The sequence below is a fragment of the Besnoitia besnoiti genome, chromosome III (assembly GCF_002563875.1).
Source record: "Besnoitia besnoiti strain Bb-Ger1 chromosome III, whole genome shotgun sequence".
Classification (NCBI taxonomy): domain Eukaryota; phylum Apicomplexa; class Conoidasida; order Eucoccidiorida; family Sarcocystidae; genus Besnoitia; species Besnoitia besnoiti.
In genome coordinates, this window is record NC_042358.1 from 51233 (window position 1) to 599407 (window position 548175).

General features: G+C 56.8%; 86 protein-coding genes and 1 non-coding gene across 87 annotated transcripts in view; 41 read left to right on the forward strand and 46 right to left on the reverse strand.

Moving 5' to 3' along the window:
- Positions 1 to 3076: 3076 nt before the first annotated feature.
- On the forward strand, positions 3077 to 13117 carry BESB_043200 (putative vacuolar protein sorting 16; the record flags this gene model as incomplete). Its single annotated transcript, XM_029362771.1, has 18 exons — positions 3077 to 3406; positions 4264 to 4347; positions 4918 to 5134; positions 5370 to 5571; positions 5976 to 6054; positions 6378 to 6524; positions 6755 to 7037; positions 7548 to 7704; positions 8206 to 8304; positions 8582 to 8903; positions 9214 to 9350; positions 9741 to 9837; positions 10085 to 10291; positions 10923 to 11023; positions 11590 to 11682; positions 12243 to 12349; positions 12622 to 12728; positions 13058 to 13117. The coding sequence occupies 18 exons, from the start codon at positions 3077 to 3079 to the stop codon at positions 13115 to 13117; spliced, it is 2829 nt and encodes a 942-aa protein (XP_029220137.1).
- A 1986-nt stretch (positions 13118 to 15103) lies between these two features.
- Positions 15104 to 19727, reverse strand: BESB_043210 (ankyrin repeat-containing protein; the record flags this gene model as incomplete). Its single annotated transcript, XM_029362772.1, has 6 exons — positions 15104 to 16393; positions 16704 to 16836; positions 17414 to 17617; positions 18076 to 18482; positions 18949 to 19332; positions 19548 to 19727. 6 exons carry the CDS (start codon positions 19725 to 19727, stop codon positions 15104 to 15106), a joined length of 2598 nt encoding a protein of 865 aa, XP_029220138.1.
- Positions 19728 to 21213: 1486 nt separating this feature from the next.
- BESB_043220 (peptidylprolyl isomerase domain-containing protein) lies at positions 21214 to 28480 on the forward strand (the record flags this gene model as incomplete). The annotated part of the gene is made up of 13 exons (XM_029362773.1): positions 21214 to 21517; positions 21979 to 22131; positions 22589 to 22705; positions 23129 to 23318; positions 23553 to 23811; positions 24337 to 24471; positions 25005 to 25208; positions 25717 to 25794; positions 25958 to 26067; positions 26403 to 26503; positions 26859 to 27086; positions 27466 to 27677; positions 28412 to 28480. The coding sequence occupies 13 exons, from the start codon at positions 21214 to 21216 to the stop codon at positions 28478 to 28480; spliced, it is 2160 nt and encodes a 719-aa protein (XP_029220139.1).
- A 2046-nt stretch (positions 28481 to 30526) lies between these two features.
- On the forward strand, positions 30527 to 35412 carry BESB_043230 (phosphotransferase enzyme family protein; the record flags this gene model as incomplete). Its single annotated transcript, XM_029362774.1, has 9 exons — positions 30527 to 31417; positions 31792 to 31881; positions 32244 to 32648; positions 33111 to 33251; positions 33691 to 33805; positions 34134 to 34297; positions 34430 to 34485; positions 34950 to 35006; positions 35346 to 35412. 9 exons carry the CDS (start codon positions 30527 to 30529, stop codon positions 35410 to 35412), a joined length of 1986 nt encoding a protein of 661 aa, XP_029220140.1.
- Positions 35413 to 37441: 2029 nt separating this feature from the next.
- Positions 37442 to 43418, forward strand: BESB_043240 (queuine tRNA ribosyl transferase; the record flags this gene model as incomplete). The annotated part of the gene is made up of 11 exons (XM_029362775.1): positions 37442 to 38674; positions 38914 to 38988; positions 39425 to 39752; positions 40138 to 40190; positions 40328 to 40737; positions 41057 to 41140; positions 41417 to 41492; positions 41817 to 42131; positions 42436 to 42506; positions 43049 to 43150; positions 43349 to 43418. 11 exons carry the CDS (start codon positions 37442 to 37444, stop codon positions 43416 to 43418), a joined length of 2817 nt encoding a protein of 938 aa, XP_029220141.1.
- Positions 43419 to 44195: 777 nt separating this feature from the next.
- On the reverse strand, positions 44196 to 47118 carry BESB_043250 (uncharacterized protein; the record flags this gene model as incomplete). Its single annotated transcript, XM_029362776.1, has 2 exons — positions 44196 to 44968; positions 45558 to 47118. 2 exons carry the CDS (start codon positions 47116 to 47118, stop codon positions 44196 to 44198), a joined length of 2334 nt encoding a protein of 777 aa, XP_029220142.1.
- Positions 47119 to 50890: 3772 nt separating this feature from the next.
- BESB_043260 (cold-shock DNA-binding domain-containing protein) lies at positions 50891 to 51571 on the forward strand (the record flags this gene model as incomplete). Its single annotated transcript, XM_029362777.1, has 3 exons — positions 50891 to 50941; positions 51099 to 51278; positions 51425 to 51571. The coding sequence occupies 3 exons, from the start codon at positions 50891 to 50893 to the stop codon at positions 51569 to 51571; spliced, it is 378 nt and encodes a 125-aa protein (XP_029220143.1).
- Positions 51572 to 54020: 2449 nt separating this feature from the next.
- BESB_043270 (uncharacterized protein) lies at positions 54021 to 66968 on the forward strand (the record flags this gene model as incomplete). The annotated part of the gene is made up of 20 exons (XM_029362778.1): positions 54021 to 54046; positions 54186 to 54790; positions 54996 to 55153; positions 55427 to 55528; positions 55975 to 56036; positions 56213 to 56320; positions 56795 to 57011; positions 57441 to 57515; positions 57925 to 58042; positions 58503 to 58594; positions 59105 to 59741; positions 60013 to 60221; positions 60558 to 60672; positions 61001 to 61164; positions 61639 to 62558; positions 62831 to 63069; positions 63489 to 63763; positions 64462 to 64872; positions 64924 to 66374; positions 66872 to 66968. The coding sequence occupies 20 exons, from the start codon at positions 54021 to 54023 to the stop codon at positions 66966 to 66968; spliced, it is 6081 nt and encodes a 2026-aa protein (XP_029220144.1).
- BESB_050760 lies at positions 64104 to 64176 on the forward strand. The gene has a single exon. It is a non-coding gene; the product is annotated as a tRNA-Glu (tRNA).
- A 2312-nt stretch (positions 66969 to 69280) lies between the features above and the next one.
- Positions 69281 to 71306, forward strand: BESB_043280 (glycosyl hydrolases family 35 protein; the record flags this gene model as incomplete). Its single annotated transcript, XM_029362779.1, has 3 exons — positions 69281 to 70043; positions 70556 to 70663; positions 71065 to 71306. The coding sequence occupies 3 exons, from the start codon at positions 69281 to 69283 to the stop codon at positions 71304 to 71306; spliced, it is 1113 nt and encodes a 370-aa protein (XP_029220145.1).
- Positions 71307 to 72475: 1169 nt separating this feature from the next.
- Positions 72476 to 80749, forward strand: BESB_043290 (glycosyl hydrolases family 35 protein; the record flags this gene model as incomplete). Its single annotated transcript, XM_029362780.1, has 14 exons — positions 72476 to 73478; positions 73862 to 74329; positions 74716 to 75623; positions 76122 to 76221; positions 76595 to 76935; positions 77155 to 77333; positions 77623 to 77937; positions 78181 to 78445; positions 78562 to 78723; positions 79351 to 79476; positions 79745 to 79779; positions 79933 to 80008; positions 80237 to 80350; positions 80582 to 80749. The coding sequence occupies 14 exons, from the start codon at positions 72476 to 72478 to the stop codon at positions 80747 to 80749; spliced, it is 4260 nt and encodes a 1419-aa protein (XP_029220146.1).
- A 169-nt stretch (positions 80750 to 80918) lies between these two features.
- On the reverse strand, positions 80919 to 82408 carry BESB_043300 (uncharacterized protein; the record flags this gene model as incomplete). Its single annotated transcript, XM_029362781.1, has 9 exons — positions 80919 to 81187; positions 81246 to 81322; positions 81379 to 81455; positions 81513 to 81632; positions 81693 to 81763; positions 81816 to 81848; positions 81908 to 81946; positions 82004 to 82114; positions 82171 to 82408. 9 exons carry the CDS (start codon positions 82406 to 82408, stop codon positions 80919 to 80921), a joined length of 1035 nt encoding a protein of 344 aa, XP_029220147.1.
- Positions 82409 to 83427: 1019 nt separating this feature from the next.
- Positions 83428 to 88831, forward strand: BESB_043310 (putative elongation factor Tu; the record flags this gene model as incomplete). Its single annotated transcript, XM_029362782.1, has 11 exons — positions 83428 to 83473; positions 83958 to 84179; positions 84710 to 85080; positions 85375 to 85597; positions 85914 to 86092; positions 86413 to 86561; positions 86831 to 86897; positions 87061 to 87364; positions 87638 to 87720; positions 88135 to 88207; positions 88782 to 88831. 11 exons carry the CDS (start codon positions 83428 to 83430, stop codon positions 88829 to 88831), a joined length of 1767 nt encoding a protein of 588 aa, XP_029220148.1.
- Positions 88832 to 90108: 1277 nt separating this feature from the next.
- Positions 90109 to 90543, reverse strand: BESB_043320 (p25-alpha family protein; the record flags this gene model as incomplete). Its single annotated transcript, XM_029362783.1, has 1 exon — positions 90109 to 90543. The coding sequence occupies one exon, from the start codon at positions 90541 to 90543 to the stop codon at positions 90109 to 90111; it is 435 nt and encodes a 144-aa protein (XP_029220149.1).
- A 4623-nt stretch (positions 90544 to 95166) lies between these two features.
- Positions 95167 to 108134, forward strand: BESB_043330 (uncharacterized protein; the record flags this gene model as incomplete). The annotated part of the gene is made up of 14 exons (XM_029362784.1): positions 95167 to 97438; positions 97731 to 98441; positions 98880 to 99306; positions 99796 to 100005; positions 100582 to 101307; positions 101578 to 102004; positions 102599 to 102746; positions 103248 to 103329; positions 103645 to 104122; positions 104394 to 105442; positions 105916 to 106042; positions 106480 to 106557; positions 107097 to 107207; positions 107421 to 108134. 14 exons carry the CDS (start codon positions 95167 to 95169, stop codon positions 108132 to 108134), a joined length of 7560 nt encoding a protein of 2519 aa, XP_029220150.1.
- Positions 108135 to 108380: 246 nt separating this feature from the next.
- BESB_043340 (uncharacterized protein) lies at positions 108381 to 109715 on the reverse strand (the record flags this gene model as incomplete). The annotated part of the gene is made up of 1 exon (XM_029362785.1): positions 108381 to 109715. One exon carries the CDS (start codon positions 109713 to 109715, stop codon positions 108381 to 108383), a length of 1335 nt encoding a protein of 444 aa, XP_029220151.1.
- A 1683-nt stretch (positions 109716 to 111398) lies between these two features.
- On the forward strand, positions 111399 to 113786 carry BESB_043350 (uncharacterized protein; the record flags this gene model as incomplete). The annotated part of the gene is made up of 1 exon (XM_029362786.1): positions 111399 to 113786. One exon carries the CDS (start codon positions 111399 to 111401, stop codon positions 113784 to 113786), a length of 2388 nt encoding a protein of 795 aa, XP_029220152.1.
- A 193-nt stretch (positions 113787 to 113979) lies between these two features.
- Positions 113980 to 115817, reverse strand: BESB_043360 (uncharacterized protein; the record flags this gene model as incomplete). The annotated part of the gene is made up of 8 exons (XM_029362787.1): positions 113980 to 114071; positions 114156 to 114239; positions 114338 to 114452; positions 114547 to 114627; positions 114784 to 114849; positions 114978 to 115028; positions 115166 to 115282; positions 115794 to 115817. The coding sequence occupies 8 exons, from the start codon at positions 115815 to 115817 to the stop codon at positions 113980 to 113982; spliced, it is 630 nt and encodes a 209-aa protein (XP_029220153.1).
- A 1543-nt stretch (positions 115818 to 117360) lies between these two features.
- Positions 117361 to 119193, forward strand: BESB_043370 (uncharacterized protein; the record flags this gene model as incomplete). Its single annotated transcript, XM_029362788.1, has 1 exon — positions 117361 to 119193. The coding sequence occupies one exon, from the start codon at positions 117361 to 117363 to the stop codon at positions 119191 to 119193; it is 1833 nt and encodes a 610-aa protein (XP_029220154.1).
- Positions 119194 to 119843: 650 nt separating this feature from the next.
- BESB_043380 (uncharacterized protein) lies at positions 119844 to 121758 on the forward strand (the record flags this gene model as incomplete). The annotated part of the gene is made up of 2 exons (XM_029362789.1): positions 119844 to 121410; positions 121733 to 121758. 2 exons carry the CDS (start codon positions 119844 to 119846, stop codon positions 121756 to 121758), a joined length of 1593 nt encoding a protein of 530 aa, XP_029220155.1.
- Positions 121759 to 127146: 5388 nt separating this feature from the next.
- On the forward strand, positions 127147 to 136275 carry BESB_043390 (patched family protein; the record flags this gene model as incomplete). The annotated part of the gene is made up of 9 exons (XM_029362790.1): positions 127147 to 130769; positions 131241 to 131513; positions 131952 to 132090; positions 132595 to 132827; positions 133426 to 133602; positions 133958 to 134147; positions 134742 to 134889; positions 135335 to 135537; positions 135853 to 136275. The coding sequence occupies 9 exons, from the start codon at positions 127147 to 127149 to the stop codon at positions 136273 to 136275; spliced, it is 5409 nt and encodes a 1802-aa protein (XP_029220156.1).
- A 3103-nt stretch (positions 136276 to 139378) lies between these two features.
- On the reverse strand, positions 139379 to 143791 carry BESB_043400 (uncharacterized protein; the record flags this gene model as incomplete). The annotated part of the gene is made up of 2 exons (XM_029362791.1): positions 139379 to 139627; positions 140027 to 143791. 2 exons carry the CDS (start codon positions 143789 to 143791, stop codon positions 139379 to 139381), a joined length of 4014 nt encoding a protein of 1337 aa, XP_029220157.1.
- A 2877-nt stretch (positions 143792 to 146668) lies between these two features.
- Positions 146669 to 148355, forward strand: BESB_043410 (Rab11b; the record flags this gene model as incomplete). The annotated part of the gene is made up of 3 exons (XM_029362792.1): positions 146669 to 146860; positions 147605 to 147826; positions 148098 to 148355. The coding sequence occupies 3 exons, from the start codon at positions 146669 to 146671 to the stop codon at positions 148353 to 148355; spliced, it is 672 nt and encodes a 223-aa protein (XP_029220158.1).
- Positions 148356 to 151347: 2992 nt separating this feature from the next.
- Positions 151348 to 151629, forward strand: BESB_043420 (uncharacterized protein; the record flags this gene model as incomplete). Its single annotated transcript, XM_029362793.1, has 1 exon — positions 151348 to 151629. The coding sequence occupies one exon, from the start codon at positions 151348 to 151350 to the stop codon at positions 151627 to 151629; it is 282 nt and encodes a 93-aa protein (XP_029220159.1).
- Positions 151630 to 154094: 2465 nt separating this feature from the next.
- Positions 154095 to 165741, reverse strand: BESB_043430 (uncharacterized protein; the record flags this gene model as incomplete). Its single annotated transcript, XM_029362794.1, has 13 exons — positions 154095 to 154229; positions 154593 to 154755; positions 155080 to 155456; positions 156094 to 156253; positions 156565 to 157503; positions 158140 to 158523; positions 159005 to 159309; positions 160464 to 161128; positions 161328 to 161978; positions 162380 to 162822; positions 163128 to 163441; positions 163670 to 164140; positions 164617 to 165741. 13 exons carry the CDS (start codon positions 165739 to 165741, stop codon positions 154095 to 154097), a joined length of 6132 nt encoding a protein of 2043 aa, XP_029220160.1.
- Positions 165742 to 168563: 2822 nt separating this feature from the next.
- BESB_043440 (ribosome biogenesis regulatory protein (rrs1) protein) lies at positions 168564 to 171653 on the reverse strand (the record flags this gene model as incomplete). Its single annotated transcript, XM_029362795.1, has 5 exons — positions 168564 to 168735; positions 169372 to 169871; positions 170136 to 170280; positions 170614 to 170700; positions 171607 to 171653. The coding sequence occupies 5 exons, from the start codon at positions 171651 to 171653 to the stop codon at positions 168564 to 168566; spliced, it is 951 nt and encodes a 316-aa protein (XP_029220161.1).
- Positions 171654 to 175073: 3420 nt separating this feature from the next.
- BESB_043450 (uncharacterized protein) lies at positions 175074 to 185268 on the forward strand (the record flags this gene model as incomplete). The annotated part of the gene is made up of 11 exons (XM_029362796.1): positions 175074 to 175424; positions 175772 to 176348; positions 176630 to 176735; positions 177226 to 177494; positions 177745 to 177795; positions 178135 to 178261; positions 178775 to 179834; positions 180180 to 180641; positions 181121 to 181751; positions 182137 to 183300; positions 183575 to 185268. 11 exons carry the CDS (start codon positions 175074 to 175076, stop codon positions 185266 to 185268), a joined length of 6492 nt encoding a protein of 2163 aa, XP_029220162.1.
- A 2735-nt stretch (positions 185269 to 188003) lies between these two features.
- Positions 188004 to 195315, forward strand: BESB_043460 (putative cell-cycle-control protein (translation regulation); the record flags this gene model as incomplete). The annotated part of the gene is made up of 14 exons (XM_029362797.1): positions 188004 to 189432; positions 189683 to 189843; positions 190352 to 190527; positions 191079 to 191247; positions 191627 to 191788; positions 192104 to 192223; positions 192325 to 192391; positions 192676 to 192746; positions 193086 to 193214; positions 193731 to 193889; positions 194140 to 194206; positions 194358 to 194524; positions 194757 to 194894; positions 195187 to 195315. 14 exons carry the CDS (start codon positions 188004 to 188006, stop codon positions 195313 to 195315), a joined length of 3144 nt encoding a protein of 1047 aa, XP_029220163.1.
- Positions 195316 to 197762: 2447 nt separating this feature from the next.
- BESB_043470 (putative SWI2/SNF2 Brahma-like) lies at positions 197763 to 209516 on the reverse strand (the record flags this gene model as incomplete). The annotated part of the gene is made up of 18 exons (XM_029362798.1): positions 197763 to 199121; positions 199441 to 199563; positions 200117 to 200198; positions 200579 to 200707; positions 200815 to 200880; positions 201309 to 201391; positions 201834 to 202050; positions 202347 to 202607; positions 203071 to 203261; positions 203472 to 203594; positions 204198 to 204370; positions 204825 to 205123; positions 205771 to 205944; positions 206307 to 206402; positions 207062 to 207234; positions 207368 to 207928; positions 208468 to 208537; positions 208882 to 209516. 18 exons carry the CDS (start codon positions 209514 to 209516, stop codon positions 197763 to 197765), a joined length of 4815 nt encoding a protein of 1604 aa, XP_029220164.1.
- Positions 209517 to 211986: 2470 nt separating this feature from the next.
- BESB_043480 (uncharacterized protein) lies at positions 211987 to 214172 on the forward strand (the record flags this gene model as incomplete). Its single annotated transcript, XM_029362799.1, has 3 exons — positions 211987 to 213159; positions 213516 to 213678; positions 213940 to 214172. The coding sequence occupies 3 exons, from the start codon at positions 211987 to 211989 to the stop codon at positions 214170 to 214172; spliced, it is 1569 nt and encodes a 522-aa protein (XP_029220165.1).
- A 1306-nt stretch (positions 214173 to 215478) lies between these two features.
- On the reverse strand, positions 215479 to 217197 carry BESB_043490 (uncharacterized protein; the record flags this gene model as incomplete). Its single annotated transcript, XM_029362800.1, has 2 exons — positions 215479 to 215664; positions 216028 to 217197. 2 exons carry the CDS (start codon positions 217195 to 217197, stop codon positions 215479 to 215481), a joined length of 1356 nt encoding a protein of 451 aa, XP_029220166.1.
- A 1399-nt stretch (positions 217198 to 218596) lies between these two features.
- BESB_043500 (uncharacterized protein) lies at positions 218597 to 222719 on the forward strand (the record flags this gene model as incomplete). Its single annotated transcript, XM_029362801.1, has 5 exons — positions 218597 to 218841; positions 219454 to 219689; positions 219984 to 220727; positions 221155 to 221567; positions 222015 to 222719. 5 exons carry the CDS (start codon positions 218597 to 218599, stop codon positions 222717 to 222719), a joined length of 2343 nt encoding a protein of 780 aa, XP_029220167.1.
- Positions 222720 to 225451: 2732 nt separating this feature from the next.
- Positions 225452 to 230875, reverse strand: BESB_043510 (uncharacterized protein; the record flags this gene model as incomplete). The annotated part of the gene is made up of 7 exons (XM_029362802.1): positions 225452 to 225647; positions 226061 to 226159; positions 226520 to 226640; positions 227033 to 227118; positions 227488 to 227792; positions 228699 to 229714; positions 230308 to 230875. 7 exons carry the CDS (start codon positions 230873 to 230875, stop codon positions 225452 to 225454), a joined length of 2391 nt encoding a protein of 796 aa, XP_029220168.1.
- Positions 230876 to 234910: 4035 nt separating this feature from the next.
- BESB_043520 (putative ubiquinol cytochrome c oxidoreductase) lies at positions 234911 to 237869 on the reverse strand (the record flags this gene model as incomplete). Its single annotated transcript, XM_029362803.1, has 5 exons — positions 234911 to 234996; positions 235450 to 235628; positions 235857 to 235987; positions 236357 to 236661; positions 237428 to 237869. 5 exons carry the CDS (start codon positions 237867 to 237869, stop codon positions 234911 to 234913), a joined length of 1143 nt encoding a protein of 380 aa, XP_029220169.1.
- A 1973-nt stretch (positions 237870 to 239842) lies between these two features.
- On the forward strand, positions 239843 to 244314 carry BESB_043530 (WD domain, G-beta repeat domain containing protein; the record flags this gene model as incomplete). The annotated part of the gene is made up of 8 exons (XM_029362804.1): positions 239843 to 240014; positions 240518 to 240642; positions 241138 to 241318; positions 241751 to 242108; positions 242489 to 242681; positions 243037 to 243225; positions 243606 to 243844; positions 244224 to 244314. The coding sequence occupies 8 exons, from the start codon at positions 239843 to 239845 to the stop codon at positions 244312 to 244314; spliced, it is 1548 nt and encodes a 515-aa protein (XP_029220170.1).
- Positions 244315 to 247457: 3143 nt separating this feature from the next.
- Positions 247458 to 249315, reverse strand: BESB_043540 (SAG-related sequence; the record flags this gene model as incomplete). Its single annotated transcript, XM_029362805.1, has 2 exons — positions 247458 to 248608; positions 249213 to 249315. The coding sequence occupies 2 exons, from the start codon at positions 249313 to 249315 to the stop codon at positions 247458 to 247460; spliced, it is 1254 nt and encodes a 417-aa protein (XP_029220171.1).
- A 2055-nt stretch (positions 249316 to 251370) lies between these two features.
- BESB_043550 (SAG-related sequence) lies at positions 251371 to 252501 on the reverse strand (the record flags this gene model as incomplete). The annotated part of the gene is made up of 1 exon (XM_029362806.1): positions 251371 to 252501. The coding sequence occupies one exon, from the start codon at positions 252499 to 252501 to the stop codon at positions 251371 to 251373; it is 1131 nt and encodes a 376-aa protein (XP_029220172.1).
- A 1685-nt stretch (positions 252502 to 254186) lies between these two features.
- On the reverse strand, positions 254187 to 255302 carry BESB_043560 (SAG-related sequence SRS16A; the record flags this gene model as incomplete). The annotated part of the gene is made up of 1 exon (XM_029362807.1): positions 254187 to 255302. One exon carries the CDS (start codon positions 255300 to 255302, stop codon positions 254187 to 254189), a length of 1116 nt encoding a protein of 371 aa, XP_029220173.1.
- Positions 255303 to 256589: 1287 nt separating this feature from the next.
- Positions 256590 to 257702, reverse strand: BESB_043570 (SAG-related sequence; the record flags this gene model as incomplete). The annotated part of the gene is made up of 1 exon (XM_029362808.1): positions 256590 to 257702. The coding sequence occupies one exon, from the start codon at positions 257700 to 257702 to the stop codon at positions 256590 to 256592; it is 1113 nt and encodes a 370-aa protein (XP_029220174.1).
- A 1258-nt stretch (positions 257703 to 258960) lies between these two features.
- Positions 258961 to 260160, reverse strand: BESB_043580 (SAG-related sequence; the record flags this gene model as incomplete). Its single annotated transcript, XM_029362809.1, has 1 exon — positions 258961 to 260160. One exon carries the CDS (start codon positions 260158 to 260160, stop codon positions 258961 to 258963), a length of 1200 nt encoding a protein of 399 aa, XP_029220175.1.
- A 1633-nt stretch (positions 260161 to 261793) lies between these two features.
- BESB_043590 (SAG-related sequence) lies at positions 261794 to 262924 on the reverse strand (the record flags this gene model as incomplete). Its single annotated transcript, XM_029362810.1, has 1 exon — positions 261794 to 262924. The coding sequence occupies one exon, from the start codon at positions 262922 to 262924 to the stop codon at positions 261794 to 261796; it is 1131 nt and encodes a 376-aa protein (XP_029220176.1).
- Positions 262925 to 267966: 5042 nt separating this feature from the next.
- Positions 267967 to 269124, reverse strand: BESB_043600 (SAG-related sequence; the record flags this gene model as incomplete). The annotated part of the gene is made up of 1 exon (XM_029362811.1): positions 267967 to 269124. One exon carries the CDS (start codon positions 269122 to 269124, stop codon positions 267967 to 267969), a length of 1158 nt encoding a protein of 385 aa, XP_029220177.1.
- A 1564-nt stretch (positions 269125 to 270688) lies between these two features.
- BESB_043610 (SAG-related sequence) lies at positions 270689 to 273453 on the reverse strand (the record flags this gene model as incomplete). Its single annotated transcript, XM_029362812.1, has 3 exons — positions 270689 to 271687; positions 272552 to 272992; positions 273121 to 273453. The coding sequence occupies 3 exons, from the start codon at positions 273451 to 273453 to the stop codon at positions 270689 to 270691; spliced, it is 1773 nt and encodes a 590-aa protein (XP_029220178.1).
- A 1817-nt stretch (positions 273454 to 275270) lies between these two features.
- BESB_043620 (SAG-related sequence) lies at positions 275271 to 276413 on the reverse strand (the record flags this gene model as incomplete). Its single annotated transcript, XM_029362813.1, has 1 exon — positions 275271 to 276413. One exon carries the CDS (start codon positions 276411 to 276413, stop codon positions 275271 to 275273), a length of 1143 nt encoding a protein of 380 aa, XP_029220179.1.
- A 3005-nt stretch (positions 276414 to 279418) lies between these two features.
- Positions 279419 to 280552, reverse strand: BESB_043630 (SAG-related sequence; the record flags this gene model as incomplete). The annotated part of the gene is made up of 1 exon (XM_029362814.1): positions 279419 to 280552. One exon carries the CDS (start codon positions 280550 to 280552, stop codon positions 279419 to 279421), a length of 1134 nt encoding a protein of 377 aa, XP_029220180.1.
- A 1692-nt stretch (positions 280553 to 282244) lies between these two features.
- On the reverse strand, positions 282245 to 283363 carry BESB_043640 (SAG-related sequence; the record flags this gene model as incomplete). Its single annotated transcript, XM_029362815.1, has 1 exon — positions 282245 to 283363. The coding sequence occupies one exon, from the start codon at positions 283361 to 283363 to the stop codon at positions 282245 to 282247; it is 1119 nt and encodes a 372-aa protein (XP_029220181.1).
- A 6094-nt stretch (positions 283364 to 289457) lies between these two features.
- On the forward strand, positions 289458 to 296068 carry BESB_043650 (uncharacterized protein; the record flags this gene model as incomplete). Its single annotated transcript, XM_029362816.1, has 2 exons — positions 289458 to 294603; positions 295197 to 296068. 2 exons carry the CDS (start codon positions 289458 to 289460, stop codon positions 296066 to 296068), a joined length of 6018 nt encoding a protein of 2005 aa, XP_029220182.1.
- Positions 296069 to 297255: 1187 nt separating this feature from the next.
- BESB_043660 (SAG-related sequence SRS16C) lies at positions 297256 to 298401 on the reverse strand (the record flags this gene model as incomplete). Its single annotated transcript, XM_029362817.1, has 1 exon — positions 297256 to 298401. The coding sequence occupies one exon, from the start codon at positions 298399 to 298401 to the stop codon at positions 297256 to 297258; it is 1146 nt and encodes a 381-aa protein (XP_029220183.1).
- Positions 298402 to 299750: 1349 nt separating this feature from the next.
- Positions 299751 to 300899, reverse strand: BESB_043670 (SAG-related sequence; the record flags this gene model as incomplete). Its single annotated transcript, XM_029362818.1, has 1 exon — positions 299751 to 300899. The coding sequence occupies one exon, from the start codon at positions 300897 to 300899 to the stop codon at positions 299751 to 299753; it is 1149 nt and encodes a 382-aa protein (XP_029220184.1).
- Positions 300900 to 302391: 1492 nt separating this feature from the next.
- BESB_043680 (SAG-related sequence) lies at positions 302392 to 303501 on the reverse strand (the record flags this gene model as incomplete). Its single annotated transcript, XM_029362819.1, has 1 exon — positions 302392 to 303501. The coding sequence occupies one exon, from the start codon at positions 303499 to 303501 to the stop codon at positions 302392 to 302394; it is 1110 nt and encodes a 369-aa protein (XP_029220185.1).
- Positions 303502 to 304687: 1186 nt separating this feature from the next.
- On the forward strand, positions 304688 to 305197 carry BESB_043690 (SAG-related sequence; the record flags this gene model as incomplete). The annotated part of the gene is made up of 2 exons (XM_029362820.1): positions 304688 to 304694; positions 304887 to 305197. 2 exons carry the CDS (start codon positions 304688 to 304690, stop codon positions 305195 to 305197), a joined length of 318 nt encoding a protein of 105 aa, XP_029220186.1.
- Positions 305198 to 306128: 931 nt separating this feature from the next.
- BESB_043700 (SAG-related sequence SRS16E) lies at positions 306129 to 307259 on the reverse strand (the record flags this gene model as incomplete). Its single annotated transcript, XM_029362821.1, has 1 exon — positions 306129 to 307259. One exon carries the CDS (start codon positions 307257 to 307259, stop codon positions 306129 to 306131), a length of 1131 nt encoding a protein of 376 aa, XP_029220187.1.
- A 1466-nt stretch (positions 307260 to 308725) lies between these two features.
- Positions 308726 to 309868, reverse strand: BESB_043710 (SAG-related sequence; the record flags this gene model as incomplete). Its single annotated transcript, XM_029362822.1, has 1 exon — positions 308726 to 309868. The coding sequence occupies one exon, from the start codon at positions 309866 to 309868 to the stop codon at positions 308726 to 308728; it is 1143 nt and encodes a 380-aa protein (XP_029220188.1).
- A 1462-nt stretch (positions 309869 to 311330) lies between these two features.
- BESB_043720 (SAG-related sequence) lies at positions 311331 to 312479 on the reverse strand (the record flags this gene model as incomplete). The annotated part of the gene is made up of 1 exon (XM_029362823.1): positions 311331 to 312479. One exon carries the CDS (start codon positions 312477 to 312479, stop codon positions 311331 to 311333), a length of 1149 nt encoding a protein of 382 aa, XP_029220189.1.
- Positions 312480 to 317935: 5456 nt separating this feature from the next.
- BESB_043730 (elongation factor Tu GTP binding domain-containing protein) lies at positions 317936 to 325152 on the reverse strand (the record flags this gene model as incomplete). Its single annotated transcript, XM_029362824.1, has 11 exons — positions 317936 to 318032; positions 318554 to 318656; positions 318959 to 319079; positions 319539 to 319619; positions 320044 to 320127; positions 320513 to 320624; positions 321157 to 321263; positions 321571 to 321626; positions 322166 to 323014; positions 323830 to 324792; positions 325098 to 325152. The coding sequence occupies 11 exons, from the start codon at positions 325150 to 325152 to the stop codon at positions 317936 to 317938; spliced, it is 2628 nt and encodes an 875-aa protein (XP_029220190.1).
- A 3812-nt stretch (positions 325153 to 328964) lies between these two features.
- Positions 328965 to 330359, reverse strand: BESB_043740 (putative ubiquinol-cytochrome c reductase hinge protein; the record flags this gene model as incomplete). The annotated part of the gene is made up of 3 exons (XM_029362825.1): positions 328965 to 328997; positions 329411 to 329500; positions 330213 to 330359. 3 exons carry the CDS (start codon positions 330357 to 330359, stop codon positions 328965 to 328967), a joined length of 270 nt encoding a protein of 89 aa, XP_029220191.1.
- A 2134-nt stretch (positions 330360 to 332493) lies between these two features.
- Positions 332494 to 333648, reverse strand: BESB_043750 (uncharacterized protein; the record flags this gene model as incomplete). The annotated part of the gene is made up of 2 exons (XM_029362826.1): positions 332494 to 332685; positions 333181 to 333648. 2 exons carry the CDS (start codon positions 333646 to 333648, stop codon positions 332494 to 332496), a joined length of 660 nt encoding a protein of 219 aa, XP_029220192.1.
- A 567-nt stretch (positions 333649 to 334215) lies between these two features.
- On the forward strand, positions 334216 to 335808 carry BESB_043760 (diadenosine tetraphosphatase family protein; the record flags this gene model as incomplete). Its single annotated transcript, XM_029362827.1, has 3 exons — positions 334216 to 334755; positions 335200 to 335423; positions 335712 to 335808. 3 exons carry the CDS (start codon positions 334216 to 334218, stop codon positions 335806 to 335808), a joined length of 861 nt encoding a protein of 286 aa, XP_029220193.1.
- Positions 335809 to 337334: 1526 nt separating this feature from the next.
- BESB_043770 (proliferating cell nuclear antigen PCNA2) lies at positions 337335 to 339861 on the reverse strand (the record flags this gene model as incomplete). Its single annotated transcript, XM_029362828.1, has 5 exons — positions 337335 to 337619; positions 338181 to 338263; positions 338535 to 338681; positions 339007 to 339153; positions 339660 to 339861. The coding sequence occupies 5 exons, from the start codon at positions 339859 to 339861 to the stop codon at positions 337335 to 337337; spliced, it is 864 nt and encodes a 287-aa protein (XP_029220194.1).
- Positions 339862 to 346803: 6942 nt separating this feature from the next.
- BESB_043780 (uncharacterized protein) lies at positions 346804 to 352476 on the forward strand (the record flags this gene model as incomplete). Its single annotated transcript, XM_029362829.1, has 6 exons — positions 346804 to 347919; positions 348154 to 348615; positions 349012 to 350184; positions 350342 to 350600; positions 351030 to 351871; positions 352231 to 352476. 6 exons carry the CDS (start codon positions 346804 to 346806, stop codon positions 352474 to 352476), a joined length of 4098 nt encoding a protein of 1365 aa, XP_029220195.1.
- A 6176-nt stretch (positions 352477 to 358652) lies between these two features.
- BESB_043790 (uncharacterized protein) lies at positions 358653 to 361171 on the forward strand (the record flags this gene model as incomplete). Its single annotated transcript, XM_029362830.1, has 3 exons — positions 358653 to 359668; positions 360051 to 360325; positions 360597 to 361171. 3 exons carry the CDS (start codon positions 358653 to 358655, stop codon positions 361169 to 361171), a joined length of 1866 nt encoding a protein of 621 aa, XP_029220196.1.
- Positions 361172 to 370939: 9768 nt separating this feature from the next.
- On the forward strand, positions 370940 to 379741 carry BESB_043800 (uncharacterized protein; the record flags this gene model as incomplete). Its single annotated transcript, XM_029362831.1, has 6 exons — positions 370940 to 372071; positions 372435 to 373183; positions 373736 to 373820; positions 374133 to 374212; positions 374938 to 379137; positions 379457 to 379741. The coding sequence occupies 6 exons, from the start codon at positions 370940 to 370942 to the stop codon at positions 379739 to 379741; spliced, it is 6531 nt and encodes a 2176-aa protein (XP_029220197.1).
- Positions 379742 to 386509: 6768 nt separating this feature from the next.
- BESB_043810 (CDK-activating kinase assembly factor MAT1 protein) lies at positions 386510 to 388782 on the reverse strand (the record flags this gene model as incomplete). The annotated part of the gene is made up of 4 exons (XM_029362832.1): positions 386510 to 386764; positions 387413 to 387645; positions 387941 to 388014; positions 388511 to 388782. 4 exons carry the CDS (start codon positions 388780 to 388782, stop codon positions 386510 to 386512), a joined length of 834 nt encoding a protein of 277 aa, XP_029220198.1.
- Positions 388783 to 390802: 2020 nt separating this feature from the next.
- BESB_043820 (DnaJ domain-containing protein) lies at positions 390803 to 393874 on the forward strand (the record flags this gene model as incomplete). Its single annotated transcript, XM_029362833.1, has 5 exons — positions 390803 to 391885; positions 392343 to 392589; positions 392617 to 392708; positions 392911 to 393095; positions 393505 to 393874. The coding sequence occupies 5 exons, from the start codon at positions 390803 to 390805 to the stop codon at positions 393872 to 393874; spliced, it is 1977 nt and encodes a 658-aa protein (XP_029220199.1).
- A 2262-nt stretch (positions 393875 to 396136) lies between these two features.
- Positions 396137 to 398859, forward strand: BESB_043830 (ribosomal protein RPL5; the record flags this gene model as incomplete). The annotated part of the gene is made up of 4 exons (XM_029362834.1): positions 396137 to 396209; positions 397244 to 397636; positions 398214 to 398647; positions 398821 to 398859. The coding sequence occupies 4 exons, from the start codon at positions 396137 to 396139 to the stop codon at positions 398857 to 398859; spliced, it is 939 nt and encodes a 312-aa protein (XP_029220200.1).
- Positions 398860 to 409530: 10671 nt separating this feature from the next.
- On the reverse strand, positions 409531 to 412519 carry BESB_043840 (CHORD protein; the record flags this gene model as incomplete). Its single annotated transcript, XM_029362835.1, has 7 exons — positions 409531 to 409565; positions 409878 to 409987; positions 410495 to 410580; positions 410966 to 411019; positions 411419 to 411549; positions 412017 to 412104; positions 412400 to 412519. The coding sequence occupies 7 exons, from the start codon at positions 412517 to 412519 to the stop codon at positions 409531 to 409533; spliced, it is 624 nt and encodes a 207-aa protein (XP_029220201.1).
- Positions 412520 to 416532: 4013 nt separating this feature from the next.
- BESB_043850 (uncharacterized protein) lies at positions 416533 to 419115 on the forward strand (the record flags this gene model as incomplete). The annotated part of the gene is made up of 1 exon (XM_029362836.1): positions 416533 to 419115. The coding sequence occupies one exon, from the start codon at positions 416533 to 416535 to the stop codon at positions 419113 to 419115; it is 2583 nt and encodes an 860-aa protein (XP_029220202.1).
- Positions 419116 to 421992: 2877 nt separating this feature from the next.
- On the reverse strand, positions 421993 to 423696 carry BESB_043860 (transporter, major facilitator family protein; the record flags this gene model as incomplete). Its single annotated transcript, XM_029362837.1, has 1 exon — positions 421993 to 423696. One exon carries the CDS (start codon positions 423694 to 423696, stop codon positions 421993 to 421995), a length of 1704 nt encoding a protein of 567 aa, XP_029220203.1.
- A 4762-nt stretch (positions 423697 to 428458) lies between these two features.
- On the forward strand, positions 428459 to 430316 carry BESB_043870 (uncharacterized protein; the record flags this gene model as incomplete). Its single annotated transcript, XM_029362838.1, has 3 exons — positions 428459 to 429320; positions 429762 to 429897; positions 430037 to 430316. 3 exons carry the CDS (start codon positions 428459 to 428461, stop codon positions 430314 to 430316), a joined length of 1278 nt encoding a protein of 425 aa, XP_029220204.1.
- Positions 430317 to 432199: 1883 nt separating this feature from the next.
- Positions 432200 to 441504, reverse strand: BESB_043880 (uncharacterized protein; the record flags this gene model as incomplete). Its single annotated transcript, XM_029362839.1, has 13 exons — positions 432200 to 432323; positions 432669 to 433326; positions 433595 to 434127; positions 434453 to 434648; positions 435150 to 435977; positions 436781 to 436958; positions 437543 to 437644; positions 438326 to 438391; positions 439078 to 439372; positions 439423 to 439662; positions 440292 to 440434; positions 441054 to 441191; positions 441502 to 441504. The coding sequence occupies 13 exons, from the start codon at positions 441502 to 441504 to the stop codon at positions 432200 to 432202; spliced, it is 3504 nt and encodes a 1167-aa protein (XP_029220205.1).
- A 2338-nt stretch (positions 441505 to 443842) lies between these two features.
- On the forward strand, positions 443843 to 446521 carry BESB_043890 (uncharacterized protein; the record flags this gene model as incomplete). Its single annotated transcript, XM_029362840.1, has 4 exons — positions 443843 to 444576; positions 445131 to 445182; positions 445955 to 446049; positions 446446 to 446521. The coding sequence occupies 4 exons, from the start codon at positions 443843 to 443845 to the stop codon at positions 446519 to 446521; spliced, it is 957 nt and encodes a 318-aa protein (XP_029220206.1).
- Positions 446522 to 447913: 1392 nt separating this feature from the next.
- Positions 447914 to 454980, reverse strand: BESB_043900 (SCY kinase (incomplete catalytic triad); the record flags this gene model as incomplete). The annotated part of the gene is made up of 10 exons (XM_029362841.1): positions 447914 to 448347; positions 448981 to 449274; positions 449797 to 449895; positions 450176 to 450368; positions 450834 to 450902; positions 451215 to 451370; positions 451657 to 451831; positions 452252 to 452941; positions 453488 to 453641; positions 454296 to 454980. 10 exons carry the CDS (start codon positions 454978 to 454980, stop codon positions 447914 to 447916), a joined length of 2949 nt encoding a protein of 982 aa, XP_029220207.1.
- A 4033-nt stretch (positions 454981 to 459013) lies between these two features.
- BESB_043910 (uncharacterized protein) lies at positions 459014 to 466087 on the reverse strand (the record flags this gene model as incomplete). Its single annotated transcript, XM_029362842.1, has 10 exons — positions 459014 to 459201; positions 459752 to 459827; positions 460272 to 460363; positions 460843 to 460905; positions 461414 to 461521; positions 462031 to 462196; positions 462944 to 463111; positions 463878 to 464080; positions 464770 to 465339; positions 465862 to 466087. 10 exons carry the CDS (start codon positions 466085 to 466087, stop codon positions 459014 to 459016), a joined length of 1860 nt encoding a protein of 619 aa, XP_029220208.1.
- A 2714-nt stretch (positions 466088 to 468801) lies between these two features.
- BESB_043920 (subtilisin SUB6) lies at positions 468802 to 475173 on the forward strand (the record flags this gene model as incomplete). Its single annotated transcript, XM_029362843.1, has 9 exons — positions 468802 to 469422; positions 469758 to 470345; positions 471118 to 471385; positions 472120 to 472289; positions 473157 to 473401; positions 473864 to 473974; positions 474146 to 474327; positions 474577 to 474756; positions 474938 to 475173. 9 exons carry the CDS (start codon positions 468802 to 468804, stop codon positions 475171 to 475173), a joined length of 2601 nt encoding a protein of 866 aa, XP_029220209.1.
- A 1388-nt stretch (positions 475174 to 476561) lies between these two features.
- On the forward strand, positions 476562 to 476942 carry BESB_043930 (uncharacterized protein; the record flags this gene model as incomplete). The annotated part of the gene is made up of 1 exon (XM_029362844.1): positions 476562 to 476942. The coding sequence occupies one exon, from the start codon at positions 476562 to 476564 to the stop codon at positions 476940 to 476942; it is 381 nt and encodes a 126-aa protein (XP_029220210.1).
- Positions 476943 to 478917: 1975 nt separating this feature from the next.
- BESB_043940 (putative rRNA-processing protein FCF1) lies at positions 478918 to 481558 on the reverse strand (the record flags this gene model as incomplete). The annotated part of the gene is made up of 6 exons (XM_029362845.1): positions 478918 to 479070; positions 479581 to 479741; positions 480094 to 480242; positions 480866 to 480937; positions 481183 to 481250; positions 481556 to 481558. 6 exons carry the CDS (start codon positions 481556 to 481558, stop codon positions 478918 to 478920), a joined length of 606 nt encoding a protein of 201 aa, XP_029220211.1.
- Positions 481559 to 484610: 3052 nt separating this feature from the next.
- BESB_043950 (uncharacterized protein) lies at positions 484611 to 485793 on the forward strand (the record flags this gene model as incomplete). Its single annotated transcript, XM_029362846.1, has 2 exons — positions 484611 to 484628; positions 484909 to 485793. The coding sequence occupies 2 exons, from the start codon at positions 484611 to 484613 to the stop codon at positions 485791 to 485793; spliced, it is 903 nt and encodes a 300-aa protein (XP_029220212.1).
- Positions 485794 to 489382: 3589 nt separating this feature from the next.
- Positions 489383 to 491389, forward strand: BESB_043960 (uncharacterized protein; the record flags this gene model as incomplete). Its single annotated transcript, XM_029362847.1, has 4 exons — positions 489383 to 489430; positions 489851 to 490220; positions 490458 to 490822; positions 491237 to 491389. The coding sequence occupies 4 exons, from the start codon at positions 489383 to 489385 to the stop codon at positions 491387 to 491389; spliced, it is 936 nt and encodes a 311-aa protein (XP_029220213.1).
- A 3069-nt stretch (positions 491390 to 494458) lies between these two features.
- On the reverse strand, positions 494459 to 502449 carry BESB_043970 (uncharacterized protein; the record flags this gene model as incomplete). The annotated part of the gene is made up of 11 exons (XM_029362848.1): positions 494459 to 494716; positions 494960 to 495046; positions 495581 to 497368; positions 497905 to 498273; positions 498819 to 498859; positions 499233 to 499308; positions 499749 to 499817; positions 500210 to 500282; positions 500802 to 500942; positions 501462 to 501809; positions 502397 to 502449. The coding sequence occupies 11 exons, from the start codon at positions 502447 to 502449 to the stop codon at positions 494459 to 494461; spliced, it is 3303 nt and encodes a 1100-aa protein (XP_029220214.1).
- A 2627-nt stretch (positions 502450 to 505076) lies between these two features.
- BESB_043980 (uncharacterized protein) lies at positions 505077 to 506408 on the forward strand (the record flags this gene model as incomplete). Its single annotated transcript, XM_029362849.1, has 2 exons — positions 505077 to 505233; positions 505954 to 506408. The coding sequence occupies 2 exons, from the start codon at positions 505077 to 505079 to the stop codon at positions 506406 to 506408; spliced, it is 612 nt and encodes a 203-aa protein (XP_029220215.1).
- A 1504-nt stretch (positions 506409 to 507912) lies between these two features.
- BESB_043990 (2-oxo acid dehydrogenases acyltransferase (catalytic domain) domain-containing protein) lies at positions 507913 to 513576 on the reverse strand (the record flags this gene model as incomplete). The annotated part of the gene is made up of 10 exons (XM_029362850.1): positions 507913 to 507964; positions 508467 to 508753; positions 509173 to 509307; positions 509670 to 509885; positions 510466 to 510554; positions 510849 to 511075; positions 511620 to 511810; positions 512317 to 512375; positions 512595 to 512664; positions 513367 to 513576. 10 exons carry the CDS (start codon positions 513574 to 513576, stop codon positions 507913 to 507915), a joined length of 1536 nt encoding a protein of 511 aa, XP_029220216.1.
- A 2782-nt stretch (positions 513577 to 516358) lies between these two features.
- BESB_044000 (WD domain, G-beta repeat-containing protein) lies at positions 516359 to 520995 on the reverse strand (the record flags this gene model as incomplete). Its single annotated transcript, XM_029362851.1, has 10 exons — positions 516359 to 516481; positions 516613 to 516839; positions 517405 to 517483; positions 517783 to 518028; positions 518271 to 518345; positions 518582 to 518702; positions 519182 to 519359; positions 519844 to 520078; positions 520335 to 520480; positions 520905 to 520995. The coding sequence occupies 10 exons, from the start codon at positions 520993 to 520995 to the stop codon at positions 516359 to 516361; spliced, it is 1521 nt and encodes a 506-aa protein (XP_029220217.1).
- Positions 520996 to 523306: 2311 nt separating this feature from the next.
- Positions 523307 to 533184, reverse strand: BESB_044010 (uncharacterized protein; the record flags this gene model as incomplete). Its single annotated transcript, XM_029362852.1, has 11 exons — positions 523307 to 523489; positions 523683 to 524269; positions 524616 to 525967; positions 526162 to 526227; positions 526811 to 526956; positions 527144 to 527413; positions 527684 to 528596; positions 528738 to 528945; positions 529374 to 529506; positions 529847 to 530287; positions 530398 to 533184. 11 exons carry the CDS (start codon positions 533182 to 533184, stop codon positions 523307 to 523309), a joined length of 7086 nt encoding a protein of 2361 aa, XP_029220218.1.
- Positions 533185 to 539328: 6144 nt separating this feature from the next.
- On the forward strand, positions 539329 to 539844 carry BESB_044020 (EGF family domain-containing protein; the record flags this gene model as incomplete). Its single annotated transcript, XM_029362853.1, has 1 exon — positions 539329 to 539844. The coding sequence occupies one exon, from the start codon at positions 539329 to 539331 to the stop codon at positions 539842 to 539844; it is 516 nt and encodes a 171-aa protein (XP_029220219.1).
- Positions 539845 to 540158: 314 nt separating this feature from the next.
- Positions 540159 to 541154, forward strand: BESB_044030 (microneme protein MIC8; the record flags this gene model as incomplete). Its single annotated transcript, XM_029362854.1, has 1 exon — positions 540159 to 541154. The coding sequence occupies one exon, from the start codon at positions 540159 to 540161 to the stop codon at positions 541152 to 541154; it is 996 nt and encodes a 331-aa protein (XP_029220220.1).
- A 1286-nt stretch (positions 541155 to 542440) lies between these two features.
- Positions 542441 to 545918, reverse strand: BESB_044040 (uncharacterized protein; the record flags this gene model as incomplete). Its single annotated transcript, XM_029362855.1, has 5 exons — positions 542441 to 543229; positions 543352 to 543452; positions 543831 to 543942; positions 544709 to 544794; positions 545765 to 545918. The coding sequence occupies 5 exons, from the start codon at positions 545916 to 545918 to the stop codon at positions 542441 to 542443; spliced, it is 1242 nt and encodes a 413-aa protein (XP_029220221.1).
- A 1634-nt stretch (positions 545919 to 547552) lies between these two features.
- Positions 547553 to 548175, forward strand: part of BESB_044050 (MORN repeat-containing protein) — a gene marked incomplete at both ends in the record, with an annotated part of 12951 nt that continues 12328 nt past the window's right edge. Inside the window, one exon of the mRNA XM_029362856.1 lies at positions 547553 to 547596. Coding sequence (XP_029220222.1) covers positions 547553 to 547596 — 44 coding nt within the window. The remainder of the gene's footprint in view (positions 547597 to 548175) is intronic.

A 548175-nucleotide genomic window follows, 5' to 3' on the forward strand; every position in this document is an offset into this window, starting at 1 on the left:
ATGTACGCCGAAGGCAGGTTCCTTCACGAATAAACGCGCTTAGTACCATGCTCCAGGTGAAAGCGTTTAAGCGTTTTTTCCTAATTCATGGCTGTCCGCGGACCTGCCCTAGCTGTACAGCTAGCACACGGGACCCCCGCGTGATTCCTCTAGAGGGTTTACCCAGGATCCTCATCTCTACAGGGATACATTTATCAGCACATACACCCTCCTTGCGGCCTGCGTAGTCGCTGGCCGCTGGTGGAAACATGACACTGAGTTTTGCACTCTTATCAGATTCAGTTCACCTCAACGTTCCTGGCCACCTGCCCACCTGTGGTTCGGAGAGGTATTCCACCGAAATTTGCGGGCTCCGGGTCCATGAGCGACAGTGACTGTACACCGTAGCGGAAACAAACATACCTGATGCCCATAGACATGTTCGCGGATGATAAACATACAAGTTTCCACACGTTCCCATAGGGTGACATTTATATGACCAGTTCTTTGAATTCACAGGTCTGTGAACATATGTGATGGCACGACCCAGCACGGCACCACAGTCTTGTGACCTGCTGTTCGGCCTCTTGCTACTTTACATCCGCCACACTTTCGCCCGCTCGAAAAGGGATCAAGACCTGTGCTCAGCCACTACAAACAACATCCTGGACAAAGGCGCTGGTGGCCTATCGAAATATCCACACACAAGCGTAGTTACCATATGAGTAGACACAGCGGTCCAGTCGACCAATTGGTCTGCCAGCTACGGTGCGCCGCGCACACAGTGGGCGAAGCGACGACAAACAGCAGTCAAAAAGAGCGGTTAGTGAGCGAACATCTGCTTTGAAACAGCCAGCTGCGTAACCGCAAACACGGCTAAATGCCACTCCCCGGACGCCTGTGCGACTGGTATGGACTCGCAAGGCTGTCTCTTTCGAGACGCCGGCCGCAAGGTTCGCGCCGACAATTCCCCAGACGCGTGCGAGCAAGCAACAATTCTTTTCAAGTTGAGAAGAAAGCGCCGTATCGGCAGAAAACAACAGGATACGGAAATGCGGGTTTGACTGTTTAGAGCTTGCCTTGGTTGGCGGGTGCGTGAGGCCCACGCCCAGCAGTTTAGATTAACTCGTTGCTTCCCCCTTCAGTGATCCCTGAGAATCGCAACTACAGCGGTGACACAGGTTCTTATGCATGGAATCAGCACAACTTTACCAGAGGGTTCTACCTGCTCTAGCTGGGGGCGTAATGGCGTAATCTTCCGTGCCCAGTTTCCGTCGCCTCGTTCTTTGTCTCGACAGCGGCGAGGACCCGCTGTTTTTCAGATGAAACCTGTGCGTTCCACGTCAACCTTGTTGGAGCAAACCTCTGTATACGGTCTCATCTCTCGCCTACGTGGTGAGTGGCATCCTGTTGCCCTCTTTCGTTCCACGCCTCCAGCCTCGTCTTCCGCTAGCGTTTCATGACCACGCAACTGACCCGCCTGCATGGGTGAGAGGGGCTCGCGCGCTGCAGAGTTCACTCGACCTCTTAAAAAAGAGAGAAATTGAACTCGTGAGCGCAACGACTGTAATCGACGCTATGGACTGACACCACTGTGTAGCTGTCGGGGTGGTGCTTGGCCCGGAAGGAACGGTTACTAGCTGGAAGTTCTACATAGTACCCTAGGCTCGTACGGATCTAAACCGCGCCTTGCACGACAGCGTGGTGACCTTGACGGGGGAGGGGAACCACAACGCAGGAGAGGTGCAAGTGGCGACCATCCAGCGTGTAAGACACACGCAATGGGCACGCGAATTGGCAGAGAGACCATACGAATGAGAAAGAGAAGCCGAAGTTGCCAGACAAGAAGGCATGTAGATGCGAATAACTCAAATCACGCTCTACCTGTTGAAAACCCTACTCTTTATGTCACCCTGTCGCACGGGAGTTGAGTTGAGAAACGCCAGTAGTCTGTGCATGAGAGTCGGCTTCACAGCTGGCTCGACTGCATGCTGAATTTTATGTTTCTGCATGCATCAGCGTGCGTCGCTGCCTTGTCACCTATACCAGACCGGCCTTTGCAGGTGTTTCCAACGCCGGATTTGCGTTTCCTACACGGAAGCCCTCATCAAGTGTCTCCTCTCGTTTTCAGGGGCACGACGCCTGTTTCCAGGATCGGTCGACCTGTAGGCGTCGGCCGTCCGTGACAGCGCGTGCGTGTAGCTACACCTCAAAAACCAAGTGTGCGGCACCAGGCGAAGCGTCCACGGATTGTTCATGAGTTCGGTTTCTTCCACTGTTTTCTTTCCCCACTTCTCATGACTTCTGGCTGCTGGCCTGCCCGAGCAGACGCGGCTGTCTCGTCTGCTAGAGCCTCTTCTTCCCTGGTCGCCCCAGCGAGCGCGCTACCGGCGCGTTACGCTGGCGACGTGCCTCCGTGCTTTCTTGCTCCCCGGTCTCGTCGGACCACCAAAGTTCAGCTCGTCCTTCATCCTCTGATAGGATGACTTGCAGAGACAAGGAACTCCAGCGCATGTCTCACCGCTGTCTCCTGTCTCGTGATACCGGGAGCGAGCAACGAGGGCTAGCCGCCAGTAGCCGACAGTAGCCCGCTCGAGGCAGAAGGACACGATAGGCTGGACCTCCTCTGCGGGTGCCCGCTGGTGTGCCTTTTTCTACTCAGGAGGCGTCAAGGACGCGCGCGCTCACGTGCGTTTGCCTGTCTGGATTTTCCTCGCTCGCCGCTGGGCGCGGATCACAAGTGCCTGCAGCCCCGGTGAAACGAAAGTCAAGGCCCTCGCCGGCCAGACAAGGAAGCTGCGGGAATGGATCCTCTGTCTCCTCCTTCGCCTGTGTGCTCGCTCTCCTCAGAGGTTTCGCCTCTCAGTCAGTCCACAGAGAAAATCCTGCGAGTGGCATACCTCTTTGAACCTGCCTCTGGCGTGGTGAGACCTCTGACACGAATCCATGTGCAATAGGGCGGAGCGAGGACGTATCGTTTCTTTTCGCGCGGATTGTCTCCCTCTTTTCTGCTTCTTGACTCGCCTTCCGCGTCCCTTTTCTCTCTACTCGTCTTCACTTTGGTTCTTTCCTGCCGTCGACGTAGATTCTCACCACAATGGCGCCGCCGTCAGGAATGCCCCTGGTCGCCTCTGCGGGCTACTCAGGCCCGCATTCTTCTCTGTTCCCGCCGTTTGCCGCGGCTGCCTCGACCCGCGGCGCAAGCGACTTCAGCTTCACATCTGGGGCGAATAGCAGCAGTGACTGGCAGTGCCTCGACAGCGTGTGGTATCGCAAACTGGAGATCTTCCCGATGGAATGGTCCGATGAGCGACAGAGATTTGACCTTTACGTTGTTGCCGCGGCGCCGTATGGAGGCCCCGTGGCTTGTGTAAGAAACGAGAAGGTTTTCCAACCCGCGAGGAAGAAACTGAAACCTGAACTGCAGGTGAGAGACATCGCCAAGCGCGCCAGCCGCACTCCGCCACGCGCGAGAGTGTCGCTCTCTTGCCTTTTCTCCTCGTCGTTAGCTGCCATATACATACATGCTTGCCTCGGTTTTTGAACTTTCTCCCCTCCTTGCCGCGTACAAACGTCATCTACATTTTTGCATGCCACATCTCCGATGCAGTCTCTTATTTTTTAACCTTTTTTCTCGCTCTCCGTCGCCCTCTTGGGGCCCAGTAAAAGGGCTAGGCCTCAAGGCCTAATCGCATCTTCGTGAAGAAGATTTTTTTTCTCCATCTCGACACAGACCCCTCATCTGCGTCGCTGGCACTCGCGCCCTCGCGTGCATGCAGGTTCTTGCTTGTGTCTGGCTGGCGACTCATGCCCTGCGCGTTTAGGGGCACCAGCCACGCGCGTCTGGCTGTAACCTTGAGCTCTGCACTGTTCCTTCGCCGCATTCGTTCCGCGTCTCTTGCGTGATCTGGGGACCTCTCTCGCGCATCCATTACCATGTGCGACTACGCAAATCTGCAATCTTTGCGCGCATATGCCTAGAGAAGTATCTGTGCGTCTCTCTCTGCCGCTGTCCACCTGCCTCTTTACATATATATATATATATTATTCTGGAGCTCACGTTGGCTTGCAGGACTGTCGCACACTATCCAGCCTTTTTGTGCCATCTGCACAAATGTAAATCTAGGTGTTTGTATGTGGAGGCCTCTCATGCTTCTCGGTTTGCGGCGGCCAGACAGGCGCTGTCCGAGTTCCCGCGCCCTGCACAGCCATCCAGTCGTCGCCACACTCTCATGCGTCTCTGCGGCTCGCGGGCGGGCGGTTTCTTGCGCGTTCGCTGCGCAGATTTTCACCGCGCGCGGCCGGCTGATTGCGAAGTCGCCGTGGGTATACAGCCGCTTGGTCTGCATGAGTTGGAACAACGACGAGGTGAGTGAAGTCGCCACCGGCGAGCCTCTTTGCGGCGACCGCCGACGTTCCAGTGCAGCGCGGTTTGCGTGGCCCTGGAGCTCGCCCCGCACGAATCTGGAAGCTGAATGCGTAGCCGCGGGCTGAGATATGCAGTTGCGTTCACTGTTGAGCCACATGCATGTAGCTGCATGTGAGACGGCCCTCAAGGAGAGAATCGCCACTTGGAATCGCGCAACAGACCACATGCCCTAAAGAACCGGAATAGCTCTGTCTATCTGCGTCTAGCTACAGCTATCCATCTACCTCGGAATCCATATATATATATATATATATGTATCTATATGTCTATATGCATCTGCCAAGACCGATGCGCAAGTTGCCGCGGCTCCTCGGCTGCGTTGCGAATGAGCGCCGAGCTCGGCACGCTTGGAGTTCGCGCGCCAATAGGCCAGAGAGACATTCACCTAAAGAGACAAAAAGAGAGAGAGATACAGCCTGTGGGGGGAGTAGATGTGGCGGCTCGCTTTTTTACTTTGTCTTCTTTTCACTCGGTTTCGGCTTGGTTTTCGGTTTTCCTCGTTGGCGCAGGTGCTTGTCTGCGTCTTCCAGGACGGCGTGATTCGGACGTTTTCTTCGCAGTGCGAGAAGCTGCATTTCTTCTCTCTCGACGAACGCATCAAAGTCGAGGGCGGCCTCGTGCAGGCGGCGGTCGGCGGCTGCGGCATCGTCACGCTCACGGCCGCGCTGAATGTTTACGTCAACGCCGCCTTCGATCGCTGTCAATCAGTCGTGCTCCCAGACGCGGGTGAGCCCGACGCGCGAGTTTCCGCGGGACCCGCGTTTTCGCGGCACGCGTCTGCGACCAGGGTTTAGGGTTTAGCTGGCGCGGCAGTCGGCCGCACGAGTGCACGCCCGCGTCGCTCCCGCTTTTGGCCTGGCGCGCCTGCGCCGGCGCCTGGGCGTGGGAGAGGGCGCCGGTTCAGGGGGCGCGGGTCTGTCACCGCCAGTCTCTTGCTGTTGCGTTTGAGCGGTGCGCGCAGGCTTGCGAGGGCCGCCCCTGAGTCTCTGCATCCTCCCCGCGCCGCTGCCGCCTGGGGGGCAAGACGCCGGCGAGACCTTCTCTTGGTTTTCCTCCTCGCTGGCTGCGTCGGCGCCTGCGAAGCTCGAGGAACCCCGCGTGTTGGTCGCAGCGGAGAACGGCCCGCTGCTTCTTCTTGAGAGGCAGCGATGCATCGACCTCAAGTCAGCCCCACGCACACTCGGCCTCGCCGCGGCCGCACCCTGCCGGAGGCGCGAATCGATCTGGCTCTGCCCTCTTGTGAATCAGCCTGGTCTGTCTCGCTCCGGCTCGCTTGCCTAGCCGCTCTCACTAGCGTCTCACGCAGCGCAGCGGCAGAGAGCGAAGCGCGTGCCGCTCGCTCCCTGTCTCGGCTAGCGAGGCTTTCCGTGATTCTTCCACTTCTCAGGGGATAGATCATTCTTTGGCGTCTTTTTGGCACATCGTCCTCTGGCAAGTGTGAGCTGCGTTCTTCGCTGCGCCGGAGGGGGAGGGGGAGTTGGGGAGTTGGTAGAGTGTGCCTCGCGTGATGGTAACTTCGAGCGGCCTTCCAGTTCCGAGCTCTTTCCGGCTCTCTCTTTCTTTCTAGGTTGGAGGACGGCCCTTTTGTTGCCCTTTCAGTCTCGCGGTCCGGCAGGCTGCTCGCCTGTCTCTCAGCGTCAGGGTACGTGCTTTCGTGGCTTTTCTGAGAGCTTCTTCATCGCGTGTGGTCACCAGTGATCTTTTATGCTGAGCTGTTTTGTCTTTTTTCTTCTCTCTGGGTCTGGCGCTTTCGTGTGAGAGCTTCCTCTTCTCTCTTGTGCCAGTGTCGCGGGTGGCGTTTGCCCGTCCCTGCGCTCTGGTCGCACTTTTCTCCACTCTCCGGCGAGCCATTCTCTGCTTCTGCTGACGCGTCGCATCCCTTCAACTAACAGGAACTAACTGCACACGCAGCCTCTGCAAGCGCTGCATTCGACGTGCGTGGTTTGACTGCCGCTGCACATGCAGGCAGCTGAAGGTTTTGTCGACGGCGGGCGTGCCGCAGACCATCGCGTCGCCCTTCCTCGAGCGGCAGCGGCGGCCGAAGCAAGTTCAGTGGTGCGGCGACGACTGCCTCGCGCTCTACATCCCCATGCACACCCCGTCCGGAGACGTGCAGGTAAGCTCCAGTCCCGAGTTACCCCCCCCCCCCCCTCCCCCCGCGTTGCGCTTCCCCTCCTTCTTTTCCTCTCCTTTCGCGCTGCAGGCGCCTGCTCCTCGCTCGCTTTGCCCGCGGCGGCCGCCACTCCCTGTTGCCGTGGCTGTGACTGGCTCGCTCGTCTGTCGGCGCGCGCGTGTGCGCGGGGACTCGAACCGGGTTGGCGTGGGGTCTGGCTGAGATGCGCGCAGCACACGCTCTTTCTGGGCGGGCCGAAGAACGAATGGCTGCCCTACCAGTACGGCGCAGCGAGCAGCGGTGGCTCGAGTCTCTTTCTGGTGTCGGAGGTTGACGGCTTGCGCATTTTGACGGCGTTCAAAACCGACTTCCTGCACCGCGTCGCGGCTAGCACGGACGCGATATTCTCAGTGGGAAGCTGCGAGCCGCCCGCGATGCTTTGCTACGCCCTCGAGCGCTTCCGCGCGCAGGACGCCGCGGCCGACGAGAGCCTCAGATCCATCAAACAAGACTTGGGTGAGCACCGGCGCCCGCGAAGCCGACAGGCAGCGACCCGCGACCCCAAAGGGGAGATCGCGCGCAGAAACGCAGGCGAAGAGGCGATCCCCACACACGAAGGGAGAGACGTGCGACCCACTCTTCGCGAGCTGTTTCTTTTCATCGCTTTGTTTGCGGCGTGGCGCGCGGAGACGCAGACGCTGTGCAACGCATATATATATATATATATATATATATACATGGATATACACATACACATAAATACACATTGGTGTACGTATTTACGTAAATATACACTGATATACGATATATATATATATAAATAGACATATATACAGATACACATACATACATATACATATATATACATACATACACACATATATACCTGTGTATTTATGTGCAGATTTGTCTGACGTACATGCATGCTCTCGTTCGCGTGCGCGTATTCTGTGCGCGTTGTGCGCGGCAGGCTGCCCACCTCACGGCGCTTTGTGCGCGGACGTTTTCCTTCGTTTGTCTCTGCAGGCGCGGCGGCTGAGGCGTGCATCGACGCGGCGACGTACGAGTGGAACCTGGAGCAGGCCGCGCTGCTGCTGCAGGCCGCAGTCTTCGGCCGCGAGTTCCTCAGCGGCGAAGAGCGGCAGAGCTGCCGCACCTTCGTTCGCGCGTGCAGAGACCTCCGGTAGGCCCCTAATGCGTATAGATAAGCACACGTATATGTATACATAAACCTATATATATCCAGATATATACATATGTATACATATATGTGTATTTATATATCGACCCGACTGGCATATACAACGCAGAATTAACACAGAGAAGAGCAGAGGAATGGAGGTGCGGGCACCTAAGGATCTTTCGAGTTCGGGTGATAGTGAGTAGAGCAGATATCAAAACGGGCGTGTGTTTCCAGCGTCTGGGGCACGGACGGCAGTCAGGCAATACAGGTCTGCAGAGGCGAGTCTGTTGAAAAACGTTTTCTCCGTACGAGGTGCTCAGGCCGCCCTTCCGTTTTCGGCCTGCGGCAGCCCTGCGTCCCAGAGCGCGCGTTTCTCAGTTCTTGCGTAGCGCAGAGTTTTTTGCTTTCTTCTCTGCAACCAAGATGAGCGTCGTCTGCGTCTCCGGACGCCGCGCCTCTTTCATATTTTTTGTTTTCTTTCATATTTTTGTGCTTTTTCAGCGTCTGCTATGCCGTGCGGCAGCCCCCGCTCGAGATGCCGATCTCCGTAGCACAGCTGCGCCACATGAGTCTGGCCAAGCTGATTCGCCGCATCACCAAGTGCGTTTGTTGATCATCGTTTCACGCGCGGGTGGAAGGCGTTTCCGCGAGTTGAAGCGATGCGCGGACAGTGTTTGCGCACGCCCGCATGGGTCGGCTCGAGCTCTTCTTGTTTTTTCTCGCAGATGTGTCTCTCAGCCGTCGCCTTGCCGCCGCACACTCGGCGCTTCCCAATCCGTCTCGAATCTGCACGCGTTGCTCTCTCTGGCCGTTGCCGCGGTTGCTGCACCCCCCCCCCCCCCCACCCCCCCCCGGCTATGCGTGTGCGTTTTTGCAGCCGGCGCCAGCACTTGCTGGCGTATCGCATTTGTCAGTACGTTGGGCTTCCTGCGCGCGGCGTGCTGGCCTCTTGGGCAGTGGAGAAGATTCTCCACTGCGTCTCGCTGACGGATGAGGAGCTCTCGGCGGTCGTCTGTCGCCGCCTCTCGCTGGCCTCCTCGCGAGTCGTCGGTGCGCCCTCCACGGCGTTCGCCCGCGACGCCCGCCAGCCCGACGCGCTCTCCCCCCTGTTGCCCTTTGCCAAGGTCGCCCTCTGCGCCGCCCAGGCCGGTAGGCCCGTTCTCGCCACGCGGCTCGTCGAGTTCGAACCCATCACGAAGGTGAGGCGGCGACACTCTGCGACAAGAAGGCCGCGACAGGCAGCGCACGTCTTTTCTGCGGATGCTGCTCTCCTACCCCGCGGCGCTCTCTCCCGCGTACTTAGTACTCATTTATCCTCTTGTTTGCCTCGTCTATCAGCCCGTGTGCCGGTCTGACTCGTGTTCCTGCCCTCCCCCCCCGTTCCCCCCGGCCACACCTGTGTGGAGCGTCGCTGTAAAGAGGCAGTCCTTAGTACTCCGTACAACTACGATCAAGAAGGCGACTACCAGAGGGAATGTCACGGTTTCTTGTCTCGGCGCGTGCGTGCAGGAGCAAGTCAAAATGCTGCTGAAGCTTGCGGAGCTCAACATCGCGGCGGCCAAGGCGGTGGGCGCAGGGGACCCCGACCTTGTGATGCAGTGCCTCTTCAGCGCCCTCGCCCACGAGCAACAGGCCGCCGCCGGCGAGTAAGCGACGCGAGATTGTGTGACACTCGCGAGCTGAGAGAACAGAAAACAGTGTAGATTCTTCTGACTGCAGTTTCGGAGGCCGCGCCGCGAGGAGCCCGGCACCGCAGCGAGTGCCGCTCCTCCTCCCGCGCCCCTCTGGACGGATACAGAAGCCTGTCACGGCTGCTGCACTGCGGGTTCAGCTCTCTGCTTTTCTTGTCTGCGGAGAGCGAGCCCGATTCTATAGCCACTGCGCTTCCCGCGCGCTGCGTTTTTCTCCTCTCTCTCTTGGGGCGCTGTTTCGACCGGCGCGCACCCTCGCCCAGCGTCGGGCGTCGCGTCGCCCTCCTGTGGAGTCGCGCAGCTGTCAGGCGCTGTGTGGTCTCTGCCTCGCGCGATGTGGCTCAGGTCGGATCTCTCGCTGCTGATTGAAGTGCTGCAAGATCGGCCGCTGGCGCAGGATCTGTTCGCCCTCTACTGCCGGGAGACTGGAGAGGGAAACCTGGTGAGGACGCGCGGCGACGGGGCGCAAGCATAGCGCACGCGAGCGCCGGCCGACAGCGTTGCGGGCTGTCGCGGGCCTCGTCTCTCTCTTTCCGGGATTTGGTTTGTCTCGCCTCTCCTGGGAGGGCTAAAGGCGCGCACAAGTGTCTTTTTTTTTTTGATCTTCTCTAGCGGCGCGTGCTCCGCGTGCGCACGTCTGTGCGAGGTCTTTGGCTGCTGAAAGACACTCTTCTTTTTTTTCTCTTCAGCTTCAGCTGTACTACGAGAGGAGCGGGAGGCTTTACGACGCCGGATGGGTAGCGCTGAGCCTCGCAGAGCGGCAGCGCACGTGGGAGACAAAAAAAAGGCTTCTGGCGCTCGCCGCGAATTTCTTTGGCGCATGCAAGGCCTCTCACGACCTCGCCGCCTTTGCGCACGCGAGCACGCTTGCGCAAATCGAGCTCCTCGGCTGCCAAGTATGGCGACCGCAATACCCTGCCGGCAATCCAGATATAGTGCAAAAAATAGAGTACCACAGCTGACCATTTGTGCCACGGGACTTCTGTGGAGACAAACATGGAGATAGATTGATGGATAGATAGATACAAATAGACAGCTACATAGAGCGGGGGGAGGGGGGGGAGGGGGAAGCCTCTACGCACATCGATCGTCTACAGTCGATTTCTGCCGATATGTGCACTTGCATGGTGTTCCCTCGGAAACCTGTTAACAGAGGTGGACAGCAGACGGGCAGACCAGAGGACGTGATACATACGCGCATATGCGTCTCTATCCATCTATCTACATATATGTCGTATCTACCTATCTATATGTATTCTTCTCTATCTGAATATGTATCGTGTCTGTGTATCTATCACTCTTTCTCTACCTTTCTATCTATCGTATCTATCTACATCTATCTATCTTTACCTATGTGTATGCGTGTCTTTTTGCGACCGCTGCATGCGGTGAAGCGCGGGTTTCAAGTGTTTGCGCTGCGCTTCGGATTATCTCAAAGCACTCGACAGTGAGAGCGCAGAGAGTTCCTCAGTGGTGCCGGCGGCGCCAGCCAGCATCCGCTCCTCGAGTGCTTTTTCGGCTTTTCAGCACGAGTTGGAGGTGAAGGCGAACTCCCGCGGCTGGCTGAATCCGCCGCATCGCTTCGTGGGACTGCCCCTTATGGAGACTGTCCGCCAAGTGATCCTCAAGTGAGTCTCGCGCCTTGCGCAGCAGAGTCGCGTGCCTTCAGTGCAGGCGCCACGCGACCGCAGTCAGGCTGCGAGGCTGCGAGATGTTTCCTTAAAAAAGTTTCCAGTTGAGTTTTTGTGGCATCATGCATTGTTACGGAGATGAGTGTCGCCTGCCAAGCTTCACGCGACTGCTGGCTGAGCGGCGTTTCATTCAGATTTTCATGCAGAGAGAAATACCTATTTAATGACTGACAGAGAGAGAGAGGCCAGGAAGGATGTCGACTTCGTGGATCCGTGCCTGCAGCGACTCTCTACCTGCTCGCATGCGCGGCGGGCCGCATGTCTTTTTTTTACGCGGCTGCATGTGCATGCGAATGGCTAGCTCTGCCGCGTTTGCGTTCCAGCGCACTTGCATGCGTTCGTGCTGAAGGCGGATTTTGCCTGTGCTCCTCCCACAGCTGTGTTCTCTCCGTGGTCGACAAACGGCGAAGTTCCGTTTGCACGCGTGTGCGGCTCTGGTGCGAGCTGAAGGCGTGCGACCTAAGAGCGTGGTTCGCTGATTTTGCGTTTGGGTGGCGTCTCAGATCCGAGTTCCACGAAGCAGAAAATCTGCAAAAAACGTTCAAGATCCCCGACAAACGCTACTGGCGCTGTAAAATCGACGCCCTCGCCGACGGGTAGGTGCGCGCGGAGCCTTCCCCCGAGCCGGCGAAGGCAAGTTTCTGCGAAAAGGCCTGCATGTCCCTGAATGCAAATTCGAAGCGACTCAGCGCGCGGGACGCGGTCAAGCCGGCCGCCGAGGTGCAGAGCCGAAAGGCCTCTCTGCGTGGGTCTGCTGCCAGCTCTCTGTGTTTCTTTCATTCTTCTTCTGCTTATGTATATATCCCGAGGTGCTTAGACAGGTATTTGCGCCAAAGCCTGCAGACGCGTACGTGCGTTGTTGCGCACGCATGTGTGGGTGCTGCGGAGAGCGGCGTTGACAGGCAGGGAACGAAACATTTCTTGCCCAGCTGTAGGCATTTACTGCGCGTGCAGGCTACAGACACATGTTTGCGTGGTGCTTTCTTTACTTCTTACATCCCCCTCCGCCGCTTACGTGGAGCCTCCGCGCGCCGCTCGCCATTCGGCGGAGACGAGAGAGATAGCAGATGTTGAGTTGCACTGCGTGGCGACAGGCGATTTTACGTGTGCTGAGTGCGCATGAAGGCGCCGCGCGGAGTTCGTCTTTTCTCTGCAGGCACTACTTCGACGAGCTTCTCGCCTTTGCGCAGTATCGAACCTCTCCCGTCGGCTACGAGCCCTTCATCACCGCCTGCCTCCGCAACGAGAACTGGGCAGCTGCAGGTTAGTGCAGCGTGTCTCAGTCGCTCACAGATCTCGCTCGCTTGCGCGTTCGCCGGTAGCTCTCTGTGTGGCTTGCGCAGACTCGTCAGCCGCGAGCCGGCATCTATCGCCGCCCGCGTCGTTTGGCGCTCTTTGCAGACACAGGCACGCTCGCAGGGGTCTCCATTGCATGCACGGCGTAACGCATCAGCTGCCTCCCTTTTGCGAGGAGGGGGCAGATAGAAGGTAGGTGCTAAATGCTGAGTCGCTGGAGCGAGGTTTGGGTGTTGCAGCAAAAATAATCCCCAAGATGAAAGACCCCGAAGACCAGGCGCTGTGGTATTCGCAGCTGGGCATGGAGAACGAGGCGGCGGCCGCTGCCAAGCACGCTGGATCACAGGTAGGAAAGCCGGCGAAAAGAATGCTGACAGCTGATCTACAAAGAAGTCGCAGTCTACTATCTCTTCTTAGGACTTGTCTGAAGCGAAGCCTGCTACGAACTCGAAAACTCAGGCTCTGGAAGACGACGCCGAGTGCCCACCTTCGGCGGCGATGAGAAGGAATTTCCTCTTGCGCAGTGGAATTCATGCGTCGGAAATCGACTGAGTTTTTTTACACAGTCCACTGTGGAAATCGCAATTTTTTGTCTGCATGCACACTTCAATGAATGCATGCAGGCATTCAAGTGTGCATGCAGTTTTTTTTTCACTTTCCTTATTGTTTTTTCAGTCGCTGAGCGGCGGGTTGTTGCAGACGCTCACTGACGCCTTCAAGGGCCGCCGGGGCTGAGTCAGATCCCAGGGCGTCTAGAGAGACGCTGAAAAAAAACGCGCGGAATGCAGTCGGGAGAAGGTTTTTACTCCGTGGCCATCCCGAGCAACCACCGCTGCCTCTGGGAGATTGCGGAGAAAGGTCGGCGGCACTTCAAGCGTTTCGTTTGTTTGGCAGAATCCTCTCATCTCTCGGCGCTCTCTTCGGTCTCCTCTTCAGTCTTCGCTTCGAGCCGCAGCAGCCCCAGCAGCCCCACGTCTCGCACGCGTGTCTGCTGGCCATCTCTTCTCTCGTTTCCTCCGCGGCTTGTTTTATTCCTTCTTCCGCATTTCTCTTTTTAGTTAGCCGCTTGCATCCGCGGACTCCCGTCTCTAGAGTCTTCTCTTCTTCCTTTGTTTGTCTTTTTCTTCTAGTAATTTTAGAGCGCTTCAAAGTCCTACTGAGTTGCTGGCACTCCGCGTCGCTGATAGTGTCGTCTATTCTCGTCTGCAACTTCCCTTCTCTGCGTTTCGCTACCTCTTGTGCGTCCCTCGCGTCTTCGCTTCGCTGGCGTTGCCTCTCAATTGTAGGCTCTTGCTAGCCCGTGGCAGCTCTCAATCCGCTCACTCTGCATGCCTTTCGGCTTTCTTTCCTGCCACAATTCCGCTGTGTCTCTCGTCTTTTATTGATTCAGTGGAGTGAGGCGAAGCCAAGCGAAAAGTATGTTTTTCCAGAGTTTCCATCGACTTCTCGTGACCGGCGGCGCTGCTCTGTGCGTCGACTCTCGCGAATTTTTTTTTTCATTTGTGCCACGGGCAGTGGCGGACACCGGGCGTCGTAGTAAAAAACATTAAAAAAATATTTTTTCAAAAAATGTCGAACACAAATCCGTCGACCCAGGGAAGTGCGAAAACGCAGCACTTTACGATAGACTCTTCCTGCAGCTGCATTTTTCAGTGAAGAAAAAGATTGCAAGTACAACTCACACGCACCGCGCCTACCCGAAACAACGAATGCATCACTCTCGATTCTCAAGGCCGCAAAGCTGCTGCACCCGCGGCGCTCAAGCTTTCATGACCTTCCAAGACAAGAAGACAACCTATACTTGCAAACATACATATGTGTATATATATATATATATCATATGCTCGAGGTAGCGTCGTATGTTCCTAGTGCTTCAAGACCTCCTATAATCCACTCCGTTGCCTCTGCGTGGTTCAGGGAGGCGACTCGCATCACGAGTTGGAAAGGAAGAGATCGCTGGCATGCGCGTACATCCCGGCAGAGGCCTGTGGAGAGGAGGCGCAGCTGCGCGTCGCGGCCTTCCCTGTCTGATTACGAGCTTAGAAAGCCCTGCGGCGCTACGTAAGAGCTGAAAACGTCCGCAGGACTCCAGCTCAAACGCAGCCTCGGAATGAAATCACACGAGATCCCTCAAGAGCAGACCTACCTGACACCGGCGGCAGGCGACGATGGCACCTATCAATCACCTGAAAAGGAAAACGTGGACGCCGCGGCACCAAGCGTCAAACACAGATAAGAATTCGTATTCAAGCATACATGTATACTTTTTTTCGGGTGTATGTACACATGCAAATATGTAGATATACGACTGAATCCCCGCGTGAGCCCGTGCGGCGGCGGAGTGATGCCAGTTCACTGCAGAGCAAAGATGAGTGAAGAGAACGCGCCCTCACAGAGCTGTGTCAGACTCATCGTCGGGAGGAAAGCGAACCTTCAGCATGCAAGGCAGATGCTTCAAGAAAACTCGTTCACTTCTGGTGTGCGTATATCTCCTTTCACATTTGGAGACTGGTGCGCTCTCACTAAAATCATCCCTCGCGAGGTCCATAAGGCACCGCCTCGAGAGCGGACCGCATGAGCATCATCACGAGATCTGCAATCTGCATTTTAGGCTCAAAGTCGAACCGCGAGGCTTTCCTTCGACTGTCCCGTCTATCAACAGCGAGCCACGCAGCTGAATACAGGCTACACACGTATACACACGCATCATCACAAATACAATCAGTACAACCTGCACTGCATATTGGGTCGCAGGCGAAACCTCCATTGTGAAACTATGCTGACCTCGATAGGGTTGACGAAAGGCCAGACAAGGGGGCCGTACAGGTCAGTGGCGAGGAGCTCCAGAAAGTCTGCGGTCTCGTCTTTTTCCTCTCTCTCGTCTTCACCTTCGGCGTCGCCTGCGTGGTTTTCTGCATCTCTGGCGGCCTCAAGAGTTCCGGCGTCGCACGCGTCGTTTGCTCCTTCCGTCGCCGCCGCTTCCGTAGCCGCCCCCACCCACGAAAGGAGCGCGACAGTGCGCAAGTCCCGCGCCTCGGCGCTCTCGCGCAGGCCGGTCGGTTTCAAAATTTCATCCGGAGGAAGCCGAAGGCGCCTGCTCGCGTCCGCAGTTTCTCTACGCCGCTCGCCGCCAGCAGATCCACGTCCGAGTTCCTCCACTCTCGCCCCTTCAATGGCTGCATCGCCTGACGCATTCAGAGACTCGCCTAGTTTCTGAGGCTGGCCTGCTCGACCTAGCTCCGCCCGCTGGCCGGTTGGGTCGGGTGTACGTACAGCCCGAGCCGTCGTGTGTGTCAACCCTTTTGGGACGCGAAGCCCTAGCATCGGCGTTGCTTCCCTGGCCTCGCCAACTCGCGAAGCCTCGTATTCTCCTGCTCGATCTGCGCCTTGGAAAAGATACCGCGACGCGCCTTCTTGTCGCCTTCCGCCCACCCCGGCCTCGTGGCGCAGGCATGCACACGAAGCGGCCGAGCTCACGCCTGGGGCTGCTCGCTGGCGCGTCTTCAGCTTCCGCAATTCGCTTCGAGCTGCGTCCGCGAGAATGTCTGCCGGTCGCAGGCCTCTCTCGTCGGGCAAGGAGGGATCCGCTCCGTGCTGAAGAAGCAGAAGGAAAAATAAAACATCTTCGCGCGCAGCCGCCACGTGCAACGGGCGCGTGCGACCCGCAGGCGCCCGCGGAGCCTCGCCAGCTGCAGCGGGGGACGCCGAAAGTCCGTCGGGGGAGGCCGCGGGCTCGCCCCGACTTGCGGGACAACAGAAGGAGAGCGACGGCGGACGTGGAAGCTTCTGCAGGCCTCGCCGCGCATGCGACGCGCAGGAGGATGCGGCGTCGCGAGCGGAGGACAGCGAGGACGCAGAGAGACAGGGCGAAGGAAAGAGAGCTTGAAGGCAAGCCTGCATCGCGCAGGACCTCCCGACCCGCGGACATCGGTCCAGCGCGCAGGCCACGTTGGGATCTGCGCCGCGCGCCAAGAGAAGCGCTCCAGCCTCCAGGTTGCCGCTGAGACAGGCCTGCACATGACGCACACGCGCAGGGTTTCCGCTCTCGTCTGCGAGGCACGCGAGCAACCTGGAGATTCGCCGCGCGAGACAAAAGCAGCGAAACGCCTGGCGGGCGCGCACGGGGCCCCCGGTCTCCCTCCCCCTCCCCCCTCCCGGCCCCCAGCGCCGCAGCGGAGAGCGACTCGCCCAGCGCGCCGCAACGCCGCCTCGAGCGCATTCGGGTGAGCACCGCTGTCGACTCGATGGTGCAGCTGCGGGAGACGACACCAGTCCCGCGGGGAGACAAAACAGGGAGGACTTCTTCGCGGGCGCAGCTCACCTGGAAGAGCAGGAAGGAGAGCTCGACTGTCGCCTGAATACGCGCGAGATGAGACAGCAGCGGCAGCCTCGTGCGCAGGGCGTCCACGTCCAGCAGCGACGGCTCAAGCCCCACAGATGACCAAGGCGTGAGGCTGCAAATAAAAATAAAAACCAGCCACGCACACGGCTTACCGATGGCAATAGCCAGGCGCGCTCTATTCAAAGGAAATGAATAAACGATGGAAAAACAAAATGCGCCGGTCCAGTCTCCAAAGCTCACCTCGCTGCCCGATCGACGACACCGTGGAGGCCTCCGAATGAATCATAAAACGTGAAATCCCTCTCTCAACGCAGCCACGCGTGGAGCCGCCGCTGGTGGCTCTACGGGTCTCAGGCCCCCTAGCACACTTCGATTTCGCATTCCAAAGAGCGTAAAAGCAAACGCGCGCCCTCCAGAGATGCGCCTTCACACGCATGACGCAGAAACCCTTGCAACCGCGCGATAAGCCTCACCTTTACATAGGTGTAAGGTAATATATATCTATTACAATATATATATATATATACATATATAAGCCCGCAAGCGAAGATAGCGCGACCAAGCCGCGGCGCTGCTGCAGCCCCAAGCTGCTCAGGTGGACACGCGCTGATCCATTTCGTCCAAAAAGAGACAGGCTTTTCGTCTTCGAAAATGAGGGTCTCAAGCGCATCGACAGGTCGCGTCCCTACGGCCGAATCGCCTTTGCGTAGAACTGTTGAAGCGCCGCAAGGCTCGCAGCGGCGCCCGCAGCGGCTGCGCGGTGGAACTTGAAGACGGCGACCTGCCTGCGCGCGCCGATCAGCTTCAGCTGCTCGAGTCGAAGAAACCGCGACGCGCCGCTCGGAGACAGCAGCGCCTTCGTTATCGCCAACAGCAAGTCCCCCAAATGCCGCCTGTACAGAAACGTATATGTATATGCATATATATGTATATATGTATGCATGTTTTTTCGGTATAGTCACTCGGCCTCCGGATCTATTAATAGGGACGTAGGGAGGAACGCCGCCGATTCGACCGCGCTCCTCCGAAGGGCCGCCGCGTCGCGGGGAACCCCGTCGCCGTTCTCCGGCTCACGTGTAGGGTTGAGTGTTTACTGATCATTTTTGAGAGTTCAGAGGCCTCGTGGAGACTGCTCACGTTCCTCAGCACCCCGCAGATATACACGCACAAGCACGTATCCACACCACGCACAGATAACTAGGTATCTCTGCACAGCCATCTGCACCTATATACGCAGCAGGCATTGCCCACTCTAGCGACGAGACACGGCATGATCGCCCATATAACAGACTGCCAATCTCTCGGGTTCGTCGCTATCCTTCGCCGCGGCGAGGCGCGACTTGCAGCTCACGTCGGCTCGATGGCGAGAAGTTTCCCGCCGACGCAGAGCGTGGCGGCGACGGAGCTCAGCGCGGCGTGGAGTTCGTCGGCGTCGCCAGCCTCCGCGCCTCCGCTGCGCACGAGGACGTCATCCAGGCCGGCGACGATAAGCGCGAAGGCGGACTTGAGCAGCGGCAGCTCGTCGCCCAGCGCGCCGCAGTCCTGCAGCAGAAAGCGGCACTTCCCCGCCCGCTCCAACCCGGCTGTCGCCCTCGCCGTGACCGTCGCAGCGGTGCAGGAGCTCTGCGTGGGAGCCTCCGCCCGTGCAGGAGACGCGCGTGGCGCGGCTGTACGCGAGATGGCGAGGGCGCGGTCGGATATGTCTATCCCGACGTAGCAGCGGAAGCGCGGAGACAGCGCGGGGGAGAGGAAGGCGAGCTGCAAACACGCCACCGCGCACGCACCGGGCAACGATGTGACACCGGCAGGCAGAGAGGCGCAGCAAACAGAACGCAGACCCCCCGTCCAGCACTGAGTCGCGCAGGCACGCTGCACAGCCCCAGAGAGAAAAAAGCGGAGCACACGCGAGAGCCGAAGCAGCTTCAAAACAGAAGCTAGGAGGAGGGAGGCGAGCAGACGCAACACGAAAGCCGTGGAGGGCGCGGCTCGCGACGCAGTGAGATAGCTGGAAACAAGATATTGGACAAAAAAGCATTAAGAGACGTATGTAAACGAAAAGGGCAAGTGTACTTGGCTCAGTGGCGATATTCCCTGTCCCTCGCGAAAAACGGGTAAGCCCTTGCTCGCTCGGCGTCTGCCGTGGCCTGGCACGGCGCAGTTCAAATCATCTCTTCTCTCCATGCCCTCGCGGACCTTCGCCGCCACTCCGCTCGGCGCGTCTCACATGGTTGCCGCGGCCGCCGCACATGACCTCGACGAGCGTTGCCATCCGCGAGCGACTTGGAAGGAGCCAGGGCGAGAAAGGCGACAGCGGAGAAGGGAGCGAATGCTGTGGCTGCGGCGACGGCGTGTCGCGGAGAGTCGGCGCACGTGCGAGAGCCACATCCGCGGCGGGCGCAGGAGTGTGTTGAAAGACGGCGGAGGAGACGAGGACCTCGAGGAGGTTCTGAGAGCGGCCGGTGCGCGAGGCCTTCTCCCAGCTGCGACCCAGGAGAAAGTGCTCCGCCAGGTGTCGCACGCGACGCGAAGAAACGAAATATGTCTCAGGCGTCTCCTCAAACACCGCGTTCCAGTACAGGCGCGTCTTCGAGGGCGTCGGCGGGTGGCCCTAAAAATTCCCAAAAAAAGAAAAGGAATTCCATCGAGAGGAGCGCGGCCCTAGGGGCGAGAGGGTGAGAGAGACGCAGCGAAAGAGAAAAAGGAAGCGGATACACGCGACGCGACACGCGCGCCGCTTCGAGCTCGAGCGACCGGCGAGGGGGTTACGCGGGTTCGGCTGAGGCGACTCGTGTGTTTCTTGATAGAGAGAAGCTGCAGACTCACGTCTTGAACTTCTCCGCAGATGATTTTCCTTCGTTTCCTTTTTGGCGAGTCGCCTGCGTCTTCGTCTTCTCCCTGTCGCTTCCCGCAGCCGAGAAGAGCGTCGTCCTCCGACTGCGTCGCGCCAGGCGCCTTGGACGGCGTGCGCGAGGGCGCAAAAGCCTCTCCTCGCTCGAGTCGCATGTCTCCCAAACCCTCAAAGGAACAACAAAAAAGTAAGGAGAAAGAAGTGTCGCGTGTCTCGTGCCTATGGATCGCCCAGATCTCTTTCGCGTGGCCTCGGCACTCTTCTCCTCTGAGCGGCCTCTCCTGAGGCTTTTTCACACGCGTGAAAGCCTGAAAGAAGCCAGGCGAGGTAGGAACGGGCGACGCGGATGCGCCATGGAAAAAAAAGAAGAGACGCGTTTGTCTGCAAGGAGGAAGTCAGAAGACAGGCCGTCCGCTCGAAGAGGCACGACACGGATGTGGTTGAAGGGCGCAACCTTCGAAAAGAGAGAAGGAGAAGAGAGAGAAGACAGTGCCGCGATTTTTCGCGGTTAGCAGCGCTTCGTAGATTCGTCGGCAGTAAAGCACATCAGAGAGGCAGGGGAAAGAGCTGGTACGAGATGCCGTCTCGCCGGCTTTCGCAAAAACCCTAAACTGCCATAATAAAGCACACGCGCCTCAGAAGGTCGGTGAACTGGAGGCGATTCTGCCAGTCATTAGTTTGTATTTTTTTTGCTCTCTTTTCGACTGTCGCCCCTTCTACGTAGATCCTACATGCCAACACGGGGACTACACAGTGGCGACGAGTCCAGTATCTCAAGGCAACGAGGCAAAACGAAACCGGATAAAAAAAAATGCACGCAGAGAAACTTCGGAAGCAAAGGAAGCACATTTAAAATAGAAAAAAGCACAGCTATTTTCGTGACAAGTGACCTTACGCCTGCATGCAGGCCCAGCAAAACGCCGCATGCGGAGGAGGCTTTGCACTCGGAGCAGAAGTGAGGACATAAACAAAATTGCTTTCGTTTGACGGATGCATAGTCCTTTTCTTTTCGTTGAACTAGAGACCCGCTTTCTCCATTTTTCCCGCCCTGTCGATCTCTCTTCTGTCGGCCCCTCGCTCGTCCCTCTGGTGTATGTACAGGACTGCTCGTGAGAGAGGCCACGTATCCTGATCTCCGTTTTTCTGCCCTTTCCGTTCTCAGGTTTTTTTTTTCTCCTCTTCCCCCGTCTCTCTCCTTCTCCTCCAATATTTTTGCCCAAGTATCCACGCTTCACCACTTTTTCGCCGCCTCTGTCAGCTTCCTTTTGCCCCGTCTGCAACAGACTGTGCGCCTGCATCCGTCTGCTGAGTTGAGAGTCGAGTCGCGGTCTGGCCTTTCGTTTCTCTCGTTCGTCTCGTCGGCGGTGCTGCCTTCAACCAGGCCCGTGCTGACGGGAATCTGCTCTTTTTCAACGACACTAAACTCGAGCGAGCTTGAGCCCTCCTCGTAGCGGACCGCTGCTTCGAGCCGGAGCCTTCCAAGAACTCACAAGAGAGAATTTCACGGATCGGCGCAGCAGACAGTGTTGGAGCGACGCCGATGCCTGCAGAGTTCCCAACCGCCGAAGCGGACAAGGGAGAGCCCGCCGCCTAGCGCGCGAATTTCCGCCTTGTTTCTTCCTTCCCGTTTTTTTGGTCATGATGCCGAGCTCACGCCCCAGACACGAGGGCGATGAGGAAGCCCGCCAGCCCCGGCCGCGTAGCGCGGACTCTGACAGCGACGAAGAGCGTCACGCGCCTGCGTCGAAGTCCGGAGGCGCTGGCGAAACCTCGTCCGATTCTGAAGACGAGCGAGGACGCGCGGCGGCTGGCGACAAGCGCCCAGAAGCAGACAGACAGGGGCGAGACGCGAAAAAAACAGACACGCGCGCGACAAACGGGCGTAGCCAAGCCCAGCCGCCCAGCGCGGACAATGACGAAAGCAGCAGCGACGATGACAGCTTCGGTGAGCCGTGCGGGGTCTCGAGTATCGCGTTTGCAGCCCCGGTTTTTCCAACCGGGCGCTCTTGCGGAAAAGGCACATTTCGGCGGTCGGCCGCGCATTTGCTTCGCATCAAAGCCGACCGTCGCCTCGGGGATATTCTGCGCACTCGGGCGCTGCCTATCCTGCGCGGCCTTTCACCTGTCTCTGTGCCTGCCTTTAGCCTTCTTTCTTCCAGGATATTTCTCAAAGTCTAGTGTCTGGCGGGCACCTTTCCGCGGCTCTACATCCCTCCAAGATGCGTGCGTCTCTCGCAGGTTTCCCGCAGCGGCTTTCTCCTAAATAAGCCACACGACTTTTTTTTCTCTGCTTGGCTGCCGGAGTCTCCCTCGCGTCACCCTCTCTGTTCGCGTGCGGGCTCCGGCTTCAGCTTTGTCTGCCAATTTCACTCGATTCTTCGCCTCTTCTTTCGCTCCCTTCCGCAGGTCCTGCTCCAGTGGCGAGGGGGGGCGGGAAGGCCGGGGCGCCCGCGACCAAGCGGCGCTGCCTGGTGCCCCATCAGGAGCTTTACCTGCGGAACTTGCCTCAAGAAGAGCGATACTTCAAGTCGTTCATGCACCGCGACGAGGTCTCCCACGGTGAGTGCACCGCGCGAAGCGGAGAAAACGCCACGCAGAGGCCCTGAGGCGTGGCCGGGTTCGGTGCCTCAGCGGCTCGACGTCGGACCTGCGATGGCGCGCAGACTCCGTGTGGTCTGAGTCTCTTGAAGACTGGGTTTAGAGCAAAGGGGTGGGATTTGCTTCTTCGCAGCGTGGCTGCGCCGCGCTTCTGTCGCGTGTGATGCGGCTGCGAGGCCGGCGAACGCGTCGCCTCCACGGTGGAATTCGAGGCCTTGAAGCTCTGTCTCGCCGTTGCACGGCCGCTTGCGCTCTGCGTCAGCGCGTGCGAACTGTTCAGGCGAGAGAGTTTCCGTCTCGGCCGCATCCATCCTTGCGGAGGCCGCTGCAATTGGGTTTCAGAGGAGGGAGACGGTGAATGTCAAAAGCGAAGGCGTGAGCGCTGGAACATGGTTCTCAAGTGCGCTTTGTGCTGCAGTGGTGGTGAGTCCGCTTCACCGCTTCATCATCACGGGCAGTGTCGACGGTCACGTGAAGTTTTGGATCCGCGAGGCGGAGGACATCGAGTTCGTCAAGCACTTCCGCGCACACATTGGTGAGACCTCTTTGCTTCTGCGGCGCGTCTCTTGCGCCGCGAGAGAGGTTTCAGGCTGTAGTCAACCCTGTTTGATTGCGAGTTTGTTTACACGCATCCGTGTCGCGATTCCTTTCTCTCTCTGCGCCCGATATGCCTCGAAGCGGCTCTTCTCGCTTCGCCTCGACGATTTCCTCCCTTTCGCTTGGGCCCTGTCAGGTTTCTCTGCACTCCCCCGGAGTCGCATATCACGTGTGACTGCTGGTCCGGGCTCCCTTCCCTAGCTCCTTCCCTTCTCTTTTCGCGTCAACTCCGTTTCGTTCCTCTCGGCGCGTGTATCTGTCGATGTGTTTGAGGTTTCTGGCCTTTTTTCGAGTGTGGCTTCTGGCCGCGAAATTCATTGTCCTTCAGTTTGTCCCCGTTTTTCTCGGCGTTCGCATTCAGGCGCGCTGCACTGTCTCTGCGTGTCCGCGGCGGACAGTGGCGCGGTAGTGGGGTCCGTGGGCGGCGACTCCACCTTTCGGCTCTTCGAAGTCGTGACCTTCGACATGCTGTGTCTGCTCAAGCTCGCCTTCACGCCGCTCGCCTGCGAATTCGTCCATGGCAAGGAGGAACCTGCGCCGGTCGTCGCCATGTGAGCCCGCGCGGCGCCGGCCTGTCCCGCGCCGCTTTCAGCCGCAAAGGAGCGTATACTTGCGCTCGCCTGCTTTGCTCTCTGAAACGCAGATACCCGCATTCGCGCATGCATAAGTGACTGCATGCGAGCCGTGTCACGTGGATTCGGAGTTGTGTATAAGCGTGCGGCTCTGGCGCGTGTCTGGACCGCCTGACTGGCGTTTTTCCTCTCCTTGCTTGTGACTGGCTTCAGCTCGGCGAAAGACACTCCCGACATCTTCTTGTTTAAGCCGACGCTTAGCTCGGAATCGTTCGCCAAGTTTTCTCAGTACTCGGGCCCTGCGCACCTTCTGCGCTTCAACGCCGTTTTGAAAGTTTTTGCGTCGGCTGACAAAGAGGGCGGCCTCGAGGTCTGGTGTACAGACACCTGCCAGCGCGCCACGAGCGAAAACCGCCGCGGAAAGATCCGCTACGCGCTGAAAAGCGAAACCGGTTTCTTCGAATTGGCCAAAGTAAGCGCCCGCCGACTCTGCGCTGTCGGGGAGGGCCGTGCGGTTTCGACAATGCCGGAATCGTGGAAATCCTTGAGGAGACAACTTTTACATTGAATAGTTCTGATTTTTCATCTTCATCAATCAAAAGATTTTTCTGCCCATCCGTTACTCTTTACGAAAACAGAGGATAATTTATTAGATACTTGGTTATTATATAGAACGATTTTCGAATATATATAAAACAGGTCTTCATATTACAGCATTTGAAAAATTGAAAAACGAATTCATTATCAAGCGGAATAGAGCTATAGAAGTAGATGGAATCACTAAACCCATTTCTATCAAACTACGCGTTCTGTGTTTTTTTCAATCTCTCGCCTCGTTTCGATGTGTGGATGTGCCCCGAGGAGTGCGCCAGTCCTTCTGAAGACGTCTAACCCCCGCTTAGTGCCTGTCAACACGAACTGTTATCTCTCGTTTCTTCTCCCCTTGTGTGTTGCGTCTCTGACCCATTCTCGGAGGTGCGCGTGCGCCTGTCCGCAGAACAAGACCTACGCCGTCGCGCTCGCCGTGAGCCCCGACGGCCAACTCCTCGCGGTTCTCTCTGAAGATTCGGCACTCCGCATTTTCCGCTTTCTCACTGGGAAGCTCTCGAAAGTCTACTTGGAAACGATCGACGTAAGGGCAAGCCCACTTGCGCGGATCGGCGTGCGGCAGCAGGATATCCCCGACGGCCCACAACCGCCGCGTGCCTCGTCTGAAGGACGCTCGAGAGACCGCCGCTGTCTCTGTGCGTCGGCCTGGCCAGATCGTGCTTTCTAGCCGCAGATCACGCCTCGACGATTGCATAGCTTAGCTCTGGGAGGCTGGTAGATTGGTGCTTCCCGCGCCTCCGCCGACTCGCGACCTGACGCGGGCTCTTCACTCTGCGCGGCTCCGCGCCAGAGGGGCATGGGAGGGGGAGGGGGGTAGGTGGGAGGGGGGAGACGTCACAGAGGAGACAATATGTATACCGAACCTACAACGATGGTGACATCCTCTGTTCACGCTCGTGGATTCAGTGTCCAGGACCACCTGGGGTGGGCGAGGCGGGGGGGGAGGGGGGGAGCAGGGAGCTGTGTGTGGGGTTTGGCTGCGCTCGGCTTGAAGGGTACTCCGTTTCGTGGAGCTTCACCAGGTCTTTGTGTGGGGTTGTGTTTGGCCTTTGCCAGATGTATCAGACCGCGCAGAACGATCCGCAGCGTCGGCTGCTGCATGTGGACGCGCTGGACTTTGAGCACCGTCTGGCTGCCGAGAAGGAGCTGGCGAGGGCTCGCGCACGCGACTGGCAGACGATGAGCTTCGACGAGAGCTCCAACTTCCTCGTCTACCCCTCGATGCTAGGCATCAAAATTGTCAACGTTAAGGACAACAAAGTGAGCCAAAGGGCGCTCGCGCCCCGAACCGAGCTTGCCAGCCTCGGGGCCTGCTGCCGTGTCGCAGAGGCGGTGTCGCGCTGCTCTGTGTGGACCCTGCGGGCGTGCCGCTAGTGATCCGTTTGATCTTTCAGAATTCCATAACAATATTAGAAAACCTCTGTACTAAGCCGTCTTCTAATAAACATAGGAAGTGCATGCATGAAACATATTTTTAAAGTTTTGTTGTCAAGGCCAGGGGATGGGTTTGATGGGGATACCGCGCCGACGGCGCTGCATTCTCCAAAGCGAGCGCGCGTCGCGCCGCCTGTGTCTCTTTGGAGACTCGCAGGTCTGTTTCTCGTCCGCGAGGAGGCGAGGACTGGCAATTCTGCGGGGATGCGCGGAGTTACACGCAGGGTTTCGGGATGTGATTGTCAGGCGGTCTCGAGTACCGACGCGCAGAGCGTGCGCGTCGCTTCGTCGAGGCGCGGCCGCCGTGTTTCTCTCTCTGGGTTTTTCTCTGCAGCTGTGCCGTCTGATTGGCAAGCCTGAGCACAGTCTGCGGTTCCTCTCCGTGGCGCTCTACCAGGCCAAGGCGCAGAAGGTAGGCATTTTGTCCGCATGCGCGTTTTTCTCTTGCGCGTCAAGCGACCTGACTGCGGCGAGGGAGTCGCAGCAGAGGGAGGGGGGAGGGGTCGGTCGGAGTCCGTGCGGGCGACTCGCGACACGGATGGAAGCAGTTTCCGGTTTGTGTGTGGATGTTCCAGCGCAAGCCGACGACGACGGTGGTGCTGGGGAAGAACGCAAAAAGCCAAGAAGCCAAGGACGAGAACCGCATGGACGCCGTCATCGTCGCCTCGGCCTTCAAGAAAAACCGGTACGTGCCTCGTGTTTCCGCCTGTTGACAGCTGCTTAGCCACCTAGAGCAGGGATAAAAAAGACGACTCTCCTGTAGGGCGAGTTTGTAAAAGAGGGATGTGTTCTCTATCGGGGAAAAAGGGGCGGTACGAGGAGCGGGTCGTGAGATGCCGCCATTGCCTCTGAAGGCCTTGTCCAGCTAGAGCGATACGCATGTGGGCAGGATGGAGAGTCTCGAGAGAGCTCGACACCTCTTCGACACAGGGCGACGACCAGAGGGGCGAGTCAGAAGTCTGAGAGGCACATGCCTGTGTCTGTAAACTTGCCTTTTTCGTGTTCTTTCAATTCACGCAGGGTGTACTTCTTTACCTCGGACATGCAGAAGGAAGGCCTGGTGGACATGAGAGACGTTTTCAACGAAAAACCGTCGAAGGAAGAGCAGGAAGCCTTGGCTCGTAAGTGCTGGCGGTCCTCGGGGGGCGTGGCTGCGGAGGGCGGTACCTCGCTGCATGCGAGTCGGTTGTGTTCGTTGTGTGCCTTACGTGTCGGTGTCGCCTTTTTCTCGTCGCCGAGTGGGCGCTTTCCGCCTCGCATTGTGTCTATGCGGATTGTGCACCGATAGACGTATGTCGGAGTCCACAGTGGACTCCACGTGCGCCGATGGCAGGCAGCTCTGTCCGTAGCGCGGAGAAAGATATATGCATCTTTGTTTGCGTCAACGGAAACGCATGTACTGCTCTCTCGCGACCGGCTCTTTTTTCGCCCCAATTTGCTTATTTTCTTTTCTTTCTCTTCTCGGCCGTTCTTCAGCAAGCGCGTCGTCCGCAATCGCCCCGTCGCTTCGCACCGGCCGCACAGCGACGATTTTCACGACGATGGGCGACATTTTCATTCGTTTGTTCCCGCAAGAATGCCCCAAGACTGTCGAGAACTTCTGCACGCACGCCCGCAACGGCTACTACGACCACTGCATTTTTCACCGTGTCATCAAGGGCTTCATGATTCAGACTGGAGACCCCAATGGAGACGGCACAGGAGGTGCGGCCGCGGAATCTCGGAGACACCCTGCTCTATGTGAAGTGCGGTGGAAAAAAAGAGGTTACGCGAGCGTGTTTCGAGGCTTAAGCTTGGGCAGCGGGGCTGGGCACGTAGCGCCGCCCTCAGCTACTGAGCCGCAGTGCGGGCAGAGTGAGGGTGAATGTCTTCCAAGCATAGCCACGTGCGCGCTCGCTTCGAGCCAGCCCGGTCATCGTCTCCGTCCACCCATGCGCTGCCTCGCAGTGTGCAGCGTGTCTCTCTGAGGTCGGGGTAGGTCGTTTCGAGTTTCTTCTGCGTCTGTCAGCAGATGCCTTCGGTTTGTCCGGGCCTACGCATGCATGTGCCGAGCTGTGTGTGTGTGCCGCCCCTCTGGCTGCAGGCGAGTCCATTTGGGGCGGCGACTTTGAGGACGAGTTTCACCGGTCACTCAAGCACGACAGGCCGTTCACGGTCTCGATGGCGAACGCGGGCCCAAACACGAACGGTTCGCAGTTTTTCATCACAACCGTCCCCTGCAGCTGGCTGGATAACAAACATACGGTCTTTGGCCGCGTCGTCCAGGGCATGGACGTAGTGACCAAAATCGAAAGTGTAAGTTTTTGGGCCTGTCCAGGAGGCCGGCGCATGCACGCGGGACGGTTGCGGTGACGAGGAGGCGGTATCCTCTGCTGGCGTTCGCCGATCCGTCAGTGAAGCGCTCTGCACAGATTTCTGCGCATATCCGGCGCCACAGGCGCGCTCAAACCGCGCACGTGTCAACAGGAACGCGCGCAGCAGAGTGAGGGAAAAGGGGATTCCGCAGCGATTTCGTGTCATTAGCATCTATCCTGGCTTTCGGACATATACGCAGCTCTAGCTGCGGAGCGAAGAGGTTACGCATGGGCTAGCGAGGAGTTTTTGCAACGAGTGACCGTTTACAGTGCGCCGCCAACAGGTGCATGCGCCCCAATGCAAGCGCGACCAGGGCGGATGAGAGGCCCTGCCAGACAGCTCGAGAGACGGCGGGTTATGCGTGTGGCAGCCAAAACCTAAATTCTGGACGAAATAGTTGAAAGTCGACAGCATGCAGAGCTGCAGTGAACTCACCGTGGGAGACGGTCGGCGCAAGAATGGGACAATTTGAGCTGCGAGTCAACTGAGGCAGCGGTCGCCCGGCGTTCGCTCGAGTGGCAGTCCGCCACGTATCGAAGCATCCATGCATGGTTCATGTGCTTTGTCAGACAGGCTGCGTCTTTCGAGAGCTGTTGTTTCGTGATGTGCGGGTTCTGTTCTACTAAACGGCCACCACTGGTAAAGCATGCGCTTTGCGGTTTGTTTCGGTCCAGGTGCCCACGAATGTCGAGGATAAACCCAAGCAGGACGTGAAGCTTCTCACGATCAAAATCACTTCGTAGCTCAAGCTTCTTGCCAACCTTACGAATGCGAGGCAAAGGTCGCAGTTTTTCTCCGGTGGCAGCATGCGTGTGAGCTCTGTGCTGCCGCTGCCGCAGGGCTTTGCTCTGCAGTGCGCGGTGAACAGCTACGCGACACGCACAATTCTTGAAGAAACGAATTCTCTCCTCAACGTGAAACACTGCAGAGCACAGATGGGCGCTGACGAAGCGGTCGCGCCCGTGTAGGGGACGAAAACTCTGCACATGAGTGGCTACATGTCACTCTATGTCGTCGGTTGACACTGCCTGGGGGCTTCACGTGGCAAAAAATACGCTAGATCGTGTCTCAGTCCAGGCATACGCAATGTCTAAAAGTCCCGTAGTTGGGATAAGTTCGTGAACACGGTTGAGAAGTTCGACGGCTATAAGCAGTAGGCACGAGTGGAGATGTTTTGCAAAAGTTCACTCCGCCCCCACGCGCCGACGGGCTCGTCGTTAGATTTATTCAGCTAACGTGCGTCGGAGGAAAGGCGTATTGGTCTTCATTACGAGCTGAAACACAGGAAACGGGTCAGCCAGGAGGGCGGTGTGCCGGGGTCCTCACGAGGGGCGAGAAACAGCAGGTGGAGCGGTGGCAGCGAAAAAGAAAAATAGAAGATCGAAAAAAGGGAACAGCAGTGCCGCCAGGGCGCTAGTCCGCGACAAAGGAAGAATCTGTACGAAAAGCTGCACAACAGAGACGCGATCCGGATCCTGGCGGGGACGCGGCGCCGCGCCGGAGACGCACCCGCCGTATGAAGGCTCCCCCCTGCATGGGGGGAGCCTTCATACGACGACGCAAGATGGCGATCGGTTGGCGGAAGACTCACACTGCGGATTCACAAGGTGCGAATGCAACTGGTTCAGACGCACGCCTTTGAACTGTGAAGAGTGTGAAAAGACGTCTGTGGCGAAAGGTTTTCGCAGAAGCAGACTAGCTGGTCAGATAACGCCAACAAGCCAGCGCGGCAGGGCGAGCTAACATGTGAGACGGAGGGTCAAATTCGAGTTGTATTACATAATTTTTATGTACATTTAACTTGTTATGGCAGCTCTGCAGGTATTTATTGCACATTTAAAGGTAACTCACTTGCATATTATCCCTTTAGATTATCTCAATCTTGTGAAACGGGCAAGGCACGTCAGCAGCCGAAGGACTCGGGGAGCCCACCGCGCAGCCGCCCGCGCTTCTGCTGTTTTGGCGCGCAACGGTCTGAGACGGTAAAGCAGAATTCGTCGAATGCGGAAGGCGGTAGCAGCCGCATCTGTTCCCAGCGACTGCTCCCGGCTACCGCTTGTTTCGCAGTGAAGTTGGTCTTTCGCGAGAAACGCCAAGAAGAGCGTCGCAGGATAACCGCGAAGAGCTTCCTCACCTCCCTACTCACCCGGACACTTCGCCCCCCAGCCGCGCGGCATTAGCGGTAATGTCTAGAGTGTCGTGTTCATTTCTTAGTTTGCGTACATGTCTTCGGAAACGGAGGACGGATGTTTCGGTAGGTGCGTGCGAGTGAGGCATTCTCGATCGTAAGCCACTTCAGGTCCACACAGAAGCCGATTCGGCAGCCAGGGTTTTTTTTTTTTTTTTTTTTTTTTTTTTTGGCCAGTTGCGTACAAAGACTCTGTGCTAGTTCGGCCGCTGTTCGTCCCTCTTTACGGCACTAACGGACTGAGAAGCGTCCACCGCGCTAGATCGTGCTGATCTTCACAGTTTTAGGAATTTTTCTTCCGCTGGAGACGCCATTGTGTGGTGCACGCTCTCCGGCGTCGTGGCGAACATTCATCCATGTGCTTGCTTCAGTTATTATTTGATTGGTATTGCGTGCCCTAAGTACGTAGGGAAAAGGAGAGGTTGACCGTTATTTAAACACAACAGTTACCATATCTCTAGATGAATGCTAAATCTAGAGTATCTCTCCTAATACGGTCCTTAATGTGGTTATGCTTTTGCTCCGCGACGGACAGACCCCGGGCACGGACGAGAACTTCCTGATTTTGCTATCGATTTCTCTATTTCGCCAGGTTGCAGCAATGGAGAATGCTGTTTTCATCGGGAGCATGCCTCTCGGCAAACAGTTGGGATCTCAACCGTTTTTTCGGGGGTCGCGCGTCTCGCTCTGCGGTCAAGCTCCTGCGCCCCCGACGCGAGCGCTTCTGATACGGCGGACCGCAATCCTCGGACTAGTCCTATCGTGTTTTGTCGCCCGTCCCCGCGCCTCTTCCTGGCACGAGATCAACGCGTCGAACGCGTTCCCACGGGTGTTTACGATTTTTGCCGCAGCAACGGGCGCCGAGTCGGGCAGCAGCCCCGGTGATGGGTCGCTCGCTGCTGGGGGAGGCGCTCAGGCGCCTGACCCGCAGCAGATTTTGAAATTGGTCACAGAGAAACCGACCGAAGAGCGTCCCTTACCGGAAGATAATCAGGCGCGTCTGAAGGACCCCTCTGATGTCGGCGACGGCTCTGACTCGGGGCTCGGCGCCTCCGCCCACCCTCGACGGCAGTTCAGCGCGGCCAAACTGCAAGCCCTTGCAAGGTGCTGTCTGAAAGTTTGGGATGGCCTTCCAGCAGCGGCCGTGACTGTTTCGCCTCTCTTCGGGGGGCTGAGCAACATGCTTTTCGTCGCCGATGCCGACGTGCCCGCTGCAGCAGCCGAAGACGAGGGTCACCCACGGGAGTCTGACGGCAGAAAGCGGCGTCAGTCTGAAACGCAGTTCACGTATTCCCGCGACGAATGCCCCTGCAGTGCAGACGACCCTTCTAAGACGTCTCAAAACTGGGATGCAGCGAGTGCGCCGCGCCGCGTTTTGATCCGAATCTACGGTCACACAGGCGAGGAGCTGTTTGACGCCTCGGAGGAACGCCACGTGTTTAAACAGCTCGGGCAGCTCGGCATCGCACCGAAATGTCTGGCTGAGTTCCCAGTGAGTCAGCAGAGGCTGGCGACGCGAGTGTTTCGTGTCTGCGCACGACTGCCAAGTCGGAGGTACAAGATCAGTAGCAGCAATTTAGTGATGACGGGTTTCTTGGTAAATGTGCCAGCTTGGGGGGGAGGGGGGGGGGGCATGGCGATTGGTGTATTTGAGGCGAGTTTTCATGCGCTCGGTTTAATTTGTAGTTTTTAACCAAAGTCCTAGTGTGCTAGTACGGTCGCGCGAACACCCCGAATAGCCCCCGAGACCTCATTCTTGTCGAAGCAGGTAGCTGGCTGAGTATGGGTTTCTCGCCAGTCTTCAGCAGGCGATTCGGGAAACAGGCCTGTGTGTTTTGGCTTGTTTCTGCATACGTGTGAATGCAGGGCGGCCGAATTGAAGAGTGGATTTATGGGCGCAGCCTGACCCCCGCGGACCTTCAGAACGACGAGGTGCAAAGGAAGCTCGCCGTTTTGGTGAGTGTAGACTGTCTGTTCAGCCAGAGCGCCGGTCTTCGGATTTCTACGAACGGAGTGACCTATCAGATTACCTTCGCTTCCACGGTATTTATCATGTTCACATTGAAACGCATCCAGTGTAAAGGCTGGACGTCATCCAGCTTTACCTTCTATGATGTCATGTTCGCTAGCTGGTTCAGTGCCCTCGTATGCGCACCGATAAGCAGGTGGCGGCACCGTTATGTGTTGTCTGTCACTGCGACGCAAACCTACGAACGCGACGCATGCGGCCGTAGGTGTGTCTGCGTTTCTCTATGAAGCAAACTATATTCCCGATGTGGCATTCCCGCCCTGCCTGCGTGTGTTGACGGGCGCCGCAGCTAGGAGATTTCCACCAAGTTATCCTTCCCCGCTGGTCGACTGTCAGATCTTCCAACTGCCGGTGGTCGCGTCAGCTGCCGGCCGTTGCCAGCAAATTTCACGAGGAGGAACTCGAGCGCTTCAAGACTTTCAGTCGCACCCAGTGCGAGTGCGTTTTCTGCCGCATTTACTTGTGGAGTGAGTTTGCGACGAAGGGCCCTGCTGCGCAGATCGCGCGTGTCTCTCAAGTCCCCCCCCTGGCGGCCTCGATCTTCCAAGGCGAGCGGACAGGACGTCCCCAAGAAGGCGCAGCGCCCGCTGCGCGTGGCGGCCTCGGGGCGCTGCTGTCCGTCGCCGAACGGAGCCGGTTCGACGCCTTAGGCCTGGTTGCCTACTATCAGCGAGAAGCAGAGAAACTCGAGAACGTAGGCGCACTGGCGAGCTTTGTTCGATGCCCCCAGGCCGTGACATCGTCTGGCCGCAAAAGGGCTTGCGAGGGGGAACTGTCAGCCTGTGGAGCGTTCACTGCGTGGCTTTAAAGTTTGAGGGGCGTGTGAGTCACGCTTCTGCCACGAGCATGCAGTCGCGAATCTAAAAAGCACTGCATATGTTTCCAGCGAGCATCGATGCCGCGATGCTCTGTCCTGTTTTCGCCGTCGGGCTCGGGTGGCTGCTGGAGAGACCTCGCGTCTGGTTGGAGCAGCGCCCTTGGGCCAGCGTCTGCTGCGCTGCGTTTGTTCAGTTCGCAATCCGGTCAGTGTAGAATCCCAGCGCGGACGCGTTTATGTGCGCCTGGCGGTGTGCCAGGGACGGGGTCTAGATCTCTGGTCGTTGCCGCTTCTCCGTTGCCTGGAGGTTCCCGGGGTGCGTCTGTCTCTCTTCGTCAGGTGATGCTTGACCGCATGGCGGCCGAACTCGCGCCTACACACCTGGAGACAGTGTACGGATCGCTTGATCGGTGGATGCTGCTCTCTGGCGCTTCGCCTGTCCTCGCACACAACGACGTGCAGGAAAACAACGTGATGATGGTGAGAGGCGGTTGCGATTTGCGTGGAGTGCGGAAGCCGCATTCAGCAGTAATGAGACACCCCACGTCTCCACTTCGATTCTCAAGAGAGTGTGTCAGCATTCAGGTGTTTCGAGATTGAGCGTCGGATGGTAGACCCAGGCCAGAGCATCTTCTACATCCTCAGGGGAGTGCAGCAAAGCTCTGAGGCGGAGCGCGGTGCAAGCACCCGGCTGAGCAAAGAGCCCCGATGACGTACAACGGGTAGGAGGGAGGGTAGGAAGATGAGTCCCAGCGTCGGTCTCGCGACACCGGATGAAACGTGGCGGGTGGCGCGGCCCGCTGGCAAGCATCGTGGGGGGGGGGGAGTAGGGGGGGGTTCCAAATGCCGAGGCCGGCGTAGGCCGTGACTCTGTATATCCGGCCTGTTCTGTGGGGCGTATGTGTGGTCTGGCGTGCAGACGACAGACGGCAAGCTGCGTTTTATCGATTTCGAGTACTCTGGCAAGAATTTGCGGTCCTTCGACATCGGCAACTTGTTCAGGGAGATGACCATCAACTATACAGCTGCCCCAGGCAAGGAGGCACTCGAACGCCACTAGCTGAGTACACGTCGCCGATGTTTGCGGACGACCGCTAGGCAGCTTAGCACCGCAGTATTGGCTCTCCTCTGTGTCTCTCTCTCGTCTCTCACTGCATCTAGAAGGCCGGCGTCGGCAAAAGCGGCTCTGGCGACGATGGGGCAGATCGCTCAGCATGTGTCGTAGCAGACGATCGATTGCGCACATGTCCGCAATAGAATAGAAGCCCTGCCGTTTGCTGGGCGCATGCGAGCACACTTGAGACTCTCGGGGCTTGCCTCTCGGAACAGTGAGCATGCGTGGATGTAGTGTGTGTCCTGCAGAGTATCCGTTCTTTTCGGTGAATTTGCTCGACTACCCTTCGCTGCGTGTGCGGCGGCATTTTATTGCCCACTACTTGGCGCATCTTCTTCGTGCGCATTTTCCGGCATCTACTGGCTTGCGGGGAACGCTCACTAAGGCGATAGTCGAGCATTTCGAGGTGATGGTAAGCCACAAAGGGTCATGCGATTTGCTTCCACGCGTGCGCGATCGGTTCTGAGGGAGGGTGGTCTCCTCCGCGCTCAGCCGTCGTCCTCAAGCCTGCAAAACTCGCCACTGTCGTGCCTTCTGTTGGCAGGTCGAGCTGGCGGGTCTCGCCTCGGATCTGCAGTGGGCCTTCTGGTCTCTCAGCAAGTAAGTGCCGGCCCTGGGTTTGAGCTGTTGAGAGTCTCTCTGGCGTGGGTTTGATGGAGTGGGGCTCGGTGTATAGAGGAGAGTAGCGACCTGCGCTGCTAGTTGGTTCGAGGCTGCCTCGCCAGACTTGCGTAGGGCCTCTCTCTTTGTTGCGTAGTTCAGTCTCTGCGTGGTCAGGGTCTGCACTTCGCTCCATTGTCCGTTTCGGCAGGTCTCGCGAGTTTCGAGACGCGTTCGGTTCTCCGCACTTGAGGCTGAGTCCTCTCTGCACCATATGAACTCTAGTATAGTTCTTCATCCGATTGAAATTAAGGACGTTTAAGGAGCATTAGAGTTTGCTAGTAATTGTTCTCCCCAGATAGCATGCGAAGGATGGGTTTTGGGCTTCCATCTTTTCCATTGTGGATTCTGAGGGTGGCGAAGCCCTCAAGCCCCTGCGACTGGCTCTGTTTCGTTGTGCGCAGGATGCAGACCGCCGAGCCCGAGGGTGAATTTTCGCACATTCAATACGCGCTTACCCGGTAAGTTGCTTCTCGGCAGCTCGCCTTTACTGATATAGCTACCTCTCTCTGCCTTTTCAATCAACTAGCAGGGCGCAGGCTTTGCAGCCTTCGTAGCAGCTTCGCTCGCGAGTCGGCGTAAATGGAGCCGCGAGAGTCTCTGATCCATCTCTGATCCACCAGAGACCCGCTTGCTTAGTATGTCGTGCAGTCAATATCATTCGGTCCGCATGTTTTACGGAGACGGTAGCCAAGGGGCAGCGAACCTCAAATTTGACTCGCGCACGAGCGGTGGTGCATTGGCATGCGGTATTAGCGGCGCAGTATTTTGCTGCGTTATTGTCGTTTTCTCTGCGCCAGGCTAGCCATGTATGAGCAGAAGAAGGACGAGCTTATTAGACGGGGAGTCCTTCACGGCAGAACTTGAAGCGGTATCTGCGGGCCTTCGGCTGGCTCGGCTGATATTTTTTACAGAGAAGTGATCGGGTTTAATCTCCCCTGGCGCGCCTTTTGTTGATGAGCCAGTCTCCTTCATGCCTCCTTCGTTGCATCTTCAGTACTGTTGCTCCATGTGGGCCGTTTCTACGCTCGGCGACTGCGATGGGTGGCTTTAGACAGTTTGGTGTACATGATGCTGGATTGTGTCCAGCGGAGGGTGTACGAGTTGCGCTCAGCGCAGTTGTTACACCCCGTGGAGCCCCTCGTTTTGTTCTATTATTGTCGAAGCCTGTTTGTTCCTTTCGCCCGTTGTTACGCGTCCTCCTCCACGGTAGCAGCTCGAACGGCCGTTGTTTTGCGTCTCGTGTTGGTGCACACGACATGTCATCGCATCTAGTCTCTTGTACAGGGGATGTGGAGCACACATCGTTGTGTCCGCATATCAGTTGTAGTCGCCTTCGCGGCACAACGTTGCTGTCTTTCGTAACGGGGCTACTGATAAGACACCATGGCGCCAAAGAGCCGCCGCGCAGCAGCTTGTCCGCAGAGGCGCCCTGACATGTTGCTGCAATGGCTGAGCAGAGGAGTGCGTGGAAGCCACGCAACCTTAGAGTACAGTTGAAACAGGCAGTGGAACCTTGCGTGTCGCGCTACATCATATCACGCCAGAGTGCGAAGGTTTCACAGAGTTAGACACGCGCGTCTCGGGAGGCATCTCAGAGATGATGCGGTCGCCAGTTAAGCGCAGGCGCGTAGATCGTCGATTGGGACTCACGCGAACGCAGCCCCTGGGGCAGGCGAATAGTACAGGAGGGCCTCGACAAGGTCCCCGTGATTGGCTACATGCCCGGCTGGACCCTTTGTCTGTCTCGACGTCGTAGTCTGCCATGTGTGAGGCTAATTCCGGCGGAAGAGGACAATCTGCCTGAGCGTGTGTCAGAATCAGAAGCCTATTTTCCAACTGGCACAGCTGCTTTCGTTTCGCATTCCGACGCGCCGTTTTCTGACGGGTTCTAGAGCCACTGCATCATATCTGTGTCGATGTCGAATCTGTTACATGTGGACAGGGTCGATGCTGGGGAGTTGTCTCCGAACAACTCGGCGTGCTAATCATTTCTTTGCGCGACCCGAATCTCTCGATGGGGGAGAAGCAAGACAGCGATACTTGATTATTGTCGTTAAAACCAAGGAACTACCGGTGCTTTTTCATTTTGCCCCCGTACGTTCGGATGCGTAGCAGCAGTTGCACGTTTACTGCGCTATGTGCATCTGCGCTCACTAGTGAACCACGGTCGCGGCTGGGAGGCATGCACATCTGAGTTTGAGGCGGCGCCACGCAGCCGCCTACAGATTTCCTTAGCAGCGCACCCACAAGCATGAGTGTGGTGCTAGGCCAGCTCGGTTACATGGCCTGTATTCTCGAGGAAGTCTGCATAGTATCCTCCAGCGCCACCCAACAGGAGAAACCGTCAGCCTCGAGTGACCTACGGCGCATGCAGCAGTTTTGTCGTGCTGCAACTGTGAATCCGATTGCTCGTCGCTCCATTTCAGTCTCGACGCTGGCATGTCTGCCTCGTTACCCCTTTCCAGTTACGCCTGTTTTCTCTTTTTCAGTCATTCTCCTTTGGATGTGTTGGCGGAATCGTGTTGCCACAGTTTTAGGCGCGTTTGCTGGGGGAGACAGCTCCGATGGTCGCCACATCGATGAGCTACGAACTGTGATCTGCTGCTTGTCACACGCGGTTTCCCCCAGCTGAAAACGGCATTCTGGTCTCACTATATAAAGCGCTCGTGGTGTGTACGCCGTCTAGATTCCCCAGAATGTGAAGCGAAAGAGACTGAAGCCGATACCACGAACCTCGCGCGGGTTGTTGGACGCACACAGCAGGTGGATAGCCGCTGATGCGGATGGCGGAGAACGAAACTCCCGCTGATGCTTGCCGGCCTTCTGCCTGAATTTTTCAACAATCTTGTCCGGCGGCCGAATGGGATATTGACTGACGAGCAGTCCTGTCCCAATGTCGGCGACCGTCGCCTGGGCGGGCGCCTTCCTTGAGATATTTCGGCTCGCTCGTTTTCATCATCGAAGGCGCCGCAATGCAGCCACAGGGCGGCAGTGGGCGCGCGATCGTTTGCTGCGACCCCGTCGTTCTGCATCCCCTGATAAAATACGCCTCAGTGGTCCTGAATGTGCACCCAGCCACAGCAGCGGCAAGAACTCTCGTCAGCAGGACAGAACGCTGCTTCCACGCGTCGCGACGCTGCATCGTTTGCGCCCCAACGCCAGGTCTTCTGCGGTCTTTCGCTTCTTTCTGGTGATTCTGTGCGGGAATGCGTCAGGATGGTTTGACGGCAATGCTGGGCAAACTTCCATCGTCGACCCCCTAGAGCTCGCCTGGAAAAATCTGGGCTCTTTCCGGGTCGCGCACGCCGCCTGTATCTCCTCAAACCCTCCCGTAGAGACGGCGCCGCCCAAGGTCGCGGCTCCGGGGGTCGCTGCGAGCCTCTTCGCTCCTTTTGGCGACCACATCCAGCGCCGAAATGTGCGAAGAGCTTTTTCGGTGCTGACAGCCCGCGACAGCGCGGAGGGCATGTCTGCAAACGACGCGGAGGCCCGTCGCCGCACAGCCACTCTCCATTTTGCCTCTGCATTCTTCGGGAACCCGCCTCCTAGCCACGTACAGCGGCGAGCCCCGAGGGATCCGCGGCGCCTTGCTGCTGGCTGGGCACGTGGTTCTTCGCCAGCGTTTCCGCATGCGTTTTCTCACGAGCGCCGCCAAGCCGATGTCAATGTGCGCGCGGCGAGCACGGTGTTGCCACGAGGCACAGAGCGGCAGGAGAACTCTCAAGGGCTCGCCGCTTTTCTGAGCTCCCTCGCGCTGCCTGCGAACACGTATGTGCGGGCACGAGGCCCCAGGCACTGTCTGCCGTCCGTTTGGAGCTGCCAGGCGATAATGCCGGGCGCCGCGACGCCGCGCGATGCGCACATGGGGTGGCATGGGAGTCCACAATGCAGTCGCGGCTCCTGCAGAGTCGGCAGCGCCAGTCTGTTGGTGCAGGCTCTGACTGCTGGAGACGACACGCGTCTGCGTGGACAGCCGGGGCGCTCGCAAGGGGGGTCGGCGCAGCCCCGCGTCGGGATGATCCGGACTCTCTTCGGCGATGTAGAGACTCCGAACTTCATGGTGTGCGGCACCAAGGCCGCTGTGAAGGGCATCACGGTCGAAATGCTGCGCGAAGTCAAAACGCAGGTGAGCGGCCGACTTCGCGAGACCCGCACAGACAGCTGTCACGCTTTGCAGCAAGACAACTACATCCGCAACGCTTTGCAGTCTCCGCCGCCTGCTTAGCTTGTCGCTCGGCGCCTGCCGCAAAATTCATTGGATTCCAGTCTTCAGAACCACAAAGCGGCGCAAATTCTGGAAACCGTCAGGGGCTGATCTTAACTGTCTCGTTTCTCGGGCGTCTTCGGGTGTTGTGACTGCCTCAGATCATTCTTGCCAACACCTACCACTTGCTCGTGCGGCCGGGTCCGGAGGTCATCGAGAGCCTCGGCGGACTTCAGGTAGGGTTCAGATGCTTCAGAAGCTGTTCGCCGTTTCCGTTGGAGCCTGCGCCATGCCTGTTGTCAGCTGCGATGGTCTCGCAGCCTCGCCAAGGGCGGCGGCGTTTTGTGTTTTTGCAAGAGGGTCGGGTTGAGAGTCGACGACATTTAGTTCGTGATGAGGGGTCGTTAGGTGAAGCATGTGCGAAAATATATTGGGTCTTGTTCCACGTGTGGCTTTCCGGCGGCTCTTCCTGAGACAGTAGTATCGTAGCTTGATTCAGTTCAGCAACTTTAGGCAGCGCGATTTCCGCTGGGTGGTGCCGGCCGCACTCTAGAGGTTTCTTGCATTCAGCGTCTGCTGCCTCTCTCTGCATGCCTTGATGCGAAGCAACAGTTGCCGGTGTGCTGACTCGCCGCCCTCGTTCCCCGCCTCTCGGGGCGTTTGTTGCCGCAGCACTTCACTGGATGGCACGGTCCCATGTTCACCGACAGCGGCGGCTACCAGATCTTCTCGCTGCACTACGGGGGCGTCGCGGACGAGGTGAAAGGTCGGCGCGGGCGCAGAGGCCAGTGTAGTCCACAGTCGTCCTCGAGCTCCAGCAGAGCGGCTGCAGACAGCCGTCGCGCCGCAGCAGCCGCGGGCGGCCATGAGGCTGAAGGAGTCGATCCGAGCTCGCATCTGCTTCGATTAGATGAAACGGGGGCTGTATTCCGCAGCTACTACACCGGGCAGCGCATTGAACTGACACCTGAGAGAGCAATGGAAACTCAGTATCAACTCGGTAAGCATTCAAAGGGCATTGAATGACCAGGCGCGTGAGTGCCGGATTTTGATCGAGATATCCGGCGTTATCCCATATACGCGTGCCGCCTACGTCGAGACTCCTACGGTTCTCCTGGACGATTCTACATGATACTCCACTGCGCGTCTCCTTTCCGCGAGTATCCTCTCTATCTCCTTTTCGACTACTTGACACGGGTTGAAATGGAAAGCAGTTGCAGCCAGCTGTGGAGTCCGCGAGCACTGAGCTCGTGGACTGTTCGTCCATAACCCCGTTCCACAGGTTGCTGCAGATTCGAGAGCCAAACTGTGGCTGACTTCAAGTCACTGAAACGGTTATGTTTCGAACCTGCGCGGTCGTTGGCATCCTTTTCTGTTGCACTCAGGAGCAGACCTCATCGTGGCGCTGGATGAGTGCACGCCGTATCACACTTCGAAGGTGAGCTCTCGCGGGTTCGACAGCTGCAGGAGTGCGCAACCCCCTAGAGCAGTCACAGATGCGGGAGCGCCGCGCGTGTGCAAGCTCCATTTGTTAGTTCTCTCGCTCAGTGCATCCTCCCTGCGATGCGTGTTCAGAGCTATACGGCTGCGTCCATGCGTCGATCCCACCGCTGGGCTCTCCGGTGCCTGGTCGCGCTCGACCGCCTCCGCGACCTCAAGGGGTCGCCGCCTGCACGTTTGCCTGCGTTTTCTGAAACGCCGTCGTCTTCGCAGCCGCCTTGTCGCACGCGCACGAATTGTCCTTCGATTCCGCAGCCGGAGGAGCCAGCTGTCTCAGCCGATTCCAGTCCAGCATCTGCTACGTGGCGGGCGGGGCGGCGCCAGTGCCCCAGGTGCCGGACCGGCTGGGCGCGGCTCGACGCTTCGGCGTCACAAGGCCCGCTGGCCGCGATCGGCGTGCCTTATCCGCAGCAGGGGCTCTACGGAGTCGTCCAGGGCGGTGTGTACAGCGACCTGAGAGAAGAAAGTGTCGATTTCGTTAACGAGTGAGGCACGAGTTAGGACACGCCTCCTCACTCGAGCTGCAGTCGACGCAGGGCTGGGCGGTGGCTGTACCCACCTGCCTCCTCACGTGGAGCTGTGTGTCTCGTTCCCCAACGAACTAGTCGCAGCGAGGCAGGGCTCGACAGACGTACTACCTCCTTCATAGACTCGCTATTAGGGAGACGGTCGCAGCAGATTCAAGCCATGTGCCGTGTGTAACCTTGGATGCAAGGATCGGGGGAGGGGACGCTGCCGGTGCTACCAGCTGCGCTTCTGTGCCCTTATTAGTTCCTGCTGTTTCGCGCTGTGTCTGAAAAACAGGAATGCCTTCTTTGGGACTGCCATCGGTGGAAGTCTGGGAGCGACGCGCGAGCAGATGCACGCCGTCGTGGCGGAGACAGCGCGGTAAGAGGGCGAGCGCACCTGGGGCTTAGACACGGCTGCTGTCAAACGGAGAGCGAATCCTCGCGGCTCTCTGATTGATACATGTTCGATTTAGATTTGGCAAGCTTGCGCCTGGAAGCAACGTGTTCATATACGCCATGCGGCGGTGGCGGGCGGCCTGCCCTTCAAGGCTCGGCTTCAACCCTCTCGCACAAACACCCTTGACCCGGCTGAAGAACCTGTTTTTTCTTGAGGCAGTGGATGTTCGACGTTGCGTTGCTCGACCGTCTGCCGCAGGAAACTTCGGAGAGACCGCCCCATTCATCTGCTGGGCATCGGCCGCATGCAAGACATTTTCCATGGGGTAAAACAGGTGCGCGCTTCGTCGTATCTTAACATGCAGTCTGCGGCTTCGTTCGCTGAACTGGAGTGGACCGAAAGCGTCTTGGGCGTGTGTCTGGCGCGCTCGAGTCAATAGGTCAGTTCCCGGAGGCAGATGGATTGGGAAACCTGAGGACGCCCGTGTGAAGGGGTAGGCTGTAGGGTTTCTATTGGCCTGCCCAACCGACTTCCAGTGCGACGGAGAGCCGCGCCATCGTGCGAAGCTGGAACATCGTGTGGTTCGCGAGCGCCGGGCCTTTCAGAGAAACAGTCACGGTCTCAATCCTGCACTGTATACGTGCGTCTGTTTTGGCAGGGAATAGACACATTCGATTGCGTGCATCCGACGCGGGCAGGGCGCCACGGTAGCGCCCTCGTTCCGCGCGTATTTTGGGATGGCGATGGAGCACTCAACGTCCCGCCCTCTGCAGGCTGCGACGCAGATGATCTGCCCGCATTTGCAAACTTCAAGAATGAGCCTGGGCGACCAAAAGTCGCTCGCTCTCTGGCTGCGCTGGCCGTTGTCTCGTCGAATCCAGAAGCAGACAAGTCATGGTCGCCTGTATCTACACCGAGGGCAATATTTCCCGTTGCCGCGCAGCGGCCCAAGGAGTATGTGGACCTCAGAAATGTAAGCAGAGCAGTGAACCTGATGGAGGTCGTAGCGAGTCCACGCAGGAAGTTACCTACGCAACATCAGTGCGGTTGCTATGAAGGCCGCCACTGCGTTGTCTCCTCAGGCAGGGAATGCCTCGCGTGGGCAGTGCTACCGAGACGCATTCACAGCCTGCGGCAGCTCAAGTTGCTTTTTCGCCATGGCAGAAATGCGCTTGTCCTCACGTATACGGCTGACTTGTAAGCAGACGTGTATCGTGCCATGTCGCGCGAGCAGGAGCATCAGCGTGCTAGCTGTCTGCGTTATCCGCGTTTTTCAGGCAGCGTTCAAGTTTGACGACCGGCCGATTCTCCCCAACTGCGGTTGTTACTCATGCAAGACTGCGAGCAGGTGGGCAGTCGTCATTTTTGTGACTAACAGCATCCTCTGCCTCTTTTACAAGCCTCCCACTCAAGCGTCTCTATCCGGTATCTCTTTCAAATCTCAAGGTTTGTGGACATCCCCTCTGCGGTATTTCTCTCTATGTCACCGGATATGCATTTGTCCCCTTGGGCACATTCCCCAGTTGTCGTTCCCGGTGTTTCCCTGCGCTCGGCTCCCTAGCCAGGCAGAGATGCGAGAGCCACTCAGTGACAATGTTGAAGAGGACAGCCTCTGCACTGTTGAGCGCGGACCCGCGCCCCTCGAACAAGTCTCTTTGCATGACATTATGCAAAGCCCGCTAGCGCCCAGTTTGTCATCCCGAGAGATTTTCTGGACGTGCCTCCTCCGTTACATTTTGTCAACGGGTCAAGGGATCAGCGGACCATACGCGGTTGATATGTGTTTAAGCTCACAACTACAACTTCAGTCCGTGTCACAGGGCATGAAGACGATGTGATTTATATGCGTCTAGTACATGTATGTTGGTTGGGGTTGGGGCTTTGTCTCAGGGCGTACTTGCATTACCTTTTGAAGATAGGCGAGCAACTAGGCGGGACGCTGGTTACTCTCCACAATATCTTTACCATGAATAGGTTGATGGCGTCCATAAGGTGAGCTCCCACCGAGCGCACACACGGTGCATTTCACGGAAGCACATAGTGCAGGGATGCAACTGAGTTTAGCAAGAAGACGGTGACTGAGTCCAAAGCATAGGCGCGAGGCGTGAGGTCTCGGTATGTGCTGATATACGTGCTGAGGAGCTTCGACAACCCTTGTGACGAGCGACGTTTGTCTGTTTCTGCTCGTAGGCAAGCGATAGTGGAGAAGACGTTGGACGAAGAAAAGGAAAAGTGGATACATCCACTGATGAAAGATTGATATGGAGCCACTCCCCCGGCAGGGAGACACGGGCGAATCGAGTTCAGTGACAGTGGCGTAGAGAGAGATGCCTGACGCCTGTTTCTGTAGATCGACGACCTGTGACAGCCAACAGAGGGTGAGTTGACACCATCCATGTGCACAAAAGGGCGTTGGTTCTCGCGAGTGCGCCTGTCTCCGAGTTACCAGACAAACTGGGCTTGCGACTCTGGTGTGGGCGCACTACCCACGTGACGGGATGTGCAAGGCTGAGTGGCTGGCTGCATCGCTCCCGAGAATCGATCCATCGGCATAGGAGCGGCAGGCTCGCTGTGAGAGGCGGGCTGGAGCCTGACCACACGCTAGTCATCACCCTGTCTGCACTGATACTCGCAGCGCACAGCCACTAGGCGGAAGTGGGCGCGTAACGTGTATCTCTGAACGAAGCGAGCTGACGGAGCCGTGTCAGTCCCTGCCCTCCGTGACGCGACATCGGACACCCCGTGCACGCAGAGCAGCCGCCAGACTGGACGTGGCATCTGACAATGAGGAGGCCTGAAGGTCATTTGTTCGGTCCGGCCGTGTGTCTGCCCGGCCTCTAAGAGTGGGTCTCAGCGTGCTCGTGCGATTTTGAAGATGACACATATCGCACTTTTCGGCCGTCTTCCTCATGCGCAGGGGGCAGTGCATGTCGTTTACGTTGTGTCCCGTCCTGACAAGGATCCCAGACGTGATGGTTCATGAAGGAGGCTGAGCTCTTTCTTGCCACGTCAGCGACTGCGAGGCGGACTTTTCCAGTTAACTGACAGGTAGCGGAGGCCACGCAAATAGGTTTCGCAGTTCACTGGCATCGGCGGGAGCGCGTACGGCGAATGCAGGCGCCGACCGCGTCCACGCATCGTCTCCAACGGAGACCAGTAGCTCAGAAAAACAACTTGGTGCCGCCTTGCCACTACTTGGTCCAAAGGCAGCCCCTGCGGGGCGTGACGCGTCTGTTCGCCGCACGCGGAATCCAGCCAGCTCTCTGGACGTGGCCGTGTTGTCTGCTGTAGGCAGAGCGTGCGGCGCGTCGGCCGTGTATCTTGCGTCTTTTGTGCCGGAGCTAGCTTCGCCGCGCAGACCACTAGGGGAGTTTCCCACTGCATCCCTGGCGCGCGACAAGCCCTCCGCTTCCGCGGATATCCTGTACGGCGTCCCGTTCGCGGGCTGAGTTGACAAGGTCTGGCATGTCCCCCCGGCGCTCTGCTGAGTGCAGCTTTCGCCGGCTGCGAGTTCGGCGCGCTTCACCTCCTGAGTACCTGCGCGGCCTTCGTCACTGTAAACTGCGTCGCCGACTGCCAGGCGCAGGCAGACGCTCGACGCCGCTTCGCGGTCACAAGACATGAGCTTCGCGACCCGCTGCAGTGGAACCACCGTCCCGGCAGCCGCACTCGGCGCGGACATTTTTATCCCCGCGAGGACGGCCGCTCGGAGCCGATCCGCGTGAGGATACATGGCGCACTGGAGCAGGAAGGGGATGGGCGCTGCTTTCGCTGCCAGCAGTACGCGATGCGGCGCCACGCCGGACGAAGCTGAATCAAAGCACGCAACCAACTAGAAAACGCGCACAAATGGTATACGCTGACTCGAGAGTGTGTACTTTTTCGAGTGGTTTTTCAAACATTCCGATAAACGGTCTAGGGATTACGATCTGTAGAGTCAGTATAGAAGAAGAATGAAGAAGGCGAGCAACACAGAACGGTGGACTGCAAACGGACCCCTGTACATGAGGAGGAAAGACCGCTTAACGACGTCTAAACTGCTGACGTCTGATGCCCAGCGATTTGCCGCACATTAACCGAGTCTGGCCTTTGCGAATACGCGTAGAAGCCACATCGATGAAGAGGCCCCGGGCCGCTGATCGGTTTGCGTGAGGTCTAATAACTGAAAAGGACGATGCCACGTGCGATCAGACTCAAGTGCCTGACGCGCTACGTGGCCGCGGTGCAAATCGCCTTTTGTGTCAGAACATACCTTCAGCGATATACAAATATATGTATATATATGTAAGTATGCGGCGGAACGCAGGGGAAGCTCAGTTGAATCCCTAGCTTGCCTACATGCCCGACACGGACTCGAACGCAGTGCACACGCGTTTGGGCACGTAGAGTGGCGGTTTACCTTGAATGGCGACCCTGAGCGCCCACGCAGACCACGGCAGGAAGCCCCAGCACTTGCCGAGGGCGTTTAGGATCTCCTGCATTGCGAAAATGCACCTTTCCTTTCCAGCGTTGGAGGGCGCGTGAAGAGGCACCGCCAGCGCCTGGAAGACAAAAAAGTAGGAGATGGCCTCGTCGATTTCTGAGGTCTCGACACCCAGCCCGCGAGCAAACTCCTCCAGCACCGCGCGACTGTCGTCAGAAGAGGACGCGTGGCGGTCGACGTCCCTGGAAAGATGGCCTTCGCTACTCATTGCGTGCCCAGCCTTCTGCTTTCTCAGCGCCCTCCGACGGAAAAAATAGCGCGACTCGCGAAGAATAATGCCGATCAGCTGTGCCAGGCAAGAGGAAAGAAGGAACCGATTGAGGCTGGGAGAGAAGCCGGAGACCACGAATGTGTCTTTGGGCGAGGGGCCTTGCAACGCAGTGCCTCGTCTGTGTGACTCCCCAGTGGAGGGCTGGGAGTCACCCCCGTCACTGGGGAAAACTCGAGCCGGCAGATGCCCTGCTCCGCCGTGACTCGCCAGCGAGCCTTCCTCTCCCCGTTGCGTGGGCTGTGGCCTCGCTGCTGATACCGTGGGACAGTTTTCGAACTCGCTTGTCAAACCTGACGCTGGGGGAGAGCCCTCGCTCTCAGGTGGCAACGCAGACGCGCAGTACCTGCCTCCGCCCCAGAAATATTCTGCGAAAAGATGAAAGCGAGAAGACTGCAAAAGGATGATGAACACGTCTGCTGGACTGAGGCGCTCGCAGACGGCCTCCTTTCGAATGGCTCGCAGACGGTCTGCAAAAAAGGCGTATGCGATGGCGGCGGACCTTGAATCGCTGTAGTTACCAGCACTCAACGAACTGACGACGCGAGAGCTGCCATCGTTTGCGGAAGGCCCTCTTCTATGCGCGCTGCTTGTCTTCCCGGCTTCTGTTGGAATCCATGACGCGCCTGTCGAGGGCTCGCTCCTTCGTGCAGTTCCCTGTTCTCGAGTGGCATGTGTCGGTGGACTCTCGGGTATCCTCATCTGGTAAACTGGTGGCTCGGCTCGCTCATGTGCATGCAACGGCTGACGACACCGGCAGCACTGAGCGTTCCCTTTTCGCCTCTGCGCCGTCGCCGACGAATCGAAGGTCCTCTCATTATCAAGAGAGGCGGACAGAACTGATGGAAGCAGACGCCGCAGCAGGTAGTCACAACAGCCGAGTAAGGCTCCACGCGATCTCGATTCCTGCAGGGCGGCTGTACCACTGTCACCCGCGTGCCCGCGAGAGCCTCCTGGATTTCTGCTGGAATCTGTTCCGCACCGAGGTACCGCAGCGCATGAATACCCAGCCGACCTGACGAACTGTGTTACAAGGCATCGGTCGTTTCCCACTTCGAATGCATGTACCATGCGCCTACTAGCACGTGACTGGCGTTCAGCAACGCCGCAAAATTCCGGGGATGCAAATGCAGGGATCGAGCAACAGAACGGGCGAGAGGACGCAGTCAGAGGTCTTCCCACTTCAGACTCAGGCTTGCACGTATCCATGGCTGCAGAGGGCTTTGGCTGCGCCGACCACAGGGTCCATGAGACTAGATCGCGGTGATGTGCCTTTGAGCGTCTTTCGAAAGCTTCTATCCACGCCTGGCAGCCCGAACGCCGACGCGTCCCCCCTTGGACCGTCAAGAAGCAAGAAACAACAGTCGCCTACGCACCAGAGTCTCGTGAGTGAAGCATGTACAATCGAACTTTGGTCGCCTGGAGCCGGAGTTTAACTGTGTCCTCGCCCCGGCGCTAGGAAACAGTCAAGCAGACGGTATGCAGAACTAACCTCTGAAAATTGTATCCATTAGTGGAAACGCATGATAATAAGTGGGCAGTCGCACTATGGAGAGACTGCGAAGATATCTTTGTGACTCAACGCGCATTCATTGTAATAATATGAATGAGACCCAGCACGCATGCACTGGCGCATGCACGGAAGCTACACATGACACAGCAAGCGTGGCATCAAAAATGACACAGTCTCATTTCGGTCCCAAAGCAGACTGCGACTGCAAGCTTTGCTGCTGTATCTGTATGCGGTAGTGGTACCTAGAGGGAAAGGCTGGTCATGGGGAGCCGTCCGTGGGCTGCGGCTCCTCTAAGGTAACTCACCTGATGGATGTGCTAGAAGCGGTTCACGTCCTCTTCGCTGGCAGGCTCCCAGAAAAATCCGCTCATCCTGGATGCCGCATAGTACAGTCAACATCTTCCCAGGTGGAACCCAGGGACAATATAGATGAGTGTATAGCGTCTGTGTTTTTAAACAAATGGTACGCATTGACTTGACATAGCTTTGGGCGAGTACCTAGACCGGTGGTACCATTGGTGTGACTTGCCGTAATCGTCTGTCGACAACAAACCCGACGATATTCCTTCGCTACCGCTGGTACCCTGGGTGTGACTTGCCATATTCGTCTCTAGACAAAAAACCCGGCGATATTTATTCGCCTCCGTGCGAGTACCGTAACCTACCTTTGCGGGTGATAGATAACCTGCGATGTTGATCGGGTGACACCTCAACCGGCCTAATCGCAGCTACAGTCAACAAATCTGGACAAGCACACACTTGCATTGTGCACGTGATAGATGCCTCTACGTTTGTAGATGGTACGGTAAACAATGAAGCAGCATGGTAAACAATGAAGCTACCAGGGACAAGCGGCAATGGAATGGATAGGAGCTCAGGATTCGGAAAACAAAGCAGAAGCGTCGCGTCCGTTCCGGCTGTCTGCACTGCTAGCACAACGCACAACATAACCACGATATGCATCTGAATTGCGCACCCATGTCATATTCGAAAGGTACCAGACAGAGTATCGTGGGCGGGGGTACTACATCGTAGCCACCTGCCTTGTCGATTCCCGTCTTGTGCCCTGCGGCATATGGCTTTGTGTGCCTGCCCGTCAATGAGACGGTGGTGTAGCGGTCATGTTCGCCGCGCTGGAAATCTGTGCTTATGTAAGAGGGTACTTTTACTCTGCTTTTCCATCTTCTAGAGGTATATCGTACGATTTTTGCCAGCAGGTAGAAGCAAACCCTCTATCTGAGTATCTCAGGGGGGCAGTGAAACAGCGAGAGAATAGAGGGAATTTTCAGGGGCAGCGCCACCCGTACCCGCAGGCCTCTACACTGGCCTGGTGCTGCACATGGCCCTCTCTCCCTTTGTGATGATGTTGTCACTGGTGAGGAAAGCCACCTTCTTAGCTGTCTCTTGCCCATCCAGGAAAGACCGAAAAACCAATGAAGCGTGCCATTACAACCAAACCTTGCTTCTGGACTTTCGGGATAGATGGGAGCACAGCGAGCCTTTACAGCCATCAAGCAGTTCAGCACGTTGTGTGCTCCCTGGCGCTCCTCCGCCGATGGTTGTTTCTTTTCTCAGACGTGCCCAGACAGCTGCGTGCGGTATGCTAACTTCGCTGAGCTGCCTTCTTCATATATTGCTGCCACTGAAGTTCAGAGAATTGCACTCGTCGCCTCGATTTGGACGTCCGCTAGTTGACCCTCGCGAATACGTAGCTGAACTGAGGATGAGCCCGCATCTCTGTGAACCCCTTTTATATACTGAGGATGGGCGGGGTATGGATCTTTCTTTGATCGCTGACCGGCACTCATCGGTCACACACCCGAAGGATTGCCTGGCACCACCTTGCGGAGAGTTTCCAGACCTTTTGGTTGCCCCTCTTTACGGGCTGAGTGTTCAACTCTGCATCTGCGTCTCGTGCACCGTCCCGGTGTTCGAGATCGAGCCGCCAGAGATCGGCATCACCTCCAGTGAGGAAAAAGCTAAAGTAAGGTTGATACCGTCGTGCGATGTTTCTTCTAAGAAGAGAGTCAGGCGGTCTCTTCATCCGCGGAAGAAACACCGGGTTACAGCTATTCACGTGGACAAAGTGCCCTTTTTACACCGTCATCCCGACTGAGACGGCGCGTGGAACGGTCTGACAGTTGCTTAGAAAATATGGAGGAGACTCATATGTGAATAATCTCGAAAAGAACGACTGGGACTCCGTGTGAGTCGTTCGGCATGTGGGCGGACATGCAGTCTTCAGTGAGTTCGAAAGACACTGTATCTCCCGACGCCTACGTGTGCAGGCGACCTCTGGAAATCAATCTAATACATCCATTTTCGTTCTGGGTCCCTGGTACGGCAACTATGCGAAGACGTCTGCTTAATTCGTACACGTCAGCCCGCGCGATTTATGAAGCCGGTACAGATTTTCTCGACGAGACAGTGAAGATCTGAAACCGACAGCAGTGTCACACGGATCCCACGCCCACTCTGTAAAAGCGCAGCACACCGCCCCGCCTATGCTCCATGCGGACCCGACTCTAGACGAGGGGGAGCCACATAATTATGCAGAAAGTAGATGCAACGCATGCTGGCCTGAAAAGGGAAGCTGCGCACGACGCGCTCGAAACTCGATTCCACTGGACAACGTCTCTCCCCCGTAGCAGCATCCAGCCCTCGCTTTCGTTCCACCTTTTGTTAAGCTACCACACGGAGGTGGAAAAGACAAGGGCGGGGGTGGCGGTGTTGACATGTGCGGCAGTGCACCGCTCGCAACCGACCACATTCGCATCCACCGTTGTCTGTAGCACTCCCCCCTCAGAAGGGCTGCCACCTGCTTGAGAAACTCCAGAACCTGAGGAGGCTGCTTTGAAACTACGGGCCCCGCCTGGGGAGGGTTACTGGCCGGGTGGCCTGCAACCCGTACATACATGCTGCAGGCGAGTTGGCACTCGGGGGTGACGGAGGGCAATTGTGCTGGTCGCCAGCGTGCAACCTTTAGAGCGTCTGGCGTTCGATCCACTTTTTTGCTCTGGCATTTTCGCCGTTTTCCGCCGTGAACAGGTAAGTAGACGGCAACGATTTGTTTAGCGTGGTGCTCGCGGTGGACCAAGAATAGCGGTGGAGTACAAGGATTGCTCGATTGTCTCGCGTGGAAGCGGTCGCTGCGCCGGCCTGTGTTTTCTGTACGGCGCGTGGAAAATTGCTTTTTTCGGTGGAGTAACGACGCAGTGTGACGACATCACTTTCGAGAAGTAGTGCGTGCGTGCCTATTTCACGTAGAATAAGCTGGATTGCACACTCCTCTTTCACCGCACTGCCGTTTTGCGAGGGCGACTTTCGTGGAAGCCTCGTGTGGGGACGTCAGAGAGCTTTCGATTTATCTGTTGATGTTTGTGGCCTTCAGCTTCCCTACGACCTACTCTCGGTCGCTATCCTGTTTTTGCTGTAGTACCAGCTCCCTACTTTTTCCGTCGCTGCAAAATGGAAGACCAGATGCAGAGAGGCCACTGCAAGTGGTTCGACTCCAAGAAGGTATGCAAGTGCATGGGTTTTTCCACACGCTTCGATGATGCTGCTCTGGGGTGCATCACTTGCAGGTGTTAGGAAACAGCTTTCGGTGTTTTTGCGATGCATTTTTTTCCCTAATCTTCTACCCTCGTGTATCTCCTGGCGAATGCGCTTCTTGCAGGGTTTCGGCTTCATCACTGCTGAGGACGGCACCGATCTTTTCGTCCACCAGACTGAGATCAAGGCGCAGGGCTTCAGAAACCTTGCCGAAGGCGAAAGCGTGGAGTTCCGTGTCCAGGTCGGTCACGACGGCAAGAGAAAGGCGGTCGGCGTCACTGGACCGAACGGCAGCTTTGTCCAGGTACGTGTACTTCCTGAGCGGATGCGGCTGTGGTGCGCTCTAGGTTCGGCTTTGCCGTGATGCCGTTTTTTTTCGCGCCCTGGCATGCGAGACGATCGCAGATGATGTGTTCGATAGAGAGGTTCTTGGACGTGTGTGGTGCGCAGGGCGAGCCCCGGCGCATGGACGGCGGCCGCGGCGGCTACCGTGGAGACGGCAATGCCGGCCCGAGATACGGCGGCAATGCTGGCGGATATGGCGGCGGCTACAACAACGGCTATGGCAACCCTGCTCCTGGCGGCTATGGCTATTGAGAAAGGCGATGAAATCCAATGTAGAGAGAGATGGTCGCTCTGCCAAGAAAAAAGAGCTTGTACGAAAGACTTCGCTGTTTTGCCTGGACGGATGGCCATCATTCGTCGGAATCATTCCCATTGACTTGGAGGCCTCTGCAGAATGCAGTGGATCATTCCGTCTGTCGTTCTCGTGGTAGTTGATAAATTGGAGCTGCTTCACTTTTCGACAGGTTCTAAGTATGGCTACTAGTCGCGAGAGTTTACAGTTTCACAATGAGGGAAGGTTTTCGTTGCATTGCCAGCATGACTCAAGAGGTGTGCAAACATTGGGAGATTGCGTCTCAGGCGTGAGATGTTCACTACACTGCGACCGGTGGACGATTGGGTTTACCGTTTTGCTCTGTAGTTATGCTCAGTATCCCAACGGTAATTAAGAAGTGACATTCTTACAAGTCCAGCTCGTTCACGTGTAACACATCAAACCGTAAATCTTGATCTATATGACTCCTCGCCGTAAAAGAAGTTAAGATAATTCCTCTGATCCACTCTTTGTAACGAACTTTCGATCGAGTTCGTCAATTTGCGGAAGTCCAGAGTGGTCGTCGTTCGGGTCAGTTTCTTTCGTTTCACGTGTATCGTCGGTTGGTAATAAATGTTCACACATGTCGACGTCTCAATATGTGGATTTTTTTTCCGCTGAAGCGCCAAGCTTGCTCTATGAATAAGAAGTCTTTCTCAACTCTAGGATCGTGCCGATCCATCGGTGTATGAGTCATCATCTACGAAGCCGGGGGTGGCTCCATTGGATGCCGTCGGTTACCTCTATATTGCAAGGAGACATGCCGTAGTTTACTTCTTTGCTGGCGCCGTCTAATGCATAGCACAAGCAACGCAGCAGTTCAAGCTACGTAGGAGGGTGATTGCTCAGTGGTGTTAGTGCCAACTCTCACGGACAGCAGGGCTGCTACTGGCGGTGAGCGAACTTTTCGACTTCAGCGGTGCCATCATCCTCCGATCGGACGACGGAACGCACGGGTCTTTACACAGGAAACGTGACCATAGTAACAAACACTACGAAGTGCTGCACGCGTTCCAGCTCAAGACGCCGATACATTACCGCGGGTGCGACGACATGCCAATTCGGAAGCCCTATCCAGTTGCGGAGGATGAGCCGCATTGCAGATTTGCGTTTCTACGGGCGGCGTAGCTGTTAGTTTGTGGGGAAGGAGTGCGGCGTGCGATGGATGTGCGGGTTGTATAGGGGCTTGCGGCAGGTTAAGGTGAAGTTCCAGTGCGAAGTTTTGTCGTGTTGCTTTCAGCGTGACCATGCCACTGACGTTCCCCAGTAGAGTGTGCCGACAGTCTTGTAATTTTGGCTCTCTCACGCATCATGAGACATGCTCATTTGAGATTGTTGATACAATTTTCGGCTCCCAGCATGACGCGGGGTACAGTGAGAAATGAGCTTAGCGTCGGCGGCCCACCGCGCGTGTCAGCTGATCCACGTAACCTTTCTCTGACAGCCCACCCCGGTATTCCCTGAGTCAAGGGGCCAGCGAAGAGTTGCAGTGGGACTGCCGTTTGCCGGTTTTCCCGTGAGGTCCTGTAGTTCCCAGATTTGGCAACTGCGGTGATACGTTCAAAGTGCACAAAGGGTACGCCTCTTCCTACGTTCACAAAGTGCGATCGCGTCGTCAGCCACACAGTTAGCCCCGACTTCGCAATGATAATCAAGGGAATAAAACTGCACGTGCGGACCAAAATTCGCTACGAGCCTTTTCCACACAAGCGGCCGAATGGTCCGGTGCTCCATGCCCCACCCAGCTCCAAAGGTCACCAGCGCAGATTGAAAGCACCACAGACAGGAAACGAGTGTGCAGAAAAGAAGCGGAGGCTTTTACTTGTTGCCTGGGCGTTTGGTTTCGCAGTAACCACGTTCGTGACACGGAATCTCACGGACTGCATCAATCGCGAATGACCTGCGCTGGACGAAGGCATCGCCACGGTCGCGTGCCAGTCCGCGGCCTTTCCGCAGATGGAAAACTTCATTCACTGTAGCGGCATGCATTCTGGCCCCTCGAGATGGGAGACAACTACACAAAACCCATTTGCTGGACTTTTCTGTTGCTGAGAAAACGCCTGGCACACTCTTCGTTGCTGCAAAACGTAACTGCAGAGCCTTTGTCGGATAGTATGCCTGTCTCGATTTGCCTTCCTTTTGTCGGGGCTGCATGCAAGGTCATGCACAATTTGAGAGTTGCCGACGGCGGACTCCCTATAACCGAAGCATTGCTACCATTACCTTTTCCGCCGCATACATCCATCTATCATGCTCACCTTCTCTCACTGTCCGTGTAAATTTGGTCAGACTGAACCGACAGGCTGCCGTTTCCTGCTAGCCGACCACCGGCGTGTCAACGGGTCGTCCGCATTTGCTCGGGCCTCTCCGTGTCGTGGGGGGAGTCATATGAGACTGGTGGAAGCCAGGGCGAGGTGAGTTGCATGATCTGCGCAGACGTGGGATGAGGCGCTAGAACGAAGCCAGATAGGGAACGTGTCTCGGATGAGCTGTCTTCCGCGGGGCGGCCTCACACGGCGGCAGTTGTCCGAGCGCCTTTCCGATACTCCTCAGGCTGGAGCGCCCGACGAGCTCTGCTGGTTCCAGCCACATTGTGCATTACCGGCTTGAAACCAGTATCAAGGCGCTTTTCGCGATGATGCCTCGACCCGTGCCAGCCCGCCAGGGCAGTCCTGGCTGGACATTTTTGGCGAAGCGCTTCAGTGCATCTTGCCCGAGTCCCGCCAGACCAGGCAGCCCTGAAGGGCTTGCGGAGAATCGTGGTTCACCTTCAACTCCACCAGGGGCAGACGCGTCGTGCGCAAGCCGCGCGCCCAATCGGAATCGCCTTCGTGTCCGACCGCCTACGCAGAGTGACGGTCCTCCGTCAGCTTCGCCGCGATCGGTCCCTGCGTCGCCGAGAGGTTGGGGGGACGCAGCTGCTTGCTCCTGGAAGAATGCGACAGGCTTTTTTGCCGCATCTGTGTCCACCGCGGCATCCATCAGTCTGCACTCCCAACAGAGAGGTGCCTCACGACTGGAATCGCGACGTCTTTTCGGGTTTCTGTGCACGAAAAAAGTGGAGAAACACTTGAAACTCCACGTCCATCCAAACAACATGGGCCCTTCGGATATCAGTAACTTGGTTCGCCTGGCTGCTGCAAAGAAAGTGAATGACGGTAAGTATCCACCAAGCCAGAAAGCACCACACTGACGCCACGCCCCTCTGCTTGAGGTGCCCTGCTTCCGCGTCTGCGCAGTCTTCTCGATACCAGTGGGGGTTCGGATTCAGCGCGAGACACTGACGCTCATCTGTGCGTAGACTGACTCCCCGATGAACTGACAAATACGTGCTTCGCCGTGTGTTTCCATTCCTCCGCGCAGGCGCCCTCTGGTCAGCGATTAAACGGCGTGTAGAATTTCTCAAGCCCGTCCTGTCTCCGAAAGCTATTGCGCTCATTGCCAATGGATTTGCGCGCGCGCAGAAGAGAGACTTCGACCTCTTCTTGGGCCTCGCCGAACAGAGTGTCCAGCGTCTGGAGGTACGCCGCTTTCTTCGGCAGTTCGCCGTCGACAGTGCCCGAGAGCTGTGCTGTCGCTTGTGTCGCCTTGCACTCCACGCGTTTCGCGGCGCCGCCGAGGCGTCTGCGGCGCCCAACACGCACTGACCCTTTGCGATTGCGGGCATTCCCCTGTGGGCTGCGAAGCTGGCGGAGCTCGACATTCGACGGGGCAAGCTTCTGCCGTAGTCCGCTTGCGTTTGGTGCGTGGAGTCCACGATCTGTTTGCATGCGTTGTGTTTCGCTGGCGCGCAGGATTTCGAGACGCATGACGCCGCGCTCTTTTTGAACGCTTTGGCGCGTCTGGAGCTTCAGTACTCGCAGCTGCTGGATCTGTTCGCCAGACACCTTCAAGAAGTATGTCGCACCCTGCGACTGCGCGCAACTTGCTCTCTGTTGAAATATGACATTTGCTTGACGGGCAGTGACTGGCTGTAGGATCATCCCCGAGAGCCGCGCGCACGTCGTTGCGTTCGTCGCCTTGGACAGCCAGTTCCTCGTGCGGTTCCACGGGCCGGGTGAGACTTCTGAGATGCGAGATCATCGTTCATTGCGTTCCGCTGTAGAGTCGAAAGATGGACCAAGCGCTGTGTGTGCAAAGGGCAAGGAGACCCCTGCCCGGTGGTGGCTTTGATGCTTTCCTCAAAGACCGATTTTAGACCTTGCTGAGCACGCGCCGAAGACAGCCCCTACGCGCGTGTTGCTGTCGTCGCCAGACGCTGGCCTGCGCAGAGGCTGAACTGGCGGAAGCTCTAATTCGCGGAACTGCAGCTGGGACCTCTGCGTCGCCTCTCTGTTTGCAGAAAGACTCCCGCCTGGTGTACGAGGAACAGCACTTGGCGCTGATCATCAACGCCTATGCAAAGTAAGAATTCCGCAGAGGCGCTCCATCTGGGGCCCCTCAGTGACGGCTTGTTGTTCGTTCTTTCTGGGCAATCTTTAAGCTCTGCAGTCACTCTCCTCTCTCGCTTCTCCGATTGCCTGTACGCGTGGGCTGCCTAGCACGTCTGAACGACTGCCTCCTGTCTCCGCGGCGTGCAGGTTGTGTCCGCCCGGGAGCTTTCCAGCCCTCTTCGTTACTTTAGGCCGACGCGCCCAGCGACAGGCCGCGGAGTTCACTCCTCAAGGTCTCGCCAACGTCGTCAACGGGTGAGCTATCTACCATCCAAAAAGTTGCTCGGGGGATAGTGTTTGTTTGCTTTTCCACGCCAGACCTGTCGAGAGGGCCTGGCGAAGGGATTCGCCGTTTCGTCGCTGCGCTGCTTGCCGTCTCACCATGCCTTCCTGGGATCGTCTGTCTTCCCTCTAGATGGATCCAGGTGAGCGGGAGGCGCCCCCGGCGGCACTCGGGCTGAGAGCTGTCCGTGACCTTCTCTGGGTCAGCAGCCTGTCGACCTCGCTTTTCTGCGCGCACGCGGTTGCTCGAGCTGCTTTTTCAGTAGCCGTTCTCTGGACGGGTTGCGAGAGAAAAGGCGTGTCGCCACGCTCCATGGAAAAAAACACCGAAGAGGAGGGCGCCGCCGGCGGACGCGGTTCACGCCTCGCGTCGGCTGCCCCCTGCATCGTTTTGAGAAGGCCTGCCACAGGTGTTTGCGCGGATGCGGCCAACCCCGTCCTCTGCAGGTATTATCGCCTGGGCCATAGAGACGATGCGTTGATGGCAGCTCTGGCTCCCGAAGTGCTTCGGCAGGCCGGCCGGCTGGAAGCGCAGCACGTCGCCAACATCCTGCAAGGCTTCGCGTGGCACAGAGGCCTCCTGGGCACAGGGTCGACTACTTCTGCGGCAAGGCGGCAGATGAGTCCCCACGACGAGGTTCTCAGCACACTGGCGCAGCTAATCGTAGGTCGCCTCTGAGGATCCGTGGATTCACGCGGACCGTCGAGGGCGTAGCCCCCTGTGCAACTCTTTGGTTGTGGAGAGTGTGGCGTTTTGAGCAGCCCACCCTTGCCCGTCCTTCCACGAGCTTAACACGCATTTCTGACGCAAGTACAAATCCAATTGTCAGCCAGGGGAGTGCATGAAGCAAGCAGTTGCATTTGGAAGTAGCGGGGCTTCTGCTGCACTCCCCAGTGCCGCCCTGAGCTACTCAGTCGCGACGGTGTGCCTGCTCTCCAAAACAGTCTCTCGCTGAATGCCGAGCCCCGTCCTCGCAGCGCCTGAAGCTGGCTCTGCCACGGCCGAACGGCGGATGCGAGAACGGGGCTCGGGAAGCGCCTTCAGGACATCTGCATGACCTTCCGTGCTCGCTGTGAATCTGTTCCGGTTCAGCCTCGTCTGCAGCAGCGCCTGGGACCCGTAGAAGTGGCCGCGTGTGCAAGCGCACTGGCCTCAGCCGCAATCGAGGTAAGCGACGGAGTCGCCGTAATGCCTATCGCCCTTCGATGGACTCAAGCACCGGGCGGAAACTGCCGACTGCGGACTGAATGGAGCAACGAGGGTATGCGCTTCCTGAACAAGACTCAGTGAGGAACGTTAGTTCACGGTTAGATGTAATTACAACGAAGTTCTACTCTGCTAGCATGGTTTTGAGAACAGCTCAAACATCCATGAGTCTATTCCGGGCACACCTCGTCTTTTATTGGTGTGCTCTGAATCTAAATTCATCGTGTAACTTTGGTTTCCTAGGTGCATTTACCTCTACTCCAAAGGATTACAGATATCACTTGAGCGTTCCGATCCCGCAGGACAGCAGCCTGCATATAGGGTGTGCTGGATCGGTGTCATGTGCGTGAATGGGGATTCGTGTCCTCAGGATCGGGCAGCTGTGAAGGCGCTGAGCAACGTCATCACCGAGCTATGCGACTCCTTCCGGCCTGATCAGCTGGCTTTGGCCTTGTATTCGCTCAGTAAAGTCAAGCACGTTCCTCCAGGTACGTTGCGCGGCGACGGTGAATGCATCTACACAGGCGATCTTATGTGGTCTGGTCACCATCGCCGTGTAGCGGAGATGCACACGGAGAAGCTCGAGCGTGGCAGTTGCCAGATGAGCCAGATACCGGCTGTTTCGCCCTAGCTGACGACTACCAACGAAACCAGCACCTCGATAAGACTGCTGACGCCCCCTTCGACTTTCGGCGGCTGCTGGCCCGGCTATCAGACTGGTTGCCTGCCACCGGGCTGACCCTCGTTCGCGCGCTCCACGCTTCGTCGACTTTGTGCAGTCAGAGACAACAACACGCAGACGTCGCAGACTGACTCGAGAGACGCGTTACGGGAAATTAGCATGTTCATTCGCGCCAAATGCACGAATGAAGCGCCTACTTTACGCCTCGCTCCTGGCGATGCCTTATCCGCTCATCCAACTGTGGTTGCTGCCTGCTTCTTACGCAGACTATCTGCAACGCCTAACGCCGGCGATTACGCGCCGTCTCAACCAGTTCGACGATCAGTCGCTCGTGATGCTTCTGCAGGCGTGTAGCAGGGTAAGGACAAGGCAGGCGAGTAGCGGCTTTCTTTCTCGCGGAGGGGTGTGCCCTTCAGGCTGGATGTGTGAGCGGCTGGTCGAGGACGGGATGCCAGGAGGGGGAAACACAGGAGCAGCCCCACAGCGCACGGTGGGCGGATGACAGGCCGTGCAGAACTTGCCGTCATGATTCGCTGCGCATCCGCATCACTCTACTCGCTGTCGACTCACGAGATGGCGGGGGCTGTGGCGGCTGGGAGCAGGACAGCACCAGTCACCGCAGACAAAGAAAGAGCAAGGGGCGTTAGACTGCCCCGTCGAGGCCAGGTGGCTGCTAGATCCAGATTCGTGTCCACGGCGGCTGCAAACGCGCTGACGGTGTTCCGGCCAAGAAGCGGTGCGCACCGAGAGAGTGCCGCAGCCGATATCATGTCCAGCGGCCTGCCACAGTCGCGAGGGGAGAAGCCTTCATTGTGCTGCCTCGGAGTCCCACATCCGTGTCAGGGTGCACCTCGTTGCTGTTGTGCAGGCACGCCTGCCCGACAGGTCTCTGTTTGAGTCTCTGAGCAAGCGACTAGAACCGCAGTTCATAAAGCAGCTTCCGCTGCAAGCCGTGGTCATGACGCTCTACGCGCTGGCCTCGGTCGGTCTGCGATCCCCAGTGACGGAGGCGCTCTTGGATCGATTTGTCGACTCAGCCTGCCCCACTGAAGACTCCTCCAATTCGATGCGCGCTTGGCGCGAAGCCGCGTCCAACACACTCCCCCGCTGTGGATTATCAAATTCCGCAGATGCACACGTGTCTGTCTCCGCTGGACACCTCCGCGTGGATGGAGACTTGGCACACTCCGCACCGCAGTCAGCTACCCATCGTTCGACTGGGGATCGCTCACCCGAGCGAGCGGAAGCCGGAGAAAACCAGTCTACTGGGGAAGGCTCCGCAGATATCGCGCCTTCTGTCTCAGACGGCCTCAGCACTCGCGGGAGCGCTGCGTGGCCGGCGCCGCCGTCGCTGTCTGGGGACAGTGCGAGCGAGTCTGCACGAGAACGCCCCGCCTCTGTCGTACCGACGTCCTCGCTTCCCATTGCATACGCAGGGAGCGTCATGATGTCTCTTCTCAAACTTAATGCTGGCGACCGCGCTGATATTCTCCGACTTGTCGCAGGTACGCACACGCGGGCGCTGTCCAGCCTCGGCGGCGGCACTCGCGGGCATCCTCCGCCGCAAAACGCAGCAGAGCCTTGAAGAGGGACTCTCGAGCCTTTCCGCGGATTCGCTAGGCGGGAGCTGCTTGTTGCGCCGCACTGCGGGCAGGAGGAGCCTCTGAATGCTCGCGACTCGAGGCGCGGCCAAGCGTTGCCTCGAAACGACTCCAGGATGGAGAGTAGAGACGTCCTTCGTTCGTGGCTTGTCCTCTGCCGACTCGTTTTCTGCAGATGTAGTGGCTGGCGCCCCAGTGGGATCTCTCACTCCGCAGCAACTCACCAACGTCGCTCACTGCTTCGCGCACTTCGCCTCTCCCGCCGCACCCGACGGCGCCCGCGTCGCCAGTCTAGGCAAAGCGGACGGAGTCAAAACACCCTTCCTTCCCGCGCCCTTGTGCCTCGACGTCCTCGTTGCTCACGCCCTCTCGCAGTTGGCGCAGGTAGGCAGGCAAGGCCTTCACACGAATCCGGCCGTGCGTCTAGGGAGGCTCTCCTGCCGCCTTTTATGCAGAACTCTCCGCACCGCAGTTATTCGCTGTAGCAGGCGTGGAGTCCGAGGCCGCAGTTGCGCAGTGCGAGAGTGCAAGGCGGGAACCGAGGAGCGAGCGCCTTCCAAAACTTCAATAAGCGATTCTCTTCTTTAACTTGGCGAAGAGGCGGCGGGACTTTGCGCGGGACGAAGCGTCAGTGGCGTGAGGTGCTCCATTCTCTTCTCTGTGACGGGGAGAGGAACTCTGTTGTGGCTTCCTTTTCCTCTACTTTTCTCTGTTCTGCAGTTCTCCCCACAGCTGCTGGGCAGCCTGTCGCTATCCTTGACCACTCTCTCGCGGCAGCTGCCCGCGGTCAAGGATGCCACTGAGAAATGGTTCGACGCTGTGGAGCGCGAGAGACGTGAGTGTAGGCGGTTGCCCTTTCTTCGCGAGAAGCCCCAGCGAGGTTCAGTCCAGGCTGCACGCGCCCAGACTCGGCGCACACGCGTCGCTCCGCAACAAAGCTGATGCGCCCCCGGCAGCTGCGCCGCTGCAAGAGCCACGAGGGAGCTACCCGGAAGCAGGAGGTCGTCGCGAGCAGAGAGAACGGAAGAAGGAACCCCGTAGAGCAAAGTGAAAGATGCGGAGAAGCTTCTTTCGTTCCCTGTCGTTCTGGCGTGCTCCCCATGGTAGACGTCTTCTCGGTTCCTGAGACATGCGTTGCTAGAGTGCTTGCGTGCTGCGTTCAGTCCCGCTCGCCCTCGACCGCAGCTCGCCTCACGTGGTGACGTCCTTCTTCGCGGCCTCAGCGACGCTCCGACGGCCGCCTCCTCCGGAGACGCTTGGACCTCTGGTTGGAAAGATCACGCTCTTTCTGCATAAGCTGAACACAGCGTCCTTTCTTCAAATTCTGGTAATGCACGAGATCCTGGCTTCGATTCCTGGAGGGTGTAGTGTGTATTTGTTTTTCGTCGCAGTGAGCGGGTTCCAGTGCCCCTTCGGTCGGTCGTTGCACGCCGTTGCTCTCAGACGCGGTTGCATGCACTCGTTTCTCTGTACTGGCCTACGCGGTTTTCAAATTACGACGTGCTCTGCGGCGTCTCGCCCGTCTGGCGCCCCAGCACGCACAGGAGATGAGGGTCAAGCGAGGCATGAAACACTGATTTTCGCGCGCGCAGAGATCTCACGATATCTCGAAGTAGCTGGGCATCCGTGACTCCTACAGATACGGGAAGGGCACCGCTTCCGTGTGGGATGTTTTCCTAGCAAATGCAGACGATGCAGGGCGTTGAGCGTTCATCGATTTGCAAAATCCGTGTACACGGTTCTGCCGGCATCAGGTTGTTCTGAAAAGAGGGTACTCGTCCATGCATTTGCATTCCTTCAGGCGTCTACGGCAGCTCTGCTAGACGCTGTTGTCGCGGCAGACCTGCGGTGTCGGCAGGACGGCTTCTTGGCGGCCTCCCACGGCCTCCTCTCGTCGCCGCACGCCGGTGCGTCTCTGGCGCCGCCACAGATGCTGCAAGTCCAGCAGGCGTTCCTGACAGATTTGCTGACAGCTCTGCAGGAGCAGCTGCTGAACCGCGTCGCGTCTATCGATACAGCCGCGCTGTTCGCGACTGCGCAGATTCTCGCCGCTCTCCCGCCGCGGGCGTTGAGGCACTTTGCCGGTAGGAGCGCCACTCCAGGCCTTGGACTGGCTGGGGCGGCGGGCACCTCAGCGCCCTCATCCTCTACATCGCCGTACGTCTCAGTTTCCGGTGGCGCTGTTGCAGAGGACTCCCCGGGATGTCCGTCGTGGCCGTTCTCGTCAGTCTCCCTCCGCATGTTCCAGCCGTTCGATCTCCTTACGCCCCAGTCTCTCAATTTCCTGCAAGCGCGTGCAGTGCCTTTTCCGTCCCCTTGCCAAGAGGCGGAAACCATGTTAGACTACTGGCGACAGCGCGTGCGAGAGGCTTCTCCGCGCGACGCAGTCGCCTCTCTCTCCGTTGAAGGCGGCGGCGCGGGCGTCAGTCCTGCCCACAAAGGCGCGCCGGCAGGCAACATGCTCGTGCGAGAGGCAACAGGCAACTGTCTGCGCCGCCCTGCGAAATCTGACGACGCCGGGAGAGGCGAGCAAATGGCACAGTCGACAAGCAGTCTCCACAGATTCAGCAGAGCCGCTGATTTCCTCGTGAATGAGCAGAAGTTCTGGCAGCTGGCGGCGGAAGATGAGCGAGCACGGACCCCAGGCAGGGCGAGTCTTGGACGGGGGCACGAAGAGGCACTCGACCTGACCCCGAGAGACCTTGTTGGACGTCTTCTGCGGTGAGTGGACGCAGCGAGAAAGCCGAAGAGAGGTGAAAACGTTAGCATTGCTGGGAGATCCATAAGTCGCAGAGTCGAAACTTCGGGTCGTAGTATACCGGCGGAAAGGGTCGCCCGGGCTTGCCGAAGGAGCTGCTGGAAGGCGCAGGTGTTCCGTTGGCGTAGGCCGCGCCTCCGTTTCGTGGGAGTGTCGTTCGAGGCAGCCCGATGGCACAGCGCACAATGAACCAGAATACAGGACTCTCCGTGGGAGTGGGCTTTCTTTCGCACAGGTATTCGGCGACCAAGAAGCGCCTGGCTGTGCGCAGCGCGCAGGAGCGGGAAGGCGCGGGCGCGCCTTCAGCTGCAGCTGACGCAGCGAGCCTGACGCTGCCGGGAGCGGCAGGGGTTGAGGCAGCTTTGGGATTCGTTTCAACGGTCTTGGCTAACATCGTTTCGACTATTCGGCGCTACGGCGCCCTTTTCCACCCTCTGCTCCTGGCGGCAGCGACGCGTGCAGCTGGAGAAGCAAGTGAGGAATCGTGGAATTGAGCGAGGGCAAAGTACGCACAGAGTCGGACTTGGGAATGCTGCCTTTGTTCGCGCCCGACAGCCGCTGCGCGGACCGCTCTCGGGTCGCCTCTCGAAGCGGCATTGTGCGCGCTAACGAAGAGCGAAGACGCAACACTAGGGGAGGCCTTCTGAAATTGGAAGCAAATGACTCATGTCGTCTCCACCGGCGAGAATAGAGATGCGTGGTGTTTTGTCGAGTCTCTGCTTGGGGAAAGATCACGGGGGTGGCGGTAAACAGGCAGACACTCTCCGGGGGATGATTTTTCTCGTGTGCCGCCAGCCAATCTCATGTTTCCATGTTGCGCCAGGCGGAGCAATCTGATTCGAGGGCGTCCGTAATGGCCGACGCAAGAGTGTGTGGATGGACGGTGGTTTCAGATGTGCAGGACCCGATGTTCTACTCGATGGCAGTTTCTCGCATTTCTTCAATGGGCTCCGCCGACTACACCGCGTCTCCGACTCCCGCGACGGCCGATTCCTCAGTAGAGGGAAGTCGAGGTTCAAGCGGCTCCGCCACAGATCCGCCAGCGCTGCCCGCGTTAGCCCTGGTTGACTTTTTCGAGGGCCTCGCGGATGCATCCTACAAGCTGGCAGGCGAAAGTGCTGGTCTTCGCGCTCTCCTCGCCGCGTCTCTCGACCGAATTGCCTCCAGCGTAAGGCTCCCCGGACAGGCTGCGACGCGGCGCGTCGGGTCTGAACGGGGTTGACGGGAGACAGATATATATAGTCGCCTTGGTGCGTTGCGAACAGGCCAGCTGTGCGACCACAAGTTTTTTCTAAAATATCTGGAATGCGATTTAGTCCTTTGTAAGGCGGTGCGCGACGCAGAGGGTCAACAGCCAGTCTGCCGCGGCAATGCGTTGCCGCTGTTTCGCGGATGTCGGCCGCATGTAGCAGGCTCAATCCACATGATGCAATCGAAGCGAGGCATGAAGGGAGCTGTTCGACGGCAAGCCGGAAAGCCTGAGCAGGCAAACGAAAGTGCCGTCATCATCCCATGTAGTCTAGGTGGTTAGGATACCCGGCTTTCACCCGGGCGACCCGGGTTCGAGTCCCGGCGTGGGAAGCCCTTTGTCGGTGGTCACATTCCGCGTCGTGGCACTACTTTTTCACTGGTTTTTCTGTTGGCTTTCTTCCTCGCCTGTTGTGCAGCAGACGGTTGCAGCTTACGTGTCCTGCGTATAATATATATATATATATATAATGTATAAGCAGCCGCCGCACTGTCTCAAGCGCACCCCATGCTGCGTGGGCTCAAGTGCTCACGCGTGCGCCGAGGCGGCTCTGTCTGTGCTTTGCAGCGGCATTTTTATGCATCACTTTATGCGCGTTTCCTGTGGCTCCTTTGCAGCCGTCTCTCTCCGCCCGCGTTCTGTCCTCTCTCCGCCGCCTCGATGTCCTCGAAGAGACTGTCCTGCTTCGCATTCTCGGTTGCCAGACGCTCCTCCTCCAGCGGCGCTTGGCGCAGCTTCGCGCTTCGCTTCTCGATTTGCCATTCCGGCCGTCGTCTTCCTCGTCACCGCCTCCTGAGGCGTCGTGCTTAACTCTTGAACCGTTCTTGAAAGTTTTCTCCGCTCCTGTCTTCACGCCAGCAGCGGCCAGGCACCTCGCGCGGCTCGAACCCGCTTCGGTCCGCATGCGGAGGGGGCATCCGCTCCGCCGCGACCGCGGTGACTCGGCATCTCGAAACGTTAGCAAAATTGAAGGAGGAGGAGATGCATCTGACAACGCAGGCGGGCGCGACGGGGCAGCTTCTACGCTGGCTGATCGACGCCTAGCCAGCGGTATCGCTGATACACGAGCTCCAAATGAGGCGGCACTCCGGGGAAATGACTCCGCGGCTGTCGCCCCTGCAGACGCGTATATTTCGAGCGTCGATTTCCTCGCTGCACTTCTTTCGTGGGTGCACCTTGCCTGCGAAGACGGTGCGGTTGACGTGATTCAGGATGTCCAAGGAAGCCCTGGAATAATGAGTGGGTGTGTGCGCCCGCCCACGCGGCCCTCGAGTGGGGAGTTAGCTGTGGAGGATTCCTCTTTCTCTGTGTGTCAACGAGCCCGAAGAACAGGTTCTGAGGCGTCTTCGCCTCCTCTCCTTGGGCAGGCTGCCTCCGCCTTCGAGGGCACTTCTGCCTCTGGAGCGTTGCCTCACTCTGTGCGCATCGTTCTCTCAGCATCTCCGTTGGTCGATACTATGCAGGCTCTCGCGGCGCTGCCAGCTGCGGCCGTCTCGCCTCTGCATTTCCACGGTGCCGCTTCCTGCGGCGAACTCCTGCTCAGGGCTTCCTACTTCACGTGGCCTGCGTCCTCCGGCGCGGCCGAAGGGAGTCCCCCGTCCCACTTGTCTACGCTAGCCACAGGCCTGCGCGCCCTGGGTCAGCTGGCGGCTCTCCCTGCAGTGCAGACGCACGTCCTCCAGCCCAGCGGCGCGGGTGCAGCGCCGCTGGCGAGTCACCGGAAGGAGTTCATGGGGGACAAAGCATCGCCGGCAGCTGTGCGCGTTTCTCACTGTAGGTCGGACATCGCCTGTTTAGTCCGAGCGGCGCTGAAGTGCCCAAAGGACGAAGTAGCCGAGGCCGAAGCAAGGGCAGCAAACGTCCAATTTGCAAAGTCTCTGAGACCGCAGCTGAACCTCCTCGAGTATCTGTGCGCGTCGAGGGCGTTTCCCCGCGCTTCAGACCAGAGGACGGCCAGCTCCAGCGATGACGCGCGCGTGCAGCCACCGCTGCACCCGAAGACCGTGGATGAAGGTGTCTCCGGAGTGACGCAGACTCCAAATGCCAGCCGAGTGGAAGACTCAGCGCCATCGTGTGGGAAGTTCTGTATCGACGAGGAAGCGTGGAACACTCTCGAGCACAACGGAATTATTCGCCTCCGCGGTGCCGGCGACAAGCTGCTTATGAAGATAGAGGAGCTGATGCAGACTTCCAACCGGGCAAAACGAGTGCCGAAGCTCTCGGACTCTATCAGCGTAGCCTTCTGGTGCTGCATGCGTCTCCTGAGTTTCTCCAATTTAGACAGCCGACGCTGGCATAAAGTGCCCAGCATGCAAGGAGAGCTTCCGGCAGGTCGCGAGACAGAGCTTGCGTCGGCGGAGGCAGAGGAGCGGTGCAGAGTGGTACTGACAAGGACGCTGCTGGCCCTGGGAGCAGTTGTGGATAAAGGACGAGCAGGCACGAGAATGCAGTATCTCGGCGCTGATGAGAGAGAGCGGGTGCTTCTCATGATCCGAGGCGAAGACCGCAAGCTCTTGACGATCGTTCATTCGTAAGCAGACTCGCGGGGCGGATACGGGTTCGCTCTGCAGAATTCTGGTAGCATTCAGGCGTTTTTGTGTGTCCGAGGTACTGCTAGTTTGTCGCTTGCACGCGTCTGGCCGCTTGTCTCATGGCTGCAACACGTAGTAGAGAGGAGAGTCGCAGCCACTGGTTCACCATCAGCTACCTTATTTCGACTTCGTACCGACTCTGTTATTGTAGTACATATCAATCCTTTGGGTAGGGACGTTATTCCCAAACAACCTGATTGTGTTAGCTAGGTGAACTAATCGGGTATCATAAATGCAATCAGTGAAAGATGTTTTGCTTTCCATGAACGGAGTTAAATATTACATCGCCTGCGTCACCACTGTGTGTGCCAGCGTCCCTGTGGGGTGTGCTCCCTCGGAAACCGGAGTAATTATAACTGTTGACTCAGTAGAAGGATAGAACCAGTTGGCGTGTGCGATAAAAGCGAAGCAGCTGTTGGCTGGTGTGTGCTTTCAGGTTCCTTCGCCTAGATGAGGCGCATCTCTACGCGGACCTGCCTCCGCATGTGCGAAGCATCCTGGAAGCCATCTCCACCTCGGGAGCGCGGCAGTAGAAGCCCCGCCTCAGACTGAGGGAAGCAGACTGCGAATACGCTCGTCAGCGTTTGAGGGAAGCGGCGGAGAAACGAGCGCGTCTTCTTCGCCACGAGAGAGACTGTCCATGAGTGCGAGATAGCCGAAGTGGTACACATTTGCCTGGTTTCGGCAGGGAGCATACACCCTCAAAAAGCAAACGTTAAACGTTTCATCTTCACGCGTGGGCTTGGTCCTAGACTCTTTCCAATGGACTAATGCGTTGTCTGCACTTTTCGCGTAGCGCTTTCACTCTACTCGCGAGCCTTTTGTCAGGGGATTCAGGCGAAAGCAGAGTCGCAGAGCTGCCTTCACTGCGATTGGACCGCCCAGCTCCTGGCCTGATTGCGCGCTAGCCGTTTCGCGAGGGCTTAGCCGCCACATCAGCGACGGCAGAATACTCCTCTGAGATGTTCGCCAGCTAAGAGCCGTGCACATATTGTTGGGCACGCTGGCCTGTCTGTACCGTTGGCAGCCTCGGCACTCTGGCGTGGTTAAGCTGCGGATCGGGACTGTGATTTGGCTGTTCTCACCTTGCATCACTCAGCACTCAGCAGCAAAGACGCCCACTATGGTAGTCTCCTTTCAGATACTAGAACCTGTAGCCTAACGGGCTTTAGAGATTGTCTTCGAAAGCTTCACAAATATGTGGAGTTCTTCAGAACGACGCCGCTGCGGTAATTTGACTGACTGTTCACGCTGCTCCACTACTCAGCACGGACGTCGCTACAGAGCTCCGGCTTTACCGCTTTACGGGTTCAGGAAAAATGGCGTGCCTCAACGTGTCGTAGCCAATGTCCCACAAAGTCGTGCAGTGCCATGTGAATCTCGGTAGGAGGGTCGGCGACGGAGCCGCAGTCGTTGTTGGAGCCGCTGAGAAACGAGATAGCTCCAGGACACGCACACTCTTCACTTTACACCCCTGACTGCCGTCGTCCATGGAGATATTGACTATAATTTCATCGTAAGACCGTTTAGGCCGCTCCCCAGCGCGTTCGTCCGTCCCTGATGCCTTAGCGCAGCCCTACGGTTGAAGAGTACCTGGTCGCCAGAGGCACGAGGTTTTCACTTCGGATGACACCAACCGCGCAGCTTGTATTCGCATGCGAGCGGAGCACAGTGCCTCTGGATGACGCACCAGGAGCCGAAGGCAAACCACCGCTACACACACCTTCCTCAATCGCTAGGTCGCTGCAGCCTTGAGCCCTGCAAGGCGGGCGCGCGTGCCCTCTTGTGTGGCTTTTCGCAGGCAGGATCGTCGTCGCCCCGCCCGCTACACTCCGCGGACGGAGTGTCCTGCAGGAACCGGACACGCGCGACAGTCCCTGAAAAATTAAAGGCGTGCGCATCTCTCTAGTTGATTCGTATCTGGCGAAAGAAGATCGTGTCGAAGGCGGGTAGGCCCAGTGAAGGCTTACTTGAAATGCGAGACAGGGATCCCGCGTTGTGCGCATGCAGACACAGAGACTGAATGTGACCTCGTCTCCGATTGTGCGTTTTCCTCGGCTACGTCACTCCCCTCTGGAGTCTCCGCGCATTCTCAGGCCATCTCGTCGAGTCGCGTTGAGAGGTGTGTTTGGGACTCAACACATTCTTCTAGATTGTAGATCTATCGGTATATTCAGAAAATGAGGAAGCGTGCTAGCTTTCCGTAGGTGTGCATCGGGCATCCGACACAGATGGGCGCTGCCAGCTCTGCCACGACGCAGTCTCTACTCTGCAGCCTGTTACCGTCTCTATTTCGTTTTGTTGCGCGCCCTTCGAGACGATCGGTTCGTGCGGAGGTCTGTGCCGACTCCTTCACGTCATCGTCCGCCAATTCTGAGCCACCTGCAGCCCGTCTTGTCGCGCACGCAAAGCAGCGAAGACTCTCGCAAGCGGAGTTGCGCTCATCCTTCGCCTTCTTCGGTCTTCGTCGTCGTTCCACATCCACACTGCAGCTCCGCATCGTTTGCCTGCTGCAGACACAGCGGGCTCACGAAAAGAAAGGGTTCAGAGTCATATCGTTCGTTCTCTCTCAGCCTGTCTGCAAGCCTGCGCGGGCGTATCGTGATTCCGCCTCGCTGCAACCGCTTTTTGTCCACGCGCTGCCCCAGCGACCTGAAGTGGGGCGTCCCGCTCACGCAGACTTGCAGAAGAGTAGGTGTGTGGCTTTCCTCCTGCGCGCGGTCGCTGGTGAGAAACATGGGTGAAGTGTGCACCGCCGTCTTCGGGAGCGTCTCTGAGTCCCGCCTGTCCTCCGTTTCTTCCAGCGCTGCCCAAAGGCTTCCCCCTCTCTCCGCTCTCCCCGCAAATGCCGCCGTCCTCTGAAGCTCCTGACGCAGGCGGCTTCAGGCAGGCGGGCCGACTGCTGCTGCGCCGCCGTCTGCGCAGCGGCGGCCGCGCGAGCCTGCTGGTCCTCCTCTCACTCGCTGCGGCAGCGGCGTTCGAAGCGCCACTCTCGCCTCTCCGTTCTCGGCTCCACTCCCTAGAGCCAACTGAAGTACAGACAACGCGCGCGAGCGGTCCGGGGCCGCGCCGGGGAGGCTGGTGCGACGGCGCTGACGATGAGCAGCGCTGCTGGAACGAACCAGACACTGGGCGCAGGGCTTCACGCCAGCAGGGGGGGATTTCCAGCGAGGGCAGTCTGCTGCCTCCAGAGGCGCCGGGAGCGTCTCCATTCCCCCGGGTCGACGACGACTCCTTCGCCGTCGACCCGCCCATTCCCTTCGGCGCCACGAGGCAGCAGCGCCGAGAAGAGCCGACAGCTGGCGTGGGGGGACGCAGCGCCCGCGCGGAGGCCAGCGAGGAGAGAGCGGCGCCCGCAGAGCAGCGCCTGCCGGAGGCTGGCCTCGACCCAGAGACCTCAACTTGGCCTGGCGAAGACCAGGGATCGCCGCAGCGTCGACTGCGTGAGAAACGCCACGGTGACAGGCAAAGGAGACCCGAAGGCGAAGATGGAGAGGGAGGCGTTGTGCGGTACAAAGACGTGAGCAGTCATGGGCAGCCCTACACTGTCAAGGTTGACGGCAGATTTGTGCGGGTCGGCGGCCGAAAAACACTGCTCATTGCAGCAGGTAAGACTCACATCCAAGCGCGACTCGTCACCACGCGGACTTCCATGTTATCGGGCGCGAATAGTCACTGCACCGCATCTGCCTTCTCGGTTGTAATGCGTTCGATGCGCTCATGTGCTCAGTGCTGCCTGTGCGCATGTCTACGTCTATGTGTGCGTGTATGAGTCCGTCAAATAGACTAGTTTTGGGGCGCCTGCATATTCATATACATATGTATGTATGTATATGTCCATATACCCTTGCGCAACTGTTTCGTTCTCCGCCGTTTTGAGGCAGACGTGTATCCGTGAGGCAGTCACACGCTCCACGCGACCTCGACTCCAGTCGCCCTGGAGTGCCTTGATGCATAAAGGCGCGCGCTAGGTAGCTGCGCAGAGGTGCTGGCGCGCAGCGATCAGGCGCCCACGGCCTCGAAAACCCAGACGATGCATCCACCCGTCGCGTCTGCCTCGTCTGCGGGGGTACTCGACCGAGCGCTCTCAAGAAGAAACTGCGGCGCAGCGTGTCTGCAGGCATGCCGGCCTACGTCTTCTACTCCGAGGGCAGCGACTGGCCGAACTTCTTGCGCAGCGCCAGGGCGGCGGGATGCAATGCCGTTCACACAGCTGTCGTCTGGGCAGGTGAGAAGTGCGCAGCAAGAGCGGCATGGAAGAGGAGTCTGCGCGCGCCTGTGACGCAGCGAACCCAGGGCCTCGCGGGCACTGTCGCTAACTGGCTGGTGGTCGCACACCGGGGCGGAGAACGGCGATGGCGGTTTCGCAGGGCAGAACTCCACACAGCGGCGAACAGCTCCGTGTCGAAAGAGACTGATTAAACGGGACGAGGGGACTCCAGACGGTCGGCCGTGCGCATCCACGGCGCCAGCCACCAGCAGCCTCCAAAGCCGCTCCAGGCACATTGCAAGCCTGTTGGGTTCCCTGTGGAGGCGGCGCGCGAAGGACTTGGAGCCGCCCTCTGTCCTGATGAATCGGTGTGCACGTACCACAGGAAACTCGAGACTCACCTGTTGTGCACTTTGCAGCGCACGAGCAGACTCCAGACGTCTACGACTTCATCCGGCCGTCGGCGAACCTCGTCAAATTCGCCCAACTCGCCGCAGCGAATGACCTTTTCCTGATTCTGGACATCTGGCCTGCCCCCGAAGCGCGACCGCACTGGAAGAATGGCGGTCTTCCTGCGTGGCTCGACGTAAGTGTGCCGCGCTTCGCGATGAGCGACGAAGGCTTGGTCAGACTCTCTAGCCTCGCCGCGGTGCCTCAATAGAGAAGGGGGCGTTTTGACTTCCGACCTTCCCCCTCCGCAGGGTCTTTGACCCCTTCTCGAGGCGAGTGGGCTCTCTCCCTCTTGTAGGGTTTCATCCGGTGCTGCAGTCAGAAGAAGCACAGTGAATGCAAAAGCTGCGCTCGCCAGGCCGGCCCCACACCGCGGACGGCCGCGTGGAATCGGCCCTCCAGAGAGTGAAGAGGCGTGTGAAGAGCCCTCCGATTGTCTCTGTCCCGGCATGCATCTCCGCAACCTGCGCTCTGCATTCTTGCTGCGCCTCAGTTCAACCCTCGAGACCCCTTTGAAGCCGCCGGAGCCCGGCGCCGGAGACAGCGCGCACGCCTGCGGGTAAGCATTCAGAGGCCACACAGCCTCAGCTTCAACCTCTTCGCCACAGGCTGGCTAACTGCTTCGATTCCTCTAGAGCCCCGAAATGCAGCGGCCTGAACGGGCTTCTTTGCCGAAGTCACGCCTGCTGTGCAGGGTGGACGGCGTGTGAACTCCAGAATGCCTCCAAGGGAAAGTGGGACTACGAACACCGCGGACGGTGCCTAAGGCTTTGCGTGATTTTGCGACGAGCAAGCACTTCAGGCACACCCGCGCACTAATGGCCGCTTCTATGAAGGCCGGCACCACGTGAAAACGAACTGTGGCACCATATCAGAAGCTGCTTCACGGCGCGGTAGTTGAGACCCACATCTCAGACCGCTGCGCCGTTCGAGCTGCGCTGCCAACAAGGAGCGGGAGTCGCGGCTCACGGTGTCCATGCAACGAGTGTATCACTCTGTGCGCCTAGGGGCGAACTGGGAATCCAGCAAGTTATCTCTGTTTTGCGTGTGCCCGCAGAAGTGGCTGCGTGTCTTGTGGCGAATCCTAAAGCCCTTGTCGGCTGGCGCCGGCGGACCGTTGATACTCTTGCACGCGGAGGATTCTGCGTGGCTTTCTCTCTTCGTGAGAGAGGACTTTTTTTTCTCACCGTCACGTTCGAGTTCGACCCAGGAACCAAGCGGACGCGAGCAGACGCGAGCGGCGAACCCGACTGCGCGCTTCACATCTTCGATCGAATCGCCCAAGGCGGCGGAGACAGAGCGCCCCCCAAACTCAGCAGACGGCGAACTGGCCGCCGGCTGTGGGCACGCGCGCTGTAGGGCGACCGCGACCGATTTGCGATGGGAGGGGGACTGGCTGGCGACGACGCCGACGATGACTGCCTGGAGGACGATGGAGAGGCATTCGACGTGTACGGGCAACCTTTTCTAGAACTGGACGGGCAACCGAGAGACGCGGACGGCCCGCAAGAGTCTCAGGGCGAAGGAGACGACGAGGGGGAACGGCTAGCCGTCACGCAGCACGTTTCTTCAGAGAGGCGAGCACAGAGCGATTCGCGAGTCGACTCAAGGAACCCACGCAGGAATCCACCATTAGAGCCCCTGGCGCCTAGGCGGTCGTGGTGGCGTCCGATAAAGCTTCTACTGACTGGAGGGGCGCGGCCAGCATCCAGCGGGGTCGGTGAGGCCGTGGCGACAGCGCAAGGGTCTAGGCGAGGGAAGGCGGCGACGGCTCAGGACCGGCAGGGAACGAAGCTCGACGTCGTCGAGGCTGCTCTTCGTGTTCCCCGGAAGTGCTCGTCGGCGAGGATCCTCTCGACGCTGAAAGTGCGACGACTTGCGAAGCCCGCCGGCGCACATGCGGAGGCTCCCGCGACCCGAGAGACGCAGGGAGACGCCAAGAAAGGGGACTACGCAGACGCCAGCGACGTTGTTTATACTCCAGCTTCGCACCGAGCGGACAAAGAGGCGCCGAGCTCTTCTCGAAGAGAACAGACGCGGCCGCGGCCTGTCGAGCAGCGCCCCGGAGAAGCCTCTGCAGGAAACAAGTTCCGCGACTCCCTCACTGCAGGCGGAGCGGAGGGAAAGGACCAGAGCCAAGAGCCCCACCTACGAAGCGTGCCATGGGGCGGAGGCGGAGAACGGCTTCGATCTTGCCGCGCCCGGCCGATTGCCTTCTGGGGCCTCGGCCCGCGACACTGGAGAAGCGAGACGTACCTTCAGGCTCATCAGGTGCTCGGCCTCGACGGTGTCTGCGAACCGAAGCGGCGACGCGTGGGGGAGGCAGCCGGCGGCAGAGAGAGGAGCGCGCTCTCCGCGTCAGACGGGACAGGGGCGGCCACAGGTGAGCTGTCTCCCGGCGCGTCTCCGAGTTGCTGTGAATTAATCTGCAACTGGCTCAAGGCCACGATCGGTCTGTGTTTTTTTTACTCTGCCGGTGTCTACCGTTTTGTCTGGTCGTGGAGAGAGGGAGGCGGGACGCGCTTTTGAGTGGACGCGCCCCCGCGCCGCAGACTGCTGGAGGCGGAGCGTCTTCACAGGCTGGAGTGTGACGTGGCTGCGAGGGCGGGGGGGGGAGGGGGGGGGCGGGGGTGGGGCGTGAGTGGAGTACCCGCCGAATCATTCCGCGAGCCTTGCACCTTGATGTCCCCTCCTGCTGCGAGCAGTGTGCTTCAGTGCATGCGTTGCGGCGTTGTCCTGCCCTCATACGTTTGCGTGGTCAACCAGGCCGACTCAGCCAGACTCACCCGACAAGCGGAGACGTCTCACTTGGCAGACCAGCGGAAGAAGCGGATGTGCGCGAGGCAAGCGCAGGTCTCGCTGATCCCGTAGCCCGCAATGCCACCTGCCTGTCTCGAGGCGCGCCGGCCAGAAGGCGGAGACGGTTGTGGGAAGAACTGCACGGTGCGCTGAATCTGCCGCTTATTTACTCGCTGAATGTTGCTTCATCGTCTTTGACGGACCACAGCACCGACGGCTTTGCGAGCGCGCTTTTGGCTGACCCAGCCCTGGGCGAGGGCCGTGGCGCCGCTCTCCTGGGCAACTCCCTCCTTCTCGCCTGCGCCGGAGACGCCTGTGGGCCGCCTCTGGGCGGCATTCAGGGCATCCCTGGCTCGCGCTTTCGCTCCAGGGTTTTCCTCCTCGGAAGAGAGCGCAGAGCGCTGAAACGACAGGCGGCGAAACTGCAGAGCCTACGTAAGCGGCGGGGCGGCAACTGCAGAGCAGCTTCGAAGGACGCGCGAGGCAGTCTGCGGCGCGCAGCAAGCCGCAAGGCCTGTGCGCAGATTTGAGAACGGAGTCAGACAAATACGGCAAAAGACCAGCTCCTGCACGTGTGCAAAAAATCAGGGCCGCGCATGCATACCTCCACCGCACATGCCTGCTCCAGTCCTCACGAGTAAATGCAGCGTACGCGTACGGGTGTGAGTAGGGCACGCGTTTGAAGGCCCCTGTGCCTCTGACACGCAGCTCGCCAGAGGGGGCGGGGCGCCTCTTTTTTTTGCGCCGGCAGGTGTCTGGCGGTCTCTCGCACGTGCAAGGGTGTGCGCGTCATGCGGCTGCGTTTTTTGTCTGGCTTTCAGGGGACAGTTTCTGGCGCCACTGCTTCTTTAGGAACGCCCCCTGCGTGTGGCTGTCTGCCCCAGCGACTTCCGCCTCTTTGTCGGGCCTCATGCCGCTCGCAGAGAAAACGAAGAAAACGTTTTCGTGGCGGACGTTCCTTGGCCTGTCGCCTGAGCTCTCCGAGGACGTACTGGCTCCGCTTCGGGACGCTGCGAGCGGCGAAGAAAGTGGCCTGACGGCTGCGGCTCAGGGCGAGGGGTGTGAAGTGGAGACGGTTCAGTGGAGGAGACTCCTTCATCTTCTCGAATGGAGGACGCTTTCGTCGTTTGTCTCGTCGCTTCTCCGAGGGCAGCGGCCTGTCGCCCGGGCCTCGTGTCGCTCGCGGTCGCCGCCCTTCTCCCAAAACTCTGCGACAGCCACAACCGCACTTCCTAAAGATGAATCTGTCTCCGTACAGCGCGCAACCGGCGAGACCAGCTTCTCGTTCGCGGACATTCCTGTGGAGGCGCTTCAAGACGCTATGCGTTTTTTCGCATTCGGAGGAACTATCCTCTCGTACTCGCAGTTCATTGCGGAGAACCCCGCCCTCGTTGAAATCGAGTCCAAGAAAACCGACACAGGGCTGGGATCTGCTGAGGAAAGCCCCCTGTCGGCGGCGAGCAACCTGGCTGTTCCCTGCGGCGCTCACTCGCAGGCTTGTTTGCCTCCCCGCACCACATCAGTCCCTGTGCCTTCACCTGCGAGGCGCCGCCTATTTCCGAAGGTTCAAGTGCTAGGGGACGACAAGCACGACGACAGCAGAGAAAACGCGGACGCATTTGAAGAACCAGGGGGCGAGCTCGTACCGTTGAATCTCTGGGCGTTACCGCAGACCCCGCTCTTTGACGTATTGTCCTTTTTTCATCGATTTCTAGGTAAGTTGAGCGGCGTCCTCCAACGCACTTCTACGCAGGCGAGCACATCTCGCGGAGCCGGTCAGTGACTTGTAGATAGGGCTGGGATTTCTCCTTCGTGTTCGCTGCTGCCCTGGTCTCCCTGGGATAAGCTCAGCACTTGCATTTTCGGGTATTGTGGAAGACGGAAAAGAGTGCTTGCCGGCGCGGCGTGTGCCTCGGCCGGAAAGGCGGTGCCGTGCCTGCGGGGGGAAATGGCTTGGAAATAATCCACAGAACATGCTCTTCGTAGTGAGGGCCCCTTTGTCTCAGGGAGTGAGTTCAATGAGGCCAGACTATACTCTGAGAGGCCGAGCACAGAGCGGAACGTCGTTATATGCAGGTGTTGTGAAGCGAAGCGATCGCCAGCAAGTGCGTCTGCGTTCCAGCATGACGCTGCTTTCGGAGGGAAAACCCCTTTTGGAATGAAAGCCGTTCTGAGGAAAACTATCTCGTGGTTGTGTTGCATCGCTCGAGCAGAATATTTCGGCCAGAACTTACTGGAGCTGCCCACGTACGCCCTTCCATTCTATCGACGCGCCCACGTTGAGATCTTCCCCTTCAAGGACCTCGATATCATCTGCAATACTCACGGTGAGGTTGGCTGTTGCCTCCGGCCTCGTGTGGGCGCTCGTCCGCGCCGCCCCGATGCGTTGCCTCTCTCTGCGGATCAACTCCACAGCACGCAGGGGCAGGCATGCGCCCTGACCGGAGTTATGGAGGACTGCCTCTCTCAGTTGGTGCCTGTTGCCTGTCCACCCGCCACGCCCTTCAGCAATGATTGTGTGCGTGGGTATTTCATCAGTGCCCGTTACTTCAGATGCCCCCAACGTGGAGACATCCGAAGCGTCTCGAACCGCAACTCTGAATGCGTGTCAGGCAGGGTGCCACAGCACCACAGAATCATTACACGCACAACGTGAGTCGGCTTTACCACGCTTCCTGGCATCGTATGTCTTCCGCGCAGGCAAGCGGACGATTCGGGTGCCTCGAAAAGGAGGGAAAACGCAATTGTCCTTGTCGCCGCGGTCCTGCTATGGATATGAGAAAGTGACGGCTGCATCACCAGCCCACGGCGGAAGGCGGCACACTCGGCTAGTTTACTCGACGCCGCTGTACCGGTTCCAGCAGAGCCACCAATCTGCAGTGGCTGGCGCGGTTGACGGTCGCTTGCACGAGAGGAGTCCGGAAGTCCCTGTTGTCGGCGCGGGAGTTCACGCAGCAGGCGGACTGCCGCCTTGGTCTGACGGTAGTTCCCACGCCAACCTGTTTGTCATTGCCGACGGAGGGAGAAGATTGGAGCCTCAGGTACGGATGTGTAGACAGCGGAAGTCGCCAAAATATACCCTGTCGGCGTGCAGCGTCCATCAGGGCTCGGGTGGCGCTCGCGTGGGGCTGTCCGGAGCACCGCCCGGGTCGGATCTTGCTGTGAGGGGGGGGGAGGGGGGGGAGTGCAGGCGGGCCTCCAGTTCATGTTTGTTGCTCGGGATTCACCTCATCCTGCATCGGTTTTTTGAGTCTGCTTAGGTGTGGCCGCAAACTCTGCACCAACTCGACCCCGTCCGGCCCGGTGCTACCATCTCCATTTTCTCCGTGGGACCTGCTTTTTGTATACGCGAGGACGCGCCTGCGAGCGCCATGCTGGGCGGCGCCTCCGTCCTGGCTTTTCCACAACGCCTTACCCAAGGCTGGTCGGACTTCGTCTGGTGAGCGAGCCGCTCGCGGTTCATAAGAGGCGGAGACGGAGGAGACATTGCCGACACTCTACCGACCCCGCGAGACAACGCGTGGTGTCGAGAAACTGTGAAAAACCCCAATTATTTGTCATGGTGCAGGAACGACTCAGGTCTTATTTACTCTCCATCATTTGGTGCTGGCGTGGCTTGTTAGGATCGGGCAAGCCGAGAGTCTCGACATGGAGCGCTACGCAGCTGAAGTATCGTAGTACTCTATCTCAGAAATGCATTAAGCACCCCCTGTGTGTGCGTTATGCAGGTACGACGTGAACTTGGGCGGGCACAGCGAGGAGACGGTCTATCGCGGGGCCTGTAGTCAAACACAGCCAAACACGGCCATTTCAGCGGCTGATAAATCTGGCACTCTGGCTGTGCGATCCAGCAGGCACAGCAGCTCTGTTTATGTGTTCTCTGACCGCGGGGAACTTTTGGGCCAACATCTTGTGTCCGCAAACGTCACCGAAAACGCGAGAGGCAACAGAGGACAGTCAGCACACGAAGAGCCTTTGCATCCGGATGAACTGTGGTTTGAAGTACAAGTGCCGCCCGAAGTCAGGAAGGTTGTTGTACTAAGGTAAGGAGACGCAAGTAACTAAACCGCGCCATATGTTTTTCAAGCCCCGCCCAGCAGCCCAAGATCCCGGTCATTCTGGTGCGTCATGTGATCGCCATATTTCCTGTCTAGCATTTCTGTGCAAACACGCTTCTGCGATATCTCACATGAGACCTTGATGCCCTTCCGCTACCGTTGCTGACGATGCATGGCTCACTTCACAACGCGTGCCTTCTGCTGACATTCTTCTTGGCCTGTTTTCAGTTCGTCCTTCGGTGCGGGGTCTCGTGCATCCCCTCATGAGACAGTTCGTCCGCGACCGTCCTGGAGAAGCCGCTTCAAGCAATTGATTAGTTGCGTCCGTCAGCTATTGAGCGTCCTTTGCCATTTGTCAGTAAAACATACCGCGGCGGTTGACTCGTATCCGAAGCGTCGGCAAGACAGTGCAAGAAGAGCCCTCTTCAAGACGCCACGCGGAGGGCGCGTGCATGAGCTGCTTTGGCGATCGTCGCCGTTGGAACCGACCAAGGTGAGCTGCGTGACCACGGACCGGGGTATAGTTTGTATCTGTCCTGCTGACGGCCGACTCGGATCTGCCCTGCGAATTATTTCGAACCCATTTTATGTCTCTACCCTGCGATGCAGAGGTGTATCGGTTTGCGGGGGGAGCCGCAGCTCTATTCAGGCGTCGCTCTGCAAGCGTTCCTAGAACGGTGGGGGTTCACTGATGCCCAACCCCGGAGCCTGACAAAGGAACCCGCTCCTCTAACGAAGCAGCATCCACTGACGACACCTAAACGTACTACGGTAAGGAGCCAATGAGGCAAGTGGCCTTTTCTGCACGAGACTGTCTATTGTAGATCCTATCAAAAATGCTGTCGTGCCCCGATCTTCTGCATGCGCAGAAATAACGTAGAGCAGGGACGCCATTAACATACGTAAGACACGCTGTAGTGCAGCTCTTGGCGGTGCCCAGCGTTCCCCATGCATTTCGGCCTACAACTTGAGCAGATGCTTTCCAAAAGACTGTCCCGCTTCATGAGATGTACGACTGGGTGGCAGTTTGCATCGACCATGGCTATCATGGCATGTAGGTCGCTTCTGCTGAGAGGGTGACGCCGGTGGGTATGTTTTACGTACGACAGGCTCCACTTGCGTACAGCTTATAAGGCCACACTCATTGGTGTGATTCGCCTCGTATCGGTCTGCCTTGTGGTAGGGGTCGACAGATGAGACCGCATACTTTGACGTCGCCTCGCAGGTGCATACGCAGCGAAACGCCGAACGAGGCGGGACGAGAAAACCCTTTCAATGGTACGACGAAGCACGTCTGGTCGCTAGCAACTGTAGAACGCTGTCACTCATTGACTCACAGCGATAGCGACACGCCCAGGCAACAACGGCTTATCATGTGGTGTGCTGTTGCATTTCCAGGTCCACGTTCATCTTCAACGTGCCCGAGTGGCAGCTTGGAGGCGTATACCACATACTGAAAGTTTTCCCAGGCAAGCCGTTGCAGCGGGCACCTTCTGGGTAGGAGCAGCGGCGGTCGTCACCCACGTCAGCCATATATGCTATTGATTCTCTTGCCTGCCTCCCTGTTTTTGCCCATATGGTATAGAAGTCCGTGCTCCTATTGACAAACATGGGGGCGACCGCGTAGACAAGCTCTGCTGGAGCGCGCGAAGAGGACGAGCTTATGCCAATTCACATTTTATAGGTAAGAACTTCTCCACAACAGTTCCCGGCAGACAAACGGGTATCTACAACGCGAACTTGGAATGGCATGTTGAAGCATTGCTTTCGTACTGCGGCTGGTATGGCTTAGGGCATTTCTGGCTACGCGACGGATGTACCACAAGGGTAGGACCCGAAGTGGGACGAGCGATACCAACTTCTTCAATAAAGATACCAACGGACTGGTACGTATCCGTCACGACAATGTAAGGTGGCCGGGCCCACAGATAATTCTTACGAAGTATAGGGGTGTGCTAGCCTCTGTGTCGTTCCGCGCAGGATGAGACCTGGAGAAAACCACATCGAGCTACTTGAGGAAAAAGGAGGGTTCGCAGGAGGAGTCAGCATCCAGGAGGTACGTACACGGTTGTCGTCTTTCCGCTGAGAGATTGCGGAAGGCGCGCCCATTCGGACACTACGTAGGACTGGGCAGTTTCCGCGTTGTCACGGGGCGTTTTCTCACTCAGACGCTACCGTCGCGTATGACTCGGGAAAAAAATGTTCCTCGCACTTGGTTGTATTCAAAGAGAGAGCTGGGGGCTGATAAACGGCAATATCGACGAGAGTGTCTTTTATGATGCAGGTTCTGTATGGCAGCCACAGTTCTGTTCTTTCGTTCGCGGAATGCGTGCTTGCCGGAGCCGTCATCCTCCTAGCCGGTCTCATGCTTCTTGTCCTGTTCGGAATACTTATTCGGGTAAGCGCCGATCCTAAGTTGTCGCCTCCTCCCCATGAGGCACACCTCACATCGCTTCTAGCCTTTAGCTGTGTCTACAGTCTTCTAGCAGCGTGAGGGAGTTGCTTCTCCTTGCAATAGCGCGCCAGGTGTCTGCTCTACCTCAGAAAGCACTACGTATGAAACAGATGGATGGTATTATGGAAATTCTCAACCCTTCGTCAACAATGTTTTCCACCTGCGGCCCTACAGATGTTCCACCAAAGATACCAGGGGAGTGTGTTCACTGGAAAAGAGGTTCTCTTCCGGCAGATTGTCCAGTCTTTCGACCCCGCTGAACTAGACAGCCCCTCCAATTCGAGAGCAGTATCTCCCGTTAACGGTCAAAGCGATCCGCTGAGATGCCACTGGCGCCGATGAAGCATCATGGAAACATATCTTCCTTCGGTTCCCTCCACAAGCACTTGAGCGACAGTGCCGGCTATCGCGGACACAAGCGTGGGATACATGGTACCCTTCTCGCTGTACTGGCGGATGTCCACTATCCACCTCCCACGAGCTCCGTCCACTCTGTTTCTCATAGTCTAGCTCAGTCTTCTGCCAGTTCATCCTCTTCCTCCTCTTCCGCCTCTGAAAGGGATATACTTTCGTGCTGTCGTCTTTCACACGTGTGAGGCTCCGTGTACCTTCTTCCTGTGTCGCTTCTTCTCCTGGTCCCTGTTCGATCATGCATCGTGGTATGAGAGCGTTGGAAGTATAATGGGGATACCTTGGTTCTGATCAATGTAGCTTCTTGCTGTTTCAGCTTCATCAGCTTGTCCGCTAGAATATCGAGTTCTTTATCTTTTTCCTTCAAGTCTGAATGCTCGCAGCTGTCGTGGGCGAGAAAACCGAATGAAGCAAAGGTGTTATTTACCGTTATTGGCGAACGTGACCTCAGTCTGAAGCCTCTTTGAGCCGGTCTTTGCCAGCTCGCGCCCGCTTTTCTTCAGCCTGTGGTTTCGATGATGTGGGCTACAGAAACCGCGGACGCACGCGCAGAGACCAACTTTTGGTACAGTTCATCACGCTCTACTTTTCGTTTCTTGATGTCCGCCTGAACTTGTTGGATCTCCCGGCGAACTTCCTGAAGCTTCCTGAGATTCACAGCGGCACTATCTAGAGCGCACGGTTGGGTACGGACATCAAGGGTATTGGCAGATATCATGCCGAGCTTCTTCCTCTCGTATTCCTTCACTTTCTTCATTACAGGGCTGGCATCGTCGCCACTCATGTGCAGCGCGGCCTCTGCAGATGTTGCAGCCTGCAATGACCCAGCGCGGCTTCGTCTCGGCCCGTGTGTGACGTATGGGTGATCTCTCACATCGAGCTGCTGTTTGGGGGAAACCGGCGGAGGCTCCAAGAAAATAATAGGGGCCTCGAATCCTTCAAGCGCTGTAAGCGCCATAACTAAAGAGGTGGGGGAGTCGTGTCTCATGTGACTCACTGGCAGCAGCTTCAGTTGCTGTCGGGGCGGCGGCTATAGTGCAAAAGCTGTATGCCGGAGACAGCACAACCAGCCGGTCCGCGGGGGGTTACCTTGAAGGGCTGCCATTCCTGTTGGTTTCTCGAGCAAGCCTGAAAGAGTTTCAGGAGCTGACTATAATGTAGAATGCAGCACGCAACGCGACATACCTTTCTCTTTCATGTACGCTACATCGGCCAGGAGTTTCTCCTTTAGTTCGTTTGCGTGCTGCAGCTTTTTCTCCAAGATCTTCTGCATAGTGTCAATTTTTCGAGCCTGATCTGGCGTGGGCCGTCTTTTTCACACAGGGTGTGGGAAAAAAGAAGGGAGGAAATACCTTCATTCAGTTCTGGTAAATTAAGAGAAGGCGGTGGAGGGGCCATTTCCGCCACAGGTTGGACACCAGCTGCACTTGCCAGAGCCCCATGAATGCCTTGCAGTGCGCCCCCTGCCGCTTGCAACGCAGTCTGTGCTACCACATCGAAAAAACCTTTCTGTTTCGAGCGTAGGACAGACCCTGTGCACGACGGCACAGTGACTAGTAGGAGGCACGCGACAGTGGCCTGCACCTTCATTTCGAAACACGGCAGCAAGAGATGAAGGAAGTCGAATCCGTGGCTATGCAGATGGCAACTGGCTCGGGCGGTGAAAACATAGAGTAGGAGCGGCCAGCAGGTTCCCCGGGTGTATGTACAGGGGACCCGCAGACTACTTGTAGTTTGTGGTCCGCCGACGGCAGGCCAGTGTAACACCAACGAATACCTTCAATCGTCTGAGACCCCGTCCTACTGAATGGTTTACGCGCCGATGATCCGCTTGTAAAGCGGAGCTGCAAGTGTGACTCTTGTCATGGAATCCAAGCCGTGTTATCGAAGCATCTGCCTAGACAGACCGGGAGCAAGATGCTCTGTCGCAACTTTAATGCCCAGCGCCACATTAGCGTTGCAAGGTTTTCGGTGGGCATCGACCCAGGTCCTATGGGAAGTCCCATGACACAGGAACACGGGCAACTTCCGGCCCTGCCAGTGTTCCCCGTGTTCCTGGATGATGGGTACACACTTGAGCAGCACACGGCTGGGGGAAACCGCATGCGATAATGTCAAGCCTCGGGCAGCGCATACAATGGAAGTGCCCCCGCCGAGAGCATGATGGTATAGAGCGCTGGTTCGTATAGAACCACTCCTCACAGAAGGCTATGAACAAGTCTGGTGTGCGTGTGTTCTTGTTTGCACTGATCTGCTCGTGTGCCGCCTGCGGAACGGAAAGCATTTCCCATGCGGTGGTCGTCTGCCCCGAGGAGTCGGCGCCTGAGCTATGCCTTGCCGTGCGGCATGCACAGTGAAAAGCCTCAAGCGTTTCCACAGCTGCCTTCGCCTTGGTGTCGGTTTCTGAGGCTGTTCAAGAAGCTTGTAAACAGTAAAAAGCATTGTTTTGATTGGGGGATCCCTTCTTTGGGTAATTAGGACGTGCTAGTAGGCCGGTCACCCCCCACGACTTCTATCCGCTTCTGGGTCTCGCAAAGACGCGAGGCATTTTGTGACGGACGACGCCAGTAGAGGTCCTTTTGTGAATTTCTCCTCCCTCTGACGTCATAATGTCGGGCTTTTCATTTAATCCGAACGCGAGCGTCTTTGTTCCTGGTAAGTTGCGATTCACGAAATGAACTTTTGCCCCCGTGTGTTGCGGTTGTGGGTTCTGCGCAGTGGAAACACCGGCGTGGCATTCGTCCATGAGTATCTCAGGCTCCAAGTGAAACAGCTGTAGTTTAAATGGGTTTTCACTACTCTATTGTGTGTAGCAGCCAGAATGGCGGTCCTCCCTCTGACCTCAAGACACATGACTGGACCACCGATGCACAGGCCGCCTCAACGGGGAGACACCCTCTGACATGCAAATGTCCACACCCGGAGAATTGCCATGAATAGGCACTTACACTCGTCTTTCGTGTTCGTGCTTCTCGCATGCGCTGCTGTGATCTTGACGAGTGGACTCTTAGTACTCAACGGTATAGCGGTGCCACAGCGACTGGAACGTGTTCGCCAAAATCCGAGGGAGAGGCGACAACAGTCATGTGGGCGCGGCACAAAGGATCTGTGTGGCAGTGTGTCTTTGTTGCTCCTGCAGGCGGTGGACAATACCGAGTTGCCCCTCCTCCGCCACCAGCTGCGGCCGATGGCTCCCGCATTATGAGTCCTGCTCCGCAGGCGGCCCAGGCCCCTTCGTCTGCTCCTGTTGTGGCTGCCCCTGTGGCTGCTGCTAAGCCGGTGCCCTCAGTGAGCGAAGTCACTGAACAAATGGAGAACCTGCAAGTGCAGGAGAAAGAAGCGTGCTGGTCCGACGAAGCAGGTAGGCATCCGGCAACAAAACGTTGAGCTCAGGCTACACGAGTTCTTACGGGGCGCCCTTTCCCTGCTGCTCACGGGTTACCTGGCTGTCGCATGCTGCCTTCAAGGGAAGCTGTTACGCCTGCTACAGCACAAGTGGACATTGCTTCGACTGAGAACCACTGTTTGTGCTACGAGAGCAGCGGATTTCGTCACCTCATATTGTCAGAGAGAGCTCATTTCACGGCGGCTCTGCATCCCGGGCAGCCGAGTGTCACTCGCATACTGCGACTCGGTCTGCGTTGCGTGCTACCAAGGCTTGCCATGGTTTCCTGCCAGTTAGAGGTTGTATCGCTTCCTGAAATTGAATGTTGAATAATCGCTGTATGGATCTCTCTCTAGAGCGGGAAGTGGCGCCTATTGTCTGTATCGGAGCTTCGAAGCTCTCGTAGGACGGGAACATGTGTGCAGGGCACCCGGTCTGACGCGCTGTCTTCGATCCGTGACTCTTGCTGCCTCCCGTGTCGTGTGGTTTTATTTCTTCCGTTCCAGAAGATTCCGTCGTGGAGACTGCCGCATCTGCGGCGACTCCGGAGAAGGCGGCAGCGGCTCCTTCCCCCCCCGCGGCGACCCAGCAGCCGAGCGGCTCCTCGGAGGGTGTAGTGACGAAGGCTGCAGCAAGAGAAGCCGCCGCGGCTGCGGCCAGCAAGAAGCTCCCCCCTGACAGCCGACCCCATCTGAATGTTGTTTTTATTGGTCACGTCGATGCGGGCAAGAGTACTACCTGCGGCAACATCTTGTATCTCACTGGCGGTGTCGACGAACGCACGATCGAGAAGTACGAGCGAGAGGCAAAGGAGAAAAACCGTGAATCGTGGTTCCTTGCCTTCGTCATGGATATCAACGAGGAAGAGCGACAGAAGGTACGTTCTGCATCACCCGTCCTACTCCTCCCTGTGTCGCGCATATCCGCCTGCGAGGGGCACGCGTCAAGCATCACATGAGGGCAGCACGTATCAAGCAGGGCATTCCTACGGCGTTTCCGCGCCGGGAACGTCGAGAGCTAATCCCTCGCTGAAAGCACTTTTCGCGACCTCGCTCACGTCCTTAGAGAGGTTTGCTCTATGACTACAAGGAACGGCCCTAAGGGTGGCCTGTATTCAGCGTCTGCGAACACAATACCTTCTTCTTTGTTCATATGTTTCTTGCTGATGCAGGGAAAAACCGTCGAAGTGGGTCGCGCCTATTTCTCGACACCCAACAGACGCTTCACGCTGTTGGACGCTCCGGGCCATAAGGCCTTCGTTCCCAATATGATTGAAGGCGCTGCTCAGGCGGACGTCGGCGTTCTGATCATTTCCGCCAGGAAGGGAGAATTCGAAACGGGTTTTGAGAAAGGAGGGCAGACGCGTGAGCACGCTTTGCTGGCGAAGACTCTAGGTACGTGTAGGCGTTGGATGGGATGTACGCGGGAAGATCCCGGAGGTGGCGGGATAGAATCAGTCAGGGTCTTGCTGATCACATATAGCACTATGAATCACGCTGGTATGAACAAGAGTATGGCAGCAGAGGGGGGGAAGTGGGAGGGGGAGGGGGGCGGGGATGTAAGAAAGCGGGGGCAGACCATACCGTGCAGCTGCGCCAAAGTCATAGCGTTTTCTTTCTCGGCGTCAGGACATCGAGAAGTGAAACCGCGTTGTGGAACCCGGCGTCGACGAATGCGTCAGTATCGATGTTCGTTTTTTACCTCGTGCAGGTGTCAACCAGTTGGTCGTCGCGGTGAACAAGATGGACGAGCCAACATGCGGATGGAGCCAAGCTCGCTTCGAGGAGATCGAGAAAAAGCTGACGCCTTTCCTCAAGTCGTGCGGCTTCAATCCTGCCAAGGATGTGCTGTTCATCCCCATCTCGGGTCTGCAGGGTCAGAACCTCAAGGTAAGTTTTTCCACCTTCTCTTTCAGGCGTTTTCGAGAACGTGAATAACCTCGGATGCGCAGCGAGCCAGCGAACTTCGACGAGCATTCAGACGGTGTTTGGACTGGCGTCGTCGCGGGCTCCTTTTCGGTCCTCCGGGCCTCACGGGAGAGGCGCGGCGCCCCTCCCCCCGCCTTGCCTCCCCCCTCCTCCGAGCGACTGGGGGGTGGGTGTTGAGCCCCTGGCCGCGTGCAGAGTTCTTCAGCGAGTGCCTTGTAGCTGGATTCAGGATCTTGGCCGCGCGTTCTGTTGTTTGTCTGGCACCTTGTCGCGCCTTCCAGGATCACGTCTCGCGCCCGGGAACCAAGGCGTACGATCCACGCGCGTCTTGGTATGGCACCGACCGGCCGAGTCTGTTTGAACTCTTCGACTCTCTCGTCCCTCCCGACCGCAAGGAGGACGACCCGCTTCGCGTCCCCATTCTCGACGGGTAGGGTGAAGTTGCCTGTCGCCTCTGGGCGAAGGACACGCTGAACACGCGTCGCAGTCATGCTACGGGCCAGAGGGTGTGCGAGACGAATCTGCGGGATCTTACTGGCTTCGCCGACGGAGGTCAAGCGCCATGAGACGGCGAATGAGTTTCGTCCGCTGCACAGACAGTTGACACCGGGGGGCTCTCGTCGCGTCGAGAGGAGCGAACGCGCGGCTCTGAAAGAGTTCTGGACGTGTCAACGCTTTCCTCTGTCTCCTCTCCGTCAGATACAAGGACAACGGCGTCATCGCTCTCGGCAAAGTCGAGGCAGGCACTTTGACTCCAGGCATGAACGTAAGTGGTGGCCGGAGCGATCAATCGATTCTTCTCAAGGGGCGCACGGGGCACCCCCCAGCAGCGGCAGCAGTGGGCGGTGACAGCGAGGGTCTGCCGCCGAGCGCCTGACTTCCAGGGACGCAGGTTGCTTTGTTCGCTGCCTTGCCTCTGCTGTTCCCAGTGCATCCTGATGCCGAACAAAAACAAAGTGAAGATTTTGGGAGTGTATGTTGAAGACGACGAAGTCGCTTACGCCAAGCCTGGAGAAAACGTGCGCATCAAGCTCCTGGGCATTGAAGAGGACCAGATCGCGAACGGCATGATGCTTTGCCCTCTGAACGAGCCGTGCCCCGTTGTCACGAGCTTCGTCGGACGTTTGGGAATTGTTGAGCTCCTCGAGCACCGTCCCCTGATCACCGCTGGGTATTCTTGCGTCCTTCACGCCCACACGGCGCGCGAGGAAATGACGCTCAACCGGCTCATCGGTACGTCGCGCCACGTCAGAAGAGGTCGCTTCTCAGACTTGGTACCAGCTCGTGTGTGCTTCGCAGAGCCGCAAGCAGGGCAGGAGTCTTCTTGGCACTTTCAAGAAAAGCGCCCAGCAGTGAGCCCGATGCTGCGTCGCCTCCTGCGCAGTCTCGATCCGTGGACGGGTTTATACGTGTGTATTAGAAGACACATGGCCGCTCTGCGCCATCATGGATCGCGTGTCCTCCACGTGGGCACCCTCTGCGTATTTCTGTGTGGCGGTTTTGCAGAGGTAGTCGACAAGAAAACGAAGAGGAAGAAGAGCAATCCGCAGTTCGTCAAAAACGATTGCATGGTCACGGTTGAGATCGAGGTGAGAAGACAGAGCTTTCCTTCTACTATTTTGAATTCTAGTCGACTTTCTGCTCGATTTCGGACCCACGATACACGAACGACTCTTAAGAAATTGCTTCCATGCTGTACGGCTGCAGTATAGCCGGCGGCAATCCCCGTTGCGAGCTCGGAGAGTCTCTTCGTTAACAGCGTAGCGCAGAGTGTACGGTAAATGCATCTCAGTGAGGCTGAAGTATCCCGCCGACAATTTTGAGCAGTGGCAGGAGAGTCTGGGCGTTCACAGTTTTTCAAACGAGGCGAGAGATTGGAGTGTCATCGGTATCGCTGGTGTTCCCGTTGTGGCGGCGCCGCGATGCACCATTCACAATACTTCATCAAATTCTCAGAATATTCTCGTGTCGGTTTTGTTTCCCTCTGACTGCCATGTTCACAGCTTCAAAACCCTGTCTGTCTCGAGGAGTTCGAGAAAATGGCCCAGCTGGGGCGGTTCACTCTTCGCGACGAAGGTGAGGTTTTCAGATTGCAGTGCTGGCCTGTCACCAAGTTCGCAAAAGGGTCGGGGCTAGCACGCTGCACAGTGAGGTTCTCGTTGAACGCACAAATGTTGAGCTCTGTTGTGCTAGCCGCTTGTTTTCTGCGACATATATTCACTTTTCGTGCCGTAACGTGGATGTGCATCTTTCACACGACGCGAGTCAACGTAAATGCTCACGGGAGCCTATTTGCCGGCGTGTGAGTGCATAGCGGTTCACGTGCGGTGATGCACAACTCAATGTGTGCATGCAGACAAGCGCATTTATGTAGTATGTCTCATATCCAGTAGAGAGGGGCTGTCTCAGCTTGGGGTGTTCCGCGGGGCATGGGCGGATGCTGCACCGTTCGCTCTGTGGCTTACGCACAGTTTCGGCAGTGTAAAGTAACCGTGTTTGTCGCACGCATGCAGTTATTCGGCTGGTACGAGGCGATACCCGGCCTGTCGTCGCGTGACAGGCGTGCTGGCGGATCCGCCTTGAGCCAAGGTAGAACATTTGCAGAAAAGATGTCAGCAGTCTCATGTGGCTGTGTGTGCGTGCTTCTCAGGCAAGACCATCGGAATTGGTCGAGTGTTGCAGATTGTGAAGACGGTATAAATCACATCTGTTCGATTCGCCGCGTTTTCGTTAACTGGAGAACCTCGGGCATTTACAGGAAGTGCATAGGTGTATTTTGTTTCTCGCCGTATGGAGCGCGGTTGTGTCGTGTGCGCCCTGGCGCAGGGAGTGGCCAGGTGCGTAGCAGCTATGATGAGAAGGGCTACGATAGCGGACGTCACACCATTCATCTGTATCGTCTGAGCTAGGTGATGTAGCAGCACATGTGCCATGTTGTGTGCTGAAATGACGGAGGGAACAGCCGTGTTGTGTATCTCATCCGCCGGTTGCGGGTCACCTCACACCGGTCACATATGGCATCCTAATTGCGCACCACCGAGTGCCATGGATGAGCCACAAGCGTGTGTTGACCTACTTTCGTTGGAGCTGTAAGTCGATATGATTTGTCCATGTCGCTATGGCTGACGCACATTGTAGACGCGGCAGCAATCAGGAATCTTCGTGCGGCGCGCTTGTGCCTCCACTGATCCGCATCATGCCTGTTCCCGCTCAGCAGGGCGCGGGCTTCCTGGAACTCCGCGGGCACATCCGTGCTCCTACGATCCAGCAGCTGCCTTGTGTTCAATTCGGAGCGGCACAGTTCTTTGTTGTCTAGCATCGAGTCGCTCCCGAAATAGTGAGACGTGCCGTGCGTCTTGCGGTAGCTGATACCGGGGCAGCAGTTAGATGACTAGTAGAGAACACGAAATCGTTTCCAAACAGCACTTTGAGTGCCGAAGTCAGGATATAACACGGCAAACCTCCCGAACCAGGATTGCGGAGTGAAGGTACTACAAGAGGGTCTCGGTCTCGTGGCTCATGTGCGGTGGCACTGAGCCACTGTTCCACGACGAGGCAGGCATGCACTACTGTTGTGCGGGACACGCGTTTTCAAGCAGGCAGCGCACAACGCATGCGGCTAGTCAGGCGGGAGTCTTCTGAAACGCCATGCAAGGCTACTCACGGGCTTGCTGCTTGCTGCGCACTCTCTCGCTGAAATTATACGCCCTTCCAGAGCAAATCAATCCGCTCTTCGTCAGCTTACACGCATCCAGTTTCCCCTGCCTCACCACTACAGCAGCGCGAAACAGCCGGACACCGCCGTGCTACTTCTGACAGAGGAAATGCTGCCGTTCTCCAGTAGACGAAAGGTTACTCGACAACTCAGCAGGGTGGTTCTAGATTGTGAGAAGACGGGGCAGCATTCGAGAAAAGGATTCGTTATATAGTAGCATGGCTGGAGAGGCCCCTTCTTGCAATCTTCGAAGCTTTTTTTTTTACATTTTTGTACCTCTGACTGTTGCAGGAGATCGGTCGAGAATCTGCGAGATATCGCTGACGTTGCCATCGACAGTGCTAGGGCCTCCACTTGCGTGGACCCCTGTGTAGAGCGATTTATCGTCATGGAACTTGTTCGGAAGCGCCTTTGTTCCCCTGTAAACCGGGCCGTTGGCGGACGATATCTGAGTCGACAGTTCTTGAGCCGACACTTTCTTTTTTTCCGCGATGAGGCCAATTGCTGTCTCGAACTCGGCGAACGTGATAGTTTTCGCTCCTTTTGCCTTCACTTTTGTGAAAATGAGGTCAGCATCAGTGGGCGTGTAGTTCTTGTCGAATACTTTGCAATCCTTGCATAGCTTCACAAAGGTGCGCCCGTCCATAACGGATGCATCGTGCGTGAAAGTAGTGAACACTGCCTCGAGCCCCAACATGGTGGTACGGCTAACGGTTCTGCAAATTGTTCTGCCCGAAGGTGTCGTTCTTTGCTGTAAGGCGCCCTTCCGTCCGCAGTCTTCTGCAGAGCAGACGCTCTCAAGAGAAAGTAAAGGACCAACTGTAGTGGAGCTACAGGGAGGCTTTCCTGCTGCAGGATATGACGCGTCATGAAGTGAGGGGCCCCCCCACGGGGACGTAGTCGTGCGCAGGCCCTCGATGGCCCAGTGGTACGGGAAGCCAAAGTGCGGGGGCGGCGGAGCAGTGGCTGTCTAGCCCCATGGACACGCATGCGTATGTGTTAGAAAACTGAAGCCGCGCGTAGTCCTAGTGATGCACCGCTGTTTCAAGTTGTCACACCACTGATACACGTATTTTACATCCACGTCAGCTACAGCCCCGGCCCACACGCTGGACCTCAAGAAAGCAAAATGCACCAAAACCGAAAACCCGCCGTTGGCTGCTCCTCCGTAAAAATGTGCATACTTAGAGAAGGCGCCGCCGGTCTCCGATGATGCATTTTTCCGTCCTTCGCTCAGATATGCAACCGCAGGTATAAATACTTGTGCAGAAACAAACAGCCTTGTAGACGGTGCTGGCGGGCATGCGGCTGCCTAAGACCCCTGGTGCTCGATGCGCTGATTGCAACAGATATTGCTGAGTTAGAACTGTTATTTGGTGCATCATCTACCGTTTTAACTACTCCCAGTCGTAGCCACTCAGCGAGTGGTAACATAATTTGCTCTACCGCCTGCTGAAGTGGCATGCCACAGCAATGCCACTTCCCAGACTTACCGAAACTGTCAGATTCCCTCCTACAGCTCAGTAGCTGAAGCAACGTAGCCTAGCATGGGTGCGATCGCTTAACTGACGAGGGAGGAAAATCACTCTATCAGTAGCACCGGCGATGCGGTCAACAAAAACGTGTTGTTACTGTAGTTTCTACGTGAACATTACCCCATAGATACAGCAAAGAGACTTTCCACCCCTTTTAGTGTGTGCTCGCAAACAAACTACATTGATTTTGGGGCCTGCATAACATCATGTGAGGAAAAACGCTCGGGACCCGCCTACGACGGCGTTCAACATTTGTTGTTAATCGGCAGCGGCGTACACCTATATGAGGGTGACTAGCTGTCGCAAATCTGTGACTTGCATTGGCGAGTCTGTTGACAGGATGCTTCCAACTGCAGATGGATTTTGATGTCCACGCACGGTATGACACCCTCTACAAAAAGCTGGTGTCAAACAGCACCAGAGCCGTCTGGTTATGTGACCACAAAAAAGAGCTCACAATACCGCGCCGGCTTCCTGTTCACCATCGGTGTTCGGTATCAGGCATGTGCCCCGCCGTCAAGTTCCGTAGAACCCGGAGCGCTAGCAGACCTAACTCAACAGTCAAGCATGACTGCTGGCCGCCTCCTTTAGAAACAAGACATCGTCGGGCAGGAACTGAACATACGTCGTAACTTCTCTGAGCCCCATCTTCTGCACTATACATTGTGGCAGCCAAGCAGGGCAGACCAAACGACTTAAAACATGTCCACTTCCTGGGTAAGCCACAAACACGTCTAATGCCCCGTCCCTGATGTTGCATGGGCAGTCATAATCCTCGCATCGTTATCGGATGAGGGTCAGCCGAAGCCGTCTTCACACTGGGGAACAGTATGCTTCCGCAGGCTTGACACAGTCATGATTCATGGAAGGAGGGGAGACCTGCAGCTACTGCACGCATGCACACAAAGCAGAACACATCCGCAACGCAATGACATCGCCACGTATCGTGATTCCGCATTGCTTCGGCGTGCATGTAATGAAGCAAAAGACGTTCCCAACGCTTTTCCACGGCAAGTCCACTACGTCACTGTTCATGGCAAAACCATGGCGGCGTGCGCTTTGTATGCTGAATAGGGGGATTGAAGCTGCAGTACTGCCGGTGTCCCCCGCAGTAGGCGAGAGCAGAACGCTCTCCACGAATTCGCTCGGCAGCTACCGGAGCTGACCATAAACCGGCGCTTTAGCTCAACAGAAACACATTGGTGCCGGCTTCTCACAAAAATCTTGAGAACGAGTTTGTTACGGACCAAATTTCTTTAGGATCTAGGGCCCATATAGGGTTTAGGGTACCGGAGGCAACGAGATGCCCTGCTACCTCTCAGGAGAAAACCGTCTGCACCTCTCGGCTATTCTTATCGCCACGCGAAACACAGACGCACCGGCTAGGCATTCACATGCCTGATTCGCAGGTGCTAAGAAGCGCCACTGGACGGTCTTGAATGCAATTGAGAGAGCGACCCTCGCGTCACCGAAAACAGATGGCGCCCGCCTGCCCGCCTTACTACAGAGATATTGTAACCTAGATTTGCTGGAGGACCCCTCTGTTTTTACGACATGCACCATTCGAAACTTTGTCTGACTCACCACCCTCAGGCGGACACGCTCTCGTTCCTGGTCGAGAACCTTCATAAGCTTGAGTGTTCCGGAAGGCCGCTTCCACCCTTGCAACGGCGAGACTATGGGCCGACCGGCAGTAGCTGCAGGCTGACAACGGCGCTGGCCGGCCGCGGCCCAGACCTTGCCCGGTGCAGGAATGCCCGGTGCACGAATGTCCGGCACCATTTACGCCATAACCAGACGTGTGATCTGGACAGCAGCTAGACATTTTGCTAAGCACAAGAAAATAGACAAGTCCCTGCAGTCAACTCCTTGTCACTGCCACCTCTTCAGTTCGCAATGCTCGTCCGCTCAGAATAACTGCGAAGACTACTCTCGGCTCAGTTGACGCATGAGAAAAGTATGCGGCTTGGGACTTCGCCAAAATTTGTGCACTACACAACACACCAAAAACAGTTTTTTGAAACAACAATAAGGGCCTCCAACGTAGCCGCTCAGCAACGTTGTTTCCAGGGTTACCCTTCGGCCCCATCTGGCAGGCTTGACTCACGCGGCGGGTAGCGACGAGCCTCACCCCCCTCGCGGGTTGCAGCACAGTTTGACTGGCGGAACCCGGTTGTGCTGTGCTAAGCGCTACGCCGAACGATGTAGACTCGAACATAGCATCGATAACGCAAAACCGCCCAGCGTAAAGGCGCAGGCGGGCGGCTTCTTCTGTCCTGTACCAGCTCTGCAGCTAGCTGTCCTTACAGAGAGTCATGCTGCAGGCGGGGGGGCGGTGTTGCACCCAAGGGAGGACTGACCATCAAAGGAGTCCGACGCTCCTCTCTCGCCCTTTTTTTACTGGTGCCTTCAGGTTTCGACCAAGCTCACCCTTGGGAGGCTGAGTCTAAGCTGTCAGTTGTGTATGTGCACGGCCCGGCGCGCTAATTCACGACATCGAACAGCGCGGCAGTGCTAACCGTTCCTCGTAGCGGACCTTACCGGGCAACCAGACATGACTTGACCGTCACCTACGAGTAAAACAGCCCTACGGGAAACAAAGAGCCTACCTCCTCGCTGCACACCGGGACTGAAACATCTCCTGAATGCAGGGATGCTTTGGTTTTACACGTACGCGCTTGCACAAATACCAGCACATTCGTACGCGTGTCGCCGCAGGTTCCAATGCTACATGCTGGCTCCCTGCAGAGACCTCGCAACGTAGCAGCTTTTGGGGGCTTAGTACCTCGCCGCATGTTACCAGCTTTGGCTTGCAATCTCAGGTAAAATAGCGTACGAAACCCATGACAATTTTTCTCAAACAGGTTGCTTCCTTTTCCTTTCGAGTCTTCTTTTTTCCTGCCGCGAAGATGGTTTCGTTTTTGGCTGGCACACCGCAGATGTTTTTCGATCGTGCCTTCGTCTCGCGCACCGCCTAGCCTTTTCTTCAAGTCGGAAATTCCACTTGTTTCACCACAGAACTACACCAGAGGCATTCGAGATTCAGTCGTCTGTGTGCTTCTCCGTAATGTAGCATGTGGCGACAGCTTTCACGCTTTCCCGTGAAAGCCGTCGCCACATGAGACAACTTTTCTCCTCCCAGGATGTGGATGTCTCCTCCGTTATTGCGAGCGGATGGTTAACTTCTTCGCCAATTTTGGAATTGACCAGTGAAACCCGTCGTCATCCTTGTTGCACCTGAGGATATTCAGATGGGTATAGCGCATTTTTTTCCATGAAGTTTCCCTTTCTGCAGAGGGGTTCTGCCCCTCCTCGAACTGTTGGAAAGACAATGGCAGAGTTTGTCTTGCACGAGCGGGAATGGGAGTGCAGCGGAACGTTGTCTTACGGCTTCCTAGTAGCGAGAGACTCAGATACTTGGGCGGCGGCAGCGTCGGCTCAGCGGATAGATTCTCGCATTTCCGGTTCTGTTTTTAGGAGCGGTCGTTTGACGCTTCTACGCGAACACCCGCGAAGGTGAGGCGAGCCACACACTCCACCGCGATAGCGCTTTCGGCGCACCGCTTTTTGTTTACCGCTCCACCATCTAGTTCAGTACTTGAAAGTATAGCATCCGGCGAGGCTCTCGGCTTGTGCGCCGTGCTGATAGTGTGTGTGGCGCCGGCCGCGACCCCCTCCTTTGCCCCCTCCGGCAACAGCGCGGAACGACGCAGATCGGAGTCCGCAGCGGCGGGCGGTTCACCCTGTGTTCCTTCGCGCGCTCTTCTCTAGCGCGTGCTTTCGGAATGGGGCACAACAGGGCAGTAGAATCCGAGAAGAGGTTCGCCCCTCCCGTCGACCCCGTCGCCGGGGCCTGCTGGGTCGCACACGCCGCGTACGTGGAGGATGGATGCCGCTTCTCCGACTCCAGACGGGAACTGCCGGCGAGGCGAGCTGTTGCGGGATCCGGCGGCTGTATTGCCTTCCCGCCCGACTCTCCAAGCGCGCCCTGTCCGCCTTCGTCGCCCTGGGCTGTCCCAGATCGTGCAGTCCTCTCCACGGTTGCGGCATCGGTTTCAGCGGACGCAGGACTGTGCACAGGCGCGACAGCGGCTTCAGCGGTGGCGCTCCCGCAGCTCCTGGTCTCCATTCTAACAGGTCGCTCCGACACGGCGAAGGTTGCATCGCTTCTCAAGCTCGAAGCGCATGCAGGGGACCTTCTTTACGATACGCGGCGCCTCCATACGGCGCTCACCGTTCTAGACGCCATTCTGAGCAACGCCGTCCCCATTGCTGTTGTTGCCTTGGCGAATCCGCACATTAATGAGGGGTCTCCCCGCTCCTCCGCGGCTGGGAGAGCGGCGCGAGAGGGTGGTGTGAGCTCAGGCTTCGTACCCGGCGACACGGGCGGAGGTCCCCATGTCAGAAGACCTACGACTTTTTCGCAGCAGGCCGCCCGACTGTCAGCCGCTGAGCTCCACCTGCAGCGATCGCCCGACGTCGCTGTAAACTGTGCCGGCGCGCCGCCAAGGGAGGCGATCCACGGGACGAGCGACAGTTGCAGCCTAAACTTCGATAGCGAAAACTCTCGAGGCAGCCTCCACCGTTTCCGCGAGGGAAGCAGGGGAGTGTCGCAGAACGGGCCATATGGGCGGGGAGAGGAAGCCGGCGGGTGGACGGCAGCGACGACTCTGGAAAGAGGATCGCTCTATGCTCCACGGGGCGCAAGCGACGAGTTAGAACTCCACATGTCTTCTGCGTATGTGCAGTCTTCTCGCGGCCGCTTCGCTGCCCACGACCCGCTAGGCAGATCCGTCCCCAGCCGGGGGTTCTGCGACGGGAGAGAGCGGCGACGCGGCTCCGCCGACGTCAGCGGGCAGCCCGGCGAGGACGACAGCCTGGTGGGCCTTGCGCAGAGCCGCGGACTTTCTGCTGTCGTGCAGATCGACATTTCCGTAGATTCTCTTTTCCCTCTCGAAGACGACCCGGGGGACTCGCCAGCGGACGAGCTCGATGGCGAGGAGGCGGCTCCAACCGTTGCTCACAGCGGCTTGGAGGATCAACGGGCCCAGCTGTCGGCTTGCTCGCCGACACGCGGCGGTTGGAAAGGCTGCAGAAAGGAAAGCGAGGAGTCTCCGAGAGGGAAGGCTGTCCGCGAAGGCGGCCGAGGCCCAAGAGCAACTGAAAACGGATGTGGAAACGGTGGAGATTTGCTGTGTTCCCAAGACTCAGAGAGCCACACGCACGCACGCCGCTCGCCGCACCGGAGAGGAGCGAGCCCTCCTTCACGCCAGATCTCGCCTGGAAGAAGGCCTCTCGCGCCCGGGAGGCGTCCTCACAAAGGTGGTGCGGCGCAGGGAGACGAGTTGGCTGTCAGCCGACCGCCTGCGGCTGCACCGTCGGCTGCAGGCCTTGACCATCCGGGAGGTGTCTCTTCGGGCTGGACCACGACCAGCGCGACTGGAGCCTTGTCGAATCCGCGGCGAGAAGCGCAGGGGTCTGTCCGCGGCTCGCCATCGCCGTCATTCCACTGTTCCGGGCACGTGTCTGCGTCTGCACGGGCGTCTCAGCGCGAAAGACTGCTGCGGGCGGTGAAGGAATCGTCTCCGTTCGACGCAGGCCCATTGTCGCCCAGGGGGCAAAGTGGCTCCGGGAGATGGCGGGAGGCCGCCTCGAGAGACCATACGCAGGACTGGGGAAGCCCAAGACGCCCGCGGGGGGGACTGTCTGTCTCCGCTTCTCCGGGGCCTTCGCTGCTTGTCGAGCAGCCATTCTCCGCAGTCACGCGCCTCGTGTGCATGCGAGTCTACACTACAGTCTGCGTCTGCTTAGACCTCGTCCTGATTGCGCCGGATTGGGTGGAGCGGCTTGTCGGCCTTCTGCATGCGGTTATCCGCCGCACCAGCGTGCACGACGATGCCGTGTTCAGGAGCTACGCCTGCGAGTGCCTCCAAGAATTGGAGCGAAGCTGCCCAGGTGCGCACGCCCGCCCTGCATCAGCCGTTCGAGTGCAGATGCCCATGCAAATCGAGGACGCGCCGCTGCGAGGAGCGGGCGCGCAGAAGCTGCTTCCACACGGTCCGACACGCGGTGGTCGCGCGCGTCATTTTCTGTGCATGACGCTTCGAAAGCCCACGTGCATGCAAAGTAGACAAACGCACACCGCAATCTGTATACGTGGATTTCAACACGAGCACATACGCATGAATATATTTACATGTATATTTACATGTGCACGCGCGCGTTTCCTGGACTGCATCCAGACAGCTGTAGGCCATGCGGCGTTCCCCGAGTAGGGCAGGTTGCCCTACAAGGCAGGTTGCAGCTTTCTCCTGCCCGCCTTTTCTCGCCGTTTGCTTCGTTTCTGCAGGGCTACTTGCGGCGTTCCTCGGCCCAGATTGGTTTGCGGGCCCGTGCTGCGTCTCGACGTTGACCACGGCGACGCTGGAGGGGACCTCGCATGACGCGCCCGCGCGCAAGCGGCGGCCGTCCTCTCTTCTTGCTTCGGGCGAGGCTGCGGAGACACGGCGGCCCTTTTACCTTTTCGAGCTGCTGCAGACTGAGCGGCAGCACGTGGCAGAGGCGTACGCAGGCCTCCTCGTGACAGCCGCGCGCCACACCACAGAAATGCTTGTGCAGGAGGTAGTCGACAGTGTGGCGGACACGCGGGAGGGCGCAGTCTTCGCCGCGTCGGCGGCCCCCGCGGCCGCCGACGCGGCGCAGGCAGGCGGACGTGGACGCGGCTCTCAGGCGCCAGCCAGGCGCCTAGACGGCGCGGCCCACGACGTCGCGGAGTGCGAGGCGGCCCGGAACGGCTTCTCGCGCGCAGTCGCAGCGGCTGGCGGGAGCGGCAGGCCGGCAGCCGCCCCAGCGGGTATGGCTGCCGGCCCAGAGGTTAGCGAGGGAGTGCAGCGAGGGAGCGACGGCCGCACTCCACCCAAGGCTCTACGCGACCAACTGTGGGCGCCTCAGCCGGCGCTGGCGCGGGCTGCACAGGGTCAAAGCTTGTCGAGAAGTCGAGAGCGCGTGCGACGACGCACAGCCGCCCTCGCGGATGGGCGCTCTGCCCGGTTCTTCCAGGGTAAGGAGCGCCAACCAGTGACCAGGCCGGAGGCTGAAAGCAACCCCGACTCACGCGGCGCACTCTTTCTGGTTACTGGCGGAGTTCCAAGACCTTCCTGTATCTTGTGTGTGTGCCGGCGCGCGTGCCAGTCTACATCTGCCCCTCCCCAGGCGTCGACCTGTGTAGCGCTCTGGTATCGGCCTTAGTCGGAGTCTAGAATACTCTTCTTCTGCCTGCGTGATCGACTTGATATGTGGGTCAGTCTGGCGGGATGTCGCTTTCCCCTGGGCCTTACGTGTCGCCGGGAAAAGCACAGTTTTTTCTTGCACGTGTGTGTCGCGTCTCTGTGGAGCTGTGGTGGGGCAGATCCGCTCGGGGGCTGCCGCGTCGTTTGCCCCTCTGTTTATGTCCTCGCCGCTGTTTTGCGTGCTGTGGCTCTGTGTGGCTTCTCTCTAGTTCCCCCCGTAGGCGTCTCGCTTCTACCTCTTTTACCTCTCGAGTTCCCCTCTGCGTTTGGCGCGCCTTCCTCGCGATCTCGTCGCTTCAGCCCCTTATGCACTCCCTCTTCCTGCTGCTCCCCCGCCCCTGGCGACGTCTGCGTGCCCACTTCCTGGGTCGACCCTTCTCTCTCCTCGGAGTCGTCTCACAGCTCGCCGTTCGCTTCCGGCGGGCGGGGCGGGGCGGCGGTTGCTGGAATCGCTGCCCCCGGGAACGGACTGCCTCCTTCCTCTGGGTTTCCCTCGAGCGGATTCCCCCCTCCTCGTCTCCCCCGACGCTTCGTCTCGACTCTCCTGCGCGCCCTCGCCACCGTCCTCGACAGCTTCTGGTGGCTGGGCGAGTGGACACAGCTTCACGTGCTTCGCAATCTCGTCTTCTTCTCCAGGTGAGGACGCTCTTCTTCGCGCTCTGCGCCCCTCGATATCCGCTGCATTCTGCGGAGCGTGAAGCTTAGTACAGGGCCCGACGGATCCTTTCACTGGACCCAGTGGGCTACTGAGGCTGGATCTGAGGCAAACGCCCTGTGCGGCTGCGGCCGCTGCGCTGCGCAGCGTCTGCTTTTGGCCGACCAGAAGCTGCATGCCTCCTTCGCTCTTGTCTGAGCGCGATGCGCACTTGGCCCCCCCAGTCTAGAAGTTAACCTTGAGAAAACCTTTGTCGCTGCGGTTTCGGTCTGCGGCGTGCTCCCTTCGAGCAGCGGACGCATCCGCAGGTCCCCAGTTTGCTTCTGCGTAGACTTGGAATCCTTCGTTTCCTTCTCCACACGTGTGTCTCTGAGCATGTATTTTGTCGGTCCTGCGTCTCTTCGTGTGGGTTTTCGCTTCCCCAGCCGTCTTCGTTGCGACATGCGCGTGCGTTCCGTGTCGTTTCGCAGACTGCTTGGGTTGCCGCCGGCCGTCACTGTGGATCCGCTGCTGCCGCTGCTTTACTCGGACCGCCCACCCCTCATTCACGGCTTTCTCCGCCTCGTCGCCGAGTATCCGCACTCTCTGAACCAAGTTATTGTGCGCCTTGTGCAGCAGAAACTGAAGGACCTTTCAGCCAACCAGGGGCTGAAGCCCTTCTTCCGCGTCCTCACGCTCAGGTCAGCCCTCCTGTCCAACACTCGCTCATTCGCGAGCACAGCTTCGTCGTAGCGGGGCGTCTGTGGGAGATCTCTCTCGGCGGCTGCGAGACGACTGGCTCCGGCACACATGAGGGCGCGCGACAGCTTCTGGCTGCACCGGAACCTTCAATAGCGAATCTGCGAAGTTTGATAGCGACGATTGCAGCCGGCAACGCGGGCGGCCTGGGGGCGAGAAGACGAGGAATTCGCTTTCTGCGCGGTCGCGTCCCCGTTTGTGTTTTGTTTTAGCCCGGCTTGTCTCCGTGACTGCGGATTGTCACTCCGCGTCGTCTCTGCTTCTGTGCGTTTGCGCTGCTCGCTTTCACGAGGGTCTTCTTGCTGCAGAGATGCGCGTCGGGACTCCCTCTGCCTCTTCGGGGTGCTTGTCGCTCGCGACAGCCGCCTCTCTCGTGCGTTGGTCCTGTGGGCTTTTTCTCCCTCCCGTCTTCGCTTGCGCTTCGCGTTGGGTGTGCGCTGCCCCGGTTGCCGCCTCGTGGGTCGCGGCTCGGGTCGGCTCATGGCTGTTGTGTGCGTTGCTGGATTCTCGTCGCGCAGATGGTCGCTCGCCCTGCTGGAGCTGCCTCTCTTTGCCCCGCTCTTCTTCAGCTCGCCGCCGTCGTTTCTGTACCCGTCCGCCGGCGACAGCACCGAAGTGAAGGAACATCTTCTGCAGGTCCTCCTCGCGTACTACCGCCGCCGCGGCCTCTATCTCTCTGCCGCGCGGGAAGGCAGCTCTCTCTGCGCCCTCGGCTCACACACTGAGTGTGCGTGCGCGCCGCAGAGCGTCTCCTCGCGCGCGGCTGTCTGCGGCGACTCGCCTTTTGCGCCAACGTCGTCTTCGTTCTTCCACGCCAGGGGGGCCGCCCCCGGCGTCCTGTCAAGCGGCGCGGAGCCTGAGGCGGCGCAGGGTTCCGCCGCAGACGCTGCCTGGGCCTGGCGGCTGGCGGCGGGAGGCGGCGCGAGTCGGTTGGGCGGTTTGGGCGGCGCGGGCGCGGCGGCTTACGCGGTCAGCGTTGCGCGGCAGAACAGAGGCGCAGGGAGAGGTTCGCCGCCTGGCTGTGGAGAAGACGAGCCCGACCTGAGGCAGCGGGCAAGCAGCCCGGCGCGCATCGGCTTGCCTGAGAATCTCCTCGACGTCTGCGACATTCTCCAAGAGTTCCGCTACAGCACCGAACCCGTCGGCGCGCACGCAGTCGTCTACCGGTTCCTGTTGCGCCTTCTCCAGTTTCCGTGCCAGCCGCTTCGAGAGAAAGTCCACGCCTTCATCTGTGACCAGCTCAGGTCAGTGCGTTTTCCCAGCCCCACTACCCTCTCCCCGCCGGTCTCTTGGACTCACCCCGCCTCTGCACTTTTCGGCCTCAGGTGGGATGGGTAGTGAGTTCGCCTTTTCGTCTTTCTTTCCCCTCCTACCGCTGTCCGGCTATCTCTCCGTGCCCCCCGATCGCCAGCCCTAGGCACCCAGGCGCCGTTCGCGTCAGGCTTCCCAGGGCCTCGCTCTGTCGCGCTGCTGGATGCTTCTTTTGCCGCTGGCGCCTTCGCTTCTGTCTGCAGGACGCAGCCGATGCTGCTGATGACTAGCACTCTCGCGCTGCTCCATCATCTGTCTAAATTCCACGCGTCGGGCGTCTCACGCGCCGACTCCGCGTCGAACGCCGCGGCCTCCGCCGGCGCGGAGGCCGCGGCGTTCGACGCGGGCCAACGCCGCTGGCGCCGCCGGGTGTCCACGCAGTCCGCCGTCGCGTATGCGCTGCTGCTGTCTCTGGGCGAGTTTGTGAAGCGCCTAGAGCCGCCGTCGCACATTCCGCAGTTCTTTCCGCTGCTGCTGCGCCTCGCCGTCGAACCCGTCGTCCCGCCCCACACTGCGCTCCAGACCCTCCGGCGCCTCGTCGACTTCTCTGCTGCCGACCGCGGCGGCTCGCCGGCCGACGTGCAGGACCAGTGGGTAGTCGGCATGAACATCCTCACCGTCTGCAGACAGGTCAGGAAACGTCTCTGCGCGGGCCTATCTCCCTGCACCTGCGCGCGTGCGTGCCTCTCTGTAGAGGTTTTGCCCGTTCCGCCATGTGCAGCCTCGAGTGGCGACCTGCATATGCATCTGGCGCTCTAAACCAGTAGACGAACTCGTAATGTACACTCCCCGAAAAAAGGCAGTGTATTTAAACCTAGGAATGCGATCTGCGTAAGTGTAACAGGGAGTGTGGAGCTGTTGTCGGGTTGGTATTCCATGCCCTGCGTAGGCGTATTCGGGGCTTTTTTGTGAGATCTTTCCCGTGTGTGACTCTACTTCTATAGAAGCGGTCCCTTCTAGAGGCATCTGTCGTACGCCGCGTGTCTCAGAGCATCCGTGCTGCGCGCGCCCGCTCGCTTCGTGACCCTGTGGCTTCGGACAGCGTTTAGCTCAAGTCACGAGACACACGCGGATCCGGGCTCTGCGCGAAGTCCTGCTTGGCGCGGGGCGTGTTTGAGCAACCGCAGGCGCAGGCGACGTCCGTGGATTCGATTAGGTCGCCATTTATTTTCTCTTTGCGTTCTATGCTCGCGCTCTCTTCTCGGCGTTTCTGGTGCTCTGCAGCTGCTGCGGACGCACAGCCAGGCGGCGCTGTACGAGGGGCTCAGTTGCTTGCTCCTGCGGCTCGCGGAGGCCACTCCTTGCATCGACTTGAGAGACAATGCGCTCCTTCTACTCAGAATCTTCACCCACACGGGGCAACTTCCTCTCAGTAAGTCCGAAACGGGCGCTTCACACCTCGAAGCCGGCGTTATCCAGGTCGAAGGCGCGGAAGGCTTCCTTTCGGTGTGATAAACCTTCAGGGTGGATGACCGTCAACCCGCTTGGTCGCCCAGGGAACTCGTCAAAGACCTGTCCTTGTAACTTGGGCTTTTCTGAGAGAACATCTCCTGTGACGTCCGCATTTCCTTTTTTCGTTCCTCGCCTCGTTTGTCTCTCGCAGGGCCCTGTGTTTCTCACGTTGAATTCTCCGTTCACCTGGCTTGAGAGGACTGCTGCGCCCTGTGTTGTGCAAAACTCTCGTTGGCCGCCACTGCGAATCGGGATGACGCCTCATCCCGTCGCGCGTCCTCCTCCCTTTTTCAGTCTTTCATCTCGTCTTCCTCGCTCCGTGGTGGCGCCCTCCGAACGCTTCCACCGCGGACGCTCGCTCGCGCTGAGTGTCTCCCGCTCTCTCACGCGCTGTCTCCGTCTCGGATGTCTGCGCTTGCAGAGTTTCTTTTCTCGCGGCCAGGCCAGCAAATGCTTCCGTTGATGCAGCGCCACTTAGCATGCGTTTCGCCGGCGACGTATCGGTGAGGCTTCTCGCACGCACGTTCCTTCAGGAGAAAGAGCCCAGGCGGAGAAAGATTTCTGCTCCGCAACAGTCTCTCCCTCCGTGTGTGAGACTGGCTTGCGTGCGTATGTGCATGTGTCGCGGAGTCGCTAGTCTACCTACTCCGGGGTCGACTTCTGCGTAACTCAACAGCACCGCGCAAGCCCCCAACAGTTCGTTTGGGTCGCCTTCGCGCCTCAGTGGCAGCGGGGCGCGGCACCGACCTGACGCCTTTGCGTCATCCTCCCTGCACATAAGCGCGAGCCGTGCTGCGTGCCTGCCTTAATCTGTGCAGCATTGACGGCCCGCTGCCCTTCTTGACGCTGCGCAAGTCGCGGAGCGAGCGGCGCGAAATATGTGGCTTGGCAGACCACCAGGCGGCGTTTTTCCTGGCGACGACCTTCCACGCGCCTGCAGAAGAGGAGGCGGTGACCGACGTGCTTCTGTTCTTCAGCGCGCCTGGAGCGAGCCTTCTCTCCTGGGAAGAAGACAGGGCGCGCAGAGGAAATGCGGACTTCGCCCCTTCCGTGGAAGACTGCCTCTCCCCGCACGGGCAGGGGGGCGGCGCTGGCAGAGGAGCGACGGAGAGCCCCGTGGCGGCGTGCGAGACGCTCTGCGTGGCGGCCTTCCAGAAATTCTATGCGCTGTGCTACGAATCCGACGAAAAAACCATTTCGCTGCTCAACACGATGCACACCCAGAACTGGACGCGAGTTCAACACGCGCCTGCGGGCTTCTTGGCTGAGGAAGCCTCACGGCACGCCCACGGGCAGGTAAGTGCTCTCAGCCGCTCATGCGTGCGGGGGAAGCAGCCTTTGATTTAGAGTGAATCGAGCCGTGGCTGTCTTGACGCGATTGCTGCCCTTCTTTGTCGGCGGGCGGCTCGAATGCGGGCGACACATTCCGCGGCATCGCCGCGGTCCGGCGCCTCAAGGCGTGAATCCCGCCGTCTTTCGAAGCCTTTTTTGAGTCATATATTCTTGCCGGCTCACCTTCCGTCCCTCCGTGTATTTCCAGTTCGCTCGATGTCTCTGCTGGCTGCAGAAGTGGGACGAAGAAAGCGGGCGCCCCTGGCGCGGCCCGGCTCCTGCCGGCGAGGAGAACAGCGATTTCCACGCACGCGTGGCGAGCATGTGCGGCCAGTCCCCAGTGATTGTTACTTCATCCCAAACAGGAGAAGCCCAGTCTACGCACGTGGATGGCCTCCGGAGCTTTGCGCCTCTTTTGTCGCTTCAGCAAGCGGCGCAGCCGCGTGCAGGTCTTCCTTCGGACACCGTGGACTTCGAGCGCCTATGCCGATCGCCGTCTTTCTCGGCGTTCGTCAGCTCGGACGAGTTCCTCGTAAACAGTTATCGTGCCTTCGTTGCTGCGACGCCTTTCTACATCCGCATTCCTTTTTGTTTGCACTTCAAAGGCCGCCGCAACTTCGCGGTAGACCGCTCCGAGCGCGGTTACTCTCCGCCCCCGGCATGCCCGTCTACGGCCGCAAAGCCGCGCCCTAGTGAAGGAGATCCCCCACTGGCTTCCGGTCCGGCGTTGGAGCCCTCGGTTGAGAAAGAGCTAGGGACCGAAACAGCCTGGAAGGCTCGAGTCGTCCAGCGAGGCGAGCGCCAAAACGCCGAGGACGGAAGCGCGCCTCGCCAGTGGAAGATGGTCCAGACAGGTCGGCACAGCGTGCACAGCGTGAGGGAGCTGCCTGACGCCGTCGAGTTCACTCAGCAGAGGCGGCCTGAGGAGAACGCTGGCTACTCAAGTCGCCAAAGAAATATAGTGACGGACAACGAAGGGGCCACTTCGGGAAGGTGTGGCCTCCGGGCTCGCGCTGAATCTGAGGGTGCGGCGCTCAGAAGTGGCTATGGCCTGCCGCTGTTGACAGAGTTGTATGGCATTGAGCTAGTCTTCAGCCGAGCCGAGGACTACGCGCCAATGCGGAGTGTCCGTTTGCCGTTTCTTCAAGACGGAGCTGTCTTGAAGCAGGCTCGCGGCTCCAGACTCGAGCGAAGACGTGGACACGGGAGGGTCGAATCAGAGGAAGAGGAGGAAGGTGAAAGCAGCCTTGCGTCGTTCCCGTTCATGTACAAAATCGTCCTCAAGTAAGACACACACACCGCCTGTGGAGTGGATGGGGGTATTCTGTCTTCCGCAGCGCCGAACGTAGGTGAAGGCCGACTGCGGAGCGACTAGTCACGAGGCGCAGAAGCTGCAGAAAGAACGACGGCGCACTTCTGCAACGTTCGCGTCTGGGTGGGAAGAAAAGGCGCAGTTTGCGGGGACGCCTCGCAGTTGTGACTGAATTGTGTGCTTTGTCAAGCGACGGTGTGAAGGAGAGAACTTTGCACTTCCACCGTAGGAGGCGAAGCCGGGTTATGGGGCCAACAGCGACGGGAAAGGTTCGCCCTGCGCGTCCTGCCTGGCCTATGCGGTTGCGCTTTTAACATTTTTCTGTGGAGGGCTGTGGGAGGCTTTCTGTGTGCAGGGGGGTCCCCGCCGCTACGTCAGCAATCATCAACAGCTCTCCAAGTGTTGTTGTAGTTGCCGCTGTCTGACCCTGAAACGCTGCTTGCAGGCTACAGCCTCGACAGCCTGTCCCTGCAAGCATCGCCGTCGATGTACGGTTCAACGATGTGACAGGCGCGTTGTTTTTCGGCGAACTGGAGACGTTCTCTGTTTCTTTCCAGGATCTGTTCCTTCCAGTAGGTGTGCCTGTCTCTGGTACCACTCGCTTTACGAAAAAGATGTCGCACCCAGAATAGCTGCGGAGAGGCAGGACGCCACACGCCGGCGCCTGACTAGACCAGCCACTCCTCGCTTTGCCAGGGGAGGCTGTCGTCCGTGTATCCCTTACATCTTGATGCCACAGGCTACTGCTCATCGGCCCTCCGCGACCGTTGCGTCCATTTACAGTCATCGGAGAAGCGTCGCTAGTGTCATTTCTGGCCTCAAACAATCAGCAGCCAACATTGCGCTGTTTTCACGTAGAAATGGAGAGAAATACCCGAAACTGCACCCTCTCAGCAATCTGCGGAACGGTGCAGGTCCCCAGTTTTTGAGTGACCGCGGAGAGGATGGGTTTAGGCCATGTGCCTAACAGGTGTCGCAACGCGTGCTGTATGTGATATTTCGCCTGCAGGTATGCGCACCTCCATCGTTCTGGGCTCCGCTGTTCCGGCATCTTTGGGCTGACTCCAGTCTCGCTCGATCCGTGAAGGTCAGTGATCCTGCCAGCTGTCTGCTGCTCGCTGTCAGCAGCAACACAGGAGTGGTACTCAAGTGTGCGACTTCTGAATTTCACAAAGCGTAGCTGAGGCGGCAGGCGAATTCTTGCGTCACACCGTTGTAAATGATCGTCGCAAGGGTAACCTGCTTTATGCCCACTGTGTGGTGACCAGAAACAAGAGAAGGAGAGTTTACACGTCACCGCCTCTGACGTCTGAGAGCATTGCGTCCATTAGGATTTCTGAACTAGAAAGACACGGAGTTGTCTGATGTGCGAAATCGGCATATCCTGAGCTCGTCGCCGCAGTCTCTTTGTGTCACCTTTATCGAACCCAGGGAAAGCAACTCGTTTGCTCCACATGGTAATCAACCCATGCATGGTTGCGTCGTTGGCATTTTATTCCTGCCCTTCAGAAACTGAAGACTTTCCTGTGAGGCGTGGTGTGACTGGAAAGTGTCCATGGCATTCAACGGTGACCACCACACAGGGCAGGGATCGAACCCAGAAAATTTGGTGGTGTTGCTGTGCAGATACTCGAGTTCGACTGTAATACAGTTCAAGACATGATCGACATGACACTAAAACCCTTTCTGATTGAAGACCCCGTCTCGGATGACTCCGAGGATTTCGACTTCGAACAGGTAATGACCAGGCAACTTGGCCCGGTCAGAGCGGGTAGTCGCCAGCGGGGGGGGCGGTGGCGGTTTATTATACCTGCCAAAACAGGGTGTTGTTCTGGGAAACAAAAGCTGACGCAGTGTAAGTGACCCAATGTGGACCTCTCAAAGGTTGTATTCATTTCACGCGACTCGTTCGAGTATGCGCTCGCTCTTCATGCCTCTGCTTCCGGAAAGAGTACGCGACTGACGGCTTCAGACATTAGTATCTCGCAGCACATGGGAGGCGAAATTCGTAGCTCAAAGGCTCTGACGGTAAAGATCAGGATGATGAAGCGCTCACTAAGGCTTCATGGCCAGTTTCGACTGTGCGTGGACGGTGCTGCTTTCTGGCGTAGGACGAGTACTTCATCAAGCCTCCGTTCCGGGGGGCGGGTGCAACAGGTGATACTCAGTCACGGCATTGCAGCGGAGGCTCAAAACGGACAGACAGTTGTCAGAAGCCGGCGCTGTGCCGGTCTCAGACGCGAAAGAGACCTGAAAGGACAAGTACATTCGGACGTCGTCAGACTTCCAGCGGGGACTCGTCCGCTGATGAAGTTGCTTCTGATGGGTCCTACCAGGGGAGCTCAAACTCTGTCGGTGCGAGGCACGCAAGCACGTCAACGGATAGTGGGAGAAGCTGCAACCTCGAAGACGGGTCTTGTCAGGAAGACGAGTTCTCCGATGACTCAAGCGGAGGCTCTTTTTTCGCGGGGGGGTATTCCTCAGAGTCCGACAGTGACCATGAAAGTCCCTCATCTGGGAGAAACCAGATTCCGCAAAAAGGGCATAGGCTTCGCAAGGCGAACAGTCCACAACGACTCGTGCGAGTCATCATTTTCATGCCGCCGCGATATCATTTGCTCCTTAGGTTTAGCGTATCTAGTCTTACCACTGCGGTTCGCATAGCTACAGATCGGTATCAGCTTCTTGGGTACATGGATAACTTCTTTGATGCGAGTTGCCGGTTGGTGGAGGCGAACAGAAGCCGCTAAATGGTGAGTGTATTGGCCAGAGGACATGTATGTGACTGGAAAATCCTAATCTAGACTCATCAGCGTTTATGAAGGGCTTTCAAAAGACTGCGATCAATTATAAAACAGTTTCTGCACAGTCTTACGCGAAACTCGTCCAGATCTACACATGTTCGGAAAATCACAGCTTTTTGCTGTAGCGGTAGACAATAGGTTTCGAGGTGTAGATCTTCTTAGGGGCGGGAAGCTTTTTCGGCGGCGGAAGTTTCTTTGGCAGCGGCATGGGGGCACCCCCTCCACGCTTTCTGCCCCCAAGGAAACGATCCTCTGCAGAACCATCTTTCTCGTCACTTTCGGCTTCACTATCTTCGGCCAATTCCGGGTTCTCGGCTTCGAGATCTTCGCGAAGCTCGGCACTTTCGTTTTCGTCATGCTCTGCACTGTCAGATTCGTTTTCTCCGTGAAACTCAGAGGACGCACCAGCTTCGTCATCGGTGTCTTCCGCCTGCAGGCGTCTGTAGTAGCCACCGTTCTTTGACGAAGCAGGGATCACTTTCTTCGGGGCGGCACGCACGATTTTCTTCGGGGCGGCACGGATGATTTTCTTAGGGGCAGCACGGACGACCTTTTTGGGTGCTGGGCGGATCACTTTCTTGGGGAGTGGACGAGCAATTTTCTTGGCAGGCGGCAGAGGGGCCTTAACGGGAATGGGCGCACCCATTCCTCGTTTCCCGAGCGCGCGCTCCGCGGAAGAGTCTTGCTCCTCCTCGTCAAGTTCCTCGAAAGAGGCTTCGTTGTTGAGCTCTTCTAGTTCGCCAGACTCATACCCGCCGAGAAGCGGTTCAGAATCTTCTTCCGAGAGGCGCCTGTAGTAACCGCCTCCATAAAAGCCACCTTTCTTCCCCAGGTATACGGGTGCGGCCACTTTCTTTGGGGGGGGTGCCTTGATGGGAACAGGAGCACCTCCCCTCTTGTTCCCTCCAAGACTACGTTCATCCGCAGCATCTCCGGCCTCGTCGGAATGTTCGAGATCTTCGGCCTCGTCGGCATGTTCGAGATCTTCGGCCTCGTCGGCATGTTCGAGATCTTCGGCCTCGTCGGCATGTTCGAGATCTTCGGCTTCGTCGGCATGTTCGAGATCATCGGCTTCCTCGTTCGCTTGTTGCAGCTTGCGAGGAACCGATTTTTTTGGTGCCGACGGAAGATAGCTGACGGAGGCAATCTGCTTCGGAGCCGGCCGCAGGATCGGTGCAGCTTTCTTCGGTGCTGCTCGGTACACGACCTTTTTAGGAGGAGGCGCCTTCTTGACTGGAGGAGGAAGGGCTCCGCCGCTTCGCTTGCCCAGTTCCCGATCGTCCGCGCTGTCGTCTGACTCTTGGCTGTTTAACGGGAGATCGAGATGCTCTTCAACACTGTCGTCAGAGAGTTCCTGTGCGATGTCCTCCTCGTGGTGCTCCTGTGCTGAAGAGCTCACCACCAAACCAACTAGACAGAACAACACAAGAAATTTCTTCATCGTGCCTCTAAATACCTCAATGTTCTCGAATCCTAGCTTTGCTAAGGAACCGAAAAAGACTGAATGACACAAGTAGGAATTACAGAATTGGTGAACTACCGTGGGCGGCCGCTACCGAGGCGTAGTGACACAGCGTCGAGCAAGCTCGTTCGAAGTGGGCATGGTGAAGCTCGTGATGGAAGCCTGGCTCCGCAATGGTAGTCACCGCAACGCCACATTCCTAGTGGTTTCTTACTACGCCAGAAATGCCGAAGCACTCGTCTAAAACCGCTTTACGAAGCCGTACAGGTGTAAATACTTCAGGCAGGCCCTCTGATGGACTGCCACATCATTCCTGTGCCAGCTAGGATGCCGTCAGCATTGTCGCCACATTACTAATGCCAATTAGACTAGCCATACACAGTACATCGGATCTAAGAATCTTCTGTGGCATGGCGTTTCGCTATCGGTACATCACTGTGCGTTCGCTTATTCCCGTGCGAGGCTGGCACTAGCCTTACCCAGAACAGGTGTTGAACGTTTGACAGGTGCACTCACGCGCAGCTACAAGTGTATCGTTGTCTCGAAGGCCGCGCATGTGTTTATTCGAGTGGCTACGTCTTCAACGAAGATGAGAGCCAACACGCCAGCCCAACAGCGGCGAATGGTAAAAGCCGAAACACAACCCCTGTACCCAGTCGGGTGCAAGGAAAATAACCGGTAGAAATCTATACGGCCATATCTCAGCCGTTCGCTTAGCAGGTCCGAAAGTCGCGGATGGAGTTAACATAACTGTTGAGTAAAGCGCGCCAGGCCCAATGCCACTCTCGGTGACGTGTCCGAAGCGATTTCGACGATCGCACTAACCGGAGGCGCCAGCCTAGATCGGGTGCATCTCACCCTAACGCTATTTCGAAGGAGACGCATCACGCATGAATGCTGTGGTGAATGAAAGGAGAACGACGACGCAGAGAGGCCTTTCCAATCTCGTTTTTCAGACTGGGTCCGCCACCTCAGGCGAGAGAGAAGGTGAAGTCGTCTAGAGCAACGATAAGTTAGCTGACGGCGCCTGCCTGTGTGAGGTTAGATTAGCTCTTATCGCAAGTTCTATTAGCCCGTTAACGGGTTTTCGATTAAAGCGGTGGTGACAACAGTTGCGGCACTAACACCCCATTTCTCATTACGACTGCCGATGCGAGGTTGACTGTCTTGGTGTTCAGAGAGGCTTGCTCTGAGTGGCGATCCCTCGCAAAAGTTTAACCCACGAATGAACAGTGTCGCCATGGAGGTCATTCTCTTGTGTTGAAACACCAACAACGAATTGTTCGGGCCATTCGCTGTCGTGAGCGTGTTACAATACTGTGGCGATCACGGTAGCCGCTTTCGCAGAAAACGGATGGTGGTTGGCGAGCTAGACTGTGAATCCTTATATTAAGGGCTGAACACCGAAAAAAACGAGCTGCACTGTCCTCACTCTGCAACAGGAACCTAGAGCAGCCGCAGAGCTCATGCGAGGGCAGCGCGTATGCTCGTCCGCTGCTCGGGCCGGTGCACCCAGCTGGTCAAGGCGGCCGACGGCAAGGACCCGGAACGGGGAAGTAGAACCAGCATATCTTTTCTTTGTGTAATTTGTGTTGTGATGTCCTCTCAAAGGGAGGCATCTCTGTGTTTCTGTGCCTGAGCTGTTATACCGCGCTACACACGATGAAGCTTTTCGCGTCCCTGTTGTTGTCCGGGCTGATAGTGGTCGCTGCGGCCCAGGAAGCTCTCGATCACCCTAACCAGTTACTGGACCAAGGTGCCTCCCCTGTTGCCCCGAAAGAAGCTGAAGACAGCGCTGAGGACCGTGAACTCGGAGGGAAAAAGCGTGGCGGCTATGCTCCGGTGCTTCCGGTGAAAAAAGCTCCCCTGCCGAAGGTGACATATTTGCCTGCTTCCAAGAAGGCCGTCCAACCTGTCGTCTATGCACCAACAAAGAAGGCTGCGTACGTGCCACGCAAGCTACAAGAAAATGAGGCAATATATGCTGCCGACTTCGATTCAGACGAGCAAACAAACAGCCATGAGGAACTCGAGAACGACTCTGCGGACGACCGCGAGCTGGGCGGCAAGAAGAGAGGTGGTGCCATCCCAGTGAAGATGCCACCTCCCAAGAAGGTTGTTATTCCCAAGAAGGTCGCTACGCCGATCTACGCAGGCAAGAAGGGCGGACTCTACGGCGGCTACTACCGTCGTCTGAGCGAGGAGGAGTCTCAAGACGCTGCACTCCTCGAGGAGCCTGAGAGTCAAGAGGCCGAGGAAGAGAGTGACGATGAATCTGCTGACGACCGCGAGCTGGGCGGCAAGAAGAGAGGAGGTGCCATCCCAGTGAAGATGCCACCTCCCAAGAAGGTTGTTATTCCCAAGAAGGTCGCTACGCCGATCTACGCAGGCAAGAAGGGCGGACTCTACGGCGGCTACTACCGTCGTCTGAGCGAGGAGGAGTCTCAAGACGCTGCACTCCTCGAGGAGCCTGAGAGTCAAGAGGCCGAGGAAGAGAGTGACGATGAATCTGCTGACGACCGCGAGCTGGGCGGCAAGAAGAGAGGAGGTGCCATCCCAGTGAAGATGCCACCTCCCAAGAAGGTTGTTATTCCCAAGAAGGTCGCTACGCCGATCTACGCAGGCAAGAAGGGCGGACTCTACGGCGGCTACTACCGTCGTCTGAGCGAGGAGGAGTCTCAAGACGCTGCACTCCTCGAGGAGCCTGAGAGTCAAGAGGCCGAGGAAGAGAGTGACGATGAATCTGCTGACGACCGCGAGCTGGGCGGCAAGAAGAGAGGTGGTGCCATCCCAGTGAAGATGCCACCTCCCAAGAAGGTTGTTATTCCCAAGAAGGTCGCTACGCCGATCTACGCAGGCAAGAAGGGCGGACTCTACGGCGGCTACTACCGTCGTCTGAGCGAGGAGGAGTCTCAAGACGCTGCACTCCTCGAGGAGCCTGAGAGTCAAGAGGCCGAGGAAGAGAGTGACGATGAATCTGCTGACGACCGCGAGCTGGGCGGCAAGAAGAGAGGAGGTGCCATCCCAGTGAAGATGCCACCTCCCAAGAAGGTTGTTATTCCCAAGAAGGTCGCTACGCCGATCTACGCAGGCAAGAAGGGCGGACTCTACGGCGGCTACTACCGTCGTCTGAGCGAGGAGGAGTCTCAAGACGCTGCACTCCTCGAGGAGCCTGAGAGTCAAGAGGCCGAGGAAGAGAGTGACGATGAATCTGCTGACGACCGCGAGCTGGGCGGCAAGAAGAGAGGAGGTGCCATCCCAGTGAAGATGCCACCTCCCAAGAAGGTTGTTATTCCCAAGAAGGTCGCTACGCCGATCTACGCAGGCAAGAAGGGCGGACTCTACGGCGGCTACTACCGTCGTCTGAGCGAGGAGGAGTCTCAAGACGCTGCACTCCTCGAGGAGCCTGAGAGTCAAGAGGCCGAGGAAGAGAGTGACGATGAATCTGCTGACGACCGCGAGCTGGGCGGCAAGAAGAGAGGAGGTGCCATCCCAGTGAAGATGCCACCTCCCAAGAAGGTTGTTATTCCCAAGAAGGTCGCTACGCCGATCTACGCAGGCAAGAAGGGTGCACGGTACGGCGGATTCTTTAGACGCTTGGCCGAACAACGTTCCGAGGCGGTCTCCGATGAAGACGAGAGTGAAGAAATCGAAAGTGCAGAAGAACGTGAACTGGGCAAGGGCTGGACGAGCGGCTACAGTTACGCGCCTTCTACGAAGAAAGCGGTGCAGCCTACCTACGTAACTAAGAGAGTCGTGCAGCGTCCAAAGAAGGTTGTAGACACCCCTTCTACGAAGTACGTGCGCGAGGAGCCCAAGAAGACTGTACGACCGTCAAAGAAAGAGGTGAGATCTTCACCAAAGAAGATTGTCAGTTACCAACCAAAGAAAGTCGTTCGCCCCGCTTCCAAGAAGAGTTTGAACGTAACCCCCAAGAAGACTATCCGGCCAGAACACAAGAAGACGGTGACATACCAGAAAGCGCCAGTCCAATCAAAAAAGAGCGCCCACTACATTCCTCAGTATAGTTCAAAGAAGGGGTCGTACTAACGAAAGATCTCGAGGCGGCAGGACTCTACCGTTTTTTGCATGTTAGCCGCCAGGCGCCCACATATGTGGTTGCGTCGACGGCGAATATGTTTGAACAGGCCTGAATACCTTCGTTGTGGCCTCGGAATTTAGCACCCTTTCGTCTGAATCAGACGACTTCGTTTGTATATCGCTTAAGTTTATTTATATTCATCTAGAGTCCCGTCAGAGATCGGGGGCTGTGCTCCAAAACCCATCCTTCTACAACGAGGTCAAAACCTCGGTGACGACAGGCGGATACAAAGGCTGCAACACACGACGCCAAAACACGTGGAAAAACGTAGTCATACTACGTATATCTGAGTGGACACATTGTGACATGTGTCTTACCTTTATCCGCTGTTAGCGTGAGGAGCCTGCGTTGAATACCATCCATGAAAATCCGTTGATGTCTTGGTTTCATGTGCTTCGATCCTGCGAGCCACAGTAAAACACAAGCCTCTGCGCACCTCTACCAGTTAGCACTACAGTGGAGTCCGTTGAACGGACCGAATTATGCCCTCTTGCCTTACGCTGTCCTAGCAGGTGATGCGACACATCGCAGACATCGTATTCACGCAAAGATTCCTTTGAATTTTTCACTCTGCTGAAAAGAATCGTTGCACGATCACGTTCGCGCGGCCCGGCCTGCACATTGAGTTGCACGAAAGCCGAAAGACGAACAAGCCATGCGCCACCTCAGATGGCAGTACGGGTTGCCTCCTTCGGTAAGGAAACTTACGAAAGAGCGGAAAATTGTGCTGACTTCCTCCATTACGACATCGGAGACGTACACATGTGGACCGTCTTCTTTGAATAACGACTGAAAACATAATTCAAGTGCCACGAACGCGATCCTCCCGCTGGTTAATTAGCAGTTGCTCTTGCAAATGCCTCTGGCAACCATCCATGGCTATATTTAGGCAAGATGCTGAGCTGGGGTGTACCTATTGACGGCAACACCGGAACAGTAGATTACCTCAAATAAACGCAGCAGATATCGGCGGTTTCGGTGTTCGTCATCAATTTGAGCTATCCTCTTCTTCTGCAAACACAATGCTCGCACTAGCACATTGGAGTGCTCTCGGCGATATGCTCGAGAGCATCACCAGCTGTCATTCCTCTGAGGCTGACGATGATACCTCAGAGTTGCAAGCGAATAGCGTCACCCACCTTATCAGCATCGGACAGCGATGCCTCGACATTTTCAGGGTCATGAGTTAGCTGCAGTTCACAGGGGTTTCAGCAGAAGGAACACACGCAACTGCCCCGATAAGCAGCAAGACGACCGATTCGTCTGTTGATGTTTGAAAATACCAACCACGAAGGCAGCACTCTTATTCGACTCATTAGCAGCCTACCTCGGAACACGCCGCGACAAAGCTCGTTGTATCGAGATTTATCCCTGTCAGACCCTTTGATACAAGGAAATCTTGCAACATCTTTGGCCACGACGTAGGAGGGCATTTGGTAGGAGACTTCCAGTGTTAGAGGAGCGACTCAACCGACAGCGTGGACAGGAGTGGTGCCTGCGGCAGGGAAAACGGGCAGTACGGTGGGAAGAGGAGGAAGATCCCCCGAGCGACATTGGACCGGCCCCCAACGCTCGCAGTAGATTGGGGAACTCATCACCAAGAAAAATTGCCTCCCTCAAGCTGCCATGAACGTGGTTGTCGCCAGTCCTAATGAAGACCAGTGTGGAAACGGAAACCCAGTAGCGCCGCCTACTAGGAGAAGCCACGGTGGAGGAAGGCGTCGGAGGGCGGGTGGACCGACCAAGAGGATACGCGCGAAGCACCTGCCAGCCTCCCGCGTACTTCAGTTTGGCGCTACAGTCAGATGAACTTGTATTTGCAGCCGAAATGTGGCGAAGTTGAAGATGGCTCCATGCAAGAAGGCTGCACCACCAGCCAGATGCGAACGAGAGAAGTGAAACACGCCACCCGTTTTCACGTGCCCGGAAGGTCTCGTGTCGACTTCACATCTCACAGGAGGCCCCCGAAAACACGGCATTGCTTCCCGCCATCGAAACCGGTCCGGAGACTGGCAAGACACGAAGAAACGTGCACCCACGCTCTCCTGGGACGGTAATCTATGTTGACACTGCAGTCACGGGCTTTACCGCAGCCCCGCCAAGGAGCACGCGGTAAGCTCGATAGGATTAGAACGCAAACACACTGTTCGAATTCGCACCGTGTCGTATCATATCTGCAAGGGAAAAACTGGGAGCGGTGCGCGCGCGCGAAGCCAGACGCGGATATCGCCGGCACGTATCATCAACGACAGAGACTGATGGATGGTATTCAGCGCGCAAGCCTCTAGGCATGCTGAAATGTGCTCCCCGGTCTGTGATAGGAACTTTGTGACCGGCTCCACTACAGATGGCCATGGCGTGGAGCTTCAAGTTGTACTTGCATGCAGCGTCTGTCACCGACAACCGCATACGACGGAACATCGGCAGCGCAGGCGTCTACAGCCAGCCCCTCGCATCGGCCCAAATTCGAGGAGACAGATACGCCAAGCCTCCGTATTGCATCAGCCGGAAGGTGCTTACTTCGACGCGCTTTTCTCGGTGAGTACTTTGATGGAATAACTCTGCCTGTTGTCGTTCCTAGTTGCCTGCGCGCACGGGCCGCAAGCCTGTGACCCCCCGAGTGTCTTGCCAGGGCGGTAGCCGCACAGAGCGGCCCTGTCCCTGTGCAACGGCGCACGCAATCGGTATGCGGCTGGCAGCGGCGCCTCCATGAAATTCCACTCCCGCTTCCCAACTCACTTTCTCGGCGCCAAAGTTTTTCTCTTGCTCCTTCTATTTTCTAATTTTTTGTTTAGACATGTCCACATGTCCGGTCCGCATGTACCCCTGTAGGAGCAGAATGTTATGTCGCGCTAGCCACGCAGACTAGTCCGCATTTCTCGTAGTGTCACCACACTGTGATCCCTGCAGGATGGGCCTTCCTGCGCAACCCGTGCACCGAGAGAATTTCTGGTTCTCAGAACCGAAAAGTTGAGTTGGCAAAAGACCATGCTCCGTCGTTTTGGCTGTGTCTGTTCCCGCACCTGTCCAGACGAAATTCCCACGCGTCAGCTCCCGCGGCCTGGCACTGCAACATAGCTTGCTGCGCGTGTATTCGGGTTCCGGTCTTCGTACGGTTTCGCCGATTGAGAAAACTGTCCCTTTGGCTGGCACATGGTATTGGGAGGGACCAACGGTTCTCTGATCACTACTGTGGCTGCATAATACGACTCTCGGCACGCGTGCAGGGGCGGCATTCCGACACTACCCTCTGCGCACTCCTGCGACAGACTCTGACGGGCCAAGAGCCGTTCGTTATGTACAACGCCAGTAAATGCACACTTTGGGAGAAAATTTCAAATCTTCGTGAAATCCTTGTCATCTGCATTTCCCCTGGTCTTGGCCTGGGCATGCCAGCGGGCCTACCACCACCGTGAACGGCAACTAGTAACTATGGTGTCACGCTTGCATCTGACCCCGGCGTTTTCTCTTCAGGGCGAGGGAAGCGTTTCACACATTGGCGCCGGGCTCTACCCCCCATTTATGATCCCGCCGACTAATGCGCCACAGTGTTTCTCAACAATGTACCAAGCGTCTGATTCAAGCCAGTATTTTCCCACTCTCTCACACCCGCTGCGTTCAGTCCCAGCCTACGCTAGTTCCCGCCCTGATGGTCACGTCACCCTTGCACTCGAGCGGCGTCTCGCTGGCCAGCGAGACGCCGGTGCGCCGTCGTCCGTCGGCGTGCAGTGGGACCCAAGGCGACAGGCATCATGTGGCTCGCCAATAACAAGGCGCGAACGCAGCGGACATGCAGCTCCAGATCTAGAGCGACCGCAAAGGCTTCCTGTTCCCCACGTGTCGAAGGCCGAGACCGGGCAAGCGGTGGATGTGTGCCTGCGCAGTCGAAGCGCTCAGCCGCGCGCACGCAGCGCTCAGCTTCGCCATCTGCGCGCGCGCAGCGTGAGCAAACCGAGTTCGACTCACACCGAGGCCCGCTGTCTCTCGGAGCGGGAACAGCCGTGTGGACGGGGGGTTTTCGCGTCTTCGGCTTTGTTTCCTGCGCCAGACTGCAGTGTAACAGGAACCTCCGAATGCGGAGAGAAGTCCAAGCCGAACGCATGTGGTGGTGACTTGAGCAACAGGAGTAGGGAGGCCCGCCCCTCAACAGTGGCTCTTTCTCCCGCTCCTCCTCTACGAAAGGCAACTAGCATGGCATCGCATCACTCAGACAAGGAAGACATGAAACTCCAGATCTCAGGTGCACCAGCCACCCGACTGCACATTCCATTCAAGCGGCACGGGAGTGATGTCTCCAGCAGCGCGGCTCAGGATGATGGAGCACGATTGTGGCCTGGTTCGCGAAACAGTTTCGCCGATGCGGAGGGCGTGCAAGACCAAAAACCTCTACTGCTGTCCGCTGTAGCGCCATCTCTTCCCGCTCCGGACGACAGCACAGCAAGCAAAGCAGCTACGGGGCTTTGCGTGGAGGAGCGCTGGCTCGCTGCCCCAGGGGAGACGCGACTTGATCGGAAACCACAGATCACTGCATATAGCCGCTGGGCGGCGTCGGTGCAAAAACACATTGAGAGAGTGTCCAAGGGACGGGGAACCAAAGATCTCAGCGCGGTGGAAGACGGGCGTAGGCGGGCGGGTACCGCAGCTCAATGCAAAGGCGCTGCGAACAGCGAGGGAAGCCCCACCACACCTGGAGGGGCACAGACGAACAGAAGCCAATGCCACTCGAGCAGCAGTGTGGGACCGGATGATGCTTCACACGCCGATGCTTCCACGAGCTCTCGCGTGAGTGACGTGGCACTGTCAGCGGACCGCGTCCGTACTGGCAATGGCCGCAACTGCCATGCGATGACAAGGCGCCCCTCTGGTCTCCCAGATGACAGCTCAGCATGCGCGCCTTCTCTGAGGCGGCCCGCCGACCCACACGGACTCCACCGGCGTCCTACTGAGATGGCACCGCTGCGCACCGAGGACGCACGACTCCGTCAGGAGCGCCGATTGCTTAGCCGCGCGCAGTCTGCCGTGTCCTGCGTACAAAACACTAAGCGAGAGTTATCCGCTTCGCGAAGCGCCTCGAGCGTGGCAAAGGGGACAAGCGAGTCACTGATATGGGAGAGAGGTCTCCGCGTTGGCGTCGAGGAGCAAGGAGGATGTGCCGTGCGACAGAATTCTTCAGCAGCACATCTGCTCGGACGCTTGAGCCGGACAGCTAGTTGCCCGCGTCCACCGAAAGCGGCCATGATGCTCCGCTGCCAACCAGACAGGGGAGACGCAGCGCGCCACACAGACGCGCGATCAGAAGGAAATACCGCACACTCCAGAAGAGAGGTGAGCGGGCAGCGGGCTGCGGGCTGCTAGACCGTATCAGGAAAGCCAACGCGACTGTGGCTGTTCAGCGTGTGTTGGCCTGATCGTCGTCCTGCACTTCGTAGCAACTATCACCAACGGTCCAAAGCAGTTTTCTCTTGCCCAAGAATGCAAATCGAACAGGAAATCACTGTGGCACGGTTCAGGGTTACAGCGTCCAACGAGACTTCAGCTGATGCTCTGCCTACTCTTTTTCTTCGTCTTAGAACTGGAGCAGATGTCATGCTTGACGTACGGGACTTCGCGGGTCGCGCCGCTGTCGGTTCTGTATCTCCGCGCATATCGTTTATGTCTTTCCAGCTTTGTCGGCGTGCCTGCAGAGTAGCTTCCCGCGTCGGGCTCCTTGCAGAGCGACCAAGATCTCTGAAAATGGTGTGCCTCCCCTTCAGCTGAGGTCTCAGTCGGCGCGTCGGCTGGCTCGCTCGTCTGAAACTGACAGCCGTCTTTCTGGCCGAAAAGCTGAAGCCACAGTTGCAGAAGCTCCATACTGTGTAGCTCCCCGCTGTTCGCGGTCCGAAGGACTGCGTCGAACTCGTGAAGGCCGCACAGAACACCGCGTGTCTTCGGCACACCTGTCCTCCGAAGCGCTAGAGCGGGCGCCAAGCGGGCTGTGCAGCCGTTTGGCTAGACCTCTGGCAGGCATGCGTTTTGGAAGATCAGCCACCAACGTCGATGACAGGATGCGGAGCTGCTCTGTACCGAATACACGACGTAGCGATTCGCGAGCCGAGCCAAGCTGCAGTCGGGACAAGCGTTCTCATATCCGTGCACCTCCGGAGGCAGACGCACTGGCGCGGTGGAACCAACCGGCACGGATCCTTAGCCATCGCCCTGAACGAGGCGCTGCACGAGGAAACGAAAACCTTGATCGACTGGGATGGGTAGCGACAGCTGGCCTGTGTCTTCAGTCAAAAGGTGAGGAAAGAATTCCTCTTTCCACGGCGACTTCAAGAGTTGCCAGTCCTGCCCGAGTCAGGACAGGCTCTGACTTCAACGCAGGGGCGCAACGGTCGCAACTGCGCGCCAGGACGCCCTCAAGGAAGGATTCGTGCGTGACACAGCAGCTCGCAGAATTGTGGATCGCCAGGACTCTGCCACCGGCTTTAAAGAGAGAAATCGCCGCGGAAATTGTTCAGATGCTCCGTGCTGCCAGCGGTGAAGATGCGGTGGCTGGGGTTTTGTCTCCCACCTGCCAGCTGAACGATGCTGGCGAAAAGCGCACTCGCAGTTCCAGCGAGAGCAGCTCGTGCTGCAGCTCCCAGACCGAAACGGCGCCCCAGGAGCGCCGCCACAACGCGGTGCACAAGTCTGCGGACGACTACAACAGCTCCGTATCTGCCTCGACGGAGTGGAGTTCGGACAGCGCTTCGGAAGCCATGTCAGAGGACGAAGGCAACGCTCCTACGGAGTTTACCAAGGAAGAGTCCGAAGAATGCGTCACTATTTGGGCTAACAGTCCTAGCGAAAATCAATCAGAAGCTGAATCCCAGAACAAACGAGAGGTGCCCCCCGCCGCAAACCGAGCAGAGCGCGTTCTGGAGAGTCTCGAAAGCTTGTGCAGTATTTTAGGGGAAGTTGATCCTGTTGCTCGAAAGGAGAAGCTAGATAAAGTGCATGCGAAACTTGTCGGACGAGACAATGACCCAGCTGCAGTAACCGAGACCGTGGCATCCCCTATTCGATGGGACCTTTCTGTTGGCGAAAAAGTGAACAAGGGCGATCCCGAGCTCCAAGAGAATTCCCGCACAGCCACAACGGCTGCTTCTCAGGTGATGCCACGCGCCGGCAGGGCTGTAGTGGGAGCGAACGCTATACCGGAGGCCGGCATGACGCCTCGTAGCAAGCTTTCCAAACTAAAGGCGGACCTGAGACAACACTTAGATTCGCTGCTCTCTCAAGTCCGGTTAGACAGTCCTGTGCAGCATGCCCTAAGGGCTGGGCTGTGTGAAGATGATACGCCAGTGGGGCTGCCACTGCCAGTGGCGAGGGAAGCATGCGTGGGTCATGGTTTCGCTGCGAGGGAGGCAGAGCGCTCTGGTGGACGTGAGGCTGCTGCAGCAGATGCAAAATGCCCCGCTGTTCACGGAATTCATGGAGACTGCGCGCCAGCTTTTAGTCCTCTCCAGGACCGGATGCGATATCACGAGGATCTCGAGCCTTTGCCGCCGTGCCGATACCCGCTCGAAACCATCATGGAAGATGAAGAAGGTAAGCACATATTCTTGCGTTAGCCCGCAGGTCCTTCACGTATATACGTTGAGAGAGTATGACGTGCTCATGGCACTAGATACTCCTGGCCGGCCAGGGTCAAGCATTTGAGACAATAGCTCATTTTTTATGACATGTGGAAAATAAGACAGCACTTGACGCTGCAGTTCTAGGCCGATAGAAAAGAGGGCCCTTTTGAGGTGGCTGCCGTGCCTACACAGCGTTCGGCTGGTTGGACAGCCGGTTCACCTCAGGAGGATGTACGTAACGCTTCATCTCGGGATCATAGCTCCGCCAACTGACACGTTTTCCCGTTATGCAGTCTCTGTCCATAGTCCTGCTTTGTAGCAGATGACAGGACAAGAGCCGAGCGGAGCCCGGATCATGTCTTCTTGCCAATTTGCGGTGGGCGGAAGTCCAGCGGAAGGTGGCAAGATGGCAATCGCTGCTGACGTGGAAGAAATAGTCAGAACGGAGTGAGGACAGCCGACGTCTCTGGTGCAAATCTGCTTCCGATCCATTAGCGGTGTATTTCTGTTGTGCATATTTGTTGGCCACGCGCTAGCAGGGCCCTCGCAGGGCAACTAGAAAACAAACTGTGCGGCGTGAGATGAACAGTCTACGGCTGGAGCCTGCCAAGTGTCTCATCAAATCACTGCCTTGCTCGCCCAGACGGTTGATTCTGAGAAGACCATCGCGAAGCTGCCTGTCTGCCTCCATTGGTGTCTTTCGGAAAAAGGTTTTGCCAGATTCCGCCAGTGTCTTCAGCTCAAATACCCCAGACAGTCGTTTTTCTGTGCTTCCTCTGGTTGCTCTTGTGGGTACAGTTGCATATGGAGAAACGTACACCGGGTTGTCGGTGCGTGAGACATACCTTGGGACCTGATGCCACCACCACGACGGCATGTGAATCACCTCCCATTTTGTTCGTGTGTGATTTTCGGTACACCGGAGGTGATTGGCTTCCTTCTACGTTATGCTGTCGCGCCTCTACTCTATAATAACGCTTTTTTTCATGAGGACGCGTACAAGCAATTTTTTTTTGAGTGACTTGGGGGCGGATGTGCGCCTCCCGGCAGGTGGTCCTGCCAAGAAGGTTTTAAAAAAGGGATATTCGTGGGGTGGCGCGTGCTATGGGATTTTCGAGCTGCACCGTGCCATGCTTTCAAGCGCGATATATATCGCAGAGGGGATGCGAATGCAGTTGAATCGTGTGGATCTTCCACTGTGACTGTCTGCCGCAGAAAGCCCATGGCTGCTTCGTGGCTTTAATAACAATTTTTTTCGGGCCAAGTTTGCGATTGCGATATGAGCATACGGGAGGCAAAAGGGAGGAGGCACCTGCTCGCGGTCACGAGCCTTCTGAGGTGAACCTCCGGATGCTCAATTACACTCAGGCAGCAAGAGAATCGCTCGTGGCAACACGACTTGAGGAGCCAGTCTCGTAGCGGGAACCAGGAAGTTACCGCACGACTCGCAGTGCTACCTCATCGTCCTCAGCAACTGCACCATCCTGAGCGCTGAAGAAAAGTAACACGGTCGGCATGTGTGTTCCAACTCTTAGGTTCGCGGGGGATGGTTTCTTTCATATGTTCTGAAAGTGGTGGTAGACGCGAGTTTTCTCAGCTGCAATTCCCTGGTTTGTTGATTGGATGCCTGGTAGAGAAATATGTTCCGACGGAACGCAGGAAACCACAGAATTGATACAAGGTCCGCTCGGAGTAGTGAGCTTTGCTAGCCGCTTTCTCTCAATCCCAGAAGCATAGGCAAACCGTCGTGCGCTCTTGTTTTCATCTACATCCCACCTTGGAATCCTCTGTAGGCGACCTGATTCGTAGTGAGAAACTGCTTCTTCTGTTTTGCGCCAAAGCTGCAGGAGGGAGAAGCGGAGTCCGGCGCAGGCGACCTGAGATGAATAATTGGTTTGATGCGACTTGTCAAATGAGGCCGCACTTATCTGCCTTACTTAATTTGTGAAGAGTTCGCCGTCGGTGCGACAAAGTCGTCTGTCCTCAGTCGGCTTCGCTGGAGGCATGGAGTGAGGTGCGCACACGCATGATCTCACACTCGCGAACGACCGATATCGAACATTTGTGCCTTTTTCACCCATCAGGGAGACCAGTCGGGAAAAGATTTCCAAGCGCAAATGTATGTGCATGGACTAATGTGCGCCCCAACTTGATGTACCGTTGTCCAGTAATGCGCCCGCCTCTGAACACGCAGAAAAAATGTTAACAAAATATGCAGCTCTGCGCCCCTTAAGGGTCACTGAAGCGAGGGCTTCTAGTAACTTGCCTTTGCACTAGCCTCACTTGGGCGGTTGGCTTGTACGGACTCAGTGGCTTTGCTGCGTCGCCACACGAGGTCGGGTACCTTGACCGGTACGCGTCTTGGTATTCGCTTTCAAATTCATAGAACATGTGAATCGTAAAAAACACCGGACACGCACCGCATTATCGCGTATCGAGAGCACGCATGGAATCGTGTGAGTATCAGAAGAGACTCATCACGAGTCTTTACTTGCGTGTGGTTCGCCTGCCCGGCTCCTCATCAGACTCAGATGTCGTAGGATGCCTTGCCACGCGTCGCTGCACTGATGGAGCGGTCAAGTCATTTATGGAGGAAGAGGAAGCAGGATTACTTCTTCATGAAGAGCTCACATCCATTCTTACGTTCTCGTGAGGAGCCGAGCTTCTGGATTCTCTAGTGAAGGCGCATCATGAGGAACTGAAAAAAATACAATCGAACAATCGTGCGGACCGGGATAACCAGTGAATGGTAAGATACGCGTATCATCTTTTTCGGGAATTGTGTGAAAGTGAAGAACGGAATGTAGCGTTTTCAGGCGACTCCCAGCTTCCTCGTTACGGGGTGCAACTAGCGGGACAGTCGCTCTCTCCAGTGGTACCAGCTGTGTATGTCTGTGTTGAGTCCCCTCAGCGGATACTTGAATAGATATAATAATCATGCTCCTGAGTTCGGCTGCCAAGGGTTGAGCCCATGTATACCCCACAAAAGTTGCCGCTCGACGTTTCTGGCCGAGCCCGTCGGTATCTTGCCTTACCAGCGAGAAGGGTGCCCGCGCGGCAAATGATCTGCAAGGATACGACAACACGAGTGTGTTCTCTGCCGATCGAAATCCCCGAATTCGCAGCGAACTACTCTGCTGAGCATTTTCTTTCGATTGTTTGTCACCGCTCCAAGCGTAACCCCCATCCTCGTAATCTGAGCATGAGCAACTCAGTAACCGTGATGTGCTTTCTAAGAAACCCAGCCTTTGCCGGATGAAGGCTGAAGCGCGGGCATAACAGGGACGACAATTCAGCGTGTGTCGCACCTTCTTCGAAGACTGAACTCTAGTTGTGCTCAGGTCTAGTGGCTTGAGCGTCCTCGTGACAGGCGTCTCCTTGTGGGGCCACAGACCCTCCATTTTCAGATGAAAAATGCTGGCTGTACTAGGAACACCGAAATTTCCACGGACCCTGAGGAGCCATCGAAATGCGGGTAGAAAATACTCGAGTGGCCGCGAAAAAAAATCTTTTGAGGAAACAAGACGCAGAATGGGACAGCGTAACTCAGCTGGACGACGTGGGCTCGACATCCGCACAAGAGATTCCCTGAATGCCACTCTTGCAGGAGCTAGTGTGGGACGCGCTTGGGGCTTTCGGTTGTTTGTGTTCCTTGTTTTCAGGCTTAAGACGTTGGTGGAGGAGAAAATAGCAATACGGATCTTGCTACAGAAGACGAAGAAAGGTACCTTGCGAAGCCACACATGAAGACACTTTTTACTCTCGCTGAACACAATTTGATAAAAACATAACAGTAGCGGGGCAGGTTTGGTTTCTTGAGAGACCGGAACAGTCCGGACCCGGGAGAGAGAGCGTGTGCAGGAGAAAGCTATTTCTGCAAGAATCACTTTCGCAGAAGAAGAGGGAACGCAAATTGCATTGAACAGTCCCTCTTTCTAAAAGAACTAAGCCCAGCGATGTACCGATGAGAGAAAAACCTGCCAGCGCAGGCTGGTTGAATGACTTGCACTATGCAGAACTCTGACATTTTCAGAAAGAAGATCTAGTGTATTTTAACAAAGTACGTAACTTGCCTTACAGAGCCCTTACAGAGATCCACTGTTGCCGTACCTACAGAGTGGCAGAGCGCTTACTCTATCTTTTTTTATCGTGAGCAAACCGATTCTCTGCAAGCGTCTGTGGCTCACCAAGGCTTATCTCTGACTTTTTGAATACGGCTGCAAACGGTCGTAGGAGCAATGCTGAGGACCATAGTGCTCCCTAATAGCAGGCGGTAAGAAAAACCCGCCGTTTGTTCTCTTCAAAAACAGGTGAACTTCCACACGAACGACATTCGAAATCGGCACTAGGCTGCTTGTGGCCTTGCATCCTCAGCACACGCCTGAAAATGCTAAGGAATAAACCTGCAGCCGCAAAGCCATCCGAAAAGCACGTGCCCTCGGTTAACCGACGCCTCGTATATCACGCCCAGGAAAGCCCCCCAATTGCACTTTGTCACACCTTCCGCCCGTGACAGTAGCGAGGAGAAACCGCTGGAACTCGATGGCGGCATGGGACTACCGATCCGCACGAGTAACCGTATTAGTTCAGATATGTGATACGTGTCACACTCCAGAGTTAGCTGCTTTCGCCTGCCGCTTCGCTCAATCCGGGGCCTCATCTGTGACTCGCTCCTTCCGCAATAACATGAACCTGCCCTTCCGCGCTGTGTGTTATTACAAGGTGCCACGGCAGTGTCCTGTCCCATAAATCCTTCTGAAGAGCGCAGGAAAGCGTTCCCTTTCCCTTATATTCAGAGCAATGATATGTGAAGGCTTTTCGTATCCCGTTACATCGCCGGTGAGGAGTGTTCAACAGTGGTATCGCACGGTGTGTTATACTTCAGCGCTGCTAGATGAATGGGCATGTAGTGTTTTTCCCAATAATCGCGTACTTACGCTTGCCGACCGTTTCAGTTAAAGACCTCTAGAGTGGATATTTCGATATAACTGGTTCCCGTCGGATGACAGTCGCTGACACAAGCGTTAAGAGCCCTGTGTAATTTTGTCTTCTGGAGCGGCCGTATGTGGTTTGTGAACCGCGTAGCGGCCCAAGCTTTTGGCTTCACTGACACTCCATTGCCGGTAAATGGATCGCAACTTGAGATATATGCCTTCTGTTGTTAACTGAAGGTACATTAGAAAACCCACGCACGCTTCCAATGCTAGTGTCTGTGCTTTACTGCATAGGAGATGAGCGGCGCATTCCACTGTTGGACCATGTCGTCCGGAATCAAAGAACCCCCATTAAAGAGGCCTCACCTAGCCCTTCACTAACAAGGGAGAGAGTACTTTAACTTACAGGCTGATTTGAGTTTGTCGAAAAGAGAATCTGTCTGCGTTGTTTCTGCCTCCCTCTCAGTGCGTTTTGATAGTATTTGCAGTCCTTGCCTGCGTATCTCAGCTTTTCTCGTACACATACCAAAGCTCCGAGTGTCAGTTTCGTAGTTCAAGAAAGAAAGTCCGTTCTCTTCACTTCCTTTGCATGCCATGTGAAAGTTTTTATTTCACCATATGGCTTGCCAGTGCTGCGCTCTTGTGACAGCCTTACACCGGTTCTACCTCAAGAAGGTCATTCACTGATGAGAACGTTAACACGCCAAGACATCTGCGATTCCTCATCTCGTACATAGGAGACACCAAGCGTCTCGTCACGCAGGCTCTTGAAAATGGACCGAACGGGTGACCGGACTTCTGACAGCTGCAGGGGAAGGGTAAGCGGTTTACAGGAGGAAACGGTGTGTGGGGCTAACGGGAGTTACCTACATGAAGGGGAGACAGCCGGCAGGCGGGGCCCTTATTCTCGCTCTGCTGCAGTTATTTTCGGCGACTGCGAAGAAAGAGGCAGGAAAGAGACAAAACTGTCTGAAAGTGACGAAGTCCCGCTTGCAGACGACAACGACAGCACTGATATGCCTGATGCCCTGGAGAGCAAAGTTCGCTGTTATGCGGAGGGATCTGCTGCGGCAGTTACTGTCCAACACAAGCGAACTCAGCTGGTAGGGGGTTCACTTTTAGACAACGCTCTTTTTACAGGAAACCTGCAGACATGCGCACATGGACCGATGACGAACGGAGCCACTGGGGACAGTGTCTTACCACCGTCTACATACGACTTCTTGCGTCCTCACTCTTCCAGCACGGAGAACCACATAACGCTGGCAGGCGACGTGCAAGACAGGAGTAAAGACCACGCAGACAACGCAGGACGAGAAAGGGCTCACGTAACAGCAATGAAAAGCATGGAGAAGGCTGCATCGGTCGCGCATTACGAGGAGGTTGAAATGGACAACCCTGGACCGGCACAGCCCGCGAATGTAAAACGACGCAGTCACTCTCACGAACAGGAACAGCAGCGTGAAAGGGACCAGGGGACGCGCGTGAGACAGTCAGGGTCCTTCACAGGAGAAGAAAAGGATTTAGAATTTCGAGATGAGAAGCCGAAACAAACCAGCAACAAAAAGAGAATTGGAGGGGCAGACCACGACGAGGAAAACTATTACTACTGTGGTAGAAGAGGGGAGAAAAAGGAAATGGGCGAGTCAGACATGGAGGATGACTCAAAGTCGGGTGAAAGCAAGCTTCGTGGCCAGCAAATACCAGCAGGACCGGATAAAAACCATGAAATGCCACAGCAGCAGCAGTTGACAGCCGAGTGCCCGTGGACGGTCAGAGAGCTTCTTTCTTCTGTACGTGCGATAGTGCGAAAGCTGTCTGAGTTAAAGAAACGCTCCTCGGAAGCAATGGATAGGGCTTTCAGCCGGCATGCAATGCTGGTCTACAACCACGCGTGGCACTTCATTGTTGTTTCCACGCTTCTCAGCGCCGTTATGGCTCTTGGTATCGTGTTCCGGAAGCACGAGAACGACATGTACAAGCTGTACAGTTTTTCTGGAGCTCCGAGCCACGCAGTTAAAGCCCATCTCCTCAAACACTTTGCTCCTGTGCGTACGACATACATAGTTGCCTTCAGCCGAGAGGGCCATATTAAGCAAGAGAGTCTCCGTCGACTAAGTGAAATCGACCAACAAGTGCGAAACCTAATGATATTTCGCGACGACGTCACTGTAGATGAATTCGGCGACCCTCTGGCAAGACGAAAAGACTTCAATCCGGAAAACTTTCCCAGGAACATAAGTTTCCAGGATTTATGCTCGCGCGATTCATGGGGAGACTGTAATGTTATCTCGGTCTTGGATCTGTACACTTCTCCCCGCGTATGGGGACGACCGATCGTATCTCGCGAGTGGCCTGTCGTTGTCAATATGAGAACGAAAAAGGCATACAGGGCAGATGCGATGTTAGGGAACATGACTGTGGTGGAAAAGCCGCAAGGGAACGGCTTTGTTCACATCATTCGAAACGCCACAGCATTTGGCATACGCTACGACTTTGTAGGTGAACACGGATGGCAGCATTACAGCGCGGCATTTGAGAAAAGCATCGAGAACTTGGTGGAGAATTTCGAGATCCCCGGCATGCGGCTGTCTTTGAAGACGGAGCGATCGATTAGTGATGAGCTGAGTCGATCTTCAGAGATGGGGCACTGGGAGATGATGCTGCTAATCGTTGCCGTATTTGTGGTGCTTTTCTACACGGTCATCGTCAACACAACGTTCAGTTATCGAACGAAGAGCCTGCCTGGCTTCATGGGTGTGGCATCGACCCTTATGGGGTACGCTGGTGGCGCAGGTTTCATTTATTTTTGTGGTTTGCATCACACACCTCCAGCTGAAGCGACCCCCTTTCTCGTGCTCGGCATCGGTGTGGATAACGCGTTTGTGCTCATTAATTCATACAGCTTAACTTTTCTAATCCCGGACCCACAAGAGAGGATCCGGCACACGACGCGAGACGCCGGTCTGTCGATAACATGTACAACCATGACGAGTGTCACGGCCCTTATCATCGGGGCCGCCTCGCCGTACGAAAGCATCGCCATGTTTTGTATCATCACGGCGTTTTGCCTGTTTTGGGGTTATGTGATGGCTCTTACCTTTTTTCTGGGCTGGCTGGTCTTGGATTGCCGCAGAGAAGTGGCACACTTGAAAAAGAAGCAGAAACGACTCACGGGGGGAGGCGAGACAGGCGAGGACGACCAAGTGGCCGAAGTTGGCCAGGCGGTAAGGAAACCAAGGTCGCACGCTGAGGACAAGCATACCAGAAAGGAAGGGCTCATGGGCGATGGAGCTGCAGCAGAGAACGCGCTGCTTCCTTTAAAGAAGCGCACTGTCGCGTCGAAGGCTTCGCTGTCACGCGTGTCGCCCTGGGAAGCGGAAGAGAACGAAGAAGACCTGCTTCTGGCGTTGGATATGCCGTGCCAGGACGAAAGTCACGGTACTTCCAGAAGGGATTATCTACGTCGAAAGAAAGCTAGTACCAAGAAGGAGTATCAGGCGGAACGCGGTCATGATGCACCAACTCCCCGACACGGCGGAAGTGGGCGGACACTCGGAGACGCGTTCAAGGACTGCAAGCCGAGAATTCATGCTGATCCGAACATATCATTACTCAGCCAGAACGTTGAAGAAGACTCACGAAGCAGCAATGTGCCCGGCTCTCCGAGCAGCTTGCACAGAGCTTTACATGGAAACGGCGAACATAAACAGCAAATGCGAGACGCAGCTCACGAGGCACGTCGAGACGATGAAGACGAACAAGGATCGTCAAGCAAGTTCATGCCATGCAGGAGTCGCGAGGCTGCGACAGAGGACGAGCCGCTCTGCTTCTCGCCCGTCAGAAAAACAGAAAACTGTGGAGGTGGCCGCAATACAGCAACGCCCACGCGCCTCCATCCTCCCTTTCCGTCGCCGGCGTCATCTTCCTCGTCGGCTTGCTCATTCCCCCGGGGACCAGCGAGCGAGAAGTCATTCAAAGAAAACCCCGCCGAGCAGGCGGCGCTGCTCGAGCGATTCGGAAAGATGTCTACTTTCGGATTAGTATCTCTTATGGTCTTCCGCAATGACCACCAGTGCGCACTGAGGAAGATGCGGAAGAAGAGGGCAAGACTGAACAAGAGGAAGGCGACAGGCCAGAACTCTTCTTCCGCTGGAGCGATCTGGCCAGACGACTCGAAACCGGAGAAGCTCCGGAGGGCCCTCAATAAAATCAGGGATAAATGCCTTTGGTGGAGAACACCGAAGAATGTACGGACACAAGCCGCTACGCTGCTCGCTGAGGGTGACTTAATGCCTGCCGAAGCGAAGCACGACAAGAATCACCATGACTACTCCACACCCCTTACAAGGGGATCGAGCGTTCATACGGGCGAAGATTTGAATGACAGTGAACGGTAAACACAAACACACACACACTGGCCGAACAGCCCCTGTCAAGACCGCTTACATCAGGTCGCGAGCCACTTACCGCCGTTGTGCTGTACAAACGAAACGATTCCAGGCACAGCGACCCTGCAGTATAAAAGCGGGTCTGTGACTAGTTGCAGATATGAAAAGAACATATGTATATATTTGTGCTCATTGGCAAAATTTTTGCTCAATTGGGGTGCGGCATTGTCTCGTACAGTCCCTGCTGCACTCCGCAACATAGGATTAGCAAGTTGTGCAGACGTCAGTTCCGTGTGCTCCTGAGGAAGCATCCGCGCATACACACGGAGGAATCTGGACCAAGCATCTGCGGAAACAAGTGTGCTTACGTACATGCATGTCTGCCGTGTTTGCTGCGACAACGGATTCTAGGTGCAGCATCCATATCTGTAGATGTATACATACGCATGGCATGCGCACTGTTGGGGAACCTGTAGAGCTGCAGGGCTTCTTCTGGAGTCCGAGCCGGAGGAGCTGCTCCCTGGTGCAGTCCAAGTCTTGCTGCCAGAGCTTTCGATGTCGCCAGACGAGTCGGGAAATCTAGTTGAAACCGCCAGTGCACAGTCCGGAGCCGCGGGGCCCGGACAAGGAGAGAAGTACATTACGATAAACGACGACGAACTCGAAGAATTTCTCGACCGACACGTCAAGGAACCCAAAGGGAACGTGGGAAGGCTCGGAAGGGCTTTTTTGATCAGCCATTACTGCAGGTACGCCAAACCCGGGCGACAGAGTAGAAGTGCAGGCGACCAAAGAGAAACTTGCAAGTGGGGCTGGCGACGTTCAGTTATGAACAGGATGTCTCTTTGTCGTATGAAAACATATGTAAATTCCTGTACACTACTAACGCACACGTATTCATCGAGCTACTCACACATACACACGGTTCTATTTACCCATGTGTGTACGCGTGTGTTTTGAAAATATGTCGAAATCGGCTGAGAGCTACTCGACTACTCGCGCGTCCCCCAGTGCATTATCTGGAAAGTGCTTACGAAAGATTCCATGCGAAGAAAAAAAAACCTGAGAACAGCAACTACTCGCAAGTGCGACCGTAAAATGTGTATCTGCCTCGCACCCTGGTGCCTCTGGCTCGCAGATCGCGTAGCGTTTCACAGCTCTGAATTCGACAGGGTGCTTCTATGCAGATGGCTTGCGTCTGGGTGGATACAAACGATCATCCTCGTCGCGTTCGCTTTGATTTGTGGTATTTCGATCTACGGTTTTACGCTCATTGAGCCCGGGATCACGGTGGACGAAATTTGTCCAAACAACTCGTACCTGCGGGTAGGAAGAGGCATAGGATGTGACAGGCTTGGTTCGGGGGCAGCGACGAATTTACATTCAAGCACTGCACCACGAAAAAGAAGATGGGCGTAGTAGTCACGACAAAAGCAAACAAAACTGTGCGCGGCTACACAACTGTGACGCATGTAACTCAGAGGAAAGGAAAGAGGCACAGACTCCGAGAAGAGGCTCCGGAAGAGATACGAGCTCGCACCAGCCATAAAGAACAAAACTTGCTCGTATACATTTTATGCACTCCAACAGATATACGCCAATGAGCCCGAAGACGCAGAACCTTTCTTCTGCCGAAGACTCCAGCGCGATATATGGCGGGGCACTGCACTCATGAAACGCTCTCTCATAACAGAAAGCTCAGTCAAACCCGTTGCCGGATGTGCGTGAGCGACGCTCACGCCCGGTACGCGCCTGTGCGCTCCCTTCTTTCGAACGGTGCTTGCGCAACACCGCCGTAGAATACCTCGACCTACGCCGTGTGATGTGCAGGTCTTCTTCGATGTCCGCTCCACGTACTTTCGCACACTTGGCGAAGAAATCACGGTTTTCTTCGCAGAGCCTGAGCGCTGGGAGTCCAAAGAGGTCCAGGACAAACTAATGGAGGTTCACGAGTCAATTTACCTTTCTCACCACGCTGTTGCGGTTCACAACGGCATGTACGAGTTCCTCAAGTACAAGCAGAGCGAGCTCGTCGACGGCGACAGAGGCCTTTTCACCAAAACGTACGTAGGAAAGTGGAGGCAGATCGGCGTAAGCGGTTTGCATGTGAAGCCTCGCGCGTTAGATGTTATGTAGATGAACGGATGTATTGACGATCCTGTGTGTCACGACGGACACATGCAGAGGTGAAAAACGCGCGCATGGGAACGTGGATATTCCATGAGAGCTGGAGAAACAGCAGATCCATCAACATTCTCGACGCCGCATCCAGCCATGTCTATGTGTGTCAATTGCATTCTTCAGTCTCGAAGGGCGGCCTTGGTACTCGGGGATCACATGCGAGTGAATCGGGACGGCAACACCTCTACAGCCAATAAGAAGTTCTGTCTTCATGAATGCCCTTGCACACACTCCCTCAGATCCTCACATATCTCACACAATTATATAGAAGTAGGCATATAGATATGCATTTCACATACATACACATATACAAGTGTTTATGTATACTAAACTAATGTATCTACCTGTATGCAAACATGTACGTATACACACATGTCTGCACACATACAAACATATACGTATTCCCGTGGCAAGTAATGATTTCCGGGCGCATAAAGGTGAACATAACGCGGCAATGTTTTCTCTGCGCTGAGTTACCAGGCTTTACCTGTGGTTGCAGAACGACTTGGTGGGAAGGCAATTCCGCAGCTACTTCAACTTCTCTTTCGCACCTCAGAGCCTCCCTGCGAATTCTCCCTCAGCGGCGCTCGGTGGCGCGGCAGCTTCGGCGCCTCTGCGTCTTCCATCTTCGCTCCTCTCTTGGAAATTCGTTTACTGGTACGCTCAACAAAGAAGGCGTTTGAGAGAGTACTCCCGTTTCCCACGATGACATGGAGAGTATACTGAGACTCCACAGAACCCCGTCTTCTTTCTGTCGAGACCACGGTGCTCACCCGAGACTTAATCCTCAGACTGCCGGCCGCTCACAGGTCTTTGGCACTCCTGTATAAACTGGTTTGTAGACATAACCGCGTGTGCAGACTCCGAGGTCATCACAAGGGCCCTATATCAACGCATAAATCGTGTGTAAGAATATCCCTTGATCCAGGACACGAGAGACCAGGCGCCCTCTGGGCAGCTGTCGTGTCTGCTCTGAAAGCCGAAACATATTTTGAGCTCTCTTTCCTTTCAGGATGCCACACATGGAGAATACGAGTGTGCTGTACGAGTGGCTGGAGGAAACCCGGTCTATTTTGAACAACGCAAAAGACTTCTTTCGTGGCGAAGCCTTCACGCCTCTAGCTATTCTCTGGGAAAGTGACCCGCATATCCTCAAATGCACCGTAACGAATCTCTTCTACGCCCTTGTCGCCATCGTTCTAGTGAGCAGCGAATGAAAATTCATAGATACGCGACACCAATCTTTAGAAGAATACGCTGCACCCATACGCACTTGTAAATGAATGTATACATGCTGTGTTTGTGCGCACGCGCACGCTACGCAGCAGTTGTGGGCACAGATGCAACTGTTAAGATGACCACACTGTTGTACGCACGTACACACATCAGTTTGTCTCTTCTGTGTCAATATGCCTATGTGGACTCGTTCTAATTTGCTCGTTTGTTGTTTCTGATGGCTACAGTCGCTGCGCGTGGTTCGTCTGCGCGTGCACACGTGTGTATAGCTTGTCTGTGTCCAGTACATGCACATATGCGTGTATAGCTGCATACACCCATTGTATACCCGTGTCACGTTCGATATCCATGGGCGGAAAACTGATCACTTTCACGGACTTGTTGGCCTGAGATGCATGAAAGTTCGCCTGTATAACTGTTAGTGCACGTGGCAGACCGCGTGAGACCGACATAGGCGTGCGATGAATGGATTATGCCCTTCCACACCTCTGGCCGTCCTCTGGTCCTGTAGAAGTCCCCTCTATCGGGGCTCTCTGCGCTGGGATTCTCTCTCTTTGCAGATGACGTTCTTGCTGATTCCGAATTTCATGTCTATGCTCATTGTGGCCGTCACCGTATTTTTCGTCGACATGGCGCTATTTGGCTTCATGGCCATTTGGGGTCTGAGACTCAACATGCTCACCATGGTCATTTTGCTGCTTGCCATCGGTGAGTTCGGCAGAAAAAAACACGGGAGCAAACAGTTTCTTCTGACGAACGCAGACCCTCTGTGGACGGCCTCTGCCGCACCATTGCAGAAGGGCAGCCTTCGAGATTCAAGCGCGCGCACATCTGTATATCCATCTATATATATATATATAGGTATGCATGCATGCGTGGATATGAGCAGACTGGGAGAACGCGATCACTGCGGGCAGCGAGGTCAAGAAGTGCCGACGAGGTTGAGCTTTTTACCGGTCCCTCAAAAGGGTTCTTGGCCTGCGCAAAGACTCACTTTTTGTCAAGCCAGACCCGTGTATTTCGTACAGAGTATCATCGCTACTAAAGTGAATGAAGTGAAAGCGAACGTCGTGTGGCGTCCACCTTGCCTGCCAATGTGACTTGTTCATCTATGCGGTGGAGCACGTCCGCCCTGGCCGCTTTCGTTTTTCAGGTTACAGCGTAGACAGCACGACGCATGTCCTCAACGCGTTCACGCACTGCTGCGGCAGAACACGCAGAGACAGAATGAAAGAGACCATGGTGCTCATCGGCAACGCCATCGCCAACGGCATGCTCTCGACGCTGCTGGCTGTCTTCTTCCTCATGGGATCCGACAAATTTGTCCTTGCTGTATTCTTCAGAATGATGATCTTGGTGAGGCACGACGCACGAGGCAGCTGCCTGTCGTTCCTCTCGTGCGCGGTCTGCGAATGTTACCACCGCTACACGTCTCCTCCCTACACCGACGTACCGTGCAGGAAGTGTGTGGTCTTCAGCTAGATGCTTCAGGTCCTCCCCACAGCACTTTACCTTGTTTCTTAGCTTTACTAACCCCTCCTCGAGTGCGGCAGTCTTGTCGGATGGTGACGGTGGCTTCTTCCTCGTACTTCGTCCCATGTGCCCGTGTGCCGATGCTTGAATGCTGCTGGTTCCGCTTGCGTGAGGTTGCGAATGCGCTCCGATTCGCAGGTTCTGACCTTCTCGTTCGGCTTCGGGTTCGTATTTCTCCCCGTGCTGCTGCTCTACGTGGGTCCGATGCCTGACAACGAGTTCATTGCGCAGTTTGTTGACAAACGCACTCCGAAGCTCAAGTCTTCGCGGGCGCCTTACTTGCGGTCACTCACGAACGGGAGCGGGGGCTGTGCTGGCCGCCGTCGCACCGGCGTTTTGCAAAACGCCACCGGGTCGGGCCGATTTTCCTCGTTGCTTGAAAGCCGCCTGTGCAGCCGAAGAAACCGGCAAACCGAGGACAGTGCGCCGGACTGCGGGAAAGACAGGGCTCGAACGGCCTCGCGAGAACGCTCGCACGCGGAATTGCCGGACGGGGAGGCCTCTCCCCATGCACACCGATCTGCCTCTGCACCGCCAGCCATAGAGCTCTCGACTGCATGAACGAAAGACTTTGTGGCAATACACCACGCCTGCGGGCGATTCGGATTGTTCGGCCCGAAAACTGCAAAGCTTGAGATGCGCTCACGTGTGGCTGCTTGCTGTCCGTAAGGAGGTCTTATCATGTAGCGGTAAAGACAAGTCGCACACACGAAATGATGATGTAGCCCCCCTTCAGATGGCCTCGCGCTGCTTCAGCTGCTGCTATAGCACCCCCATGACGCCATGCGGAGTATTCGCAAAGACGCGAGACTCACTGTTCCAGGTACGAAAACATTTGTATATTTAGGAACACACTACGCGTAAATGGGATCATGTACGGTGCAACTCTACTCGTGTGTCCGCCATTGTGTACGGAAGGCAGAAAGCACGTTTTTACAAGGGTCTGCGAATACCATAAAAAACGTCAGTTTTGCAAGCAAGCACGCACGCGTGAACTCTGAGAAGTTTTCATCCTCTTGCACGGGTAAGAAACAAGTAAAGTTTCGCGCGAATGATGTAGAGTACGGCAACTGCAGGCGAATAGTTACGCTTCAGTGGACTGCCCCGTCTCCGCAATTGGAAAGTCGGTGTATGTATACAATACGGGAGCGCGACTCTTGATCTGTATGAAGGCGCCACTTCTCCCGTGTTTTCATCTCTGTTCGAACTCTTGGACTCCGCGTGGGTGCCCATCCACGGCATTTTTCCTGGCGATCCAAGAGTCTGTACGCATTTGTGCTCAAATCGCACGGATGCGTGGTTCTGTGCTGTGCTTCGCAAGTCGCGAGAATAGTATATCTGCAAGTCCATGCTTCATGCTTTATTTTTTATGGAGGCCTTCAAACCCCTCCCCGTACTCAGGCTTGATGCCGGTTTTCTGGTGTCCCGCCTTCCACCTTGCATGTGCCCGTTTTAGTTTTTTGAACAGCGTTGCTCATCGAGATCGGAAGAAGCGATGCATGCTTCCTGTCTATGCTTTTCCCTGTTTGTTCTCTCTGTCGTGGTGCTTGCTTCTCTCTTTCCCATGAACACGTGAGACGGGGGGCTGGAGCGGTGCCAAAGAATATGCCTTGTCTTTATTCCTCCCGGCTGACGCGACGCAGCAGGAGAGACCGTCCTTTCCAAGCCTCGTGTCAACGCTGCAGATGACGCTCTCCCAGTTTCGCGAAATGAAGTCCATAAAACGCCGAAGAGTACTACGGAATATAGCTTCCGTCGAGGGACCTCTGAATGCGCCCGGGTGCATAGTAGAGATGGACGCATGCGCAATGTACATCTCCTCTCTTCCTCAGCCTCATAGCCTTCCTTTGCTCAAGCAAGATTATACACATAGAAAAATATACAATCGTACCCACAGAGCATGTGCACACCCGAGAAGGCGCCCTCTACAAATGCATATATTTGTGAAGGCGTAGCCAATGTAGCTTCGAGCGAATGAACGAGAGTATACGGTCCACCTGCGTAGTCATGCATAGAATGTCGCTTTGTAAGTAGAAAACACTGTTTTGCTTGCAGCTGCTACGCGGCGAGAACTCGGGTGACTCGCGCCGTTCGCCCTTTCGCACTTCTCAGCAGGACGCGCCGTCCACTTTTGAATTCGCTAGACTGCACCAAAATCTGCTTCGTGTATGTGTTGTCAGGCACTCAGCATACTGTGAGCTACATTCGTGTATCGCGAATCTCTTGGCATATAAGCAATCCACTGAACAGGTTGTGCGGCTGGCTGGCACCGCTTCACAGCAGGTCTTCGTTCCGCGGCTGGCTAGACGCATACTCTCTCATTCAAACTTGTGCATTTCGCCTGCACAAGGCAGTCTTCGAGTCTGCGCTGTACGGTAAACGAGGCCGCGCGTCCGGGAGCGGCCGGACACGCCACAGTGATGCCCATCAAACGCACAACCAAGCATCATCTATCGTCACCTGCGCGCTTTCTCGCGTACATTCTGTACCTCCGTTTACGCGATGTGCGTCTAGCCAGCACGTCTAGACATGTGGACGTACGCACACGTGCAACCAATATGGCCGCTGAATGGCCCAAGCGACGCGCTTCTGTTCCCAGTCCCACGCGTGGTTTCGACGTACAGTTACACTCTGGACGCACTCCCGTGCGCACACACGTGCCGAGATAGGGACGGCGGACTTGCCCTTTTTTCCGTCTAGTCGTTCGGGGGACTGCGGGGGGGACACGTCCACCTACGTTCCCCCAGTTCCGGCCAAAAGAGCACTGTGGGTTCTACGGCACGAAATTGCCAGATTCAGACATCGCCACCGGGTGTACGTACTGCAGCGGCCCCGGGTTTCTGAACGGCTGAAGACGCCACATTCAAGTCTGAACGCATCAGCGAGAACGGGAGAGACTTCTGAGCCAACAAACGTTGCGACACACAGGAACAGCCAGCGGAATGTCTGTCTAGATACACAGCTTTGTAGAGGCACACACGTATATACATACGCATACACAGTGAATGCAGATGTATGCGCATGACCGCATGAAACCATCCTCGAGGCACCTGGCGACCGGGCGCGCGGCACAGGCACGAGCGAAGCTCACCTTTATTTCTGAGCTCTCCCAGCTTTTCACCTAAGAGGCGCTTTCTTACACTCAGAACAAAATTGAAAAACGACGGTTCCAGCATGCGCACCGACATTTACACGCTCACCCCCCACAGGCGTACGTCCATTCGCCTCGTGCACAAGCGCAAACAACCCTAAAACACGCGCGTCCTCACGTACACAGGCGGACATGCGTCCCCGCGCGAAGAATCAACGCCTTACGAAGGGCCGGAGCACCTGCCGAAAGTAGGGCGACTAGCGCTTTTGAAATGCGTGAATCTAGGAACGCCTACACAGGAATGCATGCATGGAATGCAAACATGCGATCGAGCTCCCCCTGCACGCGTCCGTTCTAGTCGATTCCTCCATCCGCACCGCACATGTACAAATACATATCCACGTACACGCATATTTGTATAGGAAAATATGCATGTGCGACATGTATTTCACGAGGTCGTGCATTTTCGGGAGCTTGTTCCAGGCACTCTGCGGCGTTGACGACCTGCCGGCGCTCAAAAAACGGATCCGTTGGCGTCCTTCGGGCGAAAGTCAGCGCACGGGAGTTATTCGCCTAAATGAGCAAGCCGACGTCATCGAAGCCGGATCCCGAGGCGCTGCGGTCTCTCCGCGGCCCGCGCCACGCAGGACCGGTCACCCCGTCGTCAGCTTCTTCCGGGAGGCGATGTGCGCGCTTGCTGCGACCGTCGCTCGCGAAAAACCGCGACGGAAACGCGTAGAGCTCCTCAGGGGCCTCTGGCCAGACGTGCTGCAGGCCGCTGCTGCGCGTCATGCGTATGTGACCTCCGTCAATGGCCTCCACCTGCGCACAGCATACGAAAATGTCACGCCTTCAGACAAGCGACACACGAGCCACGCCGCCCAGACGCCAGACTAGAGGCCCTGAAGCGTTCCAACACAGTCTCCAGTCGAGCCAGGCCAAAAAAAAAACCTGGGAACCGAACGGAGGGCAACCGAGAGACACACACGCACACCCAAACGTGGCTGCACCTGATTGCGCATGCCGTCAGACCCACTTCTCCGTACCTGTCTACCTCCCTAGACATACGGTGCGGTGCGTATACATGTGTGTATCTCGCAAAGTCGCTCCTGGCGAATTGTGAGCGTGTTTCTTTCACATTACTTCTCCTCGTGGTCTCGCGCCTCCTCTTGCGCAGAGATCACAAAACTCAAACATCGAGAGAGCGTTTCCGGTTGTTACCTGCATCGACTGCCCGACGAACAGCGTCTGAAAGCGCGCGGCTTCGGTGAGGAGGTTCATCTTCCACTCATCGTTGTCTGGCAGGATCCCGGCGTCCTGGAGCTTCATCGACCTGAGGAGCCGCTGGATGTTGGACGCATGGCGGTGCGGGTGGCTCAGGGGAGCCATCATCCTTTCAAGTTTGGTCAGAAGCGCAGCGAGCATCCGCGCCTGCTCAGGCACGGAAGGCAACATCCCAAGGCGCGCGACAGCCTGGAGCGGCTCCACGCGCGCAGAGCTCCTTTTGCTCTCGGCGCCCGGTTCGCCTCTTTTGTCGCCGCGCCTCCCCTCGCTGATCTGAGACGTCTTGCTCCTCCACTCGCCCTCCTCCGCCTCCTCTCCCCTCTCGGCGCCCGGCGGCAGCGAGGTCAGCGACCCTGCGGGCTCGCTGGACGACACAGACAGCTCCGCGGCGTCACCGGGGCTCGTGACGACGGCGAACCACGGATTCTCCTGGTCAAAGAACTCGTCGTCGTCGTGCAAATGGGACGCATCTTCCACCCGCTCGCCGCCACGCTTTTTACTGTCGCCCTTCGCAGCGCCGCCCTCCAGGGCTGACGAGACGCGCGCGGTGCCGCCTCTTACCGTGTCCTTCTTAGCCGCTGACACCGACCTCGCCGAGATCGTCGGCGAACGCCACGGCGTCCCGTACAACTCGACCGACGCCGAACCGCTCCTCGACGACAGCAGCGTGCTCTCCAGCCCGCGTTCGAGGGCATTTCGCACGCGGAGTGTGTTGTCCTGATTCATCCACTCCTCGCCCGCCGCTTTGCCGTCGCGCCGGTCCTCGTCGACGAGCGCAAACACAGCATCGTCCAGCGAGAAGTCTTCCTCGGCGCCAGCCGCCTGCTCGGCGGGTCGTTTGTCGCTGTTCCCGCCGAGGACGAGGTGCTTCGCCCGCAGGTCCTTCGGCAGCTGTGTGAGCAGCGCGTGCGCGGCGACGTATCGGTGGCGGAGTTCGGCGCTGCGTCGGCAGTCCGCCTCGCTGACGCCGAGCAACGCACACTCGAGGTCGAGCATCGGGTCGAAGAACTCCTCCGCGGAGAGCCTGAGCGTACCCCAGTGGACGCCGACGGCGACCTCGGCGCGCACGTCTCGAAACATCTGCAGCGATTCCGACGGCTTCACGTGTTGGTACCGCAGGTCTTCGTTCGGCTCGTAGGCGCCAATTGGCAGCGCCGCGAGGTGGAACGGCCCGAGGATCTCCCCGATCTTCTTGTACTCGTCAAAGTCCTTGCGCCAATAGGCCGTGTCGCCACCGTAGTAGAACTTGTGCGTGGGGCCCGCGACCGCGAAGCCGCCCCAGAGCGAGGTGTTGTGGTCCACTTTGGAGGGCGAGCGCCCCGCCCAGTGGACGCCAGCCGTGAAGGTGATCTTATACGTCTCAGACCGCACGTGGCGCTTGCTCCACATGCCGTCGCTGCACACGCGGCGGCCGCGTCGCCAGTGGCAGGAGATAGTGCGCGTCTCGCCCCAGGTGAATTCGAAAATCGACGCGGACGCGCAGCCCTGCTGGCGGAGGAACGCCGTGACGCCTTCAGGGACGTACCAGACGGTTCGAGCGAACTTCTTCGCGTGCTCAGTGCAGATCGCATGCACATCGTGCTCCATGATGTGGTCGGGGTGGTTGTGACTGAGCAAGACGACGTCGACTTCTGGGAGACTGCCGTAGGTGCAGGGCGGCACACGGTGGCGCTCGCCGAGCGAGCCGCAGAGCGCCGAGATGTACTTCATCACGCTCCGCAGCCACTCGCTGTAGGGCCCAATCAGGTCGGCGTCAAACATCGGGTCGATCAAAATGTTCAAGCCGTCCACGTTGACCAGCGCCGTGGCGTGTCCCAGCCAGGTGAACCGAATCCCCGGGCTCTGCTCGCCCGCAAGGCCGCCCGACGCCGAGCTGCTCCGCGCCGGCCCTGGTCCGCCGTACTTGTCGGTGAACTGCGGCGCGACGACGGGAAGGAAGGCGTCGAGCACGCTCTGCTCGATGCGCTGCGCGTGCCGGTGGTTTTTGATCCACTTGGGAAACCAGCGGACTTGGTCTGCTGTCAGCCGCAGGATCTCGCGCTCGACCGCCGAGAACATGGGCCACGGATACAGAAAGTGCCCGTGCATGCGGACGGCCCGCGTCAAGTGTCCCTCCCGCACCGCCTGCGCCAAGACCGCCTTCGCTTCCTCGTAGACTGGCGCCGTCAGCAGCTTCCGCCCCGCCTCCACAGCCGAGGCCGCCACCGCCGGGCGCGCGGGGGACGGCGGCCCGTCGAAGTCGTGGTGGTGCCGCCGCAGGAAGAGCCCGCCGCCCGCCCGCGGCAGCGGCGGCAGCGCGTCCGGTAGCACCAACACGCGCTCGCGGACGTTCGGCACCTCCGACCAACCCTCCGCCCGGAGAAACTCGCGCAGCTCCTCCGCCGTCAAGCCCTCGATGAACGCGGCTTCTTCCGCGTCGTCCGCGAAGAGCGACGCAAGACCCTCTTCTCCCTCCTCGGTCGCTTCCAAACCGAGCGAGGAGACCGTGAGAGGCGACGACGACCACTCGGGCGAAGCACCTGCCGCAGAGCCCACACGCGTCAGACCCCGTCCCGCCGCCTTCGACGCCGGCAGACGGAGTCCGGAGAGGATGGAGGGTGGCGAAGAGACGCCGAGCAGAACGAGTAGGGAAGAGAACGACGAAAGGAAAAACCGCGTCACCCAGTGCGTCGAGATTTCGTGGAACGGCGCAGCTCGGGTAAGAAGAAGAAGCGGGTTGCTTGGCCTATGGCGCAGAAGCAGCAGCGACAAAACGACGCAGACGACCGCGGCTGCCGCAAGACACAAGAAAAAACGCGAACTGCTAGCGCTCTTCCGGGCGCCTCGGGCGCGCCATCGCTCGCCCACACACTTTTCAAATGCCGAACTTGTCTCAACGCCCGCGACGTCAGGAAGAAACAAAAATTTCGAGAGAGAAGACTTCACCTTGCGCGCGTCAGTTGCGCAGACAAGCTGCGACGTCAAACCTGCGCCCTCGCTACCTCCATGCGGGCGACAGGCTAAAAACGAACTCGGAGACGCCAACCGAAACCGCGAACAGACATGTCTTGCCTTGCACGGAGCGCGCGAACGCCGCGCCTCTTTTCCAAGCGCCTCATTCAAGCCCGCGCCCGACGCGATCGCCGCAGCTGTCTCGACTTCAAAAAAGGAGAAAGATGCTGGAAAAGAACTCCGCCGCCCTCTGCTCGCATCATGCGAGAGCTCCGGCATGGACAGAAGGTCTCCTCCTGGCCTCTCAACCGCGAGCCTTTCGAGTTCCTCCCGCCGCTGGTTCAGTAGAACACGTTCCACAGAAAACGACCTTCGTTGCGCACCAACTCCGCGGAGTGACGCAGCATAGCACGCGCCACCAGATGATGAGGCAGATGAGTAACAGACAGGTAACACTCTCCGCAAGCTTCGCCCTCTTCGGGGCGCGCCTGCGTCGTCCCTGCACATCTCTTCCTTGGCATCTCGCATCCTGCCTCCCGCCTTGTTTCGAGCGCGGCCTGCGCGGCAATTCCCTTTCAAACGCATGTTTCGCTTGTCGCGTTGAGGAGAAAAGCCCACCTGATTGTGCACGTTTGAGAGTGAGGAAAAACGAGCTTTGACGGCGCCTTCTTCACCAGTCGAGATACCACGAGAGGAGCGCAGAGCCCTGCGATCCTCGTCCTCCGTCTCGCACTGACGCGCCGCTCTGCTCGTCTCACGCCAGAGTGCCATGTTGAACAGAAGAAAGGATGGTGACCTTCATTGAAGCAAACAAAACATTCCCACCCGTCCGGCTGCACCGTGTACACTGGCCGTGCATGGTACAAACGAACTTGGACAGTTTCCACGACGCCCCGAGGACGAATCTACACTCGACGGTGTGTGCCGGTGGATGTACAGCTACCACAGCCGAGCTGTACAGGCAGCGGCCTGCCACGAGAGAGGACCGAGTGCTGTCAGTGCTCCATTAGAGAGCCTTCAAACTGGTTCACAGTTGCACTGTTCGCGAGAGATGCGGATGCCTCACACAGGAGCTGCGTGGAGGACTCCCTCAAAAAACCCCCCGATCTCGAGGGACGACAGAGACACTAACCTGGAAACTTTCACAGACACATGAGCATGAGTGGGGTACGCCAAATCGGCTCGCACCGGAAAGATGCTAGTCCCCACCCTCCTGTTTTTGTTTCGTCTTCCCTCCTTCCTCGCTTGTAGCTCTTGTGCGAACCAGTAGCTGGGCGCCGAAGCCGTTAGATGAACGGGACCGCGACACGGTACGCCAACCCGGGGCTACTAGAGACGACAACGAACAGTGCAGAAACCGTCTAGACCGACTAGAGAAAGGAGACCCTGGCTTTCGAGAAGAGAAGAAGCCAGAAAACTGACACTCCAATCTCAGATCACAGCGACGCGGACGGAAGGAAGACAGCGACGCCTGGCAGGGACCGCTTCCTCTCCTTCCTAGACGTCCCAGCGCATGCGACGCCACTGATGTTGCGAACAGTCGCCTTGACGCTCGCGTAGTCGTCACCAGCGCACTGGCTCGCGCCAAACCTGCAAACTTCCTTCGAGAAAGACTCCGCCACCGCGTTTGAAGGAGCGAGGAACGGGCCTCCAGCTAAATTGAAGTCATTCCATAGACTCAGTAAGAGCACACACAGCGCGCAATAGTAGTTCCCACGTAGCAGATAGTCACAGATTGCCGGACGGGCGGCATCCGAAGGACACCGGAGTTCTTCTCCGGGCTTGATAAAAATCCTCTGTCAGGTAAGCGTGAAGAGAGAACCGAAACTCTGCAGCGTTTGCACGGCTGCGGCTAGAGTCTCTCGCACCCTAAATACCATCGCGCAATGGGCGGCTGAGCCGTGCACGCTGCCGGGCCTTTTTGTGGTGTCAGGGTCCCCTTACCCGCGGCGCTCATCCAAGGACAATCTGTAGCAGAGAAGGAAAATGGGAAGACGCGAAAAAATCCAAAGTTGCTGGCAAGGAAAGGTGGGAGTGATTCTGTTGCCGTGGGCGCTCGCAGAACCTGCCGGAGGCCTGGCTCGACTCGTCCTGCGCTAGGGCGCGCGCTTCTCCGAGTAAAGGCCGCGCCGCTGAAACGTTCGGTAAATCGCTGGGCGAGGGCGTGCGAGCCAACGGTCTCGAGCAGCAGTTTCTTCTGGAAGACACAGGCTTGATGAAGGGGTTCTTGCCGGTCACCTCCAGCCGCCGCGGTCTCGATTCAGCATGAAGGAACAACACAGTGCGTTGTTTTGTCGTTGAATCTGCGTCCTAGCTCTCGCCTCACGAACGTCTACACAGAATGCGCACTTTTTGAATGTCTGTGCGACGACTCGGACTAAAAGCGATTCCCGCGAAAGCGTGCGGGTGAATTTTTAGAGATACGGCTCGCGCGAGTAGCAGCCAAGACGCACATGTACGACGACCGCCAGGGGAAGGACACGATAGGTGAATGACGTGTGCCCCTGTCTTTTCTTGCGTTTGCCAGTGGATTTCCTTCAAGGCTCCCAGTTTTTCCGCGGGTCCTCCGCCCTCCAAGCTCCTTCGCCGACCAGCCCCTGCTGTTTCTTCCACGCGAAGCGCGCGCAAATCCTCTTCTCGCGCGGCCCTGTGTGTATGACCTTTTCATAAACTTTGCAGTCCTCCGCACCGAGCTTCCCGCTTCAACTGTCTACGTTCCCTCTATCGTCTTAGCTCTCGTGTTGTATTATCCCCCGGAGAGCGCCGCGGCAACTCGCCGCTCGACTTCTGAATCAGAGTCTGCGCCTCCAGCGTCGTTTCCCCTGCTTTCTTCGGCTGACTCTCCTCGAGGCCGCGCTGCCTCCCGAGACGGTTTTCGCGGTTATCGGCTCTTCAGAACGAGAAGACTTACTCTGCGGCCGCCCTATTCTCCAACGGGCGTCAAGTTTTGAACCCATCTAGCACAAGCTGCGAGTCCATCTGTTTTCCATCTCGTGGCGGCGTTCGCGCGAGTCCCGTCTACTCTCCGAAGAGGCGTTGAAGCTCTTTGGCTTTCCCCTGGTGGACGCCCTCTGTTCCCTTCTCTCGCATCCCTGCGCTGCAGCGTCTCGGTATCGCAGCACCACCCACTCGTGCGTCTTTGTCCGTTTTGCCTGCTCCCTTTGTCTCTTCTCCTATTTTCTGCGCGAAGTCCTCCGCCGCGTCCTTTGTCATTCCTTCGCGGCGCTTGAATTTTTTCTGTCTCCAGGGGCGAAGCCGTAGTCGCACTGCAGGCTCCCGTCTTTGCCCCAGCGTCTCCTCACGCCTCTTCTCCCCTCGTCCCTTTTCGTCGCCAAGTCTTTTCAGGTTTCTCCTCGTCTCAGTTTCTCTCTGTTGCGGCTCTTTTTCCGTTTTGCTGCTGTTCTGCGACTTTCTTCGCTTTTTCCGCGAACAGGTGGCTTTCTCTCTCGGCCGTGAGTCTCGCGCCTCTTCGACTACGATCTGCGCCCGCTCAGTCTGCATTTCTTGTCGAGTCTTTCAGATCCACCTCTGGGCACGAAGCTTGAGAGCAGTGTGCTCCCTACTCACGTTGTGGCCTTTTTCTCTTCTGTTTCCTCTTCTTTGCACGCGGTTCTCTCGGTTTTCACCGTTTTTCTCGTCTTCGCAAAGATGGCGGGCGGCTCCGAGGACTACGACCACCTTTACAAGATCATCCTTGTGGGCGATGCGACCGTCGGCAAGACGCACTTGCTCTCGCGTTACATTCGAGGAACTCTCCCGAAGTCCCCCAAGGCGACGATCGGCGTCGAGTTCGCCACCCGCACTGTGCCACTCGCGGTCGGCGGCACCGTCAAGGCGCAGGTAAGGATCGTTAGACACGCTCTCCACCTCGCAGCGGACGGGCAAACGCGCATTTTACTCAGGTGGAGGACGCGGTTGGGAGAGGAAGAAAATGAGAGGCCTCCGCGGCGCCTTTGGGAGGCCGTACATGCGCACATGGGTACGAGGGACAATATCTGCCTCGAACCTCTTCTTTTCATGCACACTCACTCCCAAAGCCCTCTGTGCGCATGCAACCGGACGTGTGCCTCCATTCTCGAGAGTGGAAAGCGGGGAGGGCGCGCGCCACAGGTCTACTTGAAGAGGCCGCGCGGCTGTGAGTTCGCGAGGTGTTTTCTTCCCACGCTTGAAGCGCCCGTGCGTGGCGCGTTCCTCTTGCGCAATCCGATCGAGGACGGGAACTCAGCCGCCGCGTCAATGCCGTCAGCGGTCAAGATCTGAGGCCAATTCACGTGTGCATATACATATATATACATATATGTATATGGACTTTTAAAATATGTGTAGAGGCTTGATGAGAACGAAAGGGAGACACCATTTATATATATGTACACCTGTCTGCAGGCTTCTTCAGGCAGAGCGTCCTTCGCGCTTCTGGGTCTTCCTTGCCGGGACGGGCGCGGAGGCGTTGTCCGGGTTTCCCTGCAGACACCTGCAAATGAGCATCTCTCTGTCTAGGTGGATATACATCTATGTTTCTGTATGTTTTGTGTATATAATCGTGTGCAAAGCGTCGGATTTTCGCCTCTCTCCTTTTTCCTGCAGATTTGGGACACTGCAGGTCAGGAGCGCTACCGCAGCATCACGAGTGCGCACTATCGCCGCGCGGTCGGGGCGCTGCTGGTGTATGACATCACGCGGAAGTCCACGTTCCTGAATGCATCCAAGTGGCTCGAGGAGCTGCGACAGAATGCGGAGCCCGACATCGTCATCATGATGGTCGGCAACAAGCTCGACTTGGTCGAAAAAGATCCTAGCGCGAGAGACGTAAGACGAAACGCGACACAGTCCGACGCAATAGTCGTCCATCCACCCGCACCTAAGGTGTACATACACTGCACAGCCAGGAATTCGCAGATATCTACATATACATGTGCATGTACTTCTGTGTATATCCATTGCCTTCTTTGAGACCTGGCCGTTCGTGAGAATTCTCGTTCGCCTTTCCGTAGCGATGCGAGGCAGCTTTGCGCTGTCCGCGCATGTTTCCAGTTCGGTTCGCCGGACATCTCTTTTTCTGTCTCTGTGCTGGGAGCAGGTCCCGTACGAGCTCGCGGCGAAGTTCGCGCAGGCGAACGGGCTGTACTTCAGCGAGGCGAGCGCCGTGACTTCGTTCAACGTGAAGCACATCTTCGAGAACTTGCTGCAAGAGATTTACAACCAGCGCACCCAGGGAGGCAAGCACAGCGGCGGTGCGAACGGCCTGGAGCCACCGGTCCTCGGAGGCGGCGTTCACCTCGCCTCCAGTGGGACATACAACCGAAACGCAGCGCCGGGCGGCTGCTGCGCGAATTAAACGAGCTCGACGCGTGCGAGGGAACGCTGGCGACCTTCACGTGAAATACTGCCCAAGGGACGTATATTTTTTTTATTTTTGCGTAGAGGCAGAGGTGGCCGCGTGCAGACCTTGGTGGGGAGACGAGCGAAAAAGCCCTTCGGTCTCGACCACGAGCATTCGGCGGAAGCGGAACTGCAGAAAGAAGAAAGCTATCGAGTCTTTGTGAGGATGCGGAAAACACCGCAAAAGGGCCGTGCAGATTCTTGAATCAGACGAGCGTGGGCGTCTGAGCAGGCCCCTTCCATATATGTACATATATATGTTTATATACATCTAGATATTTACATCCATATGTATTTTTATATACATATATATTTAAATATGCATATATATACGTACGTTGTTGGATATTCTTGCAGAGACGCGGTAGAGATGTTCTGCGTCCTGAGCACTGGAGAGACGCGAGAACTCTTCGCTCAGGCTCGTTTTGACGCCTTGGGTGGCTCAGATGCCGCTGGCTTGTTTCAGCTTTCGAATTTTTCGTTTGTTCGGTTTCTCCAGTCGGCCGCGTGCCAGCTGTCGCAAGAGCGTCCACAGTTCGCGGCAGTCGATGCCCACCCGACTGCGCGCAGTCAAGTCGTCGGCGCAGAAGCGCTCTGCGGCCTGCCCCCTCTGCCGCGTCTCACCCCGCTAGCCTCATCGCTGGGACGCTGCGTGTAGAGTCTGCTTCGCAGCTCCACTGGCTGTACCTTTTTTTTCAGAAACGACACGACACAGCGTTTAGCTTAGGTGTCCTTCCTTCTCCCACTAGGGGGGGGACACTTGATATGAACGAGGAGCTCTGGGTCAATTTTGTCAGCTTGCTCGCCTTCTTCCGAAGCCGGAGGCTAAGGCGTTTGAGCGACGTGTAGCTTCGAGCGAAGGTCGGGAGCGTGGCTCTGCTAGGATGCCTCAGCGAAGATTTTGGTTGCTTCAGAAGGGACGGTGGAAAGCACGCAGAGCGCGATGGACGCCCCTGTAACACCTCTGGGTCATGAATACAACTGAAACGCGACCTGCAGAGTATTCCATCTCACTTCGCTCTGCCTATGTCTCCTCGCGCCAGGCCGGTGGTGGTCGGGTGCGGCTAGGTTAGCTACGCTGCAGAGCGGCGCTTTGACTCGTCGACGTGTCTGTCTCTCTGCAGTTTTACTTTGCTCCGCTCAGCCTCGCTGTCACCGGCCTCGGCGGCGTCTGTCTCTGTTCAAAGTGGGTTCTCTGAACTTCTCCACGTAGAAATATGTGCTCGAAATAAGATGAGCTTTAGAGGAGCGAAGCAACAGATAGGGTCGAGAGAAAAAAACTGGGCTCCCTAGTGGCTTCGCCCGCCTCAACTTCTCCATACGTGTATATTATTTGCGTATACATGTATACGCATGTGTAAATATTTTCATGTGTATGCGCAGGCTTGTAGGCCGTGTGTGCTGATGTGCGCCTGCCCTTGTGTAGCTGCACATGCGGCGTAAAGTTCTCAGGAAAGCATTTGATTCGAGGCACTGCGCCGCTTGCTTCTCCCACCACTGCAGCTCCCTCCGCTCTCAATCGTCTGCATTTTGTGTGGAAATTCAGTACTTTTTCAGGTCTAGGGCCACACAGCCTCGCGTGTCTGGCTACTGTCAGTTGAACCGAAAATCGATTTCAGAGCCATGCCTCCCCCCTAGCAAGCTCGGCGTTCACTAAGTTGCATGCGCAAAAGCATGCATTCTTTCGTCCCTGTTAGGTTGGCAATCTAGAGCAGCGATGAGCAATTCTCAAGTCTTGGAATCGCCGCTACCCCGCGGGCAACTTCTGCTGTCTGGCATCGCAGGGGCATTCGTTTAGGGCGCCTTATGTAGAGTTACCGCTGCTCAGGATTTAACAGATGAGGCAGTTCACCTCTTCTAGTGGAACCCAAGCAGCAGAAAAGACAAGAAGGGGAAAGCCGCCGATGAAAGCCGCACCGCAGTTCGGCGATGCCTCTGTAGCTACAACGGCTGCCCGACTCCAGCCAGGCGAAGCAAAAGGAACGGAGAAAAAGCGGAAAACTACCCGACAGGAGCGCGAGAACGCACAAACGCATAAGAGGATAGGCTGTCACTACAGTGGGTGCTACCATTGCTGGAGAGATGAAGTCCTGTGAGACGTACTGCCGTTTTCCCTTTGGGTTCATTGGCGGAACGCTTGCGGCTGATGACCTTGGCGGAAATCGTAAAGTTGCGGAGCTCAGCGCATGCGGGACTCAACGACTCTAGCGGCTTGAACCGTCGATAAGTCAGTTGATTTTACTGTTTTCGGCCTTTTAAATCCTCATTTTCTTGCCTTCTGACCTTCTTTCTTTCAACAGTTGGGGGAAGGCGACGGCTGATTGCGTTTTGCCCCTTCCGTAGGTGTATGTACACTGCAGAGCACACGCAAAGAGCGCGTTCGCGAGCTCGGCAGTCAGGCGGGTTGAAAGCACGCACAACTCGTTTCATTTCTCGTCTTTCTGATTTCTCAAGAGCCGATTCTGCTGAAAGAGTGAGGAGAAGGGCAGGAGAGCAAACGGAACAGACGGGGAAACGCCTTTCGTCACGACCGACCCTTGTTCGCGGCGGGGCCGGGCGGGCGTGGTCGGCTTCTTCCCTCGCGTCTCGCCTCGGTGAACAACTTTCACTAACAGACTCAGCGTCAGTCTTCCAACGGAGAGCGGCAGGCGACAGCCAGGAGGGCGGCGGAGGGCAGTGCTAGAAGGGAGGGAGTTTTCGGCATTCTCCTTTGATCCCGTGCCCCGTCGTCAACGACCCTCCCCCTGCTGGCATCTTCTTTCGCCATCCGCGCCTCAGTTTCCTCTCTTGTTCACTCTCGTGCGTTCTGTCGTGGGCATTGTCTTCTTTCGGTTTTCCTTCGTGTCCTCGTCCACCTCGCTTGCCACGAGCGCTCGCTGTCTTCGTCTCCTTTTTTCAAAAACCTCTTCGTTTCTTTCGCGTCCCTCCCATCCACCGCGCCTCTCAGAATGGGATTCTTTCTCCCGGCGCTGTTTGTGGGCGGCCTGGGCATGACCCAGCACCTGGCCTCGCGGGAGCTCGACGACTTGTTGCGGCAGGCCGAGCAGCCTGTCTTCGGCTTCTGGTCAGGCGTCGGTTTCGGCGTGCTCCTGGGCGTCTGGATCGGTTTCAACTTTTCTTCCTTTTTCCTCAGGCTGAAGGGACTCTCCGACGCTATCTGGGACCTCGCGCAGGGCGCCTCCGACGGCCGCGCGGCCGACAAGGAAGACGACCAGCGAGAAAGGCGGTGAAGCGGCCGAAACGCGAGAGAAGAAAAAGAAAGGCCCCGAAGGTGGCGGGAGGCGCTCGACAGAGGAGAAGGAAGTCCGAAAAGGAAAAGGAGGTGTGTGGTGCGTTTTTTTGTTGCACAGCGCGCAGGACAGGGACAGGGAAGGAGGCGTTGAGCTCTCGAGAGCAGAAACTTGACCGGCAAGGAGGGGGGGGACGGTTCTGGGTTAAGGGCCGAGGGGGAGGGGGAGGGGGAGGGATCCGGCGTCGAGCATCAGTACGCGTGGATCGCTTCATTTTCAGCGGTCCTTCGCGGGGATTTTTGTGGGTTCAGCATGCCCGCTGTCGATTCGTCTCGGGGCGATTTTTTCCGTTTTTTTGCCCTTGCATGTCTCTGCCGCGTGGCCCCCTCGTGGTCGCCGCCGGTCTCGTCGTTTCTTTCTCCCCCATCCTTTCATCTTCTGCGTCTTTTCGGGTCGGCGGCTTTGCGACGGGTAGAATACGAGTCCTTTTCTTGGGGTATTTGAATCGCCGCTGGCTGGCCTCGCTCCCGACAGCAGGCCCCCATAAGCGGGGTGGCCTTGTGCGCAGCTGACGCAGGCTTCGGAGCGCAGAGATCTCCTTCCCACTCAACTTGGGGAGAGGAGGGTTTTTCGAGTTAGGAATCTGGCTTTTCCCCGCCGGCCTGTCTCGTCTGCGCTGCGCCTTCGTCCTTCCAGACAACGATAAAGGCAGCTGCAGCTTCGCTTTCACTACCCTGCATGATGAATCTCTCGAGGAGAGAAGGACTCTCAGCACTTTTCATATCTTTGCGCGGCGAGACTGAGCGAGCACACGGGAGACAGGGACGCGACGTCCAGCAGCGTGGAGTGACAGACTCTGCGGAGGAAGGAAAAGCTCTCGCGCGTTCAGAAAGGGGCCGTCGGGGGAGGAAGGTGAGAGACCTTGCAGGCGTTCGAGCAGCAAAACGGCCGCCGACGAGGAGGAGCCAACAGCTTTTCTCTCGATGCGGGAATGCGTTGAAGCGCAGCACGCAAAAAGCCGTTACAACCCCCGCGACGCGAGAAAGGAAGTGCAGAGAGACCGGCGCCGACGAGGATGACAACTCGGAGGTGACTTTCAGTAGCAGACGAAGAAGATGGGGGAGCAAGGTGAAAGTCAAGTAGCTGAAGGGAAGGGGCGGGTCAGGGGAGAGAGAGCAAGACTTTTTTATTTTGCTGTCACGTGTGCTCGTAGAGCCTTTTCTTCTGTCCTCGTAAACCAGCGACTTTTTGCGATAAAGTTTTGAATTCTCAGAGGCGCGCGACGTCTCCCTCGCATGCATCGCTTCAACTCAGACAAACCTTCGTGGCTCCTTTTCCGCCCACCTTCCTTCCTCTCTCTTTCTGGCACTGTCTCGCTCTGCGCTCTTCCTTCACCTCTTCTGTCTCTGCATGCAGGGCTCACGGGGCTTTGCGTCTTTCGAGGCGAGAATCTTCTTACATGCACCGCGAGAAGCGATAGAAGCTTCTGGGTAGCCAAGCTAGATAGAGTTCACGTGCGACAATCAAAGAGCGGGCGGGCGTTGGTAAATCCCAAACTTCGATGTTCAGCGCACGCGCGGGCCTTCTTATCCCTTTGTAACTTCGTAGAGGATACAGTGTCTATCCAAGACTACTAATCAATTTAGCACAAAGGCTTTAACTTTTCTGATTAGAGGGTGAGACAACTGGCATATTTACATTGGAAATTACACATTAGTAGTTTACTAATACTGTTTTAGAAATACTTGAATTTGAGTCTGGATTCCATTCTACGCGTGCCTCGCTGTCGTCCCTCGGCATTTCTCTCTGCGTTTCTACCTCTCCACTAGTGGGGCCCTATTTAGCGCCTTTCTGTCTCGCCTGTTGGTCTCTTTGTGTCTCCATTTTTATTTATTTATCTAGTCATCTTTTATTGATTTATTTGTGTCTAGTGCGGCCCTGTCTGTCTGCTTGGTTTCATCCCTGGCGTGAGTCTCTCATTGACCGGCAGTCTGTGCTTCGAAAAAAATTTACACGGCCTCTCGTGTGGGCGGTCGCAACTCGAAAGGAGAAAACGAAGGGCGATTCCCCCGCCCATAGGCAGCACAAAATTCGTGTTCTTCTAAAGCCTCGAGCCGAAAGCTCGGACCCCGCGTATCCAAAGTGATGGAGGATCTACGCCAAATAACACAACCGGCGAGTTGAACTGCACAGATGCATTCTAAACTTCATACACGAGTTTCATTGATCTTCGCGGCAGGGAGAGAGAGGGACGGTCTCGCAGGATTTGCAAGCCGCATTGCCTGACGCCTCGATCGCGCGGCGCCACAGATTCTCCCGCTCCTTCGGTCCGCGCGCGTTTACGCGCCTCCGCCCCCTTTGCTTCCTCTCTTCGTACTGCCCGCTGCTGAGTCTCGCAGTCGCTGGCTTGCTCGCGCTTCCCATTCACTTGGCCTTTTTCTGATTGCTTTGACTTGTTCGCGTCTTCAGACTCCGTTAGGCAGCGCGACGGGCGCGACGCCCGCCTGCAGACAGAAGCTGCGGAAGAGGCTGCGAGGGTCTCTGTAGAGCGTCTGCGGGGTGTCGAACTCACGCACCTCGCCATCAGCCATGACTAAAATCTGAGAAAAAAAAAAAAAAAAACGCGGCGAGACGTGGAAGCTGCGACGGCCACGCGAGCCGCGCCGACGGACTCAAGCAAATACACGATATGCGAAAAAAACGAAAACAGATCGAGTAGGGGGAGTGCGCCCTGGGCGCCATTAACACGGGATGGATCTGAACAGCTTCAGATTCCTCATTTGCGTCTCTAAATGTCCTCCGTCCCCTGCGGACTGTCGCCCTGTGAGCAGAGGCGGCGCCCTCTAACCTCACGCGGCATTCTCTTTGCCTCTGCTCAGCGACGCAAGTTTTTTTCAATTTTTCTCGGTTTTTTAGAGTTATTGTAGCGCTTGGGAAGTGGTGCGGGCGCGCCCTCTCCTCACCCTGTCGTAGTCCATGATCGTTTCGAGGCGGTGCGCGACTGTGATGAGCGTCGAGTCCGCGAAGTCGCGGCGAATCGTGGCCTGAATGAGCGAGTCTGTCCGCGGGTCGACAACCGAAGTGGCTTCATCCAACAGCAGAATTTTGCTCTTCCGCAGCAGCGCGCTGGAAAGAAAGACAGCGCAAGAAAAACTCTCAGCCCTGCGTGGCGTGCGCCGCTGCAAACGCCCACTTGCTCGCCGTCGTACGCGCCTCACAGGCCCTCTCGCCGCACAGCGATCTGCCTGAAGCTCCATGCCCCCCAGCATCCAGGGCATTGCATGGGCAGCACAGATACTCAAACATACTTTTAAATACATATATACTATACACATATATATGGCGAGAGGCACGCCTCCCCGCCGGCGCGCAGGCAGCTCGCTCGCCGCCCAACTGCGTGGGCGCGTCTCTCAGGCTCGTCTCTGCAACGCGCGGGTGTCTCTCTCTCACCGGGCGAGGCACAGCAGCTGGCGCTGCCCCATGGAGAAGTTTTTTCCGTTCTGCTCGACGGCTGCGTCGAGCGCCGCCCTTCGGCGCCTCCACAGCGCCCGGTCCTTTTCCTCTCGGAGCTGCGCGCAGGCGTCCAGGCCGTCGACGGCCTCTTCGGGTGCCGCCGCCGCGAGCGGCGAAGAGGCGTCTGTCGAGTCCGACGCCGGCGGAGACGCCGCTGCGCGCGGCGAACCCTCGTGGGGGCCGCATGCATCCGCGAGAGACAACACGTGCGGTGCTAAGTGCGCGCGTTCAATCGCTCGCCAGATCTCCTCGTCTGACGCGTGCCCCAGCGCGTCAACGTTGAAGCGGACGGTGCCCGAAAAGAGGATCGGATCCTACAAGAAAAGTGAAAAAAAGAAGAAAAACCCACAGAGGACGTGGTCCACTGGAATTCAGAATACAGAGATGAGCCTGTGGGAGTTCCATCGCGAACACCCGTGGGGGGCGGGCGGCAGAGATGCATCAGGCCATGTGCGTGAAGAACGTGGACTAATCACGTTTCACGAGTACAATCCGTGAAAGCTCTTTCGATTTCCACGAACAGCGTTACATATAATAAGACTACCTTAGACCCTCGCGGCGCGCCCGCTCGGCCGCTGCGAATCGGCACAGCAGCAGCCCCGCCCCGTAAAAACCGAGTAAGCACGCAAGAGAAGGGGAACTAGCCTCAAATGTGGTTCGAACTAGGCGAAGGGAAAGCTGTGCCCTGAACCCTAGATCTGTCGAGAAGATCAGGGAACGCCTTCCGTCCACGCCGAGTGTGACGGCCTGCAAGACAAGCCCCCCTCCTCCACGCAGCTGCACAGCGGAGTCACGCATCTGTGCGCATGTGTGTAGAAATTGAAAGTATTAATCCAATAGACAAAACAAAGATACAGAGACAAGTAGATGGACGCCTGCGGGTGTTGCTGGCCTCGCCTCGACGCACAAGACCCGCGCCGCGAAGGCGGCTGAGAGGAGTCTGGCAGGTACCTGAGGAATGATAGAGAATTTTGAGCGGAGGAGCCGGAGGGCGACCTCTTGGCAGTCGACACCGTCGACGAGGACTGCGCCCTCGGCAGGCTCCACGAGGCGCAGCAGCGTGAGCAGCAGCGTACTCTTTCCGGCGCCTGTGCGGCCTGCCAACCCGATCCTGAAAAAACGCGAAAAAAACCACCTCGGCACGCGCGAAAACGTCCCCGCTGCCTCGCCCAGACGCAGCGAGCCAAACGTCACAACAAAGAGACGCACACGCCCGATCCACATCGCCGCGAACCAAACCCGCCACGCTGTCCCCACCCCTCGCTCTCTCTCGTCTCCTCCCGAAGACGCTCAGCCGCTCGGCTGCGGCTGTCCCCCCCCGTCCCCCCCTCCCCCCCGGCGGGTCCTCCGCCTCGGCGTCGTCGGGTGTGGCTACACGTCTCTCTGCGTCTGTCTGGCTCGATTTCTTCGACCTCTCCTCACTTTTCGCCGGGTCTGAACTCCGCTGTGACGCCGCGGATGACCAGCCGGCTGTCGCGGCGGTAGCGGGCACCGAGGCCGCGGAGTTCGACGCGCCCTTCGGTAGGCCATTCTGCGAGGCTCTCGGCGTTGGCTTGCGTCCGCGCGCTGCCCAGAAACGCCACGAGGCCGTCCCGGCCGCTGCGAGAGAGCGCGCCGCCTCGCGCGGCTGGCACGGCCTGCGAGCCTCTCGGTTCCAGCGCCTCGGCGGGGATCTCGTCGGCGTAGTCCTTGATGCGCTCGACAGACAGGATGTTGCTTTCTGTGTCGCTGGCGCAGCGCACCAGCCAGTTGAGCTGCTGCGTGATGTTCAGCGCGTAGGAGACCGCCAAGCCGCCGAGGCCCGCCGAGACGCCCGCGGAGAGGCCGGCAGAGAGGCCTGAAGAGAGGCCGCGGGCGGCGGAGGACTGTTTGGCGAGCGCCGCGCAGAAGGCGGTGAAGGTTACGACCATGGTGCCGACGAATTCGAGGCGCAGCGCCAGCCAGCGGTTGGAGGCGACGTAGAGGTAGCATGCCTCGAGCTCGGCATTCATCTTGGCTTCGTTCTGCGTCTGAAAGCGCGCCTGCTGCCTGAACGCGCGGATAGTAGTCACGCCCTCCAGCGTCTCGGAAAAGTCTTGGAAGATCGGAGAGCGCAGCAGCGCCTGCAGCCGCTGCAGCTGGCGAGACGTCGGGATGTAGTAGTTTTGCACCGACCGGTAGAAGGCAAGCAGCGGGAGCAGAAAGAGGAGAAATACCGGAAAGACAAACGCGATCGCCGTGAAGGTCGCGATCGCGCGAAAAATCAAATTCAAATACGACGTAAACGTCTCAGGCAGCGTCTCGTCAACCGTGTTCAGGTCCTTGGTGAAGCGATTCAACAGACGTCCCAGCGGCGTCGACTCGAAGAACGACATCTCCGCGCTGAAGAGAAAACGCACACACCCCAGGCCGTGCCAGCCACATCGGCAGCAGACCACCCGGACACCGCCAGCGGCCTCCACAGTTCCTGTCGAGTCCTTCAACCACACACGCTGCGCATCTCCGCCGACCTACGCATGCGACGCATCCATACACGCACCTGCAGCGATCTATACACACTAAGCTACAATCTCAGCTCTATATACAGGTACAGACACATCTCTACATGCGTATCAACATGCATCTCTATATACGTATCTCAATATACATCTCTATATCCTTTTCAACATATACATGTGTATATACATGTCTACATACGTATCTATATACATCTCTATATATACACCTCTACACACGTGTCGATATAGACATATCTATACACGTATCAATATACATCTCTAGATACACACCTCTATATACGTATCAACATACATCTCTATATACGTATCACTACACATCTCTACATACGTATCATTTTTTATACAGCTAGATATATATATCTATGTATATGTGCTCGCTGGCGAACGGTGGACTGCGTGGAGAAGCAGCAGCGCGGCAGTGAAGGGTATTCTCCAACAAACACAGAGAGTCGCACGGGTGCGTCGCCATTCTCTCGCGGAGGATCGCTGCGCTTCTCACTCGGTGACCGCGCTGAGGAGGCGATCGTGGAAGTAGCGGGCGGCGGCCTGCGCGCCGCGAATGACGCAGAAGTAGCCTAAGACGGCGACTGCGAGGTTCAGCAAGACGAGCGCGACGTAGACGGCGAATCCCGTTCCGGCGGAGAGCGAGACCTCGGCTTCCAAGGCCCCGAAAAAACGAGATTTTCGCGCATTCTGCGAGGCGTCCGACCAATGAGAGAGCCACAGGTTGGCTAAGACAAGTACTGCGTTGGAGAGCGCGAGACACGCGGAAACAAGGACGCCGACGGAGAAGCCGCCCGCGCCTCTTAGGTACTCCAGATACACCGCCGCCCCCACGTCGCCATGCCGTAGATTCTCCTCTTCAATCAACGCCCCCTGACGGCTGAGAAAGAACGGAAGCGCCGCAAACGCGTGCCGACAACTGCGTGAGACACTGTGTGGGAAGTGCCCGTCGCAACAGGAGCACGAAGAAGACTCACTCGCAAACAAAACGCCAGACGAAGAAGACATAAATCGCCCCAAACCGGCACCTCCGAAGGGCGGAAAGGTTTAGCGTGGGCGCGAGGACCCGACGATGCAGGCTGGCGCCTCCTGCTGCGCCCGGAGAAGGACTGCGAGACCGCATCGGAGGCTTGAAGAACGACAGACACCTCGACAGAAGAAAGGAAGGGACAAAAAACTCGAGACAAAAGACGCGAAACCGCGCTTCCACTCGTCAAGGCCGCCCTTCTCTGGCGGCGCGCATGCCCCGAGTTGGCGTCTCTACACCCGAGAAGAAAGCCGCAGAGGAACGCACGTCTCAGGTGCTGGTGGAGTCCTCCATCGCCGATAAAGTCTCGAAAAAGGTTCATCTCCCTCCTCACCGAATCGAGTCTGCCTGCGCGGCACTGGCGCGCTCCACGCGGACGGCGACGCTGCCTCGGCTCGCGTTTACCTCCTGTCGCGGCTCGGCTTCGGCGTCGCCTGCGCCTCCGCGCTCGCCGGACTTTGGAAGGTCTTCGCGCGAGACTCGCGACGACACAGAATCCCGCCGCCGGTGCATTTCCTCCGGAGACGCAAGACTCGAAAAGACGCCCTTCGTCTCCTCCGTCTCGCGCTGGCGCTCCGCCGCCTCCTCCCTCTCAGCCTGCAGAGAGAAGACCTGGAAGTCCGCGAGCTGCTGCAAGTCCTGCAGGAGAGAGACGCAAGGAACACGCGCGAGGCTACCGATGACAAGGCAAGCGAGCTCTGGAAGCACACTCACGTATTCGTCGTGGGTCCACTTCGCTTTCTCAGTGCGCCTCGCTGCGCGCCCCGACGCGGCCATGTCCTTCCCCCCGGCGCCTCTCTGGCGACAGGACAGATTTCCATTCACGAAAGATGAGAAGAGAAGCAGGAGAACAAAGACGCAGAAAACGTCGAGCGAGGAAACGAGAGAAAAGGAGGGTGGAGGGGGGAAAGAAGGCCTCGGAGCACCACGCCGAAAAACACGCAACTGCACCGGAAGACGAAGACATCCGGCAGGACAAATGCGAGAAATGCCGCGAAAACGCTCCACGGAGAGAAGGAAAAGGCGACAAGATTTGCGAAAGAGCCACGAAAGGAAACCGAGGCGAGTGTCCTCGCCGGGATAGCTCAGTTGGGGGAGCGTCAGACTGAAAACCTGAAGGTTTAGGGTTTAGGGTCACGGCACGTTTGTTCTGCCAGTACACATGCGTCGTTCCTGCTTTGTCTTTCACAAACGTCTGCGTTCACGCTGCTCTCAGCGCGCCTCCTCAGCGACGAGAAACCCACCAAGCCCCTCAAAAACGCCCAGCTCTCCACTGAAGCTTTCGCTCTCCCGCTTCACCAGTTTAGACCGAGGCCGGTCAGTCTGCCGATGTCTCGCCCGCGCTCGCTCTCTCCCGCAGCGAGACGGCACAGCCACAGACTTGTCTCGGCGTCTATCGGCGTCGCAAGCGGCGATCCACAGTTCAGCGCATGGACAGAGACCGCGACTTACGCCTGCACCTGTGCCACTCCGCGCGTGCGCGTCTCTCTCATCCTCCACACACTACTGAATTGGACTATTTGTCCTGGCTGCTTCAAGCCGCTTCTCTCAAAAATCCCGAACCGCCATGGCTCACTTGACGCGAGGCGCCTCGTCGCATCGCCGTCGCAGAGCCTTCGTCCGCGTGGCGCGCTCCAAGCACACAACTTACAAATACACGCATAGACAGAAATATAAAACTATAGATAAATATAAGTAAAAATGCAAAAAATATGTACGTATAGAAATGAGTCTATCTGTCTGTATAGCTGGCTCTGCGGCGAGCGTGTCGGAGTACGCGCGGGCTGTCTCACCTTGTAGGCCCCGTCGAAGCAGATGCGTTTGTCCTTGAGGAAGAGGATTTGCTGCGCGTGCGGGAGGGTCGTTGTCAGTTTGTGCGTGACGAGGACGACAGTGCGGTTGCGCAGGAGGCCGCGGATGCATTTTTCAAAGATGTGCGCGGCGACGTGCGCATCGACTGCAGAGAGGCAGTCGTCGAGAAGGTAGACGTCCGCCTGTACGTACACGGCGCGGGCGAGTGCGACGCGCTGCTTCTGCCCACCAGAGAGGTTGATGCCTTTCTCCCCGATCTCCGTCTGGTCACCCGCGGGCAGGAGCGCTAGGTCAGGCAGCAGCGAGCAGGCAGCCAGCACGCGCTTGTACCAGGCCGGCAAAAAAGGGTAGCCAAAAACGATGTTGTCACGCAGCGTCGCGTTCTGGATCCACGGCTCCTGCGCCACGTAGGCCACCCGCCCCACCACAGAGACCCGCGGCGCGGACGCGTGCGGCGGAAGCAACGCAAACGCCGAACTCGAAAACGCGTCCGCAGCGCTCAGCCCCGCCGCGGCTGGCGGGCGCGTGGGCGAGGCGGCCAAAAGCGCCGACGACGCAGGCGCCGCCACGAGTGTGTCGCCGAGCAGAGTCGCCAGCAGGCCCGTTTTGCCGCTGCCAGTCGGACCAACGACTGCGGTGAGCGAGCCTGAACGCGCGCGGCAAAGCAACGATTCGCGCCGGTCACACACAGAGACGAACGCCACAGAAGACACCCCCCGGCTCTCTCCGTTCTGTCTCCACTCTCGCGACTCAACGCTCCCTCCTCCAGCGCACTTGAAACGTTTCGCGCGCCCAGCCAGGCGCCGCTTGGAAGGCGAGGGGAGGCAGGGAGACGGACGGCTTACCCGCGCGACACTGGAGCTTCAGATCGGCGAAGAGCCGCTCGCCGCTAGGCCAGCAGACGTCGCAGCTGGAGACCTCGACAGCGAACATGTCGGTCGGGAGCGAGGGGGGCAGGCTCGCGGGCGCAGGCCGTTTGGCCGTGACAGAGGCCGCGTCGTGGGCGTCGCCAAAGTCGAGGAGGTCTCGACCGGCGACGGCGAGGGCGAGGGGCGGGGCCTGCGGGGCGCGTTCAGGCAGGTCGAGGAAGCGCTGGATGCGCTGCAGCGCGGTGGCGGTTTCCGCGGCGTTGTTGATGGTGGCGGGCAGCATTTGCATGGGGAAGCCGAGTGCGTTGAAGAGCGCGAGGGCCGTGAAGGCGGTCGCGGGGTCGAGCTCGCCGTGGCGCCAGACGTAGAGCCCGAAAGTTGTGGAGGAGACCGCAAGCGGCATGCTCAGCCACTGCAGCCGCATCGCCATGCCCGCGACCTGGTACGCCCAGAGCCCCGCGAGCTCGACTGTGCGCAGCTGCGCAATCCGCGCCGCGAAACTCGTCTCCCACGCGTACAGCTTGACGACCTTCATCGCCGCGAGGAACTCCCCCGTCAGCTTCCCGCGCTCGTCGCGCAAACTCATCAACTCGCTCTGCAGGCGCTTGATGCGACGCGCCACCAGGCCTGAGGAACAACACCCAAAAACACGCACCTCAGTCGCCGCCTCGCCACGCGCAAACGCCGCCGCCAGTGTAGAGAGCTGGCCCCCCAGCAGCGCCTGCTGCCTCGAGCGACAGGAGCGGGGGGGGAGGGGGGGGGAGCAGCTGGTTTCTTTCATTTCAATTGGCTTTAGCACCGGTATTCATCATTATATGAAGTGAAGAATAAAAAGGATTAGTAAGTTTATAGTGAGGAAGTAAATGGAAAAAGTGTTTGTATATTTTTTTACTACTTATTTTGGTGGATCACTCGCCGCCCAGCGTCCCTAGACAGCCGCTGTTCCGACGCCTCTTGCCAGACCGCGTGTGGACACGCTGCGTCGCGGGGTTTCAGGTTCTCGGCTCCGGGTGTCCCTCTCTGCCGACCTGTTATGGGGCCGCCGACGAGCATGACGACTACGCCGCCCAGCGCAGCGACGCCGACGTGCCTGAAGAGGAGCAGGAGCGCGATGCAGATCTGCAGCGGGCCAGACCAGAGGATGTGTATGTACAGCATCCTGTCCTGCAGGCGCTGCGCGTCGACCGACATCAAGTTTACCACGTTGCCCGTGCTTGCGGAAGAAGAGGACGAAGAAGAGGGAGAGGAGGAAGAAGACGCAGCCTCTGAGGAGGCGCAGGCGGCGGCCGCGCGGGGCTTCGCGCCGGGCATCAGACGCAGCGCCTTGCGGAAGATGAGCGAGGCAACCGCCACGCGCATCTGCATTCCCAGCACCAGCTGCAGATGGAAGTACTGATGCAACAGAAAGGACTGCACCACGCTGGAGCAGAGAAGAATGCCCGCGTAGAACACGCCATCCCACAGCGTCGCCCTGCGCACACACGACTCGCACCACCACGGAAACCTGCATCCTCGCGCGCTGCTTCGGAGTCGTTTCGGTTCAGTGCGTCGCGCCACTCCTCACTGCCTCGCGGCGCAGGAGGCAGCAATCCGCAGCCATCCACTGCGGATACAGCCTTCAAATCGGCACACACACATGGTCCCCCACATTCGGACTGCCTGCGGAGAATCCCGCCAGGGCCGTGGAGAGAGCGTCGCCGACTGCTGACGAAAAACGTGAAAACTCAACAAAATTGCCCGAAAAATCGGCTGCCCTCACGCGCGACCCGAACTCACTCTGCGTCCGCGGCCGCCGTGTCTGAACCGAGGAAGGAGATGATCCGGTGGAGCATCACAGGCCCGACAAAGCCGAGCAGGTCGACGACAAACTTGAGACAGGCCGGCAGGATCAGTCTGTGGCCGTAGCACTTCAACAGCACTCTGAACAGACTCGGCGTTCTGAAGTCGCTGCGGAACCGCAAAGGAAAGCGAGCGACAGACCACGAGGAAGAGGGGGGGGGCTGCGGCACGGAAAATCCAGGAACTGGAAACAGAGGTCGAGAGGCCTCTTCCTCCGCGCGCCACGCCTCCTCCAGCGTGTCGGCCTGAGCCTACAAAAGACACGCGGGCACGGAGAGCAGCGAAGAAGCGGTTCGAGCGGCAGCGCCAGCGTGAACGCGACAAAGAGGCACCAAAACGCGAGAGAGGAAGGACGTGAAACAACTTTCCCCTCCCTCTCCCCACCCCTCCCCTCCGCGCCAGCAAGACACTCGTGGGGAGACGCCGACGCGTGTGCCTTCTTAAGGCACTTCGCAACACCATTTTTCGAGGCCAGTTACCTTCGCCTGCATGGAGGGCGGAAGTCGATAGAGGTCTCTCTGGGTGAGCGACTGCGTTCTGCCCTTGGACACGAGCGGCGACAGCCACGCAAAGGTCAGCTTCTGCCAGACGCTCGCATGGAACTCGGGCGCCAGGTGCTTCCGGGCTTCGCCGTCTCGCTCCTCTTCTTCGCCTTCTTCAATGTCGGCGTCGGCGTACCCTCGGGGCCCCGCGCGCCTGCGTCCTCTGCCCTCGCAGCGGCTCTTTTCTTCGTCTGAGATGCCCTTGGAGGCCTCCGAGGCGCCGTCATCATCTGAAAAGTCCTTATCCGTCTCGCTGCACGAATCCTCCTCTAGTGGGTCAAGCAGAGCGAGCGCCCGCTCATCATCGCTACGCCGGCGGAGGCGCGGTCGCGGCTCTCGCGGCATCTCCCGCAGAGCGGAGGAGCCTCGCGCCGCCCGCCGCGCTGAAGGTTGGACGCGACCCCGAGACTGCAAACAACAAATCACGCGCACCACAGGACTTTGAGTTTTTGAGGGCAGCACTCTCGCTGGTAGATACGAGCGGCGACTCCACGCAGAAAATCCGCGCGACGTGAGCGGCAACCTCTCCGCGCGCGCGCTGAACAGCCAGCCGACTCGCGTGGACAGACCCCGTCCATGCGGCTGCCTACCCGCCAAGACAAAAGACGTTTAAAAACAGATGCCTATATATGTTTATATATATATATGGTGTACTTGTGTAGGCAGACACGCATGTAAGAATGTACGTACGCATGTGTGTAGGTATATATGTGCACATATATTACACATATTTATGTAAGTATACATGTACGCATGTATGTGCGAGCGTACGCATGTATATAGCTCTACAAATGTATTCAGGCACGCATGCATATGCACGCATTCACAAATGGATGCAAGTACACAGGAGACGGCGGCGCTCGGTTGTGTGCGGCTGTTCCTACGCGGTCGGTGGGCCGGCTGCGGCCGCAGTAAAGCCAGGAGAGTAGCGCGAGGAGGGCGGCGCCAGAGGCTTGGTGCAGCGCCTCGACGGCGCCGCACCAAGCGTCGCCTCGCAGCCAGGCGCGCGCGTCGCTCTGCAGAAGAACCAACTGACTCAGGTTGGCGACTCCGAGCGCGAGCCTCAACAGGCGAGACTCCGCGCGGCGCCTGTGCGCCTCGGCGACAAGTCGCGCGAGGAAGAAGAGGAAGAACAGCGCCTGCGCGACGCACAGGAACGCCACGTCGACGGCGAGAGGCAGGAAGGCCGCCGGCAGCACAGAGCGCGGGGAAAGGCCCGCGAGCGAGAGTGCAAACGGCAGCAGCAGGTTGAGCAGCAGCGGAGGGAGGAGAAGAAGCACGACGAGCGCCACAAGCAGACCCACGCGCAGTCGATCCAGGCGGGAGAGGGCACGCGGCCGCGAAGAGGCCGACGGCGCCCAGAAGAGGCGCAGAGAAAGGAGGAGAGGAAGGAAGGCGAAGAGCGGAAGCGCCACGTGCGCAAAGCACGCGTTGAAGTCTCGCAAGGCGCTGTTCCACACGACGTATGGCGGAGGGAGAGAAGGACAGAGCGGAAACGAAGACGTCTCCCCCAGCGCGGCGGCAACCTGCGCGTCCTGAACAGCAGGAGAAGAGGGGGAAGAAGGCGATCCTGAGAGAAGCTCCAGGGCGCCTTCGCGTCGAGCGGCACCGCCGCCATTCGCCGACGGCAGCATCAAGTCTGGCAGGCTCGCGCGGGGTGGCGGCTGTTGAACAGTCGCCGCTGCAGAGACGCTAGAAAACCGACACGAGAGGAGAGACAGAGAGGAAAAGCAGAGGAAAAAGAAGAGAATGCGCGGAAAACACAGGGGCGATGCCTCTTGAGATGACGGCTGCGTGGAGCGCGAGGGCGACTGTAAATAACGGAAGCGGTCGCGAGAGGAGAGAATGGCGAGCAAGCGCCCGGACCGCGGAAGGGGACAGAGTGTGTGGGACCCGACAACTCCATCTGAAGAGGCATGGAGGGCAGAGGCAGACATCACCGGGCTGGCCGTCGCGCGCGGCGCCGGCTGGAATGGGGGATTGCTCCCTAGCCCCCGCGCATTTCGCATCTTTGGTGGGCAAGCGAGAAGAGTAAGACTTTAGGAAAGAAGGGTCAGGAAGAAGGAGACGCAGGCTCGGCGCAGCGTCTCGAGCCGCGGCGGCGCCGGCGGGAAAAAGCACCAGCCGCCGATTCCAGGAGGCGACGAGGATGAGGAGACCGACCGAGGGCGCGGACGGACGAAAACCCCAAGAGTATAGAACGGGTATAGACACGGCCAAGATGACAGTAGGGAACTCAGTCCTTCAAAGGGAAAGAAACAAGAGCCGAGTATGTCTGCCATACGGGATTTGCCACCGGAACCGCGTGCCCTCTGGCCTCGGGACAGAAAACGACGCAATAGCGTCGCTGAAACACACACGACGAAGCACTTTGAAAAGCCTCGTAAACCTTCAGACTCACTCATTCGGACGCCGCCTATCCAACACACAGTCACGTACCGAATGTTGGACGGGCAAACCACGGGAGAGGGAACGCAGCTAGACAGCCACGGAAGCCAATCGAAGCATACAAACGAGAGGACCGCGCACCGCCGAAACGACCGTGAGCCGCGCTGGTAAGGCGCAGCTGGTGAAAGCCTTGAAGAGCACGCAGACAACGGCCACGTGTTGACAAATTGACTCTGCGGACAAATGTGAGAGAATAGGGCGCCGATCCGAGCGCCCGCGCGCATGACTCCTAGCATGCAAGGTTTTCGCAGGAGTCGAACTCGCGGCGTCAAGCTCAGCGGAACTCGAGACAGCAGGGGCCGGCTGCGAGCTTCTGGGAACAAGGAGTGAGGGCGACTTTGGCGGGTGTCGAAACGATAACTCTGTCACGGAAACGGCGCAAACTTGTCAATGTTTAGGTCTACGTGCACCTCATTCCTCGAGAAAGGTTGCGCAGCGAGTTGCTACAGCTCGTGGAGGAACCCCCTGGGGAACTCGAGGTCATCCCCCGCGTGTGCTGGTTTGGCCGTGCCAAACCCTTTCTGCTGGACCGTTCTACTGGGCACGAACTGTGCATGAGAACGCGCTTTCCTCAACGTTCCCGCTATTCCAAGTGCGGCTTCTCCTCGACGTACTCCGCTCTTCACGTTCCGGGCTTCTCTGCCGCTCTCGAGAGCTCGGGCGGCTGAAAGGGCGGGGGGCGCGTCGTTCCTGGTTGCTGTGGTAATGAGCTCTGTGATTCGTCTCTTACTTGCTTGAAACAAAGCATGTAAGGCGAACCGATATGACCGAGTTGGCAGCCTCCACTGTGTGTCTCACGGAGCTCGTCTCCCCGCCCAAAACGGCCTCGCGGTTGCCGCCACGCGAGACGGCCGCAGGAGAGCGCCAGATCCGGCGGTGGGAGAGTTCCCTAGTCTCTGAACGTAGCCCCTGTCGTGCATGCGCGCCAGTAAGCGAACTCCGTTCGTTAGAACTGCCCACCTGCACTCTGTACTGCGCGGGTTCCTCCCGACTGGTGTGCATCCGTCGAGCTAGGCAGGCGGGGGGCCTCGCAGAAGCGGGCTACACCATGCAGCAGCTGGCCGCTTCGAGTTTTGCTGTAAGGCCGTGGCTCGCGGATCTTGTGTACGTACTCCAGACTCCGGACAGTTAGCCCAAAGCAGCGTTAAGGTCACGCGCCACGTGGAAAACACCCCGCAAAAAAGTGTTGGCGCAGAGGCGACCGAATCCTGTTTAGCACAGATGGTTGAGACCCGAACGGCGCCTCGTCTTGTCCGCCAACAGCTTAGTAAGCGCTCGGAATGTAGCCAACCCGACGCCCCACGCATCAGCCATGCGTGCAGGTGTGGAACGAACTGCCCAGTTCCGTGGTCGCCGAAAAATGAACCTGAGAAACGCCGATTCAGTGGCAAGGTGTGCTTATGTGTGACAGCAAAGCAAAGAGCTACGGAGACGGGAGTCCCGACGCCCAGCCATCTACCTCTCACGGAATGCCCTTCTCTAAAGGCCGATCTTGGGTGAGGTCACTGCCTTGCTAATGAGCAGAACTCGATCTTAGATGCACGCGCACAAGGAGCTCTAGCTGTCAACCGATGAAGCTGTAGGTCAACAACGAGATCCAAAACGCCTGCATGCTGGCAAGACGCATAGCTCTAACTAATCAGGCCATCAACGAACAGGCCAGCACCAGCCGATAACTCGATATCGAGCATTCCAAGTGTCTCAAGCTGACTGCAAAGGAACGCGCAAGCCCAGGTCTCTTCCTCTGATTGTCATGCGTGGAGGGCTGCGGTCGATTTCTCGTCGGGAAGCTTGCGTTTTTCCGTGAATCGCATGCCTCTCTCTGAGGCTATCGACACTATATTTTAAGCTTACTGGCTGAACTTGGACTCATTATATCATCCTGGAATCATAAAAAACCCATGTGTGGTAAGATCCTCAAGCCTGACTTTGCCAAGAGCCTGGCTACCAGGTTCAGCGGAGTTGCAACCAAGACGGCATCATGAACCTAAGCCGCAAACCTCCTGCCCCACTGAAGCGTACAGCCCACGGGACAGGACTAGAAGTTCGCTTTCTGCTTGCTATCCAAGACAATGACTTCGATATATCATCGTCCCCCCTATCCCATATATATATATATATATATATATATATATATATATATATATATATATATATATATATATATATATATAATTAGATACGTTTATATCGTACGGCAACGGCGAGGCAAATGTGAGGCGTGGGCTTTGGTTTTTAGTCTCTGGGTAAGATGCGCATGAGTGCATGCATTTTGAGCTAGCGAGAGTGAAGAAGAGTTTCGAGTTTTCAAGTTGCCGCCTCTGCGGCCAGACACAGAACGAGGGAGAGAGAGAGACGAGACCAAGACAGACCCAGAAGGTCGTCAAGCTTCTGCGGGCGCAGCTGTCATGATGTCCTTCAAGTGTCGCCGGTACTTTCCACGCTCCTCTTCGAGAGACAGCGAAACGCCCCTCGTGCGAGTCTTCTGTTTCTCCTTCTTCTCGTTTCGCGCCAAGCGATCGAACTGCCCAAACGACGCAGTGGAGGTCTGCGCGCTGCAAAGAAAAGGGGAGACAAAATCACGCGCACGCCGATCTCTGCAGCGAAGCTCCGCTGAGGCGTCCCAGCCCCACTGCTTCGTGATGAAAAACCCTAAACCCCAGAGGGAAGCGCGGAATGTCGATAAAAAAACTCAAACACGTGGACACGAGCTTCCGACTCCACGTCGCATCCCGATCCGCAGAGACCTCTCGTGCCCTCGCGGCACCGCTGGATAACCTTCACACTAGAGACGCTTACTGGGAACTCTCTAAACACCATAAGAGACAAGAGAATCTGATATGTTACTTGTAATCAGAGGAGTTCACGAAAAGTGTTAGGGGACAGGAGCTCGCACTATTGGATCGCGTCTCCGGCAGAGCATGCAGCCCGTTCACACACGCCGCGGGAAAAGAAAAGAAGAAAACCTCCTCTTGCCTGCGATATGGAACTGCGTACACAAAGGCGCCTCAACCCAGCCTCCTCCAGCTACTCATGGAGGCCTCCACTTGCTTCGCTCTCTTTCTCAGGCCCTACAGGCCGCGCGCACCTCGTGGAATCGGCAGCCCGCGCCTCCATGCCTGCTGGCGCGTAGAGATCACTATGTTATGGATTTTCTCTTTCTTAATGCCATTCCTGAACTGCCGCCTTACCGCCTTAAGACTTCCTGGAGCGCTTCCTTGGTTTGCCTCCTGTGTTTGAGTCCCGCTTTCTTGCCGTCTTTCCCCAGCTTGCTTTCTCCGCCGCTCGCGAGGGTCGCGAGGACGCCGGCGGGGAGTCTGCGGTTCGTTTCGGCTTCCATTTTGTTGCGGAGTTCGCGCAGTTTCTGCTTCGCCTTGCGCAGCGTCGCCTCCTTGGCTTCCTCTTCGAAGGGACAAGTGCTCTCCGCGGCCGCTCGCGCCTTTGCGGGCGGATTCGTCTTGAGGCGCTTCGCCACGCCGCGGTCGCGGCCGCGCCGTCCCAAGTACTCGCCGCCCTTGGCCTCGATGACAGCCTCCGCGAGCGCCTTCTTCTGCTGGACGCCTTTGTGGCCCCACCGCGGAACCCAGTCGCGCGTGTGCTCGTCCCACACCAGCCGACTCCGCTTCCGCTTCTGGATGCCCTTCTCCTTCGCAAACTGCTCCCAACGCGTCAGCGGGCGCGCCGCCGGCACCTGCGCAGCCACGAGTCACGCATCAGAAGACACAGGAAGCGCGTGAGCGGAGCAAAGACGCGAACCCACGCAACGGGAAGCAGCGGCCGCAGCGGCGCAAGCGGGCGCGCACTGACGCGAGAGAGCAAGCGCGAACGCCGTCAGCCAAGCCAAGCGGAGACGGGAGCAAGGCGCCGCCCACGAGTGACCCCGCGCAGCGTGAACAGAAGGCAATGCGGAGAAAAAGAGGCAGAAGCAACGGAGGAAGGGGTGGGACAGACTTACCGGGTGCATGCGCGGCATTTTGAACGCCGAGTTCTTCACAGGGGGCGGGAGCGCGACGAGCAGGCCGTCCTCTGTCGACTCGTGCGGCAGCGCGCAGAGCTGCGCAACCATGGTCTGAGCATTCCGGCGCGTCAACTCCGCCAGACTGAAGAGAACGGAAAACGAAAATCAAGGAGACTGGACACGCTGCAACGCGTGCCACTGCACGCCCGTGGAAAACTCAGCCGCCAACTGGCTGGTCATCCTCTTGGCTGTGTCAGAAGCACAGACAAACCGACATATCCTTGCAGGCCTCTGCGCAGATTCAGGCGAGCAGTGTGACGAGTCAACAGCAAACGAGGGCAGACACCTGCAGCAGGTTGAACCATTTACGGGGCATGAAGCTTTCCTCTGAAACCCCCTCCACAAAAGGCGACTAGCGATGCAGACGAAGACGAACGACAGACGGACGAGAAAGAGGACGGAAAGTCGCGCCTACTCGTCTGTGTGCAGGACGGGAGTGTAGTCAATCGCGACCAGGTAGTTCAGGTGCGACTCCAACGAGCTGCTGTCGCCGGTCGCAAGCCTAAAAAAAAAAAAAAAATTCGATAAGCGGCCTCTGGCGCCAGTGGACACGCGCTGGAAAGCAGCGTCTCCAAAGAGGTTTGGACAGAAGAGAGCCCGAAGCAACCGCGCTGGAGGCACGATCCAGAAGCCCCGTCAGCTCATGCGTCACGTGGGCAAAGGCACGCAGCGACTCAACGGCGTTCGAAGTCTTTAGTTTCGCTACGCCTCGCTGGAGGCCAACGAGTCAGCGATGCAGCGCAGGCCAGACTGCGCCGAGCCACACGAGAGCGGAAACTTGAAATCGACAGCCGAGGCGATGTGCAGCCGCCGACAAACACGAGAAATCGACCGGCGGGGACGCGAGTCCGCATGCAGAGACACGACGACTCGCAGGCGCTGCCGGGGCCCTGACAAATATTTGCGCGCGAACACAAGGAGAGGGAGCATACGGAGATTCAGAGGAGCGCAACGAGGGGGAAACAAGCTGAAAAAGAGAAAAATGTGTCCAAAGGATGTGCGCGAGTAGACGCCGCAGACGACGCGCAGTTAGCCCGTGTGCCACGCGAAGCGGCACGTTGAAGACGAGCTCTCGGCGAGCACCGAGCCAGCCGAGCAGCGCCGCAGTCAGACACAGGAAGATGGCACGAACTTCCAGGGACTACGCGAAACTCTGTTGGAGCATTCTGAGTCGAGTTACCACACCCAAGAGGCTGTGGCCTCTCAGCTGCAGGCTCTGACTGAGTCGCTGGAGCCTCGTGCAGACAGCATCGAAGAAAACTCTAAAACCCTTCTATCGAGCCGACTTCGCTGCGACGGAGAGAGAGGGAGTCGAGAGGGAGAGAGGAGAGGGACTTGCGGGAGGAGGTAAAGAGGCGTCGTGCGCGGAACAGAGTTTTTGTTTCTCGAGAGAGGACGGGCGACTCACGGTTCCGCAGCGGGCAGGTAGTGGGATACAGGCACCACGCCTTCCATCGTGGGACTCGGCAAGAGAGGAGCGCCAGTTTTATTCCTCGAAAAAGAGAGAGGCAGCTAGGCCTCCGGGCAAGAACACGCCGTTTGAAGACCGGCTTCGTCTGAGAGCTGCGCGAGCCTCCACCGAGAAGACGCTGTCAGGGCTCCAACGCGTTGCCGCGAGAAGGGCTGCGCGACCACGAAGAAGAAAGGACAAAAAAACAAAAGACGAGAGAAAAGCGACGAGGGAGCTGGTCAAACGCCTGCGACGAATGGCCAGGTTAAACAGGTCTTTGCTCGCGTTATACGCAACGCCTTCTTTTCTCAGAGAGACCGCGCTGGCGCGCGGAAAACAAGGTGGAGTTGAACGAACCCTGAGGGTGCATTCAAGGACAGAGGCTCGCGTGTCCCTTCCTTCTTGCGACCGCAGAGTCTTCTTCGTGTGCATCGTCTCGCAGTTGATTCTTTCTTCTCAAGAAGTTCAACTCGTAGCGCATCGACCCACGCATGCAGCCCCGCAGCCTCGCTCCCGCGTGCGGCGCATGCGCGACCAGCGAGTCTCGCAGATTTTTTTCGCACTCGCTGTGCGATAGCGCGGCCTCTCGCCCTACCTGGGACACGAGGAGAGTCATGAAGAATGTCTCCATAATTTCGCTTCTACAGAGGCGGCATGTTGGCAGGAATACGGAAGGGGTTCCTACGGGCGCCTTGAGGATGAGTTAACTCGCGGAGGCACGCGCCCTTCTGGGCTCCGTCTGCGTGTTTGGCGCGCGGAAGGACTTCGCGGCTTACCGGAGATGATTGGCTGGTGGAGGCGGCTCTTTTTGGCGCGTGTGGCTTCCGCCCTGTATCGCCCTGCATGAGACGTGTCCTCGCTTCTTCCCTGGAGGCGCGGGGCTTTGACTCTGTTGAGAAGCGCCAGAGACTTTAGAGTTAGACACGCACGCCAGGCGACCCAACAGTTTCTCCGTAAACACTGAGATTTCGACAGCGAAGCCTACGTCGCAGATAGGACGGTAAACAGGGGCAGCCCATATCGTTACGTTGTGACTGCCCGACAGCAGCGCTTTGCGAGTGTGCGGCAGGCGAAGCTGGAAAACGATTATATTGATTAGGCTGAAGATGACTCCGTTGATGAGATACAGACAACGATGTTCTTTGTGATGCGGGACAGCACCACCCGTATGGACTGTTTCAGAAGCTAAAAGTGGGCCTTGAATCGTGAGCATTCTACGAGCTCTGGCTCGCAGTCGATTTGGGCGCCCTCAGCCGTATACACCGCGAGAGAGAACTTCCTCTCAGATGCCTGTGTGATAAGCAACGACGCACTCGGTGAGACTGCTTCACTGCCTCGTGGTCCCGTCCGAAGACGCGAACGTCTTCTGCCGCAGCTGGCTGTCAAACAACTTGCAAGAGAGGCGAGACTGCGAGCTTGGAGGCACGCAGAAAACTAGACTAACAGTAGTCCCTGCTTAGAGCTCTGGATTTGAAAAGCATCCCGCGGGGGGGCTGCGAGGGGCTCGCCCAAAAGGCCTCACGCGCTCACCACCTCGGGAGGTGACGATTTCTGACGCTCTCGTCTGAAAAGGAGTTACCTGATGCACGCTTCTTACGGCTGGGCGATAATTCGACATAGCTGTGATGTTGAGGAGTTACTGTCACATTTGAAGTAGCCATCTTATCTGTGCAAATTAGCAGTTGCCAGGGAAAAGAGGCGGTCGCGTTGTTCTTGGGTGCTTCTCACGGCTACCACTTTAAACGGATTAGCAGAGCGCATAGAGAGAGTGCATCGGAGAAAGCGGATTGCCGGATAGACAAATAGGCGCCCACGGAGGGACAGACACAGATTGACCGATCGATGCATGCGTTGCTGGCGACCGATGGTCTGGGCGTCTGCATCTGGCAGCAACATGGTCGCTCAGCTCTCAGGCGCACTAACAGCGGATATATGCGGATCAGTCTCAGAGTCTACTAAAAACGTCTTTACTCTTTCTACAGCTACCCGCAGTTTCCATACGCCTCTTCGCGGCCGACAGAGGCTGCCTCGCGGTCTCTCTCTCTCTTCGACTGCTAAAGCCTCTCGAAGAGAGAGGACTTCTTCACTGCGTTTGTCGTCGGGGTCAAGCCTTGCCACATGCATACGAATCCACAGAGAGTTGCCTGGCGCACGCAACGGTTTCGTATGAAGCAACTGCTGCACTCTATGACCCCACGTCTGCATACAAAACAATGTCTGCCTGCAGAAGATCTTTTCGGCATGATCCCGGGTAGCCGCACCTCGATACACCAGTCGAGCCTCCTAAAGCATCCGCGCCTGCATCTGAGGGTTCAGGGCCTCCGTTTGGAGCCTCGATATCTGCCGCGGGGTCGCTCGAGTCCGCAACGAAGAAAACCACGAGAGATGGAGGCATGTACCCGTTCGTGGTTGCTCTAGTTTTCAAGGGGAAGAAAAATCAAATCACATGATCTCCTGCCTGGCACGCGCCGACGAGACAGCTGCAGAGACGGAGTCGGCGCAGCTGCATGCGCGGCCTCGAGTCCTTTTTTGGCGAGCCGCTACACTTGATGCTTTCCTCTCGAGAGGCAACGAAGCCCATGACAGGACCTTCTCAAACGACATCTCATCAGGGAAAAAAAAATCAGCCCGTGGCTCGAGGAAAACGTGACGGAGCTGCGAGAACTTTACCCGCCAGGCACGCGGCTGCATGCAACGCGAGACATGAGCCGCACACTGCATATCTCGAGAGGCGTTTCAGCTGCCCCCTCTCGCTGTTGCAACCGAGCATCACTCCACTACCACTCTGCAGTTTTCGTTTTACTCGAATTTTTTGTTCCTCATGGCGATGAAGAGCGAGTCTCAGTCTCCGGCGCGTCGGGGCTTCGGCGACGCCTGACGCGCCAAGACGCCTTCTTTCTCGTGAGCGCAGACTACGCGCGGAGAACGAGCCTCTCTTTGTCTCGAGGGGAGGCGAAACCCGCGACAGGCGTTCGAAGGGAATGCCTCTTCACGAGCAGAAAATGCCAGAGATGAACTCGGTGAATACGGCGGCGCGTCGCACGGGCACATCGCCCAGTTGTCAAGACACAGGCGCACAGAGACAAAGAGAGACAGCCGTCTCGCGCCGCGTTGCTGCACCGCGAGATTCGATTTTTCTCCTTTTTTCTACATTTTGACGCTCTCTACATTTCGCGTGCAGGTGCTGCCGGCGCTTGCTGCTGAGTTAAATGTGTTTCCTCCAATTGTTCTCCGTTCTCGGGGGGGTACAGACCGTTGACCTGCACACGGTGCAGGAGGGTATGGCGGCGCCTGAGACAGCAGCGAACACTTTCCTCATTCAGACTTCAGAGCCCTGGTAGAGAGAGGCTTTATGCTTTCCTCTCGCTCCACTCTTTGTACCCGTACCTCTTTACGTGGCGCAGGGCTTCCGTGACAACGCCACCATGCGAACTTTCTTCTCTCGTCTTCTTTCCGCTCTCTTCGCCTCCGCCGTGCTGCCTGGCGCCTGTGTCTTTCCACTCGCTGCGCTCCTTGGCTGCCGCTCGCGCGCGCGTAGGTGCGCTCGCGGGACGATCCTCTCCGTGCTCTGTCTACTCCTGGCTGCCCGCGGCAGCCAACGAGGCGAACGACGCGCCGAAACCGAAGTCAACCTGCTCTTCGCGAGCGCGGGCGTCCGCGGGCTGCACTCCTGGCTGCGCGAGGCGTTTCCCTCGGCTGTGCAGACGCTGCACACGCGCCGAGACGTGTTTCGCGTCGACAGTCTCCTCTTCGACTTGAACCAGCTCCTTCACCAGGTACGCACGCTGCGGGACAAACTCAGCGCGGCGCGATGCAGAGGGAATGCATGCGGAAAGCAGCCGCGCGCCCGAGGGAGAGGAAGGCGGCTCGACAGTTTGCATGACTTCAAACCGAGAGGCGGGCGGATGTCGCGCAGTCCACGAAACCGAAATCTCACAAGCAAAACAAAACACGCGGCAGACGAGGGAAAACGCGAGGCGCCCACGCCTCGTGAAGCCGACGCGTGACACACAGCTCAGCGTCTCGTGGCGTCGGCAGACGTTTCGCGGCGTCCCAGAGCGCGCCGCTGCATCTGAGAGTGTCTCCGGCTTCCACGCTGCGGCGGTTGCGTGTCTCCGCTCAGGCCGCGCTCGTCCCCGCGCGCGCCGCGCCCTCCGCCGCCGCGCTGCTGCACCGCACCCGCAGCCTCAGGCCAACGGACCGCCGCCGCTTCGCCGCAGAGGACGCCTCGCGCGGCTTCGAGGCCCTGGGCGCCGCGGGCCTTTGCCCCGACCCCCCGAGTTCCGCGGAGCCCGCGGCGTCGGCGGGCTTCGCGGAAGACGAGGAGGCCGTTCTGCGGCGGCTGGTGTCACTGATCGCCGCGACGGTGAGGAGGCTGCGACCGCGGAAGTCGATTGTTTTCGCCCTCGACGGCGTGCCGCCGCTCGCGAAGCTGCTCACCACGGCCAAGCGGCGCAGGGCGAAACAGCCGCTCGCCGCGGAAGACGATGAAGGCGCGGAGGAGCTGGAGGGCGACTCGCGCGATGGCGGGTGTGCAGATGGGCGCGGCGATGAAGAAGAGAGGGATGCAGACGGCACACAAGCGGAAGGCTCAGGCTGCACCGCAGACAGCGAAGACGTCCGCTGGCGCGCCGGCAGCACAGACGCGGCTGCCGAGTCTGCGGAGGCTCCACCGAAGAAGAAGGAACGCTACCGCATTCGTGAGAGAAGAAGGGGGAGATGTCGAGGGAACCTTGCGAAAACCAACCCCTATGACTTCGCGGCTGACCTTCTTTGGGTTGGGTGCTCCAAGAACGCAGCGCCTGTTCGCCGCACCTAAACAGAGGCGCCTGCCTTGTCCTTTGTATCATACGTAGAGACCGACGCCCGGATATCTATTTATATCGCTTGTGTCCTGCGTCAGTTGCGCGGCTGTTTCCGCGAAGGAGCCGCGTGGATGCGCGAGGAGATGCACTCGGTCTTTTTCGATCTTCCTTTTCAGCTTCGTATCTGCTCACCCCGGGCACAGCGTTCATGCAGCGAGTGGAGGAAACCTGCAAGCGCTTCGCGTGGCAGCGCCTCGCCTCCCCCCGCGATCGACACCTGAAGTAAGGCCTTCAGCGGAACCCGCAACTCTCCGTCCTCGCGTGCATCTCTCAACTTATTTAACACTTCTGAGGCCTGCATGCCCCACTCGACAGCCACTGTTCATATGGGTTTCTATGTATGTGGATAGACAATTACAGAGGTGTATGTATACGCGTGGGTATACAGGTGTATGATGTGTGTGTAGATTTATGTGTGTTCGAGTATGCCTTCATGCACATAAACATATGTATATATGTACATGGATGGATAAAGCGCGCGAAGCACTTGCCGCCTGCATGTCGGCTCCTTCTCAGCTGCCGTCTGCCTTCGCCGATTGGCTGACCTTACACTCGCGTTGTGCCGCATGCAACTGCGTCGACGGTTAGCCTCGCGAGTCTTGGTTTCGCTCAAGGCCGGGCGCGCGAGCCGGTTTTTGCAAAGGCGCGTGCGGAGTCGACTTGTCGGCGGGCGCAGGTCAGCGGCGTGCGCGTCGGCTCTCGCTTTCTTCAGGTTTTTCATCTCCGGATCCACGTCATACGGCGAGGGAGAGCTGAAGCTGATCGACTGGCTGCGCGCCTCGACGCAGGGCCGCCAGGCGCCTGCGTGCTTCGCGGCGTCTCCTTCCGCGGAGCCTCCGACTGCGTCCGCCGCGGAGGAGAGCGTGGCGATCGTGGGGGCGGACGCAGACCTCGTGGTGCAGGCCCTCGCGTTCCCCGGCGCGCCCAACCTGTTCGTCTACAATCCGCAGAGGCGCCTCAGCGACGCGAAGCACACGCGCAGTAAGCCCGCAGAGCGGACCGCGGAACGCCGAGGCAGCAGAGACGACATGGGTGATGCGCGAGGCCCTACTGCGTCACGGAGAGGCGCGTGACGTCCCCTCGCTGCGTGGGCGCCTTCGGCAGCGGAGCGGCTGCGCGCGGAGCGGCAGCGGAGCGGCTGCGCGCGGAGCGGCAGCGGCGTCTGCGCGCGGAGCGGCAGCGTTTGGCAGCGCGTGGAGTTGCGCGTGTCTAGTTTGTTCTGCGTCTGCAGCGCTCTACTCGCTGCGGCATCTGCTGGCTGCCCTCGATCTGCAATTCCCCGGTGCGTCCACAGCCGCCGCGACCCGAGAGCGAGTCGCGCCGACTGTTTCTATTCCTTCTCACTCGTCCTGCCGGCTACAACCTACGGGCGCCTGGCGGCAGGATGGCCTTACTCAGAAAAAAGGAACTTTGCTAACGAATGCGTGCGTAGAGCACAGAGTGTGCATGCTGTTCGCTTCGTGCGGGGGGCTCCTACGCCTATCTGCGTCTACACATTCGTAGATGGAGAAGAAATTATCCTCTGCATTGGCATTCTGTCTGTCTCTTCGTGTTGCCACTGAAAACCGTGTATTAATATAGCAACGCTAATCGGAGTGACGTGGTGTTTCTCTATCTTCAGGTCGCTCACATTTGATTCGGCGCGACTTGGCGCTTTTGTGCGTTTTGAATGGAAACGACTACCTCCCGAAGGCCGGCGGATTTACGTTTCCGCGATTCTTCGAGGCCTACTCCGCCGTCCGAAGAAGGTTTGCTCGCAGAGAGGGGGAAGAATACACACTCTATGCAGACGCGTTTTCGCCGATCGCGGCAAGCATCCACCAGATGCAGCCACGCTTGCACGCACATCTACACATTCTGTTTTTCTACGTAGACGCACACACACACGCATATGTACCTATATGTATACGTATATGAGACGCTGATTTATCTCATGCATGCCTGGATTTTACTTTCCGCGGCTTGAGAGTCAATACGCAGGCGGAGAAAAGTTTGTCTGCGCACGGCAGCCTCTGGACGCACGTATATATAAAGACTTGTGGTGACGGGGGCCAAACGGCCCAGTCGAGTTTCGTGCACGCAGCTGTCGTCTCTTTTGGATTTGCGTTTTCTCGCACGTGTGTCTTCCGCGTTTTTGCGGAGCTGCAGGCGTCGTTGAGCAGCGCTGTTGTTGCCGCCTCTTTTTTCCTCATTTTTTCTTTTTTTTTACATCTCGTGGATGTGTGGCCTGCGCGTTTTCTGTGCTGGTCACTGCCCTTCAGACCGGAGTTCGCGGACGCGTCGCTCGTGAAGGCGACGACCCGCGCATTTGATTTCTCTTTTTTTCTCGCGTTTCTCGAGGAGCTCGACAAGCTCTCGAGTCTACGCCTCATCGCCCTGCAGCAGATGCGGATGGCGACCGTGGCGCTCCAGGCGCCCGCGAAGCTCTCGCCGTTGGCGCTGATGAACCAGCTCCTCGCTCAGAACCGCCTCGCGCTGCCAGCAGAGGCCGCCGCTCCCGCGCGAGGCAGTGGAGACGAGAATAGGAACGTCTCAGCTCAGTGCGCAGCTGCAGACGATTCGCAGCGTATTTTGGTAGGAGGCGTCTTGCGTTGTCTCCGCGTATGCGCTTCAAGGTTTTCCGCTCGTGTTGTTCAGTCGCCCCATTGCGAAGCAGGTTTCGAGTGCTCGCTTGGCATCTATATATCTGGTTTCTACATATATATATATATATATATATCTGTGTGTGTGTGTCTGCATGCAATGTCGTCTGCCCGGCGCAGCTGCGTCGGCGCCGGTCAGCTCCTCGCTGCATCGCGTTTTTCTGGGTTTCCTCAGTGGGAGATTCGCGCCGACGGCCTCGGGCCTGCCTACTTCGCGGCCACGCTCCACGTGCCGCGCGACGTCCTGCTCGCGCTCGCCGCCACCGCCGTCGGCAGCGGCGAAGGCGACCGCGGCGCGCCGGTCAGCTTCGTGGGCCGCGCACGCGATAAGCAGGGCGCCAAGCAGGACGCGGCGCTGCAGCTGCTGCGCGCATGCAGCCCCGAGCTGCTCGGCCGCGTCGAGGCGACGCCGAGACACCCGCAGTTGGCAGACGGCGAAGGCGAGAACGAAGGCCGCGACGAAGGCCACGACGAAGTCGACGAGGAAGAGGACCGCGCAGACGAGCGAGACGAGGAACGCGAAGAAGAGAGAGAAGAAGAGGAGGACAACGAGGAGATAGGGTCACAACTGAACGCTGCACTGCTGCCTGAGTTCCGGGGCTTTGTGCCCGCGCTCCTGCAGGCCGCATGTACCCTGCAGGCGACGAGCCCCGCGAACACACTCAACAACCTCTGTCTGGTGAGGCGGCTGCCATTTTTCGGAGCGTTTCAGATCTCACTGGTGGCAAGGCAGGCGCGCACGCGCGGGGCTTAGAGAGGTGGACTCAGAGAAAAGCCTCTAAAACTCGATTTCCAGTCGCGACGAAGCGGCTTCCAAAGACAGGCTCAGGAGGCCTGCGTAGAATAAGTACCCGGGTGACGAGGCCCTTGGCCTCCTGCCTTGGCTGCTTCCGATTTCGTTTATGAAAGAGATTGTTTCCTTTTCTCAGGGGTTTCCCCCCCCCCCCCCCCCCCCCCCCCCCCGGCTGCCTCGCGCGTGCGCCAGTACAGCTCTTGCGTCTTCTTTGTCGCTGCGTGCACCCAGAAGGTGTTTAAGTCGCCGCCGTCGATCTTCACGCTCTCCGCCCCCGACCTGCACGCACGTCTCGCTGCGTCGTCGCCACTGGCTGGAAACTCCGCCGCAGCGTCGTCGGTTCCTGCCGATGCGCCTCCGCTCGCCTCTCTTGCGTCTGCGGTGGCGTCGCAGCCCCTCGCGTTTCCGCGGCTTCGCGAGCTCCTCGATCGGCAGAGTCCGCTCCGGCCTGCAGACGAACTCTCCGCGCAGCTGTCTCCTCCGTGCCGTGCCCCGTCCTCTGTCGCCCGCAGTCGCGAGGCAGACGAGGAAGCCGCGCCGGAGGGACTGGAGACCGAAGACGCAGGGGGAGTGCCTGTGTTGGCTGGGCTCGCGCTCGCGGTTGTGGCGATCGGCGATCTGCCGCTCTACGCGGCCTGGACAAACCTCGAGGGCGTTCCGAAGAAGCAGCAAAAACACCTGATCGCCATGCACGTAAGTCCTCACAGCGGGGCCTGTCTCGCGGCAAAGCGAGCTGCGCCTGCCTGCAGATTCTCTCTTCTATGAGTAGAGTCTTGTGGCTGTGTCGCAACCGGCGAGCCTGACTCAGCAGTTGGACGCGCTCGCCGCTGTCCCCTCTGAGAGCGCGCCGCGAGCCGTGGGGAATCGCTGCATTTCGCCGCTGCATGCGTCTGCATCTGCGTGCACATTTGTGCAAAGAAACGGCTGCCCAACCTGTGGTCTTTGATATCTCCGTCTTGGCACCGCGGCCGACTGTTGGACGCAGCGCAGGAGCCGGGTCGTGGAGAGGGCAGACATCGACTGACGGACGCATAGCAGAGACAGAGGCCAGGACGCGGTGCGCACTGCGGCACACCAAAGTACGAAAGTACGCGGCGTATGTTTGCGTCGTTTGGCTCTCGCGCCGCTGCTAGACCTGCGGCATGTCTTGGTTTGTCTGCCCCCCCCTCCAGGCGCTCCAGCAGCTCTCCGCGCCGCTGGTGCACTCTCTGCGGCTGGCGGGCTGGACGATGGGCGGCACGCAGGAGGCGAAGCCGGGCGCGGACGCAGAGGCCCGCGGCGCATGCGACGACGACGCGCGAAGCGAAGGTCGCGTCGTCCCGGCTGAGAAGACTGAAGGCCAGCTCGCGCTTCCCCACGGGGGAGGAGAAGGGCGCGCGGCGTCCGCCAGCTCAACTGCTGACTCTGGTCTCAAGTCTGGAGACTCGCAGGCCGCGGTCGCGCTCCCTGCCACAGCCCGCGAGGCCGGGGAGACGACGGGGCTAGAGGCGAGTGCCCAAGCACGCAGGACTGACGCCGAAACGAGCGAAGCGAAGCCGCACGAACTCGACCTCGCGCGCCGGGCGGAGGACGCGGGGGGAGTCAGTGCTGGGGCGTTTGAAGCCCTTCCGCCTCGCGACCGGAGCTGCGAGGGGGCAACCTCGCCTGCGGGCGCAGAGGCACTTCGAGACGAAAACGCAAGCGACGGGGACGAAGACGAGAGGGAACAGCCGCCGCCCACACTCCCCGCAGAGCCAGACCTTGACGCGCGTCTGGCGGAAAACGCCGAGGCAGAAAAACCGAAAGTCGAGGCGTATCTCGAAGGTGAGAAACGCGCTGAGACTCTACTGTCTCGCTTACACGAAACAACACGCGACACATGCACATAGTTTACGTTGTATGCACGTTTTTGGTGAACCGGCTACATAATCCTGTATGTTTAAGTGACGGTTTATTACATGTATCTATAGATGCATATGTGTATCGTTTTTTGTTTCTTTACAAGGTTCCATGTGACATACCCTCGCGCGGTATGCGCGTCTACCCATATGTGTATCTGAACCGTTCCAAGCGTCTGCGTGGCTGCATGTATTGATCTATTTGTTGATCTATTTGTATGCTGTAGACGCATTGCGTGGCGCAACTCCGTGCGTGCGTCACCGCGTCCGATAGCCTGCGTCTCGGCTTTCGCTCGTTTTCTTTTTCTCAGGTCTGCTATGGAATCTGCAGATGTACGCAGAGGGCCAGTGTCCGGACTCGCGCTGGTTTTATCCGTTCGGGAAGGCGCCCGCGCTCTACTCGGTGCGCGCTTATATTCGAGAAAAACTCGCACAGGCTCGTCCTGCTGAGGCGCCCGCCGCGATGGCAAATGGTCATGCAGGACGTCTGGGCGCCGCAAGCGCTAGCGGAGCGTCTTCTCTCCAGAACAGAAGCGAGCTCAGGGAAGACCCTTCGGTGGCGGCGGCGCGCGGCGCAGACGACAGAGCTTCCGCAACGGGCGAGGAAAGCGTGCTAGGGTTTGCGAAGGAGACGGACGCGTCAGAGCGGTTCGCCAGCGACGAAGAGGCGACCAGGAGACGCAGGGGGGACGGCCGAGACTCCGCTTCAGAGGCCGCGAAGAGCGCGCGGTCGCCAGGGTCTCCGACCAGCGCCTCGCTGTACGCGGCGGCGGTGATGCCGCTGAGCGCGATTGAGCGACTGCGACGCAGCCTTGCCGAGACGCCCGCGATTCCCGATCCGTGCGACGCCGGGCGAGTGGAACCGACTCCAAACGGAGAGACGGAATCGAGACTACGAGGCGCGGAATCCGATCAAAGCGAGGCGAGCCGCGAACCGCATGAGGCCGCGGGCAGCCGCGCGCGGCACGCGCAGCCCTTCGAGGGCGCCGGAAGCCGCGAGTCGAACCCCAGCAGGCCTTGCGCAGAGGGGCGAAGGCCTCCCGGGGATCAGCTGGTAGAGCGCGGCTTGGGGCGAGCCTTTGGGCGACTTGTCTGCCACGCGCACAGCCTGCTTCGGCAAATCATGGCCGCGGAGCGGATGGGCGTCTCCGCGCGCCTCGGCGAACTGTCCGGACGCGCTGCCGAGGTGGACGCGAATGCGGAGAGCGACACCTTGCCCTGCGACGCGACGACCGCGACGCACTCCGGCGAACGAGACAGCGAAGGAGACGCCGCGATTCAGAGCGAAGTAGGAGTCGCGGCGGGGGCAGCCAAAGGAGATCTGGGCGATCTGCGCGGCGCCTGGGGAGGCCAGCGAGCCGAAGGGTCGCTGGGTCAAGGGGAAGAGGACTACGCCGACGCGGCGCGGATTGCCGATGCGGCAGACGGCGTCGAAGAGCTCCGCGAGGGCGAAGAGAGCGTCTACCCGCTTCCCCGTAAGCGTGAGGGCGCGATCGCGGCTGGTGTCGTCGTAGGGGGAGGGTGTTTCTCTTCGTTGTGTGCGGCGACTGTAATCCGCCGAGCAGCCGCTGAGAGGCAGAGCTTCTTTCGACTTCTTGTGTAGCTTAATTCACATGTCTCGAAGTACGAGTTTATATTTGTTACATGCTTTCCCTCGGGTGTGTTGCCGTTTGACCGCGACGGAGTCCGCGGGTTTGCCCGTTTTTTTAATCTTCAAAGTTTTTTTACTTTTTTTTGTCTGCGCATCAGGCCACGTCTTGGCCGCGACCGAACTGCTGGAGGCGCTCGTAGAGGGCAGGCGAGGGCGGGGACTAGAAGGCCTTGCGCGCGATGCGGTCGACGGCGGCGGCCTGCGAGTGCCGCTAACTGGAGCCTTCTCTGCGCAGTCTGCCCTCCGGCTGTGTGAAGGCAGAGGCGAGCGCGACGCGACGGCAGACCAAGAAACGACAGCGCGAGAAGAAGACTCCACAGGTCGCGTGCACCGCCGGGAACGGCAGGCCGCGTCGCTCTGCTGTGCGCATGACTTGCGTCGCGCGACGCCACAAACGGGCGCCGGAGTAGCGCCTGCGAGCGCCGAGCCGCAGCCCCTCACCCGCACCCCGAGGGCTCAAAGGGACGACGGCGGAGACCCAGCAGGCGGCCAAGGGGGCGCAGGCGCGCCTGCAGAGGCTCATGCACGCCACCGCGCCGGCGACGCTACGGGCGGCGAGCGACGAGCGTGCGAGGCTCGGCGCGAGCGCCTGGCGGGCGAGGCAGGGGTTTTGCCGGCGCAGGCCGAGCGTCTCCTGGGCGGAGCGTCGAGCTCGTGGCTGTCTCTGTCGCGCGCCCAGGAGACCCCGGCGGAACCCACAGGCCAGACGCCGCGGCGGCTGTCCTCTCGGCGCGACGCCGCGCCGCGCCTCAGCCGCTCGCGGCCGCCCCCGGGACGTGCGTGGGCGCCGCGGGACTTGGTGCCTGAGGCCGATGCTAGGCTGGTTGAGGAGGAAGTGCCTCTCTTCCAAGAGACGCCGCGGCGGTGCGGCTGGCTGGCGTCGCGCGCCTTGCCCTCGGCGCGGCTCGATCAAGGGCAGAGACCTCGCGGGGAGCACGTCAACGACGACGAGGGCGGTCGCCCCGAGAGCGGCAGTCGCGAGGGGGTGGCGAGCTCCCGCTCGAGCCTGTCTTCGAGGTCCTCGCTCCCCTGGCTGGGGGGGAGCCGCGCGGCCGCCCAGCTTGTGAACTCGGCAGCGGCACGGACACCGCCTTCGCACAGCCCGTTCGCGGCTTCGGGCTGCTCGCCGCGCTGGTCGAGCTCATCGCAGCTTGCCTGCCATCCGTCCGCCTCCTCGCTTCCGCTCTGCTCCATTCCCGCGGCCCGGCCACTGCGCCGGCAGACGCACGCCGACGCGGTTTACGCAGAGACGCGCGTGTCGCCGCTTCCTTTGGCAACGCGCTGCGAGGGCGCGCCTCCCGCCCCAGGCAGCTCGTCGCGGCTCCTGAGTTCGCCAGGTGCTTGCTCGCTTCCCGGCGTCTCGTCGAGGTTCGACTCTGTCTCCTTCGTGGGCGTGCACCCTCGCACGCCGTTCTGGGTCGCTGCTTCGCAGGACGGCGGCGCGGCCGCGCGCCTGAATTGCTTCGGAGGCGATCACCACAGCCGCGTCGTTTCTCGGCTTCGCCATTCTCGGGAGCAGCGGACTCGTTGTCGATTCCCAGCCGCAGTGGATCGCCGGCTGCTGAGCGCATTCTCTTCGCGCGGACTCACAAACTTCGCGGCGCCGCCGCGCCCGCTCCACCCGTGTTTGGAGCCTTGGGCGCCGCCGCCCGCCGTTTTTTTTCGCTGTCGGCGGGGGGCCGTTGCCTCCTCTCGGGTCTCGCCGGCCTCCAGGCCGCGCGCGGCTTCAGCGACCTCCGCCGCGTCTTTTTCGCTGGGGAGCGCGGAGCCCAGAAAGGCGCTCAGGGCGTGAGAGGAGGTTTCGCGAGTCGCGGAAGCCGTGACAGAGAGGCCGCCAGGCGAGGCTCCCCGGGGTCGGCGTCTGCAGGTGCGAATCGTGTGCAGTTTGGTGAGCGTGCGCAAATAAGGGCGCAAGTTCGCTCTTACACGGTAGCAACACGCAAGAACGCGTGTGGCTACCGTGTAAGTCGGTCAATGTAAGAATGCATATGCATATTCATATAGATATTACCTGTACCTCTGTGTGTACAGCAATATAAAACAGAAATATATATATATATATATATATATATACATATTTATAAATAAATGCATGTATAGTTGTGTAGAGTGTCCGTGGCTCCTTTGCATGCGTTTAAGTGCGGATCGGGGCGCCGCACTCCTGTCGCGCGTTTTCTTTTGAAGGCGCTGGCTGCAGAGTGGCTGCTGTCAGCGACTCGCCCGTGCGCCTGCCTCGTTGGATTTCATTTTCGGGACTGTGGCGCCGAATTCAGCGCGCAGATGGGAACAATGGAAACAAGGCTTCACATCAAGGCTCTAGCGGGGATGAAGCAGACAGGCACCCACGCCCTAGCGCCTCCCTTAGTTCGAATACTTCACGTCGCGCAGCGCACTGTGTCGGGTGCTCGCAGGAGTAAAACTGCGGCTGCGGTCGACTCGCTTTTTCTTCTGTAAGAGAGGAGACACACTTAGAGACACTCTCTCCAAAAAAGTGACTGGCATATAAACCTAGAAAACCGGCCTCAAACGCTCTAACGTCGATTCGACTCTCGCGCCAGTCCAGCAGATAATTTAGCCGAAGCACAAACCAAATGCAGATGAATCTGAACGAGCCAGAGTAGACAAAAAAAAAGGAAAGTCGCCGCAGTTGCGGCGCTCCAGCAGCGACAGGGAGCGAGCGGCACACTGTACCGAAAGTGTCTCTCTCCACGCGCCGAAGCAACGCATTCCGCAGACGTATATCGCTCTCTTTCGTTTGAGAAGGCGTGCGTCGCTTCTGTTGCAAGCTGCTGGGCTCTGCTAGGCCCCCGAGAGGCTGCGCGCTACGTCGCGTGCACACGTCTCTGCCTACCTAGATCTACATAAAACAATTTTTATATATTATTATCTGTATGTTAACCCCTGGAGATACGACCATTTAAGAAGAGAGTAATAAAGCAGCATACCCCGCCGATAAAGGCGAACGACTGCGGCCTGCGCTGAGATCGAAGCAGGAAGGGGAACTTCTATCTACATGCACAGTCGGATAGCGTCTCCTTGCTTCTTCGGGTGAGAAATTCCAAATCTGTGACATCAACTGCTGTTTGACCTGAATTAGGTACGTTTCCACACAGTCCAACACTCAGGCGGAAGTCGCTCACAGTGCAGCGGCAGAGACAGAAGAAGTGAGGCACGCTATTCGCGGAAAGAGCGGAGAAGAGATTTAAAGAAAGGAAAAAGGAAATCGAGAGCAAACACGCCGACGTGGGGCCTGGAGGAAGAATCTCCCGGTGTACTGGGAGAGTAATGTGGCGTCTCTCGAACCCACTGATAGGCACGATGTAGATCATCTGCTGCGCGGAAGCGAATCCGATTTCTTCTGCGGACCTCTTCTTGCAGAGTTTTGCTTTTTCGCAAACCAGAAATTCGTCAAATACCGCGGAAATTCCATCTCTCAACTCCGGAAAGATAGAAGACAAAGCGCCAGCTCACGGTTCCGGCTTCTCTCAGTGCATGCATTCTTCATCCTCCGCTGACTTTTTCTCATGCATTACGCCCAGCTTCTTACGTTTTCTTTCCGGTTTTTTCTTCCACCTTCACTATTCTTTCTGGATTATCTTTTCTTCCTCTTTCCAGTCTTCTTTTCTCTTTTTTTCTGCTGAACACTGGCATTGTCTGTTTATTCTTCTCCAAATTCTCATCCAGAGCGCGATCTGCATTTCCCTCTTGTTCGTCTGGTCTGCTGTTGTAAGTTCTGACACCGCTCTCCACTTTTGTTCGACGCATTTTCGTCTGTGTACTAGTCTCGTAAGACAGCTTGGATCTTGCTTGCTCCTTTTTCCGTGTTTTTTTCGACTTTTCGTTTCCGCCAGACTCCTCTTCTTCATGCCCTGGTGGCACTCCGTTTTCCCCTTGATGCATCGCTGTCGTCGCTGAGACTTTATTCTTGTCTTCACGTTTCCATCGGATTTCGTTTCCATCCTCTACATGTTGCTGTCTGCCGCGAACGGGTCGCCTGTGAAGCTTCCGCGGGGGTCCGTCTATCTGCCGGGTGTTTAGTGTCGTCGTTTCCAGTGCCTTTTCTCTTTTTATAGTTTCCACAACTTTTGACTTCGTTCCGCTTTCCGAGCTTTTCCTCTCCACGCGGCTCGCCCTGTGCGGAGTCCTCTCTTTATCTGATCGCCTAGTCTCCTACGTTTCTGTTGCCGCGGCTTTCCCTCGCTCGCGGTCGGTCTCTCTTCTTTTCCAGTCAGCTGCTTTCGGTCCGTTCGCGGTCACCTCTCGCGTCGTCCTCACCTCCGTTTGCCTCTTTGCCTCCGTTTAGCAGCAACTTCAGCCTCGGCTTCTCGTCTGTATCTTCTTGTCCCTACTCTTTGCTTGGCGTGGCATCTTCTCCGCGCGCTGTCTCTGCTCCTTCTCGCTTCTGACTGCGGCGGAGACTATCCAGCGCGACGCAGTTAGAGAGGGGAGAAAGAGAGGAAGAAAGAGAGAGACTAAGTGAGAGAGAGAGGACGTGAGCGAGGCGAAGTCAGGCTCGACTCGACGGTAATGCGTGAGGACGCAGGAGACGGCTTCGAGGCAGAGAATTTTTTCTACCTGAAAGGAACGTCTTTGACCATGACAGCCGCGGAGGAGAAGGACGCGGTGGTGCGGCGGAACGAGAGAGAGAGAGAGGAGAGTCCTCGGTGGCACGAGCGCGTGGTGAAGGAGCGCGCTCGCGGCGACTCGAGTCGGGAGCGGCCCTCGAGAGAACAAGAGACTGAGAGGCGGGACCTTCGCGACTCGCCTTACCGGAAAGAGGAGAGAGAGAAAAAAAAGAGAAGAAGAGACGCAGAAGATAAACATGCCGAGAGCGAGGATCGGCGGGACACCAGGGAGGCGCGCGGCAGACGCGGCTCCGTCGCCGGAGACGAGAGACGCCCCGCGCCTGAACGCAGTGAGAGAGAAGAAAGCCGCGACGCGGTCGATCGGCGGCGCAACAGAGGCGCCCGCGAGAGAGAAGAAGGTGAGCTTCCTGACAGCGACTCGGGAGCCGATCTCAGAAGGCGCGAAAACGCGAAACGCAGAGACAAAGACAACCGCAGAGACGCCGACGACGCCAGAAACGGAAACAGAAGAGACGAGGGGAGAGAGAGAGAGAGGAGAAAGGAACGCGACTGCCGCGGCTCGTTTGACAGACGCGGGGGATCGCGAGAGAGAGAGAGAGGTCGCGGAAAGCGAGACGATCGGAGGCGATCGCGGCGCAGCTCCATAGAGCGTGACGACGGAAGAGGCGGCGACCGGAGGCGCGACAGGGACGAACGAGATGACGGCGAGCGTGTCAGGCAAAGCGGCGGAAAAAGAGAGAGCAGCGAACGCGGCGGCCGAGACTGGCGCCTCGGAGACGGCGAAGAGAGAGAAAGAGACGACAGCAGCCGCCACGGATCCCGACGCGAGGACGCGGGGCGTCGGCGGGCGCGGCGCGACGGTGCGGCGATGAGGGCTGCCGTGGATGCGGCTTTGCAGGAGAAGGAGAGAAACAAGAAGAAGCAGGCGTCGTCTTCAGACGAGGACGAGCGCGAGAGACTGAAGCGGCGCAGCGAGAATCGCGTGACCAACAAGCTTGCGCGGAGTGCGCTGTCGGCGGCGATCGAGGAGAGAGAGAGACGCGGACATGGCTCTTCCGCCTCCTGGCGGGTGAAGCGCGAAGCGAGCAGCAGCCGAGAGACTGAGCGCGACAGCGGCGCGCGCCGTGACCGCGACCGCGACAGGCGAGGCCGCGACGGCGGCGAAGGAAATGCGGCCGCCTTTTCGCGGATCAAGAGCGAGCGGAGAGACGATCAAGCGCTGAGCCAAAGAGGAGAAGCGGAAGAGTTCAGGAATCCGGATCTTGATCGCGACCTCGCGCGAAGCGACGCCCCCCCGGTCGACCGCGACATGGAGGAGTACCTGAAGAAGAAGGTCTCGAGGGTCTCGGCGGAGACTCTGGGCCGCGCTGGTGAGAAAAGAATAGTAATGACCCTCTACTCATAAACTACCTAAAAAACCCATTAAATTGACCCTGTCACCGACAAAAACGTGCGAAAGAGGAGGACGAAACGCGGGGCCTCGGACGCCTTCCTCGCGTCTGCTTCTTCTCCATCGTTTTCGTCGCTGTTTTCGTTGCCTTTGCTCTGTGGGTCAGCCGTGCGTCCCTCGTCTCGCATGTTTGTCAGGACACTTTCGTTTTTTTCGCGGATTTTCTGCAGGAGGCGTCTACGTGCCGCCGTTCAAGCTCGCGCGGCTGCAGCAGCAGGTAACTGACAAGACATCAGCTCCATATCAGCGCCAGGCGTGGGAGGCGCTGCGCAAGTCGATCAACGGTCTCATTAACAAAGTCAACGTCGCCAACATCCACAACCTCGTCCAGGTAACGCCCAAACGCCCGGTCGCCATCAGACGATCCTCACTGGACACGCAGTCCTCTATATTTTTGCCGAGTCACGTATATACATCTGTATATTTGTTTTTATTTGTATATCGCTATATCTGTCTCTCCATATCTATCTATCCGTATCTATCTATATCTCTATATCTATTTCTATGTATATCTATAGATATCTGTATCTATCTATATCTATGTATATCTATCTCTATCTATCTCTGGGTATCTCTATCTGTCTCTACCTATCTTGCCTTCTATCTATCTCTATCTGCGTGTGTGTCTTCGGTGTTCGGCGGTGCGTGTCTTCTGAGGTCTCTGATCAAGCTGCGCGCTTTAACTCTGTTACTGTCACCCGCTCTCTCAATCAATATACATATATATATATATAGGAATAGGTATAGGTATAGGTATATGTGTGTGTCTCTGCGTGTATCTTCGTTATCCAAGGAAGCTCGGCGAGGTGCAAGTGAGTGTTTTTTGCAATTTTTTGTAGGAGTTGTTCCGCGAGAACTTGGTCAGGGGTCGCGGGCTGCTGGCGCGATCCATCATTCGCGCGCAGATGGCCTCCCCAGGCTTCACGAATGTCTACGCGGCGCTGATTTGCATTCTGAACTCCAAACTGCCCGAAGTGGGAGAGCTTATCCTCAAGCGCGTCATCTTGCAGTTCAGGCAAGTGATGCAAGTGACGCGGTTCTCAAGCGCGAAGACCGGCGCATGCCTTTGATCTCGCACACGCACCTGCATGTATCTGTCTATTTACCTCTCATCTTTATCTTTATCTGCCTGTGTGGAAATCCAAATTCATAAATTTAAGTCTAGCTGGGATCAATATGTGTGTGTGCATATATACCAGTTTTTTTTCTAACTATCTATCCATATCTGTGTCTACTACTGTATCCAAATCTGTGTGTGTTTGAATCCATCTGCGTGGAGGGGGTGAATCTTCATGGCTCGATTGCGGAAGGTAGCCGCGGCAGCGATTTCTCTTCCAACTCAAACACATCTTCAGATTTTCTCGTAAATTCGTGTCGACACTTGGAGGCACTCGATGTACCTTTGCATTTCTGATGACGTTGGGGCGGGTGTGTCTCTTTCGCCTTTCCTTCCTTTTCTTGCTCGACATCGTTTGTGGCGACGTTGTGCCTGTCTCTCGGCCGCGTCTGTTTTCATCTACTGGGTCTGGTGTCGGTCTGCGTCGTGTTTTTTCCGTCTTCCTTCAGGCGCGCGTATCGGCGCAACGACAAGATTGTCTGCCTCGCCTGCGTTCAGTTCCTTGCGCATCTCGTGAACCAGCGCGTCGCGCACGAGCTAGTCGCCTTGCAGCTCTGCGCGCTGCTGCTCGATGAGCCGACAAACGACTCGGTTGAAGTCTGCGTCGGGTTCCTCACGGTAGGAGTCGTGCGTTTATGCAGATAAAGTGACAACTCCTGCAGGCGTCCTGCAGGCTTTTTCGCGCATTTTTTCCGACTTTTCTGGATTGTCATCTATTTGCATGCTCGAAAGTACCTTCTCGGCGTTCTGTGCGGTCGGACTGGGCGCTCCCGCTCGCAGATGGGCGGCGTCCGTTGAGCCGTTCTGGGTTCGAGCCTGCCTGCTGTGCAGAGTTACACTCCGTATTTTTTGTCTCCTTTTCTCCCGTTTTTTGCTTTTTTCTCGGGATAGACAGGCACACACGCCGCGCGCAGACCTGGGCGCGCGGGTGATTGGAGTGCGCCACTGCATTGAACTGAAAACGCCGAAATGTCGCGTCATGCGTTTTGATTCTCAGCAAGTTGGTCAAGTGCTCGCGGACGTCTCTCGTCGCGGTTTCGACGCCATTTTTGAGCGCCTTCGCGGCATTCTGCAGGAGGGCATGACTGATAAGAAAACGCAGTACACGATTGAGAAGCTCTGGGATCTCAGGCGACAGAATTTCAAAGACAATCCTGGCGTACGTCCTCCTGTCGCCACACACGCCGACATGCATCTCTGTCCCTATATATATGTATATTTATATGTGTATATCTGTTCATTTGTGAGGATTTCTTTTTCCCGGTGCACTCGTTCCCATATTTTGCGCATGCAGCTCGTGTGGAGGAAGCTCCGAAGGATTCTAGGCCGAAGACGCGAAAGCAGTTTCACGTGTGCTCGCCTGCTGCACGTATAGGAAGCGTTTCTTTTCTTGCGCGTTGGGGGGCCTTCGGGATTCGCGTAGAGCGGCCGTTGACGTTAGCTTCGTTTCGGTCTTCTGCTCTTCTCTGCGCAGGTGCCTACCGAGCTGGATCTCGTGGACGAAGACGACAAAATCACGCACGAGATCGATTTGCTGGCGGAGGACCTTAAGGGCGAGGAAATGCTCAACGTCTTTCACGCTCAGGAACCTGCGGTAAGCGAAAATGGAACCCTTCTACACTCGGGCGCGATAAGCGTCAGCGTAGGCATTCGCCGGGATTCAGAGAGAATTTTTGTTTTTTCTATTCTTTTCAGGAATACGCAGAAGACGAACGCAAGTGGGCCCGGCTCTCGAAGGAAATTCTTGGAGAAGCCAGCAGCGGTAAGCCTCGTCTCTTGTGTGGCATTTTTCCGTTTTTTTGTCTTCGTTATTTTGTTCCATCCTCCCAGGCTTTCTGAGTGCCTGTTGGTGAGCCCCGTGGTGTTTTCTGATCCCGATCCCGCGACGGCTTTTTGGCATTTCTTACGCCTGCCTTCGGAAATTCGTTCGCCCTTTCTCTGTCTACTTGTTTCTGTGGCGTTTTTCGCTTCCCTGCATGCATTCGCTTCTTTCCTCTGCGGCCTCAGACGTGTTGATGTCTGCCTGTTTTCGGCGTCTTTCTGCAGACTCGCAGGCCTCAAGCAGCGACAGCGAGGCGGAGGAAAGCGATGAAGAAGAAGAGGACGCCGAAGAAAAGGTGACCTGACGCAAGGGACGCGCGAGGCGGCGCGCCGCGGTCGCCTTTTTTCCCGTTATTCCATAAAACCTCCGCGGTTCACCCTGCGGATCTCCGGGGGACTGGCAGTCCTTCGAGTGTCTCTCTCTTGTCTCTGTTCTGAGATCTGCTTAGGCTCTAGAGTTCAATCTTATAAGTGGAGTCCTCTCTAAGAATGATAATGTCTTGAGATTTGCCTCTGGCGGGTTGTCGGGTGATACCGGCGAAGGTCTTTTCCTCTCGATGTGCTGTCGGAGTCTCGGCACGTTGAGGTTCGCTTTGGGAAACTTTCTCTTTTTTCTCTCTGCTCGTTGCGCGCAGACGACGGTGAAGATCGTGGACATGACCGACGCGGAGATTATTCACATGAGGAAGACGATCTACCTCTGCATTATGTCCTCTCTGAATTTCGAAGAATGCGTCCACAAAATTCTCAAGATGAACATCCGAGTACGTCTCGCGAACTACTCCATCGACGCCTCGGCAGAAACACATGCGGGACTCCGCCTTGCCCCGCTCGCGTTCTATTCCCTCTCGTTTTTCACCTCTCGTGGCTTTTTCCAGCCTGTCTGTCTCCCCGTCTCTCAAATAGATACTCGTGTGTATGTATTCTTTGACGTCTCTGCGTGCATGTCCGCATCTACATGGATGGAGTGCCGTGCTGTCTGTGCGTGGAAATGTGCCTTATTCATTCATACGAAGCGGGTATCTCTGAGCGTTTTTCTTGTTGCCTCATTCTCGAATCGGCTGTCTTGCCTCTGCGGTCAGTGTCGTTTATATCAATCGATTAAAGTTATCTCACGGCGTTCTGCGTATTGCACCAAAAGAGCTCACTCAGGGCGCTAAGAAATGGGAGACTGCGTTGATTCTCGAATTACTCCTACATAGTGGTGGCGGCCCGCGTGCTCGGCTGCTGCGTTGTGTTGACGATAGCTACTCATAATGTGATAATATCGTTTTTTTCAGGAAGATCTGGTCATGGAAGTCGTCATCATGTTGATCGACTGCTGCGCCATGGAGAGGACTTTCCAGCGCTTCTTCGCACTTCAGGCTGAGCGCCTCGCGAGACTCAATCCGCAGTACTCCGAGTGCCTTCAGGAGGCCTTCCGCAGACAGTATCATACGGTAGGCGGTTCGAAGATCGCCAGATTTTCCTCGCGATTTCTCTTCTTTCAGCTAGACGTCACTGACCGTCGCCAGAGGACGCGGGGGTGATCGTGTCGCGCAGGCGGCGGACAAAAAAAAGGTCTTTTAAACTTTTTTTTCGAGACTCTGGGTCGATTTCGAATCTCTGCATGGATGAGGTGAGGCAGCAGGCCAGGCCTCGCCGTCTTGCTTGGCATTTTTTTTTCTCCCTCCCTGTGTGTTTTTTCAGGTGCACCGTCTTGAGACGACGAAGCTGCGGAACACAGCAAAGTTCTTTGCGCACCTGCTGTACACCGGTAGGTGTCTCTTTTTCGGAAACCGAAAGACGACAAATGAAATTCTTCTTCTCTCCTGCAGCCTTTGCTTCGCACCCCGCTCGTCACCTCTCCGTTCTTTTCGCTCCACTGCGCATCTCTGTCTGCCGACATGCGTTTTTCTTTTTTTTAGACGCAATCCCGTGGACGGTGATGGAGGTTTTCAAGCTGACGGAGGAGACCACGACCTCATCGGGTCGTATTTTCATAAAAATTCTTTTCCAGGAGATGTCTGAGCACCTCGGCCTCCGCACGCTCAACGAGAGAATCCACAGCGAAGATCTTCAGCCTCACGTGGCGGTGGGTCAAGACAAGCGTCTCTCTTTCTCTCTCTTGCGCGGTCCGGCGGGGTTCATTCCTCGTTTCGGATTTTAAGAGTCCGATCGGTCTATTCGTACAGACTGCGCATCTGGCTAGTTTGTTGTTTCTCACGCTCTCCTGCATCGCGTTTTTCGCCGTTTTTGACTCCGCGGCTCTGTAGGGGCAGGTGTCCGCAGCGACGCGTGTCTTGTTGCCTGGCGTTTGCTCTCAGGGCCTCTTCCCGACAGACAATCCGCGCCACCTGCGATTCTGCATCAACTTCTTCACGGCTATTGGTCTCGGCGGCCTCACCGACAAGCACCGACAGCTCCTCGCCGAGCTCCAGCAGCGCGCGCAGCAGGAGCAAGCGGTAAGATCCGCGGAGAGAGGAGAGGAAATTGCAGAGAAAAAAAAATGCCGGCGGTGTATGGCCAGCGCAGGACTTGGAAGAGAGAGACAAGAACAAAAATTGTCGACGACACGAGCCGCGGGGAGGAAAGGGGCTCGAGGGGGCACGGGAGGGGCGCAGCAGCCGGTTTCTGCGATGCGTCGTCTGTAGAACGTCTTCGGTGCTGTGCAGCTCGAGCGTTTCGTATAGGGCGTGCGTCTTCATCGAGACCTCGGGTTTTTTCTGTCTTTTTTTTCGTTTTTTCCTTATTCAGCTTGCGGCTGCGCAGAGAGACGACAGCTCCAGCAGCGCCTCCTCTTCGAGTTCGAGCAGCTCGTCCTCGAGCTCTTCGTCGTCTTCAGATTCCTCAGATTCTTCTTCCGACAGCTCCGACAGCGACTAGAGAAAGGCGCGGCGGGGCGCCCCGCCAGCCGCGAGCGACGAGTCAGCAGGAGAAGGCACATGCGCAAAAGACGTGAGGAAAGGGCGAAAAAAAAGGAGAAAAAGAGGCGGAAAAGGACGCGAAGCACCAGCGGAAGGCGCGCACGTGCCTTCGTCGTCTTTTCTTTCTTCTCGATGTGCGTCTTCACCTCCTCAGATGGCGGCTGCGTTGCCTGTGCAGCGTGCGTTTCTCACTTCACTGCCTTCCTTGACCTTCTCTCTTTCGCGGAGCTGTCTTCCGCTTTTTCGGGTTTGTCCCCGCCCGGCGGTCCGCGTGTGTGTTGTTGCGTCTCTGCGTTCTTGCTTTTCGTTTTCTCTCCTTTTCTCGGCTTCGCCCGAGGGTTTGCGCCTTCCGGGGTCTGTGGAGGCTGGTCGCGAAAGCTGTGTGTGCATTGAAAATTCGCTTTTTCCGTTCGATAAATATCTTATTTAACGTCTCGCACATCTCCTCAGCTCTACATTTCGCGACTCTTCCCTCGGTGTCGCATATCGCCAGCAGACTAGCGAGCTGATGTGCGGTCCCCGTGCCCAGCGATGGTTCTCTAGACAGTTTCGCAAAAAGCTGAAGTGAGCAGCTCGATTTGCCTGGCTCGAGAACCTCTGCGTGAAGCTACAGTCAAGCCTGGATTCAGGGCCGCGCAGCATGCGCTATCGTGTGCGAAAAAGGCATTGGGGGGGAGGGGAGGGGGTTTCTTGCGCCGAACGGGTGAAAAGGGTATTAGTGTACAGCTTCAGCGAGTGATTGTTTCTCTCCCCAGCCCAAGGCAAAGGCAGAGACGCACACTCAGCTCGAGTTTGTGTGGATCGCCAGCGCAGTCGCTCAGCGAGATTGCGAGAAAAAGTTTCTGCTTCCCCTCAGAGCTAGAGAAGGTCTGGCGAGACCAGACACCTCGGACTGCTTCGACGATCGGCACTAGTCACAAACACGGTAAACAAATGTACAAAACATATATAGACATATATACTTTTATCTATTCTAGAATGAAGAGGGAGTGCATACATAGCATACATAGTTCTGTTCCTGTTTATACAGAGTTTTAGGAGCCTTGCATGTGGAGGGCGGGAGCCCCTTTCCGTCTCTTTTCGTCGCTTAACGCGCGGCCCGATGCATCGGCGCCGGGCTGCTCACTTGCAACTTCATGAGTGCGTAGACACCTATATTCGTACCTGCAAATATAGTAGTAGAGGAGAAATTAAGAAGACTAATTATTCTACGTGCACATCGACATATTTCTCTAATCCCGATACTGAGGAAAACGGTGGGTTCCTCGTGGAAAACAAGAAGAGATGGGCGTGCCGGCTTCAGCGAGCAGATTCCCAGCGATCGAGACGCTGAGGTGTTTATACGACGCAGGCGCGGCGAGTTACCATGAGGAGATTTAAAGAGGCAAGACAGCTCCCGCACGCTCGAGACACTCTACACGGGAATGTGTTTCGTGATTCAGTTGCATAAAAAGAAAAAAACGCAGAAACAAACGTTCACGCCAAAGCCAATGAAAAATTCTCCGCGCAGAGCCGGCGACGCCCGACCACGGAGAGAGAGAGAAAAAAAGGAAACGCGAGAGGCCCCCCAGCGAAGGAGGGAGCGAGAGGCTGAAACGCCCCTTCTTGCTGGGTCGCGCGGAGAAAACGAAACAAAATTCAAAGGAGAGGAGACTCTGACCGCGGGCGTCACGCACAGTGGTCGAGAGAGAACGACGCGGATGGTAAATACGAAAAAACGGTGTCGCGAGACATGTTCAGCGCGCCGCGCAGAAGGCGAAAGGGAAAAAGGGGACGCAAAAAACAAGGGAGTTTTAAGAAAGACACTAGGGCGAGTAGATACGTAGAAAAAACACCTGATACAACTTGGGGGGCCAAGGGGAAGCGGAGACGAAAACGAGAAGAAAAATAAACCCAAACTCGGCGGCGAAGGAAAGGCTCCAGCCACGTCCGCAAATGCACTGGCCTCTTTAGAGGAAAGACTCCACGACGCATGGAAAGTTGCGCATGCATCCACATGCACATGCGCCGCGTCTAGTCCTGTATGGCATTCCGAGTCGCACCGTGAGGCCCTCCCTCGATTTCTTTGCCTTTTTGTGGGGATCTCGGGTGCTTCTGTATTGCCCTCATTCTTATCTGCGCGACTCTGCTGGGCCTCTGCGGGTTCAAGCTCCGTCGTGTGTCGCGCTGAAGCTCCTCTCAGGATTCTTTTCGCTCCTACGTCTCCGCGGTCATCTTTGCGTGCTTTGCTCCATACTTCTTTTTGCTCTCCTCGCGACCCGTTCAGTCAGCGTCGCGGGTCTTTTCAGCACGCGGCTTCTTCTCTTTTCACCACACACGCCCTGGCGTTCGGCCGCGTCTCCCCCCGCCGCAACGCCTCCGCGGGCATTTTTCTGCGCGGGCGCTCGGCGCGAGTCGCCCGCCTCTTCATTTTTCCGTCTCTTCGTCTTCGTTCTCCTCCTCCTCTTCGCCCGCGCTCGCTGGCGCCGCGCTGCGGCCTGCGCGGCTCCGCACCACAGACGCCCGCACGCCGCCGCCTTCCGCCGTCGCCCTGGGCTCCACCCTCTCGTCGTCGCCCTCCTCGCGCTCGTCGGACTCGCGTTCTGCGCCGGCCGCGCGCCGGCGCCGACCGCGCCCGAGCCCCGCCGCCGCAGCAGGGCCGACGGGCCCGAGGGGCCCGTCGGGCCCGACCGGAGGCTGTTTGCGCGGGCGCCCGCGCGGCCGCGGCGCGGCGCCGGCGAGCGCGGGCGAGGCGCCCGAGGCTGAGACGGCTGGCGTGTGGCGTTTGCTGCCACCGCCGGGGTCTTCGGCGCCCTGCGACAGGAACGCGTCGTCGTCGTCGCGCAGGCGCCGCTTGCGGCCGCGGCGCCCGGCGCGCGCAGAGGTCTCCCCGCCTCCCGCCGCCGGGGAGAGCGGCGCGCCCGAGGGGCCCGAGGGTGGGTCTGCGGATTTGTTCATTTCGCGTTTTCTGCGGCGCTGTTCTTGGCGTTCGATCTCGCGGACGAAGGCCTCTTCGAGCCCTTCTTCCCAGAGCTCGCCGTTTTCGAATTTCTCAATTAATTTCACGTATTTGGCGTCCGAAAGCGCGTCGCAGTACCGCACGCGACTCATGCAGCCGCGCTGGCGCCGCTTGCGCCGGCCGCCGAGCGCGCTGTCGTCGTCGTCTTCCTCCTCGGACTTGGCGTTCGCGACTTCCTCCTCTTCGTCCTCCACAATCCACGCGGGGAGTTCCGCGGCGGCAATCAGCCGCCCCGTCGCCTCGAGGAACTCCGAAACCGCCTCGCGCTTCGCTTCCTTCTTCTCTTCGTCTTCCTTCGCCTCAGAGACCACGGCCCCGTCCGCGCCTCGCGCGCTGGCCGCTTCGTCCCTCTCCTCGCGCGGCGCCGCGAGATCTGCCGCGGGCGTGTCGGCGGGCTTGTCGCCCGCGCCGTCTCCCTCCGCCGCCTCGCCGTCTCCCTCCGCCGCCTCGCCGTCTCCCTCCGCCTCCTCAGCCTCTTCGTCGTCCTCCTCGGCGCCGGAGGCCGAGGAAAACGAGTCCGCGCGGCGCGGGACAAGTGGCTTCTCGTCATCTTTCTCCTTCTCATCGTCCTCCCGTCCCCCGCCGCTCGCTGCCTCCTCCACTGCGGCAGCCAGCGCGGCGCCCGCGGCCTCCGCAGCCGCAGCCGCGCTTTCGAGGTCCTGGTCGCTCTCCAGGCGCATCTCTTCGAGCTTCTTCTTAAACAGTCCGCAGTCGTACTCGTCGAACCAGCGTTGCTCCTCCTCCGTCCGCGCCAAAATGCGATTCAGCTTCACATGCGAGAAAAAAACGCACAGATGCAGATAATAGACGTGTTGACTCACACACATACACAGAAATATTGAGACAGATATGTAGGCATATGTATATATATATATATTTGCATATATGCGTATGTGCATGTTGTTGTTATACGAGCATGAGAACGAAGAACTCGGGAAACGCATTCAAAAAATCGAGCCTGACAGAGGCAAGAGGCGACTGGGATGCCTGCATCGAAGGGTTTGCATTCCCAAGCCGACCTGCCTGCACACAAAGAGTCGCAAAAACATGCACGCGCGGGTACAAAAGAATGTCGAGATTCGCTACCTGAAGTGGCGTCGTCGCTGTGGTGTCGCCCGTGGCGCCCTTCCGCAGGAGCAGCAGAAGTCTAAGCTTCTCTTCTCGCAGCTCCGCGCTCGACTTGTTATCAAACATGCCCGCTTGAATGACCTAAAAAAAATTCAAAAAGGCGCAACAACAAGACGCTTCGGCGACGAAGCACGACGAGAAGATGAGCAAAGCGAGCGCTGTCTCTTGGGCGGACATTCGCGAGCACTCGAAAAGAGATCGTCTCTCTCTGATATCGTTCGCGCGACAGACGAAGCAAACGGCATCCCCCCAACCCTAGATGATACGCACAACGGCGCGGGACCCGTCTCTCTGCGCGCATCGACCCTTCCGCGTGAATCTCTGCGAATTACGATACACAAGAAGACGAAAGAAGCAGATGCTGCATGCAGCATCATAGACTTCCGTACTGCTGCGACTACCTCTCTAACTAGATGTTGAACGCTACCAAATGCGCAAGATGCAGAGACGCAGCGCGCGCAGGGAGCCGGCGCGCCGGCCTCAGGACTCAACTCTAACCCTAACCCCAGCGGAAGTCCGCTGACAACGACTCGAGCCTGTGGAGTCGGCGGAGCCACTTAACGACCCAGCAGGAGAAGCAAGCGCGAGGCGGCAGCCAGGCTAGGGACTTGCGCAAACTCTCACGCAAACTCACCATTTGATCAATCGACAGCTTTCGGTTCGCCTTCTCGAGGATGATCTCCTCAACCCCGCTGATGGTCACGAGACGAAACACTCTGCACACAGAAAAGAAAGTCGCGCTCTGCGACATCACCCCTTTATCTCTTGTTTTCCATCGCAGAAGCTCGCGTTTCCTACCCCGCCGACCCCTCCTTCTCGTCTCTCGAGTCCTGCAGTCTAAACCCGACAGGTCTTTCATGCTAATGCGACAAAAGTATTCCGCCTCCAGGGATTAAGAAAACCACACAGCCAGACCAGGCGTTCTTATTACCACATCACAAGAATCACAGACATCGCGTTGTTTGGCGCCTTCCACCTCTCAGTCTCTCTCGCGTCCGCTGCAGTCCCCGCTTGCCTCGTGGCACGTGCCCTCTTGCGCTGCTGAAGCCTCCTCTCTCTGCGGTTTCTCCGCATATTTTAAAATCTTTCTCCTTACTTGACTTGTTTCGTCTGTCCCAGACGATGCGCGCGGCACATGGCCTGCAGATCCTGGTGCGGATTGAAATCGCTGTCAAAGAGGATGACCGTGTCCGCAGCCTGCAGGTTCAGACCGAGCCCCCCAGCCCTACAAGCAACACACAGAAAAAATGGTTTAGCCCCGCAGTGAAAAAAGCACGAAGAACGCAAAGACAGCCGGGAAACACGCGCGCGCGGTCGCCGTCAGCCGCTCACCTCGTCGAAAGCATGAAGATCATCGTCTCGACTTCGGCGTTGTTGAACTCAGCCATGCGCTCCTTCCTGAGGAAAAGCGCAAAAGGGAGGCCGAAACTCATCCGTGCACGCGTCACGCAAAAGCCAAACGGCGAGAAGACGCCTGAAGTAAGAATGGAGACCAAACGAAAAGCGCGCATCTCGACCAAGGGGCGCCGAAAAAACGCAGCCTTGGAAGTTAGTCTTTCTTCACAGCGCTACCTTGCGAGCTACGCCAGCAAACAACGCCACGATTCACAGAGTGGATACAATCAGACATGCCAGTACATGAATATACTTGCATATGTAAAAATTTTCACATATTTTCGTATGTTTAATTATTTGTATGGATGAACACACACAGGGAAGTCAGCGGAGGGAGACAGACAGCGATAGAGATGTGACGGACATAGACAGTCAAACTAGAAACACACCCAGTCTCTCTGTTCCTTTGGTCATCTCCATGCTACTCCTACCGCTCATGGAGGCCGACGCTGCCGTCGAGGCGCGCGTATTTGTAGCCCCGAAGGTGCATGTACTCCGCCATCAGATCGAGGACCTGCGCACCCGTGCAAAACAAATTCTCGAGAATCGGAGAAAATAGGAACAAATCAGAGGAAAAACGCGCCTGTGTGGCGCTGCCGTCTCCAGGCAAGAGGCAGCCGCGACGTAGCTCTAACTCTGCAAATGCGCGGATAAAATTGCGTCTCTTCTAAGTGAAGACGGGACACATCAGCGGGCGCATGAAGAGACTGGAGGCGAGAAGGAGCGCCCGCAGAACGCGGCACAGCAGAGCAGGTACGCTGTTTCATGCATTACACGCAGTAAAACGACAAACGTGTCTGCCAAGCGGAGGAACCGCTGAAGGGCCTATGTGGACTTCATCTTTGGCAAGATGAGAGGTTGATAAAGTACCGACTCAAGAAGGCAGGGCGGTGAACAGCCCGCTCACATTTGAGTGACAGCACGCGCCCGCAGCGAAGAAAAATCCTTTTTCTCACCTGCGTCATCTGAGAGAAGATCAGTACTTTGTGTTTGAAGTGGAGGAGCTTGGGGAGCATGCGGTCGAGGCACTCGAATTTGCCGGCGACGCGAATCAAGTCTTCGTTCAAAAGATACTCGTCCACGAAGAGGTAAGGATGGTTCGCGATCTTTCGCAGCTGCATGAGTGTATTCTGGAAGCCGCGCTTCGTCACATTGCCAACGTGATCCACAGTCCTGGAACAAACACAAAACACAAAACAAACACACAAACTCGCTAGATACAAAGATATATATGCATATATATATATATATATATATATATATATACATGTATATTTACTTATTCATATATATGTGTAGATGTCTATGTTTATATATCTATCTATCGGTCTACCAATACATGTGTGTAAATATACGCAGAAATAGATGAATATATCGTATGTGTGCGAATCCCGCATGCACGGAGAGCGTCTTGTGTGCATTGCGTGCATGCACAGAGGCTGCATGCAGAAAAAATGTGTTTTCTTTACCTGAGTCCCTTTTCTTGGATTTGCTTGTAGACGGCCTTTTGCCACGCAGAAAGGGAGATTCGAACGAGGTATTCCTTTCGCTCCGGCATGTCTTTGAGAACGTCTTTCTTCACTCTTCGAAGCAGGAAAGGCCGCAGAACTGCATGCAGCCGGTTGATGATGAGAAGCCGCTCCTCCTCGTTCAGAAACGCGCTGCCGGCGCTCTCCGCGTCGTGACTCTCCACGGCCATGCCTTTGCCTTCAAACGGCTGACTGAACCACCTGAAAAGAAAGATGCGCACGCTTGCAGAACAGCTCTCGCGCATCCACGAATACAAACGCGTTCACACACGACGGCCCCACAGAAAGACGCCATATGGTGTGCCGTTACACTGTACAGATCACATGGCTTCGTACTTTGAGGGCATGCTAACGGCTAGAAGGGCAGTGTGTTTCAAACAAAGACGGATGCTTGGCCAAGAAGCTCCGGTCTGAACTATGTGGTAGATAGCCTCAACCCCTCCTATATACGCTTATCCTGACGAGGAGGTCGGACGGCGGCCTTTTGAGCATTCGCTCGCGCACAGATCAAACCCTGGACCGTTTGCAAATCCCTCCTAGGTCTGGAGACTGGTGTCCGCCTCCGCTGTGAGGTATGCAGTCGAATGTGAAAACAGGAAACCGAGATGAAATTCTTCAGCTGCTCCTCGCAGCCGCGACACAGGCACCGACAAGGCTCGCTTACTTCTCGAAGTCGCTGGCGCACGAGAAGATTTTTGGAAGAAGAAAGTTCAGAAGCGACCACAGTTCTGCCAAATTGTTTTGCAGCGGCGTGCCCGTGAGCAGCAGGCGATGCGTCGCGCGGAACTCGGAGACGCAGATGTGAAACTTTGACTTGCTGTTTTTCATCCGGTGACCTTCGTCCACAACGAGATGCTGAAAAAAAAACATCCAGACTGTTCTAGGCGCCGGTGCATCCTCGGCGAGGCGCGCCAAAAATTTCGGATTCGCAAAAGAAAAAAAACATTCCCTCGCCTCGATTCGACGTCGCGCATCGCAGAGAAGACACACACGCAAGTCCGGTCTCTCTGAAGAGCGTTTTTTTTAGGGCTTCCGTCTCATTCCTTTCAGCAATTCGCGTCTCACCCGCCAGTTAGGATAGGAGAGTCCGTGGCGCTCGCGCATCGCAAGGTCAAACGTCGTAATGCAGACGTTGAAGTCGCCCCGCCGCAGTTCCCGCTGCAGCTCGCGCCGCTCCAGCCGACCCCCCTAAAAAAGCGGATAATCCTCTCGGCGGCAGGTGCATTACCGTACAGGCGTTTCGTCACCTTCACACGCATATAGATAGCTAGATAGATATAGAAAGATAGGTATAGATAGAGATAGATAGAGATAGATAGAGATAGATATAGATATAGATATAGATAGATATAGATAGATATAGATAGATATAGATAGATATAGATAGATATAGATAGATATAGATAGATATACATAGATATAGATAGATATAGATATAGATAGATATAGATAGATAGATAGTTAGATACAAAGATAGATAGATAGATAGATAGATAGATAGATAGATAGATAGATAGATATAGATATAGCTATAGATATAGTTAATGATATAGACATATATATATATATATAGATATATAGATATAGATATTTGTACAAATCTGAGTATGAACAAATATATTTTTTGTAAATATATACCCGAATACGTATATATATATATATATATAAATTTGTAAACCTACGCAGATATATGCATATATGTACATAGGTATGATATATATATATATATATTTGTGCTTTTATGCATCTATATATGTGCGGATTCGAGCTGGCCTGCGGCGCGAGTCTCACTTTCAGTGCGATGATTTTCAGAGAGGGACACCAGTGACGGAATTCGTCCGTCCAGTTGGGCAGGGTGGAGAGCGGCACGATGATCAGGTGAGGTCCGGGATTGTTCTTGAATTCCTTCAAATATGCGAGCAAAGCAATCGTTTGAATCGTCTTGCCGAGTCCCATTTCGTCCGCTGAAAACAGAAAAAGAGACACAAAAATGGTACGCAAATGCCAGCCGACAGGCCGAACTCGAGAGAGGTCAACGCAGAGGCGCGGCGAAGCGTCACAGCCCAGAGAGGAGAGACAAATGCAGAGAGACACTCTGAGCAAAGACGAGATGGGCGCGGAGACATTCAGACGTAGACAGATAGATCGAGATACAGATCGATACAGATACAGATAGAGACAGATACAGACAGACACAGAGACATAGTCATAGCCATACCTATCCATACACATGAGTAAATAGAGATAAATAGGTGTTCGACTTATTCCATATATTTGGGCTATCATCTTCACTGCCCTTATGTTAGTATTCACTCGACCTATTCGTGTGAATTGGCTCTTGTGCGGACCTCGGACGCTGCCCCCGTGCGTTTCTCCTGCTACGGAAAACAGCGCGCAATATCCATCTTGTCTGCTCACCGAGGATTCCGTGCAGGTCGTTGTTGTAGAGGGACAGCATCCACGAGAGTCCCGCCATTTGGTAGGGCATGAGGTCTCCACCGATAAGAATCGACGGCTGTTTGACTTCTTCTCGCACCTGGTGCGACATCGCGTAGTACTGATCCTGCCCCAGCGCCCATGAGCCCGCGCCTTGCTCGGTCTTCTGCTTTTCTGTCTGCTCGGGCTTCTCTGCCTCCGCGCGACCTTCGCCCTTTTTCTCCGCGGCAGCCTCGCCTTCCTCTTCCAAGCTATCGGTCATCTTCCGCCGATCTTCGCTCCTGCAGGCACGCGAGTGCGCGAGGCCGGCGCAGCAGGACGTGCAGAAACGGAGGATCCGCGAAAAAAGGGCACCGAAAACCACAGGAGAAGAAGAGACCGAATAGAAAACACACCCTGTCTGCCTTCTGCTCGCCTCTCCATTGGCTTCTGTCTTCCTGCACTCCGGCCACCGCCGCCGAGGCAGTCCCTCGGCAGACATGAAAGCAGAGATGAGATTCAAGGTTGAACAAGATATAGACATAAATGACGATAGGGATATAAACAGATAGACAGATAGATAGATATGTATAGATACTGATATAGCTACGGATACAAATGGAGACGGAGACCAAGCGAGATATGGGTATATTGAAGTATGGAGATATGGACGCGTAGATATTGACGGATACGAAGAACGATATCGAGAAATCGCCGTCTTGGCGGACTTCCGCGCCTCTCATTCTGCGCTTGAGGTTTCGAACATTTTCTTTCACAAGGCGTCGCGCTCGGACCGCGACACGGAGGGGCGCTTCCCATGCATGCACATGAAGGTGCGCTCATATACAAATACAAAAATATGAATGTATATATGAACAGAAATGTTGCGGTTGGAGCTAGGTGATGTGTTTTGCGATCTGTCGAGAGTATTTGATCTTGTGCGACTTACAGTTGATGCTCCTTCGTGAGATCCTTCGTCGCGAGTTGTTGCGCGCGAACCTTGACAGAGAGGTCTGCCAAGAAGGCATCGGTCGCCGAGAGAAGTTCGCGGAGGCGCGCGTTTTTTGTGTCTTCCACCAACTTCATGTAACTCGCCATGTCGTTCTCTTTCAACAGCCGCATTCTAAAATGACAAAAGCGAAAAAACAAATCTCGCGCGGGGCTGAAAACGCGCAAACGCCACACGAAGAGGGCCGCTGCAGCTCCCACGGCAAACAGAGAGAGAAACAATGCAGCAGAGAGAAAACTGCCAATCCAGAGGCTCCATCAGTGTGAACCTATCTACAGCCACGCGCATGCATATATATATCCGGACTTATTCTGTCGAACGTGTATGTATATATATATATATATATGTGATGCCTCCACTCCATTCATGTGTCGATGTATACAGCTGGGCGAGTAGATGACGCGGCGAAGACGGGTTTCACGCCGAACAAGGGCGACGAAAGAGAAGCAAACGTGGATATCAAATCTCAACCTCACCTTTCCTTCTGTGCCTTCTCGCGCAGCTGCTGCTGCTTCTGTCTGATCGCCGCGACCTGAGCAGCCGTGGCGTTGACCACGCGCTTCCCCAGCGCTCTGCAGAAGCCCAGACAAAAAAAGAAATCCTCACACGAAGACATGACGGATACACACGCGGATCGACAAAAATGAAGAAGCGCCCGCGCGTCTGCGCGTCATCGGTGGGATAGGGAACTTCTCTCACAACAGACGGGAAAGAAAGAAAGCTGGGAAGAAAAAAAGCGTGGACTGGAAACATGAAGAGGAAAAAATTCGGATGGGGGGGGGGGGGGGGGGGGGGGGGGGGGGGGGGGGCTCCTCAAAGAGGCAGGCGGGAAGAGTGGCCGAAGGAGAGGAGGCGTTCGCCGGTGGAAAGGTGACCAGAGGTCCTTGGCCCTGCCGCTGCTTCCAGCGATGTTGAGCACACATCGAAAAGCAAAGCGACACCGACTAGGTCGCGAGTAGTTGAGTCGCAAGTAAACGCGCAGACACAAACACACGCATATATAGAATTGTGTGTGCATAGACACATACATCTGTATATATATATATATATATATATATATATATATATATATATATATGTATACATGTGTCTGTGCATGTCTCTATGTGTATATGGATGGGCAGGCACTTGAGATGGCAGTTACGAGTGCACGCGCAGCGACCTCTGTCGACTGCCTTGCGCGCTGCCGAATGCTTCGATCCAAATGCAGAGTTGCCTGAAGTCGCCTCACCGTTTTTCTCTCCATTCTTCGCGGAGCTCCGCGGAGCGAACCTGCGCGGCCGCTCGATGCCAGAGCTTTCGTTTCTGCTGCTGTTGACGCAGCGGCGGCTGAAGCGCTGGGCAGGGCCGCGCGTGGACTGCGGCGTAGACTTGCTGGACTGCCGACAGCGCGCGATTCCGAGCCTAAAGAATTAAAACAAAGACGTGTCTTGTGCGACTGCACGCTGGTTGCCACAGGGGCTGCGGCTCAAGCTTCTCTGCGTCTGCATACGTGTGAACGGAAGCTACGAAAAAAGGTCAAACACGAGAGCATTACCTTGATTGCGAGTTTTTGCAGCTGGCCGGCGGGGCCGCGGCTCAGCGCGCTCTCGCCGCCGTCGCCGAGGGCCTCGAAGAGCCCACAGCCCGATGCGGCAGGCCAGGCGACGGCGGATCGCGTCGCGAGTTTTCCGCGTCGACCCTCCTCCTCGTCGCGCTTGCCTTTCTTCTTCTCCGCGGGCGCGAACGCCCCCGTCGCGCCGCAGAAGCCGTAGCAGCAGCAGCCGCAGCAGCCGCAGGTCGCCCGCTCGCGGCTCGGCGGGAGCGTCGCGGACTCTGTGGCCTTCTGCTTCTGCGCTGCCGCGCCAGCTGGACTATGCGCGGCCTCCGCCGTCGCGTTCACCAGCCGCGAGGCGGCGGGGTGCTGGCGGCGACAGCAGGACGCGCAGGCGCAGAGACAGAGGAAGGCGCGTTCGTGCAAGGAGCGCGGCACCTGCGGTCGCAGGAGGAGCGACCCGCCCGGCGGAAGGAGAGACTGACGGCCTTCGGCAAGCACCGCCTCGCGGAGGCGCTCCTGGTAACGCGCCAGCGAGTGAAGACGACGCTCCAGTGCCGCTTGCTGAAGGCAAGGCAGAGCACAGCCGCTGACAGGAGTTACGCATTGAGAGGTGGGAGCGCTGGACGAGGCACTCGGCGCGAGACCGCCAGAAAACAGCAGAAAAGAAGAGAGAGAGTCCCTGAGTCGGGACGGAATTGAAGGCGCCTTCTAGGGTGCCGAGAGAGTGAATAAGACAAAAACTCCCAGCGCGTAACGCAACGAAGTACAAGTTGGGAAAGCAAAGTGGCGGGTGCCGTCGCGAACGGAGAGGAAAGTAGACTGCAGACAACGACGCGAGAGAGGAAAGAACAGATAAGCGGAGAAGCAGCTGGACGGAAAGGCTTCAATCCAAGAGGGAGAAAACGAGAGGAAGGCGTCAAGGGACAGAGACATCGACAGAGGTAGGAAGCAAAGAATATTTTGCCGAACAATCGCTAAAAGGACGGTGGCTCAAAAAATCGAATCCAAAGAAGAGACTGAAGCGCACCAAGAGGCAAGAATCGAGGGTGGGGTAATGTGACGGAGGGAGCCGCTTGGAAAGAGATGAATAAGGGCCTCACCATCCTCACAGACTCCGGCATGTAGCAAAACTGCTCGTAGAGATCCCGCTGTTTGCCATCCAGCAGTCCACTGCAGGCAGGAAACGGACAACGAAAGAAAAATTCGAGGTTTTTCCGCACTTTACTCCCTTCATGCGCTCTGTGATGAGACTCCCTCTCTGAATGGCTGATTCTCTCGTGTCATCGTCACACGGAGAAGCTCAAAAAAAAGAAAAGCTTCTCAGTGTCCTGCGCGACTTCACCGCATCCCTTCAGAAGGAAAGAACCTTTCGGGACGTAGTTGCAGCAAATCCAGAAACACGCTACACGTAGAGATCTGTGTGCAGCAGTGTAAAAAGCAGTTTCCGTCAGAGAGCAAGTTTGCCGATTCAGAAAGGCGCTCCCTCCCCTGTGTGTGTGGCGGAGCGTGCGTACTCGAGAAGCCTCTGTCGCTCTTCGAGCTGAGCAAAGGCCTCCTGGCGACTTCCTTCACGAATTTTCTGCCGAAGTTGCGCTAGGACCGGCTTGACGGCGCCGTCTTGGTCGGCGACCCATCTCCGTTTCTCTTTCTCCGGAAGCGCTCGGTGGATTCTCAGCAGAATCTCAGCGGGCGGCACGGCGCCCTGTTGCACGTAGCGCGCGGCGACCAGCTGGAGCCGCAACTGCTCGCGGATCTCCGCAGAGGACAGCGCTTCGGCCTCAGCATCCTCCACGCCAGGCGCCGCCGACGGCGCGGCCTGCTCAAACACGCGCTGGAAGGAGTCCTCCAGGCCTGAGACCGTCAAGGCATTCTCCTTGCCTGGGGCTGGCACGGCTGACGCGCCAGCCGGCGGAAGGTGGAGCGGCCGCGCGACGGGGGGGCGGCGCCGCGCAGCCGACGGCGCGCAGCCGAGGCCTCTGGCGGCGGAGAGGTCGGCAGGAGGCTCCGCATGAGTGTGAGTGTGCGCGAAGAAGGCACGCTGCGCCTGCAGAAAGTCGCGCACGGAGTGCGAGTCCGCTACCGGTCCCGGCGCGTCGAGCTGAGGCGGCGTCGGCTCGGGTGCCATCGGACCTGCGCCGTCGTCATCCATGGCAAGCGAGCCAAGGAGGCGCGGCTGGGCGGTGGCGGGCGTCAAGAAGAGCGACGAAAAGATGAGTCAGACACACGCTGCCGGCGAGTTCCGCACGGAAACATCCACCTATCCACGCGAAAAGGGAGGCTGTCGCGCCGAGACCGATCCACAAGAGTCTCAGAGATAGAGAAAGCGGCAGACAGAAAGAGGGAGGGAGAGGGGGAGGCTGAGTAGACAACAAAATCTGGTCCAGAGAAACGGAGCTGAAGAGGAATTTGAAGAGCCAACGAGAGAGAAAACGCAGACCACGCTGCGGAGAGAGCGGAAACAAGACATAAAACGAGGACCAAGAGATTCAGACGGGTCGAAAAAAGTCAGGCTGAGCCCCGAGCCAGAAAGAAATACGAAGCGAGGAGAATTGGTCGGCTCGTCCGCGCTCTTTGGCTTGGCGACTGTGCTGCAGGGACTTAGATTATTTTCCGGTAAGTATCGTAGTTGGAGACATGGGACGCAAAGGGAGAGAGACAATCATGCACTTTTTCACGATCGTGGTACGGTGACATACTTAGATGCTCTGCGAAGGCACAACAAACAGGAAAGCGTTACAGCAAGCACAGCCCTAGGGTACAGCTTTCTCAAAGGCACTACAGCATGCAATTGTCTTCGATGTGTCGTGTCCTCGGAGAGAAAACTCCGAAGTAGAGAACCCGATGCCTCCCTTGATGACAGGGCTGAGACAAACGGTGAAAGGCGAGGAAACGTGCCATTCACGTAGAGAGCACGGCGGAAAGGCAGCTGCGAAGACAGTGCTGACATGCCTGCCGCCGAAAAGCACCAGACGTAAAGAAAAACGGCGGAGTCGCCTCTCGTCGGCTCGCTATATTTATAGAAAATAGGTGGAGCATGAAAAGAAGGCGAGCCAGACGGGCACTGCGTGTTTTTTCCACCCCGCCTCTCGATTCTTTTTTTGCGGACAGCTGCATGCGCGAGAGCGACGGCAACGGGCTGCAAGACCTCCGCGTTTCCATTTGCGTAATTCATCCACGCCTCCACACGAGCGTTGCTCCGCAGAACTTTCTGAATCACTTCTGACGAGCGTACCGCGTGGACGAGGAGACGCACTGCCACGAGCGGAGTGCTTGCGGGATGCTTTATTGCTTCACCTGGTCTTTGGAGTCGGGAGACACGCGCCCGTCGTACACGACTGAGCCGAGAGGCCGAGACACACGAGCTGCCGTTTGCATCTCAGATCGAGACCGCCACTGATTCGCCCAAAGACGAGAGACCTGTTGTAGCTTTCCTAGACGCAGAATCTGTCGGTGTGCTCCAGTGCGTCTGTGTCGGAGTGCTTGCTTGGGCTTCAGGTAACCCGAAACGGCAGGTCCCGTGTAGAGCTGCCATCGCGTGTTTGCGATTGCTCGTCCAGCTCCGTCGCGCTTGATTCCGCATAACTGGTGCGTTGCACCGACACGTTGAATCGCGGCTCTCCAACACACGTATCCTGAGCGCTCCAAAAGACCAGTTACTGGTTGCCTCATGGCAACCGTACCTTTGCTGCGCAGGCGTTATGCTGAAGGTCAACAAAATAGGCTACTAGATTGTCAAAAGTGCAGCTCGGTCCGGTCTTCAGCCAAGTTCAGGGGTCATCGCCCGCCAACCACACCCTTGAAAGACAGCTTAACGCCACCACTCCTCCAAATTACAATGTGTACGGGTCGCCCATATTTCGAGAGTCGAGGACGGGCGTCGTTTCTGTCATCGGGGGCTCATGCCGGAAGAACAGTTTTCAATTGTTTGGAAACAACATTCCGTGTATACCCAGGAAGATTGATCTGCGGTTAGCTTGAGAAACGCCCTTTCTAGTTAGAGTCCGTGCTACTGAGTAGGCTCGTACGATATCAGTGTTCGCACACGCAGGAGGCTGCTGTAGAGCGTTTACCACAGCGTGCGACGATGCCGCTCATGGCTTAGTCAGAGCCGCTGAAACGGACTCAGCTGGACACTCGCGTTTCTGGAAGAATGCTTTGCGCACTCGCCCTACAGTGGACACCGCAATGTTATGAAGACTCGCAAAGGAATGAATCGCTGATCGCTTATGTAGAAAGCTGGGCGCGGCGGAGTGAAGATGGAAAAATGTTTACGGGGGACTACAATTGCTTCAACCCCATCGACATTTTTGGGAGCGGTTCCACAGCCTTGTAACGCTGCCTGGCATATACTACGTTTTTGGTTGCGTGTGTCAAAAGTGGACGTAAGTGTGCATTACGATTTCTAGCCTCTAGCACGCTGGATTCGAGCAGTCGCAGAGGCCGCGTAAAACATAGAGGGTACGGAAGTTCATAATTCCGTGCATCCCTGTCTCCAATGTTTCGCTGGTTTCGACATTCCTGGGTCAGTGTATTTCACATGCCGATTATCGAAGCACCACTGACACACAACATCGTGATACACGGTACGCGAACTGGGATCCTAGGGCCGGAACCAGAAAATGGATTCTCAACATAAGTTCGGTGGCGCGCTCGTCTTGACGGGGTGGAGCCGTCTGGCCGCCCTCTGTTGCCTGCTGTGTATTCTCTGCAGTCTGCCATTTCCGCAGTCCTGTTATTCTTCTAGTGGCGTTTCTGTGAGAAATGCATGGCCGTATTCCTTGCTGGAAGCGACCGCTGCAGAGCTCCGAGGTACCTCTTCTTCAGCACCGCCTGCATCAATGGAACACACGGATACCACATCCCACGGAACAAGAGAGTACTCCTCCGCAAAACTGGCAGAAAACACGAATACCGCAGTACCGGTAGACCACAGGGATCCCCAAGAAGAGCAAACAGCAGAGAAGACAACAGAAAACTCAGAAACAGTTGAGTCAGACGTACAAAAGGAAATCCATTCAGATGTGTCTTCCGCTGCAGAAGAGGGCACGCATGAAATCCCCGATGACCGCCCCTCCAAGGGACCAGGCCAGGAGGAGCTCACAGCACAGCATCCCCCGAGTTTGAGTCAAGAAGAGGATATCGACGATATCCAAGAGCGCGGAGAGACGCCACTTGAAGAATACGAGCAATGGGTTACGGCATATGATATCCCTGAGCAGCTGAGGAGGAGAATCGAAGGTGACGATCCCCTGTACTACAATCTTGTGATTGAAGAAAGGCTCTACTTGATGGAACCGCCAGTCGGCGCATATCGGGAACAAAGAGACGAGTCACCTGAAAGTGATGAGATATCTCCAGCAGAAGAACCTTCACACGTAGATTCTGCGGAACAGTATGCACAGAAGAACGGTGTGTATGCCATGTGTTACGCAAGGAACGAAGACGAGATCTGGCAGCGCTGTGCTGCGGCCAGCGAGGCTGCGGAAGGGGTCTACATTCAGATGCACGAAATGATGGACTTCGGACGTCTTGTGGATCCCGATGAGGTCGATCCATCTACAGTTACCGCCAGCCTTTCAGAAGATCACTATCAGAGGACCCTGCGCGACCTGGGGACGTCGTGGTTCGCAGCCATTAAGGAAATGAAGGCGGCGACAGGTCTTAGGGTAGCAGGCATTTGGTTCGGACCGCCCGACTTTGACAAGATCGATGCAGTCCTTAAGGAGAACCCGGGTGTCTTTGAAGGCGTGTATGTTGACTGGGAAGACGGAGTCGGAGCTTGTGTCGACAAGGTATGAGCAAACCACGCAACCTCTTCTGCACATGGAACCGCTTCGGCTTGCCTATGTATTTGTGAACAGTTGCCGCGTTCTTACGGGCTTATGTAGGCTATCGCCTCTGGAATTGTCGCCATGGCCTTGCTCGAATACAGACACCGTTGGAACTCTAGAGTTGTTCCGGCTACATACTGCTGACTGGTTCTCGATTCTTGTGTATTCAAGCCCATTTATCATCAATAGTGTAGCTGCTCTCACACCTCACCTGCGAGCCATGGCAGCTTCATGTGGTGGATCAGTGGGTATTCTACTCTTCGAACTACCGTCTGAGAATTCCCTGACAGTATGCGGGCTCTTTGCCTGTGAGACAGATAGAACGCCCACCAAGGACAACCACGAAGGGTGAACCCACTTGGTGGGCAGATAAGCCAGACTTCTTCTTCAGATATTACATGGGCGGTCAAGACGCGAGCACATGCCTGCTGCAAGACATGTCACCCTACTCGTTCGACAGCTACGTTCGCGCCGATCGCGGTAAGGAACGGCGGAATGTGAGCAGCTTTTACTCAAGGCGCGACCCAAACCGTCACTGCGATTCATGTGAACGCACACGGCGCTAAATGACGCATGGGCACACGAAAATAGTGTCTGTCATGTAGTCCACGTTGCCAACAGCCGTATTTAGTGCTTCATTGAACACACACTGTACTCAAAGATACGTTGTTGCCACAGTTCCTCTTGTCCCGTCGGGGTAAAAGGATGCAAGTTGCTGGGGCGATGTGTGTGCTGCTGTAGAAATGAAGATCCCGGAAGAGTGGGTGCCTAGTTTTCCATGCTTCGCTGGCCACCAAGGAAGGTGCTACCGGGCGTTCAGGGCTAACATCGCAGCCAGCTGCGACGCCGCACAACAAAGGTTCATTTTTGCACCTTACGAGAGGACTTCGGACAAACTTCTAACGATGTTCAGAGAAGGGTGCAAGGCTGTCGGATACGGTGTCCCTCCTCATGACGTTGTCCAGTTTGTTTGACGAGGCAATGAGCTTCTGTCGTGACCAAGTCGTGTAGTTAAGCCGCTGTCATATCAACAGCTTTCTTTATCCTGCCGTGATACATAAGCAACGCAAGTTCCCTCCGTCGTGGAGCAGTAGGTCCATTTCCAGCAGGTGTTCGAAAATCCGCGTGGCACAAGATTGTCAAGTAACTGCAACGGGCACATTTTCTGTCTCGTCGCGCCATCTCCTGTTTATGCGATGCCTGTGGGGTCTTCCATGGTTCTGCATTCTTGCACAATGCACAATACAGATGTTCGCTGACAAACTCTCGCGGATACACGCAAACGCCGCCGTGCGTCCACTCTTGGTTTACCCAAAGCGATATTGTTTAGCCCAACATACAGGCCGGTTCATGCCTGTTTAGAAAAGGAATTACTTGCTCGACGAAAGTAAGCTGCACGGGTTTTGGAGCAATGCGCACACCATTCAGGGATTTACATTGGTGGCTCACGGAGGCGCCGTCACTGCCAGCTGTGCTGGAGCGAAAACCAGTAAGAAGTTGCGCGTCATTTATCTGAGCGAATCTTTCTAGTTTTATTTCCTTGGGGTGGAAGCGTGCCACGGTTGTAGTTAATGTGCCCGACGAAATGTAACACATCCGTAACTCTTCAGACTGGAGAACTCTCCCCGCCACTTGTGCACAGTGGCCGCGATCCAGAACCGTATAACTCAAATCGACAGACATATACTACAAGGGGAACTTCTCCGAGTTTTGTTCCCGCGCCTTCACCAGCTCATATGGCCATTACAAGATCATGAGGCGGCAATGATTGACCGAGCCCTGCACACGTGTCATTTAGGAGAATTCGCATACTCTCGGAGGCCCTGTCGAACGGCGCAAAGACATATCGCTGCTTCTCGCTGCACGCATCCTCGGCGTATTTCGTAATGGCCCTGTAGCATCGTCCTTCGAAACCTCCAAAGCATGGGAATGTAAGGTTCCAACCAAATGGTGGCCTCAGTTCTGAGCGCGCAGCGAGCACAGGTCAGACCACATAATACGGGTCAGATCAAGCCGAGAAGGAAGGCGTAGGACGTAGGAAAACCAATATTGTTTCGTGAACATCTCGTACCGAAATAGACCTGTTTTACCGGTCAAGTGCTCGTGGTGTGCCAAAAAGAGCTGCTATTCTGTGCAATGCGAGCCCCGTAGCTAGTCTCGTGGTAGATGCATGCGGTGTGTTCGACGACACACGTTTCAAGCACGACGGGTAGACTATTTGCACGTATTAGCTGGGGAGTAGGTTCAGTATAGAGGGCGATATTGCACGACTGTGTATTGCTACGAGGAAGAACACTTGCCTCGGAGATTGTTGTAAACAAACGGCTCTGTTGTGTACGGCGTCCGGTCCGGTAGACGGCACACCTCGACGTCTTGTCCTCCAATGTAGTAACGCATAAAGAAAGTCTTTGGGTTCCACCAACTGTTTTGATGCCCATTCCGGCTGAAATGCGGTGGAGTTTTGAGCTGCATAACGGATACAAATACAAGGCGTAACCCGCTTTTCAAATGGGATGCGCGTAGATAAGAAAAATTGGATGGTTGATGCGGCGAATCAGCACGGCTCCGGTCGGATCACCCGAGTTAATATTTCTCTTCGCTGTCAGGAATATCCATACTTGCCGACTTTTTTCGACTGCTATGCAAGACAGGACCGAGCGCCAGCTGATACTCGTTCAGCGACAGAGCAGTATAAAGCAAGACTGCCTCTGTCTGCCGCAACGGGGGGCCGCTGTCGTGTCACATTTGGGCACACATACGTCAATTAGGCTACTCGGCTGAAATGGCGAACAAATCAACAAGCGAGATGTTCCTTTCTCGTTGCTTTACCTTGCTCATGCAAGCCCCTTTGCCAGAGTCCCAGTCCACAACGACGCCGTCAAACAGATTCGGGTAGTTGCGCATAATCCCGCTCATACGATCAAAATCTGGAGGCCCGAACCAGAGGCCACCCACACTGAGGCGGGTCCGATTCTTCAGTTCAGCGATAGTGTCGAACCAATCAGCAGAAAATTCTTGGCGTACAGACGTGTAATGCTCAGGGGAAAGCGAAACCTCCTGGACTGCAGGGTTTCCTATTTCGGCGTCATTATGACGACCGAAATCAGTCATATTCACGATTGGTATGTATACGCCGACTCCCAGGGTGGCAGCCTGACTGCATCGCTCGAGGATATCTGCTTGCGCGGTAGTGTAACAATAAGAGAACACTCCGTTACTTGAGTTGACGACAGGCAATGGCTTTTGCCCTTCGGATGGAACCAGCCCATTGCGATCCGGAGGGGGCTCGTCTGTTTCTCCACGGGCGTGTCTTTCCTCCATAAGCACGTAATCATAGTAATCAATGTTGGTTCCTGGTATAACGCGGCGATATTGATGAGGCAGGTAGTACTCGAAGTCGAACTCCGCGTCGTGATCTTCGTCTTCCCCATCGCCGGTGTCGGGAGTTTCTCCTTCGTCACCGTCTTGGTCACCTGTTCCTTCATCATTCCCTTCGTCAAGCGGTGATTCCGGTTGGCCGGAACGTCCTCCTTGGCTGGTACCTCCAAGAGGTGTATCCTCCTCCGTGCCTTCATTCACCTCATCCTGCTCTTCAAGAGTCGTCGGCAACACTCCGTTGCCACTTGTGTAGCGTGGGTCAATAGCTTCAACACCTTCTCGGGGGCGATCGAGCTTATTACCATCATCGTGGTCATCTGTCAATAGACTTGCGTCAGCGTTTCCCTGGTCAGCGTGTTGGGGGGGAAGCATCCCCTCTCGCGCCAATGGACCTTCAGACTCGTCGGCGGGTAGAATTGGCCCCAGTGAGGAGGCGCTCGCCAGCAGGACCGCAGACGCAGACGAGGTTTCGGCTGCGTGCACATTAATGAACAGAGAGAAGACGACCACGAGACTAACAGAGACAGCAAAACTCGACCGACGTGGTAGAAGCGGGTAACGGAGAACAGCAGTTCGCACTGCCCTCCTGCAGCTGCGCGTCTGTTTAATGATTCTCGTCATGACGTGTGGATGAGACTGAGCGGAAGGCACTGCCAATTTGCAAGAATCTTTTCGCCCCATATCGAGAGGAAACTGACGGGGCTTCCGCAGCTAGACACTTTCAGGCTCCCACTTTCTTGCTGTGAATCGGCTAAATGCAGAGAACCGTCGTAAGACCCTAGCTGGGCTACGTCGGTTGCTGCCGCAGTCGCAGCTCTTCGTTAGCTGTGCGGTAGTTTCTAGTTTGACACTCTGAGCAGTAAAGAGAGAAAATAGCCTAGCTAAACTGTGTGAGGACCGCCTCTCGACGATGACACAATTGTGAAAGCAGCTTGCCTGCGCTGCAGCTCCGCACTGCGCGGGAGCGTACCCGGCATAAGCAAGCCGTGCAATCTCGACGCCCTCCTTGGTGTCAGCTAAACCGGTCTTGCTCAACGGTGTACGAACTTACGATGCATCGGACTAATTGCCTGGTGCCATAAATAAATGAGTACGTACCAAACCAGCCAGACTAAGGGACGTGGGATAATGCAGCCAGGTGAACTGCCTGATACCGATGTTCCACGGCTGCTACATCGAACATGCCCGTTGAGAAGATTCGCTCGCTGTTAACTGCCTAGAACATATTCTTGAGTATCAACCGTGAAGGACCTCGAAACCATTCGTATAGGGACCGCTCTGTTACCTTGAGTAACAGAAGATTGACGTTACACAGTTGTTAGTTGGATGCCTCGGTTCAGGACGCCTTCCCAGTCCCATATGCGCCCCAGTCCCAACGCGTAGTAATCTACCCGGTCTGTGAACAGGGACTGGGCCAATACTAGGGGCCTAGGCGCTCCTTTGGCTCCAACGCGACTTAGAGAGACGTTCAGCCCGTCAGCGCGTCGCATGTCCGGTTACCGGAGATGCCCCAGTTGTGTGTCGGGCTGCTTCGTGCTGCACTGCCAGTCGATACCCTAGTCCCACCGGTGTCAGTGTCAGTTTGCATTTTCCGTAGTTCAGCTCCGCTTTGGTGTTTATGGTTGCGCCTCACGCACTTCGCAGTCAGACGTGCAGCCGCTAATGCTATTGCTGATGTCTTTTTTCGTATGTTGTTTGCTGCAGGATCCCGCGAGCCACCAGTTGCAAGGTCCGTGCTATGGGTGGTGTCTTGCGCCCGCCTTTAAAGCACCACACACTCTGTAACTGCACCATCCAAGCCTGCTTTTGGAGGTGCTCGCCGCGGGTGGTGAGCGAGGACATTTCGAATATTTTTTCCGTGCGTCTGTTTCTGACTGACGCGACCCCTGACTCCAATGAAGCCTCGCCATCTGATGAGCTTGGCGAGTTGTCATTTCCCGGGGTGTTCCTATCCACTCGGATGTGTTGTTTTCGCGTCTCATATGTGCCCTGGGTCGAGGGTTGACACGGCGACAGAAGCATGGTGGATCGCGGCAGCGATGGCGCGCTGGGGCATCGGCTCTTGAGCGACGCCTCGCAGCAACAACGCGCTCACGATGACTCCTCGAATGGGAGGCCAGCCGACGCAAAAACGGGTTCGCAGGAGAGATCCGCGGCCGGCGACAGACTTGAAGGAGGGAGTCATTATGGTCGCGACGGCGTGGAGGGGGCGGTTGAGCGGCTCGAAGGAGGGTCTGGTGGCCACAGCGCTGAAGCCGACCACAAGTGCGAAGCAGGGCGCATCGGCAGGCTCTTTTTGTTGCTTGGCATCTGCACGACGATGCCATGGAACAGCTTACTAACAAGCTTGCCAATCTTCACTCTTACATACTTCCCCGCGTACAAGTGGGGGACTTGCAGGTGAAACCCCACAGAGGTGCGCCTGCCGCGAGGCTCGCGCGAAGCCTCGTTCTGCCTCAAAGCCACCTGCTCAAGATAGAAGGTCTACTCACGGACCAGGCCGGCGGCGGCGGCGTGGGATACACCATTGTGGCCCTCTATGTGGGGACAGGACGAGCGACCTGTCGAAGTCGATGACCAGAAACGTGTCGCATCTGGCAACCTAAAAACGTGTATGTGCGGTGGTATGCTCACTCATGCGCATCATCGTGCGCACGCGCAGATGTGTATTTCCACGAGGACCGCAGTGACAAAACACATGCTGAACTGCAACACATACTGAAACGAAGTATTCCGACGGACCTCAGAAGACATGCAGAACTGTGTGAAGAGGGCCGTGTGCGTGAATGCGTTGTAACGAACAATGAACAGAGGGCCACAGTGACTGCAGACGCGTCACGGGAGATGGCGTCTTTCTCTGTTTGGTTTGCTCTTCAGCGCCCAGATCAACTCGGCAGCCCTTCTATTGATCCAGCCCCTGCTTGGATGGATCATGCCTCGCATGTCTCTGGCCTCGTGTTACGTCGCCTCTCTCGGGGCTCTGCTGGTCGCAGCTATCCTTGTTCCCCTCTTTGGATATCTCTTCCAGACGACGTTGTTCGGTTTCGCCGCCTGCCTTTCCGCTCTCTTCATCCTCGCCGCATCTGGCGCGTTCGTCCAAGCTACAGCCTTCGGTGAGTTCTTCTTACATCTGCGGGGAGATCTAGCTGAATTGAACTGTCCGAACGGGCAATTCGGAACAGGGGAGGAGCTTCCCGCCGACATAGCCTGCATGATGGACGCAAAGGTGCATGGACCGACAACAGGCTGGACATGTCCTCTGCAGATGCTGTGCGCACGCGTAGCAAAACGTAGAAAAGTCTGTGGTGTAGGCGACACGCAGCTGTTGGAACAAAGCGATTCCCCTTTCTCCCCATCATAGATCCTCGTGTGCGTGTTGCCATTTGCACTGTTGTGTTTCACCTTAGTCCTAGCGGCTTCCGCAGCCGACGAGCGCTATCTCTTCCGGTTTTTTGTGGGGCAAGCGGCTGCTGGAGTTCTTGCGGCGTTGTGTGGTTTCACGCCCTACCTGATTCGGCAAGTGCTCCGCCACAGAGAAACGCGATTCATGGCCTCCGCGTTCCCTCACCTGGCGGATCTCTCGCCGCTGAGTCACTCGAGCGTCGCTCACATCGATTCGGAACTTCCTCACGCGGCGGACAACTTGACCGGAGTTCCGCTGCTGCTGCGCAGGGATGTGGTGACTGCTGCCCCTGTCGCGAACGACGATGAAACAACCTGGTCCCTGTACAGCTCGGTCTTTGTGTTCACCGTCTGCACCTTTTTAACTCTTGTCTGCCTCATCTCGTACCGGGCTCTGACCAAATCGCGGACGTTTTCCAAGCTTCTTGCCCTGCCTGCCTCGCCCGAAAGCAGCGAGCGCGACGCAGGGAGAGAGGAAACCGTTCCTCTTGCTGCCGACGCCAGTCCCCACGCGCGACGAGAGCCGACCGCGGTCGCGACCTGGGCTGCGCGGCTGCAGGGGGCAGAGACACAAGAAACAAACGAGCACGCGGGCGATGGGGGATCGCGGACGCGGGGTGGGCGTGGAGGCGTTGCAGGCTCAGGCGCGACGGCCGGCGCCAGCAAAGAGTCGTGGGCGGATAAAAGAGTCAAAGCCGAGCAGCGGAACCTCTTCCTGACTCTCTTTGTCACCGGTCTTGTCTTTCCCGGTACGCACGTATAGCGCCACTCCCCCCCGTCGGCTCCCCCTTCCCCTTCCTCTCCCTGTTGGAGTCTGCTCTAGACAGCTGAACTAGAATTTGAAAGGGCTTCCGCCCGTGAACTGCCTCTCTCTTGGCTAGTGTGTGTTGCTCTTTTTTCCAGATGAGTGGCCCCGTTTTCTGTCTCGTGCGTAACTCGGTAGTTCCTCCTCTTTGCTGCAGCAGGGTGGAGGTTTTGTGAGACAGCCTTTGACTCGCGCTACATAGGTGGGCGTGCCGCCTTTAGGGTAGTTTGTTGGAGCTCTCCTTGAACCACGGCTTCAAGAACGCCTTGTAACGGCGCCGAGGTGTACCTGTATTCCCTTTCACGTGGTATCTGGCGCTTTTTGCTCATTTGTTTTCCTTTGTGGCTCGCTGGTTCGCGTTGTTTTTCCAGCGTGCACAGCGGAGTGGCGCCCAGAGTCCTCGGCGGCGATGGCGGTAGGCAGCAAAGCCGCAGCAGCCACGTCGACCGTGTGGGCTCTTATGATGTCGGGCTTCACCGCACAGCAGCTTCAGCTCGTCCTGGCGACCTCGTTCCAAGTCGGAGACCTCGTTAGCCGCTTGTGCTGTCGCTGGTTCAAGTTCCTCATGCTTTTGCGTGAGACCGCCGCGGCCGATATGCTGCGTGCGGGAGCGGAAGAGGCCGCCAGCGGCGCTGCAGGACCCCTCCCGCTGCCTTCATGGGCGGCGAGAGAAAGCCAGGAGTCTGGCGACGCAGAGGGAGAGGACAGGGGCAACCGACAAGAGGAGGCGCGACGCGGGAAACGACACGCAGAACGAGCGTCGTCGCCGCTGACTGTGCCTGTCGTAAGTCCACACGCCTGCGCCGGGGGGCGGGGGGGGGGCGGGGGTGGGGGGGAGTGTTGGGGGAGAAGTGCCCGGGCCTCCTGAGCTGGCGGTAGTCGCCATCTTTCAGTGCGAGGCCGATGCGAGGGAAATGCTTACACGAAGAGTGCTGAGCGCACCATACAGGAGCGCGAAAGAGACGCTCAGTAGGCATACGACTCAGGGGCCTTCACACGCTGCATGCGTGAAGTCCGCACGCGCTCGATCTTAGAGTGAGGCGACGGCGATCGTCTTTGATAGGGAGACGGAAAGCAGCTGAGATGTGGAGTCCTTTTCTCACGCTCGCCTGCGCCCTTTTTGGGGGCAGGGCCAATCGCTGCATGTGCGTAAAGCCCGCCTGTGCGCTAAGTCACTCTCAGGCTCCACAGGTGGCCTCAACGTGTGTGTTTTTGTCTTCTTTTCTTGCAGGCCCTTCGCTTCCTCTTCGTTCCCTTCTTCCTCGTCTCTCAGTTGGCTTCGCTGCCGTCCGCGAGCCCTGCGGCGGCGCCGGTGTTTTTGAAAGCGGATGGGGGTCTGTCTGCCTCTGCAGTCTCTGGCGTCTGGGATTTCCTTCAGCGGCTGCTTGCGCACGACTTTTCGCGACTGTTCCTTGTGCTCCTGCTCGCGCTGAGCAACGGCCTTTACGCCACGATTGCCGTTCTCAACGCCAGCGCGGCCGCGGCTGACTCGGTTTCAGATGCTGCAGACAACTCGGGGGACGCGCGAAGCGAAAACAGCGACAAACACGCGAACGCCGGAAGGGCAGGCGATGAAAACGGCACCGAAGCGCGGCGTCGGGGCCCTGCGAGGCCGAGTGAGGAAGCCCCCGGGGATGCAGATCACGCGCAGGTGTCGTTCATCGGCGCAGTGGTGAGGGGGAATAAGCGCGCCTCTTCGGCGTCATCTTCCGCCTTTTCCTTCGCGCTTTCGCCTCGCGACAGAGAGAGAGGGCAGCCCGACGAGGGCGAAGCCGACACTCCGCTTCTGAGGCGGCGAACGAGCGTCATCGAGCGCGAGAGCCAAACGAAACGACAGGAAGTGGCGTTCGGCCTCAATATGGTGATTGTCGCAGCCGCGTGCGCGGGGAGCTGGACGGGCTTCGCTATCCAGTACTTCATGCCCTCCAGTCGCTAGCGCTGAGAGCGAAGTCGCGGAGACTCAGCCGCCCGAAAGTGGCGTTCGGCCTCAATATGGTGGTGTCGCAGCCGCGTTCGCGGGGAGCTGGACGGGCTTCGCTATCCAGTACTTCATGCCCTCCAGTCGCTAGAGCTGAGAGCGAAGTCGCGGAGACTCAGTCGCTCGAGCTCGCTATGCATCGAAGATCTAGCGAGGTTCTGCTTACAGAGGTGGGGGAGTCTCCGCCGCACATCTGGGGAGGATGCGTGCCCCCTGAACCGACGAGACTTTCAGGCTTGGTACGAGGGAACTCACGATATGCGGAGGACGCAAACGAAAGCATAGGAACCCAGTGCGATACCCGAAACGCTAAAGAAACACGTTGCTTGAGTGAACGCAAGCTGTGAGGCTCCGCGTCCTCCCACACTCACACGCCGAAGTCCTTGGAGCCGCGCTGCCGGAAGCCGCCTCTTCTGTGTTTATCCTCGCATGATCACCTTGGTCTGGGGGCCGTGTGCCACTGCGCATGAGTTCACATTTTTGATTCACTAGCAGCTCTTGAGGCGCGTCCTTGCTGCGGGAAGACCGCGCAGACTCTCGCGTGACATTCTCTCGCTGCTATGTCGCTCGCATTCGCCTGGCCAGGTCGCTTCCTCTTTTACCGGAAAGCGCTCAAGCTCCTGAAGAGCAGAGCGTTCGCAGTGTCACGACTTGTCTACGATTCAGCAATATGCGTGTTTGCCTCGTTAGCGCCCCTGTGCAGCTACGCTCCAACTTGTCAATAAAATTGTTATTTGACTCTCTTCCCTCCTTTGCGGAGCTGCATGGGGACCTCGCTGACCGCGACCCCCTCTGCGGGCATTCGCGAAGGAGATTACCCGTTTTTGGTCGCCGTGAGTGCCTTACAGCAGATGGAGCTTCGCGGGCGACCTGAAGCGAGCAGCCTGGTGTGCGAACTCAGGCGGGAAAGTGATATGAGAAAAGGCCTTTTTCTTTGCTGTTTATCTGCGGCGAAACTAAAAAACTCCGGAACTCCGCCGCAGGCGTTTGCTCATCTGGACGCGAACCGGGCAGCTCCGGTCCGCTGAACAGAACTCTGAAAAACAACGATCTCTCCACCGATCTGCCTCGATATGTATATCTCTATATATACATACATACATCTATGTATCTGTCATTTCAGTTAGTTACGTTCTTTTAATTAAAATATAATAAGTAAAAATTTTTCTTTCTTTAGAAGTAATTCCACATCTACATTTCCAAGAAAGTAAAGACTCACAAATAATATATACATGTATATATATATATATATATATATATATATATATATATATATATATAACTAAACATATGGGTGTGTTCTGATGGAAAAGCGCCGTCCCCCGGACGTTCGCGTTCTGGCATGACTGGGAGCAGTTAGTGGAGTTAGTCCAGGCTAGTTTCTCCCTAGCGACATACAGCGTTCATTCACTCGTAAGCGCACTCGCAGAGAGTATTGACAGCAGCATGCAGGTCTACAAACGCCATGAGACACGGGGACATTCACGCAGAGACACCCTGGTCTGCTCGCGCAGGTCGAGAGTACCGTGGCCTCAAAAAAGAGACACGTCCCCTGCTAGGATTTCGTCCACTGGGAGCCTCCACGACACAGACAACTACGGATGTGCCCACACAAGATAGCAACACGGCTGAAAAATCTGCGCTCTGTTGATGCACGGGAGCGGCCGGTTCGCGATGCTTTGGGTGATTTGCCTCGACAGAGATGGACAAACCATCAGAAAAAAACAAAGCTCGGAAGGGAGAGAAAGCATGCACCTTCGCTGGAGTTCTCTTGCTTTCTTCGAAACCCCTTAAGCGAAAGACTTCGTTCAAAGCTGCATTTTTTGCTCAAAAAGAGACACGCAGGAGAGGCAGGCGAAGCGCAGTTGCCCCATTCTATCGGATTGGAGACGATTTACGGGTTGCTGCACGACGAAAAGATACGTCTCACCGCAACGCCGCCCTGTTGCACATATGACAGTCGCGCGCATGCAAAGACGCGCGAAACATCTTTCCAACGCGTGACCGTGCAGGCGTCCATGCCCGCGCGCCCCAGCGGAAAATCGTAACTTTTCACTCCACATCGATACTAAGGTTAGAGCGCCTGCATGCAGCTACGCGTCAAATCGCACATACTGCCGGTTGACGCATAGCTGCGGACTCGACTAGGATTAGGCCTTTATCCTCTTTCCTCGCAGTGACCTCTCACGTGAACTACCGGAAAACCAGTCCCGAGTCACATACACGCGCATACGCTTTATGACAGACGCGCAGTCTAGACAAACGCCACGGTCTCCGGTGCGCGCCGCAGATTCGAAAACCGGAAAACGTGCAAGATGCATCTATGGAGCAAGCTTCGTCTTTTTTGGGCTTTGCCTGATTCTCACTCGCTGTCAAGCGCTTCCCGCCTCCCTCTAACCTCCACGTCTCCCTCACCTGCCTCTGCCTGGAGCCATACACACAGGCACCCGTGGAACACCGCCACCCCGCAGCCTACGCCTATGTATGTAAATAAACATATCAGTATGATGCATGCACGTCTGCATGTATGTATGTATGAATGTATGCATCCACGTATGTATGCGTGCATGTATGCATGTGTGAATGAATACATATGTGAATATGAATGAGTAGGCAGCAAGATGCACCTGTACATGGAGGACTTGCGGTGTTTTCGAGAACACGCGCTCTCAACGGCCTCCAACCCCTCTTTACTGTCCGCCGGCGTTGTCGGCGGAGGACTTCAGAATGCCCGCAGGGCGCCCCGGCTCAGAAATGTCGTCTTCGTCCATCGCAGGCGGCGACGTGGACATCACGGCAGAGCGCAGCCGAGCGGCCAGAGACGCGCCGGTAGCGTCTGACTGAAAGGCTGTGCGCATGCGGCCTACCGCAGGCGATCGGGGCGAGCTGAAGCAGCGCACAAGAAAGCGACTCCACGAGTTTTTCGCGCGTAGGCATCGGCGCCCGCGCACTGGTACCAGCTGTACAAATATCACGACATCACTGTGGCAGTTGCCTTCTCGATGTCGGTGTGTACGGAAGAGAGAGTGGGCCCCCCCTCGCAGCGCAGTGTCCGCGTCTAGAGGATTTGCAGGCGCTGGAAAGAGCGGTGACCAGCTGAGTGAGAGACTGCACACACTCGGCACGCCAGCGCGGACGCGCGATGCGCGCACAGTGGAGGAAGGAAGCAGTGCTGCGGAGAGCGCCTCAGCACAGCTGCTCGCACGTTTCTGCCGGCCCTAAACCCTAAAACAGTCCTGAAGCAATTCTGCCTCGAATCCGCACAGGCAACCCGCCCGTGCCGAAGTGTCCTCGCTCACTTTCGATGGTCTTCTGCACCGGAGCCGATGCGGCTGTAGCTGCCGTGATCGTGAGTGGATCCATTCCGCCTCAGAGACTCGGATCGCTTCCGGGAATATCTGGGCAACAGAAGAAATCCACACCGCAGACAACAGCCGATCTGACGCGCAGTGTCTCTCTCTCGCAAGCACTGAGCGGCCGCGTTCCGACTCGTCGCCCAGCGTTGAGGAGACCGCCCGGAGACACACGCTCGCTCATGCGAACCCGCCTTCACGACGTCCCTGGGCACGCTCAAACCGAGGCCTCAAGTAGGTACACACCGAACAAAAATGTACCACTACTTTCGTCTGTTTTTCATCTGTGCATCGGGGTGAGTGAGAGTGGCGAATATACAGCTTAACGCGAAGGTGTGCGCAGGGCGTGGCCGCAGCAACAAGCGAAAAATTCCGCTGGGAGGGCGAGGGCGTTGGAAAGCTTACCGGGAGACCAGAGAAGACGCCATCATGCCCTGGCGGATGTAACGCTCATTGACCTTCAGCTGTCGAGCGACAGGCGCAAAGCCGCCGATGACTCCAACGAGGAGTCCAATGCCCGCTCCCACTGCAAAGGCACCAAACGAGAATTCACCGCGCGCATGCAAGGAGACGCCACCGGCGTTCCAATGCGCTCCTTTACGCCAAGTCACAGGCACACAGGAATACGCCTGGTAGCATTTTCGAACTGGCGCTAGTTATACGCCAGACGTCAAAGAAACCGCATGGGCGTTTTCAGACACCTTTGTCAAAAGAGCCAGGCTGCCTCTGCCTCCTGTTTCCCTGTACATCGGCAAACATATCATGTATGTGTGTTCACGTTTGTATGTTCAAAACCCGTAAACCTTTCTACGTTCGAGGACTAGCCGGAACACGCCGCCGCTGGGCCGCCGCGCACGTTGCCTGTGTGCCACATCCCTCTGTTCAATCGTTTTCTCGCCTTCCGCGCGGAGCACTCACATCCGATGGCAAACCCCCCACTGCGGGCGAGCGCGCCGATCACAGCCCCTGTCAAAACCCCGCCCATGGCGCCCAGCCACGCGCCTCTGAACGCGACAAACATACAGAAACAGACGACGCAAAAGTGAGAGGCCGCGCAGGCGAGCCCGCACATATCGCCACCAGACCACACCCTCGCGCGGCTTAGAGCAAGAAAAAAAAGACGAAACCGCAAAACCTAAACCTTAAATCGTCCTCACACATATAAAAGAACATACATATGTACATATCCAGCTATATTATATATGCATATAAGTGTGCACATGTATATATATACAAATATATAGATATGTATATATAGGTATGTACTTTCGGGAGTCTCTCGCCTCGAGGCCTGTGCGGGGCTCTCCTCTATCACGTCCAGCCGGTCAGTGCGAGAGTGACGAGTTGAGACTGCGGGTGACGCTGTCCCTCACCTGCGCCCGACGAGGAGGAACGAGCAAAACAGGGCCATCAGGCCCGCAGCCAGGCCCAAGCCGCCGGCGACGCACTCGCTGACGAGACCCCCGACGAGCCCGCCGGTGAGACCACCGAGGAGTGCCGAGCCGATGAGCCAGTAGCCGCCCCCTTTGTAGAAGGTCGAGGACCAAAGGCCGCGTGAGAAGAGGCCGGCCATCATGAGAATCGCGGCGAAAGTCGCAGTCGAGTACACCACGAAGACGACGATCGAGGAGGCCCAGATGGGCCAGCAGGCGCAGCTGCTTGTGCACAAGCCGTGCGTCTGCAGACAATCGCAGGCAGCGAGACTCGCGCACTTGAAGCCTCCCCACGATGCACACCCAAGCTGCTCGGGCGCCGCTCTGCTGCGGCGCGAGGCCTTCACCGAGAACGCAGCAAACCGCCAGACACAGCCGGCGCTCCCCAATGCGTGCCTCAGATTCGCTGTCGCCGCACAACTCCCAGGCGGCTCGGACCCCACATACAGACGACGCCTGCGGCGACCGCCGAACGAAACCCATTCACGCGTCGACCGGGCCCGCGATCCCTGTGCCAGAAGGAAGGCGACGGAGCGAGCGGCTCGCGTCGAGACATGCTTCGCACACTCTTAGCCTCACACGAAGTCATCACTCAAGGAAACTGCTACCCGAACGCTCCTACGAGCCACAGCAGCGTGGCTGGAGCGGTCACCGTAAGACACGCTTCACGTACGCGTTTTCTACGAGGCATACGGCACGCGTTGGACTACCGGTTTAGATTCTGTATATCGTTGTTCCCGGTCGTGTGGGCCATCCTCTTGCTGCCAAACTTTGTCTATTTATGCATATCCGAGTATATATATACATGAATATTTGTATGTATGTGGACGGATCAGAACCGAGTGGGAAGGAGCTCATGCGGCTGCTGATAGCAGGGCAGACCGTTACCGCCATGCACATTCGTATGGCTGCGTTTTGCCGCCGCGAGAGCCCGCCGAAGACGCGAAACACAGTACACAATTGTAGCAACCAGGCGCTAAGCCTCATTACACATTCCTGCAACCACGCACGTATCGATGAGCCGGAATCAGTGTTGTGCATGCAAGCGCCACAGAAGCTCGCAGGCTAGCCACGGCGGTCGCCCTTCAGGCCCCTGCCCTTTTGGCTCGCCCCGGACTCCCTCCTCGCGCGTGTGATTCCCACAGCCTCACGTTCTCATGATCGTCAGAAGCCTGAGCTTGGTGCAGTTCCCCTGCGTCGTTCAGCACTCTGCGCGCTTCGACCTGCGCGCTGCGTGCCACCAGATAAGCGCCCTTCGCCGCCGCCCCAGCGTCGACTGGAGCCAGAGTCGCCTGGTCGATAGCCTCCACAGGCTCTGCCGCGGCGGCAACCGTCTCGCCCTGAACAGCGTCCGACGCAGGTGTCTCTGCTCCCGCTGCCGGCGTGCCCCCGGCGGGCGCAGCTGCTACACCTGCTGATTCGGCCGCTGGAGCCGGGGTGGGCGCAGGCGCTGGAGCCGGAGGGGCCTGTGGGGGCGGGGCCTGTGGGGGCGGGGCCTGTGGGGGCGGGGCCTGTGGGGGCGGGGCCTGTGGGGGCGGGGCCTGTGGGGGCGGGGCCTGTGGGGGCGGGGCCTGTGGGGGCGGGACCTGGGAAGTCCCTGGTGCAGTTGGCGAGGCTACGGGCGTCGGTATCGCTGGCGACGCGGCGACGGCCTGCGGCGCCGGTGCGGGTGCGGGCGCAGTCGTCGAGGGCACTGGAACAATCGGCGGAGTCGGCGTCGCTGGAGGCTGAGCGGCGACTGGTGCCGCTGCCGCTCTCGCAGCCGAAGCTGGCACGGCAGGCTGCGTCATGGGAAGCGCCGGAGGAGTGGCTGCAGGGAGAGCCGGGAGCGGTGCTACGGCGGCGGGTGAGGCGACCGAGGCGGGGACAGTCGCTGGGTCGAGGCGCGCGCCTACGTCTGGGAGAACGGCCGCGGGAGACGCAAGAAGAATCGAAGGCGGAAGCGGCGCCGGAGGAAGGCCGGAGGTCAGGCTCTGCACCGGATCCACAACCGCTGTCACGTCCGCCAGAGGCGTTGCCGGAGGGTACGCCACAGGCGTCGGGACGCCGCCAGGGGGCGACACGGGCGCGAGGGGCGCAGGCGCGGAGACAGCCGGCAAGGCAGCCGTGGGGTCCATCACGTACGCGTGCGCCGTCACAGGCTGGAAGCGAGTCTCGAAAAGTGCCACTGCGCAGAGCAAGGAACGCAAAACCAGACGTCACTGAGGACTTGGACACTACTCTCGGACACGAAGACCAAAGCTAGGCGCCGCGAAGACGCGCGAGATGCTGCAGCTCCCTTCATCGCCGCCAAACACAGGGGCCGCCTCTCAGAGAAAAGGCACATACACGACTCGCGCTGAAAGTTGGCTCAGAAAGTCTTGGACAGAAACGTAGGCACCCGGAGCTACACCTGTGTGTGTGTCCCATGCGCTAGCTAGCGCCCGCTGCCGCAGTGGATGCGCGCACGCCTCCATCGCCCTCCCGCGCTCATCGACGGAGCCCACCCCGAGGCGAGCCCCGAGCCGCCAGCCACTTGGCTTCAGCTGGGTGCGACGAGGGCCCGTCGAAGGCAAGACGCGACCGTCTCCGTCGACGAGCTCGCGCAGCGCCCCGTTGTCCCAGCAGAGCTCTGCAGAATCCGTGACCGGCATTCCCGCTATTATACCCCTTCAGGCAATTCTTTTCCGACCCGCTGCGGCGCCATTTCCGTGTTTATCATGCTGCAGCGCTTTAGCCGCGACCTCGCCAGTGCGCCCGCCCCTTCGTGCGTTCTCTTACCGTCTCCAGAGTCCGCTGCGACCGCGCCCGCGGAGCCGTCCAGGCTGAGGCACGATGCGCCCCCGGTCGTCGTGCCTGTCCGCGCCGCGGACTTCAGCTTGAGCTCCACCCGAGGTCCTTGGCTGCCTTGCAGCCGGAGTGCAGGCAGCTTCACATCCGCGCACACCGCCACGGCGGCGCGCCCGCTGGCGGCGCAGGCCCTCCCGAGGTCGGCACAGGTGTGGGGACACATGTCGAGCGTCAGGGCGCTCGCCAGAAAGGCCGGTGAGCGCAGCGAGGCATGCGTGTGCGCCCAAGGCAGGGACTTGGCTGCGGCTGAGTCGCACGTCAGCGCGCAGAAGAGCGCCTGCAGGCGAACATCGCAGGCCGCGGGATCCTTCACGGACGGCAGCGCCGAAAGGGCCTCGCGCGCGAGGCTCTCGGCCGCCTTGCGAGACTCCTCTGAGCACGAGGTGCACGAAGCAGCTGCGTGGTCACGGTCCGCGACAGACCGCGAGTGGGTGCCCACGGCGACGAGCGAAAGCAAGATGGCGAGGCGGACAACGAAGGACACAGCTGAGACCGCCATGATGAGAGCTCAGAGGGCTACTGGGACAGAAACCCGAGACGTCCCTGCGCCTCCAGGGGGGGGATAGAGGGGGGTAGGGGAGGGGGGGGTCTTGGAACAGCGTCGAGAGACGCGAGTCGGGTACAAACTCCTATCGCATCACGCGGTCACGCGCATGGAGCGTAACGAGACGCGAGGCCAGCAGAACGAAGGAAATCTTTGCATCAAACGCGTGCGGGCTTCGCGTAGCGTTTGCTTTACGCAGGCGTCGCCTGTCGCGGATAACGAGGGCGATCACTCCTCCCGACTCGGAACTCTAACGCCCCAGCAGCGGCAGGCCGACTGAGAAGTTCCTATCCTTCGGCTACAGCTCAGATTCGAACGTCTACAGAAGAGAAGTAAAACCCACGATGCACCACGTCGGGGTGTGTCAAGAGAGGGGATCTTTTGCCGCACCCTAAAACAAAGGACGAGTTTTTAGATCAACCGGAACGCTGCATTAGACATGAGAATGAAGAAAACAACCTCCGAATGTCACAATACGGCAGAAAAACCTCTCAACGATTGAAGGTTTTTCCCAGGCCCAGGTTTACAGGAAGTCGAGCGTGCCTCCTGCCGCGTCTGCATGCCCTTTTCCCGAAACGGTTAGGCGGCCGTGGGTCGATGCACTCTGAAATCTCAGAAATAGAAAATCGTCGAATGCGAGAACGAAGTCTTCGCATATCTCGCCGTGAGGTATCTTCACGGAAGCGCTACATCATACTCGATCGAAACCACGGCTCGGTGAACACCTCTTCAGGCCTTTCTCGCCAGTTGTCGTTTGGCCTTTTACGCGTTCTTGCCACAAAAGTGCTCTGCATCCGCCGCGACGAACGGAAGGCTTGGAGATCCCTTCAAATTCGCGAGAAGAGGAAGGCCAGACGGGCGCTTCAGGGAATTCGACCCTGCATTGATATAAATCGGCGCACGCTGGCGGGGGCAAACGCGGCCGATAACGGCACCACAGTGTTGCTTCGTCGCAAGGGAAAGCGAATTGAATTCGCGCGCCTCTCGGATAATCAGCAAACTTCAGTCTCGCAAAAAAGCGATGAGACAGGCCGGTACGTCGTAGCAACCCGAGCGTGCAAAGCAGCTACTCGCACAGAGCATGCGGCGTGCTTGGGAGGCTTAACCGCAGCAAACACTGTTCCCCGGCTCCGCTGCCGTTTGAAACGGGTCAGTGTCGGTGTTTCCGCCTGAATAGTTGCCAGGAGGTCTGCATAAGCGCGAAGGGATCAGGCGCGCGCCTACCGGACGCTGCGTCGGAGAAAAAACGCCGACGCGGCGGCGATCAATTCTCGCTGCTCAAGTTGTAACGGCAAATGCGTTGCGTTGCTCGGGAGAAGACAAGACGCTCGCGGAAAGTAGAAGGCCCTACATAATCTAAGGCTGGAACACGAGGCAATGAAACCCGCAAGCCGCGGCGGGTGCTTGCCGGCGCACACCGGAGGAGGAATGCCACTTGATTCAAAAGGCAGTTGAACTTATGCGCCTCTGTCGCCTCGGAGTTCTGTCAAATGCCGGTTGCAACGCATAGAGGCTGCAAAAAAGAGTCCACAGGGGAGGGTAAGAGTGCCCGAAACGGCGGCAGCTTGGCGTCCAGAAGAAATATTCGGCCTGGAGAACTGCAGCAGGCGTGTGCCTCAGAACTGGATCCGGTTGCCAGCATTCGTGGGGTTCCGTTAAAGCAAAACCGATTCACCGCCGCCTGGGAAGAGCGGAAATGGAAATACGCGTTCGTGGGCTACCTGAAATCGTTCTTTTCTCGGGTTGTCACTCACGCGCAACGAGCCGGATAAATTCCGGGGTTTTTTTCGCGTCGCCACCACAGGGCCAGATGAAGCTCTCCAGCCAACTAGCCGGACGGCGTATCGACAGCCGCGCAGATTCGCGAGCGCTTGGCCGCGTCGATTGCGTTTTTTCGGGTCCCGCCCTCTCCCGTCTCTCAGAGACGGCGCTCGCAGGGAGCCACGATGCAGAGAAAGGCCGGGGGGGGTGGGTGGGATGGAGCAGAAAGATACGGGGGGGAGGGAGGGTCGTTTGAGCATGCGCGCGCAGTTGTCTCTCCGGAGGAGGAGGCGCCAGCCACTCGCCAGGGCTCCTAAAGTGCGAACCCGCGCTTGCCTCGATGTGCAGCCGCCAGGCAAGATAAGCGAAAAAACTGCTTCTCACGGGAGGTGCGGACTCGCTGCCATCCAAGGAAGACTGCGGAAATGTGGATCTTCTACAGGGCGGGGACTTCGGACTGGATTCGCCTGGGAGTCTCGGTAACCCGAGCACTCCCAGCGGGTTAGCCAGCGGCAGGCCAAGGCGATGATGGGCGCTAGCGGGCGGCGCCAGTTCGTGAGCTAGGGAACGTGTTTTCACCTGCCTCTCCTGGCAATTTGAACAACAGCGGGCAAACGGAAGGCTGACCTATCTTTCAGTTAATTCGGTTGAGTGCTAGAGGCTTTTGGGGGATGCGACAGTCGGCTGGCGGAACGCCGAGGCCGCAGGAGCGGGGCCGTGGACAGGCATTTCGCGCAGTATAGCGCTGGAGTGCTCAAAGCTTCTAGGTGAAAATCATCTGCATGCAGGCTACGAGCAACACTAACTACAACTATCCCACGAGGCGTGGAAGTACCCATCTCTCTCATTTCGTCAGAGCGGGCACATCGCCTTCACTTGCCATACAGAGGACGTTTACGCGTCCGAGCTCGAGAAAACAGAGTATTCTCGAGTTGGGTAGACATCCAATTGCCGTCGCCTCGTTGAAGCCTGCGACGATTCTTCCGAGGACCAGCTCCTGTTTAGATGCACAGTATGGTCGTTCTCACTACTCTTAGTAGTTATATTCCACCAGTGACTCGCACCTTATATACAGACTAGCAACAGTCGTGTACCCGACTACCGGATGGGTTCCATGTTTCTGCTTAAGCGACAACCACAGTGAAGACAGCTTCCACGCAAACATGGATCTCGTGATATCTCTGTCTGAAGTTCCTGTATGCTAAAACGCATGGCTGTCTTTTGTGTTTTCCCAGTCTTCGAGTACCTACGGAGCCTCCGTGGTTTTACATAAACCTCTGTGTGCCCAGAAAAGTGACGAAGGCGGATGTGTGGCAAAGCACCGACCGGTACCAGGTGTTGACGGCCTGGTCGATTCTTCGAAGAATGGAACGAAAAATACACACAACCTTGCTGCTGCCTCTCCGCTGGTGCGTCTCTGCATCAGCAGCTACCTCGAGATTCAAATGCATGAAAACACATGCGTACACATACAGGCATGCATACATCTATAGATGTACACTGTATGTCACTATATGCCGCTGTCTCTGCTGCAGAACAGGAGACTACAGAGCTTGCCGTTTCCAGTGTGTCGCGTTGCTTGTGTCTCCACCAGTGGAGGGGGCTGCAAATGTCAAATGCGAACAGGATGTAGCTGCTGGTGCAACGCGCGCCATTCTTTTTGCGCGGCGTGTGGGCGCGGTATACGTGAAGGGTTTAGGGCATGCGTTGAGCATCAGCGACTATCTAAAACTGGACAAGGCGAAGCGACGGACGAGCATTGCACGCGTAGATGCGAGAAATGCCAGAAGCCATCAACGCATGTCTTCCATGTCCTTCTCTGATGACCCACTCCCCCTTCCGCCCGCCAGCTACTCCTCCGCATACGTCGCGGCCAGTGGAATCGACCCAGAGACAGCTGCCACGCCAAACTTGAACCGCCTTTCTGAGGCCTCGCTACCCCGACACAGCATGCGTGATGGCTCCTTCGACACGAAACGCCTCCTGACGCGTGGCGTTTCCTTTCTCCGCGGACGCGCCGCCCCAGCACCTCCCCTCTGGCGACAGCGCGAGCTGAACCTGCCGGCGCCTGAGGCGAGTGCAGGCCTCCTTCTGCCGCCCGCGTGCGACTGCGCTGTATCTGTCTTCCCACGCCTCACGACAGGAGACTCTTCGCTCCTCTCTCAGCCCAGCGCGAATAAAGGAGCTTACGCGGCTTCGGACGCCCGCGAAAAAGACACCATTCCGCACCTAGCCCAGCTTCACAGTGTGGTCGTCGAGGAAAACCGTCGGAGGCAGCTCCAGGTTGGACGGCGCCGGGCCCAGACGAATGCGACCTGGAGAAAAGAGTGGAAAAAAAGAAAAAAATTGGGGAAAAATGCGCATAAATTCAAAATCAACCCGAAAACAGACTCTCCACCATAGCAAAACGCGCTCACCCCGTCGTTTCAAGCGCTTTCACTTTGCGCGCCTCGCCCTCTCCCGGCCTCCTTTCCTCCCTGCAAACTCGCAACTGACCATCCGCACATCAAACCGCTCATATCTGCACATTACAAGAATATAAAACAGCCACGCAGCCCCTGGAGCATTCGGTCGCTGACGCGCCCTACACACGCCTCTTTCTCTCTCGGCGAACGCCCTCATATCGCCGCGATTGGCGCTAAACGCGGTTGCCGCGCCTTCCCCTTCCCCTCCAAATAAACCAGGAGACGGCGCACGACTGGCTGCGCGCCCTAGGCGTTGTGCGAGATTTTTTTCCCAAAAGAAACACTTCTTTCCGCGGGATCTACCTGAGGTGTCGTAATGCGAACCGTGGCAGGGGCAGAACCAGCCGCCGTAGCTTCCACCGTCGGTCGGGATGCATCCCAAATGCGTGCAGACGCCGATGTTTATCAGCCACTGGGGACGCGGGCAGCGCTCAGAGTCGAGCTGCGGGTCCTTCATCGTGCCGATGAGAGCGTCGTCAGCCCTGCGACAGCAGTCAGAAACGCAGCAGCCGCAAATCCTCAAGAACCGCGGACGCGAGAGACGTCTCCAAGGCGCCTCCCCGCCCAAGCCCCTTTGGGGTCCCCGCCAAGCCCCGAACCTCTTTCTCTCCCCCCACAACCGCGACTCGCTCGGGAGACTCTGAAGAGACACCGAAGAATGCGAGGAGAGCGCCCAGCACAGGGCGGCGAGAAGTCGCACGTTCACTTACTGGGCGCGCGCAATGTCCTCTGCAGTGCGGTGGCGCACGAAGACAGGCTTCCCACGCCATTTGAAGACTGCGGTCATGCCCTCCTGAATCGGGCGCAGATCGACTTCCGTCGTCCCAGCCGCCAGCATGTCCTGAATCAACGCATTGTGCGCCGCAACAGATCGTTCACTCAATCTCTTTTGTGAACACACAGCCTCCCGCAACCGCCTCTAGGCGCGAAGCTACGCACGCCTCCACGCCCCAGAATACGCCTGCCAACACGCATCAATCATACATATATAGATATATAAGTATATACATATATAAATATATATATGCATATGTGCATGCATGCCGAACTGCACACTACGTACATCAACGCAGTTCTTCCTAAACCCGGAGATGTAATTGTATCTGTGCGGACACCCGTGTATGTCGATTGAACTGTGGGAACTTAATGTACACAAATGTGTAAAAGTTTTTTAAAATCGAAAAAATCCGAAAGCGCGTCTCGGACTTACCCTGGAAACCCACCAATAGTGGACCCATTTGCAGAGGAAGGAGCGCATCATGGAAGCGGTGATGAAGAAGTAGGAGGCAGACATGAAATACACAAACGGCCTGCGGTCGACGCTTCCAGGGCCGAGTCGGTACTCGCGGAAGTCAGGGTGCGCGTCGCTGTTGGTAGAGTCGGGGTTGGGTACGTTCTCCGCGAAACCCACCGCGCGGAAGTTGTCCGGCGTGAAGCGCGAAATCGAGACAATTGCGGGCTCGTTCGGGTCATGCCACACGCTGGTGCGCGTGACCGTCGCTCCGGACGCGAGCTCTACACACAGCACACACACACAGAGTCGCTTCCACACCTCGCGCCAACGAAGATCAAACGAAAAAAACGCGCGCACATGACGGGGTGGGGTCGGCGTTTCACGACCGCGCGGAACGCAGAAGCCCCGACACAGCCAACGAGAGAAAAGCGGGCCGGCGAACGACTCGACACACACGGAGAAAAGAGAAGTTGAGACGGAGGACTCGTGGCGAGGCCGGGGTACGGAGGCCGTGGAGGGCACAAAGCCCCTCTGGTAAAGGCGGCGGAGGCACGTCGCTGCCTCACGGCTTCGCCTCCATCCCCCATCTGTCTCCCCCCTCCCTGCTCGCCCCGACAGCTTCAGCCTCCTCTTCTCGCAGTCGCCGACTCGGCCTCGGACGCAGACACACACAGACTCTGCTTCTTTCGGCACTCCCTGACCCGCCAGTTGGCTCCGCCGACGTGCAGATGCACTACATGCTGCTTCGGCACGGAAGCGGCGAGAAACAAACCCTCTGTCAAACTGAGATGCAGTCTCTGCTGCTGTCTTGGCAAGAGGCCAGCGGAGGGGCGTCTGGCTCTCTCGAGCTCTCTGGCGCGCGCTGCGCGTCTGCCAGTTGCTTTACATTTTATCTCCTGCTCTCTCCCCCCTCTCCCGCCCTCGTCCGCGAGGCGGCCTGTAGCCGTCGCCTCGCGCGGCCTGCTCCCTCTCGGAGTTTAGCGTAACTGCTGAGCCCTAAACTGTTTCTTTTCGGCGGCGGCGGCGCTCGGGTGGTGCGGGACTTACCACCCTTGGAGAGGTCGGGGGTTCGGGGGAAAGTCGGCTCAGCGGTTTCCTTATAGTGCCAGTAGCGCAGGCGCTTGAACCAGCCCTCAGTTTGGTGGGGACTGCTGACGGGCTCGACGAGCTGGGATATGTCTGTGACTTCCCTGTCGAGGTGTTTCTTCTGCTCCTGCTCCTCGAGTTGCCACAGGGAGGGATGGTCCGCCTGATCGAAGCGGTTGTAGTACAGCGGCACCTCGGACGCAGGGAGCTCGTGCTTGTCCGGGCGAATGTTGTGGCTGTGAACCGAGAAGTGGCGCAGCGCCGCGGGGGCCAGGAGCGCCTGCGCAGGGAACGCGGGCGCAGACGCGCCGCCAAACACCCGCGGCAGCGCCGAGAACGCGTGGAGCCGCGCAGCCACACTGGACTTGGCGGAAAAGAGGAGCGGCGCGGAAGCGGGAGCCATCTTGAACACGCAGCAGCGAGGAGAGGGACGAAAGTCGAAGACGCCCGAAAAAGGCGGCGAAGAATGACGGAGAAACCAGGAGGCGCGGACGTGTGTGGCGTCGAGACTGCCGGGGTGTATGTACACCTCTCGGGAAAAAACTGCGACGCAGAAAGAGACTTCGGGGTGGCGATCTCTCGCAGTGCACCCGAGATTTCTCCTTGTCTGAAGACTGAGAAACGAGTAGGGAGAGAGTGAACGCAGACTCGCAGCGTTGGGAACTGTGTGTAGGACGAAGGAGCGAACAGGTGGAGCCGAGAGGAAGAACGAGAACGACGGAAGCGTGTTTCAAGTTTCGGGTCGTCGCGATTTCCGCTGTTTGCGGACTCTCAAGACTTGATTACTGTTGTTTCTGCGAGAAGGAACCCGACGAAGCGCGCGAGAGCAGAAGTCGCCGCGCACGATTGCGATGCCAAGACGCAACACGCCGAGCCTGCTTCTCAGAGCTTCTCTCCACGCGAGACCGGCAAAAAATCACAAAAAATCCTCCCGCTCCTCGGCAAAGATCCCCCAAAGACGACACGAATGCAGAGGCCAAAAATCCCAGTCCCCTTTTCTCGCCTACGCGGCTCTGCAGGCCTGTCACGCGGCCTCCCTCTTGCTGATCGCCACAGCTGATCTGCAGTGAGACGACGAGCGCCCGGCTAATAGTCGAACAGGAAGAGACAAAGTGCAGACAGGGAGAGAGAAGCGGCTGGAACGCTCTTGGGCGTGCGCGTCGATGAACTCAGGAGCGCCTACCCCCACAAGATCTGAGAAAGAAAGGCGAAAGAGAGGGCAGCGCTGCCAAGAGAAGAGTTGGATCCTGGGGTGTATGTAGAGCGCGCGTAAGCGTGGAACAAGATGCTCGAGAGAGGGAGAAATCGAAGCGCATGTGCGAATTCCGGCGGGGTGTCGGCCTTTCGTTGCTTCTTCGCCAACTGTTTCCGGGGCAGAGAAGGTCGGCGACTCTCCCTCCTCTGTCGCTGCCTTCGGTGTTTTGTAGCAGAGCTTTTCGTCTTCCGTCTCCTTTTCGCTCTTTCGCCTCCGCTATTCAAAGGTGTGCCGTCACTGCTGCTAGTGGAAGACACAAAACGGCTCCAGCTTGCTTTCTTTCCGGCTTCTTCTTCTCTTCCTTTTTTTTCTCGCCTTGTTTCTCTTCGTCCCTGTTTCCAACATCTGCCAGGGGCACATACACGGGGGAAACTGCTTCAGTTGGAGAGAAAATCTACTGCAGCGCTCGCCTGACCTGTATACCCGGCGTTCTGCCTATCTAATTCCGTTTTCTGTCTTGTGTGCCTCGGTCAGACTTGGTGTTTTCTTCTCTCCTTTTCAGTCTCAAGCTGCACGAGTATCTAGCGCCTCAGCAGCTTCGCATCTGATTCCGTTATCTGTCTCAAAAGGCCTGCCAACACCGGTTCGACTTGGCCGTCTCTCGCCTTTCTGCTGTCGTCTCTTCTTCCGTTCTTCTCCGCTTTCTTCGCCTTCGTTGACAAGCGCTTTTTGTTCTGTACACACAGCTGAAATCTCGTCCACCGCGTAGGGCCAGAAAGGCTCCTTTCTTTCTCTTCTCGATTTTTGTGAGGCTCCGCTTCTCGGTTTTTCGTCGTCTCGGCTGCATTTTCGTATCGTCTCCGCACGCCACATACATACGAGCGCGAGCTCTGTTCCAGTCTGGTTTGCGGGTGTTTCCCTCGGCGTCTTTCGCCGTGAAGAAGCTCCTCGCTTCTTCCTCCGGTCCTCCTTCTGGACTTCCCGTCACTCTCTCGCTGGCATATCCCCCCCGCCGCGAACGCAGCGCTGGATTCCTCTCAGCACGGACTTCCGCTGCTTTGAGGACTTCTGCATTCGTTTTGTTCCGCCTTCCCCTGTCTCGCGCCTTCTTTCTCTTTGCACTTCGCTGCCTTTTACGCCCTCGCCTTCTCTGCTTCCTGACTGAGTCGCTTCTGGTTGCCATGGCGTCGCTCGTCTGCGCGATATCGGGGGTTATCCCCGAAGAGCCTGTCTTTTCTGTGAAGACTGGTCTCATTTACGAAAAGCGTTTGATCAAAAAACACCTCGAAACCAGCGGAGTCTGCCCCGTCACCTCACAGCCTCTGAGTCTGGAGGACCTCACAGACGTCAAGTGTAAGCCACTTCCCCCCTCGTCCCCCCCTCCCCCGAGGGAGATTCAGCGGCCCAGAGGATGGATAATCTCTTGAATAATCATATATATGTATACATATAGCGGGATATACATACGTGTATACATATCTGAGCTATGTTCGTGTGTTGGAGGGACCGCTGCCGCTCGCGCTGCTGCTTGCGCAAGGGCCTGTCAAGAGTATGTCTTGCTTGCGCCACATTTAAAAAATACACAAATTTCTACCTGTATACATATTTGTTTATATTTTTATGACTGATTTGTTCATTTGTAAGTTATGGTGTCATCTCTGTATGCGAACATATTCTAGCCGGTGCGAACTCGGATCTGATTCTGTCCGTTCTTCGCGGCTGTGCTTACCGGTGTGTTGAGAGATCCTGTAGCTGTGCGCTCGAGTCTCCGCCTCGTCTGCGAGTCTCCTCTCAGGCTTCCGTGGTGCATCCCTTCGATTTTCGTTTGTTTTTTTCTTTATGTTGCTCTTTTTCAGGTCAGAAAGCCGCCCGCCCGCGGCCTGTTACCGCTGCCTCGATCCCAGGCTTGCTCTCTCTCTTCCAGAGCGAGTGGGATGCGACCATGACAGAAGTCTTCACTCTGAAGCAGCACCTAGAAACTGTAGGTGGACAAGAGAAACGTGAAAACAAACCTAGCAGACGCGCCGCAGGCGCTTGTTATGAGATACCGGAACCAAGTTCTTTAGGATTGCAGTACACCACCACCTCACTGGACTGCTTAAGACAGCAAGCTCTCCGCTCAACGCAGCCGGGAGGAGTTGGGACCGGCGGCGCGGCGCGTGAAGAGCCGCCGCCTCGGAGCGGGCGTCCACGAGCGAAGGGAGTTGAAACGAGCGAGATGGAGAGGGGGGGAACAGATTCCGCTGCTCCCTGGCATGCGCAGCAACCGCTGCGGCAGGACCACAGCAGGCCAGAAAGAGAGATCAGCGCGAAGCTTATTACTGTCAGGGGGCGAATAGTCTGGCGCCGCTTTTGCCGGTCCTCGGGCCCCTGCGTCTGTCTTTGAGAGCAGCTGGCCGATCGCGAGGCAGGGGGGGAGGAGTTGTGCTTCTTCGTTTCACCTGCATTTCTCTTACTGGATTTTTAACTTTTTCAGGCCCGGCAGCAGCTGAGTCAGTCTCTGTATCAACAAGACGCGGCGACGCGAGTGATTGCGCGCCTTCTGCGTGAGCGCGACGCGAGCCGCCAGCAGGTTCACGTGCTTCAGCAGCAGCTCGTCCAGGCACAGAAGCGCGCGGCAGCTGCAGGCGCGGGAGGCGAGACTGAGGAAGAGCCAGGTACAGAAGACAGAAAACTCAAAAGATCGGCCTCTGCTCTGTGTGCGCGTGCATTTTGCGCTCAAGAGTTTGCCGCCTTTACCGAGAACTTTTTTTTTCATTTCTGTCTTTTGCGGACTTCACTGTCTCCTCCGGTTTCTGTTCTACAACGTTCATCTCCGCCTGGCTTGGAAAGCTCGCTGTTTGCTTCCCCGTCTTCGTGTGAACTGTGGTGTCCTTTGAATATTTCTCGCGCGCGGGGCGAGTGCATTCTTTTCCCTCGCATGCTTGCCTGTTTTTCGCCTTAACATAGGCAGGACTGGAGGCCTACGCAGGCACATCTTTCCTTTTGGAGGGCTTTCTTCCTACTCGTGGGTCGGCCGGCGAGCGACATCTTCCGCCTCCTTCTCCGCCCCGTCTCTTCACGTCGTTTGTCTTTGCCTTTGCATGCAGGCCTCTCGGAGGAGCTGGTTCAGGAGATGCAGGCGCTGGCGAAGCAGCTCTTGGCGGCGCGCAAGAAGCGGCAGATCGAGGACGTGCTGCCGGCGTCCCGCGCGGCGACCTTCAAGTGTCAGTACACCCTGCCGCTGCACTCTTCCGCGGATCGCGGCGTTTTGTGCTGCGAGTTCGATCCGAAGAACCCGAAGACCGTCACGGCGACTGGCGGCTGCGACGGCAACGTTATTCTGTTTGACTTGGAGAATCAGAAAACGCTGCACAAGCTCACAGGCCACACGAAGGCAGTCCGCAACACGAAGCTGCACGCGACCGAGCCGGTCGTCGTCTCCGCCTCTGACGACAAAACTGTCAGGTGCGCAGCCGGCGCCAGGGGCAAATCTAACAACCTCAAATCCCAAAAGGAATGTTCGCTGTCTTCTATCGGGCGTTTTCTTCTTGGAGTGTCCGTAGAAAAGTCCTGGTGCGGCGCGTCGTTCCGTCCCTTGGGCGCGTGTGCCCACTCTGACCTCCTGCCGCTCTCTCCTCGCTGCGTTCGCGGCTGGCGTGTGTTGAGCTTTTTTCCTTCGCGCGATTCAGACAGCAGGCGCTCGTGCCCCAGCGTGCTGTACGCCGGGGCTTTTCCTCAGGATTGCAGGCAATACAAATATTCACACAAAATATGTATGCATATTTGTGTCCACGTGTTGTGCGTTGAGCGGCCGTGGAGCTCGTGAAGCTGTTTTTTCTTTTTAGGATTTGGCGCGCGAGCGCCGACGGCCCGTACAAGACGGCCGCGACAATCCGGAAGCACCGCGGCGAAGTCACCTGCCTCTCGCTCCATCCGCTGGGCAACTACTTCGCCTCCTGCGCGGCGGACAAGTCTTGGGCCTTCTCGGACCTCCAGGAGGGCCGCTGCCTGCAGATGCAGAGAAACCTGTCGTGTCAGGTACGCGCAAGTCATTTTTTAGTCGATAAAGAGGCTCTCACTCGCGCGCGTTGCCGCCATCCGCGCATCTGATTCGGTTCCCACTTGAAGCGTCCTCTCTCTCCAAACATGAATACGTACATATTCATGTGTACATATATATTTACGCATATGTGTGGATGTAGTTGCGCGCGTCGACAGGGTCTGCTTGTACGAAGAGATCTAAGTGCTCCCTACTCCTTTGTTGTGGTGGAGCGCGTGCATGCAAGACACTGCTTGCATACATGCATATATATATATATTTGTATGTGTAATTCACTTCTTTTTTATCTGCTCATGCCGGCACGCGGCCACGATTCGTTTGTGCTTTTGTCAGTACAAGTGTGTCTCGTTTCACCCTGACGGCATGATCCTTGGTGGAGGCGGAGTCGACGGAAGCGTGCACATCTGGGACATGAAGGGCGTGGCGTACCGCGCGGCGCTCAAGGGTCATAGCGGCCCTGTGAACCAACTCGCGTTTTCTGAAAACGGTTACTACCTCGCGACGGCAAGCAGCGATGGAACGGTGAGAACGGAGGACGCCTCTCCTGCCGGCGATACTCAAAGGAGCGAATCTTTCATCTGTAAATGTATGTGTTTGTATGTGCTTCACGTCTGTGTACGTATGCATACGTATACACACACATTTGTATGCATGTAGGTATTGTAGGAGGTACTGGGTTCAGCCACTGGCGGTTTGCGCTTGTTGACCAAGCGAGGCCGGCACGTGGAGACCGAATTCGTCCGATGAAACGACGAGGGAGAGCACCCCTTCCCCCCCCCCTCCTAGAGGTTTCCTGCTGACCTGCATGTAAAAGGGTTCCTCGCTGAGACGTGACTGTGTCTGCGGCGTCCTTCTCGCACTCGCATGTCAGGTAGTTTGCGTGTCTCGTTTCTCTTTTTCAGGTTCGTCTGTGGGATTTGCGCAAGTCGCTCTCCTTCCAGACCATCGACATGAACGAGGCGAACCCCGGCGAGGGCGACAGGAAGGCGGAGGCGACGTGCGTGACGTTTGATCAAAGTGGGCAGTACATCGCCTGTGGCGCCAGCAACAACGCGATCTGTCTCTACCGCTTCGAGGCTCGAGCTGCCGCCGCCAACGTCATCAACCTCCTCGAACACACCGACAGAGTCACCGACGTCAAGTGCGTCTTCCGCAGGCGCGAGACACCAAAAAAAAGGCTCCGTAACCACCACCGAGATCCACCGTTCACGTGCACGAATATACGCATGCAACTATATGTATATATAACCATATTAATCCGTCTATATCTAGATATATTTATACAGATACATAGGGAGATATATCTGGCACACTGACTTAGAAATTCAACTTCGCGATTGTGTGTGTGTGTGTGTCAGTGTGAGCACGGAGACTGCGTTTTGATTCAGCCAAGGAGCGTGTTGCATGCATGCGAATTCATAGCGGATGTATCAAGTTAGGGCGAGGCGACCTGCTGGCAGGGCAGTAACTTAGAGTCAGGCTGTCGTTTTCTCGCTGTCTCTGCTGGTTTGGTTTAACAGGATTGGCGAGGGCGCCGCGACGCTTCTCTCGTGCTCCATGGATCGTACCGTTCGTGTGTGGACGCCGGCGGAAGAGCAAGGAGAAGAATGAGCGAGATGACGTTTTTTTCAGGATGCGTTTTCTTCGCAGGTTGCGTTTTCCGCCTGCCTCTCGTGTCTCGTATTCCCTCAATCCTGTCTTCTGGGGGAATTTCTTTTTCTGGTTGTGACTCTCTCCCCGCGAGGCGCCTGCCTCCTCTCTGCTAGTTTCCTGCTTCGGACCTCGCTGCTGCGGCTGTATCGCCGCCTGTTTTCTCCTTGTCTTTGTTTCGTCGCATGCCACAACGTCTTTCGGTATCGGAGCTCCAGCTTGACTTCGTTTTTTTAGCTTTTCGCGTCGCCCTCAAGCGGACACGGGGAGGAGGCGCCCGCGCCCAACGCAGGTTCCTTCTCTTTGCCTAGAAGGCAGCGCCGACGAGGGAGCAGGTCTGCAGCGCAGAACTGTCACCCAGTTTTTAGTTGTCCAGCCGTTCTTCAGAGACGCATCAGCCTCACGCTGCTGACTGTAGAGCTGCGCTGCACGACAGCGGTGGCAGCGCGTAGGCTAATCGCGCTTCGAGACACAGAGCGAATGCAGGTCTGCGACACCAGCAATGGTGGAAAGAGAGGAATATGCCGAGGAAGCAAACGAACGCGGTTGAAATCACGCCATCCACTTGTTGACGTAGTGACGGGAGTAAAGAGTTTGCGCCGGAGTGACGCGTCGGAGGCTGTTCGTGGTGTGCGGTCGCCGCAGCACTTTCGCATGCCTGCGAGTATAGGTTTCACATGTTTTTTTTTTTTTCGCTATGCTCTGCCGACACCGCTGATGCCCACTTTTTTTGCTAGTTCCGAATCGATTGAAGGCTAGGCTGAAGCGAAGAAGGTGCGTGGAGCCGATGGAGATCTGCGGCACCGCACTAGTGGCGTTGCCTCGCGATAGACGCTGAGCAAACTGTTGACTGACAGATTCATTCAGTGTGGGCAGGCAATCTGTGCGAGTTTGGCCCGGTTCACACCTTCATTCGGCTGGCGATGGCGTGCCAAAGCACAAGTAAACAGGGATTGCGACGTGTTTCGCCGCACGAGCGAGTGGAGAGAAACAGAGTGGCGAGGAGAGGGGTGGGAACAAGGAGCAACTCGAGCGAGTAGAGCTAGACGTCGCATCAGAACTGGAGCAGAGGAATACAGTGAGGACGTCAGACTCCATCTGACGATCAGAATCAAAGCGGTGGTTTTAAGGTCTGTTAACGCAGGAGCGATCTTGAAACTTTCTGTCGATTTCAACTACAGCTCGCTTCTCCGACGGCCGCACGTGTGCTTAACCTGAACGCTAGCTCCCTGTTTTTCGATAGATATGTTTGCCATAAACGGTTACACCAGGCACAGAGGCTCCAACGAGGCAGAGGAGGCATGTGGTGTTTGATGTCCTGTGCGACGCACCCAACTGGCAGCGCGAGTAAGTCGACTCCGCGTGTGTAGAGCTACGTAGAGCGTGATTTCGAACGCTGAGACAGAGCTAGTAGCCTGCAACGTCTTCCCGAACGCGCTATCGTGGTGGCTGCAGTATGGGTATGGAAGCTCCTTCATCACTGATGCCCTTCAGACAGGAAAAGAAAAGACGTTCTCCTTGTCGGGCGCACAGTGGCTTCTGCATTCATCGCATGCGAAGCCAGCCAGAGGAGAGAGACTCAACACGGCGAAGAATGCCATTCGAGGTGACAGCTGCCATCCTTGTGATTGCGCATTTGACACGGAGCCGCGAGATCAGTTCCGTGAGCACGTCTTTCACAAGACTAGCATCCCACGGATGCGCAGAGACGTTCTCGTGCACTCCCTCGTGTGGATATGCCGGTGTGCGGTAATTTACCGCCGCGCGTAAGGATCACACGTACCATCATTAGACCTATCCAAGGTACTCACATACGCATGCAGCTGAGCGCGAGTCAATACTTTCTTGTCTGCGGCACCTGGTGCACGACCCATGTGGAGCGTCTCCGGCAAGACACAACGGAGAACCTACCAACTGACAGAAAATGGAGCGAGGAAGGTATATTTGTGTACGTTCCCTGATATTTCCATTGTGTTGCATGACGAGACCGCTGCGACCAAAATCGCGAAGATGGTAGACGGTACAGACACTCGGTATGTTATAGCGATGCTATACCGCCGCCCTCGGCTGTAGAGCGACGGAAGGCAACGCAGTTACAAAAAGTGCAGCACCCAAGGCAAAGGCGGCAGCCTGAAAACTAGATCGCGCAAGAGAAGAGGTCGCTGCCGCTTTTACTGGCACAAGCACCTTACAAGCAGGTGCTTTCCCCTCTGGCTCCTCTCCGCTGGACTCGGGTGGGGACTGTGTTCCTGCCTGAGCCTCCTCTGCAGAGCAGCCTATGTAAAATGAACGGTACTCCGCGGGGACGGCTGCAGGCGGGATGACCAATTTTGCTTTATTTTGTATAGAGTCTGCTTCTGCCCACCAGGACCTGTCGAATTTTGGAAGTAATTCGCTGTAGCTTGTGGCGCAGGTTTTTATGTCTTGACACAGAGTCGTTTGCTAGGATTCGGGCCAAAGGAAACCTTCTAGCCCGCACACCAGTTCCAGCGTGTTGTTCTCTTGTGTGAGTTTCACCTGCAGAGCGCCGTCCTTGCTGCCGTCCTTAACGCAGGCGCATGTGACAACATTCTTTTCGGCAGATGAAACTTTGGATCTTACATATACGGTGATCTTCCAGCTGGGCTAGTCCCGTCCGAGTTTCTTTTGGCAGCCAACGAAGAAGGTTTTATCGGACAAGGGAGCTCCGACTCTTGCAACTAGAGTGAGCACTCTTCGTTGATTTTTGACGATGATGTAGCAATCGCATTCTCTGTCAGTTTTGCACTGGCGGTACCGAGGAAGGAATATGGGGCCAATAGCAATACGCAGTCTCGTGCGGCACACAAGTGACCAGCGATGCCCTTTGTTGCAAACCGACATGCTCTAGTATCCTGTTTATTGCCCACTGTTAGTGCGCACTTTAAAAAAACAAATGCGGTCGGATTCAACGAAATGAATACCGATGCACTTCGGCGCTCCAGCCATACGCACGGGACCTCAGGTCAATATCACGACACTGTCGCTATTTTCTCATCAACGCAATAACTTTTTTCATCAACGCAGTAATTTGATAATGTTGTCACAGATCCGAAATACTACCACTGCCGATGACTGACGGGTACCTACAGAACGCCGACAAGAATGCCAGTAACTGCGGCAACGCCTGAGGTTGCGGCTACCAGGCGCGTAACAGCCATCGTCGCTGAGGAAACACTAGCCGCCTTAATTGTCACTAACACTCTGCAGGCGGAAGGCTTGACAGGGGGCTCTGGAACTACTTCCGACTTCAATTCCGCCTGCCGCTTGTTCGCCATTGTCTTGTTCTTGTCGCAGCCAATATAAAAGGACTGGTCTTCACCAGGAAAACCCGTTGGAGGGATCCTCAACTGTGCTTGTTGCGGAGATTTTTCAGTCCCCTCCCACCAAGACTTATCGAAGTTTGGAAGAATATCGCTGTAGCTGTTTTTGCAGTTTTGCAAGCCTGCATCTTCGCAGTACCTTGTCTGGTATGCGTCAGGCCTGATAATTCCTTCTGTCCCACAAACAAGCTCCAGTGTGCTGTTCTCTGCTGTCAGGGACACTTCCACTGGACCGTCTTCGTTACTGTCCTGGCCGTAAGCACAAGTGACGACATTATTGATGACTGACGAGGGCTTTGCTTTCACATTCACTGTGAGCTTGCACTGCGTGGCTTCCTCGTTTTCTTTTTGACATCCAACGAAGAATGTTTTATCCGACAGTGGGAGCTGAGCGTGTTGCAGTTGCAACGTCCACGCCTCGCCGTTATCGGGAGGCTTTGATTTTGAGGGATCGGGGATCGGGGTTCGGGTCCATTCGATCTGGTCTTTTGCGCCGAGGAGATGTTGCAGAGTGATTTGTTTGTTGTTTTCATCGTCGGCGCAGGCCTTGACCTTGGCATCTTTTTCCACTTTGCAGACGTTCGTCGTAGTGTTTGGAACGACCTTGTAGCCCTCGCCTGAGCAATGCAGCGTAGCGTGGAGTTGCTTTCTTGACAGCTCAACGCTGGCAGGACTTGGCCCGTCTTGGTTTGGTTGCTTTCCGAGGATACATGTGGGAACTGTGGGTTGAACAGAGGATGACCCTGGACCTGCGTCCACACTCCGATGCAGCAGAGCCTCACCTGCAAGCCCGGAATGTAGCAGGACTCCCCCGGCGCACACCGCCACGAATTTCCTGGCCTTGGGCCAGACCCCACACAGACGTCTTTGCACCACCATGTTCTCCAAAAACTTGCCAGAAGGACTGGCAGAAGCTGCGAACGAGAACCGAAAATGATCAATTCTGAAAAAAATCGCGAAATCCTGCTGCTGGCAGGCTCCGGCGCAAATATACGAATATACAACGGCACTATTTGGACGAAACCCGGTGTGCCAACTGTGGCGGGTTGCCCGTCCCGGCGGAGCTGCGCGGGGGAACCCCTCCGCACGGCGACTTGACGTCCCTGCGTCCCTAAAATCCTCATGGATGCGGAATTCGTCAGAGGCGTGGCCAAGCCTGGCAGTGATCCTACAGCATTTGGCGGCAGGAAAGATAGCCGGCTTGTCTTCGTCTGACTGTCATCGCAGCTAATGCCATAGCGGACGGTGTGTGCGGAGCAGATGCGAAAACCACGTTCTGCTCATCCCTCGTCACGGCTTCGTTTTGTGTGCGTGTGTGTCGTTTGGCGCAATTGATCAGAAACTCTGTGGACGTGTCGAGTGAAAGCAATTCCAGCGGGTTTGAAACGCAAGGTCTGCTGGTCGGTGGCGGTGCGGAAGATGAGTGGGCGAGAGCGCCCGTCCCTCCTCAATCTTGTGGGGCCGTGAACCCTCCACCGGCGTCGTTTGCTTTTTGAAGCAGCATCTAGGCCGGCAAACCTTCGAGGCATTGAAAAGCTGTTGCAGCGTTCAGCCGCTTCTGTTCGTCCAGTGGGAGGACAACGAAGATTGCGGTCTGCATCGTGCAGCCTCTCAGCGTCATCTGCCCTCTTCAGCAAGAGCAGGGATACTCCCTCGCAGGCACCAAGTATACTCTCATGTATAAGGCAGAGGGAAGTTTGTACTGTGACGAAAGGAGCCGCCTTCTGTTCGGGGTTGCGATACGCGGTAGAGCGCATCGCGCTGACTTCAAGGGCGGTCATAAACAATTGCACCAAATAGTCTCTCAAAACCGCCCATCAACAACTGTTTGTAGACAATGCTGACGCAGACCTCATATGCAGCAAGGGGCAGACCCAACTGTTTGCGCGGACACAGACAGCCGCGTAGCAGCTTTACGGGGGAGGTGATCCATCACGGACACTTACAGCCACGTCTCTATAGAGTGTAGGGGGAGTCATAGTGCCACGGCAGGCCTACAGCACCTTGATGGACACAAGGCGGAACGACACCCCGGTAGAAGCTGCGCCAACAACATAAATTGTGCGACCTGCACGCACAAAAGACAGGAGGGAGCCTGATACGGAAGCAACGGAGCTTATCCTCGTTCTAAGACCGTTCAATGACAATGAGCTAGAAGACCAGATGCGGCGGCAACTCCCAAAGCTGCGGACGCACCTGTACGGCGGACGTCGAGGCAGAACGATGATTTGCTGCATTGAACGTCACTAGGGCTTCACAACCCGACAAGTTAGTTGCGGAAGTCTGGGGGCACCCAGGATTGCTGATGGTTTTCTGCGGTCTTAAACGGGCAGCCAACGTAAAACATGCGATCCTCTGCAGGGAAACCGGTTGCTGGAAATGCCAGCTTGGCTCGTTGGATCTCGTCATTCGAACTTAACCCCCAGAATTCCTCAGGATGGTGCAGAATCTTCCTTTATAATTTCCTGCATGTGTGGGTGTCTCCATCCCCGCGGTACGTAGTCCGATACGATTGGAGACTTATCAGCCCTTGGTTGCAGCCCACCAGATAGAAGGAATTGCTTTCCCCTGGTAGAGTCACCTTCAACGTGCCGTTCACGCTGCTGGCCTTGCCGTAGGCGCAGGTGACAAATATACGGCTTGTTCGGGGGCTGGTGTTTCCATCGGCCTATGCGGCAGTTTTGGAACGAAGACAGCGAGCCCTCCACAGTTCGGCGCGTGATAAATGCAAGAGATGCAAAAGTGGGAACATGCGCCATGCAGCTGCACCGGAGTGTTTTGCAATTCCCTGTGACATGCACACCCAGCACCCTTCGGCGCCGGCAGGACCCGCGTGAGCAACGGAGACTAGGGGGGGGCGAAGACGGAAAAGTGATGAGCGTTGTCATAAACCTTACATGTTCCCCGGCAGTGCGCCGCGCCATTTCCACGCTAAGGATTGTTCGTTGCATCTGAGACTAGGAAACCAAAATCAAACGCTCCAAAATCCCAACCCTGTGCTATCATCACATCAGATAAGCGCCTGCGCTCGCGGTCGGCATTGACCGTATTGTGTGTACGACTATGCAGTGGGTGTCAGCCACCTTGTGTATGTGCCTCTCCACGTAACGCCCGTGATGCCACCGAAAGCGCCTCGCACCCAGAGAACTCCGACTTGCAGGCAGAAGACATAGCAATCGTGTGTCGACAGACAAGCTTTCACTACGCACGTGGGGACGGTGCACCACGCTTCTAATACGGACGCCGCACGACACGATCTGAATGCAAAACATGGTATCGACGCACGCAAAACTCGTTTCTTATGCGGTAGGAGTGCACTTAAGACGTGGTGCTGGTCCGTGTGACGCTCGCGCACAGCGAACGGCTTACAACTTTCTTCAGAGTGCGGTTCGCATGGCCTTGCAGGCGAAAAATGGGAGGCGCAGCCCTTCATGCCGTCAGTATACGACAGCTGTGGCCATGAACCCAAGTGCACGCCACGTATACGGAAGGGGCGCACATCTGACGCATATAGACGACCTTGTCAAGTTCGTCACATCACACATCATACACTGGAACAAAGCACACTACGGCGGAGAGTACCGCGATCGAATATACCGGCAAGAACACCGAGCTCACTGACGCTCACCCCACAGCACAGCCACATAGCCGCGTGCTGTCGGAATTGCAAACGCTCTCACAAATCACAGGCGAAGATACCGGTCAGCGCGATAATACCAAGAGGTGCCGTAACAGCCCGGACGCCGTAAACTGCAGCTGCATCAGAGCTAGCGGCCTTCACTGTCACCAAGACTTTGCAGGGTGAAGATTTCGCAGAAGGCGACTGCACATGATTATTCCTTGGCAACTCGTCAGGCTTGGTCAATGTCGACTTGAGGGAGCAGCCGACGTAGAACGACTGGTCCTCGGCAGGGAACCCGGACGCAGGAATGGTCAGCCTTGTACTCTCGTCGCCACCGGTTGCTGGCATCCACCAAGTTGCTTCGAAACCTGGGAGAGTGTCCTTGTAGTTGTTCTCGCATTTCTTCATGGCTTCGTCCTCGCAGAATTTAGATGTGTAAGACTCAGGCTGTACCATCCCTTCTGTCCCGCAAAAGAGCTCCAGCGTGCTGTTAGCCTCTGTGAGATCTACTTTTAGTGGACTGGCCTTGTTACTGTCTGCACCGTAGGCGCATGTGACGACGTTATCTTTAACAGACGACTCTCTCGCAAGCACACTGACTTTAACTTTGCATTTTTCGGGCTCCTCTTCCGGGGTGTTCAGGCAACCGACAAAGAATGACTTGTCCGCAAAGGGCAGCTGCGACTCGTCTAGTTTGAGAGTTCGCTCCTTGTTGCCGACTTTGTCGGCGACGCCGTTCCCGCTCCACTGGATTGGGCCTTTCGTTCCGAGGAGGCCTTCCAGGGTGATCGAGTCGCTTGTGGCATCTCCCGGCTTGTCCCTGCAGTCCTTGAGAGTTGCTTTATCGTCTTTAGAGATGCATACGTTTTTTTCGTTTTTCGGGACGAAATCGAACTGCTCACCTTGGCACCGCAATGAAACCGTAGGGCTCTCCTTCGACAGAGTCAACTCGGTTTTGTCAAGTGGGTTGCTGCTCTTCAGTTGGCAGGTGGCGACTGTCGCCGGAGATGATGGGTCTTCAGAATTTCCCTCCACTCCTCTGAGTCGCAGCCCGTCTTCAAAAGAGCCTTCGATGCCTTTTAGCCCGGACAGCAACAGGGTTCCTCCCAGACAAATGGACAAGAAGCGTCGGGCCTTCGGCATCAAGCCGCCACCTCGGCGGCACACGGGATGGCCATTCAGCATTTTGGAGGTTTTTGAATATATATAAAACGGCGCTGAGAGTGCCGCTCACTCCAAATGTATCATAACTTTCATGACGAAGCCCACCTACTGGAAAGGCACTCTGCAAAACGGTCGTGTGCCTCATGTTAACCGGAACTCAGCGCCCGGGGGCCTTCAGAAAGGCCGCCTTGGTACCGTGGGGAGTCATGCAGTTTCCGACAGGCTGCCCGCCACGCGCCGGCTCTCCCAGAGCGGCGGCGTTGTCTTGCCACGCGAGGAGCCTCTGGAGCACGGCACCCGAACGGGAATGTGCTCATTCATTTCATTATCGATGGTTCCGCCCGTTTTTGCTGCACGGCCATGGGCTGCATGATGGTACTGAAGTTGGCACAAATTTTAGCCTCATGAATTTGCTTCCTGCCAGGGACTGTGGCGCGTTGGCTGGCGGCCTTCCGTATTCACTACTTTGACAAATCGACGAGGCGGAACCGACACACTGAAGCTTGGAAGCAGTGCTGCGTGCTTTCACTTCATCGAATGATTCATTGTGAAAGGTAAGGACCACCAAAGTAGGCACGCGTGTCTGCAGATCGTGTGACGGAAGAATCTCGTCCATGTGGGCATTTACTGATTCAGAAACGGCGGTTGAGAGGCATGACCGCGAGGCAAAATCCTCATTCATCTCACTGAAGCGCTATACTGAAGTTGAGCCCGTGCAACATCGTATGCGTACACTCCATATAATTGAGCAACAAGAGTTCAACCCGTGTCTAACAGTCTTGAAACCTCATTCTCGACGGCACATTACGCACATGTGACACACCTGGCGTGCGGGGCCTGGCACCGTGCAGGCGGCACCTCCAGCGCAGCTGGATTTTGAATCTACGGAACTAATTTAATGGAACAGTCTAATCCGGGAAAAAACCTTCGGGTAAGAAGCTGCAAGTGTTCAGAACCGCTTGCGGTGTTCCATGTTTTGTGCCGCGCTCTACCTCAGAGAGTCTTATCGGGAGTAACGTGCTCCCAACTGCGTAGAGTGACCTAACGACAGCAGTGCGATGGCGAGTGAGAATATTCAGCCGCAGAGTTCCAAGGAGGCGTGTAGAGAGTGAGATGACCCGTTGCTGCGCAATGGCGGAAGCATTCGTAGTCGATTTGCTGTCGAATGGGGAAGACCTAGACAGGGGTGGCTCGGTGGCTGCCACAACAAATGGGTACGAACCCACACGGGAAGGAGAGACAAGAACTCCAACAGTGACGATGGTTTTGAGAAGTTGCCATTTTTGCGCTTGCGCATGGAAAATGCGCACGTCTGTCAAAAAAGTTCATCCCCCGGATGTGCGCGAACGTCTATCAGGCTGTCCCTCACGCGGTCTTGCTGCTGGACGGCAGCCAATCCACACGTGATGCTGACAACGTCACACGTACTACCCTCCATTGGGCTCACGAAACTCAGTAGGCCTGAATCTGCGAATGCCAGAGTATAGGTTCCTTGTCTGCGGCACACGGTGACCAGGCGCCACGTACGGCGTGTACGTAAGCATTCGAAGGCTTCGAACGCCATGACAGACCAAACGCACACGTGTCCGCATGCACTCCCTAATGTTTCTACTCCGTCTCGAGGGTGCGACAGCGACCAAAATCCCGAAGCGGGAGATGGTGCAGACACACGATGGCGCAGAGAAATGCTAAAACAGCGACTTCGGCTACAGACAGCCGGAAAGAAACGCCGTTACAACTGCGGCCCCCGACGCGGCCGCAGCTGCTTGCAATCTAGACTGCGCAAAGGAAAAGGATCCTCCAGCTTTTACTGTCACAAGCACTCTGCACGGAGACACTCTGCTGGCAGGCTCGTCACTTCGAGCCTCGACATGCTCCTCGGTTTCTGGGGCAGCCTTTTCTGCAGAGCAGCCAACGTAAAATGAATGGTTCTCTGCTGGGAAGTCAGTAGGCGGGATCGTCAGTTTAGCTTTATTTGTTTTCTTGTCCCCTCCCGCCCACCAGGACCTGTCGAATTTGGGCAGGATTTCGCTATAGCTTGTGCTGCAGGTCTTCATGTCTGCGTCTTGGCAAAAAGTCGTTTGGTAGGATTCAGGGCGGAAAGAACCTTCTTTCCCGCAAACCATCTCCAGCGTGTTATTCTCTTTTGTCAACTCCACGTTCAGAGGCCCGTCACTGTTGCTGTCCCTGCCGAAGGCGCAGGTGACAACATTCTTTTCGGCAGACGAAGCTCTGGCTTTCACAGATACTATGAGCTTGCAGGCTGACTTGTCCTCGTCACCAGGTTGCTTTTTGCAGCCAACGAAGAAGGTTTTATCCGAAAAAGGGAGGTGCGACTCTTGTAACTCGAGAGACCACCCCTGCCCCTTCTCCGTAGAATCAGCAGACAAAGAGTGTAGAGTCCACTCAAGCGAACTGTCAGATTCAAGGAGCTCTGACAGCGTGATCACGTTGCCGTTTCCCTTTGCACACTCCGAGACGGTTAGATCATCGCGAACTGCTTTGCAGACGCTTGTCGTCGTCTGCGGCACGACTTGATTGCCCTGACCAGTGCACTGCAGTTCCGCGCTAAGCTTGTCTTTGGACAATTGGACGCTTGGAGGAGAGGGTTCGCCTTGGTTCGAGTCCGAAATGAGACTACACGTGGCAACTTGCGGCTGCATGGGAGAGGCTTCCGTGCTTTTTAGGTTGCGATGCACCAGCCCGTAGGCAATCTGTACAGTAGAAAGCAACGCCATCCCACCGACGCACACGACAACGAGGAGGCGGGACTTAACCCCGAATGCCCGCCGTCTGTGAGACCATCTACCCTTTTTCGCCATGATGAAAACCTTCATAAGGACAATGGGATAACAATTCAGGGACCAGATCGAAGACGGGACTATTTCGCATATATGCGTCTCTCTAACGGCAGCAGGCAGAACTGGGGGAACCCTACGGAACACGCCGGCCGGCGTCTGCTGCGGGGCGGGTCATTTACCCCTGGCTCTCTGGTATACTCTAGCTGCATAATGAGTTGTGGGTTCTCGCCTTGGGAGCATCGGTCCTGGCTCACAGAGTGTCCAGTTCTCGCAAATAAGGCTGCATGCGGCTGCTAACACAAAATGAAGTGAACCCCGCTCGCTAGGAGGCAAATCGATCGTATCGAGTTTTCATGGTCCCCATGTTGTAGTGGTGCAGGCGGTCCAGCCAGGAGCCGCGGAGTATAAAGCGACGCCGTTCTCTAGCGGAAGACGTTGAGTTCCGAAGACGATCCTCCAGAGAAATGTCTGCTAATAGCGGATTTACTCGTCGCGAAGGGACAGAATAAGCTTTACTGCTACTGCGCCGGTGAGGGGCGGAAGAGAACCAGAGGCGCTGAAGGTCTTGAGTGGGTTAAACGACACGAGTCACAACTGTAGTTGTGGCTGACGTCTACGTAACAGTCGAAAACCAAGCACAGCAGCGAGTAAGGCGGGTGTTGTAAACGGGCAAGCCGACGCGTCTTAGCCGCTCACCACGGGCGATGTTATTATTCAGGGACAACAGACATCCGCTGCTGCCTGTAAGGCCTATGCAAGAAGAAAGTCTTCGTGGAACAGGAAGAGGCTGAGGCTCACAACTGAGATGCGGCACTCTCACGACGCATGAGAGGGAACGAGGACTTGATGCTCGCGCTACGGATACGGCAGGACGAAGCTCGTGCGTCAGGTCGCTAGCGGGTTCCACACAGGTTGCGAGCGGCTTCAACACTTTCCTTTCCTAGCTGGAGACCCGAACGTATGCATGCATGCTGTCCCCCAGTCTTTTTTCCTCTGCCGGTGTCGGGGAAGGCCAAATCAGCACCACGCGCGCAGTCTCATGCGGCGCAGAGGTGACCGGCGATGCACTTTGCAGCATACAAATACGGCCCTTTATCGTGCCTATTGCCAACCGTTAGCTCGAATACTTCACAAAATCGGATTTCGGTCGGATTCCACGAACTGAATACAGACAAACATGAGCGATCCAATGATCCAAGGGGACCTCGGGTCAGTATCAGCCATCTTCAGAACACTCTCACCTCGCACTGCTTCGCCAATTGCTATTGCCGTCACGGTGCCGAAACGATTCCTCTGAATGTTGCTTAACTACACAAAGCCCCCAAGAATGGCCGTTACCGCGGCAACACATGAAGTTGCCGCTACCAGGCGCGTAACAGCCATCGTCGCTGAGGAAACACTAGCCGCCTTAATTGTCACTAACACTCTGCAGGCGGAAGGCTTGACAGGGGGCTCTGGAACTACTTCCGACTTCAAGTCCGCCTGCCGCTTGTTCGCCATTGTCTTGTTCTTGTCGCAGCCAATATAAAAGGACTGGTCTTCACCAGGAAAACCCGTTGGAGGGATCCTCAACTGTGCTTGTTGCGGAGATTTTTCAGTCCCCTCCCACCAAGACTTATCGAAGTTTGGAAGAATATCGCTGTAGCTGTTTTTGCAGTTTTGCAAGCCTGCATCTTCGCAGTACCTTGTCTGGTATGCGTCAGGCCTGATAATTCCTTCTGTCCCACAAACAAGCTCCAGTGTGCTGTTCTCTGCTGTCAGGGACACTTCCACTGGACCGTCTTCGTTACTGTCCTGGCCGTAAGCACAAGTGACGACATTATTGATGACTGACGAGGGCTTTGCTTTCACATTCACTGTGAGCTTGCACTGCGTGGCTTCCTCGTTTTCTTTTTGACATCCAACGAAGAATGTTTTATCCGACAGTGGGAGCTGAGCGTGTTGCAGTTGCAACGTCCACGCCTCGCCGTTATCGGGAGGCTTTGAAGGTGAGGGATCGAGGAGCAGGAGGGTTTGTGTCCACTCGATCGAGTCCCTTGTTCCGAGAAGATCCTGCAAGGTTATGCGTTTGGCATTGTCCTGGTCGCAGTACATGACGGTGGCATCGTCAACGTCTGCTCTGCACACGCTAGATTTCAATCGCGGCATGACCTTGTTGGCCTTGCCTGAGCAATGCAGCGTAGCGCTGAGCTGGTCTTTTGACATATCGACGCTGGCAGGATTTGGCCCCCCTCTGTTTGCATCCTCGTGGAGAGTACACGTCGGAACTGTTGACTGAAGAGACGGCTGCCTCTCACTTATATGCGCACTCCTATGCAGCAGAGCTTCAACAGCGAGTCCGGAGAGTCGCAGGACTCCACCGGCGCACAACGCCAGAAGATTCCCGGCATTGGGCCTGAAATCACACAGTTCGGACCACATGGTCTTCAAACTTGCAGAAAGCATTGACTGCAACGGACTGAACGTTTTGCAAACGCTGCCTGAAGAGAATAAAAGACGCAACTTGAGAAGCTAGCAGAGTCTGTCACACAGGCAGTGCCGCACGTGTTGGACGCCTTCTGGTGCGCTTCGCGGCGGGTTGCCCTTCCCGGCGGGGTCGCGCAGCGGCACCACGCCGTGCTGCGAGCTGAGCATCCAGCGTTCCAGCAGCCAAATGATAGGAGAGACCTGTTGGCCTCTTTCTGTCACGCTGGACAATGATGATTCCGCTTTCCTGAACAGAAGGGGGGCGCGTGATTATCTCCTCTAATTCGCCTTGCGTCCCACGCCGTCGCCCCGCGGACGGTGGTGTGCAGAGCAGACGCGAAGCAATGTGACGCCATCCTGTTTATCCTTTGGCTTCGTCTTTGTCTGCTCATTTTGGAGAGATTCCTCGGTAACCCTGAAGACATGTCGGGTGACTGGGATACCCGGGGGATCGCAGTGCAGGGTTGGCTCGTCCATGCCGGAGCTGAACGGATGTGGAAGAGAGTCGCACGTGGCTCTCCAACGTTATGCGGTTCATGAACCGTCGCCCGGCGTCGTCTGCTTTTCTAATACAACAGCAATCCAGTGAAACCACCACTCATTCAAACATATTGCGGGTATGAGTCACCACTAATCGTCCAGTGAGGACGCACCGAATAATGGCGGTGCAGCGTGGAGCGCCTCAGGGCCATCTGCCCTCCTAAGCAAAATAGTCGGGATACTTCGTCTAACTCTTCAAGCTTGCTATGTCTTCACGGTGTCCTGCTTCGCGACTGTTGATACAGTGATGTGACTACATTTCTATTCGTGCGTGCGACAGGCAGTTGATTGGATCCGTGCTCTCTTCACATCTGTCACATACCGTAGGTTGATTGATTAGATCCCATTACTACCACCCATTAACAATTTTCTCTCAGTGGCGGGTGACGCAGACTTCATACGCAGCAGAGGGAAGACTCATTCGCCTAGGCTCATGGGGGCAAACCCGTAACAGCTGCACTGGTGCAGGACATCAGTCACGGCAGCTTTATAACACTTTCATACTTGAGACTGCCGAGTCATAGCGCGAGACAAGCTTAAAACATGCTCATGATCACATGGCGGACCGACAGCTCATATAGAGGCCACGCGCCTATCAGAGATGGTGCAGCATCTACATAAAAAATACGAGATATAGGTGGGACCAACACAACGGAGCTTACGCTATGGGCGCTCAATCAACGAGACATAGAAGGCCTGCTATTGCGGCAAGGCCCGAAGTTGCGGACGCGATGTGCACGACGGGCGTCGAGGCCGAAGAATACTTCGCTGCCTTGACTGTCACCTGCACTTTACAGTCCGACGAGTTGACCACAGAAGTCTGCGGGTCACCGCTATTCGCTTGAAATGCTTTTTCGTGATTCTCGGCAGGCTTCAGAGTACAGCCGATGTAGAACGACTGGTCCTCTGCAGGAAACCCGGTTGCCGGGACCGTCAGCTTCGCTTGGTTGAGCTCCTCGTTTGGAGGAGACCACCAAGACTCTTCATATTGCGGCAGAATATCTTTGTAACTTCTCTGGCACTCATGCATTTCTGCGTCTCCGCAGTAGGCAGTCCGATATGAGTTGGGATTTGTCAGACCTTCCTTGCCGCACACCAGATCGAATGAGTTGCTCTCCTCTGTGAGCGTCACTTTCAGCGGGCCTTCCACGTTGCTGGCCTTGCCGTAGGCGCAGGTGACGGAATTGTTGTGAACGGCGGAGGGCTTGGCGTGTACGTTGACAGTGAGTTTGCACGTTGGATTGTCGGTGTCACCTGCATGCTTGCACCCGACGAAGAATGTCTTGTCTGACAACGGGAGTTCTTCTTTTTGCAGCTGAAGAAGCCAAGTCTCGCTCTGGGGAGAAGCTGAAGCCTCTGTTTTTTTCCAAGAAAGCTCACCGCTTGCTCCCAAGAGATCTGTCAGAGAGACCTGCTTCTTTGGGTTGTCTTGGCAGCTCTTTACTTCCGCACCGTCGCTCTTTCCTTCCGCACCGTCGCTCTTTACTTCCGCACCGTCGCCCTGTACTTCCGCTTTGTCGCCCTGTACACTACACACATTTGTCACTGTTTGGGGAACCACCTTGTTGTTTTCACCAGAACACTGCAGCGCGGCACTGAGTTTATCCTTGGAGAGGGTGAGCGGTCCGGGCGGATTTGGTCCGCTGTTTGTATCGTTTGTGTAGTCACAGGTGACGTCTGGCTTCACGACAGTAGAGGTGTCTTTCAAAGCCGACAGCTGTCGGCTGCGAAACCCATTTTGCACAACACCACCCTCAACGTGTTGCAAACCAGAGTGAAGCAAGGCGCCGCTGATGCAGATTAGCATTAACTCTCGGACCCGCCGGTGGGACGCTACCCGGCATTGTCCCGACGCCCTGGCTTGGTACGCCATGGTGGAATGCCTGCCGACAAAAAGCAGCATACAACGCGTGCGAATCCTCAGCAAGAAAGATACGAGCAAACCCATTCATAGAGACAGATTTCAGGCTACGTACGCCTTGCACGCTGCTTCGTCAGGTTAGAGCTCGTGCTGCGGCTCGAGGGCCGTGCTACAGAAGATCGCGCCCGTCTCCCGCGTGGGGTCCTCGGCTGCGTTGCGTTCTCTGTCCCTCGGGGTAGTCCGTGGAGGCAGTGTGGGTTCCATTGGCGATTGTCTTCTCTGATTGCATATGACGGCTAAATTTCAGCCAGACATGCGCAGTTTGGGTTTTTCATGGAATCTATTTGGAAAAAGAGGCTTGATAGTACTACCGTCTTGAGAATACGGTGCTATGGTGTGGGCTCGGCAGTGTCTCTAACTAACTGCGTGCTTGTACGATAATTAAATCAGTGCAGCACCAATTAAGGCGTGTACATCTCCTATGCTCTTTAACCTCCCAGCGATGCCGAACTAGCGCATCCAGATGACTCCATACCAGTGTACCGGTCTGTAACTTCGCCCACGTCGAGAATGGAGTTCTACATCTGAAATTTCGTTGCGAGGATCCTCTTTGCTAGAAGGAGAGAACCATTTTGACGGAGAGCGGAGGGCTTCCTGTCAGTTTGCCTCTGCAGCGTGGCTACCCGGGACTCGATTGTTACGGCAGACACGCGTGCTTCAGCGCAGGCCTGTTGCTTCGTTAAGACGACGAGGGAAGAGCGTCCCGGAGCACGAGCAACTTCATGTATTTCAGCATCATAAGTTTCCACCACACGCGCAGAGAGACGGGGGACGGAATCTTCGTGCGAAAGGGTGCGCATTGACGGCTTTTTCAGGCTTGTCTGTCAATCGCCATCTGGGGTAAATGACACTGCAATAGCCTTTACTTGTTGCACGGAGATGCCTCGTAGCTTTGCCATGCTATGGAATAGCCTTTTCCATCAGCTCTTGGGGACGCCTCCTGCTGGGCTGCGACGCAGCACGTCCCCTCGTGCTGGTTGTATCCAAGACAGCCGAACGAATTTCGGGAGAGCAGCAGAACCCAACGACTTGCTCTCATTGAGAGCGCGCCGATCCTCACGGTCGAGAGTGACAATATTGTGTGTAGTACTGTGTGCTGGGTGTGCAGTCACCTTCCCGAGGTCCGTCCTTAAACAGCAATGCCCGTGATGCTGCCGGAAGTGCATTTGACTGAGAGAGCGCCGATGCTGGAGGGTACAGCCACCTGATGCAGCCAAGCAAACTTATATTATGCGTATGAAATCACTCGTTCTTAGTGCGGTAGCCGAACAAGGCGATCAGATTGCCAATTACCGATTCCACGTTTGCACAGTTTGTCTCCTATGCTAGCTGACTCCACAGAGGTAGTATACGATGATGAATGCCCGCGTGTGTGCGCCACGTACAAGAGGGGTGACACACCTGACGCCATGCGATGAACCTGTCAAAGTCTTGTTTCATCGCACCTAACAAGCAGGAACAGAGCAGGAGTTACCGGAAGTACCCCGATCACATGGTTCTGCAATAATAACCCCGAGATCTCAGACACTGTCTTTAGCCAGCTACCCAAGCGCTATCAGGGCTGCCAACACAGACAACCTCGCGCTCACATGGTACCAGCGAATATTCCGGTCAGAACGACGATACCAGAAGCTGTGGCAGCAGCGCCGGCGGGCGGAACTGCAGACGCATCAGAGGTGGCAGCCTTCACTGTCACCAATAGTTTGCAGCGGGAAGAACTTGCCGCAGGTGTGGCTACAGGAGGAGACCTTAAAGGTACTCCGGGAGTCGTCTGTATGGTCCTGAGAGAGCATCCGATGTAAAATGACTGGTCCTCCGAAGGAAATCCCGATGCGGAAACCGTCAGCTTCACCGACTCGTTCCCGCCATTTGCTTTCGTCCACCAAGTCGTTTCGAAACCCGGGAGAATGTCCTTGTACAACTTGTCGCAGTTCGTCATGGGTTCCTCGTTGCAGAATTTAGATGTGTAATACTCAGGCTGTACCATCCCTTCTGTCCCGCAAAAGAGCTCCAGCGTGCTGTTAGCCTCTGTGAGATCTACTTTTAGTGGACTGGCCTTGTTACTGTCTGCACCGTAGGCGCATGTGACGACGTTATCTTTAACAGACGACTCTCTCGCAAGCACACTAACTTTAACTTTGCATTCTTCGGGCTCCTCTTCCGGGGTGTTCAGGCAACCGACAAAGAATGACTTGTCCGCAAAGGGCAGCTGTGACTCGTCTAGTTTGAGAGTTCGCTCCTTGTTGCCGACTTTGTCGGCGACGCCGTTCCCGCTCCACTGGATTGGGCCTTTCGTTCCGAGGAGATTTTCCAAGGGCACCGCCATGCTGGTGCCTTTCCCCGAATTTTCCTTGCAGTCCTTGAGAGTAGCTCCCTCCTCTTCTGGAACACAAACCTCGGTATTTTTTTGCGGAACGAATTCGAACGGTTCGTCTTTACAATGCACTGTAACTGTAGGGCTCTCCTTCGACAGAGTCAACTCGGTTTTGTCAAGTGGGCTGTCGCCCTGCAGTTGGCAGGTGGCGACTGTCGCCGGAGATGATGGGTCTTCAGAATTTCCCTCCACTCCTCGGAGCCGCAGCCCGTCTTCAAAAGAGCCTTCGATGCCTTTTAGCCCGGACAGCAACAGGGTTCCTCCCAGACAAATGGACAAGAAGCGTCGGGCCTTCGGCATCAAGCCGCCACCTCGGCGGCACACGGGATGGCCATTCAGCATTTTGGAGGTTTTTGAATTTATATGAAGCGGCGCTGAGAGTGCAGCTCACTCCAAATGTATCATAACTTTCATGACGAAGCCCACCTACTGGAAAGGCACTCTGCAAAACGGTCGTGTGCCTCATGTTAACCGGAACTCAGCGCCCGCGGGCCTTCAGAAAGGCCGCCTTGGTACCGTGGGGAGTCATGCAGTTTCCGACAGGCTGCCCGCCACGCGCCGGCTCTCCCAGAGCGGCGGCGTTGTCTTGCCACGCGAGGAGCCTCTGGAGCACGGCACCCGAACGGGAATGTGCTCATTCATTTCATTATCGATGGTTCCGCCCGTTTTTGCTGCACGGCCATGGGCTGCATGATGGTACTGAAGTTGGCACAAATTTTAGCCTCATGAATTTGCTTCCTGCCAGGGACTGTGGCGCGTTGGCTGGCGGCCTTCCGTATTCACTACTTTGACAAATCGACGAGGCGGAACCGACACACTGAAGCTTGGAAGCAGTGCCGCGTGCTTTGTCATTCATGCTGTATGCTTTGTTGTGAAGACAAGACCACCTGAACAGGCACGCGTCTCCTGTAGGATCGCCGGTCTTCACACACCTTCCGAGAAGGACCGGACAGCGCGCATCCTCGTGCACGAGCGGTTTCCATCATCCTGCTCGACAGAGCATAAAGAGCGACAAGCTTGTCGCGCGGTCCCTGGCACTCCGCAGGTGGCAGCTCGAGTGACAAGGACAGTAGGCGTTTCGGAACCCACGAGGACCTGATTCGGTGGAGTTGCTAAAATGCTATCTACATTCAGCAAATGTGCTTCACGGGTTCAGATATGCATGCCACGTTCTACGCCCTGCGTTGTACTTCATACAGGGTTAGCAGGCTCAACTAGATGCCGGACGCGTAGTGTTAGGTAAGGGACGCTGTGCAATCTTAAGTGCGAACTGCTCAGTTGCAAATCTCCCAGGAAGCATGCCGGTATAGAATGCGTTGCCCGTCGCCACGCAGCCGCAGCTGCTTTCGCAGCCGAACTGGTCTCGACCTGACCGAAAATACTGACAGCGGGGGCTCCGTGGCTGCCTGACCCAGTGAATGCGGAGCCACAGAGACCAGCCGGCCGGCTATGACGACGATTGCCGAGGTGACCATCGCCATTTTGCGGCTGGACGTTTGGAAAGGAGCAGACCGTTGAGAAGAAATGCATCCCCAGGACGCGCGCGGACGTCCACTGCGCTGTTCCTTGCAAGGCGATGCTGCTGGACGGCACATTACAACCCCAGACCTGCCACACAGTCCTTCGCACGTACCATCTTGGAACCTGTTCACGGTCCTCCGTAGGCGAGCATCTGTGAGCGCCAGTGCACTTTCTTTTTCGGGGCACAAAAGGCGTCCAACCACCATGTGCGCGGTCGACGGAAGACACAAGGGCTTCGAATGACATACCAAACACACTGCAGATAATGCATATCCGCATTTCCTCCGTGACATAACTGCGGATCCGTGAAGATGCCACTGCGCCCAAAATCCCGAAGCGGGTAGATGGTTCACTAACACTATGTCTTAGAGCGAAGCTACAGCCGCCGCTTCGGCTACAGACCGACGGGAAGAAACGCACCTGCGACTGCAGTCCCCGAAGCAATCGCAGCTGCGTGCAAACTTGATGGCACAAGCGAGGAGGACGCCCCCGCTTTCACTGTCACAAGCACTCTGCAAGACGGCACTTTGCCACCAGGCTGCCGGACAATTCGAGACTCGAGCTGCTCCGGTGCTTCTCACGCCAACTCCAGATAGTTTTTTTCTTTTGTCAGCTCTACATGCAGGGGCCTGTCCCGGTGGCTGTCCTTGCCGTACTCGCATGTGACAATGTTCTCCTCGGCGGACGACACTTTGGCTTTTACAGATAGGGTGAGTTTGCACATCGATCTTTCGTCACCAGTTACACGTTTGCAGCCAACGAAGAAGGTTCTATCGGAAAAGGGAGCTGCGACTGCTGCAGCTCCAGAGACCACTCCTCCCCGTCATCGGGGGGGCAAGGCAGGTTTCGTCCACGTAATCTCGCTGTCCGACTCGAAGGGATGTTGCAGTGAAATGACCGGCTTACCTTGCCTCTTTGCACAGTCCGCAACGGTTGCTTCAGTGCTGTCTGCTTTACAAACGCTGTTCATAGTATGCGGTACGACTGTTTTGGTCTTACCAGAGCACTGCAATTTGGCGCCGAGATTGTCGTTCGACAATTCGATGCTTGGAGGAGAAGGCTTGCCCTGATTCTTGTCAACGGTGAGTCTACATTTGGGGACTTGCGGTTGAAGTGGCGGGTTCTCTGCAAAACCCCCCTTTCAGGCTGCCGTGCAACAGCCCTTGAACAGGTTGTTCAAGGAAAAACAACGCCATGCCACCGATACACATGACGACGAACACACGGGACCTACGCCGGAAAACCGGCCGTTTACGAGCCATTCCCCCATTTTTCGCCATGATGAACACTATCACGAAAACAAGAGAAAACGATTTGGAAGCCTTAATCTGACACGGTACTTTCGAATATCTGAGATTGTCTACTAATGCCAGCGTGTAGAATGAGGGTACTAGCGGAACCCTGTGGAACGCGCCGGACAGCATCTGCAGCGGGCGCGGGTCATCTATCCCTGTCTCGCCAGTATGCGCTACGCGCATGATGAGTTGGGATTCTCGTCTTGGGAGCATCGACTCCGAGTTACAGACTGGCCAGCTTGCATAAATCCGCCGACATGCAGCCGCTAATGCAATAATACTGAGTCTTGCTCGCCGTGAGGTGGATACGTTTGCGACGTGTTCCTTCAGTTCTCACCGTGTCGCGGCCTGGCACGCCGGCGAGGAGCAACGGCGTAGCGCGTGGCGCCGTTCTCCTGCGACTTCAGCCAATCTTCGGGTTAGCATCTCCAAAGGAAGAGACAATACCAGCTCATTCTCGTGGTTGGTCGGGTCAGGCTATGTTCTGCTGACCCTACTTCGGGGAAGGGCAGTACTGACCTCAGCGCTGACGGCGGGCTGAGGCGACGCGGAAAATGAAGGCGGGGTTACGTGTCTGCACAGTTACATCACGCACTGTCAGGCTGAAAAAAGATCTGAGGGTCGGAAAACCGTTCATCGGAACGGTTCCCACTGATTATTGTAACCAAAGAGGAACAACTGCCTGCGAATGAGCCATAGGCCAGTGGAATGTCATTTTCCGGAGACACTAGACATTCGCTCCTGCTTGAAAGTTCTGTACGAGCAGAAAGTCTCCTTGTAAAGTGAAGAGACTGAGTCACACTTGGTCGGCGGCACCCTTGTGTAAATAATCGTGCGCGTATATTGGCATACCCGAGGCCACCGCGCGTGCCAAGAGCAAATCCCCCGTCCTGCTAGCCATGTGCGCACCCTCATCGCGACACATGAGGGCTGGCGGTCACTGTAAGCTCGAGATTTAGGCAGCATCGCGGTGCCGCTGCTTCGGCGGCAGGAAGACGCCTGCGAGTTGAAAGAATCAAGACGGGATTCCATGCTTTCTGCCCCGCGGTTTGTTATGTGCTGTCCCCACGGCAGGCCATTGGAATGCATACTCAGGGAACTGTGACTCTCATAAATTGCACCCAGTTTGGTGAAATTAGTGCTGTCAGAGGACTAGCAGCTCCACACAGTGAGTATCGGTTGGGTAGTTCTCCCCCTGCTCTGCTGTGAAGGTGCGCATCGTCCATATATGCGTCATCAAACCCATGGCTGTGCTGGGACACCAAGCACAGCGATGGCTGCGTGTGTCCTTCATCCAAAGCAAACACAGGCGGCCGCAGGGGCAGACGACGACAAGGCGACAAGAGCGCCAAAGAATGCGCGGATTTCTTGCCGTTCGTGACACCAGGAATATCCCCTTGCAAAACATGTCGACCGCTCAATGCTCCGACGCCACCCCGACATCCAGCGTGGGCGCAGAAGGGCCAGAGGCTTTTCCGGAGTCTCGGACGCACAGCTGACGTCTCTAGCACGCCGCAGTGGTGTCTCTCTTCAGGCGCTGCGCGTCAGCTGGAGTGCGGGTGAACGTATAAAGAGTGCGCCACATTTCCTACCTCGACACAGCAACTGGTCAATGCACAGCTCATTTGACGTCAGCTTACATGCCGGCATCAGAATGTCTTTGAATGGCTTTCTTGTTGCAGCACAAACGCCTCTCGACCGACTCCTCACGAAGACGTAGGGAGTGACCGAGGAAGCGTAGGCGGTGCTGCATGTACACTTACACGGGAACGGTCCTCTTTTGAGGCCGTGAAGAAGGAACGAAACGTCACTCTCATGTGAATCACGGGCCTGTTCGCGCGCTGTCGGACGCCTCACCAAGCAGATAAATGCCCATCGTGCGGTTGACCTGGAAGCCGGAGACGTCAGGCAAAGTGACATGGTGCGGAGATCCCAGTATTTAATCTCTCTGCCTGTGCACATAGTGCCTTAACACGACAAGGCTTCACGCAGAGCTGGACCGAAGCCTCAGGAAAGGGAGGAACATCAAACTAGAGCTTCGTCTGGGGTCCGCCCGTTGAGGCAGAAGGGGGGAGCCTCTGCTGTAGGTGACATCCACTCCCAGGTCTGTGCGAGCCTCCTAGATGGTCCCTGAGTAAGTATATGTGGAGGGGCGGACAGAGGGCAGCGGAGCGGAGCGCAGGCAGTGCCAGCCTATAGGTTTGGCGTTTTTCATATCTTCAAGAGCCACATTTCCAATGCATCACCTTTTTGGAACAAGGGCGAGGCGATCCATCGATTCACTCACATCAGTGGTATGCGGATCGCCCTGGCCGCCCGGTCATTACGCAGATGATAATCATGCGGCAGCTGCATGCGTAGTGTGCTGAGGAAGTTGCCTCGCACGTACAGCGGTCTAAACATGTCTGCATGATCTTGAGCCAATTGGGAACCTGACAATCTCAAGATCACCATAATCCGCCGGCAACCGACAGATCGAAAGAAAACTCGAGAAGCACGCTGCATTAGGGCAGGCTCCGGCAAAACCAGTCTGGCGGCAGTCGATCTCCTCAGAGCTCCGGATGGCGCTCAGAGGGAGCCGGCTAAAATTCCGGTCAGCGCCACACCGGCAGCAGCTGCGGTCGCAGCACTGGCTTCAGGAACTGCAGAGGCATCGGAGCTAGCGGCCTTAACAGTCACCAACACACTGCAGGGTGAGAATACGGCAGCGGCATCTCCAGGGGTAGTGCTTGACGAGACTGGAGGACTTTCAGTCTGCTGTGTCTTGTGCAAGCATCCGATGTAAAACGATTGGTCCTCGGCCGGGAAACCAGCTGCGGGAATGGTCAGCTTTGCCGACTCGCCGCCACCTTCTCCTGGCGTCCACCAAGCCGCATCGAAGTCGGGCAGAATGTCCTTGTATTCCTCACTGCAATTATCCATCCCTTTGTCCGTGCAGAATTTAGCTGTGTAAGACAAAGGATGTATTGAGCCCTCGTTCCCGCACACGAGCTCCATCGTGTTGTTCGCCTCACTGAGATCCACTTTCAGTGGACTGGCATTGTTGCTGGCCGCGCCGTAGGCGCATTTGGCCACGTTCTCTTCGGCAGTCGACTCTCTCGCCAGGATATTTACAGTGACCTTGCATTTCTGTGGGGTGTCTTCAGGCGTCTTATGGCATCCGACGAAAAAGGCCTTGTCCGTCAGAGGGAGCTGCTGGGATTCGAGATGCAGGGCTTTTTTTATGCCTGGGGTGGAGACGTCGGTCCACTGAATTGTGTCTTTCACCCCGAGGAGGTCTTTCAAGGCCATCTGCTCGACAGTGGCCTTTCTGGTGTTTCCTTGGCAATCCTTCAGGCTCGGGTCTTCCTCCGACACGGGACTGCCCTTCAAAGCAGCTTCGTCCTTCTTTACTACACAGACGTTTGTTGGTTCTGTCGGCACGAATTTGGCTTCATTGCCTGTGCACTCTAGCGTAACTGTAGTTTGGTCTTTGGACAACGTCAAGATGGGTTCCGTTGGGGCTTCGTCATCGGTAGAGAAGTTGCAGGTGGAAAGCCCAGCAGGACCACTACCTGGTTTATTCTCTAACCGCAAGTTGTGCATCAGAGGGCTGTCTTGAGCTTGCCCATTGGCTCCTTGTCCACCTGACAATGCCAGAACACCTCCCAAGCAGACGGCTAACAGCTTCCGGGCCTTTGACTTGAACGCCGTCCGTCCGTGGACTCTTCTACGAATCGCTGCCATGCTGGTGAATTTCGCCAAGCATTCGAGAGAACTTTCTCTTCGACAACGGAAAAGGTAATACAAAGCACAGTCAAAGTTGGAACCTGAAGACAAATCATGTCGGTGGGGAGGAAAAGCCACGCTGAAGACACACGCGCCGCTCGCGAGCCGCGCGGATGTCGGGTGAGGCGCGCCAAGATACGATTTGCATGCGGACTCGGAGCAAGGAGGACACGCCAGAGGTGAACCCCGGGATCATCGCGTCGCAGGTGACCTCTGTCTTGTCGGGCGGCGCTACCAGAATAAACAGAAGGAATGGGTTCCTGCAGCTCTTCCTTCACTGTGCCTGTTAATTCCCTAGCGGCAGCCTTACGGTGCGGAAAAGATGAGAATCACCTCAGTGTTTTTGTAGGTGGTAGGTATTCGCGTCAAGCTATACTTCATTTCACGGCAGACAGGCAATAGAACGGGCAACGGCGTTTTTTGGCGAATGGTAAGAACCACCGGACCATGCACGTCTCTTGCAGAATCGTCTATCGCAATACTGCGTGACGGTCCCTTCCAGGGATGGCGTGTCATCATTCAGAAGCGTATGATACTCTGAGGCCTGGTCGAGAAACAAAACTCTCCCCCAGCTCACTGAAGCGCTACATTGAATTACAGCCCGTGGAGAACCGGTAAGCCCGCATCCCAATTACCTGAGGGTTCAGCGCGTGTATGACAGTTCTGGATCATCATTCGCGGCACGGCAATGCACTCCATAGTGACTTGCTTCACCTGCAAGGCATGTGACCGGCAAATGGTAGTGAAGCGAACATGGGGCGCTTTAGAAGCCTGCAGCTCCAATTCGGAAGAGGGTTAAGAGCGTTAGCAGGACTTACGAGATTCCGGCTTCGTGGAGTTACCCACTGAGGGCTGTGAGACGTGTTAGAACCTGCCAGCCGCAGATCTCCCACCAGTCGTAGCCGTCCGGACATTAATGACAAGATATTGCACAACACTAGATGTTTTCGCAGTTGCTTCTAAAAAGGAAACCAGCGGACAGCGACGACTCTGTGCCATCCGGATCTAATGGGCGTGGTACCGCATAATGATGGAGCTGAAAGCGGAGAAGGCCGTCGATTTGATGTTGCAGTTGCCATGCTTGCGAAGTGGCTGTGAAAAGGGGCGCGTTCTTGAAACGGTGTAAGTCTCGTGGATGCTTACAATCGCACACCCTGCTTTCCTTCGCGCCGGGCTGCGACTTGACGGCAAAATAGCGCCACACGAGGGGCTGAATACGCCATACGTAATTTCCTTCAACATGCTCACGAAAGTCAGTATGCGTGCCACTGTCAGCGCCGATGTAGATCTCCTCGTTTACGGCGCAGGGAGTCGGCGCCCATATCGTGAGCACTGTGGGAACAAAAGGCTTCGAATGTATTGACCACCCGAACCATAGTGCGCCCACACGTGGTACATCCATCCATATACGTTCACTCAGATTACTCATCGGCCTTGAAGAAGCCCCGGCAACAAAAATCCCAAAGCGGGTTGAAATTCATGAACATGGCATCTCAGAGAAATGCGAAAGCAGCGTCTTCCGCTATACAACGACAGAGAAACACGCAGTCAGGACTGAAGCAACAACAGCTGTCTGGAAAGTGGGTTGCGCAAGCGAGGACATCGCCTTCGCTTTTACAGTCACCAGCACTCTGCAAGCGGGCACTTTGCTAGCAGGCTGCTCCACATTTTCAGACGCAAGGAGCTTTTGTTCTTCAGGGCTAGCCTCCCCAGCAGAGCAGCCCATGTAAAAAGTCATGTCTTCTGCTGGGAAGTCAGTCGGCGGGATGATCAATTTTGCCGTGGTCTGTGCTGGGCTTCCTTCCGCCCACCACGACTTGTCGAACTTCGGAAGCAATTCGCTGTAGCTTATGCCGCAGGTTTTCATGTCTGCGTCTTCGCAGAAGGTCGTTTGGTAGGCTTCGGGCCGTACAGAGCCTTCTTTCCCGCAAAGCAGCTCCAGTGTGTTGTTCTCCTTTGTCAGCTCCACCTGCAGGGGTTGGTCAGTGTTGCTGTCCTTCCCGTAGGCACATGCGACGACGTTCTTTTCGGCGGAAGAAGCTTTGGCTTTTATAAATACGGTGAGCTTGCAACCGGGATTCTCGTCATCGCCCTGCTTTTTGCAACCAATGAAAAACGTCTTATCGGACAAAGGGAGCTGCGACTCGTGCAACTCGAGAGACCACTCTTCCCCGCTATCAGGGGGCGGTGAGAGGGCAGCGTTAGCCCAGTGAATCGGGCTGCCTGCCTCGAGCAGCGCTTCCAGTGTTATATGCTTGGCGTTGGTCCGTTTCTCACACTCCTCAACTGTGGCGTCTTCTTTTTCTGACGTACACACGTCTGTGGTCTTCTGCGGCACAACTTTGTTACCCTGTCCAGTGCACTGTAGCTTAGCACTAAGCTGATCCTTGGACAATTCGACGGTTGGCGGAGATGGCTGCTCCTTGTTGTTGTCGGGGTTAAGCTCACATTTGGCGACTACATGCTGGGAGGACGAGGATTCCGATTTTTTCTGGGTCCGAACCGGTAGGCCTTCAGTAATCTGCACGGTACAAAGGAACACCACGCCGACGATACACGCGGCAGCGACTATGATATGGGTTTGGTGCCTAACACCCCGTATTTTTGGGTGAACACACCACTTTCTCGCCATGGTGTACATCGTTTACAGAAAACGACTAGCGCTAGAATTCAGGAGCTTCAACTGAAGACGCTGTCGTTCCCCAGCTTCCCGGGGTGTGCAGATAGTATTCATTCTCTGCACATCCACAGGCGGCGTTGCTAGGAGAGGAATGACGGACAGCCCCTGGGGACGGTGCCAGGTAGTTGAGGGGGTCGCCCGCCCCACCATCAATTGCAGAGGGGTGGGGGGCGAGCGCGGTTTTTCCTCTTGTTAGCATCGCCCCCTGATTACACTCCAAAAAAATATGATTCAAAAGGTTTCGCCTGTAGCTGGTATCCAAATGGGGCTTGCACCACCTGGTCTGGCATCAACTTTGTCTGCTAACGCTTTTCGTAAGTACCATGGTGTTACTAGGCCCCAGTGGCGAGGTGGAGCAGATTATCAATGAGTCCATTCATCTTCACCTGAATTGCTCCGCCTTTGACAGCTGTTTTAGACAGGGGCTCGACAGTCGCGGACTGCCTTGACAGGGCGCCCTGGATATAACCCTTGCTGCGTCTCCCTCTGCAAGAGGCAGAAGGAGCCTGGCGCTTCTAGCGTGATGTAGGCCACGAGAAAGACATTGTTCCAGTGACTCGAGCGTGGATGCCCGCTCCCTCGGGAGGTGCTAGGCGGAATTAGACAATGCAAACTGGGAATCCCATGCAGCAAATTACCCTCGACTGGACGCGGTGTGCGCGCGGCTAGCCCTGCTCAGAAAAAGCGCACACATGTACCCGTTACGAAGGCAACCGTTGCAGCCGCAGCTACGGGCTGTACGGCAGAAACTGCCGCAACACCTGAGATGGCGGCTTTGATGGTGACCAACACCTTGCACGTCGACGGCTTGACTGCCGCCCGCTGCCCAAGCTCTGACCGCACTGTTGCGCCAGGCGTTGTAGGTGTGGGCTTGCGAGAACAACCAATGGAGAATGCCTGATCTTCCGCAGGGAACGCCGACGCGGGGATGGTGAGTTTCGCCGACGCATTTCCCTTTTTCACCTCTCCCCAGAAGGAGGCGTTGAACCCGGGCAGCTTGATATCGTACTCCTTGTCGCATTTCTCCAATGCGGCGTCCTCGCAGAATTTTGTCGTGAAAGACGCAAGCTGCAGCGACTCACCTTCCCCGCGCACGAGCTCCACGGTGTTGTTCGTCTCTGTGAGATCGACCTTGAAATGACCAACCTGGTTACTGGCAGAACCACACAAACATGTGACAACGGTGCTGTTGGCAGTTGAGACTCGAGTCAGAAGATTGACGGTGAGTTTGCATTTGTTGTCGGAGGCTTGAGTGCGGATTTCTGACTTGCTACTAAGAAGGACTTGTCCGCCAGAGGGAGGTCTGATGCTTGAAGCCGCAGCGTCTGGCCTCTCGTGTTAACGGGGGAAGGTGGGGTGTCTGTCTGCCAGTTTATCTCTTGGATTGCTCCAAGCAGAGCTTTTAGGTCGATCTGGTTGTTGTCGTCCGTTTGGCCTTCGTTGACACCGGAACCTTTCTCATCTGCATTGCACACTTTTGTCCCTGTTTGCGGCACGACCGTGTGGCCTTGACTGGAACACTGTGACACTGCGGTAAGTTTTTTCTTCGACACAGCGACGCTGGCATTCGGCTGTGGTGGGCATTCGACTCTCCTGTAGAATCGCATGTGGCGTCCGGAGACGTGGAGGGCGGTGTCTCATTCAACTTCGACGATACCCTCCTTCGGAGTCCATCGTGGAGATTGCCTGCAACAATTGGGCCACCGCGAACTAAGAGAACCCGACGACACTGATGACCAACAGCTTTGCGGCCATCGAACTGAAAATCGCGCGTCGTGTTGCCGTCCTGCAGTTGTTGGTCATTTGACGAAAGTCTCTGCTAAACTGGACACGCTCTGTCTGTACGCGCTCTCTGTCAAAGCGACTGGAACTGCTTTGAGCTTTCTGATAGAACTGTTTCATAAGCTTCGTATGCTGCATGCCGAAATGCCCAGCGCCTGCGACGGTGAATCCGGACTGCGCGTGGATGAGTTTGAGGGCGCGCCGCGGGGTCGCGGTACCTTGGGGCGGTCGAGCCGGGGTTGGGGAACCCAGGACGAGCAACGAACGAGTTCGCCCTTAATAAGCCTGTGCCTCGAAACCAGTCCCGCCCGACCCTTGCTGCAGCTTGCCTACTCACTCCAATTCTTCCCACTGAGGTACAGAGTAGAGCAGAAACCGTGTCTGCCCACCACCTATATTCTCGCTGGGTCTGCACATCCTTTTTTCCTTCTCGGGCTCCTGATCAGTGAGACGACGCCACGGAGGAAAACATGCGCCTTGGGCTACAATTATACGGTAGAAGAGGAGGTGGCGGAAACCAGACCCTCTATCCCTAATGGCCACTGTATTTTTGCAAGAGCCGGTTAGTCTGTCGTGAATGTTTGAAAAGCTGCCTAAGCCTGGAGCCCAACCCCAATCCACAAGAGAGACAAAAAATGCAGCGCAGTCCGTGACGCCCAGTACATACAACAAGCAAAAACCACCCACGATGGACAGTCAGGCACACCCAATGAGATATATGCAGAAGGTGTAAAAACGAGTGGCACTCTCTCTAGTTCGTCATCGGGCCGTAGTGAGCTGACGATTCAATATCTTTGACACCGGCGCCAACTCCGCCGCTATGCACAAGCAACTTTTGTCAAGGTCCACCTGGGTGTGTCGGCTGCGGGGAGAATATACATGTAAGGGAGCCACACTACATTCTAACAACGAAGGCTATTAGCGGATTCTCCGCATGCGGCTGTGCTGGGGTGTTCTGTCATGAGGCGTGCCATCCAAGCCGTCCACCTTTATAGATGCAGCTACGATTTTAATTCACGTCTTCAAGGGGACTTCAATTTAGTATCACGCCATAAGCAACAAAATCTAGTGCTGCGTAGATGCCAAGGGACAGACGGATAGTAATGAAAGCTTCTGCTCTTATTTTGTACCTCTGTGGTGAGAAACTGACAGAATGGATTAGTAATGTAGCGAGTTTACAGTCGGCACCCGAATCCTCATGTGTGAGAGTTCGCATAAGTTGGTCTGGAGGTGCCCTGTGTGGTATTCCGCCGCATCTGACTTACTGTCTACTGAGGAGCATCCCCCCAGGCGATGCAGGCTGACCTGGTGCGCAAAGCGACTGCTTAGTTCACAGGGCGCTAACCCGTGAGGAATCCCAAAACTGTATGATGCATTCGTTCGCTCTACAAAAGATACTGAGAATCAGACTATCTCATGTCCACGCTTTTCCAGAAGGTTGACTCAAAAACATTGAGACTACGCGATAAGGTTATGGGACCATGTCATGCGGATGAGAGTCACGAATGTCCACATTTGAAACATTTACTACAACACATCTCTGAGAGACGTGTTATGCAAGGAATACTACCACAGAGCTCGCATGCCGAGTCGCACCAACACCGTACCAAGCCAGGCACCACACGCGCAATTCAGAACCGACTCAGAAAGAGTCGACGGCAATTCTGGCTAGAGATAAGGCACCCAAAGCTGCAGCCACAGTCGTCACGTCATATAACGCCGACATGGACGAACTAGTGGCCTTGACAGTCACCAGCACCTTGCATGCCGGCTCTTTTTCGTTCTCAGCAGAGGGCTGCATACCCATAGCCGTCAACGTATCTTCACGAGGCGGCTCAGTCGGGTGGAGGCTACACCCGATGTAGAACGACTGGTCTTCGGCAGGAAATCCGGTCGCGGGGATGGTCAGCTTTGCCGACTCACTCCCTCCTTCTTTTGACGCTCCCCACCAGGAAGCGTCGAACCCCGGGAGGATGTCCTTGAGCTCCTTGTCGCACTTCTGCATCTCTTTGTCTTCGCAGACTTTAGTCAGGAAAGTCGCAGGCTTGACGGAACCCTGCTCCCCGCATATCAACTCAAGCGAGTTGCTCGCTTCTGTGAGGTCTACCTTCAGCGGTCCGTCTTTGTTGCTGCCGTCGCCGTAGCCGCATGTGACAACACTGTCTTTGACAGACGACTCTCGCGCCAGCACCTTTACTGTCACCTTGCATGATTTGCTGGGCCCCACTCTAGGACTTTGACATCCGACGAAGAAGGCCTCGTCCGTGAGGGGAAGCTGCGAGGGGTCCAGCTGAAGTGTGCGTTGCTTGCTCTTTGGAGTTTCACTCACCTCGCTCTCTGTCCACTTTATCGGGCTCTGTGTGCCAAGGAGGGTCTCCAGGGTTTCGTGCTTGCTCGTGGTCCCGCCTGCAGGTTTTTGGCAATCCTCTAAGGTAGGAGCGTCGTTAAAGGCGACGCATACCTCATGAACATCAGCGGGTACAATTTCGACGTCATCTGCAACGCAACGCAGAGAAACACCAGTTTTCCCTGCGGACAGCGTCAAGACGTCAAAGTCCGGCGCGCCTTCATTGCCAGAAAAATTACACGTTGCTATCCCAGCTGCGGCAGAGGATGCGTCTCCTCCCTCGTGCACTTTTCCTCTCAGCGGTCCCTCTTGAAGAATGCCTTCAACGCCGTTTCTACGCGCGCATAGCAAGGCGCCTCCCAAGCAAAGGACCAACCAATTCCAGGTCTGCGGCGTAAGCCCTCGCCGCCTCCTGCCCTCTACACCGTCACTTTGCATCTTTAAAAGTCTGAACAGTTGTCTGCATAAACATGTTACGGCAGTCAGAGCGGAGGGTACGCGCTAGAAAGAATGCAGGAAACGTGGGATGCTGAACAGCGGTCGCGTGGTCGAGAAAAAGCTAGTTGCGTTGTTTTGTTCTGTCGCTGTCCCGCTCGCTCGCGGCTGGGTGTGCGGAACCCGCTTCGGTGAGGCACTCCGCAGCCCCATGGGTTTCGTCCCTCACACACCGTCAAGAAACACTTAGACAGGAAGCTGCGTCCGCGGACGCGCGCGTTTGCTGGGGTGTACCGCAACGGCAGTTCGAGTGGTCGGGGGCAACGGACCTAGAATTTCAACGAGATTTCGTGCGTCGCGCCCACGATGCATATTAATGACAAAGCATGCCCCCAAAGCAGTGAGCGGGGTGAGAACACCAGTCAAAGTGCTTCCGATCAGTTGATCCCCTTTTCCTCGTTTGGTGACCAGCGGCGAGCTTGAAGGCCCTGCTGTCACGCACCCAAGGTGCACGGAAGCTCTTTCCAGTTCTCCATTAATTCTGTTCGAGCTTCTTCTTCCGGGGGGGAAGCTGGTCGGCGAGGAAGCCGCACGTGTGCTGTCTCTGCCTGTCTGTTTGTCGTCTACTCCCTCCAGAGGTGACGCTGAAGTCCTCAAAAGGGGCTCAAGAAGAGGCAGGGTTGGATTGGTGCGTCTCGTTCTTGATATGGTGGCGCCTATTTGTGGGCGGAATAATGAGCTGCTCGTCTCCCCTGCTCTGTGTCTTCCTGGGCTTGAAGCAGTACTTGTCTATTTTTACTATATTTATCCCAACGCAGACCGAACAAACCGAAAAAATTCCTGTGGGGCTGGCCCTGAAAAAACTGCAGAACAGGCACCCGATCTTCGGGGTCACCAGGGCGGCAAAGCACTATTCGCCGGGAAACCTTGTGGACGAATTGGCGTGTTAAGGGAGACTCATCTGTCAGAAGTTGTGAGTAGAATCGTTGAAGTCTGACGTTCGTGTGCGAGTTCAAAACAGACCATGTTATAGATCGTTCCATGGGGCGTGGCCTAGCGAAGTGAATGCGGGGGTGTTTCACGCGTATGTGGTAACTGTATGTTCACGGGTTTTCTGCAAGGTGGACGGTTATGGGGATAGATGTTCCAGAGAGCGAATCGTGTCCGGCTTCGGATGATGCACTCGGGTGCTGAAGTTGCCAGATAAGTATCCATGGGGTCGGCACCGTGTCCGCAGCTCCAAAGGAAAAGATTGTGATGTGCGTCGTTAGAATAGGGACGACGTACAAATGGGGTCACAGGTTCCCGGAACGTGATATCTCAAATGCCTGTAGAAAGTCGTGAAGCCAGCCAGCGCAGTGCATTATGGCGTTTTCTCTAACGTGCTGGTGGCTCGCTGCATATTGCCGCTGCATGGATAGAACAGGATCTCTAAACAATTTTTCCCGTCATTTCACACGTTGTGCACCACAAGCGCCCAGCTTGGGAAGGACAGAAGTCCACGAACTAGATCTGTGTTTCGACCGTTGGCGACCACCGTAAAAGGTTGGGAATCAGGTACCGGTGAACACCAGTCTGCCGACAATGGTTTCCTGTCTTGCTGTTCCCTTTAAACGTGATAAAACCCACAACCATACTAACCGGACTCAACATTATGATAACGCACACACCGATCCTGTGAAGGTGAAAGCACCCGCAATTCCCACGAAAGTTGCCGCCGTGGCTTTTGCCGCCGATGAAGTGCCAGCAGACTCGACAGTCACCTGCACACTGCGATTCGATGACTTGGTGTCAGGCGATGACGACTCTGCCTCGGGACATATCCGGGTCTTGGGTAGACTTCCGTCCGCTGGCTTCAAAGTGCAGCCCACAAAAAAAGACTGGTCTTCAGCGGAAGGCCGGTCACTGGTATTGTCAGGTGCGTTGAAGGATGTTTTTAGAATCCTTGTCCACATCCCCAATTTCGCATCCTCGCGGCAGTTGTTCCCTGAGCCGAAAAACGGCTGAACGACGCCTTCTTTTCCGCAATCGAGAGTGACTTTGTTGTGTGCCTCTGAAATGTTAACCTTCAGGGGCCTCCGCGATTGCAGTCATGCCCGTAGGCACAGCTTACGACATGGTTCCCGACAGACGATGCCGCGCCTGCACCTCGACGGTGAATTCGCACGTAGAGGCCGTCCGGCTCGTCCTCTCGCATCCGACAAAAAACTCTTTATCTGACGAAGGAAGCTGCGACTCTTCCAGCTTCAAGGTGCACTGCTCACCCTTGTCTTGGTCTACCCTGGTGGCCTCCATTGAGATCTCGCTGCTTGAACTGAGCAAGGTCTGCAGCACGGTCGCTTAGTCGGATCGGTAGTTTAGAGTTTATTGTCGTGGCGGGGTGTCGACGGTGAAGCAGAGGCCAACAAACCGACACACGAGCGGCACGCGCACTACCGTGTCAGCGCCAGCATTTCTTGTAACCATTTCAAGAGTTCAAGGGGACAGTTGAACTGCTCTCTCCCGTACATACAGTCTGTAAGCTGTAGGTCAGAAACGGTTATTAATGTAAGATATCGTCCGTATTCATCCACAGGAAAAGTGTAGACAGATGGATATCCCTGTGTGTGTGCAGTTGTCCGCGGGCATACGTAGGAGAGCAAACTAGTGCCGCGTAGGAACCGAACGCAACAAATCACCGAAAAAGGAAACGCATTTCGGCAAGCCGTTACATTGTGCAGGACAGGTGCTGAGAGTCATGGCCTGCCGCTCTGCCTACGACCATAGGAGGCACCTGCGGGGGGGAGGGGGGGGGGGGGGGGGAGAACACTCTAAGCGACCGGAAGCTGCTCAGATGATGCACAGCAACACCGAGGACGGGTGTGCAGACAACTGTTGACAAGCCGATGGTAGTTTGAAAGCGAAGCGCGTTCAGCACGCTGATATGCCACCAGGATAGACAAAAACAGCCCACGATCATGAGAGCCTTTTTGACAAGAGTATGCATGAATTCGCAGTGTGCGCGGATATCATGCCAAGGCCGGCAGCCAGACGATGAATCCCATAGCGGCTGCTACAGCAGAGGCTGCGGTGAAGGTCTGCACTCGAGATGTAGCCGAAGAAGCACGCGTTGCCTTCACAGTCACCACTACCCTGCACAAAGAGGATCTAACAGAACTAGGAGCGGACTCATCTTTTTGATCGGTAACTTTAGGCCTCTCGGCGGATGTCGATCTCGGCGCGCAACCGACCATGAACTGCCGATCGGCAGCAGGGAAGTCTGTCGCTGGGATAGTGAAGACGGACGGGGCGCCCTTGTCACCTTTGACCCACCAGCTTGGTGAAAAACTAGGTAGGAGATCGGCGAACTTCTCAGTGCATTCTCTCAGATCTGTGCTCTCGGGGGGGCAGTATTCAGTGTAGGTTACTGAGAAAAAGGCTCCGTCTTGGCCGCAGTCAATGGAAAGCTTGTTTTGTTCCTCCGACATTTCTACCCTTACGGGCCCCTCGTTGTTGCTGTCCTCGCCGTATGCACACACCACCGCATTGCGCTGGGCAGACGAAGCCCGGGCTTTCACCTTTACTGTAACTTTGCATTTAGTGTCATTAGTATTGCTTTTTTTCTGGCATCCGACGAAGAACGTCTTATCCGTGAAGGGAAGCTGGGACTCTTGTATTTTCAGGGTCCTTTCCTGCACGTTAGCAGATGAGGGTGGGCTGCTCTTAGTGATCGGCTCCGATTTCGCCGGAGCAAGGAGACCGGTCAGAGCGACCTGCTTCGCTGTGCTGCCTGTGCACGTCTGGACTGTAGCGTTTTCCTCGTCAATACAGACCATTGTTTTGTCTGTGGGTACAACAGCATTGCCCTCTCCTTCGCAGCGCAAGGTCGCGCTTAGAGTGTCCTTCGAAATCGTTAGAGTGGCTGCAGTTGGGCCTTCATTGTTTTGCTGCCCGTCATTTGTAACCTTGCATGTAGAGGACACAGGCTCCTGAGAGTTGGGCAGAATGCCATCCGCAGAGTGTCCTTCGGCATTAGCGAGTTGGCCCTCGACAGCCTGTCCAACCGAAAACAACAGGAATCCACCGATGCACATCAAGACGAGCATCTTGGTCGATGACATGAACACTCCACTCCGTCCATCGAATCCACTATATGTCTGCATCACGCGAAAATGATTCAGAGCGATACCCTCATTCAATGAAGATGCTGCACTGGACTTTATGTTTTTTGGCAAGTATCTGCATGTGCACACTGACTCGGCTGCCCTAAACCTCCCCGCCGCTGACGCGTGCGTATCGATCGCCTCTAGCCCGTGAATCCCGCTTCTTGGGGAACCCGTTCGTCCCCACCAAGGGGCGGCTATCGGGGTTGTCTGACCCTGACGGATCTTTCGCCGGTAGGTAGTTGTCATCTTGTGATTGTAACGGTAACTCATGCTGCTGGTTTTTTTGTAAACCTCAGGCAGAACGCAGGGTATAGACGAGAAAATGAAGCATGTGAAAGCCTCACAGTCGATCCGTATGCACAAACGTTGTTTACAACCGCGCGGAATGTTCGGGCGTCACACGCCGAGAGGCATATTGCAGCTAGTGCGCAGCCACCAAATGCTCTCTTCTTAATGGAGGACTAAAAAAGATCCGTCTAGCTCCTCCTGGATATCTGTCTTTGCTGCGCATTTCAACATGCAAGCAAAGAGACGCAACCAGAGACGTGCCACCACAGGGGAGAGGTTTGTTCCGTTTCGAACGGACCCGCGAGTCAGCATGGGCGTTGCACGCACAGATAAGGGTACGGCACGGTGAATTTGCTCAGGATTGCGTTTTGAGAATCTCCTTGAGAAAGCACAGCTGCACGGCAGAATGCTCGCTCTTCGGCGAGCAGCTGTGATGTGAGGTGTAACGCGTGGCGGCAAAACTGCCAAGAGACAATGGGGCCTACCACGACGAAAACTAGAAACTAACGCCAGATTCAAACCCCCGCCTCAATTAAGTTGTGCAGGACAGCACAAGAGGGCGAGAGAGCTCTCGACACAGCAAGACATTAAGGCCAGCTTCACCCCATGGTATGAATCTGTCTCAACTATCTCACGTGCTTCTTGACGTAACGCTGCAACCTAAGGTTTTCATAGGAATGAAGCTCAATAGAGTCCTCTCCTGCGATGCTTCCGAGGTACGCCTAAGGATGGAGCGGTTCCATCACCAGCAGAGGGCCGTTTCCATGATGAACCGCCTCCACTGAAGTGCAAACACTAATGTTGTGCGAAAGGAGGCACCCGTTCGTGATTCAAAGCTACCGATGACGACACTTCCCAGCAGCTGTAGTGCTAGAAACAGGGCGCTCCGGAAACAACGCATGATAGATGCCATTGGCATTGCCTAGGCACCCTGCGAACATGAGCCGAACGTTAGCTCAAAAAACGGCGAACTCCGGCGATCTTCGGATATGAATTGTTCCGCGCACTTACTCTTGCATTTCCACGAGGTTCGGAGGTCATCACAACAACCTTCAGGCGTAGAGTACACCAAACACCAAATTATCCTCAAGTTTCGTCTCCTGACATCACAAGGTAAGGCGTCGTGGGAAATTCCTCAGACAGGCCCGCATAGCACAGACGGCAGACAAGATGCTCCGCAGCGCAGTGGGGACAGCGACTCGTGGAGGCTGTTCAAAACCGCGACAACAAAAACTCCCGACATGCATGAACCAGAAGGGGATGGAGAGATCCCCAGGTTCCTGGAGGGAAGTGGAAAGGCTGAAGTGGCGGCAGGACGCCCTGCAGCAGAGAATGTTCGTGCGCCTTCGAAGATCGCGCCAAAGATGGACTCGTCAAAGGTCGCACGGGTTCCGGCTTCGCCTAGGCATATGCTGCAAAGCCCCCGGAGAGGCTGGCAGCACCAGCCACTGCAGCAATGATAGTCGCACGGTTCATCGCCCTCGATGAAGCGCTCGCTGCCTTCACAGTCACCATGACCGTGCAAGATGAACTTGTCACTGACTGCCCAGTGGACTGTGTCACCGAACGAGACGGAGGGTATAGCCCCGCGTCCTTTGGAGTACAGCCAATATAAAACGTTCTGTCCTCGGTAGGAAAACTGGATGCGGGGATCTTCAGCTCAACCGTGCCGCTTCCCTCTTTCGCCTTGGTCCACCACCTCCCTTCGAAAGCGGGAAGTATCTTCGTGTACGGTTTTCCACACGTCTTCATATCGGGATCTTCACAGTAAGTTGATTCGTAGGAGGTGGGCTGAATGGAGCCGGTGGGTCCGCAGTCTAGTTTCAACGTGTTGTGCTCTTCAGTCATCTCAACCTGCAACGGGCTCGCTCCATTGCTCTTCGTCCCATACGCGCACGTGACAGAGTTACTGTGAACAGAAGAGTCCCTGGCCTCCACCTTTATTGTAACCTTACAGTTGGTTGCCTCTCCGCCGGTCTTCTTCTGGCAACCGATGAAGAACGACTTGTCTGACAGAGGGAGTTGCTCTGCTTGTAGGTGCAAAGTCCACGCCTCGCCCTTGTTTTCGAGCCCTTCTTTGAGCTCTTTCTTCATCACAGCAATAGAGCTAGAGTCAAGGAGAGCTTCCAGAGCCACCTGCTTCAGTGATTGGCTTTTCGCGCTGTTTTTGCACTCATCCACTGTCGCCTCATCCCGTTGTGCAGAACAGACCTTGCCCTGTTCCCCTGGCACGACTAAGTTATCACCTCCTGTGCAATGTAATGAAGCGCCTAGTTTGTTTTTTGACAGTGTTACCGTGACAGGTTTTTGATTGACGGTTACCTGGTTTGATACTTCGCATATGGCATCAGGATCCGCCTCAACTGTCGGTTCGCTCACCTGTCGCAAATGAGTGCGCAGAAGCGCTTCCGAATATTTTTCTCCAAAACCTAGTCCGCTGCAGAGCAGCACCACTCCACACATGCACACGGCCATCCACTTCTGGGACGATGCCCTGAAACTTCGGCGCGTTTTTTCCATCTTGATTTTGATCAGCCGTGCGTTGGCCCCAGGAAAGAAATAAAGAGGGAGATTGGCGAGGCACAATATGGCAAACGCTCAAGTTTTGTAACACAGGAATTTTCTCCTTCATGCATCCTGAGGCAATGACAGAATTCACGAATTAGGGCAGATCGTTCTTCAGGAGGGGTCGGATGCAAACGCGCGCGCTCGCCGTCAGACGGTGCGTCTTGAGTCAGCAACGCAAAGACACGATAAGGTCAATCTCGTGGTGCAGCAGTAGCGTGACCTGCTTTCCTGTATTGTACCACCTTTCGTGCCCGAACGAGCTGTGCGGAGACATATAGAACGCGTTCTTTCGTGCTTGAAGTATCGTCTGCTCTGAGCAGTTCCCTTTGGACAGAGGGAGAATGGCAGCTGAAGAGACCCTGCCGATGCCCGCTATCGACAGTGCCTTATTTCTGGGTCAAGTGGGGCGGCGTTAGATGAAGTCTCCCTCCGGTCCCTCGCAGGCCTTCATGAGATAGCAGGACACAGCACAGAAAGTTTTGATCCGCGCCCGCGCACGAATGTCTTCTCCTGAAGTGTGTCTGACCTCCCTGCTCCTTCACTACCGTAACGGGATCCCGCACTGAGTTATCACCCGTGACCGAGATTCTATAGTGAAGGGCAGGTACAAAGGAACAGCTGGGGTCGTCGGTAGACCTGCTGCGTCTCGGTCACCGACCAGCAGGCGGGGAGGGTGGCCTGATACGCGGAACTGCGACAACGAGTGTGCTTTCGCAGCAGGGCGCTACCACCACGAGGCCGGCTTACTGAGAGCCAGGCTGAGTCGCACATTCATCTCGTGTGCCTGCTCAGTGCTTCAGAATCCCTGGTAGCAAGCCCGCGAATTCAAGAACACACAGTGGGAGTAGGAGGCCGAAGGTAGAGGTGAGGGGCCGCCGTACGACCTCGTGCCCGAAGCGCCCGGCTCCCCCACGGGACACTCTGCAGTGGCACGCAATCCCGTCCATCAACGTGACCTCATGAGATGCGAATTCGAACTCCAAAGAGCGTCCGACCTTTGGAAGATGAAAAAGGCGACTGAGACACCGAGTGTCCTTTATTGGTACAGGGCGGGAAGTCGCATACCTCTCCACGACCAGCAAATGTCTCATGCTATTTCCTGCCGCATTCTCTTCAGTGTTTGTTGAAGACGCTGTAGTATATACTCACCTGTGCTGTGAGTCAGGCGCGGTTGGCGTGGCCCTTAGGCTCTCACCGGTGAGTGCGTGAAGATTATCCAGTACGGTGAACGGATTATAGGTACAAGCTCAACGTTCTCTGGGTCTGCTACAAAAATCGACTCGGTGCGGCCGAAGAGCCTTTTTTCCAGCAGGCACCCAGCCACGAATCACGAGGAGCAGATATGAGGGTCTGGGTGAACCAGGGGTACTTTCAAATCAAATCCGGTCAGATGCCAAGGCAAGCTAAAGTGTTAAGTGCGGCAACACCGACGACTAAATCCATGATGTGGTCATTGAACGCTCGAGTTGATGCAGAGCTTTCAGTCTTGACCTTTACTAGCACACTGCAAGTCGAAGCCGCAGGGACGGGCTCCTTAACCGTCTCTGAGTTGATGCGAAGGCTTTGTGCTGGTGGCGTTTGTTTGGGAGCGCAGCCAATGTAGAATGCGTGGTTCGCTGTTGGAAAGCCAGCGGAAGGGATCGTGAGCTTGATGCCATTGACGGCAGCGCTCGCCTAGGTCCACCAGGAATCTTCATACTTTGAGAATATGCCTGAGTAGCTCTCTTTGCAGTTATGTGTAATCTTTGCCTTTGCAGTAGTTGGTCCGGTATGTGCTGCGTTGAACTATCCCTTCGCGCCTACAATGCAACTGCACTGTGCTGCGAGATCGGGCGGACAAACAAAAGTGGCCTCCTTGACAAGCGTCGAAACGACGCACAGTGTCAGACACCACGAGCTTGCAGTCTAACGGTGAAGAATAGTTGCGCGCGAAAACGGAACTGCGAAACTGTCACTCTTCCAGTTGACGCAGGGCCGCGCGGCGGTCGTGGCGGGTTGGTTCCACGCTGCCGGGGGCGGGCGCGAGCCACAAGATGCAAACGCTGGTTTCCTGCACGGGCGGACCCAAAGCCGCATGCGAGAGGGTATGTGGCTGCACGCAAGAAGCGAGCAATTATCCCACCCCTGCGCACAACCAGCACCAAAAAATTCGTTCCCCATCTCCGTTGTCTTTCGTGCTGTCGCCGGAAGGGCTCGTGAACAGCGAGCAGAGGAGAACGGGTAGAGCTGAGTCATCACATGTACCCCGATACAGAGGCGCCCTTCGTTAACTCGCCGTCGCCGGTGCTTCAGAGGGAAAGCCCCCTCACGAGGCATGAAAGGGAACCCTTCCTAAAAGAAGGCGGAGTACGAGGAGACGCGACTCTACACGTATGATGTGCAAAGAAATCACATCATTGAGTTTTCCGTGCCCGCTTCTTTCGCGCGCAGCCTGGCCTGGCATGTCCCCCATCCCCAGCCCCCCCCCCCCCCCCCCCCCCCGCGCCTTCCAGGCAAAGGCAGAGTGAGAAGCTCGCGGTAGCGTCGTGCCAGCAGTGGATGAACGGCGAGGCTCAGTACGCTGGTGGCCTCGCTCTCATCTAAACAACACACTGCGGCTAAGCGCTGATGAATATGCGAGAGCGCCGTTCTCTTGAAGGCGCATCCAGCATCGCGTTGTAGGAATCCGACAGTTAGTGAGTTGTTTCTTTCTACGCCTTTCGCGGTCAACAGGTCGTCACTCTTCCGCGTTCCATATATCCGACACATGTTATGCTATCGGAGTTCTCTCGACCTTTCGTGGTCAACAGGTCTTGTTCCTAACACCTCCGGCACTCTCTGTCCATCAGTAAAGCTTTAAAGTCTTTCAAATACGCAGCAGGCAGGCTTGGGAAATCAGGAGCATTTATGTATCCACGTTAACGAAAATGCAGAATTCCTCCGTCGGTACGTGCACGACTCCAAGGCAAGAAAGTGGCCAAGGGAATGGTAGCTCCGCCATTGTTGATCAAAAGCGAAGCCGGCTGGCTCTCAAAATCAATAGAAAACGGTGTACTTGGCGCGCCAGCTGAATTTCACGGACCCGATATGATGGCTCCACCGGAGGGCGGCGTCACCAATATCGAACCGCTCAGTCATGTGGCTGTTCGCTCTTGACAGAGAGGCACATGTCTGATTTTGCTACACCGGAGCAAACTTGCAATCGCCTCGTGTGCAAACGATTTTCCTGTTGCTCACCGCACTGGATGGCACGCGGATTATATTGAGGAGGGAAATTTCGTGCACGAAGTTCCTGAATTTCACACGGATCGACGCCAGTGCGGGCTGGCCAGTTCACCAGGGCAAACATCAACAGACACAGACCAACACTAAAACGTCGATGATGGGAATTGCTGACGGGAGCAACGAGATCGCCAGGAATGATGCAAATCGACATCTACGCACAGCACCTTGTTGATTTGCCTAGCGGGACCGAACCCTGCTACGCTAACGGTTCCAAGCTCTATGATTACCAGTATCACCTGAAATACTCCTGACCATCTCACCAGCGCTGCGTCGTACTCGCGATGGGCAGTCGTGTTCGCATGTCTACGGTAACGCTCCGGCAGCAAAAAAGAAAAACAGAAAGTTGATTCTCCCTTGATTTTCTATTGAGACGACTGTGCCTTACTTCACCGCCTTTGTACTTCTGACGGATGCATGGAGTGCGCACACCCTACTTTTGTCGTTTGCGCCAGCTGCTTTCAATTCGTACGCGCTGTGTGTAACACTTGCATCGCGCTACTGCATCAGTCGCTTCTAGGCTGCTATGCTTCAGACGGGGCTATCGATTGGACCATCGGACATGGCGCAGCAGCAATATTGTGGATCTCAATATGTTTATTACGCCCGTGATAACCAACCGTGGGATTCGATCGGCTGTCTTCCGACACGTGGGCAGTTGATGTAAGACGGCTCACGCCACGCCAGGATGCGCTCCCGATGCCTTGGTCCAGCGAAGGTTGACTGACATCGGGTGTCGCTCAACCGAGAAATGAGGACGAAACCGGAGGAAACCAGGAACATTAGAGGTGCACATCCGGAGACGTACGGTTGCCTGTTGTGCCTCATGACAGCTCCCAATCCCTAAACGCAGTGCCGGCAATTTCACCGCACTATACTGCATGAGTGAAGGCAGCACAGCACGACAGCATTGCGTATAAACTGCTGACAATATTTCCGTGGGGGAATTGCTTATGGAAGGTGGCAGTGTGCTCGCTGATGCTAGGCTGTCCTGCACAGCTGCGCCTTCACCCATTGTGGGCTCTCTACGGCCTTTGTTGATGAGCTGGGACAAGGAAGTTGAGCCGGGGTAGCTAGTTCCTCGTGTAGATATTTTTTGCAGGCGAGAGCAGTGTGTGAGAACGGCGCTATACACCAGCCTCCTTTCGTAGGGTTCCTTGTGGGGTCGGGTGTTTGACGCACGCGACAACAGGTCTGGGGGTTCGAATCATAGACGTGCCTGATAACACGCTTCAAAATGGACCGCGGAGCTTTTTTATGGTCAGCCATCCTCCGTCGCTCCTGGAGCAGGGCCGGCTCATTTACCTTCAATCAAAACGGAAAAACCCGGACATTTAACCCTTCAATAAAACCAGAGAATGGTTACTCCTGCGTAGGGGATACACCATGATGTGGCCTCAAATGAAAAGAGAACATGTATTTCATCTACTTGCTTGTTGCTGTTCGTCCAATCAAGGTGCTCACTGTCTTTTCGTCGCCGCGCCGCTTCTCTGCATGAGCTGCACTTCCGCCGCGCCGACCGATGCTTGAGTCACCCGCCTAGGGTTTCAGGTCAGCACTTTACGTAAGGAGTCACCGCGCGTTGTCAATGCCACGTTTTCGTGTTATTTTATAAGTTTCGTCGCCGACACTCTCACGCATTTGCGTGTCACCGTCGTGTGTTTCTACAGCTTCTCCACTTTCTCCTTCGCGCAACCCCGACCTCTCTTCTTCTACTCTGACGCATGCATGCTGTTGCGACGTTTCTCTGTCTCTGAAGGCCTGCCTTCCGTCGTTTGAATCATCAGTCTCCCTTTCCATTTCCCATGAAAACTGTTGTTTTTCACGGTTGGGTGTCATATGCGAGGTTTTCGCTCTGCTGGCTTCCTGCTGCCATATCCGTCCGAAGACGCATGCCGCGTTTTTGGTTCCTACGCGCGCCCTCCCTAGACTTTCCTGCTGTATCCGGCCCAGAAGTGGAACCACCCAGGCCACCACATCTACAACACAAAGCGGCAAGACTTTCCATTGTTTTCTTCGTATTTCCCCCTGCTGCTGTGCACCGGGGTAGAGTGGAGCGTTGAACCACCGGACACTCAGCTCCTGGCGCCCCCTCTTTAAGAAGAGCGCGCCATCGAGACAAGGGTAGATGCTTCACACAGCAGTGTGATTCTGGGGGAGAAGAGGGATCCAAGGTCTGAGATGGGGCGCAAGGCAGAGATCCTCAGATCGTAAAAACTGTTCACGAACGCCGGCTGAAAGGGAACGGAGAAAACCCCGATGACATGCACTCTAAACCACATGCTGTGCGCCTGCCTCATCTTTATCTTCGTTCACTAGATGCAGGGTCCCCTTATTGGCTTTTTTTGGGTGTATCTCTCCTATTTCTCACCAGGCTTTTTGACCTTGTTTCGCACCGCCTGAACCGCGATCTCGCGGCTCGCCTGATGCTCATCGCCTCCTGTGTGTGGACCGTTCTCCGCCGGCCGCGTCGTTTGCAGGCTTCGTCATCCTCGCAACTCTTTTTCGGCTCACTTTTTCTCGCGTCTAGCTTCCATCTGAGTTTGTGGTCTCCACTCCAGCGTCTCAGATCCTCGCTGTCGGCGGACGGCGGCGTCGTGTGAATCGACGCTGCCGTCGGCTGTTGCGTGCTTCAGGAGGCAGCCGACAGGACGAACAAGAAGTGCGGACCGGGGCGACTCCGCTCTCCCTCGTCGTTCCTGTGTGGGACAGGAAGGCACGCAGGGGACTGCCTTTTCTGTGCGCAGGCACTGGAAGGCTGCCGTGTGTGTGTTCGCGCTCCATGATGGACGGAGCGGACTCGGCGCCGGCGTCTGCAGCTTCAGCCTCATATCACGCGGAGGCAGTCGGCGCCACTTTGGCGGGCTCGGTGACCCACAGACAGTCCAGAGGGGATCCACAACGTGGCGGCGGCGAACTGGTGGGGCCTACGGGTTCCGCCCTGGGGGTTTCAGCCCCCGCGGGAGACGGGAAGCTACCTGACGGAGCCTCCGCCGCGCGGGCAGTAGCTTCGGAATCGACTCAGCAGCATCATGCGGAGGCGGCTTCGCCTCTAGCGGGCAAAGGGAGTCTCCGCAGGCCTGGGACGAGCTCGGGGCGCGCCGACAGCGCGTTGGAGCGCTCCGAATCTGCATCGTCCTCTTCGTGTCCATTCCCGGCTGGTCCGCCGCCCGCCTGCGGGACTTTTCCGCGTCGTCCGTCGCGCGGCTCTTCTGACAGACGCGATGGACTACTCAACAGTAAGTGTGGGTCTGCGCCCTTCTCCGCCGGAGCGCGGTTCTTCCTCGTCCCCCTCCCGTCGCGCCTTGGCTGCCTCTTGTCGCCGGCTTCCAGGAGCCGCGCGGAGGTCGGCGGCTTGGCGGCGCCCGGCCTGAAAGTTGATGCTCACTCCGTGTCGCCACCCGCGCTCGACGCGCGTGAATCGAAGTGCGGGTTTTCGCCTTCTTCGGCGTCTGATGCTGCCTCTACCTGTCGTATGGAGGCAGACGCGCAAGAGCCGCAGGCGACGAGGCAGGTGGCGGCCGGGGCGGTCAGTCCCATGAGATCGGCAGACGCGAGTGAAAATGCGCAGGGACACCTCGAGACCCGCTGTGTCTCGGTGGGGTTCGACTGGGCGAGCAAGTACCCTTGGGGCCTGGAGACACTGCTGACAGAACACGCGTTTGACCAAGCGCGCCGGAGGAAAGAGGCGCGGCGACTGGGAGGATCCGCTTCGCCCTGTCTGAAAGCGGGCGATGACGCGAAAGCGGGGGATCCGGTGCAGACAGGGACACAGACGCAGAGCCGCACAGGTCCGATGGCAGGAAGGCATGACGCCACGTCGAACGGAGACATCCCCTGCACCAAGCAAGATGATGTTCAGTCGACGAGCCGCGTAAAGACAGAAGAAGATGAGTCCAAGGGAGGCATTTCGCGAGGACATAATCGGGCCTCACCAGAAGGGGAAGGGACAGTAGTGAGGAGAGGAGAAGAGCGGGTCGATTTTTTTGTGCTTCCTCCGCTGCCATGTTGTTCCTGCTGCTTGTGTAAGGGAACCGGCTGCCGCGGTTCATTGCGGTCTTCTTCTCGCGTTCTCCGCGAAGCGCCTTCGCAGCTTTCTTCTTGCCAGCACTGTTTCTGTTGGGCTCAGTCTGGCTGTCGATCCGCGCGCGTTGCTTCACAAACGAGCGACCCGACACACACACACGGATCCGCTTTTGCGGATCCGCATGAGGCGACGTCGCTGAAGGAGAACCGTGAACGCCAAGAGAAGAGGGGACACGGGAAGAGAGACGCGCGAGAGACGAAAGAGCTGAAACTGGGGGTCTCGAGAGAGAACAAATACGAAGCTCCACGCGGACGAACTCTTCATCTTCGGCCGCTTTTGCGCCACGACGGTGCCTGTGCGTCACTATTGTCAGCTCTTATATCGCATGTGAAATCGTCGCACCGCGGCTCCAAGTTGACCGAGAGTGCCTCCACGTTGGCGCCGAGCGAGGAGGCCTCCTCGTGGCTGCCCCCGTGCAGAGCTTTTGGCGATCATTGGGAAGCCGCGGTTAACCCCGAGTTCTGTCAGCTGACGCCTTGTTGTGCCGCGGGACCCATTAGGATGCACCAGACAGGCGGCATGGATTCATGCAGGGTGCCTGTTCTCGCAAGTGATTCGCTGGAGCGACCGGCGAAGCTCGACCTCTCAGATCGCACTCCCTCGAAAAAGGCCTCAGCAGCAGAAGGTGAAAAACAATCTTTCTCGTGCACAAGTTCGTCGTCGTCTCCGCCTTCCAGCTCTGGCTGTGCGTCATCGTCGTGCGATGCTTCTGCTTCGTCTCGAAGAGCGCCTCACAGCAGCCGCCGAGAAACCCCTCAGTCTGCGGGCGACGTGTCGCTTGCCTCAGTTCATCTGTCCGCCTGCGTTTCGGTCCCTTGCTGCGTGCGCCGAGTTCGCTTTTTCCTCCCTGAGCACCTCGCCCTCCAAGATCTGCTGCCTTCTCTTCGCCCCTCGAGCGCGGCGCTCGGTGCGGCGTCTCCTTTGTCTCCTCATCCTGAGTGCCTTGAGAAGACGCGAAAGGCGGCCTTGTCTTCTGCGCCTGCCGACGGCGGCGCAGGCGCCTCCAGAGAGGGCGACGGCGTAAAGGTGAACAACCAAGTTGTGCTTCCGTATGTCGTCGGCGACGGCCGGAGTTTTGCGGGGATGGGATTCGTTCCTGCCCTTTGCACGTGTAGAGACAGAAACCTCTTCAAGCCCTGGTTACTCAAGAGGCACGCAGAGATGACGAGGAAGAAGCGAGGCCGCGGGGGGAATGCGTTGGCGCACAAAGACGCCGCTCAGCAAGACTCCGCCTCGGGCTCCACAGAGAACGTGGCAAGCGAAGGCGGCGCGGGGGAAGACGAACCGAAGGCAGCTGACCGACGCCAAGGCACTGCCGCGGAGGTGAAGCCGGTAGCAGCACTAATACGTGAAGATGAAAATGGGGAAAAGGCTGCCAGCGATCCCGAGGAGAAGGAGACTGTCCCTTCTCGCAGGGCGCGCGACACTCAGGCGCACACCGATGCAAGTTCAGAAGCGGTAGCCGAGGCGAATGCGCTCTCAGGGCTGCATGCTGCGCCCGAACAGAAGGACGAGGCTAAAGCTGTACGCTTCTCCGTCTGTCCGCCGACTTTGGCGGAGCGTCCAGACTCGCCAAGTAGCTCGTCACCTTCTGCCGCTCCGTCTCGCTCTCCTTTCCCGTCGGTCTGCCCGAGCCCGTCTTGTCAGGGTCTCCTGTTTGTGCCTTACTCGCTCATTGAAGTCCCGCTGGTGCGAGGCGTGGAGAGCCTCTCGAGTCTCGCGGAGACTGTGGCTTTCCCGTCCAACACGGAGCTGTTTTCGGGGCTGCTGAGGCACACCGCCGTCGTGGTTTGCGCGAGTGAGGCTCACGAGCGCCAGTGCTGGCGGGCGCTGAAGGGCGCGAAACTCCATCTCTCGTCGGTTGTCTTCGATGTGGATGCCGGCGACTTCGTGCCCTTCCATAGTCGGCGGGACGCGGCGTTCGACCCCAAGAAGGAGCGGCGGGGGAAAAGCGACAGCGTGCTGCCATTCAGAGAGCAGGTGCAACTGGACCAGCACCTGACGGAGCTGCAGCACGTCGGCGAAGCGGCCTCTTCGTCTGCCGCTTCGCTCTTCGCGGAGACTGCGGAGACAGGGACGAAGGAGAACGGCGGCGCTGCGGAGGCGACCGGCGCAGAAGCCAGAGAAAGGGACGCAGAGACGAAAGAAAACGGCGTGTCAGGCGCGCTGTCGACGGAGGACTTGGTCGCGTTGGTATTCGATCCCGTGGACACGGAAGGGAGACAGCGCATTGCCAGTTTCGCAGCTGAGCGACGCCCGATGGAGATTGCGCTTAGAAGCGTGGGGTGCCTAGGAAAGAACCCCTGCCAGGCGGAGCGGGCGCAGACGCACAAGCGGGGAGGAGGGGGTAACAGACGCGCGGCTGAGCTTCGTGGAGGCGTCCGCGAAGGTGGTGAAAGAGACAGCGGCAGAACCGGAGGCGGTGACGAAAAGACGACAGGAGTGGGACTGGAAGGTAGGGAGCCTTCCGGTGGGACGGCCCCAGACGTTCAAGACGCCGACGCCGAGCAGGAGCGACTTTTGCTTCTCCAGACGCTCGCCTCCCACTTGCTTGCTGAGGCCGAAGGGCGATTCACGGGCGAAGAAGACGAACACGAAAACGTCGGTACGCAGGGCCGCCTGGCAGACAAAGAATGCTGGTGCGCGGTACCCGGTCATCGTGACGAGGCAGCTGTGTCAGCGCAGTCGTCGTCTGCGGATAACGAAGAGTGCGCGTTAAGCGGGAACAAGCGCGGGGAAAAAGAGAAGCGATACGCATCTCACACAGAGGAGTTTTTGCCGCCGCCGTCTTCCGTGGACTTCTTCTCGTCCTCGGGGCGGTCCGCGGCTCGCGCCCTAGAGAGGGCGGGACAGCGGCCAGACTTGTTCTCGGAGGGGGCGCTGCTGAGCTTGGCTGCCCAGCTGTTCTCCGCGGAGACTCCAGAGAAGGAGCGAGACTTGTCCACTCGGAAGAGGAAGCGGCGAAGAGAGGCGCTGAGCAGCAGGAGCCGTCGTCGCCACTCAGTTACAGACAGTGATGTTGAGGAAAGCAGGCTCGGCAGCGGCGAATCGGGAGAAACGGACAGGAAGGGAAGGAGGCGAGATGCTGGAGACGTCGTCGCTCAGGCTGGCCGTGGCAGAGGCGCAGAGGAGGAGAGCGGAAGGCAAGGGACACTGTCTCTCCCGGTTTCGCCGCGTTCCGCTGACGAGGGAGATGCACCTGCCAGCGGAGAGGGACGAGCACGCAAGCGGTCGAGTTTCCTGTCTCGTGCGTCGAGCGCCGAAAGCGTCTCGTCGCCCTCTTCTTTCGATTCCATGCCCTGTTCGACCCTCTCAAGTCCGGCACTTGGGCGGCCTTCTCTGGCCTCTCTCGCGGGGCGCGCTGGGGAGTGGGCAGGGACGACACGCGTCGAGTGCCACCGAGGAGGCAGAGTGGTCCGTGAAAGCAGTCATGCCTGTCGCCTCCGCGAGGCCTACTGCCGGCGGCGGGGCTTGGTGTGGGGAGAGGAACAAGAGCGCGAACTCGCCAAGCTGGAGAGTCTGTTCAAGCACGACCCGCGCAGCGCCCGTTCTCGCCCTGCTGCGACTTCGGGGCTGCCGGCTCCGGCGACAGAGAACGGTGTGAGAAGGGACAAGGCAGGCGAGGAGCGAGAGGCGCAGAGACACAAGCCGCGGGATCCGCTCCCCGTCGTGGTCCCCGCTCGAATCGGAGGGCAGGTGCCGCCTCCCCTTCCGAATCCTGCCACTGTCTCTTCGGCGGCCGGGGCGGAGGAGACAGGAAGCCGACGCGCCGGGACCCCAGGGAGTGCGGCACCGCCGGCGCCTCCTGTGCGCCAGCGGGCGGTGGGCGGTCATTGTGCCCAAGGTAAGGAGCCATAGACAAGACGGTTCCCCCCAGGCCTGTCCCCCCGGAGGCCTCGCGCCGCGGAGACGCGGGCGACAGATATTCCCAAAACCTGGAAAGGCCACTGAGATCGAATTCAAATGTGGTAGCCTCAGGTGAACGGGGCTGCAATGCCCGCGTGTCTCTCTGGCGGCCGCCGTTCCGTGGCCACGCACTCCTCGAGGCTCTGCGTTTCGGGATTTGCACCTCAAGAAGGAGCTGCTGTCTCTCTTTCGCCGTTGGCGTTTCTGCTTCTACCGCGCGTTGGAGGTCGTTGCCTTTAGCGCCTGCGATGGCTGCGCGAACACCTCTCTTTTTGTAATTCGGCCGTCTGACTGCGTTGTCCACCTTATGGTACACTTTCGCTCGGCGTGGCGTCCAAATTACAAATCTGATCTACACACGAATGTCCCTAAATGTGTGATCTCTTTCTCTTTGTAATGCCTTCGCCCCACGATCCATTTTGAAGTGCCAGTCTGTACTTCCTCACGCGCGTGTCACTGTTTGCACTGTATCGCCGCCGGCTTGTCATGTGCCTACGCGTCATCTGCTCTGTATCTGTTTGTGCCTCTCAGCCGCGCCTCCGCCGTCTTCATCTCCGCCTCCGCTCCCGCGTGCACATCCCGACCCTCTTGGCAGCCACTCGTCTTCGTATCAACCAAACATAGCATCGTCGTCTTCCTTCTCGTCTGTCTCTTTGTCGGTTCCTTCGTCTGCCTTTGGCTCCTCCGCTTCTGCGTCGTCAATGTCGAGTTCCTCCTCTGTCTCCGTGTCTCACGGCGGAGGCGAGCCGGTAGTCCTCTTGCCTCGCAATCCCTTCCCGCTCGTGCCGTCGGCTGACTGCCAGCGGAGCCTCGCGTCTGTGTCCTCGAGCTCGGCCCAGCATGAAGAGAAACGCGTTGCCGTCGCAGCGTCCGCGGGCGTGTGGGAGAGAGCTGAGGAGTTCGCGGGCTGTCGCGGATATGCAGCGGTGCCGCCTCCAACGATCCGTCCTCTCTACGGCGCGCACGCTGAAGACGCGCAGACGGCCGCGCACGGGATGGAGGCGTGTGTGTCGCTGGCGGACAGTGCCGGTCGCGCCTTCTCCCTCAGCGGCATCGCTCGAGAGACGAGAGATAGAGGGCGGGACGACGAAATGCGTCGCTCAGCGAGCGACTTCGTGTCGAGGCCTCTGTCGGCGGGCCCCAAAATTATTCTCCTTCCAAACAGCTACCAGAAGGCGGAGCAGTGGTACAGCAGCGACGCGGCGCAGCCCGGCGGCGACGAGCGCACAGCCTCCTCTCCCAAAGCTGCCCTGAACCTGCGGGCGGCAGGTCGGCGAGGCGAGGAGACGAGAGCCGCGAACTACGACGAGGAGGAAGAAGCGAAAAAGAAACTTGTCGGGCACCAGCTTCAGCAGGCGCGGCTCATGAGACACAACGCCAACCCGAATCTAAGGAATTTCTAGTGGTGTGACTCCTTTTCAGAATTCGGAATCGTCTCGCTTCGCTACTGCCTCGGCATGCCTGCAGGCACCACCGGACTGTGTCTGGCTGGAGCCAGAAAGAGAAAGGAAATCAGTATGAGGTGATGGACAGGTAGAAGTCGGAGGCGCTATCCGAGACTGGCGTCGCGGAAAGGGGCGTCGGACTCTGTTTTTTGTTATATTCTGTTTCGGTGAGTGGAGCAGAGGTGGACGTACGAGGAACTCGCTATGCTAAGTAAAAAGAAGAGTCAGGAAGCGAACGTGAACTCAAGCTTCGTCGCGAATGAAATGGTCGAGAGTGCAGCACGTCAGCTTAGCTTGTGAAAGAAACCAGCTACAGACGAGAACTCAAAATACAGAGACGATACACAGCGTTGTGTGGACACAGCTATCCTCATCCGCACGATTCATATTAGCAGTAGCAGAGTCATATTAGCGAAGAGGCGTGCGGCATCCGCACTATATAGAGAAACACAGACTATGGGGACTAACTAATACTAAGAAACGCTCGTCGAGAGTACTATGCTTGTTACTGCTCACACTGGAATGCAGTAATCACCTCGGCGCTTGCTTTCCTCTCGAAGTGTCTTCGTTTGTTCTTGAACAGCGTTACCCCATTCGCGATCATCTTTCACGAAGCGAATCACGTATGAACGACTGCGCAGCTCTGCAAGAGAGCATTGAGTACACGAGCCAACGCGAGTGTATGGCATGCGGAATCTCCCGAGGCTGACGTTCTCGATCGCCACACGTTAGAAGTCACGCGCCGGGTTGCATTTCGCTCGCACACTGGCGCAGCGCACTCGTGACGGCACACAAGGCATGCTGAGGTGCATCCCTAATTCGACAAGTGGAAGTGCTTGTTCATTCTGCCCGCCTCTTTGCACTGCAATGCTTCTGCTCATGCGTGCCGCGCGACCTTCGGAGAAGATCGAGCAGCCGCCAGCATATTTGAATTCGACCGCAACACAGTCTCGCGTTAAGATTTGGTAGCTCCACCAACGGATAACTTCATCCACCGTAGGAGGTAGAGCCGAAAGCGAAACAAAAGATTCTTGCAGCGCTCTTCAATCATCGACACGTTTCGACACCACGAACTACACGCGCGGTATCCCCGAAAGAACCTGCGTGAACCGAAAGCTACGCAATAGAAAACGAGCACAGCTCCACTAATATGAGCCTCCGAAGACTCCCGCTAACACCGCAACTCCACATGATACGACAAACATTTGAAATGCGGAGGGCGACGACGAAAGCGAACTCGCTGCCTTGACAGTCACCAAAACCTTGCATTCCGATAGCCCCGCAAGAGCTCCTCGAGCAGCCTCTCGCACAGTGTCTTTTCCCTCATTCTCTTGAGATGCCGCCATCGGAACGCAACCCAGCAGGAACTGGCGCTCCTCAGAAGGGAAGTCTGTCTTCGGAATCGTGAGCTCAGCGACAGTCTTCATTTGGTCTGCCTTCTGCCACCATGTGTCGGCAAACGTTGGAAAAATCTCGGAGAACTCCTTCGTCTGGCAGGTCTTCAACTCCTGGCTCTCTGGGGAGCAGAACTGCGTGTAACCGAGAGGTGCAAAAGATCCCTCATTGCCACAGTCCACTGCCAGTTTGTTGGTCTCTTCTGTCATCTCCACCGTCAAAGGGGTTGCGCCGTTGCTTTGCGGTCCGTAGGCACAGGTGACGGCATTGCTGTCGACGGAAGAAGATCGCGCCATCACGGTTACATTCAACTTGCACTGGGAGTTCGTCTCGCCCTGTTTTTTTTGGCATCCGACGGAGAAGGACTTATCTGAAAGAGGGAGCTGTGAGTCTTCAAGCTCCAGGGTCCACGTCACGCCCTTTGGCGTATCTTCGGAAGAGCGGTCTGTTACTTTGGCTCTGATGGCGACACTGGAGCCTAACAGACTTGCTAGGCTCACCCGTTTTGCCTCTTCGCTTGACTGCTGCTTGCAGTTCTCAATTGTGTCTACATTTGCATCACAGACCTCTTCGCAGTTTGACGGTACCACGACGTTACCCTCGCCATCACAATTCAACGTGGCACTCAGGTTGCCTGCGGAAATAACAATGGTGGCGGGTGTGCTTTCTCCATCCTGTTCCGGTGGCGCGGCCAACGCGCACGAGGCGACTTGCCCCTCCACATTCGGAGGTCTGGCATTTCCGTCAGTTTTCGGAGCCGGCCTTCCTGAAACCCCAGCTGCAACAGCGCTTGCACCAGAGAACAGTAAAACGCCACCAACGCATACTGTTAACAACTTCCGTGCACGCCACCGCAAGCGCGCGCTACAGTTTCGCGAGATGCTTTTGCTCGTCATTGTGCGAGGTGGAGAATCTCCAGCCACTTTGAATCGAAGATTCAAAGCGTGCGTAAGTCACGGTTCATCTGCTCAGCCGAAAATGCAGGATGTTGAACCTCTCGAGCGCATCCAACCGTTCCATGCGATTGACTGATCCGGTCAGCCGCGCATGCCGAGTAAATCCGGAGAGCACTGCGGGCGGACCCCATCTGACGACTGCGCTCGCCAAACACGGTATCGGGATAAAATCCACTAAACTGCTTTCCCAGTCGGAATTTTGATGTCTACGCCACTTCAGAGTAAGGATTTCACGCCATGACGCAGTGCCTTGTCGTAACTCTTGTGCATGTCTTCAAGCGCTTGTCGGTCTCAGTGTGGTCTATTAGGTCAACGCGCCGCAGGGGCAGCAAGACGACAAAGTACAAGCGGGCAACCGCGGGAGATACTCGCCTGTAGACCCCTTGGGGGATTTACGGTGATCATCACCAGCAAAAATTAAAGGTCCCTGATTACCAATATATAGCGCCCAGTGGGCGGCGCGTCCTGTTCGACGCTACCTCTCAACTACTCTGTGGCTGATTCCGCTCTGACGGAATCAGCCAAACCGCGTCGGTCTTGTGCGCCTATGTAGACGGCTGAATACACCGCAGCACAGGGTGCATTCCTCAGACGGAGGATAGTGGTCGGCGGTTATGGGGTCCTACGTGGCGCACGTTGCCACCTAACGCTTGGAACTCGTTAGAAAGCGGCAGCGCAACAGATATCCCCTTTCTCCTGGCGCGGAGGCATGCGAAGACGGATCTTTCCACGAATATTAATATCAGAAGAAGAGTGCCTTCATCAGACGACTTCGAAACCAGAATTATTTCGGCACGGGACTTTCACTTCATCAGCGACTAATGAATCCATGAAAGCTAATTCTTCTGTAGTGCTCTCGTTGCAGACTCGGAAACAACTCGTGCACGTTGATACACAGATGTATACGCGTCCACATCGCGGTACCGTAGTGCGGGGACTCGCAAGCAGCATCGCCCCGATTCCCCTGTGGAAATGCCCAGTTCATGTAGTCCTGGCCCGAATCACCATTAGATTTTCCACAAGTACTCTGCTGCAGCAGAATTCATCTATGTGCCTCTAGTGTACGCAGGCTTCGTTCGCGTTTACTCCGAATCAACCTCACGAGTTGGAATATCAGTTAACAACCACTTCGCCTGCAGTTGACGGTTTGCAGAAGAGAAGGAGCGCCGTTTCGCGTGTTTGCGTGAGCGCCAGAAAGATCGCCGGTGTAGACCCTCGAAGGCAGGCACTCTATCGAGGTGGCAAGTAAAAGACTCGACACTGAAAAAAGATAAAAGGTCGCACACGGACTACTGCAACGAACCCACAAGAAGACCTGTCACCACAGCCGCAGCTCCCGACACTCCGGCTGACCGTGCGGACATTGCAGATGAAGACAAGCTCGCTGCCTTCACAGTCACCAGCACCTGGCATGCCGATGGCGCAGCCACACCTCCTGAGGCGGCTTTTTGCACACTGTCTTGCTCTCCCCCCGGGAGTCCTGAAGACGAGTCCTTTGGAACGCAGCCCAGCAGGAACTGTCTCGCCTCAGCCGGAAAGTCAGTCTTCGGAATCGTCAGCACATTAGCCGTCTTCCTGCTGTCGGCCTTCTGCCACCAGCTGTCGGCGAAGGTCGGGAAAACGTCGGAGAATCCCTTTGTTGGGCAGCCCTTCAGTGCCTGGCTGTCGGGCAAGCAGAATTCCGTGTAACCCGCAGGTGCAAAGGATCCCGCGTCCCCACAATCAATCGACAGTATGTTATTCTCCTCCGTCATCTCCGCAGTCAAGGGGTTTGCGCCGTTGCTGTCAACACCGTACGCACAAATGATAGTGTTCTTGTCAGCATCCGACTGTCGGGCTTTCACCGTGATGTCCAGCTTGCATTGAGAGTCTTCATCTTCAGAAGCTTTTTGGCATCCAACAAAGAAGGTCGTATCCACCCTTGGTAGTTGTGACTCCTGTAGTTCCAGCGTCCATGCCTGACCGTTTGCCTGACCGTTGGGGTTCTGCGTTATACTGGTTTTTACAGGAGTGTCGGAGCGAAGAAGAGTCGTCAGCTTTATCTGTTTTGTCGTAGCGCTGGGTTCAGGTTTGCATGCTGACACTTTTTTAGCATCTGCTAGACACACGGACCCCCCTTCAGAGGGCACCACAGCATTCCCTGCACCAGCGCAGTTCAACGTGGCAGTAAGCTGCCCTTTGGAGATCACAATGGTCGCAGACTCGGGGCTTGTATTCCGCAGGCCTGAGACGGGCAGCGTGCAGGTGGCAACGCGGTCCACCACGTCCGGTAGCTTCGTGTTTCCCACCAATTGCTCGCTTAAAACAAAGGGAGAATAGTCCAAAGCAGCTTGTCCACTACCACACAGCAAAACGCCGCCAAGGCACACGGCCATCACCGTGCGGGCGCTGGGCCTCAAGCGTGTATTACGCTTTTGGCTTACTCCGTTTCTCGTCATTGTGTAGGGTGGAAGCGGTTGTTCACCCTCGGATTAAAGCCGAGACTGTGTATTTGCACCACCATCTGCTTGAACAGATATGCAGGATGCCATTCCTCTCGACTACACGCGCTGCGATTGAGTGAACCGATCCGAGCTGCATGCCGATCCAGCTGGACTGCGGGTACTCCTTCCCCCCCTGCCCCCCCCCCACCCCCCCACGCGCCCCCTCCGCGCGCTGATACTGCCACGGCGATAAATAAAGTAAAATGGCTTCCCGGTTCTAACTAGCAATGTCTACAGCAAAGATACTGTCTACATGAGTGCCGCAGTGCCTTCTCGTATCTCCAGGCCGAGGAGACGGTCATCAGCAAGCACTTCACCGTGTCACTTTGCTGGACGAAATCAATGTGCCTTTGGGGCGAGAATAAGGCAGCAAGTGACAGCGGGAGAAACTCGACGGGCAGCGCCAGGGAAGACTCACCCAGCATTATTCAGGTGAGCGTTAAGGGCCTCTGATTATGAATGAATGGATCCGAACGGGGAACTGCGGCTGCTGCACCCATCGGCCGAGGCCGTAAGTCTGGACGCAGGCGTGCTTGACATCTGCGAGCGCCTCCATGGATGGCAGGGCTAACCTCAGGCTCACCTCCATTCTCCCCACTGATAAATGTGTTCAGCGGTGCTGGCAGTCGTTGTCGCACATTTCCGTCTAACGCTTGAAGCTCGACAGGAACCAGCGGCCCCGCAGTCCCCTCTCGGTCACCCAGTTCCTCCCACCCGTTATATGGATAGGAAACCGCGGTCACCAGATGCCTATTCGATACGAATTAGGATTGGCTCCAGTATAAGCCACACAGGGGACGAAAGCTCATCTCCTGTGTGGCTTATACTTTCGTGGAAACTAGTTTTTTAGAGTGCCGTTACAGCCGTGGACATCTCATGCAGGCTGAAACAAAAATGTAGAGACGCTCACGTGGATACGGATACATTCATACAGGAATCACAACGCACTGGGTTTGACATTCATTTCGCCAAAGAGCGTTGGCGTAGAAACGCGAACGTCCTGAGGCTGTCTTACACACCTGACAGGAGTGCTGTGCTCGATGCAAGTCGGGGCACTGTACTTCGGAGCGTGCCGAGCGCTATTTTCCACCGTGTGTGGTGTATCGTTTGAAAACCAAAATCCTTGTGAGGCCTCGATCCCACCAATCAGTAGCGTTAGCACAGGGTAGGGTGCAGCGTCTGTGTACGGGTGACATGAGAGTCGTCTCCGTGCCTCCTGTTGTATCTCATACGCTGTTCTGTCTCACGAACATTTGCGCTTCGGCATATACGTCGACCACCACTTCGCCGAAAGCAGATGTCTCCTTTCACGATGGAAGAAAGACTGCTTCCCATGCTCCCTCAGTGCCGGGCATATCGCGGCGGACTATTTCGGAAGGCACACGCGTTACGAAGAATGCAAGGGGGAGACCCCCATGATCCACAGAAGAAGGTACCTAGACGCGGACTATAACGAACCCGCAATAAAACTTGCCGACAGAGCACCTCCAGACAAACCGGCTGCCATCGACAGTGCGGGCGTCGAAGACGTAGGCGAGCTTGCAGCCTTCACAGTCACCAACACCTTGCAAGTCGAGTGTTCCCCAGCATCTGCCCCGGTCGGTGCCTCAGTATCTCTCCCAGTTGGTACTGTTGAGGTTTTCTGATGCTTGCAAGCCAACAGGAACTGTTTTTCTTCGGAAGGGAAGTCACTCGGAGGAATGGTAAGAGTTGCCGGACTCCCCTCAGCGTCGGTCGTCTGCCACCAGCTCTTCTGAAAGTTCGGGAACATCTCAACGAACTGTTTCGAGCAAGTCTCCAGGTCCTTGTCGTCAGACGTGCAGAAATTATTGAAACCTGCAGGCTTGAGGGAGCCTTCGTCGCCACAATCGATTGTCAGTTTGTTGTTCTCTTGGGTCATGTCCACAGTCAAGGGTTCTTCGCCGTTGCTTGCCGCGCCGTAGGCGCAGGTGACGACGTTATTTTGAACAGAGGATGCTTTTGCTTTCACATTTACGTCCAGCATGCAACTCGAGTCGTTGTTGCCGGATTCTGTTTGGCAGCCCACGAAGAAGGACTTGTCGGAACGAGGAAGCTGTGACCTCTTCAGATGCAAGGTCCACTCTTGTCCTGTGGCAGACTTCTCGGTGAGAGGTCTCTTGACTGCTGTGATAGGAGTGTCGGACCCGAGAAGAACGTTCAGCGCCTCCTGTTTTTCGCCGCCTGCAGTTGCGCAGGCGTTCACTGATTTTTCATGCGCAACACAGACTTTCCCATCCTCGCTCGGCACGACAGCATTTCCGGCTCCTCTGCACTTCAAGACGGCCGTCAGCCTGCCCTCGAACAGTGAGATGCTAGTCGGCGTCGCCTTCCCATTTGTCATTTTTGACGTTTCGAGCTCGCAAGTGGCAACGCTGCTCGATACGACTGGTTCTGTATTTGTGCTCAGCTTCCTGCCCAGAAGTCCTGCAACATCGGTCGCACGAGCTTGTTCGCCCGCATAGAGTAAAAAGCCACCAATGCATAAGGCCATCAGCTTGCGGCCTCGCGCCTTTGAGTTGCCACCGGCCTTCTGCATCCTCACTTTTCTAGTCGTTGAGTTCGGATCGCCTTGTGGATAGACAAGAAATTCCTCGCTCGAGTTTCGAAACCGTTGTGATCACAGAAATATTTGAATCGGTCAGCAGATGTGGGTGTTTTCCACGATTCCTTTAGGCGAATAGATGTTCTCACGGGTTTTTTGTCTTTGAGTGCATGCCGGCGCGACTAATATCAGCTTCCGCGTCAGGAGCGGCTCCGCCTCGACAGCTACGTCGAAGCAGAAAGCAGCTTGCACACACCTTTGTAGCGCCCTTTTGCAGAGGTGGCTGTGGCGCGCAGTCAAGAGGAAGTCTTGAGCTAAAATAGAGAGACAGTCCAACCTTTTGAGTCAAAAACGCGTGGAAGTCGCTGGGCTCTTGCCGTATTGCCTAGCTGCGCCTCAAACCCGTGCAAAGGGGAGCGCCCGCCGGTGTGACGACCGGCACGGAGTCGTCTCTGCCGGCGGCGCAGTCCTCGACTCGCGTCTGAAACCACTCGGCAACCAAACCTGGCGGTTTTCGCTGGAGGCCAGACTCAAAAGGCACTACTCTCCAGGAAATAATTACCTACCCTCTCACTTGCCACTGGATGTTCAAGGAGTGTGCGCTCTCAGCAATCACCACGCAAGGTCGAGTGCTCAAATACTGGAGAGGGCAGTTGGCTCTTTGGGGTGTCGAACCCGGTGATTCACGGCCCTCTGCGCCACCACCGTTTTGGCATTCTTCGTCGACCGCGCAATGCGCGCCAACTACCTGAAGGCCTTCTTCGGCGTGCTCTGTTGGAGGAGACACCGCTTCACCGGCATCGAAAACTGTCTCGACATGTAAACTGAACGGATCGAACAGTCTTCGACAAGACCCAGACTGTTTCCGCAGACAGCCTCACTGTCACACGCAAGTGCACCGGCGCACAGAACACGGTTGTGCCAGGAGACCAAAACGAAGTGTGCTCCTCCCAAGGTGGTTCCATCAAAGCATGCGCGACTGCCATGCAGGATGTGACCAAGCAGCTGCCCCTGGAAGAACTCCTCGGAGCACTCACCCCACTAAACGTAACAAAGGAGGCACTGAAAGAAGCAGAACACGGCGAATGGTGGGAGCTGGAGCTGGAAGTCTCACAACTTCCTCTTTCAGATAGGACATTCTTCGTTGGGTGCCAGCATAAAAACGGGGAAGTCACCTCAAATGCAAGGTGGGTGTCACTGTAAAAGAGCGACAGTCCGCTGCTGACGAAAACATCGCCAGATGCGCCTACGGTGCTGAAAGCAACGACGCGAAGCCGCTGGCTGTGGAGAGGATAGAACAGGAGAACACACTCATAAAGAACTGTGGGAATGAGGACTCTCTTGTACCTGGGGGTTAGACGGAGTTCTGTTCGCTGCAGACCGGGAGTTGAAGGGCGGCTCGAGGAAGGCGTTCGCTGCGGTTTTCTCGATATTCGCGAACAGCTGGTGGCAGAAGGCCGATAACGTGAAGACGGCCTCTGTGCTCACGATTCCCAAGAAGGACTTGCCGGCTGAGGCGCGCCACTTCCTGTTGGGCTGCATTCCGAAGAAGCCAGCATCGGATCTCCAAGGAAAAGAAGATACTGATGTCCATAAAGCCGCCTCCGGTGGTGCCGCGGGACACTCGGCTTGCAACGTGTTGGTGACGGTGAAGGCAGCGAGCTCTTCGACATCGGCAGCCGCTTTGTAAGTGGTTTCTGCATCTGCTGGGGCTGGAGTGTTAGCGGGAGTCGTCGGCAGTTCATTTTGATGGGCGGGTGCTGTCTGCGCCTGTTTCGCAGACCACAGTCATATCCGCTGGCGTGGCAGGTGGGTGATTTATTTTCCTTGTGTTGCTGTTCGTGTTGACTCTGCCGCCGACGAAAGGGTTGCGAGCAAGGTCACTGGCTGCGGCCATCAGGCCTACTGTGGACAAGAGGTGTTCGTTTTTGATCGGGGGGGAGTATACTAAAAGGGATCCCGCAGCCCCCTATCGAGAACTTCAGAAAAAAGAGGGTCCTTCGTCGAACCGGCTCTCTTGGAAGGGAGTCCCTCGCGGATGTTTGGAAGACAAAACCCCCAACGCGCTCATTTGGAAAGCAGCGTTATGCAAACCGCATGTTGAAATAGCCTGTCGACTGGCGCAAACTCAAAAACCCTGCAGGGGATCACGAGAACAGGCGTTTGCAAAGACACTGCGGATATGCAAGAACTGGGTCGTTATACCGATGAGTCAATGTCAGGGTGTCTCTCCTTGTGGAGCAAGCACCTTCAGCAGTTTCTTCTCGACACTGATGAGACCGAGCGCACAGTGCAGATCTGATGCCATAGGCACGACTCCCGTGGGATATATGAACCCGGGTCACGAATAGTTATGGAAAGAGTCCTTCCCAACGATACTACTAAAACTTCTGTTGCGCAAACGGGGTGTATGCGCGAGGTGGCCAGATAGTCTAGCCGTCGGCAGGCTTTCAAAAAAAGTCTGAAGAGGAAGATCTGCAGCGCGGCCGAGGGGCCTGTCCCAGGATACCAGCGGATAAACACCTGATAGGGAGAACGAACGCCCTGTCGGGGTATCGGACCGCGCAAATACATATTCTGCCTGGTGGAGCCGTATTCGGGCGCAGTTCATACACTTACACTTAACATCCGCGTACTAGCAGTAACGCTACAGCTCCAAGTCCTGCGAGAATCACGTGTAAAGAATCGGCTGGAGCGGCAGACGAACTCGCTGCTTTGACAGTCACCAAAACCTTGCATTCCGATAGCCCCGCAAGAGCTCCTCGAGCAGCCTCTCGCACAGTGTCTTTTCCCTCATTCTCTTGAGATGCCGCCATCGGAACGCAACCCAGCAGGAACTGGCGCTCCTCAGAAGGGAAGTCTGTCTTCGGAATCGTGAGCTCAGCGACAGTCTTCATTTGGTCTGCCTTCTGCCACCATGTGTCGGCAAACGTTGGAAAAATCTCGGAGAACTCCTTCGTCTGGCAGGTCTTCAACTCCTGGCTCTCTGGGGAGCAGAACTGCGTGTAACCGAGAGGTGCAAAAGATCCCTCATTGCCACAGTCCACTGCCAGTTTGTTGGTCTCTTCTGTCATCTCCACCGTCAAAGGGGTTGCGCCGTTGCTTTGCGGTCCGTAGGCACAGGTGACGGCATTGCTGTCGACGGAAGAAGATCGCGCCTTCACAACCACCTCCACCTTGCATGTGGTGTCGGCTTCGTGTTGTGGTTTCTGGCACCCCACGAAGAAGGACTTATCGGAAAGGGGGAGCTGTGAATCTTTAAGTTCCAGGGTCCACTTCTCGTTCGTTTGATCGGTGGCGGCGGGCCTCTTGTCGATCTTGACGTTTATGACGCTGCTGGAGCCCAAAAGTTTAGCCAGTTCAACCTGCTCTGTGTGTCCGGAGTTTGTTTCGCACTTTGGTAGTGTTGTAGCGCCTGGGCGGCATACGTGTCCCTCTTTCGACGGTACTGCAGCGTTCCCTTCACCGTTGCAGTTCAGCGTGGCAGTAAGATTGCCTTTGGAGATCACAATGTTCTCAGCCTCGGGGCTTGCATTCATGGAACCTGCGCCGTTCAGCGTGCAGGTGGCAACGCGGCCAGACACCTGCGGCGCAGTGATTTTCTCCTCCAGTTTTTCACGCCAAAGTCCGGGAGTCTCGTCCGCACAAGCGTGTCCACTACAAAACAGCAAAACACCGCCAAGGCACGCAGCCATCACCTTGCGGGCTCTGAAGAGTCCACGGCCCATTTGAGTTGTTCCGTTTCCCGCCATGGTTTCATGTGGCGTCGACTGGTCAAGATTCTCCATCCACTAGGAATCCCAGGTGTTCCGCATGCAGACGCAACTCATCACGGGTTCGAGAGAAAGATAAGATGGTGTTCCCCTGCGGTGCGATCGATCGCTGCACGCGAGTGACTGAACGGCGTCGGGCGACATGCGAGTAAAGCAGCAGCCCAGCGTGTCGGCCCCCCCCCCCCCCCCCCCTCCCCCCCTGCCAAGCCTGCGCCCGCCCGAATATGGCTCCGGCACGCGACAGAGCAAATTCCCCCCAAACCCCACTCCCGATAGTTGCAAACTACAATAACGCTGTCCAGGTAAGTCCCCCAAGGCGCTCTCATCACTCGAGGAGTTGGCGAGTGGTGTCAGCAAGGGACTCACTGCCTCTGTGTGGTCCGTACGTGCGCCGTTTGGGCGTGGACAACACACCCAGCATGGGCGGGCAATAGCAGAAGGAACTCGACGGCTAACCAGCTAGCCTTAGGGGGAATCACCGCACCAATATTCAGGCTCGTGGTGAAGGTCCCTGATTACGAATGCATGGATGACAATGGGGAATGTCGCTGCTAAACCTGGAGCCGAATATTCCAGGATACTGTGGGAACTGCTGAGCTGGCCACCGCCGGGAACAGTCGATGCGGGACTGCTCGCTGACTGTGTGCGCCCTTGTCGGCAACAGCATGTACCGAACGCCTGTTCCCAAAACTGAGAAACATTTCGATGCACGGGCCGAATTCGTACCTTTCGTCCTGAGCAGGCCGCACAACAGAAAAACCGTTCCACTGTAGGCCCAGATATCCAGGGTTTAGGACTAGAGATCTCTACGACAAAAATTATATAGGCAGCAAACATTCGTCGTGAGCACAAATATATGCGTCCATAACTTCATGGCTAATGCTTCAGACAACGGATAAATATAGAGGCAGAAAGGACTGCCTGTGTACTCGCATGCATCGTACAGGTACCCAATCATTGTATGCCTGTCGTGATCGGTGAACTATTGGATGCCGTTGCATCGACATCAACAATGATATGGAGCGGTTTTGGCATCACGCTCGTCGCGCCTTGTATGCATATAATACTCGTGCGGAGGCTAGACCCTCGATGCTTCTGCGGCTGTCCCTCGAAACTCGCAACACGTTGCAGTCATGGTGACAGGCATTACGTGGTTCTCAGAGCTCACCATTCTTTGCAGCTAAACACAGATGGCATCTGCACGTGTGCCCATGCCTTGAGAGTCGGCCTCCACACGGCTCCAAACTCAAGCACTTCGGCAGATCACCATGTTCGCTGAGTACAACGTCGCTGACAGCAGGACTCACGTGGGAGACCGAACGTCGGTTGCGTATTCCATGACGTCTCAAAATGTGGACAGCCTTGCTTAAAGGCATGCACTTATCTACATGTTTCTCTTTCGGGAAAAGACCCCAGACCGAAAAAAGTAAACGCCGGCACGCTGACTAGAAGGCACGCGCAAGAAGACCTGTCACCACAGCGGCAGCTCCGGACACTCCGGCTGCCATCGGCAGTGCGGACATCGCAGATGCTGATGAGCTGGCTGCCTTCACAGTCACCAACACCTTGCATGTGGACGGGTTCCCAGCGCCTGACACGGGTTGCCCATCAGCAGCTCTCCCGCCTGTCCCTTGTGGCACTTTCTTCGTCGGCGCGCAACCTAACAGGAACTGTTTTTCTTCGGAAGGGAAGTCACTCGGAGGAATGGTAAGAGTTGCCGGACTCCCCTCAGCGTCGGTCGTCTGCCACCAGCTCTTCTGAAAGTTCGGGAACATCTCAACGAACTGTTTCGAGCAAGTCTCCAGGTCCTTGTCGTCAGACGTGCAGAAATTATTGAAACCTGCAGGCTTGAGGGAGCCTTCGTCGCCACAATCGATTGTCAGTTTGTTGTTCTCTTGGGTCATGTCCACAGTCAAGGGTTCTTCGCCGTTGCTTGCCGCGCCGTAGGAGCAGAAGACGACGCCGTTTTGAACAGAGGATTCTCTTGCTTCCACATGTATGTCCAGTTTGCATGTAGATTCTGGTACGTCACCGGAAGCTTTACATCCGACAAAGAAGGTTGTATCAGAGCGAGGAAGCTGTGACTTCTCTAGTTCCAAGGTCCACTCCCATCCGTTGGTGTTATCCCCGGTAGAGTTCTTCGCTACTTTGATGTCTGAGCTGGCCCTGAGGAGGTTCTTCAGAAGCACTTGGTTCGATGGTACTTTTTCGTTTGCGCAAGTAATCACAGACGCATCGGAGTTAACACATACGTTCCCATCCTCTGTCGGTATGAAAGTGCTACCCCTGCCGTTGCACTTCAAGGTAGCCTTGAGTTTCTCGCCGGATAGGGTAATGGAGGCAGTCTCCTGTTGATCCTTCTTAGACTTTGGGCCCAGTTGACACGTGGCGACGCCGTCCAACACCGTTGGAGGTGCTGCGGTTTTATCAGCCAGTCGCCGGCTCCGAACTCCCTCCGACAGTGTACTTGAAGCAACTTGTGCACTACAAAGGAGTAGAGCACAACCGCCACAGATGGCCAGTAACTTCTGGGATCGCGGCTTCAAGCCTCCGACCCTGCTCCACGTTGTATCGTTCCTTGCCATCATGTAAGACCGTTCTTGCAGGCAACGCAATATAACTATAACCCCGGCAGAGTTGGCGGGTCGGGGTCAGTAGAAAAGTAAATATTTTGAAGGAAGAACAAGCATGCTACGCTGCCAACGGAAGCTTTCGTTGATTTACAGGAACGCATGCCACGGGCAAGAGGTGGCTCATCGCTGAGTGCGGCGCTCCCCCTCACTGGAGGCCGCAGGGCAATACGGCGCCGCCTGGAACGAGGCAATGCCCACGTTCCCTAGCATCTGGCCACCTGTACGAATGGCAACCGGCGCAGCTTTTGCCGGATCTCTGCTTAGTTGACGAACTCTCCGCTTGTGTCGCTAACGCAACTTTCCGCCCGGTTTTGCACAAATACTGCTGGCATGCTACAGAGAAGCATGAGGCCGCCGGGGACGGGAAGGGGGGGGGTGGGGGGGGGGGAATTCTTGTCCGGGTCGGCTGACCCATATATATAGTACTTGGGCACAGGCAGGATTATGCGTACTGGTTTCTTTGTTACGCTGGCAGCTAGGTAGCAGCTGCGGCGGGACTGTTGAGGTACGATTAGGCCAATCACTGCGATATATCACCCCGGCGGTGTGTGGCAGGCCCATGCTCGCGCAAGCACCTTTTGCTGCGGCGTTCCATTCCTCTCTTTTTCCAGACCTCTGTACCACACATGCTGCTCGGTGTTTGCCGGTCCGTACGCGTTTCCAACTAGACAGCGCTGCGCGCTATAGTTCCCGGTCCCACGACTATGTATTGCCTCATGGGGACAGGAACGCTCGAGACGTTCATTACAGTTCCCCCGGTGGCTCCATTTGGAACGAACAGCAACGAAAGCGTGCGAGTCTAGCCGGATCTGCCAACGCTATCAGTGTCTTCCCTCTGCAAGCGATCTGGCCTGAGCGACGACTGGAACGTCATGTTCAAGGTGCCGGTGCCGTCATTCGCCTGCCACATGACTGAGTCACGTAGATTCAAAATGTACAAGGCTTCATTCTGCCGGTCATTTACGTTGAGACGATCATTTACATACCTTAGATGCTTACTTCCCAGCAGAGCGAGGAGATAGTGCTTGGATTGGCTCGTCTTATGCGCGGGTTGGAATGACGCTCCCCTTTTTCACACCGAGCAGCGGTCACCCAGCTCAACTGCCCTGTCTGCTGATGAGCGAGTGGAGTGTTGAATCACCATGAACAAGTTGCGGGAGGGCGAACCTGCTCCGCATCCCAAACGCGCTAGTCGCAGCATCGGAAGACGACATATGTGAAGCATAAGAAAACGCTGGATAGCCTTGGATGTTCTGAGAGGAACATGAATGACAGAAGGCTCAACAGCGCAACTACGACTGAGCTCAGTTCCAAATGACATAGGTGACACACAATTAAAGATGCCTTCAGTGACCTGGATTAGCACACAACACACACACTATCGAAACTAACAAATGCGAAGACGCCGCGAGCGCGACTAGAAGGCACGCGCAAGAAGACCTGTCACCACAGCGGCAGCTCCGGACACTCCGGCTGCCATCGGCAGTGCGGACATCGCAGATGCTGATGAGCTGGCTGCCTTCACAGTCACCAACACCTTGCATGTGGACGGGTTCCCAGCGCCTGACACGGGTTGCCCATCAGCAGCTCTCCCGCCTGCCCCTTGTGGCACTTTCTTCGTCGGCGCGCAACCTAACAGGAACTGTTTTTCTTCGGAAGGGAAGTCACTCGGAGGAATGGTAAGAGTTGCCGGACTCCCCTCAGCGTCGGTCGTCTGCCACCAGCTCTTCTGAAAGTTCGGGAACATCTCAACGAACTGTTTCGAGCAAGTCTCCAGGTCCTTGTCGTCAGACGTGCAGAAATTATTGAAACCTGCAGGCTTGAGGGAGCCTTCGTCGCCACAATCGATTGTCAGTTTGTTGTTCTCTTGGGTCATGTCCACAGTCAAGGGTTCTTCGCCGTTGCTTGCCGCACCGTACGCACACGTAACGACGTTGCCTTCAACAGAAGAGACTCTTGCTTTCACAGTTACATCCAGTTTGCACTTAGAGTCGGAATTCTCGTCAGCGGGAGACTTACATCCGACAAAGAAGGACTCATCAGTGCGGGGAAGTTGTGATTTTTCTAGGATCAAGCTCCACTCCTCGACGTTGGGGGTAGTTTGGAGACGTCTCTTCGCCGCTTTTATATCCGTGCTGGCTCCGAGGAGATCCTTCAGACCCACCTGCGTTACATTCCGGTTCCTTTCAGCTGCGCATGTTTTCACTGGTGTATCGTTCGTGCCAGTACAAACGGTGCCATCCGTTTGTGGTACCACATTGTTTCCGTTGCCTTTGCACTGCAAAGCGACTGTCAGCTGGCTCTCTGAAAGTGTCACGACCGCGTGTTGCGCGTCCACCCCAATCGGACTTTCCGCCAGCTCCAAGTCGCATGTTGCAACACCTTTCTGCACGACTGGAAGCTTTGTGTTCCCCCCGGACTTGGCCTTCACGATCTGTGGATGATCGGCAGCAGCGCCTTGCTCACTAGAAAACAGTAAGATGCCGCCGAGGCACGCGACTATCAACTTTCGGGTTCTGGACTTGAAGCACCGGCTGCCCCTCGGCGTCGCAACTTTCCTTGCCATTTTGTAGGGAATGTTGATTCGCGTCAAAATAAAAATCCTCGACCGACTCGCCGTACTGGTGTAAATACTGGCTTGTGTGTGGGATTCATGGATATGCGAGTCGAACGCGCTGGACGAACATCTCTCCTGGTGCGGCATTCGCAGTTGCGAATCGCGTGCCAGGGGCGCGTGAGCATTGTTTCACCCGTCGAGCAAGCGGCGCTTCCCCCTCGCGTCCGGGGTCTAAGGAAGTCGCAGCGCTCCATGGCTGCCATGGCTGCTGACCTCAGTGCTTCCTCGGGCACACGTTTCGAAGCCAGCGGGCATCCGCTAATTGGTTAGTCGTCAGTGATGCAGATTTCCTCGGTCGTAGTCATGTAGCCGGCCTTCCACCCCGCACTGTGCTGTTGCGCGGATGGTGCCAGAAGTAATTTCGTCTGAGCCAGGGTTGCGGAGCCCCCGCCACAGTCGTCCAGAGTTCTTCAGTGCGCACCAACACGCCTGAATGTCTCAAACAGCGACGCGAGAGATTTTGAGGATGTTTCAACTTAGGACCGGCAGCCATATGAGCCGGCCGACTGGCACTTGTCCCTTTATGACCTCCAAAAAGCCATGACTCCTTAACTTAAACTGAGGAGTCAAGTAGGTACAAACCGTACAAGGATTAATTATGTCCATCTGTGCATCTAAGTTGAGACTATCGGAGACCGCACACGGCGGCTGTTGCCCCGTTGCAGTTTTCTAGGCGTTGCGCTTCACTCCCACCACTCTGTGCTGCTTTTCCGTGACTCCTTTTGTTGCCATTGTGGGAGGCCGTTTGTTTGACGTTGCCGAGGCAATCCACCTGCCCACGCGCAAAGTGCAGTTTCATATGCAACCCCATCACACGTAAAACTAGATTATGTGCGGAGGCTTGAACGGCCGTGTTGAGGCGCAGGGCCACACCACTGGAGTTGTAACGCTTGAACTCGGGGGGTAAGGTGCAGCTCACCCAGTTAGCGCTCCCCCAGCTTGTTTGTCATCTGAAAGAAACCAGTACGGTCTCGAGGGAGAAGTGTAACGCGAGGGGACACACACTGCAAGCCCGAATTACTCGCGTGCTTGAAGGAGTGCGCTGTCCGAAGAATGGAGACGCAGCTGCCGACTGAAGACAGAGGGCTGACTGTATGGGATCCTTCTTCCAAAAAGATTCCCTCGCGCCGCTTGTGATGGCTTGGTCGCTCCCTGTCCCGGGTCCTCTCTAACGGAGGAATGGAATGTAAGACACATGTATGCACACGGGGAGCCGTTGCCGGGGGTGCGAGGTCGACACTAGCATGTCCGCACCGCCCAGGGCCGTCAGCCACGGGAGGGTCGACAGGTTCTCGTGATACACGCCAGTCCGCGTTGTCTCACAATCTCAACTACAAATGCGCCTGCCTTCTTCTCAGCGGAATCGGTACACGCGTGCAGTACCGGCGTTTCTACTATGCACACGAACATGGTGCGCTATCGCGGTACGGCCCTGTCCCCAGCAAACCGTGCACATCTGGCAGCGCAAAAACCAATCTTCGAGCGCCCGCACGAGCCGGCAGAGACCTCCGGCCAGGTCCTCGCTGTGGCGGAGCCCCGCCAGAAAGGGGGGGGCGTATGAAGCCTACAGTACCACTGAGATGGCACCTCCATGTCTCACTATGTTCCATCGGTACATTCGCCATGGTAAGAGACAAAACTGGCTCGAGCGAGAGGTCCGCGAGGGCCTGCCGGCGCCCGGCAAGGCGGCAAGACCAGCGAGTATCCGTGCATGCCTGTAAGAGAGCAGCCTAGTAGAAAAATTGAAAGGCATCTGCGGTTGTTATGAATGTTGCGGATATTTGACGTACCGAGCAAGTCGCGGGTACCTCGGTGATGCCCGAGTGGCTCGCTCGCCACGAGCGTGCTTGGGACCGCGGCAGGCGCGAGAGTACGGACTGTTACGGGTCTAAAAAGCCGTCGTGATGAACACGAACATCTGACCGAGGTGGGGTGACGCCCACGACCGAAGCCGCCAAACTCACACAATGTCCGACCGTTGTTTTAGTGCTGCTCTGACGTCGGCGATCGGAAGGAATCATTTGTGGAGCACAGAAAACGCGCACAACACTCAGTGGTTGGTTAATATGTAGATATCTTCGTTTACATGGGAACACGCGTCTTTGCAGGCTCATCGAATGGTCTGCAAGCCTGTAGCTGTAGGACGATGTGCAGCGTGAGTCGTCGGACAGCTCCCAGTCGCACAACTTTGCATAACGCATCACGAGGGTGTGAAACAGTGACAGACATCGACGAGGCTGCCTCTCAACTGCAACTGCGAGGTGAAAGGCGTCCCGGCAAGTTGCCTGCTCTATGTTTGTCTTTTCTGTCTGCAGCCGACAGAACGTGAGCGGCCGAATACAGCGCATTGTCCCGCGAGAAAGATAAACTACCACGATGACCATGGGTCATTTGTAGTGGTCGTCGGAAGGCCAAAGGACGAAGCTGCAGTTTTCCTTCAGGCGCTTCGATCCCTGAGCGGTCTCGCATGCAGATTCAATGAAACACAGAATAAGATCCCCGTGGATTTCATAAAGGACAATGGAGGTAACAACCTGGCGACGCCCCTATCCGATACCATTCCACAGCAGCGACGCATCATTGTAAGAGCAATCAATAGCCTGGAATCGCAAACCCGCTGTCGAAGCAAACAACGCATGGTGGCCGCGGCCACCACTACAGCGAACTTGCAAGACGTCCCAACACCACAGCAGCACCAGACACACCGGCAGCCGTCGGAATTGCCGATATCTCAGAAATAGACTAGCCCGCTGCCTTAGTAGTCACAAACACCTTGCATGTTGATGGTTTCCCTTTCCACTTTGCATTAGATTCTGTTACGTCAGCGGAAGCTTCACATCCGACAAAGAACGATGTATCAGAGCGAGGAAGCTGTGACTTCTCTCGCTCCAAGGCCCATTTCTGGCCGTTGGAGTCAGCCTGGGGAGGTTTCTGTGTGGCTGCGATGTCGGTCCCCAGGAGAGCTGTCAGAGTCACGTGCTTGAATGAGTTTTGTCCGCAGTCACACAAGCATTTAGAGAAGCATCGGGAGAGGTCACACATACGTTCCCATCCTTTTTCGGTAGGACAGTGTTACCACTGCCGTTGCAGTTCAAGGTAGCCTTGAATGTCTCGTCGGTAAGGGTAGTGACGACAGGCTGCTGTTCGTTTGTCTTCGATTGTGACCTCAGTTCACAAGTGGCCACGTCGTTCGACACGTCTGGAATTGCTGTGTTTTGAGAGGCTAGTCGCCGGCTCAGAGCTCCTCCGACAGTGCATGCGCACCACTACAAAAAGAAGAGCACAGCCGCCACAAAGGGCCATTAACTTTCGAGATCTCCGCTTGAAGGCACCGATCCAGTTCCGCATCTTACCTGTTCGTGCCGTCGTGCAGGGCCGCCCTTGCAAGGCAAATCATGTATATCCCCGACAGAGTTGGCGGGTCAGGGTGAGTAGAGCAGTAACTTCTTCAGGGAGAAAAAATGAGTTTGCTACGCTGCTGACGACGCTTTTTTCGAGCACGGCTCGTTGATTTACAGGAGCGCACACCACGGACCCAAGAGGTAACTCATCGCCGAACGCGGCGCTCCCCCTCGCGCATGCGGCCGAAGTTGGCCGCTCTCTGGAACGAGACGATGCGCGATTATCCAGAAACCCGCTGCCTGTACGGAGGACAATCGGCGCAGTCTTTGCCGGATCTCGCTTGATTGAGGAACGCACCGGATGTGCCACTAATGCAATTTTCCGCCCGGTTTTGCTCCTGCTGTTCACTCGCTACAGAGCAGCACCGGGAGGGAGCCGCGGTAAGGGGGGAGCGAACGGGGGATGGTGCGGGCGGGCGGGCGTAAGTACATTAGACATAATCACGAGGGAAATAATGTATTTATCACGCTGGCAGCCATAATGTCGGTAGCGGAGCTGTCAAGCTCTGGATTAGGCCGACAGACTTCTCTGCTACATGTGCTCGTGTGTTGCTCCCCTCCCTCGGCGGGCTCTTCGTAGTAAACAGCCGGTGTAATAGAATGTATTCCCGTCCTCATGCGTCTCCGTCGCCTCAGGGGGGCAGGAACCCTATTCACGTTCACAGGCGTCTCACACAGCGGCTTCGGAATAAGCAACCAATCACAAAGAGGCTGTCTCCTTCACCGGTGCCTCTTCAGGGCTGCTAGCTTAGCAGTCCACTCTTCGAGAGCGGTTTAGACTCTCCCAAACACAATCAGTCCTATGGGGTCAGATACGACTCTCTCCACTTTAGTGTCAGTGGCTCCATTTGGAACAAACAGACAGTGTACTGAAAGACTGACAACCTATGGGGATCTGTAGCGCGCTCAGTCTTCTCTCCGTACGAGATTGTGCAGGAGCGACAAGTAGAAAGTCCTGGCAAACGGTGCCAGCGCCTCCACCCGCCCCTGCCGCATAACTGAGATGAGAGAATGCAAGACTCAACTTTGCTCAGGCGTGGAGATTCAATGGCATTACCTTACCACAACGAGCAGAGATCCTGCAGCTCGATTGCCGTGTCTACGGAGAGACGAAGGTGCCAAATTCAGAGCAAATACTTCGAGTCTACAACACGGAACCTAATGGTGCTAGAAAATAGGCGATCTGTACAGTCACCAGGAACAAGTTGCGAGAGGGTTGCCCGCTCCTCATCCCGAAAGCGCTAGTCGCAGCATCGGTACAGCACATGGTAAAGCATAAGAAAACGGTGAATAGACTTGAGTATTCTGAGACAAATATGAATGAGATGTTTCTGTACCGAGCCACTTCTAGGGCGTCCAATCCCAAATAACTTCTGCGAGAACGCAATATCCTCTCGAATGCCCGGGATCATACGCTTTACAACACTGTGTCGATAAGCTTCCGCGGGACCTCTGTTTCTCTAAATTTCCTGTTACGCAGCCCTGTTCATGTGCGTGAAGGTCATGTACGGAAGTAGTTGACTTTCACAGCATCCTTGACCCGCAGCTAAACCCCGTCTGTCCTCTGTGCGTCTCTTCCGCGTTCTTTTCCCTCTTGTAGTTCTCCCTTCTCCTCCTCCACTTGTTTCCTTGAGATGTGCACTGTTAATCCTATCTATTGATCGGATTCGGGTGTCCTCTTCCTTTCGTGTACTTCCGCCCCCGTTCCACCCCTCATTTTCGTACGGTTCCCCGGCATGTCTGCAGGTCTCTGCACTCTCATGTTTCGTATGAAAAACTGAAGCTTCTTGCTTCGGCTTCTACGTAAGCTTCAATGTGGTATTCCCCCTCTCCACAATTCCCCTCTCCTCGCAGCCCCGTTTTCCCCTGTGTAACTCTGTTCTGTCTCGCTCTCTTCTTCTACGCACGTGCTCCTTTTCAGAGGCTTTCCGTCCGGCGGCGCTCCATCTTGGGTCGTCTTTCCTTCTCGTCATGCCATCTTGTTTTCGCTCTTTCCTTGCTTGTTCAACAAACTTCGCAAACCGTGCCCAAGCCTCTGGTCCGCCCCTCGCGAAACAGAAGCGGCGTTCGCTCTGTCAGATACTCAGCGTACTGGACGAATCTGCACAGGCGCGGTTGTTGAACGAAAGCCAAGCCGACGTCAGGGATAGAGAGACAGCAACTGAAGCCGCAAAAGCAAGATTGCCTGCCAAAGGTGCTCCACCGCGACTTCATAGAACTCCAGCTTCTGTGAGTGTAAACTTGCGCCTCATAGTGTGGTTTCAAAACTGTTGTGCAGCTCCTAGTTGCTGTGCGTACGTTACCCGGCACTGTCTATCGCGGTACAGAGCAGCTGTTACCGAAAATGGGATCAGTGACTAAAGAGAGGAAGAAACAAAGTCCGCTAAAAACCCATAGTAGAAGTGAACACCGAAGGTATGAGGCCAGAGTGATTGGGTGGATTGCAGTCTTGAGGTACGAGATTGTATCTGAGGCGCCGTGAGCAAGATGACGGATACAAGTGGTAAATCATCGATTGCTAAAACACAGAGGCATGGTCAGAGGGTAGCACAGACAACACGAAAACACGACGACAGAAAGGGCGGCTGGCGGTAGCTTTTCGCTTTACTTCCGGCAACTGACCTGAATTTCATAAATCCTTTATCTCCCGTGCGGAGGACATCCTTCTTTTGCGTGCCGTCTTCCGCGAAAATCTCCAACACGCGTGCTGCTTGCCTTACATTCCCTGAAGTCAAATGAAGACATCTCGTTTGGCAACACGTCTAAGCACTCGGCGGTGATACTCACACGACAATCTTTCCGCACCCGGTACCTTACATACTTTGTCTTTTTCTTCTCATTCCTTCCTTGCGCTCTCATGAAGTTCCCCTCTTCCCCTTGCCGTCGCTCTCCATCCCTAGCACGTTCGCGTGTTGCGTCGACCTAGCCTGTTTGCCGCGTCGCCCCCTTACGGTTGCCCCTCTCGTGTTTCATTCTGCGCAGGAGGAGCTGGCTCGCCTGCCGACGCCTTCTGCGTCGGCAGCTTACCGATATGAATGACGCATTGGTAGCCCCGCTGAATTGTCGTGTTGTGGTGCAGAAGAACCACGGAGGCGAGAAACTCCCAGCACGCCCGAAGCGGCAGCGAGGGCTCGAGCAGCACCATGCCCTGAAAAAAGGGAATGAGAAAAAAAGGAGCGAGGTAAGTACAGAGAAAGCGCCCCCGACAACAGGAAGCGTACCGACTCACGCCTCACAAGAGCGCACGCGTCTTTTTTTCTCTTTCGCAAGAAGGAAGCGACACCACTTCGCAGTTACGTGAGAGTGAAACAAAACTCCCGAGGCCAGCGGGCAGCGGCGAGACGAGTTAGCAAGGGTAAAGCAGGCTCGCAGGGAACCGCCGCAACCGAATGAGCAAGCACCCGGACTCTGTACACCTCGCAGCGAAGCGGATGGAAGAAAGAGAGATGTGAGAAGACCGGACTCCCCACACGAGAAAGCACAGACGAAACACGCCAGGGTCTAGAACGCAGCCGCCACGAGAGGCACCAACACAGAGAGGGGTCAGGCCGGCCAAGCGGAGAATACACAGACCAGACGGGCACACAAAAGTGGACTGAGAACCGACCTTGCGGAAGGCAGCCCGCTTCAGCTGCTCCTTCTTGCTCGTCGCTCGGATGCACATCGAAACCGCCTGCCCTCTCGCAGCCTGAAGGCACACTCGCAGGCGCGAAGAAGCGGGAAAGAAGGTAACGCAGAAGCGAGAATCAGGAAAAAGCGATTCACGCCGGGTTCGCATAAAGGATAGTCTACCGGTATCCTCGGGGTCATCCCTTGACAGGCCGGGGGATGAGCGAACCCGACAGGCGAGTTCACGGACAAGAGATGAAAAACACAATTTCATGGGCATGTGTGAAAACGCAGCGGGAGATGGTGACCCTCAAGCAGTTTCGACAGCAAATCCCGCTGTCCCTGCCGCCGCACCATCGCTAATGAAATGTCGGGGTTGTTCCATTCTCGGTCTACAGTCTAAAGAGCCAGACCTGCAAACGGCAAGCTAGTTCTCAGGAACGAACACAGTCACGACGGCACATATCTCTGCAACGTGCTGAGACAAAGCGCGCGTGACTCACGCAAGTGACTGGCGTGCGCTTGTAGTGGATGGAACGAACGACGACGTTGCGAAATGCGCCTGTCTTATCCGGCCCCAGGCAGAGCTGCAAGCACAAGCGTCAGCGGAGATGAACAGAGAAATCGGCACCACGTCGGGTCTTGAACCCTCGCCAGTCTGTGCACGAAACCGGCAGACGCCGCCCCATCGGCAGCAGGGGTAGTCCCTTGAAGCAATGCATAACAAAAACTGAAAGGAACAGCACAGGTGAACGCGCGTTACCAGCCTAGAGATGGAAGTTGGCGCTCTCCATACGGTCAAGCCGACAGAGAGAGACGCGCAGCGGGACGTGGCGAGATAGCCGGGACTTACGACAGAAACGACTGGAACAACTTGAGAACAAAGCTGCTCCCAGAAAGACTAGAGGGACGGAAGGTTCGTGTTCGCCAGTTTACACATGCCTGCTACGAAGCAAATCCCAGAAACCTTACGTGTTGATTTTGAGTGACGGTGCCGCTGCGCACAGTGCCTGAGACGACCAGACCGACTCCGGTGACCGAGTAGACTCCGTCGATGACGTACTCGCAGGGGTCCTCGAACTCTCTGAATAGAGATGCAGCGATGGAAATATAGCACACATTTAACCTATTTCAGAGAGACGGAAACAGATATATGGAGACCGCAGGATAGAACTGTAAACTGGGCTTTTGCAGCACACGTGAACCGAGATATCAGGCGAAAGTGCACGTGAGTAGAACGGTGAAGCCGCAATGTTTCCATCCGTCAAGAGCGAAATCGCCGGCGACCAAGGCAGCAGGTTCAGTGCGCCCGGATACAGACACAATCACGACGCCCCATGCAGCCGTAACCCGGGAGCCGGCGGAGAACGAATGCGGCAACGCAGAGAACAGAAACTTCCTACAGGCAGCACGAGCTGAAGGTAATACCATTGGAGGTGGTGAGACACAGCGAAGAAAAGAGCCGGCACAGCAGTCAACAGGAAAAGACACGAGGCGCGTGAGCTGGAGAGATGGGCGGCAAGCTTCACAGAATGACGCCTCACACGCGCAGTGCCGAGCAGGTCCCAATGCGGAGTAGCCGCATCCTCCTCCTCCCACCTTGGCTTAGCTCTCACCCGTAGAGGCCACAGAGGTCCACGCGGTTCGGCAGCCTTCCGAGGAAGCTGCGAAGGAGATCCAAGCCCTCGCCCGTGACGCTGGAGACGCAGAACACGGGGCAGACCTGCAGACCGACCGCATCACCCACAGGGAGCGTTTCAGAGTCTTGACACGGAAGAAGAACGAGCCACGGAGTCGAGAGCGAGACAACTTGACACCGCAGCAGGAGGCGACGACGCAAACCATGCCAGCCGGGATACAGGCCGGCCCTGGTGAACTTGGTGCGAATACAGGCACGCACTGCCGCGACAATGCATCAAGAGGCGGGGCGGTGAGCCGCGGAGAGGTGCGTGGTGGGAGCGACGCGAACGACAGCCTGAGGCAGTATCCCAAAAAGGGCGCATCATCAGACCCGCACGGTCTGGACTTACTCGTCCAGAGGCCACAGAATGCGCCACAGCCTCGACTGCTTCCTCTTTCTTCACTACTGCAGACACAGGCGCAAACACATCTCCTCACACCTGCTCAGGCGGAAATGCGGCAGCGCGGAAGTCCACTTGAAAGACAGTTTCGAAACGGCTGGGTGAAACAGTCGCTAGAGAGGCGAAGAGACTAAAACGCATCACCGACAGGGGTGAACCTGTATTCGCGAACCGGCCGGCGCGGCGATCCATAGCTGCCAGTGCCAGAGGTCCCGAGCGTCGGCATCATCATCGGCTGGAGGGGCTGTCTTTGGGCCGTCGAGTCGCACACAAACCACACGGCACTCGCCAGTCCGGCACCGAGCTGCCTGGGCTCCCAGCATTTCTCTGAGGGTCCTCGGCGGCGCGCAAGCGTTTCTTCCTCGCCGCACGTGTTTCAGCATTGTCCCCTGTGTGCCGTCTGGCGGTGCGTTTCCCTGCGTCTGCGTTTCCTCAAATTGTCGCGGCAGCGAGGCGCCACAAAGAAAGAGGCCTCAGACGTTGCGAAGGGCAGGCGGCGGAAGGGTGCTGCATGCGACGGCGTGAGCCCGCGTGGACCGCTTACTGATGGGGATTTTGTGGACGACTTGGTGTTTGAGGATTTTGCAGACTTGCTCGAGCGTCCGCTTGAAGACCAGCTCCGGCGTCCCGTCGAGTTTCGTGACGACGACAAAGAAGGGCAGACGCAGCGCGAGGGCGATCCCCAGATGCTCCTTCGTCATCCGCTGGACTCCGTGGTTGCCCGCGACGACGACCATGGCGTAGTCAGGGAAGGAGGCCACCAAGCCGAAGACCGTCGTCTTCAAATATCTCTCGTGTCCGCAGAGATCCATGAAAGTCACCACCTTAGACGCCGCCTCCACTACTGACCGCCACGCCGTGTTCCGGGGCGCTCCCGTCAAAGCGACCGACGAAGGCGCCGACGTGGAGCTCGGCGCCGCCACGTCGGAGGCCTTCTGCTCCAGCTGCTTGTCTCGCCTTCCACGAGCGCCCATGGCAGGCCGCGCGGGCTCCCCGCAGGCCCCGGGAGGGTCCCCTGGGCCCGCCCGTTCGGGCGCCACACCTGCCGTTGCAGGTTCAGAGGCAGCCGCGTGAGACGCCTCGGCATTCTGCTCGCCGCTGTCGGCGGCGACACTGCCCCCCGCCGCCTGTCTCCCCTCGGGCTCGCGGGAGTGGCTGCCGAGCGACGAAGGCGCCGAGCCCGAATCCCCTGCTGAGAGGGGCCGAGAGGCGCCTGAACCGTGCAGCGCACCAGGCGCCGAGGGCGGACGAGCGGGAGTCAGTGGAGTGCCGAGGCGCAAAGCCGACAGCTGGGGCGAGCCGCTCAGGGGCCTAGGCGCAGTCGTGCAGGGGATCACTTGGCGGCCGTCATGGGTGAATCCCAGGATCTCCGTCGAAATGGAAGAGGTCCGACCTGCCGCAGGCAGCCAAACCGAAGCGCGTGCGAGTCGAGCAACATCACAAGGCGTAAGGCACAGGTGAGGCACACTGCGGAGACACGATCAAAACGGACGTGTGAGGGGGGCGGACTGTGGAGCGGCGGCGCCAGATGGTCGCACGGAAAGGGCTCACGTCCCGAGGAGCTTGGCAGCGGCCCGAACCTGCGCCTCGGCTGAGCCTAGAAGCCTCCCTCGCGCCTTCGGCGTCCTCTGATAGACGCCCTTTCATGCGGCGCTCGACGGCGTGCCACGAAGGGCTCATCGGTGGGTGCAGTCCCGTCTGACAGATGATCACTCCAAGTACGATGCTACGGGTCAGACTCGCACATGAGTCGTGGATTTCTCTCGCTGTTAAAACGAGCGAAAACTCCAGAAATATTTCTGCTGCAGAAGGTGAAGCCACAAATAGTAGCTAGTGCTGCACCAAGAGAGAGTACGAAACGAATGTAGGAGTCCTCCAACAGGAGCGGGCGACACGCACGCCTCCTGTGAGACGGTACCAAGGGGTTTCGTGTCTACTTTGAGGTGTGTGTCTCCATCCCGCCTTCCTGCTTTCCCTCCCTGCCTCAACTGCTTTGATTTTCTCCCTCCCTCTTCGCTTCGTTTGTGTCTTTTCTCCGTTTGGTCGAGTAGCCGGTTTCCTTCGCCGGAAGCCCCCCTCTCTCCTGCTTCACCCTGTTTTCCTTTCCAGACGTCCCTCGGTTCCTGCTTCTTTGTCTTGCCTCCACGTCTCCTTTTCACCGCACTCCCTCCCTCGCCCTGCGTTCTTCGCGGTTTGCGTTCAGCTTACCTGAGGACGCCTCGTGGGGGAAGTTGAAGACCCGCGACCGCACGAGCCCCCTGCCGTCGTCGAGGCAGTGACTCGCCAGGACGCCGACCAGCGTCGTCTTTCCGCTGTCGACATTTCCCACCACTGCGATTTTCACATCCTGGCAAGCGGGAACCGCACTGTGAGGCTGACTGGGTGCCTTCGTCGCCCCCGCCTGTCCCTCCTCACCGTCTCTCCTCTCCTTCGCGCCGTCCTCGAGGCCCTGCTCCGATGCATCTAGAACGCGCGAGGCGCGCGACGAGACGGCAATTTGACTGAGCGAAGAGAGCGACTGAGCAGAGAGAGTCAAAGAAGAAGAAGAGGAAGCGAACGACGGCGACGACGAGAGGGAGGACGACGGCGCGTAGCAGGGCTTCTTCTTCCCGCCGCGCCCTCGTCCCCTCCCGGCTTTGCCTCCGCCGGCGCGAACGGGCGCTGAAGAGGCAGATGCGGCGTGCAACGCGCCGGGACCTGCCGCCCCGCTTTTGGCCGCGCAGACGCCGCGGGCGCCCGCTCCTTTCTGCCCTGGGACCGCACCGGGAGGGGCGCACGCCGCAGGGTCCAGAGTCCCAGCGAGGGCCGGGGGCAGGGTACAGTCTTCTGGTGCGGTGCCGGGGGGACGCGGGTCGCTACTGGGGCGGGATGGTGGCGAAGAGAGACCAGAGCGAGAAAAGTCAGACGAAGTGGAAGACGGCAGAAGAAGCGGCGCAGGATGACGCGCAGCGACCGGTTCGTCGTCCCGTTGTTGCTGGCGAGACCAGGCAGGCGGCGGCGGACCGGCGCGGCAGGATGAGTTTGTCCTTGCGGAGAGACAAGCTGAAGCGGAGGGCCGCGAACAGGGAGGGGAAGCGGCATGCGGCCGTGTCTCCATGGCGGAGGCGGGTATCGGAGTGACGGTCAAGCTTGGCGGGGTAGTACGGACCGCAGGCGACACCCTCGGTTCAACTGCGAAGGCGCACAAGAAAGAGACCGAGTCTGTCCGTGTCACAGAAAAGGGTAGCCCGTTTGGGCGGTTTGCAGGGAGGCAGGCAGTCAGCGTCCAGGGGCCTGGAAGCCAGAGAGGCGGGAGGACGCTCGCAGGACTTGAGGGAAGCGCACAGGAGAACTAAGCTGGCGGCTCAGTGGACGCTCAGGACGGATCAGGAGCCTTGCAAACAACGTGTGAAGTGGAAATTCCAGGCAACGCGACAAATGCAGAAAATCTGCAAAGCAAGTCAAAGTCCGTGCGCGTCTCCTCCTGGTGACCTCACGTGAAGAGTCGTACAGGAGACACGGCCCGCCACCCCCGAGCCCGTCAGCGACCATTCTCAAAAGCGAAAGAAAGCGAAAAAACCGGGCGGCGGAACAGCTCGCACGCAAGCTACACTCAGAGAAAATTCACCTGGGAACGGAGCTGAGAGGCTTCCAACAAGAGTGAGCGTGGCTGGCTCACTCCTACGCGGAAAGGGGGAGAAGAGTCGGTACCGCCCGCCTCGCCCTCCGCTCCACCGCGGAAACTCTGCGGTGTATCTGCGCCTATCCAGTCTCCCTCCGAGACTTTTTCTTCGGCTTGTCGGACCTCAGGGGGTATTTCCAGAGAAGCTTGAATCGTCTTAGGCCCGAGAGAAAAGCAAAAAAGCGACAGGTGCAAAGGGAAGGAAACAACCCTCCTGTACGCGCCCGCGCACAGAGCTAGCCACAAGGCTGCCCAAATTATTTGGCGCCAGCGGGGGGCCTGAGCTGGGAAAAAAAGTGTGGAGGCAGAAAATCGCTTCTCTTGGTGGAATGGTTGTTGGTTTCATCCCCCCTGTCAGTCCTCATGATAATACAGACCCACAAAGGGGAGATGTCCTCTCCCCTCCAGATATACAACGGTAAAGGCACACGGCAGAGGCAGCAGCCCGTATTGGTGCGCGGCGCGCTGGCTGTTTCACTGCCACCTTCAGAAATCTCTAGAACGCTGGTGTGCGGCGACTTACTCGTCTCCTTCGATACCACGACTGCAGCTGCAAATGGCTCACGCAGTGATGTGTGCACGTCTGTCCGCAATTCTCAGCGCACACGTGCTGCCAGGTAAGGGCGCTTTAAAATGTCAAGGGCAGGTATCCAAGACTATTGGGAACCGTATCGGGACTCAGGCACGAAGGCCTTCATCACTACGAGGTGGTCGCCTGGACAGCCTGTGTATGTAACGGTAGTCTCTCTTTCAGCATGCATGGAACCGCGTAACGCGCCACCAGCGGTTTTCCGTGAAACAGAGAGCAGCGTTCTTCGCGCATGTCATAGAACAATGTGTGCCCCAGCATGTCTGTAAGCAACTTGCGTGGCATCTGTGACTTTTTCATCTCTCTACCAAAGATGCACGACGGCGCTGCAGGAGCTGAGAGGCAAGAAAGAAAGCGTTCGTATGGTGATGGAAAGCTGAGGGAATACCGAGTGATTAATATCAGGAGGTGGAGGCGGTAGTAAAGACGCGTTCGGTGTGAAATGCGAAGGCAAACTTGATATGCGGAGAAAGGCCAAGGTCAGGGGTGCGTGAAGGAGGAGACCGGGGCGCCGCACATACGTAGCTTGGTCGTAGCCGGCATCGCACATACCTCTCAACTGAAAAAAGGAAAAACTCTCTCGCCGTCCAACTGCCAAATCCTCCCAGAGTGTCCACCAATGAGGTTTAGATCGAGAAACTGCCGTCGCACTGTTCTACTGGATGCCGCCTGCAGAAGATTCCTGTAACTGCATTCAATTCCTTTGGCTGCGTTTGATTCCTTTAGCTGCATTTGGATGCCTTTAGCTGCATTTGGATGCCTTTAGCTGCATTTGGATGCCTTTAGCTGCATTTGTTACTTTGTGTCTTCCACGCGGCCTCCTTCCACAGTTCTCCGGCATCGGAAATTCGAGCTAACTTGAAACTTCTAAGCCGCGGCTTGAGACTGTGCGTTGAGTTCCGTGCCAAAAGCGTGTGGAGGCTCACGTGTGAATGCCAATTCGAGCTAGGAGGGAAAGGGCGGCGGCCTTATGTCCCCCGCATTCGTCGATCTATCAACCATAAACGATCTAGACGCCCTCGAGTCCCTCGCTACCGGCAGGCATGGCCTCTCGACAAGTTGATTCAGCCGCGGGTGCGAGGGAGAAACGCGGGGCGAACTGCCGCCGCCGGTCTGTTCACTCCTTGGAGGAAGAATACAGAACACCGCACGGCTCCGCTGAGGCGGTTTGCCCCTAGACTCGAGATCGACGGGTATGCCGAGCCTCACGAACTACTGCATTCCCTCAGTAAGAAGAAAAGGGCGGCGCACTCTCGTCAAACGACCTCGTCTGTAAAGCACAGGGAGTTCCGGCGATAGACACCGCCAAGCGACGGGAGGCGCTGGGAAATCCGTTTTTTGATCTCCGTTGAAAGTCGAACAGACTAGTGACCGCCGCAGCCCCACACCGGGCTCCCGTTCTCGGCTCCTCGCGCCCGGCGAGTGGGGCTGAGGCTAGAAAAGCATCTGAAACGGGGACGTGCAGCGGCTTGCTTCTCAGAGGCAAGTGGCAGGTTGGAAGGCCAGTCCTTCTGTAGTGCGGAGAGTTTCTACGAGGCGCTGCGGACGACGATGCAGCTCGCGGGCGTCAAACGGGTAGAGAGCGGCCTCTCCAGTGAAGGATATCTACGCGCGGAGAGGCACGATACAGGGGGAACCACCACAAAAGTTGTAAACACGCAGGGGTGAACAGGCTGTCAAGAGGATGGCGTCAAGCTCATGAGACCTCCGCTCGTGATGCGCCACACACATGGACGTTTGTTCCCTCTGAACTCTTTTTTAACGCTCGCGGCAAACAGGTGCTACTCTGTCCGCCTCGGTCTCACACAGAATGAGCAGGCTTGTGGCTAGTCACTCTGGTATTTCCTCACTCCTGCTGTTCGAATGGAGTTCCGTAGCCCTGCCAGGAACTGCGAAAGCACTCACCCAGGACTGTGGAAGCCGATCCTTCACCTCAAACACACTACGTAGCATGGTGACACCCTAAACAAGTTAGGGAGCGTGACTGGTATACATTCAAACACGGGAAGAGTTCGACCCCCCCCCCCCCCCAAGAGCGTGAAGCGTGGAGTTTAAGAATCCGAGCATGTCCTCAACAACGTGACACAGATGCGGGATTACGACGACGTCTCAGCCTTGGCAGGTCCCTATCTGCCGGGGCGATGTGCCCTCCCCACAGCCGCCCCCCCCCTGCCCCTGACCGCAGATGTGCCTCTAAACGCCGTTGTGAGGCGCGTTCCCGTTGACCACATATGCGATATATCTATACATATACCTGTTCGCACTCTGGTGGAATTGCAGATACGCTTCTTCACTCCCGTATGTGGCATATTGTCCCCTGTAGGTGCTGTATGACTGCACTGAAGGCGGAGCGAGCGGCCTTCTTCACGCCGCGCCCTGGCTAGAGACGACAGGGTTAAATGAAATAGAACTTTGGTGTGTAAGCCGCTGAGGGGCGCAGCGTGTCTCTTCTGTAGCTTAACCGCCACTGCTGGGAATGTTATGATGTCATCCGGGCAGGTATCAAGCCTCTTCTGGCACCGTGGGAACTACATCTCAGACAGGCCCCGTCCTTGCGCGGCGGCTTCCTTTTTTGCGTTTTGTCGCTCTATCTCGATACGCGGAAAAACTTGAACACGGGACAGTTCGCTGGGTGACGTTTCTGCGCGTGTTTTACCTACAAACCGCCCACGAAGGGAATGCGGGACAGCAGAAAGACCGACGCGACTACGAGGGTGCAAAGAGAAAACAAACGCAGGCGCTTGGCTAGGCCCCAGCCCGTTACAGCCCGCACATTTGTGGGTCTAAATGGAAAAGAAGGAGACAGAGAACATGACAGGCGTCTCTCCTGCTGTCCATCTATATCTTGATTCTCTTGTCTCCCCGCACCGTGCATGTGCTCCTACACCCCGTCGCAGAGCGTGGTCTCGGAGTAGCTCCGCGCCTCCTTGCGGCAAAAGGAAGGAACAATCCGGAAAAGACGACGCGTGGTGCATTCTTTTCCCGCCGTTTTCTGTCTGACGAAGAAACAGAGCCGCGGCTAAGACCAGGGGCCGAGACAAGCATTCCACCGAGAGCGCTCGTCCTTCTTGTCTCGCGTCTTCAGCTGTGCGGTCACTTTAAATACTTGAAGAGATCTTTCGCAATCTGAAAAAAAGCAACATATAAGGAGAGTCTGTGGTAGAACTGATATTCTCACGCGGATATGCAGACGGCCGTACTAAATATACACATATATAGGCGCATACATGCATATGCATAACGTGATGTGGGCATGTCTGCAGTGGCATGGACCGGCAGCTTCATGCTCACGCGCGGGAGCAGAGAAAGGTAGTCGCACTCTCCTTTACACATGCTCGAGGGATTGCAGACAAAAACAGCTACGGTATACGCAGATACTTCGTCGTCTGTCAAGAACGTGTGCATATAAATACATGAAGGTCCACACGCGACTGTGCGTGAATGCGTCGACGAACACACTGCCACACTGAAGATCGACAGCGATGACAGACAAGACGAGAATTCCTGTATGAAAGGAAGGAGATAGCCAGAATCCTTACACATCTGTCTATGCAGACGTGGAGCTCTTCATATTGACCCGAGCAATTGCCTTTGTTGTCCGTGCGCGCACGCACGCGCTTGGTGCAAGCCTGAAGGCACCCGCAGAGCAAAACGCCACAAAATGAGCGAAGAAGCGACACAAAAAGAGAGAGAGAAAAGATAAATTCCACGGAAGACTCGGCGGGTGCCTCACAAGTATACACACGCGGCCACGCGCTTGGTCATAATCGTCCATGCAGGTCACTCAAGCGTGCTTGAAAAACACAGCGCAGTAGACGTCTGGCAAGCTTTTCACACCTACACACATAAAACCATGTCCTCAACTCCAGAGCTACACTCTCCCGTTCACTCTCTCCCGGGCTCTTTTCTGTCCGCTCCTCTTCCGCGTCGCTGCATCCTGCATCTTTGAGGCTTTCTCGCGCTCCCTCCATTCCTTTTCCTCGCGTCAGCTCCATTCACGTGTTACCACATCCTTCCGGCGGGCTGCCCTAGCAAAGGACTACCGCACATCTTCTCACTGCTCGCGCCCGTCCCACGTCCCAGAGTGCTGCCAGCCAGCCGCAAACCCGAAGAATTGGCGAGGTAACGCGCCGCCAAGTGGCGCGCGATACAGAAATTAATTCAAGGCAGACGACGCCACAAGCCGGCCCCCGCCCAAAGGAGCGGATACAAGGCAGAAGCAAGGAAACATGCATGCGGTGTAGGCCCTCGCGATTTCAGGTATGTCGAGGCTGATCGCTGAGGCGCCAGGGAAGTGAAGCGGGGACGATTTATGGAGGCGGTAGGGCCTTCTCGACTCACATCGTACTCGTTGACCCAGAGAGAGCAGCGGGCTGTGCAGCCGGGCTCCAGCTTCTGGCGCGGGTCAACCAGACGCTCCGCCGGGTCCTTGGGCGGAATGAACTTTGGGAATTTGGTGAAGAACTCGCAGTAGTAGGGATACGACATCTTGGCGGGCGGAAGGCGAGAATCGAGAAAACGGTCTGACAGAAATACTCGCGTACACCGAGGGTGTAGGGCGGAAGGTAGGAAGAAAAGCGAGACAGCGTCGAAACAGAAGAGGTATCCGGCAGGGAGGTGCTTGAAGGCGCAGAGAAAAACGCAGAGGAGACAGTCGGGAGAAGGGAGGCGCGTGGACGCGAAAGACGCAAGACACAGGAAAAGGCGAGAGAACGCAGCGACTAGCAAGGGTCCGGCGAACGGAGGCCCTGGGAAAAGTAGAGACAAACAAATGTCAACTTTCAAAGACAACTCAATACGCGAGAACGCCCTTCGGTGATACGCCGCGGCGACTTCCCTGGAGGCAGCTGCCGCTACACACAGTCCAAGGAAACAAGCTGTGAGAAAGGGTGGATTTTTCCGCAACCAAGACGCTCGACTGTTCCGGGAAACGGACAGAGAACTTCGCCTCTTGACAGCATAGAACAGGGCAAGAACCTTCCATCGCCTGAAAAAATCCGCCGCACAGCTGTCGCGGGAAACCCAACAGACTCGCCTTATCTTCGGAGTGCGTGCTGTCGCCTCGCCTCCGAGGTGGACATCCTCCGCGGCGTCCCAGAGGGACAGCCGCGCGGCACAGAGACACAAAGAAACGAGGTGAAAAACGTGAAAGACTCCGGGTCTGCAGTTCATCCTTATTTCCAGTGCATCCTTTGACGCCCGCAACTCCTTCCAAGGGATGTGAGCGTCAGAGGCGAACTCGAAAGTGGCAGGACGCCCGATAGGGGCCCCTTGCACCTGCACACCGGCCCCGTTTTTTAGCTGGGACATCTCTGAACAAGATGTGCTCTTAAATTCGTATACGCACGCGTAAACTCAGCAGCCGCTACCTAGCGCAGGCCGGTAGGTCACAGTTACAGTTATGCATGGCTATGACGTGCGCACAGAAAGTCTCGTAGGCCGTAGAATCCATCCCGATAGTTTGATGTATGCAGCAGTCATCCTGGGCGGTGCTGGACGGCATCCCCTTTCATTATAGAAACATACTGCCACCGCCAGCTGGCAGGCTGTATGCCCGCTACCGTTGGTCTCCAGATCCTCTGGCGTTGCTTCGCCAACGGATGCTTCCCCGTTCTCAACGTAGAGAAAAGGCGTAAGAAGCAACTTTTCGTGTGTTCTCCCGTCTGTACCTCCTCGCACAAGTCAACGGTTTCGGATGGGTGTCCTTGGTGCTGAGGCCGACTCCCAACGCCTGTGGTTCCCTCTCCAGAAATGCCTCGACGCGCGTTGACCCCTCAGGTTCGTCTGCCTGTCCCTGTGACCACGTACGGGTTGAAACGTGGCAGGATTTTTTTGTTTGGCCGCTTGAGGCTGCAGACGGAACGAATCAGGTGCCCAAAGGTAATCGACAACACACTTACGTGTGCTGGTACACAGGAAGTGTTTGCTTTATGGTGCAGGGAGTGGGAGTGTGTCGCTTGGATGCTTCTACAGGTTTCGTCTGGGCGGGTGGGTCGGCGCCTGGCTCCTTGAAATCGTGAGCTCTCTCGATTATCACAAGCACGCCTTTTTCTCTTTTTTATCACGAATACCTATTGAAACATATATATTATATATATACGTATGTAAATGTGTTTTTTGGTGTATTGGTGCATGGACGCCGTTACGATCGCGCGCGGAGGGCACTCGAGCCTACACCACAGCAACCTAGCTGAGAGCAGCGCGGACTCCGTGAGCGCGCGCTGGTCGGCTTGCGTGTCGCACCACAGCTTCAGAGACCAATAGGCTTAACAATTGGTAACACGCACAAGAGAACCTGAACTTGGAAAGATGCTTACAGTGGATGAGCCCCCCCAAGTGCCAGCCGTGGGGGTGCAGTTGCACCGACCGAGTAAAATCTCTGACTAAAAAACCGGGGCGTGGCGGCGCAGCAGCGCCATGAAGTGGGCATGTCTCCTTTCGCTCCAGCCTCCCTCTCTCTCTAGTCTTCCACACACAGCGCCCAGCGCCCCGCGAGGAGGTGTCGCCCGTCGGCGCCGCCTCGGTCTCGTCTCAGGACCCGCCCTTGCCCCTACGGCCACATCGCCGCCCCTTTTCCCGTTTGCTGTATCTTCCGCTGTCTGCCTTCTGCCGAGGAGGGAGTTTAGCTGACGACCAAGTCTTCTCTGTCCTGATTCTTCCTTTGGTGCGACACTCCGAGGTCGGGCTCGTAGGCACGCATGCGCTCCAGCAAGTGCCGGTCGTAGGTGCACTGCAGAAACTTCACGTTGAAGTACAGCGCGGAGAAGAGCTCCAACTCTCCCAGGTCCACGCGGCCGAGTCGTCGTTCGTGGTCCTGAACCGGACGCAAAGACCGGACGCAGCCACATGCTCGCACTCGCCAAGAATCACGTACGCGCAAACACAGGCAGGCACGTATAGGTGAAGAGACTGAGACAGACGCCGTATTACCTGCGACGCCTGCCCTGCGCACATTGTAAAGCAGGCGCCCTAAACGACATACAAGCGACGACGCCGCGCACGGCATGATCAGCTACAGAGGCTTCAGCATCCGCCGCCCAGACGTCGGTGGGCAGAGAGTTTTACGGCTCCTCAAAAGGAAGCTTCACGAGCAATGCGAGCAGCCACGACACAGACGGACTATCTGGCGGTAGGCTGGCATGCCGGTAGTCATCCTACATAGCGGACACATCCAGCGTGAAACGAGGCCCGTGGACATCCCTTCGCTTGATTCGCACACCCACGTCTCCTTGCACGTAGTTCTCAGCGTGCCGCAAGCATCCTTTTCCAAAAGAATACACTTTTCTCGAGTTGGCGCTGGAAAGCGTACCTCAATCACTTTCCGCAGAAACCGCTGGCGGTGGAGGCACTGCTGCTCGCTCTCCCACTGCATTCGAGTCATCACTTTGGCAACCGAAGGGGTGTTTGTGTCGGCACAAGTCTCAAGCTCGCTAGCCCCCAAGCCTGTTTCCTGCGCTGGGCTAGGTCCGCTGCCGTCCTCCACGACTGTCTCCTTTTCGCCCGCCTTCCCGGCTGCAGCTGCCGCAGATGGAGACGCGCGAGCCGTCTGGTCACTCTGAGGCTCTGCGCGTGGAGAGCCGCTGGAGTCCAACGCAGTCAAGGCGGAGAGAGTTGGCGGGCGCGTCTCTGCGGAAGCGGCTGCAGGCCCGCCAGCCGCGTCACCAGAGGCCGAAGAAGCACAAGAAGAGGGCGAGGGGCCTCGTGAAGCCGCGCAAGTCGATGAGCACGCATCAGACTCAGCCCGCACAGCAGGCGAGATGTCGCTCGAACTCTCCATGCTGCCGCTGGAAACGCCTAACCGAGAACGAGGCGTGGAGCGAAGGCAAGAGAGGGTAAAAGTTTGAGCCGTAAAAAAGGACGATGGAAAGTCGACGCGGTTGCGCCGATGGAAGCGGCAGAGAACGAAGAGGCGCGCCGAAAGAGGAGAAAAGACAGTCTGCGAACAGCGCTCCAGGAAAAGTTGAACTCCCCAAACCGGCCGTAGGCAACGAAAACAGAAAAACGCGTGAGGCAAGTGGCAGGAAAAACAGAGAACTCCCTGTGGCGTTCAGCCGAAACAGAGAGACCGGGTTAGGGCCGAAGAGGACGTACGTAATAGAAATCTTCGACGGGCGCAATCTCACAGCGGAATCGCGTGCGGCTTTGCGTGCCTTTCCTTGCGCCGCACGAGCCGCACACTCGTTTCCGCGCGAGTCTGGAGCACTTCTTTTCTCCTTCTCCTTATTTGCAGATCCTTTGTGCCTTGGCGCCCTCGTGTTGTCTCGCTGCGCCCGTCTCTTGAGTGTCTCTTCGTGTCTCCTCCCTGCCGCTTTCGCGGCGTGCCTTCTCTCTGCCCGAGGAGGTGATGTCTCTCGCGCCGCGTCTCCGCCCCTCGTCCTGCGGCTCGCGGTGCCCTGCTTCGCCTTCTTCCGCCTTGTTGGCGCTCGCCGCTGCCGCGAAGTTTCCTCTGACTCACTCATCCTTCCGCCGTCTGCCTCCGCCCCGGGCGCAGACGCACGCCACAAGCGCGTGCCGCGCCGCTGCTTTGTCTGGCGCACGTCCGCCCAGACGCGGCGTGGAAGCTGCGTCGTCGCGCCTCTGCACCGCCCCTCTCTCTGCTTCCTTTTCCCTCCGCAGGTCGATGGCGGCTCGCGTGTCTGCATGTTCCCCCGGCTCTCCTGCAGCTCCTTTGTCGCCTCCCTCAGCTGCGTTGCCTGTCCCCCTGGAGGGCGTTCCCTGGAGCTCCCACCAGGGCGCCGACGACCCGACAGAGACGTACTGCTTTGCGCAGTGGCTCATTGAGAGGCGCGAGGTCTTCTTCTGGAGCCCCTTCTCAGTGGCCTTCACCAATCTGAAGCCTGTTGTCCCCGGACATGTGCTCGTCGTCCCCAAGCGCGTTGTCCCGGTCAGTCACTACTGGTTTTAGAGCTTCCACATACAAACATATATGGATATATCTATATTTATATCGATTTTTATGTACATACATATACCTTGCTTGCATTCTTACGTACATATATATATGTACATGCGTGCATACATATATCGGCACATACTGACATCCACATATACAGACAAGCATGCATACAAACATACAAACATCTATGTATGTCTGTGTTTCTACTGCACGGTTGCCGCTTCACATGCACGTAGGCATGGGGCTTTCGCTTCGTCTGAGACGACTAGGCGGCGCAGTGTGGAGCTGCTTGCGACGTGGCGTTCCCGGTTCGCAGGCAGCCTGGCTGAGACGCGCGTGTGACTCGAGGATTCCTCCGGTTCTAAAGCTGTTGCGTCTGCGGCTGTAGGATGTTTGTCTTGTCTCTTTGCTCGGTACTTCGGCTGTCTGCAGCATTTCCGCGATCTGACGGGGGAGGAAGTGAAGGACCTGTTTGAGAGCGCGCGCCGCGTGGCAGCCCTCATTCTTTCAAAGACTGGAGCGGACTGCTACTCGATCGCCTTGCAAGACGGTGCGGCGAGCGGCCAAACCGTCGCGCACGTCCATCTTCACATTCTTCCGCGATTCAAAGGCGATTTCGAGCCGGTCCGCGCTGGCGTCGACCGAGAAGATAGCAAGTGAGCCGCAGGCCCTCGGGTTAAAAAACTTAAACTCTTTGCTTCAAATGACTATAAACTACGAATTACGGGAAGTCCGGCACGACGAGGAAACACCAGTCCCAGCCGTGTCTCCACCTCGTTCTTTCTTGTTCGTTGTGTTCGTTATCTCCCGTCCTCCCTATGTGCGCTGCTTGCCTGCTACGCGCTGTTTTAACTGGGGCCTGCAAGCAAACTCGCATCGCTTGGCCGCCTTCTACATGTGGGGTCTTAGCATTTGTTTCTTCGGCGTCCTTTCTCCCCTTTCAGGCCCCGGACTCGCGAGGAGATGGCGGCTGAAGCGCAAGAGCTCCGCGACTGGGTGCGGCGCCTCAGCGCAGTCGAGAGCGAGTTAACTCCTCGTTAGTTTACAGCGTAGAGTTTAGGATTCATGGTGTTCACCTCTTCCAGAAGAGGCGAGGCCACCGGAAAACTTCTGCGCCCGATGTCGATGGCGTGTGCGCGTTTTTCAAATCTAGACACATGTCCTTGCGTCGCCTTCCAAGCGCTCTGCGTCGGCGTTTGTCATTTTGAGAACGAAGGAGTGCCGCTGTAGGGCTACACGGCCCCCCCCCTCCCCCCCATCGCCTTCGCCGTCTGGCTGCAGCAATCTTAGGTGGTCGTCGAAACATGTGTGCTGGGTCATGTTTGCGGGATTATTGTTCTTCGCCGAGCGCACCCGAAGGGCTTAAGGTATTCGGGCTGCCGATACTTGGTGGTTTCCCGCTGGTGTACATCGCAGGAGTGGTACGTCCACCTGTAGCGTATCGGCAAAAACTTTTCAAAGTTGGCACGCACTGCGTGTGAAAAAGTCGAGAACGCAAGAACTGCACTCGCGAACGCAGTGCATGGAACGGCCGTTCGCTGCCTCCACCTAAAAATCCGCGGCGCGTTGCTTTGCTGAGCGGCGCTGCTGACTCGCGTCAGCTTCGCTCTCAGTGCCCCTAAAGGTTGCCAACGTGGGTGCGAAGCGCGGGTTAAAGGAATCCACTCGCGCGCTCTGTTTTCGGCACTTCCAGAATCACAGTGAGACAGAAATGCAGTGCTTCCCTTCGCCTGGACAGCACGCACGCATAGAATCAATGCCCGGAAGTACTCGATGAAAAAACATCTACTGTCTGTGTGCGTGTCATCGTCGGTGCATCTGCATATATATATATATATATATATATATATATATTTTTGTACATTATATACATATATATAGTGTGTATATACTACGCATATATATATTCTTGTTCTCGTGTGCCGTGACGAAGGAGGGAACTCCCCTTCTGAAGACCGTTGAACCCGCACCGCACGGATTTTTAGTCCGTTAGACGAGACCAGGGGCCCTCTCGGCTAGCCGGGAGTGAGCCGCAAGGAGACGAATGCCAAAGAGAGGCTAGCACGGAGCCTGGGCAAGAGAAGGTGAAGCGCTCTTTATTCGCGAAAGGAGAGAAGAAGACGGCGGACGAGTTAGACTCGAAGTTCAGATCCAAGCGCCAAGAAAGGACGAAACGAAAGTACAAGGAAAAAGACTGAAATAGGGATTTTGAAGGTAAAAGAGAAAATTGTATTCCATCGGTTTCTCGCTGAAGAGTGCGAGAAGTGGGAGTCAGAGCTAGACTGCATGAGCCCGAAGGCTGAGAAACTTTCTCGATCGCATACCAAAACCTTTTCAAACTCGTTTTAACAAGCGATACACCACAGATAACAAAACGCCAGTTTCACCTCATACTCATCTCCAGCGATTCGAGACGGTAAAAAGACATCAGATATGCATCTTGATTACGCGTTCCTCCTCCCGCTGCCGCGCCCTCTCGCGGCAGCCTCCTCGATCCGAGACTCCTGCGGCTCCGCGGCATTCTTCGGAAAGGGGCGTCTCGCATCGCCGGCGTGCTGCCTCCCCAATTACTCTTCATCGTCTTCGATTCTTGGAGCCAAGTAGAAGGACAGAGTGCTCCGTGAGCTGGGTCCTTCATCTTCGTCCATCTTCACATCGGGAATGCGGTCAGCGCCCTTCTTCTTGCTGTCTCTTTCGCGGTCAGCTTGCAGCTTCAGCCGGAAAGAAATCTGCATGGGGAGCCCGTGGCTGCACCCGATCTCGACGAAGTCGGCCAGCACCGCGCCTTTCAGGAACATGTTCAGGTAGCGCGCCGCGAACTCGTGCTCAGTTGAGTTCGTGCAGACCAGGCTCTGAAGGAAAAAACAATACATACAACGAGCCGCTTGCGAGAGATCATCGTCGAGGCGTAAGGAACAAAGGTGGGTTTGCCGCGGCCCCCGGCGGGCTTTCCTGGTGAGAACCCTACAGCAGGGAGGGGGTGTCTCGCAAAACGGGGGGGAGAATTCAATCGCGAAGCAACGTGTCGCAGCCCGCGTGAGGCAGCTACTGCAGGGAGCCAGGCCTGCCAAACTTCACTCAGATACAGTGTTCCATGCAAGAGCCAGCGGATACGCCCTGCTTCGAAAAACAAACTGCACACGCAACCGGAACGTGCCTTTCGCGTCCCTCCGCCATTCAGATGACACGCAACCGAAGTCATCACGCAGGAGGAGAACGGCAGAAAGAGCGAGGCGTGAGCCGCAAGGCGGCTCGTCTGCCTCGTCTCTGTGTTGTACTCTCTCCGGTCTCGCCCAGCCTGAGCGCGGGTCGAGTCAGACGTGGCTTTCATCATTTAGCGGAGCGCTGGCGCATGCGCAGGGGCTGAGAATCCCAAGAAAGGAGGCGCGTTTTCTGTGTCTCGTGCTTCTTACCTCGGGCTGCATCTTGCGAGACGCCGCGACGCTATCGCCACGCGCGGAGAGGTGGATGTGCGTCTTGTCCATCTTCACGACGACTGCAAAGACGAGAGACAAACGCGCAGAGGAAGATCGCAGGGCACACGACGTGAGACACAAAAAATGAGAAAACGCCCCATTCACTGTGTTCACTGAAAAATGTGCACTCACCCCCACGTAGGATACGTGTGTCCTCTACGGAGAACAGAGCCAGAAAAAACGCTCAGGCCGCTGGAGCACAGCAACGTGCTGTGCTTTATGGCAGCGCAGAGGAGGCACGCAAATGCGCCGAAGTGCACTCGACCGCATCAGGGGGCCTTCTCAGCTTACTCGACTCAGAAAGGGAGTTGAGGTAGCGAACGAGCTCTTGGAGCTCCTTCGAGCGAACCACGGCTGTCGCTTCGTGCTCGGTGTGCTCAGGCACCTCCAACTGCTCGGATTCGACGTCAAGAAGGCGGACTTCCATCGACCACGTGTCTGTACAGCCGACCGGCAAGAGAGGCATTCGCAAGTCGCACCGGAAACTGCGACCAAGGCGCGCGGACAGAGGGCTCGGAAAAAGCATCGAACGCAGCCCGCGCGACCTGAAAAGTGAACGCAGGCCGTGAGAAGTGACGCAAAACCGGACCGGAGAGCGCCAAGGAGGCCACAAAACGGGGGAGGGTGACAATCCGAAACAACAGAGCCGGCTTGACTAGCCACGCAATGCAAACACGAACGCGCTGTGAGCGATAAAGGTGAAAACGCAGATAGAAAAGCTGGAGAAGGGAGAAAGCGACGCTCGGGAGGTCTGTTGTCTTACCGCCGCTCTCAGGGTCTTCGATGTTGATGTGAAGAATCGTGTCCTCTTCGTCGTCCTCGTCGTCACCGTGGAGCGAAGAAAGGTGAACCAAAGTCTCTGGCGATTTGACTGGCTGCAGCGCCAGGAGAAGATTAGGAACCGAAACGCCTGCGCAGAGGAATAGGAGGCACTTCACTGAGAGATGGTGTCTCGAAAAGTAAAAGAGAAAGCGAAAGCAGACGCCGAGACGGACACGCCGAGACGGGCACGCCGAACCGCTCCAGATAAGCACAGATTACAGCTACTCGATACGCTTATATTTGCCCATTTGTGCAGGCAGCAAGGGCGCCAAATGCGAGACGAAGCTCTTCGAGAGCCGTTCTCGGCGTGAGTGAGGAGACAATAATTCTGCATCTATCTATTTGCCCCGTAGGCGAAAGGGTCGATGGCAGAGCGTACAGGTATGGGTATATACCGCTGAGAATAGATTTTCAAAGAGCTTCTCCAGATCCTCACACAGGCGCAGTGGCAAGAGGCGGTGCTCAGTCAATCGCTCGGCAGCTGCATCGAAGGCCATGACCATGAGGTCGAAAGACTCTCGATATATACATCGATGCAGGCAATCAGGTGCACGCGAGTAGAATATGTGCACCAGCCGGCCACTGTAAACTTACCAAGCTGTACGGGACGGTCGCAACGGTAGCTGTGGAAGAGATCGACATCGAGTCTGACATCTACAACGGCAACGTGGCTTCCGTCCATTGAGTCGAGTGAAATTCCACTCGCATTGCAGATGAGGTTGACATCTGTGACCATGTCCTTCAGACACTCCATCAGGCGCTTCAGAAGAAGCCCTTCAATCGTGCACTCGAACATCTTGGCGAGCAGTGAAAGCAACGGTTGCAAGACCAAGCCTAAATCGAAGAATCCACACAAGCGAGTGCGTGTGGCTTCCGAAAAACGGCGGGCTGGACGATCGCGCCGACGTTAGGTAGCTGTACAGAGGACGGAGGAGGAAGTCGGCTTGCCAACAAAGCCGCGCAGACACAGATACAGAGAAAGAGACCTGCTGGCAAACCCTTCCGCCGAAACGGCAGGTCGTTTCCAAAGAGAAAAGAAGGGAATGAACGTTGGAAGACGAAGCAGAGAGATGCTTCGTCCACGTGTTGCGTCTTCCGGCAGAAAAACCGGAGGAACAGGCGGACGGCGAGTGGAACAAGACTTGTCGATCAAATCTTCAAAAATAGAGCACGCGTAGGCAGTCTTCCATCGATACTTTCGTATTTAGGTGTGTATACGAAGACGCGTGCAGGGAGCCGGGCGGCGCGAAGACGGCCGAGCGCACAGAGTCATGGGACGACGGACAAGCCGCGGTTCTTTCAAAATCGTTCCGCGGAAAAGAGCCGGGTGTTACCGGGGTTGTATGAGAGAAGGGGAGGTAACGAAAACCCAAGAGTTTGCTCCCCTTCGAGATGTGTGAACGACGGGGAAGAGTATGTCCGACACGCACTGGTGAGCGAGAGCTGTTGAACACGTGAAACACCTGGGGCTTTGCTGAACCGGGGCGAGCTGCTTGTCTTCGAGTGGAAAATCTCGCGATGTCTAGTGTGCAACCCTGACGTATCCTTGAAACACGCCCGCAAAAGATCTCAAAATCCTCGATTCTTCCCCTCCAAATCATTTCCTGCAGTTGTGCACACAAAAATCGCAGGGCCTCACCCACCCCTCCTCAGAGGCAGAAATTCCCCCCTCTGCTAACACGCCGAGCCACCCCCCTCCCCCTGCCTGTGTTTTTTCGGCGTGTTCGCAATCGGCTTGCTGCACGTGCAGAAGACACAGCGCACACCTCTGTCTTCTTCGCAGCCTCTGCATGCAGTACGCCTGGCCTGCCCTTCTCTGTTTACGATGTCGCTATCTGTGCCCAGGGCACGTACGCAGGGATAATTAAGTCAGAGGATCCGAAACAAGTATCTATCATGCCTGCGCAGCAGAACTGCTTATGCACACTCGAAAACGGACGACGGAGCGTTCCCGGTCAACGCCCTCGTACCTGGCGAAGCCGAAAGGACCGCCGCGGTGACGCACCGTCGATACGGAAGCAGTTTTTCTCTCTACCACTCTTCTTCATGTGGATATTTGCGGACATGATGAAGGACGGATCTCTACGGGGAATCTCCGTCTGTGTGCGGGAGCGATTTCTCTGCCAGTGAGAAAGTGTGACCGCAGTGCGACCTAGAAGCGCTAGACGAGCGCTGATGTGCGAACAACCAGAGCAGTCGACTGTCGCGGCGGATTTGCCTTCTTGTTGATGTATTTTCTTTTCGGAGCACCCCGAAGCTACTTTGGTTGCAGACATCTACGAATCAGTAGGTATATGGTCATCGGTCTAACGCTGGTGAACGGTCTTCGGCAACAGCGGGTCTTCGCGTCCAGTACGGAACAAATGTTACGTCACCTATGTGAGATGGTGTTTCATCTGAAGGGACATCACCAATCTCACATGTTCGTCCCACAACTCTACCCCCTTCTATTAGCTGTAATAGCGACACCTCTGACAGATTCGCCAGGACACGGAACTACTGTTAGTTGAGTTCTTCTGATTCAGCAAGCTTACGATTTCAAAGGAAGTGCTTGCCTGGTGCGTGTGCTCATGATATTTCGCCCAGGGCTTTGCTGTTGCTAAAGCTACTAGAAACAAAGACGGTCAGCAAGGCACGCAAGCAGCGCAGAGCACTGTGACCTTCACTGCAAGCACCGTGATGCAGCGTTAAGGGGCAGATGATCTCGTATCGGCATCAGACGATGATTTTGGGCGCGCTGCCCTCCGCGCATTTCTCAGGGTGTTTGTACGAGCACCATGCGTACACCATTTGATGGTCGTTCAATCAATGTAGGCCACCGCACCGCCAGGGCGTGACCTTTTCTCGGCTTGTGGCCGCGTGTGCCACATTGAGATGAGGAACGTATTTTCAAGTCAAGCTTGGAGATACAAGCAAGGTCAGCGAGGCAAAAGGTCAGAAGGCGAAAAGACATCTGCTAATGTATTTCGGTTGCTATCTGTCTCTCTCGCTACTCTGGCAAGTGCTGTCCTTGCTTTTTCCGGAATATGGCGATGCAACGGTCCATGAGGGAGCAACGACACATCCGCACGGCAGTGCTGTAGACTGGTTGGTTCCTGCTCATTTGCACATAGGAGTCTCTATCTGTGAAGTATGAAGGCGGCCTAGCGCATGTATTTTTCACTACCACGGCAGACTTGCTAACTGACAACTCGCACGGCATTAACCCCCCCAGCGAAGCAAGCAATAGACTGTCAACAGGCCTATGATTGTCATGTTAATCAGAAGACAGGAAGTGTCTCCGCAGGGGCAATATGAGACATGAAATTCATCCTCTGCCACTGAGTCTGTCTTGCTCCGCCTCAGCTGAAAGAGCGCGACCAAACTGTTGCTTCCTGGAACTGGCACGTTTGCACTCTTGTGTCAACAATCCTCTACATCGCAACGCGATCATCTGAGCGTGCGAGTTGTATCACATCCGAGATGAACCCGCGACCACTCCATTCTCAGCCCCGCCACAATTCTAGAACGCCGGGACGTATGCTGAAGTGATGGTCGACAACCTCTTTTGTGGCTATGGCCTCGATGGCAAAGGCACTCAGAAGCTTATTGCGCGTACAGGAGAACATCAGTTGTTACCGACGTTAGGTGTGCCCGCGCATAACGAGCATCGAATCCCCTCTTTTGAAGCATGTCTAAAAATTAGTGCCCACTTTCTTGCCTCTAGTCATTCCTCTCCCAGGCATAGTTCCAAAGAGCACTCTGCTGTGTTGTGGAGCAATAAACCGCGCTTCTCATTACATCTCACGTAATCCGCCGTTGTCCGTTAGCTTTTGCTTCGTAGAGTTCCTCGAAAACGGTAAGGCGCAACCCTCACTGCTGTGTATGCTTTCCACGTCACGCATGAACGATTGATTTTAGTGAGGCACAGCCTATGTAAGAGTGGGATACCGAACAAAGATGTGCAGCACCCATTGGTCCCTTTCTTAAGAAAAACGTGTTCTTCCCCCACTAGCTGACTGAATGACATGTTGTGCAAGTCTTCAGTTTAATGATGGTGCGCGCCGCGCGAGGAAAGAGCATCCGGGAGCGTCCATTACACTGTTTGGTTACTCTGGGTGGCGATCTGTGTTTGAGCGCTACAGCGACTGTGAGGGTGGCATGACACAGCCGCAGGCAAAACGCAGTTTTTTAGCTTCGGCTCCACACCTTTCCGTTCCTTCCGAAATGGAGGAAGATTGGCAAGAACTGATGATAATTGTAACGTGGCCGTAGACAATCCGCCCGAGCTCCGACAGATGCACTCGAACTTGCAGCCCTCGATGGCTCGATGGGTGGAAACGGAGAACGGGGGAAAGCTAGGCCTGTTTTCGGGGATCCCGTCTGTGGGCTCAGCTCTTTTTTATTCTCCAAGCAGGAAGAAGCGCCTTCCCGTACATAGGACTGGATAAAACTGGATAAACGTGTACTAGTCGTGGGCCGCCGGCATCGATATATAGTGTGACTCAAAATTTGCATACACGCGGTACAACGCCCGAGGGGGGCGAGGAAAGCCTCGCCGTCGCTGAGCTGCTGTTTCCCGTGGCACTCGGCCTCTGAATCTTTTCTTCGGTGTTGAGTGGAGAGCTAGCTCGAGGAGCGGTTACGAAGTTCCCAGCTTTTGCGGGAGCGTCGCCGTCCTCCCGTCGAGTGGTTGTCCGGCGTTGGAAGCAACGGAACGCAAAACGGGAACGTCATGCAGTTGGGAGTTGCTGGACTCGCGCAATCTGTATATGCTTCCTTGGCGCTGCATGACGTACCCTTAAAAAACTGTCGGACGCTACGGTGAGAGCGGTCCCCAGTAAGCGGCTGCTCATCATACGCGCGAATAGATATTCCGCACGTGGAGGGGACGGGCAGCTGTAGCGCCCTTTTGGATAGTCATGCGGAGGGAGGCATGTGTGGGCACGCAGCGGTTACCTGGGCCGATACACACGTAAGCTCCATAAGCGCCGGCGCTGCACCTTCGCTCGTCCATAGAATTGCCGTTTGCAAGCATGTGGACCCATACACTTGTGCTGTTAACTCCCTGCATCCACAACGAGGCCAGAATCTACAAGCGTCATGACCACACGCATGCGAACGTCAAGAGGGGAAGGTAGCGCCCGCCAGCCGGTTGACGCTGCACGCGTACAACCTCTCCGCGCGCCGGGACGCGAAGCTCGAGCGGGGCATGCTGCAGGGCTGTGTACTCTCTCCATTTCGGCTGTTTTTTTTCTTTTTTCCTTCGCTGCCTACGTGAGTCCTTCATTGGAAGCATATTTTTCAGTGGTGGCGACTTGGGCCTCTTGCATTTATTTCTTTGGCGGAGCGTTGCCTTTCTCCACCATCTGCCCGCCGCTCTGCTCTCGTCTCCTCATTCACACTTCATAACGCATATCTTGCATTCTTCCGACCGCATTTTTTATTTGTCGCTGATTCTTCTCACAGATATCAAACACGTTATTACGGCGCATGTCTGCACGCCTACGCATGGGCGTACGTGCGCAGCAAAGGTACCTTGTTTTCCCCTCGTCTCGGTAGGTGTGTCTCGCCCCCCAAAACGGGGGGCAAAAGACCGCGCGCAGGAGTGACCTTCACTGTTATTCTACAAAATTTACCCTTCTTGTCGTGCCTTTCCCGGAGAAGGATCATCGTCTGTGCTGCTCTGAATGGGTATCACGCTCCCCTCTGCAATTCAAAACTCCTGCTCTGGTCCGAATTGAATTTAGCCGTATATGTCTATTATCTAGCGATCCGCTTGTCCGTAGTCTCCGTTGTAAGCGAAACCCCAATTCGGAATAGTGCGAGAAACGCGTCGCCGTTGCGTAGCTGTGGACACCCTGCTTTTATCGAGAGACAAGCTGTTTACATGGCATGTTTCGGCTCAAATTAGTAGGGACAGGCCGGCGATCAGCCAGTGAATGAAAAGAATCGGCGCCAGCGAGGAACCAGGTCTCTTGGCTGGGCCGCGGCGCTACCCCACTTTTCTGCCAGAGATGTAGACAAAGATCTATAACTAAATGCATAGGCGTCTAAACGTCTATGTGTGTGCGTACACTCGTACATGCAATCCTTCTCAAAAGAGTCTTTCCACGACACCGCTCAAAGCCATCGTGACCAGATGTGTCTCGCGCATACATATGTTGGCTCGGGATTGAGGGTGAACGAGCAACGTGGTTGTCTTTTATTGTCTGTTTTGGCTTCGGGGACGAATCCTCGGAAACGAGAAATCCTTGGTGGGAATATCTACGTATATCCACTGCCTCGTGTCTTGAACGAATGCGAATGCGCGGGTAGCCATGCCTCTTGAATATTATGCGCGGGACTATCGCGTAGCGGATTTTTGGTGAAGATCTGCATATCTGGTCTAGAAAAGAAAACGAAGCCGTTTCTATTGCTTGTTTCAAGTTCGCCACTCTTGAACGTGTCCCCCCCCGTCAGCTCTCTCTGGCGTGTTCACTACTCTGGCCTTTCCATAATCTGGCGGTTTACATGCGTCTTTTTTTAAGACCTTCATTGAAGTTCTCGCGCTGTTGCGCTCTAATCGAAGCAGTCATTCCGTCTGGTTTACTGCGTTGACAAGGGACTGGTTAGGGGACAAAGCACGTGTGGTGAAACGCCCCTGTGCCGCGTGTGTTCATTCGAGTGGATGTACGTGCACCTCATACAGTGTATGCGAGCACATTGTACCGACCTTGAAATACATCTATGCGCAGCTTGTGTATTTCGCTTCCCGAGCGCCTTGCAGATCATTTACCATCGACACACATGTTTTCCGGTCTAAAGTATATGTCCACCTCCAAGTGTCGGCGGACATCCCTTCTACAGGTGTCCGCTTTGACGAAGACTGCATACATACAAAGATGTGTAGAAGCGGATCCTGTTCTTGCACGCATACGACGAACGCGTGAGTATATATACAGAAGCGTACGCGTCCAGTGCTTCTTTCACGTTACGCGTGCGTACATTCGGTAGACGAATGCTCTCTTTAGTCGATCCTGACATGTTTGCACATGCATACACGAGTTTCGTGCGTGTGTTTTGCTCTCTTCCGGCACACAGGAGCATAGTTCTCCATTGATGGTCCATCGTCTGGTATCTGTGTCTCATTCCTGACGCCGAGGTATCGTGCTGACTAATCGAGGAATACGTTTCTCAGGTGCATTTCTAAGATATACGGCTGAGCACATCGTTGTTTCACGCCAGCTTCGGGTATCTGTGGGGGACTCCTGTTGATTTTTTCACAAGCGGAGCAAACCTCATGTGATGCGACGACGCGAATCTACTTGTAGACCATGTCACCGACGTATATATAGAATAGGCCTGGAGTTTTTTCCCCGCTTATGCGTGCAGTAAGCTCTTGCTGATGCCGCTAGCGCCGCCGTACATGGTATGGCCTCTGTCCTCATTTCTGGTGCCTATTCCGTGCAACTGTGGGAATTCGCGGGCACACACCCGGCTCGTACACGCTTATCAAAATAAAGGTGACCGTCTCCGTACACGCAGTAGTGTATGATTTTGCCTGAGTCCCGTCGCTCGCGTGCCAACGAGGGTCTGAGCGGCAGTGGTGCGCCTTGTGGAGCAGCGGTCTGTATGTGTGTAGAAGGCCTTTCTCAGGCGTTGAAGCGCGCGTGCATAGATTCACAGTGAAAAAATCTCGAGAGACTGGCTGCTGGGCGTCGCGCCCTGAGGCTGGCGGCTCTCTGGTTCTGTGTTGCGTGCGGGGGGACGGTAGAATATGGCAAGCGACGCCCCGTTGCTGTCACCACGTGCGCTGGGGGACCGACCCGCGCGAGCGGATGCTGCAGGAGGCAAGAAGAGCGGGAGGGCAAGGCCGTCGTCGTCTCCCCTCCGTCCCGCTCTTTCGGTGCCTGTTCCAGACGAGGGCGCGGACCCAGGACCCGGGAAGAGTGTGGCGTCAGCGGAACAAGAAGAGCGACGGGAGAAACTCGATATCGGCAGCGGCCTTCCGTCTTCGCGCGCCTCTGCGTTGAAACAGACGGCGGAGCCATCTGAGTTGTCCAACTCGTTGGTGGAGGGGCTGGCTCACTTTTCCTCTTCGTCTCTGCCGTCTTCCGCTTACACGTTCAGCTCATGCACGGCGTTGTCTTCGAATATTCTGCCAGATTCCGTGCTGCAGCAGGACCCCTTTTCCGCTGAAATAGACGACGCTGTTCACGTCGGCGCGGCTGAAGCGAGGGAAGCGAGGGGGGAAGTGGTAGAGGGCGGCGATGTGCGCTGCAGAGGCGCGAGGGATCGGGCATCAGAAGCGGAAGGTGAGGCTGAGCGCCGAATGCCTGAGAAGCCGACAGAAAGCTTCGAGGTTTACGAGTCGGCCGCGAGCACGAATGTTGTTGACTCGTCAGGCGGATATGGTAGCAGTACCGGCGTCGCCACGCACAGCAGGGGCTCGGTCAAAGAGGGCGCAGTCGAGGGTGAGCGCGACAAAGCTTGTGGTCGGGCGGCGGAACAAGTAGACACCGCCATCGAAGAAGACAGCGAGGACACAGAGGTCGGGATACAGGCGGTCGCGACTCCTTCATCTTCGGCTTCAGCTGGAAGTGCAGGAGCGATGGGGTGCGCGTGTGCCATCGATGAACAGACACAAGGCCGTCGGCGGCAATCCAGGCAAGGGGAAGGGCCGGGTCGCCTCCTCGATCACCCGGAAGCGAAGAGGGAACTCGCACACGCTGGCGACTGGAGAGGTGAAGGCGACAGTCAGGATGGTGCGACTCGGAATCTGGTGACGGGACTGCGGGCCCCCGAGCGAGCCGAGTTCAGTCTGAACGCCATGAAGACGAACATTTTTGTCTTCCAAATTCCTGTGTTTTGGACAGAAGACGATCTCCGACAGGTAATCGCAGCGACCGGAGTGCATCCGTGTGCGGGTCCTCGTGTGCGCGTCTGCACCTGGGTGGTGTCGCATGTGTTCCGATTTCAGCGGATGCAGACAGAAGCGGCAGACAGTCCATGGTGGTGTAAGGGGTCGTGAGTGTCTGATTCTGTTGCCTCCGTCGTGCCACGCGTGACGCTGGAGTGCAGTGCGACTCGCTCTTTCGCACATCGTTGGCGCCTTCGATTTCTGCAGCACTTCTGCGAGTGGGGAACAATAACGAGCGTCCGCGTGGAACGCAAGAGCGACGGTCGAAATCTTGGATATGGCTTCGTCTGCTTCGCTGACTCGGAGAGTGCACAGCGGGCTGTGAACGAGATGGACGGGCGCGTTATTCAAGGCAAGAAACTGCAGGTCTCTTTGAAGAAGCCGCGGCAGCCGGATGCGTCGGTTGTTTTTACGGGAGACGAATCGGGGTGCGCGCCGCAGTTTGGTCCGTCCCATGGAAGACACGGTTCCGGAAATGAAGGCGTGAGACTCAGGAAGGCGAACTTAGAAGACGGTGATGCGGACGTTTCGAAAGATGAGCAGATGGGCATCCAGCCAGGCCGAGGACGGGCAGGTGGACCCCACGATTCGAGGGCAAAGGGGAACGTTAGGTGCTCGCTATTTGTGTTTCACGTACCGCCGAATTGGGGCGATGAACAGCTGCAGAAGGTGAGCAGAGCAGCATGCCGAGATTGTTCGACTATGCTCGCTCTTCCCGCTCTTTCTCTCTCCTTTCATACTACATACGCATCCGCGTACGTTCCTTTCGTATGTGCCTCGCTCGCAAAATAACTCTGTGCTTGTGTCGGATTGTGCCGTCTACGTAACTGCGCTCGGTTTGCCCTAAGTAGACACCGCGGGCGGCCTGTTAGCTGGCTTGTTCTTGTGGATTCGTCGTATCTGGTCGCTGGTTGATTGCCGTTCGAGAGCTCTTCGTGTGAACACGCAAGGTACACAGGCTCATCTGTAGTCTGTGCGTTGTCTCAGTGATTTTTTCGTTCTTTCCCGGGCGCAGGGATCCATTTGCTGCTTCTCGCCTCCTTTCTGTCCCACATGTGTGTGCAGTACTTCGAGCTGTATGGGCGCTGTGCCGGAGCCGTGGTTGTCCGCCGTTGGGACGGCACCAGCAAAGGCTACGGATTCGTCGATTTTGAAGACGCTGAATCCGCTCTCCGCGCGCTGCAGGAGGCGAACCAAGCTGCGGTCGAGGGCAAGCGCCTCAAGGTGCTGCTGAAGACAGACCCGAAGAAACGTCCGACGAGTGGCTGCGGACCCAGCGCGGCTCCGCCTGGCGCAGGCAGAGCACAGGGAGCACACCGAGGCGAAGGCGTCGCGCACCCTTCCCATGCTTCGCGTGCAAGGCACGGGCGGGGATGGAGCGCCAGTCGGCCTGGTTTCTCCTCAGCGCAGGAACGGGGCGAAGCGCTGCGAGACGACGGATTCGCGGATCGACGGGGACCCCACAGGGGGGTCCAAGAAGCCAACGGCTTTCATCGAGTGGAGAGAGGCACGGACGGCGAACAGACCGGAGGCGCAAAGCGCGACAGGGGCGACCCCCGCGAGCATCCGCCGTCGAGTTCTCCGCGTGCGCAAGCGGTCTTGCCGGTGACGGAGTCTTCTGCACACTCGGCGCCTGCGAGGCCTCTGTCGCGGTTCGCCCAAGATGTTGCAGTCCCACACAGACACACGCGGGATCCGTGCCAGCGTCAGGATTGGCAAAGCCCTTGCATGCAAACGGGAGGGGCGAGCGACCCCCGGTCAAGTGAGCGAGGCACCTGTGGTGTTTCTGAAGTGGCTCTTGCGGCCTCATGCCGCAGCCGACCCCTCGCAGAGGACGCGCGGGCAGTGGAGGAAGCCGCCGCGGGCCTAGATCTTCTGGGAGCTGCCGACGAGAAAGACAGAAGTCGTCAGGGGCGAGGAGTTGTCTCATCGCGAGAGGAAGGCGGCAGCAGTCCCCACGCAGGGCGCAGATGTTCATTCGAGGGTGAACGCAGAGACAAGGTGGAAGCATGCGCTGGTGACACGGGGAAGCGACAACTCCTGTCGCCTTGCGCCCCTGGGAATACTGCGGGAGTGTGCACAGAAATGCGCGGAGGCCGGAGCAGGGGCAACGGCGAGTCGAGCCTCTCACGAGGCAAACGAGGAGACAGAGGCTCCGGCGATCGATATGGCAAGCCCGAATGCACAGTCTTCATTTTTCACGTGCCTCCGGAATGGAACGATAGGGACCTCAGAAGGGTGAGTCAAAGCGGCGTGGGTTCCACGCACTGGCTTTGCAGCGCGTTGCCAGTTTTTCGTCGCCATCATATTATCCGGTGCTCGCGTTGTCTCTGCCGGACCTCCTGCTGCGCTTCTTTTTTGACGACGCTCGAGTGTGTCGTGTCCGTTTTTTCAGCATTTTCGCCATTTTGGACACATCCATACTGCGACGGTTCAGCGGGATAAGGGCGACGGGCAGAGCCGTGGATTCGGCTTCATCACCTTTGGGTCACCTGCTGCTGCGCTCAACGCGGTCGCCGGAATGAACGGGTTCCATACAGGAAACAAATATTTGAAGGTCATGTTGAAGAGCACGGATAAGCGTGACAACAAAGGAGGCAGCGAAGAGGGAACTCAGCGAGATACAGACGGAGAAAAGCGAAGGGAGCGTGGCGGTGAGCCTACAGGATTAACGGACAAGCCGGCTGCAGATGAGCCATGCACAGCGGGTTTACCCCGAGGTCGGCCTCGCACCTCCGCGTGCGGTAAAATGCGCGAGTGTCCAGGTTGAGACAATATGAAATGGTGACACGCAGCACGAGCGGGTATTCTGCGTCTCGCTTCGCACACGTGTGTTCGACTATCGATGAAGCGTTTTTCGTCTATCGCGTAGGGACCCTGAAGACAGTGCAGTCGGCGGTTGAGCACAAGACACGGGGAGCCTTTTCGTTTGCCTGGGTGCCTTCCCCCACTCCCCCCACCGCCCCCCGCCCGAGTCGTTCTCTGAGCAACCAGTCCTCTGTTCGTATCGTTGTGTTGCGACAATGCGTTGTCGATTCTCCGTGTGTCTCCGCGGTCTCCTGCCGCGGTGTGTTTGTGCTCAGGAGACGGGGCCAGTTTGGGAAGGCGCGCAGGGTACAGCTCCAATAGAGGCGCCCCCGTGACGGGCCGGCCGAACTCCAGGGAGAGGCGAAGGGGCGACAGAGGAGACCCAGGAGGATGCGGCGCGCCTTTGTCTGCTTTAGCCGTGGAGCGAGCGACTGCGGGACGGCAGGGCGGAGCCCGTCCCTCAGGCGGAGGTTGTGGAGGCGGTAGCGCTGCGCCACGCCGCCAAGATGGACGGGAGCGGCCGCGCGGAGACGTTTCACAGCCGTGTTCCAGTCCTCGCTCTTCGGCGGCGCAGCATCGAATGCAGACTGATTCGCGGTCCGTGGAGCCGGCTGGAACGACGGGTTTCGCCTCTGCCTCATGTTCCTCCTCGTCAGCCTGTTACGGGTCCGCCCCGAGGGCGCCGCCGGAAACTGTGCTGTACTCGCAGGCACTGGTGTCGCCAGTTCAGATGCCCCCGGAAGGCGCAAGCCAAGCGCGGGAGAGGGGCGAGGCGGACGAAGGGCAACGCGGCGTGATCCCATCGTCTTCTTCCTCGTCGGCGCCCTTACCGCCCTTCGCAGGGGGTGCCACTGCTACCGCTTCGGGCAGCCGAGGGGGCAGAAGTGTTCGCCTAGTTTGCGGAGGAACTCCCGAGGCTTTCCCCCGTTTGCACACGGCAGAAGGAGACAGGGCGACGCAGCTCGCGCCCGGGGCAGAGACATCCGGTGGTGGCGCTGGAGGCGTCGTTCTTCGTGCCGTATCCGATCCCGCGCCCCGTGCGTCCCGTAGTGCCTCTGGCTCGTCCAGTTCCGGCAGTCTCACGGGGCTGCAGGCGCCTCCACTCCACCGAGCACAGGTAACGCCTCCACTACCCGTTGAAAAGAAGGCCACAGCGAGGCAGAAACAGAGAAAGGGGTGAAGGACAAGGCGGTCCAGAGCTGGTAGCTCTCCAGAAGAAATGGCAGGGGCAGGCAAGAGAATGTCAGCGCAGAGCGAGCGAAAGCCAAGAGGAAAGTAGCGACACGGCAAGACCCTGGCGACGAAACCTTTGAGAGATGCCGGCAGATAATAAGATATTTTATCCAGTTGTGCACGCATGCATTCATTACGTGTTTCAGTCTCGAAGTCGGTGTGTGTAGACTTGCGTAGGAGGGAGGTTTCGTCATTCCTGTGCGAGAGAGCCGCACATGTGCTGGAGGAATGCTTTTCCTTCAGGCTTCGCTGAGAGGGACGCCGCCTCCACCTTTGCACCAGAGGCAGCAGATGAGTGTGGGGAAAACGGGTCTCGTCCCTCGGGGTCAGGGCGGCTCTTCTTCGTCTTCGCCAGCCTTTGCCACAAGTGAAGGGGCCTTCCTGCAGTATCGCCACTATGACCACCAGCACCATCTTGGCTCTTCTTCCGCAACTCCCGGTTCGTTTCATGGCTCTCCAGTGCTCCCGAACACGAGTTCTCAAGATTAAGCTTCTGCTGCATATCGAGAAAGAGTGGACAGAGAAGAAAGTGAACAACTGTCGTCATCTGATCTCTCCCTCGGTGGGGTCTCACACGCAGGTGGCCTGTCTGCACCGTTCTTACCTCCTCCTTTTCCTGCTTCCCCACCGTTTTCGTCCGCGTGTGCGTACGTGCATGGAAGTAGCAATGGAGCGGTCAAGAGCCGGTCGGGGAGCGCGACCAGCGTCCCGCGTTCTTGTTCTGGTGTCTCTGATGGACAAGTGATGGAGGCCAGGGACTACGTAAGCGTCAGCAGGAGTTGGGGGACAGAACCAAAGATACCTGCAGGCACTAGGGCTGGGGGCAGCTGCACTGGAGAAGTAGCGACAGGAGCGAGAGGGGGAGATGGAAGCGGCCATCCAACCTCTTTTTCCTCCTCGTCGGCATCTCCTGCCTCGTCCTCCCTCAAGTCGCCGCTCACTTCAGACGCAACATCTCGTTCTGAAAGACATGTGGACGATGGCGGCTGTGACGGTTTAGAGTGTAGAGCCGGAGGGAGCGGAGGAACAGGCCAGCATAGTTTCACGCTTGAAACATACGGGAGATCCGTTCCTAACTCTTCGCATGCGAGGCGAAGGACTGGTAGGGGCTTGCCAGGAGGCAGTCCTAACAGCGGCAGAATGTGTTCCTTTCGAACCATGCGCTAAACGAAGCATGGCTTTCTTCAAGGGGATGCGGGACTGACTGAGACAGCAATGAACGGCAGGGACGCCGGGAGGGGGGAAGGTCGGGGAGAATCAATGGATGCACACTTCCTTCACCAGAAGGGAGAGATGGAAAACGGTGCTTGAGGGAGAGAGAAAGTCTAAGGAATTGGAACAGGAAACAGAGGCCTCTTTCACTGTCTTCTGTGGCCTCGTCCTTGGGCTTGGCTGTCGTCGGGGGGTATACTCATTAGATACCTGCTAGTGTAGGTGCGGGAAAGTGTCTATTCATCCATATATGTGCACGCGCGTTCAAACCGAAGTTTAGCTCAAAAGGAGGAAAATATGTCAGCACTGCTCACTGTTAAATTGGGATGTGTACGGTATATTCTTGTCTCGTTATTCATCAACAGAGCTACGCATATGCATGTGTGCATACCGCCGTCCTACACGCTCTATAACGGGACGCGAGTAGCTCATCGTTCGGTCTCCGCTCGATCAATATACTGGATAAAGAGGGAGTCTTGCACATCAAATGCCCGTGCACGTATCTCAGTCATGTATGAAAGTGCGTTTGGTGTCCAGCGAGGGCTAATGATTATGCTTTATTTCCCTGACTGCCCATCACGTGTATATATATATATGTACTACATCGTCATCGGGGCAATGGCAACGGTGAACGCCTCCAGAATGTCTGTTTAGGCTGTGAGGGCTCTGAGAGATGCCGGCAGCTTTTCCAGTCAAATCGGCTCTCTTCCGACAACTTCATCAGTTTCAACGCGAATGCCCCGTCGTGTTCCTGTGCTTGTGTCGTTTCACTCCCGTGTCACATGGCATGAATCAACCAACGTCTATACAACAGGCGCTTTGTGTGGAATGGAGGCTCACGAAGGAATCGAGGAAAAACATTTGGCCAGATGAGAGAGACAACTCGTCTGTAACAGCTTTAGAGGGAGGAGCCGGGGTAGTTCAGCGTCGGACCCCGGTGGCATTCACACATGCAGGGACCTCTAATTTCAGCTCAGCACAAGAATCGTCAGCAGGCGGCACGTCGTAGAACATGGGAGGGGTGTGCCTCTTTTTGTGCTGTAACTTTTCCATGGCAGGCGACATCACAGTTGTGACCAGTTGCGTTGACGACCAGTACTGTTGTTCGGCCAAAATTTGAATACCGCAGGTATCTCCATTCCGTGATGGAATACACAGTCGCGGACACACACACTGTGTACTTGAACGCCCGCGGAGCTTGTGTCCGGCAGGTCGGAAATGTCATGGCTGAAAGGGATGGCACGCAAGCAAATACCTGCAAGAGTTTTTCTTAGTCTATTTCGTTAGGTGTTGGAGTGCCAACGTTCTTCTGTCAAGCTGGTTCCGCCGTTTCCTCCATAGGCACGTTTTCGCTCATGCGAATCTGTTCCTGTGGTTCAAACCCAGGGGAAGGCAACCAAGGGTGGAGGAGCAGATGCCAGTGAGAGACGCTGAGAGTGTTGGAGTCGGTCATACGGTCCACTCGGCGCTTTTCCAAAAGGAGGCTGCCGTTGCCCACTCCATGGTACACTGCTTTTTTGTGTGTGTGGGCTGAAGTCCCCGGAACACTCGTCGGAAACCGTACTGGAAGGAGGCGCGTACGTGTTCCTTTCCTTGAATGCCTGTGCCTCTGATAGAGGGCGCCCCACGAGTCTGAGGTCTTTTTTCAGCATAAATATCACATCAACCGGAAAATATCCGGCTCTGAAAGGGCCTGTCTTGCAACCAGACTCCGAAATTTCAACTTGCGCTTTAAGCTGGTCGTCGAATACGTTTGTGAGTCTCTGAGGATACAGAGTACACGCGCTAGAGTGTGTACACAACGGACAGTCTGCAAGTGTAGGCTCGATCAGAATTTCCTTCGAGTAAGGAAATGCTACGCCTCATGGTTTGCTGCCATGCATGAATACATGACACCAATGAATTTCTCGGCCGCGGTTGCCTACACAGTTTAGAGGTAGTATTGCAGCATCGCGTCATGGTAAGTTCGCTCAATGTCGTTTCCAGAAAGCAGGCTGCAGAAAGGATCTGGAACACCCGCACAGCTTGACACAGCCCTGTGAAGGAAGAAATGTCAAGTACGGCAAGTGCACGGGGAGCCTGGTCACCAAGCAGGTTTCATACTGCACCATCGTTCCGCGTCGGACATCGGGAGTCATGGACAAGTTGTGAAACGGGAATGGCTGGGGGCATCCACCTGCGGCGGTGGAACTTCACGAAGGTGCGTTCCAGTTCTATGTAACGTCTACCGACGAACAAACTTTGAGGCCTTACATTGTAAAGCAACGTGGTGCAGAGTGGATTCGGACAATGGACCTGTCTCTGTGGGACCGCGACAAACTGAGGGCTTTTCATGCACATCTGTGTCGGTATCTTTGTACACGCGCCGAAGCAAGAGCCTAAATGAACTTGACTACGAGGGCGACCCGTGCGTGAAGCACGAGCTGTCAGTTCGTGCGCAAAAATCCTATCACACGCCGGTCTTGGTGCTGCAGCAACATGCCTGCTAGTCTTAGTATCGACTTTTCTTTTCTCCATGCTGGGCTCACCTGCGCACCCTCAAGTGGCACATACGTTTTATAGAATGCCCTTTGCATGTCAAAGAGGATCGCCTGGACCTTAAGGTCCTCGAAATAGCTAACGACGATACCACCTCAAAGCTGACCAGCCGCTCTATGTTTTCTTGGAGCCAGGGGACCACCAAAGGTAGGCAGTTACTACGATCTTCTCATGCTTCAACACGATAGAATGGGCTCCCATGTTCAAGGCGAAGGGAAAGAGGATGCTTCATGTGCATGATCTTTGTGCAGCGGACCAGCATCATGTTGCCGAAGGCATCTGTTGAAACTGTTCCCGTGATTCATTCCAGATCCGCGGTTCCCTCGAATATTCGCAACCTGCTGGGAAAAGCTGTGTCTGCCGAGGCTGCGGAGTCCCCTTGGTAGCTTCTGTGAGAAAATTCTCACGTGGGAGCTGGGGAGACGGCAGGAAACAACCCTCTCACAATAGTTGCGGGCTTCTAGTTTTTCGCATCCTGAATGCGACATCGGGTGTGCGCGCTTCCGGTCCCTCTTTCGTGGGCTCAGCCTGCGTCTACCGAAGAGAAACACCTTCCGAACAGGCTAGTGCTGACTCTATCGCAGTCGCTCACGATAGAAAAAATTCGCCTCGATGACCGCTTGTGTGTGGGGTGTCTGATGCCGGCCGCTGCAAGCACAGGCTAGGATGCCGGTGAATTCTACAAGGGAGTAGTAGCCTGGGGTTCGCGGCTGCGTCGCCCTCGCACAGTTCTGGGCAAGACGAAGGTCGGCCTCTAATCTTACTTGATGTCGCCCTCTCCCCGCCGTGGCGAATTCGGAGGGGATATGTGCATGTGGAGGATCCTTGATGCGTGTATTGTTTTTTTCATTCTGGGTGCCGAATATGTTGTCGAGCTAGACTGCCTCTCGCCGGAGCCGCAGCTGTTGTTCGTTGTGGACTGCGTCGTTCAGGGGCCCTCCGGCGCAGGCCTGTCGGGCCTTTCGCGGCTGTGGGTGGCGGCAGCCCTCTGTGTCTCCAGCAGAGAAAGTGCGCACGGAAGCGTCGAACGCCATGCGCGTGGTGACGGTGGCTGCAGAGAGAATAGGTGGTGCAGAGCAGCGTGTGGGGGGGGGGGGGGGGGGGGGGGCACTTCCTCGCAGTTCAGACGCTCGTGCACGGTTTCAGCGTTCGCGCACGAACTCGTGCACCGACAGGCGCGACGGGCGGATCTGGATCGTCGAGCGTGGGACCCGGTTCGGGAGACGTGGGGGAAGGGAGGGGAAGGTGGGCAAGTATGTGCACTTGCCACCGCTTCCAACTGCGAGTCCACCCACGGGGATGAAGTGCGTGCCCCTGCCTCGAGCAGTGTTTCCCGCAGAGACGGTACTGGGGTCGCCGAACGCCGGCGCGAACGTGGACGACCAGTGCTTTCCTTTTTCTCCGTCCTTTTTCGGTGCACACTGGGGCCTGTCACGTGACCGGGGTTTCCTGTCAGTGATTTTTCTGGTGCTCTTTTTGGCCCCACGTCTCGAGCCCCTTCCTCTTCATCAGCGTAGGGGTCCCGTTCACGACGTTGGCTTCCGCTAAAAGATTGGCGACGTTGCCACCCGAGTCATAGTGCAGCATATGCGTGACGGCATCGCATAGTGAAGGGGGCGTCCGGAATAGTCGTCCATCCAGTCCAGTTGGTTTCCAGCAGATTTCAACTGCACGTCACACCCATTGTACTGGATATCACCCTTCTTGTCTGTGTGGCATGTCTGTTGGCATTTCTTCTGGACGGCACTGCTCCTATTGTCGGCTTCACTACGGTTCGGGCACATTGCCCTTGTGTGGGGCTCGTGGGAATCGTGGTGTGTGACACAGTTTTTGAGATACTGATGCGTGATTGCTAGACGACGCGGTGTCTATCATGCGTTCTCGAAACGTAACTTTTTCAGCAGCGCACGGTCTAGTCTTCGTCCCCGTATCAGGTGTTTTTTGAACAGGGCCCGCACAGGACGACCTCCGCACACGTCCGCACCCCAGGCTGCTGGCACGTGGCTACAGCACTATTCCCAGGCCTTTAAACACTGTTTTGGCCGCTGCACGTTTCGTTATCTGTCATGAGCCGAAAGTGCACTAGTTCTCTTCGCTGCTAATTAGGGCGCCCCACTTGTGGAACGCATCGCAAGGTCGGGATTTCTTTGTTGGTCCCGCTACGGCCACCCCCCCCCCTCCCCCGCGAGGTGGAGCATTTTGCCGCAGTATCGATACACAGTTTGGAGTTTTATTGTTCTCGTTGCAGCAGCCCTTCCTCTTTGACTTCATTGAGTGAGACAAGCGTTGCTGAACGGCGAGTCCCTCGTACAGTTCAGGGACGAGGAGGTGACGTCGAGATTTTCCCTGTTCGATTCCTCAGCCCCGCTTCATTCTACGTTGTTTTGAAGACGTGCATCGGGAGAGGATCGAGTGGTCATCTCAGCCGCGGTGCGTGTGCCGCTTACATTCTTTTGGTATGCTACAGTTTTCCTCCAACCCAGCGGCGCCCGTCTACGCAGCCCCACGAGCTTCCAAAGATAATACGTGGATGTCCTGTGGGTTATCCCCCGACGACTCAGTGTCTTGGATCGTTTGGTCCACCCCACTCCCCCTCCTCGTGCGAATATGCGCGCGAAGGGCACGACGGGAGGAGGTTCCGTGTTCTGTGAAAGCGTGATTTGATCTTTTGCTGTAAGACCATTTCTGAGTTCCCACCTCGGTGCCGTCTGCCCACCCAGAGAGAAAAGCACGTTTCTCATAGGTCCTGTCTCTCAGCCTTGTGCGCGCAAGAGGTTTCCAGCGCTTGAGCGCAGGGTTAGCTTCTGCGGACGCTCTTTCGGTTCGGTGCTTGAGCAACTTTTCTTCTGGAGAACGGTGCCTTGCGTTAGCGCTAGACCAGACATTTCAACGTCACTGAGCCAGAAGCTGTCGCCATGGCGAATCTACAAGCTTCCTACGTCGAGGGTTCTTCTGGCCTGGACACGCCCATCCCGGCGTCCATCGTGTACGATCCGGAGCTCTCGAAGATCTTCTCAGCCCTGGCTGCGCCTCTATTGCAGAGTCAAGGCGGCCAGCTGCCGGGCTCCGTCCCCGCGAGTGCTTCGGGACAGACGACCTGTGCAGAGTCGACTCCTCGCTCACAGGTGGATCTGTTCAGTCTCGCGAGTCCTGCAGAGAGAGCCCGCAGAGACCGGCAGGGATTCTGCGAGAAAAGCGCGGCTCGCACGTCGACGTGTGCAGAAACGGCCGACGACCTGGCGCGCGCCCTCCAGGCTCTGGCTGGTCACTTGACGGAGCTGGCGGAGAACGAGCTTTCGGGCTCTCCTGCCAGTCGCCCCAGCGCCTACTCTTTCGGCGGGGCTAGCGATGTGAACCCGGAGCTGAAGGCCGACGAAGACAGCCGTCAAACCCGAACACGCAGCAGTCTCTCGGCAGGAAATGCTGGAGCTCTTTCTCAAGCTGCTTCCGTTGCTGAAGCCGCGTCCACGCGTACGACGGGCTCACGCGCAAGCGAGAGTCCTCGGGCGACTGGAGGAATTGGGCAGAGGCAAGAGAAGAGCAGCCGAAAGCCTCGATTGAATCTGCGCGGGGGACAGGGACAGAGCCTGCGGCCTGCCTCACCTGACGCAATGGACGCCAGGGGCCGCGCAAGCAAGCGCCCAGCGAGCGATACACTTGTAGAGGGAGACGTGTCCCCAACGGGCAGCGAGGTTTCCTCCCACCTCTCTTCGGAGAAAACCTACGAAGAGAGTTGCAAGAGCCCGAAGGTTCGAGAAGGTGACTCGCCCAGATGTGGCGGCCGCGTATGCTGCTACTCAGATCGTTTGCTGCAGAAGGACCTCGAGGACGTCCTTCAGTTGGAGCGAGCGACCTCGCGACTGCTGTTGGACTGCCCTCAGTTGACGCCGGCCTCGCTCCAAGACATCAGTGTGAAGACTTGGCCCCACAGGTGAGCAATCTCTCGCTCAGGTGGCGCAGAGAGACTCCCGAAACTGTAAAGCTTTAGGCTAGTAGTCATCTTATGGAGCTTCAAGTGACGTTTCGCTTCCATACCGAGAGTGATTGGAACTGCCGCGACGCAGGCGCGGCTTTATGTTTTGTGGATCTGAGGGGCTGAGCTTCAGGTTTGCCAAAGCCCTGGGCGAGCGAACGAGCGACAGCACGACGTTTGCGTAGTGGGCGGAGCATGCGGATACGGCTGGGGCGACCAGAATAGCGATGAAACGCTTGGACGAATGTGCATGCGGCGCAGTAAGGTCTGCTCTAGTGGAAATGAGTGAACCCCACACTGAAGCGAGTGTCCCGATTGGTTTCTCTGGTGCTGTACGCAGGAGCCAGCTGAATCTGCCGCTGCCTTCACGTGGAGTTCCTCTGGACGGACTGGCATCATCGAGACCGTCAGCGCTCGCTCATCCATCCAAACTTGAATCGCCAAGCCAAGCCACATCGCCAACAAGCAGCTCCGTGCCTTGTATGCTTCCGAAATCTTTCCGAAGTCGCAGCGACTATCTCTCCTTGTGCAGCCTGCAGACGGGAATGTCTGAAATGGAGAAGGAGCGCGAACCTCGCTCTCTCGACGAGCTCAAATCGCTTGGCGGCGATGAGGGTGAGTCAGGTGTGGCGATTGGGAGCTTGGTAGAAGAGGAATGTCTGTGGTGACTGACGTCGCCACTGGACCACTGCCGCCTTGCGAGCACCAAGCCCATGTTCAACGGGTTTGATCCTGGGGGGCGCGTGCTTCGAGGATAACTCCATGCCGGGCCCCAGCGTGCTTTCACCTCTTCCTGTAGACTGGAAAGACTGCAGCGAGAGCATAGTGTGTGGTACTGAGTCACTGGTCAGGTTACTGTCTTTTTTGATGTGCGCTTTGTGTTCAGTTCTTGGTCTTACGGAAATCCACATGCTGGCTGAGAGCCTGGCGAAGGAATTTATGGAGTCGTCCTGCCCGCGACTGAGCCCTGACGATAGCCCGAGCTGCCGACTCAAGTACCGCAGGGACAACTTGTCCTTCACGGTGCTCCCCTCGAAAGGCCAGACAGGAAGTGACAGTCCCTCCGCAGTTTTTAGGCTGGATGGACGCCGAGAGCGATCCCCCTCCAGGTCTTCCAAGAAGGACGTTGCCGCCCCGTGGTCTGCGGGAGGGATGTTTATCGCCCCTTATGCATCAGGTGGGAGCAGTAGCGCTTTTTTCGCAGGCAATGCCTCCGGGTGGAGAGGTACACTGGGCGCGAGCCCAATCAACCATGCTGGAGAGAGTGGGGTTAATGACTCTACTGTGGGAGCTGTTGTGAGTGCATTCCTGAAAGCAACGTCTATCGTCGCAGAGACGGCTGCCGAACAGCTTAGGGAAATGCCCTCGTTGGGCACGGACGCCGGTCTGCGACAAAAGTTCATGCCTTGGCTGAACAGCAAAGCAGAAGGCCAGCTGGAATCATTCCGTAGAACGGCATAGCAACACATCCTGGCACCGATACATGGCAGCCAACAGTTGTGCGCGTTGTTTCGCGACAACACCTGCAGCTCTTGGTGCTTTCGGGCCTTTATTGCCGTGATGCATGTGACAAGGGATCAACGCTGCCTCGTTATGTGCGGGGAAGCTGCGGCGCAACAATCCGGTTTTTTCTGTTTGCCGATTGCACACACTTCACAGGAGCGACTTTGGGTGCCCTCCCGCTGCGTTAAACGTATTGAGTTTCTCGAAATCTATTCATCTGGCGTGTGACCCATTGACACGCCCGGTGCACGGTTATAGACGGGCAGCCGTTTGCGTGCAACTACGGGCTACTGTGAGGGCTGTTGTTCGTTCGAGTCAGCGGTGGATCCGCTGCAATCTATTACAGCGAATGGCTGTGGCAGAAGAAGGCTGTTTCCCTTCGTTCTGTCGGGGGTCAAATGTGGTCCGCGTATTCAGACGTCGAGTGCTTGGGTCAAGGCGTCGCGGGGCGCGGTTTCCTTCGTTTTCTTTTCGTCGTCTTCTCAGTTTTATCAGCACGGTCTCCTGTCTACCAGATGTGGATCACCTAACGCACTCAAGGACCCGGGCGGGTCTGCCCAAAGTTTGCCTAATGAAGTGCTGGCGCCGATTGGACGGTTATACAGCTTCGATACATACAGATCAGCCGCTTTATCCGAGGGGGCCTCTCGGCACTTTGCACAGGCGGCGAGCCCTCGTTTTTCACTTGCCCATTCCGCGTGTCTTGGTGATACGCATCAACAGTGCCGTTTTCGTGGAGGGCTGAGGAGGTTGGGAGGGGCGAACGGGAAGGTGCGTTGTCATGTCCTGAGTGGTGTGTCTTGTGGCTTTGACTTCGTTCCAAGTTTAATTGGTCGTTCGCGTCGGACTGCGGTCTGCTCGACATGCGTTTTGAAACCGCCTCCGATGTGTGTGCTAACACAGCAAAACAGCTGTCGTATTGAAATCAATTCATACGCTGACCATCGACGGGGAGCCCTGTGTTTTGTCGCCTTGTGCATCCGCTCCCTGCGCATAAAGAGTCGCCTTTTTCTTCGGCTGGTGGTCTTGGGCAAGAGGCGCCTCTACGGGCTTTACTTCGGCTTGGGTGTGCATCTTCGTAGGTTTTATCGTCGTCCAGGCATGTAAGCAACATTTCCATTCGCATGCCCTCTGTGCTCGTGACAACTTGGGTTCAGGCAGTAGTGTCACGTCTAGTATCTGACGTACACGGACACCCGTTTGAACAAGTGTATTTTAGCGTCCCGGAAACTGGCTGCTCGTTGCTGCTCTGCCACTTTCCATCGTCCCTGTACAGTGGTAGCGTCACGCGCTTCCTCGCTCTCCAGTAGCAGGACGCCTACCCCGACGCAGCTACGTGTCATGAGATTCTGTGCCACGATCGAGCTGGAGTCTCCTCCACTGTATCTCTGTATAAATGAGCACTGTGGCCAAGAAACGCTTCCTCGCGTGGTCGTGCCCACAGATGTACATATATAACGAGTCACCATCTGTGCATTCCGCGTCCGTGCCTCGCAGTGGTTATCTTGCTTTTTGACTCCTCATGTAACGTGGCACGTTCACGTTCCCCGGCGTTCCCAATGCTGGGCGCTACCTCATGTGCGCGTGATATTCGGTTCCATTCGTTCAACGCTGTAGTGTCTCCGCTTTCACGCCGTCCGCTCGCGCGAGACCAGAGGACCTCAGGAGTTTCAAGTCCGCCCAGTGCGTGACCGTAAAGCGAGTGGCCTGGTTGGAACAGAGACGATTCTTTTTGTGATCGTCGTTTCCTGACGACGGGGTGCGCTCTTTCGCTGTCGGCTGCACGGGAAGAAGGTGAAAACGGGGTCCGTCGAAGCAAGCTTCATAAGCCTAGTTTGGCGGTCGCCTACCTCTGCACGCCCTCTACGGCGCACCACAACTTTTCCTCACTCGGCTTCTTGCGCACGAGGAGCGCTTCAAGCATCGTTCCTTCGGGCTCGGGACATTCCTACGTCATTTCGCCGGCGGATGGCTCTGCCAGTTGGCCGCCGGTTCTCAGTCTCTTTTACACTGAACGGGGTTTAGCAACCGGCATCATACGAATCGTGCGTATCGTTACTGGCGGTAGTGCCTGCTAGTCCATGTATGGTGTATATCCCTTGCTCTGATTCGCATTCGTGTCTCACAGTAGAAGTGGTGTGCGAGCTCTCGCATCGAAGTACGTTCAAATGAGAGCAAGCTGGTTTGGCGTCCCTCCGGATGTATGGCGGGTCCAGAGCGATAGTTTGCAGGCTTCTATATGTCGGAGGGACTGACTGAGCTTGCACAGAAGACGGTGCGCCCCCCTGTAATCGTTGCCCACCCCCTGGGTCGCCGTATACAACCACTCGGGAGAAATTTGCCTTTTCCATTTATCCACTTACGTGCTGCCGAGCACGCCGTGGGGTTCAAGCCGAGCTCGAAGCTCTGGAAGGGTACCCGCGTCCATGTTTTTTCAGAGGACGTCAATGATAATGTCTGGCGTGCACGCGCACGGTCGCCCTGTCCCGTGCGCGCTTGCAGTGCAGGTCGGATGCAATGGGGCGGAGTCGCTTCGTCGTGGTGGTGCACGTGGATGGCCTTAGCTTGCCGCTTGGATTCCGTGCATATGGTGCTTTTTCCGTACCCCCTCTATGTGTAGACTAGCATGCATAATGGTGTATTGCCTGTTACGCTGTGGCGTCCTTGCATGTTCGCAAGTTGACTAGACCAACCAGTCAGCGCGCGTGCATACTCGTATGGCATGACATGAGTCATGTGTCATACAGCCGCCCCGCCCCTTCCGCGTTACTGTGGCAGAGCTGCCATGCCGTGCAGCGGGGACCTACGTGATTTGCGTTGACGGGGCAGTCTATGGCTTATGATCAGCACTTGTTGGATGTGTTCCGTTTTATGAGCGGCGACTGTGCCACGCAAGTGCCTACCGAAGTGGTTGTTTTACGTGCTGGCGGCTGTGCACGCTTCAGCAGGTGTACCATTCAGGTGTGCTAACAAGATGCGCGATCCTCTCTGTAGGTCGTCCGCTGCGGACGCCCTGCACATGGCTGGAAGTGACAATTCTTCGTGCTCCTGAATTGACCTTGAAACCGTCGCTGGTCATCTATGGTACCAGCACGCACCACATTTATTCGATGCCAACTCAACATGTGCTGGCGCTCGGTAGCGGTTGCTGCACTTCGTGATCCACTTGCATGCAGCCTCATGTCCTTTCGCACGTGTGATGATGTGTCGTCGTGTGAATATGCCCAAGTATGAACCTGCGGATATTGAGACACCGTTCGACTTGTCATACGCGTCAAGGGCGGTCACTCTAGGTGCTCCATGGTAGTCGTATCGTGCGACGTGTTCTATGATTCCTGGAGCTAGTGATGTGTCACATGTATCGTTCCAATTTTGCTTCTGTACGAGTAGCTTGGTGTGTAGTGTGTTCACGTAGTAACCACACGTTTCTGCCGGACTGCTTAGTGTCCCGCCGGGTTCCCTCTTGGGTTGTCTCGTCAACAATTCGTGGCTGGATGAGCAAGTGCCGATCATCCAAGCCGATGTCTCAGTGGTAGTGCACAGATGGCGTCGACTACACTTTGTTCATATGATGGCAGCACTGCCGTGTGCAGGAGTCCCGGCTTAATGGGTACATCCCGTGTGGAACTCTGTCGTCCCTGCGCATCCCCATGGCTTCCTCCCAAAACGTCAATTCGTATGCTGCCTCCCCACCCCCAACCCCCCCGTCCGCGCCCCTCCACCGAAGTAGTCTTTAGTAGCGAGACTGGGCCATCGCCCTCGTGCAACTTTGAACAGTGGATGTCTGTACTGCAGTGGTCGCCACGGGATCCGCCCTATCCCTGTACTACACTGGTATTCCCGAGTGCTTCCCTCTGCAAAGCGCGCGGGCGCCATAGCGAATTTGTAAGTAGTGGCACCGCAGGCAGGCACAGCCGCGCCTTCCAGTCTACGCGGACCATCAGTAGCAGCCGCAAGACACACACGGGGTAACGAGGCCTACAGAGGGGTGCTGCATTCCATTCGATCGTCTTACCAACTCGGCACGGTGGATGCAGTGACAGGCAAATTCGAACCCAGAACGAGTCGAGGTGGTTCACTGTGGGGCTTCAGTAACAAATGCAGGTCCCGCTCTCGGCATCGCGTCACACTCGGACATTCAGTTTTTTACAGCTTGTGCACTTTTATTTTCGGTAGGATACCGTTGAATTTAAGGTTTCCGCTGCCCAGTGAATCATGTAGATCCGCCAGCTCAGTGGTTTTGTTTAGTGCAACTACCCATAGTTTCGGTAGAAGGCGGAATAGAGGGGTTCGGTACAACCAGTTCGGCGAGGAAGTAACCCGTGGACACCGGCGATTTCCATGTGGAGGGACGACGGAAAGATGTGTTGTAGAGGCGCTGCCGGTCTGCCATGGAGACGCAAGAGACAAACCGAGCTTCCGCCACACCCGACGGCCAAAATTTTCGGGGCCCTCACAATGGCGCCGCCTCGACGTCGCGTGTGCCTGTGTATCTAGGTGAGACGTAAAAAGCCGTTCAGTTGCCGTGGAGAGTCCTGAGGGCTCGGTTTGTCTGGCAGAGGGTGCGTTACGACGGGACAACTGGGGTGCCTGCAACGACCAAATGTGCGTCTCCTGGATGTGCCGGCGTTCAACAAGCGTAGCTTGTATCAACGAACGACAGTAGCGGTGAGCTGTGCGTCTTGCACTCTTAACGATTTCCCAGCGGTAGCGGCCCAACGCTAGTGTGGAGGCTACCCATGGGGCATGCATTCGGCTTGACCCTCTGCCAGAGACAACTGTACGGCGGCGAAGTTTCCCCGATCAGCAGAACGAGAAAGTAGAGGAATGGAAATGAAGGCAACTGACGTGGTGGCAGATACCTGTCCACCTCGTAGAACTCAGCGTGACCCGTCCCTGTCTCGGCAGTGCCTCAATCAAGAGACGCGCCGCACGCTGTCTCCGTTTTGTCTCGGCCTACGGTTGCGCGATGCAGGAGATGAGGCCGCGCCTCATCCTTGCTGCCAGTGGTTTGAACAAACAAATGCATGTGCATTCTTGCTCAGCGAGCTTCAACCGTCGTTTCCGCCCCGGCGTCCCCTTGCTAACGAAGTCGCGTGGACAAGCCGCGGAATAGCTTGCGTGTGGCGGCCGCTGACATGCGCAGTGACAGCGGTGAGACAACGCGCGGCCGACGCGGAGAAAAAGACGGAGTTGTGGGCGTCAGCGCCTTCGCATCCTGTGAGCGCCTTAAAAGTCGGGTTTCCAAAGGACAAAATTGCCACATCAGCGGCAAGTGACCCACATCGTCGTTATGGATGCACCAACTCGGGTGTCGCGTAACCGGCCTAGGCAACCGACCACAGAGCGAGACGATGAACACCGTTGCCTGCGCGGAGAAGACCAGGGACGAGCCCTTTCCAGTACGTGCCACGGCTTGTGACCCTGCGGACGGACGCCTCCTTCACTCTCGGTCACGAGGGCACGTCTCCTTCACCCCTGCTGAAGACACTCTCCCCCGCCGAGGATGAGAGAGGGAGAGGCGGCCGTGTTTCTCGTACGAAAACACACCTTCGCTCGCGACACGCTTTTTTTTCTCGTAGGTTGAGCGATTCGGTGTTGTGACAAAGAGCAGCAACTGACAGGGCTGCAAGCCGGGGTAAACGACAGGGGGGGGGAGAGAGACAGCAATGGCAATTTTTTACCGTTTTGTTTGTTGAGTTTACTGTCCACACCCATTGAAAAACTGGTTTACACGCGCGCGCTCGCGCCTGCGAATGTCCTTTGTCTCTCGTAGGCGCGGTGTGGCTGGATGGAGTCAAGAGGGCGGAGAAGAATGCATCCACCGTAATTCCATGCAAAATCTGAGATGCGAATCTGTTCCGTCCTGTGAAAGGAAAGGCTCGTTTAAACACTGGGCTTTGATAGAGGCCTCGCGCCTCGCCTCGTGTTTTGTCTCCTCGTAGCCTTCTTTCCCGCGTCTTCCGTGTCACAGATACAGCGACGAGCGACCCGTCTCTCGCCCCTCCAAAAAGAGAGTCGCGAGTGGTGACGTGTGCTGTTGCCCCCGGGTTATCTTTCGCCCTCAACAATCTGCACGTGGAGAAAAGTGTCATTCCGTATGCAGAGGTGCGCGTCAGAGAGCCCGAATTCCGCGTGTATCCCGTCAAAAGGCGTCCATGTTCATTTTCGAGCGTGAATGAGTGGGGTCAGACGTTTGATGGCGGCACACCTGTAGGTTTTCTTTCTAGACTCTACTCGTTCGAAACTGAAGACGAGAACGATAACGTGATACTACGCTTTTTGCTATCATGCCGCCCTGACATGACCAAGCCCGGTGCGATTGCCATCAGGCAGCAAAGACCGCTAGTGAGAAATTGCGTCACTTGGGCTTTTCCCTTTCTGTCCTTCTCCCTTCACCTTCTCAGCCAACCAGTTTCATGCGCCACGATACTGCGCGGCGTCGTGGTCGCGGGGCTTCGGGTTATTGTGCCTTCCCGATGAGCTTTGGAAAAAGGCGAGTTTCAGGAGAAACTAGGACACGAGGCTTTCTTCGATTTGTTCGATTGTCCGCTTGACCGGCGCGGCAGGCGCAGGTTGGTCTCTGTCGGAAGCTTGCCACGTATACTGGGTTCCGATTATTCTTTTGTGACAGTGCCTCCTTTGTTTCCGCGTCGTGGATGCAAGAAACAGCTCTTCGTGCTCGCGTTTGTGGGCAAAGTGTACGGCTTGCGTGGCTGTCAAACGCATTTTGTCGCTCGGCTCGGCCGTGTGGGAACGTGCCTCAGGCCCTGTCGATAGATAGCAGAGAGGGCATTTCGTCATTCCTCCCGCCTACGCCGGTGTTCTGAATGGCGTGGCGGTTGGTCCGAGTCAACGGCTTTTGCCTGTTGCCGTTAGTCCGGTTTCTGTGGGAACCAAGAGGCAGGGAAGGCGCGTATCGCCGCTGGTGTGGTGGCGGGTTCCCCCTCTGCTCGGTCTGTGGCTAGATACGGAATTCCGCCGGCTTCTGCGCGGGCGCTTCCAAAGAACTGCCCTCCCTGATTCACGCCTCCCACAGTTTGTCACTCAACGCTGTCTCCACCTTCCAAGACTGGCCCCGAGTGACCCGCTTCCGGAGGAGCGCGCTCCTTCTGCATGTGTGTTTCTTTCCTGCCACGCGCTGGTGTGCCACCGTATTTTGCGTTGGCCCGATTGCCGAGTATGTCCGTCGCACACTTGTTTGCGTGCATGGGCCTCAGCGCTGGTCTTTTATCGGTGCAGTTTGCCGTGTTGTTTCACTTCATGGCTCTAGTCTCAGTCCGCCAAACGACAGCAGAGAAGAACAGTGAGTTGTGTTCCTCCTTTCCTGTTCCCCCCGCGAGTCTTTTTCCGCGTGCGTTGCCTGTCCCTTTCTCGGCTGCTGGATCAAGATCAGCCAGTAGGCGGCCTGCCCGCTCAGCACTCTCCGCAGCATCCTGGTCTCCGGTGGCTGTGCGAGAGCTAGGACGGGAGCTTTTCCTGCCAGCAAGTGTGGGCGGAGGTCTTGTGTGGTGCTGTGGTGCCTTTTCTTTTTTGAGCGAGCGAGCGACCAGCGAGAACCCAAATGAAGACCGATTCTGACGCTGGTCTGCTGACTCGAGCAGTCGCGTGCATGTAGTGGGGCTTTCGGTCTGAGGGATATCGCACATTTTTTTAAGGGCTCAGGCAGGCTCTTCTTTCGAGCTGGTGTCGTCACCTTTGGAGGCCACGTGACGGAGGACGGCTTACAGGCATGCGCCCACGGCGAACCACAGTCGCGGTCGCGCCTCTGTGTTACCTGTCTCTTTCCCCTTTCAGTTTTCCGACCGCCCTTTACCGCGTCCTCCTTTGAACCATTTTTGTGTTGATTTTACTCCCGTAGCGGCATACACGCCACCGTCGCATTCATTGGCCGTTCCGTCGGGGAATTCTTTTGAAATGGAGTGAAGCTGTATCCAACGCCGGATCTGAGGTCACAACCTGGCGTGCGAGAGTCATGTTTCGCCGACCACGGCAGAGTCAGTTGTCGACGTTGCGTTGCCTCGGCCTGCCAAGCGGAGGCGGCACCGTTCGGATGTGTGCGTCGTCTCCTGTTTTATGAGACAGCCCACAAGGCGTCGTGCTGAGTTGCTGTCTGAGTATCTGTGTCAGCCCCGAATCGGCAGATTTGGTCGCTGGTTGCCTCCTCTGTGTTGTAGGCATTTGCCTCCTGGCCTCGCGAAGCTCGGGCGCGAGGCTCAATCTGGAATGAGCAGCAGAGAAGCTGCAGTTGACCGGATGTGCGCGGTGGGTTGTGTTGACTCATCTTTGCTTCTCTGCATAACTTGTGCGGAACCCCCTGGCGTCCACCGTCGTCCTGCCCCGTAGCCGTGGAGAGGCTCGTGAAGTCTGACACGCTGGCGCGCAAATGGGACATCCCTCGTGCGAGCCGTGGATTTTGCGCGCCTCTCCGTTTCTCCTGTTTTGTCACGCACGTCTGGCGCTGTGGGAGAGATATATTTCATATGTCTATCTACTACTCCCTGCACACCCGGTTTGGCCGTCGCGTTCGTCCTCGTTCCTCACCGGGTTGGAGTTGCTTTGCGGCGAGAAGCCTTCATCTTCTGCGGTTCGCTTCGGGGCTGCGTAGCCGTTCACACTGCCCCCGTTGCAGGCTCCGTGTATTCCGCTCCCGCTGCAGCCTTCGGTTTCCGCTGGCCGAACGAGCGCGAGTGCGGAGTGGCACAGCGTGGGCGCCCGCGGGCGTTTCGGAGCTCGTACAGCGTACACCTCGGTCGTTGAAGACGAGTGTCGATAAGGGATGGGAGAACCGGTTCGTGTGTGGAAGAGCAATTTGGAACGAGGGACAGGCTGGGTCTCGTCTGGTGAGGGTGCCCTTCGCGGCGTTTGTACTGGAGACGTCGTGCTCTCTGCCGCTGGTCACACGGCCGCGTCGCGCGTAGTGTTCAGCCGTAGTATCGGCGTTCTCTCTGTTTAGTGAGAAGGCGCAGGCCCCTCACAGAGACCTCCCTTCGTTCACAGCGAAAGGGTGGAGTTTGAGCCGCACGCGCGGCGGTACCGGCATCTTCCTTGAAGCTTGCGCACACAGAGGAGCCGTTCTCAGGTCTCCGCACACGCTGCTGCACACGGAGCTGATCTGAGAGGGCAGCCTTTGGGCGAGAGCGGGACTGTTGCTTCTTTGATTTCACGTGGATCTTGACCAGGGCAAGGCGTCTCGCGGGGTTGTCTCGAATGAAGCGCGCAGCACAGATAGGAGCGAGCCGTTTTTTCTTTTCATATAGTTCCACGACTCACCACCAACAGGTTACTCTTCCGTTCTCGTGCTTTGCTCCCTTTTCTCGTTTCCGCGGGTGGCTCTGGCGTGGCGTCCACTGCTGAGGGAGGGGTAGCGAGTCGTTGCGTCGGGTTGGTTGGTGTCTTCGGGCGGGGGCCTTCCGCACGGTCCTCGCCCTCGAGGGGTCGCAAGTTCGTGATACGGGCGACTAACAAGTCCTCTCTGGAGAGTTTTGCTTTGGGTCTGCGTCTCTCCCGGCGTCGGCGAGCAAAGGCCCAGAGAGGGACGCAGGCGCCAGGAGCAACGTTGCGGAGCTTGAGTTCAGATCAGCTTGCGCGCGAGGGCATGTATGTGTGGCTGTCGCGTCCCACGCAGACAGGCTGTGCAGCTCGTTTCATGTACAAATTTTATGTGAGTTCTCGATTTGTGTCTGAAAAGGGGAGGGAGGCGGAGCGTCTCGCGGGGTCCTCAGAATGTCGCTGGCGCCGCCTGCGGCGCAGCAGCTGTCCCCCTTAGTCTTTTGCGAGGCGGCCTCTTCGTCGCCGTACGCGTCTTCTTTATGCGACACCCAAGCGCCGCAGACGTCTGGAGTCCTCTTGGAGGCGCCTGTTTCGCGCTTGTCCCCAGAGACAGAGGGGCTGGCGCCCTCACTCGCGCCCGCACCTCACGTGGCCGGGGGGCCTCTCTCTGGAGGCGGTGACTCTGCGCAGGCGCCGCTGACAGACCCAGCGCAGGCCAGCCGCTCAGGCTCGTTGTCTTCTGCAGCCGTATCCGCGCCTTCGCCTTGTCAAAGGCGCACGTACCACTCCAGTCAAGAGCGGACTCGCGGGTGTACCGCACTGCACAGGGCGCGCGCGGCAGAGAACGTGGGCTTGCGGCCTCCGTTCCGCGCAGAGAGTGACCTCCACACGAGGCGCGAAGCGCACGAGAAGGCGCCGACCCACCCCTGCCGCGAGTCTCGAGCTGGTGACAAGTCACGCGCCGCCATGGGAATCGCCCAGAAGCCTGCCTCCGTGAGTCTCGCCTCGTCGCCCCTGCCTGCTGGCTCCGACACGCAGGAAGGACCCAGCGTGGCCTCTGCGGAGAATGAGTCGCGACCCGCTTCAGCAGCGAGCCTCTCGTCACCCTCAGGCGACAACCCGATGAAAGAAAAGGGGGGGGAAGGGCAGATCTCTGCCCCGTCTGCCCTCGCCCCATCGGTCGCCGCATTGGCTGGCTCGGCCTCCGTGACGCCGATGCCTTTCTCCCCATCCCCACCTTCCCTCCCCCCGGCTCCCAAGGCAGATATCCCCAGCGCGGCGACCTCCCCCGCGCCTGCGGCGTCGCCGTCGCTCGCGTCTCTGCCGAGTGGGAACTTCACGCAACTCTCCCGGGGATGCGAGTCGGTCAGCTCCATGTCCACGGTGCCAAGTTTCTCGAGGGGGCAGTCTTGTGCGTCCAACAGCGCGGAGGCGGGTAGGCTGTCGACCTCGTTCCCGTCTCTCCGTCATGCCGGCGACGGCGTCTCTTCGTCTTCCTTCGCCTCGCTGTCTTCGTCCTTCTCTTTCCCCTGCGCAGTTCCTGAGGACTCCGCTGGGGCTGCCGCCACCACCGGCGGGTCAGAAGGTGGGCTCCCACGTCCCGTTGCGCTTCGCTGGGAAGGAGCGTTCTTTGCCAAGTGTTTTAGTTCCTGACGGCAGGAGATCCGAAGCGCAGACAGTGTGTTGGACTGGAGTTGTAACGACGGCTTCTCTGCTGCGGCAGCCGCATTTGCGTTGGGGTCTCCAGGGGCACCATCTATCTCGATTAACCGGCAGCGCCTCTGAGTGTACCGGCATAGTCTTCTGCTTCGGCACATTGCAGTCTGCGGTAGCGTCTTTGGTGGCGGGTGTCCCCGCTTCTCTGCTCGGATTCGGGAGAGGAGGCAGCAGGGCAGATCCAGCGCCAGGTTCGTTGTCGCGGCGTGTGTGTGCGGGGTGTGTGCCTCAGGGGCAGGAAAGGCCGAGGCGCGTCGACCTGCGGCGGCAGCGGTTCTTCTGGGGGTCCAGGCTGGGGTTTCGGCTGCGCGGCCGCCGCGAGAACTCCACGAAGGCAGCAGCGCTGCGCCTTCTTTCTGTTCGTCGTTCCCGCCTGCAGGCGCTTGCGCGGTGCAGCTGAGCGCACAACAGGAAGGAGGGAGGAGTGACCCGCTGCCGTTTCTGCCGCCAGAGCCAGCCGGCGAGCGAGCGTTTGCCGCTGTAGGCGTGCATGCGTCGCACTGCCTCTCGTCTTCGCAGTCTGGCTCCGCGCCGCCGGCGTTGCTTGCGGAAGCCTTCCCAGCAGCGATGGGGGGAGGCGGGAGCCTGTTGACTGCGTGCAAGGCGGAGAAGGAGAAACCGTTCGGAGTCGCGCCGCCAATCCAGCAGTCGCCCGCCTCCGCGTCTAGCGCGCAGCCAGCCGCCACGACCCTATGCGTGTGTAAGTTCCTCCTGGGGGAAGACGTCGCGGGCTACCTCGTCGGGAGGAAGGGCGGCGGCATCGATGAGTTTCAGAAACGCAACGGCCCCGGCTTGCGCGTGACTGTCAGCAAGCGCGGCGAGATCTTTCCCGTCTTGGGTGAGCGAATCGCCGCCGCAGTCGGCGTCCAGGAGAGCATCGCGAGGGCGCTCGACGAGATCGTCGACGTCGCCACCAAGCGAGCCATGCACAAGGAAGAAGAGCGCAGGCTCGACACTGGAAGAAAAATCAGCAAGCCGAAGGTAAGCTCGGAGTCACGACGCTCTTTCATCGAGTGAGAGGCCTGGCAGGTCCGGAGTTTCCCATGCACCAAGCCTCCTGCACCCGTGTGCACTGGTACGTGAGCCGGCGATGGTTCCTTAAGGCTCTTCGTTTGACAACCAGAGTCCTGATTCCAGGCGTTTGTGCGAGTTTGGATGTCAGAGGGACGCTGTGTCTGCGGAGACTGTCGTGAAGCTCTCTTCGTTTTCTTTAGCGTGCGCTGCCCCCCGCATCGCGCGCGCTGCAGCGCTACCGCGTGCTGGCGACTGAGATATCCTCCATGTCTGTGTAGGGAAAGCATATGATGGGGCGTCAGCATGCTTGCTGGTGTACCCTTCAGACATATCCACACGGGACACCGTGCACAGTGTAGGAATCTATAGAGATATAGGATGCGTAATACAGGTGTGTGCATGCGTCGGTATCGCTGCTGTTGGGCTCGCGGCGGATGCATTTCGCTGAAATTCGCTTCCGGTGGCCTCGGACTCTCAGTGCGGCGATTCTGAATGGACTGTGTATCTTGTGTCGCACAGACGTGCTTCAAGTTGGTCGTTCCTGAGACTTCAGTGAGGCTGTTGGAGCAGCTAGACGACACCTGTGAATCCGCGCGAGAAATTGGTGAGAGGCTGCGCGGCACGAACTTGCATCGCTGGTGCGCGCCTTGCGTCCGCCGCATTCGAGCCTGCTTCATCTCTGCTTTGAGCGCTCTCTCTCGTTTGTGGCTCTACGCGGCCTAACCGCTGTAGATCCTTTCTGTGTATTTGCACAGAACGCCTTTTGCTGCGGTGACTTCTCTGGTCTGTTTCTGTTGCCGCGCCTTGCCTCGGGGGCACCTAGTGCCTCCTTCCCTGTTTGAGGCGAGTGGCTTTCCCAGTTCCGGCTTTACCCGCTTCTTTGTGTGGACTCGCTGGTGACTTTCTCGATGCGTAGGCCGCAAGTACCGAACGGAAGTTCTGCTCACTTCCGCCAACGACTGGTTTCACCTCGAGGCTGGTGACGCAGTTGCAAAGGTACGCATGCCCGCGTCTCTCTTGAACGGTAACATTTGTTGTTACAACCTGCGTCAGGGACCATGTGGTATCCGCGGTATGCGAGCATCCCCATGCTTTTTTCGGGGTGACGCAGAGTGAGGCAAGAAGGGGCCGTCAAGGGTTAAAATCGGGGAAACGATTTCTCTTGTTCTTTGCCGAGATCCATGTGAGCGATGCAGCGTGGTGGGTAAGGAGTTCGCATTCTCCCGTTGGCGTCTCTGGTGCGGACGGCAGCTGAAGGGGTCCATTCGCTTTCAGAGGCCTTGCGCGATGTTCAGACATGAGTACGACTTTTCATTTGACGCAGCGTGTCTTGGATTTCGCCACATAGCGGGGTTACATGCATGCCTCTCCCTCGCTGTCTGTAGTGGCCTTTCTGTTCCTGCTTGGCTCTTTTTCGTTCCGCGGCTGAGGGTGCAAATTCTACATTGCCTTCCTTATCTTCTTCGTCTCTGCCTCACACTTTTCTGCCCGATCTGCGGATTGCCGTCGTCTTCAGCTCTTTCCTCGTCCGCTGTGCTCCTGACGTGTCTGTTTTGGGGTCGGCCGCTTCGCCGTCGTTCGTTTTCCGAGTTTTTTAGTACTTCTATGTCTGCTGTCTCGTGCTCGTTCTTCGCTCTCGCGGCCGCCTGGCTCCGTGCCTCTCGGGGCGGGTCGAGCCTCACTCGCGCCCCTCTCGTCTGCGCGTGTGCGTCTCTCCGCAGGAGCGGCTTGTCCAGGTCATAGGCCTTCCGAACGACGTGAAGGACACAGTCCGGGAGCTGGTGCCCCTGTACCAGCAAGACGCGACGCTGACGACTTCGCTGGAGCTTTGCTACGGAAAGAAAACCCCTGCGCCGCCTCCGCCGCCGCCACCCATTCACCCGCCGCTGTTCTCCTTCACGCCGTCTCCCACCTGCTCGCCTGCGTTCCCGGGAAACAACGTGCCGCCGCCCGCCGGCTTCTCGAGTGGATCTTCCTTTCTGCCCGCGTACGCGGGGTCGCAGCTGCTCTTCAGTGCCGCCAATAACTCGAGTGCGCTCTGCGCGGGGGGGACGGGCTCGCGGGGGCTTGCCGCCACGGGCGGACGAGGCGCGGGCCTGGGCGTCGGCGTGGGCGCTCTGTCGGCGCAGACCGGCGCGGGCTGCTCCCAAGCTGGCCAGGGCACCACGGCGTCCCCAGGGGCGGCGAAGAGTCTGTTGTCCGCGGCTGCGACGGCGTCGCACGCTGGATTCCCCGCGGCCCCCGCGGCCTCGATGAAGCCGCCGCTCTACTCTCCGCTCCTGTGCGCCACCCTCAGCCACGCGCCGGCCTGCGCATCGAGCTACAGCACCTCTGCGGGGTCCAGCTTCGACAGCTTCGCAACCGCCTCCTCCTCCTCAGGCCGCAGGGGAAGGCGGTTTTCCGCAGACGTCTCTGAGATATTCACTCGGTCTCTGAGTGCGGCGGCGTCCTCCGCCGCGCACCCAGGACGTCAAGACCCCGCCGCGGACAACGGGGCACCGCCGGGAGCGGGGGGCGCGGGCGCAGGGAAGCTGGGCGGCGGCGGAGCGCCGAATTTCACAGCTGAGCTGCTGTCTCTGCTCGCGATGCAGGGGACAAGCCGAGGCAAGCTCCTCCCGCCGGTCAGTGGAGGCGGCTCGACGGGGGTGCCGGCCGCGTACGCTGCGCGATCGCTCGCGCTCTACAACGCCCAACAAGCAGCGCTGGCGGGAGGCGGATTCGGCTTTGCAGCCAAGACGGCTGGGCTGCCCTCGTCTGCCCTCTCCTCCCCCTTCCCTCAGTCCTCTGCACTCGCGGGGGCGAAGCAGGCACCAGGGGGCCGCTTTTCCTCAGCTTCTTCGGAGTCCGCCGGCGGAACCCCGCCGGATGCCCTCGTTTCTGCGGCTGCAGCGGCCACCCCGGCGACGCAGGCCGCACTCGTTCGGGCGCTGCTCCAGCAGTTCATCGAGACAGAGTTGAAGCGGAGCGGCGCAAGTGCCGGCGGCGGCGAGGAGAGGAAGCGCGAGGGCGTGCCGCTGTCCGGAGGAAGTCCAACAAGTGATCACAGCGGGCGCGACGAAGGCCTGAACCTGCAAACGCTACTGGGAGCGAGTTTGCGGGGCGAGGGTCTGCGGCAAGAGCTTCTCGCGTCCGCAGCAGACTCTGCGGCGCAAAGGGGCCCGTACGCCCACGGGTTTCTGGGGGGCCCCCCGCCAGGAGGAGGCATCATGGAGGCAGGCACAGCAGGTGCTGCGCTGGCTGGCAATGCGCCCGACACCGGGGCGACTGGCACCTCGAGTCGAGGCGCAGGAGGAGAGTTGCTCGGAGCTGTCGGCGCTCAGCTCCTCGGGGCTGACGCGTGCAAGTACCTGTACTCACCTGCGCCGGGCCTCAAGGGGCATCCGTCTGTCTTCGCGGACCCACTCGCTCTCCACCAGGGCAACGGGGTGCACGCGACCGGTTTTCCCAGCCCATCGTTCGGCGTGATAGGCGCGAGTGCGTTGTCACTCTCAGCCGGGAAGGTGCCTGCCTCGTGCCTCTCCCACGGCGAAGAAAGGAGCGCGGGGGGCAGCGCGCGCCAGGGGAAGGAGGACAAGGTCGCGCAGAACGAGAAGAGCCCGTCCGGCGCGGCGGCGTTTCCGGCGGTCGCGAAGAAGAAGCCTCCGCCGGCGGCGTCGCCCGTCGGGGGAGGCGGGTCTGCGTCGCTCTTTTCGTCCTCCCTCTCCTCACTTCTAGACCCAGCCGCCCCCGTCTTCCATCCTCAGCAATCTTCATCGTCGGGCAAGAGCTTTCTGCAGGTCATCGCTGACGACAGCAGTCGCCAGCTGCTGAACACGCTTCTGCACGCCAGTCTAAGTCCGAACGGCGCTCAGGCTTGCCGCCCTCCAGGGGGAGCAGGAGAGGCCGTAGCAGCACGCCGGACAGACAGCGGCGCGCAGGCGGGTGCGTCGTCCTCTGTGCTGTCGTCTTCGTTCGCCTCTTCGGGGTTCCCCTGTCCCCTCTCTGGCGCAGCATTCTCCTCTTCTCACGGGCTGTTAAAAAAGCCGCACGAGCAGGCCAGCGCTCAGCATCAGGCCCGCCAACTGCTCGCGAGCGCCCTCCTCACGTCTGACTTTGGACAGACTGACGCGTCTGCTGAAGACGCTTCCCAGCGGCAACTGCGGAACGAGCTCCTCCTTCTGCTGCGGCAGAAGGAAAACTTGCCTTCTTTCGCTGATGAACTGGAGCTTCGGAAGCGGAGGGGCAGCGCCAGCGGAAGCGCGTTGCCCTCTCTCGCCTCGTCTTCCTCATCGCGCAGAGACAGCAGACTGGCGCAGCTCGCTGGACCGGCGGCAGGTGGCGACTGCCCCCCAGGCCGGACTGCGGGAACAAGGGAGGCGGCTGCGGCAGGCGACCGGCTGGAGAAACCTCGCTTGGAGGCCGAGCTGCTTATGCTGCAGAGTCTTCTGTCGCAACATACGTCGCTGTGCTTGCCGTCCTCCGCGTGGAGCTCTGCCGTGGGTGGTGGCGGCGGCGCGGGCGCCGCCCCTCCTGTTGACGCGTCGTTGAAGCAGCTGCTCGCGTCGTCGCACGCGCTTCCGCGGCTTCAGCAGATTCACCACCCGGGCAGCTTCTCTTCTGTAAATTCCTTCGGCGTCTGGTCAGGCGATGGGGACAGAATGGACGAAGAAGACGGCGGGGCTCCCGCCCGAGCCCCCGGGATACTGCAGGCTTCGGCGACCCCTCCCGCTTGCAGAAGCGTGGAAGAGCGGCGCGAGGGAGGCAAGCAGAGACACGACGAGCGTGAGTCGCCGCGGGGCGCGCCTCTGTCTTCTCTGAGTGCCTCTTCGCATTCGAAGAGTCCCGAGTCTGTCTCCTCTGCGTCCTCCTCCGTCGCCGCTGGGTTGCGGCATTCGAACACGGCTTCGTCCGGCAGACCAGGCAACCTCGAACAGCAAGCGCGCGCTTCGCCTCGACTGCCGTCCAGCGAGACGCGTCCCGCTTCCTCCGCGACGGCGTCGCCTCCAGGTGCGTTCTCTCCGGCGTCGTCGTTGTGTGCCTCATTTTCGTCTGCCGCGGGCGGCGGAGGGTTGCTCGGCAGCGCGCGACCCCGGGGAGGGGAGACGCAGAGGGAGTCGGAAGGGCCTCTCGTGAGCAGACGCGAAGCCGAGTGCGAAGGCGGGGCGCCCGCGGGGCCGCTCGCGTCGTGTTGGTCGCTGAAGGAGGCGTTCTCGTTTCCTCAGCCGCAGTCCGGCGCGGTCTCCCGAACGAGCGCCAGCACGCCGAGCAACCGTCACGCTCCCCTGGGTCTCCAGCCCGCCTCGCTTCTCCTCGGCCTGCGCGGCGGCGAGAATGTCGGCGAGTCAAAGCTTGGCGACTCGGCAGAGCGCCCTGTTCCACTGGATTTATCTGACAGACGCAGAGAGGCGCGCGAAGAAGGCTCCCGCGGCGACGAACGCCCGGGCAGCGGGGCTGCGGCGGGGGCCGATGGAGCGGCGGGCGTCGTCCTCGCCGCCGTCCCGCAGAAACGCGAGTCGGCTCCGGCCGTGTTTTGCTGTGAAGGGCCTCAGGGGGCTCAGAAGAGCGCCGCTATGCCGCCGCGTGCGCAGAGCAGCAGTTTGGGTCACTCTGGCGAGAGTCTCAAAGCCGCGAGTCACGCCGCCAACGGGGGCGATGGGCGGGCGACAACTGGAGAGGAGCAGGGTCCAGGCGCTGCCGCGGACAGCGGGGCTCGCAGGGAGGCCAGCGCGTCTAACGGGAGAGGAAGGCCTGGAGACGGCGAGAGCGGGAAGCGGGCTGCACCCGAGGTGAAGTGCGTCTCGTCAGCTGCGGCGGGCGTCGAGAAGGGCGACCTGAAGCCGCCTGCGGGCGAACGGACGGGAGGCGGCAGCGCAGGGTCCCCGCAGCGCGACGCCCAAGACGCGTCCGAGGCGGGTGCTGAGGATTTCTCTGTTCAGGTCCAGGTACGCAGGGGCCCTCGCACGCGTGTGCGGAGATGGCCTCTTCGAGGCGCACGTTCCGCAGAGCGGCTGGGGTGAGGAGTTTGTGGGTGAGCAGTTTGTTTTTTTGTCTTGTACGCTGTGCGATGCGCGGGAAGACGGCCCGAAGGTGTGTTCTCGTGGCATTCGTTCTGCGGGCGAGCGTCGTCACGGCACCGCGTCATGCGGCGGCGCCGTACGTGGTACTGCGTGCTCACTGCGTAACCACGTGGTGGTTCGGTGCTCGGCGAGCCCAGCGACGTCGAGTACCTCTGCTGTCTGCGCAACGTGCACATTTTTTCAGGTCCCCGTGTCTTTGGCGCAGTCCGAAGACAGCCTGTCTGTCCTGTTGCTGCTGCTGCGATCCTTCTCTACACGCGTCTCCGTCGTCGTGCCTTCCTCCTCTTCGCAGCACACCACACCGCCCACCGGCCCCAGTCGCACAGGCGGCCAGGCAGCAGCCGGCCCCGGAGGGCGCGGGCATGCGGAGCCGCTTCCGGGGACGATCTCCCTGCAAATCAGCGGGTCTGCGGACAACGTGTCTTCGGCGACGGCTGTCCTGCAGTCTCTCCTGGCGGGGAGTCTGTAGACGGAACCTACAGAGAGTGAAGAGGCGCTTGGCACGCTCTCCACTCTGCCCTACCCGCCCCTCTTCCCTCCCCCCCCGCCATCTCGGCCTCGAACTTCTCGCTGTGCAAATATATCGGCTGTTTCAGGTGACTACAGGCTACAGGCCGTTACCGTTCCTCCTTCGGATTGTGGGGGGGGGAAAGTTTTGGATCACGTCCACGTTTAGACGGGGACGACGCACATAACCGGGGGCCTTTTGCTGCGCACAGACGAATGTCGCCGTGAATAGTTGCTCCGGGTGCGGGCTCGCTTGAGTGTGCGCGGCCCTCTGCAAAGCGCTCGTTCGCTGAAGACCGCACTGGCGCAGCATCGCTTGCCTGTTATGTAGCAAACGGAGATACTCCTACACTGCAACCACATCATTCATTAACAGACATGGGCGACTCGAGTGATGCGGCTGGGCCCGGGCTGTGCTTCGCAATGCCTCCGACTGCGCCCGTGCATGGGTCGCGGCGCATACAAATACGCTTGCACTCATATCGACATACACGCCTGTCAGTCTACGCGTGGGCGTCGCCACGCGTGTAGTGGGAGGAGGGGAGCGAAGCAAGCGTTTGCTTTTTGTGGCTGAAGTTCTTCCGTGCCGAAGGCCTGCATACAGCTTCTTTCGGTTGCTCGCATCGCGTCTGTGTTTGCATTTCTCATCTCGTTCTCTTTTTGCGGCATGCACCAGCTGTTTCCTTGAAAGAAGACGCTGAGGAAAGCTTAAGCGAAGTGTTCGTGAGGCTTGCGGGTAACATGAGTCGGAGGGATGAGGGAGGGCGGTATGAATCGTCACGCGGAAGTCTTTCAAAGAGCGGAGTCGCATACGCCTCCACAAGCTTATTCCTCCCTTCTGCTGGAGCGGAATGTTGGTCGTTTGGTTCCTCGACGTCACAGCGGGGGGGACTAGGGGCGTCGCGGCCCTCCGGGATGTTCTTGATGAATGGTCGCGAAATTGTCGATTCAGATCGATTGATGTCGATACTTTTCAAGCGGCCTGTGCTCCTGGGCTGCCATGATCGAACTCTGCGAGGTCGGATAGAGCAGTGCCCTTCTGTCGCCCTCTGGTTCAGGAGCATGCGCGAGTGACAGACTGAAGCTCGCCACGGCGAGCCCTCGTCCAGCGGGCTCATCCTCCGCCAGCTGGGGCCACAGCGAGCGGGGCAAGTGTCGTCTTCGGTGCGCCTCCTGTGCCGTGCCGGGGGTAACCTGTTGCAGCAAAAGGGTGAGCGGGCATTGGAGGGCGGCGGAGCCTTAGAGGCGTTCGGGCCTTGGAAAGCTCCACGGGTCGTGAGGGGACCTGCCTTTCCGTGGAAGGTCTTTATGGTTAGTCCTTTCGAATGGCCAGGAGGGAGGGAGAAGGGGGTTCGCTCTGCCTCTGGATTTTCTCTCTTGTGGGCGACTTGCCATCCAGCGTGATAGAGCGCTTTTGTGGCTGCGAAGGTCGCACCCAAGGTGGCTCGGTTTTTTTCCTTGCAGAGGAAGAGACAGGGGACTCTTGGATTTTGAGATTTGGTTGGTCTTCTCTGTTTTATTCCGAAGACCAGAGGGCGACGGCGTCGCGAAAGTGCGCATACATTGTTGGCTCTCGTCGTGTTCTTACTGGAAACCGAGGCAGAGGAGGGGTCACACGCAGCTTGCGCCTCGGGCTCGTGTTTCCACTTTTATTGTCGGCGGCACGCCACGTGTGCAGGAGCGTATGTGCGCTCTTCTGCAGGCGTATGCGTTAAAGAGATGTATATCTGCGTGTGCCTCGCCGGTTGTGAGGGAGATATTTGTGTCCTGTCACATTGCTTTTCTCTCAAAGACGGTTGTGCTGCACGCCTGGATCTCGTTGTGGAAACTAAATTCACGCCGTCTCCATCGATGACCGCGTATTCATTAGTTTCAGGAGCTTTAGTTCACGTTTCGAGTGTACTGAGTAGTGTGCCTCTGTGTGAGCACGGGTCGCCGTACTCACCTCCCGCAAACGATGAGTTCATAGTTCTGCTGGGTGCATCTTCTTTGTGCTAGATTTTTCTGCTTCCGAGAAAAAATGGAGGGGCATGCGATTCACACGCTCTGCACAAGCAGAGCGGTGCTTCCAATCGACGAGCAAGGCACTGTTCTGTGGCACTCTCGCCTCGTCAGCGTCTGCGTGGCCGTCTGCTTGTGAAGCATGGCGTGAAGAATCAGGCCGTTCGTTTGTACGCCCCCCTGTTGTAGGCCTTATCGTTCCCGGGGTCAGTGTGTCTGTTGTGATTGCTCTTTTCTTAGGGCCTTCAGCGTAGTCTCCTGGAGCCGCACTCTGCTTGTTCGTTTCTAGGCCAAAAACCTCGCACAGGATGACATTGGCACACGCCACTTCGCGTCTAGGCTGAAGCCCGTTGCCAGCGTGCCGTCCTCTAAGCGGGGCTCGAACCCGTTTTCAGGCGCTGTGCTTTCCGTGAGGTTCCGCGTTCCGTTGGGTTGCTCCCACACGGAAAAACGCTCTGATACCGGGCGTTCTATATTTGCAGAGCAGCAGCTTGACACGCAAGCGCAGGACATGTGCGCCTGTGCTTGTGTGTGTGTGTGTGTGTGTGTGTGCTTAGCAGCACGCCTTGTTCACAGCGTACACGTTTCATCTTGCCGACATTTGTCTCCCGTGACGGAAGCTTGTGGACCCAAATGGCTGCCGTGGGGCTGCGCTATCTGCGAAGGCTGAGTACGCCGCTGGCAAGTCGCTAATTCCCCCGACCGTGCAGCCCTGTGTCAAGGATGTTACGTTGATGAGTTGTGAGGAGGCGCTGGCGCGTCCCCCTCTAATCGTTACGCCTGCGAGCCATAACGCACACGTTGGGGAAGCGTTTGAGCAGGTCACGCCACGCGGTAGCTGAGTATGAAAAAGGAGAAAATATGAAGTGCGCGTTTCTTTCGTTTGAGTGGGCGGGATGCAGGGGTTGTAGACCGGCTCCGATTCTGAGTGAAGAAGCGACAATGAAGAGGATGTCCCAGCCAAACACGCTCGCGAGAACTTTCGTCGTCATGCAACCACAGAGGGGAAGGCGGAGGCGTAGACAGCATCGCCACGGCGCGGCTGTTCCGAGCGGCAGCGAGTTTGGGGTGTGAGGGTAGCGCGTCTTGTATTTTCGCCGTCGGAAGCGAAGCTGCGGATAGTTGAGCAGAGTTCAGCTTCTAACCCATAAGTCGCACGATCCTGTACGGGTCAATAAATTTCACTGAAGCGGCTAGACACCGACATGCCTGCCAGAGTGCGAGTACGGAATCGCAACGGCTCCGGTGGCGGGTGGACCGTATGGCTAGTGAACGGGCGGCATCTGCAACTAGATTTTTGCGCGGGGATGTGTGCGTATAGGTATAAATGTGGATGTCGACGGCTAAGGCCGGGGAGTTTAGGTGTAGAAGCGACAGAAGAAACGTCGTTTGTGATCGCTTATTTACGGTTGTACCGTCGTCGTGGAGAACCGCGGGAACTCGAATGGCGCGTGTGCAATTCAATGCTTCGTTGGGGACTGCAGGATCTGATGTGCGCGTGTGTGTGTGCACATATGGATGTGTGTTCGTACGTGCATGTATCTATACATAAATGCCACAGGAGTGGGTGAATTTGTATGCGGGCACGTATATTCATATATGTGTGAATATGTAGTCGCAGAGAAGTGTTTAAGTGCCCATAGCTATGCCTAAGCATTGTGGGTCCTGGCGGGGAGTGCGTCTCATCAGTTGCTTGAGGGATTCAGCCGAATGTTTAGGGCGTTGCCATTGAGGAAAGAGACGGTAGACTGACGGCTCACGGATCAACCGCGATGCAAGAATCGCGGCAGAAATTCGTGGACAAGGGACAGTGCATCGGGGCAGTTTCAGATGTCTTTCCTCGCATCGGCTTTTAGTCTCAATCGTATGAATGACACGCAGTTGAATCCTCTTCTCAAGACAGGGGTTCATACTCAGGTGAGCATGCGCGCATTTACGTTTATCTAGGTTCGCGTACACGTTGTTGTATATAAAAAATATATACAAGACGTGCAGGAACCTGCATTTCTGTCTGTGTCCAGTACCCTTCTTGTATGATGCCAGACAAAAGGAGGTCCGAATACACTGCAAACCCATTACAGATTGTAGACGGTTTGATCATCTTTTGTAAATCATTCGCCTTCGGTTTTGTTGCGGTGCATCAGGTTTCCTCCGTCCAGCCCCTCTTCTTCCACTTCCTCCGGCCTCGCCTTGACGCGAGGAATAGAAACACTATGAAGCATCGCAACGGCTGCGCTGCAAGATAAATGTGTAAACGTGTATTTTTACGCGTATGTGGCGTGTGATCTGCTTACGATACGTGTTCTGCCGTGTGCCGGGAAAACGTCGGGGCGGTTGTATGCACACGTATGCAAACGGACACCTCGGGAATATCGGGGGATCTCCGCGATCCGTCGATATATGCAGGTGTGTGTATTTGAGTCTGTATCGTGATGCGTGTAGGGGAGGAGTTTTTGATCGGGGTCGGAGTGGTATGCGTCTTCCTGGCCTCAGGAATGTCGGCCCTGCCTTGCGATTTGCGGTATTTCCGTCTTTTCCGTTTCTGCGCGTCCTGTCGTTGTGTCTAGCTTTTGCTCTTTTTCGTAGGCATATCCGCCAGGGAGCGTGCTGTCGAAAAGGCACGTGCTTGTTTGTTTGTCCGTGGGAGGGCGTAATGTCTGGACCTCGAATGTCCCTGATGTTTGCCGCATGCACGCCTGCAGTGTCCTTTTAACTTCTTGGAAATCCAGACCTGCACTCCGGCTGCAGTCGTTCGGATTCTGGGGCACAGGCGCATGCAAGACGCGCAGAGAAAGTAAGCGTTGGATCTGATTTCGTGCCTTGTCCACGTTCTTACGTTTCACAGTCTTTGAACCCTCGGAAGCGAGATACGCTGTTTGCATTCAGGTATGCAGGTTCGCAGTTCACGCGAAAGTGTGCAGGTAGTCACGAGTTGCTGTGGAGACAACTTCCCTCCTGCAAGTGTAAATACGCATGTATGTAGACTCCCAAAAATGCATATATATATATATACGCACTGGTTTCCCGTCGAGAAAAAACGCCAGCGTACTGCGGGTGAATCTTGAAATACAAATGCGCCGGTAACGACATGGTGTTGTCCGATACCGACGCAGCTGCTGAAAATGGAATCTGCGTGGGAACGCACGAGGAGGGCAGACGAATGGCGTCGTGCCACCCAGCTCGCGAGACAAAGGACTCTGGATGTGCCAAACTGTGGAAGTTTTAGCAGACGAGAAACGTAGACCTTTACCGAGAATGGCACGAACCACGACGAAAGGGAAGCAGGAACAGGGGGTGAGGATCTCACGTTTCCTTCCGGTCCTACACGCTTTCGAGCGTGTAGAGAGAGATGTGAGCGTTTCAGGTGAGTGCGCTTGATGTACACCTCGCATCTTTGGTTGCCTTTTGATGGTGAGCCTGCTAAGTATGCCTCAAAACCGAGAGGATCTGTTGGTGAGGAGGATGGCTCATAGGGTGAAATGTATCATAGGGGCTAGAGGTTGACGGCGGTCATTTAGATCCTGTAGTCTCTCTTCTTCCGTTCTGCCATCACTCTTGTAGGCTTGACTAGCGGGGTACGCGGACGGCTTGTCTTCCCGTGTGCCTTCCCTTCGTCTCTCCGAACGAAACGCAAGGTGTGCGACGACAGGGAAAAGTACGTTGCCTACACCGAGCAGACGAGCCCGGACATCCGCGGGCTACTGTGACAGTTTCCTGTGTGTCTTCATCGGTTTTCGTTACAAGCTTTTTTGCGTCCCTTCCCTCTCTCCTGGCCGTATCCCTTCTGCACCCTCGCCTTCGTGTGCCTCTCTCCTCCTCTGCTTATGGGAGCCTCTTGACGCCGCCTGCAAACTGATGCCTTCGTGCATGCTTTCGACCGCCAAGACCTGATTACTTGTACGATGAAATTTCTCTACCCTAGAGGGGGCTGTGCCCAGAAAAGAAGAACGGCGTCCCTACGGACGCCTCCACTCGCACTGCTCCTTTTGTTTCGTTTTAAAGACTGCTTTCCCCATCTACCTCTGTAATCACTATGGGAGTGGCAAATAGACGAGAACTAAAAGCGCCTATGTCACACATTTGCTTCTTTCAGTTGCGTGCCCCACATGGTACGAAACGTACAACATACACGACGAAAAACGAACGCGTGTTGCCTCACGAAACTGCACGCCCTGTCCTCCGCGAATCACCCTTTCTGTTGGATTTGACAAAGCGCGTCGGAGAGAGGCCACCGTCACAGCGCAACATGCGGCTCTCGCCGACGCAAGACAGGGTGTAACAGACAAAACTTTTGCGCATTCCCCTAATCCGTGTTCTTTTTAAACTCTCCCCGTGGTGCCGAACGCGGGACTTTTTGTTCACTCCCACCACCCTCCCGCGGTGCTGCCTAACAACGCATATGCGCCGTCTCTTTCGCGAGGCGCCTAAGGGATGACCATGCTTCAGAACGCAATTCACTGCGTTGGAGGCGGCATGAAGCGCACCCACCTTCAGTCACGGGCACTACCCATGAAATGCCTGCGTTTACCTCGAGACTGCGTGCCACAAAAAAGTCCCTTCAAGGACGCGCGCCTCACCCTCCGCCACTACTGCATTCGCGTGGGCGACACCAGCTCGGTCAAGCTGAGGCCCTCGCTCTCTGGATCTACTCCGTGCCCAGCAAAACTGGCACCCCTTTGTTCCCAAGAGTCGATGGCAGTCTATGGGCGCGTCCTCCGATAGTTTTCGCTTATTTCTGCGCGAGCAGAAAATGGACCGAACCAAGCAACTCAGCGAGTCCCTTGGCAAAGACCAGGCGCTGCGTGTATCCGCCAGCGATCTCAGCTTTTTCGAACTGATCTCGGTTTCTGTAGCGCGTCCGCGGCACATCGCTGTCTTCTTTGATCGTCGGATTCAACGGTCGCGCTGTCTCGCCTCCCTCAGCTGTCACCAGGACAGGCGCTTGTTCCTCTTGAAAGTATGGCGCATACTGGCGCTCGAGGGGCTGAGAGAAAAACAGCACGCACACGTGAAACGAAAAACGCTGTGAAACGGCTTCGCGTGCAACTTTCGCGTGGCAGTCCACCGCGTATTTCGGTATCTAGGCCGCAAGCTCCAGCGAGACGCCATGATGTAAATCGCACGCACGCAAACAAGAAAACCGGCGTGTGCACGCACGTACACGCGCATGCATATAGATATGATTGATGAAGAGATAGATACAGATAGAAAGTCGAATATAGATAGATAAAGGTAGATACAGCCATACAGATATAAACAGATAGATATAGACAGATGGAAGTAGACATAAATATACAGAGATAGATATAGACAGATAGGTAGAGCCTTCGGCGCGAGCGGCAGGGTGCGCGGTGCCTGCATGGGTCGTCCGCATTTTGCCGGTTACGACGATGCGACAGCATGTGATTTTATCTTCCAATAAGTCTACCAGATGCTAGCAAGATAGACGGGTAGGGGAGCTTGAGAGTGTAAAGAGAGCACCCTTGCAATACGTGTAGACACGTACGTGCGGAGAAGCACGTCGTTGTCGACTGATGCAAATATGACTCGCTTGACATGCGGGAAAACAACTAAACGAGTCCACGGTACGCTCGTGTTTTTGCGCGTAGGCCCTCGACCGAGTGGAGCCTACATGAACGAGGTTTTCTTTCGCGATTGCGGCCCTGGACAGGGCAGGTCGCCGCTTGACGACCTCGTAGAAGACTCCCTCTCGCTGAACGATTTGGAAAATCTTCTCCTTCTCGCGCTGTTTGAGCACATCCTTGTTCTCCTGAATCGTCTTCAAGTTCTGCCGCTCATACGCCCGCAGTTCGGCCTCCAGCTTGCGCTTGACTGCCTCGTCGCTTCCACGCACAAGCTGATAAACTGAAGCAGGAAAAAAAGCCCGAGTGTACAGTGGGGAGCGTCGCGTAGGGATGTCGCGACCCGTGCGTTTGCGCAGATCTGCGACTTCCAGCTGTAGCCGCCGCTCGAAATATAGTTGCAGGGATGAGTGTCTATGGTTTTTACCCTGTGGCGTGACAGCTGTGGAACGTTTCGAAGTCTTGGAAAAAAACAGCCGACAAATCCCCACTCCGACCGATTGTGTTCCCCTTCGTTGCTGTCTATCTTCGCTCTCCTCGCTGCCCTAAACTGCACCACATTCACAGTTTGCACTCACCAATATCCTCTTTCTTCTCCCGGTAGTCGTCGTAAGCAGGTGTGTCGGGGAAACGCTCGCGCGTGGAATTGTAACTGCATACAAATCCAGACGTTTTGCATGAGACGAAAACACGTTGAAAGCCATCCAGCAGACACAAGGAGATCTGCGGCTGTCATAGACTCTCTGCCGCAGCAAACTTCACATGTAGCCGCCCTGGCAACACACGAGATAAAAGACTATGTAAACGTATATGTATACACACATACATGCATACATTTATACATATATATATGCACACATGAGTGTGTGAGTTGCTGTGTTGAGGAAATCGGTCAGATGCAGACCCTATATATATATATATATATATCTACATATATATAAATATATATATTTATATATTCATGGCAGTGCATGCGTACGCCGGTAAGTGGCAGAACTTCATGCCTTCAGGGCATCGGGAAGAACGCCTCCCTCGCGCATAGAGGCCTGCATCCACCGCTAAACACGCGTTCGGAACCCACGCAGGAAACCACGCGGTTGGGGAAGCGTTACTTTCGCTCACGCAGCATGGAGGTCTCTGTGGCTTACATGGCTTCGACTCGTTTCCGAATTTCTTTTTCGGCTTCCAACACTTCCATATCGGGGTCAGTTTCTTTGTAATTCGCGCGCGTCAAGCTCGTCCGGCAGACGGGACAGAAGCCGCGCCGCTCGCCTCGCACGCCGCCTCTCCCATTTTCGCCAAAGTGGAGATGCAGACACGAGCCGCAGATGCGGTGTTTGCAGACGTCTGAGTGAAAGAGCTTCCGCTCCGGCTGGTAGTAACAACTTTCGTAACAGACTGGGCACTCGTAGTTATCCATCGCGGATGGGCAAATCCAAGTGCCGATAAAAGCAACACACGCGTCAACAGAAGGAGGCACAGAGAACACCTAGATATATATATATATATATATATATATATATATATATATATATATATATATATATATATATATATATATATATAAGTATATTCGCATATATATATGAGGAACAAGTAGATGACTGAACGACGGGAGGTAAAAGACGTTGGAGAGTGAATACATCAGTGGTTTATGTCACTGGGGTTTTTGAGTGCGTGGCTTGGCGAAGCCCGTACGCCCTGTAGCTGCCGTCGCGGCCCGGAAGGCGTCTGGATTTGCCCTCGTCGCTGCTCCTGCGTGGGTTCAGAAAACCAGAAAGATGAAAGCTGTGCATGCGCCCATCAGTGCGAAGGAAATCTGGGCAGACGTCCAGGGAGAAGTGCCGCAAAAAAGGCCAGAAGAGGACACGACAGAGAAGTGTAAAAGGGGCGGAGAGAGAGGCTGAGCAAAAGGCTTGTCTTCGCCCGCTATCAGGCCACCCGCTCTCTGCGGAGGCCTTTTGTCTTGGCTGTGAAGCGAAGATAGGGACGACGGAAAAGGGCAGATCCCAGTTCAAAGAAGCTCCATTCCGTCTTCCCGCTAACGAATTCACTGCAGTCGGTTGAGCTCCGCATGCCGCCAAGTCGTAAACAAACACCTCAGATTGACGCCGCAGCCGGGTCACCTCCTCACAGAAAAAACATCGCGCAGCAGACTTGCTTGTGTATATCTTCTACGGTTGAGTTTTTTTGTATGGAAACGTGTCGAGCTTGATTCCCGAGTCTGCCGCCGCCATCTGCGGATGCGTCCGTGAAGATTCGCCTTCTTTGCGTCCGGCGTGTCTGTTGTGGCACGCCCTCTTTGAAAATCGAGTGCACTTGCAGCTTTGCGAAAAAAACGCTGCTGGACTCAATGTCGCGGTTCGACGGCGGCAAGCCAAAGAAAGATACTTTTTTCCAACGGCGCACGAGGCGCCATTTTCTGTGTAAGTACCTCTGCTTGGGAAATTAAGTGGTGAATCGCGGGTGTCTTTACTTCTCTGCAGGGAACTCTCGTCGGCAACCCTCCGAATCCTTTTCGAGGCAAAACGGGACCTTCTGAAGTCTTCTGGGTGCGTATCAAGGTAGTTGTTCTGTATCATATGTGTGCAAAGTTTGCCTCTTCGTGACTCGGAACTTAAAACAGTTCCACGGAAGCTACTCCGCTGCTTTCTTCCTTCAAGATTTTAGTCCTGTTGTCGAAATCTTCGCGCAGGGCTTGAGGTTGACGCAGGCGTTCCGCTAGCGGTGTCTGCGTGATGGGCTTTTTTGAGATACTTCTAAAAGGCCTGCCTAAGTGAGTGATTCAGTCTTTCGGGCATCCGCTTGCTGCATCGACAGAGCTCCTCAGCCTCGCAGACGAAACCTCAGCGTCCGCGCGGGGCAGAAACTGCACATGCGTCGTGCTTGGCTCATCCAAAAAAGGATAGTGCGACTTCATGGACGGCGGGCATGCCTCGACTTCGTCGGATGGATAACGCCTGGTGGTTTCGCCTAGGAGCTCCCGAAGAGCTTTGACTAGAAAATCCTTTGAAAAACATTTCATGCGTCTCTAGTGATTTTGATCGCCTCGATAGCGTACACGCTCTCTCGTGAAGTCCGGATGGAAACCAAGTTTCGTTCTTCGACCTAAGGCTTCACCACGCTCATTCCGGTGGCGCCAGTCCATTCTGCGGCCAACACGGGTTCAGCGGGTTCCTGATTGTGTTCTAGCCACGCGAAAGGCATGCATATGTGTATCTGTGCTTGCACAGATATCTGATGGAGGCGCGGTCTGCGCCTGTGCACTCATGCGAGTATATGTAGCATCCTCAGTGCGCCGACCTGCGTCTGTTCTCTGGCTGGTTTTTTTGTCCGGTACTGGGCTCGCGGCGGTTGCTGCGCGACTCCCTGCTGGAAGTAGGTGTCTCCTCTCTATCGAGGCGCGAGCGTCGCGTTGTTTCGTTTCAAATTTAACGGTCATGGTGCACCCAGACCCACGGGCTGCGGGCCTCGCGTCCCTGCTGAGGCACTTCCATTTGCCTCCGGGGTGCCGCAGTCCTCAGGAGCTGCGGGCGGCGTACTACCGCCTCGCGCAGCAGCTCCATCCCGACAAAAACGGCGGCAGCGGGTCAAAGGAGTTCGGCGAGCTCCACGAAAAGTACCTCAAGTGCATGCAGCTTCTTCAGCTAGAGGAGCGGAACCGAGCGCGGCGCTCCGCGCGCCACCACGAGGCCCCGTTTTCCCGGGCGCCTAACGCCTCGCATTTCTCACGGCATGGCGGCGCCTCCCATCGCAGCGGAGGCAGCGGGGCTGCAGACCGCGGGCGCGGCGGCCCAGAGAACGGAACTTTCTTTTGCGCGTTCGCCGACAGAGTCGGTAGGAGCGGCGCGTGGAGCTACGAAGAGTGGGTTGCGCACATGAGCAGACAGATGCGAGACGGCCGAGCCGCGGCAGCCGCAGGCGGGCTGGGCTGGGGACCTGCTTCTGGCGGCGCGAGAGGCTTTCCCTGGGAGGAGACTACCGGAGCAGGCGGGCGAGGTCGCCCGGGTGCAGGCCCTGGGGCCTTCTGGAGCGACGAGCCGGGGGCGGCGGGGGCCACAGGCTCGCGCCACCCGCCGTGGAGTCTGCAGCACGCAGCACTGGCGATGTTCGGCACAGGGCTTCTGCTAAGCTTTGGCGCGTCGAGGCGGAGACGTGACGACGGCGGCCTGCAGAGCGAGCGAGCCGAGACCCACTTGCGTCTTCTCGCAGAGCGCCAGCAGCAACGCGGTCTGCGCGCCGCGCCAGGAGGAGGGCTGAGAGAGGAAGAGGCGAGCTCCGCGCTCCGCGGCGACTGCGATTGGAGGTCCTCAGCTTTGCAGGCTGGCGGCTCCTGCGCGTTTTCAAAAGACGGAGACGAAGCGGCGCGAATGCATCCAGGCGCGGCGCTGGGCGAAGGCGGGCGGGCCGGACAAGGCGGGGGAGGGGGTGAGGTGAAGAGGCAGCAAGAAAAATCGGCGGCAGCTGTTGGGAGCGAGGAGCTGCTCGAGGTGGAAGAGGCGCACCGTGGAGAAGGCAAAGACGTAAGCTGTGCTTGTGCTGATAGTGCAATGGGCGCAAATCGAGTCTTCCTTCGTGGTTCGGCATGGCGACTTCGTGTAGTGTAGCCACATGCACCGCGGGGGAAATCGTAGATGCTTTAGGGAGATGGTCTTATGTGTGGCTAATCGTCTGCGCTGGAGTCCTGTTTCCTCTTTTTCATCGTCCTCGCTCACGTGACCGTAGCCGTTGTCTTCACAGGTGGCCTTTCGCGGTCGGGCAGCAAGTCCTTGTGAGGTCAGTTGGATCTGCATGTGGATGGCGACTTACTTCTGTCTTTCTATGAGATCTCTCCGCAGGAGAGTGCACGAGTGCTGCACAGGATTACAGCTGCATCCCTGTCTTTCGAACGCGTCTCTTTTCCGGAGAAAAGCGGCGTCTCTTTCTGCTTTCGTCGAGAATAATCTTTAAGTCACCTGTCTCTCGCCCTGTTTTTTCCAGCACCTCGGTATTACGCCTCACGCAAGCGCGCCGCCCTCACCGGTTTCACCTCGGAGATCTGTTTTGTCGGCTCCACGCTATGAAGGTCTGGCCGCAGAACTCGCCCCTTCGGATGCCGTTCAGGCGCGAGAGCCTGGGCATCCCCTCGGTGGGCTTCCACGGTCCGGTGGCGTGTCTGCATCTGCGCTCGACGCGCGTCCCCTTTCTCCATTCTCGGCGCTTGACGCGCGGAGAGGGAGAGAAAATCGTGGCTTGGGTGCGATACCAGGCATAGAACACGGGGACACCGCTGCGGGGTCTTCTTCTCATCGACGGCCTGAGGCCAGTGGAATGCCGCTCGAAACCAACGACCTCTTGACAAAACAAGTGAGTGTGAATGAGTCTGCTGGCCGCGAGGTTTCGCTATGTCTTTCGTCTGGATGTTGATTTGCTGGTCTGCCACGACTCTTGCATCCTGGGCTCGCGAAAGCCGCGCCTTTGTGACCGACGAAAAGGAGGCGCTGCCTAAGTCGAAGTGTCATCCTCACTTTGTGCTGTGCGCGCCTTCTTGCTCTCTGCCTACGCACAGTATCGCAGAGCGACGGTGCGGAAAAGGAGGCTGCGGCGACAACGACACGCAGGTGACCAGGAAGAGACAGAGGAAACTCGAAAGAAGCGTGGGCTCGTGGAAAACCATGGAGGCGCAGACGCGAGCCAGGGGAGTCTGCCTGTCAGTTACGACTCGCGCGGGGTGCCGCCCGTAGATCTGACGAGGTAGGCGTTCACCAAGAGGAGGCCAGAGAGGTCGAGGGTTCTCAGTTGCTCTCACGATGCATGCACGAGTGTGTGGCTATCTGTCGAAGGATACTCTTTCCGCGTCTTCTGCTTCGTGTTGAGGGGTCCCGGAGCGTATCCGCCTGTCGTACAAGCTGCAATACCTGCATGGAGTCTTCCGTGCAGAGTGGAGCGGGGCGTGTCGCAGCACACGCGCACGTGTAGGACTTCAGAACGCTGTGAAGCGTATACTGGAGTGTCTGATTTCCCGTCCACCGTCTAGTCTGTTATGTGAGTAGCGCATTCATGCGCCGCTGCCGTTGGTTGCATATTCGAAGGCGCCTGCACACCTGTGTCTGTCTCTGTGCAACTGAGCTTCATGTCCTGTTCTGGATTTGATTTTCTCAAGGGGCCACCGCGGCGTTCATCGAGAGTCGCGTTACATCCACGGCTGCGGCGGAGCGACCGGCGCAGGTTACGACGACTACCTCGCTGAGTACGAGGTTCACAAGGCGTCAAGGTCGGCAGAAAAGAGCAGAGGTGGGGAACTGGGAAGAAAGGAACGTAGTCATGTATGGAGTGCGTCTGAGGAGCAGGACGAGGATCGCAGCCACAGTGTGGCCATGAAACACATCGCTTTGCAAGACGAACACGAAGAAGTGCTCCAGGTTCCGACGACTGTCGAAAGCGAAAGGGCCGCAGCGCGCGCCGCAGTGGAAGCCATTGGCGCTGAGTTTAAAAAGAATATCCGAGCAAGAATGCAGGCAGCTGGCGCGTAGCCTCAGTGGCAGACTCAACGGTAAGGCGAAGAAAAGCGGGGTATCTCCGCCTCCAGACGTCCCACTGCCTCCACGGCGCAAGTCCAAGGTGAACCCTCTGTGTCCGGGGCGAGAGGAGAACCGTCAGTGAGATAGCACACAAGCAGGGAGAGTTGCTCGGTCGCATAACGAACTGCTGGCAGGCGATGACCTTGAGAATGAAGGATGCTCGGGGCCCGAGCGTGGCAACTGTACAGATTCTGCTCTTTTAGGGCAAACGAAGGGACGGAAGGGGGTTTTCGTGCGAAGTGGAGTGGGAGCCTGCGAGTCGCAACACTGGATCACCAAGGCTGCCCTCCTTGCACCGGCAACGTTAACAGTCGGGCCTCGGATGTTGGCAACGGGACTCATTTTCGTGCACGCAGATACTGTGAAATCATTCAGGTCAACGGGCCTGTTGTGTTGTTCAAAACAGCGTGTCGTGGCGCTCCGCGAGGGAGAGGCGTGTCTCTGAATAGCACTGGTTCTTAGGCGAGGGGTCAACGACCAGAATCGCTGTAGGTACTGGGCGAGGCTGGGGGTACGCCTTGTGTCCATTTTAGCGGCTGTCAGTAGGCGCGGAACTGGACGGGTTATACCGGCGTATGCGAGGTTTTCTCTTGTGCCCGTGAACCGCACGGATATCTGCGTCGCGTTTGGAGTCCACGTTCCGCGGCTTTTTCAAGCCACTGCGAGAATTCTATGGGGTCGCGGCTACCGGACAGTCACTGCCGTGCAGCGAAACCAGGATGCTTACGCTCAGGCGCTACCGAGCGTAACGGACACTCGCCGAACATTTGTGTCAGTGCTTCACGCAGTTTTTATGTTACATGCTGTTGCATGTCTGTGTGTGTGTACGTGTGTGAAATTTCAACGTGTTTGAGATGCCTGTTGCTAACACTCCACATAATGGAGCTTACCAAGCAGTCGCACTGTTGAAGCATCAGCTTGCTCCCGGCTATGCCGGTACCTTGCAGAATGTGTTGTATGTACACTTCAAGCGGCGCACAGATTTTCAGATTTTACACTAGCAGCAGCATCAGTCGACTCCTGTCAGGGCGTGTTACTGCTTCACGTCTTGACGATTCCTGTTGCTGTGGGGCTTTCGGCAGCTGCATGAGGTCAAAAAACAGGTCGAGCTCGAGAACTGAGGGAAGACTTTGTGGACCGCCAGGCTATCGGGTGAGGTTGCAGTACTGCAGCGCGTTCTTCTACTTCCACTCGTTCGGCAGCGCAGTCACGTACTGGAGCAACAGGTCACCGATATGCCGACGGCTCGCCAACAGAACAGACGGAGTGGAACCGCTGGGGGGGGGGGGGGGCGTTCACCTGATTTGTCACGTAAAGAGTTTGGCCGACCCTGCCCGTGTTCGGTGAGAGGCTAGCACACTATTAGGCACATCGGTGTAGCATAATTTGGAGTGGTGGCATACGAATGCGCCGCTTGCCATGAGGGTTGAATGTCTCGTGACGTCTGCGGTATTGAGGATCTCAAAAGTGTGGTACATGCATCTTCCGCGCACTGCGCTCCAGGCACTTCAGCCATGAACTGGCACCAATGACGTTAAGTCGTCACACCAGACGCCGGCTGGCCACTGCCGCCTCCACGATAATTTGCGGAGAAACTAGCTGTTGTTTTTTCCACCCGAGAACATCCTGCGTCTTGACGGGTCAATTGGTAAGCCCTGTAGAATCGCTGCAGCCGCCACGCGCCCCCGCCCCCTCCAAGCCAGCCGCGTGTCCTCGTTTTCCTGTTATGTGGCACTCTTCACGAACTTGCACGTTCCTCCACTACGAAGAAACCCTAGAAACGCCGCCAAAGAGCCGTGGAATTTCGTTTTTCTGGGTCTCCCTGCTTTTCTGGGTCTCCCCTTCGTGTCCCTCAGCAGCCGCGCATGTTTACCAATCCAGCAACGCGCGCTGCGCCGGCCTCTGCCGATACGGATCGAGAAGTTGCGCGGCAGTCGATGCGAGGGCTCTGTCGCCTTCCCATCGGAGCATGTACGTGCTCATGCATGGCGGGAGCAGGCGAGAGACCGTGACGATGAGACAGAGGGCGGGGCGTAGTCGCGCGTCATCCCCCGAGGTAAAACCAGGCTGTGATCCATTTCCGCACTTCACCCGCTGGGGGTTCTGTGTGCTGCTTCTTAGGTGTGGGCCGGACTCACTCCATGTTTGTTTGTTCGTTTGCCTGCCGGAATAGCCTTGGCAGAGGAGAACATCTTCCCTTTTCGTGCACGGAAAATGGCTTTCGTCAAGGCGCTTAAGAACAAGGCGTACTTCAAGCGGTACCAAGTGAAGTACCGCAGAAGGCGACGTACGTTTGCAAGAAATCCCCACTACCGAAGAGTGGCGGGGATTTTAAGTTGAGCGAGAAAGCATGTGCCAGAAATAAAAATAGCCAGTGGTGTTTACCGTGGAAATACAGGCAGTTCTGAAGGATTCCTCATGTTTCTGACTCGTTTCTGCACCTGTTTTTTTTTTCTCGTCACTTCTCCCCTCTTTGCGAAGCACCTGTGAAATATCACCCCACGCGTAAGCCGCGTCTTTTGCCTTCCAGGTGTTTTTACGCAGCAAATCTCAAAATGAAGGGAAAAATGCATGCTTTCTCATGGGATGAGCTTGTAAATCGAGGAATCTGTTTAAATGTGAATTTTCAAGGGATACCGGAGGCGGGAAAGGGGGAGGGGGGGGACGGGGGCGCAGCCCCGTTCGCCTCGCCGCTGAAGTTGTTGAACTCGGCATGTCTTGTCATCTCGAGCATGTCAGTTGATTGGCACTTCGGTTGCGACTTTGTGGAGGTTCTTGATGACCTGGCACAGGAAGTGGGCAGATCCTTGCACTGGGGACAAAAACCGGTGCACCTGGAGAGAGCTTTGCTGATGATCCCCTCTCCCCTCTCCAACGGAGCCGAAAGCATCCGCGCGGTTCCCATCTTTCTAAGGTCTCCTCCTCTTCCGGTTTTCTCTGCTTTGCCAAGGGAGGTTCTAATACAATTTTGCACCGTCGCGCACTGCTGATATGCGTGATGGCGGACCTCTTCGTGGAGCGTCGGCCGTCTCGCTGTGTCGCATGCCCGTCAGCTGAGTTGTTTTGCGCCTTCCGAGATCGACTTTGGCCGCCTTAAACCGACATTTGCTGACTTTCACCAACAGCTTTCTGTCGACCTGTCGGCGGCTACAACATCTTTCGCGATCAGTAGACCGTGCTGCTGTATTTACTCGCAAAGTGACTGGTGGTGTGCCTTCTCACGCCCGATTCTGTGCTGAACCGGCCGGCTGTGTAGACGTGGGGATCTCTTTGCTGTGTGTATCATTCTCTTCGTTTTCTTTTTTTGTTTTCTTTCACCAGAGGGGAAGACGGACTACGCCGCGCGCCGTGCGTTGGTCCTCCAGGACCGCAACAAGTACAATGCGCACAAGCATCGCTTGGTCGTCCGCCTGACAAACAAACGGATCATCTGCCAAATTGTCTACTCGACGATTGAGGGAGACCGTGTCATCTGCAGCGCAGAGTCCACGGAGCTCCCCCGGTATGGCGTCAAGATCGGCTTGACCAACTACGCGGCCGCGTACTGCACCGGGCTCCTCCTCGCTCGTCGGATGTTGAAGACTCTCGGTCTTCAAGACTCCTTCAAGGGCGTTGATGAGGCAACCGGAGAGGAGTTCCACATCGAAGAGAACTTCGATGAGCGCCGCCCGTTCAAGGTTCTCCTCGATGTCGGTATCGTCCGTACCACTGTCGGTAAGCGTCCTTGCATACGCGTTTCGAAATTGGATTCATACTCAGGCCGAACTGTCTCCTGAGATACGAAGCTCTTTCATTCTCCGGTTTTGGCGAAACGGGTTGCGGATGATACAATCTTGAATCAAGCTCAACACTGTCTGAGCACCCTCGGGTGCATGTTGAGACGTAATTTCTTCTTTCCCCGACTGATGATCGCATTTCGCCCTCTCAGAGATCCGGTGTTTTTTCAGTTGACTGCGCTATGGCGCTGGGTTTGCAGGTGTGGTGTGGCGTAGGTGTTTTGTTTTCCATTTCCCCAGTTGTGGGGTTTTCCCCTTAGGAGGCGTTCATATGATGATTAACCTCAAATCAAGCTCAACACTGTCTGAGCACCTTTGGGTGTATGGTGAGACGTAATTTCTTCTTTCCCCGACTGACGAACGCCCATGTCCTTGGTGTCGCCGTATGTGCCCTCTGGATGGTTTCTGCAGCATCTGATGCATGTCGGTGCGGTGCGGCTACGCGGGGTCAAGTGGGCGTGTCTCGAGAAATTTCCATCGTTACTGGTTCGCCGCTGTGTGGTTTGGCTTTGCAGGCAACCGTGTCTTCGGTGCGATGAAGGGTGCTGCGGATGGCGGTCTCCACGTCCCTCATGGCATCAAGAAGTTCCCGGGTTACTCCAAACCCGAGGGTGAGGGCGAGGGCTCCTACGACCCCGAGGCTCACCGCGCCCGCATCCTGGGCCTCCACGTCGCGGATTACATGCGTCAGCTGAAGGAGGAGGATCCCGAGAGATACAGCGTCCAGTTCTCTCAGTACATCAAGAACAAGATTGACGCCGACGACATTGAAGCCATGTACAAGAACGCCCATGCGAAGATCCGCGAGAACCCCGACGCCGTCAAGAAGGAGCGAGCCACCAAGGCGCAGCACGTCCGCCAGGGAAATGTCATCAAGACCGCCAAGGGTCAGTACGTGCGCAACGTCAAGCTGACCAAGGCGCAGAGACGCGAACGTGTGCAGCAGAAGGTAAGCGGAGGAGACGAGTTTTTGGAGCGCCAAGGTGAATCAACGTCCGTGGTCAGACGGCACAGCAGGTCGGCGATGCTGGGGTTGCCCCGGCTCTGCGGGCTGCGAGGCAGGTCTAGCGCCCGAGCGGTGTCTTGCATCAAATCCTTTCTGTTTGGTTTGTGTGTGTACAGATCGCGTTGGTTGCGGAGCAGATGGCAGCGGAGGCATAAGCACGCTTCACTCACCTATACTTGTCGAATGTGTCTTCTTTTCGTCGGATGTGGTTCTCGAAGAAGAGTCCTGGTACGGCACATGCCTTTGTCAATCGTTGATAGAGGCCGCCGTTCTCTTGAGGGACAAGGGAGGATAGAGTGGAATCCGTTCTTTGCCGAATCGAGGTTGCACCCGTTTTGGTACGCACCCGTACAGGGGGAGTGGATAGGATGCGTCATTGTTCTTAAGCGAAGGTTTCTGTGTTCATGCGGTCTCTGTAAACGTCACGCGCCGGAAAGGGGATATACCCGTTTTTCTGAGGGAGAGGTGCTTCCGACAACGACTCTGTGCGGCCTCGCGTCTGTATTACTCCGAAGAACAAAAAACGACATGGTGGAAGTCCGACAACTGTTTCGAGACGACGAATCGCATTCAAATCTTACTCTCGCCCCCTCCACTGGTGTGACGGATGTAAAACGCCAGAGGTGGGTAAGCCTTTTCTGCGCGGCCTTCCCTGATTTCCGTTTATTCGCTCCTGCAGATTCCTACACGACACACTAGCTTCGCTATCAGCTCTAGGCAGCCTCATCAGCGCCGTACATCCCAGTAGCATTCCACACGCGTCTCTCCTAGATTTTCTGTCGTGTGTCTACATTACTCTCTCTTCTGTTTTTTGAATGTTGGGAGTCTTTCTGCAGAGATGCGTCCGTCCCAGTGTCTTATCGCTCTTTAATGTGACGTTGCTTACCTATTTCAATCTCCCATTAGCACCGAGGAGTTTTCTGGCAACATCTGCTGGCCCTCCCTCGTGTTGCTAAGTTTGATTGAAAGAATGACATAAATGCCAAGCGTGTCCTCCGGGTATCGCCTGGTATTTCTGGCTCTGGGTGGCGTTGTTTGTAAGCTAGAATGACCGTGTTACTTGTTATTCTGGCACGCGTCACTCTGACATGATTTGCAGTCTTTTGTTCAGTGCGTATTATTCCTGTATGCATGGAGAGAGGATGGATGATGATCCAAAAGGATTCAGTTAATGGGTAATTTGCGTCTGAAGCTTGATGCACAGATCCAAAACTCTGACCCGCTTCTCTCCTTCCCTTGGAAAAGTGTATGTTTAATGCTACGAATGCTGCGTGTCTCGTGTCGTCCGCTCGTCTGTGCCATGTTTTGTCACGTGCCACCTCTCGTATCTCCGCTAATGCTCGCGAGTCTCTTCTTACGGGGCTTGTCAGGTGCATCAGACGGCCGTCGTCGAGGTGATACTTCTCGCATCCCTGATTCACTAGTGCGCGCCAAGCCGTCCTGTTTTATTTGGTCATTGGAGCGACTGTCTTGGGTGCACACACATGCCTGTTCCCCTCTGCTGTCTCGCTATATCGTAGGCAAATGTAAATCAGTGCATCCAGTTTTGTCGTATGCCTTTCTGGTTGCTGTTGTCAAAACAACTGCCACTGTCTGATGATTCCGTTCTCCTGACACCTCTTGATTGAGTCGGTGGCGAGCAACGCGCGTCATCGGTGATCGGAGATGAGAACAAATTTTTCTGATATTTGGCTGGTTTTTTTTCTTGTCCTCGTGATCGGTTGCGTACATGTCTCGAGTTTATAGTAGAGGGAAAGCCAGAGCTCAGTGATGAAATTTTTTTTACCATCTTTCGGGACAGATAGAGGCCTTGGTGGTCTGTATGTTGAGTCCTACTTCCATGACTCTGACGCTCTGGAACCTCTGTGTGTCGGCATTCACGATGTATACAGTGTGTGTGGATTGTGCATCGGTGTGCCATGTGATGCGTATGTCTGTGTGTTCGAGTGAGTGCATTTGTATTTTTCTCCAGTGAAGTCAGAAGCGCCTGGCCTTTTTCTCCTGTACAGGTTGCTCTTGGGTCACTGGAAGAGCAAGTGTGGGGTCGGGGGCTTTTTCAAGTAGACCAAAAGAAGAGCTACACACTCTCTTTATGTTAGGCCTCGAGTCCACAGACATTTAGATTTATTGCAAGTCGCGTTTGCGATTGTTTGCTGAGGAAGGCACGTGTAGATATAAGAACTTCGTAGGTCGCGGGTAGTAGCTGTTGTACCTCGAGTCCTATCCCAGCGGCAGTTTCGATACTTTGACAACGTTGCAGCTGGGAAACAATCGAGAGGTTATATACAAGCTTAAGGGAGCTTTAGCATAGTTGGTGTGGTCCTGCCATTTCTTCTCAGGGGTCACTCCTGGAAACTGTCGCCCACATTTGAGAATCACCAGCGAATGTGTGTTGGAGCGCCTACCATTTCCAACTGTGTCACACCTGATGAGAATCTACCCAAATAAGGAAGTGCCGTCTGATTTCCGGGTGCCTTTGGTACCTGTTGATGAGGGACAAATCTGAACATTGTTCGGAATGCGCTAGGTTGGGTCCTTAATTTTGTGCGTCCTTGATGTCTACCTTATCGTGTCAAGCAGTATGTAGTGGTTTTTTGTATAAAAATGCGGGTGTGTTTGTGGCTTGAAGGTTGTGTATTACGGGTTCGGCGGATTTCTTGTGGCACGTCGGACCCGGTGCTGATATTCCCCGCTGGTTTACTCGGCTTCTTGGGAGTCTGCATCGTGCGTCAAAACATTCGCGTGCCAGACTGTCTGATGAGGGATATAGTTGAGACTTAGCTAGTCGCAGGTTGGCGTCGATCGCTTTGTCTCCGTTCCCCCCTTGCACAGGCTACAGTATTCAGCGAGTCTTTTGTGTGTAAGGACGTGGGGCAGTGCCCCTTGGTGCGCCCGAGATTAGACGTAGGCTCCCTTTTTGGATCTGGAAGGCGGATAATGATGATCCTCATAATTGGTCTGTGTTTCTGAGAGCACACATGCGGTTACCTATATTAGCTGAACATCCGCCCGAGATCATCTACAATTACTATATACACTCTTTTTCTCCACTTCATGTACATCGCGTTTCTCCACGGGTCGGTCTGCTCGCACGTGCGGCCTTGTGGCCGCTGTGTCACTGGACACGTCGTGCGTCTGCATCTAACCCACCCGTGGAAAACAGATTCTCTTTTGTCGCCCGCCGTGTCCAGCGCCAGTCGCATTAAATGGTCACTGCGTTGAATCTCAAGAGGACACTCAGAGGCTTTCAGGTTTGTGACTGTGGTATGACCTAATGGATGTGTCTGTCCATGCTTGACGTATGTGTGAGGATCGCGGCAACCTGTATCCGCTGGTGTTATTTTCTCATGTGATACGTCTGCGTCATCTTCGGAGGTGGTGGTTGTGTGTTGGAGTGTTTCTGGAGTGTGTGTGCGACCCGTATAGTGAGACACGTTTGAAATGATGAACCACAGTTCTACAAATCACGACGGTCTGCTGAGAGGGGCACAAACAAAGATGCCTCGTCCTGGAGAGAGTAGAACTTTCTGACAATGTCGGCTTCCCTTCTTACTCCTGTAAAGTTGTGCCGATTGCTTTTAGTGACCATATTTTTGTGGCTTCGCGTCTTCGGGTTGCGGGTCTGGTGATGACTATCTTAGGACACCCACGACACGTCTCGTGAATGAGTTGTCTATGTTATTCGTACTGCCTGACGGATCCTGCACACCCGAGTGGAGTGATGGAGTCTCCATATTTAAGGGGATGAAACAAAAATGACCAAATTCTGAACGGCATGGCCGGCTGTGGTCAACGTTTAACTGCTTACCAAAACTGACTATGTGGACGAAATTCTTGCGTGCTTTTCGATCGTTGTCTCCAGATTCAGCTGCGTTGTTATCCTTCGTGTCACCCGTCATGCTACCAGATTTGCGTGCGCTCCATGTGCTACTGGGGCTGTCTCACTCAGAGGATGAGAGAACTCTTCCACACAGACCTGTTCTGAAGTCGATTTATCGGCACCTGTGGAGGAAAAGAAGCGCGATGTCTGATTCGACGTAGATCGCCCCTCGGACACGGTACTTCCGTGCGGTTTGTTGACTGTACGGATTGACTTTATGACTGCATAGTCTGTCCCGGGCTGTAGTTTTTTTGTGGCGGAAGTGTTTCGTCATGCGTTTCAGGGGGAATCAAGAATCGAGGTGTTGTGTTGGAGCAATTCGTAGTGGGTGTAGTCTTGTCTTTTAGGCTTATCGAAATGTGGTGATCCGCCGTACGTATTTCGTGGGATTTTCGCCATCTCATTGGGCTATGGTACCGTGCCGCTATCTCGTGCACGACAGCCAAATCAGAGGTGGCCAAAGCGTCTTTCCGAGTTAATCGCAGTCGCCCCGAGCACAGACGATCGGCTGCGTGCGTGGGGTGTTCTGTTTCATGCCTCGGCGACATGCCCAGCGACCCTATTTTTGTGGCCGCTGACTTACGTGTAACGGTTTGTGCTTTCTTGTTCGTGTTTCTTATTATGTGGGTAGTTTTGTCAGCACCAGAGTGTTGCCTTGTGGGCGCCGTGTTGTAGCTATTTTCTGTGGTGTGTAGCTGTGCGAGGCGTATGATCGATCGAGCACCAGTGGTGGTGGACGGTGATGACAAACAGGTATCTCGACAGCATTTGTCGCGTGGGAGCACAACATGAGATTTCTGACCTCCACTAACACGTGTGTAGCCCGCAAGGTCCGTGTCATATATTGCGGTATATGGTATGTTACTGTGTCTCCATTCTTGTTCATACGCTTGATAATCAATTGCCCGAGGCTTATTTTCCTGTACCTTGCGGTTTAAATGGCCCCAAGCGTATAATGTAACGCGCGGCTGTAATTCGTGTAAGCGCTCTTCATTTTGCGTTCACACGTAACTCCATCGTGCAACAAACGCCAGAATTTAGAGTGCTGCCCCCCTTGGATGATGATTTGATATTTTGGTCTGTGTTTCTGAGGCACGTTCGATGCTGCTACGAATATCTTCTGGCTGACGACGGCGTGGGGCTTCGATTGTTTTCCAGAGGTTTCTTGGCTGTGCGGAATGAGCTATCATTCTGGTCCAGCGTGCGTGTTGTGTCGTCCACACCGCGGCCGTGCTGTTCGTACCGTGTCTCCGTGTTGCCACTTGTGTGTCACAGCAGTGTAACCCTTTCGAATACGTCACCAGTGGACAGTGGTCTTGTCTTCTAGCAGTTTGTCTTACTCTACACATGTGTGTGTCGATCACGGTGAAGTTCGTTAGGTTTTTACTGTCTTTGCTTGTTCTCACGTGTCCGGTGCGTCGATTCGTACTTCCGGCTTACCTCTGGTTCGCTTCAGCGATCGAACTATGTTGCTCTTCTACCCAGTGACTGGATCGCTGAATGTCGATTCTTGCAGAGAAGGTAAGTGGCGGGGCTCCTTTTGTGTTGGCTGTTTTTCGTGTTCGGACGTTTCACAAGGCTCTCGACGGTGGGGACTCAGCTTCGTGGTGGCTGAACCATTGTGAACTGGTTTTCACACCACGATGTCCAGTGCCTCGTGCTGCCTATTGGTTTTCCAGTCTGCTGTACGTTGATGAAATGTCAAATGGTGAGAATTTGGCTTTCGAGTGCTGCTTAGTAGTTAGAAGTAGCCGCCCAGTGGCAGGATGTTTCAGGGATTGTCCGTTCCAGCAGCCGTGAAGGAAATTGAGCTGTGCCGATTTTTCAATTAATCGGTGTGTATGATCGGCACCTCCACGTTTCTCCACGGGTCGGTCTGCTCGCACGTGCGGCCTTGTGGCCGCTGTGTCACTGGACACGTCGTGTGTCTGCATCTAACCCGCCCGTGGAAAACAGATTCTCTTTTGTCGCCCGCCGTGTCCAGCGCCAGTCGCATTAAATGGTCACTGCGTTGAATCTCAAGAGGACACTCAGAGGCTTTCAGGTTTGTGATTGCGGCATGGCTTTGCCCAGGTGTGTGTCCGTATTTGGTGTATGTGTATGTATCGTGGTGTTCAATAGCGTATGAAATTAGTGAGATACGTTCGAATGATGAACCGCAGTTCTACAAATCACGACGGTCTGCTGAGAGGGGCACAAACAAAGATGCCTCGTCCTGGAGAGAGTAGAACTTTCTGACAGACCGTTCTTATAGCTGTCGTCGAAGCTGTTGTGCGGATGCGTTTTGAATGTGCAAGAGGATGAGACAAAAATGACCATCAAATTCTGAACGGCTCTGCCGTCTGTGGTCAACCTTTAAACTGCTTACCAAAACTGACTCTTCGAAAGGATGCTAAGTGTCGCTCTGCCTTCGGGTGCAAGTCAGCCGTTTCTAGATTACTGTTTTACGGGTTGTCTTCCGGTTGTGTGGGAGTGTCAAGTTCAGTCATGGTGGAACGCCTTTTCGATGATCATCTTTTTTTCTATCTATCCAGCGAAGACGTCTCAAGAGGGCGAAACCCGTATAGACGAGAGATGTATCGTGTGTCGTGGCTAATAGTCGTGCCTATGAATTGTCCGCTGTCATACTGTATTTTTTGCGGACAGTGTCCAGGTCGCAGGCCGCTGGTGTAGGGCTCTGTGCAGGAATATGGAACATGAGGATAGATCCGTAAACAAATGGAGCATCTGAGGCGCAGCGTGTCTCGCGTGTAGCTTTTTTCCCAATACTATGGCGAACGCCCCTTTTAGTCTGGCGTGCTGGTTGCTTATTACCCTATAAATAGTGCAGGTTGCCACTCACTGATGATTCCGTTCTCCTGACACCTCTTGATTGAGTCGGTGGCGAGCAACGCGCGTCGTCGGTGATCGGAGATAAGAACAAATTTTTCCGATATTTGGCTGGTTTTTTTTCTGTCCTCGTGATCTGTTGCGTACATGTCTCGAGTTTATAGTAGAGGGAAAGCCAGAGCTCAGTGATGAAATTTTTTTTACCATCTTTCGGGACAGATAGAGGCCTTGGTGGTCTGTATGTTGAGTCCTACTTCCATGACTCTGACGCTCTGGAACCTCTGTGTGTCGGCATTCACGATGTATACAGTGTGTGTGGATTGTGCATCGGTGTGCCATGTGATGCGTATGTCTGTGTGTTCGAGTGAGTGCATTTGTATTTTTCTCCAGTGAAGTCAGAAGCGCCTGGCCTTTTTCTCCTGTACAGGTTGCTCTTGGGTCACTGGAAGAGCAAATGTGGGGTCGGGGGCTTTTTCAAGTAGACCAAAAGAAGAGCTACACACTCTCTTTATGTTAGGCCTCGAGTCCACAGACATTTAGATTTATTGCAAGTCGCGTTTGCGATTGTTTGCTGAGGAAGGCACGTGTAGATATAAGAACTTCGTAGGTCGCGGGTAGTAGCTGTTGTACCTCGAGTCCTATCCCAGCGGCAGTTTCGATACTTTGACAACGTTGCAGCTGGGAAACAATCGAGAGGTTATATACAAGCTTAAGGGAGCTTTAGCATAGTTGGTGTGGTCCTGCCATTTCTTCTCAGGGGTCACTCCTGGAAACTGTCGCCCACATTTGAGAATCACCAGCGAATGTGTGTTGGAGCGCCTACCATTTCCAACTGTGTCACACCTGATGAGAATCTACCCAAATAAGGAAGTGCCGTCTGATTTCCGGGTGCCTTTGGTACCTGTTGATGAGGGACAAATCTGAACATTGTTCGGAATGCGCTAGGTTGGGTCCTTAATTTTGTGCGTCCTTGATGTCTACCTTATCGTGTCAAGCAGTATGTAGTGGTTTTTTGTATAAAAATGCGGGTGTGTTTGTGGCTTGAAGGTTGTGTATTACGGGTTCGGCGGATTTCTTGTGGCACGTCGGACCCGGTGCTGATATTCCCCGCTGGTTTACTCGGCTTCTTGGGAGTCTGCATCGTGCGTCAAAACATTCGCGTGCCAGACTGTCTGATGAGGGATATAGTTGAGACTTAGCTAGTCGCAGGTTGGCGTCGATCGCTTTGTCTCCGTTCCCCCCTTGCACAGGCTACAGTATTCAGCGAGTCTTTTGTGTGTAAGGACGTGGGGCAGTGCCCCTTGGTGCGCCCGAGATTAGACGTAGGCTCCCTTTTTGGATCTGGAAGGCGGATAATGATGATCCTCATAATTGGTCTGTGTTTCTGAGAGCACACATGCGGTTACCTATATTAGCTGAACATCCGCCCGAGATCATCTACAATTACTATATACACTCTTTTTCTCCACTTCATGTACATCGCGTTTCTCCACGGGTCGGTCTGCTCGCACGTGCGGCCTTGTGGCCGCTGTGTCACTGGACACGTCGTGCGTCTGCATCTAACCCACCCGTGGAAAACAGATTCTCTTTTGTCGCCCGCCGTGTCCAGCGCCAGTCGCATTAAATGGTCACTGCGTTGAATCTCAAGAGGACACTCAGAGGCTTTCAGGTTTGTGACTGTGGTATGACCTAATGGATGTGTCTGTCCATGCTTGACGTATGTGTGAGGATCGCGGCAACCTGTATCCGCTGGTGTTATTTTCTCATGTGATACGTCTGCGTCATCTTCGGAGGTGGTGGTTGTGTGTTGGAGTGTTTCTGGAGTGTGTGTGCGACCCGTATAGTGAGACACGTTTGAAATGATGAACCACAGTTCTACAAATCACGACGGTCTGCTGAGAGGGGCACAAACAAAGATGCCTCGTCCTGGAGAGAGTAGAACTTTCTGACAATGTCGGCTTCCCTTCTTACTCCTGTAAAGTTGTGCCGATTGCTTTTAGTGACCATATTTTTGTGGCTTCGCGTCTTCGGGTTGCGGGTCTGGTGATGACTATCTTAGGACACCCACGACACGTCTCGTGAATGAGTTGTCTATGTTATTCGTACTGCCTGACGGATCCTGCACACCCGAGTGGAGTGATGGAGTCTCCATATTTAAGGGGATGAAACAAAAATGACCAAATTCTGAACGGCATGGCCGGCTGTGGTCAACGTTTAACTGCTTACCAAAACTGACTATGTGGACGAAATTCTTGCGTGCTTTTCGATCGTTGTCTCCAGATTCAGCTGCGTTGTTATCCTTCGTGTCACCCGTCATGCTACCAGATTTGCGTGCGCTCCATGTGCTACTGGGGCTGTCTCACTCAGAGGATGAGAGAACTCTTCCACACAGACCTGTTCTGAAGTCGATTTATCGGCACCTGTGGAGGAAAAGAAGCGCGATGTCTGATTCGACGTAGATCGCCCCTCGGACACGGTACTTCCGTGCGGTTTGTTGACTGTACGGATTGACTTTATGACTGCATAGTCTGTCCCGGGCTGTAGTTTTTTTGTGGCGGAAGTGTTTTGTCATGCGTTTCAGGGGGAATCAAGAATCGAGGTGTTGTGTTGGAGCAATTCGTAGTGGGTGTAGTCTTGTCTTTTAGGCTTATCGAAATGTGGTGATCCGCCGTACGTATTTCGTGGGATTTTCGCCATCTCATTGGGCTATGGTACCGTGCCGCTATCTCGTGCACGACAGCCAAATCAGAGGTGGCCAAAGCGTCTTTCCGAGTTAATCGCAGTCGCCCCGAGCACAGACGATCGGCTGCGTGCGTGGGGTGTTCTGTTTCATGCCTCGGCGACATGCCCAGCGACCCTATTTTTGTGCGCTCTCAGGTGTGTCTTCGGTTGGCTCGAGTCATAAGCCTAAGCATTGGTGTAGCGCTTTGATCAAACAAGTGTTGTTTTCTAGCACGTTTGCGTATTTATTATTTGCGAGTTACTTCTGGGTGTGGGGACGGCATGCTGTGCAGAGATGTATCTTAGTGAGTCCGGTATCGGTGGTTTCAGTGGTTGTAGTCGGTATGGCGACAAGCTGAAGCATCCGAATTGTGTTAGAGTATATCGAAACTTCTTTTTCATTGTTTTCTGATGCTTCTTCAAATATGCTTCCTTTCATGCTTCTCGGTCCTTGGGGAACCGAACTATGTCTCTTACCGGTGGAGACCAGGCGTCTCGCTGCAACGCCAGACCTGCGTAACCAGGAGTTTCTGTGAAGATAGATCTTTTCAAAACGATTTGCCACAAATGAAACTGGTAGTCAGGTGATCGGGCGCCCAGTGAACTAGGCAATTGCTGTATCTACGGACGCATGTCCACACAGTTATGTAGTCAGGAGAATGGCGGGTGTTTTTGATGTCGGTCAAGGCTGCCGGAGCAACAGACGTCTCACAGAAGCCCGCATGGGCAAGAGGTAACGAAGCCGGGGGACCCCGCTTCCGCTTCTGTCTATATCAGACATGGCGCATTCACTCCGGAGCAACAGACGTCTCACAGAAGCCCGCATGGGCACGAGGTAACGAAGCCGGGGGACCCCGCTTCCGCTTCTGTCTATATCAGACATGGCGCATTCACTATCTAATCACTACTTGACACATTCGGTCTTAGCTAACGTCAGCGTTCGGCAGAAAGGCACTACCAGGCGATGCCAGTCCATCTGAAGCGAGTGGAGGAGTCATCAACCACGCAATAGCCTGTTTTTAGCCACAGCTTTTTATCCAACGAAGTTGGGCCCACGTTGAAAAACAATCATGGCATTCAATAACATCGTGCGGAGTCATGGCTGGTTCTCCATGCTACAGGGTTGCTAGATTGTCTTCCCTAAACAGAAACTGACGTCAAGAAAAACGCCTCTGTTCCCGGACAAACGTTGACATGGCGTCGGTATTGGTAGCGAAAACAGAACAGCATACGCAAGGTCTGTCAACTTCCGTGACCGGCGTAGATGGTAAAGGCACGGACAGCCGAATATTCTGCATTACGAGCATGGGCACGAATATATCGAGGCCCTTCTCTGTCTCGGAGAAGAAGACTCTTCCGGTTGTCTTACCAATAGTAAATCAGTTTGCAGAGACCATCATGATTGGGGTACCATTTTTGGGACATGAGGTCCTGCAGAGAAAGTCCTCAAACACCCGACACCACGAAAGAGCACTCTGGCGTGCATTCGGTCGGCAAGTTTCCTTGCTGCATGGTGTACGGGATTGGAAACAGGGCTTACTGAACTTCCACTCATATTCTTATTCGATGAGAATTAAACACGTAGATATAGATATGTATATAAAGGCATATACCTATGTGAGTTACAGTGGAGGGCGTCTTGATATTGTGGTTTCCCTCGCAGCTGAAGCATGTCAAGAAAACAAGACAAACGAGTCTCAGTCAATGTGTGTAAAGATATTCAATGAGGTGCCCGCGCCATACCTGTCTGACAAGGCGGAATCTTCATAAACTCATCCCAGTCATAGCTTTTTGCTTGACAGCACGTCCATGATTTCATGCAGTCTCTGAACACCGGTTGTCCTGGATGAAAACTGCATTTTTTAACAGAAAACCGGAACGCAGGGCAAGAAACCGGAAAACTGCAAGGTCCTTCTCGCCACAAAGCCGATACGGAGGCGAATATGTTCGATCAGTATCGCGCCGGCCCACTGGCGGGCACAGAGAGGCGAACCAAGTCTGGTCTGCCCAGCAACGCCTCGACTGCATAGCCATCACGGCACGCCGTTCACTGCACAAATTCATTTTGATGGCCAAAGTGCCCATCGCGTCTCCGTCAGTTCTACTCTCTACTGGTCCATCAACGCGACAGAGCCGCGCAGCAACCATGATCACTCGTGGTCTGCCACTCCGAAACGCCCACGGACGGATTGGACGACCCGGCCAGCCCCTGTCAACGCGCGCGGCCGGTTGTCGGTACGCACAAAGCCTACACCCCATGGCGTTTTGGCATGGATAAGCCTTCACTTCCCCGGCGAAGCCCTCTGCTCCTGGCATCGCACACTATCTCGCTGGATCTGAGACGGAAGCCAGGAACTTACTTGCACGCCGTCGGCGAGTTTTCACTCGGTGGATACTCTTTGTTGCAACCCTTATTGCAGCATTTGTAGTTCCCAGCAGGTGTCACCTGTGCACACGCCGCAGTGGCGCACCTTTCGTAATTCATAACTGACAGAAACAGCTGGCTGCGCACGCATCCGGAGATGCATATATAAGATATATATAATGCATGCATAATGCATATGTATACTACATACATATTTATATATATGTACGCATGCGCGGCCGTGTCTGTGCCAATTTCATCGACGACACCCACGTCAACCCAAAGTAGATAAGCCCACTCGTGTATGAATATAAATGTTCACAGCTCATATGAATCCGAACCGCTCGCCGCGTAGGTGGGGCCTGCACAAATCGGTCTAAAGGCAAGAAGACCAGAAGCTGTTCTCCGTCGAACCGCAGGTCACTAGGTGCGTCGCACGGTCAGAGAAGCCATCTGCTCCACGTACCAGGAGGGTTTGTGGCGCCGGCGCCTCTGCCTCTTTCAGCTTTTTCTTAGCAACCTGGAACGCACACAAAGATGTGAGTAAGTCATGTCGTTTATACACCAGCGCGTCTCTGAAACCTAAACCCTTCTCAGACGGCAAGGCAACAGGGGGTTTGCAGCTCGCACGTGAACTTCAAATGGACAGCGTGGACACCGGTACTTTTCCCTATAGATGCACTACGATGGAAAACAAGCGCGTGTCGTAATCAGAGGCAGTGGAGAACAGCTCAGTGGCGTGTCTCTGATTCTGTGATTCTCGTGAATCAAGCTGTGAGCAATACACCTCATAAATCTGATATGTGCGCAGGATGAGGGGGGCAGCAAGGACAGAATGCGGGAAGAAAGCCTCCCGCACAGAGCCAATAAAGATGATTCTACGGTTTCTCCCCAACGACATCGCAGAGACGAGTCTTACCTCTTCCTCCGTCTGTTGTCGATTGAACTCCTCAATGTCTTTCACAACTGCAGGTACGGGTGCAGGGGTAGCACGAGTGACGGCAGATGGTCTCTCGGGCTTTACGTCGGTATGCTTTCCCGCAGTACAACCTACAAGCAAAGGGAAAACAGAACGCGAGAACAATGGTGCAACAAAGTCAAGCACTCACGCAGGCGTCTTCGAAGTGCGTCAAAAACATATACATATATATATATATAATATATATGAATAGTTGTATCGGCGAACAAGCAAAAGACCGACGGAGCACACTAGCATTCAAGGAAGATCTGGTCGTCAGCACTGGCGTGTGCGAAGTCGCCCACCGGCACTCTTCGAAAGTCAAAACATATCAGGGAACGGCGACCCTTACTGCAATGTGGAACCGCCCCCCCCCCCCCCCCCCCCCCCCCCCACCGTCAAGTTTCACCAGTGCACGCATCAGCGGATAGTGCAGTCAAGCTCCATCGCTGGAGAGAATGCAGGTAGAATTCGTGAACAGTAGCGCTGAGAGACCGGATTCTGGGGCTCGGCTCTGTTCACGTATGTCTGGTGATCATCTCCTGCCTGCATGTTGTACCTTTGATCGCCATGAAGTCAGACCAGTCCCACGCCTCTCCGTCACAGCAGGGCCACCTCTTGACGCCGTCATGGAAAATTGGCATTGCCTGAGGAAAGTAGATGGAAGAAGAGAAACCGTTATGTCATACCCGTGTATTCATGTTGGCTTGGCGACAGGCTCAACTGCCGTGAAGCGCCAATTTTCACGCCAAGTAGGAAAAAGTGTCACATTCGTTGCGTCGACGAAGACTCCGGTCCATGGAGAGAGAGAATAATGGAATCACTGATAGAAAGGCGTCCAACGGAACACGAAGCCAGCCATGCCGCAGTGGATTCGAAGGGCTCTTCGGCGCATGGTGCAGCACCATCCCTTCCACAGTCTAGTCGTCTTCTTCCCCTTACAGAGTGATGGACGCAGCTTCTTTCATCATTTTCGGCGTCTACGTATGTCTTTCCACAGCCTGGCCGCGTGCACTTCTTTTTTGCATTCATATCATTCGAATGAGTGCTTTCGTCCGCCATTTCTTTTAACAGCCAAGCCGCATGCAATCAATCGTCGAACACCAGAAGTTCGTGTCTGGGCGAGTTGAGCGACCAGGTGCACCAGAAAAAAAGCAGAAGTGAGTAAACAGTCAAGGGCGCTCCGAGAAGGCACCAAAGGTGGGACGGAAAGCGAGAGAGAGACATGAGTATGATGTGCTTGATGCTCCCTTGGTTTGATTGTCTGATGCTGTGCATGCTGATGCATGCGGCCGGGCGCGCGCAAACGTTCGTAGCGAGCTTCCCTACAGGTGTGTTAGGGAGCACCTTCGCGGAGCTAACTAGCAAGATGCAGGCAGACTCAGGCAGTTGTTGAATTGTCACACTTGGCTTACTTTAGTTTGGATGTCTTCGGGGGACAGACTGTCCAGGTTAGATCAGGTCTTCTCGGGGGTGTGGAAGGTTACGAGAACGTAACCTTACCATGTTTAATAGCCAGGCCATTGAAAGGTATCAATACTTGAGGTAGTTAGTCGCTACGGGAGAATGTTTGTAGTGGGCACCCGATGTTCTTCTGTGGATGGTGGGGGGGCGAGCACGGCAGCTGGACCGAAGGCTCATCGGCGCATTTCACCTCAGCGGGGATCACACATCTTCAAGTTTGGCGTCCCACGGTAAATCCAAAACAGCGTCATGACATGAGGTGTTTTCATGCAGCCACGTATATCTGTTCTCTGTTCCCGCACTCGTGAAGTGATTCACCCTGAAGAGGTTAACACCCCATGGAACACCGTGTATGCCTGGGAGCAACCATACGCGATGTATGGCTAAGTGTCCGAAACAACCGTTTGTGTGGCAGGAGGAAGTACGCCCCGTGAACACTTCAAAGGTACCTTGCCGGTCGCTCCTTCATATCTAGATTCCACATAGATCGCTGGAGTTGTAGTACAGGCATAGCTACAAGGCGGCAAAGTGTTTAGCAAACTTCACTATCAGGATACTCCTCTGATCACTTCTCGGTCTCCATTTGTGAGGCGGTAGCTGGCGCAATGATGTAGCCGAGCACACGTTAAGAAGCCCTCAATTTGTGAAATAGGGTACTGGCACGAGATCCCGTTCCGTTATCACAAAGGACGCCCTTACATAGGGGGGTGGTGCGACGGTTAAATTTGCACGCATTTGCGTATCGCCTCTCGACGTGAGTCAGCATCAGCTGTCCTGTCTTGTTTTTATGTGAAACCCGTGCTAGCTGGGTGGCGAAAGACAAAATGCTGTGATTCTGGTGGCTAGTAGCGTCTTTTCAAATTCCTACTTCCACCCTATACGATATGTGGCCGCATTCGTGTGTTGGTTGGTGCCCTGTCACCACACGTGAGACTACAGTTGCAAGCTATTCCATGTACTGCAAGTGCAACACGAGTCAGCTGCCACTCTAGAGTCCAGAAGAACTGTATTACATGGTGCAGTTTCCTCAGCAATCCAGAGCGTATGAGGTCTCCTTTAGTCACCCCCTACATTGAAGACTCTTGTCCAGCGTTCATTCTCACTCCGCACTGGCATCGCAGGCATTAAAAAACAGTGCACTCGCTTTTATATGGAGCCTCAGTCTTAGAATGGCGCTGCGATCCAGCATGGCACAAGGCGACCTATGACGATAGCCGGATCAATCCGCTGACGCGGAAATCGTACAGGTAGGCTTTGGTTCAGGAGCTTTCTGTGTCCCGCCCCGAGAGTAGAGCAGGGACAGAGGTCGACACCTGCACAGGTGCCTCGCGTGACTCTTTTCCGGTGTCCGCGCAAAGTGCATGGTTTTTTTCAAGCATTCGGTACGTTGCTGAACCGTGTTTACGATTGATGAGACATCACTTTCAGGCTGATAATAGTAGCAGCTGTCATGACGCATGGATCTCAACTAAATCGTCACGCAATGAACACAAGTTGTGCTTTGGCATTTCGGAAATGAATGGCTAAGTAAGTTCTGCTGAAAGCAACGGGGAAGAAAGCCCTATATTTGCATGAATTGTGTTTGCTCTCGTATTGCACAGCAGCGACATGGTCCTTGTGTATTCGTGGTGCGGCGCGAGTGTTATCGGCATTGTCTACTAACTTCACCCCCCTCTACATTCCAGACAGCGCCCCGGTGACTACTGTTTTAGGCCCGAGCGCCAACGTGACCTGCCAGCAAACTTCCGAGTACAACTTCCATTTACTCTGTCAAGTGGTGCTCGTCTACATCGCTTCTCTTCAGCCATTGCATCAAGGAACATATCCGGGGTGGGACGCTCAAAGACGAGTGCACATATGTGCCTGAAGCTTCTTGAAAAGTAGTAAAACATGTGGAAAAATGGTCCATAGATGACGCGACACCACCCGGCATGCTATTCGAATGCCGTTTTTCCGAATATTGCACCTGGATCACGACTGGGGGCTCCTCTAGCGTGGTATACCAAAACTGTGCCCAGTACAGTTTGGTTGGGATTGCCTTCACTCCACTTGCTGGAAATGAAATTCCCAGCGGCGATTTCTTGACACTAACGCATTGCATTAGGGTTGGGTAATTTATGCGCTTAGTGCCTTCATCAGATGCGGTAGCCATTTCTCAGGCTGCCTTTGCATTGCTCGACAGCTAGTTCCCTGTTACCCGTCACTGCCACGGTAGTCCAAGACGCCACCGTCGAAAACTGATAGATAAGAAACAACTTGAATAATCCGTCGCCAACCGAGGTATTAACGCAATCCATTAGGCTACCATGAATCACCTGAGGAACTCTGGAATGTGAGCAACGCTGACCTCTTTGGAGTGGCCGTGGAACCAGACACAGTAGTGCCTGTAGTAGTAAAACCGAAAGAAAACTAGACTGCAGTGCCATTTCCTGTAACGACCGCCACTGGATATCACGTTGAGCAGAAGAGTTCACCAATCTGGCCTCTAAAGATGCTGCCGTAGCCGAGTCGGTCTTGTGAAGCGTTTCATGCTTCTCCCGACTGCAAAGAAAACCGTGTTGTCTTGCGGATTGACTACATGGCAGTAGCTAGCTCAGGGGCGTCTATTTCCCACTGTGGCAATACCGGGAAAACAGGACACAAATATCCACAAGGAACAGGGCTTCCAGGATGGAGAGTTCGGGGAAGAACTGACGCTTTCGTAAAGACATCGTTGTGAACAACGAATCTTTTTTTTCGCTAAGTCGTCCAGAAGGCGAGCGCGGTAGTCAGGCCTCCTGCACGAATACGGTCGCGCCAGTGTACTGTTAGTGCATTTCCTTTCACCTGGCAATAAAATTCACCTCTTGTTCCTGCCGGCCCAGTCAGCTGCTTAACAACAGTACCTCCACCACAAGACGTTGTCGTCGCACGGGGCGTGAAAATTTCTGCTTCGTCTCGTTGGTTTCCGGGGCGTCTGGCATTCACAGGCGGCTAGCTGACGCCGCTGACTCGTGGTGTGCGAAACGTTGCGTATCGATGTTTGTAGCCGCTGCTCCTCGCTATGATCCCAACGTCCCCTCCACGTCATGTTTCCAGAATTTCACATCTTAGTAACTGTCTCCGCTCCTGTAAATGGAGGAATGGCTCTGAAATGGGGCAGGACATCTCTCCAGAAGGTCGTGTTACCGTTTTTACCACGTCATGGCTCAATACCGCCGGTGGCGTACTTGGCAATTTGAGATGATGTAAGTCTCATATGAACGCAGCAGGGTGGACCGTCCAAGGGAAAACGTTAATCGGTTCCCCCCCGACATTCCAAATCCAGTTACAGTGCAGCGAGACCAGATACACATCATGAATTTTTTTCTTCTGTTATGAAACTGGCCTCTCCGGTCTTCTTCCTCGAGCAACCCGGGGCCACAATTGGTTTCAACTCAACCCGCTGGTTCACCGTGGACTCGTCAAACAGACACGAGCACTAATTTCACAATCGTGTCGTTTTTCTATTCATTTCCAAACCTGTCGCCCCAGAAGCAGTACAGGAGGAAAAGTCGACTCACAAGCCAGCACAGAATCACGCGAAAATGGATACGGATTCGGCAGAAAATACTTTTCGTAAGCGTCCCGACATGGCCGTTCCGCCCGAGGATAAAGGCGGCGGCTCGAACGCCTATGATTCAGAATGTCGGGACGCCGTATTTTCTCTAGAAAGCCGCTTGCTCGACGAGCCGCGCAGCGCTCGCTCGGCCTCCGAGTGCCGTCTTCCACGTTATCCGGAGGAACGTTTGCCGAGGCGTGACCCTCTTGACGGGGCGAAACTGTGGGAAAGCCGTTTTCCTGAGCACGAAGAGCGGGTTTCGCGACGTCACTGTCGTCGCCACTCCTCTCCTGACCGCAAGGCAAAGAAGTGTCTTCACTCTCCACGAAGGAGAGAGCGTTCTCAGCAGCGCGAATGGGACATCTTGGGTGCGGACTGGACGCCCTACTCGTCTGACTCGGACTCGTGTGACGACGCGGTTGTGTGCACGCGGCGCTGCCACCAGCATCGTGCATTCACGCGGTTTTCGAAGGAGAAGGAGCAGGAGCGACTTCGAAACGCGCAGGTGCTGCGTCCGCCGCTGTCGCGCATTCCAATCGTTCGCGAGCCGCTGACAATCACGCCGGACGAGTTCAATCCCCTGCGTCGCGAACAAGGTCGCTTGGTGCGTCATCTCTGGCATCACGCCCACCACGCAGTTGAACATCCGGATACGACGCCGCCTTTTCTATGGAAGCCGCAAGCTACGTCACGCGGTCAGCGAACGCCGTTGCGCAAGCGCAGGGGATCTCCCCGTCCTCCGCGACCGCGGCGCGCACACCCGCTCACGTCCTCGAGTCTGCCGTGCTCGCAGTCTCAACGGACACCAAGATCGAATTCCCGCGAGGCTGTGCGGAGGGGGCGTGCGCCGGCAGTGCACAGAACTGGCCGGTCATGCTCGAGACTGGATAGCGAACCCCGAGGAGGAGAGGAAAGCAGTCGTATCAAGACAGTGAGTGTGGGTCGTTCCACCAGCCCCGGCTATTTGCCACGGTACGCCAACTATGGGATTGATGCGCCAGGCTATCAGACACTACACAAGGGCGAACTGGAGGACACGGGCATGACGTACACCAAGCAGTACGAGCTTCCAACCATCTCGCGCTTCCTCAAAGCGAAACACCCCATTTTCCTTCGGGCCCGAAGTGGCTCTACCACGAGACGCACCGTCTCCGTCTCGTCTGAAAGTTCAAGCGAGTCGGAGGGGGGAGACCAAGAAAAGCCCCCCCAGGCGCCCCCACCCCCTCGCCCTCCCCGCCCAGCACCACTCCCTGCCAAGGTCGTGCACGAGGAACCGCCTGCCGTGAAAAAAGAGGTACCGCGCCGCGAGGAAGAACCTGTGAAGAAGCCGGCGCCGGCGAAGGAGGCGCCGCCGCCTCTTGCGCGTCCTCCTGGCCGCCCTATTGCATGCGTCCCAGCAGTCATCCCTACCTTTGCTATTCCAGTTGCGTGGCAGCCCAGCGCAGTCGGTCAACCCGTTATCCTGACGCCCCCCGGCCCACTGCGGTCTCCAGTCATGCTGCTGGCGGCGCCGCAGGTGGCTGCCGGAGTGGCCGCGCCTCCTCTTCAGCCAGTCAGACTTGTTCCAGGAGCTGCCGTCGCTGGAGAGAAGCCCGAGACGGGAGGTCGGCCGCAGCCAAGGCGCGAGCAGGCCGCAACCCACACGCAGGTCATGGGAAGCGAGAGGCTAAGTGAGTGCTGGAACGTCTGTCGCGGCCCGGAATTGAACTGGGACTGCCAGGGGTTCACAGACCATCTTTGCGCCGCGCCGCGGCTGCCGCGTCAAGAGGCCCAGCGCTCGGTGTCTAGGGCGGCGTCAGAGAGCGCGCGGATTCAGACACCACCCATCTCGGCGAAAAAACCGATAGGTGCCCATTCTCCTCCTCCTCCCGCCGTCCAGCTGCCTGTCGGCTCCTCTGCAGCTGGATTGCTTTCGGTTCCGCTCATCCGGATTTCGGGCTCCGAAAACGCGTCGACTCTGTCTAGCACCAGAGGAGGGCCTCCGCCCGCCGACCGCCGAGGGCAGCCCTCGGATCAGCCGCTTACCACGGCAACTAGCACGGAAGCGCCTCGTTCTTCCTTAAACTCCGAGGACAGAAAGAAGACGACGGTACGGCCCCTGCTCGTCGAGTCGACCACGACTGCGACTTCTATGTTTTCCCGCGTCGATGAGGGCTCTGACACCCAGTCCGTGAAATTCACACCAAAATGGGGCATAGACACCCGCGACGATAGAAGCAATGCCGGGGGACATCGGATGAATGCGGCAAGCATGCTGGTTCCTCACGGCGTGACCCCTGGAGTACCAAGAGCGGATTTCCCTGCAGCTTCGCCAGTTCTGGCGCGCCCGTCCACTCCCTCCGCGATCTATCCAGCTGCGCATAGTCACATGTTGCAACCCCAAGCTGCTACCGTCTCCACGATTCCACTACGTGCACTAAGCCAAGCCCAAACAATTCAGGGTCACATACCGCGCGGATTCGCTGCGGGTGGAGGCGGAGCCGTCCTTAGAAGCACCTCAAGACCACGATACGTGTCTGGTAGCCACAGTCGATGGCTGCCCGCCCGGAGTCTGATTCAGTGCTACCCTGGCGGACTTGTGTCCCATTGCTGTGGTGGTCGCCCACCGCTCTGAGAAGATAGTGTACTTACTGGAATAGAGAATCCAAGGGAACACGATATCACAAAAAAATGTTTAAGGCTGTTTTTAGGAGGGGGGGGGGGGGGGGGGGGCTCACTGCTCATGCCAACGATAGGCTGTGTGAGAGTGAAAGAAAATTGCGGAAGAAGGCTGCAACGGCCGAATACTGTACGCAAGAGTGCGTTCACAACAATAGGGTAATGCGAATTGACGCGTAACGGTGATTTCTTCTTTGCGATCTTTTTTTTGCCGCGCATTCATTCCGTAGAATGCTCTCCAGTTGTCTGTAAAACAGGCTATTTGTCCCGATTTGTGCTAAGCGCGGTTTAGGGGATGTACAGCAGCGGGGTGTAGAAATAAGGAGCTATGAGAGGTCTCATCTATCCTGGTGGAATCGTACTCTTTTATAGTCTTCGGTTTGTGCGCCGTGTATCTGGCGGACCTGAACATAATACATTTTACAATCCTTTTTCTGCTGCAGATTCACAGATTACCATCCACCGTGCTTGCAAGTGCGAGCTCTCGCTGGAGAATGCAAAATCGCGCCTACTGATTCATGATCCATAGTCAAGACGCTGAATGTTCTTATTTACATATGAACCGATGTCAGATCTTATTACGCAATTCTGTTCACACTGTTCCGAAAGTGGAATATGTTTCTAGTGTGGTTACCTAGCTTTTTGCCATCCGAATACGGGTGTCTGCAGAAATGGGCAGACAAATGCTTTGGACACCGCCGAACCAGCATTCGAAAGCTACGTTTCTCATGATCGCTCAGAAACCCGCGACGTACGAAGCCTCGCACGTGATAACGTGACTGCGGGTGCCACAGGGCGGCGTGTCTTGATCTCGTTGCATATAGGTCACTGAAGCAGCACCCTTGTGAGAAGGCGTTACTTGAACTATCCACATTGTTCCCCCCGCTTTAAATTTCGGCCCATTCTTGATAAGCTTTTTGAAGTGACTTCGCCTAACTGGGGACACGCGTCGACTGCCACGCTGGCCATGTGAACTTCGTTCGGCTGTCTAACTAGAACGCGATCAATAAGGGATCCTCTGGATCGTGCAGCATGTGGCCTGCCTCTCACGCAATTCCCTACTACAAACCCGCAACTACTTCCTGACAAAGTACTTCATGTTTTGAGACTCTCACTGCCAGTTAACACGTTTCACCGCAACGCGCAGCCTACAGTGGTGATGCGGATCCCAGAAGTGCGTCATACGCATACATCCTAGCGACGTGTCTCTGACTGATCTACTCGTCCTGTCGTCTCTGTTAAGCGAATGCACGGTAACGACTTCACCTACAGCGAGGTTGATGGTGGCCGCCCGACGGATGCGCACCCTGCATGCATTGAGAACAACACACCTTTCATCCACGCATACCGCCCGTAAGGCGGGTGCTGTCAGCAATTCTGTCGTCACTGGAATGAGACCATAGACAGACTTCTGCAGGACCCACGCGCTGAAGACCGATTCAGACAAGCAGCACTCGCTGACTCAAAGCAACACCTCCACCGAACACCACACATGAACACACCTTTGGAGTTCGTCAAGTTTGGAGAAAAACTGGGAAAAATACATTGAGCCCCACGCGAGAGGGGACGGCCCGCACGCTCCCAATTCGCTACGCATGCGTACTACACACGCAGCCACCTTGGCGGCCACGCGGCCATGAAGACATGACGCGCGTATGCGCGTGTGCAATGCAAACATCCGCGGCACATTTCTCCAAAGCAATTCCATCGAATGACGCAGAGCCACAGAAAAACAGACAAGTTCAGCGCTAGCGGCGTGCTCCATCTGATAACGGCAACAGCAGCACAAGGAAAAAAAGACGAGCGTAAATTAAGAGCGGTATGCCGTCGCGCGCCCTGTGCTAATCGGCAAATATCGCTCTCACAACCGTCTCCTGGCTGCTCTCCGCGCTATCGAGCCTCCCAACACACATGATAATGAAGTGCGGTCTTTGCTGCACGAAACAGTACCCGAGGAACGCTCGCGTCCGCAGCACCCGGAGGCCTCCGCGCAGCACGCTTTCGGGATACCGTCTCTTCAAAGCCTGCAGCAACCCTATCGCATCGCCCGCGACACGTTCCCTGGCCCCCTCTTCCACGCCTCGCCACTGTCCTGTATAACTGGGGAGGGCAGCTGTCCACGGCGGTGCCTCTTGAAAGATGCACTCCCTTTCAAAGCAAAGACACGAGGAAACAGTCACAGCATGCGTCACTGTGCGCCGCGCGCAATCACTCTGTGAAACCTCCGCACACTCGGGCGACTCCAGTCCTCCCGCAGCAATCGTAGTAGACGGGAAGCAAAATAAAACCTTCTCACAAAATACCCTTTATGCCGAATACGATGCACATGCACGTATGCCTACTGTATAAGGTACTCAATTTCCATGTATATATATGCATATATACCCATCCGTATTCATCCGTCCATCAAACTGAGAGACATGGCCTTATTGCCGCGTGTGGAGGGAGCACCAAAGACTCCCTCATTTTCCTGCGCCCAACTGTCAGGCTAATAGTCATCCGGAAGAAGCCCACAGGCATGCATCCGAGACAAGATTCCCGTCCTCACACAGTCCTCTTTGTACATCCCCGCGTACAGGCGCGTTGATGCCAGCCAGAAAGCTTAAATACATGGATACAGCATGTGCAAACTGCACCGTTTCAAAACCGAGTCGGGCATCTCCACGCACGAAGACGTCACCCCCCCCCACCGACACACACTTGCATTCACCTGACAGCAAATGTACCCCCTATGTTCCCGCGCGGGAACGCGCTCGCCCCCGGGGGTGCCCGCTCCGTCACTTTCTTCGGCTGACTGGCAGCACTTTCACAACAACGCGGCGGCGCAGGTGGCTCAAACCGCCGCTTCCGCAGCCTCCGCGTCCCCCTCAGCACCCTGCACGTTCTTTCCCGAGACGTCAAGGTACGGGTTCTCCTTCGTCAGCACCTTTTTTGCCTTGTCCTGGCGGAACATGGCTAGAATGATGACGCAGTTTACAAGGCCGAAAAACACCATGATGCCGTCGGCTGGCAAGAAATTGTAGGGCGCCATGTCGAGCAGCGTCTCGGACGACAGCTTGTACCAACCAATGCTTGTCAGCGAGAAAACACCTCCAATCAGCGACGCTAGACCGGTCAGCTTCCCAAAGTACTCCGACGGGAAGTTGATGGCGACGTAGCAGTACAGGTTGCTCAACACGAAAGAGCAGTAGACGAAGTAGAGCAGCGTGGAGATGGCCTTGCACGCGAGGACGTTGGGCATGACAAAGACGTAGAGGAAGATACCAAAGGTGTTCAGCGTGGCGATGACCGGAAGAATGCCGAACTTGTCGGTCATCTTTCCAAACACAGGTCCCGGAAGGAAAGACATAATGTTCAGAACGCTGAACATCTGGTAGACGTTCGAGCTGGAGGACACCTGCAGCTGCTCCTTGTTGCTCTTCGTGTAGAACTCTGCGCGAAGCAGCGCAATGACGAAGCACGGCACGATGAGCAGGAACTCCTTCGACTTGAGCGCAGCCACGAACGACCTAGGGCCTTCGGCACGCTCGGCAACCGCAGGACGCTGGGCTGCCTCCTCGCCTCCGGTGTACGAAGCGCACCGCTGAGGCGCGTCTTCCCGCGAGCTCGCCTCGCCAGCGACAGCTGCGTCCTCGAGCTCAGAGCGCGGCTTGAACGGGCTCATCGGAACCAAGAAGAGGGTGACGATGGTGGAGAGCCCCAGGCCAATGGCCACGTACATGACGATGATTTTCCAAAAGTCGTCCGGCGCGAATGACTCTGACTGGAAGATCGCAGACAGAATGACCGGAACCGCGAACGAAATAGAACGCAACGAACCGAGCACAGCCATCAGGAACGACTCGTTTCCTCGAAACAAGTTAGCCACTGAGAGCAGAGGCAAATACCCCGGATCTGCCGCGACTCCGAGGAACACACCGCCGGCGTAGTAGCCTTGGAAGCTCTGCGAAGAGAAACCAATCAGCAGCCAACCGGCTGCCTCGATTGCGAGCGCAGCCAACATGCAAATCTTCGGTCCCGCCGCGTCGAGCAGCACCCCAGAGGCGGCAGAGGAAATGAAGTGCGCGGAGAAGGTCGCCGTGTACAGGTTGTTAATCATGTTCTTTCGAGCCGCGCAATCCGGATAGTCGACGTTGCCGACGCGCAGGACACCCGCGCCTGCAGAGTCCGGCCCGCACTCCCACTCATACACGCCGGACTTGTACATCATTTCCTGCATGCCGTTCCAACCCCAATACGTGCATCCCTTCAAAAGAACGACAACGCAGAAGAAGCCGGCCAGAACGTAGCGGTTCATCCCGCACGGGATCGGCACCTGTTCCGCGGCAGGGCGAGCAGCAGCCGGCGCCGTTCCAACAGCTTGCTTCTCTCCAGACTCTGGAGTACCCGTGGGAACAGAAACTTCCAAGCTTTTCCGTTCGGCCGCCAAAAGCGACGTGGTGCCCTCTTTTTCCACGAGTTCAATGCTCGGACCTCCCGACGGAATCGTCGATCCGTCTGTCTTTCCTAGCGGAACACTATCCTGGACGGCCGCCATGCTGACGAAGCGCTACGCGGGAAAAAGTCACGTGACGAGGAAAATGCGACAGCCAAAAGGGCTAGGGTTACCGGACGGGGGGTAACGGGGAAAACTCCCACTGAAAAAGCCGCCAGGGAGGTCTGCGGAAGCACAGGAAGCGAACGCGTACACGCGAATCGCCACGCTCGTTGACGCCGATTGCAAAAATCTGCACGGAAAGCGGAACGGGTCATGCGAAAAGCCACACTCCTACACGGCGCAAGAGACAGGCTGCCTACATGTACGCAAAAAAAAAATCGGCAGGCCGCATCCGATATGAAACAGCTTGCACCGAAAAAACGAGGGGCTAGGTACTCGTCACACTGGCCCCTAAACTGTCGCAAACGAATGCACGGGCTCCAGCCTCGGTCCACTGAGACAGGCCGTTCAGCCGAGCAAATGTACGCGCTCCCTCCTGAGCCAGGAGGAAACTGGATAGGTGCTGAATTACACTGCGACAGCACACAACGAAATTACATCGACTCGGATGTCGAAATACACCGACAGGAACTACCGGAACCAAAGATGTCTAAGCTTTTTTGTGGGCCGGGCCAAGTGCTCAGCCTCGCTTCATGGACGTTCTTCTGTTAAGAAAAATTCAACTAACACCCCCACAGGAAGTCCGAGAACGCCGCCGCTAGGGTCATTTACAGGACCTCTCCAGTCTCAGCAGCTCCCCCCATCAGCGGGCCGCAAAACGAAAACACGTGGAAACGGGTGATTTTCCACCACGCAGTCGCGTCATCGGGAATTTCGTCACCGACCCGAACGGATAGCGACACAAACCACAACTGGCTCGCACAATATTCGAAAGCTGCGCTGTCACCCACCCATGGCAAAAGGCCTACCGCCGTACGAACCGGCCCAACTAAGTGTCTCGTGACGAAACATCGTAGTAGAAACTAGGTGCTGTTCGCAGGTATGCACCTATGGCTTTTAAGGTGCTGAACAACAAAAATCCGCTTGGGTATCGGGAGGACGAGATAAATTCCACCTGTTGCTGGAGACACTTTTTTAGGAGCAGTCGTCGTCGAGAGAGACGAGCAGGGCAATCGCGGCCGACCGGGGCTGGTCCGCTGCCGATCAAGCGGCCAACGCCCACGGTACACGCAAGCGACATGTTAGCCGAACCCGCTGCTTTCTTCTCCCGTCTCCTACACAGTGGTCACTGACGTGTCATGTGGTGCACGCAGCGCAGAGAATATTACTCCAAGTGCTATAACATAGTGAACCAAGCGGGCACCTCAAGATTTTGGTGCCGGCGGCACAAGGTTGGACCACTGCCCCCCGCCGCTCAAGGGGGGGAAAAGAGTTTACACGAACAGCAGCTCGACGAAACGGAGCTCACGCGTCCCACTCTGGGAGGTGTGCTGCCGCCGACTGCTTCTCAGCAGCAGTGTCGCTTGACACCCTGACACATGCAACTTCGACTACACCAGCTTCACACTGTGTCTGTGTACCGTTCCTTACGCGTCTGTGCGGAACATCAAAGCGCAGGGAACCATTCGTGCAGTGAGAGTTTTACCGATAACAGGAGCTAACTACTAGGCGCGAGTCAGGAAGTAGCAATCATGTTGTGTGGTTCACTTCGTCGTCGACTGGCAGATATCTGTAACTCGTAGGTTGCAGGTGTAAAGCGCCCACGCGCCTCAAAGTGACCCTCCGAAACGTCCCTCGGGACGCACGCCCTCCCCTGCGTTAGATGGTGGAAACAGCCCGACGTGAAAAATCAGATGCGAGAGGGCAAACAGCCCCCAGCGCCACGAACAATCCGAAATCACTGTATAAGGGCCGGAGGTCTCGCTGGCGCGCACTCGTATTGGCCAGTTCGGACAGTCTTGAATGATTTACCAATGAAATCGTACGAGTGAGACCATCTGAGACCTGTCAGAACAAGTAACTCCACCTATCACTGATCGTTTGCGGGGCTGTTATTGGCTTGCCGATGCATGGAAGCATGCCCTGGCCGACCTAGGTAAACGATCGGGTCCGCAGCAGGGTTTAAAAAAATGTTCTAGAATATTTTCAATTTTTATTACAAATCCAAGCAAATGTTGATAAAAAATATTTTTCATATAAAACTATTAATTTTTTAAATTTAGAAAAAAATGGAAAATTCTTTTTTTAATAATTTAGTACAAAAACCAGGTGTTTTCAATTAAATCACATAAAGTTTTTTATACTGATTTTTATTTTTTTAAAAAAAAATTAATTGTATTGATAAAAAATATTCACGTCTGAAGGCACAAACTGACAAAGGCGTCTTGTCGTGAGGTGTCCTGTGGCCTCGATTTTAAAAAAAAATTTATTCTAAATACTTTTTTCAACAATTAGCTAATAATTATTTTATTTTTCATTCTTTTCCTTTTGATTTTCAAAAGATACAATTACAAAAAAATTTTAGTATTTGTACTAAAAAAATTTAAAAATAATTTATTGAACTAAATTTTATTAGATTTAAAAAAAATTTATAATTTCTATATGGATTTTTTACATTTTATTTTATAATTAAGTCAAATTTTTATTCAATAAAAAAAGTAAACAGGCAGTTTAGCAAAATCTGATTTGACCGATTGCACACTCACTAGTTCTGCAGTGTTTCTCAGCTAGCTGCAGTGCTTGTTAAACAGTTGCAGCGTTATCAATACCAGAGAGATGGGGCTGTCTACACCTGAGTTCACTATCACACCAGAACGAAATTTCTAGCAACCTTAAAGGACGATGGTGCTGGACACAGCTGGGTTCCTCACACACTACATTCGTTCAATAGTCACCGTTGCCCAAGAACTGCGACTGTGCACAGCCCCGATCCAACATGCCCTTTTCTTCCAGAATGATTTTCAGGTCGTTTTTGGTGCGCAACACGGGCGCGGCGCTGGAACCGCTGCTGACTGTATTGAAGGAAGTTTGTACTTGAAACAGCGAAACGGTGCTCTATCATCTCACGCGTCCGAAGTGCACAGCTGCAAGATAGATTAGTCGGTGTTTGAGTGAGGCCGACGTAAGCGCCCAGCATCCTCAATGGTATCTCAATCTGCGGAGACGTAATTCGATGGCGATGTGCGACGAAGTGCCCGATAGGGACAGACACATCCGCACAGACACACAGTCCAGCCGCCGCTAGCACCTTCCATCACTTCAAATATACAGAATACGCCTGGCCTTACTCAAGCCTGGCCTATACAGCAAATTCCACAAGCCAGCTGGCCTAGAAGTCTCTTCAAGGGTCACACACCTGCTCTGCCGCCTTCCTCTTGCATGCCTTGGACACGTGCAGGTCCTCTTCTTCCTCTTTGACTGGCACAGCTCTTTATTTGGGCACACAAGTGACTACAACAAACCGCTTTGTCAATGGAGACAGGGATCGTCTGCTGTCTGTCTCCTCCGCGAGACCTACGCGCTGCCAAAATGCTCCCCCAGACCAGACAGCAGGCTAGTGGATCTACAATGCAACTGCGCGCAGATATGCCTATAGTAGCATCTCTGCACACAAGGTTTTTTTAGCAATGCGGTAATTTCAATTCAATAGGAGATACTGATGCATTGGACCCTGCCTGTTCTACAGAGCAAACAAGCCAATGGCGTGCTTCGGGGGAATGCTGGAGTGGTGTACCTCTCCAAAGCCTATCTACAAGACCACCGCGCGGCTATTTGCCGAATCGAGGCGAACAAAATCATCCTGATTCTCCTATCTTCGACCTGAGAACCCTGGAGGCGGTAGAACCAACGACACGCATGCCTAGCCGAAAAATGTCTCAGCTGCGCATGCAAACGAAACACATGCGATCGCCATTTTGAGACAAGTACCGGTAGAGAAAAAAAAACAGGCCTGCCTTCCCTTTCGCAACAGACCTTTTCAAAACGGAACAGGAAAGAGACACCGCATGCTTGGCTGGCGACGGGATTCAATGCCTAAGCCATCAGCGGCGAGATCTGTTGCCGGGAAGTGTGCAGTACACGCTGTGTATCGATACGGTTTCGCGGTCGTGGCTCCAAAGGTGCCTCGTCGGCGACTATCGTTGGGGCCTCCATTTCGGATATGTTCTTTTTCCCTTCTGATCTGGCTGTAAAGCACACTTCTTACACTGGTGCGCAGGACTTTCGTTTTCTGTAGTCAACGTTGCTGTATGTGAGGCCGGCAGTCCCCGCTTTCCAGACTCCACGAGGCTTGGCCCGGACTCCACGGAGCTTCTAACCCGATATTCTAGTGTCTCGTGACGCGCGTCGAGACTGCGCCGCTCTTAGGCCTGTCAGATCTCCGCGACCACAAAGACCGAGGCGCAGTGTGTCCCGCTGCACCGCCACCGCCATATCCAACCTGAGTGCGTGACGTCACGGGGCTCTGAAGAGACGATAGGTCTTTGGGATGAGTCGCGTGACGGTGCCGCGTATAAAAGAGTAAGTGGATACAAAGCGTCATTTGTGTCCTCAGTTTTGCGAGTGCGAGTTCTGTTCTCGATTCCACAAAGCGACTTTCGTTGTGAGGAAGCCGCCGACAGCGTGCCACAGACGTGCCGCCTGTGGACTCCCTCAATTCGTCTGACAGCGAGAACTTGTCGCCCGCGCGCCAGATCGGGCGCTTTTCGGACTCCAAGGACGCAGCTGGGCGGGACCCTGCAACATTTTGGACGATCTTCCCGGACTGTGGGATCGCGCGCCGCACAGACGCTCCGCGCCCTACGACACTGCCCAGTCGTTAAACACCCTCAACTCGTTTGACGCGAAACCTTGCTTTGAAGCAATGGCTCTGTGCGGCGACTTGGTGGCCTGCAGCGGCCTGCAGAGGTTCAGTTCCAAGCTGCTCCACCCTCTCCCGCGGCGTGCCGCGCGCCGCCCGTCCATCTCGTGCCCGCGCCTGCCTCCTGCGGCAGCGCCCCGTTGCGCGCGCATGCAAAGCAGCTGCGGCGAGGACGCGCAGTCACCCGCGCCTGCTCACCGGGGGCAGGGGCAGCTTCACCGTTCGTCTTTTTCTGCGTGTCCTGAGCCGAGGCCGGAGGCTGCGGCGGCCTTCAGCGACGTTTTTTGCGGCCACCGACTGAGCGTCCGCGTTGCTCACCACCGCGCCCGCGCGGGCGGACGGCCTGTCTGCGTGGAGGCCGCGTCATCCACAGCTGCCCGTGCGCGCGCCGGAGTCGGTGTATGTACACCTGGTCGGATCCTTCGTGGGCTTCTGCTCTCCCCTCCCGGCCTGCCGCCTGCCTCAAAGCGCGTCTTGGGGTGCAGCGTGCACACCGCCTGTGAGGGCCCGAGATCGATCGCGACCCTGCAAGGCGCTTCACCGGCGGGAACGCAAGCGGGCGGAAGCGCCGCTGGCGGCGAAGAGGTGTCCATGCACGCGCGCGCAGCCACCGAAGGCCCCAGCGCCTCCACGCGGATCTGCGAGCACAAGAAAGCCGGAGGGGCTGCAGGGGGCGGCGCCGGCCTTTCAGCGCTCGTGCCCATGGGGCTCGCCGGCTTCGGCCTCGGGTGGGTCGCCCAGAGCGTGTGGGAGGACGCCCGATGCGAATTCACACCCGAGACGGTCATGCGAGTTCGGTGCACGCAGACGCGCGGCGACAGCGGCGAGAACGCCACGGAAGACACAGCCAAGGCCGAGTTCGAAGGTAGCCGTCGCCGCCAAATTCCTCACAGACACATTTGCACTTCTTTGCACATACCACATAGAGTTGCGGCGTTTCCGCATGAGCACGGAGGGCAGCCAGCAGGCAAACGCTGTCCACTCTGATGGGGACCCGTAAATCGTGCTTGCGGAACCAGCAGAGTTCACAGCTTCTAGAAGGCCTGCCGGTTTCGATTGGATGGGCGCTGAGCCAAGCCTCGGGGCTTTAGGACGTGGGCAAGCTATAGCTTGTTGGATTTTTGCGGATGGAGAGCTGCCGACGTCCGCTGCGTCTGTGGAGATACTCCGACCGCAGCGGACGCACGCTTCGCAGACTACCGAGCGATCTCGCTCGGACTGTATCGGCACTCACGTGTCCTGTTGCCGATTTCAGTGGTGGCTGCTGCATGTGTTGCTCTTGCGGGTTTCTTTGGCGTGAATTCAGCGTGGACGTCCTTCACGTCGGGGCAGAAGGGATTCCTGTCGTCACGACTCTACGCGCAGCCCGATACAAGGAGGGTGGCGGAAGGCGACTCTGGAAAGAATGGCGGCGGCGCCATGAAGTTTCTCATTCTGGAACGGTAAGCAATTCGTCTTGGGACGAAGAAAGTCAGGGCGTCGTAGCAGGTAGCGTATGCTAACGGCTCCGCGCTAGTAAGCCAGCCTCCTTGAACCTACAGAGCTACTGGGGCTCCCTGGATTTCCTGCGTGTCTGGTCAGGTGGGCGACGGCTGCTGATCAGAAGGCCGCCGCGGAGGCTGCGGCGAGGGTGAAGGCTGAGCTGAGTCAAGGAGGTGGAGCGGCGGGGAAAGGCCCGCGGGAGTCCGAGAAGCACGAGGCTCCAAAGGAGACTGCGCAGCAAGCGGCGACAGAGGAAATCCAAGAGTGTATGTGGAGCGCCCTCGCGGGCCAGGTTTACTTTTTTGACTCTCGTCAGACTGCCCCGTTGTGGCGCGCCGTCGCCCCGCAGTCGGGCGAGCCCCCACAAAAGGCTGCATAACCGAAGACAACGCCTTCGATGAAGCGACACCAGAGAGCGGAGATATGAAGGAGGAGCATGCCTTGTGTCTCAAGCGAAAACACCGGGCGTCGAGCAGGCCGCACAAAGGGCAGATATCGAAAAACCGCTCTGTGAGACGTGGCTCTTGTCACATGAACTGTCGCAACCACGATTCTGTCTCCTCCTTGCTTTCGTTCTTCGCCCTGCTGCCTTCTCTCTGGGGCGGCGCCCGCTCAGGTTGCACGTTGTTGCAGTGCTCACCCGAAAGTCGTGCAAAGCCCCCACGTAGACCTGCTGTGTCTGGAACCACAGAAGACACAATACTATTTCCAGGATACGCCGCCTGCCGTCGCGTTAATCCGCCGTTCCGGCAAATTGTGAAGTTTCTTCGTATTTCGATAGTAGTTATCACGGTATGAGATATGCGTGAACCCGTCTACAGAAAACACGCAATGTCCATAACAAAGCGCAGAACTCCACTGGTACACATCCACACGCGGAGGAAAGTCTATTGCGCTGCGCTGACGTCCTCAACACAACGCAAACAACTACAAAAGGACTTTCCTGGTCGTCGCTAGCAGGCGTGGGCGCGTACCGCGCCGAGGGAAGCGTTTGGAGGCACTTCTCAGGGGCTTCCCAGCACATTTGTCCTCTAATTCGACCAGCGTGCCTCAGTACAAATGCCGCACCTACGTGAGAATGTGCCCATGCTTTTCAGTGCAACTAGCAAGCCTCTGCAAGCTATACACCATAAGAACAACTCCACGCTTTGTCAACTACAGCCGGGCGAAGACACTAAAACTTTTCCCCCGCGCCGTGCCCATCGTAGGAGGCGCCCGAGAACAGCTCTAGGAAGCATCGCCGAACTAACCCGATTCCCACCTCTACTTCTCTGAGAAATGACCGAAACGAGGGTGGCACCCTACAGATAGCCCCCAGTCTAACCCGCAGCTGCCAGCCGTGAGGAAGCGAGAGGCGGCCTTCTAAATTGACTGGGACTCGCCTGAGACGCGGCGCGCGCTCATCGTATTTGCATTCGAAAACTGCGCAGCGCGCCAGTCTGAGTGGCCAGACGCTCCTCAGCGGCGTCTGAAAGTTGACGGCAGACGGTTTGGGGAACAGGCCGAACGGAGGCACAAAACTCTACAGGAGCCACATTCGAAGAAAACGAAAGACCGGCGGGGCCACCCTCGAAGGAGAGACCCCGAGTCAGACACAGAGCGAAGACCGAGAGTGAGATCCAAACCCCTCCAATCAAACCACCCCTTGAGAGCGTTAAGAGTCGTAGCGCCGACGAAACCCTGGATATGCGCCACCCTGGATTCTCTTCGATTTCTGTTTTCGTCCCCTCGTGATGATCTTCAGATTCCTTTGAAAAAGATCATGTCTGCAGCCCGCTCTGGCCATTTGTTATTCATTTCCGCTGATCTCTGCACAGCAAGAGTTCGCTTCTTAAGGTGCTCCGCTCCAGCGCATCGTGCCGCGGCGACAAAGACATGCGTAACACACCACGCAAATAGTCTATAGAGGCTCCGCGAAGTTCCATGTGAACCCACATGTTAACCGACTTCTGTCTACGCTAGTGTGTGCTGCCTCTCCCGTTGAAAAGGATGGATCCCTTTTCGTTTGGTTGATCTGCGGCCTTCGTTCCCTCGTCCCCATTTAGCTCGCAAACTGGCCGCGCGGCTTCTTCCGCAGCTTCACCTGAAGAACCTTGTCTCCCTCGCTGCGGCCCGGCCGCCACCTCTCATCTGCTGTTCACCGGGGCATTGCCTCCAGCGGAGGGGGGTCAGCTCCGCATCCACCCCTAGAGCGCAGAGATATATGCGCTCGATCGTCTCCTTTCGTCTTCGTTTTGACTGTTCAGAACACAGCCTTCGCTCCTAAAACCTTCCATACGCATACCCACCCTTCGCACCAGTGCCTGTCGAGCCCGAGGGCCCCGCGGCCGACGCTCCACTCGCCGTTGAGCTGGAGCCGCCCGCGCCATACGCCGAAGAGCAGTAGCTGAAGCACTCATTCACCCAAGGACAGAAACGCACACATTCGTGCACAAAAGTCGACGCAAAGCAACGATCCTCCCTCTCTGCGTCGCCTGGTGACAGGCCTCGGGTCCTTGGCTGGACCTGAACACAAGGGGGACACGCGCATATGTTTCACTACTCGTCTTTCATGCACGCCTTTCCCTTTCTGTGTCGACCGAAGCTCGGCTTTATCTCCTGCTGCCTGGCTTGTGGAACGCCCCAGATGCATGCAGCAGCCGCGACCTGCCTACTCTCGGGCGCCCCACGTTCTCTAAGAAAAGGCGAGCGTTTTTTCCTGACACAGTTCCCGTTTTTTCATTCGTCTTACCTGGCGTATCCGCCAGTCGCTCTGGGCCCCAGCGCAGTCGACCCCACATGGCTTCCGCTGCGGCCCGCCGCTGCTGCCGCTCCATACCCCGAGTATCCCGACGCGTGCGAGGTGCCTCCTCCGCCCGCTGCGTAGGGCCCTCCAGGGCCCCCACTCCCCGGAGCCGCGTAGGGAGTCCCTGCTGGGCGTGCGTAGGGCTTGCCTGTGTAGCTGTCTGCTTGTACGTATCCGTTTTCTCCCGACGACGCGCAGCCGTGACGGCCTGGAACTGCGTAGCTGTTTCCGCCCTGCCCTCCGGCTCGCTCAGCCGAAGTGCCGGCGGGGGCCGAGCACGCCCCCGATAGCCCCCCGGGGCCGGTCACGGGTCCAGCGGGCCGCGCTGGGGCCGCCACGTCCCCAGTCGGGGCGCCGTAGTACGGCGAGCCCGGAGCAGGTCGGCGGTGGTGGGGCTCTCGAGTCAGCCCGCCAGTGTACGCTGTGGCTGGCGCGGGCGGCGCGCAGGCGTGATGTACAGGCGGCTGCTGAGGGGAGCAGTAGCTCTCGTAGCTCTCGCTGCCTCGTGGGAGCCCGGTGGACAAAGAGCCGTCCACCGCGCCCGCGGCCGCCGGCGACCAGCGGCCTCCACCCGCAGCTCCTGCGTTCATGTGGTGTATGCTGCCTGGGGCACAGAGAAAGGCAACCGAATCGAAGCACAAGCAGCAAGGGAAATAAGCAAATCGTGGGAAGGGGAGAGTTCTGCAGAATCGAAAGACTGGCGCATAAATGAGCCATTGTGTCTTTTATAGAGAACGGACTACAAAGCTTATGTCGGCACATCTATACACGTTCACATCCGTGCCACTGAAGCACTCTCCACCCCACACAGACATTCCCCTCGAACGGGGTAGAGCACACGCTGTGAGTTGGGTTCGTCGCGTCGATCTTACTGGCATGCATGCCGCCTCCTTGCGTCCCGTAGTATCCCTCTGGATCCCCCATCCGCGACGCGCTGGCGCTTCTGGGGTCAGCTCCCGGCTGCGGCGACTGTCCTCCGTAGTAGTAACGATCTGCTGCGGCGTAGGCCGTTCCGTAGAGGGCAGCACTCCCGTCCTCGGCGCCCCAGCCTCCCGCCACCGCAGAGCCAGCAGGACCCCCGTACCTGTGAGCCGCCTCCAACGTCCCCCTACCCAAACCGCGCTCCCCAGGCCCCCCCGGGGCCCCGCCGGAGTAGACGCCCTGGGTGGGGTCGCAGGGCGCAGACCCTGTTACCGGGTCGTACGCGGCCGGTTCAGAGGCCGCATATCGCCACGAAGAGTTGCCTGTCTCCTGAAGGGAACGGGGGGGTCTACACGAAATCGTCGGCGGATACGCGTAGGGAGCGGCCCCGCCGTCCGCGAGCAACGGGTCACCCGTGCGCCACCGCTTCGCCGGCGGCTCGGAGGCGTACGACAGGCCATTCCCGAGCACCGGCCGGGAGACTCTGACAAAAAGAGACACACGCCGCGCAAACTGGCAAGCAAACGCACCCGTGTGTGCACAAATAACAGGCGGAGATACAATAAAATATCAGTATGCAGCTAGAGAGGGGCACGCTGAGCCGCTGAGAGACGTCATCTCCTACTTGCTTCAACGTGGGAGCGCCGCCGTGCGGCGCTACAAAGATTCTGCTGCTCCTACGGAAGCGACAACGCTGTGCCCGTCCTTATCTCCTGTGCACATCATCCAGGCTTGACTGGGTCGCCGCGATGCGCTCTGCATCCCCCCGATGATGCTCCCACTGGCCTCCTTGTCCCTCTCAGCCTTACTGGTTTTCCTGGTCGGCGTAGGCGTAGGTGTGCTCCTGAGGCTGGTAGTACCCTGACGCGTCTCCGCCGGGTGCGCCTCCTGGATGTACAAGAGCGGAGGCTGCGGGTCCCCGGTACCCTGGCTCCGGCGGGGGGCTGGGGGGCCCGTGCGGGTAGCCCCCTAGGGGGGGACTTTGATCCGGAGCTCCGCCGTAGCCTGTGAAGAGATGAAAGACAGAGAGATCGTGAAGGTGGCGTGGGGAGTGTTCGCGAGGAAAACCATGAAGAAAAACGCGACCAAAGCCGAAGAAAGATCAACCCAGAAGGGACCAGAGACAGAAGCGCACGACGAAAAGGGTTGCTGCGAAGTGGGCACGAGGGCCTCAGACGGAAGAATTAGGCGAGGGCAAATAGGGAGAAGGATAAGGAAGCTCGGGGGAGCGGGGGGGGGGGGGGGGGTGAAATGGATTGATGTGTGTAAACCCGCTTTAATTGAACAAAGCGAATGCACGGGATATGAACTAGCGGGCGAGTTGCGCAGATACATCAAAGGTCAGCCCGATATACCTTCGTCCTTTCGTCTGCCTATTCCACTCTTTCGCCCTGGTACCCCCACCGCTAGTTGCGCATGCCGCCCCCCTCTGTTTGATGCGCCGCGACGCGACCTCGTGTGCTGTCTTTTGTGTCGTCTCGTCGTTCATCACTGAGTGCCGCTCACCTAAGAAAGCCTGCTCTTTTCTGGCTCCCTCGCAATGCCCGTAGACCGGCAGCTCCGCACCATCAACACGGTCTGCCCCCGCGGGACCCATGGCGTTGAACCGCGCAGCGCCATACCCCGTATTCGAGCAAGGCTCGTAGCCACGCCAGCCGTCATCGCCAGCACCCCTACCTCCTCGTCCTCCGGGAGCCACGCTGGGGCCCTCCCCCCACCCAGGGCCCGCCGGGGCCATCGCGCCCCGCCCCTCAGCTTGCCCCGCAGGGGCTACCCTGCTGTGGAAGTGGCCTCCAAGTCCTGGACTGCCGGGGTACCCCATGTTTCCGTTGGGAGGCGAGGACGTGCCGCCTCCGTACGGCCTACTCGGCACGTGGTGACCTCCAGCATCCTCTCCCGGGCCCTGCGCTCCGTCGCCTCCGAGCGGGGCGAATGCGCCCCCTGACCTCCGCGGCACCGGCCTGTCCCGCCCTCCCATAGACCCAGGGGCTCTGTGGGACGGGAGACCCACGGGGCGAGAGTGTAGGGTTCCCCGCACGTCACCAAGGGCCGGGGGCACCCCTGCCCCGCTCTCAGCAAAGGAGCTCGACACGGCAGGACGCCCGGGAGGCCGGCTGCCGTAAAAGGGTCCTCCTGTGCCGACGTGGGGTCGGGGTGGGGGGCGGAAACCCGGGGGGCCGTGAGGCCCACCGCGTCCCAAGCCGTGAGCAGTCGCGGGGTCCTGAGCTGGCGGGTGCCAGTACCCCCCGCCGTGATGGGGAACGTCCCCCCGAGCGGGCCCCGGGCCCTTCACCGCGGGTCTTCCTGGGCCCCCTACACCTTGGCCACGCCAACCTGAGAAGGAAACACAGACGCGCGAGGGGCACAAGAAAAGATACCGCAGGAGAGGACCTCTGAGAAGCACACAGGAAATTCAGGAGAGACAAAGAAAGAGGTGAGAGGAGAAATATGAGACTGAGCGAGCAGGCGCAGAGAGACGATGCAAAGAAAAGACGCCTAGCAGTGACAGTCGAAAAAAGGAGGCACACGGTGGTAAAACAAAGTGGCGAAGGGCCACGAGACCAGCCGCAGGGACCGAAGGCAAGATAAAATAGAGGCGAAAGCGCGCGTACATACACTGCGACCCTCCGACTCGGAGGACCAATTTCTGGAAGAAAACCGATCCGAAAAAGACAAGCGACAAGTTCACAGTATTCGAGCACCCGTGCGAGCCAAAATGGAGAACCTCTTTCGCGTCCCCCGAAATAAAGAAGGAAAGCAACGCGAAACGCGAGAGGGACCCCAGCCTCAGAGAAAAGAAAACCTCTTTGGGGAACATAAGTTCGAAAAAACGCCTTAGATGAGGGAGAGCAAGACGCGGCTTGCCCTCTCTCGAGAGTCACACATAGAAAAACGGCAACGCAGTGAAAACCGGATGACCGGGAAAAAGGCCCGTTTCACGTTGTATCCCAGCTAGAGACTTGTACAGTGTATGCTTGTATGGGGGGCAGTGGAGAGCGGCGCCTGCGCCACGCGGATATCGATTTTCAGAAAATGGTTTTCCTCCGCGCTCGCCCCTGCGTGCTGCCATCCGCGATATCTCTAGAGAGCTCTGCTGCGGCTCGTCTGCGTTCTTCGAAAAGAAAAACATCGCTCACCCGCGATTCTAGGGTCGTATTTAAGGGATAACTTGCTGATAGTGACAGACGTGGAGTCGCACCCGAAAAGTTTGAAGAGAAACAGCTCATTTACATGAGGAAGGACTTCTCTGGAGAATTTCATCACACTCGCGGGCACACGCAGGATATTGAACTCCTCCGCGTGTGCGCCCGACTCCTGAGAAACAGTTCAACAAGAAACCAAACATCGAGGGAACCGGGCCACGCGGACGACACCTTGATCGACGGAGAAACAGACCTGCAGGCCAGACAAGCCAGTGAGGTGTGGTGTCCAAAGACACATCTTCTAAAAGCACTCTAAAAACACTCAATCGCCATTTTCCTGGCTGTCTGGGGTGCGACGGAAAAAGGCCGCCATTCCGCGGCCCCGCGCCCCCACGCGACGAGCGTCCTGAGAAAAGAAAACTTGAAGCAGGTATGTCCGCCGATGAAAAGCCTCTCGGGCGCACGCCACGCAGACAGGGGCCCACGCGCCCTGTCTGCAGCGGCTGCCGAGGCGGGAACGAGACGAAAAACTTCGAAAAAGGAGGCCATGGAGGTGGAGGATACGGTGCGAGGGCTCAGTGCAGTGCCTCCAACAGAGACAAGCGATGAAGCCGCGAAAAAAGCGGGCACGCATGCGGCGAGCGGAGTCCCCGAGGTTACGTCAGCCACTCATGCATTCTGTCGAGACCGTCCCGCTGACGCCTGCATGCTAAAGCCCCACCAGAATCACACATACTCGAGCAGGCGTCTTCTCACCTTCGCTTCCTCCTGGAAAAGAAGCGAATGAAAAACGAGGCGGCTGAGCCACGGAGCCCGCTTCTCTTTGATTCCATCGAATAACTGCGCAGCCTGGTCGCCCTGAAGAACATGGAGGGAGGGAGAGACGCTGCAGCCTCTCAAGAACGCGTACACAGCGCGCGCGCGACGCACGCCTTTCCACATCGCCTGAGCTTTTCTGCCATATACGCGGAGGAAGAGACTCACGAAAAAAACGCACCTGCCGCCCCCCTACGCACGTGTACCCGCTTACGCGCATACGGAGAGGTACACGGACTCGACGGCGCTTTGTGCCGCGTGTACCTGCATCCACGCCCCGAATATCCTCGTCTGTCCGCGGCCACGATCAAACAATCAAAACCGCTTCTTTTCATCTCGTCAAACACATGAATATACATTCATAGATATATATAGATACATATTCGTGCACAGACAAACGCCTTCCTCCATTCGCTGCGTGTATCTATATAGATATGCATGCATACGTATACAAATTCTGAATACTCATATATATATATATATATATAGATAGATAGATATATGGATGCACAGACATCTCACTCTGTGTGTCTGATACGCTAAACGCCGCAAAATCTGCACTCAGGCGCGACACGGATCTCTACGAAGAGGCACCGAAAGAAGCCTGGAGTAACGTCGGCTTGTTCGACTGGGACTGTAAAGTGTTTCACAAACCACGCGGCGCAAACAATTTGAAACATTCTCCTTCGGTCGCGTTCGCGGGACAAGCAAAGCGCGGCTTACGTCGGGAGCTTCATGCCGATGAACAGAGGGCGCCCATGCGCCGAAGAGTCTCAAGTCGAGGCGGAGCTGAGAAGAAGACACTCCTGAACAGCTGAAGAGGCGTTCTCTCACGGAGGAGCAAGCAAGGTGCGGAAGACTCGCTGGCGAAACGCCACGGAAAAGCAGTTTTCTGCAACGTACTGACCACAGAAAACGCGAGAGAAGCCTCGAGAGAAAAAAAGCTTAAGAAAGCGGCCACAAGTGATCACGCATTTCTGCTGGAGATCGCCAGAGAGAGACGACGAAAGTCGACACCAGCGAACAAAGAGGAAACCGCCCGCCAAATTCGATGCAGGGGCGAACCAGCGAATTCCAGAGGGAGGAGATGCCTCGGCTCCACGCATACGCAACTCAGACACAGACGCCCGGGAAAAAAAGAAAAGTAGAAAGGGGCACTCGGCTAGAAGGAAGGGCAAGGCGTGATTACGGAGTTTCAGTCGATTTGAAAAAAAAGAACGACGGGGCACAGAAAACCACAAAAACGTGTTGATACTACAGCGGCACGACGCGAAACGAATGCTTCAAGCGTCGACGATATCGTGGATCTACACACACATATACGTCGATGCGTCGATGTATACACCTATATACACACATATAAATAAAAAGTACATATATATATGCAACTTGACCGCGTACACATATGCGTTTGGAAATACCTTGAGTCAGTTTCCCCCCCTTTTTGTCTTTCTCAAACGCTTGTTTCCGCTTACATCCCGCATTGGCGCGCGTGTCATTGCGCAGAACTTGGCGAGCTTGTCGAACTGAATCATTGGAAAACCTTGCAGGCAAGCAGGCGTATCTCCTCCTCCTCTCGAGGCTTCAGGAGTCCTGTCTTCGCCTCCGCTGGCAGGCCGAGTCTCCTCTTGCTGCTCGCCGTTCCTCCCCGATTCCGTCCCTTGGGTGAGGCCTTCGTCTAACGCGCCCTCGCCGCGCGTCTCTTCCAGGCGAGCTGTCTCCTCCTGCTCTGCGTCTCTTATTTGGGCTCGCGCGTCGTCCCCCTCGCCCCTCTGTCTCTCCGGGCCCGGCTCGCCCTCTCCGACCGCGGTCGTCGCGGCGCCGGGCCCTTCTTCGCCGCGGCCTGAGGCGCCCCAGACTCCAGCGAGTCCCCCCCCGCAGGCGCGGCCGCGTCTGGAAACGCCTCCAGAAGCGCGGCCTGGGGGTCGGAGGACGGCCACAGCAAGAGGGCATCCCCCGAAGGTTTCACAACGGGGCGCGAGGACTTCAACACACTGAAGCAAAAGAGGTGCAGCCGCAGACGAAACAATTCGCTCCCAAAGTCCACCAGCGGCGGACACCTGCAAACAGTAAGAGCCCACAGGACGCGGCAACGCCTCCACACGGCAGGAGGAGATCTTTCGAATTCACGAGCCTACGACCGGCGAGGCACACGCGGACACGTAGAACTGCTCGACGCGCATGCTTGACGACGCCTCAGAGGTAGGTGGCGCGCCTTGAAAATCACCCCCAGACACGCGCCTCGCAGCACAGCTGAAGCCACAACCATCGAACATACACACATAGATACATATATATATAGATATGTATAGTTGTATATATACGTATACGTGTGCTTTGCGCCGGCTTCCAGGCGCTTTGACAGACTCGGATGCCCTTCTCGTTTGCAAAAACGTTCGCGCCAGCGCCTAGAAACAGTGCCGATCCCACGGGGTCGCGCAAGCGGACATCGGTGAGCGCGACGGCCGCTGGCGGACTGAGGCGCGTCTCCACAAACAGTCACGCTCGCCTACAGCTTCGCCGATACCAGATCTTCCCATCAGCCCCTCAGAGCGTCCTCGCCGCCCGCGGACGCCAGGCCTGCGGCTTCTAGATAAAGTCATTTCCTCTGTGAAACGCAGAGAAATAGGCGCGTGTACATTTCGAGCTCGCGCAGGACGCGCGCACCCCAGCATTGGCGGGAACTCACCCGTGGTAGGCGAGGCCGGGCAGGACGAGCAAGAGGCGATCAAAGACCAGCGAAAAGAAATTCCGAAGCTGAGCGGGATTCACTCCAAAGTGCAGATGCACGCCGCGACTCCGCAGCTCCCGCGCTCGCGCGTTCGCGTCGTCCTGAACAAACAAACCGTCTCTGAAACCGACCCTCTTCACAGATGACACGCGAGGAAACCCGTGCCCCCCTCTATACACGGGAAAGTTGAATTAGGCTCATATAGGACTGGAAGCGTGGCAGGCAACCGTGCGCCGCGCCCAGTGGCCCATCCTCCTCCACATGCGCGAGATTCCTTCCTTCAGAAAATGAATGGCTCCTCCTCCCCCCCTCCCCCAGGGACCGCACGGCTGCAGGCATAATGAGGATGTAAACAGCGAGCTGAAGGACTTTGTCACTGCGTCATCGCGCGGCGAGTCCGCCTGCGAGACTGTGGCTGCCTGCACTGCGAAGCAAGAGACAGCTATCCTCGTTCCCTCGAGATTTCGCTGGAAGAACTCAACAAGAGAACGAAACAAGATACACATGCACGCTTGTTGCTGCACTCTAGTGAAGAGGCTTCGGTAGATCGCAGGGGGCCCTCGACAGCCGCCGTCGCGCTGCAGCGCCATACAGAGACGAATCTACACATACCTACTATAAGTATACATATATGTGTAGATGTGTGTGAATATATGTATATATGCATATATAGGGACGTCCTCTGGGAGTGAGCGACGAGTGTGCGCGGCTGGGGCTTACGCTGAGCAGCGATTCCTGAAGGCCGCACGCGACGTCGAGGCCCCCCGCAAATGCGGAGTGGTCTGCGAGGCAGACGGAGAAGGAAAAATTATCGTCGCCAACGACCAGCGTCCTCTGCAAAAAAAACAACACCGCTTCCTTGTGAGGAGCCAACGAAACGGTTTTAAACAGGGCGGCGACTCACGCTCTCTATGCTGCTCAAAACTTGGCCTCGGCGGGCGGTGCTCCAGGGAAGACATCTGAGAGCTCCCCGCGAAAAAAGAGGAATTAGAGCTGAGTGTACGGCGCTCACAAAAACGCGACAAGCGATGTGGATTAAAATGTCTTTCCGCGTGGGGTTTTTCTTCCGTAGACTGGTACAGTTCAGGGTATCGCGGAGCTTCAAAAGACAGGCTAGAAACGATCTCTAAAGTCGCTCTTCTGCAAAGAGAAGACTCAGGACTCTCACCATTTCCGAAGGCGAGGCTGGCAAGAATGTGTCTCCTCAATTAGAACGGGCCTCTCCAGTCTGGCCGCCCCCAGCGACAGGGCGACGAGAGACACTCGCGAAGAGTGAGAGAACAAGGCAGTTCACCAAGGCGGGACGAGGCAAGACGAAAAGTGAAACGTCGAGAAAAAGGACTGCATGTGCCGCGAAACACACCGTTTCTTGCCTCCTTTCGTGAGGTCAGTCACCAGATTCACACATATACACATATATCTATATATACTTATATCCGAGATGCCTTCGTAGAGATGCCGTGAGAAACGGAAGATTCGCCTTTTGATTCCGCTGGCCATCTGTTGGCCGCTCTCCCTGAGGGCGGTCTGGCGGGATGAGCCGCGTCGGCAGCTCTCTTTTTATCCTCTCGCTCCGCGTGCCCTCTCGAGTTTAGCGTTGCGCGGCTCGTCGCCGGCCTCGGCTCCACTCCTCTCGAGATACTTTTCTTCAGAAAAAGGCACAGCGGCGTCTTCACGTGTGCCGAGAGGGACGAGTGAGAGCGAGAGAGGCCTTCTTCCTAAGAAAGAGGAGGCAAGTCGCGTACCAGCCACAGGACAAGCGCCTCAAGGCGCTCACCGCGCGGCTGCAGTCACCTGGCTGGCTGTGGAGCCCACCACGCCACAAAATCGAAGTTCCGTGCGCCGCAACGAACGAAACTGGTCGCGCGTCTTCGCAAAGTGTGGAGTCTCTGGCTGAGGCACCGCTGTTTCTCAGGGGGAGGGAGAGAAAGGCGCTCGAGGGACTTTTCCGCGCGCTGGCGCCGTCTCGGTGTCGCGAGTTGGGGTGTGCACGGGAGAGCGCGCGAGAAGAAAGTTGAAAACCCGGGAAAACTGGGGACTTGCACAGAAAAGACATCAGGACACGCGTCGGAGTCTGCGAGGAGAAGGACGATGCGATGCGAGAGAAATCAACGAGGCGCGACTTGTCCTCCGCACCAAAAAGGAAGGCTCTCCGGCGGTGGCGCGCGCGCCGCCCGCGACGAGACTCGAGCTCGGACACGGAAATCCACAAGAACGCGAAACTTTCGCGAAGTGTCTAGACATTCCAGGTTTCGTCTGAGCGCCACGCCAGACAAAAGCAATCTCTTTCTTTCGGTGTGCGTCTCTTCTTCGCGCGCCGCCGACGCGTGTCCTGTTTCGCTGCGCGACCGCGGTGTCGTTCTGTCTCTCTGCCGCTGGAACCTGTCCGTGTCCGCGCGCTTTTTCACGGGGACGAGCGAGAAAAGGGTCCCGCGAGAAGCGCGCGAAAGAAATGGCAACGCGCCAGAAAACCTCTGAAGTTTGCGCCGACTGCAAGCCTATCGAGCGGCAGCGGCCAGGAGACTAGCCTCGCGCGCTCAAAGGATTGCAAAGCGCACACACAGCTCAACGCCAGCGCGGCGCCCCCCACGCCTCGTGTGAGTGCCGAAGGTGTGTGTAGAGCCGCAGAGCAGCCAATAATCTCTCGCACGAGTCGTTTTCATCCCTTCAATGAATCGGCGGGTCCGCGTGTGCAGAAAAAAAGACACACTCGGGTGAGCCGCGGTGAGGCGCTGCCGGCGGATGACCTCGGCGAGATCTGGCAGAACGATCTAACCGATTTCGAGGCAGATCTGAGTAATAACGGATTCAAACTCACCGCTTCTTGGGCATGAAGGCTTCTCTATAGTCCGTAAGGCGACAGCGGACAGCTGACTGCGCAGACACTCGACTAGAGACCTCGGGAGCACCGCAAGGCGCATCTGGCTCGATTTCTCGATTTCTTACCTCTCCCGTAGAAACGAGGTTTCCAGAACGTGGGCTGGGACTCGGTGTGGCTACCAGCTTTGCCAAGGCTCCGCTTTCTCAGTGTCAGGCCGTCTGTCTTCTGTCATCGCGCCTGTGCACATGGCGGCAGGAGACAGGCTGCCGTCCGGGCTTGGCGCATGCATGCGGCTTCTTTCTCAAAATACTTGCCCTGCAGAGGCAAGCGGGAACTGGCGCAGTTTTCTGCGGTCGAGCGGGAAACAAGTGGCTGTTTCCTAGTGAGACTGGTTGCGGAGGAACGCACTTCAGGACTGGATTTCGAGGTGTATGTACACCCGGCTCCTCTCTGGGGTGTACATCCACTCGCTGAAAGAAGACAACTTGAGCGATTGACCTGCGCCCCTTGTCTCCTCGTGCAGTTGGCAACCAAATGAAGGCGTGACCGACAGGGGGAACGGATTTTCCAGCTGGTTTATTCTAGGGTGCATTCTGATTTCATGTTTTGTCGATCCCTGAAGCCTGGGCGGCCCGCGGTGTCTGCGCCGACTTCTTTCGCGCGTGCTCGCCTTTCTCCCAGCAGAAAAATGGCGGCTCGAGCCTCGCTCTTCGAGGCTTCCCTCTCTTCCCGTGTCGTCCCCAGGAAGTCGCGAGTGCGGACGTCGTCGTGTTGTCCGTCTCTCTCCGCCACATCACCCTCCCTACCCTCCAGCGCTGCGCCTGCCTCAGCCTCCGCTCCTTCGCGGTTCTCTGCCTCGTCCTCTTTCGCACTTTTCCCCTGCTCTCAGCGTTGTTTTTCGAATGTCTCCGGCCCTTCATCCTCGAGTTTTTTTCCCTCACTTTTCATTCCCCATCTCTCTGCTTCTTCGGTGTGCTCGACTGACCTGCCCTTCTCTCCTGCTGCGCTGCCCGCCTCGCGGCGCCCCTCCTCCTGCTCGGCAGCGCTTCCTCCTCAGTGTGCCTCCCTCGCGTCTCCCTCGTCTCGGCTCTCGCCTTACTTGCTTTCTTCTCGGGCTCCTGCAGTCTCTGCGCCGTCTTTTTCTTCCTCCCCTGCGTCTTGGTCTCCTTTCCCTTTTCCTTCTTCGCCTCTCGTGTCGCTGTTTCTCAGGCGCACTTCCGAGGCGCCACGGAGTGCGGGAGGACCGCTTTTTCGCCACGAAGGCGTGAGAAATCTCCCTTTTAGCCTCGCGCAGGTCCGCGGCTACAAGCCCGTGATCGACTGGGTGAAGACGCGAATCGGCGCGCGCATTCGCCAGTACCGAAAAAGATCACTCAAGAAGAAAAACCACAGCAAAGTTATTATGCGCTTTAAGCTCACGAGGTATGCCGGACAGTGCTGCAGATATATACACCTGGAGGAACAACGGCCGAGACTATCTGCGGCTATCTGCCTTGAGCTACTCAACTTGCGAGTCTTTTCAGTCAACGCGCGAATCTCTAAGTATTTCCGCTTCAAACGCTCGCTCACATCCCACGTTGAAGGCACCTATGCGCCGCTGAGTCAAGGCATCCATATACTTTCACTCACGCTCCCGATTGCTTGGAAGAAGGCACAGCGGCATATACGGATACGCATATCTTCTTGTAGAGACATGCACGGACACTAAAACGTAAATATCGGACGCGGCTGCCCCATAAAGATGAACGCACAGATGGTCTTAATGGGAAACGCGCATATACACCACAGGATGCAGATATATGCACTCTTGAATGAACCTGCAGCGTGACGGTCCTCGCGTTGTTGGAAGATGGAGGGACTTGTGCTGACTCCTGTCTGTCTACCAACAGTTCCTGTACAAGATTTAGAGCGCGATAGTTCTTTTAAAATTTACATTAAATCTTCTTCTCTTTGCTTACCGCGCGCGCTGCATTCAGGTTCGGTTGGCAGAGACTTCGCTCCGGACGCAACGGAGAGAAGGAGAATCTCGTGAGTCTTTTTTTTCCCGTCCACAGCCCTCGTTTTTCTTCTTCTCAGTATCTGTCACTCTCCCGCGCGCCCGCGCTTCTTACTGCTGACTTCTTTCCCGCGTGACGGTCGTTCGTTCTCGTCGTCCTTGTGCTCACTCCCGCTGCGATTTCTCACGCTTTGCTCGGAGTCTCCTCTTCTGGCTCGGTCTGATACGTCTGTCTGTTTCTTTATCACCCTCTCTATGTTTCTGGTGTACAATTTGTTTCACTCTCTTCTTACTTTTTTGTCGATCTCTTTCTGCCTTGCCATGCCTTGTGCTCTCCCAGGTTTTGTTTCTATCTCGTTCTTTCTTTACTTCTGGTTTTTTTTTCTTCCGCTCTCACACGCGGTGCTTACCTCCCCCTCGTTCTAGCTTTTCACCGGGGTTTTGCTTCTGCTGTGCGAATCTCGCCGCGACTCTCTTCTTTCCCCCTTTCCGCGGTGGCGCGTTTTCAGTTTCGTGTTTCGGCTCGGCTTCCACCTTTCAAAACAACTTCCTCTTTCTCCTCGCCTGCGAGCGAGTACCATGTTTGCCTGCGGTTTTCCTCCGCTCGGTAGTTTCCGGTGAACGCCTGTTTTACCTTTGTCCCCACTTCCTTAAGTCGTTCGCGCGTTGCAGTGCCGCTTTCTTGTCGTTTCCGCTGGCATTTCAACCCGCCTCACCCGCTGCCTTCTTCTGTGCCCACACCGCGGTGTTGCTCACTCGTTGTCTCGCCAGTGAATCCTTGTGTTTGCGTCGTTTGTTCTCCAGACGCACAAGCAACTCAAGAGGACGATGGGGTACACCTACGTCTCCCGCGACGATCTGTGGAAATTCCGCTTTCAGCTGCCGAGCCACGTTTTGCGGTAAGATACCTCCGACGCCCACTCGAACCGCCGTTCTTTTTCTTCGCCTCATCTTGGCGGCTCGTTGCCTCGCGTGCATCTATATCTCTCTCCCTATCTCTCTGTATCTATGTGCATATTCATGTATATCCAGTTATGGATGCATGTATACGTGGCACCTCGTCTTTCTCCCGTTTGAATAGGGTGATTTCTCTTCGCACACACATGTGTGGTTATGAGTTTCACGAGCCGGGATTCATTCGATATCGTTTTCTCTGTAGCTGTCTCCCCCCCAGCGCGAGGAGTGCTTTTGTGTGCCTGGGCGCTCATGTGCCTAGCGGCCGCGCTCTCGCTCTCTCACTAGACGTGCCTTACACATCACACTTGAGCAAAATCCTTACTTTTTTGTCCTCTCAGGATCCGAGACGCTCCAATCAACCGCAACCCAAACATTCGCAAGATTCGCCGTTCTCTCCCGTCCTACTTCGGATGAGGCAACAGAGAGCTCACGAGGCTCAGTGTTCTGCCGAGATCGTCTTCTCGTTGAGTTTGAACAGCTTGACGCTTTGCCCGACTGTGCGTCTGCCGGCTTTCTCCCTTTGTGCCTCTATATGCATGCTCACTCACTTGAGGCGCGTGTAAGGTCTATGCTGGTAGTACATGCAGCTTACATCTCTAGGCGGAACAGCGGCTTTGCGTGCGTATCTTTGCATATCACCTCCTTTCTAATTCGACATTTCCCGCGCGCTTGAATACCAACGCGTGCACTCTGGAGCAACTGTGAATTTTAGAAAATATTTTCGTTTTTGCACTTGGCGAATGAGACAGCCAAACGCACTCGCGAATTGTCGCGCCGAGCAAGCACAGCGCGCGCTGCTTCCTTGCGGCTGGCCCCTTTCGAACTAAAAGAGGGTACAACGAGAAAAACGACGAATTTTCATTATTCAGGATAATTTATGTTCATAAAAAACGCGTGTACCTCTTTTTTGATTCGAAAACCGTCGCAATAAACAACTGGATATTTAACGTAAATCTTCAAATTTTATTTGAAAAAACCCCAATACCGATGAATCTGTTCATATTTAGAGGGTGAAACGAATGTATGTATGCACGCTCCTTTCCGCATATACCTGTAGGCTCGTACTTATGCATGCATCCCGCAAGATTTGTCTAGAATTTTACGACCGCCTCGTATGTTCAATTCCGCCGCAGTGTTTCGAATGCGCACTGAATGCGGGAGCGTTCACGAAAAAGCTTTGGGCAGTGTTGCTTTGACAACAGGATCTTTGGTAAAACCCGGATCTGCTCACTCGCGCCAGCGTAACGTCGTTAATAAAACCGCTTGAGCAGAATCCACCCTGCGCATCGAAGAGCCCGACGACGAGGAATGCCGCTTCCAGAGTGCACAGAGATCAGTCTCTGCGCAAGCGCAGAGGACATTCAGCGGCGACCCACTGCCCGGGACATTCATATGCCGCTAATCCACGCATGCGCCTCTGTATGGGTAGCGAGGCCGTATCTGCTTGCGAGACCAACACCCCGCTTGTCGGCGGAGAGATGGAAGCGCAGACGAGGCGCGTAGAGGACCGAAATCTCTCTCACATTTCAGCCTCTCCCCCCCTGCATGCGCGGCGCCTCGCCCTCCCTGTGCCTCTTTGTTCTCCCTTCTCTTCTTCTCGCTGTCCATTTCTCAGTCTCTCTGAGGAATCCTCTCCCTCTCCTCGCTGGCGACTCCCGAGGGGGGAGGGGGAAGGGCATCCACCGCACTGGCGACCTCGCCATCCAGCCTGCAACTCTCGTCGCCGAAGGACGTCTTCGTCGCCTTCTCTCTCTCTCTGACATTCTTTCTTTCTCTGGAGCCTGCGCTTCAGGATTCAGGGTTCGGTCAGTCAGTCTCTGAGAGCAGCTGCCTCTCGATTTCATCGAAAAAGTCGTCGCCGAGCGCGGGCTTCGCGGTCGGCGCACTTCGCAGCGAAGACGGCGGCAAAGGCTCCGCGCGCGAGGGAGGCACACGCGCGCCCCTTGCGGCGCCAAAGGCGTGTGCCGCGGCGGAAGGGGAAATTGTTCGCGTGAGCGTCATGCCAGCGGAAGGCAGGAAAGCAGGGGAGACCGCAGGAGAGGCCGCAGACGCCAGTGAAGACGAAGCGAAAGACGCCGCCGCGCTCGCAGGCGGCGGCGCCGCGCGACCGGGCGTCCGTAACGAGGAGACAGAAGAGACTGAAGAGAGAGAGCAAGGCTCTGTTTGTCTCGCAGAGAGGGAAGCGTCGGCCGCCGTCATCACGTCCCAAGAGTCCACGGAGATCTCTTCGTCGTCCTCCACTGAACGCAGACAAAAAACAGAAGTAACCCTGCGCATCTGCACCTCCTCATTGCACACATATCGACGCAGTGTATATACATATATACATATATGTATATATATATATATATATATATATATATATATATATATATATATATATGCGGAGCAGGTCAACTGCGAGGTCTCAGCAGGGTTGCAAAATGGATATCCGCAGCGAAACAAAAGGCGCGGTAGGCAGCTGCAGGAAGGCCGCTCGGTGAAGCTGCCGATTCTTAAGAGAGGGGAAGACTCTTGCACGCGCACACAACACAGCACATACTCTACAAAAACATATATATAAATATAGATATATTAATTAAATATATATATATATATATATACGCACGCTTGCACACTTGCCAGGAGACACCAGCTGAGAAGCCTTTAGTCTGAATCTACTCAAGCCAGCGACCACGTAGCATTAGCCCGGCCGCGACACACACAAAAACGAACGAAAAGGTGATTACATATAAATATATATGTGCCTGTGTGTGTGTCACCTGAAGCCTTTGTGTACACATAGACACATATATATACATGTATATACATACATATACACCTGAACGCGTGCGTATAAACGGTTCCACTGCATGTAAAGCCACGCGACTGACCCCACGCGTTGACGGAGTCCGCCGCGTCGTAGAAGACCTTGCCGTCTTCGAGCGAATTCGTGAGTCGGCTAGATCGGCTGCCCGGTGTCTCCCTGCGCGGCGGACCAGCTGCAGGCGCGCTCGCGGAGACTCCGTTGACAGGCGCCCAAGAGGCCTGTGGGGGCGGAGGGCGCGGCGGCGAGGGACACGGGGGCGAGGGCTGCGCGCCTCCTGGGGAAACGAAGAGCGACGCAGATGAACCGGCGCGGAACTCGAGGTGACTCGAGTCCTCGTCGCCCGCACGCCGCACACCCGCTGCAGACAGCAAAACAACCTCTCTCGCGAGCGACACCTCGGCGCAGGACGACAGCCACGCTCTCTCGAACTACCGATACAGACACATACATGCGCACTCCTGTGCATGCAAAAACGATATATTTATATATATATATATATATATATATTTGTGTACGTGTATGTAGGGTGCATGCCCAGAGAGAGGCATCAAATCAGAGAGATACCTGCAAGCATGCTTTGCACACATCGTATTGTTTCTCAGATTTCTGATTCACTCCTCACGAGCCTTCGAGTTCAGTGCCTGGCTCTCCCCCAGACAGCGCCTCGCGCATGTGAATATTTTTGTGTGTTACTTGCGTGCGGACTCAAAGACGATTATCTTCCCCCTCTATCTCCACGCTAGACGCAGTCTACAAGCATGCACACCTAGTTTCCACGCGAGTGCGCCTACACACACAAGTCACTCTAGATACGAGTAGGGCCTTTCGCACGAGGGACGCAGAGACAGTTACAGAGACAGCTGAAAGACTTCCAACGCACCAATCGACGCCCGCATGCTGCGCGCCACGGAGCCAAGCCAGCCGCCGTCGCTGTCCCCGTTGCTGACCGGCACTGCGGGCTCTGTTTTCTCGCCGTTGCCTGCAAAAAAGCAAAAGCAAGCTCTTCACGTGGGAAGAAGACTGGAGAGAACTCTGGCACGCGATTTATACACGCAGAACACCGGCTGCCGCTGCGAGCGCGAAACACACCCGACAGAATAGTGAAAAATCCGGGGGAAGAAGTTAAGAAAAGGGCTGCAAAGAAAGCACATGACGGCTGAGAGGACGCACGCGAAGAAGCCGAAAATTCACAAGCGTATGAGGCCCCGCCACTCGATTACGAGATGTGTAGAAAATGAGTGGATAAAGGGACGACGCACCGTCAGCAGAAAGAAGAGCCGCATTTCGTTCCGTCAACTTCTTCTCCAACGTGGAGATGACTTGCTTCAAAGTATCCATGGCCGTCTCGGAGACTGAAGCGTCGTCTTGGTCGACAGCCGCCACGCCGACGCCCGCGAGGAGAGGATGCGCGAGAACTCGCAGTGGAAACAGATCCAAGCAGTGACGAATAGACTGAAAAACGGACACAAACGGCAACGGAAGTTCAGTGCAAACATTGAAACTGATGCGCATGTACACGCAAATCAGATATATATATATATATATATGGGGTAAGGGGCCCGCAGCCTTTCGATGTTCATCACTTGAGGGGGCTAGTCGAGAACGATTATTTCCATCGTTTCAGATAGCCAGCACTGCCTCTCTCCGGCCAGGCACCGATCGTCCGAGCGTTTTTTCTCTGCGGAGGCCGCTAAGCAGGATTTAGCTTCTTATTTCGTCTTGCGTGGGCATGATGTCGAAGTCCACACTCTATCTCTGAAGGTGCCGCACACCGCGGCTCTCCGCCTCCACGACCTGAAGTCCTCTGCATAGGCTTTTATGCATACCGGTGGAACACGAGCGCTGCCGCGCGAAACAAGAAAAGAGAGGGAGCGCATGCATATAAACATGTGCAGAAGCCTTTTTGTTTGTCCTCACTTGGAGAGCAGCTTGGCGGCACGCCGGCATTCCGTCCTTCAGGCCCGCCAGGAGGATCTGCTGGAGGAGCTGAAGACACACAGAACGCGCAGCGCGAACATCGCTGCAGAAAAAGAAAAGCTAAACGAAAGGCCTTTGAAAACCCGGCGAAGCCACGCCAGCGGCAACGCATGCAGAACTACGAGACTTTCCTTTTGCAGCGCAATCGCGAAGCGCGGCAAACAGGCGATGCTTCCTCACTGCGCCACGAGTGCATAATGGAAACCAGAAAAAGAAACTTCTGCGCCCGCGCCGCAGCAGAGAGAGACACGCAAAGCGTCGCACACACGGATGTAGCACGCAGAGCCAACCCGAGGCCTAACGAGGACGTAATCTTCTCACCTGGAGCGTCGCGTGCGGAGCGGCGTTCTTCTTGGTAAAGAGAGACTCCGTCTGAGGCAGCGTGCAGATCTTTGCGGCGCAGATACATGAGTTGATTCGCACAATTCCCTCGGCGTCGCTCATCAGGCGCAGCAGCTGCTCCAGGCACGTCTGCAGCTGAAAGCAAAAATTCGGAAAAATAATCGAAAATTCGGCAAAATTGAGAGACGCTCGAGAGGGTCCGGAGATCACACGCACCTCGTGAAGAAGAGAGAGGACGATCCGTGTCCTACAAACACGGAGTCACCACCGATTCCAACTCGGGATAGGCATGTACATGTGCATGTACATGAATAACAATACAGATATATGTACGTAAATACTTGCGTGCATAAAGATGTATGTTTCAAACGTGCGTATGTGGGCGTCTGCGAGGTCCGCGCTCGCATGCAGCGCTGCTCACCGTCTTTTTTTCGTTTCCAATTTTGCCGCACACCAGAACGAGGGACTTGATGGTTGCCTCGCGGATGGCGAGTGCGGAGTCGAGGAGCCCGAGCATCAGGCTCTCAAAGATTCGCAGGTACAAGCGTGGGGGCATCAGAGGATCTAGGGCGGGCAACGACGTGAGCAGCGTGTACCTGAAGACACCGCGGCGGAAAACACGCAGCCAAACGGACCTCCTGTTCTCTTGCTTCAAACAGCGAGAGTCTCTGCAGATCTCTACACGCACACGCGGCTGCCGTCGGGTCGATCCGCCGTGAATGAGCAAGAGTCGGGCAATCTCCGTGTTTCGCGGCTTGGCATGCGCACGCATATCTCTTGCCGGCGCAGGTGTGTCTGCATCTTCACTCAGGCAAACCGCAAACACTTCACAGAAGGCGGAGCAGGAGGCACTGGACGGCACTGAACTGCAGCCCGCTTTCGCCGCCGGCGCCCCCCTCGCGCCCCCGCGGCGGCACGCGAGCCCGTTCCTGCAACCCCCCTCCCCCCCTTTTGCGCGCCGCCGCAGGGGTCTAGTGCCCCTAGGCCGTTGTCTGTCGCTTCCGCCGTCGCCTCACCGAATCGCGCGGTCGCTGGACTGGAAGAGTTTCTCTAAGACGTTTCGCAGTCTCTGAACTTGAAGGTGCTTCCCCGTTTTGCCTTCGTCCCCTCCTCCTCGCGCCCACCACGCACTTCCCCGCCCCTCTTCGGCGTTGGCGATGCTCGCGGCGACGAGCCCCACGCAGCCGACGACCGCGGGGGTCAGCGGGCCCGCTGCGGAGGCCCCCGCCCCCGGGGCGGCCCCGTCCCCGGGGCGCCCGCCGCTGGGGTCGAGGAGCTTGAGCAGCTCGGGAAGCACCTGCTGCTCCTGCACCGCCTGCGGCAGCAGGGGCGCGCCGCTGCCCTGCAGCATCCGCGGAAGCTCCTGTTCGAAGAAGCTCTCTTTCTCGTAGGCGCCCTTCACGTGAACCTCCCGCAGAAAGAGCAAGCAGCTGCAAGTCGAGCTGCTGTTGAAAAACGGGTCGGTCTTCAGACAGTCTGACAGAACCCGGCCGGACGACGCGAGCCCCGCCGAGGGCCGTCGCAGCAGCCGCTCGCAGAGCTGCCGCGCGGGCGGCGGAAGCGCCGCGCGGCCGGGGACGGTCGCCGCAGAGAGATCAAACAAACTGCCAAACGCGCTGCCGCCGTAGCGCAGCCCGCCGCCCGAGCCGCCCCCCGGCGCCAGCAGGGACGCGTACGTCCACGTGACCAGCGACGCCAAGCCCCACCTGCGCGAAAAAACGAAAAACAAAGACGTTGCGACACGGCCAATGAGAGCGAGACAAAAACCAAAGTGACCGCCGCGTCACACAGAAACGCGCAGATGTCTGAGCTGCGTACGCACGCATATGCGACTCTATACATTCATACATATATATATATATATATATATGCATGTATATGCACAAGTAGGTGCACAAACATATGCAGATAGAGCCGCGGGTGACGGGCGTACAGCTTGCGGTGCCGAGCGAGCCTGTTCCTGAATCTGGTTCTGCGCGTGGCGATGCTCCAGCCCTGGAGCGTCGCGCGAGCGTCTCCGTCGATGTCTCCATTCGGCCTCTCCTTCCTTCGCCTTTTCCGATCCCTCACTCAATTTACTCGCCCGCTTTGCACTCGTTTTCCGCTCTCGCTGCGTCGTCGCCGTTCCTTCGCCTCATTCCACTCCCGTTTCCCCCTCACCCCCCCCTTGCCCCCTTGGCCGTGCCCCCTCCCCTCCTCGCTCCGCTTTTTTCTCTTCGATTTTTCTTTGCTTTTCGAATTTTCGCGCCTACCAGTCCAGCCACTGCGGCGGCGAGCCCGCGGGCACACTCTCCGGCGGCTGCCAGCCCTGTAGAGCCGCTGCGCTGCGGCGCGCGTCGGCGAGCAGAGCCGAGGGCGCTGCGGAGGCCTGCCTCACGAACTCCATGCAAGCCAATCGCCAGCTCCCTGCACGAAAGACGGAAAATAAATACGCAAAACATCCAAGAAGGCTCGGGGAACGCGACAAAACCGCAGCTTAACGCTGAGCATCCGCGGCGCCAGACCGACAGAGGCGAAACGCGCGAGCTCGGAGCGAGCCGCGTCACACGGTAGTGCGCTCCGCACTTAAACGTGGAGACGATGAAAACAGGGAAGACACACAACGCGCAGGCAAGCGACGGGAACAACCTGAGCGACGAAGTGCACAACTACAGGCACATGCGCGCACGCACTTCGTAAAATTTAAAGGCAAACTCACGTTAACACACGAAAATGCATGCGCACTTGAATCAGGCAGATACACACACGTACATATAAATATATAAAGACATATATATATTTATATGAAAATGCATATATCAGCCCATGTGCACTGCATGCCAATCTTTATGTCTCCCTCTCCAGCAGTATATCCATGCATATATATATATATATCCGTGTAAATACAAATGTATCTTCGTCTGTCTCTGTGTGTATCACTATGCATGAAAGACCGCAGAGACGCGCTCTGCGTGCGTATATCGTTGTCGTGTTTCAGAGTTTGTGTGGAGGGCGCGGGTCGTGCGGCGTCTCTGGGCTTTCGCCTCGAGTTTGCTGCGGTTTCCTTTCTGCGCGCCTCACCATTTGCCGTGACAAACACGCTGAGAGGGTTGATGAGTCCGTGAAGCAGTCCGCAGGACTCATGGAGAAATGCGACGGCGCTGGTGATCTGGTAGACCCCCCACACGACGTCTGCGAGGGCTGCAGCTGCCGCGGCCTCGCGCTCAGTCTCCGCATTCTTCTTTGCATCCTCCTCGCCCTTCTTGCCCTCGGGGAAGCCGTCTGCGCGCGCCTCGCTACTCGAGGCCTGACTATGCAGCAGCGCGCCTGGCGTCGAAGAGCGCCCCTCCGCCCGCTGCTGCTGCTGCTGCTGCTCATGGAGCAGGTAGGGCAGCGGCCAGCATTTCTCTGTGACGACGTAGAGCGCCGAGTCGCTTTCGTGCGTCTCCAGCGTCTTCAGCACGTCGGGGTGGAGAAGCGTCTTCGCGCGCTGCAGATGGCTGCGACCGGCGCTGACGTCGATCACTGCCGCGGCGAGGGAGGCGCCGGCGTCCACGCCCGCGGCGTCCGCCCGAGTCCCCTGAGACTTCTTTTGCAGGATGAACAGCGAGGCCGGCGCGCCGTCGCTCTTGCGCGAGCAGGTGAATAACTCAAAGCCACACGAGAGAGAAAACGGGAGCGGCACCTGCTCGCCGACGACGAACCCGAAGGACGACGGCAGGTCGCCCCATTTCCCCCCGAACCGGCCGAGCAGCGACTGGAGCATTCGGCCTCGACTCAGAGAGAGAACGCAGACGCGCGGGAAGGAGAAAACGCGCGGAAACAGAGGGGACACAGGCCAGCCTCCTGTCGATGGACGGCAGCCGCGCGCCGCAGAGGAGACGCGAATCGGCGGCGCTTGACTGGCTCAGTCGTAGAGTCCGAGACGCAGACAAAACGGGGACTGCCTGCTTCCCCCCTGAGCAGAGCCTGATAATGCTCTTGCGCCAGGCGACAGAAGAAAATCAATAAGGGGGGGCAGAGGTCTTGCTGCGCAGAGGTCCAGAAGAGCAACGGAGGGCTGACGACTTGGCACCGAGGTCACAGCCGCATCTGCCGGGCGCAAGAAGGGCGGAGGGACGAAAGCGCTGGTCTGGGACGGATGCAAAGAGAAAGGAGCCTTGCGCAGAAAATACGAGACAAGGGGCTTTGAATCGCCGGAATGCAGTTTACAGAATCCAGACTGAGGGCGAGGTCACTTCCGCGGGACAGACACCAGCGTGCAACCGCGGACGAGGCGGAAGGACTCAGTGCCGCATAAAGAGCGGAAAGCCCCTTTCATCATCCCTTCACTAGAAAAAAGAAGGGCCTCCTTCGTCACACGAATGAAGTGTTGTTGCGAAACAGAGGAAAGCGTGGCACGCAAGTCAGGTCTTGACTCTCTCAGCTGCATGCGGTGTACGAACGTTACGCGAGGAGATTGCAGACATCCTGCACCAAGTCTTTCGCTTCAGAACAAACTGACGGGACTGCAAAGTACCCAAATTACGGCTCCCACGAGAAGAAATTCTGCAAGTCGAAGACGTGGGCAGCTTCGTAGAACTCGCCCTAACGGCCAAACCGGAAACCACCTCAGTAGAAGACCTAACCCCAGGCGTCTGCTTCTGTCCGCTGCATGCGCGCGGATGAATGGCAGGGTCTGAGCCTCAAGAGTAAGGCTAGTTCGCGTGATCCAACGAAAGAAACCCGGTATCAGTGAGAAAAATGGAAGTAGGGCTTGTGAGGACGGCGCGTCTTTTCAAAACGCCAGACTGCCCACCAGGAAATTCCCCAGACAATGCGACTAGCCGGACGACGCAAGCGTTGCCAGCGCGTCGTCGATGCTTGTTCGCACAGAACACCCACTGGACGCTCGCCGGCCTCGCATCTGTTTGATAACGGGGTGAACGCTTCGTACGCACGACTTGCATGCAAGTATGCGTTTCTGCTGCATTTGAACCGCCGCGCCCCATGAGCCCGGTACATGATGCGCATAAAGCCGCCCTATAAAGCCTCTCCCTCTCAACATATTTCATCGAAACCCGAGTGCCGGCATCTCTGCATCTCTGATCGGAGTTTAACCGTTGATGCACGGTCACCCACTCATGCAGCACTCTCTCGTGTGACCCCTTTTGCCTAGTGGCGATGAGTGTTTCGGGCGGACTTCTCTTTTGGAGTACTAAAAGATAAGCCAGGCTCCTCGCGGCGCGACGCCGCGTCGGGCTCTCCTCTAAGAGGAGGAAAAGGCAGTCGAGCCGCGGAAGCCTTACAGAACATCAAATAGATCCCTGGTTTGGCTTTGCATATGGGGTGGATTTCAAAGTGGCAGTCACTGAGGGACCTCCCCTTCACGAACTGCGATTGCTCCATAGGAACGCGCTCAGTGAAGCGCTTAAAGCCATGCACACGAAGAAAGACTGCGAGCTGCTTTTACAACAGTCGTGCTCACAGCTCCTCGCTCTCTCACCCGACTGCAGACCGAGTTCTCTACATCACAACTGAGTGCCTGAATCGTGAGAAGCGAGGAACTTTCTTGCTTGTGCGTGCCTAGTCTTGCATTTTGCGTTTCGCGACGTTCACTGTACGCGTCGCTTGTCTGCCAGCGTATTTGAGACCTCGCATTTCTGAATAATCGGTGCATAATAGTGGCATATCGAGCTCGCGAGACTTCCAACGGGACCGTACTCAGAGCGAGTCTCTCCCGGTGCGTTTTAGGAAAAAATGAAACTTCGAGTCCGCGAGGGATGACACTCGGCGCAGAAAATGGCGCGAGTGAGAAGGCCGGCGTCAGTGCAACGAGTTCAAAAGGCGCGCAGTGAAGATTAAGCTGCGAGAAACACTCTCAACGGATACGCGTTCCACACGCGTAGTCAGTGCAAGGAATCCGTGGCTATATCTACTTCTATGTAGAGGTTTATATATATATATATATATATATATATATATTTCTATACTCAGAAGAAGAGAAGCTACGGCGGGGGACTCATGCGCTTTGGAGGGCGAAGCTTCTGGATTTTCTCGGGTTTCAGACTTGTCAAGCGTTTTTGCAGCCTCTCTTCGCATTCCGCGGCCTCTCCTGGCTCTACCTGATTCTTTCCGCACCGCCGTGATCGCCTCTCAGAATTCGAGGCCTGGCGACGAAGGTACGTAGACACGCGGGAGTCTCAGCTTGTCCAGCATGCGTGGTCCCCATCAAAGCACCCTTGCCTATGGAGCTTCGCATAGTTAGGATTTTCCGCTGTCAGCTTCTTCCTCAGCATCTCCCTCAGCGCACACGCGATCCAAGCCTGCGCAGCGTGGGGAGGCACAAGACGAAAATCATTTAGAAACAACAAGAGGCTCCCTAAGTGGAGAAAAGATGGAGGCGGCGGACATTGTCGATAAAATTCTGGAATGGAGCTGCGACGGCGTAGAAAGCGACAGACGTGCGCAAAACGAATAAGAGAGAGAGGCTGCGAGCCCTGATCGGCCGCAGGCGTGCGAGGAGATAGACGCCCCCTGAAATGTCCCCACGTAGCAACAACAGAAGAGGCGGACTGCAGCGGCCTGGCTGCTGCACGCGAGCGAGCCAAAGGAAATGAAACGCGGCTTTTGAAGGCTTTGCACGCGATCGTGGAAGCTTTCTTAGACCTGTGAGCATCCACGTGAGACTGCCGACACAACTACCGGCAGCAAGGCATGCAGGCGCTTCTCTTGGGGGGGGCTCGTTCCCCCGCGAAGGGGCGTGACCTCGGAAAGAAACACTCTCCCGCCACACTCGCCTGGGGCCCGCGCGGGGATTATGGCGGGCATCTGGCCTGGAGGGGCGTTCTGCAGGTTGAAGCACTGAATGAGGGCTCGATACAACTCAGAAGTCTGCGAGCTCAGCGTCTTCTCAAGCTCTACTCGCAAAGAGACAGCGAAAGAAAACACCAGCCGCCTCACATACACAGCGAGGAAGCACTCCACATCAGGCCAGCGACGGCCTCTGGCTGGCTGTGCGTTAAGGACACGAGAAATCCTCCAGCATCAGCTCCATCGTGCACATACCTCCACACACGTAACTTGAGTTCCCGCATCTCATTTTACTAGCTTTAAAACCACTGGAGCGAAGAAGGAGTGAAAGAAGCGTCCAACGAGAGAAAGCGCAGAACGAGCTCCGCGTGGAGCAGCTACCTCGCGCAATCCTTTATTCGTGGCTCTTCGTCGGTACTGCGCCGATGTTCGCGCACGCGTCTGTGCCTAGCTATCCCATTCGTCTCTTCGAGAGACAGGCGTGTCTCATCGCACAGCGCTGAGCTTACCTCTGTACGCGTTGTCGACTGTCATCACACTCGGATCGACGGTGATGCTGAACTTCCATTGCGACAGCGGTGCGTTCCAGCCGTTGCTGTGCGCGAGAACTGCACGCGAAAGCTGCAGCGTCTGGGCAACGCAAAACCGACAGCACGAGAGAAAGCGAAACCACTCCGTTTAGCATCTGTTTCATCGGTGAGTCGATAGGACCAAAGACCGATTCCCCTGGGGCGCTACAAGCCTATTCATCTAAGGCGTGGTGTGCAGAGCTCTACCAACACATATATATTTATATACACATTTATATATATTTCAGGGAGATGCCTCTTAGCAGCACTTGGAATTCTGAGAGATTCACCGACTCTCCTGAAATGAAATCGCTTTTCACCGTTCCTTCCCTGCGGTTGTGTTTGCGCATGTTGGCGCCCCAGTTCTGTGTCTCCTTTCTCACTTCTTGTCTTCTGTTGTTTTCTTTTCTTTTGTCCCCTTTTCTGTCGCTCGCTTCTTCAGCCCGGCCTGCTTTTCTGGTGCGCTTCCGCCCCGTCGCCTCTTTTCTCCTCCGCGATTTTCTTCTCCTTCAAACGCACCTTTGCCAGAGAGGCCAGGAGGTCGGCCGAGCAGTATTCGAACTGCGCGCGCCGTTGAGCTTCAGTGCCCAGAGAAACACCCGTGGGCAAGTCAACCTGAAAGATCTCTGCCGAGGAAAGCACATGCGGATTCGGGCAATTCACAGAGCAGTACAAGCAGAACCTCATATATACGAGTCTACGGATTCGCCCAGTTGTCCTACTTGAATATATGCAGACATACCCATATCTATCATCGACCTACGTATCTGTATCTATGTATGTATCTTTCTATCTGTCCATCTACCTGTCCACATTTCTGTATCTATGTGCCTCTCTACCTATCTATATCTCTGAATCTATCTAACTATCTATTTATCTACATTTGTGTATCGACCTATTTGTGCATCTACCTAGGCAACCGAGTATACTTATCTATATGCATATATAGACATGGACATATAGACAAATATAGATAAAGAAATGCTTGTCTCGAAGGCATATACGTGTATATATTATATATATATATATCAACTGGTGGGCAAGAAGCTCGACAAACCGAATCGATTGTACACGTGCATGGCGTAAGTGTTTGTGGTGTTCGCATTGAAGTGTTTTGCCTATGCGTGAAAATTTAGGATATAGCGGGATCTAAGCGTGTCCGCCGAGTCCGCTCACTGCTGCTGCCGGCGCAGGGACGCTCTTCAAACAGGCTCGGGCAGTCGACCTGGGGATCGATGAAGGCCTCGGCGTGCTGCGATGAAAAACGAAAAAAACGGCTCGCACAGAGGAGCGACGGGGCTCCCGCTTTCTCTCGTGTGTCCCTGCGGAGCCGACGCGCCTCGCGGAAGCCAACCACAAGAAAAATTCGCGTTTTCTATTCCTCGGGAGCCTTTGAAGACGGCCTTGCACGGCCTCCAGACCCCTGAAGCTGTCCACGAAGAGACATGCTCGCCTTGTGGTTTCCTATGCGACGCCGCCTGTCGGCGCACGCCGCTTTTCCTCCGTACACTGCCCTCACTCATCTGGTTCAGAATCGAGAAGAACGCTCCACCCCGTGGGGCGTCCCCGCTGCCTTGAAGGGACTGTCTTTTTGCGGCGCCACAGCTCGAGGTGCAAACGGTCTGACGGACTTTCTGCTCAAGCCTAGCTGCCCAAAAGGCTCGCGTCACTTTCCGGGAGGCGAGCGGCGACCGACCTGAATCGACCTGAAGCGCTTCGCCGTTCGCTGCGAGCATTGCTTGTCGCACACAGTCCACGGCGACCACTCCGAGACTACGCAGTTGCAGCCTGCAGTTGTCGAAAAAGAGAATCAATCGTGGAAAAAGAAAACACCGAGTCGCTGCAGCCCTTGTGAAGCTGATAGTGCGGCGGACGCGAAGGTACACACACTGTGGATGAACACCGGGGGGGGGTTGCTCGCCGCTTGTGTCGAAGGCCCTTTTTTTGCGTCAGGCCATCAGCAGACTCTATGCCGCGGTATCTGCGCTTCACGTGCGTGGATAGGGAAACCCCATTCGGGTTTCCCTATCTCGCTGGCTAGAGTGTCTCGCGCTCTGCATGCTGTGTTGACGCGAATCGAGGATTTCTCCCTCGCTGCGACTCTGCCGCTAGCTCTGTCGGCGCCTTCAGAGTCGCGTTCGAGTTCGAGTTCGTTCTGAAGCCCGCACGGCGCCGCTGAGCGCTTGCCAGGCGCGGAGCGAGAGACGAGGGAGGCGCTAGAGGGGATAGGCGAGGAATCCTTCCTTTCTGGGTCTCCTTCAACGCACCGAATGGAGAGACTCCCGCGAACAACGAGCACGTGCTCCGCCCGGCTGCAATTTCTTCCAAAGCTACAAAGAAAATCGAACACATCCCGACTGGACCTCGAGACGACAACAGCTCCCGAAGAAGAAACGATAGGAACATAAGACAGGAAAGAAAACTAGACTGCGCAGAGCGAAGACAGTGAAGGCAAAGGCAAGAGAGACATATGCGTAAGCCGAAAGGATTGAAGCGCGGAGTGATCTATGCCAAAACTCAGCAAGTATACACGTCGCGAGGAGTTGGTCGTCTGGCGATGTAGCAAAGCGCCACGCTCATTCTTCCTCTATCGTTATTTTCACTCTCCTCCACACATTGATTCTCATGCATATATTTATCTATGGCATATATATATGTATATACATGTCGGTTTCTCTCCAGCCATTTGAAGCGATATATATGCTGAGATAGTGCGTCTGTGGTGGCCACGAAGCTGCGGCAGAGCGAGTCTGCGTTTCTTTTCTGCGTGCTAGCGCTCCGTGATCGCGGCGGCGCTGAGTAAACTTCGAGAAAACCAAGACGTTGTTAGCTTCCTACTTCCAGCGGTATAGGTGGCGACGTGGTTGCTGACGTCGTCGCTGGGCATGCAGTGCGAAATCAACCGCGCGAGCGTCGTCGGAGTCCCCTGGAGTGCGGCGAAGACTTCTGAATCTCAGGTCCGCAGAAGCCGCAAGTCAGTCCCTTTGCGCGCTACCGCATGAACAGACGGCGGCTTTCCAGTCCAACGACCGCTCATTTAGCACCGGCGCGAGATTCGCGGTCACCGCTGCAGAGACTCCGCGTTGGTGGGTCGCGTTTTGATCTCTTTGCGCTTTCTTGCCCTAGTCTGCTTTTTTTTCTGCGCCAGGATACCCTCATCCACTAGCGTCCCCTTCCCACATCCGCACCAATACATATATATATATATATATGCATTTGTATATATATGCATACATACGTACATATATATAAATATATATATTATACGTATAGGTAGCTCTCTGAGAAGTCCTATCCACCGCAGCGTGAATCTGGCGATGCGTAGGCACTGCATGTGTGTATGCGCCGGCAGAGGCGGCGCGTTTGATGCCTGAAGCCCAACGAGCCGTGCCGCTCGTTGGGCTTCGAAACGCCCGCTGAAGAGGCACGCACACAGATTGTTTCCGCAGGCTTACTTCGGACTACGTCTTCAGCGAAACGGTTCGGGTCTGCGTCATAAGTCTCTGCGGCCCCGTTGCCGTCGGGATAGAGGACGAACTCGAGCTGCCAAAACTTTGATCCGGTGGACAAGTCGGTTCGCATCGACGTGATGGAGGACCGGTCTCTTCCAAGGTCGAGCGCCTGCACACGAAAAATGGAAAAAAGGAGCTCGGAGGCCTCACCGCTCCGCAGACCTTCAGCACACGCATGCACTCACAGACGCAGTTATCAAGCAACGTTTCCCACATACGCTCACAAACATACACATATATATAAGCGTATAGAGAGTACTTACATATATATAAATCTGCATGGGAGTACTCAGCGTCTACGGCCTATACGCAACCTCTCGAAAGGCAAGCAAACACGCGTTCCACGTGCTGGTCGGCGCGCGGGAGCGTTTCGGCTACCGGTTATTTTCTCAAAAAAAAAAACGATGCGTGAGTTCAGAAGAGAGACAGCATCCGAACACACCGCTTCGGTGCGTGCAGCGGAGGCTGCGGCAACCTTGCTCGTGAGCGCGTAGCCACGTCCATTCCGAGCGCGCTTCCGTGGAATGGGAAGAGCTGGCGCGCGGAGAACGGCAACCCCGCAGGTCTATTGGACACTGTGACGCCTATCTCTCGATGGGAAGGCCCCTGGCTATATGTGAACCAAGAGAGGGCAACTTTCCACGCATATACACACTAAAAACATAAATAGGCCTGCGCAGATACATACCTACACACATCTATTGCTACGTGTATACAAACGCGCGAGGTTTTCCCGATGCAGCTGTCGAAAAGTATGCTCTGACACTCGCTGGCGCGTGCAACAGGCGACTGTTGTGCGGCGCGGAGATGAGAAATGCAGAGCTGATGGCTCGGACGCGCCTTTGCGCTCGTTTACCTCTTCAATGGCTTTCCTCAAATCGCCGTAGCAGGCAGGAAAATTCGCGATTTGCTGGTCTGTGAGTCTCTCCGTGGTGGGACGAGCAATGGCGAAAGCGCGACACTCTGCGACGCACTCGCGCCGCTCCACGAGACTGGGGCAAAGCGCCGGGTCGGCGCCCAGCACCTGGGGTAACAATCGAAGAAAGTATCACAACGCGATAGAAAAAAGATTTCTTCATGTCTGCAGTTGAACGGCCTCGAGACCGCTGAGCCCGCACCGGGGTATTGTGGCTTCAGAGTAGTCATCTCGCCCTGATTACAAATAGGAGGAACGGCGTATGGTGAAAGTGTCTCGCTCTCTCACGCGCGTGTGCATACTGTTCTCTCTTAGCAGTGCTCCATCTGTTGGGTTCTAGGCTGCTTGACTGCGTGATCGCGGAAAGATAGCCGACAGACGACGCGCTGCGAGCTGACCGAAGCCCATCGCTAACTCCTTCTGCCGTCTCGAGCGCGCCAGCGAAGGACGTAACGCCTCACGGGAACTTGAAAAATATATAAATTTAGATGCGTTTGTGAATTATCAGTCCTACTTCAGTACGCCCGAGCTCACGCGTATCTATTCATCGCCCCATATATAGACCTACATGTACATACATTTATATATGTATATATATACAGACCGATGCGTATATAGATACACGTAGATACGCGTTTATGTGCATATATAAATACACGCCTATGTATGTATGCATATATATTTATGTACATGTATATCTGGGTATGTGTACATATATGTAGACATGTGTTGAGTGGGTATATACATACACACCTCTATGCTTGCCTGTATCTCCGTGTATGTGTATATGCATGTGGGGTGTTTGGTGAGCACAGGGCGAAATTTTTGGGGCCTCGACTCGAAATTTTTTTGACCTTGAGGAGGCGCGTCTCACAGTAATTATCCTGCGTCGGGTGGAGTACCCTGCGCTGCAGAGCGGCGTGCAGGCCGTCCACTCTGACCACTGGGAAGTCTCGCACGACTCAACGAGTTTTTCGGTCTCCGTCATCAACAGCTTCTGGTTTGCCGTCATGTTCGCAAGCAACACGAGCGCCACACTCAGCAGGAGCACCGCGATGACAACTCCGACTGTCAAACCTGCACACGCGAGCACGTTCGCAGATCCGTCGGCCTACGCGTCTGTCCATATATATATATATATATATGTATAAATGTAATTAAATACATTTTTTTTTTCAAAAATATATGTAACTATTTGAATATATATAAATATATTTGAATCTATCTATGTAACAAGGGTGCCTGCCAGACACGTATCTGTGTGTCCTTCGCCGGATCTGCGCATTGGTGAGGAGGGAGACTCGTTTCAGTATTGGGGCCTCTGCGCGCGTTGGTGTCGAGGTGCGTGCACAGATCTGCACAGGCGCCCCTGAGTGACCCCCCGTGGCGTTCCGGCAGCGCGTAGAACGTAGCGACCCGGATTTCTGTCGCAGATGCTACACGTGCCTTTGCTTGCGCGTTCAGCGGCCGATTTGTGTCACCTTGGCGGAGAGCGCAGGGCCGCGTCCTCAACAAGGTCTCCATGGCGCCAGAAAACTTCCATATATACCTAACCTATTCATAAGTATATATACGCAGTAGTACAGGTAGGTGTGCTCGAAGTCTGGAGATGTCAGTTTTCCGAGGGAGAAGATATCCGCGGTTCGTATGCGCGCAAGCGTACAGCTGTTGAGGCTTCCCGGTTCTTAAGCAGACTGAATGCCCGCTTCACGGCGGCGACTGCCCTGGGGGTTTTCTACGGCAGCTCTGACCCGTTTCCAACCTACCAAGTCGGCGTTTGCGCATTTGTCTCGCCTGCGCCGAGAGCGCAGACCCCGAGTTTGAGCTGAGCGGCGCGCCACCGCTGCTGCGTCGGGTGGCGCTCGTGCTTGCCTTGCTGACGACGAGAGACTGGAGCGTCGAGTCTATAGTTTTGATAGACTCTTTCGCGCTTTCGGTGCGTCGCTGCGCGGCGCGCTGCGACTCCGACACTACGTTCGAGTTGCGTGGAGACGCTTCTCCGTCTGCCGGCGGACTTTCTCTATAGTCTTGCACGACGTCCGCGAGCGCCGAGACCACGTCGGCGTGCGCGGAGGCCCCGCGCGCGATCGGCTGTCTCTGCTCACGCGCGTCGTCCTCGGCCTCCCGGCCGAAGCGCACCGACAGCTTGGATGACCGCCGGCTGGCGGTGGCTGTCGACGTCTTTTTCAGAATCGAGGACGCCGCTCGAGAGCCATGAGACCGCGAGAAACTCGCAAGCGAGCCATCACTGTGCCTGCTGCCTGCCGCGGAAGCGTGCGAAACCGCTGCGGACAAGGTGGACTTCGCCTGGTTCGCGTCAGATGCCTCCGACGAATCTGAATCAACCGCGGAGAGCTTTCCACGGAACGGAGGTACATATTAGGTTATCTTCGCTCTCATGGTATTTAGTGAGTTGACCTTAAAGCGTGCTCTTAGAAAACCGACTTACGAACCGGCAATACATACGGGTACAAAGAGCTCACCATATCCTCCATACAAAGCAGGCATTAACAACATAAAGACGCGTGGATAGGACTCGACTCTTCTATAGTGTAACGGCTGCTGCTGGAACGCCTCTACTTCCAAAGAGATTTCATGGAAACGGTTCCATCGCAAACCGCTGAGACTGCGAAGTTATGGTTTTGGGCTTGTGAGACCGACGGTGTGAAAACGCGACACACACGAGACACCCTGAACCTTCGAACAGAGCCAGACCCTCTGAAGCATCCGCGTTTTCGATTTGAAGCCGGTTTGCACGCAGCAATGCCATTTCCTACAAGTGTTTCTCATGCGTGTCGTGCAAATGCGCTTTTTCGATGTTTCAGTGCAAATCCACTCTCTGAAGTCCGAGGACGCACCATCGTCGCCATCTCCGTCCTCTGCGTACAAGGCGTTTGGAATGAGCGAAGCAGCTGAAGACTTTTTGCAGCTGGCGCTTCTTCGTTCTCGGCTGGAAGTCACCTTCACGCGGCCATTTTCAGCTTCTGCGTCGAAGTCTTCGTCGTGCGATTCCGCATCAAAGTCAGATCGCGAGCTGGTTTCCTCCGCGTGTTGAGAGGTCACCAGATCTTCGGGAGCGGTCATTGTAAGATCCGAAATTCTCTCTCGAACGGGGTAATTAAACCAGAGCGGCACCCCCTACAGCAGGCACCCTCTGAATTTCGCAAAGCGTTACTTGGCAGCGATGGAGATAGACTGGTCGTGTGAGAGTGAATGAATACCGAGATCAATCAAGTTGCGAGTGCAAACGAAACTCCGACGGGGATGTGGGGGTTTCGCAGCTGAGGTCTTCAAAGACTAAGAAACGAGTTTCTTCCTCTTGAGCGCTGCAAGCTCTACCAAGCAGAGAAGGGAAGCTTCCGAGACCCGAAACGTGGCGGAAGCAAAACGACTCAGAACAGGGGGAGGCATCAGACTTGAGGTCCAGTGTCACATGTGGGCGAAACCGTTATTTCAGCGTCAGCGAAGAACGACAACGAGATTCGAAGTGTCTGTCCCGTCGACGCCTGTCGTCACGAAAACGGTTCAGGGGGCTGGATAAACACAAGAAGAAAATTCGCCTGGACGAGCGAGAGGTACACCCCCTGCGGGCGATTGATGTTGTGTGCTTCGTTTTTGAGGCGCGGGCCGTAAAATAGATTGTCGTTTGTTTTCGGGGTCGAAGCGGCTGTCTGTTGCTGCCTTGTGGGACGAAAGGGAAATCTAAAGTGGGGAATGCGCAGCTACGTGAGGTAAGGTGCAATACAGATGGTAGCGGTCCAAAACGGGACTGAAGTTTTCTCCACGCTGTACGAATAACAGTTTGCTTGATGCAAACTGTGCTGAGATCTCGACGCGAAAATGTGCTCGCTCATGGGGAAGAGGCTCCTTCACAGTCTTAATCAGACTGGAACTGACACTCTTGTCAAAAAGCGGATGAACACGAACCGCGACATATACTCGCAGCAGCCCAGGGCTGCCAGGTGACATGCTGCACCCGAGCTGACCTTCGTCTCGAACCGATGCGTTTAGCAAGATTTAGCCTGATAAAACTATGAACCGCGAAGACCTGGACAACCATACAAGAACGACACTGCAGCATCTGAATGGTTGATCAGCGTGACAAACTGGTGTGCTGAGTCTAGAAAACACATTCATAACAGGCACGTGTGCTGATGGCGGGCGCCCACTGGACAGAGATACTCCGTTTGTCACTCAAGGAAGCAACTCACGATGACTGAAACTTTTGCTTTTAGCTGCGAGGTGACAGACACATCTCCATGCACCGAAAGGCTGTCAATTGAAAAGGCAGGCGTTTGTGACTTCGGGGGTAGGGTCAGTATTTCTGTGCGCCTCGATTGTTTCTGTCCATCCTCTTTGCGATATCTTGTCTAAAATCAGGCGGAGTGGAGATCACCGTAAAGCGACAGAAGCGATTGATGTACTGCGCCAAGGTTCACTATGAGGAAACAAACTCGTTTCAAGGAGGACGTCTCACACCGACGCAAGGATGTGTTTGGTGCGACAGAATACTGGATGAACGGGTCCGACCAGCCACGTAGATGAATTCGCCATATAAGTACGAGGCCATCTGAACTTGAGAGACCGGAAAAGTGCACTTTTAATCAACCCTGCAAGTCCTCTTGCCCTTCGCTCCCAAAGATCCTCCTTTCTCGGGAAAAGTGCCGCAGCGCGCGGGGCCGCGTTCGGCGGTACCGTGCGGCGCATGGGCTTGATGCCAGACGTCAAAGACTGCTACCTCCACGTCTGCAGTGCGAAGGCAATTTGTCCTCTCCATGTTGTTAAGCCTGCCCAGATTCCCTCTTGGCGTTGCATCGCACTCACGACCTCACCCCGTGCTCAATAGAGAATTCCTGGAGACTTTTTTCCGGTTTACAACTACGTCTGGCGTCAAGCAGCGCACTTCGCTTTCGCACCATCTGAGGACTCCATGCGTACTGACCTCAGTCTTTGCGTAGGGGGTCGCCCACGTAACTCAGAAACTCCAGCAACAGTTTCACTCTTGCGTGCCAATGGCCCCCTTCAGCTTGTGCTCAACCTCTTAGAAGCGGCTCGTCTTTGAAGAACGCTCTGAACTGCAGCCATAGTCGGGTTGTGGCAGCCACTGCGCTCCGGTTTCGATTGGTCGCCGCGAGACTGCATGAGAGTTTCTAGCACCGTATGGGAGACTGAAGATTCAGGGGAAGAAAAGACACTGGAATACACTGAAGATCGGTCTCTTAAACCGGGTATGCTTCTCCCGTCGGCGTTCACGCGTATTCGTCCCTCCAGGCGCTCATCCAGATGACGTTGTTTCGTTCGGATGTATGACGCCTCTGGCGCCCGAAAAACTGCCCGTGGAGGAGCCAAGTTCGTCCTCAGGTTTTCTTATCGTAACGAGCCTGGCCTTGCCCAGTAGCCAATCAACTGTGAACTCGAGACAAACACTAGTCCTTCCTGACGTTCAGCGAAGTCCACGGATTTCCTTCGCAGCTGCCTGAGTGCTCCACGCGCTGGCAACCAGTCAGACCAAAACAATCGAAATCAGTTCAGGAATCCAAGCATCTCAGAAGAATTCAAAGGCAGGGAAAAACCATCAACCGCAGATTCCCTCTATTTTCTGTTTGACAGATCTGCACTATCCTCTTTCTTGACCTCTTGCCGTTTCTATTACCAATGTGAGATTTCTTTCGGCGACTAGGTCGGCCTGCTCCCACTACGCTGTGGTCGTTCGCTTTCGAAGAAACCCCTGCAGCACCTGCGGTGGATATTCTTTCTAATCCGCAAACGCAGCTCAAACTGTGGAGCCTGCTTCGATTATGCGCGAGGCAGTCTCAGTTCGAGAACGGCCTGCCGCTTCTCCGCTGCAGGGGGAGTCGCGCAACGCCGCAGTCTCCCGCGGTCTCCCGCGATGGTTAAAATCACGATGTAGGGGGCAAACGTTGGAGCTGCTCGCTGCCGCGCTCGGCGCTTCTCTCTCGCTGTTTTTCCTCTCTGACTGGCCTGCTGGGCCGCCCGTCATCTCAGCCGCCGCGCAGCCGCGGGCAAACGGGTCTGCGTCTGCTCTCGAAGCCGCCGAATCCGCCAGAAGGCTTCAAGTTGAGAAGCTGAAACCTGCCACTCGCTCGCCTCCGCTGGGGCATCATGCGGCTGCCGAGGCGACCGCGAGACTCGACCCGAGCGCGCGCGCTTTGCCGTCCGTTTCTTTGCTCTTCGCGCGAAAGTTCAGCGGAAGAGCCGCGGATGAGGCACAGCGGTGGGAGAGGCACGAATTGAGTCCTGGCGAGCCCAGACTTCAAGTTGGCGGCGCTGGCGGGACCGAGGGCAGAGGCCACGATGAACCGAAAGCCGCAGCAGGCGAGCACCAGAACGCGCAGAAAGTCTGCCCTTCTGATGCGCCTCTGCGCACGCTCTTCGCACACATGCATGCCGTCGCAGACGTAAGCCTGCATCAGCGAACGCGAGGCAGTGCCGCGGCAGAGTCCCCTGCCTTCGTGGTGGGTTCGTAGACCGCAGGTTTCGGGGGACTCCTCTGCTCTATCGCATGCCGGCCGAACAGCTATTCCGTTAGTGTAACGGCGGGTGCCTTTGAGATCGTGCTATGACTCGTGCTGCCGATAAAACAGGTGCTGGTGTGTAGGGTGCGCGTCCCTTTCCCCTGGGGGCGAAGGACAAAACCTCACACGCTGCAGCGTCTTTAGGCACTGGGTGTGTTTCGTTTCCAGCTGAAGAGACAACGGCAGGCTTGCGCTGTGATGTGTTTGCGGCTGCACAGCGTCGTCGAGAGCGAGAGGCGCGCGCGCGCCTCGTCGACCCCAGCGAGACTCTTCTTGTCCTGTGGGATGCGGAGTGCCTCGCGCAGCTTCCCCGCCGCGTGGCGGCCCTAGCCGCGCAATTGGACGCGGAGGAACGGGATCTCGACGCGATTCCGCTTCTCGGCGTCGAGAGCGAGAGGCCCTCCGCACCTCGCAGCTCCTTCTCCGCGCGCTCCGCTGCGCCTCCTCGCCAGCCAGCCGTTGTCTTTCGCAAGGGCGTTTTCTTCAGAGACCACGCAGCCGACCTCCGCCGCAGTGACCTGTCCGACGCCGCGCTCGAGGGCCGTGCGCTCGCCCTAAGCATCCTCGCAGGCGCGCTTGGCGTGCGAGTCTCCGCGAAACTGGAAAAAGACGCTGCGCGAGAGGAACCGCCGGAAACAAAAAGCAGCGAGGACAGGGAGGACCCGGAGGACCCAGCTGCATGCACAGCAGCGTGCAAACGCCTGAGGCGTCACTTCCTCTCCGCAGCCGCGAGGATGCGCGCGTCGCTGTACACAGCCTTTCACATCGATGTGCTGCACATCACTAACCTCCCTGCCGTCATGGCCGTAAGTCGTTGAGACCTCAGATTACCGAAGCAAATGCGAGAGGCGCGAGAGGAGGTGTCTCGCGAGGGAGGCGAGAGCCTTGAAGAGGCCTACAGACACCTGCGCAGCTGGAGACAAGCTATGCGGAAAGGGATACCAAACAAGCACGAAATGAGACCTCAGGTCTTCACGCGTCGTAGTCTGCCGACTCCCACGCGGACGCAGCGCCAGCAGCACCCGATACCGACGCAAAAGTCGATTCAGTCTTCTCTTCACCGCGTCCTGTTCTCTCTGCCTGTCGCATGCGCCTCCCTGGAGGCCTCGCTTCCACGGCAGCTGAAGGCGCAGAGTCTGAGCGGCAGCGACTTCTCTCTCACGATGTTACACGTTTTTTCCGAATTCAGCTTTTGCTCTCGCCCTGCCCTGCGGGAGTGCCTGTACGCGCGGCAGCTTCGCGCCTCGATGGATTGCGCCTCCGGTTGACCTCAACCGCGGACTGTCGTAAACAGATAGGCTGTTTCCTTCACAAAATGAGGCAGAACAACTCTGAAAGTAGTCGAAAGGCTCTCTCTATAGCGTGCTATACGCCACTGTCTGCATATTCTCTCGGTGCGGCTCCAGCTGCCTCTTGCCTGGGCGTAGCTAAAAACCCCCGTCTCTCGCGCGAAACTACGTTTGCGCCCAAAACTCTCCTACCCTTCTTCTTTGCGCACTCCCAGCAGCCTGACAGGGCTTCAGGCTTAGTGAGCTTCGGAGTTCCACGTTTTGAGCCCATGCGTGGCTGCGACTGCAGCGTTTAGGCCTCGCGACGGCGTCGGCGCTGCCGGCATACCTGGCGCAGGCGCATCTGCGTATGCATGCGAACCGCGCGAAATTCGCAGAGGCCGCCCGGTGCATGCAGAGCGTCTCGCCCGACTCTCCAGGCACGCCGCAGACTGCCCACGTCGAGGAAGGCCTCGTGAAAAACCCCGACTTTGAAAAGCAGTGGCATCACTTGAGCGAGGTCGCGAACTTCTCCCTCTGGGCTGACAAAGCGTGGAGGGAGCTGCCGCCGCAATCAGGTCTGCGGAGGACAGAAAGGAGAGAGCCACAAATACAAAAGGCAGACTCCGTCGAGGCCGGTCGCCGTCGGAGGAGGACATGCAGCCTCTCGGAGTCACCATGACCTCGCATATGTGTCGGTCACATTTAGCTTTGCAAACAGATGCAGCTGCGCACACGCGACGATGCTCATGGGTACATATAAATATGTATATACATCTAAATATAAATATGTATATACATATATATAAATATGTATATACATATATATATCGTATATAGATACACATATATATAACTGTGCGGGTGTAATTTGCCGCCGGAAGGTGTACATGCGTGCAGCGTATACCAGCGTCTCTTTTGAAAACCACGCCTGCCCCTATGCATATATATATATATATATATATATATATATATATATACGCGTATTCACCACATGCGTCTAAAAAAACCAGAGATACTTGTATGCCCATACGGGGAAGACCGCCTAAAACGCTTTGAACTGAAAGGAGTTACCGCCAAAGATGCCAGTAGGTGTATACGTGCCTATGTGTATTTATGTAACCCTGTAGAAACTGGTCTTTTTCCAGTTGCTCGCGGTCGCCGCGCCCTTTTTCGCTCAGCTCCTTCAGAGCGTGTGCAGTGTTTGTTCTAAATCTACAAGGACGGCAAAGACTCTCGTCGCCGGTGGAAACACCGCAGCCGACCGTTGGAGTTTCGAAGGTATTTTCGCTCCTTTTGCTTTTCTCCTCAGAAAGTCAGGTACCAGTTGTCGCCTTGATCGATACGGGCTGCGCCAAGCACGAGGACTACTGGAACACGCGGGAGAAGACAAGCGACGTCCTCTGGAAAAACGAAAACGAAGACTGCGAAAACGGACTCGACGACGACGAGAACGGCTACGTCGATGACTGCTGGGGATGGGTAGGCGCGGGAAAGGGAGTCTCAGAGAAAACAAAACCTTGAAATCGAGGCGCTTCCAAGTTCTGCGCGGCATGTGCTCGCCGAGCCAGACCACGATTGCGGGTCTGAAGGCTGAGGCACGACGCCGCCAGCTGCGCTGCCGCTGGCCACCGCCACATGATCGCGAGTCACTTCTGCACGATGTAAATACCTAAATCTGTAGTACACATATCTATATATGTAACATATACCTATGCATGTAATTTATATATCAGTATATGTAACATATATATTTATACGCGTAATATATATATGTATATATATAAGGAGAAAAAGGGACTGCAGACCTTGGTTTGTAACTTGGAAGGCCGACACGGGAGAAGAGACAGGGTACCGCTGAGCAAGAGAGGAGACAGGCGCACAGACGCGCACGTTACCCGGCCGCAAGCTGCTGCCCCGGACGCGTCGATATGTAGATCTCTTTTTCTGAGCACAGTGGCTTTGAGGGCGGGTGCCGCGCATCTAACCCGCGAACGCAACCTGAAGAGGCCTCGCTTCACCAACCTCGCGTCCGCTTTTCGTGTACCTGTTGCACTGCGACAGGAACATACATTCTATCCTCATGCCATCTCACTGCGAGGCCCGTCTCCCGGCGGGCGCCTCTCTTCATTTTTCGTCTTCGCTTTTACCCCCAGTCTGGTCTCCTGGCGTTGTTTGCCGTGCACACTCTCTCGCGCTCGTCCCGTGCGCCATTTCGTTTGCTCTCTGCTTCCTTTCTTCTTTTACCGCCCGATGATGCGCACAGCCTGGCGTGAGCGTCGGCTCCGCTGCTCTCTTCGTGTCTGGACTTCTTTGATTCTCTGGCCGCCGGGGAGGTTTGTTTCTCAGAATTTCGCCGGCAACGATAAGGATGTCTTCGTCGACGACTCTGCGCATGGAACGACCATGGCGTCTCTGCTGGCGGCGAAGCGCCACGACGCCCAGCGCGGCGTCGGCGTGATGAAGTTCGGCAAAGTCATGTGCCTCAAAGCGGGCGCCAAAGGACGAATCTACGCGAGCGCCGCCATCGCGGCCATTCAGTACGCCATCCACCAAGGCGCAAAAATCAGCGTCTTCGCGCACACCTTCTCCCAGTAAGCCTCGAAAATCCGGCGCCCGGAGCCCCTCCCCCGCGACGCAGCAGCGGTCACGACAGTGCATATCTGCATGGATAGATACAGGCGACGATCCAGAAACAGAAGAGCTTTCGACACAGCCGTGCCGGTCTCTGCCTCGATCTTAGATATGTGAGCCCTCTGGCTCACAAAATATAAGAGACGCTGCACGCAAAGCTTCGTGTCAGTGAAGCACAGGGTAGCAATAATTTGAGTAGCCCTAAAGTTTCGTGTATCGTGAAGGGGCCGAAACTAAACACTAACTGACCCCGCATTTGCCGCTGGAGGGCGCCGGCGGCGTTCTGCCTTAGAAGCAACCTCCGGATCCGGCGTAGCCCCCCCATCGCTCCCCCCCCACCCCCCACAGCTGAAGAGCAGCAGCACAGCGGGACAGAGGGGCCTTTCAGCGCCGAGCCTGAGTGGATGCCTCTCCATTTTCAGGAAGTCCGCGGCGCTCGAGGCCGTCTTCCAGTCCCTGGAGAAGCGAGATCACTTGGTCGTCGCCAGTGCGGGGCTCGGGTCCTGCGATCTCGATGCAGACGAAGACTGCCGGTAAGCAGCACAGCGAAGCATGCAGAAAGGGACTGGCGAAGACGCTCCGTCGCCCCGCCTCGCCTTCTCTCTCCGCTGCACGCGCTGAAGCTGCGGCAGACAGAAATGCGACAAGCGACAACCGCCGCGGGCAAGGTTGCCGTCGGCGCATGTGCTTCGCGCTGTGTGCAGACTGTATCCGGCGGCGTTTGCGCTTCCGAGTCTCCTCGTCGTCGGCGCGAGCAAGCTGACTGGCGGCGTCTGCTGCTCGAGCAACTGGGGCAAGAAGGCGGTGCATGTCTTCGCGCCGGGGAATCGCCTCTGGACAGGCACGAATGTTGATCACGCACGGCAGACGACGAACTGCGCGACGTGTGAGTCAAAGCCTTCGCCCTCGCCTCCGATCTTCTTCGCTGCGGCCTTCGCCCTGCACCGGGGGAGGGGGGGCAGGGTGGAGGGAAGTTTTAAGAAGGTTCAGGTTGCGAAGCGTCTCCTCTCAAAGCGAGACGGCAAAAAAAAAGATGATACGGCGCACGCCGAGTCCGAGTGAGGAGGTCGGCAGGTCGCGAGCGCTTTTGTGGCGAGTCTACTTTTGTTGGAGTCTCTGTGTCGGCTGTGAGCAGGCGCGGCCTTTGCCTTTGGGTCCTCGGGCGCGGCAGCTCTGACGGCAGGCGCCGCCGCGATGGTCTGGGGCTACCTGCGGCACGCGAAGCCCATCGGATGGACTTCCTCGAAAGATAGAGAAAGCGTCCGCGTGAAAAAGGCCCTCGTGTACGGGTCGACGCCTTCTCGCCGGCTGGCAGGTGACGGAAAGCTTCCGCGTTTCTAACATGGGCGTTCGCAGCCTCGGGCGTCCGAAACCGCGCTGTAAAGGTACTCTGAGGGTGTAAATGTGCCTCTAGTCTCACTGGGGTTTTTGTGGAATTTCCGCGTCTTTTTTCTAATTTTTCTGCCTGCATCGGGGCTCTCTGTGGCTGTGCGCAGGTGCGTGCGAAGCGAACGGGATTGTCAACATATACAAGGCGATGCATTACTACGACTCCGTTCCTGCCCCGTTCAAGCCTGAGTTCGCCGACTACCCTTCGATCTTCCAACTCAACTTCCCCCCCTTCTTCAAGTCTACGTCGCTGCCTGCCTACACGGCCACGATCGCAACTCTCCTCATCGCTGCGACATCCGCCTCGCTCGCTGTGTGTGAACTGTCGCTGCTCGTCTCCTGAGAGGCACGAACTGTTCATCTGAAGGCTGCTTTCTGATGCTCTAGTCGTGTGCAAATCAGAGCTTTGTTGCGTATCATATCTGCACATTTATACGTGTGAAGAAAGAGTCCGACGTGGGACGCCGACCCCCAAGCGCGGAGGATAGACTGAGGAGCCGAAAGGGAAAGGATACCCAATGAATATCCTGAGAGAAATACGCTCGCGTTAGTTTTCATCCGAGGCTCGACTTGCAAGGAAAAAGGGACTGGCAAACACAGGCTGCGTTTTCGGGTTTAAGGTTCGCGAACGGCGCGCCTCCAGCGATCACCGGGTACTGACGCTGACCTTCACATGACGCATGCCTCGTCTAGAAACCTCGACACCCCGAAAGAGGCATCCCCACTGAGATGCTTGACCTTTGCCGTGCTAAATGAGTCGGCTGCAGACTCGTCACGCGACCTAGAATTCGAGCAAAAGGTCAACACCGCACACACGGCATTCGGTTCCGCGCGCGGAGGCGCACGCGCCACTAGAGCCGCAGACTGTAGATTTTCTCAGCTTCTTTCTTCTTTTGAGAGACAAACGAGATTTTTGAGTAGGGACCAAAACAAAGTGGCCGCCTGTCTGAGGCTGTGTCTTGTCTGGTGGAGCCTGAGCAAAAAAGTCTCGACTCGGTTCTCATGCTCGCGGAGAAAATCTTTGCATGCGCCAGAGCTCGCTCGACTCGGCCTCGCACGCCAAACAGTCTCTCTGCGTACACGTGACAGACACAAAAATGTTGTTTGCTGAAAAAGGAGCCGCGCGGCCATTCACCTGAGGCTGCGTTTCTCTGCCGATCTCGCGGGAGAGTTCTCAGCCGCCGCTGGAGGCGACCGCCTATGCATTGCCGTTTCACAACGGCAAAGCAGGCGCGCGTCACGCGTCTCGCTGCGGAGAAATCCGCTTTTCACATCGGTTTCGAAAGGCCTCTTTCAGTGCCTCAAGGGGAGAGGCCCGCGCGCTGGAACCGGGAGCAGCTGCTGCAGCTGGTCGCTTGTCTCGACCGTGCCGCGATTTCCTTCCCGATTCTTGAGAGCAACTTTGACTTTGGCTGTTTGCTGAGGAGCTCCGAGTGCCCCTTGCAGCCACTTACCCGCCCCTTTTAGTTTCAGTCGGCGCCCAAACTGGCGCAAAGCGTTCCATTCTTTTGTCTCCCTATCCTCTTGGTCTGGTTTTTTCCTTCCTTCGCCCTCTCCCTCTCCCTCCTCTTTCTCTTTCTCTCCCTTGCTCTCTCCAGTCCAAACCTCCCTTCTCGCCCTCGCGCTTCGTCTTTGCGCTCTCGTGGCCTTCTTTGTCAGCTAAACCCTCGCGCCTGCTCCCGTGGATTTTTTTTCTTCGTTCGCGCGTTTCCTATCTCCCGCGGGCGAGCCATGGCACCGCCGTGTGTATCTTCGCTTGGCTCGCGCCTCTCGCGCGCAGTCGCCGAAGCGGGGGCCTGCGTCGCGCCGTCGTGCCCGTTTTTTCGCCTCTCTGCGCCGCGGCGCTCCTTCTGGTTTTCAGGCTTCAGCACGCCGCAGGCGCAGCAGCGGAAGGCGCGCGCAATCGGAGTCGCCTTCGCGTCGACTGTCTTCGTGATGCCGACGCTCTGCGTCTACTTCGGCTCGACTCCCTCGCTGCTCAACTGGTGGATGACGACTTACCGCCTCGTCGAGTACCCGCCGCAGGCTGACCGGCGCATCATTCCCGCAATCCTCAACGGCCGCGAACCCCCCGCCAAAAGTGAAGACAGCGATCTCAACACGAACCGATGAAGCGAGCGCGCAACGAAAAACGAGGCAGCCAGCGGCCGTCTCCTGCTGCAGCCTTCACGAGCTGGGCGCAGACACACATATCGCCCAGAGAGAGAGAGGGACGGAGAGAGGGAGAGAGAGATCTCGCAGAAGCATGCCGCGGTTTTTACCTGGCGAACCCACAGGCACGAAAGCGCGTCCTTCCTCGCTTGCGACCTGCTGAGGCGTCATCGCGGCTGCCGGTCTGCGAGGAGCGTCGTGCTGTACGTACACCTTGTGTCTTCAAATGTTAATTTTTCAAATATACACTTGATACTACTCTACTCAGCGCACCAAACATAATGGCCCTGAATCACACAAGAGAATGGCTGCGCGGAACTCGCCTCGTCCTGTACATTGACGTTCAAACCTGACTGCTTTTTTTGCCTCACGTGTGGCGGCGTGCACCCTCCCCTGCCATGAGGCTGTTCTGTATTTTTTCTTTGCGCTCACCGAACTACATTTCTGTTTCTACGCGTCCCCCGCGGCGCGGCTGAAGCCTTGGTTTGTGTGCGCACTCATTCAGCCTACGACGCGCTTTGCACTCGAAAAACTCGCATTTTTCTTCGAGAGTCGATTTCGGGGGCTCAGAATCTCCCCAAAGCTTCCTAGAGCGGATCTGAATTTAGTATGCAGACAGCCACGCATTCCGCACTCGCGACTTCCGGAAGGCTTCACGTCGATTCTGAGGCCGCCGCTTTCTGCTCTCTGCATCTGTCTGGGCTTTGCAGGGAAACATCCTGCAGAATGATGAGAACACTCTCGAGGTGGAGGCGCCCAGAAGGAGTGAAGAGGCCTGACACGTGCACTCAGGGCGCCTCCGCCTCTCCGCTCATCTTCGCCGAGCGGCTCCCCACGTTTCAGCCTCCCTCGCTGCTGTCCACGCGAGCAACAAGCGCACTGGGGTCTGCAGCGCTCGTAGTTATACGCGTTTGTATCCACATACATACCTACATATATATATGTATATACATATTTGTATAGGCGCGTGTGGGTGACTATATGGGGATGCGTATCGGAATAGAGGCAGGCAGAAGGCCGTCCGTAGCGGTAATGTGAGCGTCAGGAGTTCCCTGCAGGGAGAGTCAGGTTAGTTTAGAAGATGCTGAGCAAACCGATGGGCTCTCAGGTTTGCCTGAAGAGCGCGGACGCATCTGGAGATGAACAGAGAGCCACGGAAGAAGCGGCAGGCACGCGGTTCTAGGAACGATCATGACTTTGTTTACTCGCTTTGAGTCAGAACGATCATGACTTTGTTTACTCGCTTTGAGTCATGCAGTTCTGAAGCGCGGTTGGTCTACAGGCCTAGTCCCTAGCGGCGGAAGGCCAGAAATGGGGCGAGAGACCGACAGAGAGGGAGATTTGCGCTTCATTTTCAACGGGCCGTCTTTTGAGACACAGGAGAAAAAAAGTTTAACAAGCAACACGTTCAGCAGCGGTGCGCACCCATGCGGCGCTCCGTAGACCGACAAGAGCGACAAGACAGAGTGATAAAAAACAAAAAAACATTGCAGCTTCGTGGTGTCAAGCTGCAAAACAAACAACGCTGCAAAACAAACATATGCGTATGCGCGCGAACCTAGGTTCGCAGAGACTGAAGGTCGCAGAAAAACCAGAGACGGAACGATCGTAAACGCACGCAGTCAGAAGAGCTCGGCCTAAAGGATGGGCACGAAGCTTCGCCCGCCGCAGAGAGAGATAGGAAGAGAGAAAAACGCCACCTCCTCAGTCACGCGGAGGAATGCCGAGAGACCTGCAGTCTTCCTCTGCGTCGTTTTTCGCTCGCCCCCCACACCAGCGGGCGACGCGCCTTAGCCCACACAGTGGAGTGTGAAAAAAGTAAAAAAAAAATGGAATCGGCTGAAGAAGCGGCGTCTTGAGTGCGTCAGGAGGCCTCTGCTAGAAGCCTTCGGCTTGCGCATAAAGAAACTGACAAAAAGGCACGCCGCCGCGAGCCTCACTTCGAGGCCGAAGGCACTGAGGCAATCGCATCGGGCAAGCGCTCGACCGCGAATTTGTGGTTTTTGACGTAGATGAGAGGCACCCCAGGAATTTTGCGGATGCGACGCTTCAAGTCTTTATCGTTCGTCGCGACAATGTAGCACTTGTGCTAAAAAAGAAAAACAACAACACACGTAGCCACAGATCCACTCTCCCGTAATCCCCACACATGCACAAATATCATTATATAAATATATGTATACTTGCCGGGATATGCACACATTGGAATATATATATGCACATACATAACTATATATATGGTGGCGCGCATGCATACATACAGCGTATACATACACGGGTGAGTCGCGTGAACGCCGATGGCGTGCAGAAATAGAGGATAGGAGGAATCGCTGAACGGAAAGATTTCAAGCGTGGGCTCCACAAACACGCACACAGGCGCACGCAAGGCAGCCTCGACGTCAAACCTCCCCCTCCCCCCCCTCACCCTGAAGACGGACACCGACTGCTGCGCCAGCAGAGTGTTAACTTTCCGTTTTCGGAGTGTGTAAACGCCGAACGCAGCAAACATGCGTCGAGAAAAGACGCTCGCCGCCACCTCGAGAGGTGCGTAGCTGGCCATCACCATGGTCGCCAGGGAAGTGCTTTTTCTTGCTTTTACCTCCGTTACGCGCCGCACAATGCAGTCATCCGCGTAAGTGCCTGGATGGCAACATGTGAGCCGCTTGAATCGGCGATCTTTCGCGAGCGCGAGGGCGAGGCGATAGCGATGCCCGAGCTTTTCCAACTCAGCCACGGCGCAGTCTGTGATGCAAGGGATGCCTGCGGGCACACCGCGCACGAAGGCGCCAAATGGAAAGGAGCGCCTTTCACTGAGGGCGCGTCGAGCCCTGAATGCGTGCGCCAGAGAGACGAGCTCCACGAAGGAGCGGCCTGCTTCGAAGACCGCATCGCGGCTTCGGCCGCGCACAGATTCAGGAATGACCCTACTCAGGAAAACGCCATGCGTCTTCCGTGCGTCCTGCGCAGGGAAAAAAGCGTGACAGCTGCCCCATGGAAAAAGTCGCTCGGAGAGAGAGCTTGCACCCCGAAGAAGATATTTTCATCGAAGCCTGCAGTCCAGCAAATCACGCATAAAGCGCGCAGACAACTGCGTGGTTAGGTGAGTACGTACACTTGGCGACCAGGCAGTCCATCAAACCCTTAATGACGTCAGTTTTGATTTGAATAGCCGCGTTGACAAAGTTGGTATCGACGATCACTTGGTAAGGCGGAACGAGGTTCGTGTTGTACAGGAAGAACATGCTGCTGTTGGCCTGCACACTGGAAACCCGAGAGAAAAACCAGCAGCGGAGACGCGTTGCAGTCATCGTCCACGCGCGGCGCACGGTTGTAGAGCTCTTCTCAGAAGCGCGGCACGGCCTTCCTCGTGTCTCAGCTTCCGCGTAGCTCGCCTTCCTTTCTTTCCATAGCGAGGAACGGCGAGCGAAACCCGCGCAGGCGAGGCACGAAATGAGCGGCGTGACGACACAGCGGCTTTCCACAGGCTGAAAGTGCCTATCGCCCGCGACCGCACAGCTAGCCGCGACGCCACCCCTTGAGAAGTGGTTAACAGCGCCAGCGTCGCCGGCAGGACGCTCGTAGGACCAGAGGAGGGTGTTGTGCAGGCGCCGAAAACTTGGTTCGTCGACGTCGATGTCTCGTCGCCGCCTCTCCGCTGTCCCTCCAGCCCTTTCAGCTTTCCGCTGTCCCCCGCACCCCCCCACCCCCTCCCCCCCCACGCGGAACCTCTCTCAACAGAAGACAACACCGGCGCAGTATCGATAACGAAAGGCGCGACACGCCAGACTTGTGAAGCGACCGCTTGGAAGGCACACAAGCTCGATCTCGTGCCTCACTGGACTCATCGCTGCAGCCTTCCATCTGCGTCAATCGCTGGCCCTTACTGCTCTCGGATGGTTTCTTCTCTCTGTCTCTTCTTTGCCTCGCGCAAAGCCTTCTTGTCGTCGTCCTTTTTCCTGGAGACACATGAAGCACACTGCACGCCTACGGCTGCAAATCACGCGCTGTCAAGCACACACAGCCTCGGCGTGCAGCCTCGTATTCCGATTCTCTCATGCGCTGTACGCGCATATACACATCCCTGTGGATCGCTTTCAACGTGGAACGGAGTGTGAAGCAAAGACGCCTCCTCGCCTGCTGGCATTCCCTCAAGCAACTGCAACGTGGAAAAGGCAAACGGAAACGTAAAAACCAGACGTACAATCTCTCGTCTTTCGGGTTGATGCGCCGCTTGACAGCCGCGAACTTCCTCGTCTTCTTCGCCTTCCCCTGCACGAAACGTAAACTATTTGCAAAAACGAAAAGATGAAGCACGAGGGATCACACAAACGCCAGCTGCATGCGACGGCCAAAGGAAAGGCAAACCGACGCGCCTCGTTTGCCTGTGCGGATAAAACTCGTCGTGGGACCGAGGCATGCACTGCTATGACGCGCTGAAAGACGTGTCCAGTCTGGAACGTGTCATTCAGCATGCTGTGAACATCGAAATTCGGAGCAGAGGTGCCTGAGAGGTGGCGGAAGGGGCGCGCTGTGCGCCTAGGCGGGCGGCCCTGTTTAGCCCGCGACGCACTTACCATCTCAACGAAAGCACTCGGAGTCGCACGCAGCCCAGAGGTGACAGGAATCGGCGGGAAAGCCCAGCGTGAGAAGGACTCGGCGGAACAGAGAGAGTTTCCCGACAAGAATCAAGTGACGATTTGACCGAGGGAAGAAGAGAGCGCTTTGCGGGAGCCGCCGCTGCAGTGTATCGACAGTCCAGCGATTGTGGAGTGGCGGTGCCTTGCGGGTCAAAGAGCAGAAACGAGAAGCGGCGCTCTCTAGTTGGGGATCTATCTAGAGTGAATCCGACGCTAAAAAAAGAGGAAGAGCATGGGAAAAACGCCCGGAGATCCGGAGGCAAGCGAAAGACCGAAAGTCACAGCAGTCCAAGCAAACTTGGCTATGCAAATCCGAGGCCACCGCGGTCCTGCGGGAGAGCGCCGTACAGAGGCACACAAGGTAGACCACGCAGAAAACAAGGGACGAAAAAGTGCGCACTGTGCAGATTGCAGAACTTACGTGGCACTGCTCATCCTGGCTGCTGGACTTAAGGGTTGCATGTGCGCATGCGTATTTCTGCAGAGTGCCAGGAAATAGAGCGTGCAAGTCTACCCGTGCATGTGGGGCAAGCGCGTCGCGTCCTCAATAGGGCAGGCGGCAACAGAGGCAAGGAGGCCAGCGCTCAAATCAAAGACGAGTCACCTCAGGGCCCCATTGGGATCATTCGCGGAAAGCCGGCCCCTTTGGCTTCCTCGCACCGTAGTCGCCAGTCACAATACCACATACGCGACGTACATCTCGCGGGAATTGCCAAATGGATCGTGTACCTCCAAAGACAGATTCTCACGTGCCAGGGGTTCAGGTCCCCCAGCGCTTCACTGAGGCAAGTGAGTACGAATGCTCTGAACCCACGGCGTGCGTGCCCTCGAGCTGTGCTTCTCGCTCGGGATAGAAAACGGATTACAGAACACAGTTTCTCACGCATATGTGCAGAATCCGCGGTGCGGATGGACGTCTGAATCGCGTATTACACACTAGGCCCACCTCCAGCCTGCAATTTTGTTAATTCATATTTAAGCAGCCACGCCAAGCTCCACAGGAACTCTCCCTCGCCCTCATTTTGCGTCTCTCAGGAGTCAAATTCTCTCATACGGGAAGAAAGGAAAGTTACGCGCGGGTCGCCGTACAACCAGCAGTGAACCCGTTTCAGACTGTGCCTCGTAAGAGTGTCGCGTTGCCCCTATGTCCGCTTCCAAACAAGTTGCTACTGTACGGTTCAGACGTTTACTATACCAGTGAGTGCAACTCAACGTTTCCGCGAACGACCGGCGACCTAGATGGCGGAATACAGCTTTATCGTTTTCACAGGGGGAGGTGAATTCCGTCGCCGGGCGGCAAAGTGTAGCTGAACCCGTTATGGCACTCGGGCAGGGGAGCCTTAATCATGCAAGGTGTCTCCGCGAACCGGCCCAAGCAACTTGCCGGGAGGGCAGCTTGAAACGTCGCTACCAGAATGCGAACGAGCCAGACTCGTCGCTGCCTGACCACGTTTTTAGCCTGAGAATTGTCCTTTGCCTCCACACGCAAGTCAGGCGACAGACTACTGCATTTTTACCTCCGCCCATGTACTGGGAAGAGTATGTGCGGAAGAGTGCCAGTTTCCCTTTCCCGCGGCCGACGGCGCATTGTTTTATCAGGAGAGCCCCTCAGAAAGAGTTAGACGGCTTCACACACGTGCTTCGTCTGAGATCAGCATTCTACGGTCCGAGCCTAGGGTAAAGAGGCCTGGCTTTCGCAGCCAGTGGCCGTAGTTCCGAGTGCGTGTAACACCTAGCGTGCGTCGTCGCGCTCTCCAACCCTGTCAATAAAGCTGACTGTTTGCTTTTGCATTGCTGGCAGCGGAGACTCATTTGCGTAGTAATCAGCTGCACGCCAGCTGAAATGCATCCGTGCGTCACTGTTGGTGTCTCGCGGACAGTTCCTTTGTGAAAGACGTGCTTGGTGCCTTTACGCTACACAGCCTCTGAGCATAGTTCCGCTTCATTCCTGGGCGTGCCGGCTGCCCTTCACCAGCGCCGACAGTCTGAGAAGCACGTCAGGTAGCTGCCATTGCTCTAATCTGCGTGAGGCCGCCCATCCAACCTCGGAAGACGATCCCGATAGTGCGGTACGCAATTCTCAGCCGTCTGCTAGACATGCGAAGCCCTTCCTTTGTTCCAGTTGTGCCTCCGTCAGTAAGAAACCGGCGCCGCGCCACAGACGTAGCTAAGGGCAGCTTCAGACTCCTGAGCGCGAGAACTCAAGATTTCCTGTGTAGTCATTGCGTTTTTGACGTGCGCGGGAACGTGCCTAAGGACCTCCCGCAAGCATACGTTCATCTGCGGACGAGTGGACTGAGAGGCGCCTCCGCGAGGGCACATCCTCAGCTGACGCTCGTCGCACAGCCTGAAACAAGCTCAACGATGTCGTGGCGAACCCTAAAGCCAGGGCGCGACCACGCATCCTTACGGATGCAGCGACACAGCAGGCTAGAACTCTCGCGCGCGCACCGGTAGAGCCCACCCCCGAGCGGGGTACAATTCCGGGCGTTGCCTCCGCCCCCCCTCCCTCCCCCCCCTTGCAGGACGCTTTGCAACCGCGAAGGATAGGCTCGCGGGGAGGCGTCTTTGAATCCCTCACCATTCGGACAAAAAAATGTTGAAGACTTGCCCATCTGCGTCAGGACACGCGTAGACAAAAAGTGTTCTCCGCAGCTCGGGTGCGGAAGCGCGGACGCAACTGTGCATGTGTGTGTGCCTAGAGCATGCGCCGCTGCTCCGTCCGCCGCCGCTCAGCTCGGAACGCTGCCCTCGACGAGAGCCTTGGAGAAGACGTTGGGTTTGCCGCAGGCCTGCACGGACGGTGGAGGAAGCTGCGTCTCGTGAATACCCTGCGAACGCGACTGTGATACAGTTTTCCTCCCCGCCGAGTGCGCTGAGCAAAAGCTCTGCCTCACTTGTTTCCGGCTTCGTACCGTAGACCTGCTGGACGCAAGCGTTTGCTAGTGTTTTTTCACGCGTCAGTGTGCCCTTTGAAAGACGCGTTTCCACCATGCGGGGGTCGCGTGGGGTGAGCGGTCGTTGGGCTCCTGACCGCCGCCGCGCTCCACGCCGACCCGACGCGCCCGGAGAGTGACCTTGGGGTGGAAGAGGGGGGCCGGGGGGTCGGGGGGTCCGGGGGCCGGGGGCCTCAGTGGACGACCCTGACCAGCACGCGACTCCTCCCAAGATATCAAGTCAGCGAACAAAGACAGCGCCGCGTTCTGAATTCGTTGGCGATGCATCCGGCAAGCAACTCTAGATGCGAAGCCGCATGAGCCCTTCTCCGCCCCCATTTGGCATCTTCGCAGCTGTGGCGGAGGACGCGGACGCCGCGCGTCTGCCGCCTGGCTCGCCGCCGCCGCCCCGGGGCTCCTCCGCGCGCCCGCAGCAGCGTCACAAGGCTTCGTCTCTTACATCCCAGCGCGCGGACGCGAAGCGCCTCCCGAAGCGGGCCGAGCTCAGGACAAACAGCACCGGCGGGAGACGGCCGGGGATGCCGGAGCGTCGCGCTCTTTGCCGTCGCGCTCGTTGCATCCACGGCGCTTTTCTTTTACTTGACTTACCGCCAGTGCCTGCGCGACGAGACCGTGAGTAGTGCGTTTCAGGAGCAGTTGAACCCCGCACCAGAGGGCGAAGCCGTGACGCAGAGCCCAGGCGGCACGGGACGATCGTGGGCTCCGCGAACGAGGTGTCGTGAGGCCGTGAACGCCGAACAGTTCCGCTGGCTGCTGCGGATGAGAAGAGCCACAAACGGCTTTGCGACAATCCTGTTGGCGGTGAGCTGGCATCAGCTGCTGCAGGGCGATGGTGCGAGCCTGCACTCAGTCCTCCCTCTCCTGGGCGTCGCGGGGCTGGTTCCGCACGTCGACGAGAAGCTGCAGCACCGGCGCGCCGCAGCCGCCGGCGCCCAGGTGGGCGAGCAGAGTGCCGCACAGGGTCTTCAGCGGCAGCCACAGCCGGAACCCACGCCGGCGGGTGGGCTCCGCGCCCGGCTGTACCAGTTTGGGGTCGAGTGGCTGTCCATCAACATGCTCAGAGTGGCAGGCGTCCTCTTCGTCGTCGGTAGTCTCGGACTCCCCAGACTCGCCCCCGAAGGCGCGGCGCGCTCGTGGTCTGCAGGACTCGCAGATTCGCCCCCGCCTGATGCCGCACGACTCGGGTTCGCTCGGCATCTGGGAGCAGGCGCCGTCTAGCGGACGCGGGCACCTTCATGTTCGGCGGCCTCCTGCTGGCTGCTGCCGCCGCCGTCCGTGCCTCTGGAGGTGCGCCACCAGAGACACAGCCTGCTAGGTGGACGGCGGAGCACACTAGCGGGCGACAGAACCTCTCAGCAAGTCGGACAAACTCTTCAGCTTGCTGATCCGACCCCCCCTTAGGTCGGTGCCGCGAGCTCTGAGGCAACTGCGACACAGCCGCAGCAAGCGGGCGCTACTGGGTGGAACCTCAGCAACGAAGGCGCAGGAGCTTCTGCGGCGCGCGGCGGCTGCGGTGGCGTTCGTGGCTCGCCTTCCCACAACAGCTGTGAGTGAGTATGTAGAGCACTTTCTAGCTGAGCAAATGCTTGGCAATGCCATTGAATGAGCGAAGCCTAGCGCCGCACACAGAGCGTAGCTCCACCTCCACTCAAAATGCGGCGGGCGGGCAACGGGTTTTTCGACGTCAAGGCTCACCACGGTGGAGTTCGTGCCGCGGGTGCACGACGACGTGCTTCGGTGTCGATGAGAGGACGCGTCTTCTGGGCCCTGTATGGAGGGATTTAGGTCTGCATCCACTCTTGCGTTTTGTAACCTTATGAGTCTATTACAAAGCTCCGCGCTGCCTCGCCTCACTTGGAGGGGGGGGTCGCTGTAGCAGCAGGAACGCGTACAGCACCGCTCGCATCATGCAGGCGTTCCGCGCCAGGGCGGTGCACGGGGACTCGTGCGGAAACCGCCATGACAGAATGGTGTCCTCCAGCGCCTCCACACTAGGAATGTGTGACTCGTTCGCTTCTCCCTGCCCTCTGGATCCCGGGGTACGTGCCGCAGACTGTGGCACTGGGCAGCTGGGGAGCGCCAGCCGGTTGTTTGCAAATCAAACCGACGTTCTGCACAGGTCCACGGGGAGAGCACTGGAGGAATGTTGATACCGCATGTGGCAAGCCTTCTAGCTCGCTCGTGGACGTCACCGAGAGTCGCTGTAGCACACGCGACGAGATGTTGGCAGTCGCTTGGGCGCGTGGCGAAGCTCGCTCCGTTTCGAGTTCTGCGAGAATGGATCCGCAGGACTCCTGTACGGTGCCTCGCTGCCTAGCCTCAGTGGATTTGAGACAAAGATATTCTTGTGCCGGACCCTGCCGCTTGTGCGTTTGGTTTTCACCGGGGGGGCTCACAGTCGACGCGGGCAGCCACGTCTTGTGAAATGAAGCGAGGACGCCACGTTTTTGCAGTTTATCTGTTCTAGTTCGCTGTTTTCGTGTCCACACATGTATATACACTCGTTTTCCATGATAACTTACAGTGCCATACGAACCTCTGTAGGCAATGATCGCCCTCAGCATTAGCTCCCTGCTACAACGCTCTAGCAACGAGCCGTCACTTCCAGGTAGCTTTTTTTCCGCGGTGCTTTGGCCTTGCTCTGATACCTCCTGAGAAAGACTTGCCTAGTCAAATTTCACTCATCTCGGTTAACCGTCGCGCCTTATCAACTTTCGGGTCGTTGTGCGCGTAGCTGGGGGGGGGAGGGGGACGGGGTCGTGGCAGATGCCGACGGCGTACAAATGGGGGTGCCGGCTGGCATCCCCCACACAATAGAAACAAACCGCAGAGGGGCGAAACCATTTCGGTCTCATTGGTTTGTATTCATAACTCCACAGCGAGAACGCGTAGCTGAATCCGACCCTTACCGCCTCAGCGCTTCTCCGTGCGAACACAAAAAATGCGTCAGCTTTGGCAAACCAAGTGACACACTCGCGCAAGCCTGGCGCCGTCTAGTGAGCTCTGCTGGAAGTACGAGACACCAACCGTGAAAACTGAGGCTGAAATTTCCCTATAACCAGTTAGGTTGCGACTTTCCGCCCAGAGAACTCCCTGCTCGAGAAGGCCCGACGAAAGTAAGAATCTGTCGCGAAAGTTTGGCTATGCCGATGCCCAGACCGCGGCGAACATCGTTGAGACGCTTTTGCCTTTATCCCTTCGCAACGCGATTCGCAGCCGCGCGTCTTTGCCCTTCTTGTTGCGGTTGCCCGCAGAGTGCCCTTGAGCCTCACAGACCGGCACGGAATTAGCGCCGGTTTTCAGACCCTCGCCACAGGCCTGCGCAGACTCAGCGAGATTCAAAACCCAAGTTGAACTTGGAAGGCCAGTTCGCGACGCGGGACAAGAATGCTTTTTGGAGGAAGGAAATTGCGGCTAGACACTGGCGTGAATCGGCAATTTGAACAAGAAGATCGTGTGGACTCGCGGAGTTTCTTACCAAGCCTCAGCTGTACGTTTTTTCTCTTGCTGCATGCAACGCCGTATGTGGGTCTAGGAGTTCTTCGGCTGGATTCGCCAGGAACGGATTTTTCCTTGCAGGTACAGGGCTCTTGGAAGGCAGTTTTACGGATTTCTGTATTCCAGGCCTCGACGACACCGTTCTGCGGCCCGCGCCCTCGTTGTTTAGCCAGGTCGAGGGAAAAGTTGCCCTCGCCCTGCCCGCTGGATGCTGCTCACGGTGAGGAGTTTTGGCCGTCTGCCTGCTTCGTTTTCATTCTTGTCTCGCGTCTCCTCCACGAAGTTTCTACATGACGACGGATTCTAGTGAACGGCAGCTGTCATGACGCTCTGGCTGCTGGCGTGTACTTCCTGTGAACCGTGCGGACGGGGTGTGCGCGATTCTGTGTTTGACCGTGGCGGAGGCGTCTCTTGGGAGATCCGTGCTAAACCCGTCAGATTTCACTTCTCCCTCCTCTTTAGCTCTGCGGCTTCACCTGAGGGATTGTCCAAATTCTTCCCTGCTTCGCTTCTGAATGTGTTTCCGAGCCTCCCACTGAGACGTACGAGCTTCCACGAAACCTCGCGGCTCGCAGATGACGCCGTCTTTGCCTTCTACAACCTATTTTCTGTCAGGCGTATTCCTTCCCGTCAGCAGCCTGCATAAGCAGGTGGTTCTCTAGACACCCTCTTTTTTGTGCTGTCTTATCCGTCCTCCGCTGCTGACTCGTGCCAGTGCCGCGGCGACGGGTGCCTGTCCGCCTCGTCACCGCGGGCGGTGCTCCACGGAAGAGCTACTGAAAAAGCCGTTCCTCTTGAAAGCCTAGAAGGCCGAATTCGAGAGCGCGAACCAATTGCCTTTCCCTGACTCCTGCACGGTCCGCTCCTGCGTCCGCCCAGTCGTCTTCCCTCGCCTATCTTCCTTCTCGTTTCCTCGCTGCTCTGTGCGGGTGGCCGCCCGCAGCCAACGAGGAAGTCGAGACGAGCTTTTTGCTTCCTCTCGGCGGATAGACCCTTTTCGAGGGACTCAGAAGCGTGACTCAAAACAAGCCGCACAGATGCCGAAATGACTCGCAGCTGGCGAGAGGGCGCCTGGCCGCCTCCAGAGCGTGGCACGGACCGAGTGAGACGTCGCGAGTTTTCGGGGGGTTTTCTTGTGCAAACGACCTGCACTGCGGCGGTGGAACTCTGATCTTTGAAGTAGCGGACGCGTTCAGCGGAACTCCGGCAGTGTTGGCAAAGCAGGCCGGAGGAAGGCCAGAGTTTGCGTGGTGTAGCGAGGCGCGTTTTGTTCGCATGTGAAAGACGCGTGCGGCTTTTTCGCACAGACATGAAGCGTCCAGACGCTGTAGATGCAGTTATCCGGAGTTCCTTCTATGTCAGTGAGCGTTAAACCCATGTCAGTGTGCTTCACGTCATCGAGGGCTCAATTTTCTGCATCCAGAGACGTTTGGATGGAAACGCTGCTCACGTGGAGGGGCGCTGGGCTTCAGACGCGCAGCTGTATCTCGGATCTCGCGAATGTATTCGGGGAGAGCTCCGTGAAGCGGAGGGAGCTCAGTGTGCCTATACCTCTACATACGTGTGTATAAATGTGTGTATATTCATATGCGCGGATGCTGGTTGTTTGGAAGTTGTCTCCAGAAAAGTAGCAGCGCGTGAGCCATATGTTGCGCGTTGGGCGATCGCTCAGCCTCTGTGTGCTTTCGGGGCCCCCGCAGGTCGTGAAGCCGCGCCGATCGGAGCTAGACTCCCGTTTGATAAAGAGTGTCGGTCTCTGATGTGTGGATTTCCGCAGAGCGCCGAGCGGCCGCGCACGTATTCTCCACGTCGGTCGGTAGAGGCGCAGTACGGCTCATCTTCCTCTCAGGTGTACGTACACCCGCCCGTGTGGCGCAGAATGCCGCCTCAGCAGCATCCCTCGGTGTCGTTCCACGCGCACATGTCTGGCGCTTCGCATGTCGCTCCGCCGTCGTCTGCCGGTCCCTCTTCCTCTCCGTTTTACTGGGAAGAGGCGCAGACGCTGCAGCACGCGCCGCGAGACACGCGCGATCGCGTGCGGGAGCTCGAGAGCGAGTGCCTCAGCAGTCTGCAGTCTTCGCTTCGCGTGGTGGCGGGGACGAACGAAGTCTCGCAGCGCACCGCCGTCCAGCTCGACGCCCAGTCCGGTGAGAAAACCGAAACATTTCCTGCGATAGCAAAGCACGGAGAGCGACTCTAGCTCCTTTCCATGCTTTATCTCCAACAGCCCTCGACGCAAACGCGCGCAGCGGCGAATCTCGCGCAGCGCGGCCTCCTCCCACGTTGACTTCGGGACTTTTTTTTGTGGTGAACCCGTCGCCCGCCGCCGCGACGCCTTGCTGCATAGGATCCCTCCGCGTTCGGCGGTGCGTGTGCGCATGCAGAGCAACTTCGCGGGATCAAGGAGACGACTGAGGAGATCCACGAAAACCTGCAGACATCGGACTACCTCCTTAAGGGGATGAAGACTTGGTGGGGTTCCTTTACGCAGCTCTTCACGTCGCCGCCCGCCGCGCGCGAGCGCTCTGCCGGCGCGGCTGCGGATCGTGCTGCGCGTTCAAAGGCGCCTGAGGCGGAGGCGCCTGAGGCGAAGCCGCCTGCGTTTGACTCGCGCAGAGGCTGGACGGGCGCGGACGGAAACGAGGCCGACGCGCACGCCAGACAGCAGCGCCTCGCACAGATTCAACGCGCGCGCACAGATGACTTCGACGCGCGCATGGAGGGCGGCCTTGAGAAGCTCTCCGTCATGGTAGGCAAAGGAAAACGGCGCACTCCCTGCTGTTGCGGAAAGCGAGAGGCGCATGAGGCGGCGCTGCTAGCCGAGGCCTGGGCATCTCGAGCTCGCGGCGGAGCGAGCGCAGCAAAGCAGACACCGTGATTCGCTGGAGAGGCGCAGAAGAAATCGTTTCTGACCTTGCCGTTCGGGCATCATCTCAGGCATTGGTTCGACTTCGCAGAGGCCATGTTGGCGCGCTACCGCTTTTCTCACCTCTCGCGGTCGCGCGTTTCTTTCTAGGCTGTTGAGTGCTTTGTGCCTGGGCCGGTTAGAGCGACTGAGGGAAACTGAGGATTGGGCAGAAGGCATATGACTCCGTCCCAGCGCGAAAATACAGCGTTGAGAGGCTTCCAGAGTCCGTTTTTTCTGATTCTTTGTTTTTTTCAGTTGGAGGAGCTACACGGCAGGGCCGTTCAGATGAACAGCGCGCTCCAGGAGCAGAACGATCTTCTTGATGAAATCAATCAGAATGTCGATTCGAATCAGCAGGCGCTGGAAAAGCAGCGAAGAACGATGCAGAAAATCATGAAGAGAACATAATTTGAGGCCTGAAAGCGTCTCAGTTGCCACTTTGTCATTTCTTAACATGCGGAGAAGCTGGGCGTCATGTCGCGCCTTCGAGACTTCGGAGCGGGAGGAGAGCGCGTCCTCCAGGCCGCGTGTCTCTCTCGGAATCTGCGCCGATTGGCACCTTTTCGCCTACTCCTCTACTTTGTCCGCGCTTCTATGCTTAACTGTACGTGTAGCGTGTCTGCCTCCCCTTCACGTTTACCTTTTGGGCTGCGTCCCGGTGGCTGTCTGCCTCTCGCGCTCAGTCGAGGTTCGCCTTTTCCCTTCTTTACTCTAGCTCGCTACGCCTTCGGCCTTCTTTCGGGGGCCTCTCGCGTTTCCGTACAACTCCCACTGCCTCGAGAGGTGATTATTCTCGCGTTTGATCTGCTTCTTTCTGATTCCTGTCCGGGTGCCTCGTTTCGCTTCACGCGTTCTCTCGAGATCTGCGCATCGCAGGCGGCCGCTGCAAGCCCAGTCTCTTTACTCTTTCTTCTCTTTTTTTCTCTATCCTCTGGACGACGCGCCCGCCGACGAGCAGAGCGAGTGAGTTTCTGGTGCCGCAGAAGGTAGCAAAGGCGCTCCCGCGCGCGAAATGCCTCAAGTTTATGTTGTGAGGTCGTATTACGATGCGCAGGGAGAGACGCGGGTGGAGCCGTAGCAGGCGACGCTTGAGAATGTAGAAGGGCTGGGCAAGGGAGGGCGCGCGGTGAGGAGGAGAAATCGGGTAGAAGAGAGGTGAGAGAACTTCTGTTTATTCGTGAAACGCACTCGGCAGCGTCGGGCTGCAGAGGGGCGGTCTGCTTGAGGCTGCGCAAGAACGCCGAAATAGGCGAAACCTTCTTTACCTCCGAGACGGCTGAGCTGTTCGTGGCCTCGGCTTTTTTTTGCTTGGAGCCGCGGCACCTTCTCTTTCTGGTCTCCGCGTTGAGTTTTCTCGCTTGTCGCCCTGGCGCTGTGTAACCCGAACGGGGTTTTTTAGGAATTGCCCCGAACAGTTTTCAGGTTCCTCGCTCCGGATATATTTCCACACGTGAGCTCCTTCCCGCACACAAGAAGGCAAACGACTGCGGACATCCGATGGAAAAACGAGCCGTCGCTAAAGTATTTGCGCTTTTCAACGGGACAAAGCAGTCCTGTCGTGTTTCGTCGGCGGTGTCTCTCTCTGCTGTCGCGCGAGAGCTTCCAGAGAGCGCAAAACAGACTTTGACAGTCCTTTTGGACGCTGGGGGAGTCATCATCTCGGCTTTTACGGACGAAACACAACGGACGCGACTAGCCCTGGGCGGCGTGCCCCAATCGGGGAAGTTGGTGACCTTCGTTCACACAAAAAATTGCACTTCTTTCCTCATTTTTCTGCATTTCGGAACGATAGGGCGGACGCGCTTGCGCGCGGCGCAGCTCAAGCGTCTCTTCGTGCAACACTTAGGCTGTCTAAGGTCAAAAAGAGTCTACACACGGGAAATCTCCGCTCACACGCAGGTACATATGCATGTATAAACATATATGTGTTTATGTACATACATACATACATGCGTACATGGATGTATGTATGTATGTATGCATACATTTATATGCGCAGGTTCACGCCAGTGCTTGGCCACATAGGTATCTCTGTAGGGAGTCCTCCAGAATCATGTAAAAGAAAATGCGTGTGAGGCTAGCGCGTGCGCAGCATGCCGCGCCAGCGTCGAGATGTTCAGGCGAGTCGACACGACATGTGTACGGCTCAGGCGCCTTTAAACGCGCAGGGGCGTTCGTCTTCGCGGGAGCGCGTCTAGGCGGAATGAGAGCGAACTGAGTAGAAAAGTTGAGCAGTGTAGATCTTCTGGTAGCCCGCGAAACGGCAGCTTTGTTTCTAGAGGTTCCTGTCGTGAAATACACAGCGGGGGTGAGAGTCTGAATCGAAGCAGTGACGACGAAGTGGCGAGCCGCAGAGGCAGAGAAGGGGGCAGATGCTGGACTTCCAAAAAACTGAGGCCCGCACCCCCGGGCGACACAGAAGAAGACGAGGCGGCAGAAAGGACAAACAAACTTCCAGAGACCTTTCGAGCATCTACACAGCAAAAACGGTGCCGAAAGTCTACGGAAATGGAGGAAAATACGGTGCGACAGGGAACGAGAAACGGGACTCTGAGGCCCGATTCCTCTGAAAACAAAACGCGCTGCACGCAGAGACTTGGATGACCTCCTCGGCCCTTCATTTCTGCGTTCCTTTTTCTCGTCTTCTCTACGCCAATCTCTCTCTCCCCTCCCCCCCCCCCCCTCCGTGGATGCTCCCTTATACCGTATGCGGAGAGCGTCGCTTGTCATTTCCGCTCCGCGGATTGACTCGTCCTCTCCGCTTTCGTTTCTGCTTCCAGTGTGCAGGATTCCTCATCTCCCGGTCTGCCGCCTCGCGCTCGCGCCGCGTGCGTCCGCGGGGTCCGTTCTCCTTGACTTGAGCCCGCTTCTCTTGCTTCAGACCCGCCATGTCAGTTCTCTCTCCTTCGCGGCTCTTCGCCGACTCGACCCTTTATAAATAAATATATATATATATATATATTCATATATAAATTCCTATAGATATACTCTTATATATACAGATTCGTATTCTGAAGCGTCTCTTCGCCGCTCCACTCGCGCAGCTGCGGCCCTCCCTCGTTTCGAAGCACCTCCACGCCGTGTCTCTTCCCTCGAAAAGCGAGGAACATCAGCGCTCTCCTCTCGCGCGTCTTTGAGATGCTTTGCTGGCGGCTGGTCTCCTTGAGCAGCTCACCGGAAACCCCGTCACATAACCGTGAGAACGCGCCATTTCGACATCTTCTGCACACATACAACTTGTCTACCGGAGCGGGCACCTATATAAGGCATCTCTTCCTCTCCCTCTCTCTCTTCGGCTTATCCAGGAGACCTCTTTCTTTGAATCCACATATATCTCAGCCGCAGCAGGAACCAGGGCAACCCCACACAACTTGCAGGCCCTGTCTTCTCCCTCCCCTTCCGCTCGGACACCTCCCTCGCCAACTCAGGGGGAAGGGGCGGGTAAGGGGGAAGGGGGGGGGTAGAGTTGGGTCGTTCTCAGAAGTCAACGACGTCGGCGTTCGTGGATTCTCCATTCTGGGCGTCGAGCGACGTGCCCTCACCTGAGAAGGCGAACGTCTCGCCGTTCGCCGCGTACTCCGATGGATCCCCGTAGCTGCCCGCAGAGAGCGCACTCCCGGCGGCGGCGTTCCCTGAAGACACGCCGAAGGCTTCCGCTTCGCTGCGGCGCGTGTGCATCGGGGGCAGCGTCGCGATGTTCGCATCCTCGGGGTCCGTGGAGCTGCGATCTTCGTTCTGAGGCAGCGACGAAAAAACGAGAAAAACGAAGGAAAAAGTGGAGGGGGGGGGGGCGTTCGAAGTGAGAACGACCCAGGAGACCCCAGTTAACGCGACTTGTGCACAGACGCCCGCAAGGCGCTCGCCTTTCACAGCACAACGAGAGCGCAACGACTCACAGCGACACCTTCCTGACGACACGCGACACCCGTTACTCTCGGGTTCCGCGCACATTTGTTTGAAAAATCGAAAAAAACTTACGAGAAGCATCTGCTGGTAGTAGAGCAGCTCCGCAACGACGACATTCTCCCAAGGCTGTTGCCAGTTCAGCGGCATGAACTCGAGCAGCTGGAAAAAACCGCCCAACATGCGAGAAAATAAAGGGTTTTAAGTTTAGAGTAACGCGTGCAAAGGTGCGAGGCGATGCGCGAAGGAGATTCCAGCCCGCCATCGAGCGCTACAGAAGAAGGAGAGGACAAATGGCACACCTCTGTGACCTCCTCTCGCGCGAAAACACAAAGCACGCAGGCGCACACGACCCGCCATGTCAATAATTGACGCACGCATACATTTATGAGCACACATAAATGAAGAACTAGATTTTCACAATAGATTCGCATCAGAAGGGTCGATATACATGATCCCTGCAGCCGGCTCGCGTGCACCTTATATCGCGCGAGCCCGCGAGCCCATACGCGACAGCCATGCATGCACAAGCATAGATAGATAGATACACAAATATAGATGTAGATAGACAAATATGGATAGATAGATAGATGTAAATATAGACACATACACATATCCGCATTGAGCCTTGAATGCAGAGAGAGCCGGTAGCGTCAAGAGCGATATGCGCACGCGGGAGAGAGAGGGAGTTCTCACCTCAGGTCGCGCCTCCATGGTCGCGCCGATGAGTTGCGCGATTTGCAAAAGGTGGGCAGTGTATCCGCAGGTGTCCTGTCTGGTCTTTCGCTTGCGTTTCGTGGCGAGTTGGATCCTACCGCTCGCCGTCTCGCGCGCCGCCACCTCCTCTCGCGGGTTCTCCCGGTGGTCGTCTTCTTCCGCGTCGCCCGGCCTGCTGGCGTGGAGGCGCAACGCGTCGCTTTCTCGCTGCGGGCGCTTGGTGAGGAAGTGCGCGACGAGAAGCGGCACGAGGCGCGTGCGCTGAATGACGCTGGGAAACGCGTTCGCAAGTTCCGCGCGCTGCAGCACGGACTGCAGCATGTCGGTGACGGTCAGGTGCAGCAGCGAATTCCACGGATGCAGAAAAAGCAGCTCCACGGAGAGATCCAGCACCCCGCGATCTAGCAGCGCGGAGGCCGTCTTCAGCGCGTTGCTCTTCAGCAGCGACTTCACCAGCGTCAGCAGCTCAAGGGCCTCCATGCCTACCGCCGGAAAACGCCCGTTCGCCAGACGCGCACTCTGCAGAGGAAACGAAGAAGAAGAGGAAGAAGAGGAAGACGAGGAAGAAGAGGAGGACGCGCCGCGCGGCCGCACGCGCCAGCGCGACGGCGGCAGAGTGGAGAGAGAAGACGACAGCCACGAGGGAGGAGACGGCAACCAGCACCCGGGGGGCGAAGCCGACGCCGAGGCGGCGGGAGCAGCCACACACGAAGCAGAGGAAAGAGAGGAAACGACACTTGCGCAGCTCGCGGTCAACGCTCTTGCACCAGGACCGCGCGGAGTCTCGTCCTCTTGCTTCTCTTCTGCCCCTTTGGGAACCCTCGCGCAGGCGGGGAGGCCTGACGCGGCTGCGGCGGCCAAGGGCCTCTCGCGCCCGGTGGTCTCCTGCGGCTCTCCGTTCGCTAGGGGGGCGTCGGCGTTCCCCGCGCCCGCCCCGTCCGCGGCGCCGTCTCCTGCGCAAGCGGCGGGGTCGACTTCTAAGCCGCAGCAGGCCGTGAGCTTAGCCATGAGGCGGCTCAAGTTCGGGAGGACGTACAGCTCGACGAACTCGCCGCTCTCCAGCTGTCGGACCCAGTTGCGATCTTCCTGCACAAAGACCGAGGGCGTGAGCGTCTCCTCTTCCTCAAAGTCCTGCAGACTGCCGAACGCGCAGCTGCCACCCGCGCCGTCACCATCGCCGTCGCCCCGCAGCTTCTCCACCCCCACGAGCGGCGCGACCACGCACCGGCCTTCGAGTCCGCCGCCTCCGCCGCCCTGCGCCCCCGGCGCGACTCCTACACAATCCGCAGAAGACGACGAGGCGTCTTCTCCGCCTCCATCCGCGGCCTGCGAGGCTTCCTGCCCTGCAAGGCCGTCGCCCGCGCAGCTGGAGGAAGCCGAAGGCAACGACGACGCAGGGGCGGGAGTGTCGGAGGGGGCAAGCGGAGGCACCGCCTCCGCCCCGGTCTCTTCTCTTACTCTCTCCGCTGAAGAAGCGTCGCCGTCCCCCGAGGCCGTGTCGCCCGACTTGGCTTCCTCTTCGGCGTCCTCGCACGTCTGCGCCGCTGCGGCCTCCGGCTCGGCTGCGAAATTGGCAGAAGCTTCGCCGCAATCGGACTCGTTCCCGCGCCCCTCGGCGTCGTCCTGCGAGTCCTCTTCGCAGGCAGGCGCGCCGAGCGTGGGGGGATCGGAGCCGCTGCAGGTCTCAGAAATCTGGTTCGGTCCCACGCAGGTGCAGCAGAGGAGATCTGTAAGGATCGAGACGCCCGACGAGACGCACGAAGGGCACTGCAGCGCAGCAACAGACACATCACCGCATGCAATGTCACAACTCTGCCGCGATATAAAGGGCTCGCGGGTGTCTCTCAATAGCTAGCTGAGTGCTTCGAAGTTACTTGTATCAATGCAATACCGATTAAAGGCGTCTAGCATCTCCTATGCTCCTTAACACCGCAGCATCGTCGAATTTCGCCGTCCCAGGCTTCATGAAAAGACTCCGCGCCAATCGCCTTCCCCGGAAAGATCCCCACACGAGGTTCGTCTCGCCGCAGCCTTTGAAAAGACCTCGCGCAGTCGCACGCAGTGAACTAACTAGATAAAGGGAAGTCGACAAGCATGAATAGGTTTATATGAACGACGGGGAGATGAATCTACTGGATATGTAATACAGGACTGAACTGTGGGTCGTTTCAACGCGCAAGGCAGAGGCCCTCGCAGAAGCGCCTTCGGCCGCCATCCGCAGCGAACGGTTTGAGCGACGTGGCGGCAGCCGGCGAGTGCAAGAGAGAGAGAGAAAGGCTGCCTGCGCGCGGAGACCATCTCACCTCTGACGTGATCATATCGACTAGCTGCAGCAGCACCGGCGCGCTTGTCAAGTCGCGCAGAAGGGCGGGGAAGTACGAGATGAAGAGGCGCTGGTAGATCAACTCGCGCACGACAAGCGTCACGCAGACTTGCCCCTCGAGTCCACACATCAGGTCCTCTTCGTCAGTCTCGTCGTCGCTCGCCGTCTCCGCAGCCAGAGCTGCCGCCGCGTCGGCCGGCACGGGCGCATCGCGCTTCTCCGAAGATAAGCCGAATGATGTGGACGACCCCCGCCCCGACGAAGAGCGGCGCGGATACGGGCGCGTCTCCGCAGAGTGCTTCAGCAGGCTAAAGAGCGTCGGCACGATTGTCTTCGGGTCGATTAGGGCCTGAAAGAAGAGAGAAATACACTAAAAACATGCACATCAGATAAGTTTTGCGACCCCCAAGTCTTACGCATTCGGCGTCTGAACGCACACGAGGAAAGGCATGCCCCAGCCGAACAAAGAGACGCCGCTCTGGCGCGCCGCAGCCGCAGCCTCGCTGAGACATCGTGCCTCGAACGGCGGGCGCAAACGCGCATCCGCGCTCCTTCTCTCATCCCAAATGGATATGTGAAACAGAGGCAGAGGCACTTCCGCCCATCGTGTACAGGAATACGCAGGCGCAGCTACCAGTGGGCGGCCATACAGAACGTTACCACGTTTGGTTTCCAAACGCATGCACGTATATACGCATCTACACATACGTACACAAATATACACAAATATATATTTAGGTTTACATATACGCAGTCCGAAAACCCGGTATTCCTGCTGGATGAGGGCGAGGAAGCGCACCCACACCGAGGATTAACGGCGGCACACGCCACGGTCGGGATGCGACCAGGAAGGAGTAGCGAAACGATTTTTTGCGGGCGTTTGCCTCAGCTTACCGGAACGCACCGCTCGACGTAGAGGATGCATTTGTACAGATCTGAGGAAAATGAAAAAAACCAGAAACCCCAACTCGCAGAACTGCGCGGTCAACCCCGGGCCGTCAAACTGCAAACTCGTTCACGAGGCAGTTTCCCCGCCCCCCCCCCCCCCTTTTTTTCTTCTTCTTCACTTTTATACACGGCTCGCTTCCATTCTTCTAGGAACTCGGCGCGTTCGTCCTGCGCGACAGGCTTCAGCAGAAACGGGGCTAGAGATTCAGAGGGCATCGCGCCGAGGGCAGAGAGCGAGGGAAAGAGAAGGAGAGAGTGGGCGGAAAAGCAGCACTCGAAGAGGCGTGAGGAAACAGACGAGGACGGCAAGAGGCACCCAGCGAGCACGTCGGGTAAGGAACTACCACGAGGGAAACGAACCTGCAATCGATCGACTGTACAGATGGCGAGCCAGAGCTTGAGGGGCGTCGCCGAGGGAAATCAGGTATGCGGCGGCCTGGCAGACAAAACACAACACGATGAAGCGCAGGCATAAAACGCGCTCGAGATGAGGACAAGGCCCTAGCGACGCCTCCGCAGACAAGAGCATGCACCTATCCGTAAAGAGGCGCGCCCGCTGTCCCTCTGAAAGCCTCCTCATCACCCAGAGGAGGGTTGAGCCCGCAGTCCATTGAAAGGGAGGCGCTGCTGAGAAACTGAGAACTTCTCAGGCGCCGGTGACAAGCAAAGTTCTAGAAACAAAACAGCTAGCGGACCGCTCTCGCTATCGGCGCGGAGCTCGCCACCGAGTGAAGACCAAATGACTCGAAAACGCGCGCACCACAAGCCGCATGCAGTCGACTGCAGCGCGCGCGTGGTGCAGGCTTATCCACAGGGCCGTGAGACTCGCGGCGGCGTCCCTCAGTTGCTTTCAACGAGCTCTTTCGCGCGGCCTACCTCGTCGGGGTGTGCCTTGATGATGGACTGCCAGCAGCGCGAAAAGTAGCCGGCGAGCACCGGATTCAGCTGCAGAGAAAGGCAGGGAGTGAAAAAAAAATCCTTCTTCCGCCTCGAAGACCGATGCGAGGCTCCCGCGAACCCACACCCAACGCAATGCCCCGCCGCGGAGTGCACGCAGGCAGCAGGGCGCGCGCGAAAAGAGGAAACTGAAGGCGAGACAAAGAGAGCGAGAGGCAGAACGGCGCGTGACCAGGGGAGTGCGAAGGAGGGCGCAGCACGACGCACGAGCCAACGAGCAGAGGACTGAAGATTAACGAGGCAGACGCCAGCCAGAAAGAGGAGGAGAAACGAGGCAAGCGCTGCAAGGTCAAGGCGTAAAAAAAACCGATTGACATGCACACGCCGACGCGAACGGCCGCGAGAGATGAGTGGACGAAAAGACGAACGGGGAAACGTACCGGCGCGGGGTTCGCGAGGAAATTCCAAAACACGTTGCGGGCGGACGCGCAGTTGGGATCTGTCAAGAGAGCTCTGCACGGAGACAGAAAAAACGCACACGCATGCGAAATGAAGAACAGAAACAAACCCCACGACCCTCAATGCGCCTGCCTGAGACCAGCCGATTCTAGGGAGGAGGACGAGCCAACGCGAGGAGGCACGAGGTCGCCACGGGGGGGGGAGGCGGGGGGGGGGAAGGGAAGGTTAGCCGCACGCCTCATCCGGCTGGCGGGCGCTAAAATTCACACGTTTGATCGACAGTACGCCACTAATACAGAAGCATCCAAGATGCGCCAGCAGCGACCGTGCAGCGAAGGAAGAATACATTCACGTGGCTGATTACGCAGCATGCATACGCGCGAGCGAGAGGCAGGAACAGTTGCGCGGCACCGGCTTGGGCGACAACTCGCGGTTGCAAAATCCGCACAAGGCCCCGGCTCGGCGGAAACGGCCATCGCTCCCCCGGGGGCACATCGCGCAGACTCGCTAGACCCACAGCAAGTAGCCTCGAGTCGCATTTTTTTCAGAGCTGCTGGCTGTGAGGCTGCTCACAGAATCACTGGAGAGGCGTGGGAGCAGAAGACCTCCGCGGCGTAGTATGGGCTGCTGAACTTCTTCGCAAACGACGCATCTTCACCGGGAACTACCGTCAGCAGCCGCACGAGTTCGCCAATCACCACGGGGCTGCTCAAGCTGCGCACACAGTCAGAGGCGAACGAAAAAAAAAATCAGCAGCGTGCAGGAGTGCCTTGAGCCCGCTTGCCCAACTAGGTGTCCACTAACATCTAGATATACACACATATACCAATATATATTGTTTCTGCCGACGTGTGATGTATTACACGCGCAAATACAAATACACGCACACAGACCAGAGCATGCCCGCATTTATATATATATATATATATATATATTTATATATATATATATATGTATACATAGATACTCTACAGGTGTCATTCAAATCCAATGCATATCCATAAATGTATACATATAAAATCGTTTGTGTGTGCACAAGAAGATGCAGAGACGCCGACACTCGATCGAGAAGTCGCCTGGAGCGGGCGCAGTTCGCAAACGCGACTTCGGGGTGCGAGGTGTCACAGCAGCGTCGCTGCATCCCGGGACTTCTCTCAGAGCACGAGTCTCTCAGACTTTCTGCGTGTCGCGCTTCGAAGACTTCGCTTCCGGAACGCCCTCTCAGTGACTTACAATCGAATCAGCGCAGCCTCTTTCGAGTGCAGCTCCTGAGTGAACTGCTCGCTGTTGAGCACGAGCTCGAGAGTCGCCTGCGCGTCCCGCGCGGGGAGAGCGGGCGACCCGTCGTCGGCGCCGGCGTCTGCGCGGTCTTCTTCTCCTTCGGGGCCGCGGGCGAGCAAAACGTCGCCCGTTTCATCGATTGCCGCATGCGACAGGCCCGCGCGGTCGCCGCGATCTCCAGAGAGAGGAAATGCGTTCCCACAGTCCGCGGAAAACGCGGAGGAGCTCGCGGAAGAAGCGCCGCCCGCGCACGGCTCGAACGCGTAGGGTGCCGAACTCAGCAGGGCAGACAGGCACTGGCTGGGAAAAAAGGCAAAAACGAGAAAAAAAAGTTGCGCAGGCAGCAGACCCCAAGGGGCGAGAGAAGAGGAGTCGCTGCGGTGAGGGAAACACCACTGGAAGCAGCAAGCCTCCGCGCTGCGGAAGAAGCAACCCGGTGGGGTCATCGAGCGGAGTAAAACAGCCTGCAGACAGAGCGGAAATGAGCTCGAGGAAGGAACGGCGGAGTCGCGGAAAACGCATACTGAAACGCACAGGAGTGCATTCACTAGTTTCAGGAGTAAAGAGAGGCACTTTTCGCTCGAACTTTCACGTCTCAGGCCCACACATCCTCCACAGAAGAAGGAAACTGGGACTGGAGAGACTAAGAGGAACTGCATGTGAAAGTGCAGGGGAAAGCGGAAGTGAAACGAAGAGACTCCGCGGAGTCGAGACCAGTGACCTTCCTCATGCAGGCAGGCTCGCGCAACGAAAGAAGAGAGCAAGCACGAAGTAAAAAGCCATCAAAGGCGAGCCAGATAAGGACACCGGAGTCGACGAAGCAGCGAAACAAGACACGAGAGACCGAACGAACCGAAGCTGTGCAGAAGAAGGACATGAAAACTCACTGATGTTCGTCCTCCTCTTCAAGCATCGCCCAGTAAGAGCCGCCCGTCGCCATCTTCTGTCCTCTCTCTGTCTGCAGGCTTGCCGGCGTCAGCTCGACAGAGAGAAGAAGAAAAGGGTTTCGGAGAGCGGGCGTCGTCCTGCGTTGCACTCTTGTCTCCTTCGTAGAACAGGCCTTCCTCCCCGCGCCGTCACCAACTCTAGCGGTTTGCGTGCCCGCCCAAGCAGACGACGAGCGTAGCTCAAGGCAGCGCGAGGAGGAAGGAGAGAGAAACGAAACAAAGAAAGGAGAAAGACGAGATAGATCGCGCCAAGAGGACAGAGAAATGTCTGTGCTGCAGAGGAAACGAAGAGATGCAATCTTCAGCAGCGAGAAGAGATGGCAAGCGATGGCCTCTCAATCGAGGGACAGGCAGACGAGAAGGTGAAAGCGAGGACGACCCCAAAGAGACGAACGAGCGAATCGATGATGCACCAAACAAAAGACGACAATTCAAGAGGGCAGCGCGAGGTTTGCGAGGGGAAGAAAAAAAAACAAACCGAACGAGAGAGGAGACCAAGAGACGTGAGTCATAGGAACCGGGAGGCGGGCTGCAGAGGCGTCACGGCCTCGCGTAGTGCGCCGAAAGGCAAAACGAGGCCGGAGAAGGGAAACGGTTGCTTTACAAATCGAGCTGAAAAGAAGTTTGGCGCGCGTGCAGCCCGCAGGCCGCGCGGGGGACAAGCGTACGACGAGGAGGCGGCAACAAATAGGAGACGTGGAAGTGAGAGGATTTCAACAATGGAGGCCTCCATGCATCTCGTCTACAACGCATCAGAGGCCAAATACGAAACAAGAAAAACTGAGAACGTGTTCGGCTACATGCGCGTGAAGGCGCCCTCGAGACAAAACAAAAGGAATCTACAATTGTGGATTGGGGGCAACGAGGCGGAGGAGGGGCTGAGGGCACCAGAAGAAAACCTGAAGACAGCGGAAGAAAAAACCGAGAAGGCAGCTGCGTCTGTAAGACCAAGCCCAGTTCACGGAGCGGTCATTTGCTCGTGACGAGGCCTGTGCAGCGATTCATCAGTTCTGCAAGAGTCTGCCTCCGTCAGGACGGCCGCAAGGCAACAGCCTTCAAAGACATGCAACGGGCGCAGTGCGGGAGAGTCGCAGGGCGCTTTCGCGCGGAAAACGTCAAAAAATGAGATGAACCGGACGGGCAACGCGTTCCTTTTCTATCCATCCGGGTGTCTGCTGCAGAGAACGGAACGAAAAATACAAATAAAAGACCCGAGCCGCTGCGAGAAGGGGGCGGCGGGCGAGCAAAGCAGACAGGCGCCGAGTTTCGTCCGCCTTTCTTTCGGCCTCGGCAAATATTGGAACAGGATGGCGGCACTTACGAAGGAACGCAGGGGAACTAACTCGGCGGCCAAACATTGACGCGACTGACGGCCTTGTCAGAAAACCGTGGCAGTGACTCGCGAGAACAACTTTCTCCTTTTTTCAGCGTGCATGCCGTCGCGAAAAACCGCACGCACACGCGACGCGCGTGCCGCGCTCGGCCTGAACTTTTCCAGAAACGGGAGTAGACAGGCACCCAGTCTCAACAAGAGAGCAACCCCTCAAGCTGGGAACGAGTTGATCGAACGGATAAAAAGTTCCTGGAAATCTGACAGACGGGACAGATTCACAGAGCCAGTCAGGCGAATCACATTCACGCACACATGTGGCTTGTCCGGGTACTCCTCTGTCTGAGTTTTGTCTCTGTATCATTTTGGCCAAACGTCGGAGCGGCAGGAATGGCAGTTCTCATGTGTTTTCTGGAGTAGCAGTATGTTTGATTACGCGCGGCAGCTGTCTATGTCGCGGCGTTGTTGTCGCTTTGTTTCGGCGAGGTAGACTTCAGCTGGTCGGCAGACTGAATGAGGAATGCAATTTGGGCACGTACAGAAGTCCCGACCACAGTTGGGGAAGAAGCTGTCGCGGCAAGGTAGTTTTCTCAGAGTGGCGTGTCAATCGCGGAGCTTCACGTGGAAGTATGCAGCAGGCGACTGATTTGAGCGTCCCTGGCTGCCACAGTTCCATTCCCGAACGTGCAACAGCGAAAAGCCGGCAGAGCCGCAGAAAAACCGTAGCAATGGCGTCGTAATGGTGTGCTCCGCTTCCCCGAACCATAAGCGAGGCTCAGTCAGTGCTGAAACCCTCGCAGTTGCACTTTTCCGGTATCGCGAAATCTCGGCAAATGAAACTGCGGGTCGTTGCGAGAGTCTAGCCAGTGCAGAGAAATAAGGGACGACGAAAAGTCCATACTCGTAGCTGAATGTGGATTGAGACCAAGGATTCCGGCCTGCCCGTTTGTGCGGAAAGCTAGAGGGTTTTTTTGTCACGTGACGGAATCTCAGCTCAGCAAGTGTAGGCTATAGATAGAAGAAGGCACCTCTACCACAGGCAAGCCCTTCCTCGGGTCGTTCTGGAAAGCTTTCGAGGACTGCGAGAAGCCGTTCTGTCCGTTTGTATTTTGTCACAGCTCGCAGGATCGGAACTGCCTTGTCAGGAGCGTTGATTCTCGCTCTTGAGCCGAGCTCCGTACGTTGACGGAGAAGCCTGGCTTGCCTCCAAGTCCGGGCGAGCTCCACATCTGCTCGCTAGGGGAGGGCAAACACGAAGCGCTCACGCATCTTCCAATCGCGGTCTCAAAGATGAAAGGCGGCTTCGGTTCTCAACAAACGCTTCGGGAGTGCCGTGGCACAGCCTGCAGCCGATTTCTTGCCGCCCTCATCTTCGATCTGTGGGTCGCTGTCCTGTTATCGGGGCAAATGAAAGAAGCCGTTGCCTCGGCTAATGCCGGGGCTCGCGGTAAGGACCAAGCCACGAAATGCGTCTCCACAAAGAAATGGAGGCTCGAGGAAGGCACAAGAATGGCAGGTCGCACCGCTCGACACGCTAAAGAGCGCCTCGGTGTCGAATCGAGACATTGCTTCAGAGTAACTCTGGTCGGATATCGTAGTTTGCAGCATTTGGCAATATCGATTCGCGGTTTAGTGTGAGCTTCGCACTCTGCACAGAATGTCGCGAGCGCACCACGTCACTCCCCGGATGTATTCACTCCTCTGTACTTCGATATGTGCGGCCTCTCGTCAGCGTCACTTCTACGCGGAACCGCAATTCCGTGGATCCTTTCTGCGTGCTTTAATTCCTTGCACAAGGGAACAGAGAAACGCATTCTGTCGCCTCTAGACAATGTAGGAGTCGCGCTGCGCACGCGGACTCCGTCGAAACGAAACCTGTTTGCCATCTGCACGAAACCTGCAGGGTTACTAGGACCATTTGAGTGTAAATAGAGGACGTGTAATACCATTAGAAAACACTCTACAAAAGGCCGTATAAAGTGCGATACCGAGACCTGTCCACCCCCACTGACAGCGTTTTCGAGTGCGTGCTGTATTTCCCCTTCGGTATTACTGGAAACCGGCCTCAGCTCCGCTGCCGCGTGACTGCGTGTTTCGCCGTCTCTTTGCCTCCTGTGTGTTTCGGCTTCCTGTTCGCGGCCGGTTCCGCCATCCATTTCGCTCTCAGTAGGCATTCTGCTCCCGCGGAGTCGCCGCCCTGGGGATGCCCGATCTGCGTCCTCGACGGCTCCCCCCCCGCCAGCGCTCCGCCGCGAGCCGTCTGCGCAGCCGTGGCTCTGCGAGGGCGCCACGCACTTTGTTCACCATTTCTGCGGCCCCTGCGTGGCGGATGCGCAGTGCGCACCTGGCGCATTCTGCTGCCCGTACCTGAAGGTCTGCATGACAGCCGAGACAGATGCCTGCCCCAAGCCCTTTGCGCGCTGCGAACCGCCGCTGGTCGCCGCCACCGCCCAAGACGTCGACGTGGACGCCTGGCGCGCGCAGTGCATTTTCGCGGAACTGGAAAACTGGGTACAGTGCCCGCCTCCCGGTTGGGTCTACGGAGATCCCGCGCCCACGACGTCAACCGCCACCGCGGAAACGACCGGCGACGAAACAAGCAACGTGGACGTCCCGCCTTAGCGCCACGCGCGAAACAGGTGCCGATCAAAAAACATCGGGTCGGTCTACGCAAAACAGCCGACCGGGGGGAGGGGAGGAAGCGGGCGGGGGGGGGGGGGGGGGGCGAGGGTTAGGGTGGGGGGCCGTTCTCTAGAGAGTGTGTGCCAGAAGAAACGTGAAATAGCGTCGCTGGATGCAGCATGTTCTATAATGCCTACTCGCGAGCGCGGGGGGCAGCAGAAAGCATGTGGCGCGCCGAGTGAAATCCACAGCTGTGTAGGACCCCCGAGCTGCCGCGGACTGTTGCTACAAAGGGACATATATAAACACATTTAACTGTATATGCCGCGGCGTTCCGAGCGCTGGTAGCCTTCGAACGCATCCTCAAGCTTGTTCAAAGGCCCTGACGCTATTCAGCTTCTTGTACGGGCTACGCGAGTCCTCTTCGGCCTGCGGACGCCATCCTCATCCCTGGGCCGAGAGGATAGTGATGCAGCACGCCGAATAAACAGCAAGAAGTACGGAAGCGAGCCTATCGTTCCTGATTCAGCCTTCTTCAATGGTGAGGATAGCAGCTGAGGTGCCTCCCGCCGGTGCAGGAGCGAGACGTGCCTTCGCATTGCAACTCGCCCAGGCGCGCTCTGCCGCGTGATTGGTAGGGAGGATCCCGCGCAGCTGCCGTCGCCGCGTGTGCTGCCTGCCCCGAGCTAATACCCCCCTGGGATCTTGTTTCACAGCTTCAGGACTCTACACCCTAATGCCGAATCTGTGTGAAAAATGGTGAAGCACGACCGGCAAAAGCTTGCGTGCCGACAACGCGAGAGGGAAAGTTCAACCGTTACGGCAGTGTACGACGCACAGGAGAGTAAGCCGGGGCACCAGTCCGTGAGGTGTCTGTCAACGACCCGAAAGACGGTAACGAGCCTCACCCAATGCCGAAACGACCGCGGAGAGGATGCAGTGGCGCCTTTCGCGCAATCGCGCATTGCTTTGAGGAAACCAGCGCACAGATGGCCGTGGATCAGACCAAAGACGCTGAGACACACGACGGAGGAGAGAGCGACGAGCTGAACCCCCTCAAGCCTGGCGCGCCCCCCGCTCGGACATGATCTTCTGTCCTCTCTCGTGCGCGCTCAATCTGAAACGTCCGCACGCTTTCCCCTCGCCTTGCTGTTTCCTCGCCGTTGCCTCGAAACCACGCTTATCTACACCTTGACGCAGTTCTCTCCCGAGGTCTTTTTCGGTTGTCTCTGCGCCTTCGCTTCCTTCCACTGCCTCTCGTTGTCGCAAATGCTTTTTGAAGGGACTTCTGCGCTCATGGCGCGCACGACACAGCATTTTTGCACCGCGCGTGGGCGGCATCGTCTTGCTTTTGTCGTTTGGCGCAAATCGAAACGCAGGAAAGTGCTCAAAAGAAGTTTTTTCTCCCATGAGAAAACCGAAGCCGCCTGGGCTTGGCGGAAGTCCGAGGAGAAGGCGAATGCATGATCCTCGACGCCTCGCACTCTCTTCGCAGAACGATTCTCTATCGCAGATGTAGAAGCATCATCTCGGGGTTTTCCAAGAGCTCCTTCACTCTGAGCAAAGCGAAAACGACACATCCGCACATACTGCCGATTCGCGATGAAGCTCTCTGACCACTGCTTGTTTGCGCCCTTACAATGCAGAATATTCACTTGTAAACAAAATTCAGGGTTTAGCAGGAGGAGGTCAACCATGTGGGGGGGGAGGGGGGGGGGGGCAGAGAGGCATGGAAATAAGGGTCTTCTATCGAAGATTTGCAGAGAAACGGTTTTACCTCAGGACTGAAAAAACCGACACCAATCTCTCCAGCCGCGCAGCCAAACAACAGAGCAATGTAAAGAGCATATATCTACAATTAAACGAACGGTTTGCAGCTGCATGCATCTCCCTCTGTTCTGGGAAGGCGCGACTCACACACGCGTTTTGGATTGAGCAAAGAAGCCTCCCGTGCGGCTCTCTCTCTTGCGCCGCGCTCCCGCACAGCGGCCTCGGCGTAACGCCTGCCAAGGCAGGTTTACGCGTGAAGATCCTGTCTCGAGGAAGGCTTTTCCTTACCGCTTGTTGAACCTCGCAACTGTCGCGCCGTCGCAGTGTCGGTGGTCGGCCGTGAAGGCGACGGTCATGATCTTCCTGCGCTCAACAAGGTCCTCGTCGTCGAGTGCAGCCTTTCCGCTCTTGCTCTTCACAAACCGCGGGAGATCCTGTGCCTGACCGACGCCGACGATGCAGGCCTGTCCGTCGAAAAGCAGCGCGTGCACGTACGTGCCGCTGATGACGCCGACGTTCGAGATGCTGATGGTGCCGCCCTGAAGATCCGCGGGCGAGAGCTTGTTGTCCATGGCCTGAAAAACACATACACCGCGAAAAAACGTGTACCTGATGAAGGCAAGGCCACGCCGAGAGCGCAAACTGCAGTCTCACATACCAAAGCGCCACGAGCTCACAGCTTAGTTCATGCATGCCGACAAAACATACATACATATATATGCATATTTATAGGCGCATATTTGTACATATATACATATATATAAGTATAGGTATATATATATATCGTGCATGCAACAAGCGTTGTATAGAGACACGAAAAGGCACGTATATACACGACGCTAACGTGGGACGCCTGGACGCCAGGCTTGCCCAACAATAGCCGACGGCACTGTGTGCAGAAAGTCTTAGAGAGCGATGGAGCACGGACGACGCGCGCATGCGCAGAGGATCCGACCTCTCTCTCTCCCTTCTGGGGGACATTTGGGCAACTTACGAGGCCCTGGAGTCTGTGGAGTTCCGCCTGGATTTCGAGAATGTTCAGATCCTGCACATTCTTAATGTTTGGCACGACGAGGCCGTTCGGAGTGTCCATGGCGATGGAGATGTTGTGCGAGCCGAACTGCGTGTACTGCGTGGAGAAAAGAAAAAGAGAAGATCGCACACCTGCCGCAAAATCCAAACCCTCCTTGCCACCCCAGGGCGCCTGCATGGCGAGGCGCACGCACAGCCTCCAAGCCCCCAGCCCCGCCTCTCGCGGCTACGAGCTCGCGACCTGACGCCTTCCGCAAAGTAGCCAGGGCTATGCAAGAGGCTGAAACTGCGAAAACGCGGGGGCTGAACGCCTGCCAGCGTGTCTCTTCGCAGAGCCTCCTCCGCGCCACGCTTGCTTGCCCTGGCAAAGACAGAAGCGCCGCTCAGAGCCTCTCTCTCTCCGTCTGTGCGCAGTCTGGGGAGAGATCTCGTGCTGGCTGAAGGAGAAGGAGGCCTTACAGAATCGTTTGTGTCGGCGTCGAACTTGGAGTTGAGAATCGGCGTTTCGTCGAGGGCGAGACTGACGGCCTTGATCAAGAAGGCCGTGATCGTGGGACGCGAGTTGTACTTCTTCGCCGTCTGGCTCACGAGGAACTCGCGCATCTTCACCAGATCGGTCACATCGTACTCGTCGCCAATGTTCAGCTGCGGCACCTTCACCGTGTCGTTCATGGCCTAAGCGAGACGCGCACGCAGAGTTTAAAACCGAAGTTTTGAAAACGCGAGACAAACACACGCCCCTGAGCACGCGGCGGCCGCGGGAACCTGCGCTGGAGACCGCCTCCGCATCGGGTTCAGAGAACAGAGTCAAACAGGCCGTTTCTGGCGTGTTGCAGTCAGGACTGATATCCTTTCTCCGCGACTCTATTCGGCACCTTGGTTACTCCGTGGACACTCTGTATCTGAGGTAAAAAACGATTCTCTGTATTGGACTTTGAATGACCTAAGCAAATCCCAGGCCGACGCGCAGTGGCGCGACGCGAGAGAGACTGAACACGACAGCGCAACGGGGTCGCAGCTGCGAAGAGACACGCCAGTCGAAACGCAGAGGAGCCAACGGAACTCTCCACGCATTTCTCGCTCCTCTCTCTCTCTCGCTGTAGTGGGCCCCTTTTCTCGCCCGCGTCGCACTGTCACAGCGCGCTGAACCCGCCGCCAGCGGGTCCGGCATTCTACGACCTCCACTCTCTTGGTTCACTCGATTTGAGTGATGCAACTATGGATCGCAGAGACGAAAGCTCGTTTCTTTGCTCACCTTCACCATGGCCCGTGAGAAGCCCTTGAGCTGCACTTTCGTCGTCTCGCGCTGCGGACGCTGCGGGGTGACAGGCGCTTGCGGCTGACCTGCAGAGGGAGAGAAGACATCGTCGAAGGCATTCACACGCGCAGGCGCACCATCGTCAAAATCACCGGCGAGGCGGAGGCCGGCGGGGCGTCCCGACGCCTCCGCGGCAGCTGTACGTACACCAGACGGATCCGCGGCGGCGTCGGCGTCGAACTCAGCGCGGTCTCTGCGGGCGAGTTCTTTCCTGCCGCTGCGTCCTCTCGTCTGCTGCCTCTCTCCCTCCGGCTCTCCCGGCATCTGCTGAACGTCCGCTGCGTTGCTGAGTTCGGGAATCGCCCCAGTGTCCAATTCACCTGCGCGGGCGGCTGCTGGGGTGGGGGCTGCTGCGCTCTGAGAACCTTCGAGGAATTTGATGACGTCTTCCTTCGTGATCAGCCCGTTGCGGCCGGTTCCACGGACTAGGGACAAGTCGACGCCCTTCTCCTTCGCGAAGCGGCGCGTCGCTGGCGCCGCAGACGCCGGCGCGCTGGAGGAGGGCGCGGGAGCCGACGCGCTGGAGGAGGGCGCGGGAGCCGACGCGCTGGAGGAGGGCGCGGGAGCCGACGCGCTGGAGGAGGGCGCGGGAGCCGACGCGCTGGAGGAGGGCGCAGTCTTCTGCAGAATTCCGCACAGACACACGCGTGGAAACCCTCGACGATGCGCCGCGCACACAACGCAAACGCCTGCTCCCCTATTCACGGCTAAACAGAAGGACGGATTCGTCTATAGGAGGCCGCGCAGAGAAAGGGCAGCGACAGAGCGCCGGGAAGGCGTCGCCACCTTTGTGCCGCGTCTCGGCGCGCTGCCTTCCTCGAATGTTTATTCAGACTCAAGCGGCCTGCCCCCTCCGCTGCTACCCTGCGCATCACCGCTGACCCCGTCACGTCTGCGAGGCGCGGATTCCTCTCGTGCACCGACCACGATTTTTCTCTCTCTCTCTTCCTCTTCTTTCCCTTTCTCTTCTCTGCGCCGTGTTGCTGCGTTGTCTCCCCCGAGGGAGAGGTCTGCCCCCCGCCCGCCGCTCCTTCTCTTGAGGTGCGCGTGTCTGTTCAAGCCTCACCGTTGCGGGCGGCGCGGAAGTCGACTGCGGTGTGTCGTCCTTCGCGTCTTCCTCCTCGGCGACCTCGTCTGAGCCGACAACGTCGATGTCGAGCAGCGGCGCGCCGATCCTGACCATCGCACCCTCTTTCTGGTGCAGCTTGAGAACCTTCCCCGTGAAGCGGCTGGTAATCTCCACTGCGGCTTTGTCAGACTGCACCTGGCACAAATCCTCCATCTGCAGAGAAGAGGGCACAGACCGCAGCGGGGAGAGATGAGGTCGCGGCTCATGCGGACAGACACGAGAGCTACTTATAGCTGACAGCAGCGACACATGCGCGGAGGGAGATCCCCGCGGCCGCGCCAAAGAGAAAGAAAAACGGGGGCTTCGCAAACAGGAACACCCCCCCGCCCCCCCGGCACTGTCTGCAGCGGGTCACGTGCGCCACCGCGACAGGAAGGGCGAAACACACATCCGATGAGACCAAAAGAGAAGACAAGCCGCGTAGCTACACGAAGCCCGACACAGGGGGGAACGCACATCTGAGAGAGGAGACGGCAGCTGCAGCAAGAAAAAGGCGCACGCACGAAGAGTGCGGCCGACGCGGAAAAAAGGATCGTGACAGACGGAGCGGAAGGTGGCGACCAGGAAGCTTCTTGGACGGAAGAGCCTCTCGTCAGAGGACATGCGGCAGAACAGGAACAAGGTAGTTGCAGAGGTCGGAAAAAATGGAAGAAACATACCTCTTCAACCTCGTCGCCGACTTTCTTGTGCCATTTGAGCAGCTCGACCTGAGCAATACCTGAAGGAGTCGCGGAAAATGGGGATTTCCAGAAACTGCAGGCTGGATGATCCGAGATCTGCTGCAGAAAAGACGACTTCCTGTGCTGTCCCTCTCTCCCGTCTCTTCGTTCTCTCGCATTTGAACCCGCCCCGCCTTCCACTGCCAGCGCATGCCGATCTCAGCCTCAAGCTGTAGTCGCCTCTCTTTCCTGTTCTCCCCCCAGCCTCCTCTCCTCACCTTCGCCAATATCCGCGAGCTTGAATGTCTTGACTGCGAGGACAGGGCGAGAGACGGTCAGGAAAGACCTCTGCACACGACCCGGAAACGCAAATCAGATCCAAATTAGAGAAGAAAACGCACCAGATAGGCCCACTCGCGACTCACAAAACGCGAGAGGACAGCACTAAAGCGAACAAAAGGACTCCCACAGAGATGGTAGCCGCGACAGGGAGAGTATATGGGAACGCGCAGCGGCGCAGACAGACTGAAAAGCGGCGAAGGAAAGCAAGCAAGCAGCCAGAAGCGCCGAACCGACGCACATGCAAGATATTGAATCACGCGGCTGTTTGTCAGACAAATACCCGATTCAGCAGCAAATGAAAAAGAGAGCGGAAAAGCCCGAGAGGAAGCGAGGCGTTAGAAGACGAAGCAGCGAAGAAAAGGAGGCGAGGTGGCGCGGCGCGCCAGCGGAAGGGGTAAGAAGAGGAGGCGAACACCATGGAGGCAGGAAGATGCGCAGAAACTCGAGGCAAAAGGAAGAAACGAAGTAGAAGACAGGAAAGAGGGGCATATGAGAAAGAAGAGCAGGCAGGGGCAACAGGAGAAAGTATCGAGGCACGAAGAAAACTGGCGGAGACAGCAAGATCAGAAAGACGCGGACGAAGGAGGCACGCTTCGGGTCTGTGAAGGCTGGCGACAATTCACAGCCACGCAGCATCCCGCAGAGTGAGTCGCCCTTCCCCCCCTCTCCTCCCCCCAAGCAGCAAACCCCGCCTCAGAAAGGACGTACTTTCCCACCGACGACGACAGGAACGCTCAAAGACTGCTGCGGGTGCCCGTGGCCGCGAGACGCCATTCCACACGCCGGGGCGACGGCAGAAGATGCGCGAAGAGACGCCAACGGCGCAGCGACGGAGAAGCTCGTCTTGACGGCGTGCATGGCGCCAGGTGCCCCCACGCGGGGCACAGCGGAGAGAACGAGGCGACGGCTGGCGAACATTTTGTCGGGGACCACGACGAGCGTCGGTGAAGCCGGAAAAGGGAAAGAAAGGAGAGGAGGCGCGCTTCGACGCGTTGCCGCGAGACACGGGAGACAGAGAGAAAGCCGCGGGTGGGTTCTGACTCTGGAGCGAGAAAACGGGGACTTGGGGCGTTCGAAGAAAGGGCCGAAGGAAAGAGTTACCTGGAATACGCTTCTGAGGGGTAAAAGTCGAGGAACCGCGGCTCTTTTGCGGTGGACATACACCTGAGGAAATTCAAGACTTGAGAGCGACGGAGAAAAGAAGGGGAATTTGCAGATGTTGCAGGTGAAGAACAAGGAAGAGACGAACGGGCGCCGCGCAAGAAAAGAAAACCCCGAGTAAATGTGTATATTCTTCCCGCCGGGCGTTCCCGTTGGCTGGACAAAGGACTGTGCCGGAAGTCTCGCCGAAAGACTCGGAATACGTTCCGTCGTTTAGCAAGGGAGAGAGACGGAAAGAGGAGAGCAGCAACGCAGCACTACGCGGCCCGCTTTGCCCGGCGAATAACTCGATAAAGTCGAGGAGAGAGGAAAGTAAATCACCACAGCCTAGTACTGACACCGTCGCGCCTGCGCCGAAAGCGAAGAGAATAAGACGCAAAGAGGTGACACAGTGCTGGCTAGAATCTTTCCCTCACCCCTTTTCGCTGATGTCTCCACAGGTCGCGCTCCCGTGCAACAAAAACGGGCAAAGAAGCTGCCAGATTTGGTAGCCCTGACACAACCCCGCCAAGCGGGACGCGCGGTGTACGTAGAGCCGCGCTTGTGGAAGTGGCGGCGAACCTGGAGCTACGCACCGGCATTTGGACTCAGAAAACGAGTTCAAAATACAAAACGATCAAACAGAAGACCAGTTTAGCGGCATCTTGAAGGTCATGAGCTCACAGCGGCGGAGGTCGACATCCACTCTGGCAGCAGCGGCCGCCGGAATGTACCCACGCCTCCGTGCTGTAGCCGTGGCACAGACGACGGATGTAGCTTTTGCCACACATCGGAAATAGACAATAACTCTATGGTTTTTCCCGTTTTGCTGCCGCCAGCGAGGGGCGAAGAGCCTCAGGTCTGGGAAGCCCCTTGCGAGACGCAGAGAATACGGGTTCTCTCAGATTCAGAGTCTGCGGTCAGCAGGTTGGTACGCGACATGCGGAATCCCCGGGGGAAACAGACAATACGTGGCAGATCAAGAAGAATGATGCTATACAATTGCTGTCTAAGGCGGAAGAAGAGACACACGACCAGAGGACAGCACTGGAGGCCTTTTGTGAGAGCCGTCTCCTCTGCTCGAGGCTCGGACGCACTACGTAGCCCACCGCCGCAGCACCCCTAGAAGTTGATAAGAACTCCGGATCCCGGTGCTTTGTGACGAGTGAATTTCAAGCCCCGAAAGTACAGTTTCGGGGTGCAGAGAAGCTATCTGATTCTATAAGAAACGCCATCATTGATGCCGTAGTCTGGCCACGGATCTGTATTTGCACATCTCGAGGACCGATTGCCTGTAGAGCTTTTCCCGTAGTCGAGTTTAAAAGTAGATCTTTTGTGTCGCTCTCTGGGTGAGAGTACACTTCAAGAGCTAGAGTCGCGCGGCGCGGTTGCGGGAACTACAGAAGGCCCGAGTCAAGCGTTCCCGAGGCGGGGGATGGATCGGTGGCTAGTCTCAGACCAGGCACACCAATACGTATATATATATATATATATATATACACGCGCCGCACACATACATGCATCTGTGTGCGTGCCTCTGTATTCCGTGCGCATCTGAGACGCTTTTGTACTCAGTTGTTTTTTTCTCGTTGCGATATGGAATAAAGGCACTCATAGCACCTGCCTGGGAATGTAAGATCGCGGACTTTGCGTGCTGCCGATCTGTGAACAGTAGTCTTCTTACAAGGGAGAAAGGAAGTTCCCTCACATAGGATGCGCTAGGCGCCATCTCATCTATGCAGCCGATGAAAGCCGGCCGAGCTCTCTACTTCTCTATTTTCATCGTAAAACACCTGGACGGCAGCCTCTGCCTTCTGCACCCCTGTCCGCAAAGACCGATACACTCGCGCCTAAAACCGCCCTCCGCTTTGGCAAGCACCCCCACTGCCTCCTCATCCCCCCCTATCCCAAGCTCTAAAGGACTAGAAAAAATGCTTAAAAATCGAAAAATGCGTGCTCTAGAGACCCCAGACGCGACTGTGAACGACGGAGAGTAGAGCGACCTGTTCCAGCAGGTCGTCGGCACGCTTTCGGACGGCCTGAGCTGCGGAAGTGAAGCCAACCACTTGCCTTGGCCACAGCGAAGCACTACACTGGAAAGGTTTCTCGACTTTAAAAAGAACTGGGCGCTGTTTACTCCTCCCCTTCCCCGTCCCCCCCCTACTTTCAGCAAGGGAGAGCAGGGGAGCGGGGGAGGGGGGGGGGGAGCCTGCGGCATGTGACGCGCGAGCTCAGACTTGAGCACCCTGTCCGACTCGACGCACGCGCGTAGATCTGGATAGAGACATCTGAAGCGACATTATTCATGAACCCAAACAACCGGGGTCTCCCGCGATCCTCGAAGAGCTCTCTTTCGATTCGGCGGCGTCAGTGCCGGCTGACACACGGCAGCGAGGCGTCTCCCCCTCCAGTGAAGTCACGTACGGCGAACTCGCATGTCTACTCCTGGGCGCCTCTCCGCAGCTTCGCCGAAGCAGAGGAGGGGGGTCGGGGCGGCTCAGAGAGTCTCGGAGTTTTCGATGAACGTCACGCGCGGAAAGACTGAGGTACGGCGCCGTTCCTAGAGAAGAATTCGGTACTTTTCTTTTGGAGGCACCTGGTGGAACGAGACGCGACCCTCCGCAGTGAGCGCGGCGAACACCCAGGCGTCGTCAGATGCCCACGCGACAGCTGCAACAGAGTCCTGAAGAGGAAACCGACAGGTGTCACCTCAACCTACCATTTGCGCGTTTTTCCTTGCGAAAAGCACACACCTCCAAAAGTTGAAGAACGTTGTCGCGGCGCTCGCCCGACGGGTTCCGCCGAATCGCCTACCTCGCTTCCTTCGTAGGTAGAAATGAGCTCGTGACTGGTTTCTTCGCGCTTTTCTCGCTGTCTTCCGCCGTCGCCCGCGCCCGCGTCCGCCGCGTGCGTGTCGTCTCCCTCGATGCTGCCGTTATCTCTCTTCACTCCCGAAGAACTGACGCCGCCCGCCCGTGGCGGCAAGCTCCGTCCCACCGCGAGAGGCTCCGCGTGGTGAAGCTTCACGGTACTATCCGTGCCTGAGGCGCAGCGCAAACGTGAAAGAAAACCGAAAAACTCACTTATAGGCCTCCTCCTCCGGCGCACCCTCCACGCGGTCCGCCTCACCTCCGCGCACATCCGAACCGCAGCAGAGGCGAGAGCGAGCAGTCTCTGCAGAGACGTCTCCCCATGGCCGCACAGAGGCAGAGGACGCGGAGGAAGAAACGAACACAGAGGAGAAGGCGCGGCTGCGCGGAGAAGAGACACCGCGGTCGCGAAGAGACAGCGCAGACAGAACCGGGGAGGGTTAGCGGGCTGCAGAGGCGTGCAGGGAGAGGCTTTTTTGAAACCCTCATGTCGCACACTCTCATTTCTGCTCAAACGAGTCTTTTTGGATCAGACCCCTGCAGCCGCTCGCCGCGGAGATCGTCGCGTAGTTCGCCACACTCAGCGACACGTTCGGCCGGAGTTCATTTAGTTCACCAACAGTATTTGAATAACGAGGTGATTTTTCCAAAATAAGGAGCATTCGAGTGCGAAAAAACGAGCTTTCCTGGTTCCTCGTTCGTCCTGCAGCCGCTCTTGGCAATTTTTTCGCCTTACTCGCCGTGAGCAGCAGCTGGTCGTGGAAGGCGTTGAAGGCCACTGAGGTGACCCAGTGAGAGTGGATATCTCTTAGGATCTAGGCAGAAAAACACACGTAGCCGCGCGGAAACGCCGCTCGAGACCCGCTGCGCCTAAGCCCTCGCGCCGCCCAGCACACCCGGCGCGCGGCCTTCCCTGACCTCTCTTCTCTCCGGTCGGTGCGCGCTTCAAAATTCAAAGACGTCATCTCTCTGCGTATTCAGAACTGAATCCTAAACGCTCTTGACACGCCGCGCCCGAGTGCGCAACTGCGACGCTCTCGCAGCCCCGCGTCCATCGCGCTGCTGCTGCCGCGGCTTTCTCCGCGTTGTCGCCCTCGCACTGCTGCAGTCTCACCGCGGGGTGGTGCAGCATGCGCCAGTCCCAGAAGGCCACAGATCCGTCGCTTGCGCCGGAGACCAACGAGAAGGAGAGGTTTGGGTTGGAGTCGATCGCGAGCGGCGCCGCAAAGGCCCCATGCGGGTTCACCGCGGAGGCCACGGCGCGCGTACTTGCGCGGAGATCGAAGATCTGAAGGCGCCCGCCGCTCCCATACACGCACGCGCCGCCGAGAGAGTCCTCGCGTGCGGTTACGGCCGCGACCTGAGGTGAGACATCCGCACCGACCCGCGCGCGCAGCTGATTCCCGAGAGACGAACAGGCAAATGCGCTGCCGGTCTGCGGAGCCTGCGCGGCTCGGACGTTCAGATCTAGAGGTGCAAATGCTCACGCGCGGATTCGCTGCGTCTCTTAGGCACGGATGTGCCTCCGCGCACACCGCAGCCGCGTGTCCCGCGATACGCGGAAAGCAGACAAACCATTTTCTAAAAAAGCGCCAGACACACCGTGTGAGGTTCGTTGAAGGCGAACGCGGCTGAACAGAATCGGTGCTGCGGCTCGGCCAAGATCTCGCTGACGCTCTGAAGAACGAAGAAAAACAAAAACCTGCGCATGCGGACTCGCTCGTTCGCGCTGCATGGCGGCTGCATGGGGAGGTCTGCGCCGTCGAGGGCGACGAGTCCTTCAGAACTGGAATCAAGGCGCCTCCGCTGCAACGCAGGCGATGTGAAGGGCTCCCGAAATCCGATGCAGGGACATCAAGGCCAGAGCAACCCGAGAGAGAAAACCGCTAGCGAGCAGTTTTCGGTAGCCTCACATCGTAGGACGCCTCCGTGCGCTGGAAGACCTCGAAGCAGTCGTCCATCAACACGAGCAGTTCCTCCCCCTCCCTTCCGCTCTCTTCGAAGCCGCGATCGTCGCCGCGCGGGCTCACGAGCCTGAGCTCGCCGAAGCGCAGAAACAGGGAAAAAGCGCATCAAACGCTGCAAAACGCACACGCCTATGCATGCGCATGTAGACACTTCTGCGCATGCAACATCGTAGAGCACGTCTATACGCTGAACCATATATATATATATATATATATATATATATATATATATATATATATATATACATGCATACATACATGAATAAACATACACTTATGCACACATACATATATACATACATACATGCACGCATACATACATATATACAAACATATATGCATACGTATGCAAACATGCATAGATACATGCACACATACATACATACATGCGTCCATCCATATACGCATAGATATGTATATGTATATACGTCAAGTTTGGAGCATGTCTGCTGGTGAATACCGTAATTGCCCGAGTGACGCGAAAGGCGAAGGCCTCCACATGCAGAGCCACAGATGAATATGAGACTTTTTCGTTTTGGCGATTACTTGCGGATGGGGGAGAAGCGTTTGTTAGATCCGCTGGCGAGCTCTGCGACTTGAACGGGCTGCAGCTCGGCGGGCTGCGAGGCCTCACGAACCATTTCATCTTTCTCTCCGCAGTCCAAGAGGCTCCCTGCGGGCGAAGGAAAGACTGCGGGGCTCCGCCAGAGTACGCAGCGATCCGCTGCATGCAGGGACAGAAAAAAATGAAAAATTGAGGAGCCGGAGCATGCACGAGACGCCTGAGAGAGACACACGAGACAGACACGCGGCCACAAAACGAGCAGCCTCTGCGCGGAAGCGACACTCGTACTGCCAAACGACGAGCGAGAAGCTGCGCCGTGCACCAGCCACGCATCTACATCAATGCACATGCACAATTATAGCGACATACCGATGTATAATTCTAGACTTATTATGCATGCAATACTATGTAGGAATCTATCTGTGTGTTTGTGTACCTATGTATGTATGTTTGGCTGCATGTATGAATGTAGTTTTTTGTATATATATAAATACATATATGTATCTATGTATGTACGACTAGAAGGAGAGGCGCTGGCGAGCGTTGTGCAAGAACAGCTGCAGAAACGCGACTGGATATCGATGGCAGAACGCATGAGAAGACGTCTTTTCTCGCGGATTGACTCTGAGTCGTTCGGTCTCACTGGCGAATCGCGTGCTGCGGTCAGGAAAAGCGGTGAAGAAAGCGAGCGAGCCTGTTGGGCACTTCTCTTCCTCTTCCCCCATGCCCTCGCTTGACTGCTGCTCATCCGAGGCAGCCGCGTCCGGTGCGACGGAGCTTGCAGGAAGCAGCGCCAGCGCGTGGATCTCCGGGGCGTGGCGCAGCCGCGCGCTGCACTCGACTTCGCAGGTCTCTTCCGCGTAGCCTAAAACATGCAGCTGCAGCACACGGCGCGCGAAAGAAAGCAAAGCGCAGGCACGGAGTCGCTTCTACATGCGACCGCGTACCCCCTCTCGCAGCGGGATGAGACTCCAAGAAGCAGGCCGCGAGGCCGGCACGCCGCCGCAGCCCACGCCATCGTGCCACGCGGAGGCGTCGCGCGCTCCCCTGGAGGGAAACTTTTGAGAGGCACGCACGCAGCCAGGCAGACACACAGCTGCGCGAAACCGCCCCGGGTGCAGGAGAAGCGCCTACCTGGTTGCTCTGCTGGTCAGCGGCCGTCGTTCCCGCCAAAAAAAGGTGCGGAAGGAGACTCGAAGCCGACGCCGAGCGACAGAACGACGCGTACGCGTCTGGCGACGGCAGCGCCACGAGCGTCGCTGCCGTCGGCGCGTCCAGCTCTGCGAAGAACCGGAGAAAAAAACAAGCAAAGGGAGCGCTGAAGGCGGGGAAGGGCGGTGGAGCTTCTCGTGAGGAGACGGAGGAAAAAAACGCGAAAAGAAACTCGACGAAAGAGAAAACGAAAAAAAACTTGGAGAGCGGGCCCAAGGCGCAGGCCAGACAGTTGCCCATCTGATGCAGTCGGGAAAGAGAAAAAAACTCGAACAGAAAGGAAAAGCATGCCCGCACCACGAGGTGAGAGGAGACGAAGAAGACACTGAGAAGACAGACACGGCATAAAACGCCATAAATACGCAGAAAAGTCGCAAATATCAGGCAATAAAGAGGCGGGCGAGGAGGTGGGAAGAGAACATAAGCAAGGAACGAGCCGCGTGAAGAGGAAAAGCAAGAGAGCGGAAATGAAGCAGCGAGAAGAGGGCTTACTGTAGGTACAGCACGCGACAGTGGTCGCGGAGCCATACGGGGGTTCAGATCCCGGCGATCCCGGGAGCGGAGAGAGATCCGAAGAAAGCATTCTCGTTTAATCACACAAACCATAAAAAATCTATCTTCCGGATAAAGCCAGCCTTGCACGACACGATGTCGCTGGCACCATTCTGCGCAGCGGCGCGTAAAACGCAGAGAAGGCTGCCTAACTCGAGAGGCAAGAAGAAGAGCACAGGGAGGAAAACCCAGGCAGAGGTGAGACAAGACGAACGAGAAGAGGGAGAGGGAGAAGACGGGTCTGGAAAGCCGTGGACGCACGCGGAGAAAACACGAAGATCAAGGAAGCCTGACAAAAAGGACTTGCGTGCAGAAGACGGTGGACTCGGGTCAAGTTTGAGGAAAGCTTTTCAGAAAAAAAGCGAATACGTCCATCAGAGTCGGAAAGTTCTGATCAATAACAGGAGTTCAACACTGAATGACGGTCGCTTTAGACCCCCAAGGACAACAAAACTTTCGAAGAGGAGCCTGCGCGAGGATTCTGCCTTCCTTCTGCCTTTTCTAGTCGACCAGGCATGCGAAATTAGACGAGAAAGAGCTTCTGCTTTCAATGAATCGTATTCTTTCTTTCGTCTGGGTCTCTAGGGCCCTGTCTCCTCGGCGGTGAGAGGCGGCTGCCGGCAGCAAGACACAGCAGCGACGCGCAGGGACGGAGAGAGGAAAAACCCAATTGTCAACGCTGAACGCGCAAAACAGGCGCGAGAATGACATGCCTTACCCGCAGACGCAATGAAGAGCAGCATCCGAAAGGCTTTTTTAGTGCTGCTTTCGTGTTTCCTGCTTCCTTCGTTGTCGGCAAACTCGCGCATGCGGTGCAAAAAGGTTTCGGTGTGTCTCGACGCATGCAGCACCGCGGAGAAATACCTCACTTTTCTTCCGTCATAGGCGAACCTTCCTCCTGCATCCGATTCGGGTGGATGGACAGCATCTTTCGCATAGAAGGAAACCCGGCAAAAAAACATGGCGAATCAGAAAGGCAGGGTTCTCGTCCGCATGACCAGAAGACAAGACACAGCGGTGTATGTCCCCGCTGCTTTGCGCGTGTGCGTCAGGAACCCTGACGCAGAAACTCAGCTGTTTGAGAAGCTGCGGCAGAGGAGAGCGAAGAAAAGTGATGAATGGTTGCATCACAGGAATTCGCGCTCTGCCTCGGCCTGCGTCTCGAGGCAAATACGAAACGAGCTGACTCTACGACTAGGCGAGATGTATGTACACCGTGCCGCACGCGCGGGACGAGGCGATTTCCTTTCGCTGGAACGAAGAAATGAGCAGATGTCTCAGAGAGCAGAAGCCTTCCTCCAACTGCCTCGGCGGTTGCCGCAGACGTTTTACCTCGTCCTCTCTGTGAAAGCTGCGGCAGGCCGCGCGGCGATTACCCAGAAAGTGTATCAGCCTTCGTGAAGCGGAGACGCTATGCCTTTCAGGGGAATCTCAGAGGAACAACTCGTTTCGTTCGTGTACGCCTGTAGGGGAGTCGAGAATCGCGTATCTCTCTCCTTCATGTATACATATCTATATATCAATTGCTGTATGAGGACGGATATTTGATCGTTTGGTGCACGCTACAACCAAAACACCGGACGCGAGCGAAAAGCATTTGAGTATGACGACACCAAAGATACCTATGCCTCCGTATCCACTTTCCAGGTCGCTGCAGATGTATATTTATGTATGTGCATGTGCGGACCTCATAGTATTGCATACGTAAAAATATTCCTTGATAGGAGACTTTCTTCGCTGTCAAAGCACAGTGTCTGGGCAGCGTTGAAGAGTAGCATTGCGGGGCCTTATAGTTCCTCCGGCGCCGTTCACCGACTTCCAGCGCGCTTCGAAGTTTCGAAGAAACACGCTTTCTCTAGATGCAGCGTCTGTGAGCCGGGGCCTGGGTTTCGGTTCCCCCTCCGTGCTGCTTCCGCGTTTGCTCAGGCCTGCGTCCCGCGGTGCCTCATGCGAGGAAACAATTTTCGCTTGCGTGCAAAGAAAAGGCGGCGCCGCACGATATTCATAGATACGTAGAGGTGGAACAGAGGCGGATAGACTAGGAGAAAGGGAGTCGAGGGTCAGCGACCGTACGCGGTGGCGGCCAGTTCGCTTGAAGCGAGACGTCTGCGGGTGGAGTTTCTTCAACGTTGTTCGATACCAAAACACCAAAACGCGCACAACACGAATTTCATCCTGCATCCGATACAAAAATCTTGCACGTCGTCGACTCCTTCCCTAGCTCGGGGTTCAAGAGAAGAAGACCAAGGACCCTGAGAGTGCATGCGACAACCACGAAAAAAGAAATAGAGAACACTCGTTTCCGGCGCAACAGATCTCTGCACAAATCTCAGACTAGGAAATCAGCTCGCCTCCTCCTCATCCTTGTACTTCCATACTCTCCCCTCGCCGCGCCGCTCGAGGTGAGCCTCCTTTAATTCGCGCCCTCCTCCTTGTTCCTCTTCCTCTCCCTCTCGTTTCTCCCGCAGCGCTGGCACGCCACCGACGCCTCCTCTCGAGAGCTCTCGCTCCCGCGTCTTTCCCATCTGTGAAGTTCCTCTGCGTCCCGCGAAGCCCCTCTTCACTTCCACAGGTACCCTACTCCCCGCAGGCCCCCGGGCGACAGAGCCCCCGGCGAGGCGTCCGCGGCGCCTGCGCGGACGACTCCGAAAGGCCTCAAGAAGTCGCCGGTGGGCTTCAGCGCGGCGACCTCAGCCGGTCCCCCGCTCGCGCGCTCACCGCCTGCCCACGGGGGGGGGCCAGAGACTCGGGGAGCGAGCCGGGCGCCGGCAGGAGTCTCGCTTTGCGCGTCGTCGCGAACGAAGCCGAGGCGGCGGCCGCGTCGATGGGAAGCTCGCAGATCGAGGGCGCGTCGCTCCCCGTGCCTTCCTGCGAGGACTCGGAACAGTGAACCCGAGAGGCGGAGAGCGACGGCGACGCGCGAGTCACCCCCGAGGCGGTCGCGTAGACGTGCGACGCAGCAGAGGGCGAGGTCTGGAGAGCTTGCTCCTTCTCGCGCGGCGCGGCGGCAGACGGGCAGCAGAAACACAGTGGATCAAGCACGGCTCCACAGAGCCTGGTGCGGCGTTCGCACTTCTCCATCTCGCTCGGCTTGCAGTCGCGAAGCCCCTCGCCGCCCACCAGCGCGCCCGCGGTGTCGGCGAAGGCGCGGTAGCCTCCAAAGTGCGAAGGAGAGAGAGACCCCGGGGGCGTCGCGGAAAACGCCGAGGGACGAACAGCTTCCATTGCCGACAGACGCGCGGGCGCGAGCGGCGCACGCGCGAGCAGGCGCTGCCCGTCGAGGGTGTGGATCAGCGCGTCCACCTCTGCAGAGACGAGTCACATAAAAGATAAAAAACACGCCAAACATGAACGGTGATTGAAGGCAAAAGGGAAAGGCGCGCCCACCAGGCGAGGCGATCGCGGATCTCTGACGCAAAGTTGCAGAAATGTGTTGAGCAGTCATGAAAACGGAAACGAATCTCAACGCATCGCAAGCCCGAGGAGGTCCTGCGGTAGGCCCTTGGATTGGCAGACGAACGAGCGTGCGTACCCCGCAACTCTTCACCCATTCGCGCGTTTCCGTCTCCTCTCTCCCTGTCTTTCTCAGGTGCGTTCGCGCTTCCTTTTCGCATCTTTCCCCGGCTGGCGAGTCTTTCTTTGAAAATATACCTCTTTCCTGTGCGTAGAACCGGTCCTCAGCCGCCAAGGCCTCGATGCGCGCCGCAACGCGTCGCTCCTTTTCGCATCGGGCAAGGATTTCCTCCGCCGAGTCTTCGAAGATGAGAATGCCCGCGGGCGCCGCAACGCGGCTCGCGGGAGAGCCCCGCTCGAAGAGGCGCGCGTCGTGCGTCGGCGACGGTGCCACAAAGTCGCCCGCGACGAACGTGCCTCCGCGGCCTCCCACGGGCGCGGAGGTGTCGACGCCCTGCGCGGACGAGAGGGACAACTCGTTGGCTGGCGCCGCGAATCGGTTCGCGTGCCACGAAAAGAGCAGCGTGTCGTCGGCAGGGGGCACCCGCGCCTGAGGCGGAAGCACGGCGTCTTTGCCCGCCGCGAACGAAACTGGCGACGCCGCCGAAGAGGCCGCGCGAAGCGAACCGGTGATGAACGAAGAAAACGGTTCGTGTCCGCGCACCTGGTCGCCTCGCTCGTCTGCGACTCCGCGCGGCAGCAGAAATGACACCGGAGACGCGCAGCTGCCCTCGGCGAGAGGCTGCATACACTCGCCAGAGAGCCTCGCGGCGCCGGCTCCTCTCGCGGCTCTTTCGGGCTCCTCGCACGCGTCGCCCCCCTCCCAGGTCGTCTCGTCGCCTCTCCAGGCCCTGGCGGCGCGCGCGTCTTCTCTCTCAAGGCGTTCGCAGAGCCAATCCACGGCGCCCTCCGCACGCAGCGCGGAGTTGCGCGTCACGACGGCGGGGCTCCGCGGCTGCGAGAGCTGGGAATCAACCGGAGAGGAAAACAGCCGCTTCTGGTGGCTGAGGAGCTCGACGGAGAGCTGCAGAAGCTCTCGCAACTTCTCCGTCGCGAGCTCCGCAGGCCCTGGCATCCAGTCAGTCGCTCTGGCATCCCTCGCCGCAGGCGACAGCGACGCTGATGCGCCGCGCGGCGTCGAAGACGAGGAGGCAAGTGAAGCGGACAACGGCTGCTTCGTTGGCAGCGGGAGAGAAGCGGAGTGAAGCAGATGCGAAGAACCGGCGCGCCCCGCGTCGAGTGGACGCCCAGCAGCAGCACCATGAAGCGGGAGATCTACCCCATGCGGAGCGAAGACAGGCGCCTCCAAAGAGGAAACCGCAGCCTCTCCGGCGGCGAGGGGGGGAAGAAACGGGTCAAACAGCGCCTTCTCCGTGAAGCTCTCGTCCGCGAGGCACCACCGGGAGTCGCTCGAGAAGCCTGGCCTCAGGCGAAGTTCGGCGAAGCCGCAGACGGTGCGAAGGCGTTGGAATGCGAGAGAAAGCAGCTTGACGCGGTGCATCGACAGAACATGCACAAACGCCTGCAAGACGTGAGTCCTCAGGAAAACGCTGAGAACAAAAAACACCGAAAAAATCCGAAACAGCCGGCATGCAGAGAAGCGAGCCACTCGGGATGACTCTGCAGCCCGCGACCCGCGACTCAGGCCAACAACCCCAACAGGTTTGACAACACACGCGAGTAGCGAAAGGTGCGCGGGAAGGCAACGGGCGAAGAGCTCGAACAGAAGTAAAAAACGACCTACCGAAGATCGCGCCCGCACGCAACCTCGCGCTGAAGCTGCGTGAAGAAGCCCTGAAGTCGGCGACGTCTGAAAAAACAAAAAAAACAAAACAACACACGCCTTTGACGCGATTGACTCGTTCCCAGCGTGCAAACGTTGGGGCGAGGAACCTACATGTGGGTGTCTGGAATGGTCCCTCCGTTCTCTACACGCGGGTATCAATATGTCTATCTATACTACGTATATTTTTTATTAGTAATATGCACATACAGACACCTACGCATGTGAGGATGAACTTTAATACATGTGAACCTGCCACCGCATGAGTTAAAACGCAGTCGCCTTCGCCTATCAAGAATTCGAAACGCAATCGCTTCTTAAGAAGCCAGGCATCCAAGCCGCTGCACTCCGGCCTAGACAGTCAGCGACAGGGGCGCCGCACACAAGGCGTGACTCGCCTTCGTTTCTTCTCAAGAAGGAAAGTCTCAACGCGTATGAGACAGTCTCTCAAAGGCGCAGAATGTGTGCGCATGCCGATGAAGCCCCATAAGAGAATTTGATATTTCCATGCTTTTTCAAAAAACATGTTCTCCTCCATGGAAACCCGCGACTGTGGGGAGGCAGGGCGGTCGGAGTGACGCGGAAAAGCGAGTCTTTTCGAGGTGGGTACCTGAGTTTTTCGAGGATGAAAAGAGCTTTCAGCTCGCGCTCGAACTTGCCCTCTGACGTGTGCGACACCAGCCTCCTCCACGCGCCTCCTGCCGCGCGCCGCGAGGGCAGGAAGACACTCGCACACAAAAGTCTCGCTGCGGCTCTCTGAAAAGTCAGAAAGAGGCATCGCATTCGCGAAGTAGGGTTCAGGGCTACTGCGCAACTTGAAACGCGTCAAGCGTCCTCCAGCTGCAGTGCGAGCGCCAGGCTCTTCGCCGAGGCCGCGCCCACCACCTTCGGAAGGCAATGCTGCGGAGCTCTAACCCTAAACCCTAGGATTTCAGCGCCTCACCTTTTGGCAGTCGCGCTCGCCAGCCAGGCAGCCCCGGCGGAGGAGTGCGAAGAATCCTGCTTGCTTCATTCTGAGTTCCTTCCGCTGTAGCGTCCTCTGGATATTCCTCAAAGCCTGCGCGCACTGCCCTTCTCGGCGCACGCGCCCGCGCCATTGAGCGAAGGCGCTGGACAGCCGCGACGTCTGGGCCTTCCGCGCGAGCGCCGCCAGCACCAACGCGCCTCTCTGTCGAGGGATGCGTGCGTAGGCCGCCTGCAGCGCCGTGTTGACCTGCGAGGCACACGAAACGGCAAGGTGAAACGCCAATGCCTTGCAGGCAATTGCATCGCAGACGGTGACGCGGCGCTCGCGCTCCAAAGAGGCGCTCCTGCGAGGGTTGGCGACGACGCGCTGCCTCTTTCTTCTGCCCCCTTCCCCCCCTCCCCCCCGCGGCGTCCGCCGCAGCAATCGCCCGCCTCCACGTGACCTTTCTCTGTATTTTGCGTGATTCTTCTCTCTCCACGGGGGGGAAGAAGGCGAACTCGCACGTGCCCTGCCTACCTGCTGCATGTTTTCGAATGTGGCTCCTTCTTCGTGTCTCGCTGCGTGTGTGTGCTCCCGCAGTCTGAAGAAGGCGTCAATCATGCGGCGCTTCTCCGCTGCCAAGAGGAAGGTTTCCAGCACGAGACCCTTCGCCTTGATTGCGCGGCTTTCGGCGCGCTTTGTCGCTTGAAACGCGACAAGCATGAGCTGTCGCCACGCGAGAGCGAGGTTGTGTCTCGTCATCTTCTCGACGAGTTGCGTGAGGCGCTTCTCCTGAGCCGCGCGGCGGAGTTTTTGCTTTTCGAGGCTGAGAAGGGCGGCGCGGAGGCGCGCGTCTCTGCACCTGCGCAGCACGTCCTCGAGGAAGGCTGCGCCCGCGCGTTTCTGCTTCTCCTTGGCTCTTCCGAGCTTTGCGGAAAGCGCGAGTTGCGAGAAAGCCCAATGCATGCGGCGCGCGAGCGCGGCCGAGAGCGGCGAGGCCAGCGCTTTCCGCCGCCACTGCGTGATGTGGGCGGCGACGGCCTCTTCCTCGCGCTCCAGCAGCGCGACGGCCGCTGAGAAGCGTTTCGTCTGCTGCGTGTGGAGGTGAATTCGCTCGCTCTGTTGACGCAAATCCGCGAACGCTTGGCGCAGCTTCCTCTCCAGAACGCCCTGCAGCCGGCGCGCGCCCTCGCGCTCTCGCGCCGCGTCGCACGCAGCCAAGGCTTCACTCTGGATCTTGACCTCGCGCTCCTTCCCGCGCTTCGCCAGCGCCACTAGTCGAGCGTTGAAGAAAAAGAGCCGAAAGTGCGACAGCGTCGCGGCGCGCAACGCGAAGAAGAGGCGCTGCGTCAGCAGAGTGAGCGCGGCGCGCTGGACGTCCTCGGAGACCTCCGCCAACTGCTCCTGGCATGGCGGCCGATACAGCAGCTCGGGAACGGACGGGCGCAGCCTGCGTAGAGACGCACAGAGAGGGATGCAAAAAGAGAGAATCTTCGCGTCAAACACAGCCCGTGTGAGAGCGATGACGTCCAACGGGTAGTTAACCAGAACAGGCGCACCCCCTCGCGCGGCGGGACTGTTTTTGATTTACCTCCATTTGTTCGCGTAGAGCGTCAGTCGGTCGACCCAGGCGAGCATTTGCTTCTCCTCTGCTACTCTGAAAATCACGTCAAAGACCTTGCCGGCGCCCCTGTCGATGCGCTCCGTGTGCGAAACCTTCAGCCGCCAGCCGCGCTTCGCGGCCTTTCGTCTCTCCTTCTCTCGCAGATTTACGTCGAGCCCGGTCACTGCCTGAATGTCTGTGAAGCGCGCAACGAAGGAGGGGGGACTCAGATGCAGAGTCGTGGTCCTCTCGCCCCGAGACCCGCGCCAGGCCCCCGCGGCACAGACTGAAAGACTGGACGAAGACCCGCGAGAGACGCAGGCGAGTGAGAGTCACCACACAGCGTGGGCAGAGACGTCACGAAACGCGAAGAAGCAACAACTGTACATCGAGAGAGGAGTCCCCGCAGAGACTGAGGCAGGGCGAAGCAGCGACGAGTGGATGGAGGGCTGACGGCGCGAGGCGAGCTTGGAGCAGTCTGGAGGCGCCGCGGGACCCCAAACGACCATGATTACCGTGAGACTGACATCCAGCGCTTTCAGCTTTCTAAGCAGACCTCTGGCGCGGCAACGCGCGGCCAGGCGAAGAGAAAACTGGGCGTCTTGGCTTCTGAGATCGACCTACTGGAGAGCGGAATCATGACGCGGACGCAGAGAGGCCGCAGCGAGCGGCAGAAGAGAAGGAGACTCTGATGCACAAGCATCGTCTCAGCGACCCAGCGCCGCGGAAAAACGCTGCGCTGTCGCTGCACGTCGACCTGGCGCACCCCGCAGGACACCGCGGCGCACGCGCATGCGTGAACAAAGCGCGGAAAAAACGTCGACGCGCGCACCGAGCGACAGGCGAAGGCCGACACCGCGCCAAGCGAGCGCGGAACGCACAGGCGACGCGCAGACGCTCCCACGCAGCGGCAGATGGAGCCCCTCGCCGCCCAATGCGCGGCAGCGCGAGAAAGACATGTGCAAGTTCCACGAACTTTGAGAGATGCTGTGCAAAAGAGGCGAGACAGAGCGCGAGCACGAACGCCACACCGCACTCTATGTGAAGATGCAGGCTGGGCTGCGAGCTCTTGACGCCGACAACGGAGCCAGTCTCACCTTGAGGTTGAAGAACTCTGCCGGCGGCAGCTCGAGGCGCTGCTGCAGCGTCGAGGCCTGCGTGAAGAGGTAGGAAGGCGACGTGGGAATATCTTCCAGCTGAAGGGGCTCGCCGTCGCGGACGCGGGCCGCACCGTGGAAGGGGTCACGGGAGTCCCATCTCTCGCCCAGCGGGCGCGGTGCGCGTCCGGTCAGCCTCGTCTCTTGCCTCGGCTCTGAGCAGAAGGAGCTCATCCGCGCTCTCTCCGCTCCGCCGTCGTCGTCGCCCTCAACGGTGAAGACCGACATGGCGCGCGTTCGACCCCCGGCGCGCCCTGCGCCGCGCGCGCCTGTCGTGGCGGACTGCGCGCCGTGCATGTTCCCCCCCCGGCGAAGAATGCGCTGGGCGCGTCCGCTTCCTCGTCGGCGTCGCCCGCCTCCGCCGTCGTTCGGCGGCTGTCTCTGCGGCGGCGAGACTCCTCCCCCCCCCCGGTTTCGTCGGCCGCTGGGCGGTCGCCCTCGCTTCCGCTTCTCTCCTCGTCTCCGCCGCTGAGCATTTCCAGCCACCTGACCGTCGACCTCCTTCGATCCGCTGACGCACTCGCGGCGCCTGCTCCCCGCGCGTCACCGCCTTGAGTGAAATCCTCTTCGTCGTCCTCCGCCGCAGAGGCGCCGCGACCCGCAGGCAGGCCGAAGGAAATCGCGCGCGGGCGCGAGGCGCCGCCCTCAGATCTCTCTGTGCGCTTCAGCGCGGGCTTGATCGCTCCCATCTCTCGCGCGCGCGGCGGAAGCCCGACGGGCGTCAACTCGCTGAGACCCGGTGACGCCGCGGAGGGCCGTGGCGGAGCTGCCACATCTCCGCTCTCGTCCGCCAACGAACCTTCTTCGAATGGGTTTCCGTAACTCGTCGCTTCGCCTCCCTCAGCGCGACCTGGCTCCTGCGCCTCGCGCGGCGGCGCGTCACTTCGCCCTCGCGCCGGCGATGAAGACGGCAAGCTCCTAAACATCTCCGGCTCGCCTTTCGCTGCAATAGCTGGCGGGCTGGTCTCTGCGGCTGCGTGGCTGGGCTGCGCCGCCGCGGCTTCAGACAGCGAACGACTCTTGTCGACCCGCCGCCGCGAGACCAAATTCCGCAGGAGGCCGCGGCGCGGCACCGCCGCCTCCTCTTCGTCGTACGGACCGGCGGCCGGCGCGTTCGCGTCGTGCCGCGAGGACGAGGGCGAGTTGTCGGCTCCATCCTTGGTCTTCGTTTTTCTCTTGAAAAAGCCGGATCTCTCCGTCTTGCCACGTGGTGCCTCGAGCTCCGACGCTTCTCCGCGCGTTTCCTTCTCCTTCTCTTCCAGCGCCCGCAGCGTCGCGGGCGATGGCGGCAGCACGAGTGCAAACGCGTCGTCGTCGTCGCCTGCGTCGCCCGGTCTCACGGCCGCGTGGACTCGAGAGGACGAGAAGACCGCGCGCGCGGAGTCCTCAACCCTCGGGAGCAGCACCACAGACGAACAACGCGAAAAAGACGACAGCCGCGACGACGCGAGGGACGAGGCCGTGCCCGTTAGCCGATCCGCGACGAGCGGCGGGAGTGCGCCAAACGACTCCTGATGGCGTCTGCGGCCTCTCCTCGAAGCGCAGGAGCGCGGTGAAGACAGTGAAGACGATGCAGGCGACACCGCCCCCGGCGAGAGCGACAGCGACAACGCGGCGGTGGCGCCCCCTTGGTTGCGGAAGGATGCGCGCGACAACGCGACGCGCAGCGCCTCTGTTGAAGCCCTAGGGGCCTGCGACGAAGGCCGCGCTGCCGCCGAGCGCGAAAATCCCGCCTGCGAGGCGGCAGACGACGCAGACGAGGAAGATGTCTGCAGCGCGTGGCACGGAGAGGCGAGCGGCGAGCTGGTAGAAGACGACGAGAGGGGAGAGTGCGAGGAGGAGGAGAAGGACGAGCAAGACAAGATGCCTGGCGAAGTGTCGCCCTGGAAGATGCCGACGAGGCCTCCGCCCAAACACACAAGCGAACCAGGCTTCCGCGTGCTCAACACCCCGACACTCGACGCCGAGACTTTTGAGGACACGCGCGATGCGGACGACAGCACGCGCCGGCCGCCGTCGAACTGCGGCGCCTCAAACGATCGGGTAGACTCGCTCGCGAGCCCCTGCGGCCTTCGGAGTTGGTCGCGCTGCGCGCCCACGAGATGCGCTGCCGCGCGGCTGAGGCTTCCAGCGTCGCTGCGCATCGCTACGTCTTCCAACCGCCCACAGGAAAGAGGCCCGTCTGCGAGGGAGGAAGCGCGATGAAGGACAGACGCCGATCGCCCGCTCGCCACGCGCAGCTTTCGCAGAGGAGCGGAGGCGGGAGACGCGGCTTCTTCGGAGTACACAGACGGGGCGAGAAAGGAAGACGACGCGCTGGAAGACGAGCGCGACGCGGAAGGAAACGCCGCGTAGCGCGGCGAACCGCAGGAGGAGGACACATCGGGGCCTCCCCACGGTGGACTTGCAGTGGGGTTGAGCGCCTGTGTTTTGACGGGTGCGGCCTCTCGTCTGGGGCCGTCGTCGCAGGTCTCTCGCGAAGTCTCTTCTGCAAGTGAAGTGGAGAGCGAGGAGCCTGGAGAGGCCATCAGGACGATGCTGTTCGAGGGAGGAAAGTGGCGCCGTGTGAAGGAGCGCCCACCCCCCCAGGAAGAGGCAGACTGCGATCTGCGCGCGGGCGTCGCGAGCCGCGCGAAGGCCGCCTCTGGTTCGAATGGCGACACCGTCGCATCTGCCGAGGAAAGAGACAAGCTCGAAGGCGCTCTGGGCAGCGCGCACCTGTTCTCTCCGCCTTCTGCATCTGCTCCATCCCCCAGCGGCGGCGCGGCAGGACCGCGCCACACGCTGTCTGCGGGCGCAGGAGGCACACACGCGCCCGCAAAACGCGCCATAGACAGCCACACGTCCTCTGCACATTGGGAGCGAGGCAGCGTCTCACGCGACGAAGCGGTCGAGCCGCCCGCTTCGCGGCCTTCTTCCTCTGCATCTGAAAAGGAGGCGCGCCGGAGAAGCGAGCCAGGCCGCGGAGACGGTCTCACGCCCGAAGAGAGAGGGAAACCCTGACGCGGCGTCGCGGTTGTGCTGCCGCTCGCTTCGCTGTGCCGCGGACTCTTGCGCCGCGCCACCGCCATCCCGTCCTTCTCCTTGCGCTCGCCGGCGTCCACCTCGACCCCCTCGGGCATCACCCTGCTCGACGGCGGAAAGGCTGGGCGAGTGCCTGGGCCGTCAAGAGGGAACCCCGCGACGCTCGGCGCCGCGCAGAGTGCAGGCATCAACGAAGCAGCGGAGGAAGCAGAAGAACGACACGCGAAGCGACGAGGCTGAGAAGTGCGGTGCATCTTGATGCGCGACGCAATTCCTGCGGCTGGTTCTGGTCACGTGCATGCGCAACGCGGGCGGGTGCGAGACCAGCCGACGAGTCCGTGGGGCTTGAGGCAGCAGATCCGAAGGCCTCACGTATATTCGCCTTCAGCTGCGAGAACGAGGACCGAGGCGCAAACTTTGGAGACTTCTTCCGGCAATTCAGGGCCTCGGAACCGCGTGTACGAAAACAGTTCTCCCGCACGCGGGTTGAGGGTTCCGCGGGCGTTTTACTCACGGGAGTGTCAACGCGCGTTTGGGCCTATGGCAGGCGAAGAGACAGCCGGAAAAGACAGCAGTTAGGACGCGGACTGCTCATGAGGGGCCGCGCAGAGCAAGAAACCGCGCAAGGCCATTGGGTGCGCCCTCGGGCTGGAGCCTGGGAGGAGTGCGCCGCGCCTCAGCGAGGAGAGGGTCTGAAATCGGCAAAACTGCCAGTGCCAAGAAGAATACGGGATTTCCCTGGTTGTCTCTGTTATGTTAATACATGGCGTTCAATGGGTTCAATATGCACGGTTGACGCGCGGGAAAAGAATCCGCCGTCGAAGCACTGCTGCAGAGACAGAGGCCCTGAGTCCTTAAAGCGCGAGAGGAGATCGGACCACGCCCCCGCTCTCGCCCCTTGCGTCACTCCAGGCGAGAGGGAAGGCTCAAAGAGAAGCAGAGACGCGGAAAACCCGTTCGATGCGGACGGCCTTTCCCCCTATCGAGAAGTCATGCAGACAAGGGCCGTTCTCGACATCCAGGATGCGGGCAAACGGTGAAACACGGGAGAAAGGGAGAAGAACAGGGCGCAGGCTCAAAAGTGAGAAGCCGATCATGCGGAGAGCTGCAGACTGCGGAGGCACAGACGACTGGGGTTCATGCAGAGCGCCTGCGATCGCTTGCTATGTGCGCATAAGAGAAGAGAACATAGGGGAGGCTCGTTGTGTAGTAAGGACTTTTAAGGTTCATCCTGGCGAATAAGGCGCACAGAAGCCTCTCGTGAACAGATATGCCGCATAAAGGTCGCTCGCAGACACACGCTGCAGATTCAAACACATGAAATTCAGACGAGAAAGTTACCAACAGAGTGCCAGGTTTCGAGTCCGGACAGACGGACGAGGGGCGCGCCGCTCCCTAAAAACGGCTAGATGGGTCCTCAACAGGGATTGGAAACGGTACAGAGCGAGAAACAGAGAACCACAAATGGCTTGTGTCTTTCCCTGCCGCGCTTCTCATTTGTGCCCTCTTCGAGACCATGAAAGGCGGCAGCACGCCGTGCGAAGGAGGAACACTGCGATGTTTACACAGGCAACGGGAACAGTGAGGTCACGGCGCAAGATGGTGCGCGGTAAAGACGCTCGGCGTCTGATGCGCCAACAAGGTCTTCGTCAGAAGAAAACCCCTTCGCATGGTCTTTGAGATCCACGATTCGGGTTTCGCGGGGAACTCCCCCGAGTTCCAGCCTTTCGCGCCTCGGGACGTGGCAGCGCGGACTCGACACAGTTCGCTAGCGGCCCCAGCTTGAAGCAGGTTTGCCGCGTGCGAGAGGACGCAGTGAAATCCGCGACCCCGGCAAAACGCTGAGACTCGGTGACCCTTGGTGAGAGCTCTCTGAGACAGGCTCCGCGTTCCTCATCAAAGTAAGACACTCTTCGCGGCCTGGTGGCTCAGGTGAGGCGTAAGGATATGAAGGCTTGCCACGAAACGCAGTGGAGAGCCAGAGACACACCGTGACTTTTCGAAAGAAGTATCGGGATCAAGTGATACACCCGCGCACGCGTGCGTGGGTCGGAATCGCCGAGCATGCCACGCGTGGAGCGACGGCCTTTCCCCGAATGTCACATCCGCGTAGGTAAGGACGCCATATTTGGAGGCCTCACTCTCAAGAGTTGCATTCGTTCTCTCCATTTTCCCTCCATCGCCGTCCGCACAAAAGGCAGCGAGTCCTGCAGCTTTCGCGAAGACAGATCGAAGACAGATAATCCCCTCAAAGACCGTGACGCTGTGGCAAGCTAGCTGCCCTGCCGATGGCAGCGGGAAGGGAATATTGCTTGTTTTCGACTGTCTTGGCACCAGTGCGAGAAATCCTTTGTTACAGTCGCCGCGCACATACGGACGTACTGGCTCGCCGTCCAGCTCAGCACAGCGAGAAGTGCTCACCTCGGCGGCTGCTTTCCTGTTTCGGTTTGCGGCGGTGACCGTGACCGCCCGGTTAACCCACTAAACTCCTAGGGTACAGACACAGCCGCGGAGGGTTGAGTTCTCATCGGAACAAGGCATCTGAACGGCTGCAGCACCGCCTCACGGGGAAAGTGGCTGCTCCATCGGCACGCCGCTTTCCTTCTTTCCGTGCGTGCTGCTCCCGAGTGCCCAAACAGCGAATCACAGACTCACACTTTGCAAGGGAGCTACGAAAATAGGGTTTGGTCTCTTGCCGATTATTTGCTTAAGCGCAGGAGGTGAAGCGAGGAGACGCGTTGTTCGGTGTGGCATTCATCGACCTGTGACACTCAAAGGCTGAGCTGCCACGTGCGTGTACTGGGCTGAGAGCTTTGAATACCCGGATGGTGGTACAACATTTTATGCCTTGAAATGTCCTAACGGCCATGTGCCAGGCTTTTAGAGCAGTACCTGACTGCTAAACTAGTGTCAGCGGGGGCAGCCAGGTCGTGAAGACACGCCGTTGGTGACCAGAGTGTCACGGTATATAACGTATTAAGCACGAAAGCTGCACTAGACGGAAACCGATGAGCATTTTGTGCTGCCCTCACGCCAGGGGAGGGACATGGTCTGAAGCAAGTAACCTCCGATTTTGAGCAGAAAAGTGGCAGACGGCGCCGCCACTGGGCGTGCGTAGGGGATCTTAAGCAGACAGCATTCCTTGAGAACTTACTACCAGACTGTTAGCACGTGAACAGGCCGCCCGCCGCGTTCGCCTACTGCAGAACGATGCAGAGATAACTGCTTGTTCGCTGCTTGGAAGGTGCATCGTAGGCAAGTGGAAATTATTCAGACCCAGATCTTCGAGCCATAATACCAGGAAGAACCCGCTGCAAGACCTCAGAGTTATGCGCTTACATAATGGCCTGTTCAGGGGAGGGTAACTACCCAACATGTGACTGTCCCTGTTTCTTAGTTACGAAATTGCCAGTTTAACGGCTTACTGTAGTATCTGAGGAAAGGATGTATTCTGTATCGCCCCGATGCGCGTGCCGCCAGTGCGATGTGGATCAGGAAGGAGCGTTCTCCTTCAAACGCGTCTTTGTTTTGGCAATTTTTTTCGGAGGCTCCAAGTCAAGGAACTAATCGTACATTGCCATGACCCGCAGTGGTCGCGGCGACAGTCATCTCATCGAGCCGGAGTAGATGGAAGCTTCCAAGGGTTTCGGAAATTCCGGAAAAAGGGTATTTCCCGTCCCTCGTGGTGACATACTAAGAATGGATCCACAGTGCCTAAACGCTCGTCGTTCACGATGACAGCGCAATCACCGTGCTGTGCCCATTCACCTAGCATGGTGCGCCGTTCTAACAACAACTGAAACCGCGTAGTGCATGTATCATTCTTTACTTGTTCAGTCTCCATGTTGCGTGAGAATATTGTGCGCATGCCGTACTACTATCACTATTACTCCTACTATTCAGTCTCGTCGTCTAAAGGGACTCGATAGACGACATAAATTCCTCGATTTCCAGCCAGCAGAAGTAGTCCCAGCTGAAACGGAGGCTTTCTGTATTGGTTTCGTGTGTGAGATAGAGTCGCCGGGCTATCATCCAAAGGAGTCACTCAGCACACAGTTCGGTTTGTCGTTCCGTGCGCCCACGCTGTTGTTAAGAATGGACGCCCGCATGTCAGCTGAGCAGCCCAGGACACAGCTGTTGCCCCCACGCACGGTTTTTTCGGGTCGCGAACGTTGTTTTCAGCCATTCATGTCATCGTCGCCGCCCTGAAGTTCGGGATCCCGTACGCCTCAGCAGGAAAGTTTCACGTCAAACTGTCTGGCCTTCACCTGCTGCGTAGTAGAATGTTTCCCCTCGTGCGCACGGTGTACGCTACAGACGAACAGTGAGAGTATCCTCGTGCAGGCAGCTTCTGCACGACGCGGCTTGAATTGACAGCCACAAAGATATTTGTGTCGAGTGGCCTTCGCCTGCGCTTATCGTCCCTATCGCAGTCGCGCCGCTGTAGGCATAATGGACAGGCTAACCGATGTGGACTCTCGAATGAAACAATGTGCTCCAACGCTAGTCTAAGCCTCTAACATACCTTTTACCTACATCTGTACGGAACGTAACAAACCTCCAGGCAAAGAACTTGGTATTCTGTCCTAATTCCCCGTGGTAAACACAGTCAACGTATGCAGAAGGCCAACGGCGCATCCGTAAGCAGCATGCGGCTGGCAAAGGAGGCATGCCCTCACGAAAAAGAAAAGAAAAAAAGCCAACGTCTGCGGCTCCTGTCGTGGCCTGCAACCGCATCCGTCGTCTCTCTCAGCGTTCTGCGGCTCACTCGTAGGTGTGCGCTGGCGCACAGCGGCAACGAAGGTTGAGCGTCTCACTGTTCACCGCCTTCCTCCCCAAATGCTGCCATTTTGGTGCAAGAGGGCTTCCCTTCATTCATTGCCATGTCTGTATTATGGGTCCCCGCGGTGCCTCACACCCTGCGCCGCTCCGGAGCTCAGTTCGTGCAGAATCGCATATCCGAGAACGGGGCTGTGTCCGCGCTTTACCTCGCACCGCCCTTCTCGGAAGCAGCCATCCAACCAGTGCCTGCTTGATTTGGGCACTAGAGAACGCTGCGCGCGGGCAAAGACATCGAGTCGCCCCGGTGTTTCCGGGTATGTTTACAGTGTAGCCTGGGCTCACCTCAAAGGTCACAGGCCCCGGGTCTGGCTCGAAGATTAAAGCCTCGGTCAACTCGGGGGGCAGGCGTTCCAGTCTCTCACGTGCAGTGATTCGCCAGAGTGTCCAATAACTCCCCGTCCCCGCAGGTGTGGGTTGGACGTGCGTTGTTGCTTCGCTCCACGGTGGCGCATGTCGGTGCTCGCCGCTTGCAACAATTCCTGGGCGGCTAGCCTGAGTGCGTTGGTGTCCGTTTCTGCACGGGGTACAGGGTGCGCGCAAGCGAAGCGACAACGACACAGAGCCCCCAGAAGAGAGGCCTGGCAGTTCGCATTCCGCCTTGACCTAGGCAGGTTCTCCGCGCCGTCCGCTCTCCGCAGAACTCCAGGTCGCGGCTTGCTGTAGACGGGCTTTCTTCGGCGTCGTGCTCCCGGACGCAGGTTTCCCGCCGCGACCAGTCACTGCATCCCCGCCGCCGCCACCCCTCCCGGACGTGCGCGATTTGCTGCTTCCAGCGCCGCGGCTGACTCCGGCTACCGCTGGCGGGCGCGCAACAGCCGTTTGCGCGGGGGTCGAGGCCTAGCAGGGGCGGGTCGAGCGGGCGGGCGTCCGTGCCGCGCCGCGATTTTGGATGCGCCGCGCGAGACCCCCGTGCCTTCGGAGCAGCCTTCCGTGTTTCTGAGCCCGCCCGCCTCCCCCCGTGAATCGGATCTTCGTTGGTCGCTCTTTCTCAAACCTGCGTCCAGTTTTGACTGTAGTCGTCGCAGCGTGGCATGTCACCCGGTACTTTGTCTGCGTCCCGCCCCCCCTCACCCGCCGTCGGCGGCACTAACCATACACGGACTCAAGTGGTGTCGCGGGCAACGTGTGCACCTTTTTGTGCAGTTTCACCCAGTAGACAGACCCAAGTTATACGAAAAAAGCACAGTGTGTGAGAAAGTGACGGCCGCTGATGCATATTTGCAACGACTTCAGGAGCCAGCGGAGAAAGCTCCTCTTTAGCTGGTCGCAGCCAGTGCACAGCCGAGGTTACCTGTGGGGCTCCTGGAAACCCGGACAGGCTGCAGAAACGTCTCTTTGAGCTTTTGTCGCGAGGAGCACCAGTCTGCATGGTGGCTCCAGTCTGCGCGACCCGTGTTTCTGTTCGAAAGGACAAGTCGAGTTTGCCGCCACGGCACAGGTCTCTCGCGACGGTTCAAATTGTTCCTTCTGGCGCGCCATGCCGACACTCCAAGCGGGGTGTGTCCACAGTGAGAATTAGTCATAATTGTGTCAGATGAGTAGTCACGTCTACCAAGATGGTGAAGCGAAGTTTTGAACGGTGCCGCAAGGCGGGGCCGTTCTTCGCAGGCTGCTGGCTCCTCGGCAGCACAACTGCTCTGCTGCTGTGTATGGCTCTTAGGGGGAGCGACAAAACGCAGCTAGCCCTGACCGATGAGCTCCAAGAAGCGAGCGAGCATTCCTTCACGCAAGCGGACGCCCAGGGCTTCTGGGCGTGCCGCATGTCTAGACTCGACGGCGCGTGCGGGAGCCGTTCCTACGTCGAGGATGGACAGACGATCGTGCACGCCTCATGTCCCTCCAACATGTGTTGCAGTACAACCTACTGCGCGAGACTGGGTCAGTGTGGCAGGTGGTGTTCAACGAATTGGGTCTTCTGCAGCACAGCTATCGTGTACGACAGAACGTTCAGTTACGGTGGAAACTGCAGCTGCGGCCAGCAGGGCGGGAAGTGCGGCGGCAACGCACACTGCCGAGATCGGCTCTCCCCGGGGGGGGAGTATTCTGTGAGTGCAAGGAAGGCTATAAGGTGAATCCCGCCGGCAACGGCTGCGTAGAGGATCCCTCCTCCTGCGCGGTGGGGGGGGGTCTCGGGAGCACTCGGTGCTGGCCAGGAGTTTGCGTTGACGGTGAGAATGGAGACCCGTACACCTGTCGCTGTCCCTCGGACCACTACGTCGCGAGAGACAGCCTAGGGGTTTACTGCACAAGGAAGATGTGCCCTCTGATTGGCTCTGAATGTGGTGTGGGGGACTGTATCGAGGACATGGGTACGTACGAGGGTTACCGGTGTAACTGTCCCCAGAATTACTTCCTCGACTCAGGACCGAAAGGGCCTCGCTGTTCAATGTTGCCTTGCGTTGAATTCGGAGCCAACTGTAAGCCAGGCACATGCCAGGCTGACAGCGCGGCGGTCAAAGGGTATAGTTGTAAGTGCCCGCAGGGACACACCCTCGAAAAAGGGCCTGGCGGCGAGGCTAGATGTGAGCTGACTGCGTGCGGCAAATTCGGAAAAAACTGTGGCGTCGGAACGTGCATAGATGACGCAAGCGACACCCAGAGCTACCAGTGCAAGTGCCCGCCCGGATTCATGTCCGTCAAGGGGAACTCGGGGCCTACATGCGAGCCGACCCCGTGCAGCAAGTATGGAGAGAACTGTGGAGTCGGATCGTGCGTGAATGATTTGTCCCAGAGTCACGGGTACACGTGCAAGTGCCCACGTGGATACTTGCTCGCCAAGGGGAAAGCGGGGCCTACATGCGATCCGACGGCGTGCACGAAGTTTGGAAAGAGCTGTGGAGTCGGCTCTTGCATCGATGATGCATCCGAAAGCAGTGGTTACAGGTGCTCCTGTCCATCGGGCTACGTGAGTAAAGTAGGCGCGTCGGGGCCCGTATGTGCGGAGCGGGCTTGCCGTGTGTTTGGCAGAAAGTGTGGAGTTGGAGACTGCGTAGAGGACGAGGAGGCGCGCAATGGTTACCGCTGCAAGTGCCCGCCGGGCTACTTTGCTCTTCCTGGACCTGACGGGTCTCTATGCACAAGGACCCCCTGTTCTGTGTATGGAAAAAACTGCGGGGACGGAAGGTGCGTCGATGATCTGCGTGCGGCTCACGGGTACCGGTGTGAATGCCTTCCTGGATATACCATGACTCAAACGGCCGACCCAGCCAATCCAAGCGGAGGATTCGCAGTGTGTTCTCGAGACCCGTGTAGCGGAAATCCGTGCGTTTGGGGTACATGCCGGCCGAAAGCCCTAGGGGGCGGATACACGTGCGTATGCCCCTCGGGAACCATGAAAGTCTATCGAGGAGGGAAGCCGAGATGCTACCATCGATTGTCATAGTGGAGTGGGGATGGCATATATGGCCCCAAGAGCCCTCACTGTTCCCCCTCTCCGGCGCAGGACGACATATGGTCCTGTCAAGCTCTGGAAAATACTGAAGCCTAAGGATGACGAGTTTCTTCAGTGTGACTCGTCGGTGACATCGTCCAGGTGAATTTGCGCACGAGGTAAGAGATCGCAAAGGCCAGCGAAGTTGTTCCAACCAGAACTTGCACGCAGGAAAGACCCTCGTGGAGTAGGACCTTCGATGTATGGCGCATCCTCCAGTCATGTGTCATGTGCTTTAGTTGGTGCCTGGCGCCGGCAAACGTTGCTTTCCGCAAAGGTGGTATGAGCATTTTGATTCGGAATTTGTTTAGGCCCCTGATAGCCATGTATTGATTAGCGTCGTGCCTAAGCGTGAGGCAGCTTATTTGGGTGATCTCTCTGGTTCCTGTTGATGTCCCCTTCAATCGAACAGCTCTGAGTCAGAGCATCGTCTTGTGAAGAACTTGGCGTCCCGGTACGAAAGTGCTGTGCCCCGCAGGCCACGTACTGTGTCGATTTCAACATGCGTGTCAAGAGCCTGCATGCTCAGCAATGACCGACTATCAACACCGAAAAACGTGCGCCGACTCGTCGGTGCACGACTCCGTTAATAATTCTTCTCTTTCTGCAGAGGCTCCGGCCCTGGCTCTCCCCCACATGTTCGCGGAAGGTGCGTTGACGCAGATACACAGTACTGTCGCCGTTGGTGGTTACCCGACGGCGGTTCGCAACGACGAACGGCACCGTTGGCGATCATCTGGCTCGGTGCAGTCCATCCAGCAAGTCGAATGGACAGAGCGCAAGGTTGGTGGCGTGTTTCCTTGCATGTGTGTTTTGACTGCGAATGCAGAGGAAAGTGAACTATTAGGCCGAACGGCTAGCCTTACGCCTAAATTAGGTCGATATTTTTTGCAGACAGCGCAGGCTTGCTCTAGCATACTATGGCGAAGTGCCTATCCAGCGTGATACGGTAATCACGCTCGCCTGATAAAGGTGGGATTTTCGCTCTCGGAGCTGACATGAGATTGCAGAAGCAGCCCGTGGCTGCTTCTGCAACACGTAGTCAACGTAAACGCGAGCCAGAGCTGGCTAGAGGCGTTGGCAGCACCATGTACTCGACGCCGAAGCCTTTTCTCTACAGACAAGGTTCGTTAAAAGTGGCGAGGAACAAAGCAAACACTGGTGCAGGGGCGCGTTGACCCCCCTGGGTTTTGCGGCAGGCCAGCCTAGTAGACGCACCCATACCCACGCTCCACCACTTAGAAATAGATGCCGAAACCAACGCCAGGGCCGTAGCCGCCCCAGCCGTAGCCAGGGTAGCCGTAGCCATAGCCGGGGTAGCCGTAGCCGTAGCCGTAGCCAGGATACCCGTAGCCAGGATAGCCCCAACCGGAGCCGTATCCCCGGCCGAACCCGATGCCAATCCCTAGAAGTCGCTGTCGACCGGAGACGCTTTGTCTGAAGAGGCCACTCGCCGGATGTTGCCCGAGGACGACTCCATGGAGTCCTTGGGACGGCTCGAGGCTGCTGTGCACGGCTTCCCTGAAGAGGCCTTCACATGAGCACGGCGCACCTGTTGTGCGTAGGCGATTCGTCTCGCAGTCGCACTCTATGATGGGCACGCCAAGCAAGGGCCGCGAATCGTCCTGGTCATCTTTATCACCCTCTTGGCTGTCATCTTCATCCGCCTCCTCATCGTCCTCTTTGCCTTCATCTGCATCAGTGTCGTCCTCTTTATCTTCATCTGCTGTATCCTTGTCGTCCTCTTTATCTTCATCTGCTGCATCCTTGTCGTCCTCTTTATATTCTTCCTTATCGTCATCCTGACTATCTTCCTTCTCGGCGCTGTCACCATCATCACCGTCGTCCTCGTTTTCTCCCTCCTCCTGCGGGTCGTCTGCGTGGTCTTCACCATCATCACCGTCGTCCTCGTTTTCTCCCTCCTCCTGCGGGTCGTCTGCGTGGTCTTCACCATCATCAGCGTCCTCGGACTCCGGTGCAACGTCTAGCGGGTCGCTGCCTTCGTCTCCTTCATTCTTTAACTCAACCTGCACGAAAAATCAAGGCAGTGGCGTTGATGCAAGTACGGACGGCCTCGTTCTGACAGGCTGTACTTGCGGCACCCCTCCCTATCCCCCGCGTCACACAGCGGTCGCTGTGGTCGACTGACCTCTTCAGCATCTTGTGCGACGGCTCTGGTAGCCACGGCCAAGAGGCCAAGAATCAAAACCAGTCTGAAGAAGGCTTTCATCTTCTGAAAGGACTCGGGGTCTGAAGGCACAAGCAGAGATGCATCAAGCACTTGTGGCCGTGACTCGCCGTTCCTCTTAAGCTTGAGCTTCAGCCTACAACTGGCAATCAGCGAACCGATCTAGATCCGCCATAGTCCTCAAGCGTGCCGAGTCGCACCCGAATGTGCACGTACCTTGTTGATCTGGCCGTGTTGTGAGAAATCCCGACTGCAAGTGGCGGAAAAATTAAAAACTGCTGCCCCGGGAGAAGGGGGTTCAGCGCCTGCTGGCTGGTCACGCCGATGCTTGCACCACTGGTCAGCGCGAGCCAGAAATCGGTACGTCGGCAGAGGAGGCGCGGCGCGCCTTTCTGAACATAAGCTAGCCCGCGTCCCTCTTTAGTTGACTTCCGACTCACCAACATATGGGCTGCCGGCTAACCGGAGGAGATTGTGAAGAGTTTTCCTCGTTTGGCATGCTCGAGTTAGACCTTTGATACTTTGCCTCTGCAGGATTTGGACTGCCTCCCCCTGCACACCGCACGGGTAAACAGCGGGCTGTGTCGAAGAGAGTCTAGACGGGCGCCGCCAGAGTCGAGGCGTAGTAGAGCTTTTGTTTCGGGTTATGGAAGCAGACGAGCGTAGAAATGGCAGGAGTGGTTTTAGAACCGACCACACGGGGGCCGATCGCGAGCTTGCCGAAGCAGAAAGACGCTGAGAAAACGGGCAGGGCACTGACAGACTTTCAATCTAGATCAGATCCACGCGGATGAAACCTTCGGGTTCCGCGTGACGAAATATTGCAATTCCACGATAGAGTATTGGCAGCATTTGTTTTGTTTTGGCTGAACACCGGAGGAGGAGTATCCGCGTGGCTCCGTGTACGAACTATCCATCTCTTTGCCACTTCTGCGGGCACCGGAAAGGATCGCCACTGCCCGGATTGATGAGGACGCGGAGCTGCACAATACAAGTGGTAGTGTCCGAAACCGTCGAGGCGAAGGCGCTAGAGTGGATGGAGAAGTCCTGTAGCTGCACTTCATGAGCAGATGTAGCAGATCAGTCGCCCTCGTAGCCTACCTGACGCTTGCAGGGAGGGAAAATGAGACGCCGTCAGCACAGTCGCTCACCAGTTCTGAAGTGTTGCGCCTTCCCCCCGTCAAATGAGCGTCTGTCAACCAGCTCACCATACTGAACGTGCATTCGCTGAGCCTTCGTCACCATTACTGCCACGGTGGTATTGGCTACACCGCTGCATGATGCACATCAGCAAATCTGAGACGCTGGCAGCTCCTACCGACCAATGGCAACAGTGACTCATGCAATTGTGAAGCCAGGGGCCGTCGGCTGTCAACGGCACTTTTCGGGGCGTCGAACGCGGGCCTAGAATAGCGTAGTGACGTCGAGGCTCGAATGTGCATGCCCATACAGAAGAAAGAGTCTGTCGAACGCCAATCTGTCGGCAGCGCAACGCGAGACTGCGACGCAGCAATATGATAGGGTATGGTGATATTTGAAGGAGTGCAAGTGTGAAGGGGCTGTATCTTGTGGTAGCCCTCGCGGCACTTCAGTCCGAACAGCCTCGAGCCGCGAACCGGCTGTCGAGGACGAAGCACAAGACAGACAAGGGGCATTCACGTTGCGGGCTTATGCCCTTGGCATAGTGTGGCTCCGGCCGACTATACCAACTACCTTTTTCTGGGAGTATGTTACGAGTTGCTATTGATTCAGACCTTGAAACTGTCCTACATGGCCAGAGAGTGTTGCAACAGCGCACGCAGAGTAGCTCATCACCTCTTTTCCCTGACGCTCATACTCGAGGAGCGCAAAAAGCTTCCCCTACGGCCCAGCGCAGGCCTGTCTCTGAACGGCTGCAGGAGCGCCGGTGCGTTATTATCGAGTTATCCCCTAAGTGTCACAACCTTTCTCACTCCCGTGTCTGCGGCGGCCGTTCCGGTGAAACCGGGTGTCAGCGCTGGCACACGCAGACGGCTCATACCTCATGGTGCGTTTTCCCGGTTAGATGCTGCAAGGTCTCTCTTGCACAGACGGTTATTCCAGCTCGGACGCCAGTGAAAAAGCTGTGCAGGGAGGTCATCGCACGCGGGCGCTTCACTGGATAACTGGATATGTCGAGCCACTGCGTCGTTCGCTTGCGACTTCTTGTTGTCCATGTATATTTACATTCAGTTCGAGGTAGAGCCAGGAGGACACATGCAGTGGCAGTGAACGCCCTGAAACATGCAGGGAAAGCGGATATGGAGGCATCCTTTCGTCCCCGTCGTTGTGCCATGTCGGGAGGCGTGTGCGTCGTGCGTGTGTACGCAAGCACGGCAAGCCGAGAAAAGCTTACAGTCTAAATCCTTCAGGGTTCCTGAGCTGTCCCTCGCAAGAAGGAAGAGCACCACACCTGTCGAGTGGCACGTCTGCGCTGTCGGGCGTAGGGCGCCGGGTTCGAGACTCGTCGGGCGGTCACCCTTAGCGGCTTTCACGTTCTCAGCCTCCATGGATCCTTGGACTGGAAAAGCGGGACTTGCTCTCCGTTCCACTGCAAGGCACCTTCCAAACTCTTGGTTACCGACGCGGTTTTCTCTTCAACACGTTGAGACTGAGAAGGAGCCCCTTCATGCGAGACAGTTTAGCGCTCGCGACTTACAGAGTTTGCTGAGTCGTAGCGCCGCGCGAACGCGAGATTCCTGGTGACCTTTGATACCGCTGCAGCTCTCATGTTTAAAAGCCCAATCCCAGCAGTGAAAGTGAGGCGAAATGAGCGACCGACAGTGGGTTAGACTTCCTTTAGAGGGGGAAACGTGAGTTTTTGATGGACGAGCGGTTCAAAATCGAGGAAGCGAAAATTCTCCAGCGTCCCTTGCGCCACTGTCGCAGAGTCACCGCAAGCTCCAGCTTTACGCAGACTACCCAGCGAGTGAGCGAAAGCCTTTGAAAACTGCGATTCAAACAGACAGTTGTGCTTGAGACATCCTTGCCCCAGATGCTTTGCCTCCGCGCCTGTTTCCAGAGAAGCTTTGAGGCCTCCACTACCGCTTTTTTCGTCCTCGTCCGGCGCAGCGGCCGCGAGTAAACCTTGAGGCGGCCGGGAGAGATACAGCAAGCTCGCTTTGCGAGATTTCGCACGAGGTGGTTCGTCGGTTTCGCGGCGCCTTTCCGCTTGTTGCTGCAGCATGCCCGATTTTTCGTTCAGCGCTTCTTTTCTTCTCGAGTCCTCGTGCTTTTTTCTGCGGACGCGGCTCGCGCCGTGGTCACGCCTTGAGCCATGCGCGGCAGGGGCTCGCGGACACCTGTGCCGTGCAAAGTTTATCTCCGTGCCACGGCGTTTTTGTCTTTACTGCAGTTTCCCTCTTGCTTTGATCTCTTCGTCCTCCTCACTCTGCTTTGCGAAGAGTGTCGACAAGCGAACTCTCGCGTATGCCACGCTGCCCTGGCACTCGATCGCCTTGTGCCTCGTTTTCAGTCGGCAAGTTTCCATCCCTTCCTTCGCTCTTTCGCTTGTTCTCTTCTTCAACGCCTCGTGAGCTCACGGTCGCCGTCTCCTTCGTTTGGTTGACTCGTCTGAGCAGGACTGTCAGCCAGCACGCCGGGCTCCGCTTCGGTTCCTGCCTCACAGGCGTGGCTGCCATCTTCGAGTGACAAAGCAGCCGTCGCCTCTCACTCGTCTCACACGCTGTAATTGGACGTCTCTGTCCGTGCCTAGACTCCCTCTAACTCGCGATGCGTGTCCGCGGAAACACTCATTCTCTCCCTCTCTCGCTGCGTCATTTCCGCCGGCGAATGCAGCAGAGATGACGCATGTCGACGCTGTCTCCTCGTGCTCGCTGTCTCTCTTCTCTCGCCCTTTGTATGCCCCTGAGGGCTGTCATGGCTGGAGGCAGCTTCTTGGAGCTTCACATCTATCCACGTTGCTGCGGTTCTCTCGGGTCGCGCCTAGCGCTACGCGCCTTCGTCTCAACTTCCGCGTCCTCACGCCGTCGCCCTCGTCGTCGCGCTTCCACTTGTTCTCCACGCGCGGTGATTCCTCACTCAGATCTGCTTCGCGCCGGGGCTGCGGCGACTCCACTCGCGTCGTCTCCGCGCGGCTCTCGAGCGGTCGCCGTCGCGACGAAAGTCTCCACGTTTTTCCAAGATGGTTGGGGGGCGAGAGTCCTCCCGGCGGGACTCCTTTCTCTCGTGAGTCACACACCTCCGCTGCGTCTCGCGGTTCTTATCCTTCTTTAACAAGCTGCCGCGGCGTCTGGTCTAGAGGCGCCTCATCTCTCGTGGGACAGCTTTGTGCGGACTTCTCTCTGTGCGGTTTCCGCGAGTCGCACTGAGACGGCAGACGGAAAGCTGCAGCCGCATTGAGGTCTCTGGGGGTCTCTCTCCGGGGTGCATCTTCTCCAGCGCGAGTGCGTGGCTCCTCAGTGCGCACCTCGTGGCTCACGGCATCCGCAGAGGACGTGCAGAAAAAAACCCCTGCCGTTCTTCCTCCTCTGTGTCCCTTTCGGCCTCCACAGTCACTGACTGTGGCAGCGCTAGTCGTATCCTCGAAACGAGACTCGGCGTTTTCCCTGCGCGGCGCCCGATGCATGCGCGACCCGTTCTGCATCTGCACTACCAGTCTATATGTATATGTGTGAATAGTCACACATATACATATGGATATGTATGTATCTATATGTATATGTGTATATTCATATAAATATGTATGTGAATATATATATGTATTTAGGGGTCTTTGGTGGGATTTTCCCCTCTCTTCTCGCGTCT